At 39.4% G+C, this 489868-nt stretch overlaps 40 protein-coding genes, 4 long non-coding RNA genes, 1 other non-coding gene and 2 pseudogenes across 71 annotated transcripts; 22 read left to right on the top strand and 25 right to left on the bottom strand.

Moving 5' to 3' along the window:
- The first annotated feature begins 11292 nt into the window (after positions 1–11292).
- Positions 11293–46652, top strand: jmjd1cb (jumonji domain containing 1Cb). Of its 5 annotated transcripts, none has more exons than XM_055149983.1 (30): positions 11293–11483; positions 25918–26031; positions 29775–29880; positions 29960–30084; positions 30181–30327; positions 31692–31733; positions 31935–32166; positions 32806–33279; positions 33624–33933; positions 34176–35052; positions 35218–35415; positions 35941–36107; positions 36404–36554; positions 36820–39025; positions 39102–39303; positions 39541–39755; positions 39857–40009; positions 40585–40674; positions 40749–40876; positions 41421–41649; positions 41823–42037; positions 42172–42507; positions 42578–42746; positions 43016–43106; positions 43280–43410; positions 43490–43612; positions 44343–44482; positions 44559–44735; positions 45031–45162; positions 45766–46652. In XM_055149983.1, the coding sequence occupies exons 3-30, from the start codon at positions 29874–29876 to the stop codon at positions 45856–45858; spliced, it is 7560 nt and encodes a 2519-aa protein (XP_055005958.1). In that variant the 5' UTR covers positions 11293–11483; positions 25918–26031; positions 29775–29873; the 3' UTR covers positions 45859–46652. The 5 variants fall into 5 exon arrangements, with proteins under 5 accessions (XP_055005958.1, XP_055005959.1, XP_055005955.1 ...); XM_055149980.1 differs by lacking the exon at positions 11293–11483 and adding an exon at positions 22304–22448; XM_055149981.1 differs by lacking the exon at positions 11293–11483 and adding an exon at positions 24496–24626.
- A 5701-nt stretch (positions 46653–52353) lies between these two features.
- LOC110154377 (cytochrome P450 26A1) lies at positions 52354–56945 on the bottom strand. Its single transcript, XM_020918369.2, has 7 exons — positions 54401–56945; positions 54102–54326; positions 53709–53990; positions 53488–53637; positions 53232–53366; positions 52957–53103; positions 52354–52874 (listed from the first exon to the last, which is right to left on the bottom strand). Exons 1-7 carry the CDS (start codon positions 54587–54589, stop codon positions 52542–52544), a joined length of 1461 nt encoding a protein of 486 aa, XP_020774028.2. The 5' UTR covers positions 54590–56945; the 3' UTR covers positions 52354–52541.
- A 263-nt stretch (positions 56946–57208) lies between these two features.
- Positions 57209–73937, bottom strand: exoc6 (exocyst complex component 6). Of its 2 annotated transcripts, none has more exons than XM_020918100.2 (23): positions 73793–73937; positions 72527–72698; positions 72013–72060; positions 71680–71770; positions 70848–70893; positions 70664–70717; positions 70411–70561; positions 69497–69652; positions 67883–67951; positions 67638–67721; positions 67507–67553; positions 67315–67435; positions 66509–66580; positions 66341–66438; positions 66136–66241; positions 65872–65984; positions 65685–65796; positions 65479–65613; positions 65047–65226; positions 62638–62779; positions 62468–62541; positions 59550–59662; positions 57209–58781 (listed from the first exon to the last, which is right to left on the bottom strand). In XM_020918100.2, the coding sequence occupies exons 1-23, from the start codon at positions 73888–73890 to the stop codon at positions 58655–58657; spliced, it is 2409 nt and encodes an 802-aa protein (XP_020773759.1). In that variant the 5' UTR covers positions 73891–73937; the 3' UTR covers positions 57209–58654. The 2 variants fall into 2 exon arrangements, with proteins under 2 accessions (XP_020773759.1, XP_020773760.1); XM_020918101.2 differs by having other exon boundaries at positions 65872–65981.
- Positions 73938–81214: 7277 nt separating this feature from the next.
- On the bottom strand, positions 81215–84951 carry hhex (hematopoietically expressed homeobox). 2 transcript variants are annotated; one of them, XM_020918254.2, is made up of 4 exons: positions 84031–84944; positions 82136–82314; positions 81931–81981; positions 81215–81864 (listed from the first exon to the last, which is right to left on the bottom strand). In XM_020918254.2, exons 1-4 carry the CDS (start codon positions 84374–84376, stop codon positions 81679–81681), a joined length of 762 nt encoding a protein of 253 aa, XP_020773913.1. In that variant the 5' UTR covers positions 84377–84944; the 3' UTR covers positions 81215–81678. The 2 variants fall into 2 exon arrangements, with proteins under 2 accessions (XP_020773913.1, XP_055006571.1); XM_055150596.1 differs by having other exon boundaries at positions 81215–81981; positions 84031–84951.
- An 842-nt stretch (positions 84952–85793) lies between these two features.
- On the bottom strand, positions 85794–88118 carry trub1 (TruB pseudouridine (psi) synthase family member 1). The gene is made up of 8 exons (XM_020918370.2): positions 87752–88118; positions 87577–87675; positions 87317–87372; positions 87145–87226; positions 86999–87071; positions 86449–86588; positions 86286–86342; positions 85794–86219 (listed from the first exon to the last, which is right to left on the bottom strand). The coding sequence occupies exons 1-8, from the start codon at positions 87897–87899 to the stop codon at positions 86023–86025; spliced, it is 852 nt and encodes a 283-aa protein (XP_020774029.1). The 5' UTR covers positions 87900–88118; the 3' UTR covers positions 85794–86022.
- Positions 88119–88139: 21 nt separating this feature from the next.
- On the top strand, positions 88140–94314 carry lrrc45 (leucine rich repeat containing 45). Its single transcript, XM_020918185.2, has 18 exons — positions 88140–88266; positions 88657–88881; positions 89274–89335; positions 89417–89487; positions 89571–89749; positions 89840–89968; positions 90470–90582; positions 90663–90721; positions 90833–90910; positions 91238–91373; positions 91480–91557; positions 91629–91740; positions 91820–91890; positions 91971–92063; positions 92234–92326; positions 92400–92573; positions 93076–93223; positions 93390–94314. The coding sequence occupies exons 2-18, from the start codon at positions 88668–88670 to the stop codon at positions 93593–93595; spliced, it is 2016 nt and encodes a 671-aa protein (XP_020773844.1). The 5' UTR covers positions 88140–88266; positions 88657–88667; the 3' UTR covers positions 93596–94314.
- A 308-nt stretch (positions 94315–94622) lies between these two features.
- rac3b (Rac family small GTPase 3b) lies at positions 94623–99911 on the top strand. Its single transcript, XM_020918409.2, has 6 exons — positions 94623–94876; positions 95745–95816; positions 96036–96153; positions 96420–96482; positions 97189–97348; positions 97419–99911. Exons 1-6 carry the CDS (start codon positions 94842–94844, stop codon positions 97547–97549), a joined length of 579 nt encoding a protein of 192 aa, XP_020774068.1. The 5' UTR covers positions 94623–94841; the 3' UTR covers positions 97550–99911.
- A 233-nt stretch (positions 99912–100144) lies between these two features.
- On the bottom strand, positions 100145–103198 carry dcxr (dicarbonyl/L-xylulose reductase). 3 transcript variants are annotated; one of them, XM_020918196.2, is made up of 8 exons: positions 102719–103198; positions 102083–102180; positions 101785–101916; positions 101643–101685; positions 101480–101575; positions 101333–101397; positions 100495–100612; positions 100145–100286 (listed from the first exon to the last, which is right to left on the bottom strand). In XM_020918196.2, the coding sequence occupies exons 1-8, from the start codon at positions 102807–102809 to the stop codon at positions 100183–100185; spliced, it is 747 nt and encodes a 248-aa protein (XP_020773855.1). In that variant the 5' UTR covers positions 102810–103198; the 3' UTR covers positions 100145–100182. The 3 variants fall into 3 exon arrangements, with proteins under 3 accessions (XP_020773855.1, XP_020773854.1, XP_055005983.1); XM_020918195.2 differs by having other exon boundaries at positions 101480–101579; positions 101762–101916; positions 102719–103187; XM_055150008.1 differs by lacking the exon at positions 101480–101575 and having other exon boundaries at positions 102719–103196.
- Positions 103199–103754: 556 nt separating this feature from the next.
- Positions 103755–116012, bottom strand: rfng (RFNG O-fucosylpeptide 3-beta-N-acetylglucosaminyltransferase). 7 transcript variants are annotated; one of them, XM_020918318.2, is made up of 12 exons: positions 109702–109786; positions 109342–109509; positions 109209–109255; positions 107335–109147; positions 106331–106754; positions 105819–105867; positions 105595–105697; positions 105379–105532; positions 105100–105185; positions 104722–104887; positions 104415–104500; positions 103755–104330 (listed from the first exon to the last, which is right to left on the bottom strand). In XM_020918318.2, exons 5-12 carry the CDS (start codon positions 106679–106681, stop codon positions 104255–104257), a joined length of 1071 nt encoding a protein of 356 aa, XP_020773977.2. In that variant the 5' UTR covers positions 106682–106754; positions 107335–109147; positions 109209–109255; positions 109342–109509; positions 109702–109786; the 3' UTR covers positions 103755–104254. The 7 variants fall into 7 exon arrangements, 3 of the variants coding, with proteins under 3 accessions (XP_020773977.2, XP_020773978.2, XP_055006366.1); XM_020918319.2 differs by having other exon boundaries at positions 107360–109147; XR_008631756.1 differs by lacking the exons at positions 103755–104330; positions 104415–104500; positions 104722–104887; ... (4 more) ...; positions 106331–106754; positions 109702–109786 and adding exons at positions 109870–111327; positions 111751–111961; positions 112077–112164; ... (2 more) ...; positions 112797–112961; positions 115856–116012 and having other exon boundaries at positions 108068–109147.
- A 231-nt stretch (positions 116013–116243) lies between these two features.
- On the bottom strand, positions 116244–130914 carry fasn (fatty acid synthase). Its single transcript, XM_020918118.2, has 42 exons — positions 130672–130914; positions 129162–129288; positions 128826–128978; positions 128561–128734; positions 128291–128491; positions 127915–128037; positions 127712–127827; positions 127442–127576; positions 126902–127352; positions 126354–126541; positions 126010–126199; positions 125824–125918; positions 125615–125749; positions 125337–125540; positions 125045–125160; positions 124782–124957; positions 124453–124644; positions 124299–124379; positions 124045–124227; positions 123703–123882; positions 123180–123383; positions 122753–123069; positions 122266–122664; positions 121927–122091; positions 121737–121852; positions 121495–121649; positions 121220–121423; positions 120985–121135; positions 120646–120824; positions 120436–120555; positions 120236–120358; positions 119926–120149; positions 119651–119843; positions 119398–119549; positions 119192–119283; positions 118713–119107; positions 118442–118633; positions 117968–118189; positions 117681–117892; positions 117484–117582; positions 117133–117384; positions 116244–116967 (listed from the first exon to the last, which is right to left on the bottom strand). The coding sequence occupies exons 2-42, from the start codon at positions 129286–129288 to the stop codon at positions 116833–116835; spliced, it is 7521 nt and encodes a 2506-aa protein (XP_020773777.2). The 5' UTR covers positions 130672–130914; the 3' UTR covers positions 116244–116832.
- An 893-nt stretch (positions 130915–131807) lies between these two features.
- LOC110154380 (coiled-coil domain-containing protein 57-like) lies at positions 131808–134642 on the bottom strand. Its single transcript, XM_055150392.1, has 10 exons — positions 134594–134642; positions 134435–134517; positions 134189–134350; positions 133889–134051; positions 133600–133692; positions 133364–133514; positions 133148–133239; positions 132654–132953; positions 132418–132526; positions 131808–132087 (listed from the first exon to the last, which is right to left on the bottom strand). Exons 1-10 carry the CDS (start codon positions 134624–134626, stop codon positions 131873–131875), a joined length of 1401 nt encoding a protein of 466 aa, XP_055006367.1. The 5' UTR covers positions 134627–134642; the 3' UTR covers positions 131808–131872.
- Positions 134643–134752: 110 nt separating this feature from the next.
- Positions 134753–136007, bottom strand: LOC129407880 (uncharacterized). The gene is made up of 3 exons (XR_008631760.1): positions 135905–136007; positions 135472–135575; positions 134753–134944 (listed from the first exon to the last, which is right to left on the bottom strand). It is a non-coding gene; the product is annotated as an uncharacterized LOC129407880 (long non-coding RNA).
- A 2618-nt stretch (positions 136008–138625) lies between these two features.
- LOC110154383 (ectonucleotide pyrophosphatase/phosphodiesterase family member 7-like) lies at positions 138626–145397 on the top strand. Its single transcript, XM_020918374.2, has 7 exons — positions 138626–138764; positions 139137–139317; positions 142611–142822; positions 143275–143420; positions 143674–144306; positions 144874–145117; positions 145241–145397. Exons 1-7 carry the CDS (start codon positions 138755–138757, stop codon positions 145348–145350), a joined length of 1536 nt encoding a protein of 511 aa, XP_020774033.2. The 5' UTR covers positions 138626–138754; the 3' UTR covers positions 145351–145397.
- A 979-nt stretch (positions 145398–146376) lies between these two features.
- zgc:171971 (uncharacterized protein LOC569690 homolog) lies at positions 146377–149274 on the top strand. 3 transcript variants are annotated; one of them, XM_020918307.2, is made up of 9 exons: positions 146377–146574; positions 146866–147075; positions 147149–147195; positions 147284–147435; positions 147521–147627; positions 147735–147816; positions 147910–148151; positions 148496–148627; positions 148702–149274. In XM_020918307.2, exons 2-9 carry the CDS (start codon positions 146869–146871, stop codon positions 148831–148833), a joined length of 1101 nt encoding a protein of 366 aa, XP_020773966.1. In that variant the 5' UTR covers positions 146377–146574; positions 146866–146868; the 3' UTR covers positions 148834–149274. The 3 variants fall into 3 exon arrangements, with proteins under 3 accessions (XP_020773966.1, XP_055005872.1, XP_055005871.1); XM_055149897.1 differs by having other exon boundaries at positions 148385–148627; positions 148705–149274; XM_055149896.1 differs by having other exon boundaries at positions 148385–148627.
- A 2-nt stretch (positions 149275–149276) lies between these two features.
- tfam (transcription factor A, mitochondrial) lies at positions 149277–152680 on the bottom strand. The gene is made up of 7 exons (XM_020918246.2): positions 152430–152680; positions 151518–151657; positions 151380–151450; positions 151135–151284; positions 150398–150493; positions 150246–150302; positions 149277–150170 (listed from the first exon to the last, which is right to left on the bottom strand). The coding sequence occupies exons 1-7, from the start codon at positions 152513–152515 to the stop codon at positions 149919–149921; spliced, it is 852 nt and encodes a 283-aa protein (XP_020773905.1). The 5' UTR covers positions 152516–152680; the 3' UTR covers positions 149277–149918.
- A 55-nt stretch (positions 152681–152735) lies between these two features.
- ipmkb (inositol polyphosphate multikinase b) lies at positions 152736–162317 on the top strand. 2 transcript variants are annotated; one of them, XM_020918180.2, is made up of 7 exons: positions 152736–153292; positions 153415–154001; positions 154982–155067; positions 155867–155963; positions 156094–156266; positions 157239–157320; positions 157825–162317. In XM_020918180.2, exons 2-7 carry the CDS (start codon positions 153800–153802, stop codon positions 158367–158369), a joined length of 1185 nt encoding a protein of 394 aa, XP_020773839.1. In that variant the 5' UTR covers positions 152736–153292; positions 153415–153799; the 3' UTR covers positions 158370–162317. The 2 variants fall into 2 exon arrangements, with proteins under 2 accessions (XP_020773839.1, XP_020773838.1); XM_020918179.2 differs by having other exon boundaries at positions 152736–153301.
- A 339-nt stretch (positions 162318–162656) lies between these two features.
- naglu (N-acetylglucosaminidase, alpha) lies at positions 162657–170657 on the bottom strand. The gene is made up of 6 exons (XM_055150417.1): positions 170140–170657; positions 167200–167347; positions 166136–166282; positions 165400–165485; positions 164996–165252; positions 162657–164781 (listed from the first exon to the last, which is right to left on the bottom strand). The coding sequence occupies exons 1-6, from the start codon at positions 170550–170552 to the stop codon at positions 163577–163579; spliced, it is 2256 nt and encodes a 751-aa protein (XP_055006392.1). The 5' UTR covers positions 170553–170657; the 3' UTR covers positions 162657–163576.
- Positions 170658–170913: 256 nt separating this feature from the next.
- Positions 170914–180698, bottom strand: LOC110154167 (signal transducer and activator of transcription 5B-like). 3 transcript variants are annotated; one of them, XM_020918119.2, is made up of 19 exons: positions 180559–180698; positions 180094–180228; positions 179861–180017; positions 179367–179456; positions 178743–178920; positions 176286–176416; positions 175953–176104; positions 175714–175869; positions 175468–175647; positions 175316–175403; positions 174890–175012; positions 174572–174664; positions 174226–174432; positions 174062–174156; positions 173812–173954; positions 173517–173672; positions 173387–173441; positions 173159–173254; positions 170914–172508 (listed from the first exon to the last, which is right to left on the bottom strand). In XM_020918119.2, exons 2-19 carry the CDS (start codon positions 180219–180221, stop codon positions 172385–172387), a joined length of 2352 nt encoding a protein of 783 aa, XP_020773778.1. In that variant the 5' UTR covers positions 180222–180228; positions 180559–180698; the 3' UTR covers positions 170914–172384. The 3 variants fall into 3 exon arrangements, with proteins under 3 accessions (XP_020773778.1, XP_055006217.1, XP_055006218.1); XM_055150242.1 differs by lacking the exon at positions 180559–180698 and adding an exon at positions 180356–180496; XM_055150243.1 differs by having other exon boundaries at positions 172495–172635.
- Positions 180699–181658: 960 nt separating this feature from the next.
- Positions 181659–189585, bottom strand: cavin1b (caveolae associated protein 1b). The gene is made up of 2 exons (XM_020918171.2): positions 188928–189585; positions 181659–183297 (listed from the first exon to the last, which is right to left on the bottom strand). The coding sequence occupies exons 1-2, from the start codon at positions 189438–189440 to the stop codon at positions 182371–182373; spliced, it is 1440 nt and encodes a 479-aa protein (XP_020773830.1). The 5' UTR covers positions 189441–189585; the 3' UTR covers positions 181659–182370.
- A 1231-nt stretch (positions 189586–190816) lies between these two features.
- Positions 190817–201812, top strand: atp6v0a1b (ATPase H+ transporting V0 subunit a1b). The gene is made up of 22 exons (XM_020918241.2): positions 190817–190856; positions 191454–191597; positions 191872–191950; positions 192034–192131; positions 192374–192502; positions 193373–193455; positions 193905–194031; positions 194279–194361; positions 194586–194679; positions 195181–195393; positions 195461–195611; positions 195694–195833; positions 195916–196079; positions 196202–196292; positions 196412–196530; positions 196944–197160; positions 197472–197579; positions 197843–198043; positions 198263–198280; positions 198766–198883; positions 198964–199135; positions 201031–201812. Exons 2-22 carry the CDS (start codon positions 191481–191483, stop codon positions 201122–201124), a joined length of 2616 nt encoding a protein of 871 aa, XP_020773900.1. The 5' UTR covers positions 190817–190856; positions 191454–191480; the 3' UTR covers positions 201125–201812.
- On the bottom strand, positions 193115–193232 carry LOC129407940 (5S ribosomal RNA; annotated as a pseudogene).
- Positions 201813–204531: 2719 nt separating the features above from the next.
- On the bottom strand, positions 204532–216007 carry mbtd1 (mbt domain containing 1). The gene is given in 17 exon segments (XM_020918247.2): positions 204532–208066; positions 210365–210436; positions 210693–210856; positions 210858–210925; positions 211034–211116; positions 211199–211346; positions 211409–211513; positions 211678–211733; positions 212300–212534; positions 212857–212945; positions 213090–213224; positions 213459–213576; positions 213653–213735; positions 213804–213918; positions 214193–214326; positions 214595–214799; positions 215823–216007. Coding segments are annotated over 17 exon segments (1950 nt in total). The 5' UTR covers positions 215844–216007; the 3' UTR covers positions 204532–207947.
- A 260-nt stretch (positions 216008–216267) lies between these two features.
- On the bottom strand, positions 216268–222118 carry tdrkh (tudor and KH domain containing). Of its 3 annotated transcripts, none has more exons than XM_055150083.1 (14): positions 222041–222118; positions 220909–221060; positions 220732–220823; positions 220420–220621; positions 219172–219311; positions 218798–219080; positions 218327–218493; positions 218077–218252; positions 217690–217754; positions 217463–217614; positions 217280–217387; positions 217073–217127; positions 216874–216935; positions 216268–216732 (listed from the first exon to the last, which is right to left on the bottom strand). In XM_055150083.1, the coding sequence occupies exons 2-13, from the start codon at positions 221027–221029 to the stop codon at positions 216886–216888; spliced, it is 1611 nt and encodes a 536-aa protein (XP_055006058.1). In that variant the 5' UTR covers positions 221030–221060; positions 222041–222118; the 3' UTR covers positions 216268–216732; positions 216874–216885. The 3 variants fall into 3 exon arrangements, with proteins under 3 accessions (XP_055006058.1, XP_020774034.2, XP_055006057.1); XM_020918375.2 differs by having other exon boundaries at positions 216268–216711; XM_055150082.1 differs by having other exon boundaries at positions 216268–216711; positions 220909–221079; positions 222041–222055.
- Positions 222119–222210: 92 nt separating this feature from the next.
- tmem94 (transmembrane protein 94) lies at positions 222211–238998 on the bottom strand. 2 transcript variants are annotated; one of them, XM_055150080.1, is made up of 32 exons: positions 238866–238998; positions 237182–237423; positions 236134–236253; positions 235885–236012; positions 235279–235415; positions 234025–234230; positions 232999–233150; positions 232604–232706; positions 232432–232518; positions 232118–232234; positions 231477–231533; positions 230756–230860; positions 230332–230505; positions 230044–230256; positions 229539–229851; positions 229191–229364; positions 228935–229037; positions 228646–228854; positions 228238–228419; positions 227818–227950; positions 227224–227339; positions 227029–227128; positions 226849–226957; positions 225290–225479; positions 225127–225204; positions 224956–225041; positions 224582–224663; positions 224347–224507; positions 223619–223713; positions 223448–223541; positions 223155–223325; positions 222211–222925 (listed from the first exon to the last, which is right to left on the bottom strand). In XM_055150080.1, the coding sequence occupies exons 2-32, from the start codon at positions 237203–237205 to the stop codon at positions 222853–222855; spliced, it is 4092 nt and encodes a 1363-aa protein (XP_055006055.1). In that variant the 5' UTR covers positions 237206–237423; positions 238866–238998; the 3' UTR covers positions 222211–222852. The 2 variants fall into 2 exon arrangements, with proteins under 2 accessions (XP_055006055.1, XP_055006056.1); XM_055150081.1 differs by lacking the exon at positions 231477–231533.
- Positions 238999–240040: 1042 nt separating this feature from the next.
- On the bottom strand, positions 240041–266596 carry myo15b (myosin XVB). Its single transcript, XM_055150556.1, has 67 exons — positions 264419–266596; positions 263543–263683; positions 262716–262780; positions 262639–262642; positions 262246–262355; positions 262061–262138; positions 261616–261709; positions 261397–261500; positions 261270–261333; positions 260616–260729; positions 260296–260457; positions 259686–259799; positions 259262–259320; positions 258905–259028; positions 257264–257359; positions 256980–257111; positions 256788–256913; positions 256540–256617; positions 256324–256460; positions 256040–256085; positions 255824–255948; positions 254791–254905; positions 253823–253998; positions 253548–253641; positions 253074–253127; positions 252369–252382; positions 251880–252060; positions 251625–251682; positions 251409–251533; positions 250970–251065; positions 250647–250882; positions 250376–250545; positions 250230–250302; positions 249905–250084; positions 249309–249486; positions 248756–248840; positions 248610–248642; positions 248450–248512; positions 248137–248276; positions 247772–248059; positions 247621–247699; positions 247302–247430; positions 247065–247221; positions 246875–246965; positions 246479–246800; positions 246205–246305; positions 245312–245371; positions 245162–245237; positions 244927–245045; positions 244738–244853; positions 244480–244621; positions 244266–244377; positions 243810–244146; positions 243670–243733; positions 243437–243509; positions 243120–243196; positions 242971–243047; positions 242756–242886; positions 242417–242511; positions 242263–242340; positions 242099–242195; positions 241755–241903; positions 241563–241678; positions 241271–241401; positions 240955–241088; positions 240745–240885; positions 240041–240252 (listed from the first exon to the last, which is right to left on the bottom strand). Exons 1-67 carry the CDS (start codon positions 266594–266596, stop codon positions 240169–240171), a joined length of 9798 nt encoding a protein of 3265 aa, XP_055006531.1. The 3' UTR covers positions 240041–240168.
- Positions 266597–269258: 2662 nt separating this feature from the next.
- llgl2 (LLGL scribble cell polarity complex component 2) lies at positions 269259–283201 on the bottom strand. Its single transcript, XM_020918157.2, has 27 exons — positions 282926–283201; positions 278549–278668; positions 278325–278422; positions 278113–278194; positions 277928–278043; positions 277287–277445; positions 276863–277025; positions 275962–276097; positions 275837–275891; positions 275611–275765; positions 274993–275204; positions 274198–274265; positions 273968–274121; positions 273751–273855; positions 273432–273527; positions 272863–273059; positions 272635–272782; positions 272297–272444; positions 272105–272221; positions 271862–272028; positions 271463–271727; positions 271264–271396; positions 271160–271188; positions 270955–271002; positions 270836–270878; positions 270692–270744; positions 269259–270272 (listed from the first exon to the last, which is right to left on the bottom strand). The coding sequence occupies exons 2-26, from the start codon at positions 278621–278623 to the stop codon at positions 270723–270725; spliced, it is 2991 nt and encodes a 996-aa protein (XP_020773816.1). The 5' UTR covers positions 278624–278668; positions 282926–283201; the 3' UTR covers positions 269259–270272; positions 270692–270722.
- A 176-nt stretch (positions 283202–283377) lies between these two features.
- galk1 (galactokinase 1) lies at positions 283378–286804 on the bottom strand. The gene is made up of 8 exons (XM_020918133.2): positions 286519–286804; positions 285619–285799; positions 285226–285345; positions 284926–285061; positions 284663–284844; positions 284380–284530; positions 283929–284091; positions 283378–283623 (listed from the first exon to the last, which is right to left on the bottom strand). Exons 1-8 carry the CDS (start codon positions 286678–286680, stop codon positions 283546–283548), a joined length of 1173 nt encoding a protein of 390 aa, XP_020773792.1. The 5' UTR covers positions 286681–286804; the 3' UTR covers positions 283378–283545.
- Positions 286805–287504: 700 nt separating this feature from the next.
- On the top strand, positions 287505–290849 carry mettl9 (methyltransferase like 9). Of its 2 annotated transcripts, XM_020918132.2 has the most exons (6): positions 287507–287701; positions 287869–288027; positions 288244–288434; positions 288833–289042; positions 289715–289899; positions 289994–290849. In XM_020918132.2, the coding sequence occupies exons 2-6, from the start codon at positions 287935–287937 to the stop codon at positions 290215–290217; spliced, it is 903 nt and encodes a 300-aa protein (XP_020773791.1). In that variant the 5' UTR covers positions 287507–287701; positions 287869–287934; the 3' UTR covers positions 290218–290849. The 2 variants fall into 2 exon arrangements, with proteins under 2 accessions (XP_020773790.1, XP_020773791.1); XM_020918131.2 differs by having other exon boundaries at positions 287505–288027.
- A 502-nt stretch (positions 290850–291351) lies between these two features.
- Positions 291352–295346, top strand: LOC110154187 (ER lumen protein-retaining receptor 2). The gene is made up of 5 exons (XM_020918143.2): positions 291352–291607; positions 292414–292514; positions 293102–293260; positions 293652–293904; positions 294246–295346. The coding sequence occupies exons 1-5, from the start codon at positions 291517–291519 to the stop codon at positions 294278–294280; spliced, it is 639 nt and encodes a 212-aa protein (XP_020773802.1). The 5' UTR covers positions 291352–291516; the 3' UTR covers positions 294281–295346.
- Positions 295347–295667: 321 nt separating this feature from the next.
- Positions 295668–301235, top strand: LOC110154259 (zinc finger protein 502-like). The gene is made up of 7 exons (XM_020918238.2): positions 295668–295847; positions 296282–296484; positions 297721–297822; positions 297899–297994; positions 298098–298208; positions 298297–298420; positions 298779–301235. The coding sequence occupies exons 1-7, from the start codon at positions 295820–295822 to the stop codon at positions 300668–300670; spliced, it is 2556 nt and encodes an 851-aa protein (XP_020773897.1). The 5' UTR covers positions 295668–295819; the 3' UTR covers positions 300671–301235.
- Positions 301236–302208: 973 nt separating this feature from the next.
- trnar-ccu (transfer RNA arginine (anticodon CCU)) lies at positions 302209–302281 on the bottom strand. The gene has a single exon. It is a non-coding gene; the product is annotated as a tRNA-Arg (tRNA).
- A 252-nt stretch (positions 302282–302533) lies between these two features.
- On the top strand, positions 302534–306929 carry wdr45b (WD repeat domain 45B). Its single transcript, XM_020918176.2, has 10 exons — positions 302534–302831; positions 303523–303597; positions 303710–303811; positions 304053–304140; positions 304301–304395; positions 304776–304966; positions 305139–305224; positions 305368–305469; positions 305550–305671; positions 305850–306929. Exons 1-10 carry the CDS (start codon positions 302765–302767, stop codon positions 305954–305956), a joined length of 1035 nt encoding a protein of 344 aa, XP_020773835.1. The 5' UTR covers positions 302534–302764; the 3' UTR covers positions 305957–306929.
- Positions 306930–307088: 159 nt separating this feature from the next.
- foxk2b (forkhead box K2b) lies at positions 307089–312404 on the bottom strand. Of its 2 annotated transcripts, none has more exons than XM_020918152.2 (9): positions 311920–312404; positions 310624–310818; positions 310408–310549; positions 310006–310152; positions 309619–309812; positions 309297–309499; positions 308801–309055; positions 308354–308551; positions 307089–308228 (listed from the first exon to the last, which is right to left on the bottom strand). In XM_020918152.2, exons 1-9 carry the CDS (start codon positions 312210–312212, stop codon positions 308035–308037), a joined length of 1821 nt encoding a protein of 606 aa, XP_020773811.1. In that variant the 5' UTR covers positions 312213–312404; the 3' UTR covers positions 307089–308034. The 2 variants fall into 2 exon arrangements, with proteins under 2 accessions (XP_020773811.1, XP_020773812.1); XM_020918153.2 differs by having other exon boundaries at positions 308354–308509.
- Positions 312405–312539: 135 nt separating this feature from the next.
- LOC129407844 (uncharacterized) lies at positions 312540–313860 on the top strand. Its single transcript, XR_008631737.1, has 3 exons — positions 312540–312634; positions 313351–313517; positions 313647–313860. It is a non-coding gene; the product is annotated as an uncharacterized LOC129407844 (long non-coding RNA).
- Positions 313861–318498: 4638 nt separating this feature from the next.
- LOC110154387 (potassium voltage-gated channel subfamily H member 4-like) lies at positions 318499–371842 on the top strand. The gene is given in 17 exon segments (XM_055150166.1): positions 318499–318574; positions 334508–334741; positions 338634–338765; positions 339934–340061; positions 348703–348934; positions 350189–350346; positions 351135–351333; positions 353035–353229; positions 354378–354577; positions 355044–355293; positions 355674–355888; positions 361429–361464; positions 362958–363322; positions 364617–364711; positions 365360–365436; positions 370462–370487; positions 370489–371842. Coding segments are annotated over 17 exon segments (3360 nt in total). The 3' UTR covers positions 371231–371842.
- A 1935-nt stretch (positions 371843–373777) lies between these two features.
- Positions 373778–374627, top strand: LOC110154310 (alpha-neurotoxin homolog 8-like). Its single transcript, XM_020918299.2, has 3 exons — positions 373778–373935; positions 374022–374135; positions 374311–374627. Exons 1-3 carry the CDS (start codon positions 373887–373889, stop codon positions 374415–374417), a joined length of 270 nt encoding a protein of 89 aa, XP_020773958.1. The 5' UTR covers positions 373778–373886; the 3' UTR covers positions 374418–374627.
- A 683-nt stretch (positions 374628–375310) lies between these two features.
- Positions 375311–375428, bottom strand: LOC129407962 (5S ribosomal RNA; annotated as a pseudogene).
- Positions 375429–377581: 2153 nt separating this feature from the next.
- LOC110154329 (uncharacterized) lies at positions 377582–378108 on the top strand. Its single transcript, XR_002318606.2, has 3 exons — positions 377582–377692; positions 377753–377860; positions 377938–378108. It is a non-coding gene; the product is annotated as an uncharacterized LOC110154329 (long non-coding RNA).
- Positions 378109–382802: 4694 nt separating this feature from the next.
- On the top strand, positions 382803–385531 carry LOC110154185 (ras-related protein Rab-5C-like). Its single transcript, XM_020918142.2, has 6 exons — positions 382803–382941; positions 383303–383568; positions 383828–383979; positions 384097–384219; positions 384296–384389; positions 384851–385531. Exons 2-6 carry the CDS (start codon positions 383403–383405, stop codon positions 384970–384972), a joined length of 657 nt encoding a protein of 218 aa, XP_020773801.1. The 5' UTR covers positions 382803–382941; positions 383303–383402; the 3' UTR covers positions 384973–385531.
- A 3013-nt stretch (positions 385532–388544) lies between these two features.
- LOC110154388 (zinc finger protein 385C-like) lies at positions 388545–446108 on the top strand. Its single transcript, XM_055150555.1, has 13 exons — positions 388545–388635; positions 389566–389747; positions 390015–390076; positions 390521–390731; positions 410886–411096; positions 436938–437086; positions 438314–438421; positions 441037–441190; positions 443054–443422; positions 444212–444414; positions 444816–444820; positions 444948–445044; positions 445506–446108. Exons 1-13 carry the CDS (start codon positions 388545–388547, stop codon positions 445737–445739), a joined length of 2076 nt encoding a protein of 691 aa, XP_055006530.1. The 3' UTR covers positions 445740–446108.
- Positions 446109–447174: 1066 nt separating this feature from the next.
- Positions 447175–452569, top strand: LOC110154201 (dnaJ homolog subfamily C member 7-like). Its single transcript, XM_020918161.2, has 14 exons — positions 447175–447272; positions 448354–448442; positions 448523–448647; positions 448801–448914; positions 449003–449077; positions 449281–449399; positions 449484–449637; positions 449722–449886; positions 449958–450049; positions 450128–450201; positions 450278–450424; positions 450502–450657; positions 451388–451465; positions 451548–452569. Exons 1-14 carry the CDS (start codon positions 447202–447204, stop codon positions 451577–451579), a joined length of 1491 nt encoding a protein of 496 aa, XP_020773820.1. The 5' UTR covers positions 447175–447201; the 3' UTR covers positions 451580–452569.
- A 999-nt stretch (positions 452570–453568) lies between these two features.
- Positions 453569–454123, bottom strand: LOC129407869 (uncharacterized). The gene is made up of 3 exons (XR_008631748.1): positions 454003–454123; positions 453849–453924; positions 453569–453696 (listed from the first exon to the last, which is right to left on the bottom strand). It is a non-coding gene; the product is annotated as an uncharacterized LOC129407869 (long non-coding RNA).
- Positions 454124–454616: 493 nt separating this feature from the next.
- LOC110154214 (ATP-citrate synthase) lies at positions 454617–469928 on the top strand. 3 transcript variants are annotated; one of them, XM_055150291.1, is made up of 29 exons: positions 454617–454755; positions 457829–458006; positions 458094–458216; positions 458955–459017; positions 459128–459318; positions 459401–459480; positions 459967–460097; positions 460199–460317; positions 460671–460807; positions 461055–461116; positions 461407–461524; positions 461606–461760; positions 462401–462491; positions 463293–463322; positions 463816–463957; positions 464039–464207; positions 465129–465233; positions 465359–465555; positions 465635–465716; positions 466004–466114; positions 466205–466332; positions 466423–466516; positions 466618–466772; positions 467092–467242; positions 468015–468158; positions 468253–468366; positions 468447–468529; positions 468710–468786; positions 468909–469928. In XM_055150291.1, exons 2-29 carry the CDS (start codon positions 457848–457850, stop codon positions 469001–469003), a joined length of 3306 nt encoding a protein of 1101 aa, XP_055006266.1. In that variant the 5' UTR covers positions 454617–454755; positions 457829–457847; the 3' UTR covers positions 469004–469928. The 3 variants fall into 3 exon arrangements, with proteins under 3 accessions (XP_055006266.1, XP_055006265.1, XP_055006267.1); XM_055150290.1 differs by having other exon boundaries at positions 454620–454776; XM_055150292.1 differs by lacking the exon at positions 463293–463322 and having other exon boundaries at positions 454620–454776.
- Positions 469929–470118: 190 nt separating this feature from the next.
- LOC110154291 (kelch-like protein 11) lies at positions 470119–473100 on the top strand. The gene is made up of 2 exons (XM_020918279.2): positions 470119–470663; positions 471057–473100. The coding sequence occupies exons 1-2, from the start codon at positions 470245–470247 to the stop codon at positions 472639–472641; spliced, it is 2004 nt and encodes a 667-aa protein (XP_020773938.1). The 5' UTR covers positions 470119–470244; the 3' UTR covers positions 472642–473100.
- A 432-nt stretch (positions 473101–473532) lies between these two features.
- Positions 473533–476613, top strand: LOC110154312 (7-methylguanosine phosphate-specific 5'-nucleotidase-like). The gene is made up of 10 exons (XM_055150300.1): positions 473533–473696; positions 474166–474240; positions 474316–474414; positions 474489–474558; positions 474651–474697; positions 474778–474863; positions 474927–475016; positions 475108–475270; positions 475348–475548; positions 475635–476613. The coding sequence occupies exons 1-10, from the start codon at positions 473694–473696 to the stop codon at positions 475764–475766; spliced, it is 966 nt and encodes a 321-aa protein (XP_055006275.1). The 5' UTR covers positions 473533–473693; the 3' UTR covers positions 475767–476613.
- On the bottom strand, positions 476548–483182 carry fkbp10b (FKBP prolyl isomerase 10b). Its single transcript, XM_020918225.2, has 10 exons — positions 482852–483182; positions 481894–482039; positions 481091–481280; positions 480810–480955; positions 480038–480227; positions 479510–479655; positions 478662–478851; positions 478080–478222; positions 477298–477461; positions 476548–476868 (listed from the first exon to the last, which is right to left on the bottom strand). Exons 1-10 carry the CDS (start codon positions 483049–483051, stop codon positions 476680–476682), a joined length of 1704 nt encoding a protein of 567 aa, XP_020773884.1. The 5' UTR covers positions 483052–483182; the 3' UTR covers positions 476548–476679.
- A 1336-nt stretch (positions 483183–484518) lies between these two features.
- Positions 484519–488527, top strand: LOC110154389 (endoplasmic reticulum protein SC65-like). Its single transcript, XM_020918381.2, has 7 exons — positions 484519–484965; positions 485352–485501; positions 485596–485767; positions 486365–486493; positions 486571–486716; positions 487709–487792; positions 487874–488527. Exons 1-7 carry the CDS (start codon positions 484519–484521, stop codon positions 488039–488041), a joined length of 1296 nt encoding a protein of 431 aa, XP_020774040.2. The 3' UTR covers positions 488042–488527.
- Positions 488528–489868: the final 1341 nt, after the last annotated feature.

Genomic DNA, 489868 nt, shown 5'->3' with positions numbered 1-489868 from the left:
TTTGGCTAATTTATTTCAGTTATGATTGTAAGAATTTATATGGACCACATCAGAGAGGAGAATACATGGAGTGAGTTAGCTGTAGTTTTGGGAGTAACTGGACATTTTCACTTATGAAGATGCTCACTAGGACTTCTTTGTACTTGGTTGACCCTCTACCTTTGACAGAAGCTCACAAAATGTTAAGGATCACTCACAAAAACAGCCAAGAGTTTGTTTTAAAAGCTTTCATATATTGTAGGACTGCAATCAATTAAATAAACCGTCTTGGTGAGGAGCCACAATGCTGTGTTCTTTAGCCCTGAGTGAGTGACTGCGCTCTGCTCTGTTTGAGGTGGTGTTGGTCCTCACATCGATGTTGACAAGAGAGTAGGCAGCCGCAGTGAGAGACGTGTGTGTGTACGTGTGTGTGTGTGTGCTGAGGGCGGGACTGGTGCACAGGAGGGATTTTCCCATGGAGCCTTGCTGCTCTGCCCTAGATTCCACTCACTGATTGTCTGGATGCAGCGTGAGCTATTCTTAGAACAGAATTATCGGGAGAGTAGAGGAAGAGAAAGTGTCTGTTTGTGTTGGCGTGTCCTTGCCTCGTGCAGAATATTCAACATCTCCACTTTAAAATACACAACACAAACAAAGTGTCCTACTGCCAGTTGCTAATCAAGGGACATCATGTGTGCTTTTCACTGTTTTACCTCACTACTACTTTAGTCTGGTCATAACTTCCCTGGATTTTACTGTGTAGTGTATGTTAGCCTGACACATGAACAATTTGTGCAACGCTAATGAAACAGAAAATCACCGTAAAGGGACAGTATATAACCTACACTATTACCATTTTAAAAAGGGTACACAGCTGAACTCACAACTGCACCTGGGTTGCCAGTGCCCAGTACCCTGCAAACAGAGGACAGGACACAAGTTTTTCTCATTCTTAGTATATGAACAGGCCATGACTCATGAACGCGCAGAACCTCCAAAATTTACTCACTGAGCTGCAGAGGCTGCACTAGCACTTATTAATGATTAATTAATTAACTTATTAATGCTGCTGATGCTGGGGTTTAGCTGATGACCATTCAGATCAGAGAGAGGCATTTTAGGTTTAAACCAACTGGATTTCAGCATTGAAACTGGAAACCCAATTGAGAGAGTCATGTGAGGCTCAGTCTGCTTTCTGATTGGATAATCATCTTGAGAACCAAAACACCTAATTATAGCATGAACAAGGCCATCATGTTTTTTATTTTTGTAAATTAGAATAAATCGGCATTACAATTGTTATCGGTAAAAACAACATTTTGATTAGAAGATGTTTTCCTCATACTTTTGAACAGAGCTGAGTTAAAACATTTTATGTTAAAAAATGTCCCTTTTAAATAAAACTGAAACTACTTTATGCCATTGACCCACAATAACCCTAAAGCAGGGTCGGGAACGTATGGCTCTCGAGCCAGGTGTGGCTCTTTTGATGATTACATCTGGCTCGCAGATAAAACATATAACAAAATATTCTCACTTGTTTTAGGCTACGTTTACACAGAGCTGGGTATTTTTCCCTCCCTCCGTTTTCCAAAATAACATCATGCAGCATTGTTTTAAAAACATGTTTCATTTACACCGCATAAATCCTCCATCGAGCTCCCTCAGAACTACACCAAGCCTCTGGGCGCAGCTGGATTAGACTCAAAATGAACGGGCTCGCCTCTCCACAGATCTGTTAAAAGAAGTGGCCTCCGAGCCGTTGTTCATCTCTGGTCATGGATCTGATCCATCAGCTGTGTGTGCAAATGCAAACACATGAAAAGTGTTTGCACCAGAAGAAATAGATGAGCTGAAGTGGGGTGTGGTGTCCAGTGCCTCCACCTGAGAAGCGCTTTCCCCAGGAAAAAAAACACGTAGACGCAGACAGACCACTCAGAACTACATATAACGAACCAAACAGGATTCACGCTTCTGTCTGGATGCTTTGCACCACCTCGGAACCAGCCGCAGTTGAGCGCGGAGGACTGGAGCAGCCCGCCCGGACCTGTGGTCCACAGCGCATTCTCACTTTCCCCGCACGGAACCAGTGCACAGATGACGGCACTGAAGCACTCAGACCCAGTCCTTTGTACACTGGTCTTGCTCGCCTCCGTCTAGAACCAGGACATGGAGGATGGAGCCTCCGGACCGATCTGACCAACACTGGACCCCCAACCCCGTCTTGAGGGGCTGCGCGCTACGGTGACTGCTCCCTTGTGTTTAGTGTGTTTGTCTGAACTCAGAGCTTCTGCTTCGGGCTGATGTGTGGTGAGTTTGTACAAAGTTCTACATGCTGCTGTTTTATGAGTTCGTGGTGATAACTTGAGATGGGGACGGCCCGCGGTGTTAACAGGGAACATAGATTCCTTTCGCAATTGGTCCATATGGGATGGCGTCTAGACTACAAAGCCATCAGCAAATCCATGCATCACCAGAAGTCGCATTAATGATGAGTATTATAACAACATTATTTAAAAGAAAAAAATTCCTAAAAATTTAAATTCAGAGGCTTATTATACTCACATTTAGTTGAATTCAGTCTTAAAATATGTTATATGGCTCTCACTGAAATAAATTTCCAAATATTTTTCTTTCATGGCTCTTTGAGTCAAAAAGGTTCCCGACCCCTGCCCTAAAACATGATAATCCTGTGATAAAACATAAAAACATGATCAGTAATAACTGGCTTAATGAACAATACTGTAATTTCTGTTACTGACTTAAGTTTCTCTAAGTTTGTAATCTAATGTAGAAAATATGTATCAGAGAGTGCTTTACTTGTTAAAATAATGCTTTGTGCTTAAATCGACACTCGGCAGCCAGTTACAGGTGTTCCCTCTTAAGGCAGATTGACTGAGTCCCTGGTGAGGACACATAATTACACTCACAGAATATAAAAGCATCATACTCTGTGGAAGTGAAAAGAGCTGCTGTCCCCAGTGCAGTTTGTCTGTGCCCTGACGGTATGAGGGCATCTGTGGATACAGTACTAGACACACAGACACATACAATTGCACACACACAGAGGAATATACAGCCCGGCTCTGTCAATGGGGCAAATGGCTCCTCGAGCATTTGTGTTTGTCACAGAGTCATTTTCACACTGCCACGAGTTTGGTTGATATAAAAAAGCATTTGCTTCGAGCAGTGCGTTTGTGCCGGTGTGAACAGAACAGTAGCCTTCTGATTCACATTAAAAGCCCACTCTGACACTGTGGAAACAGGTGTTCTCAAAGCAGCTCCACTCTCTGCTTGAAGCACGTTGTTATGGAAATAAGTATGGCAGTCAGCTGATGGTCTCTCACATGGATCATGCTACGTGTTTGAGGTGAATGATGGGATCTGTTTAGCTGACCCAAAATTCAACTAAACAGAACTAAATCTAGTGTGCACCGGGGTTGGTCCATAGAGCATTTTCATGTGCGGAAATGACGTGATGAGACGTTATAATATTCAGTGCTGTTTAGTCTCTTCTCCATGGGCCCATAGGCCACGGGCTGAGTCTGTTTAGAGTGGCTTTTATTCTGTTATGTATGCTTTATGCACTGGATGAGACATAATTTTTACTGGATGAGAGGAGACACAAGAACGAGACAAGATGACATTTTAACATAATAAATTGTGTAGTTCAGATTTTGGCCTCACATTTTATTCATTTTTATCTTCCAAGATCTTGCATCGTGAGCCCTTATGGCACGAGATCTTGTCCTATCCCTATTATGCCTATGTAGCAGCACATTACATAATCCAAGTTTACAATGAGGTGTAGAATCGCAGATATTTACTGATAACCTGTTGCATTACTGTTCTTTATTGGTATTGTAACTACTGTGAAGTGCTTGAGTGTTTTCTGAAATTACACACAAGAACAAACTATTCTTCTGCTTTAATCCATACTTATAGTATGGGAAGAATTGTTTATACTATTAAGTAGTTTCTTATTTACTAGCTTTAGCATGTTGTTGTGCTTCTCAGGCTGAATGTGACTGACAAGTCACATACTCTTCACAGGATTGGCATTTAGTTTGATTGTTCTGATTAAATGTGAAATATGCACAAAAGTGACCGCGTTTTGATTGATCAGCGGAGGAGTTGTTACTGATGACGACTTGGCTCGCACTTTTCCAGGCGTGCTAAATGAGTCCATTATCCATTCACTCAACAGTCACATCCTAGTAGTGGTTACTTCACACTACTCGGAAGCATCAGCTACCCTGGGGCAAACTGATGTGACTGTCATTAAATTCAACCTCTATGAAAGGTGTTTCCAAGACTGCTTTGGTTCCTACTGTTTCACCCCAGCTCACCCCAGGGCTGCACAATATATTATAATCAAATCAAAATCACAATTTGAGTTGGCACAATTATCAAACCACAAAAGCTAGACAGAAAAATCTTGACTTTCTTGTAATTTATACCTCAACAAACATGTTGTGCAATGGGATTCTTGTATGAGTTTATCGGTTCATATTTCTGAAGTGTATATTCTGCAGTCTTAATAGAATCCTACTTTCTAAAGGGCCCAATGTTGTTTCCTCATCAAAAGCATGGTTCATTTGCACATGCTTAGCACACAAACTCTCGTTCACCTTGTGATGTCATGTGGTAATACAGGAAGTGCTCCACTGTGTTTTTAAAGTCTCCACGTTCACTAGAATCATTTGGATGATTTCAGCCCTTTAATTGCCAATTGCTACTGAACAAAAGGTAAAAGGTAGCTGTTAGCTATGTGACATCATGAGATAGAATAGAGCATTTTGAGCTTTGAAGATGTAGATATATTGATAATAAAGGGATTCCTCAAACATGTGTGAATAAAACAACACACCTCCAGCTATGTTTTTGAAGAGGTAACAACATTCGTGGCATTCTAACATGACTTAAAGCTCACAAGAGTTAATGTTGCATAATATAGGGCCTTTAAATAAATATTGAAAATATTTACTTCTCAAAATTGTGCAACCCAATCTTTCTTTTAATCTTGTATGGAAATGGAATTATGTACAGTGGCTTTAGATCTTTTAGAATTCTGTTAAACAAGTGAAAGCACTCGTATATAAGTATGTGTGTTGACTGTTGCCTCTTCAGCTCAGAGTAGTGGGCTGTAGTCTCTGCTCTGTGCTCTATTCACTCCCTCAGTGCAATAGTATTTGTTGTAGTCTCCTGTCACTACTGTCATCATTACCGTGCAGCTGTGGGTGCAAGTTGTTTCCCTGTGCACTGTGCGCGTCTTTGTTCTCTGAGAGTAACGTGTCCGGACGATGCTTTTACTGCCTCTGTTTCCATAGCAACAGACGGCACGGACCATTCACTGCTCCTCACGGCTGCCGCGACTCTTCTCAGTGCAGCCGCATAAACAGGAGCAATGGATCTCCTAGCTCCTGTAGGGTTGGGCCATATATACTAGAGCCCGACCGATATGGATTTTGTTGTGGCCGATATGAAACCGATATAATGTAAGTAGGAGCTGCCGATAGCCGATATAATCACCGATATATTTAGTGATGTAAAAATTCACTGTAAATCTTGAATTTATTAAAAAACTTAGGTTTGGCTCTAGTGGATTCTAAATTGGGTTTATTTAGGCAACATTTATTGTTATTTTGACTCTTTACATCATATTTACATACAGTAGATTGGCCTAATGGCATTTTTGCATCACATTCTAGCTACTAGTGATGGGTATTCCAGTTTTTTTTTGTTTTTTTTGTTTTTTTTGGAGAACCGGCTCTTTTGGCTCGGCTCACTAAAGCAGCTGGCTCTTTCGGCTCCCAAGCGACTCTTGAGATTGTTTTGTTGCAAGCAGGACTAAACCAAAACTGAACCAGGACTGAAAAAGGACTAAACCAGGACTAAAACAGATTTAAACCATGTGTAAAACAGGACTAAACCAGAACTGAACCAGGACTGAGTGTCGGGACTCTGTTTCTATCTCTCTCCTGCACTCGAGCCCAAGATTAGTCCTGGTTTATTCATTTTATGCTGAACTGCAGCCAAATATGCACTTTTTTTTAATCCTATGCACACGCAGATTTCTGAAAGTTTCGTTTTTAGCCGCTGCTGCTGCTGTCAAACTACGGGTCTACATGCGGCATGAAGAGAAAAAGTGAGAAAAAGAGAAAACACGGCTCCCAATAAGAAGCAGGCTCCCGTTGTTCGCTCTAAGAGCCGCTTCGATCGCGACCGACCCATAACTCCTAGCTAGTAAAATATCGCTATTAGCCTTTAGCCGTAAATGCTTCGCACCGCGGTAGTTAATTATATGCATAAATGTGGATCATTCACACGTCTATTCACAGCTCATTTACATATCAATGCTGGTCCAGTAGTAAATATACGGCCAATATAGTCACTTTACAACAGACCAATAGAAAACAGACTGTTTATGTGCGGGAGCTACAGCAGCTAACCGCTAACAAAACCTAAACTAGCTTCAAAGTCGATGTATTTCCAACACTCACCGCTCACACAGGCTCCTCCTCACATCACAAGTCTGCACTAATAAATGTCCTTTTAATCCAGACTCAAACCGATTGTCCGAAAAAGAAAATAATCTCAGTGTTGCGCACCGCTACGGGTGTAAACAAACACACGCGAGTGAAGTGACGTCACTCTGGTGGTGTGTTCAGGGACAGTACGGACACAGACAAATTACACCGCAGATAAATACTGATGCGGAGCCACATATTAGGACATTTATCTGTCTGTAAATTGGATTAAATGAACATAATGTAGACAGTCTAAGATTTATAACGAGGTATAACATGCCCACTTGAAATATCGGCCCATATCAGCAAGCATATCGGCCGATAGCTGATATGTCTCCAGGTGCCCGTATTGGCCGATAATATCGGACAGCCGATATATCGGTCGGGCTCTAATATATATACCACTCATGATGTATAGATTTTTATTAAAAGGGGGTTTGAAAATCACACTATAATTTGCATGCACTGTAGAGTTTACACCTAGTGCAGTTTAAACAAATCTGTGGAGATGCTCAAAACACTCATGATGACAGAGAAAGGATTTGTGGAGTAGACGCACAACTTTGACCATAACTGTAAACAAGTTTGCACTAATAGGGCAAAAGCTTCAGATATGTATTTTAAGTTTTTTTTTCCCCACCTCAGTCGTATCTTGATTTCTTTCTTTCTCAAGTTTTCTTTTTTGCACTGTGATATAAATTATAGGCCACTTTGCCCTGCTACAATCCAGACCGCTCAGAGGCTCAGTGAGAGTGTCTGCTGCACCTGAAGTCCTCAGGTCACATGATGCGGCTCTCATGCTGTCAAGCTGATCAGGAGAACTAATTACAGCATAAAGAGGCATAACATTCATTTGAGAAGTAATTACCATAAATGGAAAGACAATTACCATAAATGGAAAGTTAACCCTTTCATTTATTTGAGCTCTTATTGTGGGAGATTTTACCTGTTTTGCCAATGCCTACAGTTCACATTGTTGTATGAATGTTTATGTGTTTGTGAGTGGAAATTAGCCCAAAGCTACAATTCAGCATTTTTAAATGCATATATCTCATATGTTTATAATATGCACTGTTCAGTATCGTTTTTTAATGTGTTTTTAAAGTAGTTTTGATAGCTGCAGTATTTTGACTCATTACATGTATAGTGTATGTTTTGTAACACACCCTTTGTTTTGTGTTTATCACAGTCTGTTTTGCATCCTCGTGTTTAGGTTAGATGCAGGGCTCCCATTAGCCCAGTAAATCCAAACTGAATTCCTCCTTATATGATTTACAGGTTTGTGTATTTCAGTGACTCATGTGAAATGAACAAGCTTATTGGTCATCCAATGTTTAGGACAAAATCAAACTTCTCTCATCTCCAGTAAACAGCATCTAGTGCTTCTCTTTGAATCTGAAGAAGTCTGCTTTGTTCTTCAGTCCTGTGTTTTTTGAGTACTTCCAATATTGTTACTGGTATCTGTAAAAGCATAGTTGAGAGCCCTAACTAGTTATTGCTTGTGGCTGGTACCACTGGATGGCATTGGAATAACCCTAAACCATCTTGATTGTGTCAATACAGAGACTATGAGTTTTTCTGATTGGTTGATTGGCTTGTCAATCATACCCATTAGAACTCTGGGTGATAAAACTATGTCCCAGACGACATGCCTTTGTATTGGACAAAATATGTAGTCTTGTTGTTGGCAAGAATCTCATAGAAATTCAGCAAAAATAAAATTCTAATCTAATGTTTGCAAACACTGAAGATACTTTTATTGGTCATTTCATAGATTGCACCTATGCTTGCTTTCTTTACAGACGAAGCATAAACTGTACATAAAGCCTTTTATTTGTAATTTCTTAATTAAATGGTAATTTGTTGGTTTCATGTTTGCATGTGTCTCATATGCAGAGAGCAGTCATGTTTTATAAACTCATAGTATCCAGTTCCACTGTGTATTTCTGTTAAGCTTTAAACATAAAAACAGTTTAGGTCAAACCTCTATGACTCACCCTGACTCGACTTTGGAAAGTGACGTGGACTGGCTTGGAGTTTGAGTTTCTCACTTGAGTTCAGTTCAGAGCATTAAACGTTTGTACTAAACAAGACTAAATAGAATAACAATAAAAAGCAGAAAGAATGTATTCTTGACCAGAAAAGATACTATTTAAGGTTACTCCACCAGCTCTTCACTGTTTTGATTTGCTCTTTTTTATGTGAGTACTAGACTGACAAAAGCATTTTGTGTAACATTGTGTCCCTGGCTTTGACACTTCACACTCATCGCCCACTTTACTCTCAATAATGTGGCTGGTTGTGACAGGAAGGGCATCTGGCATAAAAATCTCCTGAATCACCATGCACACAGGGTTCACAGTGGCAATGCTAAGTAAAAGTTTTGGCTGGTTTTGTAAAGGAGTGCTGCTATTCTTTCAAACACTATGGCTACCAAATAAGCCAAGGAGAGAATGTGATCTTGCAGTGTCATGGTCTCATTAACTGTGTGTGGACTGAGAGAAGAAGGATTTGACCAGTTCAGTGCAATGTGTGTATTTGTGTGTGTGTACATGTCTGTGTCTGTGTATGTGGAGGTGTCTTTATCCTTCAGACGTGTGCAATACTTAATAAACAATATGGCTGCAATAGTTAGAGAGAGGTTATTTGCGGTCTGCATAAAATGACTTGATATGGAGAATGAAACGCATTTTTCTGTCTGCAGTGTGTTGGTGCCGTATACAGTATAATGATATGGAATCTCACACTCCAAATGCTTCCTTTCTTTTGCCTTTATTATAACATTTAAACCAGCTCCTGGACAAATGACACCATCCCATTTAAAGCAAGTGATTGATGTCATTCAGTTGCACAGAAGCATCTCATTTGTGTCTAGAGCAGGCCCAGTCTGGCCCTGCCTTATTAAAGTAATACATTATTGGGATGTTGTTGAGCACTGGTGGATGTGGTGTTAAGATGGGCTGTTTTGAAGTGGATATGATTGTGGCGTATCTGTGAAATCCAAACTGCAGCAAAAGCCTAAATAGTAGTTTCCATTCTTCTCAGGCTCCACAGCTGTGCGTGTGCTGTTTTCTGTTCTGTACTAGTGTTTTATTTGTGGAGCGTCGGCTCGGAGCGGTGTGCTCACAGATAGTGGGGCGGGGGGCAGACTGTCCTGGGATGACACCGTCAGGACACAGGGGGAGGAGCTTGACTTTGGTGATGGGGGGTGCTGCAGACGTGTGATTGGCTGAGGCCCGTCCTCGTTCGCTCCACTCTCTGCACTGCAGTGGGACTGAACGGTGAGGCTGAGTGAGGAGAGATGCCCTCACTGCTCTCTCTCAGATCAAAATGTGCAGAGAAATCTTTACTTTAGAACTAGATGCCCTTCTTGAACATTTGCTCATTATGACTTTGTCTATGATCAACTGTTTACTATGTCAAGTCTACCAAGGTTTCTGATTCACACAGGTTTGAAGACTGGAACAAAGCTGTAAAACAGTAACCATAGCAACTGTAAGGAGCCTGAACTTAAACCAATCACTGCTTTGGCTCACAGCAGCATCGTTTATGGATAAAGCTGCAACATTATTTGGATTTAAATCAAATTCCCAATTTTAGTGTCACAATTGGCAAATCTGTACTGCCTGTATTTAATGGCTTTATATCTTCTGCAAACAAAACAATCTGCCTTATACAGAAAACCTGCTAACTCTGTAATTTAGACCTCTGTAAATTCTGGAATTCTTGCAATTGTTGGTGTGCAGTTCAGGGTTATAGCTGCAGCGTTTTATAATAGCCTTCTTCAAATTGCATGTTGTTGTCTCTTGTTGTTATTGATAATGTCTAGTGCTGTGTTTTGCCCATTTCCCCTGCTCCCTGCTGCAGAACCAAAGCGAGACTCTGGTCACTACACACAGAGACAGAGAAATATATCAGAGGTGTGTCTGGATTAAAACTTTTTGTTGGATAAAAAGAAAGGACTTTCATATGAGTTGATACCTTTGCCCATTCACGAACAACGCTACAGTGGATCACAAAAAAACTGCAATAACAATAAACTCTGTTAATGTAAAACCAGAATAAAGGTGAACATGACAAGAGAATGAAGGATTATTGTTTTTGTTTTTTTATATTAAAAGTTGAGGCATGACCAATGTGTTTAGGAACAGTGTCTAAAGGGTTAGCGAATAGACAACTTCAGTTCAAGTCCTCCTAGTTTTTCAGAGAACATGACAAGAAGTTTTAAGTTTTTCGCTAGTTGTGTGCAGCAGTTTGGAGTTTTCAGAGTTTTATGTGTCTCAAGGGTGCCCAGTAAAAAGCAGTCATCTTCGTGGGCCTATCCCTTTATCACTGGAGTCTGCCATTGCTTTTTCTGATAACTAGAAAACATTCTTATTCTTAACATTCTTATTCTTATTTCTTAACCCAGAAAACACAAGGGGTTCAACATGTTTAGTTTGCTACAGCCCTGCTACACACAGTAAATATATTTGATAACATACTGCAGTTCTATGTAGCATTTTGGTCAATTGGAAATGTGTTTAGATGTACTGTGGTGTGTATAATGAAAGTAGCGTTGAATGTTGAACTTTTTCAGTTTTGATATTGGATACTTTTTGGACTACTTTGGATCAGTATCGGAGAAATTGGAATTGATACAGTTTATTCTCATATAGCAATACACAGCAGTATTGGAAGAACGTTTTCTGACTGCTCTTATATGAATAGTTTCATAATCAAACTTCCATGATTTTGAGTTTGCATTTTTGACGATGTCCCTCGCTTTGTCCGCAGGTGTACGTGGAGTTTGACGACCAGGAGTGGGAGAAGAGGGAGTGGGTCAAAGTGTACGAGGACTTCCAGCTGTTTCTCCTGGAGCACCAGCTGGTCTGGGCCAAGAGGAAGGACTCCAGGACGGGGCCAGGGAGCGGAGGGGCCGCAGGGGGCCTCCTGCAGGGGACCAAGGCCAAGCACATCCAGTGGCCCGCACTGGTAAGACCTCCCTCCATGTCTGTTGGCCGGTTATGAGGGATGGAATTTATAAGATATATAGAAGAAAGTGTGGCTGCAATGTGGCAAATTCAGTTATTTTACTCACTCAATTCTGTATTTTACTTTGGCTTTCAAAATCCTCTTCTTATGACTCATTTATACTGAAAAATGAAATCACTGACTATTTTAGATGAAATGTTTTGTCTGTGAGTTGAGCTGTTGGTTTCTCTTGGCCATGACTCTCTATGAAAAATGGATGTCTAAATCCCAATGGGACTTTCCAGGTTAAATAAAAAATAATCATTTAGTCATTGTGATGCAAAGACCTGTGTGAGATGTATTCAGAGTTTGACTCAGATGAAGCTTCAGTGATGCTGGTTCAGAACATTTTGATTGTTTACTTAAAGCCAAATCAAACCAAATGGGCTTTTTAAAAAATCATAAACTCAAAACTCTTACCTTTCCTGTTTCATTTTGATATAACTGCTTTGTCAACACCTCTTCTCTCAACTCATGGCAGCTAGGTTTGTGTATACTCTAGATAATTATTGGATTACTAAATACTTTGACAATTATTTAAATTATTAATTAGTTACTATCGATTTGTCAGGGAATTAAAATGGCGAGAATGTTGTTAAGAAAACTGTCAAAAAGCATAATGCCTTTCTGTTCATTTGACCTTTAACTTCCAATCAAGCATATTATTTGTGTAGTTTTGAGTTTAATTTTATAGTTGATTCACATGTGTGTGTAAAACTCGACAAGAAATTCCAGTTAAGTGCTGTTTATTTTTGTCTGTATCGCCCACACCTAGTTCTGAGTTGTGTGTGTTCCTTTGGAGCGTGGCCAGAGTTCATTGACCTTATCACAGTCACATGTTTACAGTCTGAGCTTTGTACACTTTGTCCATATGAAATAATATAACAATTTTCTGCTCTTCTGCTTTTTATAAACTCATCTGTTCACATGGAGGAGGGGCCAGATGGTGCAGTGTTTAGTGACTTGTTTTGTAAAGTGCAGACCTGCTCAGACACAGGGCAGTGGAGCTGATCCCTCTTACGTAAGTCTGTGAACTCAGACGCAGAGCCCTGCTGCTGCTGTTGCTGTGGGGCACGTGGGGCGTAATCAGACTGCAGGCCTCTCACAGGGGCCAGTGTGACCCACATGTTACAGCTACAGAGTTTTACTGTGGAGAGGTACACCAAACACCAAATTAATACTCTGCATCGGGTCCCTCCTTTAAAAACTCTGGGGTGCTCAGCCTCAAACACAGAAGCAGCTGTTCTTTGTTCTTGCATTTTGTGAAATTGTGCCAATATCAAACAAAAATGCCTTAAAATATTAATGGGTGCTATGAAACTACTTAACAGGAGGAGAGAAATGAATTTCCTAACTTTGTTTAGCTTCATTTTTATGGTTGGTACTCATCAGTATAAAGAAATGTTCTTAACGCCCAGTGCTGCTATAACACTGCCTGTGGAGGCTCTTTAGATGCTCTAATATGACAGAAAAATGATTTTTGGAGTCCAAGCACAACTTTTAGTAGGATTTTTTTTTTTATCTAGCAGCAGTTTCCTTTATGTGTTGTTCTTTTGTATCTGATGTATTTATGATATATTTTTGGCCTTTTCACTGAGATGCGCTTTCAAACTGTTTGTATAACACTGTAGAGCAGGGGTGTCAAACTCATTTTGGTCCGGGGGCCGTATCCAACCTAGTTTGATCCCAAAGGGGCCGGATCAGAAAACTCATGGCATATAAACCCCAAAAATAACAATAAGTTCAAATATTTGTGCAGAGAAACACAAATCTATTACAGAAATCTTTTTTAATTGATGAACTCTTTCTTATTATAATATTAGAATATTATGAACAACCTGAAACTTTAAGAAAAATTCAATTTCAACATTTAAAATATTTTAGTAGAAAATCACCCAAGGGCCACATTAAAGGTCTTGGAGGGCCAGATCTGGCCCCCGGGCCTTATGTTTGACACCTGTGCTGTAGAGAGTTAATTGCTGTTAATAGTCAGGGTTAGGTTGGGTCTAATCCATTGGCCATTGCCTTGAAGGCTCTGATACAGGGGACAGTCCTGACAGGGACAAGGAGGCCTCTTGGACCCATGTGTGGGACATGTGACTGTGAGGACATGTTCATGTGCCGTTTCACTCAGAACACTGTGGTGAGACATAACCTCTGGTCTGGCCGTGCTGAGTTCACTTCACTATGAGCTCTTGATAGAGACGCCATATGTGCAAACAGAGCAGTGTCATAGCTCTGACACTCCCGTGTCTGTAGTTTGTATTGCAGAAATGGCGGATTTCTGTAGACTCTGAGGGGTGAGCACAATGCTTGTCAAAAATATTGATACCCAGATATTAATTAATGCTCATTTAAACAATTATCAGTACTGACGAACATCACATCTCATAGATCTGGACTAGTATGAGCCTCATGGTAATGCTAAAAAACATACTATTATTTATTTTTGGTTTAAAATTTGCTTCTGTTGTCTAAATTGTGGTATCATAATTGATATTGAGTATCAGGCCTTTTACTTGGTATCAGTATCAGGTTTAGTATCACTGAGCAGTCTCTCCTCATTGTTCCCTCAGCACACACTGTTCAGCCTTACATCTGTGATCCATGGATTACATCAGCTCTGTTTCCCTGGAGCTTGGAGCACTTGCTCCAGACTGGCTCCCATCACCCTCTCAGTCAGAGCCCGCAGAGGATACACCAGCTCTACTACTGCGCAATTGTGTTTTTATTCTAATACTGAATTGATTGTCTGATAGCATTTCTGATTTTCTCTGGCATATTTTTCTTCTGCATTTGACCCATCTTTCATTGCTTTTGGTTTACCTGTCAGGAGCGGCATCCTCATTATTATTAAACAGAGGCTTTAGCCTCTATCTTACAATAAAGAGCTAAACCTGTTAAGCTAAGGATAGTCAAACATATATTCCAATACGCTGCACCCAACCTTAAAAGAGACATATGCAAAATCAACTTTCAAGATCTTTTAATCATGTTATGATTTAAATTTTTATTCCTGTTTTGGAGTCATCATTGTTCTGAAAAGTGCTCTTTTGTCCTAAGTTGTTAAGTTGTTGAGCAATATTGCTATTTTGAAATTGTTAAAATTTCCAGTGACAGTCCATGTGTCATCGCTTATAACATATTAGATAAAAGCGTAATAAGTCTTTGTTAACCCTTACTACCATACATGCTGTTACTTGTTGGTGCTGTCAGATAAAGAGTTGCCTACATTTTTTACACTGAATAGATAGCAAAGGAGAAATTCAGTTCTGTCAACTGGGCAAAAGTTTTTGTTCGAATACGAATATCAGTTGACAGAATAGAATTTCTCGTTTGGTATCGATCCTGAGGGATTATACAAACATTTTTACACTAAACTTACATTGTTTACATCACAATGTCTTGCCTACAGACACAACAGCAGTATGCACTAGTTAGATCGAACTAACAACCTCCAGGTTTGTGGGTGACCGCTCTTTCTTTGGAGCCGCTTCTGTCACTTCCATCATAACCGTTGTAAGGCCTTGAAAATGTTTTGAGGTCACCAAGATCCACTTTAACTGTACACTCAGTTCTTTGGCAGCCCCGTTTTCCATTAAAACACGGCACATAAAATGACTGGCCCTCCTTGGAGCTGTACATGATTCATTTCCGGGTGTTACTGCCGTATTTCAACTGTAAATTGCTTCTATAAGTCCTACTTTTTGCCCTTTTGCAGTACCAGGGATGTGTGTTTTTTCTTTGTTTGCCTTGACTGTGGTGCAGACGCCTTGAGACCTACTTTGTCTCCTAGCAACAATGGCCCACTTTGGAAAATGAAGCTGGGCTCACATTCACATTTGGCTGGACTTGAGTAGTGTCCTGTGCTCCAGTAGACAGCTCTGTGTGGAGACAATGAAAATGTGTCAGACTTTATAATAAAAATAAAAGGTTTTCTCAGGTTTTAACTCATTTGTTCTCGGTGTATTCCCTGTCCTTAAATGCTGCCGGAAAAGCTGTCAAAGCAGTGGGTCTCATCTTCACATCTGAGCCAAGAGTTACATTTCATTAGTGAAGTTGAGGAGATCTAAGACAGTCCATTGTAGTGATCTTTGTTTTTAGTTGATGGTATCAGTGACATTTCTTTTACTTGTCTGAAATGTAATTGTATATTTAATTGTGATTAGATGATTTATGTTTTAGAACTGACAAAAATAGTTGATTTGAACAATCGTGTTTCATAACATCTTTGTACAGATCTACACTATAGGAGTTTTTATGCAGAATATGACTGGGTATTTTGTTTTGTGAATGAAATTATGGTACCTCTGAAATTGCAGCCTTTGCGAACAGCTATGGTAAATAATTTGTGTAACTGTTAACGTGAAGAGCGTCTATATTTTGCTTTATTTAGAAAATTATTAACCCTTTAGACACCATTTATAACTCCTTTGTTTTTATGCATGTTTCATGGACATTGTTTTTAGTGATCCTGCCTCCTGGCCAGGGCACCACTAATGTGAATGAGTACTGATTTGTAGTGATTTACCTGGACATAGTGAAATTAAGGTTTTAAAAAGGGACACAGCTGTTTCTCAAATAAATCACATTAAGGTAATAAATAACATATTCTCAATTAAAGGTGCACTCTGTACTTTTTCTGGTAGAGGGTCTGTTACTTTCTCATGGAGATGTTATTGCTTTTCCACAATATGGCATAGAACTGTCTAGCAAATACTCAGTTACTTTTGCCTTAATTGTTATAAAATACATGGGAAAACATGCATACTTACTATGAACTTACTAGTCACCTCTCTGATGTATAGAAAGGTGACTAGTATGTTCACACAGACCTGCTTGTCTCTGTGCGGATAGATCATTTTAATACCATACTGTGGAACATTCCAGACAAAACAATAATGTTTCTGCGGATACAAGAAGGTGACGGACCCTCTACCAGAAAAGTGCTCCTTTTACTACTCAAGAGTTTACAGCGGTTATAAGAAAAGACTCTGGTCTCATGTGCACTTTTTGTTGGTTGGTTTGCAGAGCTTCTGGTAACTGGGCTGTTGTTTTGTCTGTGGATGTGTTGATTTGAATGTTCCAGTGTGCTGTGGTGAAAGTGGGTCAGAGTTTTTGAGAGGACTGTTATTGCCCTGGCAACTGGCCTTTTCTCCCTGAGCTCAAACCTCAACTGCAATGCTTGGATCTATTAGTAATAAGAGGCACAGTGAAACTCTGAACCAAATACTGTTTTTAAAATGAGAGCAACAGCACTTGTAAATGTCTCATTGCCTTTATTGGCTTTATAGAAATGGAAAATACTCAAAATTTTTATGCTATACATTGGGCTGTGTGGTTAGGGGAAAAATAAGTTTGAGGTTGAAACCATGATTATTGAAATTAGTTGTTTACGCACTGTCAAAAGTTGGTTTTATACGGTATGTAATTTAGTATAGAAGTATTGTCATTTAGTCAGTATTGTCATTTCAGTTAGTGATGTTTTGTGAGCCATGCTTGGAGAGTTTTAGGATAAGTGTCTTTGGTCCAGAGAAACTGATGTTTGTTTGTTTTTTTTACACTACACTGCTTTTGTTATTAATTGCTCTTTAGTCTTCTAAAGACAATAAAGTAAAAGCACAATCATCGGGAATCTAGGGCTGTTCTAAAAATACAGCAATACACACATCAATAGACACAATGAACAATGTTAATCAATTTTGACTTGCCAAGTGATACACTTACCTGCTGCTTACTGCATTAAGGCTCAATCTGCTGTACCGCAATGAGTTGGAGTTACTCATTAATCAGTTGTGTTCTGATATTAAGACCATTGTGAACATGAAGTTCCAATGCATTGTTATTCAGCTCTAGTACATTTTTGAGACAATTTTTAGGGATATGTATTCAGGCTATGTGCCGTATCATGAACTCTGTATTGGGATGTTGTATTGTGAGATTCTTGTTAATACCCAGCCATATGGGGAACATGCTGAATTAAAGGCAAATACACAAAAAAATGAATCAGCTTACTAAAATAAATGAGTTGATTTAATTAGTCTAAAGTTAATAAAATAAAACCCCTGAGCGCATGCATCCCCAGCTCTGTGAGGTACTGGCTCTGGTGCAGCCCAGTGAAAGTGGGTTAGAGTGCGTTCTGTTTGTTCCTCTGAGCAGCAGATGGAGCGAGCTGCTGTAATCTCTGTGTGCCACACTCACACTGCAATATGAGCCCACAACAAAGATGGCCGCCACTGCTGCTCTGTCGGCTGGTCTATGAGTCTTATACCCTAATTAAGTGCTCCTAATCAAACACAGGAGAGTCAGAAGTTTAACCCACAACCCTGAACTGTGACTGGAGCTTTGTAATAATCGCAGATGTATTTAGTGATGTAAAAAATCACTGTAAATCTTGAATTGTTAAAAAAACTTAGGTTTGGCACTAGTTGATTTTAAATTGGGTTTATTTAGGCAACATTTATTGTTATTCTGACTCTTTGCATCATATTTACAGACAGTAGGTCGACCTAATGTCATTTTTGCATAACATTCTATCAACTAGTGATGGGTATTCCAGTTTTTTTTAGAGAACCAGCTCTTTTGGCTCGGCTCACTAAAAGCAGCTGGCTCTTTCGGCTCCCAAGCGGCTCTTCAAGTTGTTTTGTTGCAAGGAGGACTAAACCAGAACTGAATCAGGTCTACAGTAATGCAGGTCTAAAGCAGGACAAAACCAGAATTGAACCAGGACTGAGTGTCGGGACTCGGTCTCTATCTCTTTCCTTCTCTCGAGCCCAAGATTAGTCCAGGTTTATTTATTTTATCCTAAAACTACAGTCAAATATGCATGTTTTTTATCCTATGCACACGCATATTTCTGAAAGTTTAGTTTACAGCCGCTGCCCGCTGTCAAACTACCATGAGTCTGCATGCAGTGTGAAGAGAAAAAAAAGCGAGAGAAAGAAAAAACACTGCTTCCAATAAGGAGCAGGCTCCTGTCGTTCCCTTCAAAGAGCCGGCTCTAAAAGCCGTTTCGTTCGCAACCGACCCATCACTACCTACTAGTAAAAACTACCGCTATTAGCCTTTAGCTGTAAATGCGTGCGCGCCGTGGTAATTAAATATATATACACAAATGTCATTATTTTCAACTCTATTCACAGCTCATTTACATATCAATACTGGTCCAGTAACATATATGTGGCCAATATTGACTATTACAACAGGCCAATAGAAAACAGCCTGTTTATGTGTGGGAGCTACAGCAGCTAATCGTTAACCAATAACAAATAACCAAAACTAGCTTCAAAGTCGACACATTTCCAACACTCACCGCTCACACAGGCTCCTCCTCACATCACAAGTCTGCACTAATAAATGTCGTTTTAATCCTGACTCAAACCGATTGTCCTTAAAAAGAATATAATCTCAGTGTTTGGATCTGTGTCTGCGGGTGTAAACAAGCGCATGTGAGTGACGTGATTCTGTGGTGTGTTCAGGGACTGTACGGGCACAGACACAGACAAATGACTCTGCAGATAAATCCTGATGTGGAGCCACATATTAGGACATTTATCTGTCTGTAAATTGGATTAAATGAACATAATGTAGCGAGTCTAAGCTTTATAACGAGGTATAATGTGCCCACGTGAAATATCGGCCCATATCAGCAAACATATCGGCCAACTGATGTATCGGTCGGGCTCCAATATAGAAATATAGATATTTTTTTCACATAAATGTACATTAATTTGCATTCAGCAGCAGTTTTACAGTGGTTTCCCCTGGCCAATTTCTTCTCTGCTTTTTTAGCGATAGATAGATAAATATAAATAAATTTAAAAAATAAATTAATCCCTGAGGAAATTCAGCCGCGGTCAGCTACTTCATTCAGACAGCAACCAATCAATAAATAAGTCACTAAAACACAATAAAAAACAGACATAAAATGGACACAAATGCATATCAGATTTATTAGAAAAGTGCTCTTGTGCTAGGCCAGAGAGTTGTGCACTATGAAGGACAAAGAACTTTCTCCATCCATCTATTTCTTCCACTTATCTGGGACCGGGTCATGGGGACAGCAGTCCAAGCAGCGACTCCCAGACTTCCTTCACCACATACACTTCCTCCAGCTCCTCCGGGGGCCCCCAACGGGTTCCCAGGCCAGCCGAGAAACATAGTCCCTCCAGCATGTCCTGGGTCATCCTCGGGTCCTCCTTCCAGTGTGACATGCCTGAAACACCTCCCAAGGGAGGCTGCCAGGAGGCATCCGGAACAGACGCCCGAGCCACCTCAACTGCGCCTCTCGAAGTGGAGGAGCAGCAGCTCTACTCTGAGCTCCTCCTGTGTGACTGAGCTCCTCATCCTATCTCTTAAGTGAGCGCCCAGCCACCCTGCGGAGGAAACTCATTTCAGCCGCTTGTGTCCGCGATCTCGTCCTTTCGGTCATTATCCAAAGCTCATGATGACTATAGGGGAGGAGAGGAACGTAGATTGACCCGTAAATCGAGAGCTTTACCTTTATATATGTATAAAATGTCTGAAAAACAAAATATAAAACTAAATATATTTGTTTTTACCTATTTACAACATTTCATTTACTTTGAGTTAAAGGTGCACTGTGTAACTTTTCTGCTGGAGTTTCTGTCACCTCCTTGTCTCCATGGAAATGTTATTGTTTTGTCTGGAATGTCCTGGTATGGCATTAGACATATCCATCTTGGATTTACTCAATAACATGGATTCTTTTGACCAAAAAAACTTGAATTCTTACTGTGAGTGGACTTGCCTCCTCACAGACCCAACATGTAACTTGGCCCTGAGGTGTCACCTACTCTCTCCATAGAAATACGTGGAGAGCTATACTGTGGAATATTCCAGGCAATATCTCCATGGAGAGAAGCAGGTGGCAAACTCAGCCAACCAAGTTTCACAGTGTACTTGTAAAACTGGCAAGTAAAAACAATGGTGGTGATTACAAAGACTGATATATTTCTTTATAGTACTTCTGTTGTCTGTCATCTTGGTATCAATTTGAATAAGTTTGAAAATTAAAAAGCTGATATGGCCCTTTTATGATGCCGTGTTCTGCCTCTTCTTACCGTTATTACTTTGTTTATTCACCAGTGTAACACATACTGTATAACTGCTTGCATTATTAACTGAAGTAACTTGTAAATGGACAACTGCAGGTTAGATAATGCCCCTGTTTGAACCTTGACCTGTTATGGCTGCACAGTACTCAGCATGTGCTACTGTACTCTGTAAATCTGTCACATTCCACAGTGACCTGAGCGGGTTAGAGGTCACCGCTGTGTTCTTCTGTCTCTGTGTCCCATTTCTTTGCTACATTCTTACTGCTCTCACATATTCTGCACCACTGTCTAGGTCAGTGTTTTTATAAACTGTAAAGTCTTGTGGTTTAACTGCAGTTAGACTTGTCACTATAATTACTGTATTGACTTTTAACCCTAACCTTTTTTTATGTTGTATGATATCGCCCAATCACATTCTAGAGTTTGTGAATTTTGTTCCCTGACAATGGCAATAAATCTCTTTTCTGAGACTGCTCCTGATTTGGTGCATGGCAGATGGTATGTGTGTGCAGTGTATGTAACAATAATCATATACTAATTGATACTAAAACTAATGTTGAAACAAAATACTTATTTGACTGTAAAAATACTTAAAAATTAGCATTCTTGAATTGTATTAGAATAGTATCATATTTATTAGATCTATCAGACCACATGGGAGTACTATTATTTTTCTTTTTTTCTTTTGTGTTGAAAATTACATTCTTTAACTAGGACTTTTCATTAGTATTAACATTACTACTTTAATGTGGAGCATGTTCACTTGTATACCACCACTCTTATTTCTGGGTAGGTCATTTCTTATTTGTGCTCCCCTGCCAACCTGTTCATACTACGTGTACCTGGCGCACTTTTTGACAGACTGGTACAATTTGTTGTTTTGAAAATTTGTTAAAACCGCCAACTGTACTGCTGCTAATATTAGACAACTATTTCTGTTATGCTTGTTACGTTATGAACTGTTTATTTACATGGCGCACCAAAAAATCTGTACTTCTCTTGAGGTGATTTTACTTCTTGGTTTTGTCACTGACTTTCCGGTTTGATTCCTTTACACAATTTGAGGAGCAAAGTTTTGAAATCATTTGCTGGCTCGAGCTAGGCATGTCTTGGGCCTGTTGAAGAGAGTATAAGGGATTGTCTAAAGGTGTTTGCTGTCATTTGTAACTGTTGTTATAATGATTCAAATGGTGGCGTGATTTGTTTGACACCAAAACCTAAAGGAGATACTACTCTAACACTTCTGTTGGAAATAACCTGGTAATTTTAGGTCATCTACCTCATTCTTTTGGCCAAATACGTTTCTGAACGTAGCCCTGATCAACTGCACCTACTCCAAACTAACCTACCGTATTTGCTTAGTCTGACTGTTGGTTAATCTGTCTGTTATTGACAAATGTCTGTTTCACTGTTGGATTTTCTAACTTTCTGTTGGTTAAATCAAAGATCTTGTTAAATCCTAAGAGGCAGCTGCTGTTGCGATTTTGGACTTTACAAAAACAAACTGAACTGAAGGGATTGCGGCTTTGCCCTGGCTGAGTGTTATTTCTACCTAAATACTACAGAGTAAGAAAACTAGAAACCGCTGTGTTCCTTTAAATGTTCACAGGCGCTTTTGCAGTGCTCCCTGGGTGTGTGGAGTGAGCATGCGAGCTTGCGTCACCCCCCTCCTCCTCCTCCTCCTCCTCGTCCTTCCCCCTCCCCCGCTCCTTCGTGCCTCAGCAGCAGTTAAAATGTCGGCCGTGGAATAGTGCCTCTCTTTGGCTCTCTGTCTTCTCCCCATCTATAGACTGCGCAGAGTGGATTTACGAAGTTGAGCCGCACCGTACCGGGCTATCCAGACTTTGAGGTATGGGAGGGGGGTTGTGCGATGGTCCGGGGCTGTAGCCATTAGCCCGTACTCGGATTCTGCAGTAATGGCTATGTCTTTTAGCTGAAACATGAGAAGAGTTGGAATGAGATGCTAGGTGTACTTGTGTCGTCTGGATTGGGTTAGCGTAGTGGTCTTGTGTGTTTTTGGGGCAAGTGTTTTTTAGAGCTGTGGTTGCTTTGGCGCATGAGGGGTGTGACATACGGGCAGAACCTACTCCCACACTGACAGCTTGGACTCATAGTGACATCACCTCTATCCATTCTCCACACACTGACAAGACTTTATATGGCAAATGATTAACACCATTACATGTCTGAGACACTACTGTTAGTTATCCGTTTCCCCTTTTGTTAATTTTATAGTAGTTTTCTTGCTACCATGGCTGTCTAATGAAACTAGGCTACACCACTGTCCTTTCTGTTTTAGTTCTATGAATATCAGGTGTGAAAAATCGAGAAGTCTGTTACTATAGAGTCCACAGGCAGCTGCAATGCTCTGAGGAATGTGTCTGCTTAACATTGTAGTGTTTTAGGTGTGTTTTATGGTGAGTTTTGTATTGATTAAACACATTGTAGTGTGTAGAGAACTGGATTCTTTAGTGAAAATATAATTGGTACAAATTAAACACATTATTAGAAAGCATGTTAAGGCAATTTAAAGAGTGAAGTACAATCACATTTGAATCTGAATCATGATTATGATTACTGCTCCAATCAAATACTTTACTGAATGATAAGGGTGCTCTTTCTACCCCACAAAAACTCTTATCTAGGGTAACATTTTAAAAGTAAATATATTACACAGAATGTACTCTTGTGAACTTTAAGCCATGTTAGAATGTTATTACCTCATCAAAAACACACCCAGAGTTGTGTTTTGTTTCATTTACACATTTGAGTAATCCTTTATTAGTCTGTCCACATCCCCAAAGATCAAAATGCTCTGTTCCACCTTGTGATGTCATGTACTGGTAGTTTTCACTTTAACAGCTACCTTTAACCTTTTGCTCAGTAGAGATTGGCAATTCCAGGGCTGAAATTATCTGAATGATTCTAGTGAACGTGTATGGACGTTAAAAGCACATTGGAGCATATATAGGCCGGGTTTGTGTGTTTAAACATGTGTGAATGAAAGAAAACACGAGTCCAGGTATGGTTTTGATGAGGAAAGGACATAACATGGATCGGAAAATAGAGTAATATGGACCCTTTTAAAGACAAAGGTCGGCATAACTTTTTCCGGTATATGAAATTGTGTAAAGTAATAGTGATTTCTATTATGGTCCAAATAATCATGTTTTTCTTTTTTATTATAGAATAGCCCCTTGGCATTAATACTAATATACAAAGAATTGAAGCATTGTCTTATTTTAATATACTGTCTTTCTGCTTAAAAATTGTAGTTGATTCCAATTAGAACTGTACTATTAATCATGTCTTAATAGAGATCAATTTCATTTCTAATTGTCATGGATATGTTTGTGCCTTTTTAATCCATAGGTCTACAGTCAGTCCTGTTAAATCATGTAGTTTGGAGCAGAGTTCAGATTTTCGAGGATGAAATCAGTGATCATTTGTGTTGTGATAATTAAACGTCTGTATTGGTTATCATCAGGAAATTAAAATTGAAAACCACTGCAATTTGAAAATTCTGATTGAACATTAGAAGAAAGATTATTTTGATTCATTTTCAGTCATATAAAATTTCCATAAAATTTTATGTTTTGCGCTAAAAATCATCCCAAAACATTGCAGATCTTATTTTTGATACTTTGATAATATACTTGATAGATAGCAGATGTTATTGTGTTGTTATTTGAGTAGCTGTGTCAAACCCAATTTCTCCCCTGGGAAACGGCTAAGTGCACATAAAGTCAGGCTTGAATGGAGTACTCCCCGACAGCAGCAGGAAGTGAGCGTACTTCCTGTTCAAGTGCACTTCCTCTTTGTGTGTCCATTTGACTTCTGCTAGTCTAAAAGAAGGGCCATTAGTGTCACATTGTACTATGGGTTAAAATGAGTGGAAACGTGTAGACTACAAATAGTCCCACTACACAAAGCCTTGGTGATGTTTGACTTTTTATATTATGTTTTTTTATTTTTAAAGTGAATTCCACCTTTTAATTTTTTTTTTTCTTGTTCAAAAGAGTGAGACGTAAGTCTGGTTTGTTTGTTGGTGTTTTTTTGAGGGGGTTACTTTCTGATTTGTGTCAATGTAAAAATGCTCTATCCATTTGAGATGTATTGCTTTGAAAAGAAATATCCAAAATAGAAATCCACTTTGAACCTCATTGTTTGCTAGGGATTGGGTCCACTAACCTGCTATATTAATATCATGGCTTAAATTCCTTTTAACTGTCAACAATCACGAATTTGGAGTTGAATAATGGCACTACTTTTGTTTATTTGTGCTAACAAAGAAGATGTTGAACTTTGTCCCAGTTTTTGTTTTATGTGGCTGGAATCAGTAATTACAAATTAACCATAAACCAGCTCAACAAATCCTCAATCTGATAATTCAGAAAGCAAATTCTTCCATATAATCCTGTCCTCCACCTGTCCTCCAGCTCCGTGTTAAACGATATGGATTCTTGAACATTGTAGTGTCATTTCCTCTCCCATTATTGGTTAAAATGAGAGGAAGTGTTGCTTATAATTAATAATCTAATTAATAAAAATTGTCGTGTAAGCCTACTATGTGTCTGGTCCCACAGCTGGCTGTCTGTTTACACCACATCTTCGTTTTGGCTTGATATGAACCAGAGGAAGGCAGGTACTAAAAAGTGATGTTAGCACCTAGTGGACAAGTGTGAAGCCGAGGAGAGCTGTGCCAAATAAAGCTGAGAGGAGCTGAGTAGGCACTATTGCAGTGAGTTCTTAAGCATTTGATGAATAAATAAGCAGTCACTTTGATATTGCATTTTCCTTCACTGTGGGTACTCAGCAAGCATTTTAACTGTTGAGTCACACACACAGAGCTAGGAGGGTTACCTGTACCCAAGGATACAATAAGAGTATGCAGTGGGGTAAGCTTATCAAAAACATTGAAACAAGCATACAAATTATACTAAAACCAATATTGGAACCAGTATCAGTATTGAAAACATAAAGTGTACAGAATTGAGCCCTTTTCTTGAAAATGGCCTTGAGCTATATTATAACTAGTATAAGACCACATGGGTCCTATTGGTATCAAAACAGGGTCATGACAACACTTAAATGGAGGGAGGATTGAACCACTGACCTTTGTATAAATGGGAGGATGTTCAGCTAACTGATCTATCACCTCTGTTGTTTTCTTTTAACAATATCAAAAAGAAGAAATGAATGAACTGACAAAAAGATGAGATGTAAATTATCCTGACTATTCAATCTATCAGTCTGTTTATTTGCCTGTGTATTATCAGAGGTCATGTGTGATGTTGAATCCTGTGTTTTTGTTGCAGTCCTTCAAACCTGTGGTGGGGAAGAGCCTCCTGTCGTCCGTCACTGCTGTGGAGTTCCTCTTGGACCGACAACTCGACTTCCTGCCAGAGCACACCACCCTACAGCCCTACCAGGTACCACACGCGCATGCACACGCACACGCACACTGAACGATAGCACCGTATATAGTATTTATCGTGACTGGCTTAGCCATAATAGTTTAGCTTAGTGTTTATTCATAATATTAAAATGAATGAAAAATTATTTTACCAAAACATTTTTTCAGCTGTCAGTAATTGTAGTAATTGTTGTAATTGTTGATATTTTCAGTTATTTTGGCCATGATAATCATGGCACAAAATACTCAATATTGTCCCATGCCTCAACACACGCTCTCCCAGGTCACACCCACACTGCACTCCTCACATACAAGCCCTACCCAGGCCTGTCACCAGAACATATTGTTCCTCAAGAAATCATATTACAACAGAGGATAATATTGAAGATCACTTAATGCCATTAACATAATTACCCAGTAAGCATGAAAATCCAAGTAAAGCCTCTAAATGAACCTTATTGTAAAGTTTTTTATAGTAATTTATGATTCATTGCATTTATTTAATTTATTATTTATTTAATTATTTACAATTAGTATTTATCAAATAGTTAAAAGTGTGTTTATTGTTCGCCGCTCTAATGTTAATGTACTACAAGTTATAGTATATTCTGTGCAGTACTATGTACTGTACAAACCAACTAGTACTCCACCCACGGCACCCCTACCAAATACAGAGATTATGAACAAAAATGAAGGGTTACTATATAGGGCATTTGCGTGTTCATTTCTACAATGTGGTCCATCTAAAGTACATGTAGAATGTCACTATTTAGAAATGTTTAAATCCCGTTCCCTGGGCTCCAGAATACACACTTACTTACAATACTTTAAGTGAATTGGGTCACCGGTGAATCTCCCCATTTTCAGATAGGTATGATTGACAGGTAGATTATCCACGCATGGTCTGTCCATATCAAAACAAAATGACTGCTTATGAGAAAAAAAAGCTTGAGCCAGAGCATGGTTTGACAGAGGTAGTGGTGACTTGACAGATATCCCTGTGTATACAAAATCATTGACAGGCAAAAAATCATGCACTGTATTATTTTTAAATAAGGTTGACCTGGTTGACACCTGCTTTATTAAGTTTCATGATTGAACACTACACTACAATTATTTGAACACACCCCATTTAAGTAAACCAAGTATCTAAAAGTATATCACAAATTAGCAACATGCATATTGTGATTAATGACTTTTTTATTTCATTACTTTGCCTACCTACTCATTAGTCATTTGCCCTGTAGAAATTATCCTTGTAAATTATTGCTTGTTAGTTGTGACTTCTCTGCTTTGATGCTGCACGGCTATCATTTTGAGCACTGCTATATTCTATTTTTGGTGCATCATATCCCCGAGCTATAGTCTAAGTCACTGCAGTCTGTGACTGTGCGGCAGAAGAGCTGTGTGCTTTCTCTTATGTTCCCATTAGATTAGTATTTACCTTGGCACTAGCATTTTGTTACGCTATCTGTCCTTTAATCTGGCAGTGACTGAACTTGAGCCTCTTTGTATACTGTGCAATGACAACAATCTATTCGTCAACACTTGCTTTGTGCAATACATTAAACTGTTACAACTGTTGTTGCCCCATATGGGCTCTTGTGTGAAGGCTCAGCTGATAAGGAAATAACCAGCGTGTTAGTTAGTCCATTAGTGATGGATAGTGATTCTCCCAACTAGAGCTGCAGTGGAGAGCAGGCCCATGCAGGGAGAGGAACAGTTCTTTTTAAATAGTACTTATTACTTTTTAGTTTTTAGCATTTGTCAGAGTATAAGAGATAGAGCTGATGTCTGGCTAAAATGAAGACATCAGATTCCAATATTTACAGCCATAACAATTTATTTTATTTTTTTTATACAATATTGTTTCTGTTAATTTTACAACATTATTATTATTATTATTACTGTTTCTGTATATTTTTATTATGATTGTGTTGACTTGATGCTGCCTATTTAGGTTCATTGCTCTTTAATCACTAGCTTTTGTTTTTAATGCACTCAGGACATGGAACAACACATGCATAAAGACTGAAGCAATGCCTGCTTGTATATCAGAATTATTGCTACAAATATGCCACACACATTAACATCAATAATTACAAATACAGCTACATATTCTTAGTGCCAGGGACTACAATTACCAAATCAGGACAGGAGCTCAACTGATAGGACCTGTGCATAGTGTTTGATACTGTACAAGGACGAGATTTTTGATGTGAAATCGTAGAGCGAGTTTGGGCACGTTTGTTGGCTCTTTAACTCAACTCGCAGACCATACAAATGTGTGCAGACAAATCCTCGCGGGCTGGGTTTGTTTACATGGATACAGAGTGTGTTCAGGAAGCCAAGGTTACTATTCTGTGATAAAACACTTTTGTAACTTGTGTCATTTACTGCATTGCACCAGAGTTCCTAGCTTGTACAGTTTAGGGCTGTTCTTTATCACATCAAAAGTACTTCCTATATTCACTACTGATATTCACAGTAGTGCAATGTAACTGTGTGAAGAAAAATGTCTCAGATGTGGTTACAAAGCAAACTTGGTAGGTGGTAGCCTACATGTTACTAAACAGTTGTATTAGGTACATAGGTATAATATGTAACTTTTCTGGTGTGTTGTGTCCATGAAGATGTTATTGCTTTGTTTTGATGTTTCACAGTATGTCATTAAACATATCAATCTTGACTGTTTTTACTGCTCACAAATACCTCAAAAACATGCCTTCTTATTGTGACTGAGGTCACCTTTCTGCAGATCTGACAAATCTGGAAAAGTTTAAGCCATAATGTGGAAAATTCAAGACAAAGGAATAACAACTCCATGGAAATAAGCAGGTGGATGACCTTTGAAAAATTCCATACTGCATCTTTAACTTGAGCAACATTGATTTCACCATTTCGTCTTGACCTGTTGTGCTGAGCCCCCCTTTACTTTGAGGCAGACACCCAAACACCCTCAGCTCACTGTACTACCCCCAGCACAAGAATAGCCTTCTAATATTAGCGAGTGAAATGGTAGTATGTGGATAAGAACAGCTGGCATGGTCTGTGCTTGATCAGAGCGCTGTAGTGGGACAGCTGACGAGTGAATTTAGTCTGTCTTCTTTGTTTTCCTATTTGTCCCCCTTGTGTGAGCTACAACTACTGGCTTTCAGTCGTAAAAACATGTGAAATGGTTGTTTCTTTTGTTTCATGTCAAAAAGAGGATTTAGCAGGCAAGTTAAGATGTTGTCCAAATACATATATAGCAAGATAATGACTGCATAATTGCTCCTATCATGACATTAGACAATGCTTTAATGTTGAACAAATGTAAATTCCCACAGAACCAGGATGTCATGAGGAGTTTATAATTATAGCACAGTGTTTGTTGTGATATGAACTTAATTGAGTTGAAATAGCAAAGTTTTAGATATTAAGGAGAAAGACATATTTTACATATTTAAATATTATTGTAACTGTGCAGTCTTGACGCAAAATTTCACACAGCCCTGAAAGAACAAATAGCATCACAGAAGATTAGAAAATTATAGTAAAAGCTTAATTATTTCTTATCAATGACACCACTGTTCTATTTGTTGACATTCACATGCATCCCTAATAAGAAGACATATCATATTATATTATGAGGACTAAATAATGTCTTTGCACACAGTCTCGTGTTTTTTCTTGTGGCTGATTGTAGTGTGGGAGTGATGCACAGGCACAGTGCAGAGTGCATTGTTCATAGTGTTGACTGAGTTGTGTGTGTTTCAGGATGAGGTGGACAGCCAGAGTCCAGTCCTAAGAGACCACCCACAGCTCTATGAAGAGGTCAAGAGCTGGCTGAAGGACCAGAAGGTTCAAGAGATTTTTATGCAAGGTAGGATTTTCTTTGAAAACCTGTCATGTAAAATGGTTTGTCTGAAAGAGAATCAGACTTATTTGCTTGTCTTTTTCAGGTCCATATTCTCTGAATGGCTACCGCGTACGAGTGTATAGACAGGATTCGGCCACCCAGTGGTTCACTGGCATCATTACACATCACGACCTGTTCAGTCGCAATATGGTCGTTATGAACGACCAGGTAAATACTTAAACTCTGCATAGTTACAGAACTTATCTTTTCTTTAGTGATTTGTTGGTATTTTTAAAAAAAATCTATATTTTCTGTGTTATCCAGGTGCTAGAGCCTCAGAACGTTGACCCGTCTATGCTCCAGATGACCTTTCTAGATGATGTTGTCCATTCGCTGCTGAAAGGAGAAAATATTGGTATCCAATCGAGAAGAAGGTCGCGCTCGAGCCAGAACAACAACAACTCTGCTCATGTAAGTCAATAGATCCTCTAAACTATGTTGAGCAGCCACAGAGATGTTTCCCCCATGTGACACTGAGAGCACTTGCTTTGGGGTTAGCTCTATGTCACAGACACATTCTAATGAACTGGCTCTTAATACTTTACACCTGGGGTCTCATTTATAAAATAATGTAAGATCAGTTATGTACATTTAACTTCCAGAAAGAGTACACACAGCTACTAATAAATACAGTATGCATCTTGTATCCGTCTTCACAACAAAATAAACACAAACTTGACTCCATGGATATTAACAAAGAGTTTATATTCTGAATCTTAGAACAAAATCATTTTAAAAGTAGGTCTTAGCGTGTCTGTCTGTGGTTGACTCTGCTTTCAGTTCTCACCACTAACCATAACGCAGAGCACAGACTCTGCTCTCTATGAAAGTGCTGCACAGCTTGTGTACTCCTCAGAAATTCAGGACTGAATTATGCTAGGCGTATACTGACTGCAAGGTGGGTCCAGTGGTCCTTTGAGTGGGTTACTTGCAGATTGCCTGTTGCACCAACTACGACATCAGTGGTGCATATTTGACCAAAGCAACGCGGTTTCACACAGGTTCATGCCATAACAAACTTTTTGGTTAACATCTGCAGGTGGTCATATTCCCTGCATAGATTTCACTTTCATGCCTAGTTTTGTTTGCAAACTTTATAAATGAGGCCCTTGTACCCCTGTTATGTACTCTGTGACCAGCAGAGGTCACTGTTATCTAAAACTTTCACAATCTGCTCTGTTCTTTCTTTCTTTCAGTATCTTTTATGATGAGTAATATAGTTATATTTTTGTGATGAGCACAGAGTCACTTGTATCTGGATCACTGACCTGACCCTCCTGTCAAATATATATATATATATATATATATATATATATATATATATATATATATATATATATATATATATATATATATATATATATATACACACACATACACGCATACATACATACATACATACATATACATTTAGCACACAGACTATTTAGCAGACTTATAAGTGAATATGTCAACAACAATTACAACTTAATACATATATATATATATATATATATATATATATATATATATATTATATATATAAAATATCATTTAAGATAATATAATCTTTACACATACATCCGATTAAACTGTAAAGATAAATATTAAACCATGCTAGATGTAGTGATGTGCTAAACAGGAGGCGAAGGATCAGTAGCTCATATGCAGTCCGTGATGTTTGGTCCCTGCACTCATTAACACAATCTTTCCTTGTCCCGTATTTTTTTCTGTTTATTTGATTTTGCTCTGTTTTTTTGTTTTGATTTTTCCTGGTAATTGTTGACACATTAAAGATGGCAGGAGGGAGACCCAGCGGGACCACTGGCACTACTCAGGTACCTACCTCAGAGCGAGCAGCGTACACTGACACAACACATACACAGCACACTCATAAGATATACCATAGACTCATTAGACTGTTACATTACTAGACATTACATTATCCTCTATAAGCTGACACAATAACTCTAATCTTTTTGCTCCTTTCAGAAATATCACTGAATATATTGTTGAATGTTTGCGCTATGTTCTTGCAGAGTCATTACACCAGAGCTCAGGCCAATAGCCCCCGGCCCATTATGACCTCATCAGGAAACACTAAAGGTTCCCAAGGCTCTGTAGGCTCCCTACAGCAGAGCCAGCAGCAGGCCAGCCACTCACCCAGCAGCGGCACACGGGACTCCAAAGAACCCCGCTCCGCCCGCTCGTCCAGGAGGAAAGGCTCTGACAGTAGTGTGCCAGAAGAGGACAAAGACACGCTGGCACGAGGTAGGAATGCCAACAGCACACCTGTGTCTTCAATTCATAAGGAGTAAAAAATTTCACAAAAAGAGGTGCACTGTAACCGTTTGTAGCAAAGCCAAATTATTTTTATATACAGTATATATCTCTGTATGTAATTAACATATGGGTGGGCAATATTGACCAAAAGACATATCTTGAATTTTTTTTTTGTTTTCTCAAAGACAATACTTAAACAATATTAAGGTAATCCATCAGAAATGTGCTAAAACATGTTAGTAAATATGAGATTATACTGCACAAATGCAAATGGGCTGTAAAATCAACCACAACAATCCAGTAGCCCTTATTAAATAAGGGCATTATGCCCTTATTTAGCAAGTTTATTTTTTTTCTCAATCAGCTTTTTACAGTAGTTTTAAAAGTTGTGTTACTTGCCAATTTTAAAGCAGACCTTCAGTTTTCTAGTGTGGAAATCCACAAACTTTTTTCTTTTTAATAAGTTGTTTTAGATTTAAAATGTGCAAATTGTATTATAATGATCCACGGGCATCACAGATTATAGCGATATAGCAGACACAAGAATATTAGGTGTTCTTTAATACACCCCACTCCTTCACATCAACCAATATTAAAACTGTACTTACCACATGTTTTCTCTTCCAGACTCAAAGTCAAAGGCCAAGCTGGCAATAAACAAACGCAGAAAAGGAGACGAGGATGAGAAAAAGGCGGGACCTAAGAGACTTAAGACTGAAATTACGTCGGACCTATCAGAAAGTAGTGACTCTGAGAACCCTCACAAAAGGACCGCCCACTCCTCCTGTTCCTCTTCGTCATCATCTTCTTCATCATCCTCCTCCTCTTCCTCCTCCTCATCTGAAACCAACTCTGAGAATGAGCTAAAGACTCGAAACAGTGATGTCAAAGTAAATGTTTCTAAAATGATGGATGATGAGAAACCACTTATCCAGGGATGCAAAAGTAACTCCTCGTCAATAATTGGTCGGCGCTCCCCATGGGCGGAGCTTCAGTCATCAGAAGACGGCAAAAAGGGAGTTCTTAAGGAAGCAAATAAGGTCATATCTAAAGAAGAGGAGGAGTTGGTGGCAGTAACACAGATCACCCAGTCTCCACAGGGTATGATTTAACTGTTATAAATCTACATCAGTAATATCAGGAATGTTTTTTCCCTGTTGAATGTTGTAAAATGTGCTTAGTATCCTGTAGAGGTGCTCTGATGCTATTATTGGGTGTGATCAGGTAACATTTACGGCAATGGTGGAGGGCTATTTATGATAATTGGCTCATGAACCGTTATTGGGTATCCCAGCAAATCTCTCTAGTAAGTAATGTACTTCTAATCTAGATTTAAGGCTATGGGTTTGAAGTAGAATTGCTGCTGTCCTCTGGTGGTTTATATACAATATGTGGTCAGGCTGCATGCATTGCTGTGTGCTACATGTTTGTGTCTGTTCCTGCAGGGCTGCCACAGGCCAGCCTCCACAGCAGCAGTGTGATTGATATCACAGACGACGCCCAGGCCACAGTGGATCAGGAGAGTTCTGAGGCTGTTTCTGCTCTCCTGGCCTCTCAAAAGGCAGAGTCCACGTCCCTGTCGCCATATTTGCCTCTAAACCCCTCGCCAGTTTGCTCGCCCCCGGTGCCCCCCTCGCCATCAGAGAGCCGCAGAGAGGCAGAGCCCGCCCCACAGTCCCACAGCATTCTAGGAGGTGCCATCGCAGTCCCTAAAAGCTCAAGCAAGACTGAGATGGCCCAATCTGAGGTGATCAGGTCAGTGCAATGGTTCAGATCTTAAGCATGGTGCAACTGAACGTAAGAGATCAGTTTGAATTGGTAATATTTAAATTTTTTTGGTTTCCATGTGAACTTGATGACAGCTTTAAGTGTCCAAATATGAAAGGTGTTGAATGTGTTACACATTTCTATTATAAGACTAAGTTCTGTCCTGGAAATCTGTACAAGACCAAGTTACTAAGTTCCACTTACTTACCCTGTGTGTTTTGTTTTTTCAGAGCGGTCACATCCATATCAGAAACTGTGGAGAAGCCAGTTCTTCCTCATTTAGTTCAGCCTATGCCCTACAGCCACATACATCCAGGCATCAGGAGTCCTCCTCCATCGGTGGAAGAGAGTCGGAAAAACCATCTCCAGCCAATCCACCCACACCAGAGCCTCAGCCCAGACAAGAAGAGCCCCAGTCCAAAACCTATACCCCCTGAAGCCCCCAAAGTCAAACCACAGCACCCCTCACATCCTCAGGGCCATCCCCAGAGCCACTCCCACCCTCACATGTACCCCCCAACAGCCCCAGAGCATCCCAAGGCCAAGCCCTCCCCAGGACTTTTGGATATCTCCAAACCTAAACCAAACACCTCTCCAGAGGTGTCTAAACATAAAATGCAGCGATACAATGACAATTCTCCTTCCCCTGTAGGTCGACTTTCCTCCAAAGTGGACTCAGGAGACACGCCCCGCTCCAGTTTTAAACCGGTTCAGTCTCGCTCAGAATCAGCTGGTCGTTGCACCCCCACCAGCACCAAGAGCCCTCTGATCATTGACAAGAATGAGACTTTCACTGTTTATAGGGACCCTGCACTTGTTCGTTCCGATGCCGACAGCACTCCCTCAGTTTCCACTAATCACGTAGCAGCATACCTGCACCCCCACCTCCATGCCCTCCCCTCACCACATTCACCCTGCCTTACGCCCACCCCGCACCTCCTGGCTCCCCCACACAGCTCAGGCCTACCTCACCCACACCTGTTACCTCCAGGGGTACTCCCAGCCATGGCGTCACCATCGGCCTCTCTCCTCGGAGGCCCTCCTCGGCTGGACTCTCCCGGTGCTCTGGGTCACCTTACCCTGACACACCAGCAGCAGTTCCTTCAGGTTTGACTGCATTTGTAATTTACTGTTAAGAAAACTATCACAATACATAGCGGCACATCATTCTTTTTTAAAGCTGCAGATTCTTGTAAATAAAATAAGATTAGCCTTGTGTGTGTGGACACGCACACAACAATGTTTTTAATATTAAACCTTCACTTTCTTCAGGGACAAGGCCCTCCTCCTCCCCCCCTCATGGCTCAGGCTCATGGTGGTGCAGCTGGGTTGGGTCTGTACCCAATCCTCTGGCAGTACCCCAATGGAACACCTACGTCTTACCCCCCTGGCCTCAACCTGACCCCCACAGCCAAGTGGGTCCACCATGATAACCCTGTCCCAGTGAGCTCGGAGGCTGCTCTCAGAAGGGTATGTTTTACACCTGAATGAGCTTAAATGTATTTGATACTAATGCACTGTGCTAATGTGTCCTTATTACTACTGCCTGGTATTTTAACTGTACTTTTATCTCTGTTCTTTGCTATAAGTACATTTCTATAATTAAAGTCTTAAAATAAAAGCATTTCAACAAATTGAAACATAAGTTTTAGGATAATAGCGAGGTGCTTACTCCTCGTGTGATCTGCTTTACAGTCTTTTCTAGAAAGCAGTTTGCTGAAATATTTGGCCAGAGTCCATGCACACTGTTGAAATGTGCATCTATTGCACAATGTTAGACCATTTTAATGCTGTGTCGAGACAGGTTGCTTGTACTGGACATAACTTATAAGAAGAGACTTCTATGCACTTGACTGTGTGACATTTACACAAGTCTCAGTACTATTAAGAGTACTAATAGGGCTGGAGATGATTGATCCAGGGGACCGTTTAGATGTATAACTGGTGCTGATGATAGATTTCAGTTCCATCCCTAACAAGTTTATTCCTCTGCAGAACACTGCCAGTCCATGGCTGCACCAGGCAGGAGCCAGCGCAGATGCTTTGGGTTTGCTGAGTCATGTCCCAGTCCGACCAGCCAGCGCAGATGCTCACCGCCCAATCAAGATCATGTCACATACCAGCCCACCCCTGTCCAAAACCTGTGTGGACATCCATAAAGAGTAAGTACTAAAAGCCACAGATTAACAGCAAGACTTCACATTGATAAATGCTTTTCACATGGCTGAGTTTCTTATTTTTACTCCTAGTCTCAGACTGTGTTATTTTGGCATGGCATAATAAAATACTTGTGTACTATGTTTATTTCTGCTTTGATTTAAAGAGAAGCTCTAAATACAAATAAAAATTTAGACTTTTATTCCACTTGAAACCAGCCTCAGTGTTTCGGAGTTTATATCTGAGTTGAGTAAAAACTAAATATTTGGATTTTATATAAAGCTGCCTGACTTTTGTTCAGTGATTCTGACAAGAAGAGCTTCATGGAGCCCATCAGGACAATGACCCTGGCCCAGTTAAAACAGGAGCAGAGCGACAGAAGCCGGACCCCCACAGGCAAAGACCACCTCCACCGCTTTTACCCCGACCACAGCAAAGGCCGGCTCAGTCAGGTATGCTGCTGCTTTCACATCAATAGGCAAATACAGTTCAACTGACATTATCATTACATATGTCATTAAGTATTATAGCGACCCAGTGTAAAATTGCAGTATCTATATTTGAGCAATAATAATTATTATTTATTATTTATGTATTTATTTGGGGCAAATAAGAAATTTACATTCTTTTACAATGGAAATAATAATAATAATAATAATAATAATATCACTATCAGCAGAAAGAAATGATAGCACAATGTATGACCTGTTTTTGCAGGAGATTATTCACGTGACAGACCGGGCCATTAAATATAAGGAGGAGAATCGTCAGATCCTGAAGGAGAGCATTGAAGTGGCACCTTTCACAGCAAAGATCCAGCGATCCAGTGAGCAAAGTCTGGACCGGGACAGAGACCACACTCGTGAACCTGCCTTTTCTCCCCGGATCCCAACCCTGGCCTCCCCCAGTCACAAATCTGCCCATGCACACCCCCATGTCATCCAAGAGAAAAGCAACTACTTTACTACTCTGTCCAACAGTGTAGTAAACGAGCCCCCAAGACTTTATCCATCTAAGGACAGTGCGTTCTATGACAAAGTGTGTGTGGGAGCATCAGGGGTGGTGGCAAGTGTTGGTGCAGCTGTTCCCAGCCAGGGAGTGCTGTCTCTGGGAGGCTACAGCTCTAAAGGTTCTCTGTCCAAGCCGCCCCCTCTCATTAAGCACCAGCCCGAAGGAGGAGAGGGCCTGGCTGGTAAGATCACAGAGCAGCTGACCCAGCAGGTGGCGCTAGTGCAGCCTCATCACTTGCTTCACACAGGGTTAGACAGGATAGAGCGCCACAGCCCTGTCATCTCTCCACTGTCCTCCTCCTCAGCCTCGGGCGCACAGCAGATCAGAGCTATGCCCTCTCTGCACCGAGCTCCCGTCTTCCACCCCCCCACCCAGCACTCTTTAGAACGAAAAGAACCTGAAAGAGAGCGAGTGGTTTATGGTGGACGTCTCTCTCCTCCCACTCTGACCCCCATTCAGCCCGTAAGTTTACCATCAGGGGGTAGCAAGAGCTCCGTGGAGCAGCAGAAACCCCCCACCCTGCTGCCTGAACTCAGGGACCTTAAAGCTCACGGAGCAGTCACTCACAACACGTCCATGGGCCCTACCAGCAGAGCAGAGGTGAGCCCAGTGGATGCATGGAGGAGCAGAGACATTATTCAGGAAAAAGGAGGAGTGAGGTGTAAGCCTCAGGCTGCAACAGCATCTGTCATTGTGCGCTCCTCAACATCTGTCAAATATGACAGTTCTTTTGGTGCTAACAAATCTGGTGCTCTAATCCCAAAGGAGTCCCCCCAGGGAAGATTTTACCCAGCAAAGCCCCAAGGAGAAAGCCTGAGGCCGGGTGATGGTGCTAAAGACACTGGGCTCAGCCTGGTCATTCAGTCAAACTCAATCTTGTGTGACTCGGGGGTCCAGTATAAAAAACTGAACGAGAGTGTTGGGGTTAAAAGCACCTCCTCTGTTTGTAGGACTGCTGTGTCAGCTGCCCAGGACTCTGAATATTGTCACTCCCCAAGAGGCGGTGGCATTGGCACAGGACCGGCTCACCTTGGAGAGAACCATGAGCGGCTGTCTACCTCCTCTCCTGGAGGCACTACTGCAGGCTCTCCTCAGGTCAGCCCCTGTGGCTCTGTGTCAGGTGGTAGTCAGCTATACTCCTCCTCCTTTGTCCACCTAAAAAAGCACAAAGCTGCCTGGGCCGCAGCGCAATCACGGACCTCTGTCCCTTGCTCTGATGTGGTAGAGAAAATATCCACTCAACCCTCGCCCCCACCGGCTCGTATGAGCCAACCCTCACCTTCTTTTGACAGTAGCAGCAACAGCTCAGCGAGTGGTTCCACAACACCCAACAAATCCAGCCCTGTTCCTAATGGTCAGCCGTCTACTTCAGCCACATGTTCTCTACAATCAAATAACTACCACAAGCTGAAGAAAGCCTGGCTAACACGGCACTCAGAGGAGGACAGGAGCACCAGCAGTCCTTCTGGCCCCCCTGTGGTCAAACCCGAGAAGACAGCCCACACTATCACCTGCAGCACAGCCACATCCAACAGCACTACAGCCATGTCCGACATGATCAAACCATGCACCGTCAACCTCAGTGCCTCCACCTCCAGTGAGGTGGACGTCAGTAAGGACAGTGGCAGCAGGGCTCAGTCTGAGGACAAGTCAGAGGACAGGAGAACTCCGTCCTCCAGGCGAGGACCTAAAAGGCCTTATGAGTCCGGCTCTGAAAGTGGAGCTGACGATTCAGACACGAGTGAGAGCAAGATCGAGGGTCGTGCCAAACGCCAGCCCAAGCCCACCTACAAAAAGAAACAGAACGACATGGCCAAGAGAAGAGGGGACGACAAGGAGGACGATGACCTGAAACCCAATGGCATTTTCCGTTCTGCACGTGAGAAGACTAAACTAAAACTGGCCAGCAGCAGTAAGGCTTTTCATTACCATACATCATGCTGTTTTGCATTTTCATGGTTTTAACTGTTAAGCCTGTGCTTTCTTAGATGGGATTCCTCGCTCCGTGTTGAAGGACTGGAGAAAGGTGAAAAAGCTAAAGCAGACCGGAGAGTCTTTCCTTCAAGACGACTCGTGCGCTGAGATTGGGCCTAACCTCCAGAAATGTCGAGAGTGCAGGGTCATCCGCTCCAAGAAAGGAGAGGAGCCAGCACACTCGCCAGTCTTCTGCCGATTCTACTATTTCAGAAGGTAAGTAGACAATGGCCATTACGACTTATCAGCTAATATAGTGCAGATGAATTCCCAATAGGATGGAGAAATGCTCACCTGTGAACAAGTCGAATATATTGACAGTTTTTAAATTCTTATGAAATATTATATTTGAAATATTGTATTTATATTACATATTATATTATATTATACCATATCATATTATATCATATTACTGCATTTGTTGTATGAATTAATGTATCTGTCTTGTCCCAGGCTTACCTACACTAAAAATGGAGTGATTCGGGTGGATGGCTTCTCTTCTCCAGATCAGTTTGATGATGAAGCTCTCTCTCTGTGGGCCCCAAAGCCTGCAGAAGACAGTCACCTGAACCAAAACATTGCCAAGTACATTCTCAGCTTCATAGGGGACAAGTTTTGCCAAATGGTTTCCATTGAGAACACTGCAGCATCTTGGATCAAGAAAGATGGTGAGTTTTCAATGCTATGAGAAGTTTGAATATACTATAATTTATACAGAAGTTGAAGATATTTGAAGATTTATATTTTGCTCTTTGTTTTTCTGTTGTAGCCAAGTTGGCATGGAAGCGTGCAGTTAGAGGAGTGAGGGAGATGTGTGATGCCTGTGAAGCTACTCTCTTCAACATCCACTGGGTGTGTCAGAAGTGTGGCTTTGTGGTCTGCCTGGACTGTTTCAAGGCCAAAGAGAAGAAGAGCTCCAAAGGTGAAGGGTCTTTATTTTATTTGTGTATTTGAGCATGAGTTGACACTCTTCGCACTGAGTTCGCATCAGAATCAAAACTAAAAACTAAATTTTAAGGTGCATTGTGTAACTTTCCGGGTGGAGAGTCTGCCACCATGGAGATGTTGTTGCTTTGCCTGAAAATTTTCAGTGTGATATTTAACTTATCTAGTTCCATGAAGACAAGCACCAAGCCAATTTACAGGTTTGATTTGTATAGAGGTGGGCCCACTTACAGTACGATACATATTTTTCAAGGTATTGTTTTAATGTAAAAACACCTATAATTAACAAATTAAATTAAACTAAATAATAAACAGGTTGTACTGTGGTAGATTCTAAGGAAACTAATTTCCCTAGTATATCTCCATGGACACAACCATGTGCTTGACTCATACCAGAACAGTTACATTGTGCACCTTCTAAAAACAGTTCAAAATCACAATGCTCAAAGGGGTAGGAAGAACGAATAGTGTCCTGTCCCTCCTACAGTTTTATGTTCTGCCCATTTTGCTAATATTTCCATGTGCGTCTTGTGTGTTTTTTTTCTTGTCCAGACAAAGAACTGTATGGCTGGCTGAAGTGTGTGAAAGGCCAACCCCATGACCACAAACACCTGATGCCCACTCAGATCATCCCGGGCACAGGTATATCCTCTCTGCACTTTTACAAATCACCTGTGTTTGTGTGCATATTAACAGGTTCCTTCTGCTTGTTTCAGTGCTGACGGATCTAGTGACGTCTATGCATGCTGTGAGAGAGAAGCTGAACATCAAAGCTCACTGTCCCTGTGCAGCCAACAAACAGAATCTCCTCAGCAAGCTCCCCAATACAAACGGAGTGTCCCAGGTAAAGTATGGGTCCCTCTGTGTGAGCCGAGTGCACCCAGTTCAGTGGTGGTTTTAAGATTCTATTATGGAGGTCATAATCCCAGATGGAGGCAGTTTTTTTCTATTGTTTAACATTATATTTTGCCATGACATATTCATTCATATTTCATTACTGAATGACTAGATCCAAGAAGTTACAAATATATTTTTTAAACAATATTCTTTTTACCTGCCCCTATGTTTATTATATTGATATTAGGGTTGTCAAAAGTTTAAATAATAAGATGCTAAATCAATACTAAAACTAATTATTGAAACTACAAAATCATATTAATAGGACAAATTTGAGCTTTCCAGTTTTAGCGCTTTTGAGCTTTATCTTAGCACAAGATCTTATATTCGTTCTGATAAAGGAAGTGTTATTATCTTTTTATATTAATTGTAGTATCGTAATCAGTATTGAGTGAATTGCGTTTGAAATTTTAGTATTGTGACAACATTAATTAGTATGGTATGTTGTGATGTGTCATCTGATGCCCTGCAAACTCCACTATGTGTTGTAGGTTCTGCAAAACGTCCTCAACCACAGTAACAAGCTGTCTGTGGTCAAAGCTGAGTCCACTGGACTACAGCAGAAATCGGACCAGACCGGGAACAAAGCAGAGACCAACGGAGGCGGGAGCAGTCCAGCCAGCGACGCAGGCAGTGGTCTGGCTACACCCCCAGAGTCCCAGTCTCCTCTGCACTTTCTGGCCAATCTGGCTGAACAGAAGTCCAAAGAGGAGAAGAAAGGTCAGACACCATATGATCAAAGACCATTAGATGTTATACTACATGTATATCGCTAACCCCTGTCAGTGACTCTCGTCTGCACTAGTGCCTTTTAATAGTGTCATGGTGTGTATGAGATTATATAGTAGTAGTATGTAGTAATCTGTATTCCTTTGTCATGCTATGACCAACAGAAAATAAGGAGTCATTGTTGGGTAAATCTGTGAAAGAGGAGAAGGAGGGGGACCTGGAGCTCCTGCAGCACTGTAAGGGCAACTCTCTAGTGGCCAACAGCACAGAGCAGGGTTCCACTCTGAGGGACCTCCTCACCACCACTGCAGGGAAACTCAAGTTGGGATCGACCGATGCTGGGATCGCCTTTGCACCAGTCTACTCTACAGCCTCACAAGTAATAATAGAGCATTCTGTTCATAATGGACTTTACATATATGACCATACAACATTAATATAACACCATACTTACTCAACACCAGCCACACAGTTGCAGCTTAGCCTCAGCTAATCTTTTATCTCCTATTGCAGACTGGGAAAGGTGGAAGAACGATGCCCAATATCCTCGATGATATCATTGCTTCAGTAGTGGAGAATAAAATTCCCGCCAGTCGTCAGAATCTCACATCGAAGCTGTCCCTAAAACAAGATTCTGTTATAATGAACAACAACAGCAGCCCCAACCCTGGAGCTCAAGACGACACCAAAACCGAAAAGAAGAAACCGGTGGCACCAACAGATGAATCCACCAACCAGTATCCAGACATTCCCCACAGCTGGTTAAACAACAAGCGGCTACTGTGGCTCAAAGACCACCGCAACCAGAACAACTGGAAGCTGTTCAGAGAGAGCTGGAGGCAGGGGCAGGTAGGTGACCCCAGGGTGAGGGGCACTAGGGCTCTGAGAGGAGGGGTGCTCATGTCTGCTTCTCTTTCAGCCTGTGTTGGTGTCTGGGATCCACAAGCGTCTCAACGCCAGCATGTGGAAGGCAGATTCTTTCAACCAGGAGTTTGCCGACCACCAGGGAGATCTCCTCAACTGCAAGGACCAGGTGGTGTCCAACTCTGGAATTAAGGAGTTCTGGGATGGTTTTGAAGACATCACAAGTGAGTTTCTTAGTGTGTCTCAAAAAACAGAAGGCAGGTTAAAACTGTAATGAAGAAATAAAGCCACAGATTAGACTATAGAAACTAAGCACACAACATATAGAGATGTTCAGCAAAAGGTTTCCATATTTTCATTGTAAAAAACATATTTGCTCTTTTTAAGCTGTAGATTTAAATACTGTATATCAGCAAACCTACCTTGAAAACTGAATCAACTATACTGGGTTGGTTATTACCTTGTTGTAACAGAATTAATTTTGTGTGTTCAGAGCGGCCCAAGTCCAAAGATGGAGACCCGATGGTGTACAGGCTGAAGGACTGGCCTTCAGGAGAAGAGTTCATGGCTCTCATGCCTTCCAGGTACGAATAGACTATGTAGTCAGACCTGGAATTACAGCTATAATTCAAGATGCTAATAAATGATCATAAAAAAGCAATAAGACCTGGTGAAGAACAGGCCAATGATTATATTCTAATGTTTTCTTAAAGTAATTGTGGATGGTTGAGTTGTTTATTGAGTTTCTATTTTTCAGATATGATGACCTGATGAAGAACCTGCCTTTGCCCGAGTACTCTGACCCAGAGGGCAGCCTAAACCTCGCCTCTCATCTCCCGACGTTCTTTGTCCGGCCGGATTTAGGTCCCAGACTTTGCTGTGCATATGGTAGGCATAATCTGAGCTCATCTAAACATAAACATTCTCTGCTTTTGAATGCTCACTTCTCCGTCTTTGGCTTGTGCAGGTGTAGCTGCATCACAAGACCAGGACTTTGGCACAGCTAACCTGCATGTGGAGGTCTCAGATGTGGTCTCGGTCCTGGTTTATGTGGGAGTAGCCAAAGGCAATGGAGTTTTGTCCAAAACAGGTAGGACAAAGATGAGTTTGTTATTCTGTACTGAATATAATAATCTGTTGTTTCCAGTATGTATAGCTCAGGAAAAGTTGGGACAAGTCCTGCTCAAAATAAAGATCAACTAACAACATCAACTAACATGTTAAGCCAGCAAACAGGTCTGTTCAGAAAGAACAAAAATGTGGCTGTTTGCTGCAGGTGTTCCAATCAGTAGGAGCAAGTAGGGGGTGCTCTTGGAAAAAAGGATCAAAACTCAAACATAACGGATTCCAGGCACTCCAAAACAGTAGAAAAAGTTAACACATCGCACAAGGAAAAAGAGCCTTTATCTGAATGGCCAAAGCCAACATGTTTCGACCTAGCCCTGATGAAGACCAGTTAAGGTCGAAACATGTTGGCTTTGGCCATTCAAATAAAGGCCTTTTAACTGTATTTTTCCTCGTGCGATGTGTTAACTTTTTCTACTGTTTTGGAGTGCCTGGAGTCCGTTGTGTTTGAACAGTTCTGTTCATTCAAGTGAGAATTATAATTTAATAGAAATGTAATAGTAGTTCAAATCTTGATTCAGGCTAATTCTGATCTCTCAGAATTCTCTCAGTAGTTCAAGTTTAATGTAAAATGTAATGTAAAATCGTTTTCAGAAAAGTATTAATTGACACTATGGAAAGTTGTTTTAACATTTCTCTTACTCATATATTTAATCTGCCACAAGTTCAGCTCATAATGGTATTTTCTGGTGCAGGAGTGTTGAAGCGGCTGGAGGAGGAGGACCTGGATGAGGGGGTACGCCGGAGACTGAAGGACTCCTCCGAAACACCAGGGGCACTGTGGCATATCTACCTCAACAGAGATCTTGACAAAGTGAGAGAGTTCCTTCATAAGGTCGGTATCTGAACTTGGTTTTAGACCTTCTCGCTTTAGAGATACTGTCCCACTTACCTGTGTCTGCCCCCCTCAGCTGTGTAAAGAGCAGGGACTGGACATCTCTCAGGACCAGGACCCCCTTCGAGAACACGGCTGGTACCTGAGCCGTAAACAGCGCCAGCGCCTCCTGGATCAGCACGGGGTCCAGTCCTGGACTGTGGTGCAGTTTCTAGGAGACTCTGTGATCATCCCAGCAGGAGCCATGCTCCAGGTACAGAAACACCTGTAGGACAAGAGGCCTGGGGAGGGGTCTAAATATTTGTAACCTCCACCTGGGGTCTGATAATGAGCCTTTCTGCACAAACGTCTTAAATGAAGACACAGCAGAACACGCAAAACCACTAATCCCCTTTATTGCAACAATTCCATCATCGCCACAATCTGCCTGTCAGTGACTAAGATTTAAACATTTTTTTAGCACTGATTTGCCAGATTAGTGTACAGCTATTTAGTGAAAGCTGTAACTGCTTGGTCCCTGTGCTGACTTCACTTTTTGCCACCCTCAGGTGCAGAACCTCCACAGCTGTATTCAGGTCATCAATGACTTTGTGTCTCCGGAGCATGTGGCCAACTCGTTTCAGCTCACCCAGGAGCTGCGGCCCACCAAAGAAGAGGTCAACTACGAAGATAAGCTGCAGGTACGAGTCTTGTATCCAGCATATTCTCAAGTAGCACTGGTCTGTACTCAAAAGAGTCATTTAATTGAGAGTTTACACAAATGATGCTAAAACCAAAGGTTAGATGAAGACCTTTTAAACAGATAGCTGAAATATGAGCTAAACTAATGCAAGAATCACATTCATTTCTGAACATGTTTGTAAACGTTTTCAAGGTCCTATATTACTCAAAATTGATAATTGTGAGCTTTTAGTCATGTTAGAACATTGTTACCACATCAAAAACATATCAGGAGTTGTGTTTTGTTTCATTCACCCATATTTGACTAATCCTAGTATATTAGTTTGTCTCCAAAGCTCAAAAATGCTCTGTTCCACCTTGTGGCGGTAGTTTTCAAGTTAGCAGCTACTTTTTTATCCATTCTTCTGTAGAGATTAGCAGTTCCTGGGCTAAAATTATCCAAATGGTTCTAGTGAAGCGTAATATGACATAATTACTTAAACCTATGGTTATAATTTAACTGTTTAGATTTTTGCCATTACACTGCCATTTTAATATTATACCCTTAATTGTGCATTGTCATTATTGTTGGATGGATATCTAATGGAGTCTCCTCTGACCAGGTGAAGAACATTCTGTACCACTGTGTGAAGGAGGCCGTGAGCTCCCTGAGGAGAAACAGCACTGAAATAGATGAGAAAGAAAAGAACACATAACCCCCTGGTACCATGGCACCCCTGCCGTACCTCCCTGTGCCTCCTCAGAGCTTTAGTGACACCAGTGGCAGGTTGCAGCACCCCCTCATGCGGGACAGACTCGCAGCATCACCAGCAGAAGCTCCCCCCCCCCCCCCCCCCCCCTCGTCCCCATGGCAACGCGAGGCGAGGACCAATGCAATGTGTTTTCTTCTGTACTTTGTTTGTGTCCATTTCTGTTGCTAATCGTTCACTCATGGTGACTCATTTCCTCTGTGAAGATGTATTTATTTCATAGTTTTATGAAAAGTTTTTAGAGAAAATCCTTCATGTAAATGTGACTTGTACAGTTTTTGAAATTGTAGTAGTTTGAGTTAAACGGCTCTACTGTGACAGAGGACACACTCGCACACACGCACACCAGCTAATGCCTGTAATTTTGGGAAACAATGCTCTATGTCCTCCCGCCATAACAAAGAACTGCCAAACTGTACAGACTGTAAGTATGATGTACAGAAAAAAGGCCTATTCACTTCAGCATTTGATGAAACGCAACAGTATTTACAGAAAAGATGTAATTTATTTAAGAAAATAATTGTCTGTTTATGTTTTGTTAAGATTTACTATGGTGAACTTTTGAAGTTAAAAGATAATTGAAACTATATGTAAATATATATACATATATACATTCACTGAGGTATTTTTTTAAAACATGGCTTGCTTCAATTTAAAATTTTAAAGTGCAAGTGTTACATGCTTTGTACATTGAAGTTCAAAAGGGTTTTACATTTTCCATTAAAATGGATTTATCAAAAGCTTCTGTGTTTTCGTGTTTAAATCACCTCAATACATGTTTCTGAGTTACAATTAGTGTACAGTTGCAAAATGTTCACCTACCCTTGGATTCTATATGGGTTCTCTCCCATGTAGAATTGTAAAATACAAATACAAAAAAAAATTGGATATACTAATTGAGCAAGTATCATTTCTGAAAGATGATTCCCTAAGTAAAACAAACAAAAAAATCCTTAATTGTTTTAGCTCTTTTGACCTTTATTTGAACTAGTAAAAGACGTCATGGTTATAATAAAACATTGTTTTATGTTGCAAATTGCGTTCTATTGTCTTAAAATAAGTATTGTTTTTACTTTTATTGAACCTTTTCCCTCCACTCACAATCGCAACCATGCTCCTGGCCAGCAGAGGGAGCCACACATCCATCAGACACGCGCACAGCGTGGAGACTGTCCACGCGTTTAATCTCTGAGGTAAATCAAATTTCTCGAAACTTATTTCCTCAAAACCTCCATGAGACTTTAGCGCTGCTGGATGTGAGGCAAACTCTGAGAAACAAGTTAAAGTTTAGTTTAGGCCTTCACGTTCAACAGTCAAGTGAGCAACACAAAAACGTGAATACAAGAAGAAAATCTGTTCAAATGCTGCGTAATTTAGCAAAGTCAGAACAAGATAAATGAGATTTAAATGGCGGCAAGGAGCAGTAGTAGTGGGGGTCAGCTCTATTATGTAAGTGCGTGAGTGGCGGGTTATGCGGAGTACAGCCAGACAGGAGTTCACCCCGAGTTCACGCACTGCACGCAAAGGTCACGCAGAGGTCACGAGAGGAGCATCCGCACGAAGAACGCCGTGTTGGGGAGAGGTGTGTACTAATGAATCACAATTACATTTATTGAGTCATTTACTTTTTTCCTTTCTTGTACTACTAGACAGTTTATTATGGTCTATTCATTTCAAATATCATGTTTTATGAATGTATAGTCTATGGAACACAGATATTTACACAATCGTACTGTGTGATTGCATCAATATTAAAACATACAAGCGATGCAGTAAGCATAGTAGTTTTAGTAGACTATACTTTCACCAAATGGCCTACCTCCTCAAGTTATTTTAATATTTTGATTACACCTTTTTACTAGAGTGATAGGTCAGTGACAGTCCTCTCCTTAGAGACACTTTCTGCCTCACCTTTGGTAAATGGGTATTGCCCTGGGGTTTAGGTCACAGGGCAGCTCTAATAACTTGTAGAGGGTCTCACACTCTTCACCATATTTTACTACTATTCTATGAACCCAAAATGTAAAAGAAAACCTTATTTTCTCAGACCATAGCCCAGTGTGTAGACCCCACTGAATGTTACCTCTATAAATTAATTAAGAAAATATAAGAATGACCTAATGCAGTGCATTATTTGGGAGATTGTTTTTACTGTAACTCTAAAAGACCCAAACTCAAAGTTAATGTGGCTTATTCTTCTCATCCTGTTGATTGTGAGGAGTGTGAAACACATTGGCCTGAGGGTCGCAGTGGAGTTCAACAGCAGCGTCCCAAGCAGAGGGCGGTGCCCCCTGCTGGGACTTCACCATCTGAGCTCAGGTCAGGCCTCTCTGCTCTTTACCATTTGGCTGACTCAGAGTTGCCCTTCAATAAAAATGGACTCCAAGTGTTCTTCTCTCACCTCTGGATTATCTGCCCCTTCACCAGGGATGGTGTCGCTTTAGCCTAGAGCGGAACTCATTTGGAAAAATATTTCTTTGACATTTTCTGATAAGCAAATGGCAAGCAAAACATTGCAGAGATTCAATGTGAGAAGAATGAGTGAATATAATGTGAACTGTAAACTAATGCTAGAATCACCTACTTTAGGTTTGTACATGAGACAGGATATTTTGGCTGTTACAGACGAGACTATAACTGAAGCCTTCACTAATTGTAACCAAACTGCAATTTTGATTCCATAGCAATCAATCTTGCAGCCCTACATGACAGTGTGGGCTTTCATTCAACATAATAGACATAACTGAAATAACAAGAAATCTTTTGGCCCTGGATTACTGAATCCTTTTTTGATTGGCAGGGATAACATAAATGTGAGTTATGAAACTAATTATCAAATAAAGACTGAATAATATCTTTACATGGGGGTGGGGTGGGACTGGGGTGAGGCAGGGGTGAGGGTTTAAGTTAAGGGCAGATAGTCAGAGGAAGGTGTGTGTCCTCTGAACGACCCTGCTCTGTATGTATGCACATGCATGCACTCACAGATGGAACGCCCTCATTAGCCTGTACTGGGACTGCGCAATTAATTATTTTTTAATTATATCATTTGCAGATAACAGTGATGAGTTAAGAGGATTTTTAACCAACACGAATCCTGTACCAGAAAAAGTAAGTGATGTGGAGTTCAAATTTTGGAGGAATATTTTGTTGAATGAAAGTGTAATGTCTGTGGTCATTTACAGAAAGATCTTAATACACGTTTGTTTTTCTTGAGAGATGCAAATAGTTTTATAATGTGAGATTTTTGTGATTTTACTGTTTTGTATGAATCTCAGTGGGACCTCCTTGTTAAATACAGGTAAAACTAAATAAAATAAACTAATTGTAATGTTAAAAGCAACATTTATTTGTTTTTAAGTTTTTAGGGGGGAATTTCCATGTCACCCAGACCTAGTATATACAAGTTTACTTTATATTCAAGTTAGTGTTTTGAGTTCTTTTGCATGGAAAAGGCCTGTGGAATGATCTACAACACTATAAGCCTTCTGATTTAGAGACCACTTGACCTCACTGAATCATGTTTTATGTGATTCATAAAAACATGAAGTCAAGAAACCATTTTCTTGCTCTGTATTGTCTTGCTGTAGGTCTTAAATATCATGAAATCAAATGCGTAATCTAGATCATTAAGCAGCAAGACTAACCCACTATACTTTGACAGGCTTCTACTTTGATGATGTTTAAATCCAGGCTCAAAACTGTTCCATTTAGCTGTGCATACAACTGAAAGGTTTTTCTTCTGCACTCTTTTAATGTTAATTTTATGGTGTTTATTTATGTTTTGATTTGTTTGTGTTGTTATTTTAATGTCTTTCTTATTCTGTTAAACGCTTTGAATTACTTTGTGTACGAATTGTGCTATACAAATAAACTTGCCTTGCCTGGCCTAATGTAATGATGGCCCTCCAAAGGGTCCACACAACCCACCTCACACACCTCATTCTGGGGCAGAGTTGACTATTGCCCTTCCGCTCCATAGATTTCTTTGGAACATTGTAGCAGCAGGAGTCAGAGGGACAGGTGCAGTTGACAGGCTGTTTCCCGTGTCTGCTCTGCACAGAGGGCCAAAAGCACCTGTCAGTATGGCCTGGTGAATGGGTGTAGAGGTGATGATAGTGGTGTGGTGCTATCCTCTGTTTCCACTCCTACTCTCTAATGCAGACTGCAGTAATAGTGTTTAGTGGAGGAAATCAGGGCTGCCTCTGGAAACGGATGTTTATTACCTATAAATTAAAAGGAAGTGCTGTCTATCAATTATATTTCTTCTACAGTCAAAGTTATTGGATAGGCCTTTCCAAGGCAAGACAAAAACACTGGGTTATGTAATTCACCCTGGGCCTATGCTGCAGTCAGTGTCTCCTATTAATAGAGGAGACTGTGGTGTCACCCGTAGTCTAATTTTTATCCCCATAATCTAAAAAGAAGCTGAACAAAAATTGATGATGCAAATGATACTTTATGCTTCCAGTGTTGTCATTAACATAAAGAAGTAACTATTGAATTTGTAAACAGTGTTTATTTTTAATCAGTAGAGGCAGTAAGTGACATTCATATTAAATAAAAAAGATAAAAAAAAAAATAATAATAATAATAATAAAAGAGCGGAAGAAACCGACGAAGAACAACACCCCTCGCCCCTAACTTTGTTAGTGGGCGAGGGCCAATAATAAAAGAGCGGAAGAAACCGAGTGAAAACAATACCCCTCGCCCCTAACTTTGTTAGTGGGCGAGGGCCAAATATGGATCACTTGTGCCACTAGTCTCAGTATAAACCTGTGGAAAACTCTGCTGCAATAAACTTTTTTATTTTGTCCTTTTGAACAGAATTGAGGCAGCTCTGGGTTCTGTGGACATCTGAGTGATATTATCTTGTGGTGAGTTTTTTTTATTTTATTCATAATGCCACCTGTATTAAGAATCTGTGCCTAGTGACTCCTACAGCAGCAGTAAGGTAAGTGCATGAATAATGCATCTCATTCACTTGTTTGTAGGTTAGGCTGCTTCCCAAGTCCACAAGTTTACAGTAAGTGCATGAGGGTTGCCCAAGTTCCAAAGTTCAGGCCAACCTCTCTGGTAATACATTTCTGAGAAATGGGGGCATATTGTTGTTCTGTCCAGGGGCAAGACAATTGGGTGTGTAAGTGGGAATGTAAGGCCAGTGGCTTCTGAAGAGTGCTGTGCAAAGCTTTTCAGAGAAATAGACTAATAATGAGGATAACTTATTCCAGTTTTACATACCCCTAGTTGTTTATCCAATTTTCCTTAGCTTCCTCAGCTTTGGAGCCCCCTAGTGGCATAGACTTCATACTAGTGCAGAGTAAACGGAGCCCACAGGCTGTGCGTGTCAAAGTCATATCCACTTCAGACTTCTTCACTACAGATGTAATGGCTCTGATCATAACTCTGTTCAAGAAACATCAATATTTTGATGATAATAGAATTGTTTTTGACTTAAGTACTTTGGAGATGCCATGTTTTCTGCCTGTGTGCTATTAAACATGGTTGATTGAAGGTAGTAATAGTTGTGTAATAAGAACTGTAAAATGTGGAAATGTGTGATAATTTTGTTAAAGATGCATACATGACAAAACTGTAGCACCATCGTAGATCTCAGAGATTTACCAGATTTACAGAGCTGCAGACAATTCCTAGCATTGTAAAAAGCTCATATGCACAGGTGAACTTCCTTGTGTTGCTCAGGGCAACATAGATCCCAGTGTAACTGTGTGGCCTCCATAGCTTCAGTGCAAAGCCATAAGAATGATTTAGACTGCACCATGTTCCCGACTCACACTAACTGAAAGGCAGTGAACATGGAGCTCTTTAACAGTGTGCTGTAAATTGATGGAGAACAATGGACTGGAGGAGGAGAGGAGGCAAAGTTCAGAGAAGTTCACTCACATCACTGTAGAGCAGCAGCGACGTGGATAGGACAAGCGTGCATTAATGTGTCAGTTGCAATTTACTAGTACAATTTGGCATGAAGTTTGCCCTGGTCCTGATGACTTACAGTGCTCAGCATTTGCGGATCCAATATCACAAACACAATAAACAAAAGCCTGGACAAGTGCACAAAGCCCTGTGGCCTGCTGAAAGTAAAACCAAAACATCTAAACCACAAGAGTGCGACGCATCCACAGTGTGGAGGGGGACATGGTTTGTTCTGTCTCAGCCTGTATCAGAGTCAATGGTCTAAAATGATTGGTGTGAACTCAGTTTCACCCCGACTGCACTCATCTGCCACAGTCATCAGCTCCATGCATTCCACATTTTGTCTTGCTTCCACTCTGTGTGTAACTAAATACCTGCAGGAGGCAGGCAGGGGACACTGACGTCACAATGAGATGGGTGCCCACACACATGCTTCTGTGCTTTTGATTTGTACCATTATAATATTTGTGCTAGAGGTTGGATAGAATATAAACAAAACCATCTGAATTTATTTTGCAAAAGGTATTTTATTAAATAAAATCTCATACATTTTAGTAGTCACTTAAATAAGTGGAAAATATAAAAGTAATCTACATATATACACAGGTTTATAATACATGCTCATGGACTCAGGTGGCCCATGTGCAAGTGCCTCTGGTTTTATAAACAATATATTTACAAAAATCAACAGCGCTTTAGTTGTAACTCATGAACTTGGTGGGCAGATTGTCCACAGGGTACACTGTGGGCCCAGTCTTCATGGTGGGGGGCCCGTTCAGGAGAGTCCAGTGGGACTTGGACACCAGCTCCACAAGAAAGATCTTCAGCAGGACTTTGGCAAACTCTTTTCCCACACACCTCCTGCTGCCCCCACCAAAGGGAATATACTGGAAGCGAGCTGAGTCAGAGCAGGGCTTGGACAGGAAGCGCTCTGGCTGGAACTCCTCTTTGTGAGGAAAGATTTCAGCTACATCATGTGTGTCGCAGATGCTGTAGATGACATTCCAGCCTTTGGGGATCTGGTAACCCTAAAATGCAAATATATTGGTCAACACAAGTTCAGTCACATCAATAAACACCAGAGCCTGGAGAGTGAAGAAACAAACATACGTTGAGTTCAAACGTCTTGAGGGCGACTCTGAAACCACCGGGGACAGGAGGGTTGAGCCGCAGTGTCTCCTTGATCACACAGCTGGTGTATTTGAGCTGTTCCAGCCACTCCATGGTCAGGTTCTGAGGGTCCATGCCCTGTTCCTCCTGCAGAGAAACAGACAGATCATGTGGTGTGAATGTGATGGCTCATCTAGATTATATCAAATACAAAACTACACAGAAATATATTGCATGGCATTTTAAAGGAAATACAGAAATATACAGTGACTAACCTTCTCCAAGAGCTCTAGGCGGAGACGGTTGACAGCATCAGGGTTGAGGCCCAGGAACATGACCAGAGAGGTGGCTGTGCTGGCTGTGGTCTCATGGCCCCCAAACAACAGCTCTGTGGCGGACTCTTTAATAGCCTGCAAAAGAGATACCATGAAGATCATGCACTACTATGTGTGAGCAAAATATACACATCTGCCATCAGTGTGCCCAAACATTATGGCCAACATTAAGGCTGAAGAGTTTAGTGTGGGGTACCTGCATGCTGAGGGGCTCTCCATTCTTGCAGCTGCTGTCAATGAGCTGCTGCAGAGCGTCCCGGGGCCGAGAGCCCTTCTCACAGTCCTGTAGCTTCTTTTTGATGTTTTCCTCAATTTTGGAGTGGATGAAGTTCCTAGCTTTCAGCCCCTGTGATAGAGCAGGTCAGTATAGAACAGGCACACACTGGTACGAGAGTATGGAGAGGTGGGTGATCTTACCCGGTACAGGCCACTGAAGGGTACATCTATGGGCAGAGAGAATAGGTTTCGGATCATCTCCTCAAAGGCCTCCACCAGCTGCTGCTCCTGTGTTTTGATCTGCCCTGCCTCGAAGCCGAGAAGGACTCTCATGGCAATACGGAACATAAGGCGCTTCACATCAGGGTAGACCAGCACACAGGCATCCCTGGACAGCCAGTCCTGCACTGCAGCTCGCACCTCCTCCTGGATTACAGGGACGTAGAGCTCCAGAGCCTCCCTAGAGAAAGCCCGCATGATGGCCTGTAAGGGCCAGAGTGGTCAGTAGGCAACAACATAACTGGAAAAATATGAGCCTGGGAATGACTACTGTCAAGCATTCCAAAGATGCCACTCAAGAGAAGAGCACCTTACCTTCTTCTTAGACTTGTGCTGTGATCCATGTACACTAGACAGAGTGTCTGAGCCCAGGATGGTGCGCACAGAGGCGGGCCACTGAACGGAGACGAGCCGGTGCTCCCCTGTCAGAATTTGTTTGACGTTGTCTGCTCCCATCACGCGCACGGTAGGATTCCCGAACAGATGCGTGCGGTAGATGTATCCGTACTTCTGGCGCTTCATGCGTAAAAACTTTCTCCTCTGCACAAAAAGAATCGAATATGAGTTACACTTGCTTAATAAACAAACCAAAGAACGCCACGTGTTGTGCTTACCTGGAGGATGAGCTGCAGCGTCTCCCCGAGGAAAGGCAGGCCCATGGAGCCTGGGGGCAACGGCCGGGGGCAGCCGGGGTCCCGGCCTCTCAGGAGGTAAACCTCCCATAGCTTAAGTGCCACTAGGAAGAGCAGAACGGGAAGGACTATCGTGCACAGGAAGGTGGCCAGCAGCGTGTTCAGAGCCATGGCGCAGTGAGGAGTTCTCAGAGAGTGTGACAGCCGCGCTGCCGTGAGGCCTCTTATAGGCTCCTCGCTCTCCTCCCTCACATAAATTAGTTCACACAAAGTTCATCTTTAATTGTGGCTGTCAATGCCCCGCCTACGACCTGTGCTGCTGGCTCGCTCCACCATTTGTTCAGTCCCAGCTTTAATCCTTACCTCCTGTAGCAGGGGCATTTCACTGAGAAAAGGTGCTGCTTTCAGTAAGACAATGAGTGAGTGCCAAGACGTCTTTGTTTTCCGAGAGGCCACTCGTTTAGGTCTCCGTAGCGCTAATCTGCCTGCAGGGTGGACCACATTCAAACCAGAGCCAACTCTCCACAGTTCCATAGCGCATTAATCCGCCTCCCGTGAACCCGGCTGCTGTCATTCAAAGTGCAGCCCTATGGAGGCTGCAGCGCAGCGCTCCGCTGTACTCCGTGAGCCTGCTTCTTTAGCGTAGACTGCAGTTTCCAACTCTTGAGAATCCAGCAATAAATCTAAAGTCATGTTATAAAGTCATATCAGCACCGGGTTCAAACCTGGGTCAGTGAGCTCGCACGCGCACAGACGCGCGAGGTTATCCTCGGGCTACGCACAGAATAAACAGAGGCACATCAGCGTAAAGTGTTTTTACGACCTGAGTGAGCGTGCGCGTGCATGTTACAGAGACAACCTGGTGCCGTGTTCAGCGTTTACGGGCTCACCTCAGTTCACTAGGACACGGCACATTAAGAGCACACCCCTCATGACCCTCCAAGTGTGCCTCAGAAGATCTCCGGGGGTTGCGCGTGGTGAAACGCCTACATTTCACCATGTCCCGGTAGACTAAAGGCAAAACCTTTAGGAGTTATCATATGTTCGTATTTCGTTATCTTTACAGCTGTCTGAAGGTGCCAAAAACAATTACGCACCTGGATTAAATAAAGGGAATCGTGTCATCTGTTTTGATTGAAATTGTGTACCGTACATAGACGGGCTGAGCTGTATATTTAAATGCTGTGTGGAGGACCTTCAAGCCCTGTGATGAGGGGTGAAAAGGTAACGCAAGTGTGGGGAAACTTGCGGAAATTATCCGGTAAAATGAATGAGCTAGGCGTTCAAAGTGTTCTGCAATTCCGTTCGTGCGTGAGCGTGTGTTCATGTGTCCCCACAGCTCCTCCCCCGCTCGCGCTCCCTGACCCGCTTGTGACCCTGACATCTCTGTGAACTCTGCGCACCAAGTTCACTGTCCGCCCAGCGCACGCGCTCACGCACGCGCAGGGGGCACTCTCTAACACCAGTAGCGCTGCTCCGCCTCAGGCAGTCACTGAACTAATATCTGTAAACTCTAGGACTAATACAGCCGTTAAGGTGCCGCTTTGGAGCAATAGGGGTAAAGACCAAAGCAGGTTTGAACACAAGAGTCATCACATCAGTCCACTGGTGTAAGCAAGGGGGGAAAACATTAGACTAGAACCAAATCTGAAGCCATTATATTGACACAAGATGTTTTACTAACATGTATGTTCTGTGCAGCAAGCCTTAACCTAGACATAACCCTGACCATATGAACATACAGGAACTATTTGTGGAGCGTGCAGTGGTGGGAGATAATCCCAGTTCTGATCAAAGAGCAGTTATCTGTGAGGGGCAGTTGGAACACAGCGGTTGTGAGGTGTGGAGGTGAGGGGTCACTGCAGAGTCAGGCCAGTTCAGCCTCAGGTCAGGGGCTCCACACAGGTCAGCGCCTGCTGTCAGAGCACCTCACCGTCACACCACTCGTTGTACACAATGCAAGCAGCAGCAAACACATCATCCAGGAGAGGACTAAGGCTTTTCAAGATTTTCACCAGTTACCAAACTAGGACCACATCTGTGTACACATTACATTTTTAACAGATAACAAACTGCATATTGCTTACTCCTTGAAGAAACCAACTGCACTACAGTAAGTAAATAAGCATGTAGTTATCAACAAGACAGTGGTATTTGTGACCCTTGCCCTCTATAGTTATGACCCAGATGTGAGCGAGTTACTGAAGTTCTGGAGTGCCTTCAGGATGTGGTGTGAATGAGACGGGCGTCCTGTCTCCGCTGTATTGTTGCAGGGGGTGTTAAAGCGTTTGATCCCAGCACTAAAATACTTGTCACATCTATTGACAGTCAGGAAGAGTCCCTCCCCCCAGAGTGACACAGGAACGCTGAGCCCAAACCACACGCTCATAAACATGCTCGTTTGGCCCAGCACTTAGCCTTTGTAGAACATAAGGGGTCATAAAATATTCTAATGCAGGCAATGTACCACCAGCCTCCAGTTTTGAAATGAATAAGACCAGAAATGATATGTCATGATGTATCACAGCTTTAAAGCATTCACTCTTCCTCTTGGCCATACAGAGCTGGGGTCAGGAGCAGAGCATGAGTGTGGGGGACCAAGTGGTGTGGTCAGCAGCACATTATAAAGCGGCCTGGATTTGTGGACTTTCCTGGTGTTAGTCACATTCAACATACAAAACAATACAAAAGCTGTGCTCTTTATTGGCATTGTAAGTCTGCTTCTGACAGGAGTTGGTTGTACACGGGTGAGAGGAGCTCATGTATAGGAATGATGCAGGAACTGCCAGATCATTTTTGTATTTTATAAAATATGCATTATTTACATGCAATTTACAGGGAATATTAACAATGCTAAAATAAATCCAACTGAAACAAAATTCTCAGTGCAATTTTTTCCAAAAATGAAAACAGTCTTAACTAGTGTGGGTTTTGATTTAGAACAGCCAATAGGATACAGGCATTATTGCTGTGCTCTGTGGATTTATGGATTCAAGACTAAAGCTTCAGTTCACCCTGAGAAACAAAACAAAAACAAAAAACAAAAAAAACAGAAATAAAAATAATTTGATAAACATTTAAATATATACTATATATATAGCTATATTTGGGATGTTCTCTGAACATCAAGCTTCTGCTTTAAAACAGGTGTTTAATAACTGGTGACACTGTCCCAGTCATTCCCCTTCTAAGTAATAGCTGATACACTGATGATAGGCTTACACGTTACTGAGAGGGACCAATGATGTTGTGACATGCTCAGTCTGACTGTATGTGCACAGCCCAAATGGAGCTTTTTCATACACTTAACATTCACCATCTACTATATGAATGCCCATGAGATAAAGCAAAAAATATAGAATAAAATCCTGCTGTGAACATCAGTCTTGACAAACGTCATAGTTCACTCATAATTCCACTTACAGTAATCTGTACTGGGATGGCTCATACTCTACTCAACCTTTGCACCAGAGACAGAAACAAACAATATAAAATTAAATATATAAACATAAGTGGGATAAACAAAGGCATATGTCTCATGTTGGATACCTTCCCTTGTAGAGTTGTAGGCCTGAATCCACTCATCTCCATGGAGAACACATTTTAAAGTATATCTGAGTCAGGACAGTTCTTGTGGTTGTCTTTCTGATTCACGACACAACAAGCAGAATGGTCACACATATTTTACATTTGTCAGTATTATCTGTTAAAGCACAGGGCTAGTGTTTGTTGAGCATAGATGGGCCTGTGCCAGGGGCTTCTGAGCATTTGTGCAAGTCCCAGTTTAGTGTGTAGTCCGAGGTGAAGTCTTCCTCGTAAACAGTTTTACGTGTGAGGTAAAAGCAGGCTCAGATGTACAACGCAGACAGTTCCCAGATCCAGATGACATGTCTGAACAGCTGTTTGAATTTACCATTTCAGTCATTTACCGATAGTGATATTATTATTAATGCACACCAAGCACTGTCATAAATAATGCTCAATTTTGGGCAATTATCAAGGCTTTACTTAACAAGTGGACAAATGCAGAGTCCATTCTCTTTTAGTTTGAGTTTGTGCTATTGCACACTTCAAATGTACATACTTTATAAGTAGTTCTGAAATTCTGACAAGTATTTCTGCAATGTTTTTCAATTATGGCATGATATATTGCTAATCTGGGACCTTACCTCACCCTACTCTCAGACAGTTTAATAGTGAAAAGAGAGTGTGGGTCAGTTGGCTGTTTGTGGAGGTTCAGGATGACATGCCGTTGACCAGGCTGCGCAGCTGCTTCACCACAGTTTCTATTAGCTTCTGCTTGTCCCGATCATTCTTCCTGAACTGAGAGAAGATGTTGTTCTTCTTACTGGTGTCCTTCATCCTGCAGCAAAAAGAAATCATAAGGAAATGAATGTAGAATAATGTTATATCCAGATTTCTTGCAGAAAAAGAGCCTCCTCAACCCATATAAAATTATAACTAAGTAGGAACTGACAATTCTCTTAAAGTATTGTTGTGTGCATATCCAGATATTCAGAAAGCCTGTTCAAATCAGTAAATGATTTCACTGATAACAATAGTTGTGTGGATGTTTTTACATTCTAAAAAAACATGTTTATTATGTTCATAATGTAAACATTGTTAAGTTTTTTCTGATCAGAAACCCAAATGCAGCCCACAATTTCGGTTAAATGTGTCATCCTAGGATATGGTGTGATGGAGGGTTTTAAACCTGTAGTTGCAGGCTCTAGCTAGTATCTTATTTTAAATTTAATGTCAAAATGGCTAAATATGTTTAATTGACTGACTGACTGAATCTTCCCCACACATGCAAAGAGAACATGCAGTGTTTTCATCATAGTCTCTGGCAGACTGACCAGGATTCATAGAACCAGAGTTACGTTTGTAACTTTCACTTCTTAACTTCACACTCCCTGTAGTAGTTTTGTTTTTAAGTGCATTGAGTCATACATACCCTCTGTGAACCCTTCAGCAGCGGCAGGGAGGACAAAAAACAGATTTTAGATCTCAACAAACAAATAACTAACTCCTAGACTTCTTTTGAATTACATTGAGATGAGGGTTGCTAACTACTGTTAATATTCCTCTAATATTCAATACAAGGGGATGTATGTAGAGCTGTACTCACTTCTCCAGCAAGGCCAGGGCAGTGGCTGGGTTAACACGCAGGTATTTGGAGTTGGGCTGTCCATAGTCTGCCAGATACGTCGACCAGTCCCACACCATGAACAGGTCCAGGAGCTGAGCACACACAATCACATAGGCACCAGGTCAATAAGACGTGGGAACTATCAGTGCAAAGCAATAATGGACATTACAAAAGAGGTGTGAACAATTCAATTGTACTTTACAATTAGAATTGTGAACTAGAGTTGACCAATGCATCGGACAGATATTTGCACAGGGCTAATATTTTGTTCAGGCTGCATAAATAATACACAACAATACTTTAATACAAAGTGGACACTGCACAATATGTGACTATACTGTTCTGTTCTAGTTCGTAGTAAACCGGGGTTGTGGATGACTTTGTAAAAGGTTCAGAACTTATTGGCCATGAGTTTCTCTGGATATTAAGCAATCATATTGGAATCAGCAATGAAAAAAGTATTTTTTACAAGACAAGTGAGTCACTATTTTTAGGACTTAAGACTTGATTTGATCAAATGGACTAAAACTTGGGACTTGACTTGGACTTGAAGGCCAATGACTTGGACTTGAGTCCTTTGACTTGATGCTTCTCAAAAAATTTGTTTTTAGAAAATATTTTTCGCTTTACAGTCGACACATACGGTTCTTAATTTTACAGGAATAAACTGGAACATGTCCCTCTCACGTCTCTATTTGTTATTGATATAACAGTAACTCAAGTACTGCGATATTGTATCAACAACTGTCTGTATTGTACTGTATATTACTTTAAAACAGATGGAACTACATAGAACATGATCCTTCCATTTCAGACTACATGACAAATAAGTTTTTTTTCCCACACTTTAAAATCTTTATTCTTTCTTCTAGGAAAATAACTGATTGATTTCCATATGTTATAAAAAGCAAATGCGCAAAGATAATCTAAATCAAACAACAGTTCAAATAAACAAGACATCTTGTTCCAGTATTAGTCTTTTTCATTTTTATAAGATTCAATTGTAGTATAACCTTGAAATGTATAATGTATGTATTCAAAAGAAAATGTCACAAAGTCAGTGTAAGGGTCTTGGTTCATTGCCACTTGGCTGTATTTTTGGAGGGAGACAATTTGACTTCAAATGTTCTGTTAATTTAAATAAATAAGATGTATTATAATGGGAGTAGTTGCAGTAGGCTGTGAGAGCGTTGCAGCGTGACGGTGTGGGGAGTGGCAGGGTCCCTGACAGCCAACAGCTTGAGTTCAGTGTTAGCGAGCGGTCAGCAGCCGCCTCATCACTCTCTCTCCAAGCACTCTTGTTTATGCGGGTCGCCACAGAAACAAGTTTGGTGGGACAAGGAGGAGGGAGCTCTGCTAAATGATGACCATTAAGAGTGTGGGGATCCCCCGGTCCACGACCCCTCAGTAACCTAATGGAGATGCCACCCCCCCACAGACAGTATATGCTAATGGGAGGGAGAAACAGCTGGGTGTGAGGTTGAAAGAGCAGTTTACTGATAATAGCATTATTCATCTGCTCGACGCTCAGAAAGAGGCAGAAACAAAGGCATTCTTCTCACCTGGAGTTTTACCTCAGACTATCAACCTCCACAGAGCCCTCACAACACTCACATCAACATGACTGCAAATGTCACTACTTAAATCCCTTTGTACTACTGAGAGACAATTATCTAAAGACAAATCCACATTAGTAGATGCTTGTTATGTTTAAATGTTTTCAGTAGATCTTTTTTTTTTTTTGAATCTCATGTCTCAGTGTGAAACTATTATTTTTGTTGTACTGTTATCATTTATCGTACAAACATAGGTTTATGGTATCAGTGCCAGTATAAATGCCATATTGTGCTATGTGTATTTCCATATATTTTACACCCTTTTTTTATATTAATATTTTCTGCAACAATATGTATTGCACTTCCACATTTCTTATTGCATCAGGCCTATAGTAGGGGAGTGCAGTTTTAGCTGTGAACATTGCATGGCCTCAGTATAACCTCTGCCTTCTTGATGCCTGTGCATACACCCCGGGCTGGGATTAACACGGACGCCCTGAGCCACTGTTCGGAAGAAACATATGAAGAGATCCACAGTGTTGTGTTATAATTATGCCCCAGAGGACTGACACCAGTGCGGCCTTGTGCTGGATGTGTGAAAGCTAATGCAGGTGAAGAGTTGAAAAGGTTAGATGATAGATCTGAGCATTACCTACTTGAGAAGCAGTGTGTTTTTTGCTGGTATGTTAAGTGTGGCTACCCTGTGTTGCCCGGTTAATCTGAGCCTGAAGTAGAGAACTTCTTACTTGTGGGGTTAAATTCTTTCTACCCCTATACAGAATATTCAGTCATTTGTTGAAATGCCATCAGATTCCCATTATAATACAAACAATTTTAACAGAGAAGCACAGGAGAGATGGAAACAGATTAAGCCGTCAAAACTCAACAAATTCTCTCCTCTTTGTTTTAGGTAATGAGAATTCCCCATAAAATATTTAAAAGGTACACTTTGTAACGTTTTTGTTGAGGTGGTCTGCTAAGAGCTTGTCTCCATGGAGATGCTATTGCTTTGCCTAAAAAGATACACAGAATAACATAAAACCTAAAATCTATTGAATACATACATGCGTTTTTATTGCTAAAATACTTTGAAAAACATGCTACATTCTAACTATGAGCAGGGTTTGCCTCTGAACTTCTTATATTTGACCTGCTTGTCTCTGCAGAGACAGATAATGCCATACTGTTGAACATTTCAGATAAGGCAATGTCATAACAAGTGTGTCCAGCAGAAAAGTGCACCTTGAAGGAAATTGTGTACTGATTGTGTACTGAATGGCCCTTTACTTTTGCTCATTTGTAATAGGGGTTGCAAAGATAAAGCACATTGATTGACTTTACCTGTCTCAAGTCGATGAAAGCCAGCTGCAGAGTGTCTCCTTGAAATCCAGGAACAGGCTCAGAGCTTGCAAACACTGAGAAGTCACAATCAAATCGGAAAGGTTAGTGCTAGTGCAATTATCTGATGTAATAATGTTAATTTAAAGGGCACAGGTTTTGATTACACTTACATTCACATTGGATGACATCCAGATTGAACTGCTGAATGGCCCCCATGCTGACCTGCTTGAGCTCTGAGTCCAGGAGCATTTGCATGAGGGAGGTGGAGAGGTGCTTACAGGCTGACATGCAGGCTGTCTGAGCCACCTTACCCTGTGCAGAGGGGCAGATGGGAGTAACAATGTCAGAAACACACAAATTAACACTAACGAGAGGCATGCACATGGGTGTTGAGTGAACAGTTTAAAAGGAGGATCAATATGGCAATTAAGTGTATCTGCAAGTATCTTACCCACGAGTGTTAGAATTTAACTATTTATTTTGAACAACCCTGCCTTGCAACATGCACAAACAAATAATGTGTAGACAAAACTGTCAGACAGCAGTCCAGTTTAATAAATCCTCTTCCACTTGCTCAGCAGTCAATCCAATGGAATAGTGAATAAATGAAAGTGGTTCACTCTTTTGTATCCACATGCATCAACTCAAATACAGGGATAGTGTGGTGGCTCTTGAAAATGTAATAATGAATTATGAGATTAGAATGGCACAGTGGTTTGTACAGAGCCCCATACCATTCCTGTGGACTAATATATTCATGCTGAAGAAAACTGGCAAACACAGTGGAGATACATGTGTAGCATCAGTGGCTAAGAATTACTCAGAGGCTGCAGACAGTGATCACTTTCTGCAGCCTCAATCACACTGACCCTGATTTAAGCCAGGTAAGGGGCCAACAGGAGTATGTTTTGACATTGCATACAGCAAATGCTGGAAATTTGTGAGTTTTATGACAGTGAGCATCATGAACACATTTGTGCTTAGAACTTTTTGTACCAGCCAGTGATACATGAAGAAAATGCATGCTTCAATCAATTCACTTAGTCACAAATATATATTTTTAAAGTAATGATGATGCTTATGTTGATCTGGGCCTGCATTGTTATGGGTAGGTCTCACTGTCCCAAGTTTCATGATAAATGAGGGCCAACTACATCAAAACCAGTTAACACCATCAGAAACTTTACAGCAGTTGTAACACCATCACAGATACACTGTAATTAAACAGACCAGTCAATGGGTTAAAAATTTTGCCCAAAAGCTACAGTCTCGAAGTACACCTAAAAACCTGAATCTACAATTCATTATAGGTTCCATTTTTATTGTCACACTGCACAATGGCATTTTGAAATTTTAACCAAATATTACCCACATACAACAAAAATAAAAAGCTGTGTGCTTAATCCCAATCCCAATTATATTATATTACAAGAACTGAAGGCTAAACTTCTAATTTATCACAATTTACTTTGATGAATAAACATATGTCACTTGTTTATTTTTATGTCCATGCTGCTGCTGCAAAAAGCACACAAGCAAACTAGATACATTAGTGTCCTTAGAATTTGTTTTGAAACCACACAATGGGTTTAACCTTGACATTCCTTCATTCTGAGCTCAGGGTTTTAAGTGAGGAGGATGACCAACTTGTCATTTCCAGACAAATATGTTTTGATATAAGGGCACCTGCTCTACATGAAAAAGCACTATTCCTTCAGCAATGGACTTCAGGTTAGAAAATTGCACACACTAAATAAAATACTCATTTGCATCACCACCAATACGAGCACCGTCTGCAAGATACGACCCATACTCTTTATGCCACAGTTACAGAAGTAAGCATGCTCTCCTCTGTCCTCTGGTACTCACCGACATGGATGCATGGTCATTGTTGTTATTCTGAGCACAAGCCCAAATCAACAAAACATGGAAAAGAGGAAGGGAAAGAGGGAGAGGAAAAGAAAGGTGGTAACCATAAATGGATAGAAGGCATTCAGTTCATCAATAAAACCTTTGCATGCAAGACAGAGTTCACATGAAAGGGCAGGAGTAAAGGCAAGAGTAAATTTGTAAAGGAAAAAAATATATATATTAATTTGCAAAAATGGGTGAGCATGCAAAGTTCCTAAAAAGTAAAAAGTAACCAAAACCATTTAAGGAAGAAGCCATTGCCAACAGTGTGACCCAAAAGAGCACTCCACACACAAGCTCCTCATCCTGAATTACTTTCCAGTATTTTAATATACACAAAAAAAAGCTAAAAATCTGACCATCAGTTTAAAAACTGAATTCTGTAGTTTTGTGCAGGCTCAAACCAGGCTCCTGTTTCAAGTACTTCCATCAACCCAGCATTACACAAGCAATACATACATAAAGCCTGGAGGTAAAACCTTTTCTATAACAACTATGGCAAACTAAACGGAAAGATACTTCCAGTGGACTACTTCTTCTAATTCATCACAAAAAACATCTGTTTGATTAATACATAATGCAATAAAAATAAGACAGGATATGATTCAATTTTCAGATGAATGCATTATTGCAGAGCCTCAGTGAAAAGGCTTCTCTGAGTGACATACCGGCAGGTGAGTGAAAACTTGGAAGGTGGAGCGCAGGAAATTGATGAGGTCCATGAGGTATCCAGATGCCCGGCCATCAGACTCAGCCATGCCCCAGTCGTAGTCTGCTAGCTGAATAAACTCATCAATCTTTTGGTTCAGTTTAGTGTAGATCTCTCCCTCAGCTGCATGACGGGCATCCTTGTGAAGACACATTAGGTAAAAGAGTATAAAGAGAGTCCATTGTGTTAACTTTTCAGAGCCAGGTACCATGTCATGAGCAAGTGTGCATCATTCTCACGCAGATTTCTCAAAAGTTGTGTTTTTGTTCCATTTCGCATATATAATAACTTCAGTGTATTTTAGCTCCCAAGAGCAGAGAATTAACATTATAAAAATGTCTATTCTACTAACACAGAACATGAATGTGAAACAGATTCCCCTGGACAGTACCTTGAAAGTGGAAAGGCCGTAGAGACGTGTGGTGTGGACCGTCTCTGGGGACACATTGGTGATGTTGGTGATGAACTCTTCTAAATACCTGCAGGCCTGCTCCAGGTGAGTGCTGTTAATGATGATCTGCACCAGCTGCACACAGTTCAAACATGAGCTTCAGAAAATGACTGGTCTCTCTGTGCACCAGCTTCAGTGGGACCTACCTCAGTCAGGCCGATGTGGGGCTTCTTAATGAGGTTCTGTAGACAGCTGCTCAGAATTCTAGTCAATAGTAGGTTTGTGGACTTCCTCAACATATCATCAATTTCAGTTGAGCTGAAACAAGAGAGAACAATGGTATTCACCTCCCATGAAAGTAGTAGTTTGTTCAAAAGGTGTGGATGATGTTACCTTCGGTGGAGTGACTCTGAAAATTTAAGGCTCGCATAGATGAACTCTTTAACCTGGGAGTAGATCTGAGGCACCGACTGGGACATCGGGAGCTTCTTTGGAAAGTCCTGCTGCTTTTGCATGCAATATTTAAAAAAAATTGTGAAGATGTATTTACTATGAGAACTAATCATAAAACATAATAATTCATATGAAACTAACTAGGTTAACAGGGCATGACAGTGGTCAGAGTCTGATAGGGGGATGTAGTTCTGAACTTGTTACCTTCTCCAGCTCAGGGTCATGGAAGGGGAAGCGGCTGATGACAGACTTGTATTCTTCCTCTGTCTCGACTGGGATAGGGCTGTAATTATCCAGCTCAAAGATTTCTCTGCATAAGAACAAGAAATAAACAATTAAGTAAAACCATGGACATCCATCAAAAACACAGCAATATTTCCATGGCAACAATCAAAAGAGAAAGTCCCACCGGAAGACCAGAGCCCATTTCTTCAACAAAGTCTCATTGTACTGATCTCGGACCTCAAACAGAAGGTCGAATAGGCGAGTGACTGGAAACCCATAACCCTGTGCACAACATACACAATGTTTAGAGCTCATCACCTCGAGACAAGTTGGAACAAAAGACCAAACTGACCTGGAGTGTGTCCGCAAAGATCACAATGAGGTTCTTCAGCTCTAAAACCAGGTCTGGGTCATCACAGTAAGACTTAAAAATAACAGAAAATATAGCAGTTTTACGACTGTACTTACAGTGGCTTTGTGTTTTGGCAAATGTCAGATCTAAAGAAGATAATGAACATCTAATGTGTTTAAGTAAATGAAAAACATTATTTGTACTTTCAAATGAAGAGAGACAGCACTGTGGTCTGTGGTAAACAGTAGTGCAGTAGGAGGCCTGACCTTTCCATTGACAGTAGCGGTCATAAAGTCGTAGTGACTCCAGGAGTGGACAGTCTCATCACTCACTCTGTATTTACAGTGATTTATAACCCCCTACACGTCACTACACACAGACACGCAATTCATCGAAGATTATGTGACCACAGCAGACACCACACACATTAGATGATAGCATTAAAAGAGCATGAACAGCGGATGAGGTAAAGTGAGGAATGAGTGTGATGGTGGGCTGCTGAAGGCCAGGGGGCATGGGACCCCCAACCGTGAGCCTATTCTTCACACTGTTAGCATAATCCTCTGCTCATTTACAACTGAGTAGACCCCAGCCGTCAGGAATATGGCTCCTTAATCTTCCGTTATTGTTACAATCTGTCTCTCATTAAGTCTCAATCACCTCCCTTTGGCCCATTTTCACAACAGAAACATCATTAGTTTATCAGTGCAGGGACCTGCATAATGCATCACCAGATTACTAGGGAAATCCACAGTCATTTACAAGTCTCTGTGCGTTAGTGTGTGTGCATTAGTGTAAATCCTTACAGAGTGTGTGCGCAGCACAGCGATGATTTTGGCGAGAGCCATGTTCCACAGCTCATCAGTGAAAGCCTTGGTCACCAGGCCTCGTGTTGCATTCAGGATATGGTCCTCGACCACAAAAAATCTGCAGAAGGAACAGGTTTCTAAAGTAAACAATACACACATGCATGCTTCTAAATAAAACTCTAAACGTACCCAACAATCTGATTGAAGTATCTTCTGTAGCCTTCTACTGTTTCATGCTGACCACAGAGAAAGAGCAGGTTGAAATATGACCAAATGTAGCTTTAATATTTGGAAAATGACACAGTCTGTGACATTATTACCATATTGGCCTGTGGCTGCAGGACAAGCCTTGCTTGTTTCTTCCTCTGTTTTCTGTAGTAGTTTTCAAATGTTTCCCTGTCACCCTAGAAACACCCCAAAAAAGCTTTTAAGAGTCTGCAATGAAGGCAATGCAACCTTTACCGTTCCGTAAACATCATAATAATTATATTAAGTAAATATAGTAGTGGCTGCTTATCCATTAAATCCAAAAAACATAGTCCGGTTGATAATTGGATTCACTCACCAGCACAGTGTATATGTGGAGACACCTGTAGACAGGAGAGAAGTCAACCAGCTCCTGAGCCGTCAGGATCTAGACATTCAAAACACATAAAACATCACACTTACTGAAGAATCACAACCTTTACAACAGCAACTCTAAAGTCGAAGAACAATTGAGCTCATTTAGTTTAAATTTTTGTTTTTATTTCATGCCTCTTGTTCGACATTTAGAGCTGTACCTTGCCCCGGGTTTTAGTGTGAGCACAGGCGTGGGTCATGGAGCTCTAAACAAGACGTGTGCTGTGCCTAAATATCAGGTGAAGTGGAGCAGACCGAGGGCGTGGTGTGGCACATTCAGAGAACTGTCAGAGTCATAGAAATAAATATCAAACTAGTCCCCTGAAAATATTACGTGTAAAATATTCAAGGCATGGCCATGGCTCTCGATTGGAAAAAGGTGGCTTCACCTCTCCAGGTGAGTGGAGAGTCCCTGCTTCAAGTGGAGGAGTTTAAGTATCTAGGGGTCTTGCTCACGAGTGAGGGAAAGATGGAGCGGGGGATTGACAGGAGCATCGGTGCAGCATCAGCAGTGATGCGGTCACTGTATTGGACCATTGTGGTGAAGAAGGAGTTGAGCCGAAAGGTAAACTCTCAATTTACCAGTCAATCTATGTTCCTAACCTCACCTATGGTCATGAGCTTCGGATAATGACCGAAAGAATAAGATTGCAGATATAAGCGATTGAAATGAGTTTCCTCCATAGAGAGACTTTGTGCTCCCTTAGAGAGAGGAATTCAGTCACACAGGAGGAGCTCGTAGTAGAGCCGCTGCTCCTCCATGTCAAAGGAGCCAGCTGAGGTGGCTCTGGCATCTGTTCCAGATGCTTCCTGGACGCTTCCCTGGGGAGGTGTTCTGGGTACATCTCACCGGGAGAAGGCCCCGGGGAAGACCCAGGACATGCTGGAGGGATTATGTCTTTGGGCTGGCCTGGGCCTCAGGGTTCCCCAGAAGAACTAGAGGAAGTGTGTGTGGAAAGGGAAGTCTAGGCCTTCCTGCTCAGAATACTGCCCCTGCGATCTGGCCCCGGATAAAGCAGAAGAAAATGGATGGATATTCAAGGCATAAAAAGCCTTCTTTGATTTTAACTATATGAAAAATGCATAACATTCAAATGTTCATGTGCCGTCTGGATACCTTCCCACAGCAGAGCACAGCCCCACGCTCGCTCCCTGTATCAGCTCAGCACTGCTCTACAGTTTGGTTGATCTGGGTCTGTAGAAAAGCTGTTTATTCCGCCATTTAGAGCACTATCCTAAAGTGTGTTTTCTTGTGCAGTACCCTGTCTTCAGCTTCCCAAACCACTCTTTACTGATTGGTAATGAGGCAAAGACTGCAGATATTACTCATGCTGGCAATGATTTTAAATGCCACAGAGGCCATCACCATATAAGTACCTGTGCCGTTCCACTCCAGCCCCCAGCAGCCAAGTACAGCCCGACCTGGACACGCCCCCTCGTTAACATTAGCACTCAAGCAAAGACCAGTGGCAAGATACAGCCCTCAGTGGTTTCACCGCCCCCTATGGTAGACACCTGGTATTGATAAAATCAGTTATATTGGTAACTTTGGTTTTACCTCTTCATCTGCCTCCTCATCTTCTTCCATCTCCTCATCCATCTGTCCATTGTGAGTGTGGTGTGTGCGGGCACTCAGGGAGTATGCGGGCCCCGTGTAGTGTCCTGTGCTGGCCTGTTTGGCCACTGCACTGTTGAACGTCCTGTGCTGCTGAGCCTGTTAGTTTTGAGATACAGTTACATGTGTGCTAACGTGTGTGTGCTAATGTGTGTGTATGCTAACGTGTGTGTGCGCTCAAGACTGGTTTATAGTTGTCGCTGGCTCAACTGAGAGCTGACGCCCTCACGTAGACCCAAACCACACAAGCTTCTGTGGAGCTCATTAGGGTCCAGGTGCGTTATAGTCCGTATTTTTCGGACTATAAGTAGCACTTTTTTCATGGTTTGGGTGGTCTTGGTTTATCTCCAGAGGTTGCGCAGAAATGACACTGAGGATGAAGAATTCAGTGGATTTAATGATTTGGAATAAGATCATGAGTTTGGTAAACTTATGTTATGTTTCCCCAAAAAGTGACAGACTTATAGTCTGGTGCGACTTATATATGTCTTTTTCTTCTTCATTGTCCATTTTTTGGCTGGAGCGACTTGCGGTAAAAATACAGAAAATATGGTAATTATTTACTGTGACAATAAACAATCATATTAGGCTCAGATGCAAACATTTCTGTGCCAAACCTAAGTGGTTCCAAGCTGTTTTAATCAGTTGTCCTTGTAGTCTGTGTATGTACGTGCATGAGGTGCATGTACACAGCACATGCATGGCAAACACCACCAGCTTTCTAAATGGCTTTCATGCCCATCAGGGAACTGTGCAGCAGTTCCGTGTAGATTTGAACTATAAACCAGCCTTAACATGTACGCATGCTAACACGTGTGCGTGCGTGCACTAACTTGTGTGCGTGTGTGTGCTCTTACCTGTCTCATTGCCGTCTCTCCCACTTTGTCTGAGTGTTTTCTGATGCTCTCTAGAAAGTCCTTCAGGTCTGACATGGAGATCTCCTTGATCTCCTCTCTGAGTCTGGGCAGATTCTCCGCCATGATTTGACAGAACCTGTATTGGCTCACTCTGTGAACAAAATGAGCAGCTTTCAGACAATGCTAACAATTACATATGCAGTAAAAAAGAGGACTAAAAAAGCATTGCGGCAACATAAAATGAGACATGTACCTGGGAATGTAAACTTTCTCCAGCTGCTCCATGGTCTTCAGTGCTGCATAATACCTGCACAAATATACACAAACGATGAAATTATATGAATTTATAAAAATCCACTGACTGATTAAAAACTTCATTTCTTGTTTTTTATTCTTACTTATTTATCTAAGAATTAACATTGAGAATTAACTAATACCTTTTGACTTCCAGCTGTTCCTTCAGTTTACTGTACATTTCTAGAACTGAAAAATACAGAGACAAAACACCATCAGCTCTATAACTGAGGTCAAATTAAATCCACAATATTTTAAGGCATCAAAAACCCTTTAATCTTAAATTTGACTTGTGGGTTAAATGTTGTGCAGTGCTACCCTCTATTGTCCAAGCAGATTTCTTGAGGCCCACATTTGACTGACAGCATTACAGCAACAGTATCCCTTTATCATTCTATTGGATAATGAATACAAATAATACCGCAAGTCTTTCTATGTTCAGCCCTCTGTATGATGGTTTCAAGAAACAATTGGCCACCTTTCCATAGAAATATAGATTTTAGTTTCATTTAATTATTTGAACACTAAAACAGGTTTATTATACTAAAATGGACTAATGTTTGATTTTAATAGCCAGGGTTTGACGGTGTGAAACTTTATATCAGAGTCCTGTAGCGCCTCCTAGAGGGGAGCAGTGTAATGTGAATCACAATTACTGTAATAATATGCTTCATTATTCATTTGGAAGAAAAGTGCAAATATTACCTATAAGTAGAGGTTGGTAATATATCGAAATATTTGTAATACCATGAATGCTGTTTTGATATGGTATGTAAAAATTGAATATTGAGTATATAGTTTATAATAAAAATGCTGCAAAAAGAGGTGATTATATTACAGTCATTGCAAAAATATAAAAATATATATCAAGATATTACTTTCTGTCAATATTTCCCACCCCTACTTATAATATTAAGTTACCTATTATTATCTAGATGGTATAGTATTACTACAGAGACAATGCAATGAACATACCTGGAATACAGAGCTGCATTTTCTCCACAGTGGTGGCCATGTTTCTTTGCTGAATACGACAGCGAATCACATCTTCCGTCTGAACAGTCACCTGCAAACAAAGAGGAAGTGAAAGATTGTAACCAACAAAATAAAATGTCAAAAAACATGAATATATTATACCTAATATATAGTGAACTCTGTGCTTTCTGCACACTTGGGCTATGCAAGAATCTTAGTTGTGTGGAAGCCGGTTGGGCTTGTTTATTTATTTATTTACATATTGAGATATTGCTAAACCACGCTCAAATTTAGATACGTAGTGACAGTGGAACCAATTTGTTATTTTATTACCTCTCTTCCAGCTTCCTGCAATCTTCGATTGGTGTCTCTGACTTGACCCTGTGAAAAAGGGTCAGAAAACATAAAGGCTCATATTCTCAAACTAAAACATATCCACAATGGAAAACATACAAAGGTATTGTGGCAATGAAGGAGATCAGTAGCCACATCTAATCACACATTAACTAGCTCAAACAGTCATCTGATGCTGTAGCTCTATACCACACCCACAGATGTCTATGTCCTTTGACATTCATTAATGAGCCATTGCAAAGCCAGTTTTCACACAGTCTATTAAATAAAGTAACAATATAAAGCCTCATTCACATATGCAGCCCAACTCATGAATTTACCTAATATTTTACCAGAAGAGAGTCATGAGTGAATAAGGCCTAAACTGATTTCCCTGCATTTATGATTTGTCAATTTCACAGGTCAAGACATAGTAAAATAACTGGGAGTATACAGGCAGACGGGGAAAAAAAAAAAGATCACCAGGGTCAACAGTGGCCAATATAAGACTCACCAACAGTTTCTCAGCATCAGCACGGACTTTGAGCAGTTCTGTGATGGCATCCACAAAACCTTGGTGATGAAAGTTGCACATCTTTTCAATCTCCCGGTCATGGTTTCGGATCCGGGCATCCAGCTTTTCCATAAAACGCTTGTGGGCATTGGGCTGGTCATCATAAATGGACCTGGAGCACAGACTACACATCAGCTCAAAGCAGAGGACATGCTTCTTCACAAGCTGTGCTGGGGTTTCCACAAGTACAATATTTGTAGCATAACTTCACCATAAAGAAAAATCTTCCTAGTAATATAATAACCAACAACTGTGATAATCATCTTCATAGCAAAAGTAAATGTTATTACCACTCCCAAGTATTTTTAAAACTAGACATATTTCAGTAGTAGTAATTGTGCATCATTGTGTTTTTGAACCTGAAGACGTCTGAGCTGACAGCGGTAGCACAGATCCCTGACTATTTTGTTAAGCAAATAATGTGCCTTTGCCATCTATCAGAGGTAAAAGAGAATGGTAGGGCTTATTACAAGTATTTTGCTTTTTCCCCAATACAGCTTGTCTACATTCCAGACACTTTGTAAGAAAGAAGCGCTGGGAACCAAAGAAGGCAGATTTAGGCAATAATTGCAGCCATTTATAATGACAATCAGCCAGCTTAGTTCTCCGTCCACAAGCATAATCAGGGGAGTGCATTTAGCTAAATCTTGCCACTGTTATTAATTTAACAGTTTTTGTATTTGCTGGAGACGGTTTTATTTAATTGTGCATATTTTATTAAACATAAAGGCCTTCATATCTTTTGAGCTCAACCCTCAACGTGGAGATAAAAAATGAACATGATGATAATGTCGATTCAGTGAGGGTGCCGACCACAGACATACAATAATTACAGGTGTGGTGAATGGTGCTGGGTTCAGACTGTAGTCTGTGGACGGGTTAAAGCAGCTACATGACAGCTGTATTCAGAGGAGCCTTTTCACCACACCCACAGCGATGTGCACGTCAGCTCCCCGGAAGTCCACAAGCGATCCCATAAATAAATATTCATTCACAAACGACCAATAATTCAGATTTTAATTACACTGATTCTGGAGCTAGCTGCTATTGTCTTGCTTCATATGTACTCTGTTCTCAGTGTATCGGCTTGGCTAGACCGTTAGCCGGGGCTAGCCCGTAAACAAAAGGTCCTGGAATCTGAATAATACAGATAATCATGAAGACATATAACATTTATAATCTACGTAGACGTGACTAGTTTCTCACCGGAGAGTAGGGCCGACGCAGGCCGTTTCCGTGCTCTCTATCTCCTGTAAAATGCGTTCGTGCTCCGTTACACACTCCAGGCTCTCGGTGTCCGCCATGACTGCTCTGTCTGCAGAGGCAGCACAGTGCACCCAGCGGTCCACAGGGGGCGCCACACTGCTACAGGAGAGGTCAGTGGGGCCAGTGGAGGGCAAACCATGGGGCAAACACATAAACATGCTCAAATGCCCAGTCTCATGTGTGCATTTGCAGTAGTGTGTGACAGACTTGGACTTTTCATCCAACTAGATCAAAGTGCATCAGGGCTTACTCTTGAAACACCCTCTCATTATAGCCATTCGACCCTGAGGAAAATAAATTACCTTAATGTAGTCCCCAGTGGCAGGTCAACAGACTCCAACTCTGCGCATATGTTATTGAAAGTGCTGTCCTCTCTGTCCTCTGGTCCTGGCTCAGTCCTGTGGAGCGTGGAGACTGCCATGTCTGTTTTGAGAGCTGCAGCTCAGAGCAGCTGAGTGTGGACACCTGCTTCATCAGCACAAAGTCAGGAAACCTGGCAAAGAGAGAGACCTTGTGATTTAGTGACCTTTGGAACACAACTATAGTTAACTTCACATGATCTATATGTAGATCATTGTATGCCTCATATAAGTTAAATGTAAAATCAATTTTAAAAATGAAGTAGTACAACTGTAAATGTGCAGCTTCAAACACAATTTGGACATTGGTGTGGCTTGTTTTTTTATTCTCAGGACTACATCCCAATATAAATTTGAACTTTACTAACTTTTAATTAATTCATTTTTAGGCCATAGGAGACTATAGCAAGCAGATGAATGCATCACTGGCTATAAAAGATTACCATAATGAGCACTTAAAGGAGTATTAGTTCCTCTGAACATTTTTGTCTCCAATGATTTATGTGGTTGTCTATTTGAACCTGGTTTTGCTGCTGTTTCTTTCCTGCACACTGCCTGTGGAAGTTGGTGCATGAAAGCATTGTGTAGTTGACACATTACTTCTGCTTTCCTGCTATTCTTCTGTGGATGGATTGGCTCATTGTGAGTGTGCCTGGGCCTATATGACAACACACACTTTCAAAAGGCCTGACTATGAGTTTCCTTATTGCCCCACTGAAAAGGAGAAGTGCTCTCATATTAAACTGACTGTTTTCACATTGTAGAGTATACCTGTTAATATGTATGGGTCAGTAATTATAGCCCTGTTTTTTGTTTGTTTTTGTTTTTGTTGTTGTTGTTTTTTATATCTTTTTATTATATCCAAGTTCAGTCAAGTAATGCATAACTATCACAATTTAAATATACGCCTATAACAAAACATTTGAGTAATATAGTCTATCATCTGCTTGATCAAATAAGGTTGTATAATATACTTTTCCATGATATTCTCATTTAAAATATCTTATGTTAAACTGCAATTGCCCTATACTTGTCTGGCTATAAAGTTAGACCATCTTTAATTATCAAACTGTTGTGCCTTTTGTGGATGAGTTTCCCTGTAGCAGTGCAGGATGTGTCACAGTTCTTCCTGTTTCCTGTCCTGCTCTGCTCCACTGCCCTGTCTCCCTCAGTGGACCTATAGACAGTTTTGAAAGTGGTGTTTTAGCTTGCTTTCCAGATCCTCTTAGTCCTATCACTGGTTTGGTTCATGCACAAGTATCCCAGCTTTTATGTTTAATACACATAGTCTCTACAGATATGTAGAGTGTTACTGTTCTCTTATTTCACATGTAGGGGAGATCTGACATAGGCCTAACACTGACTTGTATAATGGGCATAAGTCTGTTTACAATGGCTTGCAAGTAAAAGGGCTAATAATATATAAATGCATTATAAAAACTGAAATAATTCTTTTAATGATTTGATAATGAACCCATTCAAAGAAATTGCACGAGTGGCCATTGTTTCATAGGCAGCTGCTTCGTGCAGATGTGACTAAAAATAACCTGAAGAGGGCGCCATCGAACCACGGACGGGTCAAATGAAAAGCCAAAGGTGTTTTTCATTTGGAGCTGATTTGGAGTAGATTCATTCAGCTCTGTGAATGCCAGCTAAGAGTATTGTATATATATTTTATACGTTAATGAAATAAAACTTACATCAGAATGTATAGCTTATTTGATAATGGATATGGTCAAGTTTTTATATATGAAGCCTTATAAATTAAAATGTTCTTGGGTATGGCTGAAATAACAGATCTTATCTCAGAACAGAAATCCAAGTGTGTTAATTTGAATACTGGTGATTGTTTTTATAACCTATGTAACTACAGGCTTTTACAGGCATATCAGGGATGATGAGAAGAGGTTTTGTTTCAAGTCAGTTTTAGCAGTGTCCCCAAGAGACAACAGGGCAGGCCGTTTCAGTTTGTGGTGAGAGCACACATCACTGCACAGGCCTGTGTCTCTGACCCACTATCTGCACACACAGAGAATTAGACACCAAATATATGTGAGTTCACAGGACAGAGAAAGCAGAGGTTCGGTGATATATGACAACTAGAATAAGCAGATGATTTTCAAATTGTACTTATTCTTTATTGTACTTGTTCTTTATTCAGTCTGCGCCATTTGGCTCTGTGATTTTGGAACCAGGTTTTAACCTAAAAGAATTTAGATATTTTAATACTTTTATGCTAACAGAAGTAACAAATTTCCCTAATGGGTTACATTGTTCCACTCTGTATCTTAATGGTGGTTACTATGCCACAACAGACAGAGGAACACTCCTCTGGGTGTTCGGAGCAGATGTCCACCAAGGACAGTCAAGTTTCATGTTATTTATGGCTTACCACCATATTAGTAAAAAAAAATCAAAATCAATGTCCAAACCAATATGCAAGAAAATTCAAACCTTTGTCTATAAGTGAACTGGTTATGTAAACCAATGTATTCAAATTTACTCTGACTTTCAATCTAACCCTATTCTTCAGTTCAGTCAGAGGTCTAGAGTACATTACTTCTTCAAGCTTGTTGTGTTCCGTGTGAGTGCTCTGCTGACTGCCAAGGGAGCGCAGTTAAACTTCTGGTGGCCCACTGAACTCTCAAGAGTTCTAGTGAAACAAGAGTGTCCTGATGCATGCAAGAGTACAGCTCCCCTCCAACATGAGGTAGCAGATGACCCACTGTCACTGTTGTGAAATAGTCTAGCACTTTTTAGAGATGGGAAGTGAAAGAGGAGTAAACAAGCTGGGCAGAGGTTCAGCTCTGCACAAACATGAGTGTCAGGGGTTGGAGGGACAAGCGGGAAAGGAAGGAGAGAATAATGGCATGGATGTAGTAACAGTTGCACTTTCATTCATACACAAGCCGTCTGGGACACATACTGTACACCCAGAGCACATCCTCAAAACAAAATCTATCTTGTCCTTCAAAAGAAACATCTGCAGTGATCTTTTTGCTGTCATAATGCCTTATTCATATAGAATGTATTTTGGTGTGAAACAAGCTTGGAGGACAAAGTCTCAAACCCCTCAGAAGGTGACAAAAATGTCCAAGTCAAGATCCTGTGGGTATGTTCAGTTAACCAGACCAATACAAAGCTAACAGTGAACCAGCCTCACATTGTGGGTGGTGGACACACAGCACAGTAAAGCAGTTGGTACTATTGACAGGGCAATATCAAATGAAAACATGAGAGAAAAAGACCAGTAAATCATGAGACGCAAAGAAGAGCTTGTGAAGGTTTGTGTATTTAGGGCAGTTGTCAACGTACAGTATACTGGACTGGACTTTTATATACAAATTGCACAAAAATACAGCACTTGTGCTTTTTGGCCAGTTACACTTACTGAAAATAAAACCTGTAAACTTGGTGTGCACTTACTAATGTATTCAATGTTTAGCTCTGACCCAGAACCTTTCCTTAATCCATAGTTCCTGGTTTTTGTTTGGCCCCGCCCTCTATGGCCCTTGCATTCTTTCATCTCTGTCCTTTCCTGTCCGTGTGGCCATCACTGTTTTCACAGTGGTGTGGAGGAAACCAAACACATGAACACTGCATTGTTCGACCCAGGCTCATTATAGCTGCCAACAAGTGCAGTAATAATTTCCTGAAAGGCCACACTAATGAAGCAGCATCACGAACATCGTCTGTGAGGCAATAGAACAACTAAAACTCCACCAAAGAACACAATAGGACGATTAGCTTCTGGCTATTACTTAACTCCATCTGCAATACAAGTTTTAAATGTTGGTCAATATTTTGGATCAGATAACATGATTCTGCCAATTCAATTATGTAATAGAAATGAGAAGTCCTCATTACCCACCTAGCCCATCATCTAGTGTGAGGATGAGGAATCTGATCACTCTGTCCTCACAAGCTGACACCTACAGTGTATCTAAACAATTCTACTATCAAACTATCAAAACATTCCTCTCTTCATCTTTTCTTCTTCAGAGCCAAACATTCTTCAAATATAGACTATTTTTTGGTCACATTACTTACTGTGTCATTTTGGTCTCAGTTGAATGAGTGATATTTTAACTTAAATCAACTGTGGCTGAACACCTCCTGAGCTACCCTTAGCACCTAGCACATGGTGTTTTGAGACATCTCATGGTTACACAACATTGAACTGATTTAAATGAAATAAACTAAAGATAACACCGAGCACACATTTATAATAATGTTGTGAACACAAGCCACTGAACCAATTCTAGTTTATACAACTAAGCTGGACTTAAATTCTTATCAGGTTGGAAAAACAAACTTGCTCTGTCCTTCCTGCACATTACCTGTACATTGTTCCAAAAATGTCACTTGTGCCTAATAGCACTTTAATTGAGTCTGATGTTTGCGGTGCTTGGCCATCACTATTTATTATAAGCTGTTTGCTCGGCCTGTGGCCTGTTTGAACGGCTAATCGCTCACATGGAGCCTATCTAAATTGTATGGTGAGGCAGAAAATCCTGTACTCTTTTAAGTAGTGTCTGACAACCTGAAACTGTGCCTGTCTTCCGCTGTGCGATGGCCTAATTGAAAGGCAAATATTCCAGCTGAGTGCACTCATGAATCAGTGGGGCATCTCTCCTTGGCTGCCTGAGGAATGGAGGGCTGCTTTTCTCCATGGTCTGAGCTCACTGTTCTGTGACAAAGGAAAGTTAAAGGGACAATCATAGCATCAGCAGCATTAACATCAGGGCACATCACATTAGACCAGTAACCATGTCAGTAGAATAATGTTAGCAAAATTAAAGATGGACTAAAACAGTATGTGTGTGTGGTGATAATTGGCTAAAATTATAATAATAATAATCATAATAATCTAAATAAGGCCTTTGTATTTTGATTATATTGTTAATAATTCAAGTTCAGTAATTCAGTTTTGTGAATGAGATGATCAGAGGACCCATTAAGATATGAAAATGACATTTGTCTAAAGGAGTTAAGGACTTAACGTATAAAGGATGGTCCCCTGCACTTGCAGTGGAGCAGCGGAACTTAGGAAAAACACATTTGTCATCATTACAGCTCTTTGGGTTGACACTGGGCTTTCTGTTGCTCTGAGTTTACTTTATGTTTGCCATCTTTCAGCACACTCCATTTAACTGAGTCCAGCACTGGAGCGAGCCTGCTGTTTGCCTGTGGACCTGCTCATGGATCATGTGCCTTAAGGTTCTGTCAGACCAGTCAGTGCCCTTCAGTATAATATACCCCTATTGCATTTGTAGTTCTTGTGATACCTCTATTGATTTTTGTCATGTTTGTGAAGCTGACAATGAGGCCACTACGACAGCTGTGTTACTTCATGAAATGTGATTATCTTCTTATGTTTGTGTATCCTTTGAGATTATTTTAAACATTAAAGGCATAAGATCAAAGTCAGGATCTTTGCCTGGAGAACTGGCTTGGTTGTTTACTTTGTACTGCAGAACCTCCTCTGAAATCCACTGAAATCCAAAGTCAACAGTCCTGCTAGTACATTTATGTAGCATAAATGCTCCAAATTGCCACTTGAAGTCCTGTCCCTTTGGCTGGGGGACACTACACTTATCAGTGGTGGTGGGTTGTCTCATTAATTGATCATCTCTGAAGCAGGAGGGGCAGATAATGGTTTCCATTTGGCCAAGGTCAACACTCCACACATTCCACAGTTGTTCAATTATAAGCACACATTAACCAATCATACACACAAAACACACAAACACACACAAGAGAAAGATAATGCTTTCCAATGCATTTATATAACTATAACCGAAAATGAGAAGTCAGCAATGTACATGAGTCTCGTACTTGTGGTCTGAATCTGGCCACAGGAGGTGTGATGGGTCTTTTCTTTTTACATTGTATGATTATCAGGACTGAACACTGACTGAACAGTGAGTTCTTGTTCTGGACTGAAGAGGAGGTCTTTAGATCAAGGAGAGGTGCAGTATGGCCCTTTGGAATCAGTTTGCTGTCCCCAACATTTCACCCAACCCTGTGTGCACTATGAGTCTCTGTGTTGACTTTCCCCAGCACAATCTGTGAAGCATTACACAATAGAGGATCGATCGATGAGCTGCTGTTAGTTTTGGAATCATTTGTGTGGTTATATGCGCAAGTATGTGTGTGGAGTAGTGTCATTCCTCTCACAATTTCAGTCTTTGGACAGGTGTGGGACCACTCTTCTGGAGGAGTCTTGCACATGTACACAAGAGTCAGATTCAGATAATATTGTCATCAGTGATTGTGCTGCTTGGTTGTATTACTACTGTAGCACTACTGTGCTGAGGCTTCTCACAATCATTAACCTCATCTACTTACCGAAAACTCCCCCTCTGTTTGCACAGCAGCCCATCGATAAGCTATTTGAAGTTTTAATGTCCTTCTGATCTGTAGCTCCACTATCACACTAGCAGAAGCCTTTCATTCAAACCACAACACACCTTAATTATTAACATGAAGTCTCTAAAATTGTCATGAGTGTTATTGTGCTTATGAACTGTTGGATACTAGATATAGGCTTAAATCTAAAGATGGCTGGAGGGCCTAAATTCTCAGGAAATACTTTGTACACAAAACTCCACAAATAAATTAAAAAATTTTGATTGTGATAACAGATTACCACAATTTAAAACAAATCATGAGATTATGTGATTTTGTGCACTCTGCCAACTGTAGGCCTAATTGTTCATTTATGAATGTGAGGTTGTGTTTATAAGTGTGTTTGGCGTTGTCTTGCTATTGACTAATATAAACACATTACACCCAATACTTGGTTTCCAGAAGAAGAGGAAGAGCCATGACTCAACCACCAGGGCAGATAGACAGGGACAGCAGAGGATTGTCAGAGCAACAAAGGAAAGACTGTAGGACTTCTCCCACTCAAGAGATCAAAACCTCTATATAATTGCTTTTGGTAATTGCTTTACATAAGGAGATTTATATAGTACTGCAACATGTATGACAATAAGACTATATCACAAAACACATTTATTACATATAATGTAAACAAACACAAACAAAGTCAGATATTTTTAAGTGTTATAAAAATGCAAGAGCTCTTTCATCAAGCTGACTTTTGTAGTCACTGTGCAGAGGTCAGCTGAGGTCTGTGGGTGCATGACCATGTCAGATACTCAAATACTGTATGACACAGCAGTATCCACAAAATAAAGTAAAAGAAGTTATTGAGTCCATATTTTTATTACAATTATTGTCCTGGAACAGCCTTTACTTATTGGGCCATTGTTTAAATTTTCAGTGGCTTTCAGAGCTTTCTAAAAGCACGAGCTCAGCATCTGTCCTGTAGTGTGTGCATTTGTTATTAGAGTGTTCAAATCTGTGAAAAGGGCTCTATATGTTCTCACAGGGGATAGTGTGGACCTCATAGGGAACCATCAGAACCTCAGATGGGGCGCAGGCAACAGGAAAATGTCCTCAGAGGGGAGAGTGTGGGGTCCTCATGGACTGGCTGGTGTCCTCAATGTCCAGCTCTTGGTCTGTGTCTGACAGCTCTGAATCCAGCTGGTGCTGTAACGGGTGAGGTGATCGAGGGCTACACGGCTGCCCTTCTGAGGGACTCTTCATTGGGCTGGGCTCACACTTGGCTCCCTGAGGGGTCTCCTGGAAGAAACAGGTAGGTTTGGAAGAAGCTCTAGTGTGGAAAACTCTGAGACATGGATATCTCACCTGTTTCAGTCTGCGCCATTTGGCTCTGCGATTTTGGAACCAGGTTTTAACCTAAAAGAATTTAGATATTTTAATACTTTTATGCTAACAGAAGTAACAAATTTCCCTAATGGGTTACATTGTTCCACTCTGTATCTTAATGGTGGTTACTATGCCACAACAGACAGAGGAACACTCCTCTGGCTGTTCGGGGCAGGGTGATTACCTGTCGCTCTGTCAGCTGCAGACTCTTAGCAAGTCTCTTCCGCTCTGGAGGAGAGAGGTATTTCTGTGAGTCAAACTTCTTTTCCAGCTCCAGCGTCTGCTCGTTGGAGAAGCGCACCTGCCCCCCTTTCCTTTTGTGCAAAGGCCGCGGGAGGAACGGACCCCACAGCAGAGGTTTACCTGCATCAGAAAACACACTCTCAGTCCACTGACCATTGCTTTGAGCACACTTAGAAAAATGCACACAAAAAAATCACATGAAAGAAACTGACACAAACACTCGTGATGAAAGCGCAGGTTTAGTGGGAGCCCGCGTTTCCGTTGGACTTCACGTCGGACTGGGGAAGCGCGTAACTCACGGCAAAGACTAGTTTCCTGCCTCTAAAGACTGACATTGGGAGAGTAGGGTAATAATAACAGCCTGAATGTCTAGATTACAGGATATATTTAGACCTTTTAAAATGAAAGACGCCGCAAAAACCATAAGCCAATATATATATATATATATATATATATATATATATATATATATATATATATATATATATATATATATATATATATATATATATATATATATATGTATATGTATGTATGTATCATCACATCCTGAATCACTGCACAAAAGGTTTGCTTTTATTTTGTACGGTTAGTCTTGGGTATGAGGGGATTGGGTGAGCGCTATTAGAGATTGAAAGCAGCTGCCTACAGGAAGTGCAACAATAGTGAACATATCAGCGCCGAGTGTTTCCTCTATGGTTTCTATTGAGGATGTGGAGAAATAATCAGCAGCGCGCAGCGCGCCCCGAGGAAGTCCTGGCCCCACTCCTCCATCACACTATCAGCGGAAACAGCACCGCAGCGGCTAGGGCCCGCGACCTGAGGCCTCCACCGGAGCCCACAGAGAATGCAGTGTGATGGTGGCGCGCACAGCGCAGTGTCAGCGCGCGTGTCACTCTCGGCTCCTGTGAAGTTCTAAACAATAGGATCCAGGAAGAAGAGTCAGGGTCTTCACCAAGTGCGCGTGGGTTTAATTTGCCACAGCAAATAGCCTAGGATTAGTAGCTATGCCAATTTGATCCAGAAAGTGATGGGTTCAGAACAAAAATCTGTGCTGTTTACTAAATTAATCAAATAAATTTAAATTAATTTAGGCCCAAACACCTCAGTATTTCAAAACGAACAAATACGAATCACAAGACTTGAGCCATGATAACATTGTCGTGTGATGAAGGCCTATAGACCTAGACAAGCTACAGTATATAGCCACAGTTCTCCAACGCTGCTGTCAAATATGCGCACGGAGATGTGCACATCATGGTTTAATAAATCTAAAGTTGATGCCATGGCAAAAGATCGTGCAAAGATGATATTAACCTATCAATATGTTATATTCTGTTGAAAAATTTTTAAGAAAACCTAAAGCTGACTAAATAACCCATATACTTCCCAGAGTATAGCTGTAATAAAAAGGCCTGGAAAAAAATCCAAGCAATTACTAGTGACTACATCAAGGTGAGAAAAGCAGCATTTGCGCATTTGAACAATTGAGTAAATGTAGCGTAGGAATTGTGCATCCAAAATATTATTCTTATCAGGGGAAAAAAAAGTAATAATAATAATAAGCTACTCCTCTACTCCAATAATAACATTGATATATAACATTGGGTTTGGACCCTGTCACAGCCTATGCGCTCGCTCAACTTTTGTGCCAGTTATTTATGGCTTTTTTTTTTTTTTTTTTTAACCAACTCTCAGTTCATGCAACAACATTCCGAGTGCCTTATTATAATATAAGGCGCTTTAACCCCTCAGAACCCAGCAGGCCTAGACCTGATGCCCCCGTGGTCTGCTGTATACACATGTGTCAAGTGTGGTCCAGAGACTCAGACTCACCCAGAGGTTCGTGACGGAGTAGTACCTTCGCGTACTCGCCTACGGCGCGTGCCTGCGGCTGTAGTGGGTACATAGGCCCGGGGTACGGTCCTGGCGTGTAGGGTGATGTGAAGAGTGGGTGCAAAGGCGTGGGTTCGTAGATATGAGTACGATACTGAGATACCAGACTCGTGAAAGATGAATGTATAGAAGGAACAGTGGGGACGTGCGTAAGCGGCGCTGGACAGGACGGCGGGGACCCACAGGGCACAGAGGCTCCGGGCCCGCTCCTGCTTAGGATGTCCTCAATGGAGAAAGGTGTCCGCTGAGCTGGCGGCTGCGTAGCTGCGTACACTGGTACTGACATGTCCTTTAGGGTTCTGGGGTCTTGTGCTGCACAACAAGGAGCCCGGCCCGCGTGGAGCGGGAGGCAGTCCAGTGCGTAAAGCCGTCAATTTCCTTCTTAGAAAACGCAGCTCTTGGGTCTCCTGCTCTTTCGGCCAAGGATTCAGATTGGTCTTACCCGAGGAAAGTTTGTTTGTGAGCAGCTTTGAACTGAAGGCCGTGCACTGCAGCGTTACCTCCCACACTGGACCGTTATGTGTCTGCGGCTAGGGGGAAAAGTGATAAGCGCGCGGCCCACTTCCTGCAGGTGTCCCAGCTGGCTCCTCATTGGCTGTCTCCAACGCGTGCGGCCCTAGTACCAAGATAAGTGTAGTTCAGAAGAATCATGTCCATGGCCCATCATCAGTGGCTGGTGTTATCCGTTATCCGGTAACGGACACATCTGTCGACCCACAGAGCGCGTGTTGGCAACCAGCGATAGCTAAACGTTTGTCAGCGGATCATTGCCTTTGTGCATGGCAATACGGTACACAATTCCTATTTGGGCGTAGTAGGTATTCAAATAATCCCGAAATCAGTGAAATCTATTGATGCATAAAAAATACTTCCATAGGCAACTCCAAAAACCTAGTAGGCTATGTTAATAGACCTTGCTTATAATAATAACTAAACGGCACAAATAGGGGGAAGTGAACAATCTTAATGATGCATAGATTGGTCATTCCAGAAGCGTGTTGTGTATGAATTAAAAGGCCGGAGGCAGACTCACATCCTGTGAGCACTGCAGCGGTTTCCTCAATCTGTTAAACAATAACGCGGACACTTCTCTGTTTGGGAGTGACACCACGAGCCTTCGCCAGATTTTTTATGATCATTAATGTCTTCAGAGTCCTTATCAATGCTTTACAATGTTCGATTTTCTAATGAGGGTTAAAGCGAACTCACTTCTAACTTTCCAACGGCTCCAATTTAGATAAATTGTCTGCCTCGAAGCAAACAGTCTTGAAGTCATCAAAGAAGTCACCAAAAGGCTAATATTTATACTAGGACAATGATTGTAGCGCATTGATCCTGCAGCTTCCCCTGGCGTCAGGCCAGTGTCCAGAAATGATTGATTGGTCCGGAGCAAGCGGCCGCGCAGTGGCTCCCAGACAGCAGTCAGGGGCCCACACTAGTGCCGTATCTGCACACCCTAAAGGTCGTTGAGGCAAAGTGAGGGGATGTACACTGCAGTGTGTGATTCTGATTTAACACAGCCGCATCAGATCCGTAGGGTCAATTGACGAGTATTTAAAATGTTTACTTATAATCAAAAGTTCATTCAGAACATAAGAATTGTGTTTTCTTTTCTCCATTTGACCATATTTGTAATTTATTAAAGCAATAACAATTAGCATTTCATCCAAAAAAGTGGATTAAGGATATACAGAACATTGATATATATTTCAAATCCTTTTTAATAACATACAGTACTATTAATGTAGGAGCCAGTATTTCTTTCAATGAAAAGTCATAAGTTTTTAAGGTAAAACTCAAAATGCACAAGTTTGCACAATTAATAAACAACCGATTATGAAATGTCCCATCATGTGTGATTCTCCTGTATATGGTTTTCATTCATTTAGCGTGTCCAGCCCTATAGTTACATAGTGTGTGCTGGCACTGTCATCAGAGAGCACTGTTTTGGTCTGTGCCAGGGCTGGCCTCCAAATTTGCTGCCGTTGTCTGATCTGTACCAGGACAAGTCTGAAGCACTTTCAGAATATGTCCCAATGTCCACTGGTCCTCATGAAGGACGCCCTCCAGCGTGAATGGGCCCTGTTTGGTCCTGGTCAGGGATTTCACATGGGCGCAGGATGATAAAGCTGCAAAATATAATTAATTTAGCTCAGGCCATCATATTATTCATAACCATGGTGTGTGCGTCTGACCTTTTCCAAGGTCGTCCACCAAACTTCTGACATAAAAACCTCCTCCACATTCAATATCTGCCCAGCAGAGATGAGAACAAATCATCACCAAGCATACTTCAGTTCAGTATGAATTTAAGTCACTGTGGAAACAAGCATAAAATACATGGAGTAGTTCCCTAACCGAGAGTGAACAGTGGAGGATTGAAGTCTTGCAGGGATATGTTATAGACAGTAACTGTTCGAGCAGGTTTAGCCTCCACTTTCTGTCCCTGTTTCAGCAGTACAGACAAACGTTGCCCATCCTTCTTCAGTGCAGAATAGCTGCAAAACAAAAGAATACAGGTTTTGACATGTTTGCATGATAAAGACTGAACAAGTTTGAAAAAGTATCCGATGGTGATTGTTCTGACCAGATTACATTAAATCTCCTACAACTGATTTTTTATCAAGGTTCAATACACACTACATATGTATATATGTGTGTGCACGTGCGTGCGTGCATATGTGAAAGTGCATGTGTGAGAGGGTGTACATGGTTGAATGGTTCAAAGGAACGATTTTAAATTGGTCTATGTAAAGCACTTTGTCTTAGATGCTATACCAACCTTGTTTGAATTGAGAAATATTAACTGCTAAACTACTGCTCAACAAATACGTCCATACTAATCAAATAAGATAAATCTCAACTCTATGTAAGGTTGTTACATACCCAAGAATAATAAAAAACTCACAGTGGGGGTACCTGCAGGATGTCACCGACAAAGCTCTTCAGCTTCTCCTCCATGTCTGCCCTGCTGACGTGTCCTGACCAAAGGCAAACACATAATAAGAAATGGTACAGAAGTGGGTAGGACTCTCTTGTCCATAGCACACTCACCAAAGGGTTTCTCCAGGGTCAAAGTCCCAGTGGCATCAAGAGTGTCTGTGGCCTTCCCCAGTTCACCCACTGCAGTATATTTCTGACAGTGATATGAATGAACCTTTATATGTTTCATAATTTCTACATTAAAATTACTAAGCAACAAACAAACAAAACTGAATGGACTCACCTTTGACCCAGCCAACATTGCACTGAGCATTTTGGTTCCATTTCCAACACCAACCACTACAGAAACAGTGGTCAGCACATTATCCAGTAAACTGTGTAGTATTATGTAGGGCTCCAGAGGCAGTACACAGTTTGAACAGGATATTGAAGGACAATATTGACAAAATAATGCGTGCAGAAAACAATATGATAACATTACAGCCTACATCAAAGGCATCGACTTGAAAGCTAAACCCCCCATGATCTTTCATGTGTACAGACCTAACACCCCACTGGCAGCGCTGTCCAGGGTTCCTCCGTGACCCATCTTCATACATTGCTTCTTCCTTTTCCTCGGATTGGGATTGGTGACCCCCGCCTCTGTCAAACAAACAGCCACACACAAGTAGGTACTTCAGTCCAATAGGCAATAGAGACGACACAAACCATTTAGTACCTCTCAGTAATGCCTCTTTGAGCGCGTTCAGCACATCGGCAGATGTAGGTCCTTCTTTTTTAAACACGGGAAAAACTCCGTTGAGGGCCTGCAGTCTGGACAGAGAGCTGCTTAAGGACACAACGCTGTTACTCAAATTTCCAGCCATGCTTTCTCTTCTTCGATTTGGGTCATCGGATTGTCTACAAGCTCCACCTAGCGTCAAACATGTTATATACTATAAAAAAAAAGATTAATCAGTTGAAATGGAAGGTCAGTTTCGTATTAATCATTTCGTGTCTGTTTTATGCAGCCTTCTAATAGGTCTTTATTTTATCTATCCACTGGCGTACAAATTCATTTGTGGAGTAATTTCCTATTACACTCCGACCATTTGGCGGCGACAATAGTGTTATAGGGCTTGTGGGTAAAAGAAACATTGGACTTCAATATCCATCATCCTTTGCGCCGAACTGGTGTTTACTTCCGCGTTACGGTTAACTTCAGTTGAGACTTTAATAGAGTTGATCGTTCAGGTTTGTATTACTTTTACTGCATTTTTAGAAGCCTAAAACGAAACAAAACGCGTTTCAAATGGATAGGCATCACAAGACATAAATGTAGAGTTAAATGACTGTCCACGATTTTATTGTGTTTTCTGTGCGTTGCAGTCAGTTTTGTTACATTTGGTATTGAAATATAAAGCACGGTGACTAAATTTACTTTGCCAGAAAAAGCAGATAATAATAGAGTAAATCACATTGATCACTGATAACCAACGAGTGCTTGCATACACATCAGGCATGATAAACCAAACGAGTCAGTTCTGTAATGAATTTTATTAACAGTGGTATTAGGACGTCAGTTGATCTTGATCATATTTTTGGTGTGTATGTTAACATAGCCAATGTCTGTGTTTCCTGTAGCGTGTGTGGGTATGGGTGATATGAAGAGCACGTACCTGAGCCTGTGCAGGGAGAGCGGTGTGGAGCCCCAGGAGGGTGTCCTGTCCCAGCTGCAGAGAGGGCCACGCCTGGACCTGAGTGCACACAGCTTGTCCGCAGACACCTGCTCCGTACTGTCCAGGACTCTCCATAAGAACCATTCAGTCACAGAGCTTCTTCTGAGTGACTGTATGCTCAGCGAGGAAGGTCTGAATCTGCTTCTTTGTCTCTTGTGTATAATGCCTTACTACATGCTGTGTTACAAAGTATTATACATGTGAAATAGTTAGTTAATAGTATCTGTACAACTTAGCATAGTCAGTTATATCTTTGATGTCAATCAATTATGCTCTCACACACTAGTCACTGCTGTGAAGGATGCTCTTGCTGGATATGTGTATTTTTAAATTGTATGATGCTTACTCATAATATACTCCATGAATACTAATTATATGTCTAATATGTCTGCCCTGTTGAGTTCAGCACAACTCTCAGCTATGCCGTGATGGGGCATTTTTGTATATGTGATGTTTGTGTTATGTTATGTGTGTGCCCCTTTGCATTGTTTTGAAAGTAAAATGTGTGTTTGTTGATCCCAGGGGCCATTGCACTCTTAACTGGACTCATTGGAAACACCTCTTTGAAAGTTCTTGATCTGAAGGTAATGCCCTCTCTCATTCAGTTATTTACAAACCAATACTGTGTTTGTGTATCTTGTTTGAATCAGTGAGATCTATTACAGGGTAATAACCTCAGAGCTGCTGGAGCTGAAGTACTGGGAAGGATGTTGGCTCAAAATAATTCATTAAACAGGTGAAGATTATTAAAATAATGTCTGTTTAAGAGTCGCTTGCCCTTGTGTAACAAATCCGCTTCATCCACACTTCCATGTTTAGGTTGGTGCTGGAGTGGAATGCACTTGGCTTATGGGATGAGGCCTTTTCTCTCTTTTGTGAAGGCCTGGCCTCAAACTCCAGTCTGAAAGAGCTGGATTTGCGGAACAATCAGATCAACCCCCAGGGGGCGTCAGAGCTATCTCAGGCCCTCAGACGCAACAACAGCCTGGAAATGTTAGGTAGCACTCCCTTTGATTTATTCAAATGTTGTGTTATTTTTTCATATGTGCACATGCTTGCCACTGTAAACTGTATGACTGTCTTTGTAGATCTGAGATGGAACAACATTGGTCTCTTGGGGGGGCGCTCTCTATTAGAGGCTCTGCAGAAGAATAAGTGTCTTGTTCAGCTGGAGATGGCAGGAAACAACATCCCGAGTGACATGGTGCGAGCCCTGGGTGAGATCTCTCTCTTCTGTCTTTTTATCCCTATGACGTGTTTCTATATCAGACCGTAGCAGGCTAAATGCAATTCCTCAAAGATGTTTGTTATTATTTGTTTGTCCTACAGCTAAGGTGAAATGTAAGTCAATCAAATCAAAAAACTGTCTTCATAAAATAATTCTCAAACAAAACCCAAACTGCTGTATAATCATGAAAAAAAGAACATATATTGTTTGTATGTGTTTGCGCAGATAAAATACATACAAATGCCCATAATTCTTATTACATTCGATACACTGGATTTGATAGACACTTGTATTCATTGTACTGTATTTATTTATTTGAAGATTAAGATATTATCATATTATTTATACATACTAATTTATTGTTTGATGTAAATACATAAAAGGATCAAAAAAAGAAAAAAAAAATACAACTGTGATGCAAAATAATTATTATCTCTCTTATTGTAGTCAGGCATGTCATAATTGATTACTGTTGTTTTGACTTCTCCAGAGCAGAGCACAGCCCATAATAGTGAACAGCAGAATGCGCTGAGGGAGAACCGCAGCAGAACACAGGTCCTCAGTAAAGAGATCCAGATCCTGAAGGAGGAGAAGGGACGACAGGTGACTCAGCACAAAGTCTGGATGTGGCTGTGTTCAATGATCATGATTAATGATCTTTTCTTTGTGTTGGACTTTGTTAGTTTCTGAGCCTAATGGAGACCATAGACCGACAGCGAGATGAGATGGGGCGCTCAAACAGGTCAGTTCTCAACTCATGATGCACATTATGCATTTGGGTTTCTTTGGGCATGTCATGGTGTGAATGCCATTATTGAATTACTTTAATCAACTAAACACGTATTGTCCACAGATGTACATCTGTGCAGATGGCCCAACTCCAGGAAGCCCTGAATGAGAGGACATCAGCTGTCAGTTCTCTTACTGCCAGGTAAATAATTGTACTTATCAAGCATATAACATAAAAGTTATTTTAATGTGTCAATTCAATGTAGAATTCACACACTGCAGCTGTCATTAGATGTGCAAGTGAATATGTTAATGAAGTAATGTGCAAAATCTACATCTTTGTTCAGTGAAATGTCAAAGCAAAGGTGATCAAAAACATGTCTTTCTTAATTTAACACTGACCTGTGGTTATGGTGTGAATCATTTTGATGAAAATGTTTTTAGTGTAATGAAAATGTTTTTAGTGTGTTCTCAACTATCACTTACAGAGGTCTAAGTGCTACAGGGTGTGATGCTCTGCTCTTTGCAGGTTACAGATGGCTGAGGCCGCATTGGCTCTGTCTGAACAGAAAAATACCAACATGGCCACTCTGCTCACTCAGACAAAGACTGAGAAGGAGAAACTTTGGGAACAGCACAACCGAGAGAAGAAAAAAGAAATTGAGGTACCTCACATATGTTTGATTCTGAAATCTTATATATTTATATGAATTTATATGAATAAATGCAGATATTACAATATGCATTTTACTGGACAATTATCTACAACAGGACAATGCTCTTAAAGAAAGCAAGCTTCTCAAAGAAATTCAGAGTCTGACCAACAACAATGTTCAGTTACGAAACAAGGTAAACCCCACAGTGACATGTGACCCTCAGAGCTCCTGCTGTTCCTCTTCAGTTCAGTGTTTGTGTGACAGGTGGAAGAAATGGAGTGCAGGTGCAAGTCCCAGCAGCAGAACATTTTTGAGCTCAAACAACAACTGACCAACAGCACAGCGGAGCTAAAGATTCGGCTGGCTCAAGCAGAAGGTAAAGCAGCATACGCAGGACTGCACCTGACACTGGTAAGAAAATGGTGAGTAGTGCTTAAAAATGCTGTTTTACACAGATCGGCTGGACAAAGAGAAGCTGTATTCAAAACAGGCTTTGGAGAACCAGAACAGTCTGCACCACAAAGAGGTCAGCTCCTCAGAGGAGGCCATAGTCAACTGTCCTTCATAAACAATCACAACATAATGCTTTCTGTGTATGCTGAACAGGTAGAGAATGTTAATCGCCATCTAGAGGAGAGTGAGAGAGCTTTACAAGAACGTATTTTTAAACTTGAAACACAAAGAATCCAATTGGAAGAGGTTTGTTAAGTTTTTTTTAACATTTATTATTTTACAGATTGATTTGCTTGAATAAAACAAAAGGATTTGGATTTTGTTGGATTTATGTAGGGTCTTGTTGATAAGAAAGTAATATCTGTAATATGGCAAGTATCTTTATTTTAGATGATCTTCTAGCTTTTGTCCCATAGGAGGTGAGCCAGGCCAAAGCTTTATGTGCAAGTGAGCGTGCCCAGGCGCAGGAGGAGCTCAGCTGTGTGAGGGCACAGCTTCGACTGGAGGAGGTCTGTTCTTGCTTTACAGTCTGGACAAGTACTATGCTCTACCGAGGTCTGACTGTGTGTTGTGTGTGGGCAGAGGGAGCAGGTGTCCTCCTTGAAGGAGAAGCTCTCCTCCCTTCGCTGTTCTCTGCAGGAGGCTCAGCTGCATGCATCCCAACAGAAGGACTTCATCTCGGAGCTGCAGGCCCGGAGCAGCCAGCACAGCCTGGAGGTGGACACTCTGAGAAGGAGGATTGACGAGCTACAGCAGGTCTATACACTTCACTCAGATGCATATCCATCAGTGATTCACAAGTCTGTCCCATTATTTTGTATATACCTCATAAAGGGCTGTGCAATTAATCAAATACAAATGGTCTAATCGGAAATTCAATTGTCCAACTGTTTTAATAATATGGGTTCACTCTACCCAGCCCCTCATCTAATCTGCAGACACTATCAAAGGATGTATCACAAAACATTACAAATATATGATCATATTATACTTTCTCTACTGGTTCATGTTTGTCAATATATCAGAAATGAGTGTGATTTCAAATATAACATAATATATAATAAATTATTGTGGTGTTCAGGTATCAGTTGATATTGGCAAATAAGTATCAGTATGACTATTGGAACAGAAAATGTTTATTGGCATTTTAATTTAAAAAAATGTATTAAATGCTCTTGAAGTTTCTCATTTTGGAACAATTTTACATCTGGTGTGAATAATATTGCAGTTCTTTAAGTATGTAGATGTTGTTTTGCAGGAACTGTCGGGGAAAGAGCAGGAGAAGGTGGTGGAGGTGAACAAGGTGCGGGTGGAGCTTCAGGAGCAGATCGGGCGTTTGGAGACTGAGAGGGCAGCTCAAACTGGACTCAAAGAGAGGATAGGCGTTTTGGAGAGAGAGATGAAAGGTTAGTACAGCAGTCAGTAATGGACAGTACAACATAAAAGTCTAGGAGTGATACTGTGGACAAAAGAGTAGATATATTTAAAAATGATAAAACTTTGTTGACTGCATTGTTTTGGTTTGCTACATTGATGCACAGTTAATATCAAGTGTACTGTTCTTGTGTGCAGTGCAGAGCAGCAACCACAGGGAGGCGCTCCGGGACAAAGACAGTGAGATCACGACATTGTTGGAGAAAGTGCGGCTGAGAGACGTTCAGATCCAGAGAATAACAGAAGCGGAGGCACAGAGAGCCAGCTACCTGCAAAGTGCCATTCTCACCTATGTACAGAGCTCTCCACTAGGGCACTTCAGCAGCCCAAACAAGCCCCTCTGAGCCACACAAACTGTTCACAGTCCAAGGAGCACATGCACAATTTCTAGAGGTTATGCAGATCACAGGGAGTGGCAAAGGCACTGAGGAAATAATGATTGTCAAGTGAAGACAATAGCTCTACAGACAAAAATTAGGCCAGAAAAAGCTAATTTAAGGAGACAAAGCTTAATTTCAACTGTGTCCAATCATAAGATCTGTGTCATTGATAACTTGTGAGCTGCTATGTCAGTGTCAACTGGATATTTAGCAGAATTGTAGACTTTTATATTTGTTAAGCTGTAGCCTACACTCATATAGCCTACCTTTGCCACTCGCTAAGACACTTTCATGATGTCATCTGCAGGCAGATTTATGATGTCATCTGCAGAACCTCTGTTGAGATCTTGCTTCCAAACCACAACCTTACCACACAGAGGCAGACAGGAGATATGCTAACAACTCTGCCACCATAACAAAACCATGCTTCACACATCCACATACACATCTACACAAATCTTAATGTAAAGGTCTCCATTGGCTGTGTCTACTGTATTGATTATTAAACTTTAAGAAAGATTCACTGTTGCCTAATGTGAAACAATATGAAGTTTTTTAAACCATGCCAATGCTGGTACATTTTTGTACACTGTAAAATCAGGTAAACCCAGCCTAATCATGCTGATCTGCATTTGCTCCTTCAGATGCTGTTTACTTTTATTAAAGTCTTTATAAAACTGTCACTTCTAAGAATTTATACTTACATTTAAACTGATTTGAGGGGGAAAAAAAAAAAATATATATATATATACACATACATACATACACACATATATATGTGTGTATATATATATATATATACATACACACACACACACACACACATATATATATATATATATATATATATATATATATATATATATATATATATATATATATATATATATATATATATATATATATAAAACTTGTCTATGTTATATTATTAGGATAGCCTATATTTATATTTCTTATGTGATTTCCTAATTCTAATGCCTTGTCAGTCTCGTGGTCATACTCGACTCGCACTCCCTAAAATTTGCTGCTATTCCTTTAAGGATCTTCGGCATTTTTCGGAATTACTCGGTACTACGCGGTCGTCGACGAGCCCTTTCACTGCGTCTCCATCGCCGAGCGGACTACCCCACAGCTCCCATCTGACACAGAGCACAGACTGACGGATCTGTGACCGCTCAGTACCGGCGTGTGAAGCTCCAGCTCTGCACAAATGCAAGCGATCAAATGCGTGGTGGTGGGCGATGGGTGAGAGCCCTGTGTGCTTCAGGGATGTCTGTCCGCGCGGGCGAAAGCAGGGATGGGAGGATGCTATGAGGATAGGGGGCTGGGGCGCTGGTTCGCTACTCGTTTGCTTCTATGCGGGTTATTTTTGCATCTGTTGTCGCTTTTGTGAGCTACTACGCGTACTATAGTCGGCTACGTGTTGTTCACAGCGGTTTATGACAAAGGCCCGGGATGCTGAGGGAACACCTACACGCCTCACAGGCCACTGGAGGATGTGCTGATGCGTGCGGAGGAATGCGAGCAGGCCCTGCTCCTCTTCGGCTGATCCTCCGCTTTTATACACTGGGCCTTTGGAAGGGTGTAGACTGCTCAACAGAGCTATTCCATTAATTAGGAATGTGGTCTTGACAGTGCAGTTTGCTTTATTTCAGGCTCGTGTAAAATGGCTTATTTATGCAGGAAAAATAGACAATTAGGCCTAGTCTCGTGGGTCATGAAGTCATTGACGACATACAGTAACATGACCACTACATCACTTATTCACCCTTTCTCTGATATGAGGTAGGCTAGTGGCCTCTACAAAGAGTCCCTCTTCAGCGGGTCAAACTTCTGCTATAAAGAGACCAGTAGCCTTTGTGGTGACAGTGGCATCTTTGTGCATGTTTGTAACCTGTTAGTCCTGTCCATAGGAGCAAAGAGGAGTCTGTGTCTCTATCTCCCCAGCCTTGTGTGATTGCTTAGAGGGCTTGTATGTGGAGACCATAGAAGGGGGTGGTATAGGGGGCTGTTGTGTCCCTCAGGCCACGCAAATGTAGGGCAGTGTGTGTGGTACATAATGAAAGAGACACTACAGTGGAGAGTGCGTGTACTGACTGTGTATTCTCCACAGAGCTGTGGGTAAGACCTGTCTGCTCATCAGCTACACCACCAATGCCTTCCCCGGAGAGTACATCCCCACAGTGTAAGTTACACAACTTTCTGTTATGTTCATATGACCCAGGAAAGTTTATAATTGCTTACCGTTATGTATCCATATATGCTATTCACAAATTCAACTTCCCTTTGGTTCAACGATCCCCACTGTTTCACCTGCTCAGCCCTGTGCTTTGCTTCATTAATACCATACATACTTGATATTATTGTTGTGTGTTTTACATTGTCAGTTATGTTTTGTTTACAGCTTTGACAACTACTCTGCCAATGTTATGGTGGATGGGAAACCGGTAAATCTGGGCCTTTGGGACACAGCTGGACAGGAGGACTATGACAGGCTGAGACCTTTGTCCTATCCCCAGACGGTACTATCCACACATTCTGCACTGCAACATCAAAACATACAGCAAGAATTATACAAGGAATTTTGGAAACATATGGCATCCTAGCTTTTGTTGAACTCCACAATACCACGTTTTTCAAATGTGCAATAGAAAGACACTATTGCATTTCACATATTGGGCATAAAATGCAGAATTGTAAATGTTGTTTGTCCCTCCTCACTGTTCCCTCTGAGTCACTGTCATCAGGAGGAATTGCCTGAGCAGTCATGTCTTTGGTTTTCTCCCAGGATGTGTTCTTGATATGCTTCTCCCTGGTCAGCCCGGCCTCCTTTGAGAACGTCCGTGCTAAGGTCAGTAGGCTGACCCCTGGTCCTTTCATGCCGCGTCTGACCACTAGGAGGCACATCTTTGGCTCCACCTGGCTCACTCCGCTCTGTGTCCAAACCTGGACTTAGCACACTTCAGTTTGGAGTGGTGTGGTAAGGCCAGGTCTGGAGCAGGGCAGTGTCTTTGCTGAGGGATGCTCAGGTCTGCAGTGGGTTCACAGTGGAGCTCTCTGGGGCTCCTGTGTGATGGCACAACTTTATCTACAGCCGGACTCCCTCTGTAAAGACATTCACATGAAGTGTGGAAACACCTCATTTATTCTGGACATAAGGTACAACTGAAGTGTCTGAAGTATCAAAGAAGAACTAAAGTCAAACTACTGAACAGGTTTTACACTTAACTAGAAAACTGCAAATAATCCTCTAATAAAATTTTCATAGTTTATTCTGATCTCAAGGATTTGTGAATTTCATCTTATGATTAATATTTTTATACACATCAGATGCTTAATATTAAATAGCTTCAAATTATTAGGACAATAGAATTAAAATGCATCAAATAGTATATTTACATGGCATCCTTATTATGTTTTGCATACATCTGTTGCACAACAGTAGACAGAGTGTTGTAGTGGGCAGCTCAGCGTTACTGCAGTGACCCGGCTCACACTAAATCCTCTTCTCTCTCACTCACGTGTTTCTGTTCCTGCAAATGTGTATATGGCCCCAGTGGTATCCTGAAGTGCGGCACCACTGTCCCAACACCCCCATCATCCTCGTGGGCACCAAGCTGGACCTGAGGGACGACAAGGACACCATTGAGCGTCTGCGGGACAAGAAGCTCTCACCTATCACCTACCCCCAGGGCCTGGCCATGGCTCGTGAAATAGGTACTTCCCACAGCCCCAAACACTGCAGAATGTTCTGTGACTGGATTGTTGCTGATTGTTGTGTTTTTAGGAGCAGTGAAGTACCTGGAGTGCTCTGCCCTGACCCAGAGAGGCCTGAAGACCGTGTTCGACGAGGCCATCCGAGCTGTGCTCTGCCCTCCACCCGTCAAGAAGAGGGGCAAGAGGTGCACTCTTTTTTAGACTCCGCCCCATCACCTAGATGCCACCGCTGGTGCTCTGAGAATAATGAAAAGTGAGTGAGAGTGCACTGCTCAGACTGCTTTCTTTATATCAGTGTTTTTCCAAATGATATTAGCTACAAGACCATTATTATAGAGTCCAATTTTTTACCATGGCAATATGAATATGTCCATAGATTCTGTTTGAAAGACTGTCTACATGCTAGGTACTGTAGAACATGAGTGTGGCATGAGGGCTACAAGGGTTTTCCTACAACATACAGCTCTGAACCAGTGTGTGGGACACGGTGAGGTCACAAAGCATGCTGTAAACACTGGCATGAACACTCAGAGGCGTGTGCTTTTCCCACAGCGAGCTTTGTCTTCTCTGCACTCATAAGTGTGGTTTATCTTAGAGCAGTACCCTTCATTTCAGTCTGACTGCAGCAGAAAGGGTCACCTCCTTCCAGAGCAACGTCGGGTGTGTTTAATGCCTGTAGGTCAGTCTGGAGGTTTATAGTGATTTTGTATCTGCTATTCTAGGTTACTGCTTCTGTTATTGGTCAATGTAAGACTTGACTTCAATTGGGTTGTTACATATTCTAAATTCATACATGCATCTCTGACAGTAATCTATTGACTTGATTGAAGCAAGCAGTTGAGGCCATCAGATGCACTGAGGCTGTTGATACTGTGAAGGTACAAAGGAAGGCAGACTGAACTGGAGTGTACAAGTATCTCCACATTCACTCTCTCCTGTCTGGAATGAAGTATTAGTAAAAGACCATGAGTATTTCTGGCGGCCTTTGTGGTCAATGTCATACGAAGCCTTGTTTTATCGTGGCCTTGAGTCAGAAGTATAGGTGAGAGCTTACAGTGCTGTATGTGTCAAATAAATATTGTTTGCAATGTACCACAAGGTATAGTGGAGATGCGGTACTTAGAGAGTTGCTAATATTTAATATGATAGAAAGATTAGATTCTGTGCCATGTTCATAAGTACTTTCCACATGTGTAGTGTACACTGTATAAAATTTCTGTCAAACACATTGCCATCCTCTCCTTCTCCTGCTTCTGTTTAAATTTAGATTTATTCAAAAAGTTCAGGCAAACCACACTTAACTGACCCATGTTGGGGCCAAAAAGGAAGAATGCAGTAAGATATGCTACAATTATTTCTCATAAATGTGGCTTATTTCTTGTTTTTTTTTTTTTTTTGTAGTTGACACTGTTATAAGCAGAATATTTTTGTGTTTTTGTTTTGATTTTTGTCCAGATTTGCCTAGCTCATACATCTGTTTAGCATTTTGTGGTTGCCCTCACATTACAACAAATCTAGACCAGCCAGAAATAACATTTACTAAATTATAAACTAAAATAACAAATTTAAAGGAGTAATTGATCACTTAGCTGCAGATGATTTAGTAGTCTTTAAATAGCAGTATCCTTAATGATGATCTTTTGAAACTGCTGGTTAAGGATTGGAGAGCAGCGAAAAGGGGTCAGTGGTTATTAATAAATGAGTACACTCTATAGACTTTTTCTAGACAAGTGACTCTAATGTTGTCCCTGCAATGAAGTGGTGAAGAGGCAGGGTTAAAACAAGGCTATGATGTAATACACTATGAATCAGATGAATATATTTTGTCGAACACAACCCCTTAAAGCAATGACTTCATTCTTTAGTGCATGTGAGTGTTCTGTTCGGGCCTAATGTGATTCCCTTTGCACTGAGTGTGTGCCATAACCAAGAACTGTGCACAAGGGCCACGTACTTTCAGTGATTTTATTGTCACATTTTGGTACCATTCAATTTTGTTTTCCAACATGCTAAATGCCACCCAGAGAGGAAGAGGTTAAGTTATGTACAGTTAAAAAATAATGCATCATCTATCTTGATTCACACGTACCAGTGCATTTAGAACTTATGACTCTATCTATTGGAATTGAAATCTATTTGAATGATAGGCTTTAGTGTCTCCTGATGAACTGAGAAAGGAGCCAGTTTGTGCAAGTGGCCCTTATCAAATGCATTTGTGGTTTTTGGCTGCAGTAAGCGCCCCCATGTGGCAAGGCGCTGTTCAGCCCTCACTTTGTTTGGGTTGCAAACTTGCATAGCACCAGTGTGGTAAACTGATATCTGTGGTCTTGCCTAGCTATAATTTAAAATGTAGCTGAGAAACAGCAAAAAATGTGATTTTACTATTGCATGGAAAGTGTCTGGTATTGAGCTGCTGTAACTCTTAGGAGTGGTACGAAATGCATTGGCCATGTACTTATGTAATGTAAGATGACTTGTTCAAACTGTTTGTCTTATTTTTTATGACTTAACGTCTGTGTGGTGACATATTTCAATTTTGTATACTAAATGTATGGAGAACGTGCTCTGCTGTCTGTCTTTATTCACCAGCTTCAGTACCTTCTCATAACCCTGCCTTTACATGTACATTTTACTCCATTGTAAATTATTGACTGGTGGTTTATGGATTATAGTAGAAGTGCTGTAACGCTAAAGGCAATCATTTGAAAACATGCTCTAATTTTTAACCTCCAATGTAGCTGGTTAAACTGCTTTGCCATGGGACTGCCTTAAAAGAGGGGGGGTCACACTCAGAACTGGGGTAAGATGACTTTAGTTTAATGTAAAAAATTATCTTAACAACACAAGAAGCCCCCATCCACTGGCAGCGTTGCTCCACTGGTCATGTTGCTCTTGTCACTCAGCAAGAACAAAATACTATTGACCACATCTTCCACTTCTGTAAAAAGACACAGACACTTTCACCTTTGTGACAAAATATGAACAGAAGAAGGTGCAGATTATGTGCGATTTATGTGGGGCTAGTCTACTAATACATTTTCTTTTTATTATTTCCATAGACATATATACAAAAGCTACACTGACTTTTAAATTTCAAATTATGATACCATGTGACGTGAGTCAAACATGTTTAAGAATATGTGCACCTGCGAATTGACCCAGGGGGATGCGAGACTTCATAGCACTTGCTTTTTCAGCATCACTCCAACCGATACGTCCCATCTCAGTCATCACCACTGTGGGGTTCACACAGTTCACACGGATCTGTGCAAAGTAAGAATGTTAGGTTAGACCATGCGTCTCTAACCTGTAGCTCGGGAGCTACCAGTAGCTCTCCACCCCCTTCCAAGTAGCTCACCAAAGGATTTCTGAATTACACATATTGTGCTTAACTAAAATATGATTATCATTGTAAATGTATCATTTTGATGCTTAACTTCTGCACTAATGAATGGATAAAGGTTTTCTAAGCTTCTAACTGTACCCCATCTAAGGCTCACCATGACTCTTATACTTTCTCAATTTCTTGCAACCACTAAAATTAGTAGCTCTCTGGCATTTGGTTGGAGACTCCTGGGTTAAACTCTGCACAGGTAACTTAACAATGATCTGTCAAGACCAGCTGCCACAATGGCTTCCCTCTGTACAAACTGTATACCAAAATAAATTACATCTGTGGGAGCTGGAATCATACCACCAACCTGTGGGTCAATGGATCTGACCGCTCTACCAGTGTTTATGTGTTTTGAACGGCAAACCTTCAGATCAATGGACAAACACTCTGAGCTACTGTCACCCCAGATTCATCAACTAGACATCTAGTTGATTCAGTTTTACAATTCTGTATATGCCCTTTCAAATACAAACTTGTAGTCATGTAAAGCCAAATAAAAACATGTAAATCGTAGTAATTGAATGTAGTAAAATACTAAAATGAATATTCTATGTTAAATAATGTGTTTTTCATTTTTATAAGAGTTTTACCTTATAAGGACCCAGCTCCAGAGCCATAACTTTGGTGAGCATGTCCAAGGCTGCTTTAGTTGAACCTACACACATACAGAGTGATAAAGTACACATGCACTACTTGGATACATTTCATTTTCCTTGTGGAAGAATAAAGTTACTGACAGTAGACAGTGTGATCCCTGAGAGCGCACTGTGAAGCTTGACTGGACACATTCACAATGGACCCTCCAGAGCCCCGTGCTTTCATGGAGCGGGCCACTATCTGTCACACAGCATCGTGACTCAGAGGAGTGTGCAAGCTGAAAGAATAAACTTTAATCTGTACCTGAGACACATGTAGAACTGCCTTCACATTCACACTGAATAACCTGCCAAAACACAAGGAAGGAGAAATTAAAGTTTTATTGACAACTGGAAAAATTTGGAACATTATTATGTCCATACTGGTCAAACTTCTCTGGGGTGACCTCTAGGAATGGTTGCAGAATGGCACAGGCTGCATTGTTGACAAGCAGATCAAAGGGTCCTGCATGCTCCAGAGCAGCTGCTGTAGCCCCCCAGTCAGACAGGTCCACACACACAGGAACAATGGAGGGGCACTACACACAAATTTCAAACTTCAGTTCCACTATAGAGATTCCATATTCCATGTTGACATAATTTATGCATGTGTGAATTTAAACTGAACAACTTTTAGTGAGGTATTCTTTAAAGTTACATAGCCTATCTGAATCCAGTGTAGTGCGGTGTGTATTAAGGTCCCACCTCGAGAAGCAGGCTGTCCAGGTCAGTCTGTGTGCGTGTGAGAGCGGTCACCTTTGCCCCACAGCGGGACAGAGAACATGCTGTGGCTCTGCCAATCCCTGTCGTATACAAAAACAGAAATGTATCGACTGTGTGACGGGCAAACGACTGAGAAGCAATGTGTCTGTATCAGACCCTGTGCAGACACAACCACCCAGATCTTCAGCCAACAGAATCTAATTTAAAAGCTCCACACTCCCCTCCTCCTCATCACGTGTGGTACCAATAAATCTATGAGACCACCATTTATTAGAGTAGTGTCCCATATTTTTAGTGACCATGAACAAAGTGGAAAATCATCTTCGGGTAGTGTCATATCAAAAAAAGCCGAATAGCAGAACCATGCCTAGTACCCCAATCCCTTTTATTATGAAATTCTATTTCCGTAGTCTTAAAACTGCAGTCCTTATTAAATTTACTGCACAAATAAAATCACATATATGAATTTGCTGAATATTTAGTAAAAGTTTTGACATAACATTTAAGATTAAATGCTGAAGTTGCCAAATAACCTACTGTCATTAGCCAAACACTATCAAATAAAATTGTGAAATCATGGAGTGTCGTGTTGTGTGTAAACAACTGGAGGTGTCTCACCTTTCCCTGCTCCCGTAACTAGAGCGTGCTTCCCCGCGAACGAGATCTCCATCTGTCCAAGAATCCAAGACCAGCACAGGGTCGTGCCCATAAACTGTACACTTTTATACAGTCTATGGTCGTGACCGGAGAAACCCACCGGGTTTTGGGGCCGGACGGCGGGGGAGGGCTGCACTCTGCAGGAACTGGAAACACACTTCTTTCTTCTTCTGTGGACTTTGCTTTGTTTCACATGAAAACAGCACTAGGCTTTGTAAGCGACTCACCACTGAGCAAGCACCGTCACACATGAGCAGCAAATTCATATGATGGTCCATCGGGTTAGTCCAGGTCCAAATCCAGGTCCAAGTCCAGGTCCGCGTGTGTTTACACACTTGTGTTGGGATTTCCTGCTTCTGGGGGACATTAGGCCCTGGGTTTGATTAGGAATCCTATTTTCTGCATGGTTTTCCCAAGTTTTGTAGCTTACCTATAACAAATACTGAATTTAATTGATGTTTTTATCTCCCATAAAAGGCCTACATTTGTTCTAACTGGATATCAGTCTGACAGTGACCCCCAAACTACCACTATTTGAGAAATAGGCTACATAAATGTTCATGTTTAGAAAATTTAGGCCTACGGCACAATTATACAAACGCTTACAAATTAGCTATTCTAATGTGCTATATTTCAAGCTAAAGTATCAATTGAGCAAATGGGGTAAAACTTTTTTTTTTGGAACTAATGGACCCTATGGATGGTTCACATCCACATGTCCATAGAACAGTCCATCCACAAACTGGAGGTAAGATGGGTCAAGTGTCTTACCCAAGAACACAGCTGGTGAGAGCAGGGATAGAATCAGCAACCTTTTAAGAACAAATGGTCTACATACTGCTGCCTTTGACCCCAAACCCTTGCCATCAAACATAACTTATTTCAACCCAATGTATTTTCTGTCCCCAGAATGGGATGTGTCCCTATGCATTATGAGTGTTACAGATGTTAATCCCTACAATGTGATAAATACCCTTCCAAACACACACAAAAGAACTACATTTCTGACTGAGCTAAAAGCTTTATTTTCAAAAACGCATCATAGAATAATACAAGAAAAATCAGTCAATCCACCGACCAGCAGTGAACTACATAATATTTGAAGCGTCTCTCCACAACACTGGGGATAATAACACTTAAGAAGTCCCTCTGCTCTTGGAGCCATCTTTTTTGTGGGGGTCTGCTCATAACACACACACATACAGTGCAAACATGGGGAAAAACCCCACTGATGAACAAAGTGATATCAAGAGATGACAATTACCAATGTGGACATGACAAATATAAGTAGTGTTTATGGCAAAGCCTCCTCAGGTCAAACAGCTGAGCAGAGGTCAGATGGCAACAGCCTACATAGTACACCCTATTGCACTTACAAGATACTTGGCACTGACATGATTAGGATTTTCCCCTTTACTACTGTCAGCCAGATACAATTTTGCATCACCATTTTCAGACCATTCTTTGGTTTTAAGGAGGCTCAGTGCAAAGAGTAGTTCAGTGACCAGGTTCAAGTTTAACATTTGGACACCAGTCAGTATCTGGGTACAGCAGACAATGAACTGTCTTAAACCTGGAGATAGGACACAGTAGGTTATTCAACAAACATTTTTTCAAACACAATTTTCTCTACAATTAAAACCATGTAAATATTTACCGTGTTGGGTCTTCTGCAAGTGAAAACCTTCCAGCAACACTGACCACATTTCTTCTGTTCTCAAAGCCTCCATAGCTGAGGGTGACCTGGGCAAAACAAAATCAGGCTCAGGGCAGTTTACTACAAGTAATTACTATCACTACTAATGATGCTATAGCCTTCTATATACAGTACAATTGGAACTTTTGGGGAATGCTGCATACTTGACTGGAATAACCAGTTTTGAAAAACAAACAATTACAAATTCAGTCAAGTCAAGGCTTATGGTCTTGGATTACTTTTTGCTAAGTAATTTTGTTGTATGTACCTGCTCCAGGACAGTTTCTGGAGGCAGCTTCCGCAGGTTCTCCAGATGAGAATGAAACAGTGGAGTGTGGGTCAGTTTCACCTCCAACAAAGCCTCAATGATGTAGCCAATTGTGCAGTCATCCGGCAGACGAATTTTCTCTGCAGTGCTGATGAAGTTCCCTAAACTGAAATAACAAGATATCAACATGTATCTTTAGTTTTTTACTAACAAAATATATTTCTTTGCCAATTCAGTCAAGTAGTAATATAGTATAATAAGAAAAGTACCCAAACCCCTGGTCCTACATATGGAATTTTGATTGTGGATTGGCAATGGTTCGGTATTAGCTAGGAATAAAAATAGATTGTAGTGTTACTGAGAGACTACCTGACCCACCTGGCCCAAGGGCTCATCTTCAAAGCCAGACCACGACTGATGCAGAAGCCTGCTCCTCCTGTGGCAAACCAAAACTGCACAGACATCTACAGGAGTAGAGAAAATCTGTAGTTATAATAACTTCTGGTTGCACAATATAATAATTGTACTCTAAGTGATTGAAGTGTGGTTGTAGTATATAAATGACTAAAGTAATAAAGTCTGCCATCATAGCTATAATGGGGGCAAAATCTGATTCTGTAATAAGGCTTTTGTCACTTAAGAAGTGAACAGACTGACCAAGCCATTGCTTTTGACCCTCTCGGAGGCCTCAATGGGGTGGTCCAGGCTGGGTCGGCCCAGGTACACGTCCTGACTGTGGTGATAGGAGGACAGCAGCAGCAGTAGACTGGGCAGCAGTACATAGTTGTCATCATCCACATGGCAGAACCACCTGCATAAACACAGCGTTTTATATTGACCCACTGGGGACTAAAGGGGGTGCTGTGTACTCACTTTTTCTGTGACTCAATGAACTTGTCATACTCCACCGACATCTTGCAGCATAGAGCCTGTCGAGTGTGAGCTGCTGAGCAATTTGTGTTGATCAGATTAGCTCCTGCCAAAGAAAAGAGCATATTAATTAAAAAAAACTATCATACATAATAAAATTTTACTTCATTTGCATTTTAAACATGCCTTCATACGTTTAACAGTGCAATCACCTCACTGCTTATTACCTGTCCTCAACTGCAGATCCTTATCCTCCCCATCAGTGAAGATGTATGTCTGAAATATGACACAATTAACTGCTTTGTGTAAAGAGACATGCATTTATTCCAGCTTTTTACTTACAAATTAATTTGTAAGTAATGATTTACTTATGATTGTAAGTATTGATTTACAGAATTACAAATCCTTTGTAATTCTGTAAATAAATACATAGTAATATTTCATAAATTGTAAAATGCTCATGAATTACAGGAAAATTATTCAATGGCTGAGAGAAAAGACACTTTAATGTTTCTTAAATTTGTTCTGAACTGCGTAATTTTTGGAAACACAACAGTATGTAGTGTGTAGTGTAAAGAAGAATATTGGAGACATGAGCAGAGAAAAATTATGATGTTGTACATTATGAGATGACAAGATAAAGCACCTTGTCAGGTTTGACTTTTTAAATCAATTATCCCGAAACTGGGATATTTCTAATTACATAGGCCAATAGCCTAAAAAGATGAATTGTGCTCACCTGCCGCTTGGCGTGGGAAACCCAGGTCTCGATTAGAAGTTCCAGTCTGGATTTATGGTATTTTCTTGTGGTTTTCACAGCAATAAAAACATCCTCTATATCCAGCAGTTCATGTTTGATGTGGCCAGTAGAGGGAGCTCCTATACTTTTCCTCCTCAAAGGGACCAGAGCTGGTGTGTCGCTGAGGCTTCTGTGAGTACCATTTGGAGCAGGCCTGACCTGGGCTTTTGGCTGGGGTAGAACCAGTGGTCGGGCTGGGGGCTGCAGGCAGGGTAGAAGAAACAGCAACCCACTCAAAGCCAGGGCGAGGCAAAAACACAATTTGTTGATGCCCACTGAGGCTATGTGCATGGTGAAATGCCTCAGGGCCAATGTCCCAGAGAGGCTTGCCCCATCGTCATATCCTCATGTCCTCACAGATGACCTGCATATGGGACAAAGACACATTCATCTCTCAACTGATATGAAAGAAATAAGAACATTTCTTCATTTCTCTCAGGTAGTCTCATTCTAAACAGATGTCAACATTAAGATTCAACACGGCTGGATGATGATTAACCTACACTTTGTCTGTTCCTTTAAAAATCACATTCAATTATTAGCATCTAGACTTCTTGCCAGTACCAATCCCCCTCTTTTAGCTGTGCAGCTAATTCTCCTTTCAAAATACCCCACTCGCCACTGTTGCCAGCAGAGGGGGTAAGACAACAAATTCATGAATTGAAGAGGGATGATTAAGAAAAGGAATACGCGTATGTGTAGATTATCTGTTATAAAATAAGCCCTTGCCCATAGGCCTTAGGTGCCAGTTCAAATATAACCTAAAAGCATTAAAACAAATAAGCCAAACCTACCACTAATCCTACACTATTAGCCCATGTATTTCATTATCGCGTAGGCCTACCAACTCGCAACAGATGACACTATAACTATCCATGTAATTAAAGACCGACTCCATGAAACCTAAATAAGACCGTGTAGCCAAAGTGGAAAACGTTACTCACTAAACAAATCCTTATCCAGACTCACGTGAAGACAACAGCGGCTCCACACCGCAGCCTCGGCGCAGATCTCTCTTTGTTTGCCCTCCCTTTTCTCTAAATTCACGGACATACAGAATTGGCATTTAGCCCAATATAATCCGAATAAGCCATACAAACTAACATTTGAAACTTTCGGGGAAAACACATCTGGGTCGATCGTTTTCGCCCAGACTGCGGACACTTCCGGAATGTGGCTGTTTCAAAATAAAAGCGAGTGAAAAAACTTTGCCCAAGCTGCTGTGTGTGAGTGGGTGTTTATCACAATGTGGGGACCGAAATCCAGTTACTTCATAGAGACCTTGGTTTGAAGGGACCAGAACTACATTTTAATATTAGAACAACGACATGGTTAAGTATAGGTCTATTTCGGTTAAAGTTTTAGGTTAGGCTTAGGCTAGGCGAAGGCCTATAGTAGCCTATAGTTAAGATCAGGATCAGTCCCCTGGAAATGAATTAGTGTTAAGCTAACGTGATTGGGTGAATTTTAAATACGAAAAAAGAAAAATGTTAATTGTACATTAAGTGTACTGGATACATGTATAGGCATACTTAGGCTACTACTTGTGCTCTTTAATTTACTTGAAATAAATAAAAGATGTCCCCCGTGATATAAGAAGACATTAACATCTTTGGCTATGTCCCCGTGAAGTATGGAAACCCAACATGAATGGGTGAGTCATGTACCAAGCTCATATGTATTATTATATTATATTTAGGCTGTAATATTCTTGCAAACATTGTCAAACGATAAATAATAACATTAAATATAATAATAACAAACAGGTTTAGAGGAATTTTCAGTACATGCTAGCAGCTTCTGTCACAGAGTATTACCACCATGTTCAAGAAGAGGCACCAACAGCATTGAGTCTATAGAAAACACTCAAAATGATCTAACTGTCTTGTAAAATAAAATTGTTTTACATGTTATAGGCCTGTTATAGGCTCAGTTACCATTATACAAAAATACAAAAGTATATTAGAAGCAATCACTGATAGTTTGATTTAGTTCCATAGATCTAGTTGCACTGACTAACTGATAATTGTAAATAAAGAAGTTGATATATGGCACAGTATATGGCACATCTCAGCTTTGTGCATCAGATTACAAAACATACTGTTGGGTTACAGCAGTTAGAATATCAACACAGGTACAAGAAATTTATTCAATGTCCAAAAAAGCTTTTGTTTTAGTCCCTCTTGGCTTAGGTCTGCACTGGACACACAGTCACAGAGTTGCAGGTGTCTAGAGTGTATTCAGAGCGGAGTCGGAAGGCGGGGATCAGGGGTTCATTAAATGCAGTGTGGAAAGTGTGGATCAGCTCAAGACCACTAGGCAGCACCCTAAAGAAGGACAAGACCCCCTCCTCCCAGTCCAAGTACACCACCACTGTGCACTCAGCACCTTCATGGTACCTACTCCATCTATGGCTACTTGGGACCCTTTTCTCCATAATATTATTATGCCAGGCTGAGTAATACCAGTGGGAGCAGTCCAAAGCCCAGGAGAGGCAGTTGCCCCCAAGCTTACTGGCACAAGTTTTTCCTTTCTTCTGGATCCCTCTATAAGTAACGGCTATAGACACCAGGCCTCTCCATTTTACCTCCCAGTAACAGCGCCCCATCAGACCCTCACTGCACATAACCTGGTGCCAGAATTCAAAGCTGTCTGCCCCCTCTTGGTCAGGGACATCACCATCTATAACACAGTTGTTCTCAAAGCACTGGAGCCCTCTGTGTGCTGTGTTCAGGTCCATTGTGAGTTCACAGGCATCTGTACAAACAGGCACAGTTATCAGACTGGCAGCTAACACATGCATTAACAGCATACTTACACTTTTTTGGCCCTGGACTCAGCCGATACAATCCACCATGCTCTGTCCTGGAAATTAGGGATAGTCAATCATTTTTATCATGTTTTTTTTTTCTTGGCCCAGAGATAATAAAAAATGGCCACTCAGTGTTTACCTGAGAGTGGTGAGGCTGCAGGCAGGCTGCTCCCGTGCTGCAGACAGCATGTGTATCCCTGAGTCTCCAGGATGGTTGTACCTCAGATCCAACTCTCTAAGCTGACAGCTGTCCAGTGCACCTCCCAAAAGACCAAAGCCTTTCTCTGTGAGCAAGCAGCCCGAGAGCCTATAGAAGACCCAATCACAACAAACATAATCTTAACTCAACCTTCTGACATTTTCCTCAAGGAGAATTTTAGTTTTTCTAAGTCATTATAACTAGTGATGGGCGAATGGAGCCTCGTGAAGTATTGACACCTCAGTCGCAATATTGTCTCAAATGGTTCGACGTGTCTGAGGCCTCTAGAGAAACACTGACCTCTAGTGGACAAATTTAACCATTGGCACGCAGGTATCGATGATATTGCTAGAGTAAGACAATACTTGTGTGCAGAGCATACACCGTACCTAACAACAACAATAATAATTTAAAATTATATGTAAAGCGCAACATAAATAGAATGCTGTAAATAAGAAAATAGGTTACCTTGTTAGGTGGAATTAGATCAAAGTGATCCCAAACCATGGATCGCTTTTTTCCACTTGTAGATGCCATCGAAAGTGAAACTCTGCAGGGCGGTGTCCACAGCACTGCGATAGAAGGCCTTCTCAGCCCCTCTGTCATTCACTGGCTTCAGCTTGAGCTTTGCGGAAGGAGCTTCAGACAGAAGATTGAATTGAGAATTGAAGAAGGTCAGATGGACATAAAGAGCAGCCAGAAACTCCTGGACACTCAGATGTATGAAGCAGTAGACCTTCTCCTGGTACAGTCCTTGCTCTTCTCTAAATACCTGAGTGAACACTCCAGAGCACACTGAGGCCGCTGCAGCGTCTAGTCCACACTGGCTCAGGTCAGACTCATAGAAGATTAGATTTCCTCTCTGCAGCTGCTCAAAGGCCAGTTTTCCCAGAGATTGTACCATCTTCTTGGTCTCTGGAGTCCAGGGAGAGTCCATCTCAGAGCGCCCATCATACTTACGGCCCTTCACTTTGGTGTGGACCACCAGCAGGTGGATGTACATCTGAGTGAGGGTATGGGGCAGTTGGCTCATGGCTCCTGCCTCCATCACGTGCTTCAGGACAGTGAAGAGGATCCAGCAGAAAATTGGAATGTAGCACATGTTGTGAAGGCTGCGGTTTGTCTTCATGTGGTTAATGATGACTGTGGCTTGTTCATCTTCAAATCTCTTCCGGAAGTACTGTTCTTTCTGTGGGTCAGTAAACCCTCGCACCTCTGTCACCATGGAGATGCACTCAGCCGGGATCTGATTGGCTGCAGCGGGGCGTGTGGTTATCCACAGTTGAGCGACAGGGAGGAGCTTTCCCCTGATGAGGTTCACCAACAGGACATCCAGGGGGGCAGACTCTGTAATGTCTGTCAGGCTTTGACAGTTTTCAAAGTTCAGTTTAAGTCTGGACTCGTCTAAACCATCAAATATGAATACAACTCTAATGTCATCAAAGCTGCAGACTTCAGCTTCTTTAATCTCTACAAAGAAGTGGTGAACAAATCCCACAAGGCTGAAGCTCCTGTCTTTGAGCACATTGAGCTCTCTGAAGCTGAATGGGAGCATGAAGCGGATATTGTGGTGGGCTTTGGATTCAGCCCAATCTAGCACCACCTTCTGGACACACAAGGTTTTACCTATGCCTGCCACTCCTTTCGTCAGCATTGTCCTCACCAACTGGCCTCCACAGGGAGAATTCCCAAACATTTCCTGACATTTTACAGTCTTGTACCGGTGTTTGCGAGCGTCAGTTTGTATCTGGTGAACCTCATGTTCAATGTCGACGCCCGCATTGTTGCCCTCTGTGATCCATAGGTCTGTGTAGATCTGACTGAGGTCAGTTTGGTGTCCGGCTTTACTGACCCCCTCAAAGACAGACTTGTATGTCCTCTTCAGTTTGGATTTCAGTTTTGATATGCATTTCACAGCTTTAGTCCCTTAGAAAATAAAACAGAATAAATTCTGTCACAAATGTGCAAAAATATCTTAGGACATAATATGTAAAATCATTTGAATATAATACAGATTTGACACAAAACTGTTATCTACAACAGGTAACAACTTCTCTCTCAAAAGTGGACCCACACAGCGGACCCCTGTGTGAGGCTTTTGTTTATAATGCTAACAAAGAAGATGTTGAACTCTATACCAGTTTTGGATTCATGAGGATAGGCAAAGTAATTACAGAGATATTAACCATGAACCAGACCAACAAATCTGCCATCTGACCACTGAACCAGAACTGCCAGCCTCCAGTTCAAATTTAATCTATAAGAATCCTACAATGGGGTAATGATACATGAACCCAACCTGTTGTTTCACTGTAGGTATCATTCCCCAGAAGAGAGCCCCCCACTTACGACTGAGCAGACACTGTGCCAGGTTGTTCTGGTTCATTTTTCGAAGGAAGTGTGTGGACAGGTGAAGCACTGCCTCTCTGCTGCTCTTTGTGTCCTCATCCTCATCTTTACTCATGCTCTCCTCTGGGTCAGTGTACATCTCTTCACTTAGAATCCTGTCTAAATGATTCAGTTCACTCTCCAAAAATGCTTCAATAGTCACTTTGAGCTCCTGCAAAGTTCAGACCACAATTAATATCACTAAATATATAAGCTTAGACATACCTTAACATATCTTCTAGCAAATTCAGAGCTGTAAATCCATTAATTGTTTTCAAAATACCCACCTTCATGATATGACTGTGTGATTTGTGATGACTGAATTCTGATCTGTGCTGGTCACTGCCCAAAGAAGACATTCGAGGCTTTGAAAGGCTGTGCCACAAATGGGAAAATGAAACACCATTGGTCCTATGGGTAAATTTTGTGCTGACAGCAACATATATTATCATCACCTTTTTGTCTGATTTAAACCGATGTCAGACCTGACCTCAAGTGACTGCGTGTTAGATTTGAAATCATTTCGATGCTCCATGGACCAGTCACTCCTTAGAGAGACGCAGCTTTCTTCAGAGGTGAGTGCCCCTTGTTGGATCCTGCAGAATAAAACAAGAAGCACAGCAACTTGGTGAACATGATATTGGCATTGACTATAAAGTTTAAAATAAGAATTTACACTCATACCTTTCATTCACTGAGTCCAGATCCTGGTTCAAATCTTTGGACACACCTCCTGGATCTGAGGATGTGGGCCTGGGGAAACACAGAACATGACTGCATCTTTATTCATTACAAACTTTGGCCTATATTGTTTATTGTTTATTTATTTGGATCCTCTTTAGCTGTCACCAAATTGGCAACTACTCTTCCTGGATTCCTACTCAAAAATACTATGCTACAAAACAATTTCGATACATTAAAAATACCATATCACATGTACAACCAACCACTGGGCTTTATTAGATTGTTCAATCAAGAGAAAAATCTTCAACAAAAGGCTTCCCTACTGTTTTTGAAATGCGATTAGGTGTGCCATGGAGCGGTCACTGCGCGTGCTCACACAGTTGATGGCTGGACCGAGAGCCCCCTGCTGCTCCTCCATCGTGCCGGTGAATGGTGTCCCTTTGGTCAAAGCAGTGTCACCAAGGCCCATAAAAATCTGCCCGCCATTACTGAAACTCAGAAAACACCAAAGATGTTTAGGCCTATAGGTTTAAAGTGAAATCTGACTCTTATTTCTATGTTTAAATATAAAACAGGTCCTCCCAGAAACACAGCAGTTTGTAGAAAAATATGTTCAAAATCTCATAATTGGCATAATTACGAAGTTAAATCTAAAGAAGCTGGGTATACTGGAGCTATTTATTTGAAATTATTTTTGACGTAAATGTAAAAGAAAATTTTGAAGTTACTGTAACTTTTTGTCTCTATCAGGGTTTAGAGATTTCAACTGCTCAAAAAACATTTAAACTACTACAGACTCTATTTGTGTGAATAAATTTTGATTAAATTTAATTAAAAGTCTTTAAGTAGTCAAAATAATGCATAATGTAAAATGTTCTGAAAATATTTTTCAAGTACTGTCCCATCTTTTTGTCAACTCCGGCAGTCATTTTCAAAAACCTAATTAAATCAGGCACTAATACAATTATCTAAGTCCCCGAGGGTCCTATTTGATATTCTTACTCACACACACAGCTTGGGCACTTTTACCCTTTTTCATATTTAAGGCAAACGGTGTTAAAATTCCTGCTGTCACAGCTGTAAAGTGTCAACTCCATCAGTACATTCTTACACATTTATTTAAACAGTTCTGTTGTGAGTCTAAGCCTTGAGTGATGCCATCATGGCAGCTAACACATGGAATAAAAATGCACTAGCTACAGTGTGCCATCTATGTTTTATAAGGGAAAAATCTGCATTTGACCTCTGTCAGACATGAATCTGACAGAACTTACACTTTGCTGACGGAATTGACAAAACCACCTGTAGCCTTTAAATGTGCTTAAAAATCGGTTAAATTACCATTTCACAGTTTAAGTTTGATACAATACACTTTAATACAGCCAAAATTGCAGAAATTATAAAGTCAAGTGAAAATGTGTGACAGAGTTGACAAAAATGTATCAGATGAGAGTAGGGATGGGCATGATTAATCGATTAATCGATAATTGATCATTAAGAATTTCATCGATTACGTTAATTTTAATCGATAAACCGAATGTAGGTTGCTGTGCATAGCGTGACCAAACAGGGGTCTGTACATGTGTCTCTCTGCACTCAGAAGGAGCGAGCAAACAGAAACAGTAGGTCAGCCTGCAGCGTGCCGAAGCACAAATGCGTATTTAACGATGATTTGTACAAGAAATTCCACGCTTTCTGTTGCGTTCGGGACAAGTGTGAGTCCATGTGCACAGGTTACAAAGCAGCACATATGTTTCGGTGTCCAGTGGGAAAAAGTTTTACCAGGTGAGAGTCGCGCAATGTCGATGACGAGTCCCCACCTCCCACCTCCCGTACGGTGTCCTGGTTTTGACAAACGCAAATCTGGTCACACAAACCTGTATTCCACTGAATCATGTCTTTTAATCCGACAGAAATTGACCGCATCAGCGACACAAGAGCTGTAGTTTTATCTTTGCTTAGTTTATGCAAATTAGCGATGCGGTTTTAAGTTTCGTTTCTGTGAGAGTTGCGCAAAACTGAATTAAACACATTATAATCTCAAACGGATTGATGTGGCTCTAGAGTCGTTACGGTTTATATGTCGTAAAGTTGAATTTATTTATGCAGATTAGTAGTGCAGATAGTAATAATAATGATGATCATTTTAATATAAAAACGTTAATGATTAATCGATAATTGATCGTTAATTCTTCCGACGATCGATTAAGAAAATTTCATCGAATGCCCATCCCTAGATGAGAGGGAATGGAAACACTGGAGGAGCATTGGAGAAGCAGAGGAGGGTGGATGCAGATAAGAGAGGAGGGGTCGAGGGAGGAGGCAGAGTGGACGTTCCTCTTCTAGTGAGTTTGGAGGTTGGACATATTTGATCAGTTGTCACCAGTATTCACACATTTTGTCAACTCAGTCAGGTTTTTGTCAACTTCGTCAGATCCATGCAAGGGAGTTTGGAGGGAGTTTTTGTCAATTTGTAAAGAAACTTGAATTTTGAGATTGAGTCTATGTGGTTTAAGTAGTAAAAGGAATTCCTGTCTGTGTTAATTATTTCCAGAAATGTAGGGGAGACAGGGGCATGTTATCACACTTTCTTTATTCCTATCTCTGTCTCAGAAACTGAACACGACAGTTTTTGAGAAAAAAGGCAGTGTGACAACATGCCCCAGTCTCCCCTATGTTATAAAATTAAATATTTTTTATTTATTTATTTTATTTTTATTTTTTTTAAGGAAATTGAGATATTATGAAACTTAAAGACTGTAAAAAGTGGACTAAGTCAGTGTGACGTCACCCAAAGCCTTCAAGCGCCACTCAAAAGAAGCTCGCGATGTTATACCTTGGATCTATAATAACATTTTATTATAGTTCTGTTAAGGTGACCAGATTTTCAAAATCAAAAACTGGTTTGTGGTGGTTGGTAAATATAAAAATGTGAAACGAGTGCATAATGGGTGGAGAATTGTTCTGCACTTGACCAATTCATAACTAACGTATTTTTGTATTTTACCTAGATAAATGACAATTTATGCCTCTTTTTACTGTTAGCAGGGAACATATTGGTTCAAAACAGGGACACCTGGGACATTTCTTGTATAAAACTGGGACAAATCACTGGTTTTGTACAAATCAGCTGGGACAGGGGACACAGGGCTCAAAACTCAGACTGTCCCGGGTAAATAGGGACATCTGGTCACTTATTCTATGCGCTATACAATCTACGGTACCGCTAGGACCTCACTCTACGAAGATATACAGCTCTCGTGAATATAAAATGCTTAAAAAATAAAATAAAATCAAAACCTGTTTTGTTCTGACTCTCAAGAATCACTGAAATATAAAATGGAAAATATATTAGACTCACAAAATAACATAATGACTTTACCTGTACTCCACGATGGAAGAAAAACTCAAACAAGTTCACTGCAGACAACCCGTTTTTCTGTCCATGTAACGAAAAATAAGGCTGCCTTCACCGTGTTTTGCCTTTTCATTTCCAGTAAATGAAACTGAAAGTAAAATAAAATCAAAGGTTAATGAAACAACTGCGCCATCTAGATTGGGATTTTTCTTTTTTGGAAAGCAGAGCAGAATTTTGATCTACTGTGAATGATATTCTCTAGAGAGAATTAATAACCCTTCTAAATCTGTATCTTAAATAAATTAAGAATTGCTTTTTAAATGTTGGTAGGTCAATGCATAATTTTAAAAAGCAAAACCATAAAATTCTGGTTTGAAAATATGTAAATTCCAACAAAGACAAAGAAACATAATTCTTAGATCTTAAGTGCATTTATTTGTTGTGGAGATGTAACATAAACTATATAAAAATACAAGGATCCTGTCTGACCTTTCACAGACTCAAGATCTGTTCATAAAAGTCACAGACCTGCTCCTCACTGTGATCATACAGCAGGTACACATACCATACAGTTCAATTAACGCACAACACGTTCACACAAAAATAGAAAAACATACACTTTTATAATATTAAATAAAATGTTAAAAGGGTGCAAAACTATTGACTGTGTCGCACAGTGATAAGCTTTAAACAGTGTGGATGTACATGCGTCACAGCTGCACAGGCCTAAAACAGGTGCTCACAATTTCTTAGAAGAAATAATTTGTGCACCTCTGCAAACATCCAAACAGTTTTGGCCACAGAAAAGTTAAGTTTGAGTTAGTGTGCAAGACAAAAATGTTTTTAATCATTAAAAAAAGAAAATATGTTAATAGTTTGAGTGAAGTAGAAGAAGAGTGAAGTGGAATAAATTTTCATGGGACACAAATGTGCTGAGGTTGAGGACAGCCAACAGGGCCAGACCCAGAGGAATGTGACTGACTCTCCTCCCTCACTTGGGGCTAGTGTGCTACAGTCCTGGGGCCTTCAGACAGTGAGCTGTGGATGATGCTGCGGATGGATTTGACCCCTGGATCCTGAAGGATGGAGCGGTGGTCCCCCTCAATCACGTGCACTGATACAGGGCCGTCACACACCTAAAACACAAAATACCACTCATAACTAACAGACCAAAAGTAATTAATGGATTTATACATGGAAGTTATTTTGACACTGCTTCCTAATCATGTGTAAAACTAACTGTTGATACAAAACTTTGAATAGCTTAAGCATGCCGTCAGGACATTTAGAGGTTTTCTTACTTCGTGAAGTTTGTAGTCTGTTCCTAGACTCTGCTCATACTGACTGCTGCTTTCAGCCCGCAGTAACACTATCCTGCCATGAAACTTGGTTTTGGGCAGGTAACTGTCAGCAGCCTTGAGTTTGTGGTAGAAAGCTGTGGCACCGAATTGCAAAGCGTCCTGGCTCAGGTCCCTTTGGCTGGAGGTGATGAGGTTCACAGCAGAGGCCACACGAGCATCCAGGTCAGAGAGGGGCAGCAGAGTCTCCACCAACTGCCAAAACCATTTATAACGTGTTACAACTAAGATATAAATATACATATATATATATTTACAAATCTTACAATGCACTAGTATGGTAGGTTTAAATACCTTATTGTACTCTATTCCAATGAACTGCTGTATGAAGGCACACAGCGCTTCAGTCTCAGCCTCAGACTCTTTATCTGGGGTAAGTTTGGCTCTGTAGCTCTGAGGAACAAAATAGTAAAATAAAATCTTCATTGTACTATTACACTGCACATTATTATTAGTATCTGCTATGTTTTTGTATACATGTTAGTCCTAACCTGTGTGTATGCTGCTACGTATGAGTGTGAGCCATCCAGCAAAAACAGACACTCTACAGTGGAGCCTTGGGCCTGCATCTGACAGCACATTTCAAAGGCCACACAAGCTCCAAACGAGTATCCAGCCAGTCGATATGGCCCCTCTGGCTGGAGGTGCCTCATACAGGATACGTAGTAGGCTGCCAAGGACTGGATGCTTTCCAGAGGGGCAGCTGGCGATAAAAAAAACACCATAAGTGCATGAACATTAAAAAAAAAAAAAACACTATGGTGATAGGCGCTTGTACCAGAGGTGCACTGCAGGCCGTAGCAGGGAACACCCAGCTCAGAGGCCAGGGTCCTGAAGGCAGACACAGTGCCCTCAATGGGATGCACCAGAAACAAGGGTCTCTCCTCATTCTGCACTGAGTTTACTGCTGTCAGTGTGGGGCCCTCAGGGTCCACCAGCAGCCCACTGATGTCAGAGCCCAACACAGAGACAAGCTCTCCCTTGGACGCATCAGGTACATCTGCAACATACAAAGACAATCAATGAGTTGTTTAGTTCCTTACCACCTTATCTTACAAAAAAAACATTTTTTTTTTATATCCCAAACACATATTTTTAGGGTATAGCACCAGTCACCGAATCATATTTTAAATACCTGATTATCACTGCTAAAATAATATAATTTTTTTTTTTCCAAAAATAGTCATTTTAAAGATAAGGATTTGAAATGAATAGTTCAATTATTGTGCACCAATGGAAAATTGAGAAAAACCTTTTGCAGTGGACCCCTTGCTGTGAGCCAGTTCACGCAGTTTGTTGATGGTTAGCTGTCGAATGTCCCTCATCGACATAACAAGGTCATAATCTCGCTCCAGGGTCTGGCGAACTTCCACGCCCATCAGAGAGTCCAGACCCAAGTCTGCCAAAGTGGCCTCTGCATTTAGGCTGTTCACATCACGCACACCTAAAACATGCCAGTGATTAACAACTCTTTGCACATGTATTAATTTCACCATATTTTAAATGGAGACATGGGGCCATACCAAGAATGTGCGCTACAGCCTCCACCAGGTCAGCCTGACCCCCAGACTCGCCTTTGACCACCATGCGCTCCGCTAGCACAAAGCTGGACGTGACTGGTTTTCCTAGGCACAGGAACAGGTCCAGCACTTCTAAACAGGAGGTAATGCGTTGAGGAAGAGTGCCCCCAATCACTGTGTCATTGTCTCCCATAGTCTCCAGCACCACGCCCACATCCCCGATGGCCCCCCACTGCACGGCTAGGCCTGGCAGGCCATCTCTGTGCCGCTTTTCGCACACACGCTCCATTGCAGAGTTCGCATAGCCATAGTTACTTTGCCCAGCATTACCACGTCCACAGCTCACAGAGGAGAAAACCACAAAGTAGCTTAACTCTGGACAGCTTTTCCGTGTCACACTGAAACAAAAATAATGTATATAATGTAATAGTGTTCCTATCAAACCCCATATCATGAAAGAAGAGGTTCCAATAGCAACATACCTGTCTAAGTTCAATGTTCCATCATATTTAGGTTTGTTGACCTCCATGAAGTGCTGAGGCGTTAGATTCTCCAACATGCCGTCTCTGAGAACCTGATCAATCAGAATCGTAATGAGAACAGAAACAGTGACCCAAACCCTAATTAATATATATATATATATATATATGAAATAAAAGTATATGCACAGGTGTATGTGTATTATTACCATGGCGAGGTGGAAGACCCCTCCCACAGGCCCCAGTGCCTGAGCTTCACTGATGAGTTGCTCAGATCCTTTGACAGTGGACACATCACTCGTTGACACCAGCAGCTCCACGCCCTGAGCCCTCCAATCCTGCACTCGCTTCACCTGGTACCCTGCACCCAGATCAAAGAGCATTTATAGAATCTAAAGTTTGTGACCTATAAAGTAGCTCATCCTGCGTTACTAGGAGTATTTGTGATCTGTGTGGTCTTACCATTGCGAATGCCTGATCTGGAAGTCAGAACTATTTTGCGGGCCCCTCTTTCCACAAGCCACTGTGCCAACTCTAGTCCGAAGCCCCCCAGGCCCCCAGTGATGATGTATGAATGGGAAGGGGAGCAAAATGTCCGGCAAATGGCTGGAAGAGTCAAGAGGGGGCTGACTAAGGAATCCTGTTCCTCACGGATCTAAATTAAAAAAATACATTTTTACCTAAAGTATCAGAATAAACCGTATACCAGTTCATGTGTCACTTTTCATTTACTTTACCTTGAGCAGTACTTTGCCGATGTGCTTGCCCTGGGCCATGAATCTGAAGGCCTGCTCCACTTGTTCTTTTTCAAACACTGTTGTTTTTAGAGGTTTTACTACACCTCTCAGAATCCCCTCCTCTAGCAACTGGGATACCTCCTCCCACTCGGGGTTGCCCTCCTCGAACAACGCGTCCAGCAGGATGCCATGGAAGGTCACATTCTTCAGGAACACAGCCATACCTGAAAGGCAATTACCCCATTTATCATGCCACAAATAATTCAATTCAATTCATGTTTTGTAAAGTTCTATTTGTAGCTGTGCAAACCTAAGGGGGAGTTGTTGGACAGGTCATATTTCCCGATCTCCAGGAATCGTCCATGGCGAGCGAGGCACCGTACACTGGCCTGCAGCTTCTCCTCCGCCAGGGAGTTCAGCACCACATTCACACCTGAGGCACAAGACAACATCACATCCAAGTCCTGCAGCAGGAACAGATTTGAGGCACAAAGGAACAGTAAAGCTCACCTTTGCCCTTTGTGTGGAGGAGAACGTGCTGCTCAAATGATGCATCTCTGGAATTGGCAAAAGACTCACTGGAGAGCTCTGGGAACCGCTGTTGTAAGTAGGCCTGTTTCTCTGCTGAGCCTACACACAAAATGTTACATCCCTTTATGTTAAAACAAATTCCTATATGTCTAGTATTCATTACTCTTATTATCACAGACACATTCTTACCGACTGTGGTGAAGACTTTGCACTTCTGGCTCAGTGCTATGGCGATGGCCGCTTGTCCAACCCCCCCAGAACCGGAGTGGATCAGCACACTTTCCCCATGTCGCAATCTGCCTCTCACCACCAGGGAGTAGTACGCTGTGGCATACACCACGGGCACAGAAGCTGCCTGCTCCAGAGTCCTGCCAGGAAAGTCGGTCTAATGATGAGTATTTATTATAATGCTTCCAAAATATTGCAGATGTGTAAAGATCAGTATGTATAACATGCTGACTAAGACTAGGACCAGTTCTCATGTCGTTGCATGCATTTCCATTGAGTTTAATGTTAATGTTTTCTCACCAGTTTGAGGGAACACTCCAGAGGAACCGCTTGTCCGCACTCACACATGTTGCCAGGCCATTTGCTGGGAGCAAGCCCATAACTCTCTGACCATTTTGGTCTTGACCTGAGAACTCCATCCCCAGCAGGCACTGCTGAAGGGCTGCATCACCTACATTCATCAAAAAATTATCATTCTTCTGTGTGTACTTGTGTGTGTTAATACAGGGAGACAGTATGAACAGTAAGACTGTACCTGGAATAGCATCTGGAGGCAGTTTTCCTGTAGCTAACATGACGTCTCTGAAGTTCAGAGAGCTGTAGAAGACGCTGCATAGCTCTGAGTTTTTGTTGGAAGGTTTAAAGTGCTTGAGGGGAGAGGCGATCCAGCACAGAGAAGACAGGTCCCCTCGAGTCAGCACATTCACATAGGCTTGTTGAGTCTGTTCCTCTCTGTGGGCTTAAGAAACACACATCCATTAGACTTAATGTGACCACACATACAGGCTCATAGCACAGTCAAGTAAGTACCATTGGTGAGGAGCTGGTGTCGGAAGGCTCCCCACTCACCATCCCTCCACACATTCATCACAAGGTCTTTAGACAGCAGCGACTGCATTTCTTTTTCAGATGGAACAAGGCTCGGTATCACAGATGACTCATCCAGATTTGATATGAAAGCACAGCTGCAGAAGAGAAGGAAATAAGACCACTCTTTGGAATATGAAGGTAGAAAGGTAGATATGTAATAATGTTCATTAACATAAACATACCGGATGCGATTGCCTCCAGGTTCCTGGCGCAGGCAGTTGACCAGTCCCACTACACCACAGTGAGGCTGAGAGGCAGTAAGCCAAATGGGGCTTTCTGAAGATGTAGATAGCAGAGACTGTAGAGAAATTACCTTGGTTAGATAACTGAATGATGAGCCTTGGACAAAATGTTTCATCAGAACTAACATACTTTGAGAGTCTCCACCCAGTTGTAGGATGTATCATCCACAGATAGAAATACAGGGTCTGGAGATGGAATGCGGTGGCGACAGAGGAATAGAGCTGAACCAAAACAGGATGTCCAGACACTGACCAGGTCCAGAGAGGCCTCCAGAATACACCTCTCCCACTTAGCCTGTAAAATACCAGCCACAATGAAGATATCTTGATATTGTTTTGCACAATGTTCTAGTCAGTGTCAAATAAATGAACTTTACAGAACTGATTTACTTAAAATGTTTTGTATTTTGTATTTTTTCAGGTCCACAACACAGTACTGCATTAAATATAAACCCCAGAAAACACTGACCTGTGAAATAAGTCCAGCCACGGTCCCACTGTTGGTGGTTCTACATAGAAAGGCCAGGGTCTCCCCCAGGGTGCCCCCCTTTAGCAGCACATGCAGCAGGACAAACCCCCCCACTCTGGTCCCAGAAACAAGGTTCGATACAAGCTGCTCTGGTTCACTCTGCAAAAGGCCCCAGTGGTTACAGAGCAGCAGGTCTGCGGCCCCGGCAGTAGCACCTGGGGCGGGGCTTGTCCGAGGGTCCCACTGCACTGAGCCCAGCCCAAGCTCCTCCAGAGTGTCAGTAAAGGGGCTCAGGAGCTCAGTGTGCACCGCAGTAGCAGTGTACTCCACTTGTAACATGGGCTCAATGTTGAGAAGAGATAATGCATAAGGGAATAGTTGACCCTCATCAGAGAATGCCTACACACAGGCAGAAAAAGTCAGCACCTTGCATTAAAGGCAAAAGATGTCACTTTACATATTCAGATGAATTACTGTGGTCACTGACCTCAATCACCCTGAGTTTTCCAGGCCTGCTGTTCTCCAGAGCAGAGTCCAGGCAGTGTCTGAAGGCAGCGTCCCTCAGCAGGCCTTGGATTAATGGGTCACGGAGCAGACAGGCCCTCTCCCTCTCCACCAACTGCTGCATCTCAGACTCTAGGTTCCCGTTTAGCTCCAGAGCACACAAAAGTGTCAGGAGCCGTGGCAGGCCTCCTTCAGAGGGTACAGAGCTGGGTATGGGGCTGACCGGCACACCCTCTACACCTGGTATGTTCAGTCTCACACCATGAGGTTTCAACTTTAACTGCAGATTTCGAATCAACCCTGAATATAAATATTTTATACTTATTATGACCATATCCAGTGACTAAAATGTTGGTAAAATTATTACAGCTTTTCAAATTAAATCATCTGGAATTTCACCAGCCAAGTACCTTTGCAGAAATTCAGCTGGTCTGATAGGTGTTTGTTCTCTTTCAAGCACTCTGTTTTCATGTAGGGAACAAAGCAGAAATCTTCCAGAGTGGGAGCGTTCTGCTGCTGCTGTCGACGAGGGGCCACTGTAGCATGGAGCCCACTGATCTGGACTCCCCCAGCCACAATCATATCCACACAGTGATCTACACTGATGCCCACAGCTGTGTCAGAGAGAAAATGCATTATTTTACATTGGGTCTCAAACATAAAAGTCACCCTAGAAAAGCGTAGGAATTATATATAAAAAAATAAATAAATGAATAAATGTTTGACTTTTTAAAACATTATAAATATGTTACATTGCTAAATTACTGAGTGCTAGGGTCCACATTGCAGTTAAGGTGATCTGTTCTTTTTCAGTTAAGTATGATCACTAATTGGCCATTCACTGCCATTAAAGGGGCTAATGTCTATAAAAATTGTGTTCACAGGCATCATTCAAGAGACTATGATGTTGAAACCAAATCCGTCAGCACTAACCCTGTTTATTATCTGCATATTGCCACTGCTTCTCCATGTGGGCTTGTGGGTTGATTTGGACAGAGCGGATCCTGGTGGGGAGACGCAGGCTGCGTCCAGGCAGACCCAGCACGATCATTTGTAACATAGTGTCCAGGAAAACCACCCAGTTCCCTGTCCACTGCAGCGCTCCCCTGTCCCCTGACAATCACAGCTCACATTTAACACAGTAAGTTATAATAAACAGCAAGGATAACATAGTTTTGTCTATTATGATCCTGGTTTATCACAACCCAATAACTGTACAAGATGTTAACTTTGAATTTGGCCATATCTCAAACGTAGTGACTTGATAAAATCTACCTGCAATGTTTGACTCTAAAATTCCTTGGAAGGTCTTTCCATAGTCGTAGCCACGCAGTCTGAGCTCTTTGTAAATGTCTGAGGCCTTCAGCTTCAGTTTGGGGTCACTCTCAATTTCGTTGGCTGACATTATGTGGTGACCCAGTGAATGAAACTCTGTGTCCTCTGGGAGTTTCACTTTGCCTAGAAATAAAAAGATGAGATTGAGCATCCCCAAGAAATAGAGTCCTTGTGCTCTAAACTAAACTGCATACCGCTAACTGTCAGGTTTCCATTCTCAGACACTTCAAATGAGTGAGTGGCCGGCATGAGACGCACCTCCAGCTGCACAGAACCTGACAGGACAGAACACATCAGCATCAAACGAAGTGTGAGGAAGTCGACCACTCTAGTGTCATATTTCCTCACCATTTGGAGGAAGAATAGTGGCTCTGTGGATGGCCACATCTTCAAATGTGACAGGTGTGGTGTCTAGAACCATCCCCAAGCTTTTGACCAAGGTTCGCCAGGCTAAGACCAGGTAACCAGTCGCTGGGAACAGGACTCTACCATCAATGCAGTGGCCAAGCAAGTAGTGGTCAGGAGATTCAGGGTTTATGTCTGTTTAGTAAAAAAAACATTAAGATATAAACAATACATTTATTAAAAAAGAAGTTTAAATTAAATCAACTGGAGTTTTTTGCCTCTCATTCAAGGGCCTTCGTACATTCTGAAACAACTCTTTTTTATAACATTACCAATGTTATAGATGATTGCAGAATTCGATGCTCCAGAGCTAAAGGAGAAGTCTGCAGCCTTAGGAACATCCCAAGTCTGGGCGTGATCCCACTCCACCAGAGGTGAGAGGAGAGGCGTCCCAACTGGTACGGGGTAGGGGGTATGTGGGCTCAACTTGTTACAGTCCACATTGATCCTGTACCAGGGTGAGAACATTTCAACATATGGACAATGATGCATAACAGTGATATGGAGTCCCTATGTCATTTGAATGGTGACCTACCCGTTCATGTAGACTTTGCCGATGTTGGAGAGGAAGAAGTTGAGGTTGTTGACATGGCCTCGTTTCATCAGTGGAATGATGGTGCAGGTGTGTTTGAGGCTGCGCTTCAGGATAGCCTGTGTACACATAAACATGCTTTTGTCAATAAAAACATCTCAACATGACACTCCATTCAATAAAAAATATGCTGGCAGCAGATATACTTTCTTATGGAATACAGCTCTATCATGCAATAAAATGCAATATGAAAAGCAAGAAATCAAAGTGAAATGTCTATCCAGGAGTGCTGTACCTGCAGCAGAGCGTGAGGGGCGATCTCCAGCACCACTGCATCCTCTGGCACCATGCTCAGCCCCTCCTGAAAAAGCACTGGGCTTACCAAGTTATTCACATGGTACTCTGCTGAGCTGGACAGGGCCAAAGGAGAGTCCCAGGCAGACTGAGGGATACTGGTGCTGATCCAGCGAGGAGAGCGCGGCCGCGGCTGCCTGATCACCTACACAAACACAACCCAAAGTCAAAATAACAACAGACAGTGATACAAAACAAGTAAATGTTAAGGGTCTCCACCTTCTTCAAAGCAGCCAGGAGAGCTGGAGCTATGGATGCCATGAAGTATGAATGGAAGGCCACGCCAGCACTGCGCACTTCTTTAGCAAACACTCCTTTTTCTTTGAGCTCCTGGACAAACTGGTGGACTGCATCCTAATAACACACACTGCATGTTTAATAACAGATTTCAAAGCTTAGTACCATGTAAAATCTATAGAGGCATGAACCTGGGGCCCAGAGATCGTAACTGTGTCCTCAGCATTGTGACAAGCAGGAACCACTCCCTGCGGACACTGAGCCTTACACTCCTCCCATGTCAGCCCTACAACACATAGGCAATATTAGACTGGCCTGCTGCTGAATAATTCGCAGGGACAATATAGTAGATATCTGTGGAAAATGAACAAACCTACCCACAGCAGCCATGCCTCCAGGGGGTAGGCTGGCCTCTTTGATACAACGCCCCCTCCAGTAAGCAGCCAGAACAGCTTCTTCCTGACTGAGGGAACCGTCTGCGTAGCCACAGGCCAATTCTCCCACAGAGTGACCCACAATACCATCAGGCTGCAGGCCAATCTTTTTCAACAGGTCAATCTGGGCAATCTAAAAGAATGAACAAATCATTAATGCAAAAAATCAGTATGAAATAAGATGCAGCTGGAAATTCAACTACCAACCTCAATAAGAACTCATTCCCTAGTGTACACAATGTGAGAAAGTGGTTAATCTTGGTAAAATTACCATAGTCCGTTTGTACCTGAATAGCTGCGAGACCAACAAAGGCATGGATCGTGTCTTCAAAAGTGTCCTCTGTGGCTTCCATGAGCATCTGTGATATGACCAGCCCAGTGTCCTTTAAGGCTTTGTCTGAGCGTAGGATGGAGTCTCTGAAGTCAGGCAGCTGCATGAGGCTTTGGCCCATCCCAGCCCACTGGGTCCCCATACCTGTAACAGGGTGTCATATCTTATATAAGAGCACTAGGAGAACTGTGAATTAAATGCTGTACAATTATAGATAAAATAGTACAGCATAACACAGATTAAGACATTTCAGCTGTCAACATCTAGCTCACACTTGTAATATGTACAAATGTTTTGTATTTTACAGGCCAATGATGGCTAAAAGCAAATGACAAACATGATAAGTACTTAGTAACACAGTCCACAGTGCCAGTGCCACAGTGTTTGCACTTTATAATATGCTTTGCTACCAGTATACAATATGACATTATAACAATATTACAAAGCAATAATTATTACTCCTGGCTCTTAAAGGATCAATGCTCTATAGCACTAAAATGGTACCTGAGCAGATGTACCAGATTGGGCGGTTGGTAGATGGTGCTGCCTGGACCTCAGTGATGTTTGGCTCTGAGCCCAGCACAGTGTAGCCTCTGAAGGTCATGCCAGGTGCCATGGAAATATCTGTGAGTAAAGACAGGAAGCTGTGGTCCTCAGAGTGCTGCTGGGCTTTCTGCAATAGGACCCTGACAGCCCCCTCTGTGCGTCCACAGGCAGGAACCACTCGTGCTACACTCTTCACACTCTCCTCTCTTCTATAGTCGTTTGGACGAAGAATTACGTGGACATTTGAACCGCCAAACCCAAACGAGTTGACTCCGACAATTCCACCTTTGACTGGAATTGGCTGGTCCACGACTCGGACTCTCCCGTCTGTGAGAGCTGGAATGTCAGGGTTAGGATTAGAGTAGTGCAGATTTGGAGCCCACATTCCTCTCTCCAAAGACAGCACCACCTGCACATAAAACATCACAAAAAATATTCATAACAAGGTTGTAAGTGTTAAAGTGTAAAACGAAGAGTAAGTCTGTGGAGTAAGTGTACCTTTGCCAAAGCAGCTAAACCTGAGGCAGGTTCAGGATGACCCATGTTGGACTTGGTTGAGCCTATGAGCAAAGGTTCTGTTCTTTTCTCACAGAACACGCCCACAATGCCATTCACTTCTTGTGGGTCACCAACCTGTAATAAGATGATCTATTACAACACACAGTATGAAATTCCTTTATTTGATGAGCAACAGAAAACAAAATTTCATGGTATGTTATATAAAAGAAATGTTTTTAAAAAGTTTTGTATTGTACGCGTCTACATTACCTTGGTGCCAGTGCCATGAGCCTCTATGTACTCCACTTGCTCTGGGCTAATCTTGGCCTCTTCATAAAGAGTGCTCACCAGCTTCTGCTGCATTTGCCCTGAAGGGAACGTCACCCCTGATAGAGAATGAGGCCAAAGACATCAGTTCATGCTTAAATGTCTGCCCCCATCCCCCAGTTTTTCCTCATAGACCGAGGACTTACCCTGCTCTTTGTATCCATCTGTATTGTTTCCTGCATTGACCACTGTGGCATAGATTCTCTTTGCCACTGAGCGCTTAGTTAGCAACACAGCTACAGCTGCTTCTGAACGGCAGTATCCATTTCCTGTTTGCGAAAATAGGAAAAAAGGCTTTTATGTCTTCTGCTATGAAGTCATTCAATACAATCATTAATAAACCCTTGAATATAGGTGTATTTTTCACTGGATTCTGTATTTGCACTTGGAATGACAACTGCACTGGATATGGCAATTTATAGAAATGGGTCATATTGATTTTACATACTGTATATATTTTGGAGACAGTGTGAAAATACTAATATGAGTGAAGAAGCCATCCACATTTGAAGTTTTATTTACCTGAAGCATCAAAGGACTTGCAGGTCCCTTCTGGACTGAGCATGCCCAGCTTCATAAACTGAACTGAGGTGTTGGGTTTGAGCAGCAGGTTGACTCCACCAACTAGCGCTGCATCACACTGACCCAGACGAATGGCATGGAAGGCATTTTCTAACGCCAGCAAACTGGAGGAGCAAGCTGTGTCTATGGCTGTGCTTGGACCTTAGGAGGGCAGAAAGGGTGAGCCTAGTGTTGACTGCTATGAAATATTAATCACATTATAGTCTGTACCACTGAAGTCAAAGAAGTAAGAGAGTCGGTTAGCCAGCATGGCACGTTGGCAGCCGGTCATGCTGTAGCCCAACAGCTCCTCTGGGTCTCTGCTGAAGGCCTCACCTGCCTCCGAACCACTCACCCCGATGTACACCCCTGTCTTAGTGCCCCGCAGTGAGGCCGGGTTCAGCCCTATTAGCGTCATAAAGTCAGACATTTATTTATTTAAAACCATTTTATAAATAAAATTTTTTTTTCATTATTTATCATGCTGGAATATTACCTGCATCTACAATGGCTTCATAGGCCACTTCAAGCATTATACGCAGCTGAGGGTCCATGGTATTGGCCTGTTTGGGGTGAACTCCAAAAAACACTGCATCAAAGTGGCTGATGTCTTTCAATTTGCCGTTTCTCTGTGGAAGGCCATACAAACCTAAAAACCAGAACAGTCCAGGTCAGGTTTAAATATGTTACTAATGAGTAACAAACAAACAAACAAGATTTTAAACATTAGCAGGACCACAGCAAGTTCAGGTGAGAACCTCACATCAGATATTGCTAGGGAGACCCTGTGAGTAAGTGTATTTCAAAAGAACATGGGCAGATGTGCTCTAACCTGGCTCCCAGCGTCTGTTGTCCTCTGTGACCATGTCCACGCTGCCTAGCAGATTTTCCCAGAACTCCTCCAGGTTGTTTGATTCAGGCAGACGGCCTGATATCCCAGATATGACAATATCCTCCATCTTAACATTGAAACAATACAAATCTGTCATCTCAGCACTTGTTTGTTCATTGATAAAACAAAACAAAGGTACAAATAAGAAGTCCAGCTGATACAATAAATAATTAAAGATGATATATAATTTCAATAAAGCATTACTGATCCCACAATGGGTATAAGTCAGATACTTGTTAGAGGATTTTAAATAAATGTGGAAGTGGATGGAAATATAGTGTCAGTCAATTTGACTCAGCCACAGCTGCTGTGGGGCTGAGTGATAAGAGTAAAGGATATGGCTATCAATGTTAATACAATTTCACATACAAATATTCACATACAGTTCACAGGTCACACACTGACTGTGACAACTGTCCCGCCTTAAAGACATTCATCATGGACAAATGCAGGCACTATGTAGCTACAAAGAATACTCTCACACCACATATGGTAAACACTGCAAGTTATTGTATTTAACAAATGAAACAACACATTTGTCAAATTAAATACTTCTGTCTTTCAACGTGGCCAAAATGGGTTTGGGTGCTGTACATTTGCCAGGCTTTGTGCCAGCCTCAGCTTTGTCAGATCCACTCTGTGGAGTATCTCTTCATCCACATTTCATGCTACTGACTTTCTTGCCAAATAAAGTCCATGAGCCAAATTATTTAAGTAATGTGAGACAAAAATACAAAACAAAAAGATAAAACAATAACAACTGATTATAATGGATATAATACTTTATTGCAATTTAAATCTTCACTTAGGGATGCAAAAGTAGAATTCATTGAGGCACAGAGAACTCCAGAGAACAATTCAGTTATGACTGAGTCATGATGAGCCTGCTGCCAGGACAGAGAACTGGAGTGTCCAGATTCAAGGCCCTGGCAGCCCTGATGTGTATGTCCAGATCTAGTAAGATTCTCTCAACTCATATTGGAATGTGCTTCCCAGTATTTCACTCTGTTCTCTCAAAGTCTGATCTATTCAAAGATAAATCATGCTTCTTTCCAGCACACCCCCCACAATAAGCTCACGCAACATGACAAGATGTGGCTTGTCACTGAGGTGCACTGCCATCACTGTGACACGCTCTAATTAAGCACTACTCATGGGGACACATACAAATAGGCTTTACAGTTGTCTCCTCGTTGGGACTTTTGGATGATGCTGTACTTTTTTCTTCAAAGTTAACATGATTCAGCCCATTAGAAATATTACTGGGAAATTTGTCACATGTCATGTTACAAAGCTGAACATAAGGAACAAATCATATTTATATTGTATTCTGAATTTTACCTCTTAACTGGTGTGGCCTGTCTCCATCACCCAGTGACCAGACTGTGGTAGGCTATCCATCCACTCCGCACCAATATGAAGCACGGTACAGAATGGCTTATGTACTTACTGTAATTGCAGCCGGTATCTTGTTGCTCAAGTTATTTTAGTTCCTGTTGGCATGTAGCGATCCGGTATGTGACTTAAGTTCGTTTGGAGGAGACCACGGGGACGGTCCGTGATAACGGAGTCTGGAGGTTGACGTCAGCCTCGGTGCTTCATTGAATGCGTTCTTCTCTGGAGATTTTAAATGTGCAAGTCCAGGCCGGGCCACGCCACATGGGCTGACAGCTTGGCTCGGCAGAGCAGTCCAATGAGAGCAGAGGCAGGGCTTTTGGATGCAGCGGCCGTCCGTGATTCGCTGCCTGCGCCTGTAGTCTGAGAGAGGAAGGGAAGCATTTTAACAAGAGGTTACTACAGTTCAAGTGTACTACAGCTTCAACGCTCATTTGAGTTGTCTTTTAGCATGGATTGCTTTCATATGATGCATTTAGTGCCTATATATTGTAGCTAACGCGTTATTACGCATGAATGAACGTTTAAAGAACGTCAAATTTTAATCTATGAAAAATTACAACAAAATATGCCTTTCGTTAAACCTCCCCGAATATATTTAGCATGTTATTGCCCTCAACACCCTCAATGTTGACATGGATTACACATTGAGATAAGCTGCCGAAAACAGTTGCCAGTATTGCGTAACTTTACCTTGAAAGAGCGCAGCACACACACGTGTTAACGCAATGTGCCTCACCCTGACTGACAGCCGAATAGGCCAATCACAGAGCAGAGGTGTGCGCGATAGTCCAATGACAGGGCAAGCTTTCTTTGCTGCGTGTAAGGTGATTAAGAGGCGGAGTTCAGCGGAGACACCCGGAGGGGTTACTGCGGTTCATGTATGCGCTTCCTACTGACCTACTGAAACGCAGACTGATCACTGTCTTTGACCTGCCAGTACTCAAACAGAGTCCCCAAATCTGGTGACGCAAGAACATGACAAGAAAGCGTGACAAAAAAGACTATTACTGCCATAATTTATTCATTCTAACAAAAAATACAAAATACAGAATAAAATTAAAAGGTTCCTTAAGATAAAAATAAGTGAAAATCAGTGATCAGCATTTATTCATTTCTGAAAGTAAGGCAAATCTCTGGCTGCAACAACACAGACTTAATTTGTGGTCACCAGAAATCAACTAGGCCTGTTATTATAATGGTCTCCTTTTGTGCATCTTCTTAGGTACTTTAATGATCTTTAACCTTCTGTGTGATCAGTCTTTAATGTTGTAGTTTCTGATTCTTGCAGATTTGGCAGTGTGTTTCATTGTCTCTCTCTTCTGTGGAGGTTTGGCTGTGGGCTGATTGTGGATGGGAGCACTCACCCCACACACCTCCATCTGAGCTCCCCCTGTGACCAGCCCCAAGGAGAGGACCTCTGGGTTGACTTCAGCAGGGTGTTGATTGTCTTCATTGTCTTCAGAGAGGTCTAGAGGAAAAGAGAACAATTGGAACAACTTTTCTTTTCATCCGTGATGTAAATTGTGTAAATTATTGACTTGACTTGTATTTGTTATTCACTTGCCACACAAAATTCAACAGACTCTGTACTATATTTTTCAAGAAGGCAAACAAATATGTAATAATATGTAATATGTATTTGTTTAAACCTTATCATTAGTTTTATATAAGATGCCAAGCAGTGCAATGCTTCCATGAAGTGGACTTAGTTGGGGAAAACGCTACAGCTTTTCTGTTTCTCAAACAAAAAGGTTCAAATTTAAGCATCAGACTCAAAGCACGCAATATGTAAAAATACCTTGTGAAGGCCTCTGGTCCAGAAGAGCCCAGAGGGCACTCAGAGAAGGCAGCGACTCTTCAGATTGTCTGTTAAGCTGGAATAGCTGGGAAGAGTAAGGAGGTGCACTCTGCAAAGAGAAAAAGTGATCCAAGCAAAGAATTGTGTATTTTTTTTTTTTTTTTAATGGGCCTGGGGTTATAGAAAACACCTCAGAACATTTTAAGATACATTGCAGATGAGGGTGAGATATGGACCTGAGTTGTGAGCAGCTCTGAGTCCACCAACACTTGTGATTCTTTCTCTGAGTTCACAGTCTTCAAATTGTTGGTGGATTCATGTAGTCTGTGGTTTCCTTTAATACTGTTACTCTGACTGATCAGTTCAGTGCAAACCTGAGAACGCAGGCGGTTACATAGCTCAGTTAACTGCTGTCGGTCTCTGTTCAAGCGAGCTATACGCAAGGCGGCCTGCTTCAGTCTAGATCGCAACTGAACCAATGCTGTGTTCTCTCTGCTGACACGGCCACAGCAGCACACACAAGATGACTTTTGAGACTGTGAAGAAGAGAAAATACACAGAAAAGAGAAAATCTAAACATGAACATTTTTAAGATAAACGTTTCTGCATTGATCAGGCCCCAAACATACACTATTTGAGATTAGGACTCAATTCATCATCTTAGTTTCTTTTTAAATGTACCCTACCATTACAATAGCTTGGTTAATAATAATGTTTAAAGGTGAATTACCGTTTCTTCTACTGTGGTGACGTTTGGTTCCAAATCTTGGACATCTTCTTTTTCTGAAGTATTATATTTTTTATTCACACTGTTTTCAAATTCTACCGCAAAGAAATTAATAAATAACAAAAGGAGAAAGGAAGATTAAGTTATTTTTACAAATAATAAATGTAAAATATACATAATCACATGTTTGATGTGATGTTATTGTTACAACCATGTCACCTGTATGGGGTTGTTGAGGTGGTGAAGTGGTACTGATTAGCTCTTCCATTTGTTTCCGCATTTCACTTACAACGACCTGAAGTCTGTAGTTTTGCTGCTTTAATGGAATAATTTCATGAGAAGCTAGAAGTCCAGTGTCTGGGACACACCCCTTAACAGAAACATTTATTCTATGAGCCCAATATATAATGCAATTAAATAACTGAAACAGTGTCAAAAAGTGAGCAGACTCTCACCTGTAAGGCCAAATCCCGCTCCTTTGTGACACACTGCAGTAACACTGTAAGCTCTTCAAGTTGCAACTTTGTCTCCACTAACTCAGCATTTACCTAAAATTAAAAAAAGAAAAAAAAAATGTATGCACAATTTTTACCAATTATTTAGAAGTTGAAACACAGATCTTCACCGTCTCATCTCTGAATCTCTGGTCTGTTTTTAATAGCATGAGTGTCGCATCATCACTGTTAAGTTATAATAACTGAATGTCCAATAGCTGCATTCAGCATTGAGTTGAAGAGTCCTCACCTTCTCTCTTGCTGCAGTCAGCTCTTGAATCAGACGCTCATGGTCCAGATAATGTTTACTTTGGATTTCCTCACATTTCTTCTGCCACTCCAATTCCATCTGCACCATTCTCTGCTCCAAGTGTTTCTCACGCTCTAAACTTGCCCTGAGCTCTTTTTTGTATCTGAAAACTCACAAGAGTGCAGTCTCACATCTACTGTTGCTCTGTACTTACAAAAGTTCACAAAGTGCCAGTATTATCACTGCCTGAAAGTCGTTAAGCATAAAAACTTCTGTTTCTTGTTCCAGGTCTTGGCTCACCTGTCTATGATGTCCTCTCTCTCTTGCAGCTGCTCCTGGTGTTGTGTCTTCATGGACAAAGCCTGAGTGGACTGTGTGGCCAAGTCTCTCTGCAGTTTGGATATGGGTTTGTGCACTTCCTTGAGCTGATCTTTGTGGTTCTTATCCGGAGACCTCTGAGCTCTGGATAAAGATGAAACACACTATTCGCTGATAATGATCCTGCAGCATACTGGGCTACTCTGTATGTGAGAAAATTAATCATACCTTTGGATATCCACATAGGTGCTGTTTTTCTGAATTCCAAGTAGTGCTTTTGTCTTTTGGTGAATGTCCTCAGAAGTTTCTCTCTGAACAAAGATATGTTAAAATCCCACAGATCACACAGGGTGTTTGTTTTATGATTCAGCTATGTATCATATTTACATGCATTGTTCTGAGTTGGACTTGCTGCTCCATCAACTCTGGGATGCTGTTATACCACAGAATTTTTTTTTTTTAAATCTTATGTAATCATGCCCGGTTAAAAACAACACCAGCTCTTTCTGCACCAGAATAAAAATGACTGACTGCTGGCCCCTTGTGGCTAAAAAGGCTATCGGTAATTACCCATGTTCAAAAAACTCTTCCAAACAGACAGAAGAATGAAAGATGACTGCAGAAACCTTTGGCTGTTGTGATCTTGAGATGTGAGGAGCTCATATTTATTCAGCTCTTGATCTCACTCTGCTAATCAAGTTATACCTGAAGTCTTCTGTAAGCTGTTGGAATTGTGCCCTGAAAATAAATACATCACAACTTATAAAAATGTAAAAATATAAACAGTTCATCCACAAGATCCACTTAAAAATATTCCACAGGTTACATCAGCTGCAGGGCACACACAACACCCCTGCCTGCCCCATGTACACTACTGCCATTTTGATTAACTGTAAGGGTCAAAGCCCAGTCATAAGGAGTTGGTTGTTAAGAGAGACCAGGGCTTCATCACACGTCAGGAGTCCCACTGGCATTTCCCCTCCAGTTCTCACCTCCGTACATGTGATATTAAACTGTGGAATTTCAGTTTTGACATATGCACTTGAATGTTTCAAAAGACTGATAACATATCCAGCAGCTTTTGACCACGCGCACGCTCCTTTCTGAGCGAGGAACAGATTTCGAAAGCTCCACAAACACATGCCCACAGTCAGTGACTTTTTTGTAATGTGTACATATAGTTCCACAGTTGCATTCTTGATAAAGCTAATAATCCAGTTTAGACCTAACCAAGATTTATCACCAAAAGAGCAGTATGGTGGTACCTCAGTGAAGAGTTGTGTTCCTAGGCTGTTCTGAGGCTCATTTCTAGGAGGTAGATCTCTGAAGCACAACTCTGACTTCTGAATGTTTCAGGCTGCATCTCCAACTTAAATACACACAAAAACTGCATTAATCACATTAACTTCAGTATGGAGTTGAGGGACAGTTTCATTTGGTATTCAGTGGTCAGAGAAAGATTCATTTCTTAAAGCATGAGAAAACTAGTAGCTGAGCAGCTTAAGACATTTGCTTTAAAAATACCCTTTGTTACAGGAATAACTCAAATCAAAGAAATTATACACTTAGGCTAAATGTTAAAAAGTAACGTCAACTCAAGATAGCTACTTTAGGCTAATGTTACATGACTGGGAAATCACTGCAGACGTTTTTATTGAAGGTGTCAACTTCTAATTAATATAATAGATTTATACTTACCAAAATATTTATTTTTTGCTACTTGTACTTAGAAAGAAAAAGGCAGTAAGTTATGTTTCATACACGCACACTTCTGGCGCATTTTCATGAACAGTTTGTTGTGGTTGTTAAGGCAACGGTACGTTCTTTAAAATCAGTCCCCTCTACCAACAGTACGTTGAATTGGTTCCGCGTTGCGAGAATCCCACTGCATAATCCACTGGGATTATGCAATGGGATACTGTTGGTAGAGGGGACTGGTGCAAAATTGCAAAATTATTCAACTAAGTATCGGTCTGTCAATCGGTTAAGGGAGAGTGAGAGAGACACGGGGGCGGGGCACACTTATTAAAACTCTGCTCTTCACGTGCCAGAGATGCTGGGGCTGCAGGACATCAGGTAAGACCATATGATAGTTTAGACATCTTTATTGGTTGCTTAAATTGTTTTGCATTTACTGTGATACAGAAGCTAGAAAAAAACTTTAAAGTTATGACAAATGTATTAGGTCTAATCCAGGGTTATAACTACAGTGAAGAGTAGAGTACATGTCATTTCATAATATAGTGTGTGTGATTCAGAGGTATTATTTGCAATGTGATCTTGCTGTTGCAGACCTCAGGAGCAGAATGGGTGGTGCGGTGGTGGACTTGGGGCCCCCGAGGGTCAAGGCTCCGGATGGCGGCTGGGGCTGGGCTGTGCTGATTGGATGCTTCATCATTACAGGCTTCTCGTACGCTTTCCCCAAAGCTGTCAGTGTGTTCTTCAAGGAGCTGATCCATGAGTTTGGAGTGGGTTACAGTGACATGGCTTGGATCTCTTCCATCCTGCTGGCGATGTTGTATGGCACAGGTACAGTCCTCTGCACTGTAAGACTGATATTAACACGTGCAGATATTGTAGAGGATTATTTTGATCTTAATAGGTGACAGTGATCAGTATGTGCATCAGCTTTTCCCAAATCACATAAAACAAGAGAGGTGGGCTTAAAGAAAAGGATTCTTCAATAAACTGCTCAGCTCACAAAACATTTTATTTTGAAGAGAGAAAAAACAAGTAACAAACCTATATTTTTGTTAGAAATAAACTGAATTGTAGGATGGCCGTAATTTGCTGAAGTGAGCACCATTGTGGGTTCAGGACAGTGATAACGAGCAATCTTATGAATTTTATAAACAACTTTAACAAATTATATGTACAGAAGTTTAAATCATTTTAGTCATTGATTCTTCATTATTGTAATTGTCTGTCAGACACGAAGGCTTTAGTGAAAGGAAATGTGACTGGAATTTGGGGCTCAGTCAGATTTTTGTCCAGGCCCCCTATGCAGTGTGCTGGTCAACAAATATGGCTGCCGGCCCGTGATGATGGTGGGTGGGCTCCTGGCTTCTTTGGGAATGATCTTGGCTTCATTCGCCACCAGTGTCATTCACATCTATTTGTGCACAGGGATGATAACAGGTAAAAAGAACACAAGCCACTTCTTTCTTAAAGGTTGTATGGAGGATTTTTTTTGTTTCAAATTGTCAATGATAGCATTATAGAGGTGCAGTAGCCTTGTAATTATGATGACCAAAAAAAGAGAATAAAAATTCATCAACTCTGGACGTGGTGGGGCTAAACATTTGCCAATAGATAACGACACTGCCTCGTTATCTGTTAGCTGACAGGCTGTCAATCAAACTCCCTACGTTTCTAGCGTAACTGACTTGCCTGCGCGCTGCCATTACGTGGTTTACGTACGCCTGTCACGCAGTCCACAGACGCAAGCCGCACATACGATGTTTACTCCACCAACGCAACAGTTCTTAGCGGCTTTTTTTGACCTATATCTTCCTCGCAGTTAGCACAAAGTTTGTTGCAATGGCGACAAGAATCCAGGAGCAGTTAGCCGCAAAAGAAAGTCCGTTTTTGAGGTCGCTGAAAGAAGAAGACAAGGGGAAAAGCAGCGAAGCCAAACTAAGGTGATTCTTGAAGATTCATTCCAGCGATGGCACAACTGAAGCAGACGAAGGGTCTAAAGACTGACGCATTGGTCGCCAAATTACTCCTGGACAGGTCACTTCTGCTTATTATGAAAATGTACTTTTTTTCACGCATGCGCAACATTTGAAAAAGGACAAACAGTCACTGGATTTCTCGTTCCTTGGAAAATCCTCTATACAACCTTTAAACACATTTGTGTAAGTCTTTAGCAAAGATGTTGCAACAAACTATTTCATAATTTGTGCCCAATGCATTTAATATTCGGATCTCTGCCATTGATCTTTTTCTGTTTTCCATACTTGCACCCTCAGGACTGGGTCTGGCTCTGAACTTCCAACCCTCTCTCATAATGCTCAACCTCTACTTTAGTGAAAAACGTCCTCTGGCAAATGGCCTAGCAGCGGCGGGCAGCCCAGTAGCCCTGTGCTGTCTATCTCCTTTGGGACAGTTCTTCCAGCACCAATATGGCTGGAGGGGGGGCTTTCTAATCCTGGGGGGACTGCTGCTCAACTGTTGTGCCTGTGGAGCCCTCATGAGGCCTCTACTGCCCCCAAAGAAAAAGATGGAGCTGGAGACAGAGAAGATCCAACCACAAAAAAAACTACTGGACTTCACCGTATTTAAAGACAGAGGATTCATCATCTACACTGTGGCAGCTTCCACCATGGTGCTGGGTCTGTTCGTGCCACCAGTCTTTGTGGTAAACTATGCTAAAAGTCTGAACTATGAGGACACCAAATCTGCTCTGCTGCTAACCATCCTTGGCCTGGTGGACATGTTTGCTCGACCCATCTGTGGGCTTGTAGCGGGGATGAAGTCCGTGCGACCACGCTGTGTGTACCTCTTCAGCTTCTCCATGATCTTCAATGGGTGCACTGACCTCATATGCTCTCAGGTAACATTCAAGTCATTCATGTCTCACAAATGTCATTGAAATTCCTCATTAGAATGGTAAAAGAGAACTATGAAAGTAGTAGTAGTAGATTTTTTACCTCATATTGATCAATCACAATTTTTGATTTGATGAGGTCTTATTAAACATAACATAAAGAAGACTAGTGCCATTTAACAAAAAAAATACAGATTTCTTCCTCCAAATTTTAAAGTCTGTTTTAAGCCACATGCTTTTACAGGCAGAGGATTAGCTTTTTAATTTAAAATGACCCAAGCATGCAATTAACAGTTTGATCATAAAATAATACAATTAAATATACCTGTATTTTTTTAGATAGTGGATAAATATTACTGTCTCTTTTCTTGTCTGTAGGCCAACACATACACTGGCCTGGTGCTGTTCTGTATCTTCTTTGGCATCTCCTATGGGATGGTGGGGGCTCTGCAGTTCGAGGTTCTCATGGCTCTGGTCGGGACAGAGAAGTTCTCCAGTGCCATTGGGCTGGTGTTGCTCATGGAGGCCATGGCGGTGCTGGTGGGACCACCTGGAGCAGGTAAGAACTGTATTGAGCCATAGGGTTTGGGGTGACCATCAGTAGCTCTTTGGTTATCCGGACATTTAGGTCCCTGTCCCTTTTCCCATACATGAATTATCAAAAGTGAAAACATGATAATATACTTCTTTGTCACTATAAAATTCAGACTTTTTTTTGAATGCCATTCCAATCTCTCTATGCATTAGTAAAAATCATAATTCTGGCCTTATTGCAGATACTATGATTATGATTGCCCCATTACATCCCTGCATGTCCTACCACCACATTCAACAACTTTTCTATAATTTTTGGTGGTCACCTTATAACAATCTTTACCCTGCATATAAGGCAAAAGACATAAAAGTTAATGATTGATTAAACACTGAATCATCTTTTTTTGCTACTTAACTCTGTCCATGTTGTCTTCATTATCTACTGTTCCTAGTCAATTCCATGCTTACTTTTCATATCCGTGTCTAAAACTGCCTAAAGTCGGTGTGCTTCTAATGGCCAATACATTTTCAAGAGGCACTCACCTCTCTCCTGATTACAGCTCATTATAAACACCTCGCTGCAGGGGTTTGGTTTCAAGTGTTTTTGTCTGTCCAACCAATCACACTGTTCCTTATGCCTCCAGACCCTGCCCCTTTACCACCTCACTCTCCTCTTTAGATCTCCAACCAGTGCCCAGTTTAGCAGCTCAACTTGAAATGTGACTGTGAATGGAGTTTAGGTGCTTAGCCCCACTTTAACAGATTTATGAGACTGGCAAGCATGGAAAAAGCGGGTAACTGAATGGTGGGGCAGATAGCCAGACATATACTGTAGGGGACATTGTAGAGCATTATAAAGTTTAGTCCTCTATGTATTGCAGGTCGTCTGTTGGATGCCACTCACCAGTACATGCACGCTTTTCTACTAGCTGGAGCTGAGGTCACACTCTCTGCCTTACTCCTGGCTCTGGGAAACTTTCTCTGCATCAAAACCAAACGCACAGCTCCTTCAGTGTCTACGGAGATGAGTGTAAAAACTATAAAGAAGGACACGCTACATTACGATGAGGTGTTGACAGAGGATGAGAACAGAGATCTGCAAGGTGGTGGGGAGATGGAGGAGACTGTTGATGACCAGGAGGAACTAGAGGCAACACCTGCTGTTCCTATCCACACAGACACTAATCAAACACAAGCATAGTTGTCATAGTAACACCTTTAGGTTTGAGTTAAGGGTAAATTCTGACAGGACAAATTGATCTTGAGCAAGATGCATAAATGTGAAGACCTTCCACTGTTATTTCCTATACACAGGATTGATGAGAAATTAACAATTTATAACAAAATATAATATTTTTTAGGTGGTGAAAGTACTCAAAATGATACTTATAAAAGGAACAATGTACTGGAGTTACATAATCAGAGTACAAATTATGAGTAACTGTATTCAGTTACAGTTACTGTTTCAGTGAGTGGTAATTGGATTACAGTTACTTTGTTGAAATAAATGAATTACACGGCAGTATTTTCCTGTTTTCACATTTTGGGGTATTCCCTTTTTTTTTTCTCTTCGGTATTTCCACTCATTACCGGACACTAAACTAGGTCTAAACCAGGTCTAAACCAGGACTAAAACCAGGTCTAAACCAGATCTAAAACCAGGTCTAAACCCAGGTCTAAAACCAGGTCTAAACCCAGGTCCAAACCAGTTCTAAACCAGGTCTAAAACCAGGTCTAAACCCAGGAATAAACCAGGTCTAAACCAGAACTAAACCAGGACTAAACCAAGACTAAACCAGGTCTAAAACAGGATTTAACAGGACTAAACCATGTCTCCTCCTTCTCTTCTATCAATAATATTTTTAATATGGTTAAGTAAAGACTGGGCTTTTTTATTGTCTTTTAGCAGACTTATGTGAAGATATCCTAGTCTTTGCTTCTCTACAGCAAATCAAGTAATCCAAAGTATTCAGATTACGTTACTCACTTTAAGTAATTTAATGGATTATGTTACAAACTACATTTTGGGCTATGTAATCTGTAATCTGTAAAGGAATACATTTTAAAAGTAACCTTCCCAACATTGTCTATTACCAAGTATAAAACCACACTAGGGACAAAGCTCGGCAGTGAACAATCAACAGCATCTAGTCAGGAAAAGAGGTGGGTCAAATTTCTGCTTAGGAACAGCCATATTGTCATGAACAGTCAGTTAATAGTCATAAGGTAATAGTAAAGAAAAGCTTTCAGTTGTTTATCTCAAAATACTATCAGAAGTATTGTCTTAATGTTTTTGATGTTTTGAACTATTCTGAAGAAAAACACAATGATGATACATATAATTTTACTTGTATATACTGCTGAAAAAATAATAAAAGTGCAGAACAAGTGTTTTTGAAGAGCTGGTGTAGTACATTATTAATTGCTGGAACACTGAAGATAGTACTGATAGATTTATAATAGCTTATAATAAAGTATGAGAAAACATAGTGCTACTGAAGGGGGGGAAACAAAGTTCAGTCAAGCAACAGGTTCATAGAGGCTTGGCATGAGTGGAGATTTAATACATACAGATATGAACTAGATTTTGGGTTTTCAAAAGTAAGATCTAGAGAAATGTACTGTATTTCTAGCCTACTATTTTCTGCTACTTTTTCCTATTTTTCTCGTTTTATGAATTTGTATTTATATGGATTTGTTAAAGGGACAATACATATTCAAAGATAATATAATGCAAAAGACAAACATATACTTAGCCAAAGCTAATTTCCATCCTTAGTCCCATGCTAGCCACATAACCCAATTCATGCAATTCATAAAACATGACAATACCTATTCCCACATGCATCTCTCAGTCATACACTGTAAAACACACTCATATGACATTAGTATTAAAAGGTGCAGGTCAAACATGTACTCTCATTACTTACACATGCACAGCATTAACAGCTAAGCATCTATTTACAGTTCTATATAAAATATGATTGCAGTCCTTGGCATTTCAGTTGTGTGGACACAGCTGATTGTCCAATAGCCATGATTTAAGTTGATCAGAGAAGTCGGTGATTATAGGCAACTCACGTATAATCACTGGGATGGTGTTCCAGGTTTGAGAGGGGCGGAAAGAGAATACAGCCTGTCCAAAGGCAATCAGCTTCTCAAGATACTGTAACAAAACTGGAAACCTTGAGCGTGTGACAGATAAGAGCTTAATGATAAGGGTGAAGTCAGAGAATTGAATGCATTGGTTTTAGTGCACTTGTTGGAGCACGCTGGACAAATGAAGATGTTAATATGGGGGCTTGTGCTCTTGGGCAGCTCCCTCTGCGCCACTGCACCCACACAATACTCAGCGAGCTCTGGGAGGAACAAGTTATTGCTCATCTCATTTGATGGTTTTCGCTGGGACTATGACCGCGAGGTGGACACCCCAAACCTGGATAAAATGGTCCAAGACGGAGTGAAGGCCCAATATGTGACCCCGCCATACCTCACCATCACCAGCCCTGCCCATTTCAGCATGCTCACAGGTACATGCATACAGCTTACAATAGATTGATTCAGAAGCTCAAAAATATACATTTATAACATACATAATTTAATAGAAATTAAGTAAAAATTAGTTTTGTGCTGCTATTTAAATTTGTCCAATGCTTCCCAGTGTTCAGCCATTTGATGTAGTCAATAGCTTTTTAATTAGAGCACTTGTGTAAGCTGTCAGTGGTTTCTTATTGTTTTCCCCAATACTGAACATAATATTATCAACATTATTTATTCTTTACAGTTTATAGCTTCCACTCACTCAAAAAGCAGAAACTGAATTAACTGAACATCGATCAGTAAAGACCAAGCCTGCTCTAGTTGAGCTTTGAACAGCACAAAGTCTACACTAAGACTAGAGACATATATCTTTAATGGAGTCTTTCTGTTCATGTAAAAACTACAGCAAGTAAGTGTTGTTGATGTGCTCTTGTATTTACAGGATGTTATGTTGAGAACCATGGAGTGATTCACAACATGTGGTTCAACACCACCACTCAAGAGAAGAAGCAGTACTACGAAGCCCAGTTTGTTGACTCGTATTGGGACAATGGCAGCCTGCCTATCTGGATAACGGCACAGAGACAGGTTAGGCGCAGATATGCAAACTATACCTCAACATTAAATATTATACCTACAATGTTTGGAGAGTTATTTGGGTTGTCAATTAAAGTTCAAATCATTAGCTTTGAAACACAAAGATGAAATGTTGCCATCTGAGGAGGGGCAGTCAGCTTCATTTAACGCAGAGAATTGTCTTCATTTTCTGTACCTCAACTATATTTTCTAAGTGGAGAAAGAGTGCATATTGCTGATGGTTCTTGTTCTTGTATTTTAACAGGGCCTTAAAACTGGGTCTCTACATTTCCCTGGGACAGCTGCAACTTACCAAGGAGAGACTGCAATGCTGCGGCAGATCGAACCGCCTCTGTACAATCACGCAAATGAGACCGAATGGAGAATCAACATCGATAAAGTCCTTGTTGACTGGTTCCAGAAGCAGGACTTGGACTTTGTCACATTGTACTTTGGGGAACCGGATTTAACTGGACATAAATATGGCCCAGATTCCCCACAGGTGAAGGAAATGATCAAACAGGTTGACAGAACAGTGGGCTACATCCGAGAGAGGCAGCAGCAGCTTGGGTTGACAGAAAGAATGAACATGATCATGACTGCAGACCATGGCATGACCAATGTACTGAAAGGTAAGCAAATCCAGCAAATCCTTCTGTCCAAGATCCCAAACTTCAGTTTTCGGGACATACAGTTCCAGCTCTTAGACTATGGAGCTTTGGGAATGTTGCTGCCTAAGGAGGGGAAGCTGGAGATAGTATACAAAGCTCTGAAGGACAGTCACCCACATTTACAGGTTTATAAGAAGCATGATGTCCCAGCCAGACTTCACTACAGCAGCCACCCACGCCTCTTGCCACTCATTCTGATCTCAGACGCAGGATATGTCATCAATGGGGTAAGTCTAAACATGGTAAATTATGCCAGGCCACTGTTTAAGGTGTGACAATAGAGTAGAGTTCACACTTTACTGAGATAGGCTTAATCACACCTGTTACTTACTCAGAGCATAATGAAGGATGATCAGCAGGTTGAGTAGACGTATAACGATAGTGGCAGGTTACGTTTTTATTTTATAGCATCATAATACCTATCTCTAGTTTATGTAATGTAGAAATGTAATGTTTAGAATACGTTGCTACTGACTCAAATGTTACAGGATCAAAAAGCCAGTATCTAGGTATATATTGTTCATACTTGGAACTCATCAAAATAAACCTGGACTACATCCTGACAAACCAGGATGAACAGGACCAAACCAAGTCTACACCAGGACTAACCTGGATATAAAGCAGGAGAATGTGTGAAGGTGCCCTTACTGGCTACTACTACTACTTCAGTATTTCACAAGCTCACCATTTTATTTTGTTTCCTTTAGAAGATTAGAAAAACTTTTTGAAAGCACAACAGTTTTGACAAGCTGATATGCTTGGATATGTTAATTCCTTCCCATGTTTCCACACAGCTGTTACCGTTGCAAAACAACAAAGGGGACCATGGCTTTGACAATGAGATCTTGGACATGAAGGCTTTCTTCAGAGCAGTGGGCCCAGACTTCCACAAGAACCTTCTGGTGGAGCCTTTTGACCTGGTAGACGTGTACCCACTCATGTGCCACCTTCTCGGGATACAACCGGAGGTCAATGATGGACGCCTGGAGAAGACCAAAGCCATGCTGCTTTCTGAAGATCCCACAGGGGATAATAATAGTATGTTATTGTAACACAAATTCACATCCATGATCAGGAGAGTAGGTTGTTAAATGATGTTATGACATAGAAGTGCCCGCTCTTAAGATCTTTTAATCTTGTGCTTTTTTTGTGCATATGCAGGTGGGGTACACAGGACACTGGTGACAGGCCTCTCAGCAGCCATCGGTCTTTTTGCACTCATCTTCATCATAACTGCCACATATCTCATCTGGAAAAGGACCAAAGACTGACCTCAGGTTCAAACTGAGATTCAATAATTTGCATTCACTCCAATGTCTTCGGGTGTAATTATATTTAGGACTGTGAAATAATTATTCATATCTATGTGTATCTGTGTTATATTGTTGTATATTTCTGTCTAACCCTCTTCAGATTTTAAGAGACATAAATAAAAGTGAAAAATTATGCATGAACAGAAACGTGTTATTCTTTACCTTATAATTCATGTTTAGAGAGTTAAATCGTTTAATGGTGACAGAGGCAGTAAGAAGTCTATGCTAATCTAATCTCTGTCATAAAACAAACTGCTGAATAGCACATCTTGTATTGAGGGCTTTGGTTTGGCAGGGGTATATTTTTTATTAATGTTGTGATGTATACCTTGTACTAAAGAGAAGGTGCAGGTGAAGTAACACCTCCATAGCAGAGAAGAAAGTGAACAGCCTCTCCACAGTGATCAGCAAAATGCACACAGTCCCTAAAATGACCACACTTATGTCCTAATTTTTGATTTTAAATTGTATTACAACATAATTTAGCTCAGTCGGCATATTAAAGCTACCATTTGTAATTAGAATGGCCGACCCAGCCCTGTTGTATACTCACATAACACCACTACATGCTGTCTGCCTTACTGCAAACTGCTAGTGTGCCATAGTCTGCCTCACAGAAGACCAGAGAGCACAAGTGAGCCTGAATAAAGGGAAAAGTGGGGGGAGGAGGAACAGGTTTCACATCTGCCATCTACTGACAAAAAAAAAAAAAAAAAAAGAAAAATCAAATAAACTTTGAGAGGTGTGTCAGTCAAAGGCCTTAAAAGCTTCAAGGCCTTTGACTGATAATTGCTTTACAGTCAAACCATTGATTCATTCCCACAGGGCTGGGGCACATGGTAGGCAAGCAGTCCATCTGAGGGCCTTGAAAACAATGTATTGTATTTCATATTTTAATTCCAGGCAAAGTAATAAAAAATTCCATAGTGAAAAGTAAGTATATAAAGATGGATGCCGTGTGTTTGCACATTGCGCCCCCTGGCGTCTGCATGCAAGAGCATGCAGGTTAAAGCGCTAAGCCTGTGTCGTTTGTTGTCTACGTCGACCACCACCTAGGTGCATAGGACCAAAACCATGTCCCGGTTAAAACCTGGTTCCAACCGACCTCGACCAACGATGGACCAGCCTGGGCGCGTCTGCTCGTCCCTCGTCTGCTCGTCTGACTGAACTGTGGAAGGCCTGGTATGTTTTGTTTACCCTGCATCAAAAGGATGTCGCGCTATTACTATCTAATCACCTTAATATGCAACTACAACTATTTAACACCCGCACCAAGCTGAAATATTAATAACCGTAGGTAGTCACAAATATTTTTGCCGTGCACTAAACGTATATGGCACGCAAAACAAACCCGTTTTCTTTCCTGAAGCTGTATTCTTGGCTAATGCTAAGTTAAAATGGAGGCGGGTCAGTTGTTAAGCGTTGAGCAAAACACTGTTACAGAATAATGTTCCTTTTTTTCTACGGTGGCAGGGGATGAGTGAACGACATTTAAAGGCTATCAGAATGACTGACTCAGCCGGCACATCCCAGTCTGACAAGATGCTCGACCTCTCCTCCGGCAACAGAGCGCTCTCCCCTGGGCTCTTCAGGAGCGCACCCTGCTCTTCTGGAGGTCCTGCGAGGCTGGCGTCCCTGCGAACCAGGGATATGACCCTAGTAGGAGCACCCAAAAAACCTCGGGTAAGGGTTGTGGATACCCCATTGCGTATTTACAAGCAACCGAGCTGCAATAATACTTCATTTTCATTTTCAGAGAACATTTGAACCGAATGTACATGTGGTTAGAAAGAGCAAAGATGAGTAAGTAATTAATTATATATTCAGGTATTACACATTTCAGTTCCCAGTATCTTATCCTATGTATTGATCACTGCTGGCGATTTTACAGACTAAAAGTACAGATGACCACATCTCCAAAACAAAGACTGGATAGAGAGGAGAAGAGAAAAGAGCGGAGAGTAGTAAAGAGAGAGAAGCCTCGGATCATTCAGTCTCACTCCATCTTTGAGCAGGGCCCAGCGGCCTGCACACGGAGAACAGGTTCAGACTACCTCTGTGTTCAGCCCTCTATCCCTGTGCTCAGTCCTGTGTTCCTGTAAACTCTGACAATGTGATGTTTGTCCAGGCCGAGGCACAACTCTGCACGAGTCCAGCAGTCCCCTGTGTGACCAGCTCAAGCGGGAGCCAGAGGAGGACAGTCATGCTGTGCTGAGCAAGCTGTACAGAGATGATGTATGCATTTTTCCAACTTTAATTTATACAAACGAAACAAAACTATATTGTGCATTAAATTAAAGCCCTTATGTAAATTGATGGCGTTGTACCTGTGATTTTTACAGTTTATAGATGATCCTACTCTGAGGAACAGCTCCAAACTTAAGCCCATTCAGCTTCCCTTAAAACACACTCAGAGTGTCACAGGTAAGACTATACTGAGTACCCCACTCCATGTCTCATCTTGTATGCATTATTGTATTCCTATTGGAACATACCTGTTACTTTGGTCCTTTGCAGCTCAAGGCATACAAGGTCGAAACGTGGAGGTGTGTCAGGCAAAGCAGCCGTCTCTGGTGGAGCTCTTCAGTGATTTGCATGTGTCTGGCAGAGATGAACTCTTTTTTATGCAGCTTCCAGATTGTATGCCTGTTAAAACTGTAGGACCAAGGCCCCCAGACACTGCCAGTTATGGACTCTCAAAGCCAGCTAAAAGAGACAGCCTGCCACAGGGAAAGGCAGGGACAAGCCTGCAAACACAAGTAAGATTTATGTCATTAGAGTCTGGCTTTTTAAGAGAAGGAAGAATACCGTCTCTTATATACTTGTGAGACTACATAATTTAAAAGAGGATCTGTTGAATTGCCAACCACACAATAAACACACTCAAGTATCAAATATTAGAACATGAAAATATTTGAAAGTAACAGCCCGGAGCCAAATAGCTATTTAACACATAACAAGCAAATCTGTATGTTTTCCAAACCTCTCATAGTTGGACTTTGCCAGCAAACGCAAAACAAAAACCCATGAAGAAACATTTTCTTCCAATCACTGCATCAATACCATCACAGCTGCTCTTCATGGTGGTCTGTGTTGCCTTCAGGAACCAGTGCTGTCCAGTTTTTCTGAGGGCCTTCTGGGTAAACTCCAGCTTCGAAAATCAGGAAAAGTGGTGCTGAAGCTGGGAGACATCAGTATGGATGTGACTGAGGGGGGTGCCTTTTCATTCCTGCAGGTACCACAGTGCCTCTTAACACCATGTCTATCATACTGATATATTTATTCTCACCTTGATCATTTGTGTTGCAGCAGCTCGTGTCCGTGCGTTTGTCTGAGGGCCGCTCTGGAGACATGATGGTCCTGGGAAATGTCAGTCACAAGCTTGTTTTGTCTCCTGTTTTTCAGACTTTGCTTGACCAATCTGAGACCAAATCCTCCTAAAAAAACATTTTTTAAAACAAATGGCAGCTAAATATTACATTGCCTTGGCATTACAAAGGCACTGGTCGATGCCATTCAATCCCATCTTTTGAATTAGGCAGAAGTATACACATTTTTATAACATTGTTGTATCTAAAAGGCTTTGATATTTCTAGTGGTTTATGGGGGTAATTAGAAGGTATATCATCATGCATTTAAAAATGTTAGATACTATTTTCCCAGAAAAGTACAGAATTGTTATTTCACTGTACTAGACTGTTGATAGCGTATTTTGGGGATCCCATAAGGCCAGCTATTCTTCATGGTTATCTTTGTTAAATATTTTTTATTGATTATAAGCATTATAATTATGTATGACTTTAAAATATTTGTTTTGTTTAACAATGGTACATTGGTAAACATTGGTGAATTAGTAGAAATAAAATGATTGTTTTGTAAAAATATGTATGCTGAACTTTATTGCATAATGAAAATGCTTTTCTTACACTTTACATTCTTCTAGGGCACAAGTCACTTCTTAATCATAATTATGTCATAATGAGCTATGACTATAGCGTCTACCAAAAGTACCACTTGGAGACACAGCAGCTTTTGCAATGATTTTGAAATAACAACTGTCCATGATCATAAAGAATGGCTTAGGATATCAATTGCCTGAACAAAAAAACAGAAAACAGTGGTTAACGCTGGTCAACAAAGGGCATGAAATTATGGGTCTCAGTAGATGAATCATATTGAATGGAAATAAAATACTCCATGGGGTCTTATTCAAGCTGCCAACTTTAGAGTTTAAACCTCATCAAACACGTTCTGAAATGCAAGTTGTGTTCCGTTTAGCCATTATTTCAGTGTGCTCTTTTACACTGATAAAAAAGTACACTGAATTGAAAATTAATATGAATAAGAATACATTTCAAAGCTCATTCAGCCCTACCTCAGTCAGAACTGAATGGTTAACTTTAGCAAAGAAGATCCAGTTACCTTTGCAAGCACTAGATAAAAGTCATAGCATGACAACAGACTCAGTCATCTTTTCAGGATTTTATCAAAGAAATCTAACAAGTTTTTGTTTTATGGGTCACATATTATGTCTTTTTGGAGGTTTTAGCTGCTTTTGTGGTGGTGCTGCTTGTTGCCTTCTTTTCAGTTGTTTTGGCTTTTCCCATTGCCCTTTTTACAACTTTTTTCTTGGCTTTGGTTGCAGTTTTTCTGTTCCCTCTGGATGGAATTTGCACACGGAGCAAATCGGCTCGTCCTATTTCCACCATGTGTTCTTCCCATGATTTCATTTCATTTTTGTAGCGGATTTTGTCATCTTCAGCCAACTGTTTGTAGACCTATGATGAAGTAGACATTGCGTAAGTACATGTCATATAAAAGAGCTCTATACAAAGGCAAGACTTGGGTCCTACCTGCTTCTGGTGGCTAAACAGATTTCTCCAGTCTTGCATCAGTGACTTCATCTTTGCCTAGAATTTAAGCAGAACAGAACAAGCAGAGTTTATCATTTTGAAGGACATGGGACAAGCTGTGCTATCCCATCACAGTGTATCCAAGAGCTCACCTGTGTGGTGGCTCCTCTGGCCTCTTCATAGTGCTCCGAGATGTATATGTTAACTGGAGACCGGGGACGCTTTGGTTTTCCGAGAGAAGTCAATTCCTGTGAGACACAAAACCCTCAGTAATCAGAGGTTCCCAAGGTTCAGTTATGTGAAAGTGGCAGCACCCTGGGTAGATAACAATATTACAAAACAAAACAACTTCCTTCCAACTTTCCTCCCCTTACGGATGGTCAAGTCAGTCAGGGAAGATAATATTTTATGTCTTTGTCCTTGATGAGATTATATAATCTCAAAAAGCTGCAGATCTTCATCATATTGTGCTTTTCACGTTTGTGAGTAGGCCTGTCATGACAATTAATACTTTGAAGTTCAATAGATGATTACAATCATACGATTACAATAATTTTTGGGACTCAGCCTTTATTGTGGATATTTTTTCTTTCTACTAATGAAAAACTTCATTGTGTTTTTCTGTTTGACAATAAAATTTTGAAATTGTAGTGTTTGAATAAGTAACTTCTATGCATTTATTGTACCCCATGATTTCTTGTGATTTAGAACAGTTTTTGGGGATAATCCAGCTCTACTGTTATTGTGTGGGTGGCAAAAAATTGTTGCAGTATTATTGTGTGTTGTCTATATTTTTCTTCAGATATATATATATATATATATATATATATATATATATATATATCAAACTTCAGAGTATGTTATTGTGACAGGCGTGTGTGAATGTTACCCGTTTCTTGCGAATGGCCTTCCGTTTTGCGAGTCTTTGTTTCCTGTCCAAAGCGTGCTGTTTCTCCTGTGCTGGAGTCAGCTGAGCCATGTAGCGCTGGAAGTCCACTTTAAACTGCTCTCTGGCTTTGACAGAAGCCTCTTCAAAAGGCTGTGGGGCATCAAGGATTTAGGTTATATTCCTCAAACTCTGCCAGAGGAAGTAATTAATAATAACTATGTGTGACTTATTAGCTGACAATTTACTTTTTTTTGTTCGGGGCTCAGTGTTCTCCACTGTTGAGCAATTTTCCTAATGATGTCCACAGATTTGATCTCTGAAAACAAACATTGATCCTTACAGTTTATAGAGTCACAGTTCATTTGCAGTTGTCAGTTGTTTACCTGGGTGTAGTCTGACCATGATGGGCTGCTGCTGCAAAACATATCGCATGTATGCATTTAGAGGTCGTTTTGGAGGTCCACTGGCCACATTACTGAGCCACTTCACGCAGATGGAGGAGGTGGGGAGAAACCCGGTGGTCCTACCCAAGAACAACACAGGATTAGAAGGGCAGGGGAGAGTTGAGTTGTGATAAAACACTACAGAGAAATCTTGCATACAATAGAACAACCACAACTATTCCTAAAAGGTCCGTTTGGACCCTTGGCATGAGCAAAAACAAATACCAGCTTTAGCCAACATGCATTTCTCTTAATCGATACAATGTGTTTGAGAACCATACTTAAAAGAATTATAAATGAATCAATACTTCAAAACACTAGGGGTGCGCAAAAATATCGGAATATCGATATATCGTATCGTTTAATGTGATGATACAGTATCGATATCGTGGGCTACTGTATCGATATATCAGCAAGAGTATTTTTACGTGTGTTTTACTAAATTATTTTGTTACAGCTACAGTTTTGTTGCTTGTGGAGTGAAAGGAAACTCATTTATGCGACACATTTGACATTTTTACTGTTTTGATGATTAAAATGTTTGTGTTTCATATGAACTTTGCACAAGAAGTGATTTAACAAAGACTTTTAGTATCACAGCCACGATTTAGACTTTATTTTTATTGAACTGTATCGAATCGATTTGAAATATATCATATCGAATCGAAAGTGCACTGTATCGAGATATGTATCGTATCGTGGCCTGTGTATCGAGGTATGTATCGTATCGGCAACTTCTTAATGATACCCAGCCCTACAAAACACCCTGGTAAAGTAAAAGAATCTGAAATAAAAGAACAAACATGAAGTGCCTCAGAGCCAGAGGGAGGGGGGCTCTGGTGGTCGTCTTACCTCGCAACAGTAGTTGTGCAGGAGTAAACACTGAAGCATTTAGTCCAAAGGCTAGCAGCTGCAGATACAAGACTGGACAGCGCCATAATGACCAACAGAATTTAACTGTTTTATCAAGCAAACCCACCGTCTTACAAAGCCCAGTATTACACCTTCAGATTGAAATACCCCTATGCTAATAGTTTATGGAAGGTGGGCTGCAAAAGGCGCCTTGACTTCTCTGTCAAAGCATGATGGGAAGGCACGTTTCCGCTTCCGCTTGCCCGTTATTTACTATCGAATCGTGCAAGAATATTGAGCGTCTGGTAAGGGATTTGTAGTTGAAGTTGAAGTTGTAGGGAATGTAGTTATATAGTCATGCACATGTTTGAGCACTGATACTGGGTAGGCGGTATCACTGGTCCTTTTATTTTGTCTGTAAGCGCTAAACGAATAGAAGAGTGAGTCACAAGTGTGGGCCAGCAGGAGGCGCTAGTGGTCAGCTCGTGCACTCGATACACCGCTCCACAGAAGAGTAGCAGTAGCACGTACAAGTGTGCCTTGGATCCACAGATGTGAGATGGGGCGCTCAGCACCTCTCCAGCACCTCCTACTCTGCGCGGGTTAACTGCGTTTAAACAGGCCTCATCTCGGGGGAAATAATCGGTCTGTGGGAGTTGTTTACCCAGAACTCGTGAGGCAGCAAAGGGTTGTTACGCAGCTATCCTGTCCGCGAGGCGAACTGGAATGTGTGGCTTTTCGGCTCCAACAGGGTGTTTGCTGGTGGCTGGAACTGGTTTTGGGCCCCGGGGCGGCAGCATGGATTTATATCAGTGTCAGTGAAGGATTATTAAGGACGGAGTCGAGCTGTAACTGGCTAGCAGGTGATACAGGTTGTTGGCGTTTTGTCCTTACCCAGATATGCTAAATGTTAGCATTTACAAAGACAGTCCACACCAGTTTTTAAGTCCACTGACCAATCTCACTCTCTGGGTTTGTTTGGCAGCTTTGAGCGGATATTGTGACGCAATGGGCCGTGAGCACTCGTAGGAGCAAAGTGGGATGTGGCCACGATGTATTTATGCTGCCGCTGAAGACATGACTGTCACTGCTGATTCGCGCCCCGGGAGTGTGGCCAGCCTCCGGTGTGCTTCCTGCTCTGCTCGCCGTGTGTGGATGCTGTCAGTGGGCGTAATTACCGATCACTCTCATAGGGTGCTTCACAGCACCCATGTAGGCTCCAGCGCCCACCCAGAGCCATTGGTGAACTCGTGTTCATGCGTAATAACAGCATGCGAGCCGATGTAATTTTAACAGGACTAGGTTTATCGTGAAGTCGCTGTCTCGGACTTTATTTGTTGCAAAATCCAGTTTTTAAGCTAAACTGTCTAATGGAGTCCTCTATAGCCCTGGGCAGACTAGAGCTGAGCCCGGGTCCTGCTGCCGGTGGGGTCACAGGGGCTTCCAGGGTGAGTGGCGTTGAATCGGCACATGACAGAGGTGCACAGCGGCACCAGAGCCCTGCTCATCTCAACGGCTGCGTGCCTCTATCCCACCAGGTCGCGGGACACAAGTACGGAGTGGATAAAGTGGGTGAGTAACGACTTTGTTAAGCAAGGTTTGTTTCACTGAAGGGATTGTTTTTTCTTGCTTGTCCCTTGGCACTTGCAGGTGTGAGTCCGCGTGTGTACGTGTACGTGCGCGTGTTGTTAGCACTGGGGGATTGTTCTCAGTAGTTATCTACCCAGTCTGTTAAAGTACAATCTCAGATGAGTCATTGCACACAGTCCGTGATGAAGCCAGTGTCCTATTGAGCTATAGCTCTGCCTATACACTGTCTAACTCCAATAGGCTCTCCTCAGGTTAACATTTAAATAATGAAATTTATGTTAAAAATTACATTCTCCTCTTGATAAATATAATCCTATGTATAACTTGTCAAACATACAGTTTCACAGAACACCATTTTAATTACCCTTGACCATACACGCCACCAGAATCATAAAGTCTAATGATTCTCTAAGGCTGGTCATAAATGAGTAATTTATTCCTGTGTTTGTGAAAGAACATACATTAGTTCTGTCACAGTGTGAGGGATGTTAGAAATGCCTGAACCAGTGCATAAGCATTCAGAATATCTTCAAATGTTCAGGCGCCAGTGTGGAACCAGCTCTTAATCCTGCTCAACCAGTTTCTCTTCCTCTCTTATCTGCATTCTGTTGAATCCTGTGCTCATTTCTTTCTATTTAAGATGAGTTGGGTTTGAGCACCATTCAGATTTTTATGTCCCTGTTTTCTTGACCATAAAAAAGTGTTACAGATAAGAGTCATATATAATATTAGATCATAACCTTTTCTCAAATGTGCAAGATTTGCACCCAAATTCTCGGCAAGTTATATTGACTAGGATGCATACTTAATTAGGAATGGATGATATTGACAAAAATTAAACCTCAGTACAATATAATTTAATGATGATATGATAATATTGATATTTTAGTAAATTGCACCTGATGCTGTGTGCCTTTTTATTTTATTTTTTTTTTAATTTGTCATTTTTGGTCTTGTTGCAGGTATATTGCAGCATCCAGATGGAACAGTTCTGAAGCAGCTCCAGCCTCCACCCAGAGGTCCAAGAGAGATGCACTTTTACAGCATGGTACCAAAACCTGCCTACCAACCCTTCCTATACAAGGCTTTATTTATCAATAGACAGTTCACTGAAGAAGGCACAGAAAGCATACAGTTCAGACTTAGTCCCACAATGCAGAAGGCAACTGTAGTCCCCCTTTTGTCTGGAACTAAAGTTCACACTGAGCACACTGTTTTTATCCTCTATAATCCTGCTGTGTGACAGGCTTTACACCCTGGTGAGTGGATGTGAGAATTTAGCGTTAGAAAACCAAAACAGCTGCATAAAAAAAAATGCTTAAAGCATACATTCCTGTTCATTCTGCTTCTGTGTTCTGGTAAGAATTCATTTGTATAGAGTCACACAAAGACAGTGCACTGATGAGGGCAGCAGCATGTCCCACAATGATAATTTATCCATGCCACCAGACACATAGACTACATAATGATACTGAAATACTGTTTGGTGAAAAACTGCTTAAATAAATAATATACAACATGCATCTCTGTAACTTATCTGCAGCTTTTATATTATTCTTTTGTATAGTAAATCTGCTTTAATTGATAATAGGGTTGTCAAAAGTATAAACAAATCTGATACTACTACTACTACTAATACAAATATTGAAAATCACATTCTAATGTCCAAAGAAAGAGTATTTGTAATTATCACTGTGATATCTAAGTATTAAAATAGTTTGAAATTTGAGTGTCATGACAACACTACTTTCACTTCTGAAAACATTTCAGTAACGTAAAGCTGTAGTATGAAGATCCAAGGAATGTGATGGAGTTTATGGGTTAGATTTAACATCTGTTTTTCACAGGTGTATGCAGATGACTGCTGTGACCCCTGTCTCCTGGAGCTCCGGAACTACCTTCCAAAATACTATGGCACCTGGGCCTCTCCCGACAACCCGAGTGGTACGAGTTCAAAGACAGTGATACCAGTTGCTGTTTTGGCCTTAATTGCATGAAACTGAATTTTACATTTAGTAGAGCAAATCATTTGTAGCTTTCAGTGTTAACTCATAAATGGTTTCTTGTGCTGCAGACCTTTACCTGAAACTGGAAGATGTGACGCGGCTCTTTCATAAGCCGTGCATTATGGATGTTAAGTTAGGCCAACGCAGCTATGACCCTTTTGCCTCACAGGAGAAGCGAGAACAGCAGATACGAAAGTACCCTCTGATGGAGGAGATCGGCTTTCTGCTCCTGGGCATGAGGGTAAGGAGCACAGCACACGGGTTGTTCATTTGACCTGATGCAACTGCTCTGCTTTTGTTTTACTGGGGAACAGAGAAATGTAGTAATTCCCATGATAGAAGTGTCGGTGAGGGGTCAGACCACTCCCTCTAGATTAACACGGCGTTCACTCCTTGAACAATCGTCCAGTTTGACCAGGAACACTGATCTCTCTTATAAACATCACAGTTCACTCCACACCTTTCAGAAATCCTCAAAAAGTAAATGTGTAACTACACATGGTGTAAAGTTACAACATGTTTTTGAGATCCTGTGCAAAGAAAGAATGAAAATACTTGAAACAGCAGCAGGTCATTCAGACTGTTAAGTGTGCATACTATGCATTACTGTTCCATCCTGGCTTTTTAAAATATATGATTTGAGCTTTGACAATTGAATGCTAAAATATCTTTTGAGTTGATTCAAGTAGTATTTCAGCTTTAAGAGTCATATTATTCAACCGACACGAAGGTTAAAGTATAGTTTTGCACCAACATTTAATAGTATATACTTATACATTGCTTCCACTCTGACTCAGAGAGGACTACTCCTAACTGTTCTCGAGGTTTAGTGTGGTGGTGCCATTGCAAATTTAGATAAGATGGGATACTTCCTGATGCCTGTCTAAAACTTGCGTGCAAGAGGCAAATCAAGGATGTTTTGTACCAATCTGTGTTGTTTGTTTGGATGCAGGAAATACGATAGGCCTAATGACACCCCCGCACTTCACAAAAATGTGCAAATGCACATTTTACAAGGTTTTACATAAAGAGATCATCATATAACTGCATCCCAAATGAAATATATAAAAAAAATACCTCATATGGTTGTTAATATAGTCATAAATTTCAGTCACATTATTTTTGTCATTCTGAAACACATGGATAACAGAACTGCAGAAAGTCATCATGTACTTACATTTTTCCTGATGCATAAACTGTAATGCTGTTTCAGGTCTATAATGTGTCCAGTGACTCTTTCGACTCATATGATCAACACTACGGACGGAAGCTGTTGAAGGACACTCTTAAAGAGGGTATGTTATAATATATAGTATATATAGTAGTAGTGTTATAGTATGTTATAGTATAGTTCATCTTATTTCTTCTTATTTTATTTATTTGTAAAGGGACAGTACATATTAATGAACATTAAAAATGTAAATATGTAAAGATTATAGCCAACGTGGCTAATTTCCATCTTCAGTCCCTCGGCAGGTTGATGTAAAATCATCTACAGGACAAAGGAAAGTACAGCAACAATCACACAAAAGTACACAACATCAGCACACTCACTATACACACTCATCAATCCGTGAACTAGAGTAAATAGTGCATGGTCAAACTCTGAACAGTGATTCCAAAATTTATTTATTTTTTGTTGCTAAAATATGGGATCCTATCATTATGTTAAAAAAATGACAACTGTATTATTTAGACAGTGACAAATGATGCCATCTTCATTCTTTGCCTGGCACATCTTGTCATTGCTAATCAAAAATGTGTTGTATTCAACTAGGAACATCACTCTCTGTTCCCAGGTTTGGCCAAATTCTTTTTTAATGGAGTTGCCCTGAGAAAGGATGCTGTGTCAACAAGTATTGCAAAAGTGCAGCAAATCCTGCGCTGGTTTGAGTCCCAACAGCAGCTGTGCTTCTATGCCAGTTCACTGCTGTTTGTGTATGAGGGTCAGCCCCCCTCTGCACCACCCCACAACCCTCTTCAGGACAAGACCCCTGCCCCAGACGAGGCACGGAAGGATGAGCACACTGCAGAATACAATAATAACAACATCCAGGAGCCCATGTCCTGGGACTACAGCCTGGACACCATCTGCACCAACCACAAGAGTCTTTGCCAGCGGCAGTGTAAGGAGAAGCAGCCCAACCACAATCAGGAGGCCGCTGGGCAGGAGGTGGTGAGGACGGGAAGGGCAGAGCCTGGAGCAGGTCCCACTGTGGAGGTGCGCATGATTGACTTTGCTCATGTGTTCCCCAGTGACGCTCATGACCAGGGCTACATCTATGGCCTCAAACACCTGCTGAGTGTCCTCCAGCAGCTGCTGCACGAGCCAGAGCGTCACTGAAGCTCTCTGCTGCACTAAACTGTCCATGCATTACTCCAGTCCATGGATGAACAGACGTTTTATTCGCATTTGGCTTTGAGAAAAACAAAACCAGGAAATTATATGGTCATTTATTGATAGAAACTGGGATGCAAAAAACAAAGATCTCAGCTTTTAGAGTTACCAAATGAAGAAATACTCTTGTTTCCATGTCTACAGTGTGAGGGGACGGGCAGAGGACTAAACATTTAGCAGTGTAGTATTTCCTGATTTAATTTTTCTCATGTCCAAATCATTTTATGCCTTGAATCATCTCAGCCCCTCCATGCTCCGTAGAGCCTTCGCCTCAGAGCCATATGGGCCACGCCTACCTCCGAACGAGCTCTCATTCACCAATGTTTTAGTAAGAAGCATTCCAAGATGGCATTATCCATAGCAAGAAATAAAAAGTTTTAAAAATCTATTTTTTGCTTGAAACATAGATTATATTTTTTTAATGGTGTGAAGTGTAAAATAAGCGAGGTAGGACAGATTTCTTGCCACAGCTTTGGTGAATTAGAGTTGCTGCTGGACCGGCGTTATATTTCGTCACTGTTATCCTCATTTTTTTCTAAACTCCTGATCACAATATCAGTGTAACTCAATGTTCGACATGGTAGTAGCCGAGCCTTTCATGTTTGCTTTATGTTTTTTTGTTTTTTAAATCTATAACCACTGTTGAGAGGTTTCTAACTCAGGTACATGTTATATTTTTAATTAATTGTTCTCCTTGATTGCTCTGTTGAGTTTTGTCCTTGATCAAACATTATTAGTTTGTCTTTGTAAATGCACATAGGAACAATCCACACTAACCTTGAAACTTTAAGTTTGTTCAATTTCGCAAGAATCAGGTTTATTTCAGACCCTAAAAGTTTAACCCTGAAAGCCTCTAAACCGGTCCTATCCTGGGAGCAGGTTTTATTCCTCTAAATATACTTTTATCCTTCTGCTGCTTAGACGAATCCTGGGTACACTTTAAAACCGTTGATTATTATTTAATTTTTATTATTCAGTTGCCTTTTATAGTTTGGTTTCCTTTTTTATAAATGGGTCAGTGATGTTTTGCAGTTTTCAAATGCTCAAAAAATGAAAATATAATGGCATACAAAATGTGTAGATTTTCTGGTATATTTAAGTCTATATTTTTTCATTTAGTATATGCCCCTTGAAAAAAAAACTGAGAAAAAAATTATAATTTTCTGCATTTAAATCCAGGGACATCTTAAAATACGTCATTCGGTGCAATGGACATATTGTTAAAAATTAATTATATTTATATTAACTTTTATTAGTTTTTTTTTTTTTTTTTTTTTCCCTTAATTTTGAAGAATTTCCCAATTTGCCCTAATATGGCAACTCTGGTATCAATTTATTATTATTTTTTTCATAAAAAGAGTAAAACACTTCAAAATTGAATAAAACCTCAGCATATTAGCACTTTACCCCCTGAAATTTAAGTTCCTATGTAAAAAATATATATTTACAGTGTCAAAACTAATTTTTTCGGACACATTTCACAGTAAATGTCATGATGTGAATCAGAGATTCACATCATGACATCGGCTGTTACGGAATAACGGTTCAACTGAATTTTTTTTAAATGGCCTGTTTTGAAATTGACTTAATAAAAACTCACCCAAATCACACTAACAACTATCTAACTCTATCTGCCTTTAATATATTTATTTTCCAAGTGCATTTTGAATAATTGACTAATTAAGCTACCAAACCTATTTTCCTTTATTTCTGTGATTATTTTACATTTAAATTTAAAAGCAGTCCTTTAATATAGTGGCAATTAAGGGCTTAGATTCACCAAATGACCGTTTCCGTTTCATTGAATGACACATTTTGTGTTACCGAATGACATTTTTCATACACTTTCATTCTAAACTGGTATATACTTAATCCATCAAAGAGAAACAAATACATCAGTACTATATAGTATAACAGTTTTAAACACATTTTGAATGTTGCACCAAATTACATGAAAAATTGTGACATTTGTACTTTTTGTGACAAAGGCTTCACCAGCAAAAACTAAGAGGGCAAATCTGAATCTTGTTGCCATTTCAGAGTCCTGCAGAGTCCTCAGAGTGATGTCATTACATTATACCTGAGGAAAGATTTCAGATTATTGTTCAAAATGACCCTTTAACTTAATTTTACCAAATTACATAGATAAAATAGGCTTTTGGGGACAACATTTAATACATTAAAAGTAGTTCTTTTGTATTTATTTTGAACATAATTTTATATGTTCATGCCAAGGCTTCTACAATTATGGCACAGAGAAAAGATTATGATTTTGGCAGTTTTTATAATTTTTGCAAGCAAATGTTCTGATTCTATGTGTGATCCCTTTCACCGTTTGATATTTTAAGACTTTAAACCTGTAATAGTCTTTCAAATTTGGTCTCTTCTTCCAAATGAGTATTGGTACAATTAAAGTGTATAAAACAAATACATTTAAAACTTTATATATTAATAACTAGAAAAGTAGTAGCTTCTGGACTCAAAAATGCCTGCGTCACATCACTGACCCAAATACATTTTTATCAGTCACAGTTTGGTCTGGTAAACCTAGTTTATTATACTTGACCAATATCTAGTTAAAATAGATTTACAAATATTCTACACACAGAAAAAATATATACCAAATGGGTGATGTGCAAGTATCCTTTACATACATTAATATGTTTTTACATACTACAAGTATGATATGAATAGTATAATGTATTTTTCTTTATTCTAATAATGAACTAAAGAGATTTGAAATAATCGGTAGTGATGTGTGTTCAACATAAAGTAATCAGCTAATTAAAATTTTGTTCCTAAGCCCACACAGCTTTGCAGCTCTTTGGGTTCAGCTAAACCAGTCTAACCAGAGACTTCATTTTTTTCATTTGATTTATGTCTGACAATTTGTGTCTGGAGCATATCGTAATGACATTGGTGTATTCTTTAATTGTAATGCAAACTGCACTCTGCCCCATGATATGTCAATGTGAAAGATATAAAAAAGTTTACAGGTTTGGATATTATTACTGCCCATTTTGGTGTCTTGGAAATATTAATTAATGATTATTATGGCAGCTTAACATCTCATGTTCTTTTTGATACTTGTAGTGAGCACCAGACTGGACAAGGTCTGTTTGTCTTTTGTGGAAAGGGTTGGTTCTTGTGCACTTTATTCATGCACAGTCATGTGACTGCGTCAAACCACACCCATTCCACACCCTCTCATAAAGCTCTGTCACAGCTGTGTGTAATGCTATATGTTTTTCATTGTAATTACATGATTATCTAGATATCTAAATATCAAATTTTGCAGCTCCTCTATCCACATCAGTGCAATCCTTCATGAAAACATTGTTCTTTTGTTTTTAATTGTCACAGGCATCTCATCTCAGCACATCTCTGCAAAAAGCTGTTCTTGGAGTTGTTTGTAATTATATTTTGTTCCAGTACTTCAAAATTGATAGTGTCTGACACACTGTATAAAGAACACTAAAGCTTAGACTTTGAACCCTGCACCTGAAGCAGCAATCCTTAACTCCTACCACAGCTCTGATAGTAGTAGAGCTACAACTACTGTGGCACTACTGACTACAAAGTAGAGCTAAATAAAATCTGGCGACCACAGTGGCTATCTGGCAGATACATGTTCTGCTTAGGCCACTTTTGATTGAGTTTTAAATAGATTTATTTTTATAAAATCTAAAATATTTGGGCAACAGATTCCACTGGTGTTACCTTCAGGCCTAAAGATGACTATGAGTGGGTTGAAATGGGCCAATCACTGCCAAATGAGAGGCTTACAGCAAACACCCATCAATGTAAATGTAAATAAAAAGTGCAAATAACCCTCTAATCGTATTTGTTTGTCAATATTTTTGCATAAATAAAAATATATATTCTGTCTAATAATACTTATTCTAGTTTATGTTGGTGCTCTTGCACATTTTTATTTAAGACATTGAATTATAACACAGTGTTTAAAATACATGTTTTGGACTCCACCAAATCTACAAATACTGCAATGATAACAAGAGTGTGCTAAGTAATACGGACAGCTTGTCTAATTCATGTGCATGCGGCTGTCCACTGGATGGCAGTGTACTTGGTATATTGATGGGACTTAGCTGGATATATGCCATTATTGATCTAGTTCAAGTTTGACAAGTTTGAGAAATAGAGATGATGAGTTAACTCAGTATTTCGGTAACTTAGGTTTGGATCACCTTGGTGAAATAAGACTACAGTCCATTATAAATCCCAAATTTAATCACAGTCACAGTAATGAGCAAATACATTGTCCTCTTAGTCTTCAGTGTAAACTAAAATACAAACAAATGGAAAAAAAAAACTGAAACTGGCTGTACCTAAGTACATTTGTATTTAAAAAGTAAGGATTTCAAAAGCCCTTAAGTGTAAAAAAAATACAATTTGAACAAGACTTTAGAGGAAAAAAGGGCAAACATTTTTAGTGGCAACAACAATATGGAAATATGGAAACAATATGGAAGATCTGTGCCATATATGGTATTTTAATTACTGAAATATAAAAACAATTAGCGATGCAAAGCTAGCTTTAATGGCAACACATTGCCTGAGACAATGTAAGAGCGTAGGAATAGTCCTAAATACACATAATAAGATAATTACCGATAATGTTTTGATACATTTCATTGAGATCATGTACCTAAGAGTTTGTTGTTCTGAGTGTTTTCAATGTATGCAACTACACAGAGTTTTGAATGGTAATTTTTTTTTACCACAAATATTACAGTATTTAAAAACAACAGCTGGATAGACTCAGAAAAAAAAAAAAACATTCTTGCTGCTGCCAATGATGGGATTGTTAATTGTAATCACAGCTTGTTAGGGTTCAAATGTTGTGAGCGCCATTCAGAAATTGGGATATTGACATTAAATAAAATCAGTGGGTGCATGTTCACCTATTTTTCCAGTAAAACTGAGTAATTAGTTAATTTAGGTCTGAAACCACCCCAAAAAGCAACTCACTTCTTATATTTGTGCAGTGAAACACTTTAAGACAGCAATATACAAAGCCCTGGAGCAGGTTAAAATCTGCCAATATTCAGTAAATAAGGCTGTTGTTCCATTGGACCCAGAAGTAGAAAAAATAAAGTTACGACATCATCACATAATTTAGTATTAGTGGATTACAGCTTCTTTAAGGCCTGTGGGTAATATTTCAGAAATATTCTGTGGGCTATCTCATATGTGTCCCCCTGAGGTTTACTTGGATATTTCCGTTGGTTGAAGATGAAGCCCCTCTCCACCTGAAATACAGCCTGGTTGAAAGTGTCTTGTTTGAAAGGTGTCCCACTGTTGAGGCACTCCACAAGAGTATGCACAAACAGCGCCCACCGCTGGCCATAGTAGTCCTCCATGAGGCCGCCCCACTGCTTATTGGCATAATCCAGGATCTCTCCACTGGGACCCCACAGGGTGAGCTGGTTGCGGGCGTTCATATCGTACAGTTGAGCCTCGCGCTCATCCAGTGCTAAGGAGTGGGCCCTCTCCAGCCACACGCCCAACAGGAAGCCACGCTCACTGTTCAGAAGGCGGTTCAGCTCTGGCAGAAGGTCATAAACCAGCACGCCCCCCGCAGTCAGGAGCTCCGGCAACTTGTGTAAGACAAATGCCTCTATGATGTCCAGATAAAACCACGAGGTCATCACCTCCAGCACCTGCCGTGTGACATCCACCAGGTCATAGCGGAACGTCTCCTTTGACATGAGCGCAGGAGCTGCATCCATCAACAGTTTCCAGGCCTGGATGAGCTGCGCGGGCTCGTACCAAAGCTCTGTGTTCATGTGGAAGGAGGGCCGGCGCACCAGCGGACTGTGGTTGTGGTTTCTGTAATGAGCCACTGTGCAGTTATACACACTGGCAAACAGCAGCTTCCAAGCAGTGCCGAGGTTTTCCTGTGTGCTTCCATAACGACGGATTGCATACAGAGACACCCATTTGGCCAGATTGACAGGCTCCTTACGCCAGGCCAGCTCACTCATCAGCTCATAGACCACTGGATTCTGCTCAATGCCCTCAGGTGTCATGCCTGTGCCAACCATAGTGGAGTTTGGGAAATTCATTGCTTTGAATGGCCCTGAGTTGATGCTCTCTACTGTGCCAAAAAATCCACTGTTGCCTCCAAAGTTATGCAGCATGCACCAGATAAACGGCTGTCCATAGAAAGACTGTGTGTAGGAGAAAATTGGTTCTGTTTCAGCAAACAAATCTAGCACAATCATCCGACCAAGTGGCACTCCATGGAGTAAGGCCTGGATCTGGGCCGGCTTCCAAAAGGCAGCGTCACTGAAGAAGAGCCAGCCTTGCATGAGCCAAATAGCCTGAGGGTCCACTGCAGTGCAAAGCATTTGGTCAGAATGACCCCCCATGTTAAATCAAATATTGATTTTACTGATAACAAATGTATCATTGATTTATTCACAGTTACAAAAACATTTTGCATTATAATATTTTACATTATATAAATATTACGACTATAATCTGTGCATACAAAAGGCTAAACCCAGTAGTATGCTCTCTCTAATATGATGAATAGAAAGACTCACCTGCTGTCATGGTGCTGAAGACTGCTCTGCTGACGGATGATAGGTACGCAGGGTCCGAAGAGGGCGGTGTCATCTCATTGAACGTGTCTGTGTTATAGATATGATCTGTGCCAAACTGTTTGACCACTTGTGAGAGGAAGAGGGAACCGATTCGGAAGAAGAGTGGGTCCTGGGGGTCTAAGACGTACGAGCAGGAGTAGCTGCAGTTGAAATGAGCCCATGGTCCCAGTCTTGTTGCATTTGCATTTGGATACAATCTAAAACGGAAGAATTAGGGGAAACAGAAAACTCAAGCTTGAGTATTGGATTACAAACATATAAACGTGATCTTCTAATAGTATATTGTAACACATGCTGCACAAATAATAAATACATATTGTTGTTTATGAGGAGTTTATTCTGACCTCAGGATTCCTTGAGGGATATTTCCAGAGAAGGCTGGAAGAACTGGAATCATGCCAAACGATCGCATTCTCTCTAAGATCTTAAACTGCCAATAATAGAAAAGGAGAAGAAGTCAGAACTTCTAGTCCATCTTCCACGTGGATGTATACAGTCCCCTAACAAAGCAGGCTCAGAATAATGCAAACTGTATAAATATCCATAAGAACAAAAAGTAGCATAAATGTAGCTGCACCAGTTTCTAATAAAGACATAAGTATGGCCATCCACTCTTTAAAATTTAAATCTTTAAAATTTAAATGACTACTCCTTTCACAAAAACATAGTATGTTATTTGACATACTTGGTAAAGTTCATCATTTTAGTTCCTGGTTGGACATGGGCAGTCAATATTAGCTACATTTGTAGCAGTAACTCATGAATGAATTTCATGACTATTATCAAGAAACCATACTTAGATAATATATTACAATATTTTCAGGTATCTTATTTGGTCTATGGCTTAAAAAGTTAAAAAACACAATGGAGCACTTCCTATATTACCATATGAAATCACAAGTTGGAATGTGTGAGAAAAAGGACTCATCCAAAATATGCAGGGTTTGTGCGTTAAACATGTGAATGAAACAAAACACAACTCCAGGTATGTTTTTCATGAGGAAACAACATTATAACATAAATCAGAAAACAGCATAATATGTGCCTTTTCATGCTACAAATGGGTACGTGTGTGAGGACCTGGAGGCTGAGCTGAGTCACATGCCAGGACTGGGGCAGAGGTCCCCCGAAGCGGAACATGTTTGCCATTCGGTTCCAGGCCAGAAACGCCGGTCCAGAGAAAAACTCCTCTATCTCTGTCTGGTTTAGACCCAGAGATCGATACACCTAATGCACACAAAAATGTATCTTCAAAATCTTCCTCAACGGGGCACTACATGTTTTAAATACAGTAAAAGAACACTGAAATTAATATTCAGGACTTCCACAGAGCTGAGTAATCACTTTTTCATATCTATACTACGGAATTTAAAGATGATTCACCACAGACAAACAATGCAAGAGTGATGTATAGAGTAAATGACAGTAGACAAGAGGTATGTGTTCAATGGAAAGGAGGCATCATGTGAGCCTTCCATAAAACCAAACACCCCATAAGTACTTTTCATTACTGTGTGGGACAAATCTCAGACCCAAAGGCCACTCTGGGAGATTACGACTATATAAGGGAATATAAAATGCATCTGGTCTTTGGTCAATATAACATTTCACAAGCAAAATTTTAAAGGTCGTATATTACACAAATTGACTCTCGTGAGCTTTAAGTCATGTTATAATGATTTTTAACTCATCAAAAACATACCTAGATTTTTTGTTTTGTTTTGTTTTCACACATGTTTGAGTAATCCTGGTTTATTAGTCTTTTATTAATTCTGTCTACATTGCCAAAGATCAAAATGCTCTCTTCCTCCTTGTAATGTCTCATAGTGGTAGATTTCAAGTTAACAGGTTTTGCATTTTGTTCAGTTGAGATTGTAAATTCCAGTGCTGAAATCAACCAAATAATTCTACTGAAGGTGTACTGAGTTTAAAAATGCAGTGGAGCACTTCTTGTTACTACATGGTATCATAAAGAGCAACAGAGTATTTTCAGTTTGAAAGAATTCGGCCTAAATATGCAGGATTTGTGTGTTAAATATGTGTGAATGAAACAAATCACAAATCCAAGTATGTTTCTGATGAGGAAACAATACAACACAAATCAGAAAATAGCGTAATATGGCCCTTTAATTGGAGTTACCTACCTCCTGCCATAGCGCTTCCTGTCCAGTGAAGGCCAGGGGCAGGTTTATCCCATTTAGGGCCATCCAGTCAATCTCTCTCTCCCATCGAGGCCAGTCCCACCACACAAACGAGTAACTGACCGTGCACACATTCTGGTAGTACCGGAACCTGCATTACCAGCAGAAACGCTAGGTTAGTTTATTTGCCATTTGTAGTTAAAAAACACATTGGAAAAACATGTGCAAAAAGCTCAAAATGCTCCATGAGACATTAAAAATGACCACAAACAATAGACAATCATTATAGATAATACTGAAATAAACAAGCTGACACTGAAATAAACAAGCTACAAAGATTAAAAGGTGCACTGTGGAACTTTTCAGTTGGGGGACCACCACTTTCTTGTTTCCTTTGATATGCCATTGCTCTGCTTGGAATGATCCGTAATATGACAATAAACAGATCTACCTTACATTTATTCAATTACAGGCAGTTTGCTCAAAAATACCTAGGAAATTAGGGAGTCTGACTCTGAACATTGTTGCCTCTCCACAGATCTGACTAACTTCATCTGGTTTGGTCTCCATGAAGATAAAAAGGATTAATGCTACACTGTGAGCAGTCAAAGCAATAACATCTCTACTGAGAAAAGCATTTGATGAACCTCCACCAGAAAAAAATACACAATGTACCTTTAAGGAGCCAAAATATTAAGGTAATTAAAATATTAACAAAATCAAAGTTCAAAGTGCATTATTCAAGCTTATAACTGCTTGTGGGAAGGGTCTGAAATACAATATTTACAGTGTAAAGATTGTATTTCTGTATTTCTGTGTAAAGTTTACACAGTGTAAAATGTTCCAGACACTTAAATTAATAAATAGAATTACACTTGTATATAAGTTCCCCTTTGACTTGATTTATTAGATAAAAGGGGTCTACATTTGCATTGTCATTCAGAGGTAGATTTTGTTGAGTCATAAGATCAATTATTCACTTTTTATGTCAGTTATAAGTAAGTTGTAATTTTATAGATGTGCAAAGTGCAAAACTGCAGGAAAGCATGGATAATATTACTCTTACATGACAAAAACAGTAAAGATAGAAATGAGCCATATGTACATACATTATGTTCATTAAAGGTTCTATATTACAAAAGGTTAACCCTTGTGAGCTTTAAGACATGTTTTTAAAGTTGCTACATCATTAAAAACACACGTAGTTACACTTTGTTTCATTCATTTGAGTAAGCTTGGTTTAGTAGGCTGACTACATCTTCTAAATTCAAAATGCTCTGTTCCACCTTGTGATGTCATAAAGTGGTAGTTTTCAAGTTAACAGCTGCCTTTTATCTTTAGTTCAGCAGAGATTGGCAATTCCAGGGCTGAAATCATCCAAATGACTCTAGTGAAGGTGTGTGGAGTTTAAAACACACACAATGGAGCACTTCCTGTATTACCACATAACATCACAAATTGGAACAGGGCGTTTTCTATTTGAGAGAAGACCTCAGATTAGATATGTAGAATTTGTGTGTTGAACATGTGTGAGTGAAACTAGTCCAGGTATGCTTTTGATGAAGCAGCCATATTATAAGAGATCAGAACATTGCATAATATGGGCCCTTTAATATGTGTATTAATGATGTATGAGAGGATAACAGATTGTACGCATGAAATCCATGATGTTGAACTGTCCTGCTTCCTGTGCCTCATAACTCCACATAAACTTTATCGCAGCAGAGCATGTTTAAAGGACTTGGGGTCATGAATGCAGGTCTGCTTTTTCAGTGCATGACGGAGGCACGCATGACATAACTGTGAGGAGATGAGGCGACTGTAATGAAAAAAATCTGCCATTGTTTAAAGGGCTCATGCATGATTGTGATATCACCGTCTGGATAAACCTGTATTTGGGAGAAAGGGTGTGTTGAATGCGGAAGACTATTACAAATTAAACCAGCAGTAGCTTTAGACTATCAAATTTAAAAGGACAAGAATTTAAAGTGCCCTGAGAGAGTTTCCTGACTAAGTATGTGTGTAAACAGGGCCTGTTGTGTGCAGTTGGCACTGGGCCCAACACAGTGAATGGCTTTGATGAAAAACAACTTGAAAGAGGCTGTTTTGCTGAGCTCAGTTGAAATATTGGAGTATTCCTATTGTGGTCTACTCCCAGCAGCTGTCATGACTGCGTCATACCAGGGAGCAAAACATCCCAAAACCCCTTACTCATTTGGACATGACAAATGAGGACATGTGGAGAGAGAAACACATAGGATGTGTTCAGTCTGTATAAAACAAAACAATACTTAGGGTTTCATCAAAGGCCCAGAAAAAGTCACAAGACACAGGGAGAACTTTTGAAATCAAACCAAAGCAGACAAACCAGGCTTGATGCAAACACCTGAAGCTGTAATATATTGTGTACAGGCTATCATACATTTACATTCAACACCATGAAACATATAATCTATTATTAACAAAGCCAGGCTAACTATATTAAAGACTTTCTTCAGTGGCCAACACACTGTAAACAATTGGATATTCTCATTATGAAGAAGATGTAAAAAGAAGTTGTAAAATCTTAATTAAAGTTCCTTTTGAATCAGATGTCCTGCTTTTACACCTGAGCTCACCTGAGGCAGAAGTGGACCAGAGCGGATACCCTGCACACAGGACTGCTGTCCCCAAACTTTGTGCTTAGTTTGGCAAAAAGCCTTTACTTTTGATGCACCATCTGAGTGAAACTCCCAGAGTTAATCTCGTACAGAGAAACATATATAAGTTGGCCCTACCTACACACAGGACACTCTTGTAAATAGGTTTTTACGCTCAGTGTGTGGTTTCATCCTGGTTGAATAAAGAACTGAATAAATTTATGTAGGCTAACGTATCGACACTAGATATACTTGATATTATTCTACGTATGTGTGTGTGTGTTTTACGTGGTGAGTCGGTGACCTGTGCGGGGTGGCGATGCGCAGAACCCCGCTCAGTTTGGGCAGAGGTCGCGGCAGGTCCAGCTGGTCTCCGGACCAGGACACGTGACAGTTGCAGAAGTATTTGAGGTAATTGTAGATGCCAGACGACACGGCCACACCGCTGCTGCCGGTGACCACCACTCTGTTGTTCCTGGTGGAGCGGAGCTCGCACACGTCCAGACTGTCGTTGGAGAGGCTCTTGTTTACGGACACGATGAACTCCGAGGCACGGGTCCCAAGGAGCCTGTAGAGCAAGCCATTCACAGCGTCGCCCTGCGCCTGCTCACTGCTGCCCGACCGGAGGTGCTCCAGAGTGGGGAATCTCCGCTGCGCCGTGACGCTCTCGCACAGCGCGAGGAAGATGAGAGACCTCCAAAAGGAGCAGGAGAGCATCTTCACCCACTGTCAACACTCGATCCCTTCGTAGCAGCACTTTCAAAAACATTTCCTACTTTCTCCAAGCCAGGAAGCGCCACATCACTGTGAACCAATCGGATACTGCGCTGTCAATTCTTAACTTGGCAGCCAATCACGAAAGGCGCTGCATTCCAACTTTCTACCACTATCACGTGATCAGTCATATGATGGCTCTGATACTATTCTCTTAAAGCAGATCAATGTCCATTTATAAACATGAAGCCGTACCAAAGTGGAGTCAGAAAAAGCAAAAGCTGCCTATAACTTTAATCCTAAGAAAATAATCTTGGTGAAGGAATCTATCATTTATTTAAAAAGTCAAGACACAGAAAACGAGTTTCATATAAAAGTGTTTATTTATCAAAATAAAACAGTTCCACATAGCTGTACACCACACAAACTGGACTACAGAGATCTGCTGGTGAGATCAACTTTAAGTTAGAAGTAAACAGTATAGGTTTACACTAAAGCATAAGGCAAAAGCGCTGAAATAAGCAACAATACAAGTTTTGGCTTAATTAGAATGGACCTGATTACAGAGATATCTATAGGCTGCCATAGTGTGATTTCCTGAGGTTAACCGCATTCACTGTTACTTTGTATGTGCAAGTCTTACATAGACTTTGACAGAAAGTGGAGCTGTAGAAATTATCCCAGAGTTTCTGCCCATTAGTTTCCATTAGTAACAATCAAGGCACAAGCATATCTATACCCATACAAGCATAAGCAATTTCAAGTGCACACAAGCAATTGATTCAACAGATTTTTTTTGATGATCAGAGATTTCATTGGGCAGACTTAAGTCTCAATGGCCCTACAATATCAATAGTGCAAACATTTTACAATGACTGCACTCCTGGTCTGTGTATGTCAAAAAATCTGCCTGATTTTGGCATACTTTTTTGTTCTGACAAAGGCAAATTAGTCCAGTAATAAATGATTATGCTTTTCATACAATAAGCTTTTTTATACATAATATGCAAATAATTGGCACAGGTTGCTGTAATATTCTGGCATTACTTTCAATATTTTAATAGAACAAATTACCTGTTCTAAAACCTGATAATACTAACTCAATTATCAATAGTTCAGGCACAAACATTGGGTTTTAAAAAGGCATTCTGAAGCATAAAAATATTTGCAGGGCAAAAAGGCATTTATACATTTACATCGAACCAGGCAGACGGCAAAAAATTGTCACAAATTTCTTGCGATCCATATTTGAATGTATTTATAATTCAAGCCATGTAAAATTGTGCAAGGCAAGTGTAGTGGATAGAAATAAATGCCAATTGCAACATGTATATATTTTCTTAAATCTAACTTATAACTTGATGAATAACTGGTCTTTTGGGATTTGCCATTCTTCCGCTTGTTTCTCAGAAAAGTACTACTACCATACTACTGTCTGACGAAGTGCTATTTTAGATATTTCTGACATGACAGATAGAATTACATGGTCATACATGGGAACAAACAGTAATACTTAGCACAAGCTAGCCCCACTATGCATCAACATTTAGTATATATTAATATATAAGTTGTTATATGGAAAAATAGTAATCTTATAAATGTAGATTGTTCCCAACTCACAAGTGTAAAGCATAATTAAAATATCTCACACACACACACACACACACACACAAAATGCAGCAATGACCAAAACCTTTGAACAAATTAATGACAAAGCCCTGAGAGAGGATAACAGGACTGGGTCAAACCAGGCATATTATTACAAACAAATGTGTTTTTAAAAAGGGCTCACTAGCCCCTTACACAAAGTTGGGGACTGGGTACGTGGGGGGTCCTCAGGTCTGCTGGTTTCCCCATTGGTTTGCCATGGGTCGGCGAAGCAGCTCCTCCACATGACGAGCCACATCCATCGTGTCCTCCAAGTCAAAGTCTCCATCAGCATCCAGCATGGCGTCACTCCTGACAGACAACAGCGCACATTCACTTTACACACAACATCATGGAAGGGCACTCAAGCTGAACCTGTAGGGGGCAGTATGGGAGCCCCTAGGAAACACTGAACAGACAGGGTTCTTGTTGCACAGCACTAGGGTTGTCAAAAACAAAACAAAACAAAAACAAAAAACACATTCATTGTTAGTTACAGTATCATTTAGTAACAAGGTATGAAAAGTAGACACACATTTACACAAACATGCATTAAACTGTACCAATGCGGAAAAGGTTTAGAATGGTCTTGATCTATAGCAGAAGTAGTTGGCCACATTGACAATGTTTCATATTATTAATTTGTATAATTAGTATAATGTTAATAATGTTTACAATGTTAGTATAATGGTTTGTATTGTGACAAAACTACAGCAGACAATCACAGACACAACAGTGCATGTGTCATGTCAGCATTAGCCACAACAAAAATATATGTCTGCATAGACCAAGCACTTAGATTCAGGAAAGTTGTTAGAAAAGTTTTAACATAATCTAACAGCCTGAAAAGAACCAATTTATCTATACATGTATTGTCAGGAGAAGAAATTGCGTGTTATCTACGTGTACTCAAAGAGACCCATGCATGCACACAGCTCAAGACGTGGCCCTATACTGCTTACATGGGAGGGTAAACGGTGAAGCTGCTTGGATGGCTCACAGAAGGGGATGTAGTCTGGTCCATGAAGGCGGGAGGTTCAGGATTGGGGCTGGTAAATCTGACAAAGACACAAACTTAGTCATCTGCATCAATGGGACAACAATGTCAACAGACTATAAAAACAAAGTCTCATAACAATACAGTTTCTAATTCATATTGTAGCATTATATAGTCAGAACATTGTACTCACTCTGGAACAACCTGTTTGATCTGTGGTTTGACATATCCATCAACTGGTGCTTTGGCTGTAAAAGAATGGTATAATTGTTTTAACAACACAAAAAATATGTATTATTAAAGTTAAACTTATATGTACTTACAGAGTGGGGGTGTGTAGTACTTGGCAAATACTTCGTTTTTAGGTTTATCCGGATACAGAAACAGCAGGTGATTGAGGTCACTGATGCGGTCAGCGAGTGAACGAATGGAGAAGTCCTTGGTGGTGTAAGGCAGCAGATTCCAGACAAGCCTCTCACCTGTCACAAAACACAATTAGACTCTAAGAAGGCATTCCATAGGTGAAGCAATAACAGTGAAAGAGTAAACCCTATATTTGCAATTAACAGGTCATAACTGACACTGTAATTTTAGAAATTGTTGTGGTTGGCAAACAACCTGATTTGTTGGGGTTCTCAGCTACCCAGGCAATGGTGATGCCTCCAATCTCTGAATCACTGAAGCGAAGCAGAAAAGTCCCATTTGGTTTGGACAGGAGCATGTCTTGGGCCTGCTGCTTGTTGACAAAGCCCAATATAGCCCTATTGAAAAACATAGCATATATATTGAATACTTACATCAACTTCAAAACATAATCGTACATTGTCATGAATATAAACATATACCATGGTAAAGAAATAAGACTAACCCATCATTCCAATGCGGCTTTAGGTGTTTTTTCATGAGCTCAACAACTCCATCAAACCATTGCCAAAAGGTAAAGTTGCGTCCAGGCAGGCTCTCCTGTAAATGCAAAATGAGCCATTATCAGACTGCTGCTGTGAAAATTCTAACACATTTACAACACTTTACCCTGTTGAACTGGGCCCAGGAAATGGTCATGTTGCGGAAGTCTTCAGGGTTGTTACTGGTGCTGCTGAATGCTTTTTGTGCCAAAAACACCAAGTTATCCTCAGACAGGCCTCGTGTGCTGTGCATCTCCGCCTTGTACTTCATGTCCAAAGTCTCACACAGCTGCGACCACAGCACTTTGTCTGGGACAATGAAGGGCACCCGACCCTGAGGAGAGAATATCACCAACATCCACTGTCAGACCTAAATTTATCTCTGGATTTCTTCATAATTTATGAAGTGAATGATAATGTATAAATGCAGGGCAGTTTGTTCTTTATTTAATGAAGATAAAATTCATACTGACTGGCTCAGCAAAGGCATTGTCCCACAGTACTGTAGCTGTGGCGTTGTTGTCTTGGCTACCATGAACGATTACCACCACTGGTAAAGACAAAGTCTGTGGAGTAGAAGACAAAAGTGATTCATCTAGACACTCATTGAGACTGAATGACCTTCATGTATCATGCCCTCTACTGGGATTTTGATGTGTCTCTGAATATAACCAGTGAGGGGAATATTGAAAACGTTTTGTAGACATTTCTAGAAGTTAAATTGTGCAAAATTATACTATGATGTATAGCACAATGTAGCACTATACAATACAAAGTAAGTATGCCCTTACCTTGACATGGAAGACAAGCTCATTGCCCCCAACACTAAACTGTGATTCAAACAGGACAGTGAACTTCTCCTCTGTAACTGACTCGGCGCCACGTCGATCCGAGCGTTTGATCCGCTTTAGGGACTGTTAAAGTGACACAGGAAGAGTTAAATAAATACTTACATTGTTTATGAAAATAAGCATTTCCTATGGTAAAAAACTCTGAGTTGCTTCTCACACCACAAGAAACATGCATGAAAAATTTGGCCTAGCACAGTAAATCAAATTTAAACATTATGTCACAATGAGTAATATACTCATCATGTCACTAAAATGAAAGCTGTAAATGAAATTATGTTTCTGCTTTCTGCGTTCAGAGCAGCGGTAAAAGCATTGAATCTCCTGTACTTAAATATGTTAAACAAAGCACTACAACAAATACAGTACCATGTTTCTGAAGTGAGCGCTGAGGGTCCCTGTGGCCTGGTGATACTCCATCACACAATTGTTGTTCAGGATTTCTCCACTGCTTTCACTGGAAACACAGAATTTTAGACAAAGAACGAGCAGATGTGTAGGAGAGAGCGAGACCGTCTCACCTGTGTGTGCTTTCATTCTTTAACAGTGCTTTGGCCTGCTGCTCACTCACAATTACAGCTTTGACCTGAGGTGGGTTCATGTGGACATTTAATTTTCCACCCACTAGGAGGCGCACAGTGGCTGCAAACTTGGTCTGAGTCTTTAACACCTGAGGTGGCTGCTTTTCAATGATGAAGGTGCTAAAACATATTTGATTGATTATTATTTCACATTCCAAAAACAAGAAAGCATTTCACAGTCCGTACCTTGTGACAAGGGCCGAAATGATGTCTGTGATATCAGCGTTGAGTTTGGTCAGTAGCTCTTCCATGGGGCCAGGCAGAGGCAGCTGCTGTGTCAGGTGTTCACAGCGACGGATCTGTTGCCTGTTCTGCCAAATTAGGTCAGCCAGTTTCTCACACCTCAAAGCAAAAGTGACACATGCAGTGTTCTGTTAAGTTTATATGCCTCCGCTCTCCATGAAGGTTCACTGAGCAAACCTTACCAGGACTGAAGCACGTCCAGGCTCCCTTCGTGTGGACCTCCATTGCCAGCCAGCTGCTGTCTCCGTTTCCACTGGATGAGCTCCTCATCCAAAATTAGCGTCTGCTGTTTCCTCAAGAGAGCTAAGGTCTTCTGGTGTTGTTCAGACAAATCCTTAAAAACACAGTCACAACCACACAGAAATCAAAGCACACATCAAAACTAAAAATGTAAAAAAAAAAAAAAAGTTAAAATGTATGTCAAGATGTAATCAACCAAAATGGTGAGGCTGAAAAATGCAGACTAAGATGCAGAGATTAAAGGCATAGTACATAAATGCGCAATCTGTACTTACAAGTCTGTACTTCTGGAGCGTACTGGCCTCTCTGGTGAGCCATGACTCCACTGTGGCCCTCTTACTTTGGAGGGCTGGCTCTCTCTGAGTGCGCTCAGCGGCTGGCAGGGAGGCAAGGCTACTTATCTGAGCTAAAGCACAAAACAGGCAGCATTACAATAAGGGCAATGAGGGCAAACAGGATTTTCTTCTTTCTTCTTCCCTTTTCTGTGATCAGTGGATGTAATACCGTATTTTCCGGGTGATTAGGCGCTCCGGGTTATAAGACGCACTGTTGTTTTCCCGAACTTTTTTCACATATAAACCGCACCGGACTATAAGGCGCGTTAAACGAAACACAACAGTTAGGTAAATCAGTCAAACTTTATTTAACGCGTTTACTCCTTACGTTAACTATCAACTTTGTTCATTTGTAACACGTAAAAAACAAAAAAACTGTCTGAGACGATAAATTGTCAGCGTATTCATAATAACTCATAATTGTTCGGTTATAACTAAAAATAACACATTAGGGCGTTTTCACACCGCTAGTTCGATTATTTGGTCCGCACCAGGCAATAAAATTGTTATTATGTAGCGAATACACTCCAGTGTGGTCCGCTTTCACGCCTGCAAACGAACCAAAACTGGTTCGATTGACGTGTCTCTGTTTCCCGGGAAAACAGCGATACCTCCAGTTATCAAAACCGATGTTCCTGTTAATACCACGGGCCGTCCTCATCTCAAATTATCATCATGAACTCATAAAACAGCAACATGTAGAACTTTGTACAAACTCACCGCATCAGCCCAGAGTTTGGGTAACAGCAGCAGCCAACAGCGCTCACAGTAGTGCGCAGCTCCTCAGGACGGAGCTGGGGTCTGGTCCTTGGTCTTCTGTCGTCCTACAAGCGCGTTGGTCAGATTGTCCGGAGGCTCCATCCTCCACGTGCTGGTTCCAAACGGTGGCGAGAAAGACCAGTGCTTGATGGACTGAGCCTGAGCGGGTACGTTCAGTCTGCGCGCTGTTTCCGTGCGGGAAAAGCAAGAATGTGCTGTGGACTACAGGTCCGGATGGGCTGCTCTGGTCCTCCGTGCTCAAGAACCGCGGCTGGTTCCAAGGTGGTGCAGCATCCGGACAGAAGAGTGAGTCCAGTTTGGTTTGTTATATGTTGTTCTGAGCGTCCGTCCTCCGTGCATTTGGTTCTTCCCGGGGAAAGCGCTTCCTCAGGTCGAGGCTCCCCGCTCCAGCTCCTCTGAGCCCGGCCTGAACCGGAGCTGCCCCCGCTGGTTCGGGACTCTGGTTTGGATCTAGTCCGACTGTACTTCTCACAGTAGGCTAAAAGCAGGGACTTTTTGAAGTTGTATCAATTTAATAGGCTATTGCCATAAAATTATTTGGTTAATTAAAGCCTAAAATAACAAATGCCGGTTGGTACATGATCAAGGGTTACACCGGGACCTCTCTGTGCGTGCAGGTCCTGAACAGACGTACACACCCCCAATTTTGACTCACTCTGGAGCCACATGTTCGCACACTGGTACTTGCTCTGATCTTCGTGTGTTACATTCTCTGTATTGGCCATTGTTGGTAAAATAATTCGAAAATGAATCTCGGCTGCGTCTGGACAACAATCTGTTACTGCGCTGGAGTCGAAGATCAATAGGGACGGAGATGTGTGGAAAAAGCCATCCGGTCTCTTAAGGTAAACTTCTCGCAGCCAGTCGCTCATCTTTTCCTCGTCCACAGGAAAAATGAGGAATCACAGTACGTATTACTCCGCGATGCTCCTGACTACGGTAGCCGTAATGCTGCAACTGGTGCGGCTTTGTCGTTTACTGAAGTTGTACTGGAACACTCGCATAAATTCATATAAAAGGCGCTCCGGATTATAATTTTATTATTATTTTTGGAGTCTTAAAACCGCGCCTAATCGCCCGGAAAATACGGTAACTATTGCCAGGTGGATACCAAAAATCCCGACTCAGAGCGTTATCAAACCATCAGTTTTACTTACACAATTGAAACCAATAATTATTCAAACACACAAGAGCAAGCTCTAAGCATACTCAATGGAAATGGTCTTTGTGTCTCCTGTGTCTTGAAAATGTCTCACCACACAGAACTGGAGTAGTCAGTGGGATTTAGGCTTGTGCATTGTTTCTGATTGATAGAGGAGACTATGGTGCCACCCCATAATCAAATTTTCACCCCCATAGTCTAAAAACTAGCTCAGCAAAGAAGTGGTAAAACAAATTAGACTTTATGCTTGTAGTGTTATCATAAACATATAGAAGTAATCATTTTTAATCTGTAACCAGTGTTTTTTGGTTCAACAGAAGCAATAAATGACAACATTTTGTGTTAACTAAAAACAATCAAATATGGATCACATGTGCCACCATAGTTTTAGTATAAATTCATGGGAAATACTGTGTATGGGGCAGTGACCGTAATGTAGTCTGCATGATTTTTACCTTGGATGCGAAGGTTCTCTTGATATTGAATGATAAAGTACTCCTGGCTGTGCTGAAGCTTCCTGAGCTCATTTTCAGTCTCCTGAGTGGCCAGCCGCAACTCCTCAAACGCCTGGTTGATCTGCTGATGGCGCTGGGACAGACTATCCATGGACTGACCCTCTGTACCACAACTCGCCTGTCAGCAAACAACACAAAATGAGCCACGTTGACCACTGCCCCCAAACACACTACAAAATCATAAACCTAGATTTTTGAGAAATTCAGGTAGATTTTACAGTTCAAATCAATCAATGAAATACTAGTACTGTACAGTATCTGTTACCATACCTCTCTCACTGAGTTCTGTACTGAAAACGCTGCACTGAAGGACTTGCTGGTAGAACTCCAGGGTAAACGTTCTGGTGACGTTTATTTTTAGAAGCAAGTTTACACAATTGTTTCAGAGCAATAGGAGTTCTAATAAGTGTTTATAAGAGCTGCCCTTTTTAACTTTTTAACTAACATTTCATTCACTAAATACAACTAAGCCCAAACGTTAAATCTATAAATAACTGCCCTTTTTAGATATTTGTTTAATTAGGCTATTTACCGTAAAATTCGACATGGTGGGATTGAACTTACATTTGTAGCATTTTGAACTAGCCTCTTCTCCGACTGCAGGATGTGTCGAATACAGCGTACAAGCTCCAATGGACTACGGTCATATGTGCTCTGTACACATACATTGAACAGTTGTCTGTTATTCTGGTTTTACAGAAAAACTAAACATAATACATAATACATAATACAATCTTTATTCTTTGCACTTTAAGAAACTAACACATTTCCAGTACTTTTAAAAGGGGTCACACATAAAGTACTACAGTAAGCACATTTCTCTATTGATTAGGCTGTCAAAAATGGGAATAATAAAAAATTGTCACGATTTATCTCATCATAATAGTAACACTAAAACTCGATGTGAAAAAACTTTTTGTGTTCCAATGTATTGTCCAGTTCAAGATGGTGAAGATTCTGTTTTACTATTCTGGGAAACATATGCACCTAAGTCTACTAATTTCCATGCCCAGAGACCTACCTGCACATTTTGGCCCACACTCATAAAAGAACCATACCTTTAACTGGTTGGCATAGTGACCGAGTTTAATCTTAAGGAGGAAACCATCCTCTCCTCCCTGAAGCTGAGCCTTTTTCTGGAGCTCTGCCACAAGGCTGTCCAGCAATCGCTTGGCTTTGACCTCCTCTCCGGGGTTTTCCAGCTCTACCGAATCCCTACAGAAGACACAGTCCACTCATCAAAAGATGGAAGAACAACAGCTGAATGATTTGACAACAAAAATCTGCCTACCATAGCTGGTTTTCAATCCACTGAGCCAGGTAGTGTCGCACTTCAATGGGAAAGTGCTGTCCATACAAAGCTTGCATCTGGTGCAAAGCGTCACCTTGTAGTTGCTGGGCTTGGATCCACATAGCCATGGTGCCCCTGGAAAAGCGAAACGTAAAATTAAGAGGTGGCGTGAGATATGTGATGTGGACCACCCAGGGAATTAACCTGTTGTGCAAGTTTCATACAGAAATACTATGGGCTTACACAATAACGACGTACAAACCTAAAATCAGTGGCTGGTTCTAATGTATTATTCTAATGAAGGAATGAAAACTGAACTGAAGACTACTGTGATGCACTGGTAATCAAGTTTCAGAGGCGTTTTCTTAGCTTGTTGTAGCAGCTGCGTTAGCTCGGTACTAAACCTGTGGGATTTGATACACGGTTTACCCCGCATAAACAGAAGGGTAACAGGTTGGCTCTTACGCAGCATAAGTAGCACTCCGTACAGACACAGTTTGTAGAAAAGTCCACACCGCTGGAGCTGGTGCCAGGGGCGCTCATGCTACGGCTACATGCTCCTTCCTCTTCCTCTGGAGCAGCTGCGCCAACCACGGAAGTACAACAGCCAGACTTCTCGAGGCTTCGCATGTCCACATCAGGCAAAGCTGACTCTCACTGTGCTGTCGCTAGATGGCGCAATTCTACAGGCTATACGCTCTGGCAACTGCACCTCGTGTCTGAAACTTGCTTCCTCAAAACAAGTGAAAGGTGTTTCAGTTTTGCTTTTGGGTTTCAGGTAACAGCAGATCATAGCACTCTTTGCACCAATCTGGAGGATTGAAAATTGTTAAAATGTAGAATTTTTGTTCTGTAATGAGTGAGTTCAATAAGTGAGTTTATGAGTTTTGTCAAAACTGAAATGAACAGGATCAACATTTGTGCTATTACCTTTTGGTTACTTCATGTCAACTGTCCATCTGGGAGTATAACATGATCACATTGTAAAATATGAAATTAACGAATAATGATAATCAGAGGTAGAACAAAAAATTCTAAACTGTGCCCTGGGTAAAAGGCATCTTGATGGGACCACACTGTTACGAGAGACTTTTGGAGGGTCCTTTTACTGCTCTTAGCCCTGGGTACTCGATACAGGTTAGATCCAACACACTGATGCCTGATTTATCATTGTTAAAATGTGCCCCGAGGTTGTGAATCACCAGGCTGCAGAAAACTTACTAGCAGCTCTCCCATGTAAGTCTACTTCAATAACACAACAGACCCACAATAACAGACTATGTAATTGATATTGTATTGCTATTCCAATAAATACTGTGCCATTGCTTTAATGTTTGCTCACTGCAATGTTATCACTCTTCATTCTTCTGTCTATCCTCACCCCAAGGCATGCCCAGGCTATGCACAAGATTAAGAATTATATTATTTATGTAAATAAACTCATAACCCCCAATTAAACAATTCATTTGTTTTTGGCTCTAATCACGAGTAAGACTTTTTTTATATACTGTGCTACTATTGAGTTTCATAATATCGATAAGAACAAAAGTGAAGTAGTCGCAAAATGAGTGAACTAGACTTTATTAAAGTGAATATTAAGCTAGTGGTTCAGCAAAGAATATACAAACAAACAATTGTGAGGATCTTCTGTGTTTACCTTGAAAACAAAATTACAATTTAGAGTTTACTGGGTAAGAAATAATGAAATAATGAAGTCAGCCAGTCAGCTTCCATGTCCCACCTGTGTGCTGTGAACTTTATCTGTGATGGGTTTCTATGGAGCTCACTGTTTAGACATATACACTCACATTTGCACATGTGATCAACAAATAAAAACACAATACAACAGATCAAACGAATGCACACAGTAAAATAAAGTGTGGACACTGGAGGGTGGTAGGCAAGAACAGAACAGTTATTCAGTGGATAATAGCTAAAATAATTGGCTGCAGCAGTCACAGTTAGGCTACAGATAAGGAGTCAGGTGGCATCTTAAAAACAAACATAGCTCTAGATTTAATAATGAAAAGAACATCTTCAGGTATGGGGCATGTGAGATACAGTGAGGGTAAATAATGTCTATTAATTCTGAGTGTGTGCTGAATAGACATATTGATGTACTTTTTGTTCAATATGGCGTGATTACTGATATTTGATATTTTGGTCACATTTTTTTCAGTAATTTCATCATTTCAGACTTTTCCCTCATAGGTCTTGTAATTAAATGGGACATAAATCTAGTGATAGTGTGGTGTATTGTGGTGTGTGTGATTCAAACTAATCACTGTCTCTGTCTTGGTCTTCATCCTTCTGCAGCTCCTCGTGGCTGTCCTCTTCGTCATGATCTTCAGCCTCTTCTACTTCATCGTGCTCCTCCTCTTCCTCTCCACCTCCATTCATCATTTCCATCTCTACCTCCACCGCCTCATCATGCAGCTCAGCGTCCACCCCACTGAAGGCCTCTCCATCCTGGGACACCTCGATCATCTCCGTGCCCTGCACAACCTCCACTGCCCCCTCACGGAACTTCTTGACGTGGAAGGTGAAGGGAGGCACCTTGTAGACGGCGGTCTTGGATCGGGCGTAAACCACATGGTCAGGAGTGAAAGCCTTCTTCACCTTGTCCCGGGATGTTTGCATCTTCTGCTTGCGCTCAGGGTTTACAGACATACGTGTTCCCAACTTGCCCATCTTCTTCTCAATGTTGTGGCGTGTCTTCTCCAGGTTCTCTTTGGTCTTTTGCCTGGTCTTCTCCAGGTTTTCTTTGGTTTTCTGTTTGGTTTTTTCTATGTTCTCCTTGGTTTTTTGTTTTGTTTTCTCAATGTTCTCTTTGGTCTTCTGCTTGGTTTTCTCAATGTTATCTTTAGTTTTTTGTTTTGTCTTCTCCAGGTTTTCCTTGGTCTTGGCCCTGGTCTTGTCCATCTTCTCCTTGGAAAAGACAGTTTTTAGGTTTTGCACACGTTGCAGGCTGCTGCGTTTGATGCGCTCGGCCCGTGTCTCCTCCAGTATGTCCTCCACGTCCACGCCCTCTTCATCTGAGGACAGGTCTACATGGGGCTTATCCGTGCTCTGTCCTGCCTCCTCTCCTCCCTCTTCCGCCCCCTCCTTCAGCTCCAGCATACTGCCACCTCTGCTCCCAGTCGCAGACTCAGAGGCCTTCATGGTTTTGGAGATGCTGAGTCTAGAGGGGAGCTTCACGTCATCCTGTTGGAACACAAATAAGGATGTGTTGAGCAGGCTATTGGCAAATACACAAATAGTTCTTTTGAGTAGAGAGGAAATATGGTATTTTAATGCTATATAGGTGCCTATAAGAGTTCCTGCTTGTTCATTCAGACTTAATATAACCTTGTATTTAAAATTGAATTGTTGAGCAGTGTTTCTCAAACAGTATATGTGAACTTGTTTTCTTCAGTTTTATACTAATTTCTCTCATCTCATTCTTTGAGAAAGTCCTTTCTTAGAAATTGTCAAACATTTGTGCAGTCTTCTTTTAGACCTGGTTTACCTGGTGGCTCCAGGAAGGCTAAATATTTTTTTTAGGTGGTGCTCAGTGTGAAAAGTTTTAAGAACTGGCAAAGCTAAGTGGTTATATATTATTTATTTTTGTTCCATTGTTGTACCAAGCTATACAAAGACAAGTTTATGTGAAATAGTCACTGCCCCCAGCCCACAGGACCCCCAAGTCTTAATTCTTTAACTTGCCCTTTTTTCATAGTAGCCTGTTCAAGGTTGTGTCCCCATATCCTTGTGAATGTAATGCTGCAGCTTGTTCGTGAAAAGCTGCTATGGAGTGGCTTCCTTTTTCCATTCTGCAGGGAACTGCTTGAGCAATTACGTCCCTAAACGTCTGCAGGGCTCACAGTCCCAGCAAAACAGGAACACACAGGGCCAGGACAAAAGCCCACCGGACGACAGGATGTGTGTAAGAGGGAGATCCCTTTGTGGAAACATGTGAATAATCGGGTAAGTGGAATCATACTTCAAAATCTCTGACTTCCATCTGCGTAGAAGAAAAACAAGCTGATGATGTAACCAGAAGTGTCAGTGTCCATTGTGTGGGCTACAGTTTAATTAGGCCTTTATGAAGCCATTGTATTACAGCACTGGAACTTGGCCTTGGAAGAAAGCTTTTTCCTTCAGGGCCATATCAGAACATTTTCACTTCTCTCAAACACATGCACATAAGCTGTCAACAGAGTGGCTATGAACCCTGAGGCTAGCTATAGTCATTCAACATATCACACATAAAAGATTATAGTAAACTCAGAGGTGATAGACGAGAAATACACAGCAGGTCTGTAAGTGTATAACATTATTATTTACTGTACAAACGCACTCTCTAGACTGTATCTGTGTGTGCATGGAAAAGGGTTTGGGAAGTGGAGCATTCACCTTGGTGTCGACTTCCTGACCCTCCTCTTTTAATGGGACATTGTTCTTGAAGCGGCTGCAGGAAGGTCTCTCAAAGCCGTGGAAAATACTGTACAAGCCTGAGTTATGCACTGGGCGTGTGTCTACCCTCTACTGAGGACGCATGTGGTGAAGGAGGGAAAGCTGATTTTATGAGGGCACAATCATCGCTGTCTTGTGATTTCTTTCACCACAACACCAGTTACAACCCCTCTACCTCTGTTACTGTGTATGTTTGTGTTTCCATGGAAACACTGCCGGCTTGCAATTATGCGAATTTATGTGGCCAGTATTTGATTTTTTTTTTTTTATCTGCATGACTCATGGCTCTTTGCGGTGCACTGTATTTTTTCTAACTGCGTAACTGAGTAACCACCATCAGTATGCAAGCTAGGGACTTAAGGCAGCATTCGTTGCACTAACTTTCATTCATCAGAAGACATTTTGATACTATATTAATTTGAATGATCCTAATCAGAACTTTATGCAAATAAAGTTGACATAAATATCCTATCCTCTTCAATCAACACAAGCCAACATTGTGTAAGAAGTTAATTTGATCACATGGCCAGTCTTTTACTTTATTGGCAGGATAGTCCACTGGGTCACATGAGTCTAGCCTAGGCTGGGTGTGCTGCCAAGCTCTGATGTGGTTCTTTTGGGGAAGACACTGGTCTGACTTTGAGGCAGTTACACTTTCTTTCCAGTATGTCCAATACGTGCAGATTGATGGTGCTCCAGCAAACACAGGCTATATGGGGGTTTCCACGGCTGCACTAGTGAGGCCTGAAGCAGTTCCCAGTTCACTGTATCACACAGCTGAAGAAATAGTTTATAGCACTTGATGGCTCTGAAGGGGTGGCATCATGGCCCTATACTACCATAGACAATGCATCAATGCATAGCTACAGTGTTGAAAAATATTTGTTTAATCCTCCTTATCTATGCACCCAATGACCAGTGGAATCATAAGACACTAGTGATTGTGAGTCAGCCCCATCTGAGTCATCTGAAAAGGGTTTGAATCCTCACCAGCTTCACTTTTTTATTCAAGCATGTGTACTGAGGAGTTGCTCTACTGTTGCTACGAAAATATATATCATAATGGAAATTATTGTTCACTTGGCTCAATGAGGGCACATATGAAAATTTAATTTGCAAAATAGATAAGTGACATTTAAATTATATATTATTTTTTGCATGTAGCTGGTTTCAACTGAGGGCAATTAAAATACTGCATGAAATACGGTCAACTTACATTTCACTGATATTATCGGTAGTAGAATGTCACAAAAGGAAATCATTTTGTAAAACACAATTATTTGTATAAGAAAATTAAATTCATGAATCTCAAAGTTACCAAAACAGGACTACATTCTCCCAAAGACTCTTTCCTTTTCACAATCAAACAAGTATGTGATGGTTGCTATTTTTAGACGCCCCTCTGTTGTGTGTGAGCCCCCCCTATCCTCGCCCTGTCCCCTCAGTCGGACACACTCCAAGCCTCATCACACTGGCTTCATGAAAACATTCTGCTCTTTGCTCAAATATAAGCCTGAGATCTGATCTGGAAACAGTTAGGCCTTCCATTGCCATTTATGGAGAGGTAGTGAAGAATGGCCTAAGAGTGATGAATTTACATGCACTGACTTGGAGCCTGAGAAATCCCAGACAGCTGCTGGCGTATCTCTGAATCCTTTGAAGGTGTGTTCAGAAGAACTCCAATAATTTGGTAATTTTGATTATGTAAAATATGCCCAGACCAAAACATCAGATGGAGTGCTTTTTCTCTGTTTTTCTATGATTGTGGTCCCTTGTCATATCATTTATTTTAATCAACATTTTTATTACTACTTCCCTACTTGTGGTGAAGTGTACTTGAAATGTAGACACAGTTAATATTGGTCAGTGCATTGTTTATTTTTAGTATCATCCTAATTGTTTTGAGTTCATGCTGCTTTAGTTATCCTAGTCATATCCTTCCAAGTTCAAGTTTCTACCTGTGTTTAGCAATGAAGATTTTGGTATTTGAAGGCAACATGTGTACATACAGGTGTTGCTATACAAGTAACTCTGCAGTTTATGAGATCTGAATCGTATGTCCACTCACATAACTTAAAAAAGTCCTCATTCTTAAACCACACAAATTTGGTGACAGGGTTGCTCAAAATGTTAAAAGTTATTAATTGGGGACGAGTTCTCTCAAAATCCATCAAACAGAAAGATATAATTTGCCTTTTATTATGTTATAAACATCAGTGCAATTCAAATAACCCAAAATGACATTTGTTTTCATCGTTTGCAGATGTTGCAGGTGTTAGGCAAATTGAATGAATGGGTTGTTGTTGATAGAAATAGTCATGATGAGGCAAGGATCTTTGCGGGCCGTGGAGGAGTCTGGATGCTGGGATGGGTGCATTTTTCTGAAGGGTGGAGACATGGAGGAGTGGAAAACAAGGCTGTGACTGGTTCCACATGAGGAAGAGGCAGAAGCAGACCATGCCTGCACCATATATCAGCTGTCTAAATAAAGTCCCATTACATCCACACCACACACCTATACATCCCACAGTGCAGTGCCGTAGAATTTACCCATGTGGGGGGTAAATAGTGATTATTATAACTGATAGCTCCATAAATAAAGGCCTATTCTATAAAGTAGGACCCATAACGTTTTTCGAAACTGCTATGTATCCAGCCAGGTACCAAACAATATGATACTGTGTGCAGAGGGAGCTTGACTGCCTCTTGAATAAATAAATGAATCCTTATGCCCTCTTGTTGCCAGTTCCAAAACAGTCCACGTTTTGAATTAGTGAAAGCCAGAGAAAGGCATTTCAGGGGGAGTTTCTCTTACACAAAGCCAAGCCCTTGGCAACAAAAGCCACAATCTGCACAAGTTTGACATCTGACTGTGCTTATGAGAGCGGAATGTATTGGGAAATCTATCTAACTATCTCACCCAAACATCCACCTAATGAAATGAATGCCTGGATATGATGATGGAAATTGGATGATGATTTATGGGTCTAGAACATAAAAACAATGCAGTGTGGCGTGTCACGTCAGGAGCGCTCTAGGTTGCAGAATACAAGTCTAACTAACACTTGGAAAGAGTAGGGAGAACCACTGAGTCAGGGCTGGAAACTCTGAATGTTCTTACACCATTGTGCAAAAAGCTCCGAGCTATTCCACATCACCCCCAGGCCGACGCACTATGCTCTGTTCTGTCTCTACCGGGCACAACTTTGAGGAGGCCTGTGGTATTTTCCATCTCCTTAATAAAAAGAAGCTGATGATGTGGGGGCCAGAGATGACGCAGTGTGTAGAGTTCACATGTGAAGACTTGTATTTTTAGAGTCATGAATATTGTACTTAGGGAAGAAAATATCTCCAGGCAGTGAAATGCATTCAACAACCATGTGAAAGGGACTCGGCATGGGAAGAGCATTGGACATACATGACAAAACTATGTCCCATGAGATTTTTAGTTTCAAAGGAAAACCTAAATGAACAATTTTATGTTTTTAACCTCGACTATTGAAGTACACCATCTATGCCTTCAGTACACCTGGCAAAGGACAACAGATGAAAACTAGCCCTTAAGCTAAGCCTTGCATATTATACAGATACTGTTGGTAAGTATGCATTGTCTGTGTAATAAATAGATGAAAATATATAGTTTGATGCAGTAATTTTTACACCTGTAAAACGTCATATAATTATTGGATTTACAAGTGTGGCCTGGAGCGAACTAAACCAGGATCCACCCAGATCAGGTACACATAAACTATGTAAAGGCCCCAAATTAAACCTGAACAACACTGAAAAATAGTTCTTGGTACCATCTGTAAAATTTGCACCACCAGTTTAACTAGTAACACAATTGGGAAATATTATAACCTATCTCTTTGCACACAGAACTCACCCTCACACAGGACACACCCTCAGGACACCCCCTCTCACAGGACACACCCTCACAGAAGACTACAGCTGTGCAATTAGTCAAATTAATTTGATTAATTCAGGTTTTTAATAATCAAGATTTTGACAAATCGCAAAATCATGAAACCAAGAATTATCGTGAAACAACTTTACTCCTTTCTTACTTACAAAGCAAGGTTATTGTGCAATTACAATTAGATATCAATACAAATGTAACTGAAGGCAGCTTAGAGTATTATTATATTATTTTTGTACTGCCATATCACCCTGCACAGGACTCACTTTCACACAAGGCTCACCCTCAGGACTCGCCCTCACGCAGGACTCACCCTCACATGTCTTACTCTGAGGATTCATTCTCTCACAGGACTCAGCCTTACACAGGGCTCACCCTCACACAGGACTCACCCTTACACAGGATTCACCCTCACACAGAACTCTCCCTCACACAGGGTTCTCACAGTGAGGGAACTGACCTGGTAGATCATGACTTTGAAGTTCCGTCTCTTCAGCAGCTCTGCCTCATTGGTCTCCAGTTTCTTGATCTGGCCTCCTTGCTTCTCGAGGGTGGCTCGGACAGTTTTCACATTGACGCTGACCTTGCGCACCTTCTCCATCATCTTATTCACACTGTTGGAGGTGGTGGTGTGGCTTTTGGCCAGCTTGAGCAGCTCTCCCTGGATGGAGGTGACAGAGCGCTCCATCTCCTGCTGTCTGGTCTCCAGGCCGCTCTGTGTTTGCTGGATCTGGTCCACAGCCCCAATGATCTTGTCGAGCAGCGAGAGCACCATAGCCCCGTTCATGGGCTGATCTACGGGAGGCTGTTCGGCGGCCTGCTCTGCCTCTGGACCTGCAGAGGCCTCAGTCTTCCCCTCAGCTGGCTCTTCATCGTCTGAGGGAGGCAGGTTGATCTCGTCGTCTGAGATCTCAGTGAGTGTCTGTGGCTCTAGAGGGACGCTGGGCTGCTCCAGTGTTTCCATGGCTGCCATGTTTGTAAATCTGCACTAATAAATTCCTGTGTAATATTGTCAGGTCCTATCAGAGCTGCAGCTCCTGACCCTCCTCTTGGTTCTCTGGTCCTTGAAGCAGTTGGAGTGAGTGTGGATGGGAATGCCACAGCAGGCAGAGAAACCTCCAGGCAAGCATCAGCCCACTGTCTTTTTTCTCTCTGGCTCCCCCCTTTTTTCCACTGCACACTTCTCCACTCTGGGCCCTCCCATTCAGCAGGGCCTGGCCAGCCCTGCACCCGCCTCAGTGCTCTGTCAGTGTGTTAGAAATGTACAACCCTACAAGCTCAGGCACAGCTCAAGGAAGGAATGCCCAGATCTGTTTTGACTGCCTTTGTCTCAGCATTATAGTTGTAGATATTTGTCAAACACGTGGGTTCATTAAAAAGAAGGACAGAAGAGCTGTGATAATAAAAATGGAATGACATAACAATAATATTTGAAATAGTTATTGTGCATATTGAAGTGATTCTGCTAACAATGAAGACTTTGCCTCTGACCAGTTCATCCATTTTTATCAACTGCAATAATGCAACATGGTCTAAGATATTCTAAAATTAGAGTTTAATCTTGAACCACAGTGCCAGCCAGTACCCGCATACTTTCATCTATGTCAGCTATTTCTACTTCTTATTAGAAATTATGATGAAAAACACAAGGCATGCCACACTGAAGCGTGGGGCTGCAGTGAAGGGCTCATGTACTCCGTGGGAGTTCCCTCTGGCAATGGTCCAGTGACCTGGGCAGAGCCTTCCACAAAGTGGAGAGTTCAGACCTGACTGACTCAACTCCTGGCCCGATGTGGAGTGTTCCACTCTGCTCCAGTCTGTCTCTGCTCTGTGGACAGCACAGCACTACTTCAGTGTATGGCTCTAAGTGTCACTGACAAGCTATACCAGCAGTGTAGAATAGATAGGTCAATGCAGAAGATTTGGACAGCCTGCAGTAAAAAAAAAAGCGATATTTGCCAGGACCAAGATTTAATAAATGTAATATAAATACAATATTTAAAATTATTTCATTTTATTAGTAAAGATTTTAGTCAGATGTGCTGTGCAGATAGCATTTGGGGACTTTGTATGCACCTGAATTGTTGCATCGTGAATTCTAGAATGCGTATCCACTGGCAAATTTGTTTAGAAATTATACTAGAACAGTAAATGGATCCATCTCAATGCTTAATGATAACGTACTTGAGAGCCCAAAATCAGTTTTCTTGTTGAAGTTATCCTACACTCTCCCACAACAGCATTTTCTCAGAAGCTTTTAATTTAGAAACTTCCGGTTTGAGACCACACATTTCCGGTATCACTTCTCCGCTGCATCAACCGCAGCATCCTCGCAAAACCAGGGGCGGTGGATCACCCGGGCCCGCACAGAGCTCAGCATTTCCGAGGGGTGAGTTAATCACTGGAAACGTACATAGGTCTATTTATTTAGTTAGAGAGGAAATGAGCAATTGTTGCTGAAAAGACGCTTTTGTGCGAGTGATGGAAAGATGGGATATGCTAGGTTTAATCCGCAGCATCATGGCGTCCTTGACAAGGGCAGAGGATGCTGCAAAGCAGGCCTCCGCGATGACACGTCTTCATTTTCGAAATACATTTTTCTGCTGTTCTTAAATGGGCTTTTAACATTATAATGGAGCTTTTTGTAGAATATGATGATCTGTCAAGTGTCATGACCTGCTATAAATATGTCTGCTCTTACAAGGCCTGACTATGAAGAAAAAACAGCACCTTAATCTGTCAGAACCATTGGTCAAGACTAGTCTGAATCTAATGATTAAATAGGAATGAATGGCTTCCATCAACTGGACCTTTAGAGGATACAATTTCATTGTTGTCAGTACAGGCTAAACATTAACCTACACAATATGTAATATAAATCACTTTAGTAGCCTACCAAAATGTACATCAAAAAGTAAATATTAAACATTTGTATGTAGTAGTATGTAAATGTGGAAATATGACATTTTGATGTATTCCCTGACAGGTTGTTGTAGCCGGAGTAGTTTGAACCATGGGGGAGCTGTTCCGCAGTGAGGAGATGACGCTGGCGCAGCTCTTCCTTCAGTCGGAGGCAGCCTACTGCTGCGTCAGTGAACTGGGAGAGCTGGGCATGGTCCAGTTCAGAGATGTGAGACCTTTTGACTCTAGACTCAAGTCTATAGCTGCACTTTGTCTCAAAATTATGGCATTTTAATATGAGCTATGTAATTATTATATTGCCGGAGACTATAATTTTAATACACATGTCAATATATATATATATATATATATATATATATATATATATATATATATATATATATATAAATTATTTATTTTTTTATATATATAAAATTGTGCAGCCCTAATCTGTCCTTTTCACACTCTTGACTGACTAACTAAATCCTGTATATTTACTGCAGCTGAATCCGGATGTAAATGTATTCCAGCGCAAGTTTGTGAATGAAGTGAGGAGATGTGAGGAGATGGACAGGAAACTACGTAAGTATTATGTCTTTTGATAGAATACAGACTTTGAAACATATATTTATAAAGCTATTAACCACTGCCTTTTCCCCATTCAGGATTTGTGGAAAAGGAGATTAGAAAAGCCAACATTCCTACAGTGGACACAGGAGAGAATCCAGAGGTTCCTTTTCCCCGGGACATGATTGACCTTGAGGTAGGCTTTTGAACATTTGAAATGTTTCGAAATATGAATTCCATTCAGAGTACACATTTTTAAACACATCCTGGTGCAAGAAGACCAAAATGAAAACTGCTAAACTGATTCAAAAACTTTAAGAAGCCTAATTTACAGTGTTAGCAAATTTTCTACATAATTAGACATTTAGATTTGATTAATCCATAAAGGATATTACTTGGACACAGTATGCTTAAGCAGTGTGCTGTTGTGTGTCCTAGGCCACATTTGAAAAGTTGGAGAATGAGCTGAAGGAGATTAACACAAACCAGGAGGCTCTGAAAAAGAACTTCCTGGAGCTAACCGAACTCAAGCACATTCTGAGGCGGACACAGCAGTTTTTCGACGAGGTTTGTATATTTCTTGCTCATATCTGGTATCTGGGAAACACTCCCAACACATAATTAAAATGTACTGAACAATGTTTATATCTGATCGTACAGTGCAGGTTTAATAATAAAATCATTGCAATACATTAGACTTTGAGGTAGTAAGCTACTATTTTAGCCACAGCTCGACTGGGGTAGGCTGATGGAGGTGAGACTGCCTGCCAGAATGCACCATTGGCCCCTCTGACAACCACCAGTACTCATGCGCACACCATATCCATCCTAGGCATGGTGGGTAAAGTGTCTTGCGAAAGAACACAACAACAGTATGACTAGAGACACAGCTGCCCTACTATGGCACGTATTAATTAATTAATTATTGCATTTATATAGCGCCTTTCAAGATACCCAAAGCACTTTAGAGTTCATTATTCAATCACCCCACACCCAGTAGTGGTAAGCTACTACTGTAGCCACAGCTGCCCTGGGGCAGACTGACGGAAGCAAGACTGCCAATCTGCACCATTGGCCCCTCCGACCTCACTCACACACACACCATTTTTCATACTAGGCAATGTGGGTGAAGTGTCTTGCCTAAGGACACAACAACAGTTTTTTTTTGTGACTGGCGCCCCACAGTGGCACCTGGAATTCCCAGTGGTCTCCCATCCAAGTACTAACCAGGCCCGGCCCTCCTTAGCTTCTGAGATCTGACGGGATCAGGCTTTGACAAGATGGTATGGCCACATATGTGGCATATGTGGTAAAGCAATAATGCAATTCAAATTAAAGACATATTAACTGACCTCCATGATGTGTTTGTTCTTGTATGAAGCTACATTGATGCTTTTCAAAATAGTTTTTGTAATGTGTAACTGTTTTGCTGTGTAGATGGAGGACCCAAACCTGCTGGAGGAATCTTCTGCTCTGATGGAGGCCAGTGAGGGAGGCCGCGGAGCCCCTCTTAGGCTGGGGTAAGACACATTTTTACAGAAGCTCAACTAACTTTATAATTCTGATGATGAAACAGCCTGAACTGTAGCCAAGTGGCACCTGTATGTTACAAACAAGTTAAAATTTTTTCACAAAAATAATTTAATTTTAGATTTGTCTAGTTTAGATTTATATTAACTGATATGCCTTGAGTATGTGATTCAACATGGAGCATCTAATTTCTTGGTAACTTATAAGAAAACTACTCTTACTGCATTCACGTTTTTAATTTCTTGTCTCAAGATAAATTGCTTTGAAACCAGTCAAAAATGTCATGTAAAAAAATTTTATCATCTTTTTGGGTCATGTAAGCTATTAACTCTAACCTTGTGAAAAATCACTCAAATTAATTTGCATTCTGTATTATTCATGTTATTTAATAATTAGGAGAATTGTTTTATAGAACAGTTGTCTGCTCTGTTGGCTGTAGGTTTGTGGCTGGTGTCATAAGTCGAGAGAGGATTCCCACCTTTGAGAGGATGCTGTGGAGGGTGTGTCGGGGAAATGTCTTTTTACGAAAAGCAGAGATTGAGGACCCTCTAGAAGACCCCACCACGGTCAGTTAACATGTGCATTACAAAAAAGTTTTAAGTTGAGGGAACGGTCACAGCACTGCTCATATTTACCTGATTATTCAAATAAGAACAACAGAATTATAATATAAACAACATAAACAATATAGTGAGGCTTATACCTTTTATTTTGTCACATCTTAGTTTTCTTTGCATGGTATGTTTTTATTTTAATCAGTCATATTTAGTTAATTAAAGACAAATATCTAAATGATGTATTTATGTTTTACAGGGCGATCAGGTCCAGAAATCAGTGTTCATCATTTTTTTCCAAGGAGACCAGCTGAAGAACAGGGTGAAGAAGATCTGTGAGGGGTATGTGTCTGTGAAAGTATTAGGCGCAGACTGCTATTGACAGCTATGTGATACTATTTCTTTATTGTCAATCACAATGAAGTCTTGCAGCTTACATAATTAATGTAACATCTTTAAGTGAAATGGGAAATATTCCATCCCACATAGAGACACTGAGATAACGACAACAGAGACCTGAGTTCAATGCACTGTATATGATAATGTATATGACTGGTTTGCCTCAGGTTTCGTGCCTCGCTGTATCCCTGTCCCGAAACCCCACAGGAGCGGAAGGAGATGCTAGCTGGTGTTAACAGCCGCATTGACGATCTCCAGATGGTAAGGCTTCACTAATTAATGGATGCTGTTGATTTTTTTTATTTTCTACAAATTAATAAAGCACATCTTTTTCATAGCACTTATTTGCTTTGAATTTTGAAAAATGTTATAGAATAATATGATGATAAAGGTCACAAGTGTTTGGATGCACTGGACTGGCAAAACGTCCAGATAATTTATCTCTGATCATATGTAAATGTTTTCCTAATAGTTCAGAATGCATTTGATTCCTGTTTCAAAGGGTATTTGTATTCTTTGTTTGGTGCTGTTGAATACACAAATTAATCTAAACTGGGTACAGCAGGATGTAACTTTGTGTTTGAAGTTGCAGTGATTCAAAGGCTTTACATTGATTCTCTGCCCCAGACCTGCCCTGCTTTTCTCCAATAGGTGCCAGTGTCTAGACTGGCCAGAGTTCACTGTTCCTCTTTGATGGAAAAGTCTCTGATTATTGTTGTTGTTTTTGTATGTGTGATCATATTTATATGATGTCCTGTTCAGGTCTTAAACCAAACTGAGGACCACCGGCAGAGAGTGTTGCAGGCAGCCTCTAAGACCATGAGGGTTTGGTTCATCAAAGTGCGAAAAATGAAGGCCATCTACCACACACTGAACCTGTGTAACATTGATGTGACCCAGAAATGCCTCATTGCTGAAGTCTGGTGTCCTGTCTCAGACCTGGACTCCATTCAGTTTGCTCTTCGCAGGGGAACCGTAAGTCACTCTGCAGCTCTGTAAGGGTCAGATGTTCAAATTAGACTTAGTGTTTTGTGTTTTGCAGGAGAGAAGTGGCTCAACAGTGCCCTCTATCCTCAACAGGATGCAAACCCAACAGACACCTCCAACCTTCAACAAAACCAATAAATTCACATCTGGGTTCCAGAACATTGTTGATGCTTATGGCATTGGGAACTACAGAGAGATTAATCCAGGTTATACAATGAGCTTTAGAGCAATAGTCCAATGAAGACAGGTGCTTGAAAATATATTTAAATGTATGTTTGTGTTTTCCAGCTCCCTACACCATCATCACCTTTCCCTTCCTGTTTGCGGTCATGTTTGGAGACATGGGGCATGGACTGCTGATGACCTGCTTCGCCCTGTACCTGGTCATAAGGGAGAGTCGCCTTCTGGCACAGAAGAGTGACAATGAGGTACAGAGGGACCTAGTTCAGTTTGTATTGTTCTGCTAGTTCAATTGAGAGTACTTAATATCATGTCTTGATTTGCTCCTAGATGTTCAACATGGTGTTTGCGGGGCGCTACATTATTCTTCTCATGGGAATATTCTCTGTTTACACTGGCATCATCTACAACGACTGCTTTTCCAAATCTCTCGACATGTTCGGCTCTGGCTGGAGTGTGCGGCCCATGTTTGGCCCTAAGGGAGCAAACTGGTCGTAAGTTGGGTTAGGGTTGGGTTTTTGCTATGTTAAATATTCCTGAATAAAATCGTATTCCTGAATAAAATAGTAATCCCGAATCTGCATCAGTACAAATAACTGGACTTTTTGTACCATAGGTCTGAAACACTGGATTCAAACTCAGCACTGCAGTTGGATCCAGCTATACCAGGCGTGTTTAATGGACCTTATCCTCTGGGAATTGATCCGGTAAAACTTCACTTAAGCAATCAGATGTTGACTCAGTTATCTGATGTAGTAATGGTCTCTATATGCAGCAGTGTTGATCTTACTTTTCCCATTAAATGGGCTATAAACTGTTCCTTTAGATTTGGAACATTGCCACCAACAAACTGACCTTCCTCAACTCGTTCAAGATGAAGATGTCTGTGATCCTTGGTGTGATTCACATGATCTTTGGAGTGTCTCTGAGCCTGTTCAACCACATGTGAGTCCCACTGCCACCCAGCTTGCATTGACTCTTACATTTAATTTCATTTGTTTAATTATTCGTTTGACACACAAACTTAGTGGCATCTGGATGAAGTCTGAACACGTTTATGTGGAAACCCTTGTTTGAAGAAGGCTTATATTTAGGGAAGTTATTTATTACTGTAGTAATGTGTCTAATCTATCTAATGTATCAGTGTGATTGCAATTTTTTTTCAGCTTGTTAAGATTATGAAAGCATAAATGACTATGGGGAGCTACCATAATCTCCTCTATTAATGGGAAACATTGCTATCTGATATTTACTTCGAGATTACTGTCTATATAGGCTGTAAAATAATACAGTTGAATAGCTCTTGAAGAGTTGGTTAAATTGAGTGAGGGGTTTAATCTTTCTCTTTGTCATCACAGGTACTTTAAGAAACCCCTGAACATTTTTCTGGGGTTTATTCCAGAGATAGTCTTCATGTCCTCTCTCTTTGGCTACTTGGTTCTATTAATCTTCTACAAATGGACCGCATATGATGCCTACAACTCTAAAGACGCCCCCAGCCTTCTCATCCACTTCATCAACATGTGTCTGTTCAACTACAATGACCCTACCAACAAGCCTCTGTACCGGGGACAGGTGCACTCTCCCCTTCCTCTCTCCCTCTCTCCCTTCCTCTCTCCCTCCCTCCCCACACTTAACCAGCACATAAATATTCAGGATACTTCATTCAAGGAAAAAGACTGTGTTTATGGATAGTAGCTGTTTTTAGATACAGTTAATTCAGTTAGCGTACATTGAATTTAGATAAGCTGACAGCTCATACTGTAACAGAAAAAAGAAAAAAGATGATTTCCTAAGTTGAATTCATTTAGTCAGTCACCACACTCCACTAGGCAGCATATAAAAGTATTTAACATGTTGTATAACTCTGTGTGTTTAATTTATAGATGGGGATCCAGGTGTTGTTGGTCCTGATTGCCCTTGCATGTGTCCCCTGTATGCTGGTTGTTAAAACTATGGTGCTTCGGCGACAGCACCTGTGGAAAAAGCACCTGGTATGTCAGTCCTCGCCTTCTACATTTTTGCTTGCATTAACTTTCTTCATTCCTCTTCTGCCATTTATGTCATTGCACATTTTCTAACATTAAGAGCAAGGTTTCAATGCCATGAAAAACAGTCCTTAAAGGGCACTTAGTTACAGTAGCTGTTGATACTAACATTCCATTTTAGGAGCCCTTCAGTACTGGGGGCTCAGTGCATTGAAAAAGGCTCAGGCTTGCTTTAAGCTGGACACAGCTTTTGTGGCTTTTGTATCTAGTCCCAGAAGAGGGAAGAAACCCCTGCAGAGAATCTAGAGCAGTCTTTAGAGCAAACAGGCGTGTCCTCATCATCCACCGGACTCCCCCAACAGGGCACGCAGAAGCTCGGAGGTGTGCGAGTGGGCAATGGGCCCACGGAAGATGAAGCTGGCATCATGGACCACGACCAGCTGTCCCATCACTCAGACGAGGGGGACGATGTAAGTGTCACACACTCAGAAAGCTCAATTAGACATACAGATGACCTTTCAAGTTACCCTTGAAACAATTTTCTAAATATTGTCTTATGATGTCATGTAAAACTCTGAGTCTGCCAGTGCAGAACTTTCTTTGACTTGCAGTCACAAAGTAGATCCCTCACAACTTCCCTCTCATTTAGATTGTTACAGTTCTAACTTTCCTTTTTGTTTATATTACAGCACACTGTGGAAGAGCCAGTAAGTACACATCTCACACCTCACCTGGTTTTATTATACACATACACATGTAAGGAAAGAACAGTTCATGTAACACGCCAACACCTTTGACTTTTTGAGAAGAAACAACAATGGCCTCTTCCATGAACTCCTTCGAACTCTCACATGAACAAAGGAGGAGCATAAAAAACGGAAACTTATCTTGCCAAGTCAAATCCACAAAGAGTGTAAGCTAGCATTATGTTCCTCTGTTTTTACCTGACTGTTCCAGACCGGAAAGGGCTTGTGTTGCTCCAAGAGAGAAAGCCAAAGAATGTTGTTCAAATACTTTTAAAAAGATAAGCAGGCTGGTGTAAGGAAATGGCTTCTTAATTGATATATTTGCCTGTTGAGATAGCACCAAACCCATTCACACAGCCTTTAGTCCAAGTATATTCTATGCCTACCTGTGTGTCCATAATTTTTACTGTTGTGAAAATGTTATTAATGGTGTTATTTCTCGGCAGTTTAATTTTGGAGATGTTGCGGTCCACAATGCCATTCACACCATTGAGTACTGCCTGGGCTGCATCTCCAACACAGCCTCCTATCTGCGCCTCTGGGCTCTCAGCTTGGCTCATGCACGTATGTCTGCAAAGTTTCTAAAACTACAGATAGGAGCTTTACCACAACACTGTGTTTGACGAGTGTCTCACTGCCCACAGAGCTGTCTGAGGTCCTCTGGGGGATGGTTATGCGCCTGGGCTTGTCCTCGCGCAGTGGAGGGGGCTTTTTTGGCCTGTCAATCATCTTCTCAGCCTTTGCCACGCTCACAGTTGCCATCCTTCTGGTCATGGAAGGGCTATCCGCCTTCCTGCACGCCCTACGTCTGCACTGGTAAGGAACTTGCAAATATTTACTTCATTGGGTGAGGCCAATACAGTTATCCCAGAAACGAAAACGCAGCCTTACAATATGAAATTATGGATGAATTTAAAGGGCCTGTATCTGATTTCAAACCATGAGTCAGGAGCATGTTTTAGTTTGACCTTTTAGCCCCATGCACTTAGTCTTTTCTGCCACTGATATTGCACCATTATTTGATTGGCCTAAACCCTCTCAGTAGCTTCTGTATTAGTTATTATGTGAGAAACTGTATTAAATTCTACAATTATTTTATTATTAAGCTGTTTTTACTATTCAATGCATGACTGAAAGAGCGTTTATCTTGACAAGAATAAATGTTTAAGTGTTTCTTGCAAACTGAAAACACTCTGTTCCATCTTGTGATCTCATATGGTAATTCAGGAAACGCTCCACTCTGTTTTTAAAATCCACACACCTTTACTAGAATCATTTGGATAATTTCAACCCCCAGAATTGCCTGTTTCTGTTAAATAAGATACAAAAGATAGCTGACTTGAAAACTACTGCTTCATGATGTCACAAGGTGGAACAGAGCATTTTGAGCTTTGGACATGTAGACGGACTCAGAGTTACACAAACATGTGTGAATCAAACAAAATACAACTCCGGGCATGTTTGTCATGAGGTAACAACATTATAACATGACTTAAAGCTCACAAGAGTAAATTTTGCTTAATATTGGACCTTTAAACTTAGGTAAAGGTCCTAATTTTACTGTAAGTATTAGAATAACAAGCTATCAATGTGTGTTCACTCAGGGTTTCCTCCCTGATAATGTATAATATCAGACCAATCTGACCATGTGTGAAAAGATACATGAATTGCTGGCTGATAGTGCTTTGACAGTACAGTTGAATGTACTCCGTGCCATCGCCGCCCAGCACCGCCTTCCTCTGCTCATACCACTGTCCTGACTCATATTAAAACCCACAGGCTCTGAAGCTATTTACTACTAACTCAATAAAGATGCCAAGTTGTTTAGTAAACTGAATTATGTTACCCAGTATACCCACTATACAGCCTAAAGCTCATTCTACATCCATTAATACGGTCTGGTGTTTTACAACATGCAAAGTAACATAGGAACCATGGGAACCACAGGAACCATAGTTAAAATAGTAGTTGCCTGGTCAAAGATAGGTCTTTTTTATCTTCCCAAAGTAAGTTATCAAAAAGCAAGTCCTCTGTGACTGGGAGTGTGAGCATTTGGTCTCTGGAAAGGTGAAAGGTTAAAGGTTGTAGGAAAGTATTTTTCACAGAGTTAAGTAAATAGTGGTTTTCAAAGTGTAGCCTGTTCACACATAAATGCTGATGAGCTAGCTGTACGAACACACGCTCTCCCCACACTCGCTGAGGTACACAGTCTTCAACCAAATCTAAACCAGGACTAGACTAGGGAATAAATTGGGACTACACCAGGGCTAAACTAGGGAGTAAACCAAGACTACACCAGGACTAAACTCTAAGGACTAAACTAGGAACTAAACCGGGACTACACAAGCACAACACCATAACATCATTTAATCATATAATTAATCAAGGACAAAACCAGGACTACACCAAGATTAAGGCTCAATCCCAGTTCTACCCCTTAGTCTTTTGTGCTAGCCCTACCCCTTCATTTTGCGCATTCACAAGACAAGGAGGATTCAGTATTTAAACCAGGACTAATGGAATACTACGTTAGGACTGATCTACACACTACACCGGGATCAAATCAGGCCCAAACAAGGGCCTTTTCAAAGATATATGAGGATTAAATGAAGACTAAACCAGGATTACACCAAAAACAAATTTTGGATTAAACTAGGATTAAAACAGGTTAAAACAGGACTCAACCAAAAACATGTGTTTTTGTTTTTCAGGGTGGAGTTCCAGAATAAGTTTTACTCAGGGCAAGGCTTTAAATTTGTCCCATTCTCATTTGAGAGTATCCTGGAGGGTCGCTTTGACGAGTAGGTACCCTATAGTGCAGACCGAAGACCCTGCTAAATGTGCATGAACCTTCCTGATGCCCTCTTCTGCCTCCTAGTGGTGATTGTGGTGCTTGTTGTAACATTGTGTACAAGTGACAACCTTCAACAGTGTTTCCTATCATTTATTGTAGATCATCCAAAATTTATGCTGTGAACAATTAAAAAACAATTGAAAAATCAATTACATTCGATTAATATTCATTAGATAATCAAAGGGACTAGCTAACTTTAATAATCCCATTACCCAGAGCAGAGTCAGTGTTACAATTATCTGAATGTTTTTACAATTCAGTCAATCAATCATTTTGTAATTCCTTTTTTATGTTATTTTACCAAGAAATCCCTTGTGATCAGTCTCTTTTTCAAGGGAGATCTGGAGACACAGGATATTAACTTAAACATTATTTATTTGATTTAAATGTATGTTGTCTTTCATTTCGACATAGGACATTGAAAGGAAATAGGATAACGAAGTCTTCATTATATTTTTATTTATCTATTTATTTATTTATTTATTGGTTGTTATTATTTGCACATATCAAATGTTCAAAATTAAAATCACCTGTCAATTTAATAGAAATTGTATTTGTATATGAAATGATGAATACAATAAATAAATACAATCTATGTGTGAAATATAGTGTGATTGTGTCTAAAGAGAAGTATGTATGTGAACCATCAGCGTCTGGAGTCAGTTCTAGTTTGGACCAGTCCTTTCCCAACAGTACTGTGCTATGATTGAGCTGTCAGTCTATGATTTTCAATAAAGTTACGCTGATTGATTTTGTGTCCTGTCATTTCTCCCAGGTTTTGAGTCTGAGGTCTTCTATCAAATAATTCAAACAAAATACTGCTAAAATATACTGAATTATTCTTTATAGCTTCCTTGACCAAAACAGAAATGTGTTGAAAAAGATCAGGCAAAATAATGATTTTTGAATCTTTAATTATTTTTATTTGACTAATAATAGGTTAATGCATATGTTGCATATTTTTTGATCGGGTACCTCTAAAATAGACTTTTAATGGAGTACGTTTATATGAATTTTGGATCTTCCAAAAGCCAGGTGACTGCATTCATCTTCTATGTATTTATTTTTTGTAATAATTCAAACTGTTGTTATTCATAAGTAGTTTATTCTGTGTAAAAGTCAAATCTTACAAAATTGAGCCATGCTGCAACAAACAGAACGCCATCAATGACACTTAATACAACCCAACATTTGGCTTTATTTACAAAGTCTATCAAAGCGCCATCACAGCACGAACAGACAGAAGAGACCAGTTTCACTATCAAAACATGTACAAATCTCTAACCACTATATACTTCAGTACCTCAGATTCTTTAGAACTATTCACATGTTTTCTGTCATTTGTATCCAAAATAAATTGTGCACCATAACTCATCTCAATTCTTTTCAGACAGTAATATTCCCATTACATTAAATCATTTTATCAAATATATATATGTAGATATAGATGTGTGTATATATTTATATATATAGCACCACAATAATGGTTGAATATAATAAGGAGGGGATGTCACATACAAAAGACCCGTGTTAGTATCAACAAAAACAAACAAACTCTCCACTGCTCTTTCGCTCCAATGGAAACCAATCAATTTTGAGTTACAATGATGGTATACAAGAACATTTCAGTAGTTGTTCACAAGTATCTTTTTGGTTGCGGGGGCTTCCATGTGTAGGGGTCACAGAGAGAGGGACAAAGACTTAACGCAAACAACAAGCACATAATGAACACACAAGCACAAATCACAATGACTCTGGTCCAGACAAATGCAAGGCCAACTTCAACAGAGCATCTGTGAAACACATAAACAAAATGGTTACTAGGTCTTAAAGAAAGTTTTAAAAGCACCTTTTTTAAAATCACCAAAAAAAAGATGTGCCTCTGATATTAGAAATGCTACAGATTAGGTCAGTAGAGTTCAAAAAGTCCAGGGTTTGTTCATTATTACACAATATTAACTCAAGTAGCATTGATCGGATAATAGACTTCATAGAGTATTGTCTGGGATGTGGGCTCCAATGTATTGTGTTGTAGTAATTCAGTGTGCTGGTGACCTGACAATGAAAATAGCTCCATCCTCCGCATATTTTACACCAAATATAATGTTATTCTACCAATACACAACTCCAAACCCAGATAAATGGCAACAAAAGGGGGGTATTATGAGTAAAGCTACAAAACGGAGACCTGAAGGTATATGGGGACACATTAGAATAAATTATTGTAAATCTTCAACAATTTTCAGTGTCATAGAGTGATCAGTCCTTTTTTTGTTTTGAAACAGAAACACAGTCATGTTGTTTCGGCCTATAAAAGGTGTGTAAGAATCTGCTTAGTTCTGTTCAATGAGTCAACAGGCTTACAGGAAGTCCATTGGATTTTCCTGATGCCTCCTGACCCAAACTGGCCTTGCATTTGACCCACTAGAGAAGGCCCACATTAGTATACAGTTATATGACCTATTGGACCCATTAGAAAGGAAGATATGAATAATAAAAAAATATATGAGGCAAAGGTTAGCCATATTGAGAACTGAAATTTGGGGATTAACTAAAGTTTTACCAACATCACAAGCAGCAGTTTTGATTGTGCATCATTTGGGTTCATCTGCAGGAGGCTAGCAGCACAGATTCAACAGTCTTATTTATTTCTGTACTAAGATTTTTTATTAATGCTCTTTAGCGCCCTTTCTGGAGCCTCAGTGATTCTGCTGATTGTGACATAGGCTTTATTGCTCATTTGGTCTTAAAATAGTTTTCCTACATCTGACCACTCCCAACATGTCAGTAATCGTAACTAGTCAATTTACATGGACTAAACAGGGTAAGGGACCTTACACAATTACAAAAGAAGCAACATTCATTCCTGTTTTGAAACACAAAATTATGATCAACTTCCAATGTTTTCGACTGACTTTTTAAATATTTTCTAGCTAATGAGCCCATTTTCATGTGGTCCCTCTATGTTAGCTTTAGATGAGAAAAAACATCATGGAGACAATACACAAATGCACAGACAAAATAATATTACACATACAACAATCAATCTGCAATAAAAGGCCATTCAAAATGTCACACAAAACTGGCCCAGAATTTTATATAGTTTTGACTGTGTATTTCAACGCCTTTTAAATATAAGCAAAGGGTCTATTAATATATGAATGATTCAGCCATTAAGGCAAAACACAAGCATAAATATAAAATCAGGACGATCTGTTAATGATTCTCAATAGAGCATTTTTCAAGAGCATTTTTTCTTTTTTAGTACAATATTTTTGTTAACAACTTCATATTTCATATCTAGTTGAGGATGTAAAATTTGAACCATAATTCAGAAAGGAAGTCATGGAACCCTTGATCAAATAACAAACACAAAACATCTTTAATACATCATCATTATCACTTCTATAAAAGTCTTTTTTATAAATTTTATGTAGCTTACATATAACTCCATAGAACAGATGCACGTGATCATTTGAGCCAATGTAACAAAGAAATCTTCCTGAGAATTGAATGAGGAAACCTTACTGGTAGAGATAGGATTTCTTAGCATCTTCTGCCGCCAATATAAGACATTTGTCCAACATTTATTTATTACATCATCTTGATAGGATAAATCTTGATAAACTCTGAAATCTCTACTTATTGCATATGTTAATGTTGTATCAGATTTCACGACTACCTCATGTGCTGTCATACAATTTGTTGTTTTGGCGTTATTAGTTACGTAAATCTTTTCTTCTTTTTTTTGCATATGCCAACACACACATTTAGCTTGTGGCTAGCAATTAGAGGTAGTACAAAACAGCTGCAGAGATCACACTATAGTTTTCTCCATACCATCACAGTCAAAAATGTATTTCATATTTTTTATACTTTTATATATGACTCTATTTAAGCCCAGTATTTAACAGTATAGTATGAATGCTGCCATAACTATAGAAAAAGCAGTGCATTGTTCATTATTAACCAAGCTGTAATTCTGTGGCTCAGCTTTGAATCTAGCTTGCATACACGTGGCACCCATATGAAAACGCCCACTGAATTCCTCCCCATAGTTTTTGCATTTCTATTGAAAAATATGTAAATGCTACACATGCGGATGCTGCCAACGTCTCCAGTGTGTCACTTTAGATTAGGTGTTAAGATAATAGGTTTAAATAATAAAACATGTTTAATAATTTCATCTGAGAACTTATTTTAGTGTTGATTTGAAGAAAAGGCTTCACTAATTAGTTTTGCTACTACAATAATGATCACCTTGCACTTTGGCATGTGATACTTAACTAAGTTGGTTTCTGCACACAACCTCAATAACTGGTTGTTTAGCTCTTAACAAAATGTCATAGCTCCTGCGTAATTTAAAAGGGCCCATGTTACGCTATTCTATGTTCACAAACATACCTAGAGTTTTATTTTGTTTTGTTCACACACAAATCCTGCATATTCTTCTCTCAAACTGAAAACACTCTGTTGTACCTTGTGATGCCATGTGGTAATAGAGGAAGTGCTCCACTGTGTTTTTAAACTTCATGCACCTTCAGTAGATTTATTTGGATGATTTGAGCACTGGAACTGCCAATCTCTACTGAACAAAAAGGTAAAACTAACTTGAAAACTATCACTTGATGATATCACAAGGTGGAACAGAGCATTTTGAGCTTTGGAGATGTAGACAGACTAATAATAAAGGGTTACTCAAAGATGTGTGAATGAAACAAAACACAACACCAGGTATGTTTTGATTAGGAAAGAACATTCTAACATTGCTTAAAGCTCACAACAGTCAATTTTGTGTAATATAGGACCTTTAGACAGTTGTGACACACTTGGGACCAGGTGAATTGTCCTCTCTTGCCTGCCGTAGTGTGGACGTGAGAGAGTTCTGTAGAATCAGAGGTCCTTATCACACCAGTAAGGTTACGCTATCACCATCTGCCAACAACAAACATGTCATGTGCCGCATGTAGTCGTGAGCATCTCTGACCAAAATGAGTATACACAAGGCAGTGCTCCTTTTACTGGGACATTTAAGGACTTTAAAGGCACACTATGTAACTTTTTTGGTGGAGGGTCCGCTACTGACTTGTCTCCATGGAAATGCTACTGCTTTGTCTAGAATGTTCCACAGTATAAATTAAATCGATATATCACAAGGAGACTTGCCCCTATTCATAGAAGGAATTATTGAATTTTTGAGCAATGGAAATACACATAATGAGTAAATGCTATATGGAAATGTTTAAAGTCATACCATGGAACATCCAATTGCAAGCAATAACATCTCCAGGGAGACAAGCTGGTGGCATATCCTCCACCAGAAAAGTTGCGCAGTGCATTTTTAAGCAAGATGGCCCACTCATACTTCCATTGCAAGTTTCAAATTGTGCAAGATAGAAAATGTGTTATTACATGTATTTCTAACAATTTAAAGACATAATTTTTTTTTTTGGTTGTTTTTTAGTTTTTTAGGAATTTTCTATCATGTTTGTTATAAAGCCAGACTCCCAAGATGCTCTGAAGAATTTGCTAGTGGCAGCGTAGGTTAATAAAGCAGCATTCCTCTGGTCTGATATCGTGGCAGTTGATTTGTCTGGAAGCTAAAGTTTTCTGTTGTCCCCAGATTTTTGTGCCGTCATGTTTGTTCAGAAAGATGCAGCGACTTGGATCAAAAAGAAACTGATGATGATGAAGATGAGCAGCTTTGTTCTTACACCACATGCTGTAATGCCTGTTGTCTATAGACCCTTTAAAAGCTATGGTATCACAAAGTTCAAAAGTCCAGAATGGAGGTGACCGGAGGCAAAAAGGAACTGGGCCATAATTTCACTATCTTGATTCAATGATGATCTTCAGAGTAAAAATAAATACGCAACTGTTAGAATTTTGAAATGTCAGTTTTCATTTAAAAAAACTAAAACCTTCTAGCCTCAAAATTGTATTTAAACTCCACAAAAAAACAACATAATTTGTGAAAAAGGATGTTTTTTTTATATATATATATATATGTCATAAAATTCTAAACTATTGTGGGGTAGTATTTGTACAGTAAATCCTAAAGTAATAAGGTTTTGCCTTCATTAAAAATGCTCAGTATCTATTGCAGTCTCCATTAAATGAACAAATAATGTTTATAATTGGAAATCTCAGGTTCTGATATCACATGTATCGGTGTGACTACCATTTGCCAAAACTACCTAGATTTGTTTTATATTTTATGATATTCGGTGGTTAATCCAACACTTCACCTTTGCATCCAGTTTCCTCTATTCTGGAATTCAGAATGATTTTGTTTCCAAACTTTTAAAAGGTCAATAGTTCCATCTGAATTCATATACTTTGTGAATAGAATCATCTTTAAGAAACATGGAGCTTTTCCCACACAGCCACAAAAGTCATGTAAAATAACGTCAGGACATAATGAATCATTACAAAAGATATTCAAGTACTATGAACAAAACAATAGTCCATCAGGCAATATAGTCCATAAGAAAACAAAATATGCACAAGTGTTGGGTCAGCTCCAAATCTGCTCTGACCAAAGGGAATCCTGTGTGTCTGACTCCGAACCTGACGAGACAAATGTAAAAAACAAAAGTGAAGAGCTGGCTCAAAAGATGATCCTCACAGTTTGGACAGGTCTCCAGAGGCTGACGGAGAAACCCGCATTTGTTCGAAGCCTTGTTCTTATTGGTCCACCATTCACCAGCAGAGGACCACCCGCTGCGTAGAGTCTGCTGGGCTGGCCCCTGTGTGGTGGGCTGCCCGCCTGCCTCAGGGCTCCTGTTTGATGTAGTAGCTGCCTGAGCCATTGCTCTCCTGGTCTGAGATGGTCTGGGAGAAGGTGAAGTCATCCACCTCGGCGGCCTCCTCCTTCATGCGCAGTGTGGACTCTGCACAGGAGCACAGCACACACTAGGCTCAGTACACAGCACAACTTAGATAACCAGCATTTAGACACTGAACAAGGACAAGTCGACACAGGGGGAGTTTGAAACCTCATGAATCAATGAGCCACTCTGAAACTCCTACACACACTCCTTGAAACACTAACTATAATAGAAAATAGCGCTATCTGTTGGCTGACTGCCAGAACTGCATATGATAGAAATACATTAACAGAACCAAAATGAGGCTTCATTTGCAAAGGTCACATGCTTTGAAACACTCACTCAAAACCATCCTCTTAAAAAGATCAAAGCCTTTGTCAAGCTGCTAAATCGAGCTAGTAGCACTGTAGTAAACACTGGACCTATCCTCAAGCTTATGCCAATAGGGCATACATTTTAATAAATATATAACAGAGAAACCTACATAATAATGTAAGATTGGGTAACATTGCATTTCATCATATTTGAACATGTTTCAAGCTATTTAAGTTGTTAAGTTAAGTTAGGTTGTACTTCTCCTCATCACATCTTATTTTTTATTAGCAGCATCTCCATAGTCAGTGTTTTAAGTCGCTCCAGGATTTAACAACATTATTTTGCCACAATGTCTGTCCGCCTCCCCTCACAACTGAGAAGAAAATCAACTGCAGTGCACATTAAATTTGATCACAATATACCAGTTTTCACATCGTTCCCAAATATATCAAGATATCTGACCAGTGATGAGCCCCTGCCCTAAACATTTGTTGTAAATGTTGTATTCATAAGAATTTTAAACCAGTTAATTTACTAATGCACAATAAACTCTTCCTCTCCTTGTCAACAATCTTTAGACGTCTTTTTGTGATTAAGACTCAAACCTGCCAAATAATCATTTTATTCATTTTTTTTGAAGTAGAACTAACACTTAACATGTGAAATAAGCACAAAAATCACACAACATAAGCACATAACAAGCTCACACAAATAGTTATGCAGAATCTTATAAACATCAACACTCCTGTATCATTAATGTCAATTAATAAAGAAGTAAAATAATACTTCAACTGGAAAAATGCCTCAACCAACAATAGTTTTAGAGGTGCACTCTGTAATTTCTCCGGGTGGTAGTGGAGATGTTATTGTTGTGCCTGGAATATTCCACAAGATGGTATCAAACTTTAAAATCTAGCATTTATTTAGAATTACAGAATAAATGCTAGATAAATAAATGCTCTTACAGTGAGCAGACTTACATCTCCCCAGAACTAACATGTAACTGGTGGCATCACCTGCTCAAATCCATGAAGATTAATATTTAATTCCATACTGTAGAACATTCTACAGTATGGCATTAAATACACAAATTCACAAAAAGCTGATGCAGAACTTCTACTAGGAAAATTATGCAGTGCACCTTTAACATAGAATAAGTAAGCCTGTCAAAACAACTTTTGAATAATGTGTGAACAGTTCACCCAAACTTTTGTTCTTTCCTAAATGCTTTTTGCTGTTATCAACAATAAGAAAATTATCCTACAGAGACCATCCAAAGCCCTTATGGGAGCATGAATTCCTCCCTCTCTCTAAGTTAGTCCATTTCATTCAGCAGTCAACATCACCTGGAGCATGCACCTGGTGAGACCAGGTCTGTCTCCACAGTAGGGCCACAGTTAGAGGATAGTGTGCCTTTACCTGATTTGAGCATTTGGTAGAGGTGTTTTCGGGGCTCACTGGGCCCCTGGTTGGGATAATGAGGTGGACTCTGCTCTTCATCCCCTGAGAAGCTCCTCCTCCTGCCTGTCTGACTGAAGGACTGTCGCCCAACCGGGATCTTCCTCTCTAAACATTAAGCCAGACGGAGTGAGCTGCCAGGGGCTCAGTCAGGCTCACTGGAGCCCTGATCAACCGTACTGTGCCGACCAATTGAACACATGCACTGCCTGCTTCAGTGCTGCACAAACCAGCCACACACTCCTGTTATAGCTCCTGCTATTTGCAAAATAGCAGCTTGTCTGGATATTAACTCACTTGAACAAAGGCATGATAACTGACCCACTGTATTTTATTAGAAAAGGCTGGTTTACTGCAGATGAGTCTGAAACCCACAGTGCACTGCTCACATTTAGTGCTCAGCTTGTTTTCTGTTCCCACATTCTCTCTTGTTTCCCGTGGCAACCTCTAGGTGTGTTAATGTCTATCCTTTCCATATCAGTCACAACGTGAACCAGACTTCAGACAAATTAGTACACCCACAGCAGCACCCAAAAGTGAAAAACAGTTATGTCAATGTCAAAAAACAGTTTAAACTAGTGTACTCACTTTTCTTTTGGCCTTTGTACTGAGGAGCCTTCTTTTTCTGCTTAGGCACAGATGCAGCAACGTCTCTGTTACCTGAGGAAGACGCGTCACAATGTTAGTGTTACAAAAATGAGCAGGTTTGTCAGTTTTTAGGTATAACTCACAAGGTATTTTAGTGAATTTACTAACAAAATCAAAAAATGAATGTTTTAAACAGTAATCAAAAATTACTGTGCTGAAGGATTTGCTTTATTATTTTTGACAATAGCTCATCCTAACTCTAAACATTCAGGTTGAGTTAAAATAATGGACAGTTAATTAATGTCTAGGTCTTCAGTGCGGGTCTTACTCTGTGCTGCAGGGGGCTGCAGCTGGTACCCCGTCAGTTGACACCAACCCACAGGGTACAGGTCTGGAGACTCACAGTCCACCCACTGGTCATACTCATCCTCCCAGCCGTCAAAATGGATTCTCAGTAAACGATGCACAATCCTGGTCACCGTGGCGACACACCAGCCTTGGCTCCATCAGATCCACCGCCTCCAGCTTCATGCCTTGTCGAAAGCCGTGGTTGGGCACCTCCTATAAAGGCACACAGAGAAATAGCATGGTAAGCAGATTAGATGAGCTTAGAAGAGTAAATCATTAATTCAATTGTGCAATTAAGACAGAGGGAGGCTATGTAAATACCTTGTTAAAGAGCTTGACTGGAGCTGCTATGGAACCTGTTTCTCTGAGGTAGTCAAACCATTTAAATGGCAATTTAGTGTACCCTAAAAGAAAAAAAGGCATGAATGTAATAAAAAGTAATAAATATGTTCTTTGTTGCATTTAGTCTTTATTTCAAATGTGTACCTCTTGGGGGAGTCAGATCGATCTCATTGATTTCACAGAAGCCGGCGGGGAAAATGGAAGGGGACGTGCCGTGATAACAAAACCAATCAGACCCGTCAAGTGCCTCTGAACCGTCTATTCCGATCATCACATAACCGTCTGCCAACACCTGCAACAGCCCAGCACAGTCAGAGGGGAGCGCTCTCCTCTCTCGTGTCTCAGGACACTCACCTTTCTGACAGTGGCTACGCAGATGGCTGAGAGGTTGAGCGGATCGATAGCTTCCAACTTCATCCCGTCTTTAAACCACTCTCCACTTTGGTCCACATCTTTCACCTGTTATTAAAATGATTTCATAACTATATGGTTTGGGAGAGTATTGTACGTAGCAAAAAGATAAACTTTTATTTGGCCACTGAGATGTGCAATGACATGAGAGAAGGATGTAATGTCTACAACATTTATAATATACAATTCATGTTTAAAGAACAGTGAACCACCTTTTGAAAGAGCTGTGGTGGAGCATCCCTCTGACCATCCATTTTCTTTGTAACATCTGAAAAACAAAATTAAATCAAATTGACTGCATTCATAATTTAAAGAGCTTAATAAATTAAAAAAACATTTACGTTTGCATCCCTTTGATAAAATGTACTCCAATTCTATATAGCTATTACATTAAAATACTGATTTGCTGTTATTCCTATTTATTTAAAATGTTTATTTACAAAACATTGTTCCAGTTTAAAGTGCAGCCCAGAGCTAATTTGCAGCCAGTCCCTGTAACAAACAATACAATAAGGACATCCAGTACATGTAGCACAATGCTCTTAACTTCTAATGTTCACAGGTTTAACTTGATTCAAGCTATAGTTTGACCTTACAGTTTAACAGGTCCAGATCTGTGAGAACTTTCAGCTGAACAAATGAAGTCTTACATTTGATTGGTCTGCAATTGCAGCAATATCTGGAGTAAAGCCACTGATATACTTAAAAACCTCTCCTTGCTCCCTCTTCTGAGCCCTGTTCCATGCCAAATCTCAGTGGGACTTTCCGGTCACTTGCTGCCTAAGGTTATTGCCCCAGCCATTTCAAACTAAAGCCTTATTGTGTTTGACCCACCAGAGCGTTTGAATCGGTGTCCGATGGAGCGGGACCAGCCAATGTTGTGAATGAGTGGGCTGTACATGTGGCACCAGAAGTCATCAGAGCCGTCCTCGCTCTCCTCGTAAACGAGCCGCAGACGCCCCCCAATCACCTGCTCCACCAAAGCCACCCGGGTTCTGCACAGGTAGTTCTTATCCACCACCTCTACACGCATCAGCTTCTTAAACGGGAACTGCATGTTCTCGTGAACCTGAGGAAAATAAAGAACACTATAAGGTCAAAACATGATATATAAACTGGTGGTCATCATTTGAGCGCCAACTTCACAAATAAAGTACAGGTAGGTTAATAGGCAGCAGGGTGACTGAACTACCACCACCCCCAAAAAGGCACAACAGTTTAAAAAAAAATCTCCAGCTAATGAAGTCCTGATCAAACCTAGCTCTTGATCTAGAAATGGGTCACTGCTGTTCACACGTTCCTTCAGTAGCATTGTAGAAGGGTTTAAAATGAAAGTTATGTTTTCAGGAGCAGCCGTCAAAAAATTGGTGCGTTTAGTAAAAAAGATTAACCTTGGTGTTGAAGTCCGGTGGCAGTGTTTTTGCTCCAGTGAGACGCTTTACCAAAATGGCCTTCCAGTTTGAGTATTTGTGTTGAATACCTAAAAGCGATATCAAAAACAACAACACAAAGCTCTTGTTTATTGCATTCCTCAAGCTCAGTTCAAGGATTAATTCACTGATATAAAGATATATACTAATCTTTTAAAATTACACGTTTCCAGAATGATAAAGACATAACTAACTTTTAGGAGGTACAAGGGGTTTGCCGCTAGAGGCACACCATCCAACAGGGTGCACCTCAGGGATACAGAGGTTACACCAAAAGTCTTTACTGTTGTCCCCATCAAAGCCCTCGTAGCGAAGCAAAGCCTTGAAGCCTGCAGAAACAGGAGCAGAGTATGGTAGTTCAGTATAGCACAGTTTTACAAAGCTTACTTTCACTGACCAAAAAAAACAACACAAGAGACAGTTTGCAAACTAGAGAAATCTAGTAATCTTTCAATAAGTCAGCTGTTTACTCATGACCAAAAACAGTATTATCTGAAATCACTTACAATATAATAATTACATTAATCCACTAAAGTTCTATACAAATCATCCTTATAATTTACCCGCCAGTTTGATGATCTCTGCGATCCAATAGACTTTAGTGGAGAGATTGGTATCAGAATTGATAACCTCTAGCCTCACTCCTTCAGCGATGCCTCCCCAACACGTCCCCATAGGTGCCTGCCACAAATAAGTAAATGCATATCAGTGAGGTGAAGGCCATAACTCTTCATATGGGAGAGTGATGTCGGCTTACATGTTTAAAGCAGCTGACGGGAGCTCCTTCTGTGTTATTGTTGCAGATGTAGTGTCCCCAGTCAAAGCTGTCTGCTGCTACAACTGGGATACAGAGAAACATGATTAGCACACAGTTTGATTTGTTGTCTTTATTGTTTATGGGCACACACCGGCTTTTGACTTGGCCTGGTTCTGTTGACTTGCTTGATATTGAGCATAGGCGGCCAGCTTTGCCATAAGAGGTTGCTTCTGTAAGACTTTCGCCTTCTTTGTTGGTGGTTTGCCCTTAGGAAAGAAAAAAAACATTTCAATATATCACAGAAAATATGGAGAATCTGAAAAAGGGGATGAAACGGATAGTTTGGCCAAAGTCAATAATACTGTCAATCTGGACAATGAAAATTAGTTTTAATATCTGACCAATATTATAATGTGTGACTGTGAATGGTTTGGAAGAAGGGTTCAGACGTGCAGATTGGTAGGCACACTTGTGTCAGTCTGCCCCGGGGCAACTGAGGAAGAGTTGATGGTGATTTCTTTTAGATGCAATGAGAATTACCTGGAGTCTGGCCAAAATGCTGGCTTTTTTAGAATTTGAGGAGTAGCTTCTAGAACATGAGACGCTGCAGAAACGCTTAGTTTTTGAATAGAATGCGTCCCGCACTCCAACCATCCCACACATCTCACATGTTGCTGGGAAAGAAAAAACAGCAATACAAAAAAATAAGTACAAGTAATAATATAATCACATAATGAATGCATACATTATTGTCAAAGTGAATAAATTCTGTAAAATGGTGCTGTATACATGCCTATACAATATGAAGAATACAGAACAACTTCCACTTGTATTGCACCAACTTATTTAGTCAAACTACCACCTTAAGCAATCCAATTAATTTAGACCTAGATAATGAGATTGTATTAACCACTATCATCCCTCTCTCCATTCTCTACTTACCCATTCCCGCCTTGCCGTCAGGGTAGGTGTACACCTGTCCATTGTTCTTGATGATGGGCAGATTAGCCGGGATAGAAGGCACAACTTCATCCTCACTGTCCTCGGAGCTGGAGCTGCTGGTTGACTCCTCACTGCAGCTGTCATAGCCATCAAACATCCCGAAAGAGTCTCTCCGTTTACGCTCCGAACGAGGAGTGCGCTCAGCCTGGGACCAAAGAAGAGGCCATAAGTCATAGTGGTTTCCTTCCATATACAGTGTATTCAGTAGGTATGATATTAGAAAAACATGTTTCCAATAAATTTTAATATGCTAACGAGATACAAATCTCGACGTGAAATTGTATTTTACATTCTTTAAAAACTTCCTAAAGTCTTCAGTTTTATATTCTAAACAGTGTAGAAAAATTTTGAAATAAAATTAATTATGAGAGTTTGTATCTAGCCATAACATAATACAAGGAAATGAAAGGACACAGAATACTTCCTGAAAACACAGTAAACACCTCAGCAAATTTGCTACATGTACGGCAAGTTATTCTAACTATGGAGGTCGTGGCAAGACATAGACATTTTTATGATTACATTATTTTTGCATTGCATAATGACACAGTATTGTATTCATAATATTGTAAACAATCAGTGAATGCATTACTCAACCAATAAAAAATCTAAATGTCCCAGTTTTATACAATATGGTCTTACTATGAATGAGAGCTGCAAAGATGAAGTAAAAACATCAGATAGAGGTCTGGAGATGTGTCAGTTGTGGTTGACAGTGTAGTATTGTTTACAGCTCGCACACTTCCTTCTTTGAGAATAGCAGGTGATGTGAGCAGGAAATGCATGCTTGAAAATGAAAATGACAGCGTGAAATATGTTGAATGCATCTGCACACCAAATAATTCAGAAGAATAAAGCTAAAATGTTAAACTGACCGATCATATAAAAATAGCTACAGCTAGCGTTAGCATCGTGCTAGCGGAAACCTGTTTTTCTTGTTTTCACTAACAGATACATGGCAGCAATATGTTGCAGTATACGAGTTAGAGACATGCACATTTTGAGTAATTGTTAAAAATTTTGTTACTGAATTCACGTCATGGGGCGTTTCATATTTAGCTGTGATGTTAGCTTGTTTCCTTAAAAAGATAACAACAAAGGAGGAGCGCTAGCCTAAGCAAATCCCGTAGAGAAGCTCTGCGGCCCTTTACATTTCTTTTTCACTCACCAAATCCCGTGTGTCTTCCATCAGCCCTTCATATAGGCAACATTCAGATGATATAGTCCACACAGCACAAACCGCACCCCATATAGTTGGCTGTATTATTAGCTATAGAAAGTCTAAATCTTAAATGAGTAGTACAGAGCAGGATATCAACAAATTACAGCACTTGTGCGCATGTGCGTACGTAACCTACTTTCGTGTGATTGGTGGATCAAGAATGGAGGTCACGGAGCGCTGCAGAAACACAACAGTGGTCCCATCGTCAATGAATGAATGACCTGTTGAAGACTGTCTTTGCAAACGAACAACAGCAGGTAGTGTGATCATTTTAGTTAGATTATGTAGCAATGCTAAAAAAGAAACAAATACTCACCAATGACACATTAACCTTAAATGAACTTATCCACCCACTAATTGGCGTGAGCTAAAAGAATTACATTGATAAACATTCCACATAAAATAAATGCTTTATTTAATATAGTGCAACTGATCATATAGCTTTGTCCCTAGCTAAAGACAATAAATTTACATTTTAATACTGAACATTTTTAGAGGACAACATTCAAGAGATGCTGCTTCAAAAATATTTTGATGGGCTTTTGAATATCTATACATCTTTGCATATTCACATACAAGAAAATTAAAACATAGGTATGGTTAGCCACAAACCATTAATAACTAATTAACAAATATCACAGTGCTTCTTAATAATACTAATATTGGCACATTCTCTGTAACATTGTTGCAACAAAACAGCATTGGTTCAAACTAAAGAACGTACAAAACACAATTAAAATTGTATAGTTCTTGACTAAACAAGGCTAATATGAATATGGCTGGAAGAGTTGAACAGATAAGGCTTGGACGTTGAGGAATTGTTGGGTCCCATGTTCTGTGAAGCATAATGTCAGAGCTAGAGTAAAATATGCACAGATAAATAAAATGCAAGTTTACTTTTCACAAACAATAAAGGAACACTACTCAGTTAACCATAACAACAATGACACCACTGGTCTGATATTTTGTGTGAAGGAAGAGTGTATATAATCATTACCTTCAGCAGGACTCAAAGTAGCTCATTGACATCTTCAGCACTTCCTGAGATTGACGGAACTTCTGAAGAAAGCAAATGACAAAAAGCAATGTCAAGCAACACATGGTAATGTACAGCAGCTGAAAGTTAATGTTATAATGTATATCCTGTGTGGAAAAACAAGTTATGTAACATTTGCAGTTTATACTTTCAGCATCACCTGATAAACTGATGCAGGAGAGACTCAGCTCTGAGGATGCACCAACCACATCATTCTGAGGGAGTTGCAGGAGTTACAGGAAAAAAAAAAAGTCAAAACTCACAAATCAGTGTATTATGTTGTGCGACCTCACTGATATAATAAAGAAATAAAAATATAATAAAGAAATAAAATTTCCTTTTGTCATTCGTAGCCTTCAACACTCACCAGCATTTTTTGCAGACAGTCAAAATTGTCACCTGGAATCTTTCCATTCATTTCATTAAAACTTATGGCATGGCCAAGTCGAACAAGCTCTTCCCCAATATCTAAGGTCTGCAAGGATTTAAAACAAAGAGACAGTAAGAACAATCCACTAAGATGTGACTAAAAAGAATTGCCCAAGCTTACCTTTCCCTCAGTGCAGTCGTAGAGCTTGACACTGGGCCATGATGAGACTTCAGAATGAGAGTAACTGCACAATTTGGCCTGCAGAGGGCGCCACAAAGCACAGTGTGTCAGCCTCTCAAAGTCATCCAGGGCAGCCTCAGCCCAGGAGTCCCCTGAACACAGGCACAAAGCTATGAATACGACTGTACAGTTTTAAAACCAGGGTTTATCTTGCGAAAATACAATACCTTTTGGTCTTACACCAGCCAAGTTACACTCAATAGCTTGGAAAGGTAAGCTGAGGAAGTCACTCCTGAAAAGCAAATGCAACAATTTCAACATTTGCTCTTTCATCTGCATATAAAAAAAATAATAATTTGACAAAATGAAAAATATATTCCTTTTCTGACAGTATAATTTTGACCAGTGAAAAGGACATTTTATAATTTAACACAACCCCTTTATCCTGTGATATTTTGGTTTAGTGAATTCCACTTTGTTATTTGAATTCCAATTTCATGTAAAGTTTCGGTAGAACATAAAACAACATAAAATCTGAACAGCTAAAGACGGGCTCATGGCACAATGGTATGTGCATATTTCCATATGAAATTGTTTTATCAATGAAGTGGTACCTCATGCGACGCAAGCTGTCCCGGGGAAGCTCTCCATTGTCTCCAAAGTCCACATAGTACAGGTCCACCAGTCCAGAAGGCAGTGTCCCAAGAACCCTGGCCCTATTCCAAGTCCCATGGTCCCGATAAGGAGCAGCCACAATGTCCCCTACCACAACCCCCTCTACCCGTTGCTCCTAGACATGACCATATGAGGAATAATTGACACAGAGCTAACATGTGTGCACATTATAGAGGTTGATTTGCTTACAGATGGACTCCCATTGCTGTAGTAGCGGTTCATCTCTTCAGTTAGTTTGTCCAGTTGTAAAGAGCGCACGCCCAGGATTTGGATCCAGAAGTGGTTGGGGTTTTCGGAAGCTGACACATAGACCTCCAAGTGTTCATCAGGCTGGAAGCTCAGGTCTGGGCTGGGGACTGACAAAAACAATACCATGCAATTTAATATGGATTAGAGACAAGGACATGGAATTTATGCTCTTATGTTATGCTCCTCTTTAGTTATGAACTAGGACACATGGATCTTCATTTTATATTTTAAACATTTAACATTACAATATTGACCTAAAACGACTTAATAAAAGAAAGTCTGCTGACGTGCTATGTGCTTGGTTGTTTGTGAAATTCAGGAATTTTGATCTGAGTGAATGACCATAATCCCATGAAAACTCAAATCTACAGCACAGAGTCTTTGAAATTGTACTAGAAAAGAGCCACTCACTTTCAAACTTGGAGATTTGGGTGAGGGACTCAGAGGACAGACTGTGGTCAGAGCAGGAGCTCTGCAGATCGTCCGCTTCTGTCTCTCCTGTGGTCACACTGATCTCAGACTGCTGTTTCTCTGGCTCGCTCACCACACTGTTATTGTTGAGGCCAATTGGAGCCACAGTCTCCTCACTCTCACCAACTTTAGGCTGGAGGCGGCGTTTGTGACGCTGAGCTGATGACTGGCAAATCTTTGTCCTCACCAAGAGATCCTCCTTCACCTTTTCTAAAACAAGAGTCTATAAAAACATACAAATGACAAAGTAATAAACAATCACACCAAAACTAGTTACATAATACATTGTGTATGTTGTGTGAGCGGCTGCAGACCTTGGCTTGCTGGACCTCCTGTCTGTTTCCTGTGATGGTGACACTTCCTTTAGCACCAGGACCCTGAGCTCTTTCTTTGGAACAGGCCACTTTAGCTCCTGTGGTTCTGGTGATGTGCTTTAGACTCTCTCCCCCACGCCCTAAACAGGAGGAGACAGACAAAATATCTCCATGTTTAGTAATGCTCTATCACAGTTTGAATTGTGTATTAGTTAGTAACCTTCCTATTAATTTATTTTTTACTTTTTAATAATTTGCATGTTTTTGTTTTTATAGCAGGATAGCAGGATTGGTTAGTAGCAACAAGTTAGCTCCACGGTGTATGAGCATTATTTAGTCATTCATAATTAATAAAATAAGTTTAGGTTTTGACATAATGCATGATGGCTCATTGTCTATTGGGTGTCAAGGTGGTAGTATGTTCACCCATTTTCATCTGTACAATTCTCATCAACCATTCCACACCTGTAAACGCAACCTGAGCCAAAATTTAGCTCAAAACTAGTCAATAGCAAAAGAAGGTAAAATTATACCAAATGGAGAAAGCTAATATATTTTATCCAGTTCTTTGGATGAGTGGAGAAACATTTTCACTCTAAAAAGGCTGCTTTTGTGATGGCTCACACACAAAGCACTTTTTGAAACTTTGTTTATTGAGCTCAGTTTTAACCATCATATCAGGGAATTTTAACCAACTAAAATGTGCAGCGTGTGCTGTTCAAAGGACACAAGTAAGGGACTGTTTTGAATTTTGTGAAATTAGCAGTTTGTTTTTCCCGTAAGAAGCTAACTATGGACTATGCTACAGGATCTTTACACCATATGCTGTAGCAAATGTGGCAGACGAACTTCCGGAGGAAATACTTTGAGGGAATGACCACAAGGAACTGTTGGATTGTGTGAAAAGAACTGTTTGTTTTCCTCATATCCACGGAGACTATGCAAGATATTAGCTAAATGTCTGCAAATGTGGCAGAAGATCTTCCAGAGGAAACACTTTGAGGGAACAGACCAATTCGCCACCAACCAAACACCCGAGCAGAGTGAGAATAAGGCCTTTCCTGTTTTGTTCATCTGGTTTTCCCCTGGACACTGGTGTGATACAGCAGGACACTTTTGGCTCAGCCACAGAATCTGCTGAGGCATTTGACTGAGATTCTCTCTCTCAAAAACTTGGTCTAGTTGACATAATTTCATATTTTTTCTACGGAAACAACATGGACATTGAAGAATTACACAGATTATTACCAATGATGCGCCCAAATGCAGTCTGGGGCACTTCCATGGTCTCGGACACAGGTTCGCAGTCTGTGACCATGCTCTCCAGGACACAGCGGGCAAGGAGCACCTGCTCCTTGGACCCCTGCAGCAGGAAGCACACCTCACTCTTGGAGCCAGTGGAAACTGCATCAGACAGAACCCTCACATGGGCTCCAGACTTCTGAGTAACCTGAAAACACACCACATAAATGACTCAACAAGATTCTGCTGCAGCTATTTTTAATAGTTGTATTTTTATGCACACAAAGGCTGTTTGAAAGAAGGGGGTCTGCTACTCACCACATCTAAAAAGGTGGCTTGGTATCTTGAGATGTTCCTGTAAACATCTACAGGGAGAACCATCTTTGACACTTCAATGTCTGCCTCTTGGCCTGCTCAGAATCAAACAAAATCTATAATTTAAATGTGTGTATAATGTAAACTGCAATGCAATGTGTGAGTGTCCCCTTTGCTCACTGGTGCTGCTGAGGTGGCGGTACAGCATGTATCCCACTGTGGCCCCCACAGACAGACCTGCTGCCAGAGCAACCACTTTCCCTGAGCTCAGGCCCTGGGGCCCATCTCTGATGGCATCCATGATGTGCTGGGCACACAACAGGGCGCTCCACCTGAAACACAGCAAATAGTCTTCTCCAAACCTTTAAAAGCTGAACCTTCAGAGACAAGCTCAGGCAAAGCTCCATGGTGTGACTGTCATGGTGCTAGTAAAGTCCCAATTTGATCAGATAAATAAATCAATACATTGCAAATACTTCTGTCGAATGAATGTAGGACTAAAATGAATGTAATAATAATTTTGTAATTTATTACTGTACTTTTAATTACTGTATTCTTCTGAATACTGTCTGCTACATGCTGCAAACTTACTTTTCGGTCTCTTTTGATATAACCTACAAATCTCGGCTGTTCCTATGGAAGTAAATGTAAACAAAGAGTGATAACTGTATTTGGTGATGAACGCCATGCTGCTGTAACAGAGGAGCACGGACCGCACCATGCAGAGGGCTCTCACTTGGACACAAACGCTTTGGGACCGGGGCAGACAAACACGTGCGACTGTGAGACTCCCACCTCCATCAGGGACCACCACAGTCTGCGCTTTAGCAGGACTATTACAGAGAGTGAGCGCCTGAGGCTGGGACAGGTCATGCAGAGCAAGAACACACCTTAGGCAAATTTAAATTAGCTCCGGGACATACAAAATAGATGAAGTATTTTGCCAATTATCTGACAATAACAATCCAAACAAACCTAATCCAATGACCAGTTCGAGAACACATTTTGTCTACACCACTGCATCTCTTCTTCACGTATATATGTATTTTTAATGTATTATTTATAAAATTGTCCGGAGGCTCAGCTTAGATTTCAAAACAGAAGTGAAGTAGCTTGACGCAAAGATGAACATTCGCGACAGTGAGCATCAGGCTAAGCTACCCCGTTAGCAGAAGACAACCAATTCAGTGGCCTTTTAAACTAACTAATCTGAATATGGTTGTCACGTACGGAACATCATAACACATGCATAACGCAGAGGTAAAATTGTCAATACTATCTTGAAACAGAAAATAAAATGAGCAAAACATACTTCCAGCGCTTGCCCTTCCTATCGCAAGTGAAGCTGTCACTACTGTCAAGTTGAACTGAACACGCACACGCTACACGGAAGCAGCAGTTAAACCGGATGTGAAAAAGTAAGATAAAAGTATACTTCGATGGCCAGTTCGTTTCGAGCTTGGCAGTCAACACTTGTAAACATGTAGCTAAAATTAAATTTATTTATGTCACATTAACAGGACAGAATCAAGCTGAACATTTTAAAACCATTTTAAGAAAATACAAAATATACTTTCATGTCTTGTTTGTCTAGGTGTCTATGAGCATATAGAAACAATAGATATCAGTAAATCCCTTGTTCAACACTGAAAGGGACTGAATCTCATGCACCATTGTTGGGAGCAAACATGTTTACAACTGGCAGGGTAGGAAACACAGTTTAAACTAAAGATAAAACTGAAACATTTCTTTATTGACTTTACAATGTTGCTTTGCTAACCCCAAAAAGCCACACACATTCTATTGCAATTGTCTTATATGTTTTTAAAAGTGTTTCATAAAAGTATAATAAAATAATTAAATAAAAAGTGGTGCAGCTTTTTCTGGAGTGTTAAGGACCATGCAACAATGTACAGACACAATGATAGTTTTCATAAAACATTCCTCATGCCTTTAAAACTATTTAGATAAATAATTACATATTTTTCTCTAGAAATTATAAATTTTTCCACCACCCTTTGGACAAATATTGCAGTCATCTGTGGTTCTCTATAGTGAACATTTGGTTGATGGCTTGGTTGGTCAATAGTGTTCTGCTTCTTGCCTGTTTTTTCAGAACAAAACTTAAAAAGGAGAGTTCATGCCCAGTTTAGTCTCAAACTGCAGCTTCTGCCTCTTCTGGTATCGCACTCTCACGCTGAAAAACAGATTAAACAATATTAATGAACTGTTTGCAGTTATATGCTAATAATGCAATTATCTTTTATTTACCAATTATTAAATAATGAATATTGTATTTACACTGGAAATGATGAACATACAATGTACAGGATAGCCACTAGCCTTCTCTTTATCCTCTTTTTCCCATACATTGTCTTATAAACATGCTGTCATCTGTTTTTCATGAGGTGTGTGTCTGTGTGTACCGTATTTCATGCATTTTGACAGCCTCGTTGACCACTATCACCATCAGTGGGGACAGAGACATCAGCAGCCAGGCTAACAGTGGGATATCCTGCAGTTTGAAGTCCAGGGGGCTGCTCTTGTCCCGCCATAACTGGTAATCCACTGTAGCTTGCACCATCTGACTAAGTAAACTACAAACACAGACAAAACCATGTTACAATTAAGGTTGGAGAAATATGTGATAACCTCTGGAAAACATGTGGATAAAGGTTTTATCCAAGGCAAGTATCAACTGAGCAGGAATGTGACTTACACCACAGGGACAGTGAGGCACCACCAGGTATTGCTGAAGGGACTCTTCTTCCACAGAGACTGAGATCGATGCACGTAGCTTAGAGAGATTACCACTGGGAACAAGAGAGATCCAATCAAACCAATAAAAAAACCAATATACATACAGTTCAGTGTGAGGTAATATCCTTACCAGTGTGTAACACCAGGAAGGCTGCCATCACCTTCTGAGTCAGCAGCAGACTGGTCGACAGCTGCCCAAACCAGTCAGGAGCTTCGGCAGAGGAGCTGGTTCACAATAATTAATACAAATTATTTAATAGCTCAGTGATTAGTGTGATGGTAAAACCTCTTGAAAAGGTGTGTGACAAATCAATTGAAGGTCTTAATGTTTGAGTAATAGTATGTATTATGAACTACAAGTTAGGGCTGTGTAATGCCTCAATCGTCCAGTAGCTTTCATTCCATTTCTCCAACAGCTTTTTTTTTTCCATCCATCCATTTTCTTCCGCTTATCTGGGGCCAGGTCACGGGAGCTTTTTCAGTTCAGGACAGATATAAGGCAGTGACAATGAGCAGTATACTGTCAGAACTGAAGAAGCTACTTGCATGAGTGGCATGTGTTCTCTCCTATAAATATTGTCCAGTTGACAGAATAAAATTTTCTTTGTCATGAACTATAAAGTATTTGAAATAATTTTACAATGAAAATGTGGACAGATAATGAAGGCCTATACTGTCTGAGAACATGTTAAGGAGGCTAAGGAGTAGTAGTGAGTACTGAGACAGTTTTTGTTTGTACATGCCTGCAACTGTGTAAAGTGTTTTAACTTTGTTTTTGTTATTTTTGTTTTGATCTATTTTTGATTTAATATTGAAAAAATGTTTGAATTATCAATTATACAGATGATGTGTTGATACCTCACTGTGAAGATGGAGGAACAGTTGGCAGTGCTGTTGTCTGGGAGCCCCAGACTACTGATACGACAAACCTCCTGTAGAGTGAAGCCGAAGGCCAGCAGACAGGCACACACCGAGAGGCCAAACTTCAGCAGGAAACAGCCCAAGAAGTAGTTCTGAGTCTGCCCACACCACAACACATTAAATAATAGTCATGATAATATTAAACATAGACATAAATTAGATGGCTCTATACCTTCTTCGGGATGGCATTGAGGTTTTTTCCAGTGGCTACAGTCATCACTGAACTGTCGGGAGGTTTGCCCAAAAGAGACACACTGCCACAGAATTATTACATTATGCCAATTATTATGCATAATTGGCATAATGTTGGTGTAGATTATTACAATATCAGTTTAATGCATAACACAAAAATACTGCCCTCACATAAATATTTCATTTAATTATTTAAGAAGCAAAAAACTTCGACTAAATCAGGCTCGGTGGCATAATGATAATACATGGTGAAAATTTTAAGATGTGAAAAATTTAAATATGCAGTACAATGTTAAAGTGATGGTTTGGGGTTATATTGTGCATGTTGTGGAGTCACAATTGAAATAAGAATACCTGAGCAGTGGACAGCTAAAGCAGGATACCCACAGGATGTCAGTGGTATTAACAGGGGGAGGCAGCTGGGCCAGACAGGCTAAAAACTACACGTAAATACAGTTATCTAACTTAAAAAAAAAAAAAAAAATCATTACACTTATAATATAGTAGATTTCACACAAAAAATACCTGGATGATAACAAGACTAAGCTGACATTGTAAAAGGAAGAGAAAGCACTTGCGGATGCCATAGGTGGTGTGCCTTGCCTGTAAAAGAAAAAAAAACATACAAAGATATTAAAACTAAATCTAATATAAACAAAGACTCATTCACGGTATAAAGGTCCTATACCTGCTCAATGAGGCGGACCATGCTCACACTCTCCCCTCGATGGAAGCTGACGGAACAGCCCAGACTGTTGAGCTGCCCTGACAGCCTCAAAGGGGACAGGCCCTCCAGCTCTCCACAGAAGCCCCCTCCAGTGGCATAACCAAAAGTCTCCCATGAGCACTGCGATGGGTACAAAGGGTCCAACGATATGCTGTCCACACAAAGACCCACAAAATAAATCTACATTGTTTACGGTATCAAAATAAAGCTGACGGAACAGCCCAGACTGTTGAGCTGCCCCGACAACCTCAGAGGGGACAGGCCCTCCAGCTCTCCACAGAAGCCCCCTCCAGTGGCATAACCAAAAATCTCCCATGAGCACTGCGATGGGTACAAAGGGTCCAATGATATGCTGTCCACACAAAGACCCACAAAATACATCTACATTGTTTACGGTATCAAAATAAAATAATAACTTTTGAATAGGGCTGGGCGATATGGATCAAAAAATATATCTCGATATATTTTGCTATATCTCGATATACAATATATATCTCGATATATGTTCAAGAAAAAATAACCCCCTAAAACTGAAAACTGCAAAAACAACTCCACAAGGTCTTTTTTTTTATTGAAGTGTAAGAGGTTGGCAGTTCATATAGGAACATTTAAGATTACAAAAAAACCTAATTACATAAATAATAATTTAACTGTAAAATAAAAGAAATAATACATATTTCCTTCTTTTCATGCATAAATAAAACAACTCAACACAAGCTCATCTTTGCATTAACTCTGTTATCCAAACCAGAACCAGAACCATGAGCTCCTTTAGCAGAAGAAGCTCAGGATGTTCCTTATTTCAATAGATCCATGTTATTATCCAGCAGTAAGGAGCTCTGAGGTTTAATCCCACAATCCACTGCAGATCAAACCCAACGTTTCCAAACACTATTGTACAAGTGACACTGCAGTAGATTATTAATTAAAATCTTCTGCATAAATAAACTTTACAATATATAAAGCATAACGACTATAGAGCCACATCAGCCCGTTTGCGATAATGTGTTTAATGCAGTTCTGCGCAAGTGTGTTTACATTTTACAGAAACAAAATTTAAGCACATGGCTCATTTGCATAAACAGCGCACTTCTCATGCAGCTCAGCTCGTTCAGCTTCTTTTGGGCTAAAGGACGCGACTCGGTGGAATATGAGGATGTGCTGCTGGTGGTTTTGTTTGTAAATGGTAGAAAAGGTTCGTGGTACTTGAAGCTTTTCACTGGCACCAACTTTCAGCGTTGGAGGGGCGACGGGAGAGTAAACAAGCGAAGCGGCGAAATCAGAATTGAATCTAAGCATTATATCGATATATACGATATGTCAGAATTCATATCGAGTTTAAAAACTATCTCGATATATTTAAAATATCGATATATCGCCCACCCCTACTTTTGAAGCTTACTACTCACGAAGACTCACAATACTGTACATACATTATATAGTTTAGACAAAGAATTGCTGTATTATTATTGGCATTAACTTGTGCTTAAAGTGTGCATTTTTAAGTACTTGTGGCATACCTGAGGTCACTCTGAAGGAAGAGGCGGCTGTTGCGAAAGTTGGCGGAGCTGCCCAGACAGCACGTGACCTCCCTGTTCTCCTGCATGATCTTCATCATCTCACACATGGCTGAGCAAAAGGGTGGAGTAATTACTTAACAAACTGAACATGAGCTTCAGAGTTTAAGCTGTGAAACTCACTGTCAGGGGTGCAGTCTGTGAAGAGTGGCACCAACAGAGGCACATTATCAATGTTTTTCAGGTGCGGGCGAACCTGGTGGATACCACGAGGTAGTTTGGCCTGAAAACACAGTAGGGTTAAGGTTATGGTATACTTTCAATCCCTAATAAGGGAAATTAATTCTCTGCATTTGATAAATACTGTATGAGTTTTACCCTATTGCAGTCTTCCAAGAAACTGGGCACATCACTGTCTGTGGGCTGGAAACTGACCATGTCTGAGTGAGCCTCTTCCTCAGGAAGAAGAGGACCCTCAGCCTCATCGCGAGAATCTGTAAAATCAACACTTCAGTCTTTGACATAACTTCACAATATACACATTTCAGTGTATTGATGAGGCATTAGTGTACAGTGTAATTTTTAATTAAACCCCTTTCCATTTTTTTTTATCTTGCACTGAACCATTTTACATGATATTTCACTATGGCAACAGTACTGCAGGTTGTGGTGTCACATAAGTCTATTTTAATAACCAATGATGGCATCCCCTGACATGTGGTCCATATTAGCATGTGCTAAAAATAAATTGTGATTTCTCATAGGCCTTCGTTTCTTGGACACATGCAGGGTTAAATTATTATTATTTAAAAAGTTTGATCTAGTTGATAAAACAAATGCCGCTCATCATAAAATACATTGTCTATTAATTCAGGACCACATTAATTGGGTGGGTATTGGGGGGGGTCATCTGGCTCTGAATACTGGGGAGCTTCAATCCTCCTGTAAATTACATCCATGCCTGGGTGGTACCTTGGTGTAGGTCCTCGTGGAGAGAGCCGTGGCTTGGGCTGGAGGGAGCTCCATCACATGGACTGTCTCCATTTGGTGTCAGAGAGATGTGACAGTTCCAGCCTGTCTCCAAACCCATCTTCTCTGCAAACACCTGGACACAAAAGTACTTCTTCATTACAGTTTACAATTTAGTGTAAACTTACAGTCTAATAGTTTCATAATATCTTCTATACCATCTAAAATTATGTCATGTTTAAATCATAATTAAACTTAAGGTCAGTGTACTCATACATTCAATATCTCCGCTACATAGGGAAGCTAGCTGAACCATCACTATCCTGAATGTCTGATAAGGTCATTAAAAAATCCACATACCGCTATATACATTTAATTTTACTGATCTATTAGAATGATCAATTATCTTTGTAGTCTTTTTACCTTGCTGCGCAGCTCGTCCTCCATTGAAAAGTAAACAAAGCGGATACATGCAGTGACCAAAGCATCGATGAGTCTGACTGTATCCAGTCTGGCTTGAAACTGTGAGGACACCATCCCAATGAAGATCTGACCGCTGAGGGCCTGCACACAGTCCTCTCTCTCCGCTCCCTCCCCAATCCCCTCTGCGCATGGGATAGAGATGAATACCAAATATTATCAGGAGTCAGGACATTTGTTTTATTTGTCTATTCCAACTACTTTTCCTTCTTCATCAATTGTCATGCGTTATAGATTAGCTTGGGTTAAAATATTGATATTGAAGATTGATATTAAAGTACAGGACAACAAAAACAGATATTGCCGTCACCCAGACATGGAGACATATTATATTTGGTTGTGCACATGTACCATCTGAACTCCAGCTGTTTCGGCAGGAGCCGTGTTTGAGTGGAGTAGTGGAGGGCAGCTCCAGCCCAGAGAACACACAGGGCCCTGGGGCGAGCTCCACACATTTCCCATTGAGCTGACTGGACAGGGACACCTGCATGGGCTTATAGGCAAAGGCTGAGCAGTAACCAGAGAGACAGGCACGCTGGTAGAAATCCAGAACTTTCTTTCTGCAAAAAGAAAAGCAGTTCAAACAATAACGCAAAAATAACAGTATTTGAACTGTTGTGCTTTGTGGCATGGACTGTACCGGTCTGAGCCTGAGAGGGGGTAAATGTCTGTCCCATCCCAGAAGTCTGTGCAGGCCTCCAGGATGAGGTCAGCTGATCCATGGGAGAGCATCTGCACATGATCTGTGTGAGACACAAAAAGAACATGTTTGACCTGAGTTGTTTAAATACATTTAAATTCCTATTGCTTAAATAGACTGTATTTTATAAATAAGGTCCTTCCTGAATAGCATTTACAATGGAGTGTTCTTTGGTCTGAAGTCTGTAATAACTCACTGGAGGAGGAGTCCCGCACAAACAGAGAGATGAGGTGAGAGAGGGGAGGATGGCGTTTGATGAAGTAATGCAGTCGACGGGAAGCAAGTTCCTTAGTCTTCTCTCCTGAAGGCAGCTGATACAGAGCCAGGTGGTTCTCCTGTTTAAATAGCTCCCGTGCTCCTGGTGTGAACCCTGTGTATAGAACATATTGTATATTCAGAATGACACATTCACATGGCACCTAGACAACAATGCAGAACAAATTGTTATTCCAAAAGAAGCCTGCATCTCTCCACATGTCATTTTTATTTATGAACAGAAAAAAGCACATAGAGCCCATTTGCAACAGAAAAAAGACATTCTAACCTATGAGTCGAGAGAGCTCACAGAGGCCCCATGGTACAGACACAGGTTGCACGGTGCCGTGGCTCTCCTGAAGAGCCAAGTTGGATAGGTGATCAGAGAATTTGCAGAGCTGCTGTGTGACACTGGCATTACACAGGTTTAGCATGATGTTAAGGCCCAGAGGTTTGAGAGAGGGCAGATGACACTGCCAGGACAGATCGTCAAACTGGATGCTAGCTGGGTTCTGCTGGTCCTGGGACAGGCTCAGCATCTCCAGGTGATAGTCACACACAAAGTCGTCTGCCTCAGCCTCGGGACATCCCAACACAAATTCCTAAATGACACAGATTAATCCATACTGTGGGACTACAATAACAAGTACCTCTCCAAGTAAGGCAATTTGGCAAAATAATACAGATTTAAAAATAATGAACCTATTGAGCTAATGCTGGTCCAAGAGCTGTCTAATCTACTAGTTAATAAAGAGTATACGTGGTGTGTGATTGAAAAGGAGTCTTCTCCTCACCTGTGCCTGCTCTTCCTCTCCTCCCTCTGTGTCATGGCTGAAGCTGACGTTAGACCCAGAGTGGTGTTTAGTCCGAGTGCGTGTGGACTGTGCACTTTTCCGAGGCCTGAGGTTCTCTGTGGATGGGGCAGTATCTTGTGACATTTCACTAGGCTCCACAACATCCACTTGGGACTCTCCAGGCTGACACAGTAGAGCCTCTCCCTCCTGGGCCTATGACAAACAAAGGTCAGAGGTCATCTGGGTTTGGTCGATTACAGAAAGAGGGTTTAATGCTTTGTGATGCACCTCATCCTGGTCCTCTTCTGTGTCCATCCTGCAGAAGGAGTTGACTGACAGGTCGTCCCTGAGGTCATCCTGACTGTTGTGTGGAGGCTCCACTCTCCCACTGAAAAACAGCACTGTCTCTGGGCTGGGGTTTGGCCATGACAGGATACCCTGCTTATCCACGCAGCAAAGAACCTATGCACAAATGGTATAAAAGTTGACTTATGCTATAGACAAGCCTGCCTTTCGAGTGCTAAGTTTGAGATTTTCTCCCTCACAGTTACTGTTCTTTATTTTTTATGTTTTGCATTTTATTTTGTTGTGCTGTTTTTGTTAATTTTTTAATATAAAACAATAAATCAAATATAAAATAATTACAAAAGAAAATGCAATTCAGTCTGTCCTAAACCATCATATTCAGACAACATGTTGATGTTAAACTTACAGTAACAGAGCCCAGTGTGTGCAGGAGACTAGAGGTGTAGCACAGTGTTTGAGAGTCTCCCTTCAAAACTCCGACCAGGTGCCTCCACACACAGCGCAGCATCTCCTGCACACAGTACATTCACATCATAATAACGCTGAAACACAACCAATTACAAAACATGAGAAATCTTGTATGGAAAGCAGTTGGTGGAAAAAAGGAACAAATGCGTTGCTCTTAAATCAAAGAAGAGACAGAAAAAAAATCAAAATGTTATTCACTGAGATTTCATATACAGTGGTATTTAAGGTTTTAAACTGTTTTAACCCAGACGAGCAGTGGAAGTAGGCAATATTCCTTTCATTGCCTTAACAAACTACTATAAATACAACAGAAGCAGAGGCTGGATCAGGGGTTGCACATTTAGTGTTTTGACAAGCGAAAGCTGGGAGAAATGAGGTCCTAAAATGGAAATAAAACCAATAACATCAATGACATTGGTGACAAATCAGAAACAAGCAGTGAAGAGGACAAGCCATGCAACAAGAGTCAACATGAGACCCTAACAGAGAGTATCACATCATATTTATTATTTTTGATCATAATTATTGAATATCCATGGAGTCTTTCTGCTGTCGGTAAGCAAAGCCATGTGTGCGGGTGTCCACAGGAGGGAGGCAGTAAGAAAAAGGGCAGGTGGAGCAGGTGGAGCAGGGGGCGAGCGAGACAGTGAAAGTTATACCTGAGAAGAAACCACTTCGGTGTAGCTGCTTAGTGTGTCCTCAGAAAACTTAGCAAGCTGGGGCAAAAACACAGTATGTTAAGGCACGTACAGCTTATCCTATGTGAGGGTTAGACTGATAAAGCTGTTAAGATTCTTTTATAACTCTAAACATAAAATGACCATGAGGAAAAGGCTAGTCCTGGTATGTTTGTACATGTCTGTGACGCAGGTTATTTCAGTTAGTACAACACAGCCACTTGCACACATGCACTTTCCCCTTAAAAAGACAAATTTTTGTTTGACTGAAGTAATCCTTTAATGCACTTCAGTTCCCAAAAAACAAATATATCACTGTGTGACTAAAGTATTGAATGCAAACAGTGAACTCAACACTCCTCCTGCTCAATAACTGTGGATAGCTACAGTTTGTTTGACTATGCCTAGAGTAATTAATGTAGTTAAGTGTCATTACACATGTTTTATTGGTACTATGCAGTTGAAGTCATCAACATTTTGGGCAGTTTTTGCTAATGTGCATATTGTGACACCATGGTAACTGTTGAATATTTCACCAACAGAGATATATGTAGAACACCTGCAAGCATGATGTCACTGCAAAGTAACAATTGGAAGGGTAACAGCTCTTTGTGTGTCCCTACCAGGCCAGCTGGAGATGCTTTGCTGAACTCTGCCAGGACCCGAGCCTCTCCAAACGCATTTACCAGGACCCACATGACCGGGAAGAGCAGTGGCAGAATGGGCAGGACTCCCATCAGCTGAAAGCACAGATCAATACATCTAAACAACCTGTCTATTAATGGGTTCATGGGGTCCTGTTCAATGGTGCCAGGACAGTTGACCAGAAGATCATTTATATTGGATTGTTAATTACTGTGGAAAATGTCCTATCTTTTCATCAATCTGAAACCCACAGATAAGCTTGTAAAAGCAGCAATTTAGGATGACACCTTACTTGGAGCTGAAAGAAGTTGTAGCATAGAGGTGTAAGACTGGGAGCATCACAAAAATATCGGACAGTGTTGACAATCAAAAAGGCAGTCTGAGGAGAGAGCACAGAAGAAAGAGTTAGACACGGAAAAGAAAATGAAAACATCAAAAAGTCCAAGTGCATAGATTGTTCTTACCAACACTACAGGGCACACTAGCTTGGTGATGACTGACTGCACAGTGAAGCGTTCGTTATCCAGTACAGTCACTGGACGAGACAGCGCCAACTCCAGGCTATTTCTGAAAACATATTTGCTTATATACACAGAGAACTCTGAGCGAGCCAAATTCAAAACGCACATTAAAGAACTGGATAAGTGTGAACAGGGGCTCAGAGATGTTCAGGTGTATCTAGTAATCTAGCATTAGCACTAATATTTCACAGCTATAATTGTTAATACAAACAACTATCATAAATGTAAGATAGAAGTAAGATAGAACCTCACTTTTGCCAAACATTTACATTTATTGAAGTTTTAAAGGTTTTGACATCCATTGTAAATTTAATACAGTTTACATTTTACTGTCTTACCTGACAGTGTCCAGCACAGGTGTCCGAACCACCCTGAAGAGTCGGTGGTGCTGGGGACTCTGGGGCCCTCTCTTGTCTGGGGCCTGGGGAGAGGGAGGGGGAGAGAATGGTGGGAAGAGGTCCCCGGGCTCCAAGACAATGTGCTCATCATCCTGAAGAGAAAAATATAGGCTGAGTCATCACTACTTTCAATATCAACAGCAATACACTTGTACACCAGCACAAAGGGTTGAGGACTGCATGACAAACAGTGAAACAGCAGTTGGTGCCAATCTCAGACCAGATAAAACTCGACCAAAAATAACACTTAAGCACCAGTCACATTTTTATATAGCACTTTTCCACCTTCAAGGCACATTCATACACCAGTGTACACAGAACCTAAGGGCGAGATGAGTTAGGTGTCTTGCCCAAGGACAGAACAACAGCATTCATCTGTGGGAGTTGGAAATGCACTGTCAACCTGTGGGTTAGTGGATCTGACTGCTCAACCAATGAGCTTTATGTTGAGAGTGGGAGTCAAACCGCCTGTTGTGGCCAAATCCCACTTAGACCACTGAGAGTTGCAGGTCCGGAAAAAGGAAGTGACGCGCCGTCTTGTTTCTGGCGTCTAAGTAAACAAATCCAGTCTTATAAAAATTGTTTCTTTATTACTTAATTGGCAAAAAAATTCATTACTGTATAGAAGTATCTAAAATTATACAAAGACGCCAAGCATGGCAGTCAACAAACTGTGTGCTTCACCGGATTGCAACACCTGTGGAGCACAGGAGGGGTCCTCCCTCTACCACACGGCCCCCTCTACTGGTGATGTGCACACACAAGGCGCATGGCTCCAACACTGCCATTGGATCAGTGGACAAACACTCTACCAACTAAGCTATTGTTGCCCACGTAAGCCCTTATAAATATTGTTATATCAATAAAGAACAACTGTTTTTCTGCACCACTTAATTATCATAGTTATTATAAAATTATGAATGTATATTTTTCTGTTAAAATATAAGTAACATGATGTAGACATACCTTGATCCCTCTTAGAGACGCAAAAGCCTCCTGTCCTGGTCTCAAGGCGATGATGTCTCCTTCCACCAGCAGGCTGACAGGACAGTTTACAAGCTGGGAGTCTCTGTAGGTCCAGTGAAGGGACCAAGATGGGGAGGTGGGGGTGTAAAGGTCAGGGTACATGGATGTGGCCCAGTGAACATCACCCTCACAAACGGACAGATAGTCTAAAACAGAAAAATTATTTGAATTATCTTTATGTAGTTGTACATAATTACTGTAAATTCCGGACTATAAGCGACTACCTTTTTCTCACACTTTGAGAAAAATGTAGTGGTTAATAAAACGATGGTAGCGGCTAATAAGAAGTAGCGGCTAATAAGACGACGGGGCTATTATATGGACAGATTCTTTGTTTGGCACATTGTCCATTCATAAATATGGTCTATGGTTTGGCACTCAGCGCAACCTGATTGCAGAAAGCGTCGCTGTCCCTGCGATGCTGTCAGTGTACTCAAATAGTTTATCGCCGTGTGATCAAATAAGTTATGATGCTAAATTAACATTAGTGAGGGGGATACGTCTTACCTGTGTGCATAAATGACGAAAAGAAATGTCTCAAACTTCAGTAGCTGGACATCCACTCATACCTGATTGATAGAACTATCCCCACCCCCGAGAGAGCCTGAAATTTGTTGAAATCCTCCAAGACACTGATATGAAGACAAGACAGGACAGAGGCTCTTGCAGGAGTCACGGGCCGTAGAGCGTGGGGAGACACGGGGGTGATGCGCTGAGGAAGATGCTGTATGACTGTGTTTTGAACAGTTATTTTACGCTTCATACACACACCCTCCTCATGGAAAACACATGAAGAAATGCAGATAATGCAGCTTTTAAGTTAATGGCAATTAATGTGACTGATGTCGAGCTCATGTGCAGCAGCTCAATGTCTTTCTTCGACAATGAGTCGATGGTGAGATTTTGGCGATAACGGCATGGGGAACTGACTCAGTGCAAAAAGACAACAAAAGCTTTCAGAGGTGATAAACTTAATAAGTTAACTTAATAAAGTTCTTGAACTTATTAACGTTCTTGAAGACGTGGACACCTGCGGCTTATATTCAGGTGCGGCCTATATATGTAATTTTTAAATTTAGTTAAAATTTAGTTGATGTGGCGTATATTCAGGTGCACTCAATAGTCCGGATTTTACGGTACTATCTAATGAATTTTTAATTTACACACATCAACAACAATTTAAGAAAAGCTTACCATTGAGCTGTCCTATGATAGCTCTGAGACGGCCAATCATCTCTGTTCTCTGGAGCCTCTGCTGTCGCCTGACCAGCAGCAGGTTTACCAGCAGGAGGAGCAGGAGAGCAGCAGCGTTGGATAGTTCCACTCCAGAACTGTGGATGCATGTGAATCAAGAAAAAGAGACAGCAGCAAAATACCTCTATTTATTCTAACAATAAACTGATTGTGGTCCAAAAGAGCTACAGAGACCAGATGGAGGTTGCAGTTTAATTGTCAAAGTACAAAATGACTAATACATCTGCAACTACTGTCTAATGTGAGAATGATATGTCTAGCTCTTTGTCAGCATTGCCTTGTTTGTTTGGTTTTGCGGCCCCGTCACTGGTACAGTCTCCAGCCTATTGATGGCTGGGCCCAACTGCACCAGCGGGAGCCTGCCAAGATGGATTCTTGTGAGTTTGTGAACTACATTATAATATAATGAGGATTAATATTGCACAAGATTATTGGGGCTATCCACATTAGACAAATGAGGGTTTTGTTGCAACAAAACAAAAAAACACCTGAATTTGAGATACTAATAAAAAGTAGTGACATGGTATTGATTGTAGGTCAACTGACCTGCCCTTGGGTTGGCTGCCATGACAACAGAGAAACCCCACTATGACCAGCAACGAGAGGGCCACACCTGGCCAGTGCAGACAGGAGTGACGGTTTCCATGAAACAAGAAGCTGTTTGTCAGTCGATCCTATTTGAGTACAACACAAATAAATCAATTTTCCCTACTGAATTTTATAAAGGATATATTGTACAAATCGAAACAATAAAGACTGTATTGAATAACAACTGCAGTTTACAGCAGTTTGTACCAGAACTGATGAGTGCCGGTGTGTGGCCCTCTGGTGCTGCTCTAACAGAGCTGTGAGCTGGTCTCGGAGCTTCCCAAGAGCCAGCCCCGTGGTCAGGCCCAGAGCGACAGCATCCTCCCCCTGGAAACAACACAAAGTCACAACAAGCTTAAAATATGTTCATAATTACATCAACTCAACTCAACTTTATTTCTAGAGCACTTCACAGAATAACAGTTGACCAAAATGTTGTATACAAATTAGATAGGACACATAATAAATAGTGACAACTGGTGACACATCACCAGAACATTTCCAATTACAATTTAACCTGTAGAGTAGATCAGTTAAAAGAATGCCTCAGAATTCAAGAGAGTCCAGTCACTAAGAGCTGCCCTTTTCCCACGCTCCAGGATCCTGCTGTCTGAGATCATACAAACAGTCTGGGGGTTGGAGTTATAAATAAATCCAACATAAAACAAACACACAACCAAACAACACTGGAGATTTCAACTAAATTATGTATATTTGTTACCTATAAGAATGATGAATGCTTTAAAATATAAAAAATGGGGAGGAGAGGCCAATTGGCTTGAGCCAAATGGTGATATAAAAAAACTTAACTGTCAGCAAAGAAATCCATTAAGACTGAGATGCTGCGCATTTCTGTAAACCTGTGGAGTAACTTATAAGCTGACTGTCCAAACAAACGCAGACTGGAAACTCTGTGTTATAGTTAAGGTTCAACTTTTTCTGTAAACTCAGGGTTAAACCTCGAACCACTGTTGACTAAAGGGAGCAAACAGTCAGAGGAGCTCAACAGTAGCCATAGACTTCAATCTAAATTGTCCATGTTTTTCAATATGTTGAACAGTTGACTTTCAGAACAGTTCTAATATTAGGAGGCACGACAGAGGCTAACCAGCTTTGGTCAGTAACTATTTAAGGAAGGAAAACATTGGAAACTTATTCAATAACATTTCAAAGAAAAGCCCGGCTGATCATGAGCCTAGTTTGCAAACTCTTCAGACTCTGCACAAACATCAAGCACTAAGCAACCAACTACTACCTGCTTCTTATCCTGCGTCTCCATGGTAACCACAGCTGCTCAGCATGCTCCGCCCCTCAGGAGTCACGCCCAGCAGGTGTGGCCCCGTCAGTGCTGCTCCACTCTGGGCCTGGGGGGGATGGTACTACAGGGAAGTGTCCAGGCTGTCCCAGGACACACAGGAGGGGTGCTACCTCCCAGGGTCCTCTCCAGACTGCCCCAGTACAACTATTGGCTGCTTCTCATGATGATTCAGTTGAAACCTGTGGAGATCAAACAAGGTTATAATATGAGAGACTGTGATATCTTCAAGGACTTTGCTGTTGAAAGTGAAGGTGGATTCATTCCGCTGAGCCTTCTATGAACTGTTCACGACTAATCACTCAGACCTTGGAATCCGTGCTGATTTCAACTGAGAAAAGTGTTTGTGATCTTGTCTTGTTGTAGCCCATACCAGCCTTCTGTAGGTCTATAATCTTATCCGTGGGGCACTAGACTGTTATTTTGTGAAACGCTTGGTTACGTGACTTATCACTAAACACAGACTGTACTGTGGCAAAAATTAAAGAAGGTTTTGGAAAGTATAGCTCATATTTTCACCTATTGAACACTGAAAGGACACTTCCATTCATGTTGTAAGGTTGTGATCTGAAAACCAGGAGGCTAATGGATGCACAACATCAGGTGGAATGGGTCACTCTTTGTTTAGCCATAAAACTCCTGACAGCAAATCCTCTCCCTCTGACTACATAGGCAGCTTCCCCTGGCACAAAAAACAAAACAAGTCAGCACTTTGTACTGGCCAGTGCCACAACACTCTGCCCCTCGAACAGTCAACCAAAAGATCCAATGAGGACCACCCACGTCAGAAAGAATAAAGCATGTTTAAATACATCAGTCCATCCCTGGAGATACTTACCTTAGTTTACTACACACCCATGTTGTGGGATGGAGTACTAAATCGGGAGCAGACTACTACAGAAAGATTAAGCTTGTTAATCCCTGTGCAGGCAGCTAAACTCAGACTCACACTACACTGGACAACAACTAAGAATAGATCTGGCACTTTCTAGTAACATTGTATTCCCATGCTAAAAACTATTGTAGGTATACCATATCTAGATATTGACAAAGCAACGGATTTGTAAGGAAGGGGGTCTGTAGTATGCAGTGTATTATATGGTCAATGTTTGAGAGTTAGTTAAGGACACTGGTTTCAGGTGCATTTTTTGCGGTAAAAAAATAAGGCTGAAATACGTGGTAATAAATTATGGCCCAGAATATTCTATAATATTGCCAAGCATCTTCATCATCATAAAATAAACACATTCAGTTGAAATCTGACGCCATATCTAGAAGAACAGCCATGAGAATATAATAAAATAAAAAGTTGAAAATGAGGGGGAGGGAAGTCACACAGTAGATTTAAAGGCAATATACTGACTCTGCATATCCGTGTGTAGCTCCAACACAGTCACGGACAAGAGGTCACCCAGATGCCACAAAGCCCACGTGTGTATAACAATTGTGGTCCACTTGTTCTAAATCTCCGTCTATAATTTAGCTGTGGCCGAACTGTCAGGACACAGGCGTCTCCTTCATGTCAAAGGCAGATGCTTCTTCCACAATTCGACCAGTGCACGCCTATGCCCGCAGTTGCCAATGGTTTATGAGAACGCACAAACGTTATTCTCAATACACTTACCTTAGAGTTACAATCGAGTGTCAAATGATCTTGTGAAATATGTTTTACTGAGATAATCCAGGTAGTTCCGCAGGTTTACTACCAAGCTGCGGCCATATTGAGAAACGTTCTGCCTGGAAGCGGACGAAGTGACTTGTGATTGGACACCACGGAACACTCTCGCATCTGATTGGTCAATCCTACAGCGGCGAACGTCTGTCTCTTTACGGCTCTGTTTTGAAATAGGAAACTTCAGCTTGTCTCTCCAAGGCACCTGGACCAATTTTCAGTCATGCAATTTCAAGAATTTTAGAATTATGAAAATACAGCACGTCAAAACAGTGACCCATGAGATGTGACAGTATTTTGTCATACAACAGAGTGTCTTGGAGCTCTACTTGACTGCTGTACACATGCTTTTGATGTCAAGTCAGCCATATTTTGTTTTATAATACCGTTTGACCACATCCAGGCCGAACAGGTGTAATTTACTCTCTTGATGCAGTAATGAATTAATTTCTCTTTTTTTTTTTTTTTTTTTTTACCCAAGTGGCCAATGAGCATGACTTCTTCCAAATAAGTTTGTAAGGTCTGAAGACTATAGTGTCTCTGTGCACAGTATTAAAAACAGACCATTCATAGAAGTATCCAAACAGTGATAAGGCAGCATACTTAATAACAATAACTATAATAGATCCATGTTAATAATACAGAGCATTTCCTACAATGGCCATCCAATATGAAGCCATGTGATGAAGAAAAAAATACTAACACTAAACCTAACACCCACTAGACTCACTACAGAAATGAAAAGTGAATAAAAAATAACTAAAAAAGCACCACAGACCTATATGTGATTATTGGTAATGAAAGTGCCATCACTTTTATCTTGGTGCTTACGTAATAATGTTGAATCTGGTCTTTTGGAGCTTTAAGTGGTTTCTTTTGGTTGTTTCCTTTTATTTTTTGAACACCTTCATTTATATTTTTTGAACACCTTCATTTATAATCTCATCATATTGTTGAGACAATACGATACAAATAACTATTGTAGATCAAGGTTTTAAATCTTTAATAGAAATTTAATTTAATGCAAAGTGTCATCATTTATATTACATAATTAATAAGACAGTTGTTTTCACATTACAATTTAAATATTCAGACATATAAACATACATACAGACATAATTGGCGCATTGGTTTGGTCTGATATTTGATTTTCTATAAAATTTTGTATTTATTTTCATAATTACTGCAAAATGTAAACAATGAATGATTACTATCAGATTCACAGAAGTCCTCGAATAATATGCTTTGGCATGAGCTAGTGGTTGGACACAGAGCTGCTGACTGGAGGTTGCACCAGCTCATTAATCACCAGCGCCAGGATGTGGCATAGCTCCTTAGCCTAGGATGGACAAAATACAAACAATTATCAGAATTCAGTCTGACAAAAATAACTTGCAATACTTATTACTTATACTTACATATACTTATTACTTACTTATTTACACATTATAATAACACATAAGGAAATGGATAGATGGATGTATTGGACCATGCAGTAATTAATTATAGATTAATGTGTTTGGTCGCCCAGATTGGCTGTACTGCCTTGTATGAATATGGTGAATAAGTGATTGTGATGGTCCCAGGGGCCGATGGCCAGATTTGCCGTTTTGCTGCCACAAGTTTCCTCAAGGGCAACTGGGGCTACAGTCGTAGGTTACCACCCCCAAGTGTGAAATGAACAAATAACGTAAGGTTTGGATGTCTTGACAGGCGTAATATAAATAACATTTATTATTATTATTATTATTATTATTATTATTTATTATCCTGAAGCACCACTGCACTGATCCCACACATCCACTTCTGTCCAACCACTAGAGCACAGTACCTGTTTGGTTTTAATGGATAATTTCTTTGGCCGGACTGGGTTTCCGTAAGTAATCTCCACTCCTGGAACTTTGCCCATCTTCTTTGGGCGAACAGTGCGCATGGCCTGTATGTCCTCTAGTGGGATGTGGAATGCTTGCTCCTGTACATGACACAAGAAATTAATACTCAGAATATGATATTCTATTGAGAATTGTTTTATTGGGAGTACCATGGTTTTGGGGTGATTGAGGCTCACTCCATCGTGACCAATGCTGACTACACAGGGAGAAGGAGCACCACGCTGGCTCACTTTCTCAGCCCAAAACACCCTGGAGCCAAACAGAGGCTGAGAAATTACAAAATCTGCAAAAACACACAAGCTCAGTCTGAGGCGAGAGTGAGAGACCAAATGAATTATGTACTATGTAATCCCAATTTATTTATATTGTAGATATGGCTTATGGGTTATATTTACCTTTACCTTTAGTTACACTGTAATAATTAGTTCAAATGAAAAAGTTACAGAAACCATAACAGAAACCTACCGATGAACTGGATCTTGGCTTCCTGAGAACTGAGGCCCTGTAGTTGTGACATCTGCTCCACACACAGAGAGAGGAGCTCCTCCAGATGCCCCTCGGGCTCCTGGGTGGGCACATACTGCCTCAGCTCCACTCTGACACAGGCAGATATCAAGAAAATATAGAGTGAGACCTGGTGTATTCTTACAGAAACAGTGGTTAACAATGTTTTTTTTTCTTGCACGAGAGTTTCATAGCTCTAGGGGGGGTTGAACAAAAGCACCAAAAGCTGAATGAAGTTTAACTGGTTACTAACAGTGACGGAGCACTCTGGAGTCCATCTGCCAATCTCTGAAGAGCAGTCACTTCTGCCATCAGCTGCACCCCCCCAGAGCCCAGAGGAATCTGCTGGCTCAGGTACTGCTCCAACAACTGCAATAGAATGCATAGACATGTACAGGGTTGTGCCCGCTGGGAGTGAGTGTGTAAAGATGAGAACAGTTCAAACCTGCTGGTAGTGGAAGTCAAGGTAGAGGTCATTGTTGAAGGACAGGGGGCTCCTCCAGATGACCCTCCTCAGGGACAGACTTATGGAGAGATCGTCAAGAAGGAAGTCAAAGACATATTCTTCAGGGTGGAGGGGTCTCGCCACGCCATCTGCCATACACAGTGTTGTGAATTGAGTGCCACTACCTACCTCTCACTTGTGTGCTTGATACTAGCAAACACTGACCTAGAGATAAAGGCTACCCAAGGATCTGCAGTCTCTACTACTAGTCTTACTTCTTGCGTTGTTTATTTTAATTGGTAAAAAATGGTTATGATTTGAAATATTTATGCAAACAAAATTACCTTTATCTCGGTTGGCAATGATGGCAAATTCATTCACTTCAGCTGGGTTTGTAATGGCCATCTCACTGCAGACATCACTTACGACGTCTCTAGCCATCTGAAATGTGCAATATTCATGAGACAGGTGTACACACACTTTTACAAACATATTTATGCAATCTTACGCTAAAGCTGCGGATCTTTATGGGGATCTCCACTTCTCCTGGCAGGTTAACGCCGATTCGACGAGAGCTTTTTCCAGCCTACAGAGTCAAACATAACACTCTTGCTATATGTTTAACTTCAGTAAAATGTGGTTGAAGGTTGAAGTACACTTGCCATGAGAGCTTCCATTTCTATTTCAGAAGGAATGGTCCGACGGCCTCCGAAAGAGAAAGAGCGCTGCAGGTTTTCAAGGCATACTGAGGCCAACTCTGTTAGAAAAATGAAACAATACTGATAAAGAACATTAGAAAGCAAAAAGACCTGAAAGATCCATGTTTGATACTGTCCAAATCACTGATCACACCTTGAAAGCCTCTTACTGGTCATGTAAAAAGTAAAAAGTCTTCAATATAATAAAGTTATGAAGACATTCATTATGGCTTAATCATAATTGCTAACCATGAATAAAAACAAATAATATTTGAAGTGATTTGAGAAAGTGAGTGAATGAACCTTGATAAGGGTTGTGTGGGTTGCAAGCAAGTAGCTCCAGGTGTTGGCAGAGGTATGGCTGGAGTGTCCCAGAGCAGGAGAAGAAACCAGTGCAGAGGTTGAGCACCCGCCAGCCTAAAGTGCAGCTGGATCTAAACAAAGATTGGTTTTATTTTATTATAAAAATGTAGGACATTAGTGTAGGGAAGAACATAAAAGACTAAAAGATATCTTACTTATTAGGGTTGTCTGTAATTTGCTTCACAATTTGGCAGAAGATTTCATCTCTCAGAAGTTCATTCTCCTTTCCCAGCTGACCATAGGAGAAGAAGATAAGAGTTTGAATAAATGGAGATCACATCAGAAAATGCCAATTTTCACTCACCAGTAATATGTGGCCCAGGCATTTGGTTTGGCTGCTGATTTTAGGCAGAGGTGCATCTCCCATGAACTGCAATAGGGCTGGAGGACATAATACTGATAAAAAATAGTGCTACAAATGGGAAAATACTGAAAATACTGCGAAAAGACTCAAAGATGGTTTACAGCTACACCCAAATATACCCTATTCTCACCACAATGTTACGAAATATGGGTCATTGTGTGAGGCAAGTGAATATAACATATTTTTTATGTTTTAGGTTTTTAGGATTTTTGAAATTGAAGAATAAAATGAAAGGAACAAAGGAATTACAAACTCACTGCTGAAGCACTGCACAGACTGCTGGTTTAACTCTTGGTCATTGTAAAGAATGAGAGACTCCTGCAGCGGCACCTGCAAACCAACACACACAATGATAGCAATGCAAACATGTTAAATCATCACTTTGTTTTAACAATAACTCTGGTTCTCTGTTAACCCTTCTCTTGTTAATGGACCTTTTCTGGTCTCCTATGTAACATATTAACCTACTACCATTGGGCACAATCCTTACATTACTATATTTGACAGTCTCAGAAAAGCTCCTCCCAGCGGGTGGTAAGCCGTCGGTTCCAATGCTTTAAAATTGACACATGGCACATGTTAGCACTGAGGGTCTTTGTAGTCCTGTACATCTGACACACATGATCTCACCGAAAGTATTTCATGGCAAACTCAGCCATAGGAGAGTAGGTCTCTGGACCTAGGACAGAGCTCCGAGGAGAGTTCTGAACCAAACCCTGAACTGAGCCCTGGACAGAGTCTCTGCTGTCAGAAGGTGGCCCCCGTGAAAGTCGTCTCTGCTGAGGTGGTCTCTGTGACATGGGCCCCTGTGGAGCAGGCCCTGGGGGAGGCCTCATGCTCCTCATGCTTTTCCTCCTCTCATCTCTTCGGTCCAGGTGCAGACCGTGGTAGTCCGGAGCAGCAGAAGGTTGAGTGAGTTCAACTGGGAACAGACCAGAGCGCCCCCCGGTGGAACCAAACATCCAGCCTGAAGACAGTTGTGACAGTAGTGAGACATTAAAGAAACTAAGTTCTACATAATATGTTTGATTGCTTCAGTAACATGTACATTTTGACTAGAGACTCATGGTGTGAAAAGGAACACACCTGTCTGGAGTCCTTCTACCGCCTGCAGTCTGATGACATCTCCTCTGGTGAAGCTGAGCATGCTTTTGTCATCTGTTATGTGACTCTTCAGTGCCACCACGTGACCTGAGCCCTGTGGGGAGGATGTTATGAAGAAACACTGTATACAACACAGCCCAGACTGCAGTAGACCACAATAACCTGGAATGGAATAGACCAGTAGTAGCACACTTACCTGGATGAGTTCATGTAGGAAGTGCCTGATCATGGCAGAGATTTGAGGAGCCCTGGTAGACTGAAGCACCATGTTCTCGTTTTTCAGCTCCACCTCCACTTTTTCTGGACCTCTGAGCTCTACAGACATCATCTCTGCAAAACTAAAAAAAAAAAAAAAAAAAAAAAAAAAAAAGATGTTAAAGGTCACAATGTAACCAGGTACTGCTAAAAACACCATAAATCCATCTCCAGAGAATCTGTATGAAAGAACTGATACCTGTAGCTACGAAGAAGTCGGAGGTGTTTGGGGTTGATACCCGAGGCACGGACCACCTTGAGGAGGCGGATCCCTCGATGGGTCACTCCTAAAATCTGTGCATCTTGACTGCCCACCTGCACATCACAGTTTACTCACAGTTTAACATTTTGGCTTTGTTAATGTCATATTATGTAATTGCATGCCAACCTTGACAGGAAATAATCTGCTGAAATAGTTCTCCCAGTTGTCTCGAGCCGCAATGACAATTCTCTTCTTCATGAAGTCATCCTGGATCGTGCTTATTGTTGTGCCAACACTGAAGTTTGCTAATGTGATTAGATGATTACTTGAGACCTGTAGCCTCTCCACTTAATGCCTAAACAGCTAAAGCCCTGTGTAAATGCATAGCCTGTAGTGTAATAAAAAAATCATGGTCTCTCACCAAGTAGATCTTTCATTTTCCTCCTCTCTTCTCGGCTGATCCGGAGGCAGCTGTCTGAGTACGTGTCTCTCATGATCTAATTGAAACACCAGATGTTTGTAGAAAAATTTATCAAAATGAATAAACAAAGGTGAAGTCCCACATACTAACCTGTTCACACAGAAGATTGAGAACGTAGGCCCGGTTAAACAGCTCTCTAGGATAAAACACCTGAAAAGAAGATTGATTAACGATAAGCACAATAAGTACAACATCAGCCTGTGTACACGAGTGAATGTGAGAGTGAATGGTTATCTGCATTTATTCCACACTCTTCTCTTTTAATGTTATTTTTTATGATGATTATTTATGTTTTTTGTATTCTTGTCTTTCTCATTCTGTAAAGCACTTTGAATTAGTTTGTGTACGAATTGTGTTATACAGCTCTTTACCTTATCTAAATGCTTTTTAAAGTAAAATGTTTTGCATTGCTATGTGAAACACTTTGGAAACTGTTTTGTTTATAAAATGTGCTACACAAATAAAGTTCGATTGGATTGGATTGATACAGTCATTGTCAAAGCATTATAACATCCAAAGTAGAATAATGAATTGTTTTTAAAGCTCTGACATTACAGGTTTTTTCAATGCAAGGTCAATAAAGATTCAACAGATTAGTCAAAATTTTGCCCCCATAGTTGCATAAAACAAGTTAAGCAATAAACTGATATATATATATATATATATATATATATATATATATATATATATATATATATATATATATATATATATATATACACATACATACACACACACACACACACACACACACACGCACGCGCACACAATTTTTTGGTTGTTTTGATTAATATAGACAATAAGTAACACATTTACTTAAAAAATCTTACTCAGAATTATTCAATAAGGATTGCCTGTTCCTCCATAGTCTTAATAGGACAGCTTAATAGAATATAATAAGCTTAAACTTCTTCCTCTTATCCATGTCCAATCACTGTGCTTGTGCACTGAAGATATCTCATGTATTAAGCGTGTGTAGTCACCTCTTTACGTAGGAACAACTTGCCAGGGACTCTGGCGTAGGAGAGGTAGTTCTGAGGGAGGAAGCGATGTAACCGAGAGGAAAGACCTTCATCATCTTCAACTTAAAAAAAAAAAAAAAGTTAAAAGGTAAAAGTTGGTAAAATCTTACTATATGCAAATTCTATATAAACCCGTATTGTTATATGTATAGATTAGAGATTAATTAGTTTATAGTTTATATAATCAAAATTAATATAATTGTGATTTGGAAAATGTGTAAACTAATATTCTTACTGAGAGTGGGAGCGGCTAATTCCGGGGGGTCCGGGATGCTGTAAAAAAAAGGTGCAGGCTCAGGTGGAGGGGGAGGAGCTTCACGTGGAGGAGGAGGGGCTTGAGGTGGAGGGGGAGGCATTTCAGGTGGAGGTGGAGGAGGTGCCTGCTTTGAGCGCTGGGAACTGAACAGCTCTTCCAAAGGGCGCTGTTTCTGCCTCATGTTGTTAGAAATGGCTCTTCGCCCCCTAGTGGACACAGGAGAGCGTGGTGGGGAGGGGGCCCTGGGAGGAGGTGGGGCCGGTTTAGCCTTGACGGGAGGAGGTAGAGGGGTCCACTGTTTCTATGAATCAGAGATGCTTGTATAAGAGAGTGTTTTTTGTACAATACTGGACCATAGTTTTTGATGTCACTCACCTTTTGTTCTTTAGCTGGGGACTTATTTCTTAGTTTATCCAGAGCTTCCTGTTTAGGGTCAGTCTTCTTCACAAATTGCTTTTTACTTGGTCTATAAAAACAATAAACATTTTTGGAATATAATATTATAAAAGTAAAAGTGAGCTGATGTGTCGCTACATTGTTAGTTATCATATTTCCTGGAGCTGACCTGGCAGGCTGGATGGACACTGGCGCAGGAGCAGGACGGCTGTTGTACTGTTTGATGATTTCTCTGATGTTTGAGGTGGGTTCAGGGCGTGGTTGGGTCAAAGGGCTTGGTTTGGGTGTGCTGTCTTCTTTGGCAGGAGCAGGCTTTGGGCTCTTTGCTATGAGACAATCAAAATGCCAAATAAGCATTTTTCTACTAAATAGCTAAAGGCCGTCACTGTGTTTTTACTTAGCCCACCTTTAGGTTTGGGTTTGACAGGGGGAGGAGAGGGAGTGGACCGGGGTGGAGAGTGATGTTGTCTCACAGGTGGGGAGGAGGAAGAGGGGCACAAGGGAGACACTGGGCGCTGTTTCACACCGTTTTCTCCTAAAATGAAAGCTTTTTAACAAAGCTCTTTCACAAAATGCACAAAAATGAAATTCATCAACAGTTTAACATAAAAACAAATCAAATAGGGTTGAATAGTCTAACCCTTGACAAGATAGCTATAACTATAATGAATACAATTACATAGAGTCCATCAGAGCTTATCTCTTGGTAGAAATGGTGTAACTACCAATTTTCTCAAAGAACTCCAACTTGTCTCGGACTGACTGCAGGTCTTCAGGGTCAGGTAAGTCTACTTCTGTCTCTGGCTATAAATAAAGCAAAATACCAGTCAGTTTAGTAATTCATAAAACTTTCAAAACTGAGAAAAAATATGGTACCTCTGGCTCAGGCCTCTTGACACTGGTGGTGCGTTTGACAGCTGTTGTTTTGTTTTTAGGGGAAGATGGAGGGGAGCGCGGTGGAGATGGTGATCTGGAGCGCTCTTTGGGTTTGCGCTGAGAGCGTCTCTTCCTTCTCCTCTCCTCCTCTTCTCTCTCCTCCCTTTCTTCCCGCTCCTCTCTCTCTTCTCTCTCTTCTCTCAGCCCTCTTTGGCGCTGTTGTTTCTTCTGCATCTCCTGTTGCTGCTGCTGGGATAGAGTCATGGCCTGCATGGTCATCTGCTGAGCCTGCTCCAACCACAGGACAATGGAGATAAAACGCATTTCACTCACACTGTACAATATGAGTAAAACAGTCATCGCACCATAAGAACAGCTTGTTGGTTGATAAGGGCCTGTTGAGTGGCTGCCATCTGCATGGGGTCCGCTATGGGAGGGGGCATCATCGGATTCATCATAGGGTTCATCATCGGGTTCATCGCTGGGCTCGGTGGCATCATCATAGCTGAAACAGAGAGGGCAATTCATACTTTTAAGTTCATAAAATAGTAGTAGTTAATCTAAACAAATGATCATTCATTTAAAGTATCTGAAAGAAGATAATACACACTAAATGCTATGGTTTAAGAATATAACATAAATGGCAGTACTATGAGCAAACACTGGTGTGTGGGTCACCTGGCATGGTTGGCATCATCGGGTTGGTGCCGTAGACAGGCATGGAGGGAGTCACTGGTGCTCCTGAAATGACATGAAAACAATGATTAGTGTTAATCAACACCAATAGCTCACATGCAGACAACCATTCACCCTTAATAACAACAAACAATATGCATACCCATTGGATAAGTAGGCATTGACATAGGTACACCTGAAAGAAAGTTAGATAAGTCAGGCTATTAACAAGCTGTTAATATTAACTTAGAGTGGTACGCCGTTTATCCAATCTAACAATCCAAATACTGAGTGACTATCTTTTCATACCTGCTCCATAAAGTCCATTGCGCATTGGTCCGACTCCTCCTGCTCCTCTCATTCTGCGGTTTAGCTGGGCCACTCGCTCTGCATCCTACGCACAGATATATCATATAGCTCCTTTTGTAACAATTTTATGTTGCCAAATAGCTGATTCTACTATAATGGGAGAAATAGACATCAAAATATGTTTTTTTTAGATATACATTCAGTATATTTCTAGATTGAGACAATTAGAAAATGAAAAACCACATATGCAGGTTGTAAAAGCTCATATAGAATCTTTCAGCGTAATAATTTTTGACAATCTAGCCCTGATATTAATTATTATACCTAAATACATCTCTAGTCTTAAGAGTGAAGTTAGACATTAATCAATATATGTGTTTTATAGATACAACTCCCTGACCTCTACAATGAATTTCAGCCAACCATTAACCTCAAAGTGAGGGCGTAAACTTGATCAATATTTGTAGAGTTTATGTTTTGTTTCTTTCTTTCAGTGAAGGTGTGTCTTCTTTCATTTGGTGTGCTTAAAGTACACATTGTGGTCATGACTAACCGGAGGTCCATTATCCAGCACTGGCTCAAACAAGTCATCAACATAAGCGTCCATCTGCCGACCTCGGCCTTCCTGTGGGTAGTCCCTTCTCCAGGGGTTTGCTTCTGGTAATGGAAGTTCTGGTGCTTGCATGGGAGGAGCCGGTGGGATAAAGCCATCCAGATCTGAAGAGGCAGTCCTGGGCAGAACAAAGGTTGTCAAACTTGAAGAAATTTGAGGTGCACAATTAAAGGTGCCTTCACACTTTCGCATCAAAACTGGACGTAAAATGGGACTACCCTAAACATGAAACCAAACCTACATTGGATCAGGACATGGTGAGAACATGCACACTCCACACAGAAATGCCAGGTTGACCTAAGGATTGAACCTGGAAACTCAGCCACTGTACCACCATGACGTTATATAATACCTCCTATAATTTACAATATGAGTAAATTGCTTTTAAAAAACTTTCTGAACAGTTGTTTTAAATCAGAAGTCCAGTCCAGGCTGTAGGTACTAAACTGAAGGCATAGATTGCATAGATGTAGCGTACACCATCACCAAGAGAACTCCAGAACTAAAATGTGAATATAGTAGTCTGTGGTTGGCACCTGTCTCCATGGGTGAAGAGGTAGTCCGACTGCAGTGACGAGGGGGTCCCAGGGGGGAGTGGCACTTCCGCCTCTGCTCCAGCCAGAAGATCCATGACAAAGTCGGAGCCCGCCAGATCTGTCCAGGTTTCATCTGCCAACAGTGAGACTGACCAGCCTTGGAGCGCTTCCGTCACTCCTCTATGGGACACACAGGACAATTATTGAGACTAAATGGGGAATAGGGTTTTAATGCCAGGGAACAGACAGGACGGCAAACAACTACTCAAGTATGTTGTGAGATGATAGTATTATTATGTAAAAGAAAAGGTTTGAGCTGAATTACCTGAAATGAAGGAGCCATGAAGCCAGTTGCTCCCCTGTGGTCCAGGACTCCACTTCTGCTGTCAGTTTCTCATCTGGAAGAGAGATTTTTAATGTGAAATGGTGACATATTTACATGATTGCTGTGTTCTGGATGTGTGGCCTGACCATTGAAGGTGTGGATTTCCAGCTGCATGCCACTCCTCTTCTGGTTGCAGGTCCACTCCAGTTGTGTGGGAGGGTAAATTCGGGCAATGGGAGCGGGCAGCTGTAGGGAGGTCAGCAGTTTATGTTGGCACAGAGAACAGTACCGGTCTGGAGCCTGATCAGAGACATACCTGGGTAGGAAAAATGTATAACTTATTTATAAATAACTACTCAGTAACTACTTAAATAATTAATCATTCCATAGATGTGTATTACTGTATGTAGAACTCACTTGAGTAGGGGCCTGTCCAGTGCAGGTGAGGGGGAGAAGGCACTGAGGCAACAGGCCAGGAGGAGCCAGCCCCTAAGGCCTCTCTGATCCTCCTTCTGTCCCCATGTGTGGTACACCAGTTGGGCCAAGATCTCGTCCCTTAAAGCTGGGCGGTTCTGGCACTTCTCAACAATGAAATTCCCCAACACCTGCTCCTGCCAGGGGTTCAGGTTCTGTTCACCAATGAACCGAAGGATCTGAGGACAATCACAGATTAAACTATGTAAATTTCAGAGAATATTGAGATAGTGGCTATGAGGTGAAGGTGATATTGCCTCCTGTACCAGTTTGTTCAGGTCCAGGGCACTTCTAGCATCATCTAGCTCCAGAGAGGTGAGGGGTCTCTGGAGCGGGTGACCTTGAGGCTGGCTCCATGTGTCCTGACAGACACAACAAAACAAGACAAGACATTTCAGCTGGGTGAAATGAATACAAGATAAATGTACTGGTACTAAGCACAGAACAGAACTGGATTAAATAATGCTTTAGAAGAGACAAGCACAGTGATGAGTTTTTAAAGTTATTACTGTCTTTGAAAGGGATTCATTATAATAATCAACTGAAATAACTAAATAAAGCAAGTGCAATAATAATAATAATAATAATAATAATAATAATAATAATAATAATAATAATAATAATAAGAAGAAGAAGAAGAAGAAGAATCTTAATATCCACAAAAAACATAATGGATATTGATGACACTAACTCTCTCACACTCACCTTTAATAAGGTCTTGGCGTATCGAGAGAATGGATAACGGTCGATATCTGAAGGGAGGCTGAGCTTGTGTTCAGCTCTGACCTGTGGGGAGGCCACTGCACTGACCTCTGGCCCCTGATGCTGTCCTGTACCAAACAGATTTAAACAAAATATAAGTAATAAGAAACAAATATACTGCTCTGAATGTCCTGAATGATGTTTTTTGAATATATTAACCTGCTTCAGCCTGGAGTCTGGCGGAGAGCTCAGCAGGGATCTCCAGCCGCCCCACATCCTACAGTACAAAAGAAAAAACGTTAACTCTTTCTTAAGACCAAAGCTTCATGGAAAACAAAAAAACTTTCAGGGAGCTATTACTGTAAATATAAGCATTTTACCATAGTTTTTTTTTTATATTCTTCAATAAAAATAAAATATGATAACATCTTTTGTCAATTATGAAAGTGTCTAGAGCATAAGATTTTCTCTTACCATACTTGGGAGAAGAGACTTTGCCTTGGTCACTAACTTTGTTTTTTTCTTCTCGTGGAAATCCTGAAACCACAGTTGTAGCCAACAGAAAGAACTGTCAGTCTTTATTCGCAATCTGTAAGACCAGGCTGAACTATTTGCTCCGTAACCGATGATAGTTTCATTTGTCTTAAATCCAGGTCTGAGTTATTCTTAGAGGTACTAGTGTTAAATAGCCCACACCCTCAGCAGGGCCCACCCCTTTCAATGGCTCCAAAAGTCCAACGCTATCCGTTTATCACAGAGTTTACAACATGGGAGTCATCTCAATCCATACTATCTGAAATGGTTCCTTCATCATTAGGTAAATCCTTGCTGTGGTAGATTATGTTCTGTCATGGAAAATGTATTTTAAGTGACTATTCTGTAATGCCTGATGTTTAGATATTTAAATGATCAAAAAGTCTGGTTCCAACTGACCAATAAACAAGCTCTATGGCCTCTGCTTACTGTTTGCTCTCATTCTTTAATGCAAAATAGAAAGAAAGAAATACTCGGAAGTACAAGGAAGAAGTTCTTTTTATGGTTGTAATAAAATTATATCATAAAATAGATTTAAGAAATAGTAAATCTGCACACTGCTGCCGTCTTCTGTTCTGATATCTGCATTTGTTTGTTTATATGTAACAAAAGCACAGTATTTAAAACATTTTTTGATTTTTTTTTTTTAAAACACAGGCAATGCCTTTTAGGACCTATGAATTGATTATATTAGCATTATATAATCCCTTAATAACCCCCTTTAATAACGCGTCTGCAATCCATATTTAATTGAAACATAGATGGCAGCTGATTATGGAAGACAGATGGCATCACATCTATTGCATCTCTTATTTCAGAATGCACTGAAATAAAAATAATAATTTAATTATATATAATCATGACACATATTTTTTGTGAATTTTTAAAAAGAACTGTCTCTTACCAAAAATACCCAATGCCTAGCCTGTTACCTGACACTGCCCATTCCTGCAGGTTTGTATTATTTAAACTGTGTCAAACCCTTAAAAGCCATAATGCAAGGGCAGAGGAACCATTTTATAGACAAGAAATAGTGAAGGAGAACCAGATGGCCTACCTGTCAGAGCAGAGCAGCCACAAGGTCAGAGTGGATCCGAAGGTTTACGAAAGATACACTGCTTCATGTTTCACTTAAGAGGGGGTGAAGTCCAGGACAGTGGAAAGGTGTGTACAAGACGCATGCGTCAGCTGAGATAAGAATATGTTTGCAGGTAGTAATAATAATATATAAGTGGAAATACTGATATTTAAGTGTGACCAATGCAAAAATTATGTATGTGAAATAATTAGATGAAAATGAAATGATGAAAAACTAGATGGAAAAGGGTCATCAAATGTGCCTCCTGACCCCACTGAACTAGGCTTTTTAAAATGCTGACTGGTTCTACTCCATAATAACTTTTACTGAGCTAGAATCAAGCTAGAACTGAGTTAGAATCTTGCAAAATCTTATTGTCTTACTATCTTAATCTCCTTTTATGTGATGATGTCATATTTGTTCAGGTTTATAGCCCAATAAAAGGAGCAAACACTGCCTTGCTTAGTAACATGAGTGCTGTGGGTGAGACTGCGTGGCGTGAGGGCGGGATCTATGTGTGTCAGTCAAACCTTCCTCCAGTGGTGGTGCTTGATGGTGTTCCTGGTGATCATTATTGCAGCCCAGAACTGAGTAATGGTCTGCCTAAGCCTCTTGTAGTACTTCCTGCAGGTGACAAGGGGCAGTATCAGATCAACTCTGGTTGGGTTACAGCCTGAGGGCAGCTCACAGTACTCCTCTGATCCAATTACAGCTTTTACAAAGAAAGTCAAACTGAACCCAGTCAGCTCCAAAAAGACTGGCATGTCTCTTTGGTCATGGTTGTGTTCAGGTGTGTAGTGCACACCTGGCCTGGTGTCCACGGATGTGGCTCTGGATGACAATGGCCTTCTGCTTGAAGAAGCGGAAGTTTCGCCTGCACAGGAAGCCTCTGATGTTCCTTTGGATGGTGATGGCCGCCCAGGTCTGAGTGCTGCTCCACTTGTCCTCCAGCACCTGGTACAGGCGCTCCTTCAGAAAGAGCTGAGTGCACACATCATCCTCATGTAGTTTTATATTAGTATTTACAATACATGCATCATGCAAAAGGAAAATCTATTTTTATAATTTTGCTACTTTGAGAGTGTAAAAAAAACAAAACATAATTGGCAATATCAAAGCAAATGAAGGCAAATATTCCCAAAATCTTTACTGAGAAGTGAACTAGTATACATCTCTGCAGGGAGAAGTATAGGAGTAGAGAAAAAGTAGGTCTCCAGTTTTAAGAGCTAGTAACATTTTATAATACCAAATGGTTCATTAAGAAGAATTGAGGCTTAGTAACTACTTAAGTAATGGGATGAGGTTAGGAATTGGGCAGGTAGTAAGTCTGAATCATTCTTAATAAATTATTTGTTCATAATGAAGTAAGCCTTCAGTCTAAATCTTCATGGTTTATTAAAAGTGCGTTGTGTAACTTTATTGTGGAGAGTCTGTCAAATATTTTCCCAAAGGAGGTACTGTTTACTGCTTTGTCTGTTGTTTCACAGTAGGGCATTAAACCTTTCTATCATCATGGAGACCAAATCAGACCAAGTTACTGGTCAGATCGGTGGAGAGGCGTTTTGATCAATGAAACCACCTGTAACTGAACAAATATAAGATAGATCTGTTTAATGTCATACTGTGGAACATTCCAAGCAGAGCAATGACATTTCCATAGAAACAAGAAGTGATGGACCCGCAACCAAAAAGCTACATAGCACCTTTAAGGTTAATTAAATTGTAGTTATTAATGTTAGATAAGAGCTGTGTGCATGTGTTTTCTGTTTTTACCTTGGTGAGTCCCAGCTGGAACTGTTCTGCCTCTGCTCCGTTTGAGCTGAGCAGAGCCACAGTCTGCTCCCGGTCTGAGCCTTGACTGTCGCGCAGGTTCAGGAGCACCCCATATCTGCAACACAGCACTATGTCCAGGTTTCTTCAAGTTAAATTCAAGTCTTTTTAAAACCTTTTTAAGACCATTTATATAAAAATTGTATACCTACTTCACAGCCTATTTCATAGACCTACCGGCAAAGAAAAACAAAATTCTTGAATTTGTGTTAATTTATTTCTCAAGGAATATGAAGAGTAAAGAGACTCTTCCCCATAACCCCAGCATGAAATGTATTGTTCGGTAACATAAAACAACGTTGAAAAAAGACATAACGGCGTTAGTCAGATTTTGTGTTCTGCTGAGATTTTCTCTGATTTTATACTTCTGTTTCACTTATTTCTTGTGGCGCTGTAGCGTGTGCTCTTCAGCGACATGTTTGGAGGTTTTTGACCTGGGGCTGCATTGCATTCTCATTTATTGGTTCCACCACTCTTTATTTTGGCTACGTTATTTAACCAAATAATAGTGGTTGACAAATTAAACATTTGAGAAGAAATGCGATATGGAGAAGTTACATACTGCACAAATTTTAAGACCCAGATATAAAAATTCAAGACTTTTTCAAGGATTTTCAAGTTATTAGTCCAAATTCATAAATTCAATGCTTTTAAGACTTTTTAAGACATCCTGGGAACCCTGTATGTCACATTCACTATAAAGCATCACACATCCTACCAAAATACATAAGAAACACAAATTAATATCTATTGTGTATCACACCCATGACTATTACTACTATTGTGTGCATGCGTGTGTGTGTGTGTGTGAAAGCAGCTATACTGTATGTCGGTGAATTCTACTTTTTTGACGGTGCACTTTGCTCACAACCCTACTCCATATATTGCTTTAACAATAACAGCGGCATAACAAAAACAACAATCAAATCATAATTACGCCTAAATGAACCCATAATTGATCTGTTGGGTGTTGTACCTCTGCATGAAGTGGGAATACTGGATCCGTATGGGATAGCCCTCTTTACGGATGTGGATAGTTTCCAGGATCCCAGCGTGTCTGAGCTGAGCTGACACATAGTTCAAGTCAAATATCCCTGGAAGCTAGAGTTTTGTGAAAAGGAAAATCTACACAATAAAATACTGCAGATTTTTTAAATGTATTAATAATTTTACATAATTCATGCACACTGACCTTCACATAGTTTGGTTTGAAACAGCGGATAAAAGTGGTTTTGCATCTATAACACAACATAATGTTTCATTCACACAAGTCTGTAGTATAATGTTTTGAATATATGTAATAGAGTTGATCCACATCTATATCATTCATTTTGGAGCTTACACTGTGTCTGGCTGCTTTATTATTACCATATATTCTATTCTGTTCTATTCTATTCTATTATATTGTGATGTGTGAGCTACGGTGTTCAAATAATTTCCCTTGTGCATCAATAAAGTTTGTCTAAGTCTAAGTACCTTTCGAGGCGTTGTGTGAGTTCATTGAGAGATTGAAGGAAGTGGGAGGCTGCAGTGGTGGGTTGCTTGCCTCTCCAGCCCAGCTCCCTCTGCTGGATGTAGCCCTCATGGACCTTCCTGAACAGCTCTGACACCATCTGAAACAAGTGGACATAGTCATTCACTCACCACCTCCTCTGAATAAACAGTCACTGGTTTGAAATAAAGACTGTTTACGTTCAGACGACTTTTAGCAAACAGTTCCAGGACCTCTGTTCGGAACTGATCATGGTTTTTATTCAGGAAATTTTGAACCTGAAAAAATGCAAACAGAAGCATCTTATCTCGTATATTATCTTTGACTCAAACACAAATTATAAATGTAACCATAACCCTAATCCTCATGCTTTTGACAAATTAAAATACCAGTCTTACATTTCTCGAAATAGTGAAAGCATTTAGTCTGTTTAATTAGGTTTCCTCACCTGGTAGGTAACAGCTCCAGCGTAGTGATACACCGTGAACACAGGCATGGGGCTCTTGGGCTTGGCATAGAATGGGTTGTTCCCATGGTGATAGTGGCATTTCTGAAGGAAGGTGTGGTCTGTAGCCTAAAGAAACCCACATCAGCTGAGTTTAATCAGGACCCCAAACCCCCCTGTACTGTCTTCACAAACCTGGGGAAGGCAGGTTTGGTCATCCAGGATGCGGAGAATGCCATGAGGGCGAGAGGAGATGAGATCTACGCAGGAAGTTGAGTTTTTGAGAGGCATTGGGTACCACTGAATTTGTTCTGCACGGTACTCTTCCTGCAACAGTCCAAGCCCAAAAAGACAGGTAAGGTAAAATACACTATAATGTTTGGAAAGGTGTTCTCTGCATTTCTGTCAATATCATTACAATCGGTTGAGGTTTCTTTCAGTGTTACTGACAGGAGAAGTATCAGTTCTGGAGTACAGACCTGTTCCTGAGTGAGTACAGCCTTGTTTACAAAGTGCTGGAGTTGTTCATTGGCAAAGTTGATACAAAGCTGTTCAAAGCTATTCACTGCCAAGTCCTGTACAAAACCACATTGATTCAGTTATAATACATCCACAACAAAATCAATCTCATTAGTAATAGTTTTTGAGAGCTTTTTGCTACATTTTTAATGTACTAATTGATCAGTCTGCTTTAGTCAAACAAACCAGACAAATATGGCATCTCACCATGAAAACATGAAAATTACTCTCATTGTTATTAGTTAAGTAGTTTTGGATATAGTTAAAACAGATGCACTTGCATTTTACTTTGAACACTTCTTACCAGCAACTTCAGTTCTCAGTTGTCTCAACATCTCTGTGTTGTTCTGACTTTTCTGTCAGATTTAATATATTCTTTAAATCACATCATGAATGTACAAAGTGTAATTAATTGTTAATGTTCATATTTTACATGCATGCCTTTTAACTGAAGACAAGACCAACAGAGGCACAATTCATATTGGTCTAGTCATGTGAATTTACAGTGCTGTTATGTTAATCAGTTTTTTTTGTTTTGTTTCAGAAGGCAGTGACTTCTGGGCCTGCTCCATCCAGCTGTCACAGTTGCCTAAAAACAACTGATAATAGGAAGAAGAAGTCTTCCTCTAAAACGAAATGTGACCGTGCCTGCACAAAGGCATACATTGTATCAGCAGATAAAATAAAACAAAAAGGGGTTTCACAGCTTCTCTAAAGGGGAAGAGCCAGAAAACCTTTGAGCTTCTACAGTCTATGAAGCCACACGTCCCTGTGGCTCCTCAGCCTAAACCCACCTGGTCCTTGGTGGTCAAGCCTCTAGTGGAGCTCACTGCGGAGTGTTTGGCTCAAATGTGCCACGAGATCAAGTCGAAAGTCCTGCCTTCCCCTAAGAAGGAAGTGCTGTTTTATGATGACACTGACCCCCTCAAGGTACACTGCTCTTTCACTTATTCTCTTGATGGTTTGTAAAGTTGTGTATATAAGACTAACACTTGTTTTTTCATAGATAAAAACAAGTGTGGCACAAGACTTCAAGAAACCTGCCCAGGACCTGTGTGCTTCATCTTAAAAGGTGAAGGAGAGAGTGACGAAGAAGCATGTCTCCACACATTTCAGGAGCACAGCATTAGTAAATAAGGCCTCTCAGTCTGCTCCACAGGATCTCAGAGCTCATAGCTCTATGTCTTCACATGATTTGCAATTTGAATTTCAGTTCATCTTGCATATTGTTTGAACAAAACAATAACCATTGTTATCATTTGACTTTCTCAGACCAGTGCAACACTTTCTTCATAAACATGTATAGCCCACTGAGGAGGGTCCTGTCTCTAAACAGCAGTGTACAGCCTATTCTGCTACTGGTGTATAAATGCACAATTTCTTCTGATGATGAAGAGAACTGTGTAGCATCTAAAAAACGTCCCACTGCAACACCCTGTACACTGGAGTCTCCAGCCCTGCTGGACTTTTTCAGTGAGGGCGAAGAAGAAAATGAGCACATGGAGAAGCATCTTTTACCACTGGATGACTGGACGCCAGTGGTCCACATAGGGTCCTACGTACTTTTATTAACTGCAGTCTGCTTCTTCTTAAAAACTAACCTCAAAACCATAAATGTCCACAACGCCCACTGTGCTGTCCATCTCTGCAGGACTCAGCCAATCGTTGATCTGTTCCAGAAGCCAATGAAAGAGCACCGAGTACAAGGCTTTGGCAATGGCGTCTCTACAGAAAAATAACACATAATGTGTACACTTTACTAAATCAAAAAACAAATCACATAAACATTATATATGACACGGGCTGAATTTAAGTAAAAAGTTACTGAATTTGTATATTATGATATATTTATTATAATGTTATATTGAATTTCCTTTGGGGTAAATCTAATATTTATCTATCTAAGCATATTAGGGGGTTGAATTCAAGTAAAAAGATGAATAATAAAGTTACCTTACCTGGATTCAATGGCACTTTCAACAGAAAGGGGGCAGTAGATCCTGTCATAAGTGGTTTCCTGAAAAGGAGAAGCTGCCAGTTCACTGGTACACTAAGAAAATGCTTCTTTAATGGTAATGGTTTTACATTAAGTGGGAATATGACAAGTAATATGCAGTTACATCATGGTACAGTGAATCTCTTATTAGTTTCTTGGATATTACTGTACTGAAAATTGAGAGACATTTTTGAATTTTATTTGTAAACATGTTCAAAATAAATAAACAAATACATAAAATGGGTTGATAGATGGTAATAGATATGGTAATTATAAGGCAGCAAAACATACTATTATAATAAAACATCCCCAAAAGAAAGTATAACATTTACACACATTACAAAAGCTATAACCAGATACTGTGAGTGGTGTTGCATGATACTGACAGTGACTCTGTGTGTGATAACAGTCTGGAGAGCCTCAGAGGAGACCTGCAGCAGGGAGCCCACCCTCCTGGCCTCGCATTGGCTGAAGATCCGGGCCACCTCAAACGACTCGCTCTGAAACAGAAATCCACACCAGGAAATTTTATGCATCTGTGACGTTAACCTATGAAACAGTATTATACAAACATGTATAAGCATATGTAGCAAGATAATTTGGTTAATGGCTAATCATGCCAATTCTGGTCACAATACATTTTAAGAACTAAACTTTTTTAGAGGCAAAGTCAAGCCACTTTTTAGAAGCAAAGTCAAACCTACATGTGAAGTGTTTTCTGTAGCTCTTTAGGCTCTTTAGGTCACATTAACTTTACCAAGTCATTCAGAAATTTTTATTTCATAAATCTACTAGAAGAATGGTCACATATTAAACAAAAGTAATGAAATAAAATGAAGGATTTCATTGTTGTTGGGAAATGATGTTAATAATTTTGAATTGTCATTTCACTGTATGTAAGATTTATCACAGTTACAAATGTATTTATGTAGTCATATCTGCTATAAGTATGTTTATTCTATGCTGTAAATGGTCAAAGGTCAGGGCATGGCTGACCTCGTAGGAGCTGAAGCAGATGTTGCCCAGCTGCAGAATGGACGACAGGATGGCCCACACTATACTGATCTGATCTGAGTGCAGACCGATTGTTTCAAAACATTGCACCAAAAACAGGAAGTCCTGTTTATCTTGCTTTCCTTTCAGCTCACATGCGCCACCCTGAGAAGGATAAAACGATCAGCCAAGACAATTTTGAATAATTTCTATCAACGATGTGGTGTGCAGTAAAAAGTCTGGCAGTCACTCTGAAGTGAAATGTTTCAAATTAAATGTTCTTCTTATGGCAACCATAGCAATAAAACACAACAGCTTTGTACCTGGTTCAGGTAGTAGTATGTGTCAGCTCCCTGCAAGTACAGATCCTCTTTGTCCCATTCGTTCATTCCGGCCAACATCTCATAGAACACATGGAAGTTCCTCTCCTCACTGGCCTGGTATACACACACACACGTACACACACACACATACAACCCTCTCATAAACAGAATACAACACTTCATAGTTTATCACATTTAGGTATGATGATTTCCAAGCCCAGTGCTAAACTATTAAATAGTAAATTACAAGACTCCTGGTTCCTTATCCATGCAGCGACAACAGAACAACAATGATACTTACAATACAAATGGTTAGAGGAGTACTATGTCACTTTTCTGGTGTGGGTTCACCACCATGGAGATATAATTTCTTTTCCTGGAATGTTCCAACTTATCTATTGTGCATTTAATCAATTACAGCTTTTTTGACTGATAAACAATTCTTTAAATTATTTATTCTTACTGTGAGCAGGGTTGCCTCTCCACAGATCTGACTTGTGTGGCATCACCTGCTTGTCTCCATGATGAATGATAAGCATATTGTGTAAAATTTCAGGCAAAGCAATAATATAAATGCACGTTAGGGCCTTAATCCAACCCATATGTATACATGTTTTAGTTTTTTTAGTTCAATGTGTTTGCAATGGATTTTACCTGGAAGACTACTCTTGATTTCTCCAGCAGATATTGGGAGAGAGAGGTTCCAACGACAGACCCCCTGTAGACCAGAAGAATGCTTAGGGGCCAGTCTAAGTGAGCAGGTGTCATACTGGTAACTCACCGCAGGATGTGTATGTGCAGGTACTTGCCAAAGCGACTTGAGTTGTTGTTGAGGATGGTTTTGGCATTTCCAAAGCTCTCCAGGATATGAAAGACTTCCATGGGCTTTTGTGTTATGAAGAAGAGAGGCAAAGAAGAATCAGACAAATATTGTGTTTCTGTGTGTTGTCCATTTCTCATTTAGGATAAATAAAGTGTTAATTAATTGAACAGAAATCACCTGCCGTAATGTGCCATTTCCGTCCTCATACATACAGCTGAGGTAGTGCACTATCAGCTTGGTAACTTCAGTCTTACCAGATCCACTCTGTCCACTAGAAAATAGACAAAAAAATTATGTATATATAATAGAAGAAAGTTTTCAAAAATGTACATGACAAAATTTGGGTCATAAAGAATCTTAAAGGATACACATAACAAAACCAATTTTAAAGAGCCCTTACCCATGTTATAATGGCTCTCCCTTATCATTTTCTTATTTACTTCTAACTTACATTTTCTATTTTGATTTTTAATTTAATGATAATGATTGTTGTAATTTTGACCGGTAAATTAATCTTTTACCTCGATCTATTAAGACATGATCAATGCTGAACAATGATAATCTACATATTTACTTTAATACTATACCAATACATATATTGTAAGTAAAAATAAGGGACTACCTGACAATGATGCAATGTTCTTGTGAGGAAACCTGGGATTGTTTATAAGCTGTGTCTGCTACAGCGTACACATGACTAAAACGAGACAAAGAGCAGGCATTTCACAGACAGGAAACAGTGCTTCCACTGGACAGATAAGATGTGTGTGCGTGTGTGCATGTGTGCATGTGTGTGTGTGTGTTTACGGAGGGTTTCTGTGCTGCTCCTGGCCTTGGTATCTCAGCCGTAGCTCATCTGTGTAGATGTTAAGAGGCTTGAAAGGGTTAATAGACAGCAGCATGTTTCCAATGTAGGTCTAAGAATATACAAAGCAAAATGTTTTGTAGTGTTTGTTTAGTTTGATATTATGTCACAGATTAAATTATTAACCAGACACAAGAAAACTGATTTGGTTGTAACACCTATCTAAAAAAGTGAAATATTGTAAAGGTGTGAGACTCCTAAAGCATTTCTTTTCTATGTATGATTAATTTCGGATCAATTTGTACCTGAGCCAGAAAAATATGAGTGAAACTTACATAAATATTGTCCCGCTGAAATCTCTTTCTCAGGTTTAGTAACACAGAGCTCTCACTCACCTCTCTGAAATACAAATAGTATATATTTTATTCTAAGACTTGTGATTGTTGTTGCATTGTTTTAAGTGGACATTTACTCTAACTGGGACAGATCCTCCAGCTCATCTACCTCCACAAGCCTGTTACTACCCGGCAGCACCACCTTTGATACAAAAGAAAAACAAAATAAACCATAGTAAAGGATATTACATTTTTCTCTGTTGCTGCTATTTAACTGCAACAGTAATTTAACACTAATAATGTAATTTGATGTACTGAGTTTATTTAGAGACATCTTGTGCAAAATCAACTTAAGTGAGCTTTAAAGCGCCCATATTACACTATTTTCTGATCTATGTTATAATGTTGTTTACTCATCACAAACATATCCAGAGTTGTGTTTTGTTTAATTTATACACATTTATATATGCAAACCCTGCATATTTAGGCTGAGTTCTTCTCTGTTCCACCCTGTGATGGATAATACAGGAAGTGCTCCACTGTGTTTTTAAACTTCATACACCTTCACTAGAATAATTTGGATAATTTTAGATCTGAAATAGACAATGTATTCTCATCTAAAAAAGCTAGCTGTTAACTTGAAAACCACTGGTTCATGACATTACAAGTTGGAGCAGAGCATTTTCAGCTTTGAGGATTTAGACAGACTAATAATAAAGGGTTACTCAAACATGTGTGAATGAAACAAACCACAACTCTAGATATGCTTTGATGAGGTAACACCATTTTAACATAGCTTAAAGCTAACGCAAGTAAATTTTGCATAAAATTGAACCTGTACACCTTGTTATAACAGTATTCCGTCATCATTAGCTTACTCAGAAATAGTATAATAAGTCTTATATATAATATAATAAGTCTTATAATAATAATGTGATAAAGTAGAAAGGACAACATATACTACCTGTGTGCTAAGTAGTCGGTGCTCCAGCATTTCTTGAGTGGGGTCCTCAGATTCCCACGGACCCCTGCCTTTGTCAGACACAGTGGTCTGAGCCTGACGCTCATCTTCATACACTGTCCATCGGGTCAGTTTCTCCACTGTCTGATGAGGCAGCAAATTCTCAGCCCGCAACCAGTTCTAAAACAAACTAATTATAATTTCTGTAATAATGCAATTTACTTAAAGATGCACAATATAACTTTTCTGGTGGTGGATTTGTGCCCTGCGTGTCTCCATGACGATATTATTGTCTCCATGGAGATATTATTGCACTCTTGGAATTTCCACAGTACTGCATTAAAGTTGTCTATCTATTTTGAAGCACATACTGCAATAAACGATAATACTGAAAGTAATTTATGCCACATTAACAATATTTCAAGAAAACCCCAGTCAACCACTTTTAAGTACACAGCATCATTAAAAGGCCTGGCTGCAACAAATTAAAAACAAAATAAACCAATAATTAGCCATAGAAGTTACTTATTCAACTGCCTACAGCTCAAATTTTACTGTATCACAACAAAAATACTTCAAATCTTGCCAGTATGGCAAAGAAAATGTACACAAAATACATTTTAAGCCCCAAAATATATTGAACGATACATCAATCCTGACCAGCATGTGTGCTGAATTTGTTACATTTTTAGTATGAGTGGGGTCACCGTAATGGCGTCACATGCTCGTCTAATTGGATAAAGATTTGGTTCAGTATCATACTGTGGAACATTTCAGGAAAAGAGAGGAACTCTCCATAGAAACAGGTAGGTGCTGGACCCACACCAGAAAAGTCACATAGTCCACCTTTAATAATAATAATTATATATGTTAGTATACCTGAGGGTCACCACTCATGCAGGGGTTTTCTGCCCAGTGCATATCTGGCTGGATGATGGTGTACAGCGCTCTGTTCCCCATGAGCTCAGCCACTTCCCTATCTGTCTCCTCTTCGTACAGAGAGCGCACATTCGCCACTCTCAATCCCGCCTGATTCATTTGAAAGTGTGGAGTAGCTTCAGATTGAGCAGGCACAGTTTCAACATTTCCTGCTGGTGTGGTACTAGACATGGGGCCCATCTTTGCTCTGGCTGATTGTAAAATACCATTGTCCTTTAGGTTTGTGAGAGCTACCCTTTTTGCTGCATTTTCGGAAACTTCTGATATGCCTGGTGAATCTCTAAACTCTCTCTCAGTCCTATCCTCCATGGCATGCATACCCACTGGTAGAGTCTTCTTTATGGATTTGAGGAGGGTAAGGTCGGGTTTGACTGGGAGGACAAGCCGGGCACCAGGTTTTGGAAGTTTTGATTCTCCACTGACAGAAGCTCCTTCATTAACCCCAGATGTTGTAGATGCTCCTTCATTGGTATTCGGTTTCGACTTGTTGATTTTATTCATTCTTGGCAAAACAATTGCAAATTTTGCTTCTAGTTCTTTGTCTCCTGAAGTGGAACGCTCCTCCACTTCTAAAGACGCTTCAAGAGTTGTTTCTTTTTCTTTTACGGCTTCTGAAGTTTTCTTTTTCTTACTGGCAAAAGTGGTTTTACCAGCAACTTTGACAGCCATTCTATGTTTGAACAAGTTACTTCTAGGTTTACTTTGCTTTCGTTTTCCTGCCTGAACCGAGAGCCAGCGAGAGAGTCCAATAGCTTTTGCCCAAACTGAAAACTTTTTCCTCAAATTACAACCTCTGTGCATTTTCTTCTGAATCCAACCAGACATTTTGTGAAGTGTCGTCATGCCTTTTTTCCCTGATATTATTTGTTTTGTGATTTTGCTTGTTTCAATGTCCCCATCTGCAGCTTTAGCTTGTAGCAATTCCTCTCCCTGTTTGGATTTGTTCAGTATTGTGTTGGTTTTCTTCTGTAGTGCCTTCATCTGGGCTTTCTTGATGAGAAATCTCTGGTCTGGAGTGCCCTTGTTTTGGTCTTGATCTTTCCCTTCAGACTCCAGAAGTGTTTGTAAGTCTTTACTTTTGCTTTTGAGCAGCTTCACTTGGTCTTGAGCCTTCATGGCTGTGGATAGACTTGGCTCTATCACATCTTCCTCCTCCTCCTCTTCCTCCTCACTGGCATTATCCATACTATCTTCATGTACGATCTTCTTTGTAGGTTCATTTTTGTTTGACACACCCCCAGCCGCTTGTTTTTTACTCTTGGATTTTTCTTGCTTTTTGAGAATTTTTAGATTTTTCTTGTCTTCTTTTGCCTTCTGCTTGGCCTCCTTCTCCAGTCTTTGCTTCTCTGCTTTTGCTAGACGTTTTTCTTGTTTCTCTGCTTCCTTGTCTCCCTTGTTTTTCCTAAACATCTTCTTGCTTTGCGCTTGCACAGTCCTCGGAGCTGAACTTTGTCTAGTTTTTCTGCGTGATCTGGTGATAGGTTTCTTGGCTAGTTCTTCATCACTTGCATCTGTGCTATCTGATTTCAAACTGTCTCCACCCTGCTGTTTTTCTGGTTTATTTAAAGGTTCTGGGCTTTGTTCCTCTTCAGATTCACTGGCAGCTTTATCTGAGTCACTTTTTGGTTCAGGTTCTTGTTCGGCTGTAGGTTTTACATCCTGATAGCTCTTGTGCTCGCTCTCCTCACTGCTGGTGGACCTGGTAGACCTGTCCTGCTCACTGCTGTGCTCCTCCTCCTTTTGCTTCTCAGAATCCGATTCAGTGGCCTCCTCTGAGCTTCCTTCACTGCTGTTCGATGCCTGGTCGCTCTCATCCTCAGACTCTTTCTCCCTCCTCTTGTTCACTGCTTTTGAGGGGGGCTTTTGGTTGGACCCCCTGGACTTTGCCGCTACTCTTACATTATTAGTTTTCTTGCTGCTGTTTGGCTTCTCTGTGGGTTTTCCAGTTTGTTTGGATGGGCCCCTTTTAACTTCATCTTTTTTATGCCCCTTTTTCGTTTCACTCGTTTTTGGCAAAGTCTTTTTTTCTTTCGGTCTCACATTTTTGGGATCTTTTATTGTTGTTTCAGATTTACACCTGGATGCATGGACCATACTTGTGGACTTAGCAGGTGGCATATTTACTCCATAAAATAAAATCTAAAAAGGAAGAGATTGATACTTTGGATCAATCGAATGATCCCCTAATGTTCTTTGGAATGGAAAGAATTAAAAAAAAAAATCTAAATCAGTATTTAATTAAGCCAGTCACGATAACAAATTTGAAGTGTGAAATACTGCTGAAATAAACATAGATGATAAATAATTTTGTAACTAATTTATGCCACTGACACAATAACCCAAGAGGAGAACACAAAAACTATTCTAAATGTACAATACTGTTAATAAAAATGTGAGCTGCAATAAATAGCAGAATGAAACACTTAAGTACTTAGTTTTTTTTTTTTTTTTATCTGTAATGAGTCATAGAATTTACTAAATTAGGTTACATGCTGCTATTCCTCCCATTAAATTAACCTTTTATGGGTCAGATCTTATCATATAGCCAAAAGATAACAAAGCATTCCAGTAGTGAAAATAAAATATACACACAATAAATATTGAGCCCAAAAATATATAGAGCCCAAAATTATATTGTTCCAGCTATGTTTTGAATGATAAGTCAACAAAGTATTTATCAGGATAGGCCTATATTTAATTGCAATTATTTTATTAGTGAAAGCACTGTTATAGTCTAGTCTATAGTCCATATCTAAGCAAGCAGTAGTGAAGATATCTTGGCCTAAAAGCAGCAGTTGTAGAAAGCCCAGGGGGTAAAGTGGTAAGAGGCGTATCGGTGTGGCTTACCTGGCCTCTCAAGTGAAATCCCGGCAAAGCTGGGGGCCACAAAGTGCCCTGACTGGTCTTTAAGTCCTGCTGTCAATGATTCGAACAGGATTTAGAATAAGAGCTGACAGCCCTCTACTATGATACCTTTACATCTCTCACAACACTGCTGTATCTCCACAAGTGTGTGTGGTTTATACAATGACCCCCTTACCCAAAGCCAGTGTCACATATGAATGCACACGTTCATACAAACACAAAGTGCTTTTTGAATAATTTAGTAAATTGTGGTGGTTCACATGGGCAGCTGCTGAATGCCTGCAGTGAAAGGTGAGAGGCACGGGCCCGAGTGAAGACAAAAGCTGTTGATGGAGGCAAAGGAGAAGACTGCTGCTCTGTGGTTGGACCGAAAATGTACAGAAAAAAACTTTTTTTTTTCTGGACCATAGAAACTAGAAAACATTTCCTTGTACAAACTCAAATCAGACATTACACCAATCATTAGAAGGGGCTAGGGTTTATCGATGTGTCTCTTCAGTTTTCATGTCTCTGATTTATTATGTTCCAAAGCCGCACATCATATGATAGATGATATTTTAGTTTTCATAGGTTCAGCTTCCTGTTATGCAACATTTTGATAACTTTCACCTTTCAAATGGATATTTTGGTTCAAATAATGAATTGTTCTGACACCTGTCCCAATTAAAATATAAAAATGATCATAATTCTGAAATACATGTATAAGTTCACTCAGCACATGACATCTACAACTTGGTAAAAACTATTTGGCTTTTGAATTCTGAAGTCCATACCACAGTCCTAGGACCATGAGACCAAGATGCAACTTCACTCAGGACAGATCTGGTTTCAGCCAAGTCACAGCTCCAGGCCTTTAGCAGACAAAGCATCTCATTTCATAATAGATGATTAAGTCTTGGCAGGAGAAGTGATAATTGATAGGCTATGTCCTTTATGCACTTGACTGGAAATGACCCCACATTACCTGCGTTTAATTGAATCTGAAACAATGACAACATAAGGCCAATAAGGCAAATACCAAAACAAAGCAGCCTATTATCATCACAGCCATACGCTGTTATTGGTAGTTTTGAGTCAGTTAGCTTGGTTAGCCTTCTCACCAGTCTTCGGGTTTGGTTGTGTACCTGACCCACGAGCTTGAATGGACTTGGACTCCATTATGGCTTCATGAATCTCGTCGTGTCCTGAAGGAGTTGAAGGATTTAAAGGATGTGTTATATTGCTATATTTTGTGACCGAAAAAAAACCAAAAACAAAACATGTCTGCCAGTGCCTCGTTGCGCTCAAATTTATGAGCGCGACTGTGTCCTGCGCTCATTGGCCTAAATGTCACAAACACATTTTAAGTCTTATAGGCATTGAGCTGCTTTAGTTTAAACAGTCTTTTTTTCAGTAAATCGCCTGAAATCCATTGTTTTCTCCATCCAAATGTAGGGCACCAGGACGAAGGCTCGAGTGGACTGAGAGGTACCACACAGACGCACCATCTTCTAGGACTTTAGTCATATTTTACACTATACATTAATATGTAATTTTCTCCGTAAAGATTATATGTTAAAATAATACATTCCTGCGGGCTTTTTACCAATATAAAAAAATATAAACAAATGTAATGCAAAGGTAACTTAAAATACATTTTTCTTGCTTGTTGTGTGGACCTCCGCTCACTTTGGAAACCACCGGCTTAATGTCTAATTTACAAAAAAATTTAAGTGATGCCTGATAATATAGTAAAAAAAAAAAAAAAAATAAATATATATATATATATATATATATATATATATATATGTATATATTTAGTATGCACTGTGATATCAATAAATAAATCAGTACAGGAGGCTATTTAAGTTTTCTTTTAGAGGCTGTGAACCTTATTATCATAAATATTAAGGAAAAATAAAAACACACACTCAAATTTACAGATAAACATGTTATAATTAGGATCAATAAACTGTAGTGTAAAATACAAATTAGAAAATTAAGAGTTCATAATCTACAAAAATATATTCTAAGCAGATACTAAAACCCAGCAATCTGAGACAGTACCAAAATGTGCCCTAGCAGCAGCCAACCCCATCCAACAGCACTGGAACAGACAGTAGTGCACTCATACATTAAAAAATTTGACTAATAGCTTACATTTACAGGTATAGTCTAAATTACATTATATTTGCTCATGTTACAAATGTATACAGACATTTTATAGAGTTCCTATTAAAAGCAGTAGCAGTACCAATGTATTACTGTAGTTAGAGGACGGAAAGTCACCAGTAGTACAGTACAGTATTTAAAAATGTAGTGATAGTTTCAAGAGGCTGCTCTGAAAAATGTTGTAAGAAAGTTAATTTGAAATCCTGCCCCTTATTTGAAAGTACAGCATAAATACTTGCATTTATATGATATTGCATAAATCATTTGGGGATGAAAATAAAGTGATACTGCTAAAAGATAAAACCTAAAAATGATTAACAGTAAAAAAAAAAAAAAAAAAAAAAATAAGTAATTTGAATTTACAAAGGATTTCACAGTAGATCAAATTCTCCAAGCAAAATTAAATTATGAAAATAAAAAAGTCCTATATTTTACAAGTTTTGTTTACAAAAGCCAAGAATCATTCAGTAATTTTTGGTCGGTAATTCTTATTCTTCATAGTTAATTTAAAAGGGTCTACTTCAAGATATTAAAAAAGAGGCACATTTTGATGAAATACCCTCTACTACATTATTCTACATTACCACCCAAGTCCTGTCTAAAAGCACTATGGCTGTGGTCACGTGATGTGCTTATGTGCTTTGGTAAATTGTGTACAGTGGCTGGTCTTTAGGCACAAGGTTCTCCTCAAGCAGGCGTGATATACTTCTCTCCACCAGGGGGACATGTGTGCTCTCTGTCTGAGGTCAAGGTCATTAGTGGTTGTTCACAGGTTAAACTGCAAAGACGATAAAAACAAAATAAGTGTCTTTACTAAGAAAATGATCAGTTTTGAATATCCCTGTCATGATAACAAATTTTAAAGTGCAATATATTGCTGAAGTAAATATGGGCGATAAATAATAATATTGAAACTCTTTTATGTCGCTGACACAAAAACTCAAGAAAAGATTTAAACCACAAAAACTATTCTAAATGTACAATATTGTCAAAAAATCATGAGCTACAATGAAACACTTTAGTACTTGCACAAGTAATGAGTCATAGAAGTTCATAATTCAACCTTAAGTCTCAACATATTGTCAAAACATAAACAAAAATGTCCTAGTGGTCCAAAATAAAATGTACACGCAATATATTAGCCCCAAAAATATATATATTGTTCCAGCTTTCATTTTCTGAAGGATAAGTATTTACCTTTTTTATACATCCAATAGGCCATAGCATTCTATAAATTATTCTCCAGTAACCTGTGTCAGGAAAAGAAAGTGTTAAAATCCATTAAATGAAAATACAATTTCATTGCAGTTGAAACATTTTTGTTTGTATATGAACACTTACAATGGACCCCCTTCCAGTGACTTTTGGATCTCCTGTAGCACTTCTACAACAAAAAAAAAAGACCAAACGTCACAAAGAGAGTTCAGATAAATTTTATATTTTGTTAGTGCAGTACTCACTCTCGTCATTGAGCAGAGCATGCTCCATCACACGCCGCGCTGCACTCTCTACAACACAAGTAAAACATCAACACTTAATTGAATCAATTCAACATATTCTATTCTGTCATCAGTAGTAACAGAACAATTTTAGCTGGATATGTTAAATTAACACCTATGTTACCAGAGCAGTAATAACTGTATTATAGGCATGTTTAAGGCTCACCAGCATCATCACTGTCCTTCTCGGAAGTCCTACAAAACACAAAGATGTTAATATTCATTTGAAGGACATTATGAAAGTGAATGAAAGTGTGGCCCTGTACACACCTGTGAGCAGCATTAGCACCATCTGTCTGAACGCGCTGGTGCAGGGGGGCCTCCACCAGGCAGCGCAGCTCCACCAGAGAGCGTGTGGACAAAGAGAAACGCTCAAACTCAGATGGAGAAATGAGATAGAAACCTGCAAGAACACACTGTTAAACTGACTGTTTATTATATGAAGAGGAAAACACAAGTCTGGACTTACCTTGGCCGTGTTTAGTGAAGACACACGATGCAATGCCGCTCACATCCTCTTTGCGGATGCAGGGGTACTGCACCTGCATTTTGAGTGATGGCAGTGAGACCACATGCACGTCGCCCTGATTGGTCAGGAAGACTAGGTCACTCTCGCTGTAGTCCTCTGTTCGGTTACTGCCAAATGAGGCCACTCCAACTCTTCGCACTCTGGACCCATCCACAGCTGTGAGCTTTAGTTTCATTTTAGCACTAACTTTTGGCAGTGTGAAAATCTGAAATAATATATTAAGAATTAATCTACAGTAAAATGCATAATATGATACCATGTTTTTCACAGCACAGTCTGTACACATGAAAAGCATTTCTTAATTTGCTGAACAATCATCTTGTGTGACATCCTTCTGACCTTTAACTGTTCCTCTGAAACCACCAGCACGTGGTGTGAGCCATGCATGTCTGGAGAGCGAGCGAGGTCATGTGCCACCTCCAGGGGCTCTGGCAATGGAGCCCCATGTCCGTCCAACACCACGATCCCAATCACAGGGGCTCGGTGCATCAGCTGAATCTCTTTCGCTGAAGAAAATTAAACGGAGGAACTGTTACAGAACTGGAGATCAGAGTTTAAAAACAGCTCTAAAAACCCTCTGACCTGGCTGTGCTGTGACAGGCTCCTCTGCGCGGTGCTCCACAGGTGGAATTCGCAGCATGTAGGCAAACACACAGCCTCCGTTAGTGCCCGCCCACAGCGAGGGAGTGTTGTGAGAACCTGGGGAGGACATGTCAGGAGTTCAGCACTGCCAAACAGAACGTGAACATTAGTACTTAGCATTTTAGCACATACTGTCCGATAGGAAGGTGTCAGCGAAGTAGAGTGTTCGGACTAGGCCTGTGAAAGAGTCATCTGAAGAGCGCGCCTCAATCTTTCTCTGAACAGGGGCCAGCTCCATCTCGGCTAGCTCCGCCTCCAGGCGAGCGTTTGCTTCCTGTAGCTATAACACACAAGTATCATGTATGTACCATTATAGAGTTTGGCTTAAAGTGTCGTCATGATCATTCCTGACCAAGATAATAACTAAATTAACTAAACTAATAACTAATTAGTAAAGGACAATTTATGATGCATGTCCTGCTGATTGAGCATTAATAACAAGGATGCTTTAAATAGTTTCAAATATTTACCTTTGCAGCATTGTTAACATGATGTTTGCGAAGCGACACTCGACTACGACGAATTCTTCTAAAGGACTGACGAAGAGACTTTTTGATACTCTTCACTCTGGACAATGGCCCCTCCATTGCTAGCTGATCACTGGGGTTTAAGGTGCACCTATAGGGACATATAACAAATTAGCACATTGCTACATTTAATGCTTCATTCTTCATATTTCTTTTTGTGGGTGGGCTTACTTGACAAAAACACTATTCTTTTGTTGATAATCAAATAATCCAAATCCATGGCTGGTGCCAAAAGCAACGAGTTTCCATTCTGAGTGAAGGTTCAGGGCAGTGACCACGGCAGGAGGTTGACACTGGACCAGCGCGAACGGCTGAAAACCTGGAGGGAACAACACCGGCTCCTCACGCACATCCAGCCGAGTGTGGCCCTGAGAAAAACAAAGAAACAAGTAAAATAGACTGAGCTTTGATTATTATCTAGAATCATATTCATGGTCATTCTACAACTAGATGGAAAATGTCCTCATGATTCAACTCAAGTTTGCTTACATAACATAATTAAAGCTATTTCAGCTGACCAAAGTGCTTCACATGAACATTAAGAGCAAAAATACAGTACAAGCAGAAATAACACCAGCAGAGCTAGTATTAAATGCCAGTGAGAAGGGGTCGGTTTTCAGTCTGATGATGGACAGAATGATAGTCCATTGCTTTGTTATGATTAAAGGCCTGTAAGACTAAAATACTATGCTCCCTTTATTTACTGCCCTTTATGGGAGAAGTTGAAATGTGCTCCATACCTTCCAACGGAATCCCTCTTGGCCTTGAAGCAGGTCCACGACTTTGGCTTCAACACTCTGCTCAGCTGCTTCATCGTTGAGCTCCATCACGAGGATCTAAGTTAGAGCACACTCATCAACAACTGCCTTATTTTAAATATCACATTTATATATATAATATATATATATATATATATATATAGATATAGATATAGATATATATAGATATATATAGATAGATAGATAGGTAGATAGGTAGATAGGTAGATAGGTAGATAGGATAGATAGATAGATATAGAGAGAGAGAGAGAGAGAGAGAGAGAGATTGCACTCTGCACACCTGTCCAGCTGTGCCGGCCACAATAAGATAACCGCTGTATTTACACAAATGTATCTTTTGGATACCCAGCCGAGGATCATCGCTATATGGGTCAAAGCAGCCCACCTAAAATAAAATTTAAAAAACTTTTAGTGTCCAGATGAAGACCAACATTAACATTTAAACCTTTATGTTTATTTCAACTGAAATTTAAGACATTTTAAAAGTTCAGCTGTACCTTCCTGAAAGGTGGCCACTCTCCTTCGCTGCTTTGGTTCATGTTGTCATTGGGGTCTGCATCTGTGTCAAACACTATGGCAGTACTCAGCTTGTACAGAGGGTAGAGGCAGACCCCCGAGGCGTCCCAGAAACGCACTGTGCCGTCCTCATGGCTACACACACATATAAAGAGTCAGTGAGAGTAGAGGAAGACAATGTGTGTGCTGTGGAGAGGGACTGTGTACTGACCCTGTGAGGAGCAGGTCTCTCTGAGGGGGGTCTGCAGCCTGGCTTTGACCTCCAGTTATGGGCCAAGGCTGGAAGAAATAAAGTAGAAAAATTACACTAAAACCAACAGAAATCTACCAGTCAGTGAGTGCAACCCAGCTATGCTGAACAACCAGTCTAAAAGCTTTCTATGATGGTTCAGTTTGGTTTTAAACACAAGCTACAACTGTTCTAATTTAAGTAGGTCATTGTGTGTTTTTTGTCTATATTAGGCTTGGACAAACAATTGAATTCAAAAGGTTGGGTTTGTGTTCAAGAATTTGATGAAGTCAAAAGCTCAGACTGAAGACAGGGTCTAATATTATGCTTTTTTATTTTGTTAAAAAAAAATAAACTAACTAAACTGACCAAAATGGCCTGGCGGTTGTATGATTCAGTAGTGCTTAGCGTAGAGAACATTATTTTTTTGTGCCGTAGAGATGATAACATACATAAACCAAAGTTAAACATGTACAACACTGACACAGCATTCTCACCTGTCCCCATCTCAATTTTAAACCAGTATTTTTTGTGGCAACTCATGATTACAACTTACTGATAAAAGAGTTATATATATAAAATATATATATATATATAAAGTTATATAAATATTTTTATATTATATACTTTATACTACACAGAATATTTTTCATTGGCAGGGATAGATCAAAGTACATGTGAGACACTGTCAAAATGACTGGAAACATTAGATGCTTTCAACTTTATATGACAAGATCTCAAACAAAGAGCTGTGTTTTTGATATTTTCATTCCTCACCTTTTTGGAGTAGTGCGTGTGCTGCAAATCGCCAGCTGCACTGATCCGCTCCCACAGTTTAAATGGAATGGAGGAGACATGGTGCGAGCAGGTAATGGCAGAGCTGTGTAGAGGGACCAGGTAAGGCGTCTGTATGACGGGCCAGCCTTCTGTCTGTAGGTCAATCACTACAAGCTCCTCTTCTACCAGGACCACCAGAGCACTGGGGTCACCTGCACACAACAAGTTTAACATTTACTCATCTTTTTTCTCTAAGGGAAAACTGTATGCAATAATTCTAAAGGTAATATTTAAGATGTTTCATATGCTCCAAGAAATAAAACCCAGTTAGACTTGTGTTGGCAATGTCGGCCCACTGATCTCAGGTTGAACAATTCATTAACATGCTGATGTATAAAGAGGTTGGAGGCGGGGAATATGTTTTGAATATCATTTTCAATTTCAAGACAATTATTTTGCTGGAGAGTTAAAACCCACAAAAGTAGAACAGGAATTTTATCTTATTTATCAAAGTCATCTATATTTTTTGGATAATTTAAGTCTAAATATCAGAGAGAATGAGAACAAAAGTGAGAAAGAGTGAATTTTATGAATGACAGGCACCTTGTCTTGACTCACCTGTGTTTTGAGGTCCTTCTGTGATCACAAAGAAGTCTATAATCCTTGATGTAAAATCCAACGCTACATGTGTTTTACTGTGAATAACTGTGATGCAGTGTCTGTCTCCATAACTGGCCCTGGGCATCCCTCCACTAAACAGCAGAAAAGGGGGCCTAAAAAACAGAAATGGGTCAAAATAACTGCAATTTCACTAGGATGGAGTGAAAAATAAAAATACTCATACCCTTCTTCAGTGGGCAGTTGCATGATTTTCGGTATGGCTTTGCAGGGAAAGTGACCTGTAAAAAAAAATACAATGAGAAGGATGAAGACTATTTATTATGAGCAGTGTCATTAGCTGGTTCTGACCATAGGGAATGTCAGACTTCTCTTCATCCTCAGAGCTGGGGTCACTGTTGCCCACCATCCACCGGCAGTAGCTTCCATCGCTGTGTGAGCTTAGAATGTAACTACCATCCTCTGTCCACCACACACTTTCGAGTTGCTGTTGAGACCAAATATCCATAGGTTTTAGAATAATGAAAAATGAAGACAGTTGCCATAGCGATTAACAATTTAAAGCAAAATATTATATCTCTGGAATGAGGAAAAATCCTCAAAATGTTGTATATAACCAGAAGCTGAAATCCATGAATTTCACTGTTAATGCCTAACTACTGTTAACACTTTACTACACAGTTTTTTACTGCATAGTTTACATAATTATATTTTAGATTTAACTCAAAATATTGCACAGTTGTCCTTAGTTCAACAATTATGGAGATGTTTATAATTTGACTTCCTGGTTAGATATGGGCAGTAGATGACATAAGTGGAGGTAATTCCATAACTATTACTTGGCTGGCAACCATATTATAAAGAATGGCCAATTATCTAATTTACACAATTAATACTTTGCAGTGACATCACTGTGGGGGGTGTTCTACATGTATCTCTGTGACGTAATGTTCAGAAGATACTATGGTGACACAATGTATGCATTAGAAAACACTGTTCCAGCTAAATTAAGCTAAGCTAAGCTAAGCTTGTGCTCAAGGAACACATTTTTCTTACAGTTAGTATTCAGCTATTCAAAATCTGCCACCTGACTAGAGTAAAACTATATGATAAATATTTACCACAAGTACTATCCCACCAAACTAAGTAACGTGAAAACCTGTCATATGCACATCAAACATCCAGGAGGACCAGATGACAATGCAGATACAGGTAGCACAAATTCATAAAAGCAGTTTAAAGTGGAACTCACCTGTGTGGCTGGGATATGCTGAAGAGCGCAGTGCTTTTCCAGGTCCCACACCACCATGAGCCCACGGCCGTAGCCGATCACCACCTGGTTTGAATCTACTGGGTTCTCCTGCAGCGCCTCTACGTGCTCCAGGCTTCTGCGGCCAATGTAATCTTCTGGGACACTTCAAGACACAGAAAAAAGACAGAAACACTGTTAACAAAGCATAGTTATACATAGATAACTGATCACAACAAATGTATTTATGTCAAAACAAGCCTAATTATGTTTTGTTTTACCTTTATTTTACCTTTTATTTTATCCTTCCCTTCTATCTGTACTTTGAAGTTTTTTGGCATGAAGATTTTTACATAAATAATGGACAAAATCATGATACATATTTTTTGGTTGCTATGGTTTAAAAATAACAAAAATTTTGACTCACCTGCTTTGCACCTGGTCCAGGCTGATGTTTCGCTCCTCTAGCTCTCTGAACCCAGGGACCTCCACAATAAATACATGCCCCCCTTCTGTTCCCAGCAGCAGCAGCTCACCGGATGAGTGGGGCAGGACAGCAGTCACTCTGGTGACATGAGGAAGAGCCCTGAAAATAACATAAGTCATCAACCATTAATTAGGAAAATTGCCATTATGTTATGTCATATTTTCTAGTTTCTAATATGTGAATCACTACTACCACACAATAGCATTATAACCATTTCCCTTTTAAAAGTTGTTCCCTTTCAATAATCACCACAGCCAAACACCGTTCTCCATCTGACCCTAATTACTGTATACTGTTCTCTTATACTACAACTTCACATCCTCTTTCACTATATTTGCAATCCTATTTGATCAATATCATGTATTCCTGCAGTCCTCTTCCAAACAAGGGCAACAGCTATGGTATTTTTGAAATGTAATAGATTCAATGGACAACCATTAAAATTTTTATGCAATTAATAAGACATGACCATAAATAATCACATTTAAATCAATTCCCTCAGTTACCCAGCCTGGATAAGCAGTAGATAGTATTGATAGATGAACAATATATTGATAAACCAACAATATATTCAATTTTACCCTGGTGGTCCGGTCAAGGTGAAGCGTCCGATCTCTAGCAGTTCTGAAAGGCCTTTATGTGCTTGTAAAGTCCACATGTGCAAACTGTTGTCATCCAGCAGTGTGACCAGCTCAACCTGAACACAAATCATAGTTTAAACCACATATTATTCATAAACCAGAGTAGTCTGAGGTGACGTCCTGACCTGGTGTGGGAGAAAGTGCACTTGGGTCACTGCAGCACTCTCATCATGTAAACCCATAAACTCCACTCCGGGGGCTCCAAACCTGAACACTGGATAAGGACTTAACAGGAATAAGTGATGATTTTATACACTCGGCATTTATGATTTTCCCATTTTAATTTTAGACACATGAATTTAGACGTTATGTTTAAATCAATGTAAATGAAGGATACAGTTTGATGGCTCCAGACCGGGTGCCGATGGCCAGTAGCTGGAGGGAGGGGCTGTAGCCAAGAGCACTGGGCTGGTGTGGAAACCCATGCTCCACAGTCTGTACACAGAACACAAACCGCTTTATTAAAACTTCAAAGAATAATTGCATAAACTTTTATGAAATATATATATGAACTAAAAGAATATGGTAATAACTCCTATAAAGAGTTTTTAGAAAACTTGCTTTGTTGAATTGAAAAAGCTCCTGTTTTAGCCGATCTCTTTGGGACTCATGGCCGTGTCGTCTGAACCTCTTCATGCTCTCAGTGTGGAGACTCTAGGCCACTGCAGGCCCGCTGCCCACCTGCCACAACACAACAAAATATATTAAGAAATGTGTCATTGTAAAGGTCAAGTTCAATGATAACAAGAGGTCAACCTTAACCAGTAAATGATAGATTTATAAATGGGATTTGGATGTCTCAGTGACAGACAGAATTGATTAAGAGTGAGATAATTCCAGAAAATAAATGTTAAAATTAAGACTAGGAAATTTGGATTACAACTTGGCTCACTTTTGGTCTAATCATTTTCCATCTGTATTTCCTCATGACTTCATAATGACCGTTAGAGCAATAACATTTTCCAAAGCAACTCAATTAAATTGTTGTGCAACAATGTGACTCCCAGTCCCTTTAGATGAAGTCAACTGAGGAACCAAGTTTCTTAACATTCAATCAGCTCCATTTATACACTATAATTTCTGTGGAAAGTTTTTGTAATCTATAACCGTAGTACCAGGGAAGCACCTGGAGGCCTCAGGTTAATGAGAAACTGTGTGTCATCACAGTTCCTACTCTGGGTACAGTGACTCTCAGTCAGAGTTAAGTCATAGCCCTTATCTGACAGAAGCTAAACACTACCAGGTCAATATCCTTCTACATTTTACAAAGCACTGTGGCACTTTTCAGTGAGGTCATCCAATTCCCAGCATATCTAAAAGTTAAGGGAAATGAAGAAGAAAAATGTGAATAAACATGTCCAGACTTGGCCTTAACAGCGACAAGGCAGTTCAACAGGCAGCGCTACATTACAGAGGTCTCTCAGCTACTTAGTACAACTGGGTCTGAATGAGTGGCCAGGAAATGCCAGGCATCCAAAGCATTCTACATATGAGCTTATGAAATCTGTGGTTAAATGGCAGAGCGAGAGCAGGAAAGAGCGAATTCATCATGATACATCTCATAATTCAAAGCACTCACACTGATACCAGACAACAATAGTCCTCTAGCCACAGCAGGTGAGACATTACACAGTGGATATGACACTAGCCGCTTCAGGGTCACTATGAGTTTGAATGAAACTCTGTGAAGGAAGTGTGCACCTCACTTGGTTTGTGTATCTCACAATGTACAGGGGCCATGCATTCACTATTCAGAAACAATAGAGACAGCACCGGCAATCAATCAATCAAATATAAATATAAATACACATATATATATATATATATATATACACACACACATACATTATATAAAAACAAGAGAGATCCATTTCTTTGCTGATTCTCCAATATATGTGTTCTGTTCAGCTTTGAGCAATGTTTGAATATATCTTCTTCCTTTGTGCAAACTTCACAATGTTAAAGCATACTTCACATATAATGAAAGTATTATCTTGTACGTGTGTATTGTTGTTATATAGCAGTGACATTTATGGGAGGACAGTGCCTTTGCTTAGAGTGATTCTAATGTTAGATGTGCTTTGAATATTATTCTTCAATTAAATAGTGGAATACTATATTTTGAAAATAAAAATTAAGCTGTATTCTGCAATTCTGATATTTGTTCCATTCCTTGTTCAACAATGTCCTTATTATTTACAGATGATTTATAGGAACACTAAGTTTACATTAAAAATAGGCTCAGATGCTATGTATCATTTATTACATTTTTTTCTTTATTATTTTAATAATCATCAAGCAAGAATTACAACCTCTACATGCACATGTAACATACTGCTCAGACATCAAAAATGTATAGTCAGCCACATGAACATGCTTTAAAAAAAAAAAGTTTCTAACTGCAAAAACAATTATGTAAAGAAGGATATTGATTAGTTTAGTGAAAATGTGCATAGTATGTTTTATACTATTCACGGTATTTGTAGAATGTCTGCACAGGGAGATTTGTCCTCTGCATTTGACACATGCTTCAAACAGTGTCAGCTGAGAACCCGGTCATTACCAGGAGGAACACAGACAAAAACTTAGTCAGAATTAGTTACGTAGGATTAGTCTATTGTGCATGTGTGTGTGTCATAGACATATAATGACAGCATTTCTTTAGAGAAAATCAACAAGATTCAGAAAGAACATGCAAACTCAAAATAAAGCCCTGGGTGAAAGAGCAGGGACCGACAGGTGAGATCAGAATCACTCAGTCAGTCATTGTGCTGAAGTAAGGCACGCCTCAGACCCCTACCCAGAGGACCCTACCCCAGAGAGCTCCATCAGGATGCACCTACATCACCGTACCAACTACTCACCATTTTTCATTAGTTTCAGTTATATATATATATATTACTTCATTAAACTTTCTATCAGCACTTCAAAGACATTTGATCACCAATAGATTTCATTTCTAGTTTGAAATTAGCTTCCTATTTTCTCTGCTCTACTATGCATGCGTGGGTTGTTTGTTGTCACAAACAAATACAAATATTAAACTGTCAACACAGGCTTACATATACAAGGGTGTAAATAGCATAGGTATATTAGATGTATTTTGTCTGTGAATATGTTGCCGTAGGCCCTTTGTCTGGTTAAGATTAGGCACAAATCTGTAATGGTTAAGGTTAGGAAAAGGGTTTGGGCTTGTCTTTTGTGTAAAATTATGTCAATGTTGGCACCGTTACATTGAAAACAGCGGCCATGAAACAGTGGACTTTGGTGTTGTTTTAGAGACCTGTGGCTGGAGGTAAGTCACTCAACAGTCCTCTGGGTGGAGGTCTGCATCCTCATCCCTTTTTCTCAAGTGTCATGTGTATATTTTAAATTTTATTTGTGCAATTATTATTCAAAAGTGTGTCATGACTGCTGTAAGCTTTTAGACTTTGGAGATGAAGCAGCCCTTGATTACCCATGTGCGCTGCCCATCTTCAAATGTTGGAATGAACCAAAAGAGACAAAGATGAACTCTGATGAACCAAAGACTCTTAAAAATACTGGGCTACCTCATAACCAACAATAAACAATTAATGGGTAACATATAAAACACATATGCTGAAAATCCAACTTCTGCTCATCCCTGGGGTTCAGAATTATGAAAATCAGGACCATTGCCATAGCAATCTTTTGCGAAAAGTCACAAATGTTGCCTACAACAGGAAAATAAATGGATGCAAATGAATTACTGTTGTCTAATAATTCAAGATTCAAAAAGTACAAAGCAAAAGGTACATGAGCAGTTCACATCAGTGTAACCCTTTCTTCAATCCAGACTTAGTTACACATTTTACAATACTGAAATGTATGCTAGGAACAGCCTCCCTACCTGCAGATGTCCCACAGGGAGGGGGAACTGTTTTGCCTCCATTTCAGGTGGCGGCAGGTGCAACAGAACAAGTCCGAGAACAAAGCCTGTTTGTTTAGTACTGAACAGAGAGAGTGAGTGGGGGTGTCTTCTCCACCAACCAGGTTGAAATAAACACCACTGTCTGCCTTTGCAAGTTGTGGTCAAGGAGATAAGGAGGTACAAACCACTTTCCATCAGCAATTAAAACATTATTCTTATCTCCAACACAGCTGCGGTACTTCAGATCTGGCTAGCACTGTGTATATACACACACACCATGTGACTAAATTAGGATAGCTCTACTCGACTACAGCAACATCATCAAACAAAAACGACCAAACCTACCAAATCAGAACTAAATTGAACTCAAACCAGAAAGGTTTATAGCTTAAGAAAACCTTGTTAGTTGACATTAGACAAACGGCTTTATAGAGACCCTTCAAACCTATCATGATGCACTGTTTCCCAGTTTTCTCGGATGTAAACAATACTGCCCTCCCAACAAAGACATGACTCAAAGGCCTTATCATACCTGCCAGCCAGGAGGACACACCTTTCTGCGGTTACGCTTCCGTCATTACACAACAATGTACTGGATCTGCTGCTCTACTAACTTCATGTGCAAATTAAGTTTCAACACTTTACCCCAGTTTCAGTTTCGAAGTAGTAAACAACAGCCTAAAAATCAAATCGTGTTCAATTTACAAAGGAAACTCCTTTTATAACAAATCATCATACCATGGTAAAATCTCTATTGACCTCTATACCACTACTGAGGTGCAAATGCCCAAGTTACGCCCCTCTGTTAAAAAGTTTTAACAGTTGGAATTAACTCTATTGCAATTTAGCGCTGAAACCTTACAATGAGGTTTATTACCAGGGTGATATACAATGACATAATGGTTTAGCGAGCTGGTTAACGCGATTGAAAAAAACTGCTCTCAGCGTCTTCTCGGAGTCTTGAAAACAGGTGGATCATCTCCTCACCACCTGCACAGTCAGGCGATTGCGATCAACAGTTTGGGCCCTCGTCCCTTCAGACCCACCTGATTCAGAGCAGCCGTGTCTCCGCCGACGTGCACAGCTGAACAGGTTTCTTCTACAGTCCCAGTCCACTCACTTCACACCAAAGTGCTTCACCTTCATAGAAAATCCCGAAAACCCGTAGACACAAAACCCGGTTGATTGTAGAGCAGACGAGAGAGGTAATTGTAATTCAATTATATCGTAGGAGTCTTCTTTTCTTGTCCGGTAGAAATAGCCGCAGTGTTTCCTGCTGCTAAGCTAAACTTCAGCGCCTCAAACTCCTCCCACATGCTGCGTTCAAGCACACCCCGTAAACTCCGAAACTAACTGCACACTTCCGGTTTTATCCTAGCCTGTATAAATACCGTCTTTTTTTTTTTTTTTTTTTTTTTATTTTGGAACATTTTGACCAGATGTCAAAGACGCAAAAAAACATATACATTATAATGAATTACATTCATGACACAGTCAGTTGGGTAACTGTGCATTTATTTAATTTAATTCACAACCAATCCACAGCATAAAATATAAGTTACAAAAAATTATTAAAAAAAGAAATAAAATCAACTAAAATACATTGTATTATTCATTAATGTATTATTTGGTTGCCTTCACACTTTGCACACTGCGTCAACTGCAATTATGAACTGAAACTTAGAGCTTGGGCTCCCTCTGATGGGGTTGTTACATAGAATGTAGCATTTCCACTGTATCGTTCCTTAAAAGAAAGGGAAAAACATTTTAATAAAAAATTTATATGTTGATACATGCAGGATGTAGAAATAATAATTTAAAAGAATGCACTTCCTACAGCTGTACAGGTGTGCAAAAATAAAACACTTTTGAAGTGTTCAGTACAAATTTGGAGTTCCAGTGTTTATATAAAACTTGATCAAATAAGATTAACTGCTTTACTTTTAAGTAGTGGTATTATAGGAAATTCTGAACTTTTTTGTGTGATTTGATCTGATGTGATGTCTGTAATAAATGTAGTCAGTAACATATATGAGTTTGTTTTTCTACCTTGATGTGGCTGATTGTCCTGTCAACAGCGTTGGCCTGCAGTAGAGTCACTGTACATCCCCCAAATCCTCCTCCAGTCATCCTGCTGCCGAACACTCCCTCCACCTCCAGAGCAGCCACCACCAACTCATCCAGCTCTGGACAGCTCACCTCATACAGGTCCCTGACAACACACAAGCCGTCACTAGAGTCGGTATGTTGAGTTCATTTGATAACATTCAAGTTTAAATATGAGGTAGAGGGCAGGTGAGGTACAATTTGTGTTTTTATTGTAAAATTAAGGTTTTAACTTGATTTATGGGTAATATCTCTGTAATTACTAACAAAGTAGAAATCTGCAAAAAGTAAAAAAACAAAAAACAAAAAAACAAACTGTGGCTTGAATGCAATAGCTGGCTCTAAAGACAAATCATACATTGGAGTTAGGTTTTTAAATTAAAGTCCAAAATACCTGAGTGAGTTGTGGCTCTCTACCATTAATTTGCCCACTTCTTTGTAAGCTCCACTTTTCAAGGCTTCAGCAGCTTGTTCTGTTCTTTGTATCTCTTCAATTACATGGTGTGCTCGCTTGAAAGTTACTTCATCTAGTAGGTCTTTTGCCTCTGAGGTAGAGGACAAAGAATACAGAGTTAGTACAATTATGAATTACAGACAGAATCTACAAATGTGGTATAATAGTTTTACAGTTCATTATGAAAATATACAAGACAAATAGATGTGTTTATCTCATATACTTTCCAGTTCCTTCATTGTAGCCTCTCGCAGGCTAGCCTTGCCCAGACTGACAGCAGCCGCCTCACAATGCCTCCGTCTGGTGGGATACTCACTGCCAGTCAGTGAGTGCTTTACATTGGAATTTGTGATCAAAATGACAAGATTGGTGTCCAACAGAGGGACAGGCTTGGCCTCCATAGATCTAAAATGTCAACATTTTAATATTGTTAGAGACGAGCACTCTTGTTCTATACCAATCTTCTATAATTTAGTAATTTGTAACCTGCAGTCAATGAGAAGAGCGTGGTCTTTTTGACCCAAAACAGCAACAAACTGATCCATAATGCCACAAGGAACCCCAGCATGAGAGTGCTCCCCCTGCTGACAAGCTACTGCTTTAGCTACTTTATTGCCATCATCTGAAAACCAAGTCAAACATCAGATTGTAAAAAATATTTCTGAAAGTGAATCAGACTACTCGTTTCATTTACAATGAGCTATCATGTGCAGCCAGATACAATACAATATAATACAGTTTGTTGTTGATGATATAACATATAACACTATAGCTTTGGACCTTCACCTGGTTTGATCTGCTGTAAAAAGGTGTAGAAAGCCACCTCCAGTGAAGCAGAGCTGGACAGACCTCCTCCTAGAGGAACACTGCTCACTATCACTGCCCTGAACCCTGGGACAGGACGAGCTGTGGACAGAACATATTTGGTTATTACACATGAAGTATAAAGGTCATTATAATGTAGAGCAATAGGACATTCTGCAAGAGTCAGCAGCTTTACCATTCAACCACACGCCAGGGTGCCTCTTACTTATTAGTTCATGACGTAAAAAGTAGATTCCTTCAGAATTTTAAAATGTAGAAAATACTACTTATTTTTGACTTACAATTTACAAGTTGAAACTTTGTTTAACTTAATTGTGATAAAAAAAGGAAAATAACTGATCTTAACTAATTTACCTCTATAATGGTGTATAACTCCCTTGACATAGTTTGCCCATTTAGGTTTTCCAGAAACCAGATCAGTCTGCAGGCTGAAGTCCACTCTCCAAGGCTGGTCTGCATCCTCATTTAATGTTACTATGCAAACATTGTGATCTGAGTTTTGTTTGCCAACCACCACTGTCACCATTGGCAGGGCCTTTGATAGTATAACAAACATAAGGACACACTGTTAGTTAAATAAACTCAAAACATGCAGTTAGTTACCCTGACAGATTATTCCACAGTAGGGTAATGTATCTATGGCTATAGCATTTATTTAACTATACATGCTTTTACCACAAGATCCCTTTGGGAAAAAAGGAATTAATTCAGTAGCCAAATTGCGTCTCCACATACATCTGTAACTTGGCCTGCTTATCTCTATAGACAGAAAACATTCATGGATATACTAGAAAAGTTTCGCAGTGTACCTTTAAATGAGGTCATTTGCATCTTTGTAGTAAGTAAGTAATGTGCAGCAAATAAAAGTATTAATCTGATGGGTCCAAAATAGCTTTATTAATGGTGCACTTTGTAACCATATAGGTTACTTTTCTGGTCACTGGGTTGTCCCCAGGTGGTAGTGCAGCTTTAACTCAATGTTCATATGCACCACTTAAATGAAAGAGGTCAAAACGTGAATGTGGATTTTTTTAGTAGCAGATCCAGATAATACCAACACATTTCAGCTACATTTCCTTCATATCAATTACATCAGGCACCAACCTCAACACCTAGGTGTATCCTGTCAAACTTTCATTCAAATAACTCTAGCTGGCTTAGGAATCAATGAGGTTACTTATAATTTCTTGCATTTTGTTGAACATTTGTTATTACGGGTGGTGGGAGCTGTTGCTGTAATTACAAAACTGTTACCATTGGTAGGACAAAGCCGTCATTGTAGTCGGTGTGCTCCCCGATCAGGTTGACTCTGCCTGGTGCACAGGCGGCCAGCTGCGGCTCCTCTCCAAATTCCTGCACAAACTTCACGCGAGCTTCTTCAACCAGCTCCGAGACGGCACGCACAACACTGGCCATGACACCAATTCTTCTTTATCACCAACAATAAAAAATGGCAAGTTTAAATGAGTAGAACTGAAAAGATGTAGTCTGCACGCGTGATTTGGAGTACGTGTAAGTCAAGTGATTTATGATTACTTCCTAGGTTCATTCCAATTCCTTCACTTTGCGTCCTTTCTATGACCACTTGACTCCTCGAAGCCTGAACCCCCTCGGTCCCACCCACTGAGGACAGAAAGCCAATGGAAAACATCTTAAATTTATCCTCCTCTGTGGCTCGACTGGTTTGTGGGATTGAAGCGAGGAGTTAAAAGTTTTGAGAAGGTACGGCCATTAAGAATTGGATGTACCCCGGGAGTCAGGTGATTATTGGTACTTCCTACAAGTTAGTCCTTTCATGAGCTGTCATTTCTAGAGATGTCATCCGCTCAGAAAGAATAGAACTTATTACTATATTTTTGCAATCAGCATCTGTCAAGCCTATCTCATCCCGAACTGCATCTATGCTTATGTAACACAATAACGCCCCCTGGTGGATAATATAATTTGTAATCGTCTATTTTTGTCTTCATGAGACTGGATTAGATTTTGGCCTTAACTCATTTATACAAGGTGGGTAAAGTGTCTTGCTCAAGGATGCAACGACAGTAAGCAATATGCACAGTTTTGTTTGCCCCATTGCCACCCAAAAGAATTAATAGTAAGGTTGGATTAATTTAAGTAAAAGAAAAGACCAAAACTCTCGTCCTCGTTATGAAAATGTGAGTAAACCCTTGATACACCAGTTAATAATATACAAAAGTAATGCTGTAGTATACTCCAATACAGTAGGTGGCACTATGCACCTTTAATTTGGAGTCAGCAAAGTGATGCGGAAGTAGCATGTATGGCAGATGCACGAAGATGCTGTGCAGCAAGAGTGCAGTAACTCTGTTCAATGAATAATGTTTATTTAGGCCTAATCTCCCTAAATGGTTTTACGGTGAGACAAAGATGGCGAGTAAATAGCGTCTGATCTTTAAGCCACCGCGCCCACAAGGTTTGTTTTCTTGTTTGTACTCTCAGCTGGAGCCATTCCCACTCGTGTTGATTTATATTTGGCTAGTTTTTCCTTCACCATGCAATATTAACGCTTGTATCCACTCACTGCTGTGCCCTGGTTGGTAAAAATCCACGCTGCTCCTGTCCGGTATGTTTTCCTTGCAGCTGAGGACTGTGGTTTTTGTGGCGTGGGTGTTGTTCTACGTGGGCTTTCTTCTCGCCGTCAGAAGAATGTGGACGGGCAGGTACGTGCGCAGTCCCGTTGTGCGCGCCCTATTAACTGTCAACACGATGAGCGAGACGGTGGCTCATGAAAATGAAGAGGTAAATTTGAACCTTTTCCTCCTTGTATTTTTATTATTTCTTAAACTGAAATGCTTGAACGTAGCAGTCGATCTTATTTTAGGCTACACATAATGTATCTGTGTGATGATAATTAAGAATAGAGGTAGCTATGTGATGAAATGGCTGGGGAGGTTTTCAGATCAGATCACCCTTCTGTATAATTAAGTTCTCTCAAGTGAATGCTTTCTGTTGCAGTGGTACCGTTGCGTCCCGGACCTACTGGGGGACAAACTGCAGCCCTTCTTTGTTCAGAGTAGTCTGGACCGGGACACAAAAGCTTTCCTTAAACACAGCATGGAAAAGTCTGGCTGGCTTTTCACTCAGCTCTACCATTCATTTGTGTCCACTGTCCTCAGCCCCATGGTCTCACGAACATCAATCAACGGGCAAGTACTACTCTGCCTATGAGTTTTTCCTGTTATAATTAAAGTGGGTGTGGCCCAATTCTTAGAAACGTGTTCCCTATTATTAAACATACACTGGCATACTCAGACTGAAGTGAGAGTATAAAAATAATTCTGTAACTTGCATTTAGCTAAGGAGAAGCTAATCTAACTAGAGTCAAGTCTTAAATGTTATAGGTACAACTAAAAATTTGTTGACCTAAAGGCACTGGAGTTGCCAAAACTTTTAATGGCAATAATGTCCATGTTTATTAACTGACTGACATTAACTAGTTTGTTGAAAACCCATTGGCTGTAAAATGTCATCTCAGAAATATTTTAAGACAGATATTGTCCATTCTTCCTTATTTACTGTCTGTACATTTTCTTCAAATCTTCAGGTTCCTGAGTCGTGGGTCCATGTTTGTGTTCTCATCAGAGCAGTTTCAGCGTCTTCTCGGAGTAGGCCCGGAGTGGAGAGCTGATCGACTGTTGGATCTGGGGGCTGGTGATGGAGGAGTCACTCAGATCATGAGCCCTCACTTCAAGGAGGTCTACGCCACTGAGGTCTCTCCGCCCATGAAGTGGCATCTGCAGAGAAAGAATTACAAGTGAGTAGATTCAATCTGCCATATACAGCTTCAAACTTGTACGTTTTTCTGCTTTGGTCTACCCCTGAAAAACTACATCTATAGTAAAGACTAGGAATGTATGATATGATATTGTTGCATTCCCCTCTGTGCAACAATTTTTTATTAAAAAAATCACATTTGGCCATGCACTTTGTATCACTTCTGCTTCAAATAAATTAAGTTTTGATCCAGGAGCTCACAATTTTGTTTTTAAATTGAATGAATTAATTAATTAATCATTGGATTTATATAGCAGCTTTCAAGACACCCAAAGCACTTTACAGTTCATTGTTCATTCACTACACACTCAGTGGTGGCAATCTTCTATTGTAGCCACAGCAGATTGACCAAAGCGAGGCTGCCAATTTGCACAATTGGCCTTTTAGACCACCACCAACACTTACACATACTACACTTTCTTTTAATTCAATGACTGTAATGTTAAACTTTTGACACTGAGACACAACCATTGAATATAGCAGTATTGTATCAAGTCATATTGTTATTTTCTTAAAGTCTAGATCACAATTTTGATTTCATTATTAATGATATTACCACAATAGGATATCATGAAAGGGATCAGATCTGATTCCTGCAGTTTGCTTGTCTATAGTAATTTATGTTGTTGTTGCTGTTTTCTATTTTGTAAAGATTACTGGGCATAGATGAATGGCATCAGACTGGGTTTAAATATGACCTTGTAAGTTGTCTAAACTTGCTTGACCGCTGTGACGATCCTTTGGCTCTTTTGCGAGACATACACGAATCACTTGTCCCAAAAACTGGCAGACTCATCCTGGCGGCAGTGGTGCCCTTCCAGCCTTATGTAGAAGTTGGTGAGTTTAAGCTTGCTTTTTATTTTTGAAGAAGTCATAATAAAAGTTCAGTCAGTTATGTTATTGTAATTTGTTTTGTTCCTTTGTTATTCAGGAGGGCAGTGGCAGCGCCCCAAAGAACATGTAAAGATTAAAGGAAAAACTTGGGAGGAACAAGTGACGAACTTGTCCACAGAGGTATTTGAAAAGACTGGGTTTCAGGTGGAGGCAGTGACACGACTACCTTACCTCTGTGAAGGCGACATGTACAATGATTATTATGTACTGGACGATGCCGTCTTCGTTTTAAAACCAACAAATCAAAGTCAGAACCAGTGAACACCAGAGGATTATGGAACTTATTTATATCTGATGAAGAATCAAAAGGCATTTTTTTCCCAAGACTTTCACAAGTTAAAACATCCAGTATTGTTTTATTGTCAAATTACATGTGAAACACTCAAAATAAACATAACTAATTACATTTGGTGCATGTTAGGGACTTGGGAACTTTAATGAAATTGTCATAAGCGGGCAAACATTTATATCATTTGTATATGTTTATGTGTTCTTTTGTTAAAAGTCAGAAGTGGGAATCACTGCCTTAACATATTTAAAATAGAAATGAAACCAAACTCATAGAATAACATTTATTTAGTTATCACCATCTGTTCCAGAACTCCCAATGCACTGTGTAGCCAAAGGACTCTGGACTTAATCATTTCTGAGAGACAACTTGAAAAAACGTGACACCCCTAGAGAATTATGCCATGTTTAGAAATGTCTAACTACAATGAGAATGCCAGGCTTCATCATGTTCAAATGATGTGAGAGGTCCAGGGAAAAGACTCTTAGACTTGCTAACATGCAACTAAATCCAGTTGGTGGCGTATAGAGGCTGAACTGTGCCATGTTTCGTGTTTCAGTTGAATTGTTTAAACATTAAATAAAGACTACTGTTTTCTGATTAACTTGTATTTAGTTTGTATCTTATTTACTCTTTATTTAAAATACTTAATATCTCACAGTCCTTAGAAAGCTTCTGACTAACTTAACAGTAATACCCAGTACAACTTAAATTTCACTGTTCTCTGCTAAACTTATTGTAAGAACACTGTAACTAGGACACAGGAAATACCTGATACCATTGGCTTATCAAGCGATTCCCCAAAAATAAAGTGTTAATGTATTGCTATCTATCTCATATTCTTGCATTAGGTGTAACAAATTGCTGTTCTGGGATTAAGAAAAATGACTTAATGTCCCGAGATCTATTCAATATACAGTGTGATATTAAAACATGCCATTTTACTATTAGGGCAATTCTTCGGTAGCTTAGTTACAAATTCCTCAACGCAAATTAAGTTGAAGGACTACAGGCTTCATGTAAATATAGCGGGCCAGTCATCTGATTGGCTGAAGCGTTGAACGTTTCTCGTTGGACATTGGATGCTGCTGCACTAGCCACGTCCCTCAGCCACGTCGCGCTTTACTCGCCATTTTCTTCCTCTAAATCTAGAATCAGTCATTAGGGCTGTCACTGGACTGTTACCTCTACAATTTAACATATAGAGGAACACATCCTAGCACTAATAAGAGTGTTAGTTTGCACAGGCTTCCGCCAGCACCCCCAGAAACATGAACATCTTCAGGCTATCTGGTGATCTCTCCCATTTAGCAGCCATCATCATTTTGCTGCTAAAGATATGGAAGACCAGGTCTTGTGCCGGTGAGTAGATTTATGGCCAAACTTACCGTTTCTGTGACTATCTGTTGTGTGCAAACTATGCACTTAAGTTAAAAAATGAACCTTTATTTGAGTTATTATGCCAATTATGTCTGATGTCTCGTGGAAGCCCATTAGCCGGGTTCACGGCTAATGTTAGCTTGTTGGCTATAGCACTACTACTGTGCGCTTTCTATAGCTCCCTGCTTATAATAACTGACTGCTACGAACCCTTATAATTTGTAAAGGAATCGAGCATTTGTAGAGAATCACAGTATTTGGATTGCACATTTCCCTGCGTTTGGCCTAACTACAAAACTGTTTGATGGTAGGTTGGACGTTGCCAGTACCAGTGCTTTGCGTCGCCAACATGACGTCTGACGTGGCACCAACTTTGACAGCTGCATGCATGCGTGCATTTTCAGTGCTTTTCTGAATATTTTCATATTTACCATTTTCAGATAGTTTTAATATGTCCAATATTGTTTTAACTCCACCACCTTTAGGTCTAGCTTGCCATACTGTACCAAAGGTCAATGGTTATCAGTTGTCTGTTGAACATATTGATATGCATATTATGCGTGAATACGCAATAACTAGCGAGTATTCACCATAAAAGATGTGTCATATGCATTCAACAAGATGTGTCATATGCACGTCTTGTACATAACAACTTGTACATAACAACTGTTTTGGCTTGCTTGGCTTGACTTTTTTTTAAGAAAAAAAAGTTGGCCTGTTATCTCCTCGTGAAATAGGTGTAACTGATGATAAAATAAGTAAACGATGTGGTGTTCTGTGTTTTACAGGCATTTCTGGAAAGAGCCAGGTCTTGTTTGCCTTAGTGTTTACTACTCGTTACCTGGACTTGCTAACCTCATTCATCTCACTCTACAACACCACCATGAAGGTAAACCTGCAGGCTTTCTTAGAGGCCATGATTGTAACAGTAATAACTGCACTAAAGGCAAATTTAGTGTTGCCCCTCGACTCTGGAACAAATTGCCTTTTTCCCTTTGCTCTTTGGACTCTGTGGATTCCTTCAAAAACACCTAAAAACTTGTCTCTTGAGCAAGCATTTTAACCTTACTGATTGATATATTGACTGTATTTTTGCTGCACACTTATGATGACCTTTTACTGTGAAGCACTTTGTGACAGAGTCACAAAGTGACTGTTTTATATAGCACTTTATGATAAGTGCTATATGAATAAAGTGTACTTACTTAAAGAAAAGATGACATGTCTGCCATTAACATAAGCACCATAATTCTTGCGCCTTGTTATAGACACTATAAAACTAGGAGATGTGGATTTTAACATCTCTGAACTGGCAGTGAGTGCCCACAGTACAGTTTAGCATAACAGAACAATTTTCCTAACACACTTTACATTGACACATTTAACACACCCATCAAGTGAAGTGCAGATAAATTATATATTGATTACTTGGAGTTGTGATTTATTGAAGTCTTTGTTGCCTGTTTTTTTTCTTAGATTATCTACATCGGGTGTGCATATGCCACTGTATATCTGATCTACGCAAAGTTTAAAGCCACATATGATGGCAACCATGACACCTTCAGAGTGGAGTTTTTGGTTGTTCCTGTGGGGGGACTAGCTTTCCTTGTCAACCATGACTTCTCCCCCCTTGAGGTAATGTATTAGTGCCTCCTGTTATAGTGAAGATGTTTTGATGAAAAAATGAGAGCTCAGGCTTTTTATGAAGCCAGATTAACACCAGATTGACAAGTGACTGCACAATGGTACTAAAGTCTTTTAAGTATTAGGAAAAGATATCCTTCCTTTTTGAAAAAGTAATGGTAAAAGAACACCTACAAAAGATTTAATGTAATAAGCACTGAAATCATTTAGCAAATAATCAGAATGTTTCATTGTTATAATCACTGTGATTCACTATAATGAGAGGAAAATTATTCACCTATATGATCTTCATTAAAGACTGTAGGTAAATTGGAATATCTCATTTTAAGTCATCTCTTGTCCCTTGGTTTGGTTGATTATTTTGTGTTTTTGTGTGGCTCAGATTCTGTGGACGTTTTCCATCTACCTGGAGTCGGTGGCGATCTTGCCGCAGCTTTTCATGATCAGTAAAACAGGGGAGGCCGAGACTATCACCACACACTATCTGTTCTTCCTGGGACTATATAGAGCCCTCTACCTCATCAACTGGATTTGGAGGTTTTACTTTGAGGGCTTCTTCGACATGATTGCCATTGTGGCTGGAGTAGTGCAGACCATCCTGTACTGCGATTTCTTCTATTTGTATGTCACAAAAGGTGAGTCTGAATCAGGGCTTAGATGAAACATGCTTTGTAACATCACTGCTATCAAATCTAAAGAAACATAAACATTCTTACTTGTATGCACTAGAGTAGAGCTTGATACCTGTGATCCTTTTCAAATTGTTTTGTCTGAACTTTTTAAAATTTATTTTTAATTCAAAAGCTGAAAATGTAAAACTGATTTGTTAATTGTGAAGGGTGTACGGATAATTATCTATAGTTAATTTATTGCATTTTGCATGACATTTCTAGATATCAAACAATGTCAGTATTTTTTATTTATATGTATGATAGTGGGTTAGTGTTTAATTATACTCATGTGCTTACTATTTCAGTGCTGAAAGGAAAGAAACTGAGCCTGCCAGCTTAAGTGCCAAAAAGGAGTGCTGTGTCAGACTCAGAGGTTAGTGGAGAACAGGCCCACCTCCACCACCCCCACCTCTACTCCCAAGACTGGGGCAAGATGCCTGAGACAGAGCTCCTCCTCCTGGACTTCAACAGCATCTCTGTTTGATGCATCTTGCCTTAACTTTTTTATTACCCTGTGTAAAAAAAAAAACAAGAAAAGTGAGATTTTTTTGTACATTCACTTGTGTTCTTTAAGGTCCTGGCTACACATGCACAAATATTTAGTTTAAAAAAATTAAGCTTTCAGGGCAAACCCTTTCAATATTACTTCTTTTCAGGTAGGATTGTTAGTTTTATTATATTTTGTCCAGTATAAATGTATATCTTCTTATTACAGTAAAAAAAAAAAAAACATGTGTTGAATTTTAGTGTAGTTAAATAAGGCTCATCAACATTTTACACACATGTATTTTCTTACTTAGTCTTGCTAACATTTTCAACAAGACTTGGAACTGTCAAAGCCAAACAAAATTGCATGTGCTAGCTGTTCTAATGCGGTAAGACAAAAATAATTTAAAAAATAGCGAAATGTACATGTAAGTGTAGCCAGGGCCCATGTGCTGATGTAAATTGTTCAGATTTGGCACTGTATAATAACTGAAGAGGACTTTTTCCACAATGGCATAATATTTGTAATTATATATTGGAAAGTAAATTTGGAGTTGGGCTTTTATTTCAGAGGGTTGTTTTGCATTTGTATTTGCAGTATGCATTCCCAAGTACAATGATCTCAAATTGATTTATAAATGCACACAGTAATACTCTGTTCAAGTGAGACTATTTAAGTCAAAATATATTTCAAAATAAAGCCTTGTATATAAAGTCTCCACCAGTCACTGTATATTCCATACTAATGCGGATTCTTTTTATTGTCACACATTTACAAAAGTATTTTGGATGACCAATACTTCACATAGTAATTCATCATCAAAATGCACCTTTTGTTTGTGATTACAGCTAATGATTTTCTCTTTGAGGGACAGATGTATTTATTTTTTCTTGTTTCCAATAAATGGTGCAGAATGGTTTCTCTGTGTGCTGTCCTCTTCTATTAACAGTAGGAATATTAACCTACACATGTGCAGTAGGAATATTTAATAATGTAGATATGTACACTGAATTATATTATTATTATATATAATTTTATTATTTTACTTACAATATTGGATATTTTCCACGTTTGGCCCACCAAAACGGGTAAAAACTGTTTCAAGTTGTAGAGGGTATAAATAGTGTTATATGATCATGCTTATTCACTGTTTGCAACTGTAGAACAACTTTTACTGACTTAAACTCCTTTTCCAAAAGACGGAACTATTGAAACCTTTTTGTTTGGTGTCGGACTGTTGATTCCGGCGGAACAGGGCAACCGTTGACGCACAAAGATTATCTGTAAAGTCCCTACACGGTTACATCCAGGCACAAGACACTCGAAAACGGCTTATTTTTTAGTGCTTTCTTAATGTTTGTAACGTGAATGTGAGCGGAGACAAATAACAGGATGGAAAAGAGAGTATCCGCGTTACCAGGTGAGTTTAAAGATTTACAAACACATCTCTCTGGCTAGGCCGCAACATAGACCGCGCGCGGGAATAGCATTGCTAATATAGTTTGGTAATGCATAAATACGAATATGGTAACAACGTTAACATTGCACGTGAAATAAACTGCAAGCTGGCTTTAAGCAAACTCTACGAATTTCAAATGAACCACAATACCCTTATGGGACAACTGAATGATATGAAATTGTCGATGTTAGCTTGTTTCTCCATTTGTCGCTATGATTAATAAGTTACCAAGCCTCAAAACAAGTGTCTAAAACTGTTTGAACTACGTTTTTCCGTGATGTGACGATTTATTTGTCTGCCCGTACATTGCTTAGAGTCCTCAGAAGTATGCTTTTTTTTATAGTTGATGCTCCCAAACTCATTTTAACCATTCTTAACATGATATTTTTCCCCAGGTTCCTCTCTTTCTCTCTCCTATTTGCGTCTCTTGATTCCGCCTCATCGCCTGATCTCTGCGGCGATTTGGCAGACAGTGGACCAGAAGATTGTGTCTGACTATGGTCTTCTGGAGGAGTTTGTGTTTAGGGTGACAGACATCGTTCCTCAGCTTCTTTCAACAAGACAACGAGCCGAACTAATATTGGGGCTCAGAGCACGGGTAAGGAGCAAATTTATGGTCTAATTTGTTGTTATCTTCTCCACTTTTCTGACAATGCCACAATTACCACAACACCATTTAAAATCAGTAAAGTAAAAGCTGAGAGCATTTAAAAGTAAAGTCCGTACTGTAATTGGAATTCCAAAAACTTTCATCTGCTCCACCAGTAATATTCAAAATATTATCAAAAAAATAATAAGTACTTTATTATTTTTCTTTTATCTTATCTGAGTTACAATATGCTTAAATCTGTTGTTCTTCTAGTTATTCTGACAAATTCTAGTCGTAATCTTAACTGCTTTAGTATCAGAGTCAGCTTTATTGTTATTGTCAGTGATAATTCACAGACTAGGAGCTTGCTCCAGTGTTACTGTGAAACATAAAACAAACAATAATAATAGTAATAATAATAATAATAATGCAAACAATGAAAAAAATATTAATACAAATAAAAAATAAATGGCGTGATGTTAAGTAAGGCTGGGTATCATTAAGAAGTTGGCGATACGATGCATACCTCGATACATAGGCCATGATACTATACATATTTTGATACAGTGAGCTATCGATTTGATATATTTCAAATCTGTTCGATATGGTTCAATAAAAAATAATGTCTAAATCATGACTGTGATACTGAAAGCCTGTGTTAAATCATCTCTTATGCAAAGTGAATATGAAACACAGACATCTTACTTATCAAATGAGTTTCCTTCTTTCCTTCCTCTGAACAAACCACAAAACTGTAGAGGTGTAACAAAATAATTTAGTAAATATACCAAAAAATACTCTTGGTGTTATATATTGATACAGCAGATATCGTTATTGTATCATCACATTAAGAGATACGATATATCAATATTTCGAGATTTTTGCACATTCCTAATGTTAAGTGAACGATGTGAAATGCTTCTTTCATGTGGTGCAGCATAAATTGTAAATGCAACCTTCAGGGAGGTTATAGGTGGTTGCACATTGCACCTTGTTGTCAGGAAAATGGGAATTTCGGAGACTGCATGAAAATTTTGAGTTGTCCCAAAAGAAAATTCACAACACACATCAGAATCAGACAAAGTATTTTGTATGCATTAAACTTCTTAGACCTACTTCAAACAACTTCTAAAATAGCATAAGTCTAAAATAACACCTGGATCAGCTCATTTTGACAAGGACTGTATCAGATAAAGTGTGAAGTGTTTGTATCTGAGACATTTAATTTAAAGTTTTGTTTTACAGCTAATCTTAGAACTGTGTCGGTGTGAAGACACAGCTCAAATTCAGATCATCCAACCGCATTTAGACCGAATGCAGGAACTGGAAGCTCTGTGGTCTGTGGTGGTAAGAGCTGTTAATTTAATATTTCAGCATTCCTTTTATCAGAGAGCAAGCATTTATTTCATTTATTTCTTTCCAGACTCCTAATGCAGAGAGTGAACAATCTGAGTCTCATTTCATGGCTCTGGTTAAAAACCTGCTGAGAGACCCGGATGAGAGGAAAAATTTCTTTAACGTAAGAGCATGTTTGTTTGTTTTTTTAAGCTGACTTGGCTCAACATGTTTTAAATGGGGTATGTTTTTAATGATTTAAAAATATGCATTGTACTTTGTTTTAGGATGTTTTCCCAGGTGACTTTGGTCCAACGTATGACAAAGCAATCCAAACCCTAATGTGGCTGTTTCTGTCTCGACTTGAAAAGCTTCTCCCAACTCAGTCCCTGCAGCAGGTAAAGGTTTTTTGTGTGTGTGTGTTTTTGATTGCCATATTTGTATTTATCATGAAAAATAATGTTTTATCCATCTTTCCATGTTTAGATAGCATCACTCCTTGGTGACCCTTCATGTGTTTTGAATGAATATATGGAGTCGTTCTCAGATCCTCAGGAATTGAAGCTGTTGCTGGACACTTACAAAGACCTCAGCCAATTAGACAACATTGGTAAACCCTTCATTCTTCAGTCATTCAAGATTACCTTAACTATCTCAGATCTCAGGATAAAATAATGATAAGCACTGTGTCTAAGTTCACTTAAAATATTTGGGCTTTCCTAAACCAAATTGTATTATTTGATTTGGGGTGTTTGTCCTTTTTTGTTGTTATCGCATGTTGACTATGAACTTTGAGTTTCAAATCTATTAATAATATTAAAGCCATATAAATCCTATCGGTTAATAATCCCTCATAATAACCTTAGCCTTAAACTTAGTTCCAAGGGTTAACTAAAGACCTAATGAAAATCGGTGTGGTTCGACTGTCTCCACTTTTGAATTTACTATATATTTCTCCTCTATTGCAGATTCTCTGGTTGTTGAAAGTGGCATTTTATCAGCCCTATGTCTCCCATCAGAAGAAAGGGTGTTAATTGTTAGTGCCCAAGCAGTGCCGGATTCAGAGAGTGGTGTGGAGTATACAATCTGCAGTGAGATGGAGGTGGAGTCTGATGATAAAGTCTATGTTGGACCAGATAGCTGTGAAGATGCGGTGAATGCTCAGTGGGTAGATCTGGGAAATGAAGTCAAATCTGAAGCAATTGAGATAGTGGTGCATTCAGTAGAGGGCAGCAAAGACAATCACCACACTGACAAAAGTGACACGCTGATGATTGGAGAGGATGGGCAGGTGACTGTGCTCGGCGAACAGGCCAAGAGGCGCCGTGGTCGTCCCAAAAAAGTACCACAAGATGAAGACTATCAAGTAAAATTAAGTAAGGAGCAACTGGAGGATCCGGACTTTGTGCTGGGCCAAAGACCAGTGAGAAAGAACCGTGGTTTAAAGATGAAACGTTTACTTTCTCAGTGGAAAAGAACAAAGACAAAGAGTTCCAACAATGCCAAAAAATCTCCAAGCAGTGACCTGGATGACCGAACGTGCAAGGTCTGTGGAATGGAAGTGGCACAGAGCAAATTGTTAGAGCGTCACATGAGCCAGCATGCTGATGAGGCGCCCTACTCCTGCTATTCCTGTGAAAAGGTCTACAAGAGCCTGCGATTTCTGCAGCGCCATAAATGTTCGAGTGTTGTAAAAGACAAAAGTCAGCAGCCAAAAGCAGACACTGATGGCCAAGAGACAGCAGATGCAGACGGCGCTGAAGAGGACACTGAAGCAGGTGATGACAAAAGTGTGGCAGAAGGACCGTTCTACTGCCCACAGTGCAGTGCCGAGTTCAAGTGCAGACAGACATTCAGGTTTCATTTAAGAAACATTTGTTATGATGAGCAACAGGTAGACCCTGAGAAGACAGAGGATGATAAGCACTGTTTTAAATGTGATCAGTGTGACAAAGCATTCAAATATAAATCCACATTGGACTCTCATAAACAAACGCACAATCCACTCTACTGCCACGCCTGCATGAAGCTGGTGCGGGACTCTGATGCACTGGCTCTGCATAAAGAGTCTCACACACCATTTCAGTGTAATCACTGTGAGGAGAACTTCCCTGTGTTCAAAGCTCTTCATAAACACTATGTAGACGTGCACAACCCCTCAGAACCATACACCTGCACTCACTGTCAGACCACCTTTGTTAGTCTCAAACGTTTTATCCGGCATGAGTGGAAACATACGGGATATCAGCCGTTCCAATGTCCCCAATGTGTAAAACGCTTCAGATCCTACTCAGACCTGGTGGAGCATCAGAGGAAACACACCAAAGCTTATCCGTACCTCTGCTGGGAGTGTGGGAAAAAGTTCCGGCACAGTTTGACCTTGACAAGGCATGTGGCAAGAGTGCATCACTCAGGAGAGCCTGTGCTGGAGAAGCCCGCTGCAGCGTTTGGCTGTCTGCAGTGTGGGAAGATGTTCACCTCCAGAAGATGTCTGCTCAAACACGATAACTTCCATCACAAAGGCCTGCGCTTCCCCTGCGAATTCTGTGGAAAGGGTTTCTTTGGTAAAGATGCTTTAGTGCGGCACACTCTGATCCACACAGGAGAGAGACCGTTTAAGTGTGATGACTGTGAAAAGTCTTTCAGGTCTCTGGCCGAGCTCAAAATCCACCGGCGCTACCACACGGGCGAGCGGCCCTTCAAATGCACTGTCTGTCAGAAGGGCTTTGTTCAGTCGTGTTTTCTGACTCTACACATGCGATCGCACACAGGAGAGCGGCCATATGTGTGTGCGGTCTGTAGCAAGGGCTTCACAAGTCTACATGGGCTAAAGCGACACAGGAGACTGGTTCATACATAGTTAAGGCTAATGCAATCTTTACAATTGTTTTCATATGCAGCCAGGTTCAACCTTACCAAGTGGATAATGCCACTGCTTTTCAGCTTACATGTGATTTTTGTCTGCCATACTTGTAATGTATGGCAGCCAGCTATTAAAAAGCATTAGGAATTGTTTATTGTATAGTTTTGAAAACTAAACAATATTTTATGAGTGTTTGATGTAGGTCTACATATTTGTATGTATGAAAGAAATTATCAGTGATTCCTTTAGGAATTAAATTAATTTTGATTGAACAATTTGCTTCTTTACTTAACCCCCTTCCCATTAGGGCTGATTTTTCCCTTACAACGCCTGACAAAAATGACTCCTGATTAAAACTGAAAACTTCTGAATACTTTGGAGCACAATAGGTCTGTCACAATAACAAATTCTGAAGAAGGATATATTGCTACAGAGGAATATTACAGTAACTACTTTATGCTATTGACACAAAACCGGATAATCCCAGTAAATCTATCTTTACATATACTGTATCATTAAAAGACCTGAGCTGCAACAAATAAAAGGGAGAATGAACCAATAACTAGACTTCGACTAACTTCATTGATCCACAAGGGAAATTATTTCATGGGGGCAGCAGTCTAAGCAGGGACTCCCAGACTTCCTTCACCCCAGACACAGGCCTCCAGTTCCTCTGGGAGGACCCAGAGTCGTTCCCAGGCCAGTCGAGAGACATAGTCCCTCCAGCGTATCCTGGGTATTCCCCAGGGCCTCCTCCTGGTGGGACATGCCTGGAACACCTCCCGAGGGAGGCGCCCAGGAGGCATCTGGAACAGATGGCCGAGCCGCCTCAACTGGCTTCTCTTGACGAGGAGGAGTAGTGGCTCTACTCAGAGCTCCTCACCCTATCTCTAAGGGAGCAAAAGAAATTGTACACATGATAAATACTGATCCCCAAAATATATTGTTCCAGCCTCCATATATTGAACTCTTAAGTCTATTATTTTTAACAGGCCTAAAGTAGAAAAAAATAACTGGGCTCTTTGTAAAGCTGATAATCTCTTTTTGGTCTGATTTGCTTTAATTGTAAGGGGTAACAAACTATGCAGGAAAAACACATTTCAAATCCTTTTTTGTAAATATGAGGGGTAAAGCTGCTGTCTGGAGGGATGGATTAACAGACAGTATAATGAACATTTGTGTCCAGATGTAACAAGGGTGCAATTTCTATTTTTAAAATGAAGTCAATATCACTAAAAGTCTATCTGGAACTTATTGTAGTATGTAAAACATATTTTAATAAAATAAGTCGGTTATAGCTTTCCATTAATGTTTTACAATCAATGTTTTAATCAAATGATGGGCCAAACTAATACACTGAGGAAAAAATGTAACGTGTGATAGTGTTTAAGAAAAAATGAAGCTAATAGGCTATCTGTATATTTGTTATTTCTAAGTAACAATGTGTATTTGTCTGAAAGCTTTTGTTCAAGCTTTTGTTGTAACTGCAAATCAGAAAATGACAGTAACAATCTTTGCTAGTTTGAAAAGACTTCCACCCCAGATGGGACTCGAACCCACAATCCCTGGCTTAGGAGGCCAGTGCCTTATCCATTAGGCCACTGGGGCTGCGTAGACAGATGAATTCCTTACTTTTAAAATAAATATAAGAAAATATCGAAATTACATTAAATTTGGTACAATATAAGAACGCTTTATGTTGGCAGCTTTTACGATACCAACTTTTAGTTAGTTCAGTATACTTAAAATAAGACATTTACATGAAGAATCAACCACTTTTACGCATAATAATTTTTATATAGTTGCATTCGCTACATATGTACATTATCAAACGTTGTTAGTGTAACTTGTACGTCGCGCAGCGTAACAGACGTCAGTTTGTTCGCCGCTCACACTTCACGGCTACACCGCTGCGAGCCACACCACAGACTGTGGCCAACACGAGCAAACAGGAACCAGGCTGGGATGTTTTCCTTGTTTCTGGCAGCTGACTGACTGTGGGGCAATGGTGGTCAGCTAGATTAGCTACTGTAGATAGCAACTTTTGGTTTGCTTTTATGCTCATCTAGATTTCTAAGCTTTGATAAAATAATGAATTTACTACCGTCTAACCCACACGGAAATGGACTTCTTTATGCTGGGTTTAACCAAGATCACGGTAAGTCATTAGACTTCAAAATGAAAATTGGCCACGTCGTTGATGCTAAGCTAAATGTGTTAAGTGTGCATTATTTCAGAAAATGGACACACCAACACTCTGTAGATGCGTATAATTGTCTGCAAATATGACTAAACAGGTTATTTATCCATAACATGACTATGAAAGTTGGTGCTTATCTATTCAATACAAGCTAATCACGCTAGCTACGTTAGCTATCTTATTTCCTGTTAGAACTGGGCTTTCGAGCTGGTATGCTATTTTATCACAATTTTCAAGCTCTTATGAATCTGATGTGTGAAATTCTAAAGAGGTTTGTGACTGTAACGTTAGCATCAGGCCAACAGCTGAAAAACTAAACAAACATGAATCTAAAGCAGCAGGGGCTGTGACCAAAACAGCGCTACATGACACAAGTAGAGCATATGCTAGATTAAAAACTCAAATTATTGTCTGAAACCTAAAACTTCAGTGTTTATTTAATTAATCCAAATGGGCAGATACTAAGAGAATAATGATTACTGTCATGCACCCTGATCATTTTATTTTTATACACACGACGTACACAGTCATTCTATTCTTTAATCATTCTTCAGTCGACAGGAAGCTTTATTTAATTACGCATCAGAATGAAGTTGAGCTATTTGCCTTTATCTATTAATCACATGCCTGTGTGCCCACGTCTGTCCAGGATGCTTTGCCTGTGGAATGGAAAATGGATTCCGTGTGTACAACACAGATCCACTTAAAGAGAAAGAAAAGCAAGGTCAGTATTTTAGTTTTTGTCCTTTTCATCATAACAGTTTAAAAAAAACAAAACGTGTATCTGTATCATTTTTCAACTGCTTTCTACTCACTTTCCTCTGCATGCATTTCAGAGTTCCTTGAGGGTGGAGTTGGGCACGTGGAGATGCTATTTAGATGCAACTATTTAGCATTAGTTGGCGGAGGAAAGAAACCCAAGTATCCAACGAACAAAGGTATGCCCCTTATTGTTTTACTCAGATTCAAATGATGAGTTGAATTTAAATGCAGACTGTCCAAGTCAGTTCTTGCTTGGAAACATTGCAATTTGTGCATTAATCATTGAAGGCGTATTTTTTTTTTCTTCTTTATAGTAAACAATTTAATAAAGTTGAATAAATGTTGCACACATGTTGAGTGTTTGGATAACCCCTCTTAAAAGCACTCTGTAATAAAGCGTGTTTTTTCTTCCTCCAGTGATGATCTGGGATGACTTGAAGAAAAAGACAGTAATAGAGATAGAATTCTCCACAGAAGTCAAGGCTGTAAAACTTCGACGGGACAGGTACTGTTTTTTAACTATACATTAATGAATCATGACTTTAAAATATAATTCTGCCAAATTATTTATTTATTTCAGAATCTCAATGAATTGCATCAATTGTGCATTTGGATGTATAAACACTCATTGTAGCTCTAACACAAATGTCTCTGTGTGTGGCCAGAATTGTGGTGGTTCTAGACTCAATGATTAAAGTTTTCACCTTCACGCACAATCCCCATCAGCTGCATGTGTTCGAGACCTGCTATAACCCCAAAGGTGAGCCAAGGTCACAGCAGTCCAGAGGTCACAGCAGTTGATAGGTCAGATCAGTCAAATTTCCTGGCATAAGCAGGTTATGCAAATGCATGAGTGTGTAATTGTAAGTGGTTCTTTGTTTTATCCCAACAATGCAATGGAATGTAGTCTATAGGAGTGTATAGGGCAACGCCAATTAATGCAGGTTGTGCCCTACATCTCAATTATATCTAATATTGTTTAACAATATTTTATCTATGTGTCATGGTTTTAACCATGATTAATCAATTTAGATGATCAATTCATGTTTTTATTGAACTTTTAGCTATTGTAATGTTAAAACAAAATCACTAATATTTACATAACTGTCATGTATGTTAAACAGTGTGCTCTCTCCACAGGTCTGTGTGTGCTGTGTCCCAACAGTAACAACTCACTCCTGGCTTTCCCTGGAACACACTCTGGTCATGTGCAGATTGTGGACCTTGCCAATACTGAGAAACCGCCAGTGGACATTCCTGCCCACGAGGGGGCGCTGTGCTGCATTGCCCTCAACTTGCAGGGCACCAGGATTGCTACAGCCTCAGAGAAGGTAAGGTATAAGCTAAAGAAAGACCACAGTAAAATGATTTAAGGAGTAACATATTCAGTCTGTTCTACTTTTGTAGTATTGCAGCATATTTATATTTATATATGCTTAATAGTAATAACAATAGTTAAAAAATTATAATTAGTGAAATGACTAAAGAGTGCTGTTTTCTCAGGGAACCCTCATAAGAATCTTTGACACTTCAGCTGGTCAGCTGATACAGGAACTGAGGAGGGGTTCTCAGGCCGCTAACATATACTGGTAATAATCACTTTGTCAAAGGAAATGGTGTACTCTCTATTAGGAACAATAACTAAATATTACTGACTTTTTCTCTAGTTCCTTTCTCTTCTCAAATAAGGAAATGAATTTAGATGTATTTTTTTCTTCTTCTTAAATTTCAGCATTAACTTTAACCAGGACGCATCCCTGATCTGTGTGTCAAGTGACCATGGGACTGTGCACATCTTTGCTGCTGAGGACCCCAAGAGGAATAAGCAGAGCAGGTATGTGCAAACTTAATCACATTAGATTCTTCAGAAAAAATGTACTTCTTCTAAATGTACCTCTGTATGTCATATTTCAGTTTGGCCTCTGCCAGTTTCCTTCCGAAATACTTCAGCTCTAAATGGAGCTTCTCTAAGTTCCAGGTCCCCTCAGGTTCTCCCTGTGTCTGTGCCTTTGGGACAGAGCCCAACGCTGTCATAGGTATGATTTTCTGTTCAGTGGTACATGGCTGTAATGTATTAAATACTACACTATTAAAACTTCTGTACATTACCAGAACCATTTATGTTTACACATAGCTGATTATATATTAAAGAATATATCTATACTCTGAGTTGTATTGAAATCGCTGACGGAGCTTCTCTTTTTGCACGTAAAGCTATTTGTGCTGATGGCAGCTACTACAAGTTCCTCTTCAACCAGAAAGGAGAGTGCTCCAGAGACGTTTATGCCCAGTTCCTGGAGATGACCGATGAAAAGATCTGACCCCTGACCTCTCCTCACAGACTTCAGATATATTTTTATGTTGAAATGGGGACATACAGGACTCTTGGACAGAGGTGAACTGTCTGCTCTGAAAGTGAAAAGAGGGAATTGTTCTATTCCTGAGGCCTCTTTTTAAAGCGTCTTCCGAAGACTTTGAGGATGGCCGGCTGTTTTAACCACAACTGTGATGGGAAAAGCGATCAAACAAATCCGGGAGTGTCTCTAGAGGGAAGCTGTGTAACTACAAATATAAAGCTTCATTCATATATATGTATATGTATATGTATACGTATACACAGACAGACTGTTGATGTATATACAAGTGTACTATAAACAGGATCACACCTGCCACTCAGAGGTCCTGTTATAAACATATATAGTATTAGATATTCATTGTAAGAATACAGACACACCAGAAGACTGAACATTGAGCAAATGTGTAGATGATTGTAGCAAAATTCATAACTAATATTTTGTGCAATATGTTATTTTTTTCTTTATTAATTGTAATTATTTTAACACTTACCTGACCAGTAATTTCTGTTCCTTCCTGAAGTTGGTCTTATTCAGACACACTTTTGCTTTTCCAAGTTAAGTTTATCTTCTTATTGGCTGTATGTTTTGTACTGCCCAACTTTGAGTTGTAAGAGTTCCTCCTTTTCATGTATTAGATGTTTATGTGACCAGGACACAGATTTGAAGGACTGGCCAGGCTAAATACTTAGTCTGAATCTACAAAACTCCATAATAAAACTGGTGAAACCCTGCACTTAAAACTATTCCAATTCACAACCAGTGTAATGAGATGACTAAGTGATCCACTACAGTTGATCTTTAACAACTAACTAAACTAATTACTCAACTTTTTCTGTGCAATAAACATTAACTTAATCATTTGTATGTCCAATCTCTGCAAAGCTTACAAAATGCTGCCAATGATTGTTTCTACAGTAAATAAATGTGTATACTTTTACACTGTTCTCTTGAGTGGTTTGGGTGTAAACTGTCTTTGTTATGGAAGCTGGATTAAATTGGTCTTTGTCAGAAAACAAATGCCTACACAGTAATGTTAAAAGTAATGGGAAAATGCCTTCCATTACCAGTGCTCAATATAATCCAAGAAATAAAACACTTTGCCCAGTGGAGAAGGCTTTTTACTCAAAGAATTACAAACTAAGTAACGCATTTTAAATAAGTTTTTAAAAAAAAGCATTTACCCACCGAAGCAGAACAAACATCTATTACTGTTTTTTTCCTGGCGTAACACAGAATACAGTCTGACTTTAGAGCCGTAAACAGAAGAGAACTGAGTCAAGAGCGTCAACACAAAAAACAGCCAATGACGACGGAAAAGAAATACATTAAAATAAAGTCAAAGTTAAGTGCAGCACTGTTCAGCAGTGCCACAGTTTCTTCAGATCCATATTCAGATTAACTGCTCACCTCTACATCTGGAACATGCAAGCTCCGTGAAACATCTGCTATAAATACACATGGCAATATACTTTATGTCATTAGTTATTTGTAAAATATGAAAATTCTGTCATTGTACAGTAAGAAACAAATTACAGTTGCATGGCTGAGCAGAACATATATAGTGTTTTCTTTTCTCAAAAGGAAAGACTACATTCATTTCACAGAAAGTCCACATGAACAAAAATATCATGATGGTTGCGATGGGTGAATGTTACCCCTCTTTCAGTCAGTGCCTCAGATACACTTAAAAGGTCCTAAGATACACTTGTACAACGAAATACTGCATATATTATCTAGTCACAACAGGGTTAGGGACATGAAGGCTAGCTGCCGCAGATGGGAGTGTCCGAGAGCTTTCCTTACCAAAGTCACTGCTGCAAGTCCTTCTGTTTGTTATGCTACCAATGTTTCCACTTCACCCCCGCTGTGCTTCTCAGTGCCAACAATTCACAGGTTTCACACATAAGTTTCTTTATATATTTGGTCTTTAATACTTTGAAAGACTAGTGGGAGACTTGCACATTCTCTGTAGAGTTTGGCACCGTGGCAGATATAATGGTCTGATGGAGGAGGTTGTACGGAGGCGGGGTGCTCGGCTGCGTTCATTTGTCTCCACTCTGTTCACTGAGCTTGCCTTCTTCAGATCTGTCTGTGGAGCCTTCAGTAACTGTATCCTCCTCAGTTTTGATCCTCTTGGTCTCAGGTTCTTCAGACACTTCTCCGTTTTGTCTCTTTGTGGGCAGAGAGGCCGAGGCAGAGGCGTGAGTGGCCAGCAGGTGGAGCGGGTTGGCCACCACTGGAACAGAAAGAGCAAAAAGGCAACTCTTCACACTCAGTAATAAAATGTTCCAGTTCTGAGAACAGAATGACCAATTATCTTAGAAACTAATTTCCAATCAGTTAATTACACATGAGGCATACCTGTGGTTGTGGTGGTGCTGAGAGGCACAAGGTGCGTCCCATTCTGTGTAATAGTCTTGATTGGGAGTTGGTGCTGTCCCAGGGGGGCCTGTTGAACTATAGTGACTGTAGTGAGAGGAGGGGCCTGGGAGCTTTGGATGATCCGACCGACTCCACCTATAGAGGGAGCACTCATGGATGAGATGGGCTCCACTTTAACTGTAAAACATAATGTGAACAACGTTCATTTTGTACTGTACTTTTATTATCCACCCCAGCAACTCCCTATCTATTATTAGAAATACACAGCTGGCTCCTGCCAACAGAGTGAAATCTGTGTAAAATTGTCCCTGCATTTATTTTGAGATCCTTACATCAATGTGAAAAAAGTTTTGATGTACAATATGTGGTATGCATGTTACAGGACACTAACCATGCCTAAAACTGGTAGTTGATATGTTAAGTTACCTTTGACCTCATGATGTTCCCCTCCTCCATTTTCCTGAGTCCCAGAACTTGCTGAAGCAGGCGGACCTTCCATCGTTGTCATGGTGACTGCTGGGATCTGGTGGACCACATGCACAGTCTGCATAACAGGGGCTGGGCTCCCGGTGGTAGTGACAATGGCAGGTGCGGCCACAGCGTAGGTAACAGGCTTCATAGAGTTTTGAGGTAACTGTCGCTGAACTGCTATCAGTACAGGCTGGCTGTTCAGAGGGGACCCTACAGTGGAACAGGAGGGACATATTTACTACAACTAGCATAATGAAGAAAACACTTACAGATAGAAATTCAAGAGTGCAGTCAAACCCAATAAAATACAAGTCTAAAATGTTTTGACTTTTCTGAAGGGAATCCATTACTGCAGCAAATATGTATGTGGAATAAGTAAAATGCAGAATAATGACAGATGGGAATATAGGTGCATTTATTAAAATAAGAACTGGTTATACTGCCTCATTACCTGGTGAATTCTGTGCAAAGCGAGCTTCTTTGATGACTGCAAGTTTGGGCTGTACAGTGGAAGTATTGGTAGGCCCTGGAGGGGGTGTGGACTCCTGCTCCATAGGAACTGGGGAGCTCTCTCGGGACAGACTATCAGGCGTCTGGACTCCACTGGAGTGAGCTGAGAGAGCCCCAGTGTGGTTAGGAGAGGCTGGGGCACTCCTGTACAATGATCAGGTTATTACACTTATAACACATTAGATCTCCAGATCTGATGCTATCAGCTCTACACTATATGGCAGTTTAGTATATAAATCACATTGGACTGTTACGAGCGTTACCTGGAGGAGAGGGGTCCGACAGGGGTCCTGAAGCAGGGCACTCCACGGGGCCTCCTCTTTCTAAAGGCCTGATCCATGAGTTTGCTCTCTGAGGCAGGATCAATCCTCCAGAAGGAGCCCTTCCCTGGCTCCTCCTGAGAACGTGCCACTTTGATGAAATACCGGTTCAGAGACAAGTTGTGACGAATTGAGTTCTGGAACACCACATAAACATGTAATTCAAAGTGCATTTACAGCCACAACCCTTTCAGAGCTTTCTGTAAGATATTTGTAGGTAACTTAACACATCTCAACATCTGTATTTAAATAATTTATTTTTTTTTAGCTTTTAACACACTGACATTGACAGACATTGCTGAATAATCTTCTTGCTGTGCACAGACTGACCTGCCAGCCCTTGTCGGCAGTCCGGTAGTAGGGGTAGTTCTTGGTGATATGGGTGTAGATTCCATTCAGTGTGAGCTGCTTGTCTGGGGCCATGGTGATGGCTTGGACTATGAGCTGGGCATATGAATATGGAGGCTTGGAGTCGTCCTGTAGAGAAGGTACAATGTATTAGTAATGTTTAACCTTTGGTTCAAATTGTCACAAGCCCTCAAGCACTGTGTATTTCTACAGTATAAAATTTAATTAATTGATTTCTTTATTTGATTGGAACAGTGCATGTTAATGGACAGGCATGATACAGCATGAATGTAAACAGACCGGATTATAGCCAAAAGCTTATTCCCGTCCATTGTCCCAAAGAGGTGGGTTCAATTATTCTTTCTGCTTCTAAAGTGATTGTACCTTTGGGCTGTCCTCCCCAGAGGCATCCTTGTCATTCTCAGAATGTGAGTGGTCTCCCATCAGATCTGGGGCCAGCACTCTTCCTGTCCTGTAGCTGGACAGACCTGCCCCTCGAGGACTTGAAGGGCATGAGTTGGCAGCACTGTAAAATCAAACAAATGGTCAAGCCTCACGTTTTATGATAAAGTCATATGAACCGTGGTCTCATGCACTGACCTGATGGTGCCTGTGGGAGAGGGCAGTGGGCTCATGAGGTGGGCAATGTTGTCGGGAATGTTGATGGTGAGGGGTGAGATCTGGGGCTGAACGGGCTTGACCGGTGATTCGGGCACATTCCTGGGCTCCTTCTTCTCATGGGACAGGGCTGTGAAATTGATCTTTATACTTGTGCTGGGGAAGCGCAAACAGCATCTGGGGCAATAGAAGAAGGCATATAGAAGTTAAGTCACATTCACTGATAATCCAGACCTTGAGGTAAGACATCATTAGGCGATTTTTTTTTAAGTGCACAGTTTGCGCTGAATACTGCATTCTAACATTGTCATCCAAACTAATTATATGTTACAAATTATATTAAACCAGCCTGTGTCCCTTTGGTCCTCCAAAATATTGATTTAATAAAATGTTATCAGACAATGTAAACATGACACATTTTTTATTAGACCCAAATACAATCACTGCGCCTTGGTGCCATAGTAATAGCTGGGAAGGCCTGTTGCTCAGCAACACAAACTTTAGCCTGAAAGTTTAAATATGGATGGACCATGATGCATAAAGCTTAATTTTTAATTATTTCCAAGTGTATGTAAACAGGCTTACTTAGTCACCACACATGTTCAGCATGAGTCACCTCTGCTGGTACGTATAGACCAAATGTAAACATTGCTGTCTGGACAATGGTAAAGCAGCTGGTATGACAAACTACAGACCAAAACACATCCAGTGAGTGAGTGAGCGATAACAGATGGCAAACAAGAAAATAGTTAAATAATTAAACAAACAGAACATTTATGTATATTGTAGCTGTAGTGCAGTGTTTGTGCGGAGTGGGTCAGTGAGTTTAAGTGGTAAAACATATGGGTAAAAATTGTGCTGGTTTATAGTATTCAAAACTGTATTTTGTGGCAGTAGTCAAAAGAATAACGGAATATGTGTACACATACAAGCAGCGCTAAAGCATGACTGTGACGTCTCGATGACGCAAACTGGACTTTACACAGTGCCATGCACAACAGAATGTGATACGTCTTTTTTTTTTCTTTTTTTTTTTTTTTTTTACAGTATTTTAAAAAGTTAAATAAACGTATTTATATATGTTGATCATAGATATGACTGAACACATGGCATTGTATTTGCCGTATGATCAGGGTGGTGGCGCCCGTGCTACAGCAGCCGGTTTGTGTATGGACTGACACGCACGTGCAGCGCCACAGCGGGAAACAAAACAACAACAACGCACAGCACATACGCCACACACTCTTGTAAAAGTACTGCTGATATGATCACTCTTACATTCGCGGGAGCTGCAAAGGTGGGGCTCCTCTTCTCTGGAACACCCCGTCTACAAACACCCCGTTTTTTCCAAGGCACCGGAGGTAGAATTCCCCCGTGCCCGTGCCATCTTCGCCGGCCGTGAATATCTCGAGGTGCCGCCGGGAGATGAAGCTGGAGTGTCCCATGCTTACGTCTACCGAGCCCTGCGAGGAGTTCCGGCCGATGGTTACAGACCTTTTCTTCATCAGATACTCAAATTCTCGGCCCTCCAGCCGGGCTACCGCCGACCCCATCCCGCTTACCACCGCCATCTTCTCACTTAACAGTTTACAGGGATATTTGAAACCACGAATTTTTACGAGATGGCAGCGAATTTGTAAATGAAACGCTTTAGAGCTGGGCAGCGAGGGAAATCCAAATTTACACACAGGAGAATTTAGCTAGGAACGTGCCAGACCGGGGACGCAGCGGCTCCGACCCACCGCCGCAAGAAGAGGAAAAGCGAGGGCCATCAACCAATCAAAAGCGGCCAAACAGTGGTTCTGAAGTGATGGATAGCCGCCTGGACCAATCAGAGGCTGAGCTGGGTAGGCAGATGTGTGGTGTTTACCAATGACAACAATAATAAAGAAATAGCTGTAGGAAATGGAGCTCGGTTGCAGAGTAGAGTCGGTGTGTGACACGCAGATGAATGGAGAGCTGGAAAAGCGGAAGATGAAGAGGATATGAGGAGGTTCATTCATTGTTTTAGCCATTAGTCACACTGGGAAGCCTTGTTCCAGTGCTGGTCAATAGGCCTTAACCGTCTGAACTGTATGTGTCCTTAGATCAGTCAATATCTAGGGCCTAGGCTATTACATATTTCATGATTATTCATAATAACTTACTTATTTACTTATTTATATATTATATACTCTTATAAGATGAGCCTTCAGATTTAAAATGCCACAGGGCCTCAGTTTTAGTCAAATTTTAAAGCAGTAAAGTGTGCTTGAGATGCTCTTCTGATTCTGCCAAAGCATAAGACATACCTCCCCATCTTAACTTTAGTGATGAGCAGTCTGCCACCTGCTTGTCTCCATAGAGATGATATTGCACTATTGGTATGACATTGAGGTTGCATTTATTCAATTGTAAGGGTAATTTCACAAAAATGCTTGAAAAATGCACATTCTTATTGTGAGCTGATTGCCTGGTGGTCTGGTATTCATCTGCTTGACCCCATGTAGATAAATAAGTTTAATTTGAGCATCTTTATGGACATAAGCAGGTGACAGACCGTCAACCAGAAGTTACTATCTGCACCTTTAACATTGTGAAATTGTGCTGTTACCATACTGGTGACATTGTTTTTAGGATTCTAGTCTCAGTATAACACCTATTGATTTTCTGTATGTGCTGTAACTTGTGAATGTGAATCATGAAATAATTATTTTTTCTGTGTCCAAGGCACCAAGACCACACCTGTCTCTGTGTGTCAGGTGTGGTCAGATGTTGAATGTTCGAGGGGAGAAAATGTCTGAGCATTTTGTTCCTCGGAGCTTTAAAGAAGGCGCTCTCTCAGTGGCCCGGGTCTCAGCTGGTGCACTACTGCTGTGCTGAGAGTAGAATTATGGGTAAAGACATTTTTCCTCAAAGTATTTAGTCCCAGCAGAATCCAGCTGGCATTATGTGTGTGCTAAAACATTTTCTCAGATAACATAAGACATTGCTTTGATAAGTGAATCTATAATATGGATTTGTAGGGGGCTCCAGTGACCGCTCAGACAATCATGTTTCTGGAGTTCAAAGGAATGAGGAATCACAGGAGGAAATGCACCATAAGGTAAAGAACCCAAACTTTAAAAAAAAAAAAAAAAAAAAAAAGTTTTAGTTCTCTCTCAGTGAATTAAATTAGTAATAGAATCAACCTTTTTCAGGGGTAGTCTGGGCTGTTTTAGGTGCCGTCACTTTCCATTTCTGTTGTTCAGACTATAGTCATACTCTCAGTGTCCTGTACCTCTACCACTGAGCCACTCTCCTGCGCTTGGATCAGGCTATATAGGTGTTCAGTCAAAACAATTCGGGCCATACAATGCATTCTGCATTCATGTCATGTTTGGGAGTTTTTATTCCAATAGCAAGAGCTTGTATAATTTTGATAAAGCAAAATTAACAGAATTTCCAACCAGTAATTACTGCTAAAGGTCATAGTCATTTTATAATTAATTCAGCTTTCAGGTTTTATTTGAGACCATCTGGTGTTATTAAACGCTGCAGTGTAATCACACTCACACTATGCCTTTGAGGGCAACATTATAAATGGCTAAAAATAACCTTTTGTCTGTATAACTTTGAAAAGGCCATCCGCCGAAAGTAGTATTTTGTTACCCTCAAAGCATACACATTACATACTGCTTATATTGTATGTGCATACAGGTGTATAGTTATAATTAATCTTTATTTACTGTACTAAATTGTATTGCACTCTTTTGTAAATCATCACCCTAAATGGCAAGAAATGTGCAAATACAGAAAGTGTTGTGTTTTTAGCCACTAGAGGGAGCCAGCCTTTTATGCAAACTTTTTTGTACTTGTATTCACTGTCACTATTTTATATTAGGCAATAAAATCAGTTGAATGCACCAGAAGGTACTAGCATAGCACATACAAACATTGTTATTTTAAAGGTATTTAAATTGATTATTTCTTTATGCAGCAGTTAAATGACCCATTTAACCCCAATTAATTTACATATAGTGTAGGATAATTAGTCTGGAAGAACCAACATTTTAAAGGTGCAATCTATCACTTTTCTAGTAAAGGCTCAGACACCTGCTTGTTCTCATGGTGATATCATTAAACTGTTGTTAACTCCATGGAGACAAGCAGGTGAGACCTAGGAAAAGTTACTGGGCACATCTGTTGAGAGTCAATTTTTTTGTTATTAAAACACCTGTAATTTAAAAAATACATCATCAACATGAATAAAGACTCGATATGAGAAAAGTTACATAGTGCACTTTTAGGTGTTCTCTCCATTTTCCCGGATGGGAGTTGCTCTGATTATCTTGTATTCTTGCATGGCATCCCCTTGCCCCTGCAGGTTTCTCCATTGTCAAAATGGGCTGATATTTTTAGCAATGCCCCAGTTTAGTAAAGATTTGACACCAGTCCCCATTTAATTAGGTTTAATAGTTTGATTACACACAGCAGATATCCATTAGTGAAAAAACATTACATGAAATTTCAGTAGCTTCTTTTGTGTGAAGTGGTTTGTCGCTCCTTTCAAAGAGCATTTACCCTAGAAGTTGAAAAATTTCTAGTCTGGGTTCCACACATATTCTGTTACTGTATCATTTGGCAAGACACTTCACCCACCTTGCATAGTATGAAAGTAGTGTGTTAGTATGATGCTTTAAGGATCCAATGGGCCAATGGCACAGATTGACCACCTTGCTTCTGTCAGTCTGCCCCAGGGCAGCTGTGGCTGCAGAAGTAGCTTACCAACACCGAGTGTTTAGTGAATGCATAATGGCTACAGTGCAGTGCTTTGAGAGGCTTTGACAAACCAAACCTTGTAAACGATATTATAAATATAAGGCATTATTATTGTATTATTAACATCTCACAGCATTGTAGAATCTGAAAGCTACACATTTTTATTTATACATTTTGGCATCATTGTTCATTGTCCTTTTCATATCTCTGCATATAGCTTTGGGTAATCAAAAGTTGTATTGAATACACAAATGTTGTAATCACATATTCCCTGTTAAGGCAATGGTGTCAGTCATGCTCACGTGCCCTGCAGATTTACACACATCCAAACGTGCACGCACACTTAAGAGCTCCAGGCCACATCTGTTCCACTCCAAGTTAATTCAGTGTAAACACAGCGATCTGAGAATGACAGGCAGGATTTCTCAATGGAGTAAAGCATGGGTTAAACCAGAGGAGATGGTGACTGAATGATAGCAGCTCTACTTCAATACAAAAGATTTAGGTCATGTATTAGTGTTCTTGAGTCTCTCTAATTGCTTCATGTCTCATTCACAAGCAATAGTATGCACTTAGTTGGGTGTGTGAGTGTTGGAAAAAAAAACATGAGTCACCTTATATAAGTTGACAGCTTAGTTGTTGAATGAAAAATGTATGTATTAAGCCATAATCTTCATCATAAACAGGAATGTGCAGTAAGTCCAGTCTCGCAAAAATTAACATACACACATACATTATATTTAGGTCCAGAGTCCATTTAGGCCTATATTAGAGTCCACCCATCCAATCTATTAGTTTGTTAATGATATTGTGTCTGCCTGGAGTCTTTTGGCCCTGTGTTTTCCTTTACTCATTTATTTTGGATTTTATTGTAATATTCACAATCACGGTTTCTTGTTGCTGACCCCTGACTGAAAATGAACATGGGATAAAAATATTTGCGCCATTTAATACAACTCCAGATATGATTCTCTGCTCTTGTAATTTTGCATCTGGACACCAAGAACTATTTTAGCAATTACATTAGTAGTGGTGTGCAAACAAATTATAAACTGGTATGAACTACAGATTCTGTCAATGCCCCAAGTGAACTCTGGGAAATGTAGTTGGGAGTAGAGTTTCACCAGTCTGCCTGTGCGTCACTGTCATTTTAGACAGCACCGTAGATAGTGGGCATGTTTAATGGATTAGCCCTTTTATTGGTGACAAGCAGAGATGGATGAACTACAACAAGACTGGACAATGAGAGGCCATTAAAAATAGAAAGCTGTGAAGGGCTGCCAGCGCTTGAATAGGACCAGAGATGGCGAACAATACACTCCAACCATTGCGTTTTTACCTTCATTGCTTGCATGTTTTACCCAATTCCCCCCTTCCAAAATGGCTTCACCTGAGTTGCTGTAATAATTGTGCATATTTTATCACTCTTACCCCATCGCTGACTAAGTGTTCACCAAATGTTTGATTACACATTGATCAGCAATGCACCTGGCACCTGCGAAATCATATTTTTCCTCATAAATTCTGTAGTGAACTATTTTTTAAACATAGCTGGCTTTGGGAAACGCCCACACATCCGCTGAATGCACTCAACTTTTTAGCATCACAAACGCCTACGCAAAACACATGTGGGCTAGTTTTACATCCTGGTTTGAACTACATTACCATACAATTAAAATTCAGCCAGAGGAATCCAAGTATAAGTCTCAATATGTGTGCTATGCTGTCTATTGATGTATGATTTTCACAGCATCTTGAGGGTCTTTCTCCGTAGCCTTACCGTTATTGTGTCTTGTATCCTCCAGCTCCACATTAATCACACTGACAATAAAGAAACACCTTTACAACCAACTTAAACCTGGTCTATTTCTTTTGCTGGGGAACCAATGGTAAGGAAACCAATTTAAATGCTTACTTTGAACCTGTCATCTTATAATTTATTAGGCTGGACGATAAACCAGATATGCTGACTATACAATGCATCCCCAATTACCAGTTATCAGTAGTATTCTGCAGTTACTCTGGTCGCTTCTTGGACATGATGATCAATGGTTCAATATGACTTTTTTTTTTTTTTTTTTTAGCAAGAGCAATAGAGTGTCATGGTATTCTTTGCCAGAGATGATCATAGCAGGGTCAAAGTTTCTGCTAAGATGTAATGTTAGTGAAGTGTTCAGCATCAAGTTCTCATGAAAAACATCTCCGGGCTTATCCTTATAATCCGCTCTTAGCCCCTTTTATCCTTCAGACTTAATTCTCTCATGGGGATATGGGAACCACTGAATCAACAAAGGCTGAATGAGCGCCGATTGGACACTTGAGGAATTTCAGATAATGAAGCTCTCATTTTTTTTACTTACAGGTATGAGAAGAGAAAATGTAATCCCTCACTTTGTCTCAAGAGTCTCATAAACCAGCTACACAATGGCAGCTGGTTCACACGACCACAATAGACTGCATTGACCAACACGCTAGTAATCCATCTCTCCTTGATTTTCAGACATTCACACAAAAGCCATGTGCTGATAGTAGCACTATAGGGCGTAATGGTGCTGTCAGCTGCACACAGAGCATCCTCTCCTCCGCTCCTCCCTCCTTCTCTTGCTCCCTCGTCCTCTGGCTCCCGCGTCTCACTTTCACTCACTCTCTATGTACCACACATGAAAACAGGTCCCTACAGGGAAGCTCGCCTCTCATTGGGTGGAGAGACAGTAGCGAGAAAGGGAGCACAAGAAGAAACAACTCTGATGCTACAGAGGACTGAGGAAAAGCGAGGCGTCAGATCCCTGTTTAATGCTTGAGTGAGTGAGGTGTAACTTGTGTGAATGTGAGAGGGGAGAAGGGGCAGCGCTGGGACCTACCTGGGTGTCACCTGGACCTGATCGTTGACTCGACAACTGTTTCTGACGGCTGTTCATCAACCTCCGCGTCACTGTTTCTGGAGCTATTTTAGTCTTCCCAGGACCAGGGTTGTGTTTGGGAGAGGGTGCTACTGTTGAGAGGGGCTGTTTTAAATGTGCGTCCCGGTGACCATTAGTGGACTGTACCTGGAGCACCTGGAACCACTGGGATGGTGTGACCTGCAGCCTGCTGAGGGCTGCGCACTCCTGGGTCAAAATGCCTGTGATGAAGGGCCTCCTGGCCCCTCAGAACACCTTCCTGGACACCATCGCCACACGCTTCGATGGCACTCGTAAGTGCAGCCTCTGCTTTTTCAATTGTCTCAATGGGATGATGTAAAACAGGGCAGTACTAAACACAATAACACAATGATGTCATTGTGTTATGAATATCTTAAAGTTTCATAATCTACACTATACTGGGTAGACCTTTGTCGTTTTATGTGCTGAGTGTTGTTTTGTAACTAAATATATATTTTTTTAGAATTTCTAATTCTAATATTTCAAGTTGACTCTATATCCTTTTTTTTTTTTTCTTTTACTATTTTTTAATAAAGAGAGCAAGGAAATGTCTTGTACAGATGCAAGATTAAGCCAAAATAAGTAGTAAGAAAGTTTTAAAAACAATAATGACATTTTTATGCATGCATCATGGTCAAAGAAATTTTAGATCATTAAAATTCACCATTTCAAATTCATTACTTAAAATGTTCTTGTTCAAACAGGACAAAACTTAATTTATGTTATATATTTATACAGTTATAGTTGTGTAGGACAATTGTTCAATAAAAATAAGCAAGACACATTTGTTTTTCTGAAAATTATGCTTAGTTTTCGCATTACATTAGTCACTGTCAAACTAAAACAACATCTGCTGCTTTGTGAATTGAGTTGGCGAAGAGAAGTTTATTTGCACATTCAAGTCTCGGCTGTTCTAAAAATCGACTTGCACAAATCACACTGTCTTTTCCTATTTGTTTCAGGTAGTTAGCTTTAAACTGGCCGCTGTAGAGCTATTAGGAAGGATAGTCTCCTCTCTCTCCCTGTCTCTTTCCCTTTGTCTATATTGTGTGTGTGTGTGTGTGTGTGTGTGAGTGTATGTGTGTGTGCTTATTTCTTGTTTTGTACCTGCTGCCACCGCTGGGATGCCGCGACTCATAAACAAATACCTTTGGGACTCCTGTATTTGTGCCCGATCTCCTCCCTCCCCTCATCTCATTTAAGAGTTTAGGAGCTGTCCGTTCAGCACTATCTCCTGTATGCCACTGTCACTGTGAAACAAACAATCAAACGGATGACATCGCTGTGTAATTGATGCATAGGCTCTATAATTATAGCTTTGGGACTTGGACATTTTAATGAGAAGTTAGAGGATCTCTCAGGAGCTTAACGTACCATATTGAGAGACAGTGCAACTAAATTGGCTTGTTGTATGAATGGTGTTGTGGGTATAGGCCAGTGAGAGGCAGGGTCAAAGGTTGTGTTAATGGACTGCGTCATCTTAGTTAGTCTGCCCTTGAGCAAGACACTGGGGTTCAACTTCTGCAGTTCTCCTCTGGGTTGTATTCCTCCTTGACCTCCGTGTAAGGATACAACAGTCACCACAAGGTCTTTTCCATTTGCATTTAGTCTGTGGAGAGTGGTCATATAATGTATTTCAACATGCAGTGCGCTGAGAAAAGTCATTTGCATTGTGAATATCAACGCTATATAAGGGAAGAATTACATTAAGGTTTAAATAACCTTATATTAAATCTGGTACAAATGGTACTGGAAACAAAGCAGTAAAGTGAATCTTTCAAGCTTTTGCAACTGTACTACTATTAACTGCTCCTTTATTTTGAAATCTTTATATCTTGTGTTGTTGTTGTCTGTATGCCCTTGGCACTTTGCCTCTTTTGTCAAGATATTTTTAGGTTAACAATCAAAATCCTTAAAGTGGTACTGCGTAATTATTCTGGTGGATGGGTGGAGATCTTATTGCTTATTGCTATTTACCTTGAATGTTCAATAACTATCTGGCACTGATTTCATTATTTGTGTTTTTATTGCTCAGAAATATCTTGGAAAAATATGCATTCTTACTGTGAGCTGGCCTCCCTCTCCACAGATATGGCTTGTAACTTAGTCTGGTGGTGTCACCTGCTTGTCTTTACATAGAAAGGAAAGTTTAATTGTTGAATATTCTCTTGTTGAAACTTTGGGCCATAGTTCCTCCACAGGGCAATACATGAGTGTCTCAAGTATTAAGCAACTAATTATAATATTTTGCTTATGGCTTTTTCCGTGTAGAGTCAATTAATCAACTCCCTTATTATTTGAAGTTTCCATTGTATGCTTTTCTCACACATCATTTGATCTAGACTTGTGACCAGTTGTGTCTAGTTAAAGGGCATCTATTATGCTGTTTCTCTGATCTACATTATATTGTTGTTGTAATGTTGTTTCCTCATCACAAACCTCAAGTTCTTCTTTCAGACTAAAACCAAACACTCTGTTCCACCTTGTGATGTCATGCGGTAGTACAGGAATTGCTCCACTGTGTTTTTAAACTCCATACACCTTCACTAGAATCATTTGGATATTTTCAATTCTGGAATTTTCTATCTCTACCAAACAAAAGGAAAAGGGAGCTGTTGAAAACTAACACTACACACTAGTGACAGCACAAAGTGGAACAGAGCATTTTGAGCTTTGGAGATGCAGACATATATTACTGAAACATGTGTTTTTTATGTTTTTGACGAGGTAACAGCGTTCTAACATGGCTAAAAGATTACAAGAGTCAAATTTCTGTAAAATAAGTCCTTTAATATTAAGTTTAAACTTTAAACTTAATATTTAAAGCAGGGAATGTTTGATGTTTTTTAAGGATATAAAGGAATGATTCAAAACAAATGGACTTACATGCGTTTGGAGCTGCCATCCACTTGTTTCTCAACTATTATGAAATAGTTTGAATGCGCCTGAATATTTCAGCATCCACAATATTTAATCAAACTAGAGAATATTATCCACGCTTATTTTTACACAGTCACAGCATTCAAAAGTGCAGGTCAGTTTATGCCATTTCCACTGTACATTTTTGTCTGCCATAAGGCTCCTGGAGGGGTGGCAGATTGCCCAAAGCTGAAAATAGCTTCCCTTCCGTTGCCGGGGCGACAAGGTCCCGCCACTTGACACGGATGATGCTCGAACACTTGGGTCTTTGAGGAAAAGATGGTCCACTAAAGACAGAGGACACTTCAACTTGCCTCCCAATCGGGGACTTGAAGAACGCAGCTGGGCTCTTATTTTGGCGGGGTATGGCTTCAACTAAGTGGCATTGTGGGAAAAGCAGCTGCTGTGTTCCGACTATTACCTAACTGGTGCTAAGGGATTCATGTTGGTGTGTCTTTTTTTTTTTCTAAATCTAGTGGCTTTTTTAATTTGGTAAGGTGTATGTTGCAATGGTTATTTTTTTTTATTAATTAAGATCTTCATAAGTTAGTTAATGTAAAAGCATCTTTACTCACTCATTCACTTTTGTCCAATACTGAATTAATTGTTTATTAAGGATGTTTCAGGTTTAGTAACTACTTAATTAATTAAGACTTGGAGGTCTGAGGTTAGTTAGTATCAATTAAGTAGTTTGTAAGCCTGAGTGATTGTTAATAAACTATTGGTTCATTATGAATGAAGTCTTTGTTCATGCTTTTTTAAGGTGTAATAGGCCTGTCACAATAAATACTATATCAACTTATCGTTCAATATATGAAAGACGGAACAATTATTTTTGATGGTCATTATTTATAGCAGGAACTTTTTCTTTTTCTTCTAGTGGGAAGTTTGTTATTTTTCTGTGTTACAATGAGATTTGAACTATAAAAGGTTGCATTATGAACTTTTATGACTCACTATACTATACAAAATACCTACTCTATTATGTATTTATTGCCGCTCATATTTTTTAACAATATTGCATATTTACAATAGGTTTTTGGGGATAATTTTGATTAATGGTTTGGTTTCAATATTACAATTTATCATTTATATTTATTTCAACAATATATCACACTACACCCAGTTCAGTCCTTTTCACACCTGTTAAACTACTAAAATGACAATGTCTCACTCCTCACTGAATCTTCTCCACAATACTGTACACACTGAATAGTCTGTTATATTCTGTTAAAAATGCCCGTCATACATTTTCATTTTTTGTTGTAGACAGTTGGTAAAAATGCTTTCACATCACAAAACATAAGCTGCCACTGTTGCTGACTTAGCTCCCATCCAATGAAACAATGAGGTTTTTCATAATATGCCACTTTAATATCCCCAAACCTGACAGCTTTTCATAAAACTTGGCGCATTTTCTATCAGAGAATCATTTATATTGCCATGACTATTCAGTTATATTCATTACTCACAGCCTAAACAATCTTTCTGCTGTCTCTGTGCAAAGCCTCTCCACACAGGCAAATCCTTTTGTGAAGTGCAAATAGACAAGCGCTTCGACAAAGCAAATAACAAGGAATTTCCATTTTTAAAGGCATGTAAAGACTATACGTGGGTTGTTTTCAATTAAATGGCCCCTTTCACGCCATTTTCTGATTTATATTATAATGTTTCCTCATCAAAAGCCTGGAGTTGTGTTTTGTTTCATTTACACATGTTTAATACACAAACCCTGCATATTTAGGAATCTCTCAAACCGAAATCACCTTGTGATGAATGAAAAGATGAATTACTGCTGTATTATTATTAATATTATATTTCATTGTTGCTGCTGAAAAATGAAGTACCTTCCGAATCAGTAAAGTATCTATTTAGCTATCTTTGCCATGTGGTAATACAAGAAGTGCTCCACTGTGTTTTTAAATTCCACCAGAATCATTTGGATAGTTTCAGCTCTGGAACTACCAATATCTTCTAAACAAAAGGTAAAAGGTGTTAACTTAAAAACTACATGACATCACAAGTTGGAACAAAGCATTTTGAGCTTTGGAGATGTAGACAGACTAATAAAGGACCACTCCAACATGTGCGAATGAAACAAAACACAACTCTGGGCATGTTTTTGACAACATTCTAACATGGCTAAAAGCTCACAAGAGTCAATTTTGCATAATATAGGACTTTTAAGCCAGCCAGGCTGGTGCCACCTAGTGTCTCCACTCAATTTAATTTCTCTCCAGCGACTAGGTCAGGAATCAGAATACCCTAGATGGTTTGTAAAAACCCCGAAGTGCAAGTTCGGACACCAGCCAATCAGCAAAGAGTCACACCATCTGTGTTGGCAACGATCGAGGATTTAAAGCTGGAATAAAGAGAATGGTGAATTTTATCAAGGGGAAAGACATTATTACCCTTCTTCCTACAGGATTTGGAAAAAGCTTAATATACCAGTTAGTACTGTTAGCGGCGCATTACATACGTCATGACAAAAGAGCAGTGATTTGTTAAATGAAAAAAGAACCCGCCTACAGTCAAGCAAATTAACCCTAATGCTGTGAGGTCAGACGGTTTCCATGAAAATGCAACCAGCTGGTGAATCTGGCTACCTTTAAACATCAATGAAATGTACTTTTTTTTTTTTTTTTTTTAACCCTGATGCTAGCCTATGTGTAAAAGATGTCTTCAAATATTGATTAGACCCTGTTGGACCTCAAGCATGAAAAATGAACATGCTTTTTTAATTTAAAGTGGATTTCCTAGACTGACGGGAGTATATTTCATCAGTATATAAGAAAAATGTCACAGTAGGTTAAGTCAATGACCTTTGGATCAGTACATTATTGGCTCAAAGCAATGTCAGAGGGTTTGTCCCCCCGGGGATACAATATATGTATGGCAATGGAAAAAGGCTGACTCCAGAGCTGTGTGATTGTCATATATGTTTAAATGTGCATTATTTGTTATATGATTTGATTTGCAGTGACTGGACAGCTGTCAATTGTTTTCATTGAAGGCTTGTCTTAAGAGGTCAATTGTCAGGGTCACTCAGTGTATACAGGAGATTCACCTGAAGCAGTTGGGTTTTTACTACTATTTTTTGTATAATAACAACAACAACCATCAGAAGTATTTTGAAAAGAAATTAGGCTACAGTGACTTTGTTTCTACCATTGCAATATGTCAGATGTCTTAGTTACAAATTAAACATTATAATCACACATTTGTTAAGGCTTGTGATAATGTATAGAAGACCTAAAGTTTCATTTTGTTTTATTATAAGGTTATGAGTGCTCTTCATAACGAATGAAACCATGACAAGAAAGACAAAAGCTCGTTGTTGTTGTTGTGTTTGTTGTTGCTGAATAGTTTTTAAAAGTCCCATACACAAAATTGAGTCTTGTGACCTTTTAGTCATGTTACAATGCTGTTAGCTCCTCAGAATCATACCTGGAGTTATGTTTGTTTGTTTCTTTCATGCATGTTTGAGTAACCCTTTATTATTAGTTTGTCTTTATCTCCAAAGCCCCATTCATCTAGTGGTAGTTTTCAAGTTAATAGCTACCTTTTACATTTAGTTCAGTGGAGATTGTCAATTCCAGATCTGCTCTATCCAAATGAATCTAATGAAAGTGTATAGCATTTAAAAATCAAGTGGAACGCTTCCTGTATTACCACATGATGTCACAAGTGTTTTCCCTTTGACAGAATAACTAAATATGCAGGGTTTGTGTGTTAAACACAAACAGAACACAACATTATAACATATATCAGAAAATAATGTAATATGGGCCCTTAAAAAAGTAAATTCAAAATATCAAATCATACAGCAAAGATATTATAAAGTGACTTTTTTACTTCAACAACAATATGGACAATATGGACAGTAGTAGATAAAGCTGATTTGTCAGTGCAATAGAAAGTAGTTGTGTTGGTGTTATATAAGGACTTAGTGTTTGACTGTATTTAACCACAGGCAGCAGTTAAAGATTCTCACTGTCTGATACTTTGGCTTGATATCACAGTGGAGGTGTACTTTTCATGCAATGATTACAGACCATGATACCATAGGACTATTTTGCTTCAGCTCCTCTTTGCAATTAAACTGATTGAAGTTGATTCTTATCTAATCAAATAGGATCAATATGTCTAACAAACTTGAGCTTTAATTGAAATTGATGTTTACAGGAGAATTCACATAGTATCCAATTCTAGTATAATGAATGCAGAAACAAAAGACTATAACTTTGAGTGACATGTTTGAGAAGCTTAAGCAACATTTCATGTAGCTATGCACAATAATGAGTCTTCAAAAACATGTCCTAATGAACAATGGTTGGGTAACTTGCTGTAATTTGCTGTCATGCATTTTGAGCATCTTTAGGCTAGACGCTGAAAAATTATAGCCAGCTCTGATATATTGTGTTTTATATAGAAAATACGAACAAAGATGTCAATCTTAAAGGCATTCACAGTGTTATCATAGTAACTCAAGCTCATGGGTTTCGGATCTATGATGTGGTGATGACAGACCTGCAGTATTTGCTGTATTTGTTATATGGTGCTTCCCACTCTGTTCTGACTCCCTAATATAGTGGTAATATAGAAGCCCCTCTTCCCATACTATAAAAACATGCAGATTAATATGCAAGCTGCTAGTCTATCCATACATTTCAGCTTCCTGTTTTTTGAGGACTTTTGACCATTCAAAAGATACAATATTTAGCTTTGAATTGTTAATTGCTATAGCAACGGTGACTTTTTAAAAAAAAAATCTCTTTAAATCCACTGATAGACATAGAAAATTGAATGTAAACAGTACAATCCTGATTTAAGATATGATCACAAGTTTAACCCCCCTTATTGATCCATGTCCCATTAATGCTGTTCCTGAAAAACATACAGTTACTTTCAAAACCTAAAATTAAAGAACCTATATTACTACTGAAATTATGTTTCGTTTCATTCATACATGTTTAACACAAAGACCAGACCCTGTATATTTAGACAGAAACAGAAAGCAATCTGTTCCACTTTGTGATGTCATGTGGTAACACAGTGCTCCACTAACCCTAACTCCATACACCTTCCCTTGAATCATTTTGATAATTTCAGCACTGGAACTGCGAATCTCTACTGAACTAAAGGTAAAGGGTAATATTTAATTTGAAAACCACTACATGACATCAAAAAGTGGAACAGAGCATTTTGAGGTTTGGAAATGTTGACAGACTAATAATAATAATAAAGGGTTACTCAAGCATGTGTGAATGAAACACAATTATATTTAATTTATATAATAACATTATATCGTGGCTTAAAGCTCATGAGTCAATTCTGCATAGGACCTTTAAGCATTTCTTAAAACAGATGTCATATTTGCAACCACAGCTCTGTTACTACTGTGCTCTGTCATGGCTTTATTTCATGAATCTAACATTACACTCCCCCAGGGTCTGTATGGTACCCCTCACCCCCTCGTCCCACCACCCTCAGCCCCTTCAGGATGCCCTCCCCAGCGGCGCTCTCTCTCTGTGACAGCAGCTCTCTCATGGGACAGTGTAAAGCAAAGGGCTGCTGCAGGAGGAGATAAGAGACAGGTTCATTCCCCTCTGTGCTCTGTGCTGTTAAAGGGGAGAGAGGAGCTGGTGTCAGATTGGACCTCACCATTGTTATCTCTGTGATAAACAGCTCCCAGAGTCGCCAATGGAGCTTCTACCCCTGTTACGGATACATTCAGAAAATACATGTTTTAGTGCATGCAGTAAAATATGTGAAGAGTTCACTTATTTTTTGTGTGGTTTTGTTGAAGTACTGAAAAGACATGTTTGTAAATGTGTTAGTATAATTATCACAAAGAAAAACAAACATGCAGGCATTCTTAGTATGAGGGGGCAAACGTCTCCACAGAACTGACCTGTAACTTGACCTGGTGGCATCACCTGTCTGTCTCTATGGAGATAGATCTCATGCCTATGAAAAATTCCAAAAATTACACATTTCTATTTTCACTTTTGTTCTAATCTGGCAAATTTTACCATAACTGTTACAAATGTTTATTAATATGCACTGTCCCAATCAAATACATGTATACAACAGTGTGGTTTAGACAATAGGGGCTTTCCAGTGTTGTTTGTGGTTTATATTTTCTACTGTAAATGTGCGTTGGACGATCTCACTAAAATCTATATCGGCCTCAGCTGGGTTACAGCTCCACTTCTGTCTGAGCGGTTGTAGGTGTGAGTGGGAGCCAGGCCTTGTGAAGCACTTTGCACAGTTCTCCATAAAAAGAGCCTCCACAGTTGTATTTAGCTTTTTAAAGACTTGGGTCAAACCAGACAAACCAGGCCCTACTGAAAAAATATTTTACAAAGTAGTTTAGTTTAGGCTTAAATGGGGGCAGCAGCAGCTCTAAACGGCAAGTTAAACCAAGGATATGAATAATGAAGGCTGTGAGGTGAAGAGGTAGTTGTATAATCAGGGAATATTTTCTTTGTCGGAACACCTTTGCGCTCGTTTCAAGGTTAAGGATCCAGGAAAAATTTTAATTGGGCAGATTTCTAAGGCAGTTGTAATAGTGTATGTGTTACTGTTTTGGTGTGTTTCTCCATCTCTCACACCATTCCAAAAGTGCCCAGTAACTAATGAGTTATACTGCTGTTAGCACAAGATACTTTGCAGTCGATGTCGTCAACGTACCCCAGGGGTGTGATGCTAACTAGAGGATCTGCTCTGTTTGAGCCTGTGTTAGACTTTAATCTGAGCTTTAATTTAATGTAGTCTGACTAGAAAGAGCTGATTTAGTCAGAAATACAACAAGTGAGGTGATATGTGCTCTTAAAGAAGTCTCTCACACTTAAAATTATAGTCACAAGCTAGCTAGTCAACTTCTAAACAGGCCCTGAAAATGTGTTATTTAAATCCAGTCTGTATTTTTTCTTGAGTTTTCAGACCATTTAAAAACTTTTTTAACAATGTTTGTCTCCATTGTAAACAGGAACATTTGAACATAGAGATATACGTAGAACACCCCCAGCGTCCCTGTAAATTATTAGTAACTTAATGGGACTATCATGCAATTATTTGACAAAATCCCTCATTATTTGTGGCCGATGTTATTTTTATTTTTATAGAAAGTACTCACTTGAATATGAAATGACAATAACATCAATACTTGAAATATTACCTACTCCATAAATTGCTTTTTTTTAAATTGTAAAGATATGAATAAGATGCACACATCCTTGTAAAGGCTACATTCTGCCATCAAGATATTTTTGTTTCTGATATAGCCTGTAGAATAATTTATATTTTAACCAGTTACTTGTTATTGATTAACTTGAAAACAATTAAAATGCAGTTAGCATATAGATAATCAATCATTACAATGTTTTCCTGTGTAAGTCCACTTATCTGCCCACATCAACCTGTGGCAATCAGTGATTACAAGCTGCTAAATAGTAATTAACTTTGAGTGTCGTTTGGGCTAATCTGAGTCATCTGTCTTCCCCTTCCTCACATGCCGAAAAACTAGCTTGTGTGACACTTCTTCACACTGTCTGCAGCTAACATTAGCATGTAGCATCATCATGTCAGATTACAGTTGTAGCGAGTCAGCACAGATGTGTAATTAAGGCAGCCGGGAGCAGCCAGTCGAAGCAATATCCTCCAGAGGATTACTTCCTAAGAATTGAAGCATTGTCGCAATCTCCCCAGACACTCGCTCAGAGAAAGAGTGTTGATCAAGTGCACTCTGACTGTTTACATAGATGGGATGGAAACGTTCCTTGAGTGCTGAAAGAGCCAATAAGTGACTCTTGAATTAACTTTCTGAAAACCTGAATCATGCTTTTGTTATTTAAGTGCCCCAATTTGCACTCGACTACGCAGCACAAAAGTTCCCCATTGTGGCCAGTTACTCGGAGTGCATCCTTGTGAAGTGATTTATGACTGCAGCCGCCCTTGACCCATATACAAGACCGATTTAGGGATGCTGACTGCTGAACTATTCTTGGGTAAATATTACATAAACCAGAGAGGCTTGCTGGCTCACGCGGTTGTGAGGTTAGGAATTTATAGATAGCTAAGAACAGGGTTTTTGCTAAAGGCGAGGTTGATGTCAGAGCAAACTTCAGCTTTTCAGTCAAACGCAGATACAAAGGTCTTTACAGTATCGAGTTTTCTGAAACACACTTTTATAACTTCCCAAGGCTTAGTTTTTTCATTTCAAGTCAGTTCTACATCTATTGATACTTTATATCACGACATCACATTGGAGGTTTTCTACATACATCATGTTCTACATACATATTCTATTCATATTCTACATACATGTATCTGTATTGCAGACTATTCAGCAGTTACCATGGAGATAGTATGGAGATAGTATGAAAAGTCAAGAAATAAAACTAAATGAATTTAAAGAGCATATTTTCCGAAGCCTGTGGTCCTGTTTAGGTGTTTGGTTTTTACCAAAAAGGTGAGAGTGACTAACTGAAAAACTGTTGGCTAATGCTGACTATCTTGTGACAGTAATGTTATTTGATTTGAGAGGGACTTGTTTAAGAGCACAACTCAGCTCACTTATTGTAGTTCCAACCAAGTCAGCTCTTTTTTTTTTCTTTTATAACAATGTTTTTATTTTGTTTTTTGTACATTATGAAAGCATAATTACAATCTGTTTGCCAGTTGTGTACATGAAAACAAATAAAAAACAAAAACAAGGACAGATCAACCTCACAGTAAGAAAATTAAGTTATAGCCATCTTTTTTTCCCAACCTAAATATAAATATATATAAACATACATACATATATATATATATATATATATATATATATACACATACATACATACATACATACATACATACATACATTAAAAAAGAATAATAATAAAAATAAATAAATAGATAAAAAGAAAAGGTTTAAAAAGTAATCTCATTCATCCTCAGCACCATCCGTCAAATTAAGATTCCCTACAAAACTTTTAAGAAGACTCCACACCTCGTCAAACAATTTCAACTTTCCTTTCCTAATGCATGTGATCTTTTCCAAGGAAAAAACTATGAGCATCTGTTTTACCCAGTGCACCAACTTGAGCCTACATGTTTTTTTTTTTCCAAAATAAAAAACACATATTAGCTCTTTTTGGTCAGGTTGTGTTAAAATAAACTCAGATTAAAGTCTAACTTGAGTAATAGAGCTTCTGAGAGTAGTGCTTTCAGTTATCTTCTCACCCTCAGGGAATGTTATCAGCTGCAAAGAATCAGTAGTATAGTAGTATAGTAAAATAGAAGCAGTATATTTGATTTGCTTCATATCTCTGCACCCATTATTTTCTGGTAAAATTTGCTATGCCCCAGAACAGATGTATATATTGTAAAAGCAGTTCTTAATGTAATAGTCTAATTTAATCTATCTGAATCTAATAGTAAAGCTTTTTTTTTTTAACGCTGTTAGCATGACGGTTGTTGTTAGCAGGTTGTTAATACTTTGCTTTGGGCTGTTGTCTGGTCTATTGTGAATTGTGATTTGAATGAATGAATAATTTGGAAGCTCAGAGCGCCTTAACAGAGTGAGGAATTTGTTGAACTGCTGCAAACAATAAAAAATTTGTTCTGTTTTTCACATTTTTAACACAAAAATCTGATACAGGTTTAAAGATACACCAAATCTTCAGCTGCATCCAATACAGTATCAAATCTTATACTGCACTCAGTTCTAAGACACAGGTACTTCAAGGCATCAGTAACATTTGGTTGTCAACGCATAGGCAAAAAGGGGAAGAGGAAGGATCCAAATTTCAACCCAAGCATCTGAAGAAAAATGACTTCCACTGTGGCCTTTTGAAACTGCACCACTTTAGACTTTTTATACATCTAAAAAGCAGGAGTTACAAAGATCTATTTTTGTATTTATATCCTTCGGTAATACATTTCATAACTTCCTAAGCTTGAGGTATCACACCATGTAAGTCAGTGCAGTCGATATACAAGCCTTAAATCCCCTTGGCTGCTGATGGATCTGCCTAATACTTTTCCCTATAATTCCAGCCTTGACAGTTTAGTTTTGCTACGTACAGCCTGGAAAGGTTGTCACCGCTTGGAAAAGACATCCCCTATGGACTGCTTTCTGTTGAGTGTGGCCAATTAAAGTGCTAGATTGTGAAGCGAGCAGCTGGTTAATACTGCTCCTCCTTAGGTTGGCTCACTATGGGACTGGTAAAATTCAGACATCTTCCATCCTTCTCTCCATCTTGCCCCCTGATGCCTGGCGCTGAGAAAATGTGAAGTTTGATGTTTTAACTTTAGCGGCAGGGGAAGACATTTGTTGTAACACAGAGATTGATAGCAGGCAAAAACATGACTGTGATAGCTCAGTGGGTAGAAACATTAGAGACCAATTTGGGCATTGCATACAGCGTTTGTGTCCTTGGACAAAGCGCTTCACTTTAATGAGATTTTAATCATATTGTAATTTTCTCCACATCATTAGCTTGTTTTATTTGGAGTGATTCATGCATACTTCAGTAATCTTGCATTGTTATGCATTTGAGGGATGAATAAAAATTTCAGTTTTCACCTACCCCCTTTCCCCACCCACAGCATTAAAGGTCCTGTATTATGCAAAAAAAATATTCTTATGAGCTTTTAGCCATGTTATAATATTGTGACCTCCTCAAGAACATACCTGGACTTGTGTTTTGTTTCTTTTGCACATGTGTGAGTAACCCTTTATTATTAGTCTGTCTACATCTCCAAAGCTCAGAAGGTTCTGTTCCACCTTGTGATGTCACGTAGTGGTAGTTTTCAAGTTAACTGTTAACTGATGTTTTACCTTGTGTTCGTTAGAGATTGGCAGTTGTAGGGCTGAAATTACTCAGATGATTCTAGTGAAGTTGGAGTTTAAAAGCACAGTGGCGCACAGAGGAAGTGTTTCATTCACACATGTTGGTGTGTCAAACGTGTGAATGAAACAAAAACTAACTCAGACTTTTTTTTTTTTAAATAGCATATATGGGCCTTTTAAACTATACTTGAGATTCAGAGCACTTTTAATTATTATTCAATAATAATAATGATCAAATAAAATAAAAATCTTTTTGTGGTGAAAATGACACTGTGAAGAAGTGAAGACAGCAGCTCTATAGCTTTTTGAACAAGAAGTCAGTGAGCCTACAATGAAGAAGACACTTTAAAATAATGACCTACATACATGGACAGTTTTTTTCTAAATACTATCTTCTTAAAAAAACAAACAAACAAACAAACAAAAAACAAAACAAGCTGAGGTCCCCAGTACACTACATTTGCATTTTAACAATGTTTTTACTTGATTTGACACTAACCAGAAAATATTGCATCTATCTACTTTACATGACAGCTCATACATCTACTAGGCCATTCAAATTCAAAAGAGACACATCCACTTTGTGTATCTAACAGTGCTATGGCTTAATAGGGGCCTCCGAAACCATGGGGAGGGACATTACACAGTAGCTATCACCAAGATTAATATGGTTGGAGGAGGACCAATAAACTGTGTGAATACGGTTGTCTGTAGTTATTGGTATAAGATCCCCAGAGAAAGATGACTGCACAGAACCAGCAGGGAACTGTCCATGGTTCTGAAATCAAATACAAAAAGCAATTGAAAAGTAGTGCTTTATTCTAGTATAGTAAATCTCCATTCATATCAAACCAGAACATGCAATAAACCACCATTTTATTAAACGTCTGTTGATCTCTGACAGGTCATAGAGGTACATTGCATTTCCATATCCAAGAATTATTAATATGCAGAATATTGTATAGGTGAGCTTCAATAAAATCGGTGTCCTGGATTTTTAGACTTTTTTTTTTTTTTTAGCTCATGCACATGTAAGCAACAAATTCAAAGAAAAAGAATCCCTTAATAATGAACCATCGACAACAACCACTGTGTCTTGCCTTTGATTATGTGCATGCTGAGAATGCTGCTGCAGAGATGAAAACATTGATAAGCTAGTTTATGTTTGATTGTGGAGTCTAACCAAGGCCTCCCCAAGGTGCTTAATTGGGTTGAAAAGGTCACATAGTATAGGTTTCCCATAATTTTCATATCCATCTTAGACTTGGCAGGTGAAGGCATTCAACTCACCTCAGGGTTCCCCATAAAGTACTGTACAAAAACCAGAAACTGTGGTGTATCTTTGTCTCTACAGTAATAACACACAATCTTCTCTCTCTCAGTGGTAAATATATAGCAGTCAGCCCAAGATGTTCCATGGTAGAGTATTAGGTATGGGTGATATTTTGGGTCTGCAATCGTAGCTATATTATAAAGTCAGTACATTGTTTAGTCTCTTACCCATATCTAACAAAAACCTCATGCATTTTTAATTTAAGGATCATTCTCCTCACAGGTTCCGTTGGTACTATTATATTTGACTAATGTTGTGTGGCGATCAATCACTAACCTTTGGGCTCTTTGTCTGCACTGGTCAGCTCTTTCCTCTGTGGCCCATAGCACCAGTAACCAGACCATTCATGTACATCACCAACTGCCACTAAGGCGTCATAGAGTCAAGCCTGAAATCACATGATAACTGCCAGGGGAAATTAATTTATCCCCAAACTGCAGTCAACAAAGTGTGTTTCATGTTTACGAAGGTGTTAGCCTGGCTTCAAAGAGCTAAACAAACTTTGATTTTAAGTGTGAAAAGTAAATACGTGAAAATCGGATGTGGTAGTGTTTTCAATATAAGGCAGGTGTGTAATATTTGTCAATCACCTTAATACTTCTACCAACTAAGGTTATTAAAGGGACATTATGCAAGTTTGTAGGGCCTGAAACCTTTTCCATAAGTGTAGCAATCGCTATGGAGACAAGCAGATGACTCCACCAAACCAAGTGTTTTTTGGCAATAAAGCACCTGCTCTGGAATTGAATAAATGAAAGATAGATAGTTTTAATACCATACTGTGGAACAATCCAGGCAAAGCAATAACATTTTCATGAGACAAGTATGGTAGACCTTATGGTTATAACTAACTAAAGAAAATTTAATTTTGTCAACTGGACAGTGCTTTTTTCCCTCCAAAAACTTTTGTTGATGACCAAATAGAATTTCCTTTTGTTATTGATACTACCTGGAGGGATCACATAGACAACTATACCTGTTGTAAAAATATTTTCAATCTGTATAATAATGTTTTATTTACCATAGAATTGATCTATACTAACTTTGATTAAATGTAGTTACTAAACCCCTCATTTTCTAACACAACCTTTCCCTTTTGACCTTTAGACAGTAACTTCTTGCTGGGGAACGCCCAGGGTCATCGCGGTTACCCCATCGTCTACTGCTCAGACGGTTTCTGTGAGCTAACTGGCTTCACTCGCACTGAGGTGATGCAGAAGAACTGCAGCTGCAGATTCCTATACGGGACAGACACCAGCGAACATGTGGCCCAGCAAATGGAGAAGGCTCTGGAGGGGCGCGAGGAGTACCAAGCAGAGGTGCACTTCTATAAAAAGAACGGTGAGTTGTATCATACAACATGTACAAATGTATAAAGGAGTGGGCTAAAGGAGTGTGATGTCACCCATGCTCACTTGGAATAGTCCACTTACATACGTAACATACAGTCTATTATTGTATTCATGTCTGCTATGGTGTGTGAGAGGATATAGCTCCTATACTTATATTGTTGTTACTGTATTTACTAATGTTATTATTTATATACCCTGCAATTTATTATTAAAGCTGCTACTGGTGTATTACTGGTATTATATTTCAATTGGCCTATTCTTTTTTGTATTCCTGTGTGGCTGGGATGTTGTAAACTAAATTTCAAGGTTCAATCTAACTTTATTCATAGCAACAGGTAAAATTTGTTTGGCAGTGAGTCAGCCCATTCATTCACAGATTAACATCAGTTAACATCAGAATCAATAAACTACCTCTATCTTGTTAGTGCTCAAAAAGCAGGTGCTTCAAAACTGTTTATCTCAGTCTTCACTCTAGATACTACTAGGCCTGTCATGATCATTACAATATAGACTTATCATTCAGTATGAAAGCTGAAACAATATATTTTAGTGGCTCAATATTTATTGTGGGTACTTTTTTATTCCTAGTGGGGAGGTTTTTTTGGGCATTTTTATTTAGAATAAAATATATATATTATTTAATATAAAAATAGTAGAATAAATAATTTCTACAGTTAATTATCAGTTTATTCTGCCATTTATTTATTATAGCTCAGGCTTTTAATGATACTGTCTATTTAAAAATTGGTTTACTAGGATTATCTTGCTTTGTATCAGTGGCATAAACTGGTTTCTATATTATTGTTTATTGTTTATATTTCTCTGTAATGTGCTGGTCAAATCTATGAAGAAGCAAGCTTACACATAATAATAATTCATGTTTTTTAAGGATTTTAAGGTAATAACATACTCTGGAGACAAGCAAGTAGCGGACACTCCATCTTAGAAGTTACATAGTGTCCTTTTAAGCATAATAATAATAAGGCATCTCTATAGGATTATGTTTTCCATTGTGGCATTGGTACTATGTTGGTTTAAAATCATCAAATAAAAACAATAATATTTTTTGTTACTTAGTAGTACAAGTCTTCTGCAGAAAAATTGTTGTTATATTTGACAGAGAGCAGCGTTAATCTGATTTGATTACATATTCAAGGTGATGGGGCAATTACCCCTCCTGTCATTTCTTGTTAAAATGATGAAACACATTTTAGAGAAGGCAAATGTGTGTTCTGTCTGTTCTGTTTGGGAGTTAGTTGGTGGATTGACACTTAGATGTAACATTATTTTGTCAGAAAGGACTATTTTTAGATTATGTATGTCTGAGATTTAGCAGTGCAATAGATCTAAAGTGTATCGCAATGTTACATCAGATGCGTTCTTGCATTGAAAAAAAAACACACACACACAAGATGTCATATAGTTAAAGTGAATTGTTGTTTGTATGTATTTGAGTCATTGTACTGTATCTATTCTCCAGTATAATTTTCCCAGGGAACAGGCTTGAAAATAAATATTAAAGATACTTGGACTGTTCCATAGCACTAGCTTACATTTATTCAATTATAGGTGTTTTTATAGGTAAAAAATGCTTAGAAAAACAGGCGTTGTAGCTGTCAGCGGGGATGCCTTTACACAGATCTGACCTGTATCTTAGTCTGGGTTGGTCTCCATGAAGATAGAAAGGTTTAATACCATACAGTAAAATATTTCAAACAAAGGAGTAACATCTCCATGGAGAAAAGAACTTGACTGACCCTCCACCAGAAAAGTCGCACACTTGACAACGAACATTTCAGCACAAACTAATAGTTGTTCTTTAAACTTACCATGTGGTCTACTAATTCTGGTATAAAGACAATTTTAAAACTGTTAAAAAAAGCAATATGTTTTATATTTGTTCATATCAGTTTTGATTTTAGTTTGAATATTGATTAGAATCTTGTTATCAATATTATCAATACTTTTGATGACCTTAGTTCAACTTTACTGTACAATTTATAAACAAGCCATGACATAAAGACATAAAACCCTGAATGTGCCTAAAGTAGTGCTAACCTAATTCAGTGTAACATTTAAATCCTCTAAATTAGGCTGGCGTTGGCATGTGATGGCACTTGTGCAAAAGCAGCACTATTAAGCCTCTGCGATTGGCACAAAGGCTTATGTCCCCACAGCAGAAACCTGTAGCATCAAAGAATAGAAAGCTTTCATCCCCAAAGCTGCAGCGCTGCATTTGAAGATGTTTTACTCAACTCTTTATTGAAGCTCAGGCAATGAAATAAGGACAGAGGTGCATCCATGTTGCATCAGAGGTAGGAGATACATGATACTGCACATGTTACACAGATGTATATGATAATTTTGCAATTATTGCTTTGGGGATATACACAATTACAGTACTGATAGCCTATATTGTCAGTTTATTGTAGCACATGCATTGTTAAAGATGCATTATGTAACCTTTTTGGTGGAGGTGGTAAGCCAACTGACCTGTTTGTCTCCATGGAGATCTCACTGCGTTGCGTGGAATGTTCCAGTGTTATACCTACCTATCTTGCATTATTCTTATGTGTTTTATTACAAGAATACCTAGAAAAACATGCGTTCATATTGTGAGCGGGGTCACCTATCTGCAGAATTAACCTGTAATTTGGCCTGGTGTCACATTCTTGTCTCCATGGAGTTAGATAAGTTTAATGACATACTGAGGAACATTTGGAATAAGTCGCTGTTGGCAAAATCTGCTATTGCAAACCATTAGCTCTTGTTTTATATAAACAATTTACACAAGTTTTCCGTTGTGCAATGCTTTCTCTGTGTGTCTTTCCTTGTCAAACAGTAGCAGCCACAGTGACTAACACACAACCCACTGGGGGCAGTATGGCAGAATTGAAACATCTGTTTGGAGCTGCTGCAGACTTGCTAATGAGCGGACTGGGTTATGGCAGGGTCTTGTATCTCCTGCCTCACTCGTAACAGCCTCGTCCCCTGTGCTGTGGCCGCTCTGTTCTACTGAATGTGATCCATTTCTAATTCAAGCTGTATTTTTAGAAAGGCTGGACCAGACTAGACCTGTCATGACACTGGAAATCAAATCACACAAACACAAGTCATTAGGAGAAACTGTTACAGCTGAACAATGAAAAGCAGAGAGCAGACTTTTATTCTTTAATCTGACTCTGACTGTTAGGAGAGCCTGGAAATCTAATTTAAACAGGGATAAAAACTATCTAATTAAATGTACTTTGTTACTTTACTTTCAAGTATTTTCTCTTTACTCATTCACTTTATACTTGCTTGTTTAAGCCTGATCTCATCTGACATCAGAGGCTAAGTAAGGCCAGGCTCGATTAATACATGGATGTGAGACCACTGGGAATACCAAGTGTCATTTTTACCCTAATTGATTCTGAAATGAATTGAAGAAAATTCATTTCGGAGTAATTTCTCTACAATAAAGACACTATCCACACACAGATCCACATTTCTATTCATTTGGTTTAGACTTAGTTTAAACAGTTCTTTGGATTTTTTGGATGCTGTGGGTGAATTGAGTCATTGAAATATGCACTCACCAAATAGTGAACACTGCACTTTTTGCTTTTATTTTGAGTACACCTAATGTTAGTGATTCCTAACATGCTGCATTGTTTTAACTTTGAAAATGGTTAAATAAGCACATACTTTTTCTCTATCAAGACACTTTCATAGCTGAATAGTGGGGTCATACTAAAGGACACAGTGGTGGTATGTTAAAAGGGGAGCATGGACAATTTTAACACCCAAGTAATGTTGCAAGTGAAGCATTGGCAGTTGTAGCTTTTTGAGAATAAATTGCTACTCTCTATATATAAAGGATTGTGATTTCTGTCTTTCAGGAGCAGCTTTTTGGTGTTTGCTGGACATTGTTCCCATCAAGAACGAAAAAGGTGAAATGGTCCTCTTTCTATTCTCCTTCAAGGACATCACAGACACTCATGGCAAAGGCAACCACAGCAGCAAGAGTGAAGGTAGGCTACTGCTGTTTACAAAAGTGTTCTTATTTGCTTACTATGGAAAATGATTTATGAGCAGGTGATCTTCTGGCCTCCAGCTTTCAGTTTTGCCACGCACTCATACTCATCACTGTCACCCTGTACCCTGCAGATTTGTCTGGCTCTGCGTTTGCTCACTGAACCCCAACAATGTTTTTCCAATAGGGAGTTAGAGAGTCTTCAAGTGGAACCTATAGACACCGCCCCAAATAGAAAAGGCTTCAGCTAGGGAACAACTCCAAGAGGAATGTTAAATAGTCAATATTTTAATATATGATCAGTGAATACTTTAACATGAGTGTACCAGAAAAAATACCAAATGTACGACCTATTCAAATTGTTTGGTAACACTTTATAGTAATCACACTTTAGTTACATAACATAACATAAACAAACACTTATTCATAATGAACACATAGTTTATTAAGAATAAGGAGGGTCACCTTAACTGAGGGGTTAGGATTAGGAGTTAGTGTTAAGATATTAATGAAATACTAGTTACTATGGCTGAATCATTCTTAGGAAACTATTTGTTCATTATTAATAACATCTTTGCTCATGCTTTGTTTAGGCTAATTAAAGTGAAGTTATTATAAATTGATTGACTTTTTATATGGTTAGTCTTTGTTAGTCTTTACCCTCATTTTTAGATTTTCATTAGGTTTTCAGGGTTGGTTGCTAGTATATTTTTTGGTGTGGGATGTTCCTGGTTAAATAATAAAAAGGCCAAAATCACACCACACCTCCACAAAGGATCTGGAAAGCAGCAAAATGAGAAAATAGCTTAATTTACATAAATACGGACACATTATCTTTGCCACACTAAAATCATATAACTGGTGAACTGGAGTCTTTCTGTTATAGCAAGATATATACATATATTGACTTTAGCTAACAAATAAGCCAAAACAAATGTTGTTAATGATATTATACTTTAGAAAACAATCAAAACCCAGGAGGCATGTGCATGAAGGGCAATTCAAAAACAGCTAATTAGGAACACAACGCTTTACTGTCTGAACTTAGCTCCCACGTTATTTATGCATTACCTGATAAAACCCTGCCCTCAAATGCCCTTTTCCTCTCACAAACCTTCATATTTTTCAGACTTCTTCCACTATAACACATCTCACCTGTTTGACAGTTTCGGACGACAAACGCCGAAGGAGGAAGAACAGCTCCCACTTCAGTGAGGCCAGGAAGCGTGGGCGCACCATGTTGTACCAGCTGACCAGCCAATTCTCCAGCAAAGGCGATGTCAACTTGAGTGGTGTAGGTATCTTTTATGCATTTCCTGATTGGCTATAGCACTCCCACAACCGTGATCAAAATAAATCTATACTCAGGCTGGCGGTGCCCTCCTTTTTTGAATTATCCATGACTATAAGGTGCATTTTAGGGGTGCAAGAATCTCAACCTAAATAGCAAGAGTAGAGCTTCTTTGTGTCAGCAGAAAAGGCCACCAAATTTAGGGTACATTTTGTGAATTTGTTACATTTTGAGAGCAATAAAGTTATATTGATCACATGTGTTTACACTACTCTAGATACATTATATGTGCCTCATTAAATTAAATGGAATATTTAACAACTCATAATAACATGTAATTACGTTGTAATGATGGTTATATAACTATCTAAATTATGAGTTACATGTTATTACAGTTGGTTACAAAGTGTATTATATAGAACTACACAAACTATGTGTAGTGTTTATCTATTGCAGTTTGTTGGGTTTGGAGCCAGTTTTATTCCCATGCTGCTTTTGTAATGGTTAGACCTCCCATATACAGTCTATTAGTGTTTGTATTTATATTTTGCACATCACATCACATTTTTCTGCTCAGTGCGCTGTTTAGAGAGCCTTCCTCGGTTTTTCTGTTGTTTGCTTTTTTGGAGTTGACAAATGGCCAAGGTCGTCTCCATGTTGCATGGCGTTCGCTGTGTGAGGCAGAGGTGCGATGTGTTACTGGTCGATGGCATCATCATTAACACTTGTGTGGACATGCCAACGCCGCAGCACCAGGGCACCCTGAATGTGGCATATACTCTCAGTGCCATGTTGCCTTATGTTACCTTTTTCCTGAGGTGGCTTTTCTCTCCACTGTTACTTCACCTAAACAGAGCAGCAGACAATGTGGTCTCACTTTGTAATAACTACAGCTTACATAGCTTTATGAATAAATACTTAATTCCTAATGAACAAATTGTTATTAGTTTATTAGAATTATTCCCACTAAACTACTTGCGTAATCCTATATTACGCAAAATTGATTCTTGTTTGTTTTCTTTTGTTACCTCATCAATAACATACGTTTGTCAGTCATAGAGTTGTATTTTGTTTCATCCACACATATGTGATGCCATGAAGCAATCATTTTTAAGTTAACAGCTGCTTTTTACCTTCTGTTTAGCAGAGATAGGCAATTGCAGATCTGAAATTATCCAGATGATATTTGAGAGAAGAACACTGCTTAAACGTGTAGGATTTGTGTGTTAAGCATGTGTGAATGAAACAAAAAATAACTCCAGGTATGTTTCTGATGAGTAAACAATATAACATAGATCACAAAATAGTGTGATATATATATTAAGTAGTTACTCAGCCTGATTAATAAACTATTCATTTTTTGTGCTGTAATGGCTAGTTAGGTGTATTTATTCTGTTACCGACGATGTAATTTTTTACATTTTTGCATTACCTTCAGAATTACCATGCTGTAATAGCTTGAAACGCATATCTCTTTATTCAGCCGACAGAGCCCATAGCTAAAATCATTGTTGCTGTATTATTTTTAGAGTAATGGCATGAATATTAAAGCTGTGCAGTCCTAGTAGCTTCTGTTTTGCTCTGAGGTACAAAGGAGAATATTGAGTATAGCATCTTTCAGGATAATTTGACCTCCCTGCTGAGTTTGATGTGTCCTTTACTGTGGCATTTTACACATCGTACTGAAAGCAAAATATGTTTCGGAGAGAATTTGTGTATGCAAGACACTGCTGTTTCTAATTCAAGGACTTATTATATGTCATCAGTACACTTTAAATTCATTCAGTTCATTATTTGGTTTTCCTGCATAGTTTGCCTACACTTGAATGCTTACAGCCTTAACGTGTATTGTGTAACTTTTTGGTTGGAGGTCCCTTGCTTGTTTCTATGGAGATGTCAGTGCTTGCTCTGTCTGGAATGTTCCACAGTATGACATTACACAGCTCTACCTTATATTTATTAAAATACAGATGGTTTTATAGCTCAAAAATACCTAGAAAAACTCTTCATAGATCTGACCTTTAACGTGGTCTGGTTTGCACTCCATGTAGATCGGAAGGTTTAATGCCATATTGTGAAACATTCCAAACAAAGCAATAACATCTCCATGGAAAAAAAAGCATTTGATGGACCCTTTACCAGAAAAGTTGCACCTTTATGCACAGTTTGGATAGTTCCTTATACAATATTGAATTTATGACCTGGCTATCAAGCAGAGGGCACCTGACAAAACAAATTTAAATACTTGTTTTTTAACTACTGAAAAACATTTATCACTGAAATTGCAGTAGAAGAGCAAAGTGCACAGTCACATCCTCTAATTGCGTGCTGAAGATAAACAATATAAGTATATGAAGTGCTACACATTATAATTAGGTAGATGTAAGTAGCATCTTTTTATCAATGAATAAACAGGCAAATTTTGAATCACTTTTCCGTTTCTGCTTCTGAATCTAAAGTTTCCTGTGTCCTGCTGTGCCCATAATTATCCATTGTTTGCATTGCATCAATTTACCATAATTACTTAACATCAAAGGCTACATGTACTTACTGCTGGAGTGAACTCAGAACTCCACACTTAGGTCTATAAGCCTTTTACATAAACTTCCTCAACTACTCTTTTTAGACCCATGTTTTGGCAGATTCATTTGAATAATATCCTCTTTAATCCACAATGTAACCTCGTACAGCCCCTTTTAATTCTCTTCAGCAAGGATTCAGACTTTTCATACTAAGACTTAAGAGAAAGTATCAAAGTACCATACCTTTAGTAATACTGGGGTAATAAAGTATGCCTATATACACAGACATTGATAAAATGTACACTGTAAAATCAAAACCTTGGACCTGTTCAACCAACGTACCTCTGACTTGCTCTTATAGGGCTACAGTTGGCCTAAACCAGGACTTAAAGGGGTGCAGTCACACTTGCATACCACATCAAAATTGTGACTAAACTGGGACAAAACCTGAAACTAAACTTGAACTGCGCTAATCGAGGACTAAACCAGGTCTAGAACAGAGCCAGACCAGGCTACTTCAAGACAAAATTGGCCTCAGATCAAGAGCAGGGTACTATACATATTGAGAAGTAGTCAAAATTCACTACAAATCTCTGCTCCTCCCTTTACCACATCTCTATTCTAGCTCTATTTACAGAAAGCATTTTAGGAGCCTGTACAAATCATCTCACCTTTTGTAGTTCCAACTAAATCAGAGCTTTATGCTCAGACTGTGCTAAAGTAAAGCTCAGATTAAAGTCTAACAAGCCTCAGATCGAGCAGTGCGTACAGTTAGCATCACACCCCCGACGACATCAACAGCAAAGTATCAATTGAATAACAAACATGAGAATTAGTTTAGTTTAATATTTAATTTAATTCTACTTAGAATGTAGTCAACACAGTATTAGGTCAAAAACCATCCTCACACATTCACAGTTATTAGATCTGCTGTCTTGTTTTGCCTGTCTCCTTGTGAGTGTAGCCTAGCACCCTGCTTTGCTAAAAATGTGTCCCTCTCTTCCTCTCTTCCTCCACTGACTAGCGCTCTATTTGTAGACCCATCAGCCAGCCATTCAGCGAAATAAAAGAAATGAGTTATACAGTACCTCTGCTTGAAAACATAAAACTTTTAATGGGCATACGGCGTAAAGAGAAAATTGCAAATAGTAGCAGAAATGACAAGCGCTGAATTTCAATTGCAATACTTTTTTTTTAGCAAATAGAAAAGAGACTCTAGAGGCTTCACTGTATTTTGTGAAGTGTAGAGGCTGCATATATTTTTGATGATCTTCCATAAATATTTTTCTTACTGAATACATTTGGGGCTGTCTATAAACTGTGACTGATTTGCGCTTTATGCCTGTTGGAACAGTTTGGGGAGATGGTGGCATTGGATTGGTTACAGTGGATGATGCATTCAGGACCTGACAGTTTGAGCTGCTACTTTAAGACACAGAAAGTGAGCTACAGTCAGCATACAAGATGTCAAGAAGCTTTGTTTACTTTTCCCTCTCCGCATTTATAAAGGGTCTCTTCATGAAAAAAGGCATTTAAAGGAGCACTATGTAACTTTTCTAGATGTTGTCGAGATGTTGTTTTGCCTAGAATGTTACGAATGTTACGAATTTAGGAATGGGACACGATCTTGTGCCACAAGATCTTGTGAGACAAAATTGTTGCAAAGTTGTGCACACAAAAGAAAAAATTATCTTGTGATATTTTTTTCCAGTTTGTTTACATTTGGGGATGGGATTAAATAAGTTTTCTTCTTCCCACTCCTTTTTGGGCAAAAACTTTTTTTTTATTTTTTTATTTCTATTATGATTTCATTTATGTTATATGTTCCATTGTATAAGAATGTAAATCTTTACTTGCCCCAAAATAAGTACATTAAAAAAAACACATTTAGACTGGACAGAAAAATGGCCAAAATTGTAAACTGAACCCCAGAATTTATAATAAAAATTGTCAAAATCTTGTCTTGTCTCATTCTCATGAGCCCAAACTTGTGTCTTGTGGAAATTGTGTCTCATCTCTATATGACATTAATGTTAATCTTATCCATTCTCATGGAGACGAGCAGGTGGCGCCATTTGTCCAAATTACAGATCAGATCTGTGGAGAGGTCTTTCCGGCTATTTTTTCAGTATATACATACTTAATTCACTATATCCAAGACAATGTTTAATAGTCTGTCTTTTACTGTAGAATACTTCAGGAAGGTAACAACATTTCCATGGAGACAAGCAGGTGGTGAGCCCCCTACCAGAAAAGTTACACACTTCATCTTTAAAGAGTAAATTTGTCCTATGCTAATAATGAGCTTATAGAATGTGTGCTAGTAGTAGTGGTATTGATTGCAGTGAAAATTGTAGTAGAATATTATTATTAGTATAGGTAATAGTAATGTTCCTGTTGTCTTTGTAGTAGTATTCTCATAAGTAGCCATTATTACCAGTTTGTAGTAGCCCGTAAGTAGTAGGTGGCAGTAGTTGTACAAAATAAAGAACTGCTTGTGCTTATATTGCACTTGTGAGAAATGTTTATGTAGTAGCAGTAGTTTTAAAATCATATTTGGCGTTCTTTGTATTATGTTCTTTAAATGCTGTTCTTTGGGTATCTGAGGTTGATATGCACAGGTTGAATTGGGTTTGATAATGACAGGTATGTAGCTCTTATAATTTCTTTGCAAAACTATCTTACTTTGTCAAGGCCAATCTTTTTGCTTCACTTCTCTGGGTCTTTATCGACTTTGACAGTGGTAAGTTAGTGGTGACGGTTACTATGGAGATACAAAATTTCAGACAATAAACCAGATGCTTCTTCAGTATTTTTCCATTAGTTGTTGTTATACAAGGATGCTCGGTTTTGTAGATATATTTTGTAGATATCATGTTGCTGATTTTGGTTTTATTTGTTAATTGCCATGGCAACAGAACTTCAACAGTTTTATCACTGATAGCTACGAATATGATGGAATTCAGATTCATGAGTTTCATCTCCTGTATATTCATGGGTTACAGCTATGGCAACCGTCCTCTGTGGTCATAGCAATTAAGCAATTCAAATCAAAATATTACATATTTTGAATGGGGAAAGGTCCTCTATGGGTCCTCACAAAGTCCTTCAAATCAGCAATGAATTTCCCTCAGGATCAATAATGCATCTCTCTCTCGTTCTCTCTCTCTGGCTCTGTTTGTCTAAAATTTGAGGTATTTTTTATTGTTCAAAAGATATTCTGTTTCAGATTGTTAATTGCTATGGCATCAGAGCAATTCCCAATAGCTCTGAAACCCATGAACGAGATGGGATGCAGTTCAAAGAATCAAGCTTGAAGTCATGTCTAGTCCAGTGTTTTGTTCTTTTTACATGAATTCCTTTTAGCCTTTACTGTATACAGCTTTGGCCTCTTTAAAAATATCACTAGTGAATCTTATTGTGCTCAAAAAATAATCTTCTCCAGAGTCAGTAAAAGTTGAAAATTAGATATTGATTTATGTGCAGTGAGATAGAAACGCCTACGCCACATTTTTCTACATCTCCCCTCGGTGTTTGGCTCCTCTGAGGGCTCCTTTGACTCATTGCTGAAGATGGGTCAGAGGTCGTCCTTTGTCTGTCCCATCAGGGCCAGGCTTTCATCAGCAACACTGCCTCTAAGCATGCTGGGAGATGTGGTCCACTGTGGAACAGAGTTAATGAAGTGCCTACAGATACAGCACTGTGACACCACGTGATCCATTGTGTTGACCCCCGCACTGGGCTTTGGTCATCTAATCATTTGGATTTAGAAAAGTGCACAGGGTCGGGTGACCTCTGTGACGTGAGGCAAATGAAACAGCATTTTTCTTTTGCTGACAAAGCTCTGATTGTCCATCCTTCATCTGTGTGAACACAGGGCCTTTCATAGAACAACAAGCAATTTTCTATTTGACATAGTATTTATTCTGTTATTGATTGTTCAGCAAAAAAAAATGTATACAATGTTGATATAAAAGTGACAAGGATGTGTTGTGTTTAGATCACAGAAAAAGACAAAACTGAAAAAAATAAGCTATATAGTCCAGTAGTGGGACAAATTGATATCGACCAGTTTAGTCCCTTAGACAAAGGTCATACCTCAAATGCAAGGTACTTTGCCTTGCCTTGTATCCTGAGTCAGTTCCTCCAAAATGAGGTCCTTCCAGTCCAAGACCAGTGTCCAGCCTCAGCTCAAACACCTCAGCTTTTACTATTTTATTGATTGATTACTTGACTCATAATTATTATGACCATCATTTCAGTCAAACTTAAGTTGATTTGAAAGGTCCATGCACTTCTGTTTTTCTTCTACAATGATCTTGATGCATTTTGGGTAATAAGGCAGCAAAGGATACATTTCCGTATTCTTGGTAAATTAGTCACATGCTAACCAAATGACACATCCCTGTGGAGGACATGGGGATTAGAACACAACTTGGTCTTTGAGTGATGACCTGGATGCTCTACCACGCCCACAGCAGACCAAGGCTAGGCACTTTGTATTTGAGAAACAGTCAAAGACTAAGATTCATTCTCTTCTACATTTAGTTCAATATGATTTTGATTGTTGAACTGTATCATATACTAGCCTGTGTGATTATATTCTATGGTACAATTATCTGCAGGCTTCACTATTAGAAAGACTATTAAGGCCCTGACCAGCAATAAATGACCCATCCATTACGTTGATGCAAGTTATTATAAGCTAACAAAGGATACATTCTGGCCCTCTTCCATCCACTGGAGCACGGTGTGGCCTTGTGTAAGGTCGTGTAAGTTTGGGCTCTTTTAATTTAACTGTTTGGCCTGATCGCTTTGGCAACAGGGATTTTTCATTTTTGGGCATTATTACCAGCAGCCTGTCGCTCGGTTCATCTGTGTGTGAAGTGTCACATTGGTCTTGGATGGATTACCGCTCATTTATCTCGAGTTTCTGCTACGCTTTCGCCACTGTCAAAGATAATGGCTTCCCCCCCTGTCTCCAAAATATGGTTAAGGCTATTATGTGCCAAGTGCACGACCCTATTCTGGAAAGCTGAAGACTCATTATGAGCCAAATGGACCCGCAACGCATCAACAATAGTGGCTTCAGTGATTGGACTTTGGCTCTAAAACCTAAATGAATATAGAGGGTACTTTTCAAGAATAACCCTTACAATGGGCAATTTAAAGCTTGAATATTTAGGATGGCAAAGCACTGGCATGTCTAAATTAAGAATCTCACTTTTATTAACAAGAGTGATTTCTCTAAATAGTGATGACTTCCTGTAAGTAATTACTTTTCAACAAATATTTGCATGAGTTTTATTTTTTTTCTTCATTGGTGGGGTTACTACTTACATGCTACTACATAACTGGATTGTGGAATTTCAAACTCCCTTCTAAACAAACTATTACGTGTTTATTCTGATTGGTGGTTTTATTATTGATTGGTCTATTTATGTTTTTAAATATTTATACAAAAATTCAACCTTTGTATTGCTTTCAGCCTTTTATATGTGACCATTTCCAATTTTGATGCTATAATTCTTGGTTTTAATCGCCATGGCAACTGTTCTAAATCTTCATCATTCTGAAATTCATGGATAGATATTTCCGCACTTCAAAATGGAGTCACTATTACACAGAATTGACACTTGAATTGATTAAGCTATAAGCCATGTTAGAATGTTGTTACCTCATCAAAAACATACCTGGAGTTGTGTTTCATTCACATATTCATGTGTAACCCTTTATTATTACATCTCCAAAGCTACAAGAGAGTATCTGTTCCACCTTGTGATGTCATGTAGTGGTAGTTTTCAAGTTAACAGCTACCTTTTACCTTTTGTTCAGAGGAGATTGGCAATTTAGGGCTGAAATTATTTTTATCAAATGATTCTAGTGAAGGTGTATGGAGTTTAAAAACGCACTGGAGCATTTCCTGTATCATCACATGAAATCAAATGGTGGAACAGAGTGTTTTCTATTTAAGAGAAGAACTAAATATGTAGGGTTTGTGTGTTAAATGTGTGAATGAAACAAAACATACTCCAGGTATGTTTTTGATGTGGAAACATAACATCAGAAAATACCCGTCTGTTCTGGTTCATTTTAACTCTTTGTTTCTTTGCTCCCAACAGAACGTGGGTGATAAACCGTCAGTGCCGGAGTACAAGGTCGCGGCAGTACAGAAATCCCACTTCATCCTGCTCCACTACAGTCTGGTGAAGGCGCTGTGGGACTGGCTCATCCTCATCGCCACCTTTTATGTGGCCGTCAGTGTCCCGTACAACGTTAGCTTCACCCCATTCGCTGTCTCTGAGCGTTCCACCATGGGGACTGACATTGCCGTGGAAATGCTATTCATTATTGGTAAGGCCCAGAGACAGTATTCTTCTTCTTCAATCTTTATATCAGACTCTCATTATGGATACACGAAAGAACAAATCACCAGTACAGTTGAAAATTCAGCAAAAAGGCATGTTTTTATGTGGCTTAAACCTGCCTGTTACTTACTGTTTTACTGTTTTTGGTGCTAAAAACCAAAACCAAAACCAAAAAATCATTCCGAGCTATTTGTTAACTTCTTTCTTTCTTTTTTTTTGCTTCGTTTAGCAGCAAAACTGACCATTCAGGAACTTTTGATTGATAATCTTTTGTCAACATTTAGCTAAAGGATCTTCTTGTCTTGTGTCGTGTTAGATTTATTTCAGCTGGTTATCTCAAATGGCTCAGCTGCAGACTACACAGAGAGGCCCATTCAAATAATAAAAAAACATGCCACAGTTTAAATAGTAATTTAAATTGGTTACTATATACATGGTACAAATTACACATATAAATGACATTGACTCTTAACATCAGACCTTGAAAAAGGACAAAATTATACTTCTTACATTTCATATCATGAGCAAAAATGATTTAAATATTCTAGGAAAGGCTATGAGCAGAAATGTGTAATGTCCTTGTGTCGAACTACACCTTAGTATTACAGAAATTAATTTTAATAATCTTTGTGTAAAGGTCCTACATTACACAAAATTGACTCTTGTGAGCTTTAAGTCATGTTATAATTTTGTTACCTTATCAAAAACATACCTGTCGTGTTTTGTTTCATTAACACGTTTGAGTAATCCTGCATTATTATGTAGTTATTATGTAGTTTTCAAGTTCACAGCTACCTTTTACCTTTTGTTCAGTAGAGATTGGCAATCCAGGACTGAAATTATCCAAATGATTCTAGTGAAGATGTATGGAATATAAAAACACAGTGGAGCACGTCCTGTATTGTACATAAAATGACAAAGGTGGAACAAAGTGTTTTTTGTGTTGGAAGAACACAGTGTGAATGAAACAAAACACAACTCCAGGTATTTTTAGTTTTTTTCTAAGCAAATAAGATTATAATATAGATTAGAAATGTGCGTAATTTGCTCTCTTTATAATGAATAGACCTATTTGAGGGGGAAAAGTCCAGGGCTGTTTTTTGGTCCCAGTCCTTCTCAAAATACATAATACAAAATAAATGAAAACACTTCCCCAACACTTGCTTAGTACTGTACAAAACTACTTTCCAAAATGAAGTTTAAAGAGGCCATCATGTGCTAACAGTGCTTTGCTTTTCAGACATAATCCTAAACTTCCGAACCACCTACGTGAGCAAGTCAGGCCAGGTGGTGTACGATGCACGCTCTATTTGCATCCACTATGTCACCACCTGGTTCTTCGTTGACCTGGTGGCTGCTCTACCCGTTGACCTTCTGTACGTCTTCAACATCACAGTGGTGAGAACTTCCAGACAATTACACGTGTCTGTTACCATCTGGGTTTGGAGACATGACCGCCAAGCAGATGGTGATCACAGCAAACATGAAAACGTGCCAGCTTTTCCAGTCACGGGTGGATCACTGTGAGGCAATTAATAGACAAGTTGTGTTTGAACAAGCTAGTCATACTTACTCAAGATTATGGTTCAGCTGTGTCCAGAATATACAGTAATGAATAAATAAGAGTACTTTATCAATCAGTCACCAGTGTATTTTAATTTTTATTTGTATTTATTTATTTATGTAAAATGTTATTGCTTTGCCTAGAATAGAAAAAGAAAAGTGTAATGCCCTTCCATGGAACATTACAGGCAAAGCAATAAGATCTTCATGGAGAAAAGCAGGTGACAAAAATCTGAAAAGTTACAATTATATATTTTTTGTTAATATTTAAAACCTTTTTTGTTAATATTTTAAAATGTTTATTTAGTTGTTGTTTTGCTATATATTCATTATGGCTCAATAAAAAAAAACATTTAATCCCTGAACTACTAAAAGCATTGGAATATAAATAGGAGTGTAGTTTCAAAATCCAATATTTTGTGATGTGGCAGAGGGCTTGGCAGGGGTCTTGAGATCTTGTCCATCATAGTGCTTCACTTTTATGCTATTTTTATGCATTGATGCCCAATTCTTTCTTTCTTTCTTTCTCAGAACCCCTCATTTTGCACTGTATCTGAAATATTGACTTCTATCTAGACTGTTACTTCATAATAACTCCCTTTATGTGACTATCTGCCTCTTAGACCTCTCTGGTTCACTTGCTGAAGACCGTGCGATTGTTGCGGCTGCTTCGTCTGCTCCAAAGGCTGGACCGCTATTCTCAGTACAGCGCCATGGTGTTGACCCTCCTCATGTCCGTATTCGCCCTCCTCGCTCACTGGATGGCCTGTATCTGGTATCTTATCGGACGCAAAGAGATTGAAACTGACAACTGGGACATAGGTGAGTCTGAGTCGATTTGGGGTCACATCTGGGAAAACAACTCTTTTTGCTCTAGTGAATACAAAGGTCTCTCCACTTTTTATTGATATAACAGCTTTTCCTTACAACTTGTTTTGTTCTGTCATCTTCTGATTGAGTGAATTATTCAGTCATAGTGAAGCGGCATCAGAAAGAGACTACATGATAATATATTAATTATGGTCACATCAAAATTGTGTCAGTAAATCAGGGTAAAGGTGTACTGCGTAACGTTTCTGGTTTGCCTGAGATGTTCCACAGTATGGCATTAAACAAATATAGCTTATATTTATTCAATTACAGGTCAATTACAGCAAAAACATGCATAAACTCTGCTGATATTTAGAGCCAATTTTGATTATTTTCCCCAAATGAGTTAATGTAAATTTACTGCAAAATCACCCTCACCCTTAAGAGAGCTGTGTAGTCACATTTTGTGCAATCACCTCTTCACATTAAAATCTTAAAATAAAGCTTTGTGTGAATTTTAGGCAGCAGGTAAGCCAAAGTAAAATATCTTCCTGAGCTGGAGATTTAGGGCCGATATCTGGTACATTAAAAAGTCCAAATATTGGCCCAATATATCGATTTACCCCTACCATAACAAGGCCTATATAACATAAATTTGTGCAATGTGTCTAATTTTATGCATAATGTGTCTAATATTATATAGAAAACATTGGTATTATAATTTGTATGTTAAGATATCTGTCCATATAGGTATTAGACCATAACATGATGGTTAGCCATGTAGTTAGAATACGGAAATGGCTCAATTGTTTCTTAATGTTCCAGTGTTTGGATTTGCTGCTTGTGCTATATATATCCACATAGCTCACTAGAATCACTTACATTGTTCAGCAGTGGGATGATAGCCAACTGCTCTAATGAGGACTGTGTCTGTCCAAATCAAAACTGGAGCCATGTCTGGTTCAACATAAAGGTCTGAACAAATGTCTAGTGTTACTTGTGCTGAGTAACTTTACCATGAGGCACATCTAATTATGTAATGCACAAGTAATGTATCTCTTCATATATGCATGTGTGAATATGTTTGTGTACAGTGGGAAGCCACGATATACCCACTAATTAACTGTTGTTCTTTTGTATCTGGGAGCACAGCACTCCTTCTTATACCACCAAATAGGGTTTAGCGATAAGGCAAAAAAATGAATCTTCTTTGATTTTGATTAAATTTTTTTCTTTTCAGACACAAAATAAAAATGGATTTCAGTATTGGTTTCATAAACATAAACAAGACAGACTTTTAATCAGTGACATTTACACACACACACAAAAACACTCAGATGTATTCCTCTGAACTCTGCTCAAAGCTTGTTTTTGGCTGTGGACATTTCGATAAAAAAAACATTATATCTTTGATGATCAGTCTAGAATAAATCTATCACCATGAAACATTATTAATCTCTCTATTTGACTATATGTAAACAAATTTAGTGTGCGCTCACAGGTGTTCTGGTTTGGTTCTGGTTTTGGCACTAATATTGATTTTGTCTCATCTTAGTCCTGGTCTAGTCTTGGTTTAGTTTTGGATTCAGCCTCAGTTCAATCAAATTTTGATGTGGTGACCGCACAAGATTACCTAAAACCTTGTATTCATGGACTGTGAAAAGAGATGTGAAACTGAATCTTTGACCCCTGCTTTGCCCTGTCTCATTGAAGGATGGCTGCACGAGTTGGGTAAACGGCAGGAGACTCCGTACCTCAACGGCTCTGTGGGCGGCCCCTCGGTGCGCAGCTCCTACATCGCTGCCCTGTACTTCACCCTGAGCAGCCTGACCAGCGTGGGCTTCGGCAACGTCTGCGCCAACACGGACGCCGAAAAGATCTTCTCCATCTGCATCATGCTGATCGGCGGTACGTCTGACACTCGCACTGGTGCATAAACTGTGAGGCCGCTGAACAGGCCGAGCTGTTGGCAAGTGAAACTGAAGCATGATGTGTTTTGGCTGGCCTTTGAGTCTCAGCGTGGAGCCTCACAAACATATGAATAAGCTCATTATTTTAGCTGAGGTGGCAGATTTTATGTAACTAATGATGACGTGTCTTCATACCTTTTTATTTACTTCACATTTGGTTATACAGTGGTCATTTGGTTATACAGCTTCAGAAATACATTTTTATTTTTTCGATTTTGATATAGATGTACACTTGCCTGATGTTTTAAAAATAGTCTATTATACCCAGTAAATCAAGCTCATGCTGCACCTTTTGGTAAATAGTAGCACTTCTTAAACTCACTGAGGCGAAAAACCAAAGTCCAGTGTGTAACGGACAATACACTGTGTTCTTTTCTAAAGGCCATTATATTTGCACAGTTATTATTATGAGTTATATTATGTACAGTAAAGACCAGCATACATTTTATTTCACTTTATCACAAAAATTGGGGGTCCAAATTTGTAAGAATATAGAACTTTTATTTTTTGTTATCAGTGTGACATTTATATTTATAGAGGACCCCCTTGAAAACGAGATGGTGACACATCTCAAGGGGCTTATCCTCCAAAACAAATAAATTCAAATACCTTTAAATAAATTCAAATTTAAAGGTGCACTATGTAACTTTTTGTTTGTGGGTCCATTACCTGCTTGTTTCTATGGATATGTCATTGCTCTGCTTGGAATGTTCCTCAGTATGATTGTTTGGTGATGGTTTTATAGCTCAAAAATATATATATTTAAAAAAAAAAAAAAACAGTCATTCTAACTGTGACCGGGGTGCCTTTCCATGAATATTACCTGTAACTTAGTCTGGTTTGGTGTCTGTGAAGATACAAAGGTTTAATGCCATACTGTGAAACTTTCCAGACAAGCAATAACATCTCCACAGAGAAAAGCATTTGATGGATGCTTCACCAAATAAGTTACACAATACACCTTTATGCCCCGTGTGACATACATTGTGCTTGTCTTGGAGAAGCACCTGATTTTACACTTTAAGCAGCCACTTATGCATTCACCTTGTTTATGTCTTATCACAAACTTTATTCTCTCCCATACAGCGCTTATGCACGCTCTGGTCTTCGGTAACGTGACCGCCATCATACAGAGGATGTACTCACGGCGGTCACTGTATCACACGCGCATGAAAGACTTGAAAGACTTTGTCCGCGTGCACCACCTGCCTCAGCAGCTCAAACAGCGCATGCTGGAGTATTTCCAGACCACGTGGTCCGTCAACAATGGCATAGATGCCAATGAGGTAGGAGTCCCTTTCACTGCCACATGACACCATGTATGTGGGATTGTTTAACCACTTGACCCCAGAGCAGGCCTCTCATCAGGAAGACTTTGCTTACAAAACTTTCCAGCTAAGGAATAGGGGGCTGAAGGAGCAGAAGGGGCAGTGGGTTTATTCCTCGGGCCTGTGACACATGATCTCCCTGAGCAGAATTTACATGTCCTCCTTATGTTACCTTTATACTCAAACTATTGTTAAATTCAAGTATCTATGTAGATTGTGTACCCCTAGTTAGATTACGTTCCTCAGTCAGGCCTCGCCCACTCAGAAAACCTGTTAGGAATAAATAAGCAGAAGTAGACGAATGAATTAAACTTTATATAAATACAAATCATCAAATGTTCCCATATTAAAATTCAACAGTGTAACTCAGTCCATTTGCTAATCACCAATCAGTGCCACAGTTCACTGCGTCTGTTCTTTTCAGCTGCTCCATGACTTCCCTGACGAGCTGCGGGCCGATATCACCATGCATCTGAATAAAGACATTCTTCAGCAGCCTGTCTTTAAAGGGGCCAGTCGCGGCTGTCTGCGCTCCCTCTCTCTGCATATAAAAACCTCCTTCTGTGTCCCGGGAGAGTACCTAATCCGACAGGGCGACGCGCTGCATGCCAACTACTTTGTCTGCTCAGGGTCACTGGAAGTGTCCAAAAACAACACAGTGCTGGCGATATTAGGTTTGTCTGCTCATCAAATACTTTCAGACTCAAACTCAAACAGAACAGAGGAGTAGAGAAATCATCTCTTTTGAAGAAACTGTAGTGTACTTTGAAGGACAACTATACTTCTTTTTACACAACTTTTACTTCTGAAAAGTTTTTCAAAACCTGCATTTAGTCAGAAAAATGGGCGCATTGATTTTGGTTGCCAGATTCTATGACTTAAATCTAGCTATGTTCTCAATATATTGCAGCTTATGGCATCTCAGAAGAAGTTCATGTAGTTGTATTGTTTAACATGAACAGTTATTGAGATAGTCTTAACAGTTTCTGGGCTATAATTCTCCAACCAACCTTTGCAAGATAGAAAAACTATTTACTTTATATTTATTTTGCAGAAAAAGGAAACTTGATTGGATGTGACTTGCCCACAACGGAGCAGGTGATCAAAACCAATGCAGACGTGAAGGCGCTGACCTACTGTGACCTGCAGTACATCAGTGTGAGGGGGCTGAGGGAGGTGCTCGAGCTGTACCCCGAATATGCCAACGTGTTCAACTCCGAGATCCACAACAACCTCACGTACAACCTGCGCGAGGGGAGCCAAGAGGAGGTACTAACCACTACATGTGTTATATATATCTTTAATAGGTGATGTTCATGTACTATATGTCACTACATTGGGTCAGTCCATATGAAATCAGCCAGCCTCCCCTATGAGCCATCTCAGATTTGGCTGAAAAAAAATCTAAAAATTTCTAAAATTACCAAATGAAAGAATCTCAAATTTTAGCTCAATCCCTTCAGTCGTTCCTGAGTTATGGCCTGTTGAAATTTTGGGGCCATGCTCACTTTTTCTGACACATCAATTTATAAGCATATTTGAGAAACCATAACTTAATAGAAAATAGAGCTAGGAAGCTGAAAAGCTGTCTTCCCTTATAACAAGCAAATAGTATTTAAGGCTATTAAAGGTAATTTAACCTTTCTAGCAGGTGGAAAAGTACCTAACCAAAAATGACCCATGAGAGCTAATTTTCAAAAATTCCGTAGAATTTTTGAAGGAAGTTAATAGTAGATGTTTTTATTACTTTAAACTAATCAGAATATGCCAAAGTTTCGCTGGTAAAAAAATTTATCAACATCTAACTGTGCCCACATGGGGAATTGAGGGTGCAAAGAAGGGGCCAAAAAGGTCACATTTGGTCTGTGACCATATTTGAGACTCTACAGCATCCACATGAAAGCTCAAAAAAGTGTGAGATTTGTGTCAGAAATGGTTCATATTCAGGTTCAACAGTTAGTTTGTAAATGTCTGTTTGGAGTAATTGGAGTAAATAGATCTTGGACCTCAAAAATTTAAAAAAAATTTAATAAAATTGAGCGGCAACCAAATGTGAGATTTTGGTTGCCCACAGCACCCCCCTTAATAAACATACTCAATATTTGACAACAGAATCAGTTGACAGTTCAGAATCTATGACCAAAAATCTATAATAATACAAAGTCTTGGCTTCCTAGCTCTATTCTTTATGAAGTTACGGTCTCTCAAACATGCTTATAAATTAAGGCTTCCGAAAAAGTGGGCATGGCCCCAAAATTTCAACTCAGGAATGACTCAAGGGATTGAGCTAAAATTTGACATTCTTTCATTTGGTGATTTTAGAAAATTTTGGAAATTTTTTCAGCCAAATTTGAAATAGTTCTTAGGGGAGATTCCTTGAAAACAGCTGATTTCATACAGACTGACCCCATTTACAAGAACACATTGTTTAAAAGCCCCATATTATGCCATTTTCTTTATAGCTTTGTAATGTTGTTTCCTTGCCAAAAGCATATCTGGAGTGCTTTGTTTCGTTCACACATGTTTAACACATAAACCTTGCATATTTAGTCTGTAGTCTTCTCTCAAACTGAAATCACTCTGTTCTATTTTGTGATGGCATGTGGTAATACAGAAACAGGAAGTGGTCTTCTGTGTTTTTAAACTCCACAAGAATCCATTTTGTGTAAAATGGGACCTTTAAAATTTTAGAAGAAGAACTGCTAAGATTTCTGTGGTAGAGTTTGCTGTTTAGGCTTTATTAGGCTTAATTATTATGGGTTAAATACTGACGTCAGCACTGAGTCTGCTTGCTCACCTATAAAAGTCACTACAGTCCACTGCTTTGTAATGACTCATTCAATTCACATGAAAAAAGAAGTGGCACAAAGTTTAACATCTACTCTGTCAGCACAAATGGCCAAAAATCCAATTATTCTTTTACTTTTCTATCAAGAATTTCTTGTATATTGCAAAAAAAATGGCTTGAGGGTGTAAAGCAGACAACTAAAGGTGTGTTCACATTAATATGCACACGCCACTTCAAAACTACTGGGACAAAACCCAAAACTAAACCAGGACTAGAACAGACCAAACCAAGTCTTCATCTGGACTAAATTGGGCACAAAGAGAAACCCAAAGCAGAAAGTGTGAATGCACCCCAAAACATAAGATTATAATAGAGTTAGTTCAACATTTGTATATTTTCTGTTTCAAAAATAGACTTTCTCACATAGTAACACTGTAAGCCCCTGCCCAATATGTTGATAATTCTCCCCAAACCAACCTAGAATCAAAGCTTTTGCCTAGGATCCATAAGACACTTCTCAAATACTTTACAAAGAAATATAGAGAGATATAATCCTGGAATTACCAGGCAGTAAATGCTCCTAATTTAAACTACTTTTTCCTTCACATTCATGCCTCAGGTGTAATTCAGTGCCTTCCGAGTTACCTTTCCCACTTTCCATGACACCAAATGGGCCGCTGATAGCTTGATTGTCACACCAATTACTTTGCATAAGAGCCCCTGTCAGACAGGCGTATCACCTGTCGGACATCTCCCCGAAGTACAACTCGATGACATTGTACGCACAGCCACTGACCCCCTCTTAGCACGGCCTCTCACTACAGACAGTTATTTAAGCTGCATTTGATAACCTTTGAACTGTACACAGAACTCACTGGTTGTAAATGAATTTGGCACAAAAATGTCTCTTGAATAGCCAAGTGAGTCCTCCCTCTCATTAGCTTTTCAGTTGGTTTGTTTAATCCCACGCTGTTTGGGCATCTGTGCTTAATGTTTCTTTATAAGTTAAAGCCACCAACACAATATTAATTGTGATGTTACAAATAATGTGAGAACTGTGTAATTTCAGAAATAAGCATCACAAATTCTCTTTCATTCATACTGTTTAATAGTTCACAGTTTCTTACGTCCATGTTTATGAAATCAAACTCCTTTATAAAGGATAAAGTAAGGTCGTTGTGGCAGTAAAAAGCAGAGAAAAAACAAAATACATTTTGGGTTTTGGGGTATAAAATGATCAATTTTTTTTTTTTATCTAGTAAAATTCTTCTTACTGTGACCTGTGAACTCACAATTATCAATTAACTGCATGATCTTGACATCCCTTTTACCACTGATTTGAAATTGATTACGGTGAGGCAGATGGAGACAGATACATTGCGTGGTTATTTGGTTCAGCCGAATAACTTAATAACAGCATTGAAATATTGGTGAAATCTCTTCTGCATTTCAACAATGAGCAAGCATTTTCATTTTGACTGTGTACAAAAATGTTTTTTCTAGGTAAGAACTTACCTAGAAAAGAGTCAATACACAGTAGGACCCAGACTTTATAAGATCAATAACTATAGCAATTAAAAGTAAAAAAAAAAAAAAAAAAAAAAAGACATAACTCTACTTTTTGCAGTATATTTACCACGAGAAAGAGAAGATGGTCCTTGGAGAAAGTCTGCTATTCTTGGAATCGGAGTTTACTTTTGTGTACAGTTATTTAAATGTTTGTCCATTTGGTGAGCACAAGCCTGCGGGCTTTTCATAGTGATGCCGCACACTGTAGCTTTCCCATCCCATCTGTTCTGTTCATGCACATGCCCACAGCGCGGGCACCACTGCACCTGACAGGATGAAGAAATACTCAGCACCTTGGCCAAGCTGTTAGCTCCTGAAAATCCTGCCCACCTCAGAGACTCCCAATACATGGTTGAACAATCTTTGAAAAACATCTAATTACAAATTTCTCTAACAAATTATAATAAATACACTTAATTAACCCTAATAATACGTGAACAAAGGCTCTAATAAGCCTTTGTTCACGCATACATGTACTATTCTTAAAAGTTTATTAAGAATAGTTCAGGCTGTGTAACCCTGACTCCTAACCCCTTAATTAAGTTGTTACCAAGCCTGATGCATTCATTCAATAATTTAATATATTCAGTTTGTTCATTATGAAATGAGTCTTTGCTCAGGCTTTAAGGTGAATTAAAGTGTAGTTATTATAAAGTGGTATACATTTTTCTTTCAAGTAAGGGCTATGCAGTTTATGGCAGTACTGTGGTTAAATGTAGAAGTTATGACATTGTACCATTCTCGACACTTTGTTTGAGGTTTTCCCGGATTCAGTTGGACTTTTTTTTTTCTGTAGTGTAGAGGTTGTTGCTGCACTGGGGAGAGTCACTCAGAGCTGACTCAAAACTGGGTGAAGTCTAATGACCGTTTAACCATAGGGACAGAAAAGCTGTGTGGTCATATGAGGACCAGGCTGCAGTCAGAGGCAGACACCTCAGTGTTGATAGTGCTGTTGTAAATGTGTTATAAACACCCACATACCTTTTATAACAAAAAACAGCTCTGCATTCTTTGGATTCAGTTTTGATTTAATTGTAGATCAATGCCTAGCCCATGTTTAGCTACAATTCCATTCATTTTTTCATCTTCATTTACTTTTGGTTTAGGTTTGTGTTTTTTCTGCAGTTGTAATGACCAGTTCATTTCTATTAGGTCTCCATTAGCCCTGGTTTGAATGATATTTAAGTATGCAATCTGCCTGTACCGCCAGTAGTACACACTTCTCCATTACTTTACAAAGATTGTCTCTATAGAATATACAGAGAGAATCAATCTGTATCCAAGACTGGTGTGCAATAGGTCTTAGCCATGACCGAAACCTCAGTAATAAATAAAACTACACTCACAAACAAGTGGTAGATCTATAGAAAAACTGTTGCTAAAATGTACTTGGTATTTCTAGCATAGTATGCAGTAGAAATCTTTTAGTAACACATTTTAGTGCTCAAATGAAGGGAGCAGCAAGCGACATTTCAATTTTTTTCTTACTCAATTAAGTTCCAACAAACCAATTTCACTATGTAGGACACTAGTGCGTTTATAATTGATATGGATGCTCAATTAGAGTCTTGGGAAACTAGTCTTCACTGCAGCTTATTACTCACTGCATGTGGCTTCAGGGCTTGATATCCTACAAAGAGAACATGAACACGAACAGACACCAAATCGACTATTAACAAACTTTAACAAAATTAGGGTCAGATTAGGTTTCTTGTGAATTGTTCAGGATCCTGATTTCAAAGGGGTTGGTGTTTAAATTAAGCAATTAAATTAAAAAAAGCTAGTCCAAGTTTATGCCAACATGCCAGATTAATTTTAGTTTTGTCTGCACACTGCATTTTCAGTTTAAAGGTGCACTGTGTAACTTTTCGGTTGGGGGTCCGCCATTTTCTAGTGTCTATGGAGATGTCATTACTCTGCTTGGAATGTTGTACAATTAAACAGATCTGCCTTACATTTATTCAATTACAGATAGTTTTATTGCTCAAAAATGCCTAAAAATACAGGTGTTGTTGCTGTGAGCAGAGTTGCCTTTACACAGATCTGACCTGTAACTTGGCCTGGTTTGGTCTCCATGAAGAAAGAAAGGTTTAATACTATACTGTGAAACATCCCAGACAAAGCAATAACACCTCCATGGAGAAAAGCATCTTACGAACCCTCCACCAGAAAAGTTCCACAATAAGCCTTTAAAAATGTATTTACTTTTAAGTTTAAAAAGACAGTGAGTTCATTTCACTTTGAGGTTTGAAGAGCTGTGTCCCTGCCCAAGGTTGTCATTAAAAACAACAAAAAGAAAGGACACTTCTGCTGAATAAAACATAAGGACATCAAATGGACTATTGTATTATTCACGTTGAAATCTGGGTTCAATTTGAATTAATGATTTATGATGGAAATATTATGTGAAATCATTTTTATTAGATTTTTTTTTGTTGTTTTCTTTTCGCAGAGTATTGCCAGGTGCCCAAGATCACCGCGACCACATGTGAGTTATGCATATATTCAACTTCTCTTTATCAAACACAACTTATTTAAAAGGATCAAAATGCACTGAACTTTTTCTTATATTGTTGTGTTTTCTCAATTTTTTTATAAGTAAGGACAAATAATTGGAACTGTATTTTTTTTACCTACAGTATAAAGTTAACCTCTTGAAATCCTCCTTATAAAAATTCAAATTAAAATCTATAATATAAAGCAAATAGCAAAATAAACATGATAACAAAAATTATAAATGGAGCGTGACATTAGAAAACATGCATTATGATGTATTCTATTTAATTACTGTTTATTTTTTTCACTCTTAGACACATTAAGAGTGATTACAAACTGAATAAAAATAAAATTACAGAAAATATTACATAGAAGGCAAGTAAGGATACAGTACAATACTGTTTAGAGGTGACCCTGGTCCCTGTTAGCAGAGGCTGTCCAAGGTAACCCCCCTCTGGTTTTCTGGGACATGCTCCATCACCTCGGAGATTTGTGGGGGGTCTGAACAAGGACTTCCCCTACAGGTGGAAACTCATTTGGAGCAGCCTGCACTCCCGGTCCCAGGAGTTAGCGGCGTAGCAACTGGGTCAATTGCTTGTGATTGCTCGTGATTTTCTTTGTCACTGTGCACTTCTCAGATTTTTAGAGGAAATACTGTTCACAAGAGTGTATGAAAGTAGTAAAAGACTCTAGAAATCATATGAAGAATAGTGCATAGTCTGATCTCTTCTCTACTACACCGTATATGCTGATACTTCACAGCTGATGCATTCAACATTCCCTGGGGGGTGATGCTAACTGCAGACATTGCTCTGTTAGAAGCTCTGTTACTCTCTTTAGACTTTAACCTGGAACTACAACAGTTGAGTTGTGCTGTGCTTTAGTCTCAAATAACATTACAGTCACAAGATAGCATTAGACAACAGTTTTTCAGTTAGTCATTCTCATTTTTGCTGAAAATCAAACCCTTAAACAAGTCCATGAATGCTCACTCATATTGATCAAAGACTCCTGAAAAATTTCTAATTAAATAAATGTTGTATTTTTTCTCGAATTTCCAGATTCATCTTAAAATAAAATTGGTACTAGTTATTTTTAATGTGTGCATTGTGTCACCATAGTAACTGCTGAACATTCCGCTGTATATAGGCTACATACATGCAGAACACCCCCAGCATGATGTCCCTGCAAAGTCAGTTTGTAATTTTGAGATTTTGTCTATTTAGCTGTTACTTTATTTTAATGTTGTCATATAAAATTGAATATACACTGTTTATGCATTTTTATTCAAAACAGACACTGTGAGTCATGAACCATTGTACCGATCCCAAATTTGAGGCTTATTTCAAGAAGAACATCTGGCAAAACATTCTAACTGAGAATGCACATAAACAGAACAAAAACACAACATTAGGATAATTGAAACAAAATGTTGAGCTGTAAAAAGTTTAATTGTTTTGTAACTAACGTATTTTCCACTTGAAGGAATCCAGACTTCCATCCATCGTAGAGACCCAGAGCGATGACTCGGATCACCAATCACCAGTCACTCGTTCACGCCGTAACCTCCTGCTGCCCAATTTCAGCAGCCCCGTCCGGCGCACCTCCCTGGGCAACCTCCTGGGAGACGAGCTGCGCCAGTTCACCGCCCTGAGGCACTGTCGATCGCCCAACCTTAGCCGCAGTATCCCCATGCCCTCTCTCTCCCCCCAGCCCCACTCCAGACGGGAGCACAGAGCGGCCACCTCCCCCTGTATCTCCACACGCGCCAAGTCAGAGGCAGAGCTGAAGCCTTCGAAGCTGCTCATCCCAACTGTCACCTGCTTTGGCCCTCCTGACCTCAGCCCCAGGTATTAGTAATGAGACTGAGGTTCAAATAGTACCGTTATGCATTATTTGAACCTGAATTCTGTGAAAGGTCTTATATTAGGCAAAATTGATTCTTGTGAGATTTTAGCCATGTTATAATGTTGTTACCTCATCAAAAACATACATCATTCACACATGTTTGAGTAATTCTGCTTTACTGGGCTGTCTGCATCTCCAAACTCAAAATGGTCTGTTCCACCTTGTGATGTCATGAAGTGGTAGTTTTCAAGTTAACAGTTACCTTTTACATTTTGTTTAATAGCGATTGGAAATTCCAGGGCTAAAATTATCCAAATTATTCTAGTGAAGGTGTATGGACTTTAAAAACACAGTGGAGCACTTCTTGTATTACCATGTGGAACCAGGTGGAACAGAGTGTTCTCTGTTGGAAAGAAGAAATAAATATGCAGGGCTTGTTTGTTAAACAAAACACAACTCCATGTATGTTTTTGATAAGGGAACAATATAGATTTTAGAAAAAAAAAAAAAAGTTATATAAGCCATTTAATGTATGTATACAGTTACTGTCAATTAGTCATATTTACTGCCATGTAATTATGTTATGGGTCTTTTTATTTGTTTATCCTTTTTTTAACCAGATTGAGTGGGACTGAAGAGTTATCTTACCTTCCTTGGATAAATACAAGAAACAAAGAAATATTAAGACATTTTCAACACAAAAATGGTCTTATTCAAAAAATATTACATCTATGGTGTCACTGTTACTCTTTACTATTTATTATTGATTTTAACATAATCTACAACCTAGAAGCATCATTACCCAAAATACTATACCGAGCCTCTAGACCTAAGATTCATGGATGTATAGAAAATCTATTTTTATTGGACAATCATTTTTAGAATGATAGAACTGCACCATTTTACTCAAGTAATAAAAAAAAAATCTATTTAAGATCAGAATATTTCTTCTAGTGTTCAGATACCATGCTGAGCTCTCTTTGGGTGATCAGCTTAATGTATTAGACGAGATGGCTCTAATTTCATGCTACTGGAAACTGCTCCTCTGAGTATGATGTAAATAAATTATAAGATTGCGCGTTATCCACCTGCTGTATTCATAATGTACGTGTGTGTGTAAGTCATCCTGCAGAAATGGCTAGACTTTGGTCATAGAGCTCAAGTGTCCCCTCCTCCAGACTCAGCATAGATAGGCACATGCCAGCTGTAGCTATCAAGGCACCATTTGAGTGTTAATGATATGCCCAAAAAGATATACAATTTCACCAACTCTCAACTTCCACCTCAATCTTTCAGAGTCGTAGATGGAATTGAGGACAACGGGCACACTTTTCATTTCAACGTGGAGCACAGTGAGCCCAAAACACGCCCAGGAGGGAGCAGCACCCAAGGTAAGGCCAGCTCAGCTGGGAGGTCCCATGGGTGCCTTGAGGTTCAAACTATGGTCATTATAAAGCAGCTATCAGGAAATATGAGAAGATAAATGAAATGAAATGTCCTTCAGTTGTCAACAAAGTCACAGACAAAGCAGATCATCTAACCTGAGCTGTTTCCAATGATGGCAGGCATCCTGGGACACTATCAACTTCAACTTGTGTCTAACTAATTAGGTAAATGGGCCATTTGAGCTACTGCAAGAAAATATGATTCATATTTTAATACTTTACAAATTGTACCACTTGAACTGTCATTGAACTGTCCTTTTTTAAGCTGTAGACTATTGTTATTTCTATGACACAGTTTATACAAGCTAATAAAACAAAAGCCACATATTCTAAAATAAAATAAAACAAACAAAATGTAAAAATCGACTCTCACAAACACAAATTTTAAGTTTCCATTTTTGGGTTTAGTCCACAGTTCCACTATTTTTAAAGCTTATATCTCTGTCTTTTGCTGTCTACATCTGTTTTCTGTTGTGTGACTAAATATCAGTTAAAGTCACTATATATAAATAGATACAGTAATTACCAAGATATAGACCCTGCATAATGTAAAGTATGTTCTTCCGTAATGTTTCTAACGTGCTCATTTCACAGATACAAAACAGGCCACTGCCACTTTACTCCTGGAAACAGAGGAGGTCCGGGTGACCATCGGTGCATTAAATCAAAAGGTAAAACACGCAATGCTTAAATTTGCACTATGGAACTTTTCTGGTAGAGGGGTGATTGTCTCCAAAGAGATGTTATTGTTTTGCCTGTCAAGTTTCACAGTATGGCATTAAACTTTATCTATTTGTTTCACTGACTCAAATACAGACATTTTGCTTTAAAAATTCCTTTTAAAACATGCATTTCTGTGATTGAGCTCATCACTCCCCAGATCTGACCTGTAAATTGGCCTGGCTCCCTCACCTGCTTGTCTTCATACAGACGGATAAGTTTAATGCCCAACTGCAGCAAACATTCCAGGCAAAGAAATAATATCTCTATGGAGACAAGCAGGCGATAGACCCTTCACTTGAAAAATTACTTATTACAATATTTCCATCTCAGTTAGTGCCATCTTCTCTTCCCCCATATCTCCTGCCTGTAGCATCTTGTATCTGTGCGTTTTTATTTTAATGTAAACTGAGGCAGGTGCAGGAGCGTACTGTGTGGAGCTTTAATTCATCAGGCCTGACTCTTGTGTTATGCACTGGAGAGGAGCTGTTCTGCTGACTGTAGAGAAAATCCACCAGCCAAGCTCTAGTTCTGTACCCGTGGCCCCTCTGTTGCCCCTTTAGCTTTTATTTTGGTCTAGTTCTAAATGTTCTGCCCTTCACTCTTCCCAATGTGCGTCATGCTGCTGCGCTCCCCGTGCCTTTGTGGGTTTTGCCTGAGTAAGAACCAAGTTATTTCAAAGTTGTTACCATTGACGTGAAAGCTACAGTATATGTGAATATTTTCTTCTTTGCATAATTTTTAAACATTAGCTTATAGTGCAAAAGTCTTGACAGTTCCTTATAGTCAGGGAGCCAAAGTCTCAAAAGCTCTAGAAAATGGGTTGAACCTGACATCGCCTGCCATACTTTTTATTTGTGTTTTTTTTGTTAACTGTGACCCTGAGAACCATTAATTGGAGGGTCTGCTCTTCCGGAAATATCGCGGAAAAAAAATTTGGCCATTTTAGTGTAGGTAACCTTCATTTTGTGATAGAAAATTTTGAAAAAGGAAACATTTCCTCAAATCCTCAGTGGATTGGGTAAGTTGTCTACAAATGCATTCCAGATGCAAAGAACACATGTGGTGACAACATTCAGTGAAAAAAATATTCATAAAACACATTTCTACATGATTTTGGCTCAATTTAATGCCAAAAAATAAGGCATTTTTTCACTTTTTTCCAATATTTTCATCTTTACCTCATTGGCAATCAACTATTCCCCCAAGTTTTGACATCAGCCAATATGCCATTCTTTTCTTCAAACAGTATATAGTTATTCCACAGAAAAAAATATAAAAATCCAACCAAAATCAATGGATCTGTGATGATTTCTTTACCATCAACAGGCCCAGAACCTCAATAGAAAGTTAGGCTACTCTCAACATTCCATAAGGCACACTGGATATTTAGCATGGTTGTTAATGTCCACATTATTAAACATCATGGTCCCTCACTCCACCTTGTTCACAAATTTAAAAAGTCAATGCCAAAGTGAAAGGCACCAGCTGTTCACCAAGAAACACCTTCCACTGCAAAGATGTGATGTTGCTGTAAAACCACAAGAACAAGAAAGTGCAGTGCAGTCTGTTTGTCTTCTGTACGTGTCACGTGTCAACAAACGGGATTTTACTTTGATGGTGCTCCACATACAAAATGTTCTCTGCAAACACAGGATGAGTTAGGAAGCCAAAGGTTTCCTTTTTGGTTCTTCCAGTGGATCAATCCTGCCCATCACCTTCACCTTTCACTATTTTTCAATTCTGTTGGGAAGGGAAACAGTTTGAACAGAGGTTTGCAGTCACACACATCTGATTCACTTTTGCATTTATGGAGTTCGCAAACAAATTTCTCGAGTCGTTTTCCGCTGTTAGGATCCAACAACCACACAATTAACGATATCTGAATCACAAAACTAAAATATGACAATATCAGAACCAGAAACAAAAGTGATATGGTTCAAAAGTCTTGAAAAGATCGACTTTGACAATAGACACATTCCACTGGGAAAACAAACATGGAGGTTTGATGCTCACTTTTTTGGAAAATCCTTCCCAGTATGGATTACACAATGACTGGAAGTCTGAGATTCTTGATGCATCATCTATAGGACGCCCAACAAAAACTCTGGCATAGCCAAACCAAATTTGGTACACAGATGCACCATGGGAATAGGGACAAAAAAGTATATTAACAGGAAGTCGGCCATATTGGACTGATCGCGCGACTTGGCGCCAAAGGCGCATTTTCTTGTCCTCATATTTGAATGAACTCGTCCTAAGGCGTTTGACCCACACTCACTAGAATCATTCTGTATCATCTAGACGAGTGAGACATTAAAAGTTGTTTAAAGCTTTTTAAAACAGTTGTTGCTGTGGCAACGGTGCAAATTTCGGGTTTGTTTTTGCAGCTAGCCATCAAACTTTGACGCGTGATAATTCGCACAAACTTTGCCCAAGTTGACTCAAACTTAAATTGTTGGTGGACACTCCGACCCTGAACAGATTTATATAAGAAAATCTAAACTGGACGCAATAGCGCCTCCTAGGGAGGTTGTATGGAACAATATAATTTTACTTTGTCGTAGGCATGTAAAATCTGGTACACACATTCGTGGCCTGGTCTTAATGAAAAAAGTCAATGACGCCCACACTCCATCTCACATCGTGTTGCCATGGCAACTGGCCAAAAATCTGTCTTCACCAAGGGGACGTCCCAACAAAAACTTTGATGTACTCAAACCAAATTTAGTACACAGATGCATCATGGGAATAGGAACACTAAAGTATATTGTGACCACGCTCTCTCCCAAACCGGAAGTCCACCATCTTGGATAAAAAAAATTTAAAAAATCAACAAATACAGAAATTGAGAAAAATAGTAGGGTTCGGTTAAGATCAGGGGTTAGGGTTAGGTTAGGGCAGGGGTCGGCAACCCAAAATGCTCAAAGAGCCATATTGGCCCAAAAAAACAAAAACCATACCTGCCTGGAGCCGCACAAAATGAAAAGTCTTATATAAGCCTAATATGAAGGCAACATAGGCTGTCAGTATATTAGCTATATAAGCCTACTATTAAAATGACTTAGTAGGCTACAAATACAAATTGAGCATTCATGATGACACAAATCCCTTTTGCGACCCTCTTATACTCGGTGCGCCGTCTGTAGCCACTGAAATCCGGTGGTTAGTGTTTACTCCTTTGTCATTTAAGCCCCGTTTACATGTACACGGTTATTTTTTAAAAACAGAGACATTTCCCTGAGTTTGTATACATCGTTTACACGTTAATTCGCCTCTGAAAACGAATCTTTCTAAAAACTCTGGCTAGAGTGGAGATTTTGGAAAACTCTGGTTTCACGTTTGCGTGTAAACAGAGATAAACGGAGTTTTAGGAGCTGACGCGCTGAAAGTGCGACCAACGTTTACCTGTTGCTTTGACGATGATGATGGAAGCATTCAGAGCAGCGGTCACATTTCTTCTGATTGTGCATAGGAGCACTCATAAAATAAACCCGGAGCAGAAGCTCTGAACTCGGGCAGCAGCGCTAAACACATGGGAGCAGTCAGCGCGCAGCCCCTCAAGACGGGTCTGGGGGTCCAGTGTTGATTGTCCGGAGGCTTCGTCCTCCGTGTCCTGGTTCCAGACGGGGGCGAGCAAGACCAGCGCGCAAAGGACTGGGTCCGAGTGCTTCAGTGCCATCATCTGTGCGCTGGTTCCGTGCGGGAAAAGCGAGAATGCGCTGTGGATCACAGGTCCGGGTGGGCTGCTCCGGTCCTCCTTGCTCGACCGCGGCTGGTTCCAAGTTGGTGCAAAGCATACGGACAGAAGCGTGAATCCCGTTTGGTTCGTTATATGTTGTTCTGAGCAGTCTGTCTGTGCACGTGTTTTTTTGTTTTTTGTTTTTTTTCGGGGAAAGCGCTTCTCAGGTGGAGGCACCGGATACCACCCCCGCTTCAGCTCATCTATTTGTTCTGCTGAAACATTTTTCATGTGTTTGCATTTGCACACACAGCTGATGGATCAGATCCATGACCAGAGATGAACGAGGGTTTTACCCCTAAAGAAACCATATTAAAACAACAACCAAAAAAATCATTTCTTTTCCATTTTCACTCATTTTTGAAAAAGCTCCAGGGAGCCACTAGGGGAGTGCTAAAGAGCTGCATGCGACTCCGGAGCTGCGGGTTGCCGACCCCTGGGTTAGGGGTAAGGTTCGGGTTAGGGCTAGGGTTAAGGTTAGGCTAGGGTTAGGGCTATGGTTAGGAGTTCACGTAGGTTTAGGGATTAGTGTTAATTTAGAAGTTAGATCAATGAGTAAGGTTCATTCGTGGGGCACGGCATGTGCAGAGCTCAACGTGGCATGGGCGTGGCATAGGCTCGAGCGAGGGCCGATCATTGCCGCTTGCGGCTATATTATATATATATATATATATATATATATATATATATATATATATATATATATATATTTTTTTTTATTATTATTATTATTTATTATTTAAACGATGCCTAGGCCATGATGTTTAATAATGTGGACATTAACAACCATGCTAAATATCCAGTGTGCCTTATGGAATGTTGAGAGTAGCCAAACATTCTATTGAGGTTCTGGGCCTGTTGATGGTAAAGAAATCATCACAGATCCATTGATTTTGGTTGGATTTTTATTTTATTTTTTTTGTGGAATAACTATACTGTTTGAAGAAAAGAATGGCATATTGGCTGATGTCAAAACTTGGGGGAATAGTTGATTGCCAATGAGGTAAAGATGGAAATATTGGAAAAAAGTGAAAAAATGCCTTATTTTTTGGCACTAAATTGAGCCAAAATCATCATCATCATCAATCATGTAGAAATGTATTTTATTTAGTCTACTTCTTCCAGTTTTTCCACAGATTTGTATACTGTATCTTATATAATTTTACTGTACCATGTTTTGTTAGCCTGCTAATTGCCATTAACTCACTTATGACTGCATGTTTGCTCTATGCAGATGGAAACATTAAACCAGGAAGTGTCAGCTCACCAAGAACCTGCACCACATGATGCATCTGTTGGAGGCTCACGTTTCCTCTCATCACTTCAACCCCACCCATGGGACGCACCACTACAGCAACCCTCCTCACGCCTCAGCCCCCAGCTCAGACACAGGGGGGCGTCAGACTGTCCCAACTGCCCCCCCTTCAGGACTATGGGGCCACGTGGTGCACAGTCCCCGCTCCTCCAGTCCGACTGCCACTAGACAGACTGTTGAAAGTACGAGCAGCGTGGTTACAACTCACTCCTGGACAGGGTCTTCTCTCCTGTGCTCTAACTTTCAGAGTGTGGACAACAAACCCCCAAATAGTTCGATCAGCCAATCCCAGCCCACTTTGTGCCTCCAACCTCCAAATACTGACTCTTGCCTTCTGTCTACAGGGGAATCTACTCAGAGCCTTCAAGTTCAGTCACTAAGTTCATACCCTCTCCTCTGTCCTCCACCAGAAAATAAACCCTTACTACAAGCTTCAAATTCATCTCATAATCTAACTCCAGATATAACAGTTTTATCTATGGCACCATCTCCTCCAGTGCACCCTAGGAACGCTCCACGCTCCTCTTTGGATTTAGGAAGGCTACGTGGTGAGGCTCAGGAGCGCCCCCTAGCTGAACACGAGAGTTTGGAGTCTCTTCTGGGTAATGAAGGGTCACAGGAGAGACGGGACAGTGGAGTCCAGACACAAAGCACAGAGCAGTCCTGGTGTCTAGACCTAACAGAGTAAAGCACAAGACTTTCATAAAGGGACCATTCATATGCTACAGTGTTCAGAGACTCTATTAGACATACACTGATCAGGTATAATTTTGTGAGCACAGAGAGATAAAGTTTGAAACGAGACGTAGCAGCTGTGAAGTGGATAGTAGACAGTGCCCTCATGTGGTCAAAAAGACAAACTACACCTGCTCAACTTAACTGAAGAAGTTAGTTTTGTTGCATTTAGCGTGTCATGGTTATAATAATGTTATATCTGATCATGTATGTGCAAAATTTCCTTTTTAAAGACCGGGGCTATATCATTGTCCATCTTTGTGTGACCTCATCCATTTCTATGCAAACGCATGTCATGGCTTTACAGAAGTGTGTCTGCTTTGGGTTTCATATATTGTATTACTCTCTTTAACTACACATGGTTACACCTGTTACCTCCTTGCATGTTAAAGTTGTTTGATATTTTTTACTACGGACCAGGTTTTATAATCAGTGTGGAAGAATTTTACTTGACAATCTGTTGGTCTTAGGCCACAGTGATTGCATGATTTCATTCTCTGGATCTGAAACAGGAAGTCACACACCGCATAGACAGTTTGAATGTGTCTTTAGGAGCAACTTATTATGCGTTATGAGATATTTAAATTACAGACAAAATATCCAGGAAATTGTCATATTCATTATCAAACCTCCATTGAAGACAATGTACAGTAATTTGATATACTGTACTTTTCAGGGGATTACAAATAATTTTCCTTTATGCTCTCACTTGAATGCAGTATTTCTACACTCCACATTTTAAATCAAAATTACTTATCCAAGCCAACACAAATGTCTCAACTTTTGACATTATTTATTCACATTTATTACTTCTGGTTAAGCTGTCACTTTATCTTAATGATAATCATAAAATACTGAGAGTATTCAAATGTTATTTTTGAAATATTTCTCTTGGATGACTAAATAAAACAGGATGCAAAATTTTTTATTGTGTTTTTTACTCTACTTTGAAATCTCCTTTCAATACAGATACAGTTATCACAGAAGAAAAGATTTGCAATAAGCATAGAAGTATTTAGATGTAGTAAGCATAGTTAGAAAAATAATATCAGAAGCAGCTATAGAAATTCCAATACATTTTTTTTTACTATTCAGTATCTTGCCACAGTATCACCTGGATGCACATCAAAATTAACACACCTTTAATTTTAAAAAGTGCATGTTTTGTAGAAATGTTGTGGTCCTTTCATAAACAGCTCTTGTGTAAATCCGGTAGTTTCGACAAAGGGGCAGATGGGGCCAAGGCAGCTGTCATTAACGCCACTAAATAACTATCTAAATGTTTTGGTGCACACTTTTGGTTGATCCATCTGACTTTTCTGTCCAATAATTTAATCCTATCCAAATGCTTAAATTCACATTATTTGGGGACATTTTGTAGTCATGACTCATGTGTTATATCTATTTATTTAAGTACAGCACTGGTAGTTTGACCTGGTAATCTGACCTGTAACAAATATTTAACAAATAACTCTTTTAACACAATGAAAGGTATACTATGACATACTTTTATACCTCCATATACTGTTGATTGAAATTATTGTCATAAAATGACCACTGTATTCTACAAATATCACATGAAAAAGCTTGCCTGAGTAAAAAAAAATATATGAGAGCTTAAACATGAAAGATCAGGCCTGAATCTAGCCTGTAGCATTTGGGTGGGCAGACATAGTAATATAATACCAATTTTTACATTGTTTACATTGGTTAGTTTCATAGGGTGGACAAAAACCAACATATATGGGATAATAACAACACAACAGCACAACAGGAGCCAGCCTTTTTCAGGTTTTTGTAACATGTGCTCATTTTTTGTCCAATAGGCCACGGAAAAGTTGTTGCTGTACTGATGTTTAGTTAAGGGTTTCATGCCTATGAGAGTGGTACAAAGTACATATGTTCATAAATGTGTAATCCAGTGCTTTCCAGATAAATAAAACATGGGATGTCACATAGATTTTGGGAAATAAGCCATTTAGACAAGCTGTAATAACTTATTCTACAACAGACTTTGATGCTGTCAGGTCAAAGTATGTCTGTCAATGAAATAACATCACCATAGAGATCTCCATAGATCCAGAGATAAGAAGGTGATGGACTCCTCATCAGAAAAGCTACATAGTACACCCTTTAATCTCTTCAGCAACCAAAAGATAACCTACTACAATTGTTTTTGTTTTTAATTTGTATTTGTATTTCTGGTTACAACAACTATTTAATGTCTTGCATTATCAACAGCATCAGATAAATGTTCATATCAGAGAGCTGTGAAACTGCTAAATACTCAAAATAAAAACAGCTATTGGGCCTCTGCTGGTGCTGCAACAAATGAGTGTTTTGTTGTATAAAGATCATGTTTAAAGTTTTAATTGTCAAGGCGAGGTGCTGAAATGCAGATACATAACATACAAGTAGGTAGGTTTATTTTTTGACTCACACAAAAGTTGTAGACCTTATGTTCCTATTCTTGCCTGTTTCTCAATAATGTTGCAACTGAGTGTTTTCCTGTTTGCAACAACAACCAAACTATAAAAGATGAGCTCAGGAACTAAAACAGAATATTGAGGCATCAGGAATTCGACAATTCAAGAGCAAAGACCTAGAAAATGAAGAGAACAGTTATCTTGCTGATAGTGGTGGTTGTGCTCAGTCAAAGTAAGTTAGTTTTATTTGTCATTAAGAATTTTTTTTAATCGCACATATTACCCTACCTGTGTTTTTAAAAATCTGATTTTTTTAAGGCTATGCTTTGAAATGCAACTGTGGAGGACTGAAGAGTTGCCCCAGTGGTGGAGTGGAAACGTGCCGTAGCTTCAGTGATGTGTGTGGTAGTGTCATTATAACTGCTGGAGCAAGTAAGTATATAGGCCTATTTAGTTATGGAGCTGTGTACCCAAACTTTTATATATCAAGTACAAGTTAATCCCACAAGTCATCCAATAGGAGGCGCCACACTTGTTCAATAACACAGTATATACCAGAACCTCTCTTTTTATCTCTAACATCCTCTTTTGCTCTTGTTTTTCACAGTTCCTAACTACTTCAGTGGCTGCATGTCTGCGTCCCAGTGCACCTCTCTCAATCAGCCTGGTATATCCACTGCTTTCTGTTGCAGAAGAGACCTGTGCAACAGATGAATGCAGAGGTTTCAGACTGGAGGGGTAAAGGGTACTGTTTATCCAGGGCCCTTTACAAAATCTGTAAACTGTATGCAGTTTTTATGAAGTGATGTAATACTTGCCCACCAAGATGATTTGTACTCATGATTTGTACCCAGAATGTACCACTCTTCCTGGGTAAATGTAAATTTGTGATTGGAGCAAATGTCAATAAAGACTGTGCATGAATTTCAGCTTTCTTGTTTTTGTGTACTTCGGCAAAACTGCTAATTTGAGGATGTATTTGTTAGATGGATTAAGCAAAATGGACTCTCGTGAGCTTTAAGCCATGTTATAATGCTTGTTAGCTCCTCAAAAATATACCTGGAGTTGTATTTTGATTCATTCACACATGTTATAAGTAATCATCTCCAAAGTTCAAAATGCTCTGTTCCACCTTGTGGTGTCATGAAGTGGTAGTTTTCAAATTACCAGCTCCTTTTATCTTTAATTCAGTAGAGATAGGCATTTCCAGAAGATCCAAGTGAAGGTGTATGGAGTTTAAAAACACAGTTTCTTTATTATTACATGACATAAAGTGCAACAGGGTCTTTTCAGTTTGAGAGAAGAACTCAGTCTAAATATACAGGGTTTGTGTGTTAATAATGAATAATAATGCATCAGTTTTATATGGAGCTTTTCTGAACACTCAAAGATGCTTTACAGCATTATTCATTCCCTCCACACTCAGTAGTGGTTAGCTACTATTGTAGCCACAGTTGCCCTGGGGCAGACTGACAGAAACGAGGATGCCAATCTGCAGCCTTGGCCCCTCCAACCACCAGCATCACACACACAGACCACTTTCATACTAGGCAGTGTGGGTGAAGTGCCTTGCCTAAGGACACAACAATAGTTTTGAGACTGGCACCCCCCTGTGGCGCCTGATTTTCCTAGCGGTCTCCCATCCAAGTACTAACCCGACCCAGCCTTGTTTCGCTTCTGAAATCTGACGGGATCAGGCTTTGACAAACTGGTATGGCCACAAACATGTTTAACATGAAACAAAACACAACTCCAGGTGTGTTTATGATTAAGAAACACAACAGTCCTTTAAAGAACCGTTTTAAGTAATCAATAAAGAACTGTGAGTTTTTAAATAATGCTTGAATGATGCATATCATTTATTTATAAATTCAGGTCTGCTGGCTGCAATTGTTTACTTACAGGCACTATGCCATGCAATTGCACTTTTTTTTTTTTTGTTTGCTGATAATTGTGTAATCCAGTAGAATCCAGAGCAAATTAATAATGAAAGCCTAAATAAACTTTGGAAGCTGTAATATCGATTCATTTAGAAAATTAAGGTGATTGTGGCTCTGTTGGTGCTCGTGCTGCTCAGTCACAGTAAGACTCATTAAAATTAAGTTTAATTAACTTTAAAATTAATACTTAATAAAAACAATCGAAAACAAACTCAATTTTCAGGTGAGATTTTGAAATGCAAATGTGGAGTGAAGTAGTCCTGTGCTTGGGAAACGTGTTCTGGAGCTGAAATGAAATGTGGCACTAAAGTACGCCTGGTGTTTCCACGATGTACGTAACTTTTACAATCCTGCCAATGCATGTATGTGGATTTTTATTTTTATTTTTTTATTTGTCTTGTGGTAACCTTTTCAGCTTCAGCACATGTTAAAGGCTGTATGACTGACACTCAGTGCAGACTGCAGGTAGACACAATGAACAATCGAGTCACAACCTGCTGTTGCTCTGACCTTTGCAACTAACATCTGTGGATCTGATTATGGATTACTTTATGTGATTTATATGTGAAGAAAGTATTAATAAAAATCCTATACACATTTCTGTTGCCTTGTAATATTATCCTACTCTAAAGAAAATCCAGATGATTCTGCTGCTGGTGCTTAATTAAAGTATGGTCTTGAATGAATGGGCCTGAAAACCAATCACAGCAGCGACAAAGATGTAAGTTAATCTTATTTGTAGTAAAATAGGCAAAAACTGATCAGGCCAAGACATTTCCATTAGAACCCCATATACTTTATTTAGTAAAATAAAAGAAAAAGTTTATTTAATATTTAGTCCAAGTTATAGAAATGTAAAACACTCAAGTAAAAGTAAAAGCACCACATGAAAAATTTACTGTAATATATGAAAAATGTCTTATAAAAGCTTCAACTGTAGTGGTTTTCATAAAGATTGGTGCAGAATTTTGTTCAACAGAAACGACTGAATCAGTAGTTTTTCATAGGTGTCTTTATTTGTATATTTTGGTTTGCTCAAACTATGAACGTGTTGTTTTATCCTGTTCAAAAATGTAGTGGAGTAGAAAGTACAAATACGTGCTCACAAATGTAGTGAAGTAGTGAACATGTAATACAGGCCCACCAAGATGATTTTTCTCAAGGTCCAGAATTTTGTACCTCACCCATGAATAAATGTAAATTTGTGATTGGAGCAAATGTCAATAAAGATTGTGCATGAATACAAACATGACTGTTGTTATGTAATTGAGCAAAGTACTGCCTATTTGAGGATGTGCTGAACTGATGCATTAAAGGTTCTATAGTTCTATATTATGCAAAATGGACTCTTGTGAGCTTGTTGTGTTTTGTTTCATTCACAGTTGTTATAAGTATTCATCTCCAAAATGCTCCTTGGGATGTCATCTTGTGGTAATTTTTAAGTTATCAGCTCCTTTTATGTTTAGCTCAGTAGAGATTTCAGAAGATCCCAGTGAAGGTGTATGGAGTTTAAAAACACAGTGGAGCACTTCCTTTATTACCACATGACATCACAAGGTGGAACAAAGTGTTTTCAGTTTGAGAGAAGGACTCAGCCTAATTATGCAGAATTTGTAAACAAATGTGAACAAAACAAAACACAACAACATTATAACTTGGATCAGAAAATAGCATACTATGAGTCCTTTAAGGCAGTCATTTTAAAGGATAATTAATGGACTGTAAATTTTTAATTAATGCTTGAATGGTACATATCAGTTATTTGTAAACTATGCTCTTATCATGTTTTGGGAGGTAATGGTTGGCTGCAGTTGTACTAACAGGCACTGTGCCCTACAATTGCACAAAAGTGTTTTTTTGTACAGTTTGTCAATATTTTTGTAATCTAGTAGATTCCAGACTGAAATAAGATAATTATATAAAAGCTGGGAACTAAACAGACACAAAGCACAAACACAAAATCATCAACATCCAGGAGCTGTAATATTATCCTTGTCGAGAAAATGAAGGCGATTGTGGTTCTGCTGGTGGTCGTACTGCTCACTCAAAGTAAGTCTTATAAAATTAACAAATACTAAATGAAAACAGGAAACTAAACTCAATTTTCAGCTGAGGCTTTGAGATGCAACTGTGGAGGGAGGAAAACCTGTGCTTGGGAAACTTGTTCTGGACCTGAAACGAAATGTGGCACTAAAGTAAGCCTGGTGTCGCGACAGTGTAAGTAACTTTTACAATCATGCCAAAGAATGTTTGTGGATTTAGAATTTTTATTTTTTTTATTTTACAATTTTCAGATTACATTAAAGGCTGCATGACTGACAGTGAGTGCAGTAGGATGGTTCAAGCACCGATAATCACAACTTGCTGCTCCACTGACTTTTGCAACTGACATCTGTGGATCTGATTATGTATTACTTTGTGTGATTTATATGTGAAGAAATTATCAGTAAAAATCCCATATGCAATTTCTGTTGCCTTGTAATATTATCCTATTCTAGACAAAATTAAGATGATTCTGCTGGTGGTGCTTAGTCAAAGTACAGTCTTGTAAACTATATTAATAATACAAAATTAATGGGGCTGAAACCCAAACATAGTTGAGACAAAGATGTAAGTTAATCTTGTTTGTACTAAAATGCACAAAAGCTGATCAGACATTGTCATTAAAACCCCATGTACTTTAGTTAAAAAAAAATAAAAATAAAAAAAAAGTATTAGTATTTATTTCAAGTTTACTTGTGTAGCTCTTTAGCAATCAAAGATAGCCAGTGGTGGAAAAAGTACAACATTTTGTTATTTGAGTAAAACTACAGATACTGGAGCAAAAAAATACTCAAGTAAAAATATAATTACCAAAGTTAAAGTATTAAAGTACCTGTTTTTACATAAGGGCCAAAATATACTTAAAGAGTAAAAAGTAAAAGTATTTTGCACATATTTTGAGGTCTCTAGTGATTTTGATAAAGATTTGTGCAGAATTTTGTTCAACAGAAAAAAATAATCAATTAAACAGCAATAGACATTACCAGCAGTAATAAAAGTCTGAGAAAAATAAAAGATTTTTGTTGTGCTGTGGCCTAGTTTGAAGATTGGGATTTCTTTTCAGTGGGCACCAAGCCACAACATATTTTCAAAATCAATTCAAGAGGGCAAAACCTGATTGAGTATTCAGAGAGATCAGAAAGAAATGACTTGAGTTGGATTTTTATATGTCATTTAAATAATTTTATAATTCCAAAATTCAATCAGATTTTAAAAATGCATGTAACCACAGCCATGATAGATTGATCCTCTAGTACTACTCAGTACAAATGTTATTTTACTCCAGAAATAAGTAATAAGTGCAAAGAAAAAGCTTACATTTACTGAACAAGCACAGGTTACTATAGTAGCAAAAGTACAAAATAGTAGTCCAATAAGTTACTCCAGAGTAAAAAGTATTTCAGAAAACTACTACTCAAGTAAGAGTAACATAAAGATCTGGTATTTTCAAAGGATAGACACCAAAATGAAACAAACCATATCTGAAGGAGTGCTGCACGAAAACATAAATATTCAAATCATTTAATATTGTCAACATAAAGCTTTTGTCACTTGTAGTTACTCACAATGGGAAGAAAGTACAATATTTTTAAATAGTTACTCAAATAAATGTATTGGGCCATATTGTAATCCTTCTGACAGGCTTGCCCTGGACTCAGTGTATGTAACACGATGATTTAGGACAGTTATGAGCTATTTATGAGCTACTTCAACTGACAAAAACAAAAATGTTGGTGTAATGTCTCCTACATATATTTCATTGTTGTCATGTGTTGTCATGCTCACTTGACACAGGCTCTGTTTCTTTTTTATTTTATTTTTTTAGGGTCTATGGCCTATTTTAGGGTCTATTTCATTTATTTAAAAAAACAAACAACTAAATATATTTGGTCTAATGCTAGTAGTAGTAATGAGTAGCAGTAAGCTAACTAACTTTAACTGTGACTGTCAATGTTGCTGGATGTCCATGAAAATTGGATAAAGTAGCCACAAATTGTACAAAAGAGTAACAGTACATACATATAATATATATATAGTTTCACTGTTTTAGCTGCAGCTCTGTGTGAAAAGGCAAAGGATTGTAACTCATTAATGCTGTGATGTTGTTCTGTCAGCCTGCTGAGAGCCGCAGCCCTAGTTCCTCCTCCTCTGCCTCACCTGTGCAGAGCCCTGGCTTTCAGGTCAGTCTTTTCTTTGTCTTTTGCATGGTTTATTCAAATCTAAGATTACATACTTGAATTTAGTCTACATAAATGATTCTTTCTGTATGTCCATCAGCCACCAAGGAGCCCTCGACCCCCTTCTGCTGACTCTCTGGCACCCCCTGTGGATCAGGAGCAGCGTGGTGGTGCTCACCATGTAAGCCCTTCACAAAAGACACTATGTCCATTGAATGGAACATTTAAATGTTTTTTTCTGTATGAAAAACAAACACATTTGCCCCTTGCTGATCAGCGTATGTGCGGTAGCCCTCCACAGCCCCTTAGCTCTGCCCCACAGGAGACCTCTGTGGAGTTTTGGGCCCATGAAGACCACCCTCTTGTGGTGAGTGTTCTCATTGATTTGTTTGTATATGTAGAATAACATGTGTTTTTCGATCAGCCTACAGGTTGGCATCTGACTCACTGTATTAGAGATCAGAATAAATTCACTGTGACTTGTTAAGCACTCTGATCACTTAGTGGTTGTTTTCAAAGTTTGACTGAACTGTTGTCTGTGCAGCTGGTTCTGTCCACATTTCACATTCTGTGTTTCAGGGTTTGTGGTTGTTGGTGAATCTTTGGGATGCAAACAGATTGTCCTGTGACCAGAGGACTCATGGTGAGACTTGATGATCACTAGGTATACAATGCAATTAGGTACACTGAAATATGCTGTGTAAAGGCATGAAGCCCGGTTGCAGGTATTACAGTATTCACAACACTCATTTCTGAATGACAGACTTCTATGTCACAGCGTCCTGCCCCAGATGTGCCAAGAGTGTGCCAGTGGCCATCATGTGCCAGCAGCCATCACAACAGCATGGCCTGGGACTATGCCAGAGCTGGTCATAACAGGTAGTCAATCATCAACGTTAGTCGCTCAGGTCCATTGCAGATTCAACCTGTTTCCAGGAGAGCCGAGAGAGAGAGGAGTCAGTCCTTTTCCTCAGAAGCACAGCACAAGGCCATGACTGACGCTGCCCACTGCTGATGGAGATGTCCACGATACTCTGACACTGTGGCTCTTATCATCTCAGCAGTTGACATGTGAAAAAAAAAATTGCAGCCATACTACAATATGACAGTGGGAAATATGATGTTGTCATGTTTATGTTTAGCAGAGTATATCTGCCTTTTCTCTAATATAGGTGTGTGTTTTAGATACTGTCTTGTCTTTGGAACAGATATGACATAGCCCATGTGAACCCTGGAGGTGCTGCATTAAAGGTGTGTGTGAACTGTAGCATTTTGCAGAAAATGTATATTATGTCAATGTAAATGTGACTGTAAATCAGATCTAAAGTCTTTCTTCACAGTGAAGGAGGCCAATGTCCACCCACTGCTGGACACTGAACAGGGGTCTGCCAGGAAGAATTGAAAGTTATAGGACAAAAAACAGGCTATATTCCAACACAGAGTACACACAGATGACTGAAGGACTTGAGAAGAAAACAGATAAACTGTAGAAGGTTGCAATAGGTTGTCTCAGTTAGTTGTTCATGTGCTGGAGATATATTCTATATGTAGCTCATGTTTGTTTCTAACGCTGCAGATGCCTCCAGAGCAACGTGGAAGCAGCGAGACAGACCAGTGCACCCTCTGCTGGATACGCTCTCAAAGTGCACTTGGTTCCAGCCCACAAAAAAGTCTACAAATGTGTGACAAATAAACACACAACGAACATTCAAATCCTCTTGTGTATACGCTTGATGCAAGAAATACAACAGGAGACACACTGTTTCCTTCAACCTACCAAGCATTGATGAAGAGGAGGATGACCAAACTTGCCCTGTCAAAAGGCTTTTAAATATTTTCTAACAGAGTACCCTTTTTCATGAGCATCCTTAGTTACATGGACACCATCAGCTCCCTGTTTTTGTACTCTTCGTATTTATAATGGTTCTCCTGAAACCATCAGTTCACTGTCTTTATTTAAAAAATACATTCTGGTATTATTAATAGACTGATGTTAGTACAGATATTTTGTTAACTGAGGCCCTGAAAATTCACCAAGTGAGGGGGGAAATGTGTAACATGGAGAAAAATAAATGTAGATGACTAAATTACAGAAATAATAGAAGAGCCCAGATGACGTGTAAATATTGTGTTCACACTCCTCAGTTTCTGTTAGCAATTTATTTGAATTTATTTTTTCACAGTTTTTTTGATCAACAATATCCAGACTCTTTCCTTAGTCTTGCCTCCAGTCCCTGTTATTTCACACGTGGTCCATTCTCACCAGTTTCTGTGTGTTGGAATAGCCAAATCTTTGCCAGATCAGATAAAACTCCACATTTACATAGGGAGAGTCTTGGAAATACATATTTGTTCTGAATGCATTATTTCTGGAGTAAACTTTACAAACAAATATGAACAGTATGTTAGGTGAGGCTTTGAGATGCTACTGTGGAAAAAGAAAAAAAAAATCAGAACCAACAGACCTGTTCTGGTCTGGATACAATAATCTACAAAGTAGCCTCACAAGGTCTACTCAAAAGTAAGTACTTTTTTTTGCCGCATTTACTCGTAAAAATACAACTACATGTTTTCGTGTTCTTCAAAAGGTATATTCAAGTAGCTTTTTATTCTAATTCTTGTGGTCCTATCTCCTCCGAAGACTAGGACTACTGTACATGTCTGCATTCCAGTGCTAAGTAGTAGGCCTACTTAACAAACCAGGAATTTACCCTGCTCTATGCTGCCGGATTGACGGATTTATGCCACAGATGAAACCTCAAGATCATGTGCAAAACTGCACTGTCAAAACTACAAAAAAATATATATTTATGTATGTATGTATGTATGTATGTATGTATGTATGTATGCTTGCAACTTAGTTATAATATAATATAGTGAATAATAGAATAAAAGTCATGAAGAAGATTTCATTGGTTCAAAGAATGTATCACGTGACAGTGGAATCCAGGAAGTATTTGGTTACACAGGGCGGAAGCTGTGTTGTTTTTGTGGAAAGAAGAAAGCTGTTTAAAAAAAATAATAATTATACTGTTCTATACAATTGAGTGGGTGGAGTACATATTATCTGCCTTGTCGGTAAGGATCACATTGCATTATGTCTGTGTGTTTTCTTTTATCGGCTGTCCTTAACATTGTTAACCCTGAACTCGACGTGATACAAACAAAAGTTAGCTTAGTTGTTTTTGAAGGTTTTGTTTTTTCTTGTTTGGGACATTGGCAACATTTCCTGTAATTTGAAAACCGACAAAAGTGTTCGTATAGTGCGAGATTAGCATTACATGTTCATGACTAACGCTATTTAGCTCTTTAATCAATGTTCAAATTACTTTACTGTCTCGGCTTGTTTACCTTTAGGATAACTTTGGTTGTAAATGTATGATGGTCAAACTAATATAAGCATAAATGTTTATAACACTTGTATGACATGTTATAACAGAGAATAAGGATAAGAGCCCAGTTTATCCTGTTGGATCCCCGTGGACCTCTCCGTGTCCTCTCGTTGCGCAGCCCGTCAGTAACTCACCCCGTCTCTGTCAATGGCTGCACGTCCAGGAGGCAACACCAGGCCCAACAGTGGAGCACCCAACAAAATCTGCCAGTTCAAACTGGTGCTGCTGGGCGAGTCTGCAGTGGGAAAGTCCAGCTTGGTTCTGCGCTTTGTCAAGGGGCAGTTTCATGAATACCAGGAAGCAACAATTGGAGGTAAAGTCATAATATTTCCCCAACATCAAATGAATGATTCCTTATTCCAGGGGTGTCTTCAGGCCTTCTGCTAAACTGGCCATGATTATATAAACAATCATTTATTCAGCAAAATTAAATAATTATACCACTTTAACCTCAATAATAGAACTGCATTGTGATACAGACCTAATAAAATTTATGTTTAAAGACATATTAAAGGTGTGGTGGCTCCGTCAAAATTAATGCCGTATTGACTAACTTCTTGAATGAATTTCAGCTGCGTTCTTGACACAGACTGTCTGCTTGGATGACACTACGGTGAAGTTTGAAATCTGGGACACAGCAGGCCAAGAGCGCTACCACAGTCTCGCTCCCATGTATTACAGAGGAGCGCAGGCTGCCATTGTGGTCTTTGACATAACCAGTGCTGTAAGTTTGACCTGCCCAGTCTCAGTTTGACATAAAGCTGAACTAAAAATGCTGAAATGGAAAGCCAGTAAGCACATATGTTTATTGATATATAATATAATGCTTAATTAATTATAGGAGTCTTTTGCACGTGCAAAAACCTGGGTAATGGAGTTGCAGAGACAAGCCAGTCCCAACATAGTGATTGCTCTGGCAGGGAACAAGGCTGATATGGTGAACAAGAGAGCTGTGGAGGCTCAAGTAAGTTTAAATACTACTATTACATGCTTACCTGATTTGTTCTCTTGACATTGACTCAAATATGTTTTATTCCCAGGAGGCACAGGAATATGCAGACGATAATCGCCTTCTCTTCATGGAAACTTCAGCCAAAACAGCCATGAATGTTAACGAAATCTTCATGGCTATTGGTATGTGTGCACAGCTTGTCAAATTGAGATTACACACTGACTTCAGTTGTGTGTGACTTGAAATATGAGCTCATTTGACATTTACACTTCAGACTGAAGTGATTTGATAACATTTAAGGACCTTCAGTGTTACGTCTATATTTTACATGATAGCAGAGATTCCTGTAATTAGAGTAATATGGCCACAAATTACTTTCCAATTATGAAAATTTATAAATACTAATGTAGGATGAGGGATTATGGGAGATATGAAAAAATACTGAAATTGTATTTTTATTTTTTTATAATGCGTGAGTGAAATTAGGTCAAATTACATAATAACGCTTTAAAATATATTTTTTAAACCTGGGGTATCCTGAGTTGTTTGCATGTTTTTAGGGGGGTCTTGGCCTGAAGTTTGGGCACCACTGATCTAGAAAATTATTGTTGCTGTATGATGCTGTATTTGTTTGTTGTTGCAGCGAAAAAGCTCCCCAAGAGTGACCCTCAGGCTGGAGCGGGGCAAGCAGGGAGAACCAGGGCAGGGGTGGACCTCCAGCAGCAACCCCCCCAGAGTCGAAGCTGCTGTGGTGGAGGAAACTAATGCACAATGAACTTTAAAGGCCTAAACAGAACAACCCAGAGAGGCAGGGAGGGCTGAGGCCACTTTTCCACCTTAAATGAGATTACAGATGGGATTATCTGGACTTTGTATGATTAAAGCAACTTTTTTAGGAATCATAAGCTAGAGGGAAGGGCCAAAATCCCTCAGAATTCATCCTTCTTTCTCTTGACCTACCTCCCTGTTTGTCTTCTACTTTTTCTAACTTGATTGACTCTGGTTCAAAATACTTCTGAGGTGATGCTTATCAATTGTCTCCTTTTGTGTGTCTGTCTTGAATGTGTTTATGTACATAATGATACATACAGTATATCTAACAATGGCAGATTTCTGTTGCCAATTTATTGCATTAATCAAGATAACCCAAGTTTTATCATAAACTTTTAGACCTTGCACAGTAAAATGATTTATTACTACATATGCATCTGTGTTTATTCATTGTATTGAAATGTAACACCAGACAGTTGTTAGCCTTTTGTAAAAGAAATGTAATATAACTTGTAAATCAGAAAATAATAAATATGTTGCAAGGGATTAAGAATGATTTATTAGTTTTTGGCATTTGGTAGCATAGCATCTTTTATTACAGATTGCCTGCTTTTGTGACCACCAGGTGGCGACATCTCACTCGACAATCCCATCCTTAGTTTTAACGTTTGTGTCTAGAATTATTTTATGGTTCTAAATTTGGAGACACAAAATCCACTATAGACAGTTGTACATGTCAGTGTGGGCCACATGGTGCAATATAAAAAGAGTTCCCTTAAATTTTAAATCGTGATTTTCTTTACCACTTGCATACATTATGTGCAGACGTTTTGAACAATATCAAACTGAAATGCCTAATATCAAATGGAATGCGGCTGTGTTTTATCACTAATTCCCACTGATTCCAATGGGTAAATACATAATCTCAGTGATGCCTACAGCTTTTTAAGTCCTTCTTTAATTGGTTAAATTAGTTTTGAATTGTTTAGCTCAGAATAAGTGAATATTGGTTATATATACATGATTTGTATGTTATAAATTACATCACATACAAACATACAAATATTTTATAACTAAGTATTTTATAATGTTTCTGCATTCTAAGTGAATTATAATACTAAGTTAGATCCTTCTTACCCTGGCCTTGTTTATAATTGAGCATATTCCCCAGAAAGCGCTGGTCTTTTTGGCTGACTGACCCAGCACTATGATGCATGCTCGGAGTCACATGACCACATTCGCCTCTGAGGCAGCAGCAGCATCTCTGCCAAAAGCAAGCTGTTCACAGTAAATGATTTCTCATTTGCAGAGCTGTCAGTCATGATGTTTAAAAGGCATTTTATATGTGGCCTCTCTGGATCTTTGGGGAGGTGAAAGATGAACTGTAACACATGTGAAATTTACATTGCCTACAAGACCGAGGTTGTGTTTTTGATCTCTATTTTGAAAAATAAAACATAAAAATAGTAATGTTTGGTGATTGCAATACAATTCTATATCATGCTATTGATAGATAAATGTGTTCACTCACTAAAAACAGTGGATAAATAAAACAATAAATAAAATAATATTATTAGGGTATATGAGTTAGGGTATATTATTAATATACCCTAACTGGTTTAAAGTTGTTGAGGTGTAAAAAGTGGTCAGTACTTACTAGTATCCCATTGGCACATTTATTTTCATCATGATTTTATAGTGTATTACAGTGGATTGATAGACCTTTCTTCTTTCTGCAAGTGCAGGCCTCATGCCATACCCATAGCTGGTAATAGGCCAAATGTTTCTTGGTGCTGACTCTGATGCTTTCCCTCTATCTCCACAGACAGAAAGAAATGTCATTAAATACCAAGGGCACCGGGACGCTATATCTGCCCCACATTCACTGGAACAGATTGAGATTTCTGCAGATAGTGATCATATGTGTGATGTGCTACAATAATTGTCTCTTATCTAAAATTACACATCTCATAGAGCAGGCCCTGGATGTGCTGTTGCCTGTGAATAGTGAAATCACTCGCGGTTGTGTTAAAGGAGCACATTTAGCATAATATGGGAAAGTGGTAAGGACAGACTCAAGCTCTATTGCATTCAGTAATAATTTCTATTGAGCTATACCACATTGTTATTTCTGAAACTTGATTAAGTCAGTCAACACAACTATAATGTATGAGCTATACATTGGACAGAGTGCTGTTAGAATAGCAAATGGTCTTAAGGCTTATCCAACCTATCACTAAAACAGTTAAACAAAATAGTAAACACAAATGATGGGGTATCAGATCCTCCTCTTCTGGCTTTGTCTTTTTAAATAAGCCAATACTGTCTTTCAAGTGCTCTCTCGATCAAAGAAGTCCGGGGCAAACCATTTTAACTGTCTCCATAGTGACCAGGTTAAGCACTAAGTGCCAGTTGAAAGGGGCAGCGAGGTCCTGATAACTCTGCCACTGCTACAGGAATGAAATGTCTTATAATGAAGCTCTTCACTTAATTATGGAGTCCAGTAGTAGTATTATGGGGAAAATGCTGGTTGGCCTCTTAGAAATATAGAGCAACCGCCCAAGTCTATAGTGAAAGGTCACAATTGTTGGCTAATCCATTTGTAAACAATGTTGTTTATAAGCTCTTGTGCTAGCCTTTCCAACACTTAAGAGCTTATTAATTCAGTCATTCTGTTACATCCCTATAGATGAAGAGATTCAAAGTCCAGCATCTACATCATCACAAACTTCCTGCAGACTTTTATCCTCCCAGTTACTTTCTCCAGCTCCTCCAAAGGAATCGTGCTCTTTTTGCATGCAGAGGAGCGCTGAATGGCAGCTCAGACAGCATGAGCCTCGGCCTAACTGACCAATGTGAAAGAGCAGTGGCTCTATTCAGAGCACATCCTATCAATTAGTGTCAACTCCAGATCAAATCAACATTTGCCGCGAAGCGAATACATACATCGACAGCACCATCACTCCACCTCTTCTCCTGCTGGTAAAAAACTCCAAACAGGTACAACCATGATCAACCATACGCCTAAACCACACATGTGAGAATAAACTGTGTTGTAAGTCTCTTGTCAAGTCTTTCCAACATCCAGTGCCGATTCCACATGTAGTCACCTCCAGTGAGCCCTTCTGCGTCCAATAATGGTGTCCAAACCAAGAAAACTTTGAATGTGCTGTGCCAAACCGTCCATCAGTGCCCATCGACTGAAAACAGCTTCGGTCTGGAGAGGATATGCCATGGCCATAGACTCAACAGTATAAACAAACAAAAAACAAAGGAATAAATAATACCTGATGCGTGTTTACTCTGGGAAGTTCAATGATGATCTGTGATATCTTACACCATTGTCTGTTGTGTGCACCTTTATTTTTAGGGCAGCTGGGGTCAAGCAGGTTGCCAAAGGACATAACTTAAACTCCAAGTATGTTTCCAACCCACATCCATCAACATGGGCCTGACAGCTGACCCCAGACACACACACAGCACAGGCCAGGTCAGAGCTGTGCAACTGTGTGTCACTGCTCCCCTAAATTCAACTACAGGCATCCGCTTTTGAACATCGACCAACAATGTTAATGAGGGCTTCTAAAGCGGGCTGGGACTGCAGAATGATGGCCTATGACTTACAGCTACAGCCTAAAGGTGGACTGGATTTAACCTGTCAGGGTTGTACAACATTTTCCCCTGACCCCAAACACATTTATCTTCTCCAAGTAGCCATGGCATTAGGTGTATTAGTTGTATTTATTCATTAACATAGCATAGTTAGAGGCAGGACCATAAGCAGCTGCTGAGGTCATTCAGTAGAGGTCTTTCATTGAGCAAAATAACAACAGGCTGAAAACACACACAACATGGCAACCACCACTGTCCCACTCAGCAGTTTTATAGACACTATATGACTAAATGACTTTGAAAGGGGCGTGGCCTGAGTGTCCTGGACTGACCACGCTCCAGAGGGACCCAGGAACCATTAGCTGAGTATTCACAACATATTCACACTCTGACAGATCTTTTTCGTCACAGCATTTTTCACCATGTTTGACCAATGTCACTGATGTCAGTCAATGTAGTGCTACTGGTTAAATATATCTGTGTATCTGAGCAGAACAGACGTCCCACTCTCCTAATGACTCTTACAACTTTTACAGACATATTTATTTTTATTATTTTCCCCTGTGTGCTCTTTTCTGTGACTTGAATTTTAAAAAAGCAGAATATATATATTTTTAAAAAAAAATCAGTGTTATAACAATATTACACATTTAGTCGTTATTGTTTTGTAGAATTATTATGATAACAACAATGTTCTGTATGCTTGATTAAATATTTTTGGAGACAAATGACTTGGAAGTGGCTCTGTTAAACCATAGTCATGGGGACAGTTTGGGCTAATTAAAACGTGGGAGTGAATTTAGCTGCAGGCCTTGAACCCCGGAGCCTTTGAGCCTTTGACAGATGAAAGTGTCCCCAATTCCCTAAAAGCTTTGCCCCATCACATATTTGACAAAACGTTAATGTTTCAGTCCGTTTATTTCTATGTGTGTTTTAACAGCTCTTTAACATAAGCTTTCCTCTCCTCCTCACCAGCCCCCTCCTCCCCTTCCCTCCGCTGGTGGGTCGCGTGTCTGTGGTGCGCAGGCGGCGCGCGCACCTCAGCAGCGCGGTTGTCTCGCGCTCACTCGGAGTCGCACGCGGCACTGACTGCAGCTGAGCTCGTGGTCCTCAGTGACAGGCGAAGATGGACAGCGACGTACAGGCGCCTCAGTCAGGTAAGAAAAGTGTCTTTAAGCTTTTAAATCGACGCTATCGTCACACTTTAGTCTCTTTTTGAAATAGTTTTTGTTGTAAACTTGAGGAGGTGCCTCCTGAATTATTTTGCATACAGTGTTTGGAAAATGTTTGGACTGAAAAAGCAGACCTTTCCCATAGATTTACCGACTTTTAAATATCAAACATACATTTTACTTCACACTTATGTAACTTTTACAGAGTGAGATTCAGTGATTTGTGACACAACTTTTTTGTACTAATGCTAGGATGCTAATTCCTTTGCTTTTCACGTCTGTAGGGCCACTATCGCTAACAGTCTTGGCGTCAGGTCAGTGGTGGTTCAAGCTCTTGTGTCTATGGGCTAGTTTATTTGTAGAAAGAGATTATGTGGCCTAAATTTGGTCTTAAGAGCTTAACAAATAGCACGTTATATCGTGAGATTGTTCTTAAAGCTCTTTCTGATCTCAAGGTTGTGTGAAGATGTCAAGGTGGCTCAGGGAATGACTGGACTAAAAAGACTGATTTTTATTTTATTTTATTTTACTACCTTTTCAGAATAAGTAGCTCTCTGATTAAAATTTTTTTATATTGTAATAACATATATGGCTGCAGTAGTAGGCCATCAATAGTCTTTCAATCATTGTGTGAACTAGAAAAATATGAAAAAACAAACATGATTTATTTTTTTAGAAACACATCAAATACACACATTATTTGTAATTTTGTTCCATTGTGTGAAATTCCTAAAATGTCTATATAATGCGTGTTGCAGTTCACCTCACACTGTCATTACCGCAAGTGTTGCCATGGCGTACTCAGCTGCAGCTCAAATCAAGCCGAGTAGAGGCCCGCACCACTTAAACCTCATCATCACCACCATCATCATCCTCATCATCTTCATATTGTGCACCCTGCCACGACCTCGCCATCCTGCACCTCCTCATCTGCATCCCACCAAACGAAGCCACCACCACCAAAAAGAGGTACCAACCACTGCATACTGTATACGCACAGTCATTTCGGGTGTGAACAATAGGTCCCCGATTCGTCAAGTCCCTCGCCTCCCACTACCCACTCCCCAGAGCCGTGTAGTCATTTTCACCAACGTCTCTTGTGGGTTTTTGAGCAAATAATGTACATGTTTAGTAGTTTTAATGCATTTTTAACATTTTGCGACAAACTATGCAATTCTAATGTGTACACAGCTTGGAGTGATAGAAAAGGAACACAAAGTAACAAAATAATTGGCATAATTGTACATATTTAAGTCACATTTTGTCAAATCAGGAATTTATTGAAGCAGGATGTTACATAGAGAATTCATGTTCAGGTTATAGGTTATTTAGTGACACTGGTACCATACAAGGTTAAAGCAGGTGTAAGAGGCTAGTGTTAAATGACCTCCAGCAATGCAGTTCTCTGTAGTATAAATGCAATGGGGATTTTCGATTGAATTTGGCCTTATGGTTTTTTAACCAAAAAATTAAAACAGGAAGGAAAAGGAAAATTTATGCTCACATATAAATAAAATACATTATGACTGTGACATACCTGGACACATACTATACAAAATGGCTGCTTAAGTTATGATTACATTCAGTATTAACATTCATTTATATCATAACACACACAATGAAAACTATTTTATTTTAACTGAAAAAAATCATACTGTAATTGACTGAAAAAAAAATAAAAAATTGAAATTTAGATTCGGAAATTAGAATTCTGAATTGAAATTTCTGAGATTAATTAATTAGAATAACACAGTTGTCATTACAATAATCACACTTCAGAAAAATGACCCTGCAAAATAAATGCAGGTTTTAACAACAAAGACCTCACATGTGTCATCAAAGGTGCAGCATAAATTGAGACGCAAGAATACACATTTGTAACAAAATCTGGCCAATAGGCAGGAAACAGACACGCTGTTGTGTCTGTAGTAGTCTCGCAGATTAAGTCTCTTGTTAATCCCACGGTCTGTCAATACATCAGATTACTGCTGAAGTCTATAGTGACCATTCTACTGTATATCTTTGTGTCCTTGTTGTTTTGAACTTTCTCGTCACCTCGGAGCCCTTCTTCTTTACCTTTTGGCATTTGGCCGTCGCCGTCTGCTCCAGTAAAAACCATCAAGTGTGAAATTGAGAATAATCATGTGGAACGAGATTGGGATGGGAGCAGCTTGAGCCCCAGCCCCTTCACTGTCAATGGACTCCTGCTGATAAACTCCACCTAGGTTTGAACAATCGCACACGGGACTTTTTTTTTTTTGAAAAAGAAGAAATATTGCTTTTTGTTATCCCTACCTGAGATACTGTCGAAATCATTCATTATATCATCATGACTTATAATTATCTGGACTAGCGTTTTTTCTGGATCTTCTGTTGTGGCTGCCATTTTAGCATTGCCGTTGGGTGTGGCAAACCGCCGCATTCTCGACTACGCTCTCAGGCTTTTAGACCTTATCACAGTCTTCCAGCGTCTTGGTGAATTAGACTTAATGTTACCCTATCGTAAAGCTTCGGCGTGGGGGAAGAAGTAAAGATATGTGGATCGACTCAGAGCCAAGCACATCGTGTCGATTTTTTGTGCCGGAGAGCAGCCATTTTCTTTTTGCCTTTTCATGCAGCGGTGCCCATGTTGTCAGCACACAGAGCTGATGTCCGATAGTGCGACAAATTGACACGACAATTAGGACAACAAAGGTTTTACTACACGGGACATTTGCGTCTTCGATGATGCAAGAAATGTACTTTTCTTTTTTTCTTTAGTTTTTTTTTTTTTTTTTTTTTTGAGTTAATTACGGGCTGCAGTGTAATGATAAACGTCAGTGAGCAGAGAGTTCGACGAAGGGTGCACCTCATATTAAGAGATTGTCAACAGTGAGACACACTAAAATGGATTTCTGCTTAAGCCTGCCATCAAAGACGTAATGGCTCTCGGGCTGTGTCATTACAAGTCAGGAGACATGCTCCTTCACACAGCACCCGCTCAGTCCTGCCTCTGCACTGATAACAACCATCTTTATTCAAATGTTTAGAAGCACATTTAGAAGACAGGCCCCCACAAAAAAGAAACAACCCCCTATGCTTCACCAGAATGTCTAAATATATCCAAAGAAGTCTATATAGCATAGTCATAGTGGCTCTGCAAATGGTCTGTTATTCCACTTAAGTGTTTTTCATGGCTTATATAGTGAGTATTGACGATGAATCATCTCGCCTGAGGTTGGAGCATCCTTAGACTGTTGGGAATTAACATTAGAGGAGGTTTTTTTTTACACTGAAATAGTCTGAACACACTCATGGTAAGGAGGAAATCTAATGTACTGTTTTCAGATTTTAAAATGGATGAAGTCACACACCAATATTAAACCTTGTGTTTAATGCTAGTGATAATAGTGACAAGGTTAATTATTCCACTTTTAATTTTTTTCACTAAAATATCTACAAATTAACAATATTAATATCCCCCATCTCAATCAAGCAATATAGTAGTTTCTGTTTGTTTTGTTTGTACTGGAGGTAAGTCTATAGTTTGTTACACAGCTCATCAGTGATTTATGTTGCTCTTTAGGTCCCTGTCATAAAAACTGAGGGATGGACACACAGCCCCAGGTGCATTGTGGGAGCTGAATCTTTGCATGGTCCATTACCTCTGCATTTGCTGTGAGCAGACTGCAGGTAGTGTCAGAGCGAGTGTATACGCCCACATCACGAGTCTGGGCCTCTGTCTGTTGGAGGTTACTACAAAAACAAACACCCTTTTGTACCATTTTTTATAGAATTATGCCTTTTTTTTTTTTTTTTACATTAAATTTAAAGATAATTAGAGTTAATGTGGTGTGTGAGTGTGTGTTTTGTAGTGCAGATTGGCAGCCTTGATGTCAGTCTACCCCAGAGCAGCTGTGGTTACAATACCGCCATCGAGTAAATGAATAAATAAGGCACAAAATTGTAAAGCGTCTGGAAAAGTACTATAAAAGTCTAATGCATTGTTATTATTATTATTATGGACAATTAATTTAAAATGATTATTAAAACATAAGCTATATTTTTCTAGTGTTCATTGTAGTAGCTGGAGAATTTTAGGTTACTGTCAATATCTCAAAACTCGGAAAGGGACAAATTGCTGTAATGTAAAACCTCCCCATCGTAGAGCTGCAGACGGCTGTAATGAAATGATTTTGCTCTTTGTTCCACTATTAATGGGTGTTATATTCCCTCTAATAGCTATTACTACTGAACACAAAGGAGCAGTCAAGCAGGGTGCATTAAAAGGCTGTTAATAGCAGGAACCATTATGGCATGACTCCACTCTGTGCACTGTACACAGGCCACTGGACCTCGGCGAATTTACTACAAAGATGCATAGTATGTTGTGTGCATTTTAATTATTTTTACTCTAATGATTATAACAAAACTAAAATGTAGCTTTTATATGATTAGAATTATCAGTTCATTTTTAAACACTTGCCATTTTTTATTTTATTTTTTAAATTTTCATTCATTTGTCATTGTGATCGCGACATGTGCAAATTTTTAACACTGCCGATTTTGTAAAATGTGTGTGTATGTGTGTGTGTGTTTTTATGAATGCAACAGAAACACTATTTGCCCTCTCCCTATAGATTTCCAGGTTGTATTTAATCTTGATGCATTACCGTCTGAACATCGATGTAGAGTGCGTGATAGGTTCCCTCTCATTTCAATGATAATGCTGCAGCGTCCTGTTGGAGCAAGATAAGATTATTGCAGCTACATTGAGGCCTTTGGTTTTTGTTCAAACGCTGCAGTGGGGCCTTCTTTCTCTCCTCCCCTCCACCTAACGCAACCACACAGATAATACAGCCAATTAAAGTCGTTTTACCCTGGGAGTGCACCTAATTAAAAGTCAATCCAATTTGGGCCGTCAGGTTTGCAATAGCGGCTGCAGTGATAAGGCCCCGATAACAGAAGAAATGGAGGAATAAGGAAATATAGAGAGAGGATGGCAGAAAATGTGAGGTCATCTGTCAGCGACGCGTGAATCACCAATAAAATAAATCACTATTGAACCGAGCACATGTGATCACACACTCCAGTGGTTCTTAGAGATTTAGGCTTTAGTCTGATAATCAATTATGTAACTGAAGCTGAGGCGTCTTTGAGGAGGACTTCCCCTTTAACCCCTTTTAACACCGACTAGTCCTGGGTCAGCCTTTCAATGTGTTTATTTGTTTATTTATTTATTTTTCCCAGTTTAACGTTAAAGCGAGTCTATTATTCAACATTGACTTTTCAGAGCTTTTATAGTTGTTTCCCCTTCTCATTTACCCTGTCGAAGTTGTTTTTGGAGTGATTAGTGCATGTTTGAGTAATCTTTAATGGCTTATTTTCAAGACACAAATATTTCTGATCAATCCCTGTTTTCAGCAACACCGGTATGCAGCTACTGCTCTCTACTTGTATTTTGATACCAGTGAAAAAAAAAAAAAATCAGCTTCTTGCTAGCGTGAGCTGCAGCTTTTATAGGAGGGGCCAACAGCTACACAGCTCTTTGTTTTGGTGACGTTTACGCCGACATCAGCTCCTGTTGAACACCGCAGTTTTGTAATGTGGTCTTGTTTCTTTTATGACAGTGTTTTAGGTGAATATTATGATTTTAAATGTAAAATGATCCACATGTGTCTCAGATTATAGCTATATAGCAGGCTCAAGCTAAATATGTCATCTTTAATTTAGCAAAGTATTAGCTTTGTTAGTGTACATCTGTGTGTGTGCGTTCTCATAATTCCTGTTCTGTGCTAAATTTTACTGTTGTACTTTTCCATATAAGGTAATTTAATAGATTCTAATGAAAATATGTTGTGGTGCCTTCAAAGCCACTATAATGTATTTGGTCAACATGAGTAAACAACATTGTTAAAAATAAATAAGTTTTTCATTACATCATTCAAACAATTCATAGTGAATTTGCTCCAACTCTGTTTTTAATCAAATGAATTAGCAGTCATACATTCAGTGATCCACGTCTATATCACGACCCTCAACTTCAGTTTACTACATTAAAGGCCTCTTCGTTGTTTACAATGACGTTGTAAAATAACAATGATTGTTATGACCTTGAAATGGTATTTACGATTATTCAGTCTTATTTATTTGAATTGTTTGCGTAGGCCACAAATGTAGGAAGTAGGAAGGAAGTACGCCTCACCTATAGAAAGTATATTTATATGTGATGTCCAGACGAATTACATATCCGATCGCCCCTGAATGCATCTTACTCATCCTCATTAGTCATGTGTGCGGCCTCCTCCCACTGCTGCTATCACTGCTCACAGAAAGCATATGTTCTCCAGGGATATTAAAGACCTGTATTCTCACAGTCCCAATGCTTATCTTTAGCTTAAACAGAGGCTAACTTGCTTTCAAAGGCACTCAAAGGGCTGGACGGAGTGTGGGACAGGTCAAGATAAGTTCTGATAAAGAATTAGGTTTACACATTATGTTGCTATTTGTATGTTTATAATTAAATTCAGGATAATGTTTGTTCCATGCTCTATTGACAAAATTCTACATCTATTCTACTGAAGTACAGATTTGTGTAGTTTTGATTCATTGTTATTGACACTTTAAAAAAATCTACATCTAAAGTTTGGGGGTTGGCCACCTGTTCTTCCTCATGGAGGTGTTATTGCTTTGCTAGAATGCATTTATTCCAGTGTTTTTATTCATAAATAGCATTTTTATTATGAGCAAGCAGGTTCACCTCTAGGGATGCACTGTTCCAGCTTTTTCTATTCCAATACAAATGTGGATTCTTTGGCACCTACTATCTGCCGATACTCGTTATCAACCAAGAATAGAGGTGAGACTGTCTGTAACTGTTATTTATCATTTAAAGTAACTACAGGACAGCTTTGAAAAAATACAAGTTCAATATTATGAGACATTTTGGTCCAATATTGGCCAGTAAATAATCTTTTTACACCAGTTTATACCCTAATAATGGGATTTCAACTGAAATGATATCCTTGAACAGATATCAATCCATGAAAAAATTCTCTATAGGCGCCAATATCCGATTAGTGTCGTATTGTTGCATTACCAGTCACCTCTATAACGTTGTCTATTGGGGTCAGCTGCTTGTCTCCATGGTTATATATACTTTTAAAGGTACTGTTGAACATTCCAGGTAAAGCAATAAGACCTCCATGTAGACAAGCAGAGCCAACAGAAAGTACTGTAGGAGAGATAATACAACATTTTTATCTTTATAAATACTTTATAAATATAAAGTTGTGTTGCTATTGCATGCTCTGGTGTAGTGCAGCTTATGTTTATCTTTAGCTCAAGTGGAAGCTAGTGTGCTCTCAAAGTGGAACGACAAAGTGTGGGACAGGTCCAGATAAAGTCCTGTTTGTGATGGAGATGTCTTGTGTTTTAGCTGCAGCACTCGTCCTATCAGAGCTGAGGGGGACAACTGTCAGAAGAGGCTTAACCCTGCGCTGCCCTGAGCCTGTCTGTAAATGTAAACATGTTTTTAGCATCTGTGCTTGATCACTGACAGGGGAAGTGACCTGTGGCCCTGGGTAAAAATGGCCCACAGAGATGTTTGAAATTGTTAGGTTGTTTAAGTAAATCCATGTAATCAGTTTGTTTGAGTTTCAAGTTACCAAAACATGCTTTTGATTCTTTTTGCCACAAGTCCTCAAAATGGTGTCCATAACAGGAAAATGTCATGTGAGAATGAATTGGCGGCATTAATGCATTTAGATTAACATAGTATAATTATTAAACTTTTTCAGAACACCTCACCATGATGGTTAGGTTGAATATTAGTGAGGGTCACTTTCAAGTTTTAAACCATGTAAGTGAAGTTCAGTCTGGGTTAATCTGTTAGTATGTTAGCCCTATTAGCTATTGTTAGCACAGTTTGCACTCTGCTCCATTGCAGTCAGTGGACACATTTACTTTGGGCTCCGCTGAGACCCGAGGGCCCTCCCAGATGGCTGATGACAGATGCCCGTTCTCACTGTTGCCCTTGGTTTAAGTGCAGTGCTTCCCTCCAGTTAAAAAACTTGCCCCCATGGTCCCCGACGTCCTATTTGTCCTGGCCTCAATCGCACCCACTCCTCCCCACATCATTTACTTTCTATATTCATTTCTCCACTGCCTTTTCATAGGATTTCTGCTAAGGTGGCTCGGTTGGTGTTTAAATTGTGGTAGTACTATACTCTGACAAAGTTGCTAAGAGACACTGTAGCAGACAGAAGACTGCAAGGCCAAGTTTTGAGTGCTCTTGTTATGAAAAATTTGCCTTTTATTATGTTGCACTTTGTCTGAAATTCTTGGCACATATTTTTAACCTTGAATTCAAGTTTTGCTTTTACAATTATTGGTTTGTTTAGTTTGCTTAATTACAGCAGACAATTTGAATTCATAGTATTAAGGAAATATAAAATGGTCTACATAATCTTATCTTTATCTTTAATAATGTGAGAAAGGACTAGCTACAATACTAGAATTCACAGCTCTAGTGTGAGAGTTGTATCTTTACCATTATAGGGCCAATGGGGCTCTGTACCCAAGCCTCTGTTTTGTTTCAATATAAAATGAATCCCACCTTATTTATTTTGGCCTGGTCATGTACGATTTCCCTTTGAGTCCACACTGTGGCTGAATAGACTGATAAGCAGCAGAACAGGAGCCAGTGTAAACTGAAGCCAGAGCCAGTGAAGTCTCCCCCTCCCGAAAACATCAGGGAGGTGACAGTGACGGACCACACCTCCTTTACATCCCACGCTCCTCTGTCTATGTGACAAGCTCCAAACAAACAACAGATTATACAGGCATTTGGATGTCCTAAAGAAATACTGTACACATGCTTTAACTGTCATGTACATTATTATTCTGTAGAGCGAAACGAAAATAGTTAAAAAGAAAGAATTATCAAAAACTACATATTCTGTCATGGTTACTACAAAATGTACACATCAGAATTTCCCTGACCAAGAATATACATACGCACTTTAAACATACTGGAACCGAATCCTGTCTCCAAATGGTGTGACTGACAGAGGGATTAACCAGTCAGAGAAACATATGGACCATTTGTGTACATGTCATCGGTAAAAAATTATAGAGGACTGAGAAACCATATCCGAAGAAACCAAAACAATATATTTTGTTTTGAATGTTGCAAAGACATTTCTGAGATGTAGTCCACATTTTAGAGACAGATGCTTTAAATAAGTAACTGTGATTGTGAACTCTTTATGCTTAGCTCTGGTTTTCCAACTCTAAACAACTTCTGAATGAGTGTGGATCTTTAAAATAAATATAACAACCACATTTGTTTAAATCTTCTGTAAAGATACAGTTTCTTCTCCGAGAATTAAAATAGAACTTAATTTAATTTCAATGTCTGGATGTTGCCATATATAGCCATTTTCACAATGTTATTAAATTAGACTCACAAATTTCACATCATGTTTTCTCAAATATTGTGTAGAGCTAATAAACTGTAGCTAATTATCACTAAATAATTATCAAGTCAAAGGAGAAACTAATTTATTATCAAATGGACACAGCTTATAATATTGTCTAAAGCAGCTTGAATGAATGGAGATAGCAGTGGTGTATAATTAAAGAACTGGCAGATTCCTTTTGCTTTGTTTAATGTTGCCCTAATCTCTGTCCTCAGATTAATGTGTGTGAGAGGGAGACTGTTATCTGAGATTACAGCGAGGTGTCAACAAGATGGACGCCATACCATTTCCAGACACTTGGAGGGAATTTGAGGAGATTTCAGTGAATTTGTGAGACCCATGTTTGAAAATAGCAAATCATAGTTTATGGTTGTGGACAATTGTGTAGCTAATGTAACATACCACAGATGATGATGCAAATAGTAAATAAAATGCACTTGTACTGTACTTATTAGATGCAGAAAAATTATTAAATTTAGGCAAACGGGAAGGAGGGAAATTACATGCTACCACAGTGGCTCAGTAATACCATAACGTAATCATAGAACACTAAACACACAACAAACAAAAAAATAATTTAACAAACGTGAAGAGGTAGCAAATGATTAAATGTATTATGCTATAACTATAATTTAATATACTTTAAAGGCCCTCTACGTAACTTTTCTGGTGAAGGGTCTGCCGTCTGCTTGTCTCCGTGGAGATGTTATTGTTTTGCTTGGAATGTTCCACAATATACAGATCTTACATTAAGTTAACTATAATATTTTTATTGCTTAAAACTAGAGCCCGACCGATATGGATTTTGTTGTGACCGATATGAAACCGATATAATAGGAGTTGGCGCTACCGATAGCCAATATAATCGCCGATATATTTAGTGATGTAAAAATTCACTGTGTAAATCTTGAATTGATTAAAAAACTTAGGTTTGGCTCTAGTGGATTCTAAATTGGGTTTATTTAGGCAACATTTATTGTTATTTTGACTCTTTACATCATATTTACATACAGTAGATTGGCCTAATGGCATTTTTCACATTCTAGCTACTGTTACTGTCACTGCTAGTGATGGGTATTCCAGTTTTTGTTTTTTTGGAGAACCGGCTCGGCTCACTAAAGCAACTGGCTCTTTTGGCTCCCAAGCGACTCTTGAGATGGTTTTGTTGCACGCAGGACTAAACCAGAACTGAACCAGGACTGAGTGTCGGGACTCGGTTTCTATCTCTCTCCTTCACTCAAGCCCAAGTTCAGTCCTGGTTTATTCATTTTATGCTGAACTGCAGCCAAATATGCACACGCAGATTTCTGAAAGTTTCGTTTTCAGCCGCTGCTGCTGTCAAACTACAGGTGTACATGCGGCATGAAGAGAAAAAGTGAGAAAAAGAGAAAACACGGCTCCCAATAAGAAGCACGCTCCCGTTGTTCGCTTCAAAGAGTCGGCACTAAGAGCCGCTTCGATCGTGACCGACCCATAACTCCTAGCTAGTAAACTATCGCTATTAGCCTTTAGCCGTAAAAACGTGCGCACCGCGGTAATTAATTATATGCATAAATGTGGATCATTCACATGTCTATTCACAGCTCATTTACATATCAATGCTGGTCCAGTAACAAATATACGGCCAATGTAGTCACTTTACAATAGACCAATAGAAAACAGCCTGTTTATGTGCGGGAGCTACAGCAGCTAATCGCTAACAAAACCTAAACTAGCTTCAAAATCGATGTATTTCCAACACTCACCGCTCACACAGGCTCCTCCTCACATCACAAATCTGCACTAATAAATGTCCTTTTAATCCAGACTCAAACCGATTGTCCGAAAAAGAATATAATCTCAGTGTTGCGCACGGCTGCGGGTGTAAACAAACACACGCGAGTGAAGTGACGTCACTCTGGTGGTGTGTTCAGGGACAGTACGGACACAGACACAGACAAATTACACCGTAGATAAATACTGATGCGGAGCCACATATTAGGACATTTATCTGTCTGTAAATTGGATTAAATGAACATAATGTAGAGAGTCTAAGCTTTATAACGAGGTATAACATGCCCCACGTGAAATATCGGCCCATATCAGCAAGCATATCGGCCGATAGCCGATATGTCTCCAGGTGCCCATATTGGCCGATAATATCGGCCAGCCGATATATCGGTCGGGCTCTACTTAAAACCTACTTTAGAAAACACGCATTCCCGCTATGCGTGGTTGCGCCACTCTCCACAAATCTGACCGTTATTTTAGCCTGGTGGCATTCTTTGCTTGTGTCCATGAAACTAGATAAGGATAATGCATAATGTGGAACATTTTAGGCAAAACAATAACATCTCCAAGCAGGTGGTGGACTCTCACTGCACCTTTGAGAAAATAAAGGTATATACTTTTATGTTGCCTTGTGCATTTCAGCTGTGAGGACATTAAGGACCAGTACTGCAGTGTGTCTCCAGTTGTTTTAACTGAGACAAAGAGAAACTGGACTGAAATATCCAGAGTGTTAACAGCTCCCACTCACTCACATTACCTAACACAGTGAATCACAGCAGAATCAGAACACAGCATTTGCAAATGACCTTGTCACAGTCACCACACAAGTAGCTCTCAACACAGGCTCTGTATGAACTCATATTATCTACAGCAAATTTACATATTTAAAAATAGCACTGGAATGTATGTTCCTGTGGGATTATTTGGCCCATAGTTGGTTAGCAAAATTGGCTATAATTTAATTTCATGACTTAAAATGGTCAGTGCATGTGATAACAATAACCAGTTTGGGCAATCCAGCAGAAATTCTAAATATTCTTTAAATGTATTGTGTTTAAGGATCAGAAAATCAGCACAAATGTTCAGAAATATCACTGTATCGTGGTTTAAAGGTCACAACAGAAGTTTCTTACGTTTTAATTTTCATCTTCTCTTTTTGTTATATGTTAAGCTGTTAACAATAATTCGATATATTGCCCACCTTAATAATCAAAGAAAGGTGCCAAAGACAACTCCAGTCACTTTTGATTATTAGGCAAATCATGATAAGATTAAAATGGCTTTCATTGTACATACATTTGTATTATAGAAACAGTTTTCATTAGTTTGAGATTCACTATTTTCTAATTCTGATTTGGAAACTATATATATAAAAACAAATCAGTCAATCAGTCAATCAATCAGTCTCTATGAGCAATGAATTATTAGAGCAGAACGAGAATAAGGGAATATTGTCACATATAGGGGAGTCCACTCATAAATTACATAGATAAATTACAAACTCAAAATACAAAACAAATATCAGAAACAGCCTTTTCTATTCTACCTGCTTTTTAGTTTTGCTTTTTACATTCTAATAATTTAAGACTTATTTTGTTTATATTTTACCTGCATATACGGTCCACGTTATTCCCAGATTGACTGTCTGGCTGTGAGGCTAAAGTGAACCCAGGTATCGCTGATTTGAATGCATGGCTCTGATTTGTGACTGATGCTGCCTTCCTGCCGTGTGGCTTTTTGTTCATTCTCTGCCTTCTGCGAGTAAATTACAGTATAACTAGGCTGCAATTTGTGGGAAAATGCTCACATTTGAGTGGCCCTGTTCAGTGGATGTTCAGGGTTGCCTAGTGACACAACTCCTAATCCTAGTCCACCGGTCCACGTGCATTTTTTTCCTACTGTTCAATATTCTGATTTCTCTGTCTGATAAGAGGAAAATAGGTGTATTGGCACTTGCAATGCAGATTACTTCATATAGTGCTGCTGGTATTGTAGAATTACACAATGTGGCGCAAAAATAGACTTCAAGAACAAACAAATGAAAAACAATAATTATCTAAATAGAATATTAAGACCTCCAGCAGAGACACTGGTCTTATCTCGCAATGTTCTTTTTGTACCTCCAGACTGTAATTTCAGCCACAATGATTTATTTCTTGAGTACATGAGCTTTACCTTAATGCACTTAATGTTGCCTTGTATCGAGAAAACACACTCCTTTAGTACTTTACAAATATGTGAGTCTGGTCTCTGTTAGAGCTGGGTATCATTAAGAAGTTGGCGATATGATACATACCGCAATACGTAGACCACGATACCATACATATCTCGATACAGTGCACTTTTTTTTTTGATACGATATATTTCAAATTGATTTGATACAGTTCAACAAAAAATAAAGGCTAAATCATGGCTGTAATAAGAAGTCTTTGTTAAACCACTTCTTGTGCAAAGTTCATATGAAACACGCTCATTTTAATCCTCAAAACAGTGAAAATGTCAAATGTGCTGCTTAAACAAGTTTCTTTCCTCTGAACAAGCAACAAAACTGTAGATGTAACAAAATAATTTAGTAAAATTCACCAAAAATTACTCTTGGCGATATATATCGATACAACAACCCACAATATCGATACTGTATCATCACATTAAACAATATTTCGATATTCTTGCACACCCTTAGTCTCTGGTGAATTTTCCTGTTTTCAAATGGGTGCAATTGACAGGTGGATTAGCCAATCAGAGACATGCATGGTCCCTCTGTATCTGATCAACTATTTTAATATGAGGAGAGATAAATTTGATTTTATTTGTTAATGATATCTGACCGATGTGCTCCTTCATTTCACATGTGTTACTGAAGAAACGAAAACAATAACAAAGCAATACTGGAACAAGGATCACTGTGCAGTCTCTGATATTGGTCAGTTATTGGCTATGTTTTGTTAGGATTACTGTTTAGGCTACTGAAACTTTTACAACAAAAATTATGTTTGGTATTCACTCACAGCATTTTTCACACCTCAATAATACCTTACTAAAATAGTACAGTCGAATTATAGTTTATATCCCCTGTGCAGTTATTTAGCATCTATGTGTGTAATGTGCAGTGGAAGTGTATAGTGACAGGTGTTGCATTGTGGGTATCATTGTTAAAAGAGCATAGCTGCACCACTATAGCTGGCTCCAATGCTTTGAACATCTGGACTCCAGTTCCAGGAAGTGTTTTGGACCATGGATCTAAAGGAGCGCATACAATTGAAATGTGTTTTGTCTGTCAATGTGTCTTTACTGTGTAACAGAGCTACAGTTAACAGGAAGTTGAGCTCATGATACAGGGAAATCTAATACGGCTATAGTTTCCATTAGCAAAGTGTGGTAGTCCTCTGCGTTCACACAAGACAATTTACAGATAATACTTGTTATAAATATACCAAGTACTACTCAGACCTGGCTCCAGACATTGGTGAATTAAATAAATAGGTCAGTTGATTAGGGCTGTAGTCGACGAAGGAAATTCTTGATTGACATGCCCCGCTGAACGATTGGACGTCTAAAAAGTGGGTGTTGTAAATTGGTCTATAATCCGACCAAATAACTACAACTTCACAGGAGTTCAGGGAAAAATAAATATTTAAACAGAAAAGTACTATTAAGTAGGTCCCTTACAATATCGACTTATCTTTCAGTGTTTGAAAGGTGGAACAATATATTTTTGGGCTCAGTATTTATCGTGAGTACATTTTCTTTGCAATACTTAGGAGATTATTGTTCCTTTTGTTGTTATACTATATAAGTCACTTTTATGGCTAGTTATTGTTTAATTCTGCAGTTTATTTGGTACACTTTTAATGATACAGTCTATGTACTGGAATTACTGATTTATTGTTGTTGTGTCAGTGGTATGAAGTAGTTTCACTGTTATCGTTAATCATTATATTTCTCTGTAGCAACATATCGTGCTTCAAAAATTGTTATTGTGATAAGCCTACTAGGAAATGTTGTATTTAATTTGTATAATAATAAAAAGACTGATTGAACTCATGATTCACCCTCACATCTTCAAATAAATCTCTCCATACCCTTTTTCTTTCTGTTCTTGTTCATATAAATCCATAAAAATAAAAGTTGTCGACCAATATAAATTTTGAAGGAGTAAAACCATCGAAGGATAAACTGAATGATTAAATTATTACGATTGGAACACAACTGATTGTAGATAATATGTTTGATTAGGTAGAATTCGTGCTACTACTGCTGTTACTACAGCTTGATATATCGTAAAGATCTCCATAGTAAATTACACAAAAAAAAATCTAATAATAAAATAAAATGCTTTCCAGAGAAACAGCAGTTTGAAATGTTGCTGGATTTTTTTTGTACCTGTCTGAAGCCATTTCAAACCAGTGTGCAGTGATTGTGCAGTGGGACCTCTTTGTCCTTCCATTGTTATGATTGACCCACTGCAGAGACAACAGCACCAAACTACTGTCCTCTGTGTGTCCAAAGTAAAAGCACAACAGCACACAACACGCTCAATGTATGTTTCTTTGAACTAAAAAAAATCATACCTCAATATTTATCATGTTAACTATATTCAGATTATATTTTGTCAATCCAACAGAAATGTGCTAAAACATTTCTATCAATGAGTTGCAGTTTAAGTGAAATGATTATGTACAATTACATACAACTGTACAGAAATGCTATTTTATACTGTTGTTTGAAAGACTCAACTCATTTTGTTGCATTAATAGATATTTCTTAATTATAACAATCTACCCAACATTAAAACTGTGTACATCTTCACAACTATATAGACAATATATTATCAAAAATCCAGTATTGTCTAGAGTTGGATTGAAAACAGGACAGTTTAATGAATAACACAATTGGACAAACATCTTTAAAAATAGAATAAAAAACAAAAGCATTGATGTTGTATCTGTGTAGACTGTATGTGTTAGATGCAGAAAGCTGAAGCCACTCGTCTTCTGGCACATGGCTATATAATAAGCTAATCTTTGGGTGTCTATAGGCCCCGTCCCCCAGGTGCCTTTTGTATTGAAGGAGGGCATTCAAGCATGAAATAGTCACTAATTATGTTTAGTGAGCCATTTCAGGGCAGCTGCTAAAATATCAATCTCACAAGAAAATGATCTACCCTGGACATGCTTTAGTGAATTCATCTGGACAAAAGGGTTAAAAGAAAATGCAAAACACACACTACATTTACAACAGCACAAGGTGTTAGAAATGCTACAGTTTTCACAAGATTTTTGCTAATCAATTGTTTTTTATTGCCATTGCTGTTCTAAGTGCTTTTTGTAGTGGCCAAATGCATTTCAGTCAATTTTGACTTTAGAATAATGTCATCTGTGGCCATAAAATCACTCCCTAAACCAATGGACCAGTGGATTTCAAATTACCTTATAAATATACAGCCATCTTTGTGGTAAATTGTTCTACAAAGGTTCAGTATTGTTCAGTGACAAAAAATACTGTTTAAAATATTCAAATAATGTTTTTTTTATTATATTTAAGGCAAATTTACACACACACACACACAAAATCTAACGAATAATATTACATCACTTTTCTCATCTAAATGTATTGTGTTAAATAAATGCATATATTCTAAATGAACTTAAAAGTGTAAAATATTTGCTTTTGATGAACATAAAATTATTAAGTTGAAAAGGTGACATGAAATTTTTATTTAGAGTTGTCTACAGTTTGTTTTATGTTTATGTAATAGAGTTTCAGTCAATTATTACTTTAATTTGATACGATATTTAGTGGTGGAGTAATAGATTTCCCAGTAATTTGTACATTTTTTAAATCAAATACAAAAAACAAAAAATCTCTGTACTAATGCTGTTTACAGTGGTATTGCTGTTGTTGTCATTTTTCATGTTGAGTTGCTGGCATCAGTGCAGGTGTACAACACTTGAGGGTGGGCCCCATGTCACGCAGATGGGCAGAGCAGCTTGAGGAGAATACGGTTGGTGCGTGGGTTGCCAGGTTCACGTCAGCACCCACCTGGCAACTCACTGACGGCTGCCGCTGTTAGCCATTAGCCTCTCCTCCTGTTTCAGATGACCTCTTATTCTTTATTGGACTATTACCAAAACTGTGTGTGGAGAGCTTTGACTGGGAATACAGACACAGGTTATCCAAAATATTACAGTCAGAAGTTATGAATCGCTCATGTCAGGCGAAATTAATACCCCACTTATGCTGGCTTCTGAGCTGGGAACATAAACTCGGAGTGGGTGTTCTGATAGAGTAGTTTGTAAAGTTGACAGTTCATTTCCATGCAGCTGTCTTGGGTCATAAAACAAAGATGTGGGGCATGTGTAAGATGTTGGCTGGTAATAAGGATATGAAGGCCTGGTCTAACTCAGCTGATTAAGTGACATGAAATCATGCAGGGTAACATTAGAGAGTGCTGATCTGAGTCAATGGCAAAATACTAGACTTTATTGAAGTTATTATTTAAATATAGTTCTCATGGAATATACTTTTTGATAAGGACTTTTTCTATCTCAAACTGACCATTCAAGTTGAAAGGTTTCTAGCGAATATTGCAGTGAAACATGCATTTTCATAATAACAATAATAAAAATGCCTACTGTTTTGAATGCTTGACAAGCCTCTCAAAGTGCTAGACCATTAGACCATAGTCAAGCTACTGTAGCCACAGCTGTCCTGGGGTAGACTGCTGATCATTGGTGGATGGGTGTTCAGACCTATATCTCGTGTCTTCATCTGTTCTGGAGGTTGCAGTGGGCGCCACTTTCGTCATTCAGGTTGTATTGTTTTCCATGGGTCTGTCGATCTTGACAGCTAAGTTCTATATGGACTACAGAGACGTTTTAAAGCCACACAGAGAATCGCTACTTTGTTTATTTGTTGGTGCATACACATGAACATTGAACATTTTACACAAATCACACTACCTACTATATCAAATTTTAGCAGCAAAACTTTTCCTAAATTTTAATTATTGGGATTCCCACTTCACCAAAAGTGCCACCACAAAGAAAGCACAGTGTAGTCACATTTATGGCAAACATTGGCGGGGCAGAGTAAGGTTATGCTATATAGGTATAAGAATGAGGGTATGCTATAATACATACAGTACGAGAGCTGAACAATTTGTTAAAAATATCTACTTGCAATTTGTCTCAGCATTGTGATTAAATTTGCAATTTAGGATCCTATTCAAAATTTTAAACATATCTAGAAGGATTTACAAAAAAACTGAAATATAAACTGACAAACCAATACAAAAATACATGATACAAATCTATACAACAGGATTAGCAGTTTGTGTCCAGAATAAGATTAGATATTTTGTTGTTTGTAGAGGAAATGATTACTTCAAATCAGTAGTTAAAAAAATTGTAGTCTTTGTGATTTGCTTATTGTGTCCATTAAAATTGTGTTTTGGATTTTGATTTATCTTGCAGCCCTAGATAGTACCTACATATATATTTAATTTTCAGTTTTTATCATATATGTTTATGCGCTCACATCTATTTGTATGGTGGCATAGACTAAACATAGTGTTTCACGACAACTGCAACTTAAACTATGGCAATGTTCATCTCTTGGTTTGCTATGTCTTGTCATTATGCACGGTGTATCTTCACATTACCACAGGCTGGCCTATGTGCCCCGTCGCGGTGAGGTTGCGCTCACAGCTGCAGGGCACATAGCTGTGAGGATCCTCTGTATCGGCTGTGGCAGCTGACACCTCCAGCTGAGGAGAGAGACTGGTTTGTACAACACCAGATCACAGTTTAACATGGCGCCATTAACAGCATTAGCATCTCATTATTATGACATCTCTTATCTTACTATTAGAAATGAAAATGAAACCAACCATTTTTTAAGTCTTTTAAGATTCAGCTGGAGGTAGGTCTGTTCTCCCGTTTCCTCTTTTCACAACAGTGGTTTAAAGTGATGTGGACAGGGGCCCCTCCCTCTGACCGACCCTGTCTGCACACCTCACATCAACCAGACACGGTCGTTTTCTGACTAAAGTCTTCGGCTTATGGTCTGGATCAGCTGCTTTTGTTGATGTTCAAAATGTGTTTTTATGTATGTGTGTTTTTTGAAACATAGTCTTTTGTTTTATTTAGATTTTTCTTTCTTAATTTAATGTTTATGTACCCTATATATTTGACTGTATTATGCGATGAAGCCCAAAACACTCATTTTTAAATATTCTGTACCATCACAAGCTTTTGGGGATTCAGAACCTTTTTTGGTACATTTTAGAGTAACTGTTTATGTTTGTGTTAACAACATTCAACTATAACTATATAACTAACTATATGTTTAACTGTTGTGGGAATTTTGAGCTTTAGGGATCTCATGTTTAAAAACTAGAAAATACAGGGACCAGGTGCAAGGCTGGCTACGGTCAAATAGCTTAAAAATTGCGAGATAAAGCCGATGCATAACTATATTTTCTGTTCTTATGCATTTGCTTAAAAAAACAGGGCCATGGTCACACAGAAATGAAGCTCTGCAGTCTCTGGTCTCTGCAGTGACCAGTGCCCTTCTCTGTACTCACCCAAGTACAACATTGTTCAGATAATTAGAGCGATGCACCACGGCTTTGATATCCGCGTTGCTGGTCCGATGCTGATAAACCCAAACACATTTCCACTGCACTTTCATCTCAAATAGATTTTTTTTTACATACAACAAAGATTATTTATTTATTTATTTCAAATCTTTTTTCTTTTTTTTATACAAATGCTGATTTTGCAGAGGCAGTGGTAGGGAGGGTTGCTTGTATCGAGGAGTGGAAATGCACAAGGACTTAATTGACGTTATTATCATATGAACAGGGCTGAGACAAAGAGTTGGGGTGACGTTTCCGCGTTTACACCAGAAGCCAGCGTTTTTTGGTTGATTTATGCACTCCGCCCGCTTGCCATAATCACTCAGCCATTACAGGTATAATGGCGCCCACAAAGAAACATGTCTTTTTGTGTACACCCCGCGAGTCGCTAGCGTTTATTAGCTAACAAATGTAGTTAATCTTAAAGCAGGTTTTATGCTTTTTCCATGTGTTGGAAGAGCCACCCTTTTACACTAATGGAAGCCTGATTCGAGTTTTTTAATGGCAGGAAAATTTGTATACGTATGTATACATTCTCAAACTAAAAGTGCATCACAGATAATTGGCTTTATCTATGAGTGTGTGTGTGTGTGTATATGTGTGTGTGTGTGTATGTGTGTGCGTGTGTGCGTGGTTTTCTAATACACGCCAGGTCCTAAATGGATGTGCAAACACTCAGAATAATGTGGAAAAATGAGAGGTGAATGCAAAGAAACTGTGAAGGAAGTCATGCTGCTATGATGCCCCCTGGTGGAAGCTTTAGGAAAATGCACACTGCAGGTTTTTGATGTTGGGCCTTGACACAGCGGGGGAAAATGCCATCCTCACATTTTCCATATATAAAGTGTTACTATCTGGGTAATCCTAACATTTATGTGCTAAATCCTTCTGTGATAAAAAAATAAATAATGATGAATAAAATATACAAATTTGTGCTTTGCTTTACTGATTCTAATTTTGACTGCAGAACATCAATACAAGTAAATGTGTTATAACTCTTTTACATTTTGTGAGATCATTGTGTTTAATGAAATTTGCATTGTAAATAAGGAAACTAAGGAAATTATTTTATAGTTCCTGATAAACTGTCAAATCATTCAATTTCAATCACACTTTATTGCATTTTTTATTTTTTCTTGTATTTCGTCAATATGTGATTAAGGTGATTCTTTTATTTTCCCAGACATGAAGCATCCCAAGAGCCCTGACCCCATGGACGAGAGTGCCCCTCCCAAAAATGAAGTAAAAGAGGGGGAGGAGGAGGCCGAGGAGGAAGAGGAGGGGAGGAAGAGCTCCACAGGACACAGGGCCAAACGGGAGCGCCGACCCGGGGGCAGCAGCAGCGCAACAATGTGCCAAGTGTGTAACATCCAACTGAACTCCAGCGCTCAGGCCCAGATCCACTACAGAGGCAAAACCCACCAGAGGAGGCTGAGGAGACTCGCCAAGGTGGTCAGTGCAGGTACAGCTAACGTCCTAGCAATTCTGTACTGCTGTTTTATAAAGATTTAGTTTTATGAAAATCAAATACATTACAAATAGTTACTTACGGATATGAAGGTTAGTACTGTAATTTGAGATCTGAGACTTTATTTGAGTTTTTATTAAAATGTGTGTAAATGTATCATTTGACTCCATGGACCTCTGTACTTCAGCTTGGGCTGACACTCATGCTAGTATTTTACGGTGAAAGTTAATAGTGGATTGCTTTTATATAATTTAAGTATGATCTCCATAACCTTGTTTTAGTGCTTAGCAGATAAAAAACACCTATAGATGTATATAAATGGGCTTAATATAATATAGTGGACCAAGAGGGTTGTAAAGTTTACAGTTGAGGGAGATGTTGTTAAAAGTGCACTATGAAACTTTTAACAGTCTGCCACCTGCTTGTCTCCAGAAGATGTTGTAGCGTTGTCTGGATTGTTCTACAATAAGGCATTAAACATATCCATGAAGACAAGGATGCGATGCATATCAGACCAAGTTACAGGTCAGATCTGTGGAGAGTGAAACAACTCACAATAAAATGTGTTTTTCAGTGGATTTTTCATCAGTAGAAACATTCGTAATGAAATAAATTAAAAAGGGCTATTTTCTGATCTACTTTATAATGTTTCTTCATCAAAAACATACCTGGAGTTGTGCTTCATTCACATGTTTAACACATATCCTGCATATTTAGGCTTCTCTCAAACTGAAAATACTTAACCTTATGATTGTCATGTGGTAATACAGGAAGTGCTCCACTGTGTTTTTAAACTCCACACACCTTCACTAGAATCATTTGGATATTACAGCCCTGGAATTTCCAGTCTCTACTGAACAAAAGATAAAAGGTAGCATCATAATGTGGAACAGAGCATTTTGAGCTTCGAAGATGTAGACCAACTAAAGGGTTACTCAGAGGTGTGAATGAAACAAAACACAACACCAGGTATGTTTTTCATGAGGTAACAACATTATAACAAGCTCACAAGAATCAATTTTCTGTAATATAGGACTGTTAAATAAGGTTGCTGTAGAAAATTCCAGAAAATGCAATAAAGCACCTGTAAGTTAAGTAAAGAACAGACACAAATGTGTTCATAGTTAGATTTCTACTTGTTTGTTACTGTATTTGACACTTCAGATCTCACAATGGCTGCAGTTACATGCGCACTCCAAATTTGATTTTTGGAGATGTAAGACTTTTAAAATTAGATGTAAACAGCAAAATCGTCTAATTTCTTTCTGATCATGGTCCCCCGGGATACTCACATCAGACTTTGTGGTTTAAAATAATCTTTAATGTCCAGAGATCATATTATAATCAGATTTTGGTGTGCATGTGAACCACTTACATGCTTTGTGTTTGATCCTTTGGTGCCTTTATCAGTAGTGAAATGTGATTATAGTGTAGATTATTGGACTATCCAGCTCTGTATTCATATGTTGATCAGACTTGCAAACACAGATGTATCCACTGACAGGGCTTTGGGGAACTTTCCCAGGAGTCAGTAAAAGTGTTCAGTCCAGAGAGGAAAGAAGCTAATAGCTCTATGACAGGTGTTACTAATATCATTATTTATAGCTCTGTTGCATTTCAAGTGTCCCACTGTGCTTTGCATAATACCAAAACCACTAACCGCTAATGTGCCGTTAATTATGCCTGTGATTTCCTTTTTCATATCTGCACCAAGGGGCTGCTTTCATAAGACAGAAAAGAACAACTCACCAGATATAAGGGAGGATTCATTTTTATCTGCTACTGGTGGGAAAATGTCATGTTTTGAAACAATAGTGCTTTAATCAACCAAAATGATGACAATAAACTGGACAATAACAGCTTCAAAATAATATTTACTCTGCGGCAGCGCGGTTACATTCATTTTGTCCTTGAGAAGGTTGGTTGACAAAAGCAGAACTCCGTCTCCTCCAGTTGGTATCACAGCTCTGATCTCTACCAGTGTCTTTATTTTACTGCAGTGAGCAAAGGAAGATACAGAGTCATGAATTTACCCATTATTTTTTGCCTGCAAAGTCAGTAAGCTATGTTCAGTGTCACTTCTGTTGATGTGTGTCACTGCTTGGACTATTTTGAATTGCTGCTGTGAGGATCTTTAGTACTTGCCCCAGGTCACCTATGAAACTGTCATTTTACCCGTTCCATGACCATAATGCCTTGTTTCCAAGTTGCTTTTGAAATCAACAAGGCAATTAAATATAATGGATTAGCTCCTAATGCTTGAATGCTCTTTTTGTCAATTTACTCTATCAATGTTTTATTATAGACTCATATAGGTTTTGCCATCAGGGTTATTTGACAAGATAACATTGCATAACTGGAAAGGGCAAACTGACTGCCAGAGACTGGACTTGAACTCACAATACTTAGTGGACCTGTGCACTACAGCTGCTTTAATTAATTTATTAATTATTTTATGCATAAATCTGAGTATTAATTTTGTATTTGTCATGCCAATCTTCTTTTTAGATATCCTTATTTCTTTACTCCAGTGCATAACATGGCCCACATTAGTATCTCCAGTCGGTGCCGTGCAAGAGCCAGTAGCATTTCTGACAGCACACCTGTTTTAACTAGCCGTCATTAATCATCATCATGGCGCACCTGTGTCACTGACCAGCTGGATCAATCAGCCTCACAAACACAGTGTAACGAACCTGCGGCCAATCAGACGCCACCGCCACTTTCTGATTTATGAGGCTGCCTCTGTATGGGTGCTCTGTCACATTATGTGATACTCACTTTTGTTTTATGCCAACTTGGCAAGTAATTTTACACAAAATATACAGTTTAGATTAGTCTGTTAGAACCTTACAGGAATCTAAACTTATTCCTCACTTACCTTATGCATTCCAGGCATCCTAATTCACTGCTAGGAGAGCTTTTCACTAGTTTCAGAGGTCAGAGTGGAGTTTGGCTGTCAATGCTAACAACAACTAGCATGTTAAGTGTGCACTTTCAGATTCCTGGACAAAAACATTTGCAGTGGACTTACTTTAATCTCAAGAGCTGTTTATACAGTATATCTGCACAGTGGCTAGACAAGTTGTTTCAAATGCGTGGAAAAAACTGTACTGGTCCTTTAAAGCTGTAAATGTTATTATAAAATCTTACCACCTTTTTTTCGTTCAGTTCATTAACTGCACACATTAGACTGTCTTTGTGGGTCTATTGACAGATGATACTCAAGAGTTGAAAAAAGACAGTAAAAAGATTTTTTTTCATTATAAAATTGTCTCACAATTCTACTTCTTTTTGACATTTTGACAAACATGCTGACGTATGCTACTAAAAACACGCCTCGGGCCGTGGCTACAATAAATCAGCCATTTAAATTCATAGGAATATAATTTACCCCATCGCTCGATAAGGTTATGCAAACATGAGACATTTTAGCATCGACACAGTTGAAGTTTGGTGCTGGGGGCCACATTGTCACATCCTCTAATTGATAATGGAGTAGCGTTCACTGATGGCCAGCTTGTGTGGGTCCCTCTGGGGGACTTCTCGTTTTCTTCACACGGGGAGCACAGCCGTTTCACACCTGCCATGTTTGAACCACTTAAATGAACCCCGCAGCGTGTGACCTCTTTGTTTGGGCCACTGCGAAACTGACAAAAAACTCATTTAAATGCAGCCTGGCAAAGAATCGCTTTAAACGCCATCATTTGAAGACAATAGAGGAGCTAATGTTATTCAAAACTGAGCAGCCAGCTATAGACTGTGGGGCTTTCTGAATGGGCCTTTAAATTAGACCAATATAATATGAACATGCATAGTTTTGGCAGTGTTGTGGACTTAATGAAGAAATAGTAATGATTGCTGCTGGATCTAAATAGCCTATTACACTCAGCATTGCTCTTATTGAATTTCATATTGATGTTGCATACAATTTTCGGGATGCATTTGCCTAGAAATGAATAGTTTTTTTAGTTCCTTTGATGACATCTTAAAAGTTTGAGTCAGTGGAATCAAAGGAGTGTGAAATTGCCTTAACATTCAGTACTGCTTTATAATAATTACAACTTAATTAGCCTTAATAAAGCATGAAAAAAATCTTAGCTCATAACAAACAAATGTGTTATGAAAAATGGTTTGGGCTTAGTAACTGCTTAATTAATTGAACATTTTAGTTTTTATTTTTATTTATTTATTTTTATTAATTTATTATTTTTATTTTTTTACAAATACATCGTAGCTATATACAAGAGGTTGTAAGGAGAAAACAGTGCAAAGATGAAATAGTGATTGACAAGACAGAAGCTTAATTTATCACATAAGGGTGAGTTGTTGTACAGTTGTAAGGAGTTTAAATGAAAATAGCAAAAATAATTTAATGTAGCAGTAAAAAAAAATTATAGACAATATTCTGTTTTTTCCCAGTTCAGTTTGATTTCAGTTTGTCATGTATCTTGCAGCTAATAAATCCTCAGCATAATTTCGCTCCACTGGTACATCTCCCATTGTTACCTTTAGAGAGATGAAAAGGAGGCTAAGCCAAGTCAATTTGGGTGACTCTAGTTTAATTCAGCGCTGTGATGAAACCAGACTAATAATACCCGCTCCCATCCCTCTGCTGTACTGGCTTTTCCCTTTATTTAGCCCTGTGAAGCGATTGCACCAATAAAAGAGCTTTTAACAGACCGAGGCTTATGGGGCCTTTTGGAAATGGATTGTAACAAAGCACTTTCTCCACACTTAGCATCGGGGCCTTTACAATTTGTGCTGGATTATCTTAAACTCTCTACATGCTATAGCTGGAAATGTGTGAAAATATATGTCATTTTTCCGATACTGATGGCTTCTAATGACACGTAATTGATCAAAATGCTGAAACTGGTTCCCTGTATGTTTGGATTGTATTGTTTTGATGTTATGTGTGCATTTATTTAGTCAGAGTTTTTGAGACTATGGTTTCAAGGTATAAGTGTGTTTTTGGCTTGTAAAGGTGTCCAATTCTAAGTCCAGTTTTCAACTTAAAAAGCTTCTCTTACGTACTTGAAATATGCAATGTTAAAGGTGCACTGTGTAACTTTACTGGTGAGACCTTGGTAGTTTCCATGGAGATGTCTTTGTTTTGGTTGGAATTGTCTACAGCATTGGATTAAACATATCCATTTCTAAAGTAGCAAGCAAGAGAGTGAAAATGCATGTTGTAGTATTTTTGAGCAATAAAAATACCTGTAATTTATAGAAGAGATACGTTTTACGGCATACTGAGGAACATTCCAGGCAAATCAGTAATTAGGTGGCGGACCCTCTACTTTAATCACAATTGATATAAAAATATTTAAGTTCCATTTTCATCTTATAATTTGTACTTGGCAGAATGATTTATTAAACATATGTCACTTTTTTTTTTTTTTTTTTAAGTTGATGCACTATTTCATAATAGCACTGCAATTCATGTTGCGCTGAAGGACATTTTTCACGAGAGGTTTGTTGAATCCGTGGCCTCGTTTTGTCCAACTGGAGGTGCAGAGTGGAGGCAGCCATTTTGGATCTGTCTCTTTACTTGACGTCTGTGTCCTTTCGACATCTCAGAGTTTCAGGAAGGACTTTTAGCTGCAGAAAAAGTGAAAGTGAAATGCTTGCTTTTGGCTGCTATTTTCTGTGTCTGGCTGAAATGGTGTTTTTGAAACCCTGAGGGAGCCATAGTGTTAATATAGACACCTGTTTTATATTCCCCAGTGGTGCTTTCTCAGACTGGAGATGTGACAGAAACTCTCCAGGGACTTGTAGCAGAACCCAATAGTGAACGTGAAACATTTTGGGATAGTAATGATTTTTGGACCTGAAATGGGGTCATGGTATTGGCAGGAGTTTGTAACTACGAGCTCGAGATTGGTTGACTCTGCATTTTACCTTTATGTGAATAGATGCATGGTCAAACAGAAATAACATGAACATTTTGACCCACAAAAGTCTAATATCAAAAAGTTAACCACTCTGCCAGGCTAGGATTAAGTCATATTTTCAGTGTTGCTTGAGTTAAGCTGTGAAATCAAAAAATTATATTTACTAATGCCCATAACTCGAAACTAACCCTTAATTTCATCTACACATTATCGTTTTATCATTTGTATTTATAATGCAAAATAAAACCCAAAAAAAAAACCTTAACCTTAAAATGTGTTTCACCTCTCAGCTAATGTTGTTTTATATCGATTCATTAACCCCTGAAACCTTCACACAGCTGACTTGCAAAAAGGTGTGATATAATTAATGCTAGGGCAGTAGTCAACTAAAGAAATCCTTGGTCAACTAAAGACATGTCCTAAAGGCCTACTGCCCTACTTGATACATTAACATTTAGGCCTAGCATTTATCGGCTGAATATTTATCATATGTACATTTTCTTTGCAATAATGGGGAGATTTGGGGTATTTTAGTTGCAATATGATGAGATTTGAGCTGTAGTGTGTTTAATAAGTGACTTCAGTGGCTCATCATCAATTCATTCTGCTATTTGACTGTTGCAGTTCAGGCCTTTTAATGATATTATGTGCTTTAGTGTCAGTGACATAGTGTAGTTTCCATAGTATCCTTTATTGTTATATATCTCTGTAGCAATATATCGCTCTTCAAAATTTCTTAATGTGACAAGCCTATTACCATTTGTCTTTAAGAATAACAATGAGGTGAAGAAGGACAAATCCTCACATTGCCCACTGCCTCTGTACAGACACAGAATAGACATTGTACATACAGTCTTTGCAGAAGCCGTGTGTGGGGTTGACCGCTTTGCTCCAGGCATGTCCCTTGCTGTGGGTTTGAATGCTGCATTCTGAAATCAAGTGTAAAACTGTCAGAGTGTGTCAGTGTTGTGTTTTTGCTCTGGCCTGATTCAAACAGACACGGAGTCAGCAAGGAGCACACATGACCAACACATGCGCAACACCACAGTGACATTTCAGACCCGCGCTTCTGCCCAGAGACGCTGGAATAATCCTATTTATTTGAACTGATTAAAGCATCTGTGTAATGAATAACAATGCAGCTCGGCCTCCTCAGAACAAGAACAAGATGGCGGATAATAGAAATATAAAGGTTTAAGTAAATGGTTTTGAAGGGCGATTGTTTCTATATTAACATTATGAAATTACAATATATATTGTATGCATATAGAATCAAATGACTCAAAGGAAAATAAGAAGAGCTAGAGTGGCAGTGGTTTGCAGAAATAAAGGTTTAGCAAAATGGTTTTGGAGTGTGATTGTTTCTACATGTAAATTGTTGTGACTCAAAATGGAAGAAGAAGAATTGGGACCCACAAAAATCTAGTGTCAAAAAGTTAACTACTCTACCAGGCTAGAGTTTTCAGTGTTGCTTGATTTAAGCTTTGAAATGCCAACTCATGTTGTTCAGGAAGGCCCATAACTCAAAACTAACCCTTAATTTGATTTATGCATTTCATTTTATTATTTGTACGTATATTGACAAATAAACAACAACAAAAAAATGTTCACCTCTCAGCTAATGTTGTTCCCATATTGATTCATTGACCCCTGAAAGATTTATTATATTACTTATGCGAATGCTGTAGTCAACTAAAGAAATTCTTGATCGACTAAAGACATGTCCTGCCTAAAAAGGAGGCGTGGCAAACGCTCTCGAAACTAACAAATTTAATAAACTCTAAGATGTTAAGACATTCTTTAATCCTACAGTACAATATATATCAAGCGTAGATAAGACATAAAGGCATTTTTACTTGATGAGAAAGTAGTTTAATGTCTAGATATCTATTTTATGTCTAAATGTCTCACCAGCAATCATTTATTTGTAGCTTAATCTAGTTAACATTTGAACACAACACAGCCAAATGAAGCGTGTCAATGCAGTCATCATCCAAAGATTAGTTTGGCGAATGGGAAAGCTATTAAGGGAACAATAATCTCCCCACCTGCTCATTAAAACACACAGCTTCATGCTTTGGGCGATAATCGGATTGAGTTCAGAAAGGCTAACCAAAGAGAAACATGCTCTATAAATGTGTTATAGTACACTAATCTCATTTTCATATTTTGAGCGTCAAGATATTCTCAAAAATAACAGTCTGATATCAACAGCAGCCAATTAATTTAGTGACTGATTATGTATATGACCAAAGCAGTGGTGGGACACAGATGTGGGCCGTGACTGAAAAGGATCCTGATCAAGACTGGAGCTTAAGTGACCTATTGGAGATGAAATAATTGATTCAAATTAGAAATGACTCCACAATCATAAACCAGGGACCACCTCATTTATCACACTTATCCCTGTTTGTCAGTTACAAGGTTCTGTGTGTTCTTTCAGGGTTTAGCTTTGGAAAAATACATTTTACATTTTTAAGATTTCCTGTCAAAAGCCAAAGTGGGTGTGAGTTCATATGTTAAAGGACCATATTCCGTTATATATTTTTTACATTTTTAAGTTTTTATTTTATTTTATTTTTTATGTTAAACAGGAGGAAACAACATTCTAACTCACAAATCTTGCCTATTAGGCTGAGCACTCTAGTCCACCTTGTGAGGAAGTGCTCCACTGTGTTTCTAAACTACATACACCTTCACTTCATTTGTGTGATTTCAGTCCTGGGATTGCCAATATCTACTGAACTAAAGATAAAAGGTAGCTGTTAAGTACTACCACTACATGACACCACAAGGTGGAACAGAGCATTTTGAGCACAAACTAAGGTGGAGTCCACACAACGTCTTTTGGTCGAAACTGTGAAGTTTTTATTTGTTTTGGCCTTTTGTCCACATGGAGCTGGTGATTCGGGTGGGCGAAAACGGTGTTTTTTGATAATGGGTTCCAGGGTGGAGAAAGCCAAGAATGCCAGCATTGCGTTGTTGTGTGGACAAGCAAACTGCAGCTTTTGGAAAAAGATGACGTCGCGACCCCGTCATCGCCACGTGACCAGAAGAGAACCCCATGCAACAAACGGTTTATGTGCATGCTCTCTTTGTAGTATTGTGTGTGCAGTGGCTCTGCCTGTACCCTGTTTACAGCACCACATATAGGTGTGGCATTTGTATTACATTGTTTTCACTCAGTGGTCATGTGGACATGGTAAATGGTCACATTTTTCTATAGCGCTTTTCCACCTTCAAGGCACTCAAAGCGCTTTACAACAAGGAACCACTCACCCATTCATACACCAGTGTATGCAGACACTGTGGGCAAGGTGGGTTAAGTGTCTTGCCCAAGGACACAACGGCAGCATTAATCTGTGGGAGCTGGAATCACACCAGCCAACCTGTGGGTCAGTGGATCTGACCGCTCAACCTGTGATGTTTTTATGTCGAGAGTTGGATTTGAACTGCCAACCTTCAGATCAGTGGGCGAATGCTCTACCAACTGAGCTACTGCCGCCCGACATGAATATTTATTGATTCGTCACGTGTGTGGACACAAATTTTTTTCAACCCGACCCGTAAAAAAAAAAAAATCCAGGAGTGTTGTCATGTGGACATAGCCTAATTATAAAGGGTTACTCAAAGGTGTGAAACAAAACACAACTCCAGGTATGTTTTTGAGGAGATAACATTATAGCAAGACTTAAAGCTCATAAGAGTCAATTTTGCGTAATATAAACCATTACTTATTTCGTTGATGTCTTTACAAATAAGCAGATGTTTCTGTACTTCCCATTTCCACAACCATTAGTTTGACGCATTATATAACAGTTATTTCATATTTACACAGATTTATTCTGTTGATGCCGTTTCTCATTTGACATTTTCAACTTATTTTTAGCCCTAATTTAAATATTCTAAAGCTGTCCAAAGGCTATTGCTGTAGAATAAATTGAGGTTTTCGAGAGTTGGTAAAAGAGACTTGGGGATGGAGTTCGAACACAGGGTCCAGTCTGGTCACAGCCTGGTCTAGCTATGCTTCTGTTGTAGGGAGTATTATACCTCTGGTGTCATGGCCAAGATAAAAAGGACTGAGTTAGGTAATGAGCTATCTATAGCTTAGAGTGTGTATTTTTCCCTATCGAAAAAAAAACAAAAAACTGCTTGACTATACCATTTCTTTTGTCTTCTCCAACTGTATAAATGATAGTTGTTTGTGGGTCTTACATTAATTGCTTTAATTAGTTAAATGAGGAAATATCTCTCCCACAGCCTTAATTTAATATAATTTTTTTTTTATTTATTATGATGCCACCAAATGCTTTTTTGTTTTTAAGTATTTTATTTACTGTAGGAAATCACCAAACTGCATTTTCACTGTGCTCTGTTTGTTTGCACTTGAGTCATGTTTGACACACACAGATTTACCACACAAGTCAGACTCTGGAACTTTGGGTTCGTGATGGGAATCTACAGTATGTTTACTCTATCATACAAACAACGTTTAAATGATCCAGTGCTTTCAGTCAATACAGAAGAATGGAATTTCTAACACCAAAAACAAGTCGTCTTACACTAGTTCTGATACAGATCAAAAACTATTCAGAAAGGTCCAATTTTGCCCTTTAAATGCTACATCTTCATCATCAATTAGTAACTAGTTTTGATAGTAATTTTGGTATCCATTGGTATCTTTGTATAAATCTTTTGACAAGCATATCTGAGACTCAGCTTGGACTCATTGACTTATTGAGTTAGGTAGAACCAGGTCTGAACCAGTCCTATGAATGAAAGCAGGTCTAAACCAGAACTAAGCGTTCTTGGCGCATTCTTATTACCAACACAATGTAGTCTGGCTGCATTTTAAACAGGCCCCAAAGAATAGACTAGATTGATAAATGCTATCTATTGTTATAATTGAGTTATGCAAGGGAAGAAATTGCACTTGAGTGTCCTTTAGGAAGCACAGGTGGTAAACTCTGAATAGACGATACAGAAGATGCTCATGTTGTTAATAGCCAGCGCTTACTATCTCTCCCCCCGTTCCTCCTCTTGCTCGCCCAGACAAATGCGCTCTTCATGCCTCTCTCAGATACACTCAGCTTCGCTCACTGTAGCCACTTCCTTTCACTCTCTCTCTGCTCACAAAAGGGCAGACGAAGCAGGCGAACAAGATCCTTTTAATTGAAGCACATATGTATTAAGCCGTGTCTATTTGGATGGTCGCCGAGATGTGCCATTGACTGAGAAAGGACTGTCGTTTTACCTTTTTATTGAAGTCAAGTGGAAGTGAGACAGAGCACGGAGGGTCAAAAGATCTGCTTTTGACAAGAGGGAGTTTGTTTTTGGAAACTTGCACAATGGGGAGGTAAAGTGACGTTAGACGCTCAAGTGGAGGATAAAGAAAATATTTCAGGATGCTGCTTGGTAAGATCATTTGTTTACTACGATCATGATTTGTTAGATTAGTGGGTTTATACTGAAGGTAGTGTAGTAGTGCTATAGTTAGAGTTGTAGTTCAGAAATATGATAAAGTAAGGATTACTGTCATGATTATTTAATTGAAATCATTCAGTCATAAAAACTTAATTTTGAGCAGCATCAGAAAGAGCATCTAGTGTAAGCTCCTGCATTTTTTGTTGCAAAATAAGTATATTCAAGAACTTAAATTATTTTCCTATTTTGTAGAAGGAATAAGCGAGGGAACACTGGGAAAAAGAAACAATTCTATCCTATCCAATCCTAACCTTTAGGAGTTATAGGAGTTACCATAGATGGTCTCAAGTGCCAATGAAGGTCAGAAAGGCCACCCCAGCCTAAATCCCAAAGTAAATTAGACATGCAAATGAACTGATAATTTATTCATTCACTTTCATATTTTAACAAACTCATTGTTGCACATTGACTTGCAGTGCTGATTAAAAGCTATTCTAACAACTTTACTTCAGTTTTCTTGTTCACTCCATAACATAGCTTTAGATCACTGCTCAAGGTCGGAGTCAACCATCTGTTTCTTTCCCCTTGAATTTAAATTGCAACCTGTTTGTTTTCCTCATTGACCCCTTTTGACGCTGCCCAATGTTGCGTACAGAGATCTGTGAATGTGGTCCAATCCCAGATGTGTCAAATCATTAAAAAGCTGAAACAGAAAGACGGCCCATATCACTCTGACGATTGTTGGCAATTATGTCCCCGCCTCTCCAGGGAAATGAGCCCAGATTAGCTCACATAATTGGAGCCTGTTAAAGATAAAGGTAGTTTGGGGATTTTGAGACAAGTCTGCGTAGATTTTTTTCAAAGTGTGGTTTAACTTTGATTTTAGGAAGGAAAGTTATACAATGTTATGAGGTCAAGCAAAATTAATAGTCAGATCTTATTACAAAATTGTATGAAAAAGGGGAAATAAAGCAATTGAATAACATATGGCAGGTATGAATAATTATTTTAAAAATAATTATTTTCTACTTGAGATTTCATTGCTCTATAAGAACATGCCTTTGAGTGACTGTACATTTATTTCAATTAATCCTGATCTGGCCATCTAGCATTTTCAGACAGAAGTTGGTCCTTGGCAGAGGTCAGCACTTCAGGATTTTCTTTTTAAAATAATTTGTAAATTATTGGACGAATATGTAGCTGCATTTTGTACATTGAAATCCACTATACTCCGGGTGACTGTATGTGAGCCCAGGGTTGCTTTCTTCTTTCAACAGCAGATTAGTGAGATCAAAGGCACCGGGTGGAGAGGAGATAACTGGAGCTGTGCCTGGTGGCCATGCTGCTTCCGCCCCGCCCCCTCTGCCATGCCCCCTGCATCCGTCATCAGGAGCTGCGACCAGGGGCACGTTGACAGAATATATCTAAATCTCTGCTTCAGCTTGATTAAGATTGTTAGATTTCTGTGGGATCAAAGTCTATATGACAAAGTGGTGGCAGTTGTAAAGCAGACCATGTGATGGGTCCAAGGTCTAAAGGGGTATATTTTAGACCTGTTTTCTGGTAAGATGGTCAGTCCAATGCTTTTCTCCAAGGAGATGTTATTACTTTGTTTGAAATATTTCACAGTATCAATAAAAGTGAGTATCAATAAAAACCTTTTCCTTAGTGTCAAAATCAAAATTTTAGTATTGTGACAACACTGTTGTCAGGACACTTAAATTGGCTGTATACTTAAGTTAAATTTTTGTAATCTAAACTGTTAAATTCAGTCATAAAAAAATTGTATGGAAATGCTTGGGTAGTATTGAGCTTTTGTGCATCTTAATGAGTGATATAAAACCAGTGGAGTGAATAACCCTCACAGTAATCAGGACACAGTTACTGGTTTTGGTAATTACGTGTCAAATGGTGCAGAGCACATTTGCAGCACAATTAGAAATCAGATAAAAGGCTAATGGGGTTAAGAAGTGACTCCAGCTTTAGTCACTCCAGTCTGAAGACGAAATCACTCGCACATGCAAAATGAAAAGAATTTGAATTATATTTTTCATTTCATATCATGGAATTATTATTTTTAACTGTCTATGTTTTGACACGAAAGCCTGTGATTATCAAAGAAATCAAATTATTTGGATGTTGCCAGGCAGTAGTTTCACTGTCACAGTCACTTTGTATGTTTTTGTCAGTCTACAAAACAAATTCGATGTCATCTCAAGGAAAGATTAAAATCACTAATTCCACCACAAAAAGACATCTGAACTAAAAGTTTATAGAAACTTTTCGATAAAGTCCCTTGGATGTCAAATATCTTTTTAGCTAATCTGAGAATCTATTTTGAACATTTTTAACTTGCTTCAAATATCATCATCAATACAGTTCCCATAACTTTTAAGCAGAGACCAATCTTCTTAAAAGCTTGATAAGCCAAAATGTGAACCTATTTAAAATTTAATCTCTATTCATCGGTTTCAATTTCCTGTTACTTGCAATATTTTGAGGACTTCTGCTCATTCAGAAGATACAATATTTTATTTGTTCATCGCTATGGCAATGATCCTACTTTTTTATCATTCTGAAACCCATGGATGAATACCCCACTCATCTCTACTTAGTGATAATGTTACCTCTGTAGGGAAGGCCATCAAGGTAGAAGCTATTGTAGCCTTGTTTTCTTCTGGATGCTTGAAAAGAACACAGTTCCTTTATATGGGATCATTAATTTTTCCATTGAGTTTCTTATTGACTCCCTACCAGCATTAACGACTCATTATCCTAATCGAAGGATAATGAGGATGCCACAGTATGTCTTATGTTGCAGTTCAGATGATCAGAGGGCTGTATTTGAACAAACATTTATGTGAAAGTTATTGTGTTATTTTAGTCAAGACAAGATTGCTTACTTTAGCTTGTGATAAGAGGCAATATTGTACAAACATCTGTGGTAATGATTTTTCCCACTTTTTCCTTGCCAAGAAGGAGGGTCTAAGGATACAGGATATTCTGGGACAGTTATCCATTTTCTTGTTCTCTATGAATTCCGGCTGGTTAATCTGCCTGTTATTGATCAATGAGCTCTAAGAGGCCACTGCTGTTGTAATTTGGGAGTTTACAAAAATAAAATGTATCAAACTGAATCTGAAAGAAGATGGTTACGGTGTTTTTGTATTAACTGAATAGGTTCAGACTATGAATTTGTGGTCAGAGAGTTTGTCATTTAAACAATTTATTGACAGATGCAGCTGCCCTAATGCTACTTTTCACTATATAGATACTAGTTCTTTCCAAATGCAGGCAAGTCTGCCTTTAAAAACATGCAACTGCAATTGCTTGTAGACCTACTTAAAATAAACTAGAGCTAGGAAAGATAGATTCCTTGGCGTGCTAAATGTAAAATAAACAATTTAGCGATACATTAGCAAAAGCTATGTAAAAAGTAAACAAAAGAGCTGTGGAATAACCAGCTGCTGAATCACTACTTGTAAATACATTTAGCAAACTCTTGTAGAAGGCAGATAAGGAAATGAGGGTTTCACTGAGTCAGGAATTGTACAAAACTATAAAAACTTCAGTTGCTCTTCAAGGATGTAACTATATACGAAGAGAGAGTCAAAACTTGCCCTCAAAAAGACAATGTGACAGTGCCCTGAAGTGAACCTTTTGGTCAAAATGCATAGGTGTTCTGTTTTGCAGTAAAGGGCTTTGATGTACCTGGTCAGTGTGACAATGATCCTTCAGTCTATTAGCACTACTTTTTCAAGGCAATAACTTCTTGAGTTCTTTTTAAAGACAATACAGTAAAGTGTATTTACCTTGTTGGCATGTTTCGGCTGCTAGCTGCAACCCATCTTCAGAACTGTCACAGGTGTTGGTGGTTGGTGTTGCCGTTAGCTGCCGAAACATCTCAACAAGGTAAATACACTTAACTGTACTGACTTTAAAAAGAACCCAAGAAGTTAAAGTACATAAGAAGACAAAATTAACATCTTTATATTTTTCAAGGCAAGTTTAGGCACCCTCCATCCAACTATTGTGTCAGAATACATTTGAATGAGCACTGTGTCCTGTAGTAGGTATGTAGTATGCTATATCTAGTATTTTTACATAAAATCTCCCAAGGATTAACATTAGATTACCTGATGACACAATTCATAGCTGTGTTCTCATTTGAATAAATGAAGAACAACTTAACCCTGCCAAGTTAAGTTATGTACAACTGCCACTCTCTACTTCCTGCGACAATAGACAACAGAACAAGATCTGTCACTGAAAGCTGAAATGATAGCACAGTTTAGTATTTGTGTCTTCTTTCTTGAACCCCCTCCCAGCTCCTTTTCCCCTCGAGCTCTGAGACTGACAGGTCCAATCAGCGTGTTGTCAGTGTGAGCCTGATTAGCCTCGCTGCTAATGACAAGCTTCACACTCGTAATATTCAGAACACCGGGGTTACCAAGGTTACAGCTCCTTATAAATTCAGACGATTATGTTATTAGTTACTTATTTGAATGTTAAGTAGAGTTCACTGACCATTTTTTTAAGATACACTAAAATCAAGATACATTTTCAAGACTTTTAGGACAAATGTTTGTTTTTAATTCAATTTTGTCAAGAGTTCTCTCTACTGGATTTTCCCATTTTTGCACAAGGTCAGTATCAGTAAGTCTGTATGTCTTTCTTCTTCAAAGATGCACTTTTATGGTGGGGTATCCACCATCTGCATGTCATCGTGAAGATGTTATTGCTTTGTCTTTAATATTGCACAGTATGACATTAAACAATCTTTCAGTTCTTCAATTACAGGTGTTTTTATTGCATAAAAGTACACTGAAAAATGCTTTCTTACTGTGACCAAAAAGGATCACCTCTCCATAGATCTGCCACCTGCTTGTCTGTACTTTAAGAGTTTAATGCCTGACTGTGAAACATTACAAGCAAAGTTATAACATCTCCATGGAGACAAATAATTGTCAGACCCTTCACAAGAAAAGTGACATAGTACACATTTAATAATAAACATATTTTACTTTCATGTTAAATGTTAACATGACTAGTAAACTGTATTGTTCTATCATTAACTGGTCCCAACTTACATTATTATTATATTATATAAATCAATCATTCATTAGTCGTTAGTTGTGGCCTATATTTGTCCTATATCTGCTTAATTTGACAAATGTTGAATGTAAACGTGGCAAAAAGTTTCTCTGTCAATGTCGATGAATCCAGTTTGTGATGTTTGGTGTAAGCGTCAATGTCAGCTGCCGTCACCATACACCACCACATGCTGTTAAACATGCAACTGTGAGGTGACTGCAGATTTACTGGTTTTGTTTTATTTTCTTTTATTCATACACTTTAAGTCAACTACAAGCTTGGTCTACTCTTAAAAAAAAAAATCTCTAACTGATTATAGTTCAATCAATCACTAACCATCTGTCGGCCACGAAAATGGGTTATCTTGTTGCCATTTTTGGTGTATGCTACGTAAAATCCAAGTAGTACCTTTTGAATTATGAACACCATTTTCACTCTATAGTGTAGTGTCTGCTGCAAAATCTAGAACACGTCTCTAATTTTTAATCCTTCCATGTTTTATAGACATACATTGCACAGCTTCTGTAATTAATAATGTACATAATAGAATGCATGTACAGTACACTCTGACATAACAATACAATTTGATTGACAAAAACTTCTGATGAGCATTTAAAGTACAGAGACAGTCATTTGTATTGTATGTTAACGTGTAAATTCTTGATTGTCATTACATAGTGAATAATCTTACAATATATTTTGCCATTTAAGGTTCTATATTACACAAAACTGACTCTTATGAGCTTCAAGTCATGTTATAATGTTGTTACTTCATCAAAACATACCTGGAGTTATGTTTTGTTTCATTCACATGTTTGAGAATCCTTTATTATTAGTCTGACTATATCTCCAAAACCACAAATGCTCTGTTCCACCTTGTGATGTCATGAACTGGTAGTTTTCAAGTTAACAGGTACCTTTTGCCTTTTTTTCAACAGAGGTTGTCCATTCCAGGACTGAAATTATTCAAATGATTCTAGTGGAGGTGTATGGAGTTTAAAAACATGGTGGAGCACATGGCATCACAAGGTGGAACAGAGTATTTTCTGTTTGAGAGAAGAACTGCAGAATAAATGCAGAATTAAACATGTGTGAATGAAACAAAACACAACTTCAGCTATGTTTGTGATGAGGAAACAACATTATAATAGATCAGAAAATGGTGTAATATGGGCCCTTTGTAGAGAGTGTCTAGTTTATTTCTCTTTCTCTCCTAACCAAAAATCCATCTATATCCTTAAGCTTCATATCTCCCTCCTTCTTTGCACAACTTAATTATTTTTCCCCTGCATAAGTCCTGTTGTTTACTTTAACTGCAAGGTCAAGTGTATTAGCCAAGCCCTTGAGTGGTCCTTGAGAAAGCCATTAAGAGTTGCATAAACTTAAGGCCGCTACACACTACAGGAGAATTTGTCCGATTTAGGCTGAGATTTTTATCTCCCAGAGTCCGGGAAGGCGTGACCCAACTTTGTGCCATCGTGTGCGATTTTGAAGCCGTGTGTGTGGTGTTGGTGTGGCTCTGAGCTGCTCTGTCACCAAACATCAACAGTGCTACTGTAACAGACAATAAACAGCTTCAGGGCAACACAGAGGCACAAGGTACGAACTCAAGAAATAGCAAAAAATAATGATTACTCACTTTCTGTAAAGTTGTAAATTTAAACTGCAGCATCTCATCCAAATTACCTTTAGAATTTGTCCTCCAAAAATAATGACACCTAGTCCACAAAACAGTGCTGTTTGTCCAGTTCTTTAAAAGTGAAATGGCCAGAGTAGTTTCTCACTTGTGTCTGTTTACATCCACGCAGTGCGCGGACCAGACAGAGGCTGCAGAGTAGCGATAGTGGCTCTACTTCCTGTGTACCAGCCTTCTGTGCATTAAAATCATATCTAAAGTATTGCACCACATTTAACAAATAATAATAACACAGTTTTGACTTGCATCTAAACTAGAAATGCAATGCTCTGATCTTTTCAACACTTAAGAGTCTCAAAGCGGGTGGTTTTACACTAGACTCGAAACAGCTGACCCAGACATATTCTGCAGGAGTCTTTGCGATCGTAGATTTAAAATGTCATACAATTCTCATTGTGTCTGTGATGTACGCTTTTTGCCGCATGTTAAAAAATAAATAAATTAAGACCGAAAAGTCTTGTAGTGTGTGGTGGCCTTTAGGTAAGATTTTTGCCAGAATATATATAGTCTCCCAGTATTGCTGATGGAAAATATTCTTAATAATCAGAGTTATTTAAGTGGTGACAAGTGACTGGGGTGGCCACATCTTAAGTGGTTCTATTATCCTGCAGCTTATGGCTTATGTTGATAGGAACAGACGCGTGCAGTCACAGTCGGTCAGCAAAAAGCATTCACATTGGTATTTGCAGAACTGCTGACTTGAGTGAAAGCCGCGTGCCTACAAATCTGGTGGTGTGACTTGAAAATCCAAATCCAAAACCTGCTGAAGCGGGACATTTGTCAGAAGATGTAATATTACCACCAAATTGAAGTATGTGCTATTAATAGGAAAAAGGAAAATAATATGTAACAAATGTGCCAAAGTTTAGTTAACGTGATGGGAAATGCTTTTGAATTTGATTGCTTTGAAAACTGGCCTTGGACTTAATGGTCTGTTTTGGTGTGGATGTATAACAGATTTAGATTTTATACCATTTAGCTCTGTCATGATGATGATTATATTTGTATTTACTTATTGTTCAATATATGAAAGCTGGAACAATATATTTGGGGCTTAATATATATAATGTGTACAGTTTCTTTGTGGGGATTTTAATTTTAATTTTTGTATAATACGGTAATATCTGAGCTGTAGAGGGTAGAATAAATAACTTCTATGGCTAGTTATTGGTTCATTCTCACTTTTATTTGTTGCAGCTCAGGCCTTTTAATGATACAGTGTATTTAAAGATAGGTTTATAATAAGTTATCCTGCTTTGTATCAGGGACATAAAGTAGTGTTAGTATTTCTTTGTAGCAATATATCGAGTTTCAGAATTTGTTATTGTGACAGACCTATTTAGAAGTACTAAGATACTAACTTCACTATCGATGACATTTGGATTATTGCTTTGTAATTTTGGCAGTGAAACATATATATGGCTAACACTGACACTGGTCTAGTCACTATACTTTTTCATTGCAAGATAATGCTACTGCCCTGGCTGAGGTTTATTTCTTAATAGTTTCACATTTTCTTATATCTCAACATTACTGTAAAATGTTGCACCTTTGTAAGGCTGGAATTAATAAAAAAAAATCTTGGTCAACTATAGACATGTCCTATGCATTGATTAATTGACGAAAATGGGAGTTACAGAAGGGCTCTCAAAAGTATTTAGTGTGTCTGTTATCCACCCTATGTACTGTATCTGTCTCAAACTGTACTAAAAGACCACGGGCTCATAAAAAAATTACCTGTGAACTATATCTATTTTTATGTAAATTGTATAAAGTCATTATTCATTCCCACACATTTACCATTGCCTTCTCCTTTCTTCTGTGGTCCTTGTATATCTTGACAATCACAATAAAATAATTATTCTATGCCTACACTCCTACACATTAATTTGTTCACAGTTCAAATTCTGATTGCATTTAGCACTTTTTGCAATTTTCAAGTTTATGTCAAACTCCAAAAGTGAGCAAAGATTTCAAGAAGGTTTAACATCTGATCTTAAAAACATTCATTTGGCTTCAGCCCAGAGAAGCGCAGCCTGACTGAAAAGCTGCTAATTACTAAGTTCATGAGGCGGATAACGCTGCTATCAGTCTTTATATATCAATAAATGAGCAACGCACATCTGCAACTTTTGACTAAATTCGAGCTTATCTGAATGCAAGCAGATGGAGGCAGTTTCTTCTTAAGGGTTCTTGATAGTGACGTCCTACAGACCATATAAGGGCATGGGGAAAAGGAACAAAGCACGCACAGCTGGGGAGTGTTGATAGTGCATTAACTTATTCCCCTCCAGATCTGAGATATCTCTTTGTTTGTTTGTCCTTTTTGACCTTATCATTAGGGCTTATCAGTGTGCAACCTGTGGAGCCTTTAAATGGAGGTGATTCTAATAACAATAAATTCAGCAAGCGGAAATAATGTTACTATACTGCAAAGGACTAGGTTAAAGGTTCATTATGTAACTTTTTGCTTTTCTCCATGGAGGTGTTACAGCATTGCCTGGAATGTTACACAGTGTGCCATTCAACTTATCTATCCTGCAATTATTTATGTGCTGGTTAAAAAACCTGGATTCTTATTGAGCAATTACATCTCCGTGGAGACAAGCAGGTGGCCGGCTATCCACCAGAAAAGTTACATAATGGACCTGTAATATGCACCGAAGTTGTATAAATGATAAGCTTTGATTTGGGTTGGTAACAAATATGGAAGCAGATGCAGCAAAAATGTGTACATGTTAAATTAAATGCAAAGTTTGGTGATTGGAAAGACAGTTGGCAGCCATGTATTCCTCAGTTAGCAAGGAATATAGCGCAGTATTAAACACATTTTATATAATTTTGCTTATATACCTAGACTGTATGGATATAGTTAACTTTCTAGTTGCCACATTCCAAATAGGAAGTGAGCATGCGTGTGCTTCCGACTCCATCGGCTCCAATTCAATTTGTATTGAAAAAACATCGCCCCTCACTGCTGCTGTCAGGTTCTTAATTTTGGTCTTAAAATGTTTGTATTGACCCACTCTACATGATCCTGTTGTTTTATTATTTTGCCATTTTGTCTGTAAGAACTCGGCTCCAAATTTTCCCCTATAACTGCTAGCTTTGGTGAGCTTAATTTAACTGGAGCTGAACACTGTGGGTGATGTAATTTAGTCCACTTCTTTACTGGCTATGCTTATATATCGTTTTTACCATGTTACTTTTCTTCTGACCAGTGGACACTATTCCTGGCATTCACCTTGAACCAATGCAGTAGAAATGGTTGGACCCCGTGGTGAAATTGGCCCTCGGTGCTCCAGTTAAAAGTAGGGCAGGTTTCTGTGGGGAGCCTGATTGGGGCTGTACGGTGGCCTGCAGGTACAAACTATCATAAAGCCACAGCTGCTGCTCCAGGAGTCCAGGGCATCAGAGGCAGAAAGAGTCTTGTGCTCTTCCCCATGTCGATTATATGTGTTTTGTCAGGTCCACATGATTAATTTGAGGACCACCATTTTGAAATATGATATAATTATCCCTTCATCTACTAAAGTTTTAAGTTGTAATGGTAATTTATGCAATAACACACCAAAAATACTAAATATACAGAATACTCTTGTGAAGTTATTTTTCCCTCAAAGGACAAACATTTGCACAATATACTATTTAATTACATCTGTGGTCATAGCAATTAAGCAATTCAGCTCAAAATATGATATCTTCTGAATGGTAAAGACCTCACCTGGTCCTCACAAAATTCTTCAAATCAGGAAGAATTTTTTGTCTGAAACGCATGAATAAGCATGAGCAAATACTGCATAATATCTTTTTTGTATCATTACCATAACAGGAAAAAAATCAAGTGACCAAAGCCTATAGATACTGTTACATACCAGTTTCCTCCTATCATTCCCATTCACTTCTCCTTTAGGTCCCCAGCTGAGGAGATTAGCAGTGCTGTCGATGTCACTTTTAATAGATGCTAATTCAGAGCTGCGCTGTCACAAACGCTCCGCTCTGAGCCAGTTGTGAAAGCAGTGAATGGCATCATCGTCACTGTGATATAACCACTGGAAAACACAACATTCACTCTCATGATTAGACAAAGTGGTTTAGCTTTAACCACACAAAACTGTCACAGGAGAAGGCACTTAATCCTGCTATTTAAAGTGCTTGTTGTGACTGTGTGTTTTTTTAAAGTAGTTTAAGATAAAATTGCAGCTTGTCTACTTCTGTTGCTTATGACTGTATAATTAACAGAAATCAGATCTAACGTTGACACGAGAAATACACATAGAGATTATAAAGAAGTGCATTCAGCTCCAGTCAAATGAATCTTATCGAGGCTTGCAGTTACAGGGCCAAATTTGGACCCATTTTTATATTAGGAATAAGGATTGATTTATGAACAAAATAGCGAATTTAAGACATCAGGATCAGGTAGAGCCGGCTAATACGAACATTTTAAACCAAAATGAGGAGACTGACGGCAGCAGTTATGGAGAAAGGGGTGATGTTTTTTCAATACATAGTGAATTGGAGTCAGAGTTGATGGAACTGGAAACGTGCCCATACTCACTTTCTGTTGTAAACGTAGCTAGCAAATTATCTATGGCCATTTATATGCAGTGTAAAGCAGATCAAATTGAATCTAAATGCAACATTTAAGTAGTTCATTTGTATCTGTGAGTCATAAAAGTTATTTATTCAACCCTCTACTGTGCAGATTTTCCCAATAGAACAAAGAAAAAATCATGATAAATATTAACCACCAAAATGATTGTTCCATCTATCATATATTGAGTTGTTCAATACACACACACAGAGCAGCAGCAAAATTAAGTTAGTGCACAATTAATAATTTTGTAATGAAAAAACTTTGATAAACAAGATGAAAATATTGGCAGATCTACTAACATTTGTCACCCAAAGCAGCAGATCCCAGCCAAAAATTCCTCCACAGAAGAAAATTAAGTTCAGACTTCCTCCTGATGCCCTTCCCCTGCTCCTCATCCTCTTTTCCAGACATAAAAAGACACAATTTCTTCCTGTGTGATTGCTCTGGTGTTGAGTCACACAGTCTAATCTCTGAAATAATAGAGATTAAGCTTCCTCTTTTTTCCAGGTGCTGTAATTTCTGCAGCTCATAATCTTTTCTTTGGTTCAGTGCAAAGAGGTGAGTTTCTCTGACCTACACTCCAGACCATCTCTTTGTGCAGAAGACAGGCTCAATGGAGATTAGCTGTCAGGGCTGCTGGTTAATGGCTGGAATAACATTTCAGCTGTAATATAGAAGCAGGAAGCCACGAGAGGGATCAGCAGTTCGTCCGTGTCAAGCTCTGTGTGTTTGGATATAGAATTTTCTGATTTCAAAAGCAAAAATGAAATATGATTTTCACATGATTTACACACCAATAGTGAACTTAGTATAATAGAAATATATGATCAAAGTTGACATTCTTGGCACAACAAATGAGCAGACCACTTTGACTTTGATTCTACAAATGTAATTTAATTTCTGTATCTCTCTTTTATCATTTAAACATATTTTAGTGTCCAAAAAGTTTTATTTATGTCTATTACTATTAATATTATTATTAAGACAATGTTAAATAGTTTAACTTTTTAAAATTTTAGCATTTAAGATTTAGAACCTTCGTAAACAAGTTTCTTTTTTTTTCCCTTTTTATACTTTATTGTAATCATATCTAATCTGCTGTCTGTTTTTTTTTATTTTTTATTATAGGTTATCAAGGTTATAGCTTTTGAACACTGCCGTCTAAGCATATTTTTGTTTTTTCTTGTCATAATCAAACCTCTTACTGCTGAAAGATGCTGTTTGACGTGTTGAAAATGCAGTTAATTAAACGTCCTGCCTGAATATGTCCTGCTAACGTGTGGGGGATTAATAAGATCAATTTCAGATTTGAGTGGGAGAGAAAATCTGTAGCCCTTAGAAAATTAACAAACCAATTAATCTGATGGGTCCGGTGGAGGGAAAAATGCACAACTTTCTCAATTTACTTTAACACAATTTGTAGTTCTTTACTGGTGACAGAAATATATGTGAAACCCTGGCAAAGCATTCAAATGAAGGTTGATGAAATAAGAGCCAATGTGTGACAGTGATCAGTGATGAGCATTAGGATTAAATGAACATTATCAGGCTTAATCCCTCCTCTCATTGGAAAGTCTTAACTACATACTTTGATGCTCTGACAGCCACTCAATCATTTCATCTTTATTATATTAAATGTAAAGGATTTTTAGAGCTACTTACCGGTGGCCAATAAGATCTTTTTCTGATATGTAATGCAGATTTAGATTTTTTTTTTTTTTTTTTTTTGCAGATTTTTTCCCCAAATATAAATTTTTATTGATTACAAACTCATCTACCACCCTGTTTTACTGCAATTTGGATAAGATGGATAAAAGAGTGATGTGTTACCTTTTGTGCAGTGTACTATTCACATTATAGTGTTCAAATGAAGTTTTATGCATTTTCTTAGTCAGCAGGTTGACCCTAACAAAATATCGGCCTCTGCTGAAGATTTAAGGCTGATTGCAGATGTGCTAAAAAGTGAAAATATCGGTCTATCTCTACTATCTATTCATCTATCTATCAAATCTAACTATGTACATTTTGTTATAGAAATTTCTGGACAGCATGGGAAGTTGTAACATAAAGCACATTTTTAGTAAGAGTTTATTAGTTATCTAATGTAGACTTTAGAGGGATTGCTTTGACAGTGAGCGATGAAGTCAGATGTGATAAATGCTTTGGTGATTTTCTGGGTAAGGATGAGTCACTGAGTAATCCATCCTCAAGTTTATCTGGAGTCATCAGATGCTTTAGTCCAGCTTTACAAAGAGATTAAACCTGCCATTTTGGACATCTTGTGACATTTACAGTTCAAACTCACATCTTAATTTTAAAATCTCTTTAAAACAGCTGAGGAAATACAAAATGTCATGGCTATTCAAGACAAAATCAAGTCATTATTCATAGGTCACTAAACATGACCCAAATGAAGAAACAACATCATATGTATACATAAATTGAAATAAGTAGATATCAGTTATTCAAACATATTTTTGTATGTTTATGTTTAATGTTTTTTATTTTGTTAATTTAAGTACATCTGAATTAACATTTTTTTGTTTAGTCTTACATTTTGACATACAGTATTTGGTGCCAAAAATGTGAATCTCTATGGAGGTGTTACTGCATTGCATGGAATGTTTCACAGTATGGTATTAACACACATATCTTACATTTATTTCATTAAGGCATTTATACTGCAACAAACAAACAAACAAACAAAAAATGTATTCTGGGGCATCACTTGTTTGTCTCCATGGAGATAGATAAATTTAATGCCATACGATAGAACGTTCCAGCCAGTTTACCCTTTATTTCTTGAAGACTATACAACCTGCCCACTCAAAATGACTGTTCACTTGACTGAATCAGCGGTGCTATTTTGGTTTGTGGAGCTCTCATGTATTATAATGTAATCTGGTCTTGTGCATTTAAACGTGAGGGCATCTCTGTTTGCTCTGGGTCTAGGGAAAGGTCAGTGGAGCCGTCTGAAAACATTTGTGATAACTCAGATATGATGAGGAAAAGGTCATGTGGAAGGAGATTTTAAAACAAAATATTTCTCAAGTCTCTTTCTCAGAGTGTATTTCCCTTTGTAAATGTATTTTAATGTTGGTTGTCTTGTTTGTTTGTCCTGTAGGAGCCCTGACCCAGAGCCAGATCCACCCTCTGCTGGGCTCTCTGCCTCTGCCAGGGCGCCCGCTCCAGCCACAGGCTCAACTGGAGCACTTCCTGCCGCTCAGGGTCAATGGATCCACGCCCCTTAGCCTTTTCCCCAACTTCAATGCGGTAATACTAGTATACTTTACATTTTATACTTAAAATAAAAATAATGTACATACCAAAAAGGTTTCCATAATTTACATTTTTACTGAAAATGCAATTTTTTTTTTGTATTTACTTATTTATTTATCTAAATGATTATTATTATTTTTAGATTTAGGATAGTGACTATTAATTAATGTGTCAGCAAAAATAAATCATCAACATAAATATGCCAGATATGGATTAATTTTTGAGTTTTAAGCTTAAATTTGATTTGCCTACTAAACTTTAACCAGCTTTTAAGTGTAACTTTATTATAAATTAATTATGACATATTTATTGTAATATATCCCTTTGGAATCAGTGTCCATTATAAATTCTAATTATTAACATTCTGATCTGATTTGGAGAATATAGAAAAAGAGCTCTATAGCATTTAAGATGCCATGCTAATCTAGTGTAGGTCACTGCTGCTGTCACCGAGGTTCTTATTTTAACCCGGTGTCAGAACTTAACACTTCTTCATTAGATGAGACTCAGACGGGCTAAACATGTCAGTCATCTGCTGGGACAGGATTCCTGTCTGGTCTCTAAAGCTCAGGTTAGGACTCCAAACACAGCTGCACAAACTAATCATGATTACATTTGTTATTTATACATTTATTTTAGATCTTACAAGTCAAAACTACATCCTTCAAGTAAGACTAAAGGATGAGAAAATATTCATAACCACCAAAGAGATAATAATTTGCTTGTGGTGGTTTATTTGTTTACGATAGTAAACAGGGTCAAGGGCAAGCTTTAAAGACTCACTGGAAACTACTTGAGGGCCCTGTATCAGATTTTTCTCATGTATTTGAGCTAAATATGTCTTACCCATTTACAGACGTATTGTATGTGCTATTCTTAAGGTCAAAATAAAACCGCTGTGTACTGTCTGCATCTAATTAGAAAGCATTTTATTTTCCAATAATCAGGAAATGCACATTAGCATGCTCGTTGTTAGTTTTACTGTCATGTCAACAACTTCTCTAGTCTCTGAGAACTGTGAAAAAGACTTAAAAACTCATCACAGTGAATAATTGCTGAATAGGTTGCTCAGAATGTATAAGGTATAACTTTGGACTGCAAACTGCAAAAATGTTTAAAATTAACTAGTTTTGTTTTTCAAGTTTTAAGACAAAATCAAGTACAGAGCCTTTAAGGATACTGTGCATACAGATACATGTGTTTTTTCTTTTCCTTTTTCAGATGGACCCAGTTCAGAAGGCCGTGATCAACCACACCTTTGGCTCTGCTCCACCCAAAAAGAAGCCGATCATCTCCTGTAATATCTGTCATCTGAGGTTCAACTCCACTGTAAGTAACATGGGACAAGCATACTGGATGTTCTATAGGCTTACCTGCTGGCAAAGTAACCCATTTTGCCCTCAGCACACCCATACTAATTTCCTTCTGCACATTTTTTTTTCTTATCACACACTTTTAAACTTACTGAGCTGCTATTCCTATAGAGTTTATGTATTTGCATTTATATTGTTACGAGGAGCCCAGTGGAATGAAAATGGGGCTTTTTTCACTGCCAGTAAAACCTCAAGGAATCAGCAAAGGTGCCAAATACTGTGGCGGCCTGGTTTTCAGTGTGTCTCTTGAACAAATTTCAGTCTTCACTTATGTTTTCGGAGAATGCTCAGAGTTAAAGTTTCTCTTCCCTCCTCTGTGCTACGGACAGCTGACTTGAAAGTGCCAAGAGAAGGATGCAGGTACCGAGTCCCAACAGGGGGCAGCACTGATCCACTATCGACCAAAATTAAAGAAATAGTTGTAACTATCAAAAGTCTGTTTGGATATAGACACTGTATTGGTCACGGGAAAGGTTATCTGAAGTACTTTTTATCAGACTAGAAAATATATTTGTCTCATGTATGTAAATGTCAAATAATATAAAAATGCTAAGTGGCATTTCTTAACCTGTATTTCCTAAAGAGAGTTAGGCTATGTAATGTATGGATAGTGACTTACAATGATCCACATAAGAGATAGCCGCATACCCAGAGCACATACTGTACATAGACTGATAATTGAGCTTTAAATAGTCCAGTTTAATGCATATGAGCTTTTGCCACATGTCAGTTTTCATTAAGTCATTATGTAATACCATAATGTCTATTTTGCACAGGGTTAAGTGAATGCTGTGAAACATTTCCATTTAAACTCAGATACTAGTTTAAACCCAAACAGACCGGAGGAGTTGGACTATTTCTTTAATGCAGCTGAACTCGGTGAGAAGCATGAGAGGTTCAGGCCTGGAGCAGGGCTAAGAGGACAGTGCTGTTTGTGTATGCAAGACCTCCGTGATGTACCAATGCACAAGACGCTTGGATGAGGGGGCGACTGGAGCTCTGACGCCTCTGTATCTGTTCTAGGTCCCTTTTTTCACTTATTACAGAGGAACATCTCATACTAGACTGGCGTGCCAGATAGTATGGCCCTCTGACTCACTCACATGTGCATCACGCTGAATGCTTAGTGCGCACTGACATTCAACGTGGCCAAAGGCGCTGCACAGCCTTTAGCCTCTTGTCCCCAGCACACGCACTTTGACCTTTGACCTGTGGTGGGAGCTCTGTCTCCCTGACGCCGACCTTTTCCACAGCGCACAGATATCACCTCTACACATTTGAGTTTGAATATGCAAATGCTGTGTACAGAAAGTGTCTAAGGAATGATAATTTGAGCAGTGCAAATTATCTAATGAGTCTGTGTGAAGATGGCAGAAATGTGTCTGTTTATTTACACAGTTTCAGTGTATTTGTGCAGGATGTGGCTTTAAGTATAGTGTGGTGTGTGAGTGCTTTTGTGTTCACAGTTACAGTTACATTTCTTTGTGTTAACTGTGTCACTCGTGATGATGCACTATTCCGCTACATCAGCTGTATTAATTAAAACCTCATGAATGTTTATGAATTTTGTTCTCTCAACAGTGGCAAGAAAATAACAAAGTGTCACTGAATTGTGGACATTAAAAATATAAACTTAAAAAAAAATTTATCACTGTTGCAATAAATAAGAACTTCGAAAATGTCTCAACTCAGGCTAAAATATTTTTCTACTCAAAAACCATGTTGAGCTATTTTGAACTCCCAAATCTGCATGCAAGTGGAGTCGTGCTGTCACAAACATGTTCCCCCTCGGAGTAAATCACTGAGCGACTGTGTGTCATGAACACACAGGGGCCATTTTGTGTCAGACTGAATCAGAGCAGAAGGACCCAGTGCGCCTCGAGAGCCACTGAGAGGAAGAGGATGCTCTAATGAGATGTGATGTCCTCTCGTGCTAAACAGCAATGATCAAAACCATGACGTGAAAGTCCAACCATGTCCACTGTTGTGTAACACTCTCCCAACTACAGGAAGTGGCTGAACACAGGGAACAAATCAAGGCATAAGATTCAAAAGGCTGGAACAAGAGGCATTTTGATAAAGCTGTAAAATTCCACTACCTGTTTGTCTCTTTGCTTTGCCTGGAATTATGTACCATAGTATGGCATTATATTCTACAGAGACAAGCAGGCATTGCCACTAGGGCAAATTACAGGTCTGATCTGTGGAGAGGCAGCCTTTTCTAGGATACATGCTTATCAAGGCATTGACTTTAATGCCATACCATGGCAGATTCCAAATAGATAATGACAGCCTCCACCAGAAAAGTTACTTAAACAGGGAACATTAAATATAAGACAATATAATACAATTTGACATTTTAGAGGTTGTTGTTCTTCTAATATACAAATATTTTAAAGGGCATACACCCTAGCTGAATTTTGAGGCTTGTAATTATAAACCTCATAGCTTCAATATGAAATTCAGTCTCAATTTTATGTCACCCTTTTGAATGGCATACCTCATCATTGACAAATTTCAGATTTTCATAAATAACAGCTTTTCTTGAAATCCACTTGTGCTTGTTTTTAGACCCAGGCTGAGGCTCACTACAAGGGCCACAAACACGCTCGCAAACTCAAGGCCCTGGAGACGCAGAGGAACCGCCAGAAAAACCCCTCCTCTTCCCCCAAAGAGAGAGAGAAGGAGCCAGATCCTACAGACTCCAATGTAGCTGATGCTACAGGTATGTACAGATCCGAAAAGTAATGCTTGTCCTTGCAGTAATTAGCTGTAACTGAAAAGATGCAGAGACTAAATGCAGCCACTTTCCACTCAGATGCTAATTAGCAGGTATTACCTTCCTCTCGTCACTCCTCTGTCACATGTGAAATTATGCTTCATCAAGAGCAGGAAGATGAGCAGTGTCCAAGAACCTAAACACGAGCTAAGAAAAGATGCACAGAGCACACTTACGGGAGTTTGAATTTGTTCACGCAATAGGAAAACTGAGTGGAAGCAACAAACCAGCACAAATCATTAAGTTGAATTATAACTGTTTACAACAGTAAACTGTTTTTTATGCTTAAATGTAGTATTAGGATAGTAAAAATACACGCTTAAATGTGTCTTGTATGCGAGCAGCACCTAGGACTGCAGCGCCCCTCACAGACTAAATGTAATACTACATTTTGGCTCTTAAATGTATATGCTCACTTTTGATTGATTTATTTGTTTCTTTTCAAGCTGACTGTTCTGTTCAGCCTCAAGTGTGTATTGATTAACCGGGAGATTGGAAAACACTGGAAAAAAATAACTTTTTTTTTTTTTAAATATGATAAATGACATTATAATATGTAAAAAAATTTTGAAGAAAATATAATTACCATGACAATACTATAGTAATAGCTGAATAAATAGGCTTAGTTACACTTGATCACTTGAGATACAAATTAATTATTAGATACAATTTAATTATTAATATTTGAATGTTGTTTATTAATTTATTTATTTGTATAATTTTGATTAAGTGTACACCCAGCAAAAAATAAGACTAACTCAAATTTTATAAAATAAATGAAAAAATAAAATGAATTCAGTTTATTTAGATGATTATCTAGCTTTAGCTTACCAGTTGTCGTTCCCTTAGCTCAGCATTTTAAGAAAAAGTACTTTCTCTTCTCCTTTGTCATTCAAACGTCGTCTGCAGATTCCTCCATCCATCTTCACCATTCTGCTTTCCATCATTGATTTCCTGGCTGCCATTTTGCTTCAGCACCTATCAATTTTCCTCTAAACACATAATGATAAGCTTGTTACATGCGGCCGTTGCCATGGTTGTTGATTGATGGTGACACAGATCGGCAGACACAAATGACACAGGAGAGAGAGAGAGAGAGAGAGAGATGGAGGGATGCAAAAAGACAGAAAATTAAAGATATGGGAAAGAGGAAAACAGAGAGCACAGATAAGCATAATAGAAAGTGTAATGACATTGATTGATGGTTTAAATAAATAGAACAAAATATGTGGGGAAAACAGATGAGACATGGGGTTACAATGTGCTGTGTTTGAATATGGTACCATATACTGTAACATTGGCATATTTAACATAGTACTCTGGATGTGGTTAAATATGCTGTCATTAGTTACTTTCTCAGAATTTGTATAGGAAATATTCTGAATGTTGTCAGATAGGGTCAAAACACATACTGTATAACCGATTTTTATAGAGGATTGACCCCTAAACTATAGACTATTCTCTATTAATACTGTAATAGGAGTACTGGTTTGATGCCTCTGGACACTATCATTCAAACTTTTATACGATATACAAATTTTTATCCCACAGTGAAAAAAGCCACACTTTAGTAATTAATTAAAATTATAGATATTTTGAATAGCATCTAAGTAAATGGTGTACGCTGACACTGGGGTGAGGTGGGTTAAGTGTCTTGCCCAAGGACACAACAGTTTTTTTTTTTTTTTTATTAATGTCAAGAGCTGCATTCGAACTGCCAAAACACAAACACTTGACTTAACCAACTGAGCTCCTGTAACCTCAGTGTACAATGTTTGACAACCCTAATCCTTGTCCATTTATTTCCAGGTCCAAGCAGCTCCAGTGAACCTGCCCAGCCTGAAAAAGAGACAGGTGCATCTGTGTTAGCTGCTCCTGCCCAGCGCCCCTCCTGTTCGGACTCCCCTGACCTCTCTCCCCAGGTCTCCCCCCAAGTCTCCCCCCAGGTGTCCCCTGACTCCCAGCTATCCGATCTGGCCCTGGACAGCCCATGTGCAGAGGGGTGCAGCTCGGACCCCGGCGTGCCCTCTGACTCCCAAAGTAGCTCCATGGAGGAGAGTGAACCAGCGGTGAAGATGGAGGAGGGCAAAGAGGCCAAGAGCAACAAGAAAAACCTGCACTGTCCCACCTGCAAAGTGACTGTCAACTCTAGCTCACAGCTAGAGGCGCACTGCAGTGGTACGTACTCCCACTGGAATACAGAATACATTAAATTGCAAATTAGAAGTTCACTTTTTTGTTTGCTTAAGGTGGTTTGTAAATTGGAAATAGTTCTGGAATAAACTTGCCATTAGCTGCAAGACAATTTGAGAAAAGGGTGGCTGTATTCCAAACAGGTGTGAGTGGAAACACAGTGGAAGTCACTTACTAGTTAATGCCATTGTCCGGTTGTGGTGTGAATAAATATTGCAGTGTTCTGTCTTTGAGTGTTCAAGAGTGACATATAAATTAGATGTATTGTTTTTATTATTTTAAAGTCATTTAAGTCATTACTACATTTTTTTAAATGTAGATTTGCAACAGGAATTTGTTAGTTTATTTTTATTTATTTTATTTATTTATTTATTTGATTGGGACAGAGCATGTTAATAACAAACATGACAACATGAATGTAAACACACCGGATTGTAGCCTAAGGCTAATTTCCATCCGTTGTCCCAAGGGTCACAGGGGGCCAGACACTAAAATATTGCACACTCCACTCATTATATAGTTCCATTCATTGCACAGTTCCCATTCATTGCACAGTTTAAACAGTGGTATATGTCTTTTACAATGCTCATAGTCATAATTGTCTAGACCAGTGGTTCTCAAACAGTGGTATGTGTACTGGTGGTACACAAGCTTGTTCTGATGTTACATGTATCATCCCCTTTTTGCTGGTCTCTGCCATGTCCAAAAACCTTCCAGTCTAAAAGCACATTTCAAAGATATAAGCATGTCCTCCTGCTTTTTAAACTTCTTCAGGTTCAAAGCACAAGCAGATGGTGGATGGCCAGAGCAGTAGTCACTCCCAGAGGAGAATAAAGATGGCGTCATCCCCGCGGCCCACCTGTCGCATCAAGCCCCGTCTCGGCAGCAAAACCCGGGCAGTGGTGAGCGTAAGCAGCCAGCCCTTCCACTGTGAGCTCTGCCAGGTCTCTGTCAACTCAGAGACACAGCTGAAGCAGGTATGTGCCCTCTGCTATCCCAGTACACACCACAGTAATCCTTAGTAAACCGGAGGGCTCTGATGACTGCTGAGAGGACATGTCAGTTCCACATCCTAAAGCTTAGAAGCTGAACTTGTTTCTGCAATCTTAACTTGAAGTAGTTAACAGAGAGATATGTTTTTTCGTGTACAATTGATTAAAATTGTCAAATTTTTTTACATAGAGTCATGGTTGTGTGTTAATTTTACTGCTACAAATAATTCCTAGGCTTTTTATTTTATTTACTTCTTATTATATTCAAAGTCAAACCTATCCCTTTTACTGTAAATTTACAACAGAAATATTGAAGTTAAAAACTATTAACTAACTTTTAAAAAGGGGATATATGTATATGTGTTACCCTTTTCGTAAATGTCTAGATTTAGTACTCACCTAATAAGTGCAATAACTTTCCAACTCGTACTTTAGAATGACTAAAGTCTTATTTAATTTTGAGGATATTTTATAGATTTCATACATTAAACATGCATCTGTGACTTGTCCCCCTTCAGCATGAACAGCAGGAGACACAAAGAGCGTCTGGCCGGGAAACCTGTCAAGCCCAAGTTCACCCCTTACAACAAACTGCAGCCCAGCGCCGTATTAGCCGTAAGACTTTCACTCTCACACGTACTATGCCTAGATAAAGATGCATATAGTATCCTGTGACTGTCCCAATAGTAGCAAGTGTTTTATATAAATAGACAATCAGAGCTTCTATGCTATTATTAAATAAAGTGATAGTGTACCATGTGTGATGATGAGACGCAGTAAGAGATTTCTCTATTTAGATGATTCATTTGGCTTCACTGACTACTGTGAGACTAACAATTTAATAAATAAATAAAAGACAATGGAATATTCCAATTTACCATTACACCAAAGTGAGTACTGTACATTGCCAATGTTTTTTGCTAATGACTCTTTGTCTATATAGCTTGGTAGTTATAAGTTATTGATTTGATCAAAAATATAGGGTGTAGTTTCTCTCTTCCTTTGCCAGATCAAGACAAGCTCAGGGCTAGTTGGCTTTTACTTTAAATTCTGTGTTTTCTCTCTTGTGTTTTCAGACTAAACTGGCTCTTCAGAAGCAGCTGTCGAAGGCTCTTCCTGCTGGTTTCCTGACGAGCCCCTTAAACCCGGCCGCGGCCTTGTGCACAATGGCATCTGGACCCCTGGCTCTGCGCCTCCCACCGGGCCCCGCCGCCATCATCCAGGGCCCCCTGATCAGCCCTACCCTCTTTAGGCCTGCTCCAGGGCCTCTGCGGGCTACACACACTCCCATTATCTTCTCTCCGTACTAGCACAGCGCAAGACCTCCACCGGCCTAAACTGAGCCATTTAAGGACAAGTACTGGGCTGCTTTCAGATGAGCAGGACACTATGCTCTGGCCACTTCAGGTCACACCAACAGTATGCACAATTCCCACGAGAGGATTGAGGTGTCAGTGAAGATGAGTCCTCAACCTTTGAAGGACCATTGCTCAGCTGTCATTAAAAATATACTTGTGTGCATGTACTCCGGGGTCTGGACCTCTCTGGAAGCCATAGCATCTTTTCGTTTTACTATAAGACTATAAACTTGGATGTTGTATTAAATGTTAGTGCCAAAAACTTTTCTTTCAACCCTCTTAATCAAAGGTACATTTAGTAATATACCTCCATGTGTTGGAAGTCCACCTGTCCTGGAACCACTTTTGAAAGACTGAAGAGTAACTTAAAGCACATGAAGCCAAACATGTCTTTGTTGTCTATTGTTAATCTGTTTTATGCATAACATGTATGTCTTTTTTGTGAAGTTAAGTGACAATCAGCAAGGACACATACAATGCCAAGAATATCAACAGTATTATATAGAGACAACTATAAGAGACTGTGCTGAATGGAATTAAATAAAGTAATTTATTTATAAGTAGAGGGAACATATGTTTATTTAATTTAAACCTCATTCTCATTATCACAGAGATTTTTTATACATTAGTATTTAAATGTGTTATTAAATTTCCATCTCACATTTGTGATGAGTCATTTAAGCAATATGTATTTTTAAGTGTTAACTGATTAATTAAATTATAAGTAAATAATTCCCACTTGCAATAATGTAAATTATGAAGTGATAAAATGTCAATACTGTATTCTATGAGTATAAATAAGTATAAATAGTTGTTTTTATACAAAATTGTGTTGTCTTTTATTCAGTGATTGGGTATAAATTAACTATTTTATTTATTTAAAACGCTATTCAATATTTTATCAGCGTTTCATATTAACAAACAACTTCGGTTTCTCCTGTTTAGACCAAAATCTTGTTGCTCTATTGCCATCTAGTGGTAGTTATAAAACTGGGTCAGTGAGCGCAGTCAGTGGATCATGCTCTATTTTAATAGATCCATGATCACGCTACACGTGCTTCACTGTCTAACTTGCCGTTCTCGATGTGCTGTTAAACATTTCATTTGCTGTATAGAATTATGTCAGCATGTGTAGACTAGATATATTTCATTCTAAACGCTATTTGTGAGGGCTTTTATTCTGTAATGGGGTCACTCACCTAATTAAAGGCACTGGATCTTAATGGGATTATTTCCCTGCTATCTACCGTGTCTGACACTTAAATGCTTATATTTATGATTTTTAAAACGACATATATGCACATTATACGGAGATTTTATTGAAAAAAAAGCATCAAAACACAAAAAATACTAACATTTGCATGAAGTACATACCGGATGTGACGTCACTCGCATTCGTCCTTTCCAGAAAAAAATGGCCGCTGTTGACATCGACGTACCGGTGGAAACGGAGCCCAAAATCCACAATGTGGTCGATTTAGAACGGTAAATACCATCATTATTTGTGTTTTATTCTATTTTCTCATTAGGATAATATAAAGCGTAAATTTAGAGATTAGATGAAAAGATCGCTGCGATAAGCCGTGACACACATTCCACCTCTGGCTAACCGGGATATTAAACATCTTCGACACTAAATAGATCTGATCCTTTTCATCGCCCCATTTATGATAATTATTAGTTATGTTGGTCTAATATACTATCAAATGCTGGAATACCATGTTAAGATGTTCCGCGAATCTTGGGCTAAACCTAAACACACCTTAACCATCCAGATGCAGCCATAGCCTTGCGCTACTTCGACCTTAATACCAAAGCGATATCCTCGTGTTACGGGCAAAACACATTATTGACATATGGTTTTATGTTGTGTCGTTGACTATACTGACTACTTATAACCACACACTTGCCAGTCCAAGTAAACCTCCTAAGATGATAGAAATACACTTGATTTACGGTCATCTGTCTCGGGCTTTTCTAGAAAGTTCTTCAGAAGCTTTCTTCAGCCTCTCAGCTCCACTTACAAAACAGTGAAGAGGTTAACAATAACATATAGCAGCATAGTATAAGAATTGGGACTAGTTCTGTACCGACTGAATTATTTTAAATACTTTAATTATGGCAAAATAAACCCATATTAAATATGATTACCGGTATATAACCTTGATTAATAACAATCTTTTGTTGTTGTAATATTAATATAAGCTTTATAATTGCTACAATTGACATAAATTTGCTTGTAAAATAATGTCTACAACAGTGCAAATAATAGATTAATATAAAACACATTATCAATAATAACTTGTAGCCATATCCAGTGTTCACTTTGAGGCTTGCACTATGTAAAATACAGCATGCAGCAGATGCGTTTCACTGCTATGTTTAGTTGCCTGGACAGTTTGTACCGCACTGCACTGCCCTAGTTCCTGACGAAGTATTGGAATATAAAAGATAAACACCTAACCCCTCTACACCAAACTGTCATTTGATCCATGTCCTATTTTGAGTATTTATAATTTCCATGTTGGAAAATGTATTCTTCTCATGTCATTCATGTTTTTCCCAGGCAAGCTGAAGGCTTCAAAGAGCAAGGCAATGCTTTCTACAGCAACAAGGATTACTCTGAAGCTTTCAACTACTACACCAAGGCCATTGGTAATAAAATATTTGTAATTATTTTATAAATTTTAATTATACAGATTTTAACTTGTAATTTGGTTCATTTCTGTCTCAAGATGCTTGCCCCAAAAATGCCAGTTATTATGGGAACAGAGCGGCCACCCTGATGATGCTGTGTCGCTTTCGGGAGGCATTGGAGGACTCCCAGCAGGCTGTGCGGCTAGATGATTGCTTTATGAAGGTAATTCTACTTTTCTAATTTAGTGGGGGAATCGTAAACAATGAAATGTTGACTTCTCACAAGTTATCTACATTTCCTGATAATATGCAATGTGAATAAGTAGCTTTCAGTCAAATACATCTATTAAGTGAACGTGCCCTGTCTTTCCCTTAGGGTCATCTACGTGAGGGCAAGTGCCACCTGTCTTTGGGGAATGCCATGGCGGCAGGTCGCTCGTTTCAAAAAGTCCTGGAGCTGGAGCCAAGTAACAAAGAGGCCCTACAAGAGGTGTTAATTAACTTAACATGGTGACATGTATCTACCCAAACCATTTACACACACACCACTGAAATAAATTCTCTTTGATACATTTTAGAACAAAAATGCATCAACACTGATGGAGTTGGAACGAATGGCAGACTTGAGCTTTGAGAAACGAGATTTTCGAAAGGTAATGAGCTACTTTGTCGTTCTGTTCTTTTCACTTTTGAGTGAAGTCCTGTCTTAACTACGCTTGTAATTATTATGGATTTTATTTCTCAAGTACTGATGTAGAATGGAGTCTCTCATACTCTGGTTATTTATAATATAGCAATGTTTCATCAGGCAAATGGTTGTACATGGATTACAGACCAAGCAACATGTTTTTTCCAGGTGGTTTACTGCATGGACCGGGCCCTTGCTTGGGCCTCAGCCTGCCATCGTTTCAAAATTCTCAAAGCAGAGTGTTTGGCTCTATTGGGAAGATACCCTGAAGCCCAGTCTGTTGCAAGGTATGGCTCGGAACAGTATGTTGTATTTATGAAGGTACTTAAACCCTAATTAAAATACTGTCATTGGTGTCTTCCCATTTTCAGTGATATTCTGCGAATGGATTCCACAAATGCAGATGCATTATATGTCCGAGGTCTTTGTCTTTACTATGAGGACTGCATTGATAAAGCAGTACAGTTCTTCGTCCAGGCTTTGAGAATGGCACCAGACCATGAAAAGGCTCGTCTAGCATGCCGGGTAAGAAATGTCAACAAGTATCCTATGTAATATATAAAATATATTTTGTTTTGCTCTAATACAATACCTATTTCCAAACAATAGAATGCTAAAGCCTTGAAAGCGAAGAAAGAAGAGGGCAACCAGATGTTCAAGAGCTGCAACTATGAAGCAGCGTACCAGCTGTACACAGAAGCACTAGCAATAGACCCCAACAACATCAAGACCAATGCAAAACTCTACTGCAACAGAGCCACTGCCGGAGCAAAGGTAAGATGTCCATTTCATGACATGCCAGGATTACAGTTTACTTTCAAACTAATAGGTATCACCATCCACAGCTTAAGAAACTAAACCAAGCCATTGAAGACTGCACTAGTGCCATCAAACTCGATGACACTTACATAAAGGCCTATTTAAGAAGAGCACAGTGGTAAAGCTATTTAGCTTATAGACTCATGATACTCTTTTAAACATGCAGATTTGTGAGTGGTTAATTTGTCATCCACAGTTATATGGACACTGAGCAATATGAAGAGGCTGTACGAGACTATGAAAAAGTCTACCAGACAGAGAAGACATCAGGTGAGCTCCTAATACTGTTTATGTAAATGATTTTTGAGAATATTTTAATTAAACTTTTGTTAAACTACATTTTCAGAACACAAACACCTATTGAAAAATGCACAGTTGGAGCTTAAAAAGAGCAAAAGAAAAGACTATTACAAGGTGCTGGGAGTTGGGAAAAATGCCACAGATGATGAAATCAAGAAAGCCTATAGGAAAAGAGCTCTCATGCATCACCCAGGTACTTCTGTTGCCCTGGAAACATGCAAAAGACATTTTTACATGAGCAGAGTATTTATTTTAGTCACTTTGTTGTAGATCGTCACAGTTCAGCAACACCAGAAATCCAGAAAGAAGAGGAGAAGAAATTTAAAGAAGTGGGTGAGGCGTTTACTGTCCTCTCTGATCCGAAGAAAAAAGTGCGCTATGACAACGGACACGACTTGGACAATGATGGTGGCTGTGACGGTAGAGGTAAATGGGATAATATAACATAAGCATACATACAGTATGTGGATGAATATCACTTGCTTAGTAACGTCAAACTGGCCATAGCTGGTAGCCTCATCTCGTGATATATATTAGGCAGAACAGTTATTTTCCTATATTACACAAAATTGACACTTGTGAGCTTTTAGCTTTGGCTTTTATCTTTATTTTTACCTCATCAAAAACATACTTAGAGTTATTTTGTTTCATTCACACATGTTTGAGTAATTCATTATTATTAGTCTGTCAACATCTCCCAAGCTGAAAATGTTTTGTTTCACCTTGTGATGTCATAGTGGTAGTTTTCAAGATAATTTAGATTTTTTTTTTTTACCTTTGTTCAGTAGAGATTGGCATGACTGAAATGATCCAAATTATGCTAGTGAAGGTGTATGAAGTTAAAAAAACAGAGAAATACTTCCCGTATTACCTCATGACATCACAAGGTGAAACAGTGTTTTCTGTTTGAGAGAAGACCTCAGCCTAAATATGTAGGGTTTGTGTGTTAAAAATGTGAATGAAATAAAACACAACTCCAGATATGTTTTTGACAAGGAAACAACATTATGACATAGATCAGAAAATAGTGTAACATGGACCCTTTAGTGTATCATCCACTATACGGTACCATAGTATAAAACACTACTTACATACTGTGCTGGAAATTCCATAATGAATGTTATAAAATGTATTTTTTCCTCTTGTTTTTCTACAGATTTTGATGCAAATAACATTTTCAGAGCTTTCTTTGGAGGAGGTCATGGTGGCGGCTTCTCCTTTGATTCTAGTCCAGGTATTTACTGTATATTTTTTGATAATCTTCTGAATGTATTGTCAAAGAATCATGTGATAAATTATCTTTTTTTTGTTTTCAGATAATGGAAATTTCTTTTTTCAATTTGGCTAGAACCAAAGTATGAAACTGCTGTTTTCTGCTGGACAACACAAAACTCTTGCAACCCTCATCACCTTTTTTTTTTTTATTATTTCTTTTGAACTGAAGTAGACTACATTTAAATTGAGAAATTTCATTAGAGATTCTGTATTGTTTTAACATTGTAATTTGGGATGCTTTTGTGGAGAGGCATTGGTCATTGTTGCCAAATCAAACAAGAAACTGCCTCCACTTTTTATTATTTTAATTTGTAGTATACAATAAGGAATGCATTGGAAAAATTGTGTGATGGTTCATAGTAATGTATCTATGAGGCGATGTGTTGGTATTGTAAATTTGTCACTTCTGACCTCAGGACAGCCGTGGTCCAGGTTTAAATGGCAGCCTTTGCCAAAAGTACACTTGATCTGCAGGGTTTTGTCTAATTCCTGTTTGAATGTACAGAGTGTATGTGTATTCTTCCTCAGTCTTCCTCTGCTCTATTTGTATTTATTGTGCTATATATGCCAACATCATGCATCTGATTACAGCTTTTCATCATCTTTCTAATTTAAATACCTTTTTGCTCAGTTTTCCATGTAGTATCGTTTTTATTTCAACCTTGAATAGGTCAAAAACATCAACATTTTGTACTATAACCCAATTGTTCAAAGTGGTGCCTTACAATAATGCTAAATGATAAATCCCATCCTAAATGTCATCTCAGAATCAGAATTAAAATAGACCCACCTCCAAACTTAACTTGTGGATAACCTCACCTGGCGTTTGTAATTATCTGAAATTAACCTGGGCATGAAGGAGTGATACTGCTCAAGGCTCATCCTCCTGTACTTGTTGTGCATGTTTGGCCAGTGTGTTTCACCACTCCCAATGGTTCCACATTTCCATTTTAGGGGCCACCAGGTTGTAAACATCTTCATCTTTTGTCACTTTATGTAATTTTAATGTGACACTGTAATAACTGTTTTCTTAATGCAAAAAAAAATAAATGCTTGTCTTTTACTACTAGGATACAGAGTAATTTGTTATAAATTTGTTATAAATATTACTGTTGTTTTACACTTAATTGTTACATAAACTTATCAGTCAACTACAACTACACCTGTTTGTAAATTTCAGAATTATCAATATCGCTGTTGCCATCGCGATGAGCAATTGCACACACACACACACACACACACACACACACTAGATTGTCTGCTTCACTCTGTTTAAAAATAAAATAATTATCAAAAATATTTCTATTTAGTTCTATGTTGTGCAAATCCATGTTGTGTGAATCTATTTTGAATTTGGATCAGAATATCATATATGCACAGTGTTTCCCATAGGTTCATGCTAACATTATAATAGCACCATATACACAGCCTATGAATGGCACAGGGAATCCTTATTTGAATAATGTTATTTTATTATTTAGGAGTACATATGCCACTGAATTTATTTCCTCCACTTATCAAAAACTGCTTGTTTAAGATTAAAACATTTCAATACATTCATGAAAATATATTTTTAACAATAAAACAAAGGTATTGCTCAGCTTGTTTTAGAGTAGACTATAGGGGAACAATGTACAATGGAAAGGGAGTAGTCACCTCTAAACACTGATATATGCCATAGACGTAGAAAAGTAGAAAAGTACTGTACTTAAGTAAAAAATAAAATAAATGTAGGTATCTGTACTTTACTTACATCCATTTTAAAGTGGATACTTTTTTACTATTACTTCACTACACTGAAAAAAAAAAGTTGCTGGATTTGCGTAAAAAGTTATGGACAGCGGTTGCACGCAATAAAATTATGTTTAGGCTTTGAAACTTTTTTCGAACCCCTCTACACATATTTTTCTCGGAACATGAACATTACTTTTTCATGTTGATGAAATTTGAACAAATCATGCTGAATATGCATATTTATCTTATGGTACCTTATCATGAAATGTATAAGTATGTATAATTTAATTTAATTGATCTAATTCTGTAAAAGAATACAAAAACAGTCTTTAGTTTTCTACAGATCTGTATTGTCTTAAACAGAATCAAACACAAAGAGAGCACAGGGACAGAGATACACAGTTTGGAGCTGGACAGTGTGAAGATTTATTCCAGTGAAGAAGCTCTGGTCTCTGCCTGTGGACACAGGAATAACACATGATGATCACATTCTGATGATCTACTCTGTTGTACCTGTTTAAATACACTTAAAGTACTTATTACTACAATAATGGACCAGAACAGAAGAACAAGAACATTAGAACTGTATCTGCAGAAACAAAACTCACCATGTGCTGCTTTTCTTCCTCTAAACACAGTAACAGGGAGGGCATCTGGTATAAAGTCCTCCTAATGCCACATCACCTTGTACAAGTACGATAACAGTTTCAATAGGAAGTTCATTTTGAAAAAAATTAAAATAATTTTAGTTGGTTTACTTACTTTGTTCATCTGTGGTCTGTGTTTTGTTGGTTCTCAAACATCTTCCTTTTTTCTGAAACATCAACTATAACATTCATGAACTTCCCCACAGCTCCAGCAGAGCTCTGGATATCACTCTTTGTAGACGACTCTGGAAGCAACACATTCAAATCTTAGTACAAGTGTCACACTCTTGTAGATGGACAGTCAAAAACAATTTGATTCAAGCTGTCCTGGGCGGACATCAATTAATTTGTTTCTAAGCAAAATTTAGAGCAAATCTTTATCAAAACCACTACATTTGAAATTTTATTAGACCTAAAAATATGCACGAAATGCTTTTTACTTTTTACTCTTTAAGTACTTTTTTGAACAGGTAGGCTTTTACTTAAGTAGATTTTTTCATCTGTTACTTTTACTGTTACTTGTGTATTTATTTTTTTATTTTTTGTTCTGATATCTGTACTTTTACTTAAATAACAAAATCAAGCACTTCCTCCAGTACCGGGTAAATGTTAGATTGTGATCTTTATGAGTGAGTGATGCTGGCTCAGTAGTTAGAGGCAGGCTCTTCTTATGGCTCAGTAGGAATCAGAGTCATCGCCATGTGATTGTTCGGAGCCAATGAGCGCCTCGCGGAGCGCTGTAATCGGGTCTCCAGATTATGGTGCGACAGGAGCCTGCACGGTGAGACACGACTGGCAGCTTCAGACTCCGGTACAAGAAGTGTCCCTGTGTCATTCAAACGTGACACAGCTAAGGAGAAACGTGAAGGTACTACTATTTAAATACAAGGTAATGTGTTTTTACCATAAAATTGTTTGATGTGTTTTGTATGAGTGCGCTAGTGTAGTTTGCACTTGGCTAGCTCTGTCCCTCTTGCAGCAGTTAGCCTGTCAGGAGTTTGGGTTAGCTACTGATGCTGAGGGTACACTGCTAATTTGCTAAATTTAAGACAAAACCAGAAAACACCGGGAAGAACTCTGGCAGTACGTAGTCTTAGTATACTTTCAATACATTTAAATGAGATTCATTTATTTCTACTAGGCTATTGCGATCCTAAAATGTTAGTGAATGTGTAGACTGGGTTCATTCATGTCAAATGCAGGCTGCTCTGTTCGTTGCATCATCTTTGTTCATTGTATTCCTGCCGGTTTCTTACTAATACCGCTGTCCTTTTGCTAATTTCCTCGCCAAGTCTCTGCGTTTAATTGCAAGTCAGTTTTTGAACTTCTTGTCTGGCTAGCTTGTCCAGTCTGCAGTGAGATAGGTGGGTGTGGTGGATGGTATCACAGCTTGCGTAGGTGACGTATCCTGACAATAGGATCGTACCACACCAAGATGCTTTGTGCTGAGTTCTCAATTCAATATAACTTTATTGGGCAGTTTATATGAACAATTTAAGCACAGAGACCAGTTAAAATACAATGACATGACTCAAAGAGGTCTACGTGCAGCTTAACATGAGGTCTGGTCAGGTAGGATCTGTGTCAGGGCAGTTAGAGGAGAGCACTGAGAGCTCTGCAAACACACTAAACACAAATATTACTACTCAATGTTACTACTTATAATGTATAACCTTTTTTTTTTTTGAAATGCATAAAGGATAGACTTTTTGTTTTTTATTTACTCATTCCTTCTATATTTTGGGTACACATTATAAAAGCCTGTTTTTAGTTATTTAAAGAACTATTGATCAGTAATTCACCATTATACCATTATCATAATTTAAGCAATACATGTTTATTCAGAATACCTTCCAAAGTTAATGGATTTAACACACTTAAGCCTTGGACAGCCATAAACAGTAATTGTATTTTGGTGTATGTATTGTAAGTTTTAAATGTAATTTGAAATAACCATGTTACCTATTCCAAATTAAATAGACTTTTTAGCCTTTACAGTGTCTGAAATTTTCCAGCTAACTGACTTCAGACAATGGGCTGGACCAGTAGATTATGTCTGTGTAAATACTGGGACATCTGTCCCTGAAAGCATGACAGGATATGCTACTGCTAAGCTAAATCCAGCATGTATTTCAAGAGGTCTCCTGCTGTGGTTGACAAAGTGTCAATATTCAGATGCTAATCTATACTAAAACTAGTATTAGAATTAGAAAAAAATTTGAAGTATTAATACTGAAAGAAAATCACATATACACATATACATACATACATGTATGTATATATATATATATATATATATATATATCTCAAAATTTGACCTTTCCTGAACAGTTTTAAAATAGTCATCTCTTACAGTAGTTCTGATTTAGCAGACTAAGTATTTTTGTGTAGATAATTTGTCTTTTTTTTTATCATTGTGATATTGAAATGAGTATGAAATTATTATTATTATTTTATTTGACACTCTCTCCCAATAACACACTTCCTTACAAACTACTGCAATTCCAACCACATTCAGTTATGTGTATATCTGTATTGTAACAATAGACCATTTATCATTTCATTGACCAAATTGTGATGACCTAGTGGAATAAGCTCAGTTGATAGTGTCACAGTTTTAGTAAAAAAACTGCCTACACTGGTTTGGGTAGAGGTGAAAATAGTTTTGACTTCTTGAATCTAAGTTGAAGTTCAAGCCACTGTAAACATTCCCTTTTAAATGTGGGATGACTTCCTGTGTGAGATATTTGTCACACAAGTCTGACAGCGTTCCCCAATCCTGAAAACATGTATGGCAAGTTCTCCTTTGTTGTGTTTATAGTATTATAGACAACAATGAAATACTTAATTCTTTTTCATTAATACTGTCAAATAGATCGCCATTCTATAATGTGACCAGCGTTATGAAAGAAAGCCTTCTGAATAAAGTAAAGTTAATGTGACCTATTTTTACTTCTAAGATTTTCAGTTATTCATGTTTTAGTTTATGCCATTTATATTGGCATCTGAACAATCTTGACATCCCCACATCAGATTTTATTCTATATTTAAACTTGAATTCATGTAATTTTTTGTGTTTAAATGTTAAACTATAACCACAAGTATGTGCGTCTATTGTTTTACGCAATGCCTGCAACATTTCTTGTTGATTAAAGGATGGGCAAAGTAACTGTTTGCACACTGTCTTCAGGGTGCACCTACTAATCTTAATCATAACACACTTATCTTGAGCTTCTTTATTGGGACAGCCTTCTTGTGTGAAACCAAAATTGTGATACATATTTATATACAATACTGGAAAGAAGATTAAACCCACGTTTTGAGAATCTTAGTTGAATAAATGATTAAAACATTTCTGTGTCTACCAGAGGTGTTGTGATTTCTGTGATAGTTGAGTCATCAATTTGGCATTGTCCTAGTAGGCATTAATTTGGCATTATATATCACATTCTTCCTACAATTAATACTATTTTAACAATAGTAATATGTAGGGATGCACTCCTCCATTTTGTTGAGGCAGAGTTAAGATTGTAATTTTTTCACAAATCCACACTGTAAGCTTAGCTAGATTCTGACAGAAGACTTTTTTTTACCAGTTTATATTCAATGGTCATACTAACAAGTGTATAATGTGTATTGGTATTTAAAGTAATACATTAACCATCTGTTTTTGTTGTTTCTGAAGCATAGACAAATTGAAATCATATTATTAATTTGTGACACATTTATTGAGATGTCATTTGCATTGTAAGGATATGTATTTGATGCATCCCTAGTAATATGCAAAGGAGTTGTTTAAGGTCCACCCAATTTAATTATTTCTAACTGACTCACCACATGTGCTTTATGTAGTTAACTCCACTGTAACTGCATCGTTAGTGATTAGAAACTTGGTCTACCTTTCCTGTGTCACGCCTTATTGACTTGTAATGTTTTTTCAGGGTACAATCCAACAGCACCATGTCGGCCAAAGCCATCTCAGAGCAGACGGGGAAAGAGTTTCTATACAAATACATCTGCACCTCCGCCGCTGTCCAAAACCGCTTCAAATACGCCACCGTCACTGCCGACACAGACTGGGGCCGTCTCTCACAAGACCACCCATGGCTTCTCACTGAGGTGCTACAAACAGTATTCTGTAATAATTAATCAAGTTAATGTAAAAAATGTGTCACTGTTTTTGAATTGTGTTTTCTCTTTTCACAGAAACTGGTTGTGAAGCCTGACCAGCTTATAAAAAGACGTGGGAAGCTCGGGCTGGTGGGCATCAACCTTGATCTGCAGGGGGTCAAAGACTGGCTCAAAGATAGACTCATGAAAGAGACCGCAGTGAGTAGAGACAACAGGATATCTGCACTCACTTTCAAGCTTATATTAATAGACTGTTCTCTAATTAAATATTGAATTGGAAGTTGTTAGGGCTGTATAATTAATCCAGATTCCAATAATTGTTCCAACCAATTATGAAAATGGTGCTAATGGAAAAACAATTTGTTTAATTCTCATTCAATATAGGCACTTGTTTTGTCTAAAAACCTTAACTTTTTAAAAATTATCGAGTAGATTGTGAAATATGTTTTTATTATTAGTATTATTATTATTATTTTTTTTTTACTTTCTCTATATACTACTGCTCAGTATGTAAATTTGTTGTCAGAGACAGGACATGCCCATTGCCATACACTTATGTTTAGCACCAGCCAGGGGTTATGCAGTGCTGCTGAAGGAGAGGGAGGTCTATTCTGGGCCAACACACATGCACACGCACACACGCACATGCTGCACTTTCTACAAAGTGGTTCTGCATGCTTTGCTTTAGGCACAAATAGAAACCAGGAAGTAGCATCCTCATTTGTGAGTCAGTGAAATCAAGTTAAATATTTAGGTAGTAGGTGACCTACTTTATTAAAAGCTAAATTATGACCCATTTCCCCAACTTAACACAAGAAATTTTATTAAGTTCACGTACCAATTTTACTTCTAATTCTAATGTTATATGATGTTATGTTTGTGGGAATAAATAGATGATGATGTCCTAACTTTGTTTTTCTTCCTCTTTTGTATCAGGTGGGCAAAGCCAAGGGTGTGCTAAAAAACTTCCTCATTGAGCCATTCGTTCCACATAAACAGGTAAAACGTTGCCAACTCCAGAGCCAAATGTCCTGGGACACCATTGAATTGCCACCACTGCCCCCGGCTGACTCGGTGACCTTGTGAATGTCTTCCTGTGTTGTTTTTAGGAGGAGGAGTTTTACGTGTGCATCTATGCCACTCGTGAGGGCGACCATGTGCTGTTCCACCATGAGGGTGGGGTGGAGGTCGGAGATGTCGATGCCAAGGCCCTGAGACTCATGGTGCCAGTGGACGAGAAGCTCAATGAGGAACAGGTCACAGAGCAGCTACTTACAAACGTCCCAGATGAGAAGAAGGGGTATGCTTGGATGAGTTGACCCTCTCCTTATGTTAGTCTGTAAAAATGTTTTCACTCTAACCACTTTTATTTGTTTTCTCAGAATACTGGCCAGTTTCATAGTGGGCCTATTCAGTTTATATGAAGATCTCTACTTCACCTACCTGGAAATAAACCCACTTGGTAATTTTGAAATGTGTACTCTAAAGATTTCTTAAAATGACAACATGACATGAAAAAAAAAATCTTCATAATTATTTTACTGCGAACAAGAGTCATCTCAAAATGTAATTGTTTGAAGCTCTGACTAAAATGAAATGACAATTATCCGGTTCAGGTGACGTTATTGGTACTTGTTGGTAGATTTGTGCACTAAAACAAGCTAATGTTCTGACAAAAACACTTGAAAAATCACAGTAACAAAATCATAGGTTCACACTTATTTATAGTGCATAAAAGACATTACTACAACTTTATTACTACTATGTACCACACATAATACTGTATTTTAACATATGATATAATACAAATTAACTACTATACAAACTACTATTTCCCCGTATTTAATCATCTTAAATAATCACTGTATTTTGTAACATACAGTGCATGTTTTTGTATATTGGATTACCAAAGTCTTCCAGGGCTCTTAATACAGGTTTGTGTGCTCAGTTGTCACTCAGGACAGCGTGTACATCCTTGACATGGCAGCTAAAATCGACGCCACGGCCGACTACATCTGTAAAGCCAAATGGGGTGACGTGGAGTTCCCGCCCCCCTTTGGCAGAGAAGCTTATCCAGAGGTGAGGTCGTTATTTGATTATGTTACACTAGCTTCATTATAGGATCATTAGCCACTAAATACTATTATTATCTATTATACTATTATGTTGTTTGTCTGTAGGAGGCTTACATCGCAGATCTGGATGCAAAGAGTGGAGCAAGTCTCAAGCTGACCTTACTCAACCCCAAAGGCAGGATTTGGACTATGGTGGCTGGAGGAGGGGCTTCAGTGGTCTACAGGTAGAGGCAGTTATTGTTTATCACCCAACATGTTGCATTATTAAGTTTTGTAATATTAGGATTTAATGTGAAATCCTAGCTCAAATATGAACTCATACAAGTCTTAATTAGGTCGTGGGATAGGCTTTCCCTTGCAGTCCCTAATGGGAATAAGCAAAATAGAAGTTCATAGTTTTAACTGAATTTTAATGATATGTAGATACAATCTTTTAGGGAAAAAAATGCATAGCATGCTTGTACTTTAACATAGTAAAGTAACATATTATCCTTTTTTTATTTGAATAATAAAATTTTCTGACGTTTACTGTACATTTTTCACTTCCATATGACTTGTGTTTTATTTGTCTCCCCAGTGACACAATTTGCGACTGTGGCGGAGTAGATGAGCTGGCAAATTATGGCGAATATTCTGGCGCTCCCAGTGAACAACAAACGTACGACTACGCAAAGACCATCCTTTCACTCATGACAAGAGAAAAACATCCAGAAGGTGAGAAAGGAACAGAAACTTTGAGCAGTTCAAAAACCCAAGTCTGTAGAGAAGTAACCACTTTCACGAAATGATTGCTTTAAGACTGACTTTTACTTCAATATATTTACTTTGTGCTTTGTAAGTCTTTAGTTCAACACAAGACACAGTTTCATCATGTTCCTAGCAGGAGATTTCAGCAGCTGGAACTGGTTATGCAGATCTCAAATTTCAGTTGTCAATGTCTCCTGTCCTTTGTCTCCTACAGGGAAAGTACTCATCATTGGAGGAAGTATTGCTAATTTTACCAACGTAGCAGCCACATTCAAGGTGGGTTTTATACAATTACTTTAGGTGTACCACATTTTAATAAACCAGTAATCGTTTGTGCAGGCCTCGAGCCTGGGGAAATTGCCAAGGCCAGAGAGGCTAAATTACTGAGGAAGGAATATACTGTACAGATGATACAAAAATAATTAAATTCTTACCAAAAGCATAATTTTAACTGTTGCAAATAGAATAGTTGCATATACAAGTGTATTTGTCAGAAATTGCTAAATATATTTTCCAAAATTGTTCAGAACTTTGATTATATATATATATATATATATATATTTCAGGGCATTGTTAGAGCCATCAAAGATTACCAAGAACCTCTCAAGGAGCATGAAGTCACCATTTTCGTGAGGCGTGGAGGACCCAACTACCAGGAAGGCCTCAGAGTCATGGGGGAAGTCGGTGGGTGAAATAAGCATCATTGTGTTCAAATAATTAAAGCCAGTGAAGTTGACGTGTAATGTTGTATTTTTCTCTCTGCAGGGAAAACCACAGGAATTCCCATCCATGTGTTCGGTACAGAGACCCACATGACGGCCATCGTGGGAATGGCTTTAGGTCATCGCCCCATCCCACATCAGCCTCCATCAGATGCACATACAGCCAACTTTCTGCTTAATGCCAGCAGCAGTGCAAAAGTAAGGGAACCAATCACATGTAAATATATTATTTTCCTAATCTAAAATACTATTCACCTGCCGTGGGTGTCGCCATGATCGTCTGTATTATTTTGCCGATCTTGTCAGCAAATAAGTTCAATACATGCTTCATGTAGAATCAGTGCAGTGTTGACTTGTTGGTGCATGTGAACTTTGAACATTAACTGGAAGTGCCACCACAAGAAAGCTGTTTAGGAGCACTTGCAGACAAAAGTGGGCAGGGCAGAATAAGGTCAATATCATGCACAACATTCTGACCACTGACAAGAGTAAAAAACACATTTTTTTAAAATGTATCATTGTGAGGTAATAGGATAGTGGCTGTCCTCTAAATGAATAAAATTAGCATTACATGAAAAAGATTGGAGTCAGTTTAGGTCAGTTAGTAATTAAAAAATTAAATGTTTTGATTTCTGGGCCATGGCATCTCTGTCTGTCTGCATTTGTTGGCATGTGAATTGTTTTGCTAACAGTAGTTCATCAGTGACAGAGCCAAGGCTTTTTAAAACATGTGAGGGGCAAAGTCTAGCCAAATGCAGCTAAACATGCCTTTTAAGTTGTATATGAGGTAGTGGGTCAGATTTTGTGCCTAATCATAGTCATTATTTGAACTCTTTAGACTCCTGCTGCGACACGGACAGCCTCTTTCTCCGAAAACAGAGCAGCTAATGAATCTTGTCCAGCCAAGAAGTGCAAAGGTCTTCCAGCAGGTAAGTTAACCTTACGGCCACAACACTGTACTGTCACGAATCGGCTCAAATGTACTCACACACTTCTGCTTTTCATTTTTTCTTATCCTTGCCTCTTTTTTTTTGTCTTTCCTCCCCCAAACGCTGTTACTGCTTTTACTGTGTCCTTTTTTCATTTGCCCCTCCTTTTCCTGCTCTTATCACAAAACTGCACTTTCACCCCTCGTGTTGTGTATATATTTCTCGCTTAAGATTCGCTTCATTCTATTTTGTGGCCTTTGAAGAATGTGGTCACGGGCGGTTGGAAAGGTAAGTGCAGGGTGTGCCATGCCAGTGTGGACCACAGCATCATCTTATACAGTTTTCATACAGGCCTCCTCCTCCTCTAGCGCCTCCTTGTGTCCAGGGGTGTGTGTGACTTTACATGTCTGCATCACATGGGTGATATTGGAAAAAATACTAATTTCACCAGTGACCACAATGTTTTTAATATGCGCCCTTAAACACATCTGAGCCATGAAGATGCAGTGAAAAATTTGCGTTCACTTTGTGTGTTGTGTAGAGACATGTTTTACTGAAATACTACAATTAAGTTTCAGTGAAGTCTTTAAAAACTTAGTGTACATTTCACAGCAGTGCACCCAACTAAAAGCATGCTTTAGCAGTGCTTTGCATGCTCGATGATCTCTGCTTTCTGTATTTAAAATGACTCTTAGTTACAATAGATACAATGTTATTATGTTCTTTGTTAAATATGCACTTACTGTTCTTTCTTTTCTTTTTGCTTGTTTTTTGTTACTTTTCTGTCTCGTGGGGTCACAGAAGCTCAGGCCTCTTCAGGCTGCTCTGGAGGTATGGATGGGTGTGATTCACTTCCATCTCCTCGCTCCCAGATTAGACAGATTATCCTGTTTTTTGTTTTGTTTTTTGTTTTTTTGTCCTTTTTTATTAGTTTCTGCATAAACTTGTATGACTTTTTGCTGTTCAAGTGGTCCAAAAAGAATTTACCACAAGCAATGAAGTACCTTTTATATATAACGATGATTTTATTTAGTTGAAGGAGAAAAGATTTTACATTTAATAACATTATCTGCTTAACTAACACAGGGACAGTGGGCAGCTTGTGGTTGTGGGTCTAAATTGAATACAAGTGATGTTACAGTGAGGCAACAATAACCACATGGGTCTAATTTGTGGTGAACTGGTCCAAACCACATGTCATTTACAGAGAAGTCGCATCATTTTATATTTGTGTGAAAGTATTCAATGCAAGAATTTGAATTATCCTATCTTGCTTAAAGCCATTCTGTCTCTTACCAAATGTTTTCCTTTGTTTTCCTTTCAGCAAAAGCCACCACTCTTTTCAGCAAACACACTAAGACCATTGTGTGGGGCATGCAGACTCGAGCCGTACAAGGCATGCTGGACTTCGACTATGTGTGCTCTCGAGATGAGCCTTCTGTAGCAGCCATGGTCTACCCCTTCACGTATGTCTCAAAATATCAAGAAAATTTTAATTGTGCTGTTCATTTTTACTTTTCTCATACTGTCTCCCTGTATCTTGTCAGTGGGGATCACAAGCAGAAATTTTACTGGGGTCACAAAGAGATCCTGATTCCAGTCTATAAAAATATGGCTGATGCGATGAAGAAACATCCAGAAGTGGATGTGCTCATCAGTTTCGCTTCACTGCGCTCAGCTTATGACAGCACAATGGAGGCTATGCAGTTCACCCAGGTAAAACTATTGTATTGGCTGTTAGCTGTGTCAGCTGTTAAAAAGCATAGTTTCTCAATAATATTTTGGTTATATTTTATATGGCATGCACTAGGCCTGTCACTTTAACAATGTTTGAAGCATGATATATTGGTACTGAGATACTACAGTGAACAATAATATTGAAAGTACTTTATGCCACTGACTCAATAATAATAATAATAATAATAATCCAAATGCAAGATAATCCCAGTAAACCATTTTTAATAGACTGTATCATTAACAGGCCTGAGCTACAGCAAGGAAATAGCAGGGTGTATTACTGGTCAATAATTAGTCATAGAAGTTACTTACCGTATTTTCTGGGCTATTAGGCGTTCTGGATTATAAGGCGCACTGTCATTAAATGGTCTATTTTCGAATTTTTTTCACAAATAAAAAGCATCAGGCTTTAAACGAAACCCAACAGCTGGATGGGTCAGTCAGACTTTGTTTGCCGCATTTACGGTGACTCTCGGCTTTGTTCAATTGTGGCGCGTAGGGAGGGTGCTGTCTGGGACCCCTGGATTGCTGGCGTGTTCACAGTGACTCAGTTGTTCAGTTGTGGCTTAGAGTGGCACATTGCACTCGCTTTTTCGGTTTGTTCCTCTGTTCCATTCCTCATCCGTGTGGAGTGATGAGTGTGGCTGCAAATCTTATAGTACTGCAATAAAAAATACCCTAGATCCCTAAGACATTGTACACATGATAAATATTGAGCTCCAAAATATATTGTTCAGCTTTCATATAGTGAACAATAAGTCAATTATCATGGCAGGCCCAGCATACAGTTACAATAGTCAATATAAAAGGTTATGATTTGTGTGAGTAATTAAATTTTACGACTAAAAGAATTTCATGTGGCAGTAGCTTAACTTTTATTTGCTTTATATCCTTCTGTAGATTCACACTATTGCCATAATAGCTGAAGGCATTCCTGAAGCTCTGACCCGAAAAATGATCAAGATGGCTGACGAGAAGGGTGTCACAATTATCGGCCCTGCAACGGTAAGAGCAAAGGAGAATAAGTAAAAGTCCTCCAAAAGCTCCATCATGAACTATTTAATGCAGTAACTGATACTTGGATCTTATGCAAAGTAGGTAACTCAGCCCCTGTTTGATTCTTGTCTCAGGTTGGTGGTATCAAGCCCGGCTGTTTTAAGATTGGTAACACAGGAGGCATGCTGGACAACATTCTGTCGTCTAAACTGTACCGGCCTGGGAGTGTGGCGTATGTGTCCCGCTCCGGAGGCATGTCCAATGAGCTCAATAACATCATCTCACGCACCACTGATGGCGTGTACGAGGGCGTGGCCATTGGAGGAGACAGGTAATGGCATAGATCAAATTACAATTCAACCAAAAAAATAAAACTTATAATCCAGTTTCATACTATTTTTATAATCTAGATATCCAGGTTCAACCTTCATGGACCATGTGCTTCGATACCAGGACACTCCAGGAGTTAAGATGATTGTGGTGCTAGGAGAGGTAATGGCAGTTACAGCTGTTTTACACAATATTCTCAAAAGGCTGAAACTCTGTAAAATGTAAAATCTACACTAAATCATAAAGCACATTATTGTCAACATAAACATTTATTATTTTTTTGTTCTTATTAATCTGCATTTCCTGCCCCTAGTGTTTACTGTACTGTGTTTTAAATTTAGAGCTTTATTTATGTTTAGTATTACATTGTTTTGAAGATATTACTGTGGCACAATGATATGGCAATGAATTAAAAGGAATGTGTAATCATATCTGCTGTATGCCTGTAGATTGGAGGCACAGAAGAGTATAAGATTTGCCAGGGCATCAAAGAGGGCCGGATCACCAAGCCTGTAGTGTGCTGGTGCATAGGAACCTGTGCCACCATGTTTGCTTCAGAGGTGAGTTTGCATTTCCATGTTTCATAATTTTCAGCGCATTTGTTCTAACTGGACAGTTTTTGAGCCTCATCTTTGATGTTAATTTTTCAGGTCCAGTTTGGCCATGCCGGAGCTTGCGCCAATCAGGCTTCAGAAACAGCCGTGGCCAAAAACCAAGCCTTGAGGGACGCCGGAGCCTATGTACCAAAGAGCTTTGATGAACTGGGAGATGTAATAAAGTACGACTATTGGCAATATAGAATGTTTATGCATTGCTTTCTTTAATCTTTAATTGTTTTCTAATTTATATTCTGTATTCTGTTTGACAGGACAGTTTACACTGACCTGGTGGACAATGGTACAATAGTTCCTGCTGAGGAAGTACCACCCCCTACAGTACCTATGGATTACTCCTGGGCCAGGGTGAGTTAACTTTTGGTGTTTGGTGTTAACTATTTGAGAAATTGTATTAAATATAATTTTGTATGTATATGTATGTAAAATGTGTGCATATTTTTATGTAGGAGTTGGGTCTGATTAGGAAGCCAGCCTCTTTCATGACGAGTATCTGTGATGAGAGGGGTCAGGAGCTAATTTACGCTGGTATGCCCATCACTGAGGTGTTCAAAGAGGAGATGGGCATCGGTGGTGTGCTTGGCTTGCTCTGGTTTCAGCGCAGGTCAGTAGAAATCAAGTGCAACTACTTTATCTCAAAGTAAATAAAAAAAATTCTACTCAAATATAGATTAACTGTTGGGAAGTAATGTCTGATTATTATTTCTGAATAGACAATGAACATAAATGACAGGAGTAAAGAGGAAAACTTATTTAGTGAGGAGTTAATATGCAAATACTGTTGTATGTTTTGCACTATATGAAAGTATAACTAAAGTTCAGTGAAATTTATCAAATAAGCCAAATTCATATGACATAAAAAATGAGACTTATCTGTTTTGTCAAATAAACTCTTCATAACTCCTGTCTTTCCTCTGATCTAGACTGCCTCGCTATGCCTGTCAGTTCATTGAGATGTGTCTGATGGTGACGGCTGACCACGGCCCGGCGGTCTCCGGAGCACACAACACTATTGTCTGTGCTCGAGCCGGGAAGGACCTGATCTCCAGCCTGACCTCTGGCCTACTGACCATTGTGAGTACATTCAAATGTCCCCAAACCTATCCATGGGTTTCAGAATGGTAAACTCATGAATAGGCCTGCCACAATAACAAACTGTAATGATTAGTCCAGTAAATATTGCAATATTCAAACACCTTTGTAGAACAGTAAGTAAATAATTGTACTCAACCAAAGCTTGCATAGCACAACTGCTGCAATGAATATGAAACACAGTAAAAGACAAAAGCAATTTTCAGTATAAAATAACATGTTATAAATGTATGCAGTCATATAAATATTTATTTGTTAGTTATAATCATGATTATTATATCGACTTATCATTCAGCGCATTTTCTTTGCACTGCTGGGAAATTGTGGGCTATTTTTTTGTCTTTAAGATGAAAATTAATCTGTTAAAGGTTGAATTAATAACCTCTATGACTCACTGCTGATGGAAACTAAGTACTAAAGTGTTTCATTCTGCTGTTTAATTATTGCGTCTCATCTTTTTAACAATATTGGAGATTTAGAATAGTTTTCTGTGTCAACAGCATAAATTAGTTGCAAGATTATCATTTATCATATATTTTCTTCAGCAGTACTGCATATTTCCCTTGAGATATACAGTACTGCTCACAAAAATGTGTTATGATGACTGGCCTGGAAACACATGATAAAAATATTGAGTTGCGATATGTTATCTTTGATATATTGAACTATAAAGTTAAGTATTATAGTGACTGGTTTAATAAGACCTTTTAGACATATATAAGACATCAGTTGGTTTCTTTTTTTTGTCCTGCAGGGTGATCGTTTTGGTGGTGCTTTGGATGCAGCAGCAAAGCAGTTCAGTAAAGCTTTTGACAGTGGGATGTTACCAATGGAATTTGTCAACAAAATGAAAAAAGATGGAAAACTTATCATGGGCATTGGTCACAGGGTTAAATCTGTAAGTAATAACCATGTGGACCTTTATAATTGAAGTTTTTTCTATTATTTTTATTTTTCTATCTATTTTCATGTATGTGTGTTTCTAATTTCAGATTAATAACCCAGACATGCGGGTGCAAATTCTGAAGGACTTTGTGAAGCAGCATTTCACCTCCACACAGTTACTGGATTATGCCTTAGATGTGGAGAAGATTACCACTTCTAAGGTGCTAATTAAGAGACTGTTTTTTGTTTATTTATGATCGTAAGCAAAACTAACATTTTTACCCTATTTGTTTTACTCTAGAAACCAAACCTCATTCTCAATGTAGATGGTTTCATTGGTGTTGCATTTGTGGATCTTCTTCGGACGTGTGGCGGCTTCACACGGTAAGAAAGAAGTATAAAGTGTATATTTGTTTTGGTAATAGTGATAGTGAGTAGTAATAGTTTTCCTCCTTGTGTTGTATCCATATTATAAACATAGTTGTGCGTAAATATTGAACAGTGATGCCTGATTTGAGGTAGCAATAAACATTTACATTTCTGCTGCAATTTAAATTTTATCAGGGACGAGGCAGATGAGTTCGTGGAGATTGGTGCTTTGAATGGAATCTTTGTCCTGGGTCGAAGCATGGGTTTCATTGGTAAGTTTGCCATCAGATATTATGTATAAGATATCATTCATTACTTCTAATATCATGTAAGCAACTAAAATATATAACTACAAACTTGATTTTAAATGAATTGCATATTGTGTTTCCATTAGGGCATTATCTTGACCAGAAGAGACTGAAGCAGGGTCTCTACCGCCACCCGTGGGATGACATCTCCTATGTGCTTCCTGAACACATGTCCATGTAATGTCGTCTTTTGGGATAAATAATATTTTTATTTTAATGGAGAAAAAGGGGAAGTCTATTTTAGTCAGCTTAAGGGGTTATTATAATTAGAACAAGAAGCCAAACACTGCTACAGCTTCTAGCACAGCTACAGTTGGGTCCTGAACATGATAGTGGTTTAAGGAGCCCAGTGAGCTCATCTGCACTAATGCTGCTGGTGTTAAATGGTTTAAGCCAAGTAAAACAGTTCCAGTTCACATTTTCAATTAAAAAAACAAAATAATTGATTTATTTTATCAGCAGTTGCCTGATTTAGTTCTTAAAGTGCTCTCTGACTATCTCAATACAGTATTGCACCTTAGTCAAAACCTAATAGTTAATAGTTTCTCCTCCCATTTATAATAAACCAAAGTTGTTTTTATTGAAAAGGGCCCAGTGTTATTGCAGCTGAAGGTACAGTTATTACTTTTATTTCACATTTTAAACATTGGCCAAAATGGACATCTACTTGACAGAAGACACTGTTACTTCATGCCTGTTATGCCTTCCCATTGTAATAGTTTCTACTAATGTGATTTCTTTAGTCTTGGGGAGTGAGTCTTACATTATGTCTAATGTAACCAGGGTACTGGTCCTCGAAAGTCATTACAATACAATAAAATACTGACTCGAATATTATACATACGCTTCATGAATGTGCCCGATGAGTCTTTAGCATCACAGAGAGGGACCATGAAAGCACACAGCATGTGGACACGGTCTTGGATGCCCAAACTGGGAATACTGTCATAACTTAATGCCTTCAACTTAATACTTTAACTTCCCAAGGCCCTGCCTGCTGTGTTTAACATATGTTTTGCTATTTATATTTAACTGTGAAATAAAATGCTTTGTTTTTTTGTAAAATGTTGTCCTAGAGAAGAACAATAAAGAATTTATTGTCTTAATTGTGTTTATTTTATATAATTATCTTTTAACAAATTATGGGCTTCAGTTTTACTTATAGCCTACGTGACAATAGTTAAGATGAACAAATAAGGTGAAATAAACGGGGTTAGTTCTGTTTGGTTATTGTGCATATTGAATGTAGGCTTAGTGCCAATGACGCGGTTACAAACCGGATTTTATTGGGCCAGGATCATTGGCGTGGACTTGAATACGGAAGTGAAGTGAGCGCGCCCGCACTGCGCATGGAGCAGAGTTCCTGTGTTTATTATATGTGCGTAGGATTTTCCCGTAAATAAACTGGTACTGGCGCTGGGCATGGCGGCTGCAGCTGACGGTGACCCAGTGGAGGGCAGCTGTGTCAGGATGGAAGAAGAGGGGACGGTCGTTGAAGAGGCCGAGGAGTTCACCTGCTGTCCCCACTGCTCGGAGCTCGCTCAGCGGCAGAACGAGCAGCGCAAGGCGGGGCAATTCTGCGACCTCACACTGCTCTTCTCCTCCGGGGCCAGGGTCCACTCTCTGTCCGCCCATCGCTCAGTGTTATCGGCCGCTTCTCTCTACTTCTCCGTGCTGCTGAGAGAGGAGAGAGCCGCCTCCTCCGGGACAGTGGAGCTGCGGGACTGGAGCTCAGCGGGACCGGACCCGTGCACAGTGGAGGCGGTGATAGAGTTCATGTATACGGGACAGATCCGCGTGACTGCCGCTAATGTACATCAAGTCCTGGAGCTGGCGCACAGGTGAGTCTGTGTGTGGTTATACTGGTTTGACCGCATCTGTCAAAACATCAACAATGAGTCAAAGAAGAAGTGTTTCTTATTCGCCTGAAAAACTTATATTTATCATAGATTGTATAGAATTTAGACCACCTGGGAATGTAATATGTTTAGATAAATTAATATGGACAGAAGAGGCCCATAAAAAGAAAATAAAAATGCAAGATTAAAGCAGTTTGAGGTTTGGATCCCATCTAGTGGTTGTAGATCGCATAGGCTCATGGGTCATGGAGACTATGGTAACCCCAGAATAAAATAAAAGTTATGTACTATTCAGAAATAATATAAAAAGTAATTTAGGAGTTTCACAAATATTTAACTTGAGTTCATATCATGACATGTTGTTGTCACATCCAGGTTCCTGTTGGCCAATTTGAAGACTTTCTGTGGGGACTTTCTAATGAAGAGGTTGACCTTGAAAAACTGTGTGTCAGCTTACCGCCTGGCCTTAACTTACTCTTTGGACCAGCTCGCCGATGGAGCCACTGCCTTAATCCGCAAAAATTTCCACAAAGTTATTCACAACAAAGAATTCCACAGTCTGCCCTTTAAGTTGGTCCGAGACTGGCTGTCCGACTCAGAAATCACAGTCAACAGTGAACAAGAGCTGTTTGAAGTAATTGTCAAATGGGTAAATGATGACAAAGCAGAGAGAGAGCAACACTTTGAGGAGTTGTTTGGACTTTTAAGATTGACCCAAATATCACCAGCATATCTTAGCCAAGTTGTGAGAAAAGAGTCTCTAGTTGTGAATAGCCACACCTGCTGTCAGCTTGTGTCTGAGGCCATTGAGGTGCATGCTATTAGCTTGGAAAATCTCAAATTATCTGATATTGGCCTTTATTCTTCATACATGATGAAACTCAAGCCACGTTTTTGTCAGAGTATGGATGTAGTCATGGTTGTGGGTGGTGTTTCTGAAAGCGGTGACCATCTCAGTGAATGTGTTGGATATTTTGTCGCAGAGGATCGCTGGGTCAACCTACCACACATTCACAATCACCAAGATGGACATGCAATCGCTGTAACTGACCATTATGTTTACATAGCAGGGTCCATGGAGCCAGGTTTTGCGAAGGCAGTTGAACGTTACGATGTATATAACAATAACTGGGAGCCTTTATGCGCTTTGTCCACTCGTAAACACTCATTTGGTCTTGCTTGTGTCAAAAATGTCATTTACAGCATAGGTGGACATGGCAACTTTAGTCCTGGTTTTAAAGATGTTGATTTTTATAACATAGAGCAAGACCAGTGGTTCAGCCTTGAATCAGCTCCACAAATATTAAGAGATGTTAAAACTGTTGTAATCGAGGGGCGTTATGTTTACATGATGGCCAGAACTCCCATAGATATCGAAGAGGATGAAGGCTTGCGCACAGTGGCTATTTGCTTTGACACAGAGATGAACAGGTGGCAGGAAGTTGCGTCCTTGCCTCTTTTAGACAATTACTGCACTTTTCAAATGGCGCTCGCATGCTCAAACTTTTACAACACGGCATCATTCTGTCCAAAAAACTACGATGTAACCAATGAAGTAGCTCAACAAAAAATTAGCACTAGCATCCCAGAAGACATTCTAGACAGTTTGCCTCCAGAGGTCCTCACACTTGAAGGCGCCAGTGTCTGCTACCTTGGTGATGATATATTTGTGATTGGTGGTTGGAAAGGAAGCAATACCTTGGATAAACAGTGTAGAAAAGAGGCTTATAGATATTGTGCGGAAAGAAAACGATGGATGTTGCTACCTCCAATGCCCCAGTCACGGTGCAGAGCCACAGCCTGTCATATTCGGGTCCCATTTAAATACCTCCAAGGGCACCAGCACTACCCAATGCCCCATAACCTCACCAGACAAAGAGACAGATTTCAGCATCTACAGTATCTCCACAGAAGGACTCTAACTCTAAGAAGACAACTGCAAGCTCAAATTGAATGTTAATATAGAATACACTTTATTATAAGCAGTTTGCCAAGAATGTAAAAGCTATGCAAAATACTGTCTAAGAATGGGTGTGTCTCCCAGTCTTTTCATACAAGATTTTTAATTCAATTCACAATTAAATGCTAGAACATACTTTGGTATAATACTTTTTTGCACAAATAATGTTTTCTTATTGAACAATTTACATGCTGCTATTTTATTGTCCTAACTGAATCTAAATCACATCATGTTCTTGCTGCAGATGTTTTGATATTCTGTAAATTCTCATCATGTTTTTGTTCATTTTTTTCATGTTATCAACCAAAAGCTGAATACAAACTGATCTTCTTTATCTACTAATGCTGATATGACCTGTTTTCAACTACACAAAAGTTTTGCTGATTGTGGCTTGTCAATGATTTGTACATTTATATGAAGTAAAATATTAATAAAATAACAGTTTTATGAGCAATGTAAGGACTTTGAAATTAGTTATATATGCATAAAATCCTGCCTTTTATGTGGTGTACTAGAATAGAAATAGAGAGTGTACTCAGGATACAGCTGTTGTAACAGATTTATTACTCCTTTACTTGCATTCATGCCTGTGTTGCATTGTCACAGTTGTAGAAACCATAATGATTAAAAAGGACGAACTGAATATATATTGCCCTAAGTGACATTTAAATAAGACAAAATTCTGACTACATATACTTTTATACATCATAGTCCAGAGGGAACATTGCATTCTATTTACTGCATATATAATTAAACATATATATTTTTGTTATTAAAATTTAGTTTAATTATTGTCGTTTTATCCACAAATAGGCTACAGAGACAATTAATAGGAACCAAACTTTGAAAGCCGGAACTATTGTGGCTGCTGCGTTTTCGGGCGGGATTTTGTAGGTGGAGCAAAGCCAATAACAACGTAAACAAATAATCCAAGCGACAGAAGGCTCCTATAATAACGCGTTTATAATGACGAATTTAGTGGCGATTTGATCTAAAATATATCGGGGGGGAGTGTTGTTTAATCGACCTCTGGAGAAAATATTGACCTCAAAATGGTACGTTGTTTTGAATGATCCACAGAGTTACGTAACAGCCGCAGTCAGGACAAACCTGGCTCAGCATAGCCTCATAGCATAGCATTTATTCATTTATATTAAATAAAAAAATGCATGCACAGAGTTGATATTATGTCCCAGATTAAATCGTTTTAAATCGAACTCTAGTCTTGTAACGTTGTAACAATCAGATACATTTATTTGCAGTTTGTAGCTCAGCTGTGGTGACTGCAAGCTACCTGAGAACCACAGATATGCCTGAAAACAACCTGAGCTTTAATTAGCACGTTTACATTTTTAGAATAACTCGCAATTCGAGCGCATACAAATTCTATTTCTGACTCGTGGATTTTGATAATTATTTATTTTTTTGTACGTGTTTCTGGTTTGCAACACATCTTGTACTCCAGAAACTTACATATTTCTATAGCCTGCTTTATATGCAACTTAAACTAAATTTTTCATGTAGATTCAGCAAATTCCCTGGATTTACACCCCAGTCCGGACTGTTCTGGCAATTTGGCACCAGTTGATCAAAAATGAAGTAAGACATTTTCTTTTTATAATTATTTCTACAGAGTTTTGAATTTTACAAGTGTTTTTCTTTCTTTATCTCTAGATCCCAGAGTTATCAAAATGCTCAGTTCTCATGAGGGAAAGGGGCAGAGTGGAGGAAACCATTTACAACATGCAGCGAGCTGGACCAGGCAGTCTTCAGGTCAGGCGGATGCTTCAAATGATTATATTTTAAAGTGGAAGATCCTGCTTCAAATCTTGATTCTTGTGTTTTAGGTGATCTCAGACTTTGATATGACACTAACAAGATTTGCCTACAAAGGACGGAGAGTTCCCACCACTCATAGTAAGTATAAGTTGATAAGGGCAATTATTTTAAGATATTGTGTTGATTGTATGATTGTATTTTCATCTCAAACCATCTTTGAACTTCTCCAGACATCCTGGACAACCGGTTATTGATCGACGAAGACTGCGAGAAGAAGGTTATTTTTACTTGATATGACATTGAGTTATATTGATGTCTAGCTCAACAGGATAAATATATAATGTGTTTTATCTGCAGATAAAGAAACTATTAAACACCTACTACCCAATAGAGATTGATGCTAGACTTTCTACTGAAGAGAAACTACCTCTCATGGTTGAATGGTGAGAAGTAATGGCTGTTTTATTGGTCATTTTTATGTTTCTAAAGGTGAATTTTCATTTAAGGTGGACTAAAGTTCATGAGCTGCTGATAGAACAGAAGATCAGGAAAGATATGCTAGCACAGGTAGTGAGAGAGTCCCACTCCATGCTCAGGTACACATTTACAGCTTAATAATTTGATTTACCGATGAAAGTAACTTTAATTAAATAATACCATTAAATATATATCCTAAATGTTTTACAGGGATGGCTACAAAGTGTTTTTCGACCTTTTGTCTGAGTTCCAAGTTCCACTGTTAATTTTCTCTGCGGGTATCGGAGATGTATTGGAAGAAGTTATTCGCCAAAGCCACGTTTTCCATCCCAATGTGCACATTATTTCCAACTACATGGACTTTGACCGCACTGTAAGTATCAGAGCCTGTTCAACATATTATCCAGTTAAAACCCCTTCACTTTTATTTTCTCTTGTGTTGTTAATAAGGGGGTTCTTCAAGCCTTCAAAGGACAGCTGATTCACACATTTAATAAAAGAGAGGGAGCTCTGTCTCATGCAGCTCATCTCACCGAGCTGAAGGGGCGCCCCAATGTGCTGCTGCTCGGGGACTCTCTGGGGGATCTGACCATGGCCGATGGAGTTACAAATGCACAAAATATTCTGACTATTGGCTTTCTCAATGACCAGGTAGAATATAAATATTTGTTTAAAACACAAATATTTTTAGAACTATATTCATCAATGTATGTTGTGTGTTTCTTTTCTGTTTCCAGGTGGAAGAGCGGAAAGAGTCATATGTGAAGTCCTTTGATATTGTTTTAGTGAAAGATGAAACTCTGGAAATTCCAAATGCTATTCTCAAGAACATCCTGATGACACAAGTAAGATGGTCAAAAAGGATTTAGCAAATTTCACATCGCTGGTCACTCTATTTATTAATGCTCAATAATGCACAACACAGTTACCTCAAACACAAGGGTTCATTTAGCTGTTACTCAACACAGTCCTCATGTCTGTTTCCAAGTATTTTCAGTGTCATGTCAAAAGCAGCCCCATGTTCTTATTTTTAATCTTTCCTTTTAATTTCTATGCATTTTTACAGCATTTGACTTAATTATACTATGTATAATTTTAATAGTCACAATTTGCCAATTAAGTAATAATCACCTTATTTCAAAACATATTTTAGGATGAATTTGAGTTAATATTTTAAAAGTATTTATTACTGGTGAAGCAGTGTTCATATGTGTACATTGCTATAAGTACACAAAAGCCAGTTTTGTTTATGGGACTGCATTGTGTTGCTCAGAGGTACAATTTAGATGTAATTTAACTTAATTCTTTGGTGAAAATGTGGTTTTCATTTCAAATTTGAGAATGTTATAGAAAGGTTAGTAATTTGATGCTGTTTGTTTTTGATCGATACAAACAAATGTTATGGATGAAAACAGCCTAAAAATGTCTGTATTTAGTGTATGTTTGTTTTATGAAATTCCAGTTTCTGGAACTTCTTGTTGCAAAACATGTTTACCGGTGAAAACCTTCATCACAAATCAGGGGAGCCATTTTTACTTCACAAGGAAGTGAAACTTTTTTTTTTTTAAACAAAGATTTTAATCCAAGTGACTCTATGACAAAAAAGTGCTTGAACATTTCTAACAAACACAAACAATCATACAGCAAAAAACTACAGACATAAAAATCTTGTTGATGTCTTTTTGAGACAATAATAAACCTTGATCTCAATGGAAAGTCTTATGTTGTTTTTACGTTTCGCCGGATGTGAATCCCTGAGTTTGAGTGAAAACAAAACTGTCTTCACAACTCGTCGTGTGCCGCTTTCTCTCTGTCCTCCTCCACCTTCAGTTTGAGCTCATCCGCTGTGATGGCACCATCTTTGTTTCTGTCCTGATTCTGAAACATGTCGGCAATGACCTGCTCCATGGTCATCCCGGGCTTTATGCGACCTTTACCCTCTGACACCTGCAGCTTGATGAACTCCCCAAACTAGAAAGAGAAACCGGATTTCAGTAATTAACAAGTAGGCCTGTCACAATAAACACTATATCACCTCAATATATGAAAGCCGGTATGGTCTCAGTATTGTGCACATTTACTTTGCAATAACGGGAAGATTTTTGTTATTTTTGTTGTAATGCAAAAAGATTTGAGCTGTAGAGGGTTGAAAAAGTTACTCTGATGACAAATTATTGCATCATTCTGCTGTTTATCTGTTGCAGCTCATGTCTACTGTCTATTTAACAAAGTTTTCTTGCATGATTGTTTTTGAATTAGTGGCATAATGTAGTTTGAATATTATCATTTATCGCAGTATATCTCTGTACCAATATAGCTTCAAAATGTTATAGTAACAGGCCTTGTGGCAAGACCCAGGGCCAACAAACCTAAAAGGATAAATCAACAATTATAACCTACCTCCTCCTGTGTCACTTTTTCATCTTTGTTTAAGTCGAGATTCAGAAAGAGGTCAGTTGGAGCTTCCCCGAGCCATACAAACAGGTACCCGGCTGGAACGCCCTTCTGAAAGCTCACCAGCTCCACTTCAAAAACCAGCACGGCACTGCTCGGGACACCCTCCGCTGAACAAATGTGGAAAATAGATCAATATTAATAATTTGATAGAGTAGATCAACAACATTTGCAGTTCAGATATCTGTATCAGTAACTGCCCATTTCAGAAACCAATTATACCAGTGTGGTGACTTTTCTTAAAACAAAATAAAAATAATAAACCAATCCAAATATGCAATGACTAGTAAACATAATGAGGCCTTCAGTCAAACAATAGCTAATACACTTGAACCAGTACCTGAACGATCGCATACATTTTTCTCACACAATACCTGATGGCAATATTGCTCATTTTTATACTTTCCACCTATCCAAAATGGTTTACTCTATTGTTTTGATTTGCTTCTATCCATGTTTCACAGTAATGGAAAATATGCAATAGTAATTTACAATTAAAAACTATTTTGAATGTCTGTGTAATCCCTCAGTTGTCCAGGTAGGTTCCAATGCTATAGGGAGTTGAACTGTGTCAACTCCAACAACCTGAGCAAAATGTAAATAGGAAGCCGAATCCCATGAATTGCTACTGAACCACAGCAATAATAAATATAATTGAATAAAACAAATACAATGCAAACAAACACAAATGATTACAAAAACAATATTTTTGTAATTTAGTCTCTTACCTCCTCTTTCTCCGTGGCCCAGATGTGGAGGCACGGTGACAATCCTTCTCTCGCCTTCACACATGTTCCTCAGAGCCTGGTCCAGTCCATCGATTACCAGGTCCCAGCCCAACGTAGTCTCCTGCATGTTGTCATTGTTATGTCTGTAATACAAACATACATGGCTTAAGATAATGTTCCAATGTGTTGCTTTTAAATCTATATATGGATTTCAGAGTGATAAGGAATTAACTGTTATCACCAATTCTTATTACATTTTTTTATTTCATGTTCATTCATTTTTCATGCAGGTTTAACGCACACTGCGGAATCGTAGGTATGTGTTCCTCTGTGAAGTGCATTATAACTGTTTAACACATGGCTCCAAGTTGTTTAATGTGCTTACACCACGGCTACAAATTTAAATGTCTCACCTGTGAATCTGAAAAGCTTGTCCACTGTCTGTAAATGCCTCTAATTAGTTATTTCAATGTTTTAAATGAAGCTCAAAAGCTGAAACCCATGAGTATCTTTCAATAGTCAAAAGTACTCAAAATGACACCTTTAACAGGGAGCTTAAAGCAAAAATTACACTTCACTCACGATGAAAACAGTCTGGTACCATCCACGAGGCTGCAGTTGTAGTGATATTTGACAACATCATTGACTTCGGTGGTTTCATTGCATGTCTCAGGTTTGTGTGTGACCTGAATATCCACTGTGTCTTTGGGATTATGGAAGTCAATGACGTGAATGTCAAACACAATTACCGCTGAAGGAGGGATCACGTTTCCTAAAAAGCAAACTACAATTAATATGACGTAACAGGCTGGGACCTCTGCCTCAGTGAGAAAGAGAACAGTTTGTAAGATAAAAACTGCTGTTGATAATCTGGCGGGAATTTACAAGTTTGGTGAAAATGTATGGACAATTAAAAGGAGAATCATGGACTAGGTGAAGTCAGTAAAAGAGAGTTAATAAGAATATTTTTGATGAGGTAAGAACATTCTAACATGGTTTAAAGCTCACGGAGTCAATTTTGTGTAATATAGGACATTTAATTAACCCTCTCCAGGCAGGCGTTGCAGATTTGCAACAGCTAAATTCCAATTACCTGCTTACTCTAAATCCATATTTTCTGAGCTTTTTTTTTACTCAGGAGCCTTTTCTCCCATCCATGCTGATAAAATGGGCGATGCAGACTGAGCAAAAATGACTACACACAAACGGCCTGCCAGAAGTGCAAAATACTTTTTTTGTTTACAAAGGATAAAAAAGTCAAGATTGTATATTACTACCCCATATTATAATTTTCCCCAAATATCAGATTTTTCCTGATACTAAAAATTTATTTGAGCCTGAGAGGGTTAATTTGATTTAAAAGGAAACACACAGGCAAGTTTATGAAGAAAAAATAAACTAAAAAAACACATTATTTTTCAAAGATTTACCTGCTCCATGTTCTCCATATGCTAAATGTGGAGGGATGATCACTCTTCTTCTTTCCCCTGTGCAGACTCCTACCAAAGCCTGGTCCATGCCTAAGATCACATACCCCATTCCAATGTAGGTGTTATATGTGCTGTTCCTCTGGTAACTGGAGAAAACAATATAAAGACATAAGATTTACCATTAAAATTGTATTAGTATTAGGTGCATTATGTAACATTCCTGGGGGTGTTTCTGTCACCAGCTTGTCTATGATGATGTTATTGCTTTGTCTAAAATATTCCACAGTATGGTATTAAACATATACATGCATTCTTACTGTGAGTGGGGACACCTCTCCATAGATCTGGCCTGAAACTTACCTTGGTGGCGTCACATGCTTGTTTTTTTTTATGGAAACAGACAAACCTAATACCATTTTGTGGCACATTCCAGGCAAAGCAGATGGAGTTACAAGTTAGACGTGGAGACAGGCAGAGACCCTCCACCAGAAAAGTTACACAGTGCACCTCTAATTAAATATAACCAACCTGGTGTCAAATGTGCCTCCATTCAAGAAGGTTCCGTTGTAATGGTATCTGATATAATCTCCGACCACAGATTTGCGTTGGCACGACTCAGGAACCACCTGGTCCTCGATGGTGATGTTGTCTTTAGGGTTGTGAATGTCGACCAACAGAATATTGTACACAAGAGTGGCCTGTGGGGGGATCTCAGAGCCTACAGTTTCATAAAGATTAAAATAGTAAGATACCTTTTAGTCTGCTTTTACAGTCACATCATTAAGTCTTGGTTTAAGTCAAGCTCTTGTTTAATCAATGTTTTATCTTAGTAATAATCATTAAAGCCTTACTTAGTGTAATTATTGGGGTCTATTTAAGATACATTTCATAAAGAACAGCAGCACATTACTTGGAATTAGATGGAAGAGATATACTGAAAAATGCCTAATATCACATTTTTAGGTTGATATGCAAATCCAAGAAGACTGCAAAGAGAGACGATTTAAAATAAAAAGATAAGAAACTTGCAATGTAATCTTCTAATAGTCAATATTATATAAGGTTAAGATGATGGGTAGAGCACAAATGAGTTATGAAATATATATCAAATCACAATACAGGTGCTCTTCAAGTTCTTTTAAATATAATAATTATTACTCTTTTGTGGTTAGATTTTAAGTTCTTTGTGATTTATTTTGACTTGAACCTCAACAAAGACCTTTGCAAGGGCATTTTAACACTTTAACACCATAATACCTCCCACTACTTTGAAAATATACTGGTTAAATTGCTCTTTTACCTGCTCCCTTCTCTCCATATCCTTTGAACGGAGGGACAACAATGTTCCTGATCTCTCCGACGCACATTCCCAGTAGACCCTCGTCCAGGCCTCGGATCACCCATCCCTCTCCCACCAGTGTGTCCTGGGTCTGCTTCCGGGTGTAGCTGCGTAGGGCTCATACAAGCCAAACAAGTCAAACACAACAGACAACAACCCTGGGCAACACAACGCACAAAGCCGTGAACGTGCAGCACTTAATACTGTCAGTTAAAACACTCTAGCTAGCAAGCAAATCTCACCTGGAGTCGAAGGTAGTGCCATCTAGCAGTGTGCCATTGAAATGGTAACGCACAAAGTCGCCTCTCATGACGGAGCGTTTACAGTCTTTAGGAGTGGAGATGGTTTTGGTAACAACGAGATCTGCGTTATTCCACAGGTCAACCAGGAGGAGGTCGAAGATCAGAGTGGCATCAGGAGGAACCACATCACCTGTAATGTAAACAGAAAACAAATGCTTTTGTCACAGAATAGATAACTAAATAGATGACATTTATTACAATACAATATTTAAGAAAAAATTAGGGGATACTAAGTGTGAGGGAAGTTAATTCTCTGCATTTTACCCATTCTTCAAGTTAACTGTCAGGAGCATATACCACAAAGTGCTCAGGGAGCAGTCTCCATGATTTTGAACTTCGTGAGAAAAACTTAGCTGGAGGATTTTTACCAAAGTTTACCATTTACTGTAAGATTTTAATCATGCATGTTTTGACTTTATAGGAGGACTCAGAGGAAACCCACCCACACTTGTGAAGAAACATGTTAACTCCACACTGACCACATAAACAAGAGTCAAAACACACTTACAAGGAAGACTGGAAGAAGCCTTTTCTCATAATACTTAAAACAGACCTCATAATGATGTTTACAACTGAACTGCTGCATTATAACGGTGCAGTTTGGTCACAGCCAAGTAAATTGCTCAGTTCTATCCAGTGAATTCCCAGCTCAGAATACTGAATGCCTCTCCCCGCTCTTTTCCCCTCATTCAGTTCAGGCTGCTACTTTGACTTTTATTTGCACATTGCCTGTGAGTGTGTACCTGCTCCAGTGCTGCCATAGGCGAGGTGTGGAGGAATGGTGATTCTCCGGTGCTCGTTCACACACATGCCCTGGAGTCCTTTGTCTATTCCTGCGATCAGACGCCCCTCGCCCAGAAGAGCCACCTTAGCCCCTCCCCTCTGGTAACTGCAGCACAAAGAGAAAGAGAATAAGTGAAAATGAAAACTGAGAAGCAATAATAATTTAAAAGGAAGTACAAATAAGGGTAAAAGAGGAAGTAGATTGTGCAATGATCTAGTGCTGGGGTTCTTAACATTTTCAATCTCGGGGCCCGACTCTTTTTTGAACACAGTAACCTGGGGCCCTATCTCATATTAATCACATTATATTTTACTGATTGTGGGACCCACAAGGAGGTGGTCCCGGCCCTATGGTTCAGAATCACTGATTTAGTGCTCTAATCTGGTTGCTTAACCAGCCAATTCCTCCTGCATTCTGTGCTGTTTTGGTTGCCCAAGGTAAATAAAATGGCACACAAAAAATATAGGGTGAATATAATGAGATAGAAAATTGAATGTTATTGTGTAGGGTAAAAATTAATAAGTATGTATGAGTAAAAAAAATAAAAAAATCAAAAAAATCGGTTAATTTATCTGGGCTGGGAGCTGACGTTAATCTGCTGAGCTACACTGACCCCTTGTGGTTGTATAGCAAGACTACACCCCAGCATCTTTAAATGAAAACTAGTCTTTTTTTTCTCCCCTTTTCTTTAAAACATAATTTATTATATCTACGGTAGTGCATACTGCGCAGCCTGTAATGCAGTGCAATGATATGCATAGTAAAATACAGTCCTAAAGTGAAAAACTGTCTATTAATGACCGTTTATTAGAAAGATAGCTGGTTATGAAATTATGAAAGCAAAAGAAAGAAAAAAAACTACCAACTTTTAGCACTCAATAACTACTGCAAATCTGCACAAAGGGCAGGGCTCTCACCTTGAATCAAAGGTTTTCCCGTCCATAAACGTGGCGTTGTAGTGGTAGCGAACATTGTCTCCGGTGGTCGCTTCTCTCTCACAGTTCGGGGGCACGAAAAGCCTGTCCACGTTTACATCTCCCAAGACAGGACTGGGGTTCGTCTGCACCGAGGACCACAGCGCCAGAACAAGGCAAAACGAGGTGAAAACCGGAGACATGTTGCAGCGGTGGAAGTTGCGAACAGCGTCCCAAGGCAGAACAGAGGAGCGGCAGAGGGGAGGACAGGAGGGGGGTAAACGGTGTAAACGTGGACAGTCTCCGAGCTGCTGCGCAAACTGCAAACTCCTCCACCGCGGGGCAGGAATGTGGAGACCCGCTAGTGGAAAGTTTTCTCTGTAAAGTTAAAAGCTACTACAACTTGAAAAATATACTTCCGGACAATGAAAATAGCAATATAAGATATCAAAATACCCGCTTTGGTTTATTTCAAGAAGAAGCAACATTTACTTTGGCCAAAACAAAGCACCAAGTTTGCACTGGTATTGATCGGGCTCTTGTTGTGAAAGGGTGTTGGCTGGTGATGGTGGTGCACGTCCAACATCTGTATGAAGAAAATTAGCTCTGCTTACATGCTGATATTGTAACCTTCGTTTTTGCATTTGTTACAATTTCAGTTTTAATTGGTGCTACACCCTCACATCTGCGGCGTGATATAAGTCTCTACAAGTCAAACACAGTCAAACCTTATTTATGGTCAACCCTTCAATTTTCCCAAAGAAATGCCCAAATGTTACAAGAATAATTCCATACTAAACATATATAAGCCACTCTGTTTGTGGATATCAAAAGTGTTATTTTGTCTCAATAAACATTAGATCTATTATTTTAAAGTTTGGGGCCTCATTGAGTAAAGGTAAAATCTCTAATATCGCCACTAGATGTTATCAAAACAATAACCATCACTCAATAAGTCACTTATTACGATACTTTTCAAAAGAGAGATCACATATAATTAAAAGTGCATTGTGGAACTTTTCTGGTGGAGCATCATCCACCAGCTTTTCTCGATGGAGATGATTTTTGCTTTCACTGGAATGTTTCAAAGTATGGCATTAAACTGTTCATCACGAAGACCAAAGTTACAGGTCAGATCTGTGGAGTGGGATCCTCACACACAGTCAGAATGCCTATTTTTCTTAGTATTTTTGAGCAATAAACCTGTAATTGAATAAATGATAGGTAAATCAGTTTAAAGTCCTACTGTGGAACAGTAGGACTGTAAACAGATTTACAGTAGCACAGTAGTGCAATGACATTTCCATAGAAACAAGAAGATGGCGGAGCCCCAAACGAAATGTTAAACAGTGCACATCTATGTATTATAAATTGTATTGTAAAAAAGATTGTATAAAGGTCAAATCAGGTCATGCATTCACCTCTGCACTGTGACATTTCTCTGTATGACCAAACCACATATGTTTAGTCCTGGTCAAACAAAGTGGACTAGTGTGTGAGTGTGAATGTTTATTCTTTCTCCAAACATGGGAACTCCTCAGTGACGGAAACAACAGCTGCTGCAGATTGCAGTAACTTGAGACAGTGAAGAGGGCCCAGCCTAAGTATTAAAACAGACCACTCCACACAGGCAGGCTGCAGAGACGCACTGATAATATGTGGGATCTAACATGCTTTCATATTGTGTAAAGATTACCTTACTTACCCTCTGTTTTGGTTATGTTTTTGCTATTGATGAAAACTACACCTTCAAAGACTTTCCACAAGAAAAGCTGAGGCCACTGACTGCTGCCTATGGACTGGCTTTGGAGAATTATGTTGCTAAAAACTGGACAGAGGCGATCACACACCTGGAGACTTGTCTTCGTCTGTACCGTTTGTTCAGAGACAGTGTGAGGTATTGTTCTTTACATTGTAACAGGAGCAGAATAGAAGAACCTCCAATCACTTTGACCAAGGATCTAAAGGTTTACTGGAGTTTAATGACAAAGGCGTCATGTCAAAGGAAATGTAGAGAGCGCTTTCCTGTGCTCCAGCTTCCTCCACCGGGGAAAACTGTTCTGGAAGATTTCAACAAGAGGAGGCCATACAAATATCTGCATTTTGCCCACTCCATGGTAGGAACATATTAACTGTTCTTGGCTTTTAAATGTTATATATGTTGTTCAATTCTATGTAACTTCTCACGGTATCTTATTTTAAAATTTGGACAAGAACTGAAATTTTAAGTTAAATCATCTGATTACAGATTTATTTGTTGGGGAAAACAGGACCGAGTGGTAAAGAGTTGCAAAGACTAAAAAGATATATTGGCTACCAAAATCAATAACTTGCTTATTTACTGAATCCTCCTGTATTTTTCCAACCCAAAACCAAACCATTCTTTCTAAGCCATTACTTTTTGGGGGGATTTTTAAAAATGCTTCTCAATATAATTGTTGACATATACATGTCCTTTTTAATTAATATTACACATTATATATATTTTTTTTATATTGTTAAGGTTCAGGACTTGCAGAGTGCCATTCCTTGTGCTTTCACCTACCTCCAAAGAAATCCTGAGGACAAAGAACTGCAGAAGTTAATGGATGAATATAAAACAAAATACAACCTGACCGGATTTCTTATAGACTATGAAGAGAGGCCTTATGAGGCGAGTCCAACCATTACACTATAAACCTTCAAGCTTTGTTATAAATTCAAGGTCAAATTTTGCATATTTGCTGATATCTATCTGTTTTCCATAGCCTTATTTTCTCAAAGGAGTGAAACTGGTGAATTCTGAGGATTATAATCTCAGCATTGACCAGTTGGAGAAAGCGTTGAAGTTGTATCTTAATGAATTTGAGCTGTGCCAGTACGAATGTGAAGGGGTCTCTCACATACCCCCAGACCAGGACCTGTATGCCACCATCACAGGTTTGGACTGATCATCAACATCAGACAGGAGCTAATCAGGCATATTATCATTAAACAGATGAACTCTTAATTGCAGCTTCTATATTGGTCAAATATTTTTGACAGGATATTTTGTCTATATGACAATGTTTAATTTTTTTTTCAAATTATTGTTAGTATATGAGTTCCCGTATTTGTTTTTCCATTGTCAGTTTTAAAATGTTCAACATTAATCCTAATAAGGCAGTGGCCACCTGTAATCTGACCAGAACTGAAGACGCTGCTTGGATGAGCTGCGAAACCTCAAAAATCTTACATCCACTTGACAGAATAACGTTTGTCTTTTGCTACCATTAATCTTCTTTTATGAAAATGTAAAACTTTCCATTCTATTCTATTTGATATGTTTGAAATATTTGTACAAAAAATCTCTGAATAGTAACAAGTTAATTGGTTTCGAGCATCCCTAATAAAACGGCATCTTTTTTATTTTTTGGTTCAAGTTTTAGAGACCACTTTAACACATAATATTATGCCTGACCAGTAGCAGTAGTATAGTAGTAGTACACACATAATATACTAGAATGTGCCTCTCATTGTATTGTTTTTACTTTACAGATGTTTATGTTGAGATACTGAAGTGCAAGCTCAATTGTGAAGAGAATCTGAAGCCAAATGTCGGTGGCTTTTTTGTGGAGAACTTATTGTCCACTATTTACCATTACCTCCAGTATGCCTATTATAAGTGTAAGTAGTTTCTCTGTGCATAAAACAAAGCTGCTACAATATGTCTGTGTCAATTATCCCTGTCTCTGTCAGATCAGTGAACAATGGCCATAATGCTGTACAATGCGCTCACAGCTACTTCCTGTTTGAGCCTGAGGATCAAGTCATGAAGCAAAATCTGGTTTACTATGAGACCATTAGTGAACAGTGGGGTCTGCAGTCTGAAGACTTCACACCACGCCAGGTAATAGGAGGGGAAAGGGATGTGTGGTTTTCAAATTCTGGTACAGGCTCCAACATTTAATTTTTTGCAGTACGAAGGCAGTAATTTGGAGGAATTTTATGCTTTGGTTTGAGGTTTAAAGGTCCTATATTACACAAAGTTGTCTCCTGTAAGCTTTTAACCATGTTAGAATGTTGTTACCTCATCAAAACATACCTGAAGTTGTGTTTTGTTTCATTCACACATTTGAGTAATCTTTTATTATTAGTCTGTCTACATCTCCGAAGCTCAAAATGCTCTGTTCCACCTTGTGATGTCATGAATCGGCAGTTTTGTTAACAGCTACATGTTAACAGCTACCTATTTTGTTCAGTAGTATGGCAATTCCAGAGCTGAAATTATCCAAATGATTCTAATGAATGTGTGTGGAGTTTAAAAACACAGTAGAACTCACTTCCTATACTACCATGACATCACAAGGTGGAACAGTGAACAGTGTTTTACATTTGAGAGAACAACACAGACTAAATATACACAATTTGTGAGTTAAACATGTGTGAATGAAGCAAAATGCAACTCTGGTTATGTTTGTGATGAGGAAACATTATAACATGGATCAGAAAAGAGCGTAATATGGGCCCTTTAAATGTAACGTTATAACTCTACATAATATCCCTATTCTATATCATAGCTGATTTACAAAAAATATACATGTTGAGAATGGTTAAGACTTTTGATTTGAGCAGACTTCACATCAAGTAGAGGCTGAAATAGTTCTAAAGCACTACTAAACTAATGGAGGACAGAAACATAGACAGTTGTTTGTAAATTATCTGAACAAATAAAATTATCTGAACAAAGTGTAAATCAGTGTACCATCAGAAGCACGTAACACGTAACTCAGTTTGAGAACCACTCCTTTATATTATTTTATGTCTTTATGATGAGTGTTCTCTATTTAAAATCAATGTAGCCAAATATAATGCTGTAAAGATCTTTGTTTTCCACGGCAGGAAGCTCTCAGACATTACAATCAGACGGTTGCACAAAAGCACATTCTTACATTTACTGAAAAGTACATGAAAATGGATGATGAGGTAAACATCACTTTCAATTAAACCTAAAACTCTGTGAAAAAAAAATGTAATGGATTTTCTATATGGTTGGTGTTGTTGTAGGATTTCTTTGGTGCAGAGGAAGCTGCTGCTTTGGCTGATGAGTCCCCGGATGTGGAGTTTGAGGGAATCGGAGATTATGAAGAGTCATTTTTAGCCAAATGGAGACAGGCCAAAGGCAAAGGGGACACAGGGGAGACTGACCTACGGACCAGGAGGGGACTAAACTAATGGAACAGTCTCAGTTATTTAAAAGGTTCACTGTGTAACTTTTCTGGTGGATGGTCCGCTACCTACTTGTCTCCATGGAGATGTTATAGCTTTCCCTGAAATGTTCCATGGTATGACATTAAACATATCTATCTGGCATGTATTCATTACTCGTGTTTCTATTGCTATTGCAATCTATACTGTGGAACATTCTAGACAAAGCAATAACATCTCCATGGAGACAAGCAGGTAGCAAACCCACCACCAGAAAAGTTGGGCAGTGCACCTTTAACAATATTCCAGTCGGTTCAATATGACTTTCTTCCACAGGTCTAAGGGTCATCATTAATAATTAATAAACCACACATACACAATAGCAGTCAGATATGTTTTAATGTATTTCTATTTACAATATTTACAGTGAATACTTTCTGGTCTCAAGTGCTCATACTCCAGTGTTCCAATGACTAAAGGATGTTAAAGGATACTTTAACATGTCCTCAGTTGTTTCTCAATCAAAATCACACTTTTCTCAAATTTATTTATATTTTATACTTTTTTTTTTTACTTCATCCACAGTATGTTAGTATTTTTAGTCTTCAGTGGTATGTTTTGAAAAGGCAGAGTTGTCTACTATTGAGGCTACTGTAGTTAGACTGGCAGTGTGTAAGTGTCATCTCATCTGGAGACTGTGCAGTTTCATACTTGGTAATAAAGTGGTTTATGCTTTTGTAACTGAGTCTTCATATTTCCTTTGGGCAGGTCAAGTTTACATAAATTACATTGTCTATGTAATATTATTGCTCATTTCATCTGGTTGGTTCCAGAAAGCACATATAGTATGCATACAGTTAGGTCAAAAACTGTTATATTCAGTGGGCTATGTTATTTAAAATCTGAGCATTGAAAGCAAAGGCAAAAGAAAAAGGTAATTGGCTGAAATTCAATTGTAATAAACTTCTTATAAGTGCCTATATTGTTTAATGGACTGGTTTAGTTTAAGCATGTATTTGGAAGTTAAACTGTGCTTAATGATGTAATACAGTAAAACCACACCTGATGCAGTTCATTGGGTTTTAGAATGAGGTGTTTTGGGAGCTTGGCACAAGAATAAGAGAAAGAAAAGACTGATATTTCTACATTTAAAAAGCCCTTTAAAACAAATGTTAACACTGAAGTTTAGTTTGCCATACTCAGTTAACTGTCTGTACATATTACAGCCTACATCCGTGGCAGATTAAGAGCTCCCACAAAACAGTAAAAATAAAAAAACACCACCTTTTTGCTGTCAACAGCTGAACTTGTGCTTTTAGTGTGGCTCACTTCATGAGTCTCAAAATTATGCTACACTATTTACAACAGCACCGTGCTGAGCATACCTGTATGCACACTGCACTGTGGATTACATATGATACAATGGATACAACATCAGGTGTGCAACTCTGTACCAGCTCAGAGACACAACAGGCAACTGCCTCAAAGCGGTTTGGACGGTACATTCATGTTAATGCATATTATTATGTAGAAGTTATGAAGTCATGAAGCCAAGCAGCTGCAATACAATCTATGGCTATTAGTTTAAAGACCAACAAGAGACTAACTTAGATGCTGTGTCTACACCCACTATGCAGACATTACTACTACAGCCTTTATGAGTAAAATACTGCATTTTACAGGAAGCCTCTGAACCTCCCTCTACAGTTAAAGGGGTAAAGCAGAGTAACAGTCGAGATGGCAGGAAAAGGAAACAAAAAAACTGTAGATTTCCCAAAAGAAGAAAAAGTGGGAAACAGTCTGAGGGACTTCACCATTTGCAGAGCAAGTGGAAGACGCCTTTGTCTCCTCAGA

This window comes from Boleophthalmus pectinirostris, unplaced genomic scaffold (assembly GCF_026225935.1).
Source record: "Boleophthalmus pectinirostris isolate CB_2022bp ecotype Guang Dong unplaced genomic scaffold, ASM2622593v1 HiC_scaffold_14, whole genome shotgun sequence".
NCBI classification, from domain to species: domain Eukaryota; kingdom Metazoa; phylum Chordata; class Actinopteri; order Gobiiformes; family Gobiidae; genus Boleophthalmus; species Boleophthalmus pectinirostris.
The sequence above is the reverse complement of the archived record's forward strand: the minus strand, read 5'-3'. Positions and strand labels throughout refer to the sequence as shown.

Bases quoted from the DNA above. Each gene is read 5' to 3' on its own strand.
- jmjd1cb (XM_055149983.1), top strand. The intron at 36,108-36,403 runs GTAAGTACTAAA...ACTTTTGTTCAG, and splicing joins TGTGTGGACATCCATAAAGA to TGATTCTGACAAGAAGAGCT. The intron at 39,026-39,101 runs GTAAGGCTTTTC...GTGCTTTCTTAG, and splicing joins ACTAAAACTGGCCAGCAGCA to ATGGGATTCCTCGCTCCGTG.
- LOC110154377 (XM_020918369.2), bottom strand. From the start codon at position 54,589: ATGGCTCTGAACACGCTGCTGGCCACCTTCCTGTGCACGATAGTCCTT. The intron at 54,327-54,400 runs GTAAGCACAACA...CTTTTTGTGCAG, and splicing joins CGCTGCAGCTCATCCTCCAG to AGGAGAAAGTTTTTACGCAT. The intron at 53,638-53,708 runs GTAAGATCACCC...GCTCTATCACAG, and splicing joins CCTTCAGTGGCCTGTACCGG to GGGCTGAAAGCTAGGAACTT.
- exoc6 (XM_020918100.2), bottom strand. From the start codon at position 73,890: ATGGCGGACACCGAGAGCCTGGAGTGTGTAACGGAGCACGAACGCATT. The intron at 72,061-72,526 runs GTGAGTCTTATA...CCTTTTTCACAG, and splicing joins CTGATGCTGAGAAACTGTTG to GGTCAAGTCAGAGACACCAA. The intron at 70,718-70,847 runs GTATTAGTTAAT...ATATTTGTGCAG, and splicing joins GAACAGCTGGAAGTCAAAAG to GTATTATGCAGCACTGAAGA.
- hhex (XM_055150596.1), bottom strand. From the start codon at position 84,376: ATGTCAGTACCAGTGTACGCAGCTACGCAGCCGCCAGCTCAGCGGACA. The intron at 82,315-84,030 runs GTGAGTCTGAGT...TTTCTGATGCAG, and splicing joins ACTCCGTCACGAACCTCTGG to GTAAACCTCTGCTGTGGGGT. The intron at 81,982-82,135 runs GTAATCACCCTG...AAATTCTTTTAG, and splicing joins TGCAGCTGACAGAGCGACAG to GTTAAAACCTGGTTCCAAAA.
- trub1 (XM_020918370.2), bottom strand. From the start codon at position 87,899: ATGGCTGGAAATTTGAGTAACAGCGTTGTGTCCTTAAGCAGCTCTCTG. The intron at 87,227-87,316 runs GTGAGTCCATTC...TATCACTGTCAG, and splicing joins CAATGTTGGCTGGGTCAAAG to AAATATACTGCAGTGGGTGA. The intron at 86,343-86,448 runs GTTAGGGAACTA...TCTGCTGGGCAG, and splicing joins TCCTCCACTGTTCACTCTCG to ATATTGAATGTGGAGGAGGT.
- lrrc45 (XM_020918185.2), top strand. From the start codon at position 88,668: ATGGGTGATATGAAGAGCACGTACCTGAGCCTGTGCAGGGAGAGCGGT. The intron at 92,574-93,075 runs GTCTATACACTT...GTTGTTTTGCAG, and splicing joins GGATTGACGAGCTACAGCAG to GAACTGTCGGGGAAAGAGCA. The intron at 93,224-93,389 runs GTTAGTACAGCA...TCTTGTGTGCAG, and splicing joins TTTGGAGAGAGAGATGAAAG to TGCAGAGCAGCAACCACAGG.
- rac3b (XM_020918409.2), top strand. From the start codon at position 94,842: ATGCAAGCGATCAAATGCGTGGTGGTGGGCGATGG. The intron at 96,483-97,188 runs GTCAGTAGGCTG...ATATGGCCCCAG, and splicing joins TTGAGAACGTCCGTGCTAAG to TGGTATCCTGAAGTGCGGCA. The intron at 97,349-97,418 runs GTACTTCCCACA...TTGTGTTTTTAG, and splicing joins GGCCATGGCTCGTGAAATAG to GAGCAGTGAAGTACCTGGAG.
- dcxr (XM_020918195.2), bottom strand. From the start codon at position 102,809: ATGGGCACGACCCTGTGCTGGTCTTGGATTCTTGGACAGATGGAGATC. The intron at 101,580-101,642 runs GTACAGATTAAA...GCTGTGTGACAG, and splicing joins CAGTTCTACATGTGTCTCAG to ATAGTGGCCCGCTCCATGAA. The intron at 100,613-101,332 runs GTAAAACTCTTA...TACTTTGCACAG, and splicing joins TGGAGCTGGGTCCTTATAAG to ATCCGTGTGAACTGTGTGAA.
- rfng (XM_055150391.1), bottom strand. From the start codon at position 112,942: ATGGGCCTTGGTGACACTGCTTTGACCAAAGGGACACCATTCACCGGC. The intron at 112,543-112,796 runs GTAGGGAAGCCT...GTGTTTCCCCAG, and splicing joins CTAATCGCATTTCAAAAACA to GCCCACATCCTCAGATCCAG. The intron at 112,386-112,473 runs GTATGAGTGTAA...TTTATTCTGCAG, and splicing joins CTGGACTCAGTGAATGAAAG to GATCCAACAAGGGGCACTCA.
- fasn (XM_020918118.2), bottom strand. From the start codon at position 129,288: ATGGAGGATATTGTCATATCTGGGATATCAGGCCGTCTGCCTGAATCA. The intron at 123,883-124,044 runs GTAGATTTTATC...TGTGATTGTCAG, and splicing joins TTTAGAGTCAAACATTGCAG to GGGACAGGGGAGCGCTGCAG. The intron at 121,853-121,926 runs GTATGTTAGTTC...ATTTCTCTACAG, and splicing joins ACTGGGTGGAGACTCTCAAA to TCTCTGCTATCTACATCTTC.
- LOC110154380 (XM_055150392.1), bottom strand. From the start codon at position 134,626: ATGGAGCAGCAAGTCCAACTCAGAACAATGCAT. The intron at 134,518-134,593 runs GTAAATATGATA...ATCTTTGTTCAG, and splicing joins TCCAACTCAGAACAATGCAT to AGAGAAACTTCTGAGGACAT. The intron at 134,052-134,188 runs GTGAGCCAAGAC...GTGAGTTTTCAG, and splicing joins AGAGAGGACATCATAGACAG to ATACAAAAAAGAGCTCAGGG.
- LOC110154383 (XM_020918374.2), top strand. The intron at 139,318-142,610 runs GTAAGAACTGTA...GCTCTTGGGCAG, and splicing joins GGTGGGACCACCTGGAGCAG to CTCCCTCTGCGCCACTGCAC. The intron at 143,421-143,673 runs GTTAGGCGCAGA...GTATTTTAACAG, and splicing joins GGATAACGGCACAGAGACAG to GGCCTTAAAACTGGGTCTCT.
- zgc:171971 (XM_055149896.1), top strand. From the start codon at position 146,869: ATGAGTGAACGACATTTAAAGGCTATCAGAATGACTGACTCAGCCGGC. The intron at 148,152-148,384 runs GTAAGATTTATG...AACCTCTCATAG, and splicing joins GGACAAGCCTGCAAACACAA to TTGGACTTTGCCAGCAAACG. The intron at 148,628-148,701 runs GTACCACAGTGC...TTTGTGTTGCAG, and splicing joins GTGCCTTTTCATTCCTGCAG to CAGCTCGTGTCCGTGCGTTT.
- tfam (XM_020918246.2), bottom strand. From the start codon at position 152,515: ATGGCGCTGTCCAGTCTTGTATCTGCAGCTGCTAGCCTTTGGACTAAA. The intron at 151,285-151,379 runs GTAAATTGTCAG...GATGCCCCACAG, and splicing joins TGAGCCCCGAACAAAAAAAA to CCTTTTGAAGAGGCTTCTGT. The intron at 150,494-151,134 runs GTAACATTCACA...TGTGTCTCACAG, and splicing joins AGGCCATTCGCAAGAAACGG to GAATTGACTTCTCTCGGAAA.
- ipmkb (XM_020918180.2), top strand. From the start codon at position 153,800: ATGGAGTCCTCTATAGCCCTGGGCAGACTAGAGCTGAGCCCGGGTCCT. The intron at 155,964-156,093 runs GTACGAGTTCAA...CTTGTGCTGCAG, and splicing joins CTCTCCCGACAACCCGAGTG to ACCTTTACCTGAAACTGGAA. The intron at 156,267-157,238 runs GTAAGGAGCACA...ATGCTGTTTCAG, and splicing joins TTCTGCTCCTGGGCATGAGG to GTCTATAATGTGTCCAGTGA.
- naglu (XM_055150417.1), bottom strand. From the start codon at position 170,552: ATGCTCTCCTGCTCCTTTTGGAGGTCTCTCATCTTCCTCGCGCTGTGC. The intron at 166,283-167,199 runs GTAGGTAACTCC...TGTGTGCATTAG, and splicing joins AGGAAGCGCTATGGCAGGAG to GTGTATCGATCTCTGGGTCT. The intron at 165,486-166,135 runs GTCCTCACACAC...TATTATTGGCAG, and splicing joins TGACTCAGCTCAGCCTCCAG to TTTAAGATCTTAGAGAGAAT.
- LOC110154167 (XM_020918119.2), bottom strand. From the start codon at position 180,221: ATGGCTATGTGGATCCAAGCCCAGCAACTACAAGGTGACGCTTTGCAC. The intron at 179,457-179,860 runs GTATGGTTCTTT...GTATGTGTACAG, and splicing joins ACTATGCCAACCAGTTAAAG to AGCACATATGACCGTAGTCC. The intron at 175,013-175,315 runs GTACTGTATTTG...TCACTTTAACAG, and splicing joins GCGCTCACTTCAGAAACATG to TCCCTAAAGCGGATCAAACG.
- cavin1b (XM_020918171.2), bottom strand. From the start codon at position 189,440: ATGGCAGCCATGGAAACACTGGAGCAGCCCAGCGTCCCTCTAGAGCCA. The intron at 183,298-188,927 runs GTCAGTTCCCTC...GTGTTCCAACAG, and splicing joins TCAAAGTCATGATCTACCAG to GATGACGTGAAGCTCCCCTC.
- atp6v0a1b (XM_020918241.2), top strand. From the start codon at position 191,481: ATGGGGGAGCTGTTCCGCAGTGAGGAGATGACGCTGGCGCAGCTCTTC. The intron at 194,032-194,278 runs GTCAGTTAACAT...TATGTTTTACAG, and splicing joins CTCTAGAAGACCCCACCACG to GGCGATCAGGTCCAGAAATC. The intron at 195,834-195,915 runs GTACAGAGGGAC...ATTTGCTCCTAG, and splicing joins CACAGAAGAGTGACAATGAG to ATGTTCAACATGGTGTTTGC.
- tdrkh (XM_055150083.1), bottom strand. From the start codon at position 221,029: ATGGATGCCATCAGAGATGGGCCCCAGGGCCTGAGCTCAGGGAAAGTG. The intron at 218,253-218,326 runs GTAAGCAAATCA...GGTCATGTCTAG, and splicing joins ACAGCAATGGGAGTCCATCT to GAGCAACGGGTAGAGGGGGT. The intron at 217,755-218,076 runs GTACCACTTCAT...TTTGCTTTTCAG, and splicing joins GACAGCTTGCGTCGCATGAG to GAGTGACTTCCTCAGCTTAC.
- tmem94 (XM_055150080.1), bottom strand. From the start codon at position 237,205: ATGGAGACGCAGGATAAGAAGCAG. The intron at 234,231-235,278 runs GTAAGCTTTTCT...TTTCTGTTTTAG, and splicing joins TATCATAGGACAGCTCAATG to ACTATCTGTCCGTTTGTGAG. The intron at 226,958-227,028 runs GTGAGTTTCACA...CCTTTTGCTCAG, and splicing joins CACAGACTGCACCCCTGACA to CCATGTGTGAGATGATGAAG.
- myo15b (XM_055150556.1), bottom strand. From the start codon at position 266,596: ATGCCACCTGCTAAGTCCACAAGTATGGTCCATGCATCCAGGTGTAAA. The intron at 261,710-262,060 runs GTAGTCCCTTAT...TCTATTTTCTAG, and splicing joins GAACATTGCATCATTGTCAG to TGGACAGAGTGGATCTGGTA. The intron at 253,642-253,822 runs GTGTGCACTACA...TGTCACCTGCAG, and splicing joins ATCCGTGGACACCAGGCCAG to GAAGTACTACAAGAGGCTTA.
- llgl2 (XM_020918157.2), bottom strand. From the start codon at position 278,623: ATGAAGAGGTTCAGACGACACGGCCATGAGTCCCAAAGAGATCGGCTA. The intron at 274,266-274,992 runs GTGAGGAATGAA...TATTTCTTCCAG, and splicing joins ACACGCACTACTCCAAAAAG to CCTTGGCCCATAACTGGAGG. The intron at 271,397-271,462 runs GTAAGTCCAGAC...GTGTTCTTGCAG, and splicing joins CTTCACTAAACACGGCCAAG to GTTTCTATCTCATTTCTCCA.
- galk1 (XM_020918133.2), bottom strand. From the start codon at position 286,680: ATGGCCAGTGTTGTGCGTGCCGTCTCGGAGCTGGTTGAAGAAGCTCGC. The intron at 285,800-286,518 runs GTAACAGTTTTG...ATACTATCAAAG, and splicing joins ACGGCTTTGTCCTACCAATG to GCCCTGCCAATGGTGACAGT. The intron at 284,845-284,925 runs GTTACAAATTAC...TTGACATTTTAG, and splicing joins GCTCTTCTCATTGACTGCAG to ATCTATGGAGGCCAAGCCTG.
- mettl9 (XM_020918131.2), top strand. From the start codon at position 287,854: ATGTTTTCCTTGCAGCTGAGGACTGTGGTTTTTGTGGCGTGGGTGTTG. The intron at 288,435-288,832 runs GCAAGTACTACT...TCAAATCTTCAG, and splicing joins TCACGAACATCAATCAACGG to GTTCCTGAGTCGTGGGTCCA. The intron at 289,900-289,993 runs GTGAGTTTAAGC...TTTGTTATTCAG, and splicing joins CCAGCCTTATGTAGAAGTTG to GAGGGCAGTGGCAGCGCCCC.
- LOC110154187 (XM_020918143.2), top strand. From the start codon at position 291,517: ATGAACATCTTCAGGCTATCTGGTGATCTCTCCCATTTAGCAGCCATC. The intron at 291,608-292,413 runs GTGAGTAGATTT...TGTGTTTTACAG, and splicing joins GAAGACCAGGTCTTGTGCCG to GCATTTCTGGAAAGAGCCAG. The intron at 293,905-294,245 runs GTGAGTCTGAAT...TTACTATTTCAG, and splicing joins CTATTTGTATGTCACAAAAG to TGCTGAAAGGAAAGAAACTG.
- LOC110154259 (XM_020918238.2), top strand. From the start codon at position 295,820: ATGGAAAAGAGAGTATCCGCGTTACCAG. The intron at 297,995-298,097 runs GTAAGAGCATGT...ACTTTGTTTTAG, and splicing joins AGAGGAAAAATTTCTTTAAC to GATGTTTTCCCAGGTGACTT. The intron at 298,421-298,778 runs GTAAACCCTTCA...CCTCTATTGCAG, and splicing joins CAGCCAATTAGACAACATTG to ATTCTCTGGTTGTTGAAAGT.
- wdr45b (XM_020918176.2), top strand. From the start codon at position 302,765: ATGAATTTACTACCGTCTAACCCACACGGAAATGGACTTCTTTATGCT. The intron at 302,832-303,522 runs GTAAGTCATTAG...ACGTCTGTCCAG, and splicing joins TGGGTTTAACCAAGATCACG to GATGCTTTGCCTGTGGAATG. The intron at 303,598-303,709 runs GTCAGTATTTTA...CATGCATTTCAG, and splicing joins TAAAGAGAAAGAAAAGCAAG to AGTTCCTTGAGGGTGGAGTT.
- foxk2b (XM_020918152.2), bottom strand. From the start codon at position 312,212: ATGGCGGTGGTAAGCGGGATGGGGTCGGCGGTAGCCCGGCTGGAGGGC. The intron at 310,550-310,623 runs GTCAGTGCATGA...TTGATTTTACAG, and splicing joins TCTCCCACAGGCACCATCAG to TGCTGCCAACTCATGCCCTT. The intron at 310,153-310,407 runs GTACAATCACTT...CCTTCTCTACAG, and splicing joins CTGGGGAGGACAGCCCAAAG to GACGACTCCAAGCCTCCATA.
- LOC110154310 (XM_020918299.2), top strand. From the start codon at position 373,887: ATGAAGAGAACAGTTATCTTGCTGATAGTGGTGGTTGTGCTCAGTCAA. The intron at 373,936-374,021 runs GTAAGTTAGTTT...GATTTTTTTAAG, and splicing joins GGTGGTTGTGCTCAGTCAAA to GCTATGCTTTGAAATGCAAC. The intron at 374,136-374,310 runs GTAAGTATATAG...TGTTTTTCACAG, and splicing joins CATTATAACTGCTGGAGCAA to TTCCTAACTACTTCAGTGGC.
- LOC110154185 (XM_020918142.2), top strand. From the start codon at position 383,403: ATGGCTGCACGTCCAGGAGGCAACACCAGGCCCAACAGTGGAGCACCC. The intron at 383,980-384,096 runs GTAAGTTTGACC...AATTAATTATAG, and splicing joins TCTTTGACATAACCAGTGCT to GAGTCTTTTGCACGTGCAAA. The intron at 384,390-384,850 runs GTATGTGTGCAC...TTGTTGTTGCAG, and splicing joins CGAAATCTTCATGGCTATTG to CGAAAAAGCTCCCCAAGAGT.
- LOC110154388 (XM_055150555.1), top strand. From the start codon at position 388,545: ATGTTAATGAGGGCTTCTAAAGCGGGCTGGGACTGCAGAATGATGGCC. The intron at 388,636-389,565 runs GTCAGGGTTGTA...CCTCCTCACCAG, and splicing joins AGGTGGACTGGATTTAACCT to CCCCCTCCTCCCCTTCCCTC. The intron at 445,045-445,505 runs GTAAGACTTTCA...TTGTGTTTTCAG, and splicing joins AGCCCAGCGCCGTATTAGCC to ACTAAACTGGCTCTTCAGAA.
- LOC110154201 (XM_020918161.2), top strand. From the start codon at position 447,202: ATGGCCGCTGTTGACATCGACGTACCGGTGGAAACGGAGCCCAAAATC. The intron at 447,273-448,353 runs GTAAATACCATC...TGTTTTTCCCAG, and splicing joins AATGTGGTCGATTTAGAACG to GCAAGCTGAAGGCTTCAAAG. The intron at 448,443-448,522 runs GTAATAAAATAT...TTCTGTCTCAAG, and splicing joins CTACTACACCAAGGCCATTG to ATGCTTGCCCCAAAAATGCC.
- LOC110154214 (XM_055150291.1), top strand. From the start codon at position 457,848: ATGTCGGCCAAAGCCATCTCAGAGCAGACGGGGAAAGAGTTTCTATAC. The intron at 461,525-461,605 runs GTGGGTGAAATA...TTCTCTCTGCAG, and splicing joins CAGAGTCATGGGGGAAGTCG to GGAAAACCACAGGAATTCCC. The intron at 462,492-463,292 runs GTAAGTTAACCT...GTGGGGTCACAG, and splicing joins GTGCAAAGGTCTTCCAGCAG to AAGCTCAGGCCTCTTCAGGC.
- LOC110154291 (XM_020918279.2), top strand. From the start codon at position 470,245: ATGGCGGCTGCAGCTGACGGTGACCCAGTGGAGGGCAGCTGTGTCAGG. The intron at 470,664-471,056 runs GTGAGTCTGTGT...TGTCACATCCAG, and splicing joins GTCCTGGAGCTGGCGCACAG to GTTCCTGTTGGCCAATTTGA.
- LOC110154312 (XM_055150300.1), top strand. The intron at 474,241-474,315 runs GTAAGACATTTT...CTTTATCTCTAG, and splicing joins ACCAGTTGATCAAAAATGAA to ATCCCAGAGTTATCAAAATG. The intron at 474,698-474,777 runs GTTATTTTTACT...TTTTATCTGCAG, and splicing joins ACGAAGACTGCGAGAAGAAG to ATAAAGAAACTATTAAACAC.
- fkbp10b (XM_020918225.2), bottom strand. From the start codon at position 483,051: ATGTCTCCGGTTTTCACCTCGTTTTGCCTTGTTCTGGCGCTGTGGTCC. The intron at 480,956-481,090 runs GTGAGATTTGCT...AGCCCTACGCAG, and splicing joins GGCACTACCTTCGACTCCAG to CTACACCCGGAAGCAGACCC. The intron at 477,462-478,079 runs GTAAGAGACTAA...ACATTTGTTCAG, and splicing joins GGGCCACGGAGAAAGAGGAG to CGGAGGGTGTCCCGAGCAGT.
- LOC110154389 (XM_020918381.2), top strand. From the start codon at position 484,519: ATGCTTTCATATTGTGTAAAGATTACCTTACTTACCCTCTGTTTTGGT. The intron at 484,966-485,351 runs GTAGGAACATAT...TATATTGTTAAG, and splicing joins TGCATTTTGCCCACTCCATG to GTTCAGGACTTGCAGAGTGC. The intron at 485,502-485,595 runs GCGAGTCCAACC...TGTTTTCCATAG, and splicing joins ATGAAGAGAGGCCTTATGAG to CCTTATTTTCTCAAAGGAGT.